The sequence below is a fragment of the Anoplopoma fimbria genome, chromosome 19, assembly GCF_027596085.1.
Source record: "Anoplopoma fimbria isolate UVic2021 breed Golden Eagle Sablefish chromosome 19, Afim_UVic_2022, whole genome shotgun sequence".
Taxonomy (NCBI): Eukaryota; Metazoa; Chordata; class Actinopteri; order Perciformes; family Anoplopomatidae; genus Anoplopoma; species Anoplopoma fimbria.
Window position 1 is genome coordinate 23763699 of NC_072467.1, and position 452098 is coordinate 24215796.

General features: G+C 40.1%; 16 protein-coding genes, 1 long non-coding RNA gene and 2 other non-coding genes across 28 annotated transcripts; 10 read left to right on the top strand and 9 right to left on the bottom strand.

Moving 5' to 3' along the window:
- Window positions 1–46413: 46413 nt before the first annotated feature.
- On the bottom strand, window positions 46414–54126 carry api5 (apoptosis inhibitor 5). Its single transcript, XM_054619932.1, has 14 exons — window positions 53821–54126; window positions 52379–52540; window positions 52028–52121; window positions 51787–51852; window positions 51345–51496; window positions 50806–51012; window positions 50268–50372; window positions 49254–49343; window positions 48487–48668; window positions 48240–48333; window positions 48081–48137; window positions 47650–47729; window positions 47323–47465; window positions 46414–46670 (listed from the first exon to the last, which is right to left on the bottom strand). Exons 1-14 carry the CDS (start codon window positions 53890–53892, stop codon window positions 46591–46593), a joined length of 1584 nt encoding a protein of 527 aa, XP_054475907.1. The 5' UTR covers window positions 53893–54126; the 3' UTR covers window positions 46414–46590.
- A 1193-nt stretch (window positions 54127–55319) lies between these two features.
- On the bottom strand, window positions 55320–63061 carry samm50 (SAMM50 sorting and assembly machinery component). 2 transcript variants are annotated; one of them, XM_054620127.1, is made up of 15 exons: window positions 62915–63061; window positions 61196–61306; window positions 60807–60908; window positions 60628–60715; window positions 60336–60442; window positions 59943–60073; window positions 59598–59685; window positions 59042–59170; window positions 58353–58424; window positions 58162–58248; window positions 57449–57519; window positions 56891–56958; window positions 56652–56798; window positions 56234–56375; window positions 55320–55543 (listed from the first exon to the last, which is right to left on the bottom strand). In XM_054620127.1, the coding sequence occupies exons 1-15, from the start codon at window positions 62933–62935 to the stop codon at window positions 55498–55500; spliced, it is 1410 nt and encodes a 469-aa protein (XP_054476102.1). In that variant the 5' UTR covers window positions 62936–63061; the 3' UTR covers window positions 55320–55497. The 2 variants fall into 2 exon arrangements, with proteins under 2 accessions (XP_054476102.1, XP_054476100.1); XM_054620125.1 differs by having other exon boundaries at window positions 56652–56807.
- Window positions 63062–64343: 1282 nt separating this feature from the next.
- On the bottom strand, window positions 64344–66312 carry si:dkey-42p14.3 (EF-hand calcium-binding domain-containing protein 10). Its single transcript, XM_054620791.1, is given in 5 exon segments — window positions 64344–64389; window positions 64498–64588; window positions 64821–64985; window positions 66161–66278; window positions 66280–66312. Coding segments are annotated over 5 exon segments (453 nt in total).
- Window positions 66313–67357: 1045 nt separating this feature from the next.
- On the bottom strand, window positions 67358–70780 carry LOC129108031 (ubiquinol-cytochrome-c reductase complex assembly factor 6). Of its 3 annotated transcripts, none has more exons than XM_054619661.1 (3): window positions 70694–70780; window positions 68618–68744; window positions 67358–67916 (listed from the first exon to the last, which is right to left on the bottom strand). In XM_054619661.1, exons 2-3 carry the CDS (start codon window positions 68723–68725, stop codon window positions 67806–67808), a joined length of 219 nt encoding a protein of 72 aa, XP_054475636.1. In that variant the 5' UTR covers window positions 68726–68744; window positions 70694–70780; the 3' UTR covers window positions 67358–67805. The 3 variants fall into 3 exon arrangements, with proteins under 3 accessions (XP_054475636.1, XP_054475634.1, XP_054475635.1); XM_054619659.1 differs by lacking the exon at window positions 70694–70780 and adding an exon at window positions 69697–69804; XM_054619660.1 differs by lacking the exon at window positions 70694–70780 and adding an exon at window positions 69692–69804.
- On the top strand, window positions 70589–76773 carry tdg.2 (thymine DNA glycosylase, tandem duplicate 2). Of its 3 annotated transcripts, XM_054619657.1 has the most exons (11): window positions 70631–70671; window positions 70950–71010; window positions 72346–72701; window positions 73390–73589; window positions 73785–73854; window positions 74419–74554; window positions 74762–74844; window positions 74941–75035; window positions 75127–75298; window positions 75456–75635; window positions 76349–76745. In XM_054619657.1, exons 1-10 carry the CDS (start codon window positions 70665–70667, stop codon window positions 75569–75571), a joined length of 1296 nt encoding a protein of 431 aa, XP_054475632.1. In that variant the 5' UTR covers window positions 70631–70664; the 3' UTR covers window positions 75572–75635; window positions 76349–76745. The 3 variants fall into 3 exon arrangements, with proteins under 3 accessions (XP_054475633.1, XP_054475632.1, XP_054475631.1); XM_054619658.1 differs by lacking the exon at window positions 70950–71010 and having other exon boundaries at window positions 70589–70671; window positions 76349–76746; XM_054619656.1 differs by lacking the exon at window positions 70631–70671 and having other exon boundaries at window positions 70922–71010; window positions 76349–76773.
- Window positions 76774–78791: 2018 nt separating this feature from the next.
- On the top strand, window positions 78792–85297 carry tdg.1 (thymine DNA glycosylase, tandem duplicate 1). 3 transcript variants are annotated; one of them, XM_054619662.1, is made up of 12 exons: window positions 78792–78913; window positions 79489–79561; window positions 80722–80888; window positions 81324–81652; window positions 81759–81828; window positions 82151–82286; window positions 82407–82489; window positions 82607–82701; window positions 83046–83217; window positions 83451–83603; window positions 83892–83942; window positions 84490–85297. In XM_054619662.1, exons 2-12 carry the CDS (start codon window positions 79506–79508, stop codon window positions 84615–84617), a joined length of 1440 nt encoding a protein of 479 aa, XP_054475637.1. In that variant the 5' UTR covers window positions 78792–78913; window positions 79489–79505; the 3' UTR covers window positions 84618–85297. The 3 variants fall into 3 exon arrangements, with proteins under 3 accessions (XP_054475637.1, XP_054475638.1, XP_054475639.1); XM_054619663.1 differs by lacking the exon at window positions 83892–83942; XM_054619664.1 differs by lacking the exon at window positions 79489–79561.
- A 72-nt stretch (window positions 85298–85369) lies between these two features.
- On the bottom strand, window positions 85370–91568 carry LOC129108034 (patatin-like phospholipase domain-containing protein 2). Of its 2 annotated transcripts, XM_054619665.1 has the most exons (10): window positions 91528–91568; window positions 90944–91292; window positions 89297–89529; window positions 89130–89195; window positions 88315–88524; window positions 88164–88224; window positions 87869–88072; window positions 86972–87113; window positions 86776–86832; window positions 85370–86583 (listed from the first exon to the last, which is right to left on the bottom strand). In XM_054619665.1, the coding sequence occupies exons 2-10, from the start codon at window positions 91146–91148 to the stop codon at window positions 86400–86402; spliced, it is 1362 nt and encodes a 453-aa protein (XP_054475640.1). In that variant the 5' UTR covers window positions 91149–91292; window positions 91528–91568; the 3' UTR covers window positions 85370–86399. The 2 variants fall into 2 exon arrangements, with proteins under 2 accessions (XP_054475640.1, XP_054475642.1); XM_054619667.1 differs by lacking the exon at window positions 91528–91568 and having other exon boundaries at window positions 85370–86580; window positions 90944–91513.
- Window positions 91569–94357: 2789 nt separating this feature from the next.
- Window positions 94358–98370, top strand: si:dkey-10o6.2 (uncharacterized protein LOC100124608 homolog). Its single transcript, XM_054620261.1, has 7 exons — window positions 94358–94639; window positions 95448–95572; window positions 95665–95731; window positions 96226–96379; window positions 97004–97146; window positions 97315–97425; window positions 98025–98370. Exons 1-7 carry the CDS (start codon window positions 94487–94489, stop codon window positions 98202–98204), a joined length of 933 nt encoding a protein of 310 aa, XP_054476236.1. The 5' UTR covers window positions 94358–94486; the 3' UTR covers window positions 98205–98370.
- Window positions 98371–98374: 4 nt separating this feature from the next.
- Window positions 98375–106154, bottom strand: nucb2b (nucleobindin 2b). The gene is made up of 13 exons (XM_054620259.1): window positions 106062–106154; window positions 105504–105641; window positions 105025–105132; window positions 104805–104937; window positions 104060–104163; window positions 102559–102744; window positions 102118–102208; window positions 101760–101818; window positions 101560–101652; window positions 101007–101096; window positions 100710–100880; window positions 100245–100284; window positions 98375–99767 (listed from the first exon to the last, which is right to left on the bottom strand). Exons 2-13 carry the CDS (start codon window positions 105639–105641, stop codon window positions 99655–99657), a joined length of 1326 nt encoding a protein of 441 aa, XP_054476234.1. The 5' UTR covers window positions 106062–106154; the 3' UTR covers window positions 98375–99654.
- A 3153-nt stretch (window positions 106155–109307) lies between these two features.
- Window positions 109308–155461, top strand: pik3c2a (phosphatidylinositol-4-phosphate 3-kinase, catalytic subunit type 2 alpha). 2 transcript variants are annotated; one of them, XM_054620257.1, is made up of 33 exons: window positions 109308–109403; window positions 113142–114384; window positions 125412–125509; window positions 126588–126748; window positions 131182–131302; window positions 132482–132593; window positions 132862–132941; window positions 133362–133425; window positions 134305–134451; window positions 134534–134564; window positions 134813–135053; window positions 137551–137673; window positions 138224–138391; window positions 138912–139029; window positions 139846–139988; window positions 141816–142007; window positions 142639–142732; window positions 142920–143014; window positions 144234–144420; window positions 144644–144748; window positions 145537–145629; window positions 145912–146041; window positions 146680–146816; window positions 147471–147640; window positions 148567–148723; window positions 149782–149891; window positions 150484–150691; window positions 150800–150924; window positions 152310–152427; window positions 152530–152611; window positions 152779–152885; window positions 152987–153112; window positions 153307–155461. In XM_054620257.1, exons 2-33 carry the CDS (start codon window positions 113224–113226, stop codon window positions 153487–153489), a joined length of 5187 nt encoding a protein of 1728 aa, XP_054476232.1. In that variant the 5' UTR covers window positions 109308–109403; window positions 113142–113223; the 3' UTR covers window positions 153490–155461. The 2 variants fall into 2 exon arrangements, with proteins under 2 accessions (XP_054476232.1, XP_054476233.1); XM_054620258.1 differs by having other exon boundaries at window positions 144234–144414.
- Window positions 146704–152237, bottom strand: LOC129108448 (uncharacterized). Its single transcript, XR_008531922.1, has 3 exons — window positions 152146–152237; window positions 148520–148720; window positions 146704–146793 (listed from the first exon to the last, which is right to left on the bottom strand). It is a non-coding gene; the product is annotated as an uncharacterized LOC129108448 (long non-coding RNA).
- A 1261-nt stretch (window positions 155462–156722) lies between the features above and the next one.
- Window positions 156723–160367, top strand: rps13 (ribosomal protein S13). The gene is made up of 6 exons (XM_054619419.1): window positions 156723–156784; window positions 157258–157306; window positions 157391–157469; window positions 159045–159214; window positions 159672–159772; window positions 160294–160367. The coding sequence occupies exons 1-6, from the start codon at window positions 156762–156764 to the stop codon at window positions 160325–160327; spliced, it is 456 nt and encodes a 151-aa protein (XP_054475394.1). The 5' UTR covers window positions 156723–156761; the 3' UTR covers window positions 160328–160367.
- On the top strand, window positions 159890–160018 carry LOC129108948 (small nucleolar RNA SNORA19). The gene has a single exon (XR_008531962.1). It is a non-coding gene; the product is annotated as a small nucleolar RNA SNORA19 (small nucleolar RNA).
- Window positions 160368–160658: 291 nt separating the features above from the next.
- Window positions 160659–160787, top strand: LOC129108950 (small nucleolar RNA SNORA19). Its single transcript, XR_008531963.1, has one exon. It is a non-coding gene; the product is annotated as a small nucleolar RNA SNORA19 (small nucleolar RNA).
- An 810-nt stretch (window positions 160788–161597) lies between these two features.
- On the top strand, window positions 161598–166041 carry ppp1r15b (protein phosphatase 1, regulatory subunit 15B). Its single transcript, XM_054620238.1, has 3 exons — window positions 161598–162004; window positions 162912–164212; window positions 165103–166041. Exons 1-3 carry the CDS (start codon window positions 161848–161850, stop codon window positions 165310–165312), a joined length of 1668 nt encoding a protein of 555 aa, XP_054476213.1. The 5' UTR covers window positions 161598–161847; the 3' UTR covers window positions 165313–166041.
- A 17079-nt stretch (window positions 166042–183120) lies between these two features.
- Window positions 183121–319744, top strand: LOC129108008 (pleckstrin homology domain-containing family A member 7-like). The gene is given in 28 exon segments (XM_054619631.1): window positions 183121–183242; window positions 183411–183487; window positions 184070–184127; window positions 253460–253543; window positions 271196–271307; window positions 278462–278566; window positions 280761–280833; window positions 284245–284345; window positions 294591–294772; window positions 297846–298397; window positions 299090–299388; window positions 299391–299635; window positions 301004–301087; window positions 303103–303156; window positions 304550–304615; window positions 306018–306098; window positions 306785–306934; window positions 307450–307551; window positions 308185–308296; window positions 308763–308893; window positions 308992–309186; window positions 309291–309387; window positions 310012–310103; window positions 310916–311182; window positions 315490–315663; window positions 316301–316434; window positions 316537–316670; window positions 318317–319744. Coding segments are annotated over 28 exon segments (3867 nt in total). The 5' UTR covers window positions 183121–183159; the 3' UTR covers window positions 318340–319744.
- Window positions 319745–319836: 92 nt separating this feature from the next.
- On the bottom strand, window positions 319837–324229 carry LOC129107896 (NLR family CARD domain-containing protein 3-like). Its single transcript, XM_054619502.1, has 6 exons — window positions 324137–324229; window positions 322167–323967; window positions 321715–321882; window positions 321419–321586; window positions 321276–321322; window positions 319837–320568 (listed from the first exon to the last, which is right to left on the bottom strand). Exons 1-6 carry the CDS (start codon window positions 324171–324173, stop codon window positions 320024–320026), a joined length of 2766 nt encoding a protein of 921 aa, XP_054475477.1. The 5' UTR covers window positions 324174–324229; the 3' UTR covers window positions 319837–320023.
- A 4229-nt stretch (window positions 324230–328458) lies between these two features.
- On the bottom strand, window positions 328459–331979 carry c19h11orf58 (chromosome 19 C11orf58 homolog). Its single transcript, XM_054620612.1, has 5 exons — window positions 331822–331979; window positions 330502–330585; window positions 330317–330377; window positions 329994–330103; window positions 328459–329046 (listed from the first exon to the last, which is right to left on the bottom strand). The coding sequence occupies exons 1-5, from the start codon at window positions 331873–331875 to the stop codon at window positions 328822–328824; spliced, it is 534 nt and encodes a 177-aa protein (XP_054476587.1). The 5' UTR covers window positions 331876–331979; the 3' UTR covers window positions 328459–328821.
- A 3196-nt stretch (window positions 331980–335175) lies between these two features.
- Window positions 335176–445596, top strand: LOC129108192 (transcription factor SOX-6-like). The gene is made up of 16 exons (XM_054619895.1): window positions 335176–335502; window positions 351928–351997; window positions 375249–375468; window positions 378943–379153; window positions 395887–395976; window positions 403980–404152; window positions 405996–406064; window positions 414502–414622; window positions 415841–415920; window positions 423404–423553; window positions 425509–425686; window positions 427815–428038; window positions 435550–435658; window positions 436738–436908; window positions 440151–440364; window positions 442546–445596. Exons 3-16 carry the CDS (start codon window positions 375250–375252, stop codon window positions 442889–442891), a joined length of 2355 nt encoding a protein of 784 aa, XP_054475870.1. The 5' UTR covers window positions 335176–335502; window positions 351928–351997; window position 375249; the 3' UTR covers window positions 442892–445596.
- The last annotated feature ends 6502 nt before the right edge of the window (window positions 445597–452098 follow it).

Genomic DNA, 452098 nt, shown 5'->3' on the forward strand with positions numbered 1-452098 from the left:
TACTCTCAATACAACACCAAAAGTGCAGTAAATTAAATGGTACTCAATTAAAAACAACAGTGATCACTACATTTTGTATTTATCTGGACTCATCTGACAACTTTAACGTTTTATTTTTGTGAAATTGTTGAGTAGTTTAACTTCTTTTGGTGTCTTCTTCAGCTTTCTAATCATATTTCTTTATCTTGCTGATCTTGTCCCTTTCACAAACACAAATTCTATGTACAAACGTACTCTTTGAATAAAGTCTGATTCTGATATTTTTAGCATCAACTTGTGACATTTTCTTATAAAATTTTCATTTAATGTTTCTTTCATTAGTCCCACTTTTTTTTCTCAGTGTTGGTGTTTTTTTTTTTTACTTGTATGTATTCTTTTTTCTTTCTGCATTTTCTTGTATTTCTTACTCTCCTGTTCATGGTCCTTGCTGCTATATGAATTTTACTTTAAAGTTTATGTGTAATTAAATGTGCTAAACATAATTACATTGCCTCAATAAAAGAAATACCAGCATAGATTACATTTTACAGAAACAAAGTAGGATAATTCCCTAAGTCTAATTCTCCTCTTTTAAAGCAAGAATTGTCTTAAAAACATTCCTTTTTCCTTTTAAAAAAGAGTTTGGCATCAGCCCCCTTCAGCACCAGCTCTCTGAGTGCTGCTCTGCCTCTCTGGAGCTCTGTGTCTTCAGCCATTTTCTGCCTGACATGAGGAGGCTTCACTGAGGCTGCTCTGCTCGTGAAATAAAAACCTTTTGTAACCAATTTAGCCTTAAAGAACACAACATGGAGAAAAAACACACGTAGACGCCGTAAACGTCTGCGTTATTGACACTGTGCTTCAGTTATTCCTCATCAGAAGAACTCACATGCATGTCTGCAGACCCAATGAGTGGTCCACAACAAAATGGCCGACCTGCATCTTGTAGAATAACTTATACATGTCTAAATAAACACCAGGGAGATCAAGTTAAAATACAGAGAATCTGATTTCACCTGCATTTGTAGCTTATATCCGACTTAACCTGTGGTTTTTAAGTTTTTTTTAATAGGATTATGGTGAAGAACAATCTATTTTGGTGCATTACAAAAGTAGGAAAATAAAATAAACATGGTCAGCGTTCATTTAAAACTGCAGTTGTGAAATACGATTTAAAAAATTGTATTATAAGATGAGTTTTCCTTTTCCTTTCTTTGTTTTCATGTTTGCTGAAGAAAGATTTGACTCTGTTAAAGTTGTAACATTTTAGAAAATCTATCTTTGTCCACTCTTAAAATTGTTAAATTCCCCACAATCAGGAAAGTTTGCATTTATTGTACAGTGCTTTTGTTCAGCATGTAAAGACTCAGTCAGACAAAGTCTTCTCTGTTAGTTATGATGAAGGTTCTGACATGATCTTTCTCAACAAACCTTCCAGCCCTTCTAAAACTCTTTTCAGTGAGATTTTGTGACTTATGACGGTAAAACTGCTGTTGTTTGCATCAAAACAATTTCATTTAAATGTATTCAATCTAAGAAATCAGCAGCTTCAATCCACAAATACTAACATTAGTACCAGCCTTTAAAAAAATCTCCATGAGAGTTCAAAGAGTTTAACGTCATCTATCTTTGTTTTCATCCGTGGTCAAACATGCTTCATGATGGAGCAAAGATTTGTCTCTAGCTGAGAGATTCAATTTAAAGTTTGAACCCTTTAATGTGAAACAGTCACAATAGTCAGCACTCACACTGAAAATGTATCAAGTAAAATACAATTTTCTCTCAAAATAAAGAATATCAAATGCATCAACTTGAAGAAAACTACATGAAGTAGTGAAACAACTAAAAAAGAGAAGAGAAATTATCGTGTGAGAGTATTTTATCTGTAAACTGTTTGACTTCCCATGAACCAGGAGAGCTCGACGATGTAAGGAGTGTCCAAAAATAACCCTGTTGATGTAACAGACGGACAAACATTCTTTGTAAAAGCAAGAAAAACATCTGGCCACATCTGCAGAGAACCAGCATCGACACACACACACACACACACACACACATCGAGAGGTTCATAAGTGCATGAACCCTCACACACACACACACACACACACACACAGAACGTTATTAAGGCTCTCTCTTTATCTGTATCATTCAGTCCATTAAAATTGTTTACCGTATCAATTTAGCCGCAGCCACTCGAAATGAGAGTTGGAGAAAGAGCGCTGACCTCAGAGCTGCAGGTCAGGAGGAAGGGAGGACATGCAGACGCAGTTTGAGACGAAGTAAGACTGTTGTTGAGCAAAAGTCTGATCAAAATATTTTTTTGTTTGTTTTTATTGTCTGTTAGTGAACTAAATAATATGTGAAATAAAATACATACATTGAAAGAAGGGAATTAATTGAAATTATTTGTATATTTGCACAATCTTTTCCTTATTTGCTTTAAATTTGTACTCATTTATAGTACAAAGTACAGTATTCAGTCAAGTCAGGTCAGTTATATTCATAAAGCCCAGTATTACAAATCAAATATTTGTTTAAAGGAGCTTTATATCTGCATAACTCCGTCCTCAGTCACTCAGTGTGTGACTCTTTCCTTGTTCCTGTCTCAGGGGTTTTTACCATCTTTATGACCCGTGAGGTGAACTTTTATCTAGATGACAGCTAAATAAATACATTTGCTGTGAACATTTGTTTTGAGAAAACAGCTGATTGAGTGTTCCTACTTGTATGCAGAGACATAGATTTCAAATTGTTGTATGTTTAGTTGCAGCATTTCTTTTTGTCTGCATGCATCTGATTCTTATCCAAGCTAAAATCATTTTAAAATGCATCACCGACATTATAGCAGCTGTAAGTTTGGACTTATCGCAACTCTTTTACTAGAAAGATGACAGATGAGTGACCGTTTGATGGTATATTTTATATTTATATTTTGCTTAATACATTTCTAATCAAAATAATATATTTTTCTTTCTATATCATCTCAAACAGCGTCCTCCCTGATCTTTGCTCTTTTGTTTTACACCTCTATAATATGGAGGATAAGCAGGACCTAAAATGTTATAACAGGAAAAAAACGATTGATAAACCCTGATATAAACCATGCAGCAAACTTTATTTTCAAATGTAACTACTTCTCGAGTAAAAATGTACACATGACTTTGAAAATGTGTCTTTAAAAACCTTTTTTTAAGAAATCTATGTACTTTTATTTTGCATTTATGTGTATCTCAACAATCACAAACTGCTGTGACACTGTGTTGGTCTCAATTAGTTGAAACACACACATTTACAGTCACAGTTTAACCCCCAGTGTCTGTTTGTGAAGTTTGGTTATACAGTTGTGTGTGTGTGTGTGTAAATACATCTGACTGATATCATTATTGCAGATTAAAGCAGATTAATCTTACATTTCAATATTACACATGTTTTGACTGTTAAAGATAATGCAGAACTGATCATGACTCTGTTTTTTTTCAAGGATGATAAAAGGAAAAGAAAGTTTATTTTATCACTCACTTCAGATAATATGTATCAAATTAAATTACACATTTTAACATTTTAAGAAACACTGTGAATTATACTGCTTCTAATTTGTTTTTCCAATGATCTTGACTGAGAGTTTGTTCAATTTAGTCCACACACACACACACACACACACACACACACACACTGAGCTATAATTGCCAAAAATCCAAAATGTACAGAATTTCTTTTGCAGTTTTTAAATAGAACAAAAATGTGCTATCATATATTAAAATGTATTTGAAGTTGAAAATATGTTGTTACATGTTGAAAAGGAAGAAACTCTGCAGACATTGTTTTTATGCATTATTCAATTAACTGTATAATAAAAACTAACAAAGCTCCAATGTTCCACTGATATTAAACATATGATTTAATCAACAGTCTGGTGTAAATTATTTAATGTTTTCTATATTTCACTCCCTAACATGTGACATATTTGTGTGCGTGTGGCTTTGGGATGTCACACACTCTTTTTAACAGTAGTTTATGCACAAACTCCTCTTTAGGTTGAGAGACTTCTTTCTTATGAAATTGATTCCGAAATGACTGTGAAAACCCAAAAAGCATAAGTTATTGAGCAGGAAAAACAACACTCTGTAGAATTTCCTACAATATCCAAATGCTGTTTGTATGTTTTCTCTTTTCCTTCCTCATTCAAACTGATGTGTTGATTTCTACAGATGTTCAAGTGAAAATAATACAAAAGATTAAGAAAATAAGTAAGAAAACAGAAAATATGTGCAGATAAATGTGTCTGTGTGTCCCAGTAGGCTTTGGTCATGATACACACACATCTAGATTCTTAAAAAAAGTAATTTGAATTTTGTTTTGCTTTTATCTTGATTTCTCACAGATTTTGTTTATAATCTTTTTTTTACATTAACCAAGTCAGATTGAAGGTTATATTTAGCAGTAAAAACATTTAGACTTAGAATACAAACACATGTCGTTTTCAAAATACTTATCACAACTCACAACTCAGAGGAAAGAGGCTAAAAAGATTTGAGCAACCTGTATTTTCATATTCAAGTGCTTCTGAAGTTTGTAAAAATGTACATGTGACTTTATGTTTCTTTAAAAAAGCAAAATTCTTACGTTTCTTTTCTCTTTTTAGGTATGTCTCAATTAGCTGAAATAACACACACACACAAAAATAACATGAATTACTTATTATTTAGGTTTTAAGGAACAACTTTTAAAGACAGTCAAATGGAAAATGTATGCTTTTATTCCGTGTCCTTCATTTATCTCGTTTGAGTGTATTAATATCAAAATCACTCTTTTTTATATTATGGGGTGGTTACATAAATGTATCTAATCAAATGTGACATGGGGCGAACACTGCATGTGGCCCTTAGCTAATGTTGGTAGTAATATTCATAGTGAGAGTTGTGGGTTTGTTTGTCAGCTTTGTCTACATTTCCAAAGACTGTGGTTGTTGTCTTATCCATTCATGTAACCTGATCTATCAATGCAGCTGAGAGAGGTGTGTGTCTGGAGGTAAACAGTCCGTCACAATACTGAATATAAATATGCTCTGACTCCAATTTCACTGTGACTTTCTCTGAATTTTTCTGTTTAATAGCTGACAATTAATGGGTAACCAACAATGGGTATTTTCTTTTTTAAAAACCTCTCTTTTAGTCTCCTTTATAGATACTATTGTGATAGAAACTGTTATATTTGCATCTCCAAAAAAAGAGTCCTGACTAGACAGTCAGAGACACAAAGAGGACAAAGAAGTAAGATAATTTACCTGAAACAATCAAAGTGAGGAGGACGATGTTTTCCCCATAGCCCAAATAATTAGTTTTTAAATCATGAACTACAGTGAAATAAAAGAGGAACCCATAGGTATGAACAATTTGGCAGAGATAATTTTCAAGGAGGAGAAATGTTCTCCTGTGGTGTCTGAAACACAAGAAAAACGGTTTTGTACACAAATACATTTAGCAGTTAAACTTTAAATTGTGTTTTCTAAAAGTAGAATGCATTTTCACTTTATTTTCTCTCCAACAGAAGAACATCCATATCTGTGTTGCATACTACTGTACATACTATTATCTTTTGTATTGTATTATGTTCACACTAAAAAATTAAGGACTTTCTAGAAAGACACACTTATTTGGAGTTTTCATAATATGATTTTTTTTAATTGTATTTAGCATCATAAAAGAAAATTCCACTCTTTATATTTTGGGTGTTGGCACCAGTCTCAGAGGCAGCTGTCCTATAAATAACCCATAAAACCAAATGCATGCGGTCCTGGCTAAAAAAAGGATTAAATACTATTTAATAATAATTTGAAATGAGCTTTACATGAACTTATTCAAATGTTAAATAGCACAATCCAACTGCTCTATGGCAAATTTAAATCTTATCCAAAAAAGGGTTAATTATGTTTTTTGGAGAAGATTTTTTATTAAAACATGGAAGTGTAACTTCTGTTTGTTATTTTGACTTTGATAAAATATAAATGTTTAAATTTAATGTTCATTTCTGTGTGTTTGCGGTCATAAATATTATTTATCTAAGAATAAAAGTTGGTTGGGAGAAGGCAAATAAATGATGAAAACATGTTGGGGAAAGTTTGAACACGATTAGGGTTATTAATAACTTTACAGTGGGCATGTGTGTGTGTGTGTGTGTGTGTGTGTGTGTGTGTGTGTGTGTGTGTGTGTGTGTGTGTGTGTGTGTGTGTGTGTGTGTGTGTGTGTGTGTGTGTGTGTGTGTGTGTGTCTCAGTGCAGTGAGATCAAGGAAAAGAAAAAGTGTGAGTGAGTCAGAAAGTGTTAGCAAGAGTGCGTCAGCATACGAGTGAGAATTGAGTTGCGAAATTGTGCATTCCTGATCGTGTGTGAGATTGTGTGTGTGTGTGTGTGTGTGTGTGTGTGTGTGTGTGCGTACGTCACTGTATGTTTAAAACAATTATTATGTGTGTGTGTGTGTTTGCCAAAGTCCATTTACAGTAAAGACAAAGTAAGGAACAGAGTTTGAAGTGACTTTCAATTAAACCTGTTCATAAAAATGCTCTTGTTCTTGAATATTACAAAAAAAAAATTATATGAATTTATAAAGTTTAATCTATAAACAGTTTTAGTTTTCTTTATAGTTTGAATTGACCAAATTAAAAGTCAACTGAAACAACTCAATAAGAAGTTGTTTGTCCCAAAGAGAGTTCAGAAACACTTGAACTTGAAGTAATAGAAACTATTCTTATTACTAAACATACCTGTGTGTGTTGATGCTTTGACCAACAGCGTACGACAAATATATCCCAGAAAAAACATTCAACCATCTGACGTGTGTTTGTGTGCGTAAATATGATGACCATGAAATAGACTATTGTCTATTTATATTTCAAAGTGTGTGTCTGTATTAAATGTGCTGCTGTGATGCTTCACTCACCTACGTCTGCGGAGCCACAGAGGCAGCTCTCACACCACTGATGACGTCCGGACACACACTGCTGTGTGTGTGTGTGTGTGTGTGTGTGTGTGTGTGTGTGTGTGTGTGTGTGTGTGTGTGTGTGTGTGTGTGTGTGTGTGTGTGCTTTTCCTGCATCAGGGGTCACAGAGTTACTTACCTCTTACCAAACCTTCCCTTCCCTCCTTCCCACTTTCCTGAATCATTTTCCATCACCACCTATGAGGCGAGCCAGCTGTTCTTCTAATACACTAATACACCTAAAACGTGTGTGGTGTGTGTGTGTGTGTGTGTGTGTGTGTGTGTGTGTGTGTGTGTGTGTGTGTGTGTGTGTGTGTGTGTGTGTGTGTGTGTGTGTGTGTGTGTGTGTGTGTGTGTGTGTCAGTACCAGGTACATGGGTCAGATTCAAAGTCAATATATCCTGTACGTCTCTGGTAAAAGTATGGAGAGATGCTGTCGTGACCAGGAGGGTGGAGTCTGCGTCAGGACGTCCTGGCAGAGAACAGGAACCTCTGATCCAAACTGGCATGGCATTTTGCCCCTCCGGTACCGCACACACACACACACACACACATACACACACACTGCACTAAACTTCCGTCCGGATATGTGCCCCACCCCATGTCGCTTTGATGCAGACTTCAGCAAAATAACAGGAATGCCTTTCCATGCTTCGCTGTAAAATATCGACTTTTCTGTGAAGAAATAATGTGAAAAATAAGAATCAGCTCTTCATTCTGATCATATATTAAAACTGGTAACTGTCAAATGAGTTGTTATATCCTTCTGTAATTCACCACAAAGATATAAGACAGGTTAGATAACTGTATCCAGTGTTGATGATAGTCAAAGTTAACATCATACAAAGGTAACAAATATTAAAGCCTCAATCAGGAATCCAGACGGAGTTTAGAGATCAGTGTCTGTGGGCTTCATTTGCTCTTTTCAACTTATACATTAAAAACACAAACAAGAGAGAAATTCAGCTAGACTCTACTTCAGTGATATCTAATTGAAGAAAGAGTCTAAGTTAGAGGCTGAAGTGGGAAAAAAAAGTGCCAGTACTCCCCTTATTCACATGTTGTTGTGTGTAATATCAGCAATCTCTTGCTTCTTATTCCTATTTCTTTATTATTTCTTTAAGCGTGTTATGCTGTGTCAGTCATAATTAGCTGTGATTTTATTGTCATATTATCATACTTAGGCATCAACTAGAACATTTAAATAAAATAATTGAATTGCAACTTTTTAAGGTTAGGGTGTGTTTGTATATTAACCCGTAGTGTAAATACTTTAAGTTGTATTATTTTGAAGCCTACAGTATCACTTTGTGATATATTATAGGATGCCTTTAGCCTGGACAGACAGACAGACAGAGGTGTGAGCTGTATGAGCTGTTTTAGGAGCAGCGTCCCAGTCAGGATGCTTGTACATTTTATGCAGCAGGATAAAGAGTCACGTTCTGAATTTCTAAAGTAAATAAAAGCAACAAGACATATTCGGTTTTTTGGGGTCCTCCCTCAAGAAAATGGTACGGTAATAGAAATGTTTTTTGACTTAAAACTATGCAATTGTACATCACTTTGGATCATAATTATTTGATAACACCCTTAAAGCTTAAGGACAAAACTTACTATTAAAATTATATTCTGTAAATCAAAGGAGAAAATTTAGAAAACTTTGAAATAATGTTTCATTCTAATCATAAGTTATGACCAACAGTTCACTGATAATTTCACAATAAGGACGTGAACATTGTATCAATAAATTACAGTACCATCATTCTCAGCCAGGCTAGCTGTTTCCCCCCGTTTCCAGTCGTTGTGCTAAGCTAAGCTAACTGACTGCCGGCTGTAGCCCTGTTTTTAACGGACAAATATGAGAGCAGGAGATGGGTTTTGAGAATGGTGTTGATCTTCTCATCTGACTCCGCAAGAAAGCTTACTTTGCAAAATGTTGAATTATTCCTTTAGGGTTTAGTTTGATACAAACGATTTAAAGATTGTGGGTATTGTTAAAAGAAGAACTACACTAGGTTTTTGTAGGAAATGACGAATGTTGTCTTTTCTTTAAGCTGATAAACCAACAGGTCATGGTGATCATAAAAACAACCACCTCTGTCAACTAAGTCTCTCTTTTTCATCTATACTTCGGTGTGTTCAAATATAGATTTGTACATCAAGTGTCCAGTGTCCACAAAGTCAAAACATGGTTAATTTTTTTGCATACACAATATTTGGTTACTTGACAGTTAGTTAGTTAGTAGAAACAAGGAGCAACTCCATTGAAAACACCGGATTCATTGATAAAAAGTCAAAGGTACCAGACAGGAGATGAGATCTATAGATGAGTTCTACTACATGTCCCAAGGAGCACTGCAGCAAAAAACACTGATACTAATAAATACTGTACATTCATCGGTTTGAATCTATTCATTTTCAAAATTCTCAATCAATTTTGTATCAATGCTAGAAAATGTTTGAATATGTTACAACTCTCATTCATGCCTTTGTCTGGCATTGTCGCCACAGCAACGGATAATGAGGCTCATGGGTCCTGTAGTATTTGTTTTGAATACTGGGACGCTAGTCAGAAAAGCTGACAGAAAACAAAGTGTTCATAAGGAATACTGTCATTTTATCATCTGAGGAAGATCATCATCCTTCTGTGATGAGTAACATTGTGGTTATTCTTAAGGGTAAACTTTTAAAACTGAAATGTATGGTGAGAACGTTTTCTACAACCAGTCTGCAATGTTTTATTATAAATAAAATCTCCAACATGTCTGTAATTCTTTTTTCACCCATATAGGCAAAGTGAATAGTAACATAAAAAAACAAACAAAACATCCCAATATCTTTACCAACTTTCCACTAAACTTGTTCATCGGCAAAAAACTTAACAAATTCTGCAAAGAAGGCAATAAGCCAATCAGATGCAGAGTAGGGCGGGTCTTTGTTTAATGCGGGTGGAAGAAAAAACAGTCAAACTACTGTAAATAACCGGCTGTGAAACTGACAACGGCTGTTAAAAAGGTCATATTCCATGTGAATGAGAGGCCAAAAAACCCTCTCTTCCACACTTATTGCTATAGTGCCATTGGTTAAGCTACTGCATGGAAAACATTCTCCTATTATCTGTCGTATATACACCTTCTATGTTATCATACCTGCAGTCGTGGTAAGAATACACAGACGACTGTGTGTTGTCGTTTCTTCAGTGCTGTTGAACTGCAAACGCTGGGTCCTATGGAAAAAAGAAAAGAAACCAAAAACATGACAAATCTATGAAAATGTTTAAATTATTTTTTGCAATTTTTGTGAAATTGAAATAACTAATTTATCATACATTTTATCAATGTTGTACTTTTTACTTGACTACATCTCAAAAGGTATATATTGTAGTTTTTTCTCCTCTACATCTCAGAGGAAAATATTGTACTTTTTACTCAACATCATTTCAGAGGTTAATATTTTACTTTTTACTCCAAAACATCTCAGAGGTATAAATATATACATATACAAGTATAATGTAAGTATATGCACATGGATCTCATTTTTGCTTTGGGGTTTAATCCAGTTCGGTCTGTTCTTTGAAAATATCCTGCTTCAATTAATTATATTTTATATTTTTCAAATATAAAGAATACAAACGTTTGGCTCTGAAGTCCCATTACAAACAGGACAATAACTGTTCTAAACTTATTTTGAAAATTAAGGAAAAGGGGAGAAATAAAAAAAACATTTTTTAAATATTGCTCATTTAAACAGCCAAATGAAAAAATACTACATCCTGGAATTTTTAAGGGGATCACATAGTTCAAATGTTAAGACTTTTTAAAATAAAGATTTTGTGACCGAAACCTGTTCCACACACACATCCTTATGTCTTAATCTCTGCAATGTTTTTTATTTCCAGTATAAAAAAAAAGAAAAGGAAAAAAAAAAAAGATGTTTTAAAAGGAAAACAACATGGACCGGTCTCAACACCTAAAACATTTTTTGTAATAAACAAATAGGATTATAGGGCTTTCAAAGCTTTTTGATGCTTTATAATTGTTTTAATTTTTTTAAAGGTGGAGACTGAAATGTGTGGGTCACATTTAGTCAGATACGTCACATGCATGTATCTAAGAGAGAGACCTTCATCGGGGGAAGTGTGGATGTACCTTAATCCCACAACATGATGGGGGAAGGTTGAGGGGGAGAAGCAGATGCACAGGTCGGAGAGGAGGAGGAGAAAGCAGTGACAAAGAAGAGGGAGAAGACAAGAGAAAAGTCCTGGAGGTGGAGGGAAGGAGGAGGAAGTGGAGAACTCATCAGCCGGGTTTCAGTCAGTCAGGATTTCCCCTCAGTCAATCCTCACCTCAGGCCCTGAGAGAGTCGGAGTGAATGAGAGAGGAGGATAGAGACGGAGTGAGGGGGAGAGACAGATGAGAGAGGAGGGGAGAGAGGAGAATCACAAGTGAGGCAGAAACTTAGAGACAGGAGAAGAGACAAGGAATGAGTAGAAGAAGAACATTTGGGGGGAAAAGGCAAAAGGAGAGCAAGAAATTATTTTTAAAATATATCAAAGCAGGGAAGTTGATGATGAAGATGAAAGGATCAGATGAGAGGAATTCTCACACCAAAGTGTTGAAGAATGTAGATTGGTCTGCAGCAATAAGCGTCAAACTACGAGGCTCTTCGTACCCCTAAAGCCTCAGTTTTGAACTTCTCAGTGACCCTGTGTCAATATTTGTTCTTATATGCATAAAGTCTTTCAAAATAAACTTCTGTCTTCAGGGGAAGTTAGCTGTAAGCAACAAAACATCCTAGTTAGGTATATGAAAAACCAAGGCAGCAACCTCTGGTTCTACTGAGTGTTGCATTCGTATTAGTTGTTGCACTTACTGTATTCGTATCAGTTCGCTGCACTTATTGAATTCGTATTCGTTTACTGCACTTATCCTATTCGTAGTAGTTTGTTGCACTTATTGTATTCGTATTAGTCTGTTGCAATTATTGTTTTCGTAGTAATTTGCTTCTGCACTATACTTTTGCTCTGGTTTATGCTTTAAGATGCTTGTTTAAGAAAGGAGATGCACTTATGACTTCTGGTGACTAGTAGTTCTCTTGAATACCTATGTTGAATACACTTCCTGTAAGTCGCTTTGGATAAAAGCGTCTGCTAAATGACTGTAATGTAATGTAATGTAATGTAATGAAGCCAATGAAGAAGTGTCTTAAAACTTGCATTCTCTCTGATGGCCAGCAGGGGGCGACTCCTCGGGTTCCAAAAGAAGTCAGACTGTAAAGAAGTCAATAAGAAAATGACTCTACTTCTCACTTGATTTATTCCTCCAGTAAACATTGTAAACATTAGTTTATGGTTTCAATCTCTAGTCTCAAGTCTTTTTCAATACAACATGATGATCATTTTGTAAATTATGGTCCATTTAGAGTTAAATAGACCATAAAGCTTTAGGGCGGGCTTACTGTGATTGACAAAAAACAACATGGCGAAGGCCTTATTCCAAAATGGCAACGGCGAAATTGCTGAACTCAAGGCTTCATAACAAAAGCCCATAAATCCATCGGCGACATCACGATGACTATGTCCACTTCTTATATGCATTCTATGGAAAACCTAACTAACTTCTGCTGCCCGCAGGATGTTCTCATACAGCGTTCATAGCTATGCCTAGGAAATGAATGCGCTCTAATTCGTAGATATCTCACGAAATCAATTTGTATGTAATCCTGAACCACAGAAGTATAGGAAAACCGCAAAATACCACACAAAGCGGGCGACAGAGGAAGTGGATGGGTCTAACAAAAATCATTACTTTTATTGTTATAAAGTAACAGCACTTGCATAGTTATCTTTAAGCAAACCACAATGTTTTGTTAAATATAAGTGAGTCGTTTTGTTGCCTAAACTAAATTAAGTTGCTTCACATGAAGACGGAAGTTTATTTTGAAAGGACTGTATGCAGGTAAAGTTGGAAATTGTCTGATGTTGCTGAACTAAAAATTAGGAGTTACTTTCCGTGGATATCATATGAACTGTTGTGTGATGATACGTTGTTGCCCGTGATGCTGCGAGGGAATGCGTTGCATCCTGAAGCTAAATGACTGTTGGTGTCTGACACCGAAGCTGTGTTAGTCAACTCCTGGAGGAGAGCCAATGCGTTGGTTGCAGTTCGTTCTGGTGCATGTCACAAGATGAGGTGTTGCATCTTCTTCTACGTCATCGCTTCAGCTCTTTGTATGTTGCATGTTCCTGCAATAGCCAGTAAATGTATGTAATGTGCATTCTGTAAATATTTAAAGTCGTTTTTATTGTTAGTGGAGTAGTCCGCCATTCCCGCATTGGATTCTGATTGCCCATTTTGACCCCTCCCTTCCACTAGGGGTCTGTGTCCTGTTTGATGGCTCTACTTTGTCTTTCAGGATGTCGATCGTCAGCTGATGAGCCACATCCACACATGTTGACATCACTGATTACTGACTCTCCATATTTGTTTTGTTAAGTTAAAGCATTCTTTACATAAATGTGCTTATTTATTACTTTTAATTCGTCTGGTCTCCCTTTTACGTTGCAGCCTTTGAGCCTTTGAGTGAGAAATTTGCGAGAAATGAACGGACGTGCGTGATGGTTGATATGAAAGAATTATGGAAAAGTGCATCAAACTTTTATCTGACTGATATCAGTGTTAATGTTTACTCTTTAAAGCCTGTCAGAGCTGAATGCACTGGCAATATGTCTACTGCAGCTGCTTCACAGTAAAAGCATTTGTTAGCATATTGACGGCTCATTATAACATGTGTCTGTAAAACAAGACAATGGTCATTTGAGGCATTTTTTTGCCAGCTTATCGTTTGAATATTTGCAAGGAAGCATTGTAAGAGGGTGCAGCCACAGTGAGCGGATAGATGAAGAGCTACAGGCTGCACAACTCCGATTCCTCAGTGAGCAACCAAACTTCACTGAGCTGCTGTTGTGTAGGAAACTCATCGTGTTGCCGTTGCTTTTATTTTCAACAGACGTCTGAATTAAAACTACATGAAGGGGTTTGGATGCACTGTAAACTGACACACCAGTTGCTCTTATTTCTGAAAAAGTAGCTTACAGAGTGATGTAATATTAAACCGGGCTTGTTGTTACCATGGTAACTATGGGTGTCGCTAAATCAACCAGGTCGGAAATCTTTTCTTTCTTTTTTCACAATTATCAATGGTTTTCTGAATCTTAACAAAAGTTTCTATACAACCTCATAAATCTTATTCTAAACTCTCAGTAGGCCTGATATGACCGTCTCTTAACTGCTTTTACATTTGGTGATGTAAGCACTTGCTGAATTTAATATGTGTTTTATGTATAAGGAAATGTTTGCATGACTTTTATTTATTTTTTAAAACATTTCAAATGACCATCTGGATAAACCCACAGATTTGAGTCCCAATTCGGAGGTCTGGCTCCAGCAGGAATTGATAATGTTTGCAAACATTTTTTGGACCATCAGACATCATGACAATAATATGTACCATATGTAGGGTTCATATATTTAGCCATGGAGGAGGATAACACTTTAAAGTGTCAGTTCACACAAATTAAAATCTCTAGCTATGCCGATAGATAGGTTTTGATTTATTTGTTCAGACCTTGAGATATCTGTGTTTGTCATTCCTGCCTGCATGCTTGCCAATTTACTATTTAGGTGGATGGGATTTTGTTTCTTGTGGTCACAGCACTGAAATAATAAAACTAAAAAAATCAACAGCAAAAAGGGCTTTCCAGTGGACAATGATCTTTTTTGTAGCAATTGTCCAAAGAATCATTGTGAACAATCTTACAGTAGATAGATTTCTATTTCTATTTTATATAGATTTTAAACACAATTCCATTTACCTCCATTTTATAACGCGGTGGAGAACTGCAAACCTGGAAAAACCCAAACTCTCTGCATGACTAGACACCACAAGAGGTAAGTGAGATTGAGGGGAGTTGGAACTGAAACTAAACCCAGAAGTGATCAGAAGGATAAAAACCATAACAAAAAATCCCAAGAAGTGAAATGCAAAGTTTTCAACCACAAGCAGGTTTTCTGATCCAAAGTAAACTGAAACTCAGTAACGTACGCTAGTTCACAGAAGCCCAACATTTAACAAGTGATGTTGACCAGAATGCTGTCACGAAGAAACAGCTGAAAAATATTAATTATCAGCATTTTACGTTGAAGGTACATGTTTTGCTGTTGTGAAATAAATCTGTGTGGTTTCAAGTCTCATTACAACAAAGATTTGACGTCAACGACTTTTTTGATGATTTTCAAATTAAAGAGAGTCTGAACTGAGAGCGCATTTTATCTTGTATTTCATGAGGCTTGTTGCATGTTGGACCAACACAACTTAAAAGTACCTTTTAAGCAATACTGCAGAAATACAATGTATTCATGAGCAGATATTATCCAAATTAACCAAACTCCAGAGTCTGATCACATTCTGAAACGGTCATTTCATCAAACAGCAAAGCTGTGTAAGAAACGTCTACTGTATCTGTTCCAACATCATCAGGCTCAGATATCTGCAGACAATGCAAAGACAATGGAGGGACGGGCTGCAGACAGACACACACAATCACACACACACACACACAAAAACACTGTGCCATCTTTGAAATGTAAACTTTGGTGTGTATAACAAAAGAATTAATGAATTTGACCACTATGACTGACGGACAAAAACAATGTGTAGATCAGTGCAAGTATTTTCTTCATCACGTTATGCAGTGAGTGTGTGTGTGTGTGTGTGTGTGTGTGTGTGTGTGTGTGTGTGTGTGTGTGTGTGTGTGTGTGTGTGTGTGTGTGTGTGTGTGTGTGATCATGTGTGCAGGGCCTACAGTTTGGTCACATAAAATGTTGCTCAGCTAAAAATAAATAAAGGGTTCGGGAGAGGAGTGAAAAGCATTGTGCGCTGTGAGTCACGACCAGGAGTGGTGATGACGATACACCCCCTCCCACCAAACACACACACACACACACACACACACACACACACACACACACACACACACACACACACACACACACACACACACACACACACACACACACACACACACACACACACACACACACACACACACACACTCCTCTCTTCCCATTCAAATGCTGACAGGGAGAGTACTGGTTCTCAACACCAAGAGATCAAGACCTCCAGAAACTCCAAAAGAGTTACCTCAACACACAGATACACACACACACACACACACACACACACACACACACACACACACACACACACACACACACACACACACACACACACACACACACACACACACACACACACACACACAGACAACATAAAGCCAAGAAGGAGGCAGACTATAATATCGAGACACGATACAGAAAATGAACCAAAATATATAAAAAGTCTTGAGATTTTCAACATCTGAATTTACAGCAAAAGCATTCCTTCCTGTGTTTTCCCCATTAACATAAATCTTACACCACTTTTATGCCACTTAACATGATTTTGCCACTTAGCAAAATGAATTCATAAACTGTATTAACTTATTTTGTGTTAAAATAAACTGGAGTAGAGTGTTCCCTCTACAACACCGCTGTATTCTCCCTGTGAACAGACACAGACTTGACTTATGGCCAAAATTAATAGAAAATACAAAGTATATTGTTCCTACAAAAAGGATGACTCATATTCAATGCATCTGTTTACTGGAAGACAATATATTCTTTCAAACTTAAAGTGCAATTATTTGGCTATATAGCAATTTACTCTGTTGTCATTAAAGAGATAGTCCACCATGCTTTCTTTTTTTAGAAACTACTCTAAACTACTCTAACTCTTGTTTTTTCAACTTGTCTCCATTGACAGTTAATATGACACAGCATTGCTTATATCCAGTTCATGAATACTTTTACAATAACAGACAAGTTTCACAACACGATCCTGACTCCTAAAGATTATGATCCCATACAACGAGGCTGCATTGCCAATTCCGTTTCAAAGGGACAGGAGTTTTGTTTTGGATTAAGTTTCCTTATAAGTATCAAGAAACAAATACATTTCAAATGAGAACTGTACTAATGACAAGAGATTTTGTTGCCTTGACATTACCAGGTACTTGCTTTTTGGTTGTTGCTTTTCTCTATTTCGTAGTCATTTTAAGACAAACCATGACTATTTTTTTTACTTAACCTAACTAAGTAGTCTTTAACATATGTTTAGTGTTTGTTTGGTTCGTTTCAATTGACAACATTAACCACAGGACAAAAACTAAGTTTCCTTTAAAACGTTGTTGAGAGTGCAGTTTCGTGTTGCACATTACATGAAAAAACGACAAATCGCTGAAACACAGATTATGTTCTGTGGATATGTGTGAAGAAGTTCATTGAACACATCACTTCTTTACAAGATCATCATGAGACAATCTTAGTTTGATAGTTTAGGTTTTGTCAAGTAAAACTGTTAAAGGTCAAGCAACTAATATTAAGCAGGTTGATGCTGTTTAAGTTACCTCGACTGACTAAAATCTCAATTCGACCCAGGGTTGGTTAATGTCAGACTCATGAAAAAATGTCAAGCTCTGTGACTAAAACCCTCCACTCCAGAGCTCGTCCTCCTCCAGTTTTTTAAAGTACTCATTTTCTGATTTAATAGGGAAATACCACTTTCACAAAGAACTCATTTATTACTAAGTTATTCCTGTGCTCTTGGACAGATCAATCTATATTTGTCAGCATGCACTTTTCAAAATAGAAACTAGAATCAGTGCTTTTTTTTTTTCATTCTTCTTTTAAAAACATGTTCCATCTCTTAATGTCCTTTCTGCCCATTTCTGCATGTGTGTAAACATTTCTTTCCCTTTTTATGTCTGTTTTGTTAAACCAGTTAAGACAATTCTCCAATTTATGTCTTGTTTTCGCCAAAATAAAACTTTAAACACGAACTTAAGAAAGATGCCTCCGCCACCTACAGAAATAAATATATACTCAGATGAATCCCTGACTTCACACAGTCACACTTGTATCACTTTGTAAAATTGTACTGACTAAGATTGAATACATAGCAAATAAAGTGAATTTTACATCTACAGCGTCCTTTGCCGAAATCTTTTACTTGATGTTTTTTATACAATACAAAAATATTCCCTTTCTCTTCTTGCTAAAAAAAAAAAATGTCAAACTAAATTCAGTTAGTTAAACTGAATGAATTTCAAGACAAATGCTGACTGGCTAACATCAGCACATCATCCAATTCAAAGGACGTGAACCTGCTGAGTTCTGGATTTTCAGTCCAAGTGAGGGAGCCAATCAGGAGTTAGTCCAGATGTGACGTCTTCACTGTTCCAGCCCCAACACATAAGCCCAACCTCAAAGAAACTCATGCCAACAAATCCAAACAAACAAATCAAGGTACCTCATGTATTTTTGTCAGAATTTGACATTGAACTCAGTGCAAAGACGACGACCAACTGACCAGCATTTATTCCTTAGTCTCTGTTGATAAAGCGCTAACGATGGAGGAAAGACAAACTAACCATTGTGAACCTGTTTTAACCGAAAACAGGAAAAGAAAAGGTGGAGGAAGGAAAAACCACAGTTAATGGGTGACATCACTCATTTGTTAAGCTATTCAGCCAATCAGAGAGCTCTGTCTTGCTGTCTGCCTCCAACGTCAAGTCAACATACCAAATCGGTGGACAGGTTGTAACTACTCCCAATGGTACCAGATTAAAAAAAGTGACAAATTGACTTGCTACAATATGGACTGTTTTAAGGCTTTAGGACGAATCTTTGGAGTCTTATATCAAATGTACGGAGGAGAAGGCAAATAAACCAAAAACATTTCAGTTCGAAGAAACATACAGAAATGATGCCAATTCAATAACATATACGAAACCAAAAAAATACAACAGAAACGTGCTGCAAGTTAAGAAACGTGTTGCAGAGAGCCATCCACTTAGTGTGAACAATGTTTACTGAGGTAATAAATCTAGTGAGAAGTAGGGCCATTTTCTCATAGACTTCTATACAATCAGACTTCTTTTTGTAACCAGAAGAGTCGCCCCCTGCTGGCCATTAGAAAGTTCAAGGCACTTCTTTGTTGGCTTTTCTTTTCAGAACCGGAGGTCGCCACCTGGTTACACCCTGATGGTAAACAGAGGTCTTGTGAAAAGTAGTCCACGTTTCAGCAAAGAAATTTGCACTCCAAACTCGTCAAATACCAACGCTTGGTCAGTGGACCTTACTGACTCTGTGAGTAACGACACTAACAACTCACATGACCAATGACTCCTGGAAGAAAGTCCTGTGTTTGATTGACCCATCCACCTCCTCTCCTGCCTACCTTTTGTGGAAGATCTTGCCCTTTAAACTACGTCAGATGCTGTGAGCGTCTGATTATTCTGCAATTTTGGTTAAAGTTAGAGTTAGGTGAAAGCGCAGCGCGTCGGTATCAGACGCCGAGGGGCATGACCAACCGTTGGTTTGGGAATTGGGAGATTAAATACACGAGTTTTGAGAGGCATGCAACAAATCATCTAAACACTCCCAATATGAGGTCAGCCTCAGTTCATTCTCAGCAGATGTTTTTCAGACTAAAACCTTACGCAAGATGTCAAAGCTTTATGTGGCTCCAGTAAAGTAAAGCTTCTCAGTTTGTATATGTTATACAGTCAGACTTTACAGCACCTACATCTGTAACAATAGACCTGATCTTATTGGAAATTCATATTTATTTGTACAAAGAGAAATGCTTTTTTTTTCTGCAACAAAATGTCCAAAATATTGTAGGCTATGTGACTCAGTAAAACCATGATAGCTTTACGTGATGCAAAATGGGTTATTACACATCTGGTTCACCTGCGTATTTTCAGCAGCAGGTCCGTGAATGTGGGATTAACTCAAAATAAACTACAGTTACCATGTTCATCAAACATTCAACAATGTCTGACGATGTTGTGTTTTTAATGTTTTTGGACATCAATTGAGCTGTATGGTACAGAGGAATATGATATATGAAGCTTTGGCTATACAGCTATACTAAGTGGGATCAAATCATTGTTGAGTTTGATCCTTTTATTGTATATGTTAACAGTAAGAAAAATGTAGAATTTTACCAGCCTCAACTTTTAAAATCACATATTGAAATATACATGTTTTTTTGGAGAAGCCCAGTAGTATCTTACACGGAAGTTGGACTAAATGGAAGGTGGACTGTAATTGAGGGTATCGTTATGACCCAACTACACACACCAACGATGCCTATATATATATATATATATATATATATATATATATATATAAATATATATATATATATATAATATAAATATATATATATATATATATAAATATATATAAATATATATATATATATATATATATAAATATATATATATAACATATATTTTATATATATATATATATATATATATATATATATATATATATATATATATATATATATATATATATATATATATATATATAAATATAGCACATTTGCAAATCAAACAAACAACCTCACCCAGCAAACACACAAAAACGATTCATTTTTAAGGGTGACATAAAACTTGAAGGTTTGAGGTGAACTAAGCAAACTTGCTGTCATTCATTGTGCTTGTGAATAAAACAGATTAGTTAAACATCAAGTGGATAAGTGATTTTTTTTTTTGACCATGCTCATGGAGCAAATCTCTTACTTAAAAAAAAAATCAATGGAAAAAAAAAAATCATTCCACTCATTGCTCAGAATAGAAATGAGGTAAAATGTTCTCTGATTAAAATTTGCGTTTATACTTTAAAATTGTCTGTTGGTGACTTTTCCCGCAAAATATACATTTATGGAATAAGTCAACCACATGTATTCTGGTTGCATCAACATTTGGTCTTCAAGTAGATGTAAATATAAATGTAAAACCAGACTATGACGTTTCTCAGCTAAAAACAAATGGATGCAAGTCATCATGGGATAATCTGCAAAGATACATGCATAAAGAAATACGGTGTATTTTTGATGACAACTATACTATGTGTTGTGTCGATGGAACACAGATTTGCCTTTTTGTAGCTATACGTCTTCAAAAGCCCCTTGGTCTCAGTTTTAACCACGATGTCATCTCCCCAAATATAGCTTTGCACACTCGTATTAAACAAGACAACGAGATGGTCAGTGGATATTTACGAACATGGCGTGATTTATCTTTCACAGGTTGGGTGACGTCAGCACAGAGATACTGTCTTTACACTTAAAGGTAAAAATATACATCATGATAGTTATGAAGGCTATTAAAAAGTCCTATAAAAGCTGTAATTCCTCCAGCATAGTGTTACTTTATTTTGACCTGGAGTCAGTCTATTTGCAATGTTTAAAATATGCAAGTAAGAACAGCCAAACTAACCTTTTTTTCATGTAATGATTTGAATACTGTTAAATGATACCACTGTGTAACTATAACATCAACAGCTTGAACAGAAGAATTCTAAATACACATCAAACTATTTCCACTATTTCATGGGTGACCATTTTGCATCCCCATTTTAATCATTTTGATTTAGTGTCATTTTAGTGTCATCATAATTCTGATGACAAAACCGCACAAGCGTCACGATAAAAGACGTGCAAGTGATATCAGTCAGGGGAAGTAAACAATCAGCACAGCAGCACTCAACACCAAACTAGAAGCAAGGAATTTCAATAAAACACCAAATAGCTCATTGACAAATTAGTAATAGTGTTTTAAGAAACACAAAACACACACAAGCTGGTTTTCCAAAGAAAAATATATTTCATACTAAAGACGAATCTCCCTTATTCACGTGACTGATGCAAAAAAGAGAGCTGTGAAGACTCCGTTTGGCCAGATGTTCTATGGACAGTTAAAGGGTTAGTTCACTCAAATTCCAATTCCATTTTCTCTCGTATCTATCCATCCAGATATAAAGGGTTTTATTTGTTCATGTTATGAGAACCTTCACTGAGATTTCTGCCACAAACCCAGCCCTGCTTACATTTACAAATTTAACAGCAACATATATTTCAAGAGTCAGTGTTCATGTCACTCTGGATAATAAACAGACGTTCCTGTCAACAGTTTTCATTGGGACTACTTTCTTTCTGAAGATCTGGTCCCAGAGACAACTGTTGACAGTCTTTTGTGGATTATCCTGATACATGAGGACACATTTCAATAAGCCTCCATTGTTTTAGATTTGAGGCAAACATATCAGAGATTTATAACTCAAAACCTGGACAAATAAAAATATCTGCGTTGCTTCATCCATACCATTAGAGGTATGCGAGTAAGGAGATTGTAGTAATTTTGGGGGAAATAATTTACCCTAACTTTAGCCACGGCCATTTACTGAACACTAGAGAATATCTTCAAACCTGCTGTCATGCCACTTTATACATAAAGCAGGATTTGCATTCAAAATGCTAATTTGTAGTTTGGTACTAAAAGCAATGTTCAAAAACACTATGACAGCAAAGCTCATGTCTTTTGTAGGATATCACCTGGTGCTTTGATTCACACATGCTCAAACATCTACAGCATCCATTTTGTTGCTTTCATTGCAAGAGCACACAACTGTCAATCCTGCTGTGATAGCCACTTCCTCTCTTACAAACACGGGGTCATAGGAGGAGTACCTGAACGCACCATCAATTGCAATGGGGACGCAAAATAGCTGCCATGAAATGTCTCCAACAGTCTCCAAAGATAGAAGGTTGACCTTCCCAGCCATGATCATATTTTGGCACAAATGTATCCTCTACCTCACTCTATGATGCACAATATGAATCGATAATTTCTGCAATAATAACACCTATACTGTACAGAAGCAGAGAGGGGCTGTTTGTTCTGGATTGCAGACATTTTGGGGATGAATTGCTGCACCAGGTCACACAGCGCGTTTCTCCTCCGCTCCTACTGGTAACTACAGCGTTATTACCAGGGTAGAGTTAATGTAAGGTGACGTCGAGGTGTTGCCTGAACTGTCGACGATATGATGACTCACGCTGAGAGGTGACATAGCAGGTATTTCACCAGGAGACTTTACAGCTCCTGGTGCCAGAGACAAAGAGTCGAAAGCAGGCACAGTGGATGTTACAGTGCATGCACCCTCACACCTGCTCAAATACCATCAATAATAATAATAATAATAATAATAATAATAATAATAATAATAATAATAATAATATCCTTAATTATCACCAGATAACTTTCACATAGTTTTACATCCAACACTGACATTACCAGTGAGAACGGTGCAAAAAAAAAGTATCTACCAGGTCGGATGACTGACTTTAGACCTCACTATCATGTGTTTCTGCCATATTATCAGAAAATACAGTGACGTATGTTATAGTATATTATAGTATGATCTGTGAAATGGTATACGTTGAAGATGCATGACTGCAGCAAAGAATTCCGGATGACAAAATAGGCAAAATGTCGCCGGGGTCATCTCATATACAGCAGCAATCCATATTAGGAATATTATACTGATATGACAGGACATGTGAAATACAGGGGACAGACCTTTAAATCACTACTACACACTCCGGGACCATCCTGAACATATCATAGGAATATTACTTTATAATTCAGGTATGCAATCCACATGCTGTTTGACAATACTGGTCTCAAACCATCACAAGAAGAAAAACCATCAACCTCTGAGAGAGTAATTCAACTTATAGGCGGCAGGACACTTGTTGGCATGTATGTATTAAAAGGCCTAGTTGAAATATGAAGAAACAGGAGAGGAGGAAACCAAGCACCAGAGTCCTCGGTGCAGACACAACCCCATGCTCTGGAGAAGCGAGATGGACGCAAAAAGGCAATTTAGAGCGTGATTTGGGTTTGACGTCATCCTCTAACACATCGCAGGCCGTGCAATTACCTTTCTCGGGATGAGGGAGAGTGGGAGGACAAGGTGGAGGTCGGTCGGTTGGACGGTCGGTCGTGCTCTCTCTCTCTCTCTCTCTCTCTCTCTGTGTGCGCTTCTCGGTGAAAACATCCAAAACGTCGGTGGTTTCTTTTCCATTTCTCCGGCGCACAGCTGGAGGCTCCCCACAGCAGAGACATCTTTGCTCCTGTTTCTGTTCTCATTGGTCTCTCCTGCAAGACAAAAAGACAAAGACAAAGACTGTAAAGTTAATCTGCAGGCCTAAACACACGGACAGGACAGAGATGGGATTTGGAGAGATGCTTGGAGACAGTATAACCTGCATCTCTGGTTTTTACGCACCAGATTGGAGATAAGGCGACAGTCACGTCACCCTTAAACGACGCACAAGTCTGTTCTTCAGTCACATCCTCACCCAACAATCACAACTCTGGCTTTAGTCATTAAATGTACTAATAAGAGAGGTGAAGGCAAGGCCGCTCCACAGGTCAAAGGTCACACTGCTTCCCTTTATAGAAGAGGACGTCATCTGTCCGTTTCCAGATGTTTTTTTGTTGTCTTCTTTATCAAGTCAAAGCTCATTACCTCATTATTTTTTTTTCGGATGAATGCAAATGTATCTTCGAATTATTTGCTCATGGGTTGGGTCACATGTCTCGCTCCAATATTACAGAGACAAGTGCTAGGATTTATTTTTTATTATTATTATTATTAAGGTGCGTTCATTTTGCTCAATGCACGTCTTCTTAAGTTTTCTTCTTCTGCTACGTCGTCGCAAAAAGACACACAGACCATGCTTACTAAGGGGGGGGTTCAATTTTGATTTCAATTACGTCACTTTCTGCTCTGTAACGTGAACTTTTTCCACTCTGACAATATATTTTTCAGGCCTGTAACCTGCAGGTCTTGCAGCGTGAAGGGGGGCCTAATATTTCACTTCTTCTATGCCTACACTTCCTCTATCTTAGCACTACATTCAGTAGCTATGTGGCCCTTTACTGCAAACATACTTTATCATGATTCGTGATTATTCACGTTGATTCACCCTTCAACTGTGATGGAACAGCAGAGACCAAACTGAGAGGAAAGTTCCATGTGCTTTTTTTTTCTCGAGGCTAAATTGAACTGCACCTCCTTCTTTTATTTTTACTCTGTCTGCCCAGAAAGAAAACTCTAGTCTCTCTTTTTTATTTTCATCGGTGAGGTCACTTTGTGTGCACACATCACTCATAGTGCACATGAAGACAGACAGGGGGGCCCAGAGTTTTGATGTGGTGCAGAACTTGTTAGTTTGTTGATTGAATCGTTAATCTGCAGAAATTAAGGTCTTTTTTTCTTGTTTTCTTGTTCTTGTTTTGAATTTGGTGGGTCAGGCTGAAAAGACGCCTGGTTGTGTCTGGTGTTCTGTGTGCTATTTGTGGGGAACGTTGACAGGGAACAGTGGTGGGCCATGTTTGAGGTGGATTAACTACTATTCATAAAAACTGGGAGAGAGACACGTGTTCGTTTCCACAGTTAGTGTGTGTGTGTGTGTGTGTGTGTGTGTGTGTGTGTGTGTGTGTGTGTGTGTGTGTGTGTGTGTGTGTGTGTGTGTGTGTCACCACACGGTCAGTGTCTGAGGCAGCAGATTACAGATGTTCCTTATTCCTCTCCATCTGCCAATCAGGGATTGTACCTATTTTAACATGGTCTGGTTGGGGAATCCCTTGCATATGCTCTTTGCTTACAGGTGTGTGTGTGTGTGTGTGTGTGTGTGTGTGTGTGTGTGTGTGTGTGTGTGTGTGTGTGTGTGTGTGTGTGTGTGTGTGTGTGTTGTGTTTTCCCACATTATATTCTTGAAGGAATTTGGGGGTTCAACTGCGTCCAAGAAAATTGGAACTCCAATCTCTAAAGGACAGGGACAGAAACAGAAAGACACACACACACACACACACACACACACACACACACACACACACACACACACACACACACACACACACACACACACACACACACACACACACACACACACTTCACTTTTTTGCCCACGTGTAACTTGTGCATTGCAAGGGTCTCCCCGTGTTTACACTCTGCCCTGCTGGGGGCCACTGTCACTGGTTCACTGTGGGACGGGCGGTGGGGGTGTGTGTGTGTGTGTGTGTGTGTGTGTGTGTGTGTGTGTGTGTGTGTGTGTGTGTGTGTGTGTGTGTGTGTGTGTGTGTGTTGTTTGTTTGTTTGAATTGACTTTATCTTGCATGGCTCAAAGTTTTTTGGTCCGACGAGATGTTTGTTGACATCAGAATTATTATAATTGTTTCTGGGACTCTGATGCCCGAAAGAGTTTGAGGGAGGAAAAAAAATAACTCGGGTGCGACGTGGCTGCAGAGCTTCTCCACAATTTCTAACAAAGAAGAAAACTGTTGACTCGAAGAAGAAGAAGAAAAAAAAAAAAAAAAATGACACACTGTAAGGGCTGAAAAGCAACCGTGACAAAAAAAAAAAAACGCCACCGCTATGGCAATGCCGAAAATAACAAGAGCAAATAAGGACAACAAAGAAGCAAAAAGGAAAATTCGAGCAAGAATAAAAAAAAAAAAAAAGAAAAACAAGCCCTTAAAAAATTAAAGATTGTAAAATTCCACGAGTGGAGCCGTGTTCAGATGTCTCGGTGAATGCGCCCTCCGCAAATGCTTTTTGGGGTAAGGGCTTCCCAGATTAATAGTTAAGAACAGCAAGCCCAGACCGCAAAAAGATTCGTGAAGGACATTTTCTGCTGCTGCTGATGTCCGACGGAGACTCCGTGACTCCCGGGGAGTCTGCTCGCTTCTCGCCTCCGTGGATGCATCTCCCATCCCGGCTCGGTTGATTGTATCTCCGAGGCGAGTGTGTCCCTCCAACAACACACACACACACACACACACACACAGTCAAACACACACACACAGTCAAACACACACGGATAGGATAGGATGGATGGAGAGAAAGAGAGGAAAAAGAGGAGGGGGGGTCTCCGGATGCCAAGGCTGCTGCTGATGCTGCTGCTGCAACTGAGAGGAGCTGTCCAAGGTCCTTTCTCCACTCCTTCTCCAGTTTGAATTCTCCTCTATCTCTCCTCCCTCATCCATTCTCCTCTCCCTCTCTCTCTCTCTCTGTCTCTCATATTCTCTTTTTTTTTCCATTATCCAAACGCTCGGATGTGCAAAGCCCGTGTGATCACTGGGAGCTGTGCATCGATGCGTTTTGTTGTCAGTGTGCTCTCTCTCTCTCTCTCTCTCTCTCTCTCTCTCTCTCGTTTTGTTGTCAGTGTGCTCTCTCTCTCTCTCTCTCTCTCTCTCTCTCTCTCTCTCTCTCTCTCTCTCTCTCTCCTCTCCCTCCCTCTCTCTCTCTGTGTGTTATATTCCCTGGTCCGTGGTGTGTCTTCGGATATAGTGAAGCTCTCTGCAGCCGCTCCAGAGCTCTGGGTGAGGAGAGAGCAAGGCTGCAAACTGCTGGCAATAAATAGAGAGCAGGGAGGGATCTCATTGGAGAAACCAAACCTCGTCATCAACCAATCGGTGTCTCGCTCATATAGGGACCCCCCTTTTTGAAAAAAAAAACAGAAAAAAATAAATAAAATAGACAGGGCTAACCAAAATTGTGATCCATACCAGGATAAAGTGTAACATATGCATTGATATAGGGGTATATGAGCATTTTGATGTGGCTATTTGTTAATATGCATTTTCTTTTTGTTCCTCTTTACATGGGTTATATCGTTATGAATAACACTGTATTATGGCGACAATAATAAAAACAACACATGTGATGGCATGGATTTTGCCAATTCCACACAATCACAAATAACGCCTCCACCCCCCACATCCCTTTTTCTTGCAAGCCAGCCACATCAAATTATGGGAAATGCAAAGATACCGAGCGAACATGTCCTATAATGAGAATAACACTGAGGCTTAGCACAGCACATCCACATCAACACATCAGCAAGAAAGCATCTGAGGCGACTCATGGTCACCTATAGAGTTCACCGGAGGGAACCACCGCCAGAAACCACACGGGGGTCTCCGAACTGCACCTCCAGTCATTCAAAGCGATATTTAAGGTTGAAAGCAAAACAGAATGACATGAGTTACATGACGGCCACGACAGTTTACAGCTTATACAGCAGCAAGGTACAACTTAACAACACAGCAGCACGTCGCTGAGCCCACCACAGAGTTAATCACGACACACACACACACACACACACACACACACACACACACACACACACACACACACACACACACACACACACACACACACACACACACACACACACACACACACACTTTAATATGTTTTTCTTTTTAATTTGGTCAAATTTAGCAAAGTAAGAATCAAATAGAATAACTTACCTGTGGGGTTTTTTTTTTCCTGCAACAGTTCCATTAGTTTTTTTTTGGTCAGAAGCCAGAGTAACATCTCTCCCCACTGAACCACCACCAACTTCCCCTCCATGCAAGTTACTGTACCGAGGTGGAGGCCGGGTCACGATCTGGATCTGGATCCGGATCTGGACCCCCTCCACCCGTCCCCCCCCCCTCTTGTTTGTACCAGGTTTTGATCCCAAACCGAACATATACCCCCTCCTCTCTTCCTCTTCTCCCTCCCTCCTCCTCCTCTTCCTCTCTCTCTCCCATCATCCACACCGCCCCACTATCACTGATGAAACTCGTCTGCATTCAAGTTGGCTGCCAGCATGCAGGGCTCACACTAAAAACTGGCTTTGGGGGAGAAAGGAGATATTTGGGATTGATGTTAGGGAAATGGTTAGTGCATATACCCTGAGAGTCTGAATCCCACCCTAGACCCCCCACCAGTACCCCTCCTCCTCCTGGTGTGGGTATTATTTTTCATTTTCTTTTTTTTATTGGGTGGTCTTTTCATTTGCAGCCCAGTCAGTCACGATTCTCCCCCACCGTCTGCTCTGCACAGTGACTGCCTCTCCTGACGCAGCCAACGCGCACATTACTCACTTTAGCAGTCACGACTCGGGAATCCGTGTTGTTTCCACCGACATTACACGCTCGGTGTTGAATTACTGAGCAACATCTGGGTATTTGCGCGTTTTGACCGACGAAGAATGACAGAGTTTTTATTTTTTGTCGTTTTTTTTTTGGGGGGGAGAGAGAGGTGGAGGAATGTTTCGCAGGTGAAGTACAATCGGATTTTTGCATGACAAAGACAGGTGGTCGATGTGTTGGCATGGTGGCCTGGTCGGGTTAATTAAAAAATACTGGGAACATTTGGGCCAAATGAGGTTTTAGTCCCAGTCGGACTGTAGAACTGCGCAGACGCCTGCAGCCTTTTCACCATCTTCATCTTCTGGGTCGCTAATTCAACACTGATACCATAATTAAAAAAAAAAAAAAAAGAGGTGATTCCTTTCAAACTCTCTCATGGAGCAGAGGCGATAACCGAGACGCTCCCATCGCCCTCCCCGTCTCTAGGACGCAAAGTTACTGTGATGAGAGCCTCTTAACACCACCCATGAAGTTAGGAAAACGTCTTGGACTCAAAACACAGAATATCTCAACTCTCTCTCTGCTGCTTTCCTCAAACATTTCAAATAACTCGAGCCTGGCCACGCATCTTTCTGCTCATTTCAAGGCTGTACGACTTCAAATAAAGGCTGGATGGGAACAGAAATCAGACTGATGAGATGGTGGGACTGATGTGAGCAGAAGAAGAGCTGATCCAAGTCGGTCCGGCTGCTGTTTCTCCCTCTTTCTCCCTCTCTCTGTCTACCTATGGCGTCCAGTGAGGCCGTTCAAACTATACAGGCGGGAAAAGCTCTGCTATAATATCTCTTTGAGCCAAATGTCTTTCCTCATTTAGCGCAGGTGAGTCAAGAGGAGGCGGAGGGAGAGCTTCAGTGTTTCTCCTCCAGCGTCGCTTCAGGAATAGATGCTGTTTGGTTTCCAAACAGGAGTAAATAAAGCTTTTGGCGGCCAGAAACAACACAGACACACACACATACACACATACACACATATACACATATACACACACACATACACACTCCACCACCAGCAGCAGCCCACTACCGCCACTTGGTGTGGTTTCAGCACCATTGCTGCTGGACAGCTCCCGGGTTTCCCCATGCGGTGCGCCTGGTCTCTGCTGCAGCAACAGCTCCTTCACTCCTCTCCTCCTCTCCTCCTCTCCTCCTCCTCTCCTCCTCTTCTTCTTCTTCATCCTCCACCGCCAGCTTCTCTGTCAGAACGAGTCTTCTTTTTAAAAAAATACTAAAAATACTAAAAAAAAAGGCGTCCTTAAGCGCTCATCAGAAGGGTTCCCCTCGCTTTCTCGGTTAAGCAGGGAGATGGGAGGGAGAACAAAATAAATATGTGATAGAGACTCAACAGCGCCAACAGACAAAGGGAGTTTTTGCACTTGCTTATTTACCAAAAGGGGTGATTCCTACTCTGCGGGAAGGGTTGCTATCTGCTCCGGCTCTACAGTCAAACATGCCATTAAAAATCTATTGCCTATACCGAGAGTCCGGGTTTCTTTAGGGGGGTTTGCGTGCATGAGACAGAGGAGGAGGCAACAAAAATGTGAGAAAAGAAACGCTTACATGAGCATGCACTGCCAAAATGCACAAAAGTACACGGAATTAAACATTGCATGTGTCTCACTCACCGTAGTGCGGGAAGGTCCTTCTAACCTGGAGAGAGAGAGAGAGAGAGAGAGAGAGAGAGAGAGACACAGAGAAAGATTGAGATTTTAGTGAAGAGCCGCAACAGGAGTCTGGAAGAAAAAATGCAACAGATTAAATCCACCATTTGTTATTATGTAGGCTTACAGTGGCACGTCCAAGTTTGCTCAGGATCGCCTCCCTTTTTTTTTTTTAATACAAGTGATACCCGTCTGTCTATTTATGGCGCACGATCAAAACTATGATGCTATTTTTAGGTCACAGTACGAGGTAGGGGGGGAAAAAAAACACTCACGAAAGGCATCGCTTAGGAAACGTTACGTGAAGTGCATGTAATGTAGATTAATTTAATAACTCTGCACAAGAACCCCGATTCCCCTCCGTTGCATCATTGCAGTGATTTTTTTTTTTTTTTTTTTTTTTTTTAAGAAACCCAATGTGCCTTGAACAGCACCTCCAGCTCCTTCATCATTAAACACTTTAAACCCTCTATGGCTCACATCTGGAACCCGTCGTCGCTGTTAATGTCATCGACAACATGTGAAGTCTTGTCGCCTTCTTCAGCAGCTTCTCGTCCCAGTGTCACTTCAGCAGCTGGACCTCATGAAGGCTAAATAGGTCCAAATACTGATGAACGCGGATCACCCGACGCTCCCTGCGGGATTTTCCTTTCTGGGGTTTTTTTTTTCTTTTAGTCGACGAGGCTGTAAAAAGAAATTGAGTAATTAAGCTTTGCTGACGAGAAGAGGGGAAAAAAATAATAAATAAAAAGGCTTTTTTTTTTTTTTTTTTTTTTTTTTGTTGAAGGGCTGCGTCAGTACTAGGCATTGACGTCACGTTTAGATTCTCTCACTTTACAGCCCGGAGAGCCTGATTAAAGACACTGGCCGCTCTGTGATCACATCTTCGCAAATGTGCCATGGAAAGGAAAAAAAAAAAAAAAAAAAGAAAGAGTGACAAAATAGGAAAATAGGAAAATATTACAGGTGGATAATGTGGTGTGGACTCGTGGAAACTGCGGCTTTGGAGAAGGTTATCTCCTGATAAATAACCCTCCTCTAATGCTGGAGCATCTGGGTTTCCATCCAACCTCCCTCCCTCCTCTCTCCTCCATCCTCTCTCCTCCATCCTCTCTCCCTCCCTCCTCCCTCTCTAGTCTCGATATATCCCCCCACCAAGCGTTGGTGCTGTTTTGGTCTTGGAGAATTTTTATCCCAGCATCCAGCGCACTTGGCGGGTAAAACACGGTGTCCCTAAGCTGAAGGAGAGGAAAACACACCGCTGCATCCTCCATCTCACACTCACACTCACACACACACACACACACACACACACACACACACACACACACACACACACACACACACACACACACACACACACACACACACACACACACACACACACACACAGTATGCTCCGTCTCTCACCCCATCTCCCCTTTAATTTCCTAACACCTTCACTGTTAGACCCTCTCCACACTCCCCACGCAGTCCAGATTCACGACACTTGGGATGGGATGAGGGGTGAGCTGAGGCTGGATATGATATTTTGGGTTTTTTTTGGAGTCTCCACTGAGTGGCAGCTACCTAGAAAAGTCGTCTCTGAGAAGGGAAAAGGGCTGCGCCCGTCGCATCGGTTTGTGCTATTTTTATCCCTGCCTGTAGGCCAACTGTATGTCCGTGACTGCTGCTGAGTGCACAGGGACAGACGCACACAGGATCCAGCGTGTCCCCCTGCACCGAGAAAACACACATCACTGAATAATAAAGAAGACGTAGACACGGATAGTTGTTTATGCTCTGGATCATTTGGCATCTGTTACTGTCTGGGTCTCTTTTTCTTTTTTTTTTTTACCCACAAAATCAAAGCAAAGTAGGAAAAGATGAATCAGTAGTTTTTAATCTACCACACTCACACACAACACACCACCACCCTGACACACACACACACACACACATGTACACTAATAATTCCCTGAAGTCCAAAACCATTCAATCAAACAGGGAGCAGCATCAATGGGAGCTTCAGCCGAGGTTTCCTCAGTGCAGTGTGCCGACATCACCGCATGGTGTCGACAAACTCAGCCAGGGAGCATCCTTAATATACCCCCCCCCCCCCCCCCCCCTTCAAAAGTATGCACTCCTGCAAGTTGCAAGCCGCAGCAGACTTTTCTCCCCCCCCTCCTTATGAAGCCTTTGTCCGACTTCCTCTTACACCGACAGGACAAACACGACGCAGCTCTCAAAGTACAGGTGGTGTGATTTCATCTCTTTAAAACAACAATGAGAGAAAGCCATACATTGACAATAAACACCTAAAGTCCCACTGCTTTAGGCTGATATCTTGAGGACATCCACCTCCAGTATGTAGATAGGCAATCATGGTGTCAAACTAGTGCAACTAGTGCAACAAACACCTGTTTACCACTCTTGAAAAAGTATTGATTTAAGGGATTTTTTTAACGTAATTCACCACCCAAAGCACTTTGTGCTGCTGTAAATCAACGTTACCTCCCGGTGCTGTCCGTGGTGCTGAAACAGCCCAGTCTGTCTGTCGTGTCCTTAACCTCCGCAGTCAGTTGAATGTGATGTATCAATGCATGCAAGTACAAAGTTAGAGAACATGCAGGGTTTTTACAGATGCTGTAACACCACTGCCAGAGAAGACAAACGTGCTGAAAACACGTTTGGACTGTCGCAAAGTCTGCTGCGCAAAGTTGGTGGAGAACTAAAAGGCGCCTAAAATCTGAGCTGAGCTTTCAATGTAACACATACACACCAATGAGGCTTTAGTGACACGACGTGGACGAAACCAGTGTTGCTAAATAGTCAAAATGTATCACAAATATAGGAAAGAAAAAAAGAATTTCCCCCAAAAGTTCCCCTCCCTCCCTCCCTCTCTCCTAGTTGTTACTAGGCATTTCAGCAGAGCAGGCAGCCTAAAGCAGAGGATCCCCAACACGTGAATCCTCCTACGCATTACTGCAGCCCTCTCTCTCTCCTCTGAGTGTCTGCACAACCAGCATGCACACAAACACACGAAAACAAAACAAAGAAAGAGGAAAAAGCCTTTCTGAAAACACTTCCATCTGCTGTCCCGGAGATGGCAACGCTTGCAAAACACCGGCATGTGCCCTGCGATGAACCCAAGCTGCCTTGGATGTCTCATGTGCAGCAGACATTAAAAACGCTTTATTAAAAGCCACAATTGTAAGCAAAAAAAGCTCACAAAACAGTCATCCTCACATCCTTCAGATCATTTAGTCAGGTAGATAGTTTAACCTGCACTTTGGATGCCATACTACCCTCGTTGTCCCAAAATATCTGCGCATGGTCTGACTGCAAACTTCCCTCACTAGTAGCCTACAGCTCGTTCTGGGTCGGAATTTGCGCCCCCTACAAAGAAAAAGAAGCACTTACCTTTTTGATTTAGTTTTCTTTCTCTCTCTCTCTCTGTGTCTCTCTGTCTTTAAAGTTTGTTTATTAAGAAGGACTTTGCGCAGGCTGAGGCAGCATGAGGAGGCATGGAGAGGCTGGAGACAGTCTCTCCTCCCTGCGTCAGGATGGAGATGAGCAGGTCGGTCAGATGTGCGTCGCCTCCCAGATCTGGAGCTCACTGAAATATTTGGTGTTGCCATTCGGGATTCATGGAGCCATCTCCAAAGAAGAAAGTGGGAGAGGGTGGGAGAGGGTGATGATGGGAGGGGTGAGGGGTTTGGGGATTGGAAAGGTGGTGGTGGTGGTGGTGGTGGTGTACAAATGTGAGCCAGCTGACAGAAAGAGCCCGCCAAATCAGGGTTGGGGGGGGACGCAATTTGGGGACACCACACGATTCACCTCACTGCAAAGACTCTCTTCTCTCACACTGTCTGTGTGTGTGTGTGTGTGTGTGTGTGTGTGTGTGTGTGTGTGTGTGTGTGTGTGTGTGTGTGTGTGTGTGTGTGTGTGTGTGTGTGTGTGTGTGTGTGTGTGTGAGTGTCTCTCTTACTGTGTGTGTGTGTGTGCAGGTGTGAATGACTTCCAGACAGAGACGGAAAGCATGAATGGGACAGGAGAAGTGCGACTGAGACTATACCGGCACAAACCCGCCGGTGAGGAAGACGTCGGGCACATTTCTTTTTTTTTTTTTTTTTTGAAGAGGGCAAAAGCAGCTCGAGGGAGGGGATTGGGAATATATATTTAAAAAAAAGAATAAAGAAGCCCGGGAGGAGAGGACCATTCATGTCACAACACAGGGAAGGGTTTTGGAAAGGTGTCTGCAACCACCTCTCTCTCTCTCTCTCTCCATCTCCATCCCGTGCCTTTGTCTCTCTGTCTCTCTCTCTCTCTGTCTCCTCTCTCCATCCCGTGCCTTTGTCTCTCTGTCTCTCTCTCTCTCCCTCTGTCTCCCTCACTGGTCCTCTTCTCCAGCAGTGTGCTATTGACCTGCATTGACGTCATTGCGTCATTAGGTTTCCCTTAGAAACACTGACTTTCAAAAATAGTATCAAATTAATTCAGCAGGCAAGGAGAGAGAGGGGTGGGGCTTGTGAGTGTTTTGGGGTTGGGGTTTTTGAGGTGAAGGGGGATGTGTGTGGGTGAGGAGTGTGGGTGTGTGTGTGGGGGGGACATCGTGTTTTACCACCACCACCACCACCACCCCTTCTTCCCCGCACCACCACCATTTCCATGCCGACTGAGGTGGAGAGAGCTGCTCCAGACACATCGATATCTGAAGCCGAGAGACGCGGTGCTCAATGAGGTTCCTAATGGGAACAAGACAGTTCTCACATATGCATATAAGTCATTGTTGCCAAAGCAATGTATGAACGCTCAGAGTAAACCTAATTGAATCAAACATTAATGAAAATAATGATTGAATGAACAAAGTCATAGCTCAGGTCAAATGCTTTGTCTCTCTCTCTCTCTCTCTCTCTCTGGCTTATCCAATCTAAAAATATCCTCCAGCTGACATGTTGAAAACCTTTTCCCCATCTAACATTCAACTAGAGCCAAGGGAGCAGACAGACGGGAGGCAGAGGGACAAATAATAATGTCATTCTACAGGTTCTTGGGCCCGGTAAACAAGTAGATATTGGTTAAATGATCTACATGATAAGCCTCACAAAACTGGACTCACCAGAATTATTCTGTTCAAGTTTCACTCGGTGGAGGATTAATTCACAGGGAAGTTGTTTTAGTTTCAATTTGTACAATATATGGAGAGTTGTGTTAGGATTTAGAGGAAGAGTTCACTGTTGGGTATAAAGGTGTTCCTCTGGGAGCTGTCCTCGGTGCTGAAATGTCACTACTAGCTGAAAACCTTCACGATTTTAATATTAAAGTCTGCATTTTTTTCCGTCCACGTTTAAACTAATTTATCCAATGTTGTTGCAAAGCAGCTTTTTGAAAACTCTGAGGAGCGGCCTCCATAAATTAGTGTTACTGCTATTATTTTGACAGGGACTCTGACTCATCTGCATCCCGGGAACATATCGTGACTGATAATTGATAATGGGCTGAAGTAGCAAAGTGGCAATACACTCACCAGAATCACTACAGACCTGCAATTAATACGTCTTATTCACAAGCTATGGGAGATAATGTAGAAATGATACACAGTGAAGACCATGCATCTCTAAATTAGGTTCATTTTTGAAGAGAAAAGAACTGAAGGTACTCCTTATTTCCCTTCTTCTTAAGCTAACCGAGCAGTTTAATAACCCTTTAGGTTATCAGACAATGTTGTTGTTGCAAATGTCAATTTACGATCGTGATCTTTGGGGTAAACAGAACAAAATTATGGATAAAAGGGGGAAAAAAGCTGTGTGGTTTTCCATCCAATCAAACTTCTACTTCTAGCATTCAATTTATTGGTGATTGAAGTAGAATAGAAACCGTGCAAGTGGTTGAAAGACTCCAACAGTGTTTCAGTATCAGGACGCAAAACTGATGTGGATCATAAACAGGAATAAAGTGAAAGTGACAGTGTAAAGTTATGTTTTTCAGAAATGATGACTATTTATTTTTGATTCTTTAAAAAAAATATATTTTTAAAACTATTCATCCCTGTATTTGTAGTGATCCCTGGTCACACCCGTCTAATACACATTATTACACTCACCCATGTTTTCAGTGTGATTTCAATGAGGAATCTGGAGCTCTAGAGAAATAAATTAAAAAATATATATTTTAACACCTGCTATTCTTCTGTTTCCCTTAAATAAAGATAAACCGTTTGCAGTGTTATAGCCTCTTATCTTTACACACTCAATGTACGAGCAACATCACAGCTTTCTCTTTTTAATCTAATACCGCTAAGAGACATGTCGATTTGAAAAATAACTACCTGCCCCTTTCTCCGAGACACACATCATCACTGACGCATGCATGCTGGCCTACGAAACATACAAACGTCATTCACAGATGTTGGCTACTGATTTGGAACTTTTCCACCTGTTTGTACATTTTTAGACTTGCTCCTTTGAAAAGTCGCCCAACCCACTTTTGGTCACTTGGTTGCCATTTGTGGGTTTTTTTCCCCATGCGTGTAGAAAAAAACTGTCTCTATGTGTGATGTATGGAGGAAAGAAGTAGAAGACAAGAGTGAAGACGAGAGAAGGAGACACACACAGAGAGGGAGGGAGAGTGGTGAGCAGAGAGGCCGTGACAAAAATACTTCTCCATTAGGACTGAATTAGGCCTTATGATTCATCCTCTTCAATTGAGACACACATTTCAAATGTCGTAGGATGTTCCATCTCACGTCTGGTAGCCATTTAGCACTACGCCTTTCAGGTTTTTGCTGTGACCAGTGTGTTTGCGTACCAAACACACTGACATAAAAAAAAGGGTGTGAGTGCTGTTTGGGAGGAGGAAGTGGGGTATGCGATCACCGACAGAGAGGAAAGATGCTAGAATAACGCCCAAACACATGAATGTAGCGCTTACCTGCTCAGGTTGCTCCGGTGGGTGTCTATCCTTGGTTCTAGCGGATGTCTGGCCTGACGCCGACCTTTGACCTCCCTGTGAATCAAGGAAAAAGACGAGTTTCCTCACAGGAATCAATAAGCGAATCACAAGGAATGAGAAAAACAATAACAAGTGCTGTTGCAGGTACAAGCTTAGCGGCACTCAATAGAAGTGTGATGGCGGTAGCCAGGCGGGGGACCCACATGGGGATAAATGTATCATAGAAGACGTCATCAGCAGCCATGGAAGTCACGCAGCATTCAGGGGTCAGTGCCAAAGCTGACGACAGAGTGAGAGAGAGAGAGAGAGAGAGAGAGAGAGAGAGAGAGAGATCCAGGGTGTGACTAAGACACTCCGACCATGGAAAAACAGCGTGTTGTCCTCCGTTCCTCCTCCATAATAACATAAACACACCAGTCGGTCAGCCTGTTTGAGCGGAAATGTTGGTCTTGATAACGAAATGAAAATGTCGCTCCCTCTATACGGCCTATTGAGCTTCAACCGTCCACCTTGTCCTTTTTTTTTTTTTTTTTTTTTTTCAAGCATGTCAATACAATAATAATACCTTCAAAACATTTGCCTTGGGTGTATGATTCCCTCCCTCCCCCCTTACCCTATTTTCCACTCGGATCTCTGCCTGTGTGAATGTGTGTGTGTTGTATACACACAGGTCCTTTTAATTTGTTTGATGTCCCCCCCTCCCATCTGCCTTGTGGCTTTCCATTCCGACTCGTAGGCTTCGTCTTTCTAGGAAACAGTGGGTGTTTTGGTCTGATGTTTACTATCGGGCCCCGGTGGATGAGGGCAAGCGTACACACGGAAAAGAAGGGATTCAAGGGATCCTTTGCCGGGGTAATGCTTTATGTATTCAACCATTATGACCCCCCAGAGAAAGGTATACAGTATCAGGATTGTAATGTTGTCTCTTTGTGGATATAACTTGGTTTAATCTGGATAAAATGTTCAATTAAAAGAAGAAACTCAAAAATATAAAAAAGAAAAGGTTACAAAAAATAAATTAGATTAAAAAAAAATACATAAAAAAAATCTAAAATATATTTTCCAAGTTAAATTACAAAAGGGAAGTGTCTTGAGAACTATAAACGTAGTTTATTTAGATCATTTCTAGCATTATTGAGGTCTGTGTGGGATAATCTAAGACTTATCTTTGTTTTCAGGTTCAGCTGCAGTGCATAAGATAAGACCAAAGATAACTCAAAGTCAATCAAAATCAAAGAGAAGCTTGAAAACATAGGTTTTAAAGTCTTGAACCATTGCCAGGTTCACTACTATGTGGGACCGTTATTGTTGAGTGTGTGCACAGAGGGATGGATGGCCAGGTTTTGTTTGAATTTCAAGCCCAGATTAAGGAACCCTGTGCCCTCTCCTCCCTCCCCCTATTTATTTTTCCATCTCTCCTGCCTAAATGATGTCAATGGAAGCAGAGCTATAGTGCTATTTATAGAACATTCCCCCTCCCCCCCACACACACACACACACACACACAAAATACACACCATCACCACCACCACTACTTACAAACCCCTCCTACACCCGACACCAGCCGTCCTCAGCATCACATGCTCGGTTGGGAGCTCTGCTGCACACAATAAACCACCTCAAGAGAAGAATCCGCATGAATCGAGCTGCTGAATATTTATGAACGGCTTTGTCACGTGTGTGTGTGTGTGTGTGTGTGTGTGTGTGTGTGTGTGTGTGTGTGTGTGTGTGTGTGTGTGTGTGTGTGTGTGTGTGTGTGTGTGTGTGTGTGTGTGTGTGTGTGTGTGTGTGTGTGTGTGTGTGTGTGTGTGTGTGTGTGTGTGTGTACTGTATGTGTTTGCTCTCCATGCCTGGTTATTGTCCGTGCAGCCGTACTTCCCTCTGCAGGAGAAAACAAAAAAACAAAAGGAGAAGAAAACCCATTGAGAGGGACAGGGGGCTGCTGCTCTTCATTCACTCATTTCATTCATTCATTCATTCATTCATTCATTCATTCATTCACTTTCCCACTCACTCATGTCGTGCATTCATTCATTCATTCATTCATTTCCTTTCCCACTCACTCATGTCGTGCAGTCATTCATTCATTCATTCATTCATTCATTCATTCACTTTCCCACTCACTCATTCATACAAATTGGTCCAACAAAGTCTGTGAATGGGATGAATGCGGGAAGCCACCTGTTCCGTCTGTGCGCTGTATCTGCTGCCCTTATTCCTGGTTGTTTTTCTGGGTTTTTCCTTTTTTTTATTTATTTTTTTCATACAGTCGGAATCACTAACTTGAACTTGTGCGCGTGTGCGTGCTCGTGCGTGGAGGGAGGGAGGGGGGGGGGGGCACAAGAGTACACTGTGTTCCCTGGGTATGAGTTTTGGGAGCTCTATGCATAGACCAAATAACACCCCCTCCCCTCCTCTTCTCCTCTCCACGACTCGTTCTGTCTCTTGACATTCACATGTGAGATTACATAACATAGTTTAAATGGGGGGTGGTGGTGGTGGTGGGAGGGAGGGGGAGGGAGGAGGGGGTGTTTAAAGTCTCCCTCCATCACAAATAAATGCACGGTTTGCTGCACAAGCGTGTTCGATTGAGAAGAACTCATGAGGTCTGTTTTTTTTTTTTTTTTTTTTTTTTTTTTTTTAGACTGCCTTCTATTTCTGAAAGGCGGTCGTGATAAAAATAAACTCCCCCTCCCCTCCCCCTCTCTCCTTTTCCCCTCTCAAAATCCATCACCCAAACCCATCCACTCTTAGATTCAGCTGAAAAAAATAAAAATAAATAAAAAAAGCTGAATTTCAAAACCCCATCCTTAATCAACTGAATCGTGCAAATATATATATATATATATATATATATATATATATATATATATATATATATATATATATATATATATATATATATATATATATATATATATATATATATATATATATATATATATATATATATATATATATGTATATATATATATATATATATAGGGAGATGCTGCGGCTTTATCCGCGGAGGTAAATGATGATTTAGGGGATCTAACGGAACAAAAACACATCCACAAATCATTTCCATCACCGTTTGTGACTTCCTGTATATCTCAATTTAAAGCCGATATAAAAAATAAAAAAAAGATAATTCGGATCATTTCTGTCTTTTGAAAGGCGGAGAGTGTTCAAATATTTGACATTTATCTTGATTAAAGTGCAACCATATGTCTCCATTGGCATCGTTTTTATGTGTGTGGGGACATTGTGTGTTTTTATGTCGTGCGACAGGAGGAGCTGATGTTTATTTATTTTAATAAATAAAACTTGGTCTATGCATATAATAAACATCAGCAGGAGGAAGGAGCTGCTTGGTATTTATAGCCATGCTGTGTACATCCACAGCGGTCACATGTGCAGCAGCCGATTCCCTGCACTCCTGCTGAAGTTGACATGTTAACACTCACTGGCTGCTATATTTAGCCCAGCCTCACAGTGCTGTTACTATTCCCAGCATTGTACATGAGGGGGCGGACGATGCGTTTTTATATACATATATATATACACACATTTATAGATATATATATATATATATATATAACGACAACAGAAATGTAGACTGCACATATGTTTCAGAGCTGTGTTCTGAACATCAGTGTGTGGATGAGTCCTGGTGGGAACTGTCCGTGGTGCTGAAATCTCACTAGACTTGAACCAACACAGGGTTTTCCCAGAATGCATCCAAGCAGAACTTTGCTTGACAAAAACCTTGTGCCAAACAGGATTGAAAAGCAGCATTTTGATTGAACAGCATGATTGTCATTTGTTTCTCACTGGACCAAACTGCAAAAGTTGTGAGTTAAAAATATATATATGCATGAAAAAAATAAAGCTGGTGTGAAAAGGGAACTTTCTCTTTATATATGTGCCACCCATGTCCTTAAATGGCCATAAATATTGCCAAAATGAAGGGTGATGGGTTTGGATTGGTGATAAATTAACGCCTGAACGGAAACAGCCGATAATGTTGGGTGCAGAAATCAGGTGGTGTTGAACTGACCTTGACCTCTGACCTCTTTGTGGAGCAACAGGCCAGAAAAAAATATGCTTTCTTCACCGATAGTAGGAATCTTATCACATATTATAACTTTTTATCAAGACGTGGAAGTCTGGCAACGTAACATTATTAAACTCACACCTTATGCAGCCGAGTCTAGTGAGAGACAAATGACGAACATGCTGCTCTTTATCATGTGGAATGAATTTGTCAAAAAGTTTTTGTCAAGAAAAGTTCTCCTTGGATACATTCTGGAAAAACCCTGTGTTGGTTAAACTGCCTGATTCAAGTCTAGTGTGATTTAAGCACCACAGGCAGTTCCCATCAGGACTCATCCACACACTGAGGTTAACAACATGGACAGCTCTGAAAACATATAGAGCAGTCTACATGTATGTGGTGCATAAGCTGTTGTCCTTTTGCCTCTCCTACGATCGCGTCTTGGTCATTGTTGGAAAACGTCACAAGGTCAAGGACGGATGTAGAGCAGAATTCACAAGAAGCTGCGAAAAGACAACTGTGGAGCTGAGAAAAACATGAAGCTGTTCTTTCACCGGGCAAAACTTAAATGTGGTGTTTCGATTGTTGCAAAAAATTGTGAACAATCCAATAAAAAATGGCAATGAAACAATGAAAGTGATGTAGCATAAGGGTTCTAGACTAGAGGAACACAGGAATGCAAGCAAGTAGAAGTACATTTTTGTTGCATATGGGAAGTCTGAGCACTTCTATCTCTAAAATACTTTTCAACATGAGACGTAGCTTGTTATTCTTCTTACTTTTTGGTGTTCAGTAAGGAGAGCTAAGTTCAAAGCGTGACTGCTAAAGGCCTCCAGGAGATAAATTCTCCCACTCTGCCAATAAATTAAGACAAGGCTAATACCATGGATCATTTAAGATCTAAAAATGACTGATGCTAAGACTTCCAATTTTGAGAATTCTCTCCAATAATCTTGATCACATGCAGCGTAGGAGCAACCATCACAATTTAACACCATTGAAGGTGAAAAATTAGCAATCTACTCTAGAGGTTGTGGTGTAAAACTGAGTTGGCATTTTGTATCAGAAAAGCAGGAACTCCATGTTGAACTTGTAAATACAGCAATAAAGTATTGCAGGCGGTAGTTTGGCATAAAACTACAATACATATTTACTTGAACTGTAACGAATAAATTATCCAAAGATGTACCATCTTATTCAAGACAACACATTTGTGATTTTCTGATGTTGGGACTGTTCCCCCCCCCCCACCCCAACAAAACAGCAGCACTGAACACATCGTACAACAACAACAACAACAACAACTAGACATGACTAACATGTAAAAGCTGGAATCCACAAACACAGCATCGTGGCCTGACAACATTAAGATCAGTTCTGAGGCCTCGATCACTGCAACACAGCCAACACAAGAGCATGGGAATCCAAACACACACACACACCCATGAATGCTCAGTGTAGATCTTTGCCTCATGTCTGTTGGGGTGCAGGTTTTATCATCACCCCCCCCTCCCTCCCTCCCAAAGGATGGTAATAAAGTGAGGAGACCCATAGAGTTCCACCAAGTGCTTCAGGACTATTGATTTACCTTCACTTCTACTCTCACATGGACTCGTACAGTCGTTCCTTCCTTCTCTCTGAGGGTCGTCTTCTCTTCCTCTCCCGCCCACTCCTCCTCCTCCACCACTTGATTATTTTCAGCTCCGCCGTGAGTGTGTATGTGTGTGAGCATGCAAACGCATGTGCCAAGCATCTTTGGTTGGCTGGCTGACTGACTGGCTGGCTGGCGGGCTGGTTTGGGAAATACCTGGTCACGATCAATGAGGAGAGGGTTTATCCTGGTCACATAGCGCCCCCTACTGTCCTGAAATGAGAACTTGATCTTTAACGACCAGCCTGCAAATCAGTCGGGATGAAAGATCAAATTAGGGAACAAATATTGCATCAAAAGCAGCCAATTTATGGTACATTTTTTAATGCTTTCTCTCTGTTTCCTTATTTCATCCAAGCACTGGCTGAGCACAATACTTGTCCAGTTATAGACAAGGCTCTTGTTCACTAAATATTCTCGTCCTGGGTCAAAGAAAAAAAGGAGGTTATGTGGTTAAGGATATTTTCTATCTCTTCTCTGCATTGCTGGCCAGGATCACGGTGTTCCCTCCATGCTCCATAACCAGAGCAGAAATACAAAGAGACAAAAAGACATCATGAAAGCTTTAAGTGACTCGTTGGGTTGGGGATAAAAATAGATCTGGTTGCTCTGCGAGGAAAACCCTGGACTGGATCGCCCTCTAGAGGGGAGACTCTGCAAAGACAAGAGACGGACGAGCTCCTTGTGTTTATATCTGCTGCAGTAAAAATGTGCTGTGTTGTTTAACAGTGTTGTAAAGCAACAGTCACCTTTATTTCAAATTAAATCATATAATGATTCATTTTATTACCACATTTATATATCCTGAGACATGTTTACCTTATAAATTGTAATTTGTTTGCATTTTAGGGAAGACACTACGGGTGAAAAGGGCAAAAATGACAAAAATGTGACCAATAGATATCTCCATGACATCTCCTTAGTTGATTACCTACATTTAGACAATTATTTTCAATACTACAAGTTTTCTAAAATGTTGTGAATTTCAAAAAAAATATTATAATTATGAAATATGGCATTATCTAATGCTCATTTTGGGGCAATTTAGGAGACATCTGCAGATGCAAATAGGCAAAGTCTAGTGAAATAAACACCTTAATGTATATTCTGGGTGTTCTCTTTACAATAGTCTGAAAGAAGACATGTTACTGAAGCAGAATAGCCCAAAAACTCACCAGTGCATGAAATACAGTACTTTCTTAAGAACAACAATGTCTGTCCAACAATGGTGCATGTTAAACTTCCTTCTGAATGTAAAGGAGGACGACGCACGTCACTTAAGTCCATAGCTACATACAGAGCTGTAGCCTATTCAGCAGCTTTTTGTATTTCCCATGCTGAAACTGCTGTATTGCATTAAGATTTTAGCTTTCATATAAATGGTTTGTATGTTTTGTTTTTCAAAGTTTAAACTTTTCACAGTATCCTCTCTTTAAAACACTTCCACAGTTGATTCAGAAAATTGAGTCCTCCTCCTCTAAAACATCCACCTACACACACGTGTCTTCACATGCAGACCTGTAGCAGCAGCAGCAGCAGCCACTGAGAGCTGTGAGTGTTTGTGCATGGGTCTTCCATCTTAATGAGAACACGTTTTGGACCATTTAGAGAGCATGTGGACATGTCCCTCGTTTTTCATTTCTAGGTACATTTTAGGAATATGATTTGGCTTTAGAGCAGAATATTATAAATAGATTAGGTTGCGCTTATACAAATATAGGTTCAATTAGTGTATTTGTGTAGGTATATAGGTAGGTTTAGTTTAGCTCAAACTTGGATTCTGGGGTAAAACTAAGTTAAGATTGGGTGAGTAAGGAATACAACACGTTTGACATCTCTGACATCAAGAATAATGCATACAAACTAAACTAAACTTTTGCTTTTTTGTCTTCCGTTTGTGCTTTTACGTGAATTTTCCCAGAATTGACTTTAAATCTCAGTGGGAATATCATAATAAAGTAAAGGGTAAATAAAAAATAAAAGTTCAGTTGTATTAGAAATTACAGTACATTTTAAACTTAATGAAATGTCAAAAAAAAGGATGTTTAAAGGATTATTTTTAAGGTGGATCTTGATAGAGCTGCATGATCGTTTGTCTCGTCAGTATTACATAAAGTTGTTTAGGAAAAGTAGTCAAGATTATGACTGTCGTAAGGCTCAAGTTCACTTTACGTTAATGAATGTACAATTGAAGGAATATTAGCATACCGTCGTTTGTTTGTAGGAAAATGGGCACATAAGTGGAGCTTCCACTAGAGTGTGTAAAACAAAGTGTGTGTTCTAAACATGGCAGCAACTATTTATAGCCCGTTCAATTATTGAAAGCACGATTCTACTTTAAAAGCTACACACCCACCCCCACTACCTCAACACGCAGTCACACACACACACACACACACTACTGGGCTGAGGGGAGGGAGGCACTGTGTTGATGCAGACAGCAGGGAAGGCACGTTTGTGCGGGAGTGAGTGTGTGCGTGTATTCTAAATGTAGATGCCAGATCGTGGGCTAAAATTACCTTCTGCTCACCCTGCTTTGGTACAGATATAAGTGAGTACAAATAGGAGGAAGAGGGAAAGGAAAGACAGGAGGGTGGAAAGGATGAATAGGATAAAAGAGTGTGAATGGATCGTCACAAGGACAGAATGGGAGGAGAGGGAAAAGGTTTTGAACATGCAAGACTTGAAATTGTGAAACTTAAAGCAACAGAATTGTGCCGAGTGGCTTTTTTTGTCTTGATACCAGACTTGTCAGCTTAACTTCTGCAAACTTCTACATAAAACAAGTGAAAAAAGGACAAAAGTTCATACTTCCATACAAGTTTATGATAAAAATCCAATGAAACATCATTGATTCATACAAAGTCGCATAGTCAGCCAATTTCAACTTAATTTCTAATAAAAAAAGAAAACAAGATTAAATAAAAAGGTAGAAATAAATGCATTCATCAACATGTTCCGAAACAAAAGGATCTTTATCTCTTCCTACAACAATCCGACAAAAATATTTATCAGTTACAACTTGGCAGTCTTTTGTTCCACAAAAATACACAGAGTAATATTTAAAAAATGAAGGGGGGAAAAACATCTAGATTTACCTAAACTATCGCCTTGGCCAAGAGGATTATGGGGGAGTAAATGCTGAAATGACTGAGCACGTTGTCTGATATTCTGAAGACAGGAAACCGGACCCCCCACCCCCAACCCCCCAACCCCCTCCAAAAAACAACACAAAAACCTGGATGTGAGAGTTGGAAAGTGAAAAAGACGTGGAGACCGGTTAAAAAAAAAAAAAAAAAAAAAAAAGAAGAGTAGGTGACAAATAGTCCGTCTTGGTGCGGAAAAAGATCCTGATGTGATGCAGTTCAATGAGCAATATGTACTGTATGTGTGGGTCGTGCGTGTTTCTCAGTAGATTCTGCCTCGGCTCCTGTTGCCTCGGCCTCCGAAGCCTCGTCCTCGGCCGCCCCTGAAGCCGCCGCGCTGTTCTGGAGTAAAAATAACACGAAAACACAAACAGATCAGTATGGAAATATGATTATAACCTGACCAATATTGAATTTCAGAGGCAGATACCTTTGTGAGAATTAAAAAAAGAAATGCATATTAAGATAAATATTCAACATCATGTAAAATTGATTACTAAATGATAAGTGCAGACTATGAATGTTGGCACGTGGGAAATAAATACACAATGTTCTTATCCCACAATCAAGTTGTCATAACTCTGAAGCTCAGCTTGTAGCAGCATATTCAACTCTTTATTGGCAGTGTGATGATTCCAACATTCATATAGATCAACAATGAATTACTCGGCAGGTGTATTTTGAAAAGTTTTATGCTTTTTTTGGTCTTAACTTCCGTCTCTACTGTAATATATTCAACTGTTGTGAATCCAAGCTGACTAAAGCTGCCGTCCTCCACTAAAGAGCAAGCCACAGAATTTTTAGGTCCACTGTTAAACCTACTGAGGGTAAGTTTTAGAAACATAAAACAATTTTCAGGGGAGTATTCCTTTCCTGAGAAATTAGCTCATCAAGAATGAATCAACTAAACAAATGTGCAGTATTAAAAAAAATGATTAAAAGGCCGCACAACAGTTAAAAAAAAAAAAAAAACAATTGCCACAGTTGTCCTCACCATAAGTGAAGTTTCCAATGGTTGCGCTGAACTTGCCACTGGGGGGATTGTAGATCTGCCTCGCGTCCCTCCGGGGCAGAGGAGAGACCTGTTTTTTTGTTGTGCCGCCAGAACCCATCTCGTCAGCGGACGGACGTTTGGGCCTACACAAACACAAAAGAAAAGTAGGTCATGACCTTACAGGGCAAGAAGGACACACGGATGCTGTGTGTGTGTGTGTGTGTGTGTGTGTGTGTGTGTGTGTGTGTGTGTGTGTGTGTGTGTGTGTGTGTGTGTGTGTGTGTGTGTGTGTGTGATGATTTCTTAAATCAGTGGGAGCAGACTTACGCTACTGCCTCCGACTTCTGGATGGGTTTCCAGGACAGACTGACTGTGCTCTTGAATGATGGAGGGTTGTGGAAGAGATCCTGGAAAGAAATAAAAAAAAAAAAAAAATAGAACTATTAGTTGCAATGCAGAGTTTATATTGTGATCATCTGATGCACTTAAGTACCCAGAAAAAAATTAAACTATGCACACTGTAAAGCAATCCTATGCAACAGTCCTTTTAATAAATACCTCCCCTGGAAAAGCTGCATTATTCCAAATTATTGCTGACTGTGTTGTGTTTACATTTATGTTGTTGCAGTGGATCTGATAATTATCGTGAGCCGTTTCTGCTTCTCCAGATACATCAATGGTGTGAATAAATCATGTTTTAACACTTTGCAGTCTAGCGTAGCAATGACACAAAGTGTTAGGCCTTAAAAACACCTTACCTTGATGAGGACGTTGATGTTGTTTGTGATCTTGAGGGCCACCACTTTGATCTTATTCTGATAACACAGAGAAGACGGGTTAGTCTGAGATATATTACACAGCAGAACTGACACGGTTCAGTCTTTATTTCCGTTGACCGTATACACAGCTGTCGTTACCTCATCCGTCTTCAGAGCGTCTCCTGACTTTCCTTGCAGTGCTACTCGCAGCTGTCTGATGTAAACCTGCAGACCTCTGGCAAAATACTGTAACCTGTTGAAACACAAAGAACATTCAAACATTCACGTCCATATGTAAAGTGTCCGTTTCGTGATAAAATGACCAAGGTGAGCTCAGCCATCAAACCTGCTCATGTATTTAACGAATGTCACCCAGCGAGATGTTTTTTGTGTGCAACTCCCTCACCTGATCTTGAAGTCTTTGAGCTGCTCGGCATCCACTTTCTCGATGAGGAAGTCCGGCAGCTTCTTCCCCAGCTGGTGGAAGCCGAAGAGGAGACACTCCACGTAGCTGAACTGCAGTTTGGGTTCCTCGCTCGCTGAGTTTTCTCCGTTCTCTGCTTCATCTGGCGGCAGAGGCATGAACTCCTACATGAACAGGAAAAAACATGAGCAGAGTATTTTTGTTAGCTTTGCTTTATTGTCCAACAGCTTGGACCATTATAGGGTTTTACTGGAACAAAGGGATGGTTTATAATTCTACTAATATATATTTGAACATTAGTATTTATTACTGGTGTGGAGCCTGCACTAAAACTACCTCTACAATAAATCCTTATGATCAGGGCAATTGTTTTAAGCCCCTCAAATTGATTACAACAACCTTTGTTTTTCATCGATAATATGAAACAACTCTGAGCTGTTAAACTGTAGGCTTTTGAAAGGGGAGGATGTTGGTTTAAATACCAAGAGACCAGATGGGACAATCTTAACCAAGTCAAGTAAGTAAGTCATGTTCTTGAATGTCCCATGAATTGCTATTGAAGTATCCCTAAACAGAGAATGAATCCACAGTGGAAAGCTAACAGAGGATTCACAGCAATATGATTGTAAAAGAAAAGAAAAGCTCTAAATGGATCGGTGGAGAAAAACTGCCAACGTGTACTTTGATTTTTAAGTGCGGTTTCACTTGTATTCCTCCATCTTCAAAAAAAAACAACAATCAGTTCTCACCAGCAGCTTGGTAAACAGCATGTTGAGGTTGGGCTCCAGCTTATCCATGTCTCCACAGAACGGACTCATCTCAGCCAGCAGCTTCAGCACCTACACACACACACAAACATACACCGCTTAGCAGATCCCCTCACACAGTGTAATGTGCATTGCTAATGAGAAAACAGTGTTGCGTGCTGCAGACTAATGACCCATTAACAACATGCAGTTGGCTGACACCTCTGACAGGTGGCTGCCACGCTGACTTTGTTTACTACTGCAACCGCTCACCAAATGTCAGACGTTAGGAGTATCGACCTCACACCGGTGGCCATATTCGTCATGCCGCTCAGGATGGAAGTGCTGATTCAGGCTGAATAAATCCAGGTTGGGAAACTGGTGTTTTGGTCTAATGGCCACACTGGCTTTTAAACTAAAAACAGTGACCAGAGACATTTTTCTACTGGGTTATTATTAGAGCTGTGAGATTCTTAATAACCATTTTTTATTCTAATAATATCCTTAATATTTTTTTTTTAAACTACGGTAGTATAACAACCATATAGGTTCATGTTTTGGCCACCAGTTTTATTTTTTTTATTTTGTTTCTGAGAACTCATGTTCTGTCATTTTGGCACATCAAACAGGTCTAACAAAACACTACACTACCCATGAGCCTTGGCAAGTATTGGCATGGAGAATGGGCCAGTCAAGACTGCGATTATCAGATCGGTAGCAAATTTAAACGCTTTGTCATTATAGTTGAATATGAAACACTGCGCCATGGTTGCTGAATTCACCCACAATTTAAGCAAAATTTTAAAATGAACTGACTTAAGCTGCAATTATGAAAAACACTCAGTTGCATCCTACCCTTTTTGATGCTCAATCCAAAATTAAAAAATGTCAGTGCCTCAAGGTGACTGATTATCATTTGTACAGACATGACATTTTAAAATAACTTAAGGACCAAGGGAATTTAAAAATATACATTTAAATGTGACATAGGATGTGGTAAGGGCGTAAAGAACTCACCTCCAACTGAATGTCCAGCTCAGCCACAGGACTTGTCAGGGCACTGAGGTTGGGCAGGACGTGTTCACAGAAGTAGGTTACAAAACGTGTGGAATGGACATTTTTCTACAAGACAAGAGAAAACCAGGATTCATTTACACTTTAATAACAGTAAACCATGAGTACTTGTCATAAATGTTTACCTATTAGATGATTAAATGTAAAAACAGACAATATGTACTGTTTGCAGCAATGACTTAATTTGATATACAAGCAACAGAAAATGAATCATTAATTATTTTGACTATTTGTTTTATCCCTTTTTAATGCAAATACACCCAACATTCTGTGGATTTATTTTGTAATATTAAACTGAATATCTTTGCAAACACAATTTGTGGACATAACTTTGGGCATTAGGGATTTGCAAACTTTGTGATAATAAAAACAGTGACTTTTACACTGTTTTGTAAACCAAGACAATCAGAAAAAAATTATAATACGATACTTAATGTTTGTCATGTAATCTAATCTGTGAAAGTGCATGGGTTGTACTCACAGAGAAGAGGGGCAGGGCTTGGCGTGTGCACTGCAGCAGGCGGTCAACAGTGTCGGGGTCGGCCGGGTTGAGGGCCTGCTCTAGGAAAGCCTGCTCCACCACCAGCTCCACCAGCTGCTGCCGCCCACTCACCGACTGCAGCACCCGCAGGCCCGACACCACACGCATCAACAGCACAAACTCCTCTCCCGTCACATCCTCCAGAACCTGAAGAGGAAGCACAGAAACAAGAAGCCCATTATTAACATATGTTCTAATCGATTTCTGTACAGGCTTACAAATACTACATGGTTTGAAGTCGGTTTCAATAATTGACTAAATAAATGCAGGTCTTACAACAGAAAAGAATGTGACGCCCAAAAATCTTGTTAGAAAGTAAAGATAATGAACAACTAATGTAAAATAACATGACACCGTGGGTATGTTTTCCTCCTCATCATATAAAGTAATGTAAATTATCATTGCTACATTCAGACGTAAAAAAATAAATATAAAATAGTATTACATTTTTATTAAAGATCATTGAACTCTATGCCTACCTTCTTTGTCTCTGCAAAGACGTAATCCTCCACCTCTTTTGTCATGACTTCCTCTGTAAGGGTCTTCAGTTTGGTTGACAGAAACTTGATGGCCCTTTCCCGCACTATGTCCTCTCCCTGCAGGATCTGAGAGAAGAGGCCTCCGAGAGTTCCTGTGCGATAGAATACTTATTTGTTACATGTTTGAGAGGATGAACCATAAACAGTTACTTAAAAAACAGGCCTAATATATGACATGCGTTGTTTCACAGGGCAAATGAGACAGTCCGTAACACAACAAACCATCTCAACAAGCAGAAAGAAATCTCTAAATATGTAGAGGAATATTTAAAAAGACTATTTTTTCACAGTGTTCTCTGTCAGCACAGCTGTGAACTGGGTTGAATAATTCACAAGTATACAAGAGCATCATTTTGGCTCAGTGAAGGATAGTAACACTTACCCTTAGCGTCTATCTTGAAAATAGAAATAAGCGATCCAGTCACTTGGTTGAACTCTGCAGTATCATCTGAAAGCACACAAAATATATTCATGTTATTATACCGACTGAAAAACTGATTGTATTCACAATGGATCAAAATAGCAGTTCAAATAAATGACTTGTCTATATGGCCACCGAGGTTGTTTGTAAAAACAAATCAAACATCAAGTCTCTTAAGTGTTTAGCTTGAGGCATCAAATACCTGTCTGAAGGAGCTGGGTGAGAATATCTGCAACTCTGAGGATGTTCTCTCCAGTTGCAAATCGCGGAAGCTCCTTGATGGCCTGCCGTCGGATCTGAAGAAAAACATTTTTTTTATAGATTTAAAAAAATACGTTGTCAATCTCTAAAGCTTATTATTGCCTTTTAGCTAAGGCAAGAGCTTTGACACGAGTTCACTTGGTGTCAGAAACTGCATTAACAAACATGAAATACAAAAACCATACAAGGCCTGTTTAGAAAGTTTATGTTCATCATAATCATAAATCAACCCTGCACTATAAACTGCAAGTTTATCAGGTAACCACACACAGCTGTGTCCTTCAGTACTCACCGACACATCCTCGTCTTCACACAGATCAAGCTGGGCATTAATGGCTGAGTCGGCCAGTTCCGGAAAGCTGCTGAAGAACTTGGGGATAAACTGTGCAGCCAGGCGCTTCTCCTTCGGGCCACCTTTCACGCCATCCAAGATTACTTGGTAGGCATCTTTGTGCTGCAGAATAAAGAAAATCACATCAATACAAAACAATTCAGACTAAACATCCCGTTATAATTTAATTTACTAGAAAATATATAAAGAGGAAAATGGAGGAGGTGCCTTTAAGTTTCTGTTTTGCATGTGGACTGGCTTGTTTCAGATCTGTGTCAGTCCCAAAACAAACAGGGAGTAACCCATACTTGCAAAACTGGCAAACAACTTGATTGGTCACTCAACTGCCATCTATGTGCTATTAACTGAAACTCAAGCAAAGAGTTGCTATCAACATCAAGAGAGACATCATCTTGAATGAGTATATATCGTACCAGTCAAAAGTTTGGACACACCTTCTCATTCAACTACTTTGAAGAATCTAAAATATAAAACATATTCTGGTCTGTTGAGCATTTGTTTGTTTACCACATAATTCCACATGTGTTCCTTCATAGTTTGGATGTCTTTAATATTAATCTACAATGTAGGAAAAAATAATAATAAAGAACCATTGAATGAGAAGGTGTGTCCAAACTTTTGACTAGTACTATATATATATAATATATAAATATATATATATATACACACAAATGTTTATAAATCTATATATATATATATATATACACATACAGATGTTTATACACACACACATAAAAAAAACACACACATCTATATATAAAAAACACACACACACACATATATAATATATATATATATACATATAATATCTATATATACACATATATATATATATATACACACATACATCTATATATATATATATATATATATACAACACACACATCATCTATAATATCTATATATAAACATCTAAAAATCTCTATATATATATACACAGATGTTTATACACATATGTATATATATATAAAAAATATATAGATAGAGCTATATATATATATATATATTTATATATATATACATACATATATATATACACACACATCTATCTATCTATCTATATATATATATATATATATATATATATACACATACACACACACACACACAGATGTTTATATAAATATCAATATATATAAATAAATTAATTTCAGTGTAGTATCTGCTCTAAAGCCCCTCACAGTCAGTCAGTCTGGAGGCCTTAAAGCATCGTTGTTGGGGTCTGGAGGCCATTAGCATTAGCATGCTACAGCTAGCCTAGCAGACACGCTGCACTAATGCACCGAAACAACAACAACAACACACGCAGCTCCTCTGTGGACGTAAACTGAGGCACCACAGCTTCACACGTGTTTCACAATGAGCAGGTGAGTCCGGTCTACCTGGCTGAGGTTGTCCTTCGCGTCAGCAAGGACCCCGTAGCTCCGGTAGAGATCCTCGATAGTGACCGCCATCAGCGTGCGTCCCCTCACAGACGATAAAACCCGGACACGAAGGCTCCTCTGGACGTTTCTGCTCGTTTAAGAATAAACCACGCCGTGCTATCTGGGTGTGTGTGTTCCTCTGGAAGGGGACGATGATAAATATCGAGCAGCCTTTGAATGAACTCCCCTCCTACGGTCCGTGTTCCCGCAATCTCCGGTGTGCGAGCTAAGAGGCTAACGATGCTACGGAAGAATGAGTTGAGCGCATGCGCAGTTGTAGCCAATCAGGGGGCGAGTCGCAGCACACGTGACATGGAGTGTGCGCAGAAGTGATGCGCAGTAATACAGCTCATGGAAGGTTACCGACCTTTGCGAAATGTACAGACCAGATGGCTGTGGTTCAAATTACATGCAAACAGATGTTTATTTATTTTTAATTATTTATTATATTTAAATTATTTTTATTTATTTTTATTTCTATTTAAATTATTTTTATTTATATTTAAATTATTTTATTTTATGTTAATAAATATAATTTAACATTTTTGGATGACACATGTTTATACCTTTCTAAATTGTATGTAATGTCATAATTGTTTGTATAAGAATATTTAATCAAGTTTGAAACGTACAGTACCAGTCAAAAAGTTTGGACACACCTTCTCATTCAACTACTCTGAAGAAAATTAATCATTAATTATTTTGACTATTTGTTTTATCCCTTTTTAATGCAAATACACCCAACATTCTGTGGATTTATTTTGTAATATTAAACTGAATATCTTTGCAAACACAATTTGCATGTTTATACCTTTCTAAATTGTATGTAATGTCATAATTGTTTGTATAAGAATCTGTAATCAAGTTTGAAACGTACAGTACCAGTCAAAAGTTTGGACACACCTTCTCATTCAACTACTTTGAAGAATCTAAAATATAAAACATATTCTGGTTTGTTGAGCATTTGTTTGTTTACCACATAATTCCATATGTGTTCCTTCATAGTTTGTATGTCTTCAATATTAATCTACAATGTAGAAAAAAAAAAATAAAGGAAAATCATTGAATGAGAAGGTGTGTCCAAACTTTTGACTGGTACTGTATTTCTTACATTTTTATTCATATTTGTAACTGTAAATGTTTCTATTTATATTAAGTCTCTTGACTTTTGCACGGTATTTGTCTTTATGCACAAAAACACCAAGACACATTAATTGCCAATAAAACTGTTAGAATAAAACTGTTTCTGATTCAGAAAAAAACAATCAACAAAGTTGGTGTCTCAAAACTTCAGTGAGACCAATCCCTAAATCCAGAGCTTTGCTCATCAAGCAATATTGTTCACTGAATGAATAAGACTGACAACTATATGTCCATCAACTTGTGGCAGACTCATGTTCGTTCACTTGACATATTATATGTGATACTCATAAATGTTACCTGAGTTTAATCTGACCAATAGCACTTTATTTGACTTCTGACAACAAATTATAAAAAAAAAAGATACATCAAAACGAAAAAGTCAGTGCAACCTTTTTACTGAACTAATTAGTCGCAACAATTCTGTACAAGCAATTTCCTCTTCCAATACATTTTTTTTCTGGCATAAAATTAATGTTGAAACACAAGGAAGTTTCACAGGAACCGGATTCCTGCTCCAAACTGGAACCCGTCACATATCCTGCAAGGAACAGAGAAAATTTGTTTAAATCAATATCACGGCAAACCAGGAATCTTATTATTTCCAGTGCATGTTAACGACACTACGCATGGGTCCTTTAATGTGTATGCAAGGTTATCATGTTAATCTAAATGATTGTACAGGAAAAGCCCCATATTGCTCAATATTTATTCAATTTTGTTTGATAAGCCCTAAAGGGAACTGTATTTTTCAAATGTAATCCTGTTTTACCATGTTTTTGTGTAAAAGTTTCCAATGGTGACAAAGAAATTATGAAATTGGTCCAATGTATAAAACACTGTTTGTTTTTATTACTGTCTGAAAACCTTATGGTAAAGACTCCACAAAAAAGGAGGAGAGGAAAAGTCTTCTGAAATATAGTGAAAGGCGACTTGTTACCGGGAGAGAACAGTGGAAACATGAGTGAGAGGAGTTCCAGGAAGAGTTTGTTGTGTTGAAGACCAGAAAGCACCCATGTAGACAAATGTTGACGTGTGTTACACCACATGAGATGATGAGACCCACATGTTCAAGCAGTTTCAGTATGATTGTTTGGTTTACTCTGGTCTTTCTAACTTATTCATTCATTGTCTATTAGCTGGAAAGCTAATGGAGTTTACCTAATGAGCCTAAAGTGTCCTTAAAGTAAATCATCTTAACCTAAAACTAGCTTAACCCAACCAGCCCTACCTGTCTCCACTCTGGACTCCCATGGGAATGCAGTAATTCAGCTCCAGTCTGGCAATGTTCCCCAAACGCAGCACAATTCCGAGTCCATATGACCAACGGATGCATTCTGCAAGTTTCTTCAGATGTGCTTGTGGCCCCTCACCTGAAAAACAAACAAACAAACAAACAAACAAACAAACATAACCCCAATCAGACACAAAAGCATGAATTTGCTAAATCCTGCATCAATATTTTGAGCTCTGCTTCACCCGATCAATAGGCAAGATTGTCCAAACCTACATAAGAGTAAGATAACAATTCAACCCAATGACCCAAGCCTTCCTAACATAATTCATTCATAATTGTCAAGGTCAAGTCCATGAAACATGAACCTTCAACAGTCATTACAGAGGTGATTGTTCCGTTTCCAACTACTCACCATAGTTGAGGTTACAAAGGTTTCCGGCATTGAGGAAGAAGTGGGTCCTGAAGAGGTCTCCAAAGCCCCCCTTGCCTGGTCTGAAGGGTAGAGGGGTGTAGAGGTGGAGGCCTCCAGCCCAGTAGCCCTCTCCTCCCAGGTAGTCGCCTGCCATATCAGTAATCCCAGCAGACAACTTTTCAATTAACCATCAAACTTCACTCTGGTTACCAAGCAACTCAGCCAAGTTAATGTCTCACCTTCACTCTGTGGGCCCATACTGTACATACTGAATCCTCTGATGCTGGTGGGGCCACCTAGATAGAACCTGGGAGGTGAAGAAAGACACAGAAAATAAACAATATGCAATATGAGCTTTCTGTGAAAACATAAAGAACCCTACAGTTAATTAAGTTTTTTAGTTGAATTTAGTTTGCATAAAAGTTGTACTTCCTCTCAGAGTCATTACTCTGATTCACATATTTTTAAAATAAAATTTTCAAGGGCATATATAATATATCTGCAATGTCCTTTGCAAATACATATAAATAATCTACTTAGAAATCGTAGAAAAAATGAGTGCAGAACTCGCCTGAGAATAATCTAATTTTTACGTCTTTCTTCATGATCACAGTAATCCAGAGATAGTTGTCTACACATGCATGGGTACATTGCAAACAGGAACTGTCCATGGCTAATTCAGAATACTTTTAATGGTGCCATTTTGCTAAAATATGGGTTTAAATAAACGTCTCAAGTTATCTGAAGTGTTAAGACTTCAAAATCCCTTGACCTTGTGGTGCTTTGTATTTCTTTACCTGTCTGCTATGTTTGTTGGCTTGTCACCAATGGGTAGGAGCAAACCGCCCCACAATGAGGCAGAAAGGACCTGGAGGAGAAAGACAAAGGGTTTTGTTAGATATATATATATATAGAGATATATATATATATATATATATATACATATGTCCAAGGTTTTTGGAAATTAGTCTCTTGAACATTTAGTTATTTTTTCTGCTGAAAAAACTTTCTCACAAAAGCTTTAGTATATTACTTAAGAACAAGAACCTTGTACTTAAAAGTTAAACTGCATTGAAGGTAGGTTGGTAATCTTCTTCAAAAAATGTTTGTCCCGACAGAAATCAATGAATCAAATGCCCTGATAAAAAATGTAAAAAATCTGGTATCTGTGGTTGTCACATGACTATTATAGGAATAAGTAATTAGTAATTCAACTTGGGGTCTATATAAAATAGAAAAAACTGTAAATCAACAACAAATAAATACAATACAAGAACACAAAGACACAGGTATAGTCATTGCAGTACAAAAGTCACAAAAACTTCTGTTCCAATGTTTCCACAAACAAGAGGAATACCTTGTGTCACTTTGTTTTGACACAGTCAATGCATTTATGATTACATTTTTTGAATACCATTGCTAGTCTCTCCAGTTTACCAACCCTAGCTTTAAGTGTCTTTAGATGAGAAAATTTGCTAAAAAGGCTGAAAGGTAAAATGTAGAATCTCACCGAGTCCCAGAAGAGAGTTTTGTTGAGCTGGAGCTCAAAGTCCTCCTTCAGGAAACTGGCGTCTCCCCCAGTGTAACCAGCAAGCTCCTACACAACCACAACACAAAACGTCAACCCGGTGCACAAGATCAGTCAAATTGTTTTTATATAGCTTTTGATAAAAAGCTCTGGCTGATGGTTAAACAACAAACCTGATGGATCTTCAACAGGCCGCCTTTCCTGGGAAGAATGGAGGAGTTTCTGGTGTCGATGACCATAGAGTGCTGGAAAACATAATGGCACCATTCAGAAAAAAACTTGCTAAAAACTAGTTTATTACTACATTATCTTTTTGGATATTCAAGTTTAGATTTTGGCCTTTAACTTTTGAATCTTAAGTTTCAAAAATATTTTTTTCCCTCGATTTTGTGGGCTGCGCTCATTTGCATCTTTATCATGTCCAAATCAGTTTTTTCGCTACCCCTCCTACAAATTTTGAGCAATCAATCTAGACCTAGGTTAGTTTTCCTATTTTGGATGTTCAATACTTTTTTTCATCTTCTAAACGTGCTATTAAAACCATGTTTTGTGGACATGAGTAGAAATGATGTCTGAGTGACCATGACCATGGTGCCATTTGGCCCATAGGTGGCATGTAGCAGCAGAATCTAACTACAGAGCAAAGATACCTCAAGAACCGTTAATTCAATCTACTCTCAATGTTAATGAACTTTTAATAAACAAGTGTTAAAGGGGTTTTTTTGGACCCATTTTTGAAAACCTTGACTAAAGCACTGAATAACAGCTTTGCCATTAATTATCTGACAGCGAACTTAATGAAACCCACAGCCGTTTCAAAGCCCACTGTAAAATCTTCAATGTAAAAATAAGAGACAAATACCGAGAGTGAGGACTTGAGGGAATGGCCGCTCTCCTCCCGGACGGCAAACGAGGCGGTGCGAGCCAGACAGCCCAGCTCTCTCCACACTCCCTCCCACTTCAGGGTTTGGTTGGTCTTCCACAGGGGGAACTGTGGGTGGTATATTGGTAATAAGACACCAGTTCATTAGTTTTGATGTACAGATCTCATGAACTTGTGTCTCCTTAAAACATAGGGAAAACAATGGTAGTGTGAAAGGCTTCAGTAGGCCTCTGTCATTATCCATCCATACACAATACGTTTATGCAAGTGCAATACAATTAGTCTAAAACAAAGTCCAAACTTTTTGCTTCTAGGGAACAAAACTCCAACCCAGAACTGGACTTTATGGTCCCTAACAGAACATTTTGATACCTTCTATTATGACAATCTTTAGCTCACTGTGTTAAAATACAATCTGAATGTGTTAATTCACTTCGTCTATGTGCACAGAGGCAAGATTATTAGTTTTACAAACAAAATTATTAACTGCACAAAATGATAAAAAATAGGCAGATAAATAAAAACAAGTGTTTACGCTCAGTTCTCCAGAGATTCCTCGATCCGTCTCCCTCAGAGAACTCCATGGAAACTGACCCGTTACTTTGTACATGTTGAGGGAGATACTGGAAGTTAAAGAGAACAAAAGAGAAAATGTCAGTACCCTGCTAGGATTCCCCTGTGATCAAGAAATATACGCGTCTATAGTTACTGCATAGATTGCTCAGGATTTTAGCATCTCACTGATGGACACAACTCTAAAGTTGAAGTACCAGCAGAATCACCTTATCTGCAACCACCTCCCTTAACTGAACTGCATACCCAGTATTAAGGTGATTAGATCTAAAAACGAGTGTGTTTTATGCAGATGTTGATATCTTACTTGCGTTCAAAGTTCCCTGGTTGGGGTTTGAAGAAAGAGAGGCCGTAGGATGTTTCTTTGGTGCCGTAGGAGAACTGGAAGGTCATTTTCTCCGCTCGACCTAATACATTGGGTAACTTCAGGCCCAGTACCTGAAAATTAAAGCAGGAGAGATGATCAGGGTTCCGATTATGTATTTAGAGGCAATTAAACTGAACATTTCACTCAATCTGTCTGAAGAAACAACTACATATTACCAGTACTACAAACAAAAGCTGAAGTCAACATTGGAAATGATCTTTTCAGAAGGAAATTGGTAAGCCAGTGTATGGAAGCCATAGCAGAATTGCTTTCATACATGTCACTATCTACTTTCAGAAAGTAAATTGCGACAAGATCCATCATAGCGCTCACCATGCTTCCTTCGTTGTTTCCAACCATGGTGTTGTAGCTGCCCGTCATCCGTCTCAGCTCGGTGACCTCAAACGTCACGTCGAGGCCGTTAGGAAGAGCTTGCTCTCCTGAAGACAAGTGGAAACAAGCAGAATATCAACATTATTTTAGGTTTGGTTTAAAACACGGAGTCTGATGATATTTGTACAACCCAGTTTCACGGTTTAACACAGAAAATGAATCATTCTAATTTGTACATTTTGTTAAAAAGTGCATCTGCGTAATCATAAGACTGTGCAGTGACTGACGGTACCTCTTGAGGTGTCGATAACGACTTCAACTTTTCTGAAGATACCGAGACGCAGCAGCTTCTGTCGGGCTTCATGGGACTTTCGCATCACCTGCACAACAAATTGATTAGATTTTTTGATGCACTCAAAAGCATAAATTGAACAACTATTGATTAGTACAGCTGTATTAACATGCACCTACCTCAATCAAGTTCTTTGCCCGGAAAACTTCTGAGATTTCATAAGTCAGCAGGTCCTCCTTGGTTCTTCCGAGCCCATCTATGTGCACTTGTTGAACTACGACCTGAAAAACAGAAGAGACACAAACAGCATTAGGAACATTTAGAACACCTAAAATAAACAAACACTCGTTAGCCAAATTAAAATGCCGTTTCTCCCTTCTATAAAATGTCCACTAAAGCTGTAGTAGCTGCCATTTCTGGTGTGTTTTAGATTTATTGTTTCAATTATTTCATTTACAGCTTGTGGAATGGATATAAAGCAAGGAATCCCAATACTCCTTTGCTGGCAAAGCACAAACAAAGCATGGAGACTGGTCTCCCATCGTGAGAGTGGCCGGTGTTATCTTACATTCTTGTTCTCAAGAACTTCTTGCTTTGGCTCGTGCTCAATCTCCGGAGCATCGATGTCGTCAGGTTGGACTCCTAGCTCTGGCCCATGCATGGGCAGAGGGTCCAGGCTCTGCAACACAAAATATGACGGGTGAAAAATACATAATCTCAATCGAGTCGATACTGTGTTTTACCAATACATAGTAGAGTTTATATTCTAGAATAACACACATATTACACATGTTGGGTAGAGTTCCCAGCAGCACAGTAGGGCTGCAACGATTATTTTGCACTTTTTAAATGTCCATCAAAATTCCCACAGTCCAAGATCTCTTTTTCAAATGTCTTCTTGAAAAGCAGCAGATCAGCACATTACTGAAAGCTGGAGCAGGAGAATGATTGACATTTTCACTTACAAAAGGTAATGATGAGGTGAAAATGATTAATTGATTAACAAAATAGTTGCTGACTAGTTTGTTAATTAAATGATTAAGCGATTCATTATTGCAAAGCTACACCACACCGTAATGGAGGGATATACAGTTTACATAAAATATAATTGAAGTGACTAAAATAACACATATTGATTTTTTTTGTCATTTGGTAAAAAAAAATGTTCATAGTTTGGTTAGTGACCCATCCATTTTATTATAATGCATTAGAAAAATAGAAAATGTTGCATGGGAAAAGAGAGAAATGTGTGCCAAGACAAAAGATAAATACAGGAAAATGAACAAAAAAATAATAAATGTATGAGCATGACAGATTAATAGAAGAGTGAAATCAATTCAAAAATAATTTTGAATTTATTTTTAACCAAGTAACTGGAGATGTAAGGACATGTGCAAAGCTTTATATTTCCTTTTAAACTCCATTTAAATCATATAAATAACAATAATACTTATTGACAGCTGTACTGTTGGTGTCTTGTAAACCCATGAGGGTTGGGCACGTTTTTGTGCATGACACGAAAATAAAAAAATATCTATTATCTATCTATCTATCTATCTATCTATTGATGCATTAGGATTAGGATTAACTTCTTTATATATATATATTTGAATACTCTGGTCCTGGCTACAGTCCTGTGCATATGGATAAGAATAACAGTTAAACATAGTAAGTTGAAAACTCTGGTCCTGGGAAAACAGTTCTGTTTTTTTAAGACAAAAACTGATAAAAAAAAATGTTAATTTGTTGACCCATCCATTTTATTATAATGCATTAGAAAAATAGAAAATGTTGCATGGGAAAAGAGAGAAATGTGTGCCAAGACAAAAGACAAATACAGGAAAATGAACAAAAAAAATAATAAATGTATGAGCATGACAGATTAATAGAAGAGTGAAATCAATTCAAAAATAAATTTGAATTTATTTTTAACCAAGTAACTGGAGATGTAAGGACATGTACAACTTTATGTTTCCTTTTAAATCATATAAATAACAATAATACTTATTGATGCATTAGGATTAGGATTAACTTCTTTATATATATATTTTTGAATACTCTGGTCCTGGCTACAGTCCTGTGCACCATGCATGGATAAGAATAACAGTGTAAACAACAGTAAGTGTGCAGAAAGCAGTGTGTGGACTGCAGCCTGACAGCAGACAGTGCAGCCCTGTAGGACCCTGCATGCTGGCTGCAGGGCCTGTTTTTGCAGCAGTCAGATAAACAGCTGAGCACACAGAGAGGTCAAAGTCCTCTCTAACACCTCCAGAGGACCGCTACTTACCCTGGCGTGGACGGTGCCCATGCCGAGCTCCGCAGGGCGCTGTCCCGGGGACTAAAGGCGAAGCTTTACGGGGGAATAGAACCAATAATTTAACCTACAAGGAACCGGAGAGAGGCGACGAGGCTCCTTATAAGGAGGCGGCCATGACAGTTCTGACCACGCCCCTCTGCTGCTGCGCATTCAACACAGCGACGCTGCAAAATGTAAATAATAGATGGAAAATGATAATTACATTTTATAATAAGAATAAATGTGTACTACCATGTTATTTCTTCTGCTGTTTTGTTTGTTATGTTGTATATATATATATATATAATTTTTTATTATTTAATTTCTCACCAAGACTTAATCATAATCATAACAATAATATTAATAATAATAACACTCATGATTATATTATAATATAACAATAATTATAACAAATAAAAAATAGTGATATTAATTATAATAATTATAAGTATAATTATAAAAATAATCATCATAAAAACAATAATTAAAAAATAAGCATAATAAAACAATATAAAAACAACAGCATTTAATTAAATAAAATTAAAAGCTTCTTTAATTGTTTTCAGGTCATGCTTTCCAGAGATGTTGTCATGTTTTTTTAAAGTTCTGCCTGATTAAGTTAACGTATTTAATTAAAAAGAATTTGAGTTAAAAATCTGTGTTTTTATAAAAGGCAAAAATATAGCATGTGTGCTTTTTATTTGGCTTTCATATAATGGAGGATACATACACAAACCACTCCAACTCTCTGTTGACATCAATGAAGGTTGGATGGCAAGATGGATTTATTACTACATAAAGTATTTTTTTAAGTTAGTTATTTTACATGAGTAATCATTAATATTATTGTACAATATATTCATTATCCGGTTTTAGGCAAGATTATGCTGAGGAGCAAACCAAAGTATCATCCTGTTTGGTGAAAACATACATTATAAAATATATCTTCAACATATGACACTTTGTTAAACTGACCAATGTTGTGAATTTAAACCACTTGGAATTATTATTTTTTTGTTTAATATCAGAGTAGAGAGGGAAATAATCATTCAGAACTAGGATGCAGAGCATGTAAACTTAGGATGCGTATTACTGTTGTACTCTGTTTCTGTACTTCTCTGAGAGCTCTGAATAAACATTTGTATCTCATCGCACCTTGACATGGCGTTATTTCTTCAGGCATAGCAACCTCCGTTTTTTAGTGGAAAGTACCAAAAATATATAACAATTGTAAAAGGGCTGGTGAATACTTGAATGAAAAATTACCAAAATCAGAACAAATTAGCAGTTTAATAAAAAATGTGTTCAATCTACAAGACACAGCTCCACATAGAGCCCAGTCCCAATGACAACATCCAAACGCACATCAACTTCATATGAATAAATAGAACAAAAGCTGATTGGAACATAAAACAGAAGTTCACAGCTGTGCATATGTCGCTGAGCATCTCTGCAGGCCTTGAATCCTGTATCAACAAAATGAGACAAAAATGATCTTCATCATACGGTGAATTTAAAATGCTGGTGAGAATTGTCTTTGTAAAGCTGTTCTTAGTTAACATGGTGCCTCTTACGCTTCTGCTTTGAAGGTTGCATGGGATATTCTGTCTTCATTTACACCTTCGGGGCATTCATTAATGTCCTTTATGCCCAGTGTGATCAGAGCTGTGTGGAGAAATGGTTCTGTGAGTAGTTGTTTTCATTTGTAGATATACTCTATGAATCAATAATTGGGTGAATTAAAAGTATCTAAAGGTAATGCATGAATAAATACGCTACCAATATTGGTTCGAATACAGAAAGAGTGAATTAATACCTGACGAATAAATGCATGAACATGTTTATTGTTTTCTCAAGTGAGTTTATAATATAAATAGTGTGCATGTCATGTGCTCACCCTGCTTGTATTGAGCAAAAGTGATGTATTTCTGATTAGCGGGGTCCAGTATCCCAAAGACGGCATCCAGGTCTGCGTTGTTGAACAGGTTGGGCCCTTTTCTACCACTCTGCTGAGAAACCTTCAGCTGCTCCAGCTGCTCAATAAGAAACTCTCTGGGATTCCCTGAATGAAAGAATAAATCACAATTTATCACAATTAATGGCAATTCAAGTTTAAACATTGAACACTAAGGAAAAGTTTAAAGCAACAAAAAGAAAAACATATAGAGTCAAAGAAACAATTCAAAATGGATAAAATAGGTAAAATATAACAATGCAAAACCAAACCAAACTCAGGTGTGGACTAGCTGTAGTATATTTACAGCTCAACAACATATTTATTTTAATCATATTATACATTTTCACAGTTGCTTCAAATACTCTCAGATCAGATAATCCTCATAATGATCATTAGTAGGACAACACAACAGGAATAAGTTAAGTTCCCTCAAAGCTGTCCGTGATGGCCCGATCTCCAGTCTGCCAGACTCCAGTCAAACATTTATCACTTTACAGTTTACTTTCATGAGGTGAAGCCACAGAGAGGTCATTATGAAGAGTGTACATAATGACCAATTGCATCTTTTATTTAAGTACAAATTGAATACTCTGGTCCTGGCTACAGTCCTGTGCAACATGCATGGATAAGAATAACAGTGTAAACAACAGTAAGTGTGCAGAAAATGTTGCATGGGAAAAGAGAGAAATGTGTGCCAAGACAAAAGACAAATACAGGAAAATGAACAAAAAAATAATATATGTATGAGCATGACAGATTAATAGAAGAGTGAAATCAATTCAAAAATAAATTTGCATTTATTTTTAACAGATTGTTAACCAAGTAACTGGAGATGTAAGGACATGTACAACTTTATATTTCCTTTTAAACTCCATTTAAATCATATAAATAACAATAATACTTATTGATGCATTAGGATTAGGATTAACTTCTTTATATATATATATTTTTGAATTTTTGAATATATTTGTGTTGTGTCTGTAAGCAAAAGGCAATGTTTATGTGTAATTGTGTGTGTCTGTAAGCAAAAGGCAATGTTTATGTGTAAAAAACCTTGCATTTTTTATAAGCAATACTAACCTTTTTTCAAATCACATACAGGTTACTATAAGCAATACTAACCTATCACATCATTTAGTTCATTATTTATATCTATTACAGTGTATTAGTTAACCATATTTCCATTATTATTATTATTATTATTATTATTATATAAAAACCTTGCATTTTTCAGAGGAGGATGTTAAGTTGTTGAGTTTATATAATAAATCATCTCTGACCGGGTCTGTGGAAGAGGAGCATGCTGCTCAGGTTGTCCATGAGCTCTGCTATTCTGTGTTTCTGGAGATATTCAGCTGCTTCCTGCTCTCTCTGCGTCGCCATCTTTTCCACTTCACTTGTGTTTACACTTGTTGCTATGAGACGACAGCATCCGAATGTTGGGTCGCTGGAACGCTCACACACACACACACACACACACACACACACACACACACACACACACACACACACACACACACACACACACACACACACATATTCATGCTTGTTTATACATGTGAGGTCCATCAATGCCATGAGACTTCCAGAAAGTGTTTCCAAAAATACAGTACCAGTCAAAAGTGTGGACACACCTTCTCATTCAACTACTTATAATAATCTAAAATATAAAACATATTCTGGTTTGTTGAGCATTTGTTTGTTTACCACATAATTCCATATGTGTTCCTTCATAGTTTGGATGTCTTTAATATTAATCTACAATGTAGAAAAAAATAAAAAAATAAAATAAAGAAAAAACCATTGAATGAGTAGGTGTGTCCACACTTTTGACTGGTACTGGATATACCTTTAAATAAAAGTATTTATACCACAGTACAAATGTAATCACAAGTAGCATAACAGTCCTGCATTAAGTATATCAATGCTATAAAAGCTATAGTTTATTACTAATGAAATACTTCTAGAAATACAGTACCAGTCAAAAGTTTGGACACACCTTCTCATTCAACTACTTTGAAGAATCTAAAATATAAAACATATTGGTTTGTTGAGCTGGTTTGTTGAGCATTTGTTTGTTTACCACATAATTCCATATGTGTTCCTTCATAGTTTGGATGTCTTCAATATTAATCTACAATGTAGAAAAAAATAAAAATAAAAATAAAACCATTGAATGAGAAGGTGTGTCTAAACTTGTGACTGGTACTGTATAATAACACACAAACAACGTGACAGATTTCAAATCATCTTTTAATCAAACAAATAATTATGAATTTTTAATTTATGAAGTTCATAGGTTGCTTCTTTTGTTTGACCAACAGTCCAAAACCGCAAGAATATTAAATTTACTACAATATAATACAGAGAAAAACATTGCATCATTGCATTTAAGAAGCTGCAAATCAATTCTCAAAATTGTTGATTTATTTTGCAAGTTTGTCGGCATTTCAATCACGACAACGTAATGCCAAAAGTTTGGTGTGATATCTTTATTTCAAATAAAAGCGTCTCCTCGAGGAAAAAAGCAATCAAAAGACATATTTTTGGAATAGCATAGAATTATTCAATGACTTTTGCAGTTACAGTGTGTTTATAAAAATGTTCTCTAACTTCATCACTCTGTCTGAAAATGCAAATACATTCAAATAGGATGAAGAGATGTATTAAAGACAGACGGATACAAATGGTTAAATAAACCATATGATCTAGTTTCAGAAAGGATCCTCATCCCGAGTGTGAAGCATTTTTATTCCACTCATGTTTGCTCCATTGAAAGAAAACAACAAACACAGAAAATATCCATTTGCAGATGTCCCAATAAAGACTTTACTCCCAGGCACGTTGCAGCCTCCAGCTGTTGGCAAAATCTGGATATAGTGCTTGATTCAGTTTGTCCATCACACAGAGGGCGTATATTCATTATCAGTCCACCTTTTGTTCTGCTTTAAGCTGCTGTAACGCTTCTTCTCTGACTTTGTAGCCCAGCAGTTCTGTCTTCAGCTCCCCAGGCTTTGGTGGGACCTCTGGTATAGTCTGAAAGATAGAACAACAGGAAGAAGTGTTAAACACATACAGCAATAACGTGCCTGTTTGTATGGGTGGAGTTTGAGAACACTGTTACATCTGCCATGTCGCGGTGGTCAAATTGCATTCTAGGAAATGTAGGAATATGCTTACATATCATATAGTGTGTGTTGTTGTATCGCATATAACGGCACACATTATCTTATGTGTAAAAACAGTAGCACTACACAACGACAGCAATGTACATAGGAGGGAAGAGATTTGTTTTTTGTATTGTCCAAACTTTTCAAAAACCTGAAAATAATCATTATTATGCGGCTGTGGCGTAGTGGAGAGCAAGGTAGTTCTCCATTCAGAGGACCGGTGGTTCGATACCCGGAGTCGATGTGTCCTTGGGCAAGACACTTAACCCCAAGTTGTTCCCGAAGGCTTGCCATCGGTGTGGACTGGATGTGAATGAATGTTAGTTAGAGTCTGATGGTGTGCATGGTAGCCTGTCATCAGTGTGTGAATGGGTGAATGATATGTAATATACTACTGACTGTAAGTCCATCCATCTTCCGTAACCGATAAAAGCGTCTGCTAAATGACTGTAATGTAATGTAATGTAATTATAATAACTTTAAAGCATCGCAACACTTTTGTTTCTTGATTTAATCCAGGAAACACAGACAGGCAACTGTTGAAAGAAGGTTAATTTTGTCCCTCACCAGGTCAGGTAGGTAGTACTGGTGGACGACCTGTGCTCCTGCAAACATGGCCAGCATACTGGCACCTAACATTCTCAGGTAACGAGGCCAAGACACACCGGCTGGCATCTTCACAGAGCTCCTCTACCTGGAGAAAAAAAAAGAGTGGAAGAGATTTGTAAACACACCAAAGCTATCTGACAGAAAGAAGCATCTAATCTTTTTTTCTGCTCCCATTTTATTCAAATCAAAGTCAAAATATGGTGTCAAATATTTTTCTTTCTCTACTAAAATGTTAAATAATGCCTCATAATCAGGGCTATGCATCATATTATTATTATTATTATTATTATTATTATTATTATTATTCCTTTATTGATCCCCATGGGGGAAATTCAAACTACACAGTGACAATAAATGCAGCAGCTCAACTACACAGACACAGACAATAATACACTACACAGACAATAAATACACATACTATACAACTACACAGACAATAAATACACATACTATACAACTACACAGACAATAAATACACATACTATACAACTACACAGACAATAAATACACATACTATACAACTACACAGACAATAAATACACATACTATACAACTACACAGACAATAAATACACATACTATACAACTACACAGACAATAAATACACATACTATACAACTACACAGACAATAAATACACATAAATACACATACTATACAACTACACAGACACAGACAATAAATACACATACTATACAACTACACAGACAATAAATACACATACTATACAACTACACAGACAATAAATACACATACTATACAATATAATATAATCAGACAGTTTCATAAGCACTGAGATCCTGTTTAGCATTATGAGTATGCATTACCATTATGGGGTTTTCATGCCATGTAAAGCATACTGTTTAAGCATCATATGCATGCACACATCACAGACATATTCTGTATATGATTGTTAACCACCTGCACAGTAAATCCAGTGACATGGAGGCTAATGTTGCTGTGTTTGTTAGCCTTGTTAGGGCTAAAAGTTTTAAAAACAATACATGAAAATACAGAAATAGACACAAACTGACCTTACCTTGTTTATTTCACTGTCTTTTAAATAACAGACCGTAATCTGAATGTTATATTCACCATAATAAAACACACATGTCTGTCATTGAGACACACATGCAGGTCATGCTGTTGAGGTAACACAGAGATAGAATAAAAGAAGAGCGAGCTCTCACTCTGCCTCTTTTTACTGACACCACGAAGGTTGGGATTCCGTTTCCCGTCGCATGTTTGAGCATTTTTGGGGAATTTATTGATTGAAGAGGATTGTTATTGCTTTTTAAAGCTTTATTGATCTTTCTGTTGCACTATTTTGAGGCTGCTTGGTGATGTGGGCCTGTTATATTAACGTTTCATCTCTCATCTCTCATCAGCTTTTATCTTCAAAGCTAATCCTTTTAAGCCACATACTGTGTGTTTATAACATCTTTTTGACTTACATTGTTGTGCCAATAAAAGACATGTACATTGAATAAATAGACAAAATGAGTAAATCAAATCCTGGATGATTCAGATATGGACTTTTCACCATTTGTGTGTATTTTTGACTGGTCCTGTTTTTCCATGCGGAGTGATGCTCTTTAAGTCAACACAATATCTTTGGCTGTTACGTTCGTCTACAGTGGAAATTCGAGCTGGCGCTTTCATACATTCTTCATCTGCTGCCACCTAGCGGTAGTGTATAGGAACTGCAACAGGCACTGAAATACCGTGTTTTTAAATTATTTCTAAATTTAAAAAAAATTCTAGTATTCTATTTTGTTAATATTAACCATTAAGTGTAATAATTTAGTTGTTAAATATATCAAAACACCCTAAAAAAGCTTGTTTTAGTCAACCCCATGCAGTACCCCTCCCGACCAGCAGATGGCGGTAATCACTCACTCAACCGTGGCAAAAGGGGAAAATATTGAGCGTTTAAATGGTCTTTGTTTTGGGAGGATTCCCAAACCCCCCCCAGTCTTCCTATTTGAAAACTAAAGAACAAAATGCATGACAGGTACGGTCGTTTCCTCAAATACCTTCATGTGTCGTTAACCTAGAGGTCACCTGCGGTCTCAGGGCATTAGTAGGACGACGTGTTCGCTCACTGTTCGCTCACTTGTTCGCTGACTTGTTCGCTCACTGACGCTCTGTTCGCTCAGCCTGCAGCAGCTTCCTGCAGCAGCGTCCATAAGTCCTCTTTGTGCACCGTATGTGCTCCAAACTCCACATCTGCTGCGTGCAATTGATGCTTTTTTTCAGAATGAATGTTAATGTATTCAAATAAGTCAACAGTTAAGATGGAAGAAAACCAGTATACATCATTGACGGTACCCACGGATTATTTCCAGCAGTGGTGAGTTGGTGGTGGAGGTGGAGGTGGTGGAGGTGGCAGGTCATGGAAAACTTCTCATGTTGTCTTCATATTCATGCATGAGATGAAAAAAACAAAAACAAACAAGCATCTGACACCAGACATCATGCATACCTGTATTCTTTGTATTTAGGCTTGCAGAAATTGGGATTATAACCATTTTAATTAAATTGTCCTTCAAATCAAATCAATTAAGGCAATTAACTATTTGCCTGTTACAATGTGATGATATTGCATTATTTGTATTCTGCAGCTGGTTTGAAATTTACAAGGATATTATAAAAAAACTGGACTTGTTATTATATTATAAAGCAGATATTACACCATCTCTTAGTTTAGTTTAGTTTAGTTTATTTGTACAATTGAAAAATATAAAAAACATAACATTGATAAATGATATTATATAACTTTGATAAATGATATTACAGTGCAGGAAGAGATTTGAAGCCTCCACCTATATAATATTTTTTTTAAAATCACAATACCGAATAATATTGGGATTTATAACACACTTGTTATTATATTATAAAGCAGATATTACACCATCTCTTAGTTTAGTTTAGTTTAGTTTATTTGCACAATACAATACCGAATAATATACTTGTTATTATATTATAAAGCAGATATTACACCATCTCTTAGTTTAGTTTAGTTTAGTTTATTTGCACAATTGAAAAATATAAAAAACATAACATTGATAAATTATATTACAGTGCAGGAAGAGATTTGAAGCCTCCACCTATATAATATTTTAAAAAGAAATCACAATACAATACCGAATAATATACTTGTTATTACACCATCTCTTGCTACAGGCTACATAAATACACCTGCAGGGGCTCTTACGCAGCCTTTTTTGCCAACTGTAAAAAGAACAGGAAACTCTTTTCATGTTTGACCTGTAGATTACTTCATATTAATCACAGTCAGAGTTGTCATCCCACTGTTTTGAAAGTTGGAGTGTCGTAGGATAGATGATCAAAAACAAACCAATCCAGAGCCGCAATTAAAGCGAAGAAAAATACCTTTAGAGCTGAACTCACACGCTCTACACTGAATGAAATGCAGAGAATACAAACAGGTGTTTGTTATCGCATGTGTGTTTGTAAGTATTGTGTCTTGTAAGTTTGCCTCGTCCACTTCTCAACGCACCCCATTGAGCACCAGACATGATTTGTTCTTTTCTTGCTTTTTCCGGGTCCCGTTTTGTTTTTCTTCTTTTGCTCACTTTTTTTTCTCCATTCTCTTTTTTTAACTTTTACCTTTCCTCCTCCTCCTCTCCTCTTCTCTTCTCTCATACTCCCCTCTGTTTTCTAGGTACCAGTCCAGCCAGCAGCACCCCGAGGCGCAGCATGTTATGTCGTATCACAACATGGGCCACTACGCAGAGGGGCCCAGTGATGACCTCGTCATGGCCGAGCTGTCCGTCCACCGGGATCCACCTGTCTACCAGGAACCTTTTTACCAGAACTATAACCCCCCGCCCCAAAATCAATACCATGAGCTGACCTACCAGCCTCACCTCAGGGAGCAGCAGCAGCAGCAGCAGCAGCAGCAGCAGCAGCAGCAGGCGCAGCATCCTGCACACCTGCACCACCCTCAGCACCAACATACAATACAGCAGCTGGAGCCGAGTGTTCAGCACCAACCTCAGCCTGCCGCTCCCTCTCAAGGTATGGAAGAAGTTATTGATCTAAATAATTCACTCCCACACCCACAACATTTTTTTTTTCCATGCTCCAAATTCCTAGCCCACTTAGTCTGCAAGGTGTCCGAGTTCTGACTCGTGTTCCCAATAATTAAAACCTTTTTGTGAAGACCCAATGTACTCACAGAAGCCAGGGAAAACTTGAGAGGGTTTATTAGAGATCCATTATAACGTGAAAGCAGGTGATTTCAATCCAAGTTACATCCTTTCCCGTTCCCTCCTGTACATATATTGTTTATCACTCTATAATTGTATGTTACAACATGTTTAACTTGTTTCAATCCAAACCTAAGCAGACTTAATTTCCCAAAGAGTATCACTTTCCAACCCTACTTTGTCATTTGCATAGAAAAGCGGCATTACAGCCCTATTACCTGTCGTAATTAACAAATATCTGGTGGCACTTTATGGCAAGAAAATGGAAAAAACAACATACATGCATATTTTCATACTAAAACAAACACCGTGAAACTTTAAATATCCAAACCTTTGTAATATGCCATGCCAACACAAACGATTTTACCCAATATAAATACATTACATTACATTACAGTCATTTTACCTTACAATCATAAATACATATCATTCACCCATTCACACACTGGTGACAGTTAATTTGGGTCCTAACAACACGTTCTTCCTCTCCGTCATAGTTGTGACGCCGGTGAAGAAGAAGAGAGGCCGGCCGCCGAAGCAGCAGACGGAGAACGGCAAGACGCCGGAGGAGGAGAGCGAGATCGAGGCCGCCAAAAAAGCCAAGAGGGCTCTCAACCGCTTCAACGGCATGTCGGTGGACGAGGTTATGGCCAAAACGCTGCCTGACGTCATTACCTACAATCTGGACATTCTGATAGTGAGTTATTTAGCGGAGGAGAATCTTTATACATGTTTATTTTACTTTGTACATGTTTATTTTACAAAAAATCTTTAACTGAATTGGTTTCAGTTAAAGATTTACACAGAGTACCATTGTTGAAAGGTTTCAGTCACAAACACAATGTACTTTTCCCGTCTGTTGCCATGGTAACACCTTCATGTTTCCCCTCAGATTGGAATTAACCCAGGACTGTTGTCAGCCTTCAAAGGACGCCATTATCCAAACCCAGGGAACCATTTCTGTGAGTGGAAAATTCTATTTCTTATATTGACAGCAGGGAATCCACAGCATCTTCCATTTCTAACTGCTCCTTCCTCCTTCAACCCACCGTGGGTCCGTTGTTGCAAACACGCAGTCATGGAGCTCAGATTTGTTTAAATTTATAATTTCAAATGCATGTGGAGATTTGAAAAGGTCCAGATACTTAAATGCATCATGCTGGATTACAAAGACATTTGATTAAATGATTTGTTTTGTGTGCATTCAAAAAAAATCGGTTTCAGGTTTGAATATTCCACTGCATATAAGCTTCAGCGGTTCACTGCCACAAGCAGACAATGCACAGAATTCACAGCTTTTCTCCAACATTTTGACTTTTTAACGTGTTCATTGAAAGGGAATATCAATATTTAAGGAGTCGATAGAAAATGTATAAATGACATTTACAAATTTATCATCAACGAAGGTTTTTTGACGGACAGGTTTTCAAAAGGAGAGGCAGCAGAAATCAGTGTTTCTAAACTTACTTTATATGTCTCGATGGCCGCTTGGCTGATTAAATGTTCAACTCTTCTTTCCTATCCAGGGAAATGTCTGTTTCTTTCTGGTCTAACTGACGAGCAGCTCAACTACATGCATGACCAGAGCCTGCCGGAGCAATACAGCATCGGCTTCACCAACATGGTAGAGAGGACCACGCCCGGCAGCAAGGACCTCTCCAGGTGAATAAAAAACACTTTGATCTGTTGCGTAAATGGAAATCCAGTTTTCCTTTAGTCATTTAAGTTGATGCTTGAGGTGGTTCAACATTTGCCTGAATTCTAAGATCCACCAACAGTGAGGAACTTCTGGGTAAAAATCAGCCGATGTAATCCAGTGTGTCGCTTGAAACAGACATAGATCTTTCTGGTTTTCTGTTTTTGTCCTAGTAAGGAGATTCGAGAAGGAGGTCGACAGTTACTTGACAAGCTGCAGAAATACAGACCATTAATAGCAGCGTTTAATGGAAAAGGTACAATTATTAAAACACAGAAACGTCTGAACTTTTAAGTGTTTAGACTGCTGATTCATAAAGCCACAGTGTGATAACATTTTCTGATTTGTTCAGGTATTTATGAAATCTTCTGCAAAGAAACCTTTGGTGTGAAGGCAAAGAATCTCGACTTTGGTCTGCAGCCGTACAAAATCCCAGAAACTGAAACGGTACGTTGAAACAACGCCTTTATTACTCTTTAAATGTCCTCACCAAAACCAAAAGAACATGCATGTTCATGGCTTCTTTCCCTTCTCCTAGGTCTGCTACCTGATGCCATCATCAAGCCCCCGCTGCGCCCAGTTTCCCCGTGCACAGGATAAAGTACATTTCTACATAAAGCTGAAGGAACTGCGGGACGAGATGAAAGGCCTGGTACCCAAGATCGAGGTGGAAGAGACTGAGTACTCGTTCGATCTACAGCTAGCAAAAGGTAAACAGAACAATTCCCTTTTGGCTGAACAAACATCACGCGTACGATCACAATTTATCCCGTGGCTCGTTTGGATACAAAGATATACCTGCTTATTGGGACATATTCACGTCTTAGATGAACTATCTAACTCCTTTATGTTGCCTTTGTTCTGCAGAGGATGCGAAGAGGATGGCAATCAAAGAGGAGCAGGTGGATCCAGAGTATGAAAGCTGTAGTGGGCTGCATGGTGAAGCGCGGCAAAGCAGCAACTCCACCAACTCCACCAACTAAAAGAGACCGAGGAGAGGAGGAAAAAAACAGGCCTTAATACAGGCCTGTCTGCCGTAGCACACAGGTAGTGTAGTCACCATGTGGTTCTTATTATATTTAGTCTGAACTAGAGGGAAAAGGAGTAAATAATGACTACAAATCACTGTGATAGATAACTTATCCAAAGCTATTTAGAATTCTAAACAGGAAGGCAGTCCAGGCACTCCAAAATCCCAAACCGACGAAGAAAGAAATATTTAATAAACCTTTAAAATGTCTTAGGGCATTTAGGACTTGTGTTTTTTAATATTTCTTCATCATTGCTAGATTTTTGAGTGCCTGGATTGCTGGATTGCTTCTTTTTCCTCTTTTTCCAAGAGCATCCGGCACGTTTCCATCTACGGTTGAGTGAACAGAGCAACCAGTTATCACTCTCTCCAATTTAGAAGTCCGTTGATTTTCATACAACAATCATATGTGTAAAACAATGACCTCAACCATCCTGGTAGTAAAAAAATGGACCTGTTCGTTAACGATAACATTTTAAGGCACGCACTACATTCTAGGAAACACTGAATGCAAAGAAAACGTTTGTTTGTTTACAATAAAGCTCCACTGGGCACCTTTTTTAAGTTTTCATAATTTGCAGTAAACAACAGTAAATACATAAGAAATGGTCCTTTTTTAAAAATATCTTTTTAAGATATCTAGAAATAGAATAAATTGCCGAACTGTTTATGACTTCTTCTGCAAAGCAGCACAATCCATCTTCTCGGTTTGCATTGTGGTATGTTGCAGAAATGGACATTGTAGGCCAGTCAGCGGACAACATGACGCGGGACCACTGCAGCTGGAGAGGTTCGCTGATTCAGACACCAGATAGCAGCTGTACTAGTAGCATGATGCATCACTGAGGGTGAAAAAAACCTTCTGATGACACCACGAGAAAAAGAGAAGTCATACCGTTTCCTGAGGCCTCGCAGTGTGACGCACAAGAGAGAAAGTGCCCCTCAACAGTTACATTTTCTATCTCTCAAACAGACTGCATGTTTTATGTGTTATTTTTTATCACTATTTATTGCATTTTGTATGGTACACGTGTCCAGTGACTTATTTTTGTATTTTTAAAAGAACGACATTGTATGATTTATCAGCTGTATAAATAGGTAATTGTACTCGAAGTTTCTAATCTGTAATTACAGAGTTATTAAATCTCTTCTAAAGCTGGTACGTTTATTGTCTCATCGTTAAAAAGCATTAATGTGAAGTTGTCATAATCAACCTAAGGAAACAAAAAAGCTGTCAGAAAGCATAATTAATGCTTCTTCTTGAGTGGAAAGTCATATGTTTAAATCTCCTTGAGAGCAGGAAGATTTGAATATTTTGATAATTTGCTCACTTTTTGACTTGCTTTCCTTCCCAGCTATTAAATACACAGATACACTAATTACAATGTATTAAATACTAACACTAATAATAGTAGTAATTACAATACTATTCATAATATATTAGTAAAATGTCTAGTCATTTTTGTGTGCCTACATTTTCGGCCTGATCACTATGCAGGAAGTGGATAAAATCAGATTTCCCTCTGACCACTGTCGCCATTTTCCATAACCACATTGCAGGTTTGAGGCCGTTCATGCTTTTCCTGCTCAGCGCCATCAATCTCACATAGCCTGAAGCAGGTATATATATTAATAAAGGGCACTGCCTGGTGTGAAGTCATCAGGATAGATACCTAATATACAGAGCTTTGCCTCAAGAGGGATCTCTATATACTAGCTAAATGTGAGACCAGGTTGACTGTGAAGTCCTCCTAGAACAATTGTAGTTTTTGATATTAACATTTGCATTTGGTACAGTTGTCATTGTCAGGAATGTTTGGATTTTACTGATGAAGGTTTACAGGTGTTGAATAGGCTCTGACCAAAACATTTATATAGTGTTGACACTCTATTTGTGCCTTTAAAAATATATTTGCCCATTCATTCTCTCTAATTAATATCTACAGTACCAGTCAAAAGTTTGGACACACCTTCTCATTCAACTACTTTGAAGAATCTAAAATATAAAACATATTCTGGTTTGTTGAGCATTTGTTTGTTTACCACATAATTCCATATGTGTTCCTTCATAGTTTGGATGTCTTCAATATTAATCTACAATGTAGAAAAAAATAAAAAATAAAGAAAAACCATTGAATGAGAAGGTTTTAACTGGTACTGTACTTTAAGATTATTTCTTTGAGCATTGAGTCCGGCAGCATAACGTGAATTACTGACAAATTGCCTTGAATATCCTTAAAACTTAAGAGTGATCCTATAGAAGCTCATTAACTTTAGGTATTTAAATAAGTAAGTATTAAAAGCTTATGTTTGCCACATAGCAATAACCCAAAATCCAATGGAAAAATACCATTTGCTTTTTGCAGAGTGAACTACTGCAATGCTAATTTATTAGGTTGACCCAAGAATGAAATAAAATACATTATTATATACTTCTTGGGCAGACCTCTTCTTACATAAAGCACCAAGCTGCAAACAGCCCCTTTAAACAGCACACACCATCAGCCAATAGGAATCCGAGTTTGCAGACTTTAAAAGAAAAACCATTGAATGAGAAGGTTTTAACTGGTACTGTACTTTAAGAATATTTCTTTGAGCATTGAGTCTTGAGTGTGAAAAGTCCGGCAGCATAACGTGAATTACTGACAGATTGCCTTGAATATCCTTAAAACTCCTATAGAAGCTCATTAACTTTAGGTATTTAAATAAGTAAGTATTAAAAGCTTATGTTTGCCACATAGCAATAACCCAAAATCCAATGAAAAATACTTTTTGTAGAGTGAACTACTGCAATGCTAATTTATTAGGTTGACCCAAGAATTAAATAAAATACATTATTATATACTTCTTACATAAAGCACCAAGCTGCAAACAGCCCCTTTAAACAGCACACACCATCAGCCAATAGGAATCCGAGTTTGCAGACTTTAAAACTCGACCGGATCAAACCATTATAACAGGGGTGTTCCGTTTTATATATATAAGCTTTTTCTCGTGTAATTCACAGTAAAAACACCATATTCAAACAAATTCATAAAAAAGATGTTAATAAATACAAACAGTGTTAAAAAAAAACCTTTGAGGCAATTTTCGGATTTATAGTCCATTTTTCTTTCCCCCGCACCCCTACGTTTTGGACTTGGGCTCGTCCGGTGTCAAAGTTGACCGGCAGGGCTGTCATGTCTTTGTTGCCTCTCCAGCACCGCATATGTTGTGAGCAGAACAGCGGGATAGATGGAAAAATAACACTTTTTCACGTACAGAAGATACGCATTTAACATTCACACACAACAAGGTACGTGTACGTGTTCAAACACTTCTATATAATGTGCTATTTCTCTGCAAGGGAGTCCCAGTTTAGCCGAAACCATTCATCCATGCTAGGCTAGCTCCAGAGCTAGCTAGCTGTGGTGCTAATGCTAGCTGCACTTGTGGCACTGCTTTAACGACACTATTCACCTTATAACCCTGGATTATGAAGCATGTGTGTTTTTAAAATGACATGCCCAACACACTTGCATGTATATGTAGATATTATAACACTATTTGGAGGTTTAGCTAGTTAGCATAGCTTAGCATAGCCTGGTTAGATGTTTGTTTTGATGAATATCCACTTGTGTTGTGCTCATGAAATGGGGCCCTGTGATTGGCTGCTTTAACTTGTGTGTTTGCCCTCGTCCTCCCTGTGTTGTTGTTGTTCACCTCATGGTTTGTGTTGTGTTGCCACATCCACAGTCAGTCTGATCTGCCCTGCCACATGCATTCAGATTCACACACACTGCCACACTCTCTTTGATGTGCTAAACCACGTGTGCAATCCTCTTAGCTATGTTGTCCTCAAATTTGCATATTGATTGTATTTATATAAAGTCAAACCCACCCAAAAGATGGAAGACAAGCTGAATGGATTCCCTGTTGTCTCCCCGGAGTATCTCCAGCAGTGGTGAGTCCTCCTCCACGCCACAATGTTGGATATCAAATTCATATCTGCAAAACCTCTGAATGGCAAAAGTGTGATGAAAATAAAATGAAAGCATGTGTGCCCCCCTCCCCTTTTTTTTATTTTGTTTTACCATTGTTATTTGGGTTGTCCTATGTGACTGAATACTTACAGGGCTGTGTTTCTCCTTTTGTTTACTTTGTTTTAATACAGGGAAAGATCTGTGTGTTTAATAAGGTGTAACGCTTTATTACAGTGTCCTCAAATCACTAACCATTGTTTACTGGGAACTTCCAGTGTTGGATTTCCATCTGGTGTGAAAACTAGAAGCACATAACTCTGCAGAGTGATCTGTCTATTGTCCTTTTTTGAAATCATAGACGTGCACACATTCCACATTTTCAGAACTGATACACAATCCAGCTCATTAATCCTGCAACACTAGAACTAATGCAAACTTATACAACAGAAATGCAATCAATTATATCTTCATTAAGGTTTAAATGTTCATCTGTTTTCTTAAACTGTTTTAAACAGGCATTGATGAAACTTTATGGTTATTTTGAAGGGATGACGACGTATGTAGTTCACTTTCATTCAAACAAAGCTCCACAAATAAACCTCTAAATTGCCTCCAACTGAGTAAATGAACCTAATACAAGCTTCATCTAATAATCTGGTGAACAATTTGGACTTAATACTTGAGTAAACATAAAGAAACGTATCCTTCATGAGTCTTAACTGACTTGATAATTGTAGGACCAGGAGGGTGCATCAAAATTAGAAGGGATTTTGCTTTGGTGCAAACATAGCTAGAGTAAGGTCAAAATGCATTAATATAGAGTAGAATACATTACAATACAAATGTGAAAAAATATATAATCAAAATGAGCTGAACAGTTTAAGATGTAGTTTTGTGCAGAGAACGGCTAAATATTGTCCAGCAAAGGTTCACAGTATGTATAAATTTATCAAACTGAATTATGCATCATCACTGTGTAACACTCTTTCAAATACAGGAAAAAAGCACATAGTGCTTACATTGTATGGTAACATAACACACTGGTCTAACTCAGCTTTAGCCCTGCAGCACACCCTGCTGCGTTTTCACTTGTTGTATTAATACATCCCCTTGTTTGTTTTAAAATATTTCTTCCTCACAGGGTTCAGTCTGCACAGCAGTTTCAAGCTCTCCAGTCCCAATATTCAGGCTTCAACAACAACCATCAGTCCCACTACCCAGAGGGCCCGGCAGGAGACACAGCCATGGCACACATGGCTTATCCTGAACCCATGATGGATCAGCAGGAACCTGCCGACGTGGCAAAACGTACTATAATCCTCTTTGAACACCTTCACTGTATATACATGTATATCAGCTGGTTCTGGGTCAGAGCCAAGATTCTTTTTAAATTCATCATAAAGTGTTGACTTAGTGTGGCAACAATAGGCCTGCACAATTATACCCACATGACAAAATGTGATGACAGTTTTGTAATACTGCATGACGTTAGCATGCGTGTTCCTAGTTAGCATGCTTATGGAGTAAAGCTTTTTGTAAGTTAGTGATAGTTTTGTCAAATATATTTTGGCTTTCTGAAATTATTTTGACTGGTATTGTGGTTTGCATGGAGGTTGATATGCTTCTGGACACTCCAAAGGTAACAGTAAGGTATAGATGGAGAATGTCAACAAAGTGCAGGAGCATGGCGAAGATTCAGACGGGACTTCCTTTTGACGTCACCTCTCTGATCTTCTCTTGTAGCCCCGGCGAAAAAAAGAGGCAGAGCAGCTCAACCCAAGGAGCCCAAGGCACCAAAACCACCAAAGGTCCCCAAGGCGCCAAAACCACCAAAACCACCAAAAGTCCCCAAGGCACCAAAGCCACCTAAGGACCCAAAGGCACCTAAAGCCAAACCTGGTCCGAAGCCCAAGAAGGGCGCTGAGGCTCAGGCAGATGGCAAGCAGGAGAAGATAGATGAGAGCTTCAAGAAGGTCAAGAGGAAAATTGACCGCTTCAAGGGAATGTCGGAGGAGGAAGTCATGACAAAAACTCTACCAGACCTGCTGGAATACAACCTGGACTATGTCATCGTAAGAGTCCCGTTCAGCTGTCCCAGTGGAGACAAACATTGTTCAATCAGGAATGATTTTGGTGTTTTTGTAAGCTTTAAAAAATATGCACTGCTTTTTTTTCCAGATTGGTATCAATCCAGGACTGATGGCCGCTTTCATTGGACGGTGGTTTCCAGGTCCTGGAAATCATTTCTGTAAGTTATCGGATAAGAATGGGTTTGAGTTGTGTTATTGTAAGAATGGTTCCTGTAAAAATGAACAGAGAAATTTCATATAAATGTTTAACTCTGTGGTACTGTCTTTGCAAGACCCTATTTGACTTCTGGACCTTTTTAAAGGGAAGACTTATTTAGTGAAGTGTGGTTATACAGTGTCAAATTAAAAACATGTATTGGCCCCCATGTGTTAAATAAAGATTAAGCAGGATGCTGTGACTGTGACACCATTAACTTCAGAAAAATACATCTGCGTTTGTTGGCCTGAGAGATGAATGACTTGTTATATCTTCATTTTCAGGGAAGTGCCTCTTTCTGTCCGGGTTTACTGAGGAGCTACTCAACCACATGAGTGACACCTCCCTGCCTGGGAAGTACAAAATGGGCTTCACCAACATGGTGGCCAGGGCGACGCCAGGGAGCAAAGACCTCTCAACGTACGTCTAAAGACTGTCGGGGGGAGGAGGAGGAGGAGGAGGATTTCTACCAGCTTTAAGATTATAATTTTGTTGTAACACTGTATTGTAACCATTTTTCTTTTGTTTTCATCTCAACAGTAAAGAGTTACGCGAAGGAGGCAAGATTCTTGTAGAGAAGCTGAAGAAATTCAAGCCTCTTATTGCTGTTTTTAATGGAAAATGTAAGAACTCTTCTACTACAGAGCAACAGCTCCAATGGAATTATTCTTTAGGTTAACCCTAAGTAATATTTTCTGTTGTTTTTCTCCCCCCTCACCCACCCACCCACCACACCAAAGGCATCTATGAAATGTTCTGCAGAGAGATGTTTGGTAAGAAACCAAAGAAGCTTGATTTTGGTTTGCAGCCACACAAGATCCCCGACTGTGACGTGGTGAGTCCCCCGACTGCTTCTTTATCTGCAAATATTGATGAAAGTTAGCCTCTCAAAATGGATTTTCTATATTCTTGGTTGATCCTAGATTTTATCCATCTAGTAAAATCTGATCATTACTTCATAAAAGTAAATTGGTATCTGCGATTTAAAAAGTGTCAATTCTCAAAAACTGTTAATTGCAGGACATCTTAAGTATTTTTTTTTCTTCTTGAGAGTTGAGACAGTCTCCTAAATGAAGTCAGTTTACAAAAAATGAAATCTTTCAGCCCCACCACAGCCTTTCTTTCACATGTATATACCGTTTAAAGTATTGATCCGACAGTCATCTTCCCACTCCCCAGGCTCTGTATCTGATGCCTTCATCCAGCGCTCGCTGTGCTCAGTTCCCTCGAGCTCAGGACAAAGTCCACTTCTACATCAAACTGAGGGAGCTCAGAGATCAGCTGAAGGGGATCCGGAAACAGACTGAGATCGAGGAGGTCGATTACTCATTTAACCTGTCGTTGGCTAAGGGTAAGCACAGACATGGAGGAATGGACGTGTGGTTTGCTTAAAGTTATCCAACCTGTGTTTAACCACTGAGTGGCATCGTAGAAGCATTGTGGCATACTGGATACAAAATACCTATAATCATCATTTAGAAACAAGTAGTGGCATCATTGGTTTGATATCTTGTGCGCTATCCAGTTCAGATCACGTTTGACATTTACTCTTCCCCTTTTTTTTTTTTTTTTTTACGTCCACAGAGGATGCCAAGAGGATGGCGATAAAGGAGGAGCAGTACGATCCTGGTTATGAAGATGCCTTCGGTGGAGTGTATGCGGAGAGAGGAGCCGAAGGGGAGGAGGCCAAAAGCCAGACCAACGGTCACTGTACATTCTCAACCGCAGAAAACACGGGTAACAAAGTCAAGTTTACTCCACTCTACACGTTTTATTAAATCCAATCAAGGTCGTAGAAATGAAACGCAGGTCGCCGTTGAGGTTTGCAGCATGATGTTTCACGTCCAGATACATATCTTAACCGTCTTTTGAGGTGAATCTGAAGTGTTTGTGTTTTGTGTTTGTGTTCTGCTGTGATTCAAACACTCGGCTTGTTTGAATGAACGTAAAGGAATACTTCGCCAACAAAATTACCATTTGTATATTTATTCCTCTGTTTTTGTTTTCATTCATCTTTCACTGTAGACTCATGCGAGAAAGACAAAGTTATCTTTAAGGAGTTAAAGGTTACACAGGGTGAGTAATTTATATACAAATGGTCGAGTATTTATTTTGGTAAACCGGATTACAGCCGGTAAGCTGTTTTCCCTAAACATCATGTATGTTTTAGATCATTTTAATCAGGGTAGAGAAACCTGATTTCTTCAGCTAGATTTCTCCTGGGAAAATGTATTTTCTTTGCCATGTAAGAGAGTTTCTAACCAGACAAGCCTGTCCTTGAACAAGTAATTCCTTTCACAATAAAGGTCAGGGGAGAAATCAAATTATGGAGCTACTGCATGTATCCAAAAGGCGATTGACAGTCACTGTAAGCATACACATTGACAAAAGACCACAACTTTTGATTGGTTTATTAAAGGGACCAACAACTGGTAAATGTGTGTGCAACATAAACAATTTTCATGTTGGCAACGATTTGTTTACTCAAGGTGATTCCGTACTTTGAAGATAATACTGTATCAATGCTCAGGAGTTGCTATTATAAACTGCAGAATTTTACTGAATCAGCTGTGTCACATGGTCCTGAGCACAGAGCTTCAGTCTGAGTGTTGTCTGTCTTCAGAAGGAGCACAGGAGGCGACCACGTCACAAATCCCAGAAGGCCAGCTCCCAGACGGACAGTGGATGACCCAGTCCTTTGCGGATCAGATCCCGGACATCAGCGGGGCACCAAAGGAAGGCGGCTCATAAGGAAAAGACTTCTTTTTGTCCGTTTTTAGATCGTTTTCCTTTTCTTTCTTTTTTTTTTTAGTGTCCGAGTGGAATATAAACACATTAGATGGACTTTTTTTGTAGAGGTTTTGCAGATTATTCTCTCTGCATTTTCTTTTATTATTTTGTTTGTGCTCTTGTACTAATGTATGATCATCTTCAAGGCAGTCTTTTTTTTAAATATGTGAAATCAGGGACTTGACAATGATGCTTTGAAGAAGGTCATGTATTTAAAACGTTTGTTTTGCCTTTGTACTGTACCGTACTGCACTATGATGCAGTAGGTGTAAACATTCACGTCTACTGTTCTGACCGTAGATGAAAACTCAAGATGGTTATTTTACAAGTTGAGCCTTTTATGATCCTCTATGTGAAATAGGGGGTTTAGCTAGCATTAATGTTTTACATTCATGGTGCTATGAACTGACCACGATGCAAAGTGATCACTGGATGAAATCATCATGCATGTTACCAGATTCCACACAGGGAATTCCCAACAAGCCTTTCAACATAATGTTACAGGTTATATTTGAAATCTTTTATCATCCAACTTTTCTTTTTTTGGGGCTTTAGGAATTTTAGAATTACGTTTTGTATGTTTATGAAAATGTCATTCACAAGGACTTTTATGAAACGTGTCCATTAAAATGTCTTGATGATGCCTTTTCTATATTATTGGACTACCTTTCAGTTATTTAATTGTGAACAAAGATTACTGAGGTCTTTTATTTTGTAGAGAATAAATAAGAAAAGAAAACAACATAAATGACAAGAGCTGACGTGCAACAAAGGTTGTGCACTAGATTCTGAAACGGGTAACATGGTTTGCAAAGTTAGCACCCTGTCAGGATTCTGTTTGCAGAAATGTAATATATTTAATAAGCATGTTTTCTCCAAAGTATGATCACCAGAAATAAGAGTAGTGTTTTTGTCACCTTTTGAAGGACGTGTTTATATCGGAGCGGGTCCTCGGCATGTTTCTACAGTAGACCAGAATGGACGAACCCAACTTGAAAGGCTTTATGCTAGATGCCACTAAATCCTACAAACTGGACCTTTAATTTCAGCCCCAACCTTTCAGGTTAAGTCATTTATGTCATACTTGCTCTGCTGTCATGGGGTTAGCGTGCTTTTAAACAAACTGAAGAGGAATCGGAGTCAAAAGTCAAAATCGGCTGCTAGTGAAGATTTCAGTGCCTCAAGAACTTTCTAGCATTACATAGGAGCTCGTCACTGCTCTGCTTTACTACAAAACAAAAGGTACCTGCACCTGCAAGTCACTTAATAGATGGATAATGTAAAAAAAAAAAAAACATTCAAATCTTCTGAAAAGAAAAGAAAAATCTTTTCATGCTAGGGTTTGTATGATACCTTCTCAACTCACAACATCCTATAAAAATGTTTCTGTAACAATGAAATTGTGAAATAGAACAACAGCGGGGTCATATCACTTCAAATATTTTGTTGAATGTAGAAAAAAGGCTTTATATTTACTTTCATGCAATCTAGATGAAAACCAAATATCAGTAATGAAATAGCTGAACACAGCAGATAACCCTGGATACCAACTGTGCTTTGCTTTTCTTACCGATTCAAATTAAGTCCCTGGAATGATTCAACAACAAGATATGCTCGTAAACTTTGATTTCACAAATCTAAACAAGCATTTCTTCTTCTACACAAAAAGGTAACAAAAAATCATAAATATATATATCAGTAGAGCTACTCTACTTCTGATTGATCTGACATAAGTGCTGCATATTATATTCCATTCATAAAAGGGTTTACATTTGTGGTTCTAAACAGTCTTTTTCTGAGGTCCAGGTTAATGTTGTTGTCCCAATGAAGAGTTTTGTTGGACGTTGGGGCGATTGTTGAGGTCAAAGGTTTGATGTTTTTGTCTCCTCCGGTCTGAGCTCTGAGCTCTGAGTTAGAGGAGCTGCTGCTGATATAATATAAAGACAAAAAAACACAATTAGCATCTTCAAATGTAGGGCTTTTGCAGTTAATCTGTTTACAAAGTGTTGTTAGTTTGACAAATATGTTGTGTTAGGAATTAGCTAACCAATAACTGAGATTAAATGGATTCATTTGATACACTTAATGTTATGTAAAAAAACGTTCTAACTGCACACACCTGTTGGGGTCCTTTCCTTCGCTGAGGTCGGAGGTCGACGTTAACAGTGATAATATACTGTCAAAATAAAAGAACAATATAGCATAAGTGTAAAAACTCATAGTGATGCTACTATTTACTGTTAGTGTTAGAAACTATTTTAGGTGAAAGTTATTCTCTTGATTTCCTTCTGGGTGCTTGATCAAAACCACTTTACCTTTTAGTGAGTAAGAGGGTCATCTCAACGGGCAGCATGAGGAGGGTCAGAAGACACATCATCAGTCTCACTGGAAGGAAGTGAGTGACCCAAGACCTCCGAGTGTCTCCATGGTGACGGTCCCTACACGCCTCACACAGCACTAACACACACAGACACACACGCAAACACAACATGTATACATTACACCAACTTTACTTTACTTTACTCATCTGTGGTAGACTTAGTGTCTGGTCTCAGTCCACATTTAGAACATCCATCACAGGGAGTTCAATTAGTTCTTCATTATTTATTGATAAAATGCCTCATCTTCAACCAAATTGTTTCTAATAATCCTGAACTGATAAAAAATAAATCACCTCAAAATTACTTTTCAATTTGTAATTCTGAAGTGAATCGATTTTTTTCAGCATCTTTTCTCTGGGTCTCATCTATTTATTATTAATTGTTTCTTGATATCTATTTTTTTTCCCAGGTGATAGATTTAATTTTAATTCATTTTATGTCTTTTTTCATTTTAAATCTGCTACAAGGAACTTTAATTTTGTGTCGATTTTGGAGCAGGCGTCTGACAATCTGCCCCGCTCAGTCCTGATTCTGGTTCTCCCGTGCCTCCCTTCCCACCAAAAAGTTCCTCACAGTAACTTTTACCTTGATTTTACCATTTAAATACACATCTACAGTAGTGATCTCCACAGAGGAGCTTCACAGGAGCATATGATGGTTCAGTACGTATAAATATATACCTCTGAGCATTTAAGCTAATACCCTTGCAGGAACAAGTTTACTTCCAATAACCGAAAACCTTACATTAATACCGCTTACCCTTTCTTGATGCCAACTAAACCCGTTCTTTTATTCACAAACCTGTGACCTGCTGACTCCTGTCCTCCTCACCTTTCTTTATGCCTGCTGGTAGACCCTCTGTGACAGTAAGGCCCAGCCACCAATGATCTTCCCGATGAGGGTTTTGTCCATTCAACAGTGTCCTCTTGGACTCTTCCGCTTGAGCCACTTCCTTCACCCGCTCACAACAAGCAGGTTTCACTGCGTCCGTCTCCGCCTTCAAACTGGGCAGAAGACTCTGCGTTCCAAGCAGATCTAGAACAGACAGTTACCTAATAGCATGTTGTCACTACATGGTGTGTTTACTGGACTGAGTTGTGAGGAGGGTGAAGGTGGAAGAGCTCACCTCTTTCTCTCAGGAAATGAAGAGCATCCATGTAGCCGTTATGACAGATCTCAGCCAGCTTCTGTCAAATACAAAAATGGAAATCATGAAGGTTTGTTTGCTTTTCTTTTACATCACAAAGAACTGCTTAGATATCTCAATAACCACCCACCTCAGGTCTGGGAGGGAGGAAGGACGTACAGACCCGATGCACATTGCCGGTGTTGACCTGGATGCCCACGTTGCCGTAGTGAACGTCATAGAAGTTGAAGGTTCCCTCTCTGGGGCAGATGTCGCTCTCTCCGGAGAACGGGGCCATAGTGATGGTGTTTCTCTGCTCGAACAGAGGCATGTTGTTGCTCAGGGCTCCGTCCATGTAGTGCTGAAGAGAGACAAAGATAAATGACTGAATGTATAAACTGTATCTTTTGATATAAGAGGCATGTATAGTGTTACTGTGGAAATGGATAACCATTCAGGCTTAATAAAGACATTTGTTTGGTGCATTCAAGGAATTATTTTGTCTTTATTTTTCTTTTTTGGTGTCCTTTCATCTCTACCTGTGACTTCTGCAAGTCTTGGTGCTTAATTTGATATTCAGAGCATTAAGATTTATCAGCGGACATTTATCTGAACACAGAATAAAGTTGCTCTCTGTCTTTTGATGTAGCTTGTTTGTAGCTAAAAAAAAAATGCGTGCGCCTTGCACTGCGATAAGAATAAGTATGTAGAAAAAAACAATCTTTACTGCGATGGTTTCGTTTACTTATGAGTGTCATATAGAGTTATCAGAATACAATTTGGACTGTTTCATAACTAGTTAAAAGTTCATCACAGTCACTTTAAATCCCCTATGTATAGGATTTAAGAAAAATACATATTATAGTGGCTTTGAAGTAAAGACCACAATAAAAATCATATTGTATAACCATTTCATTCTAATCCTCTCACAAAAACTTCACTTAATAATACTGTATATCTACTCACCACTCCATGGTATGAAGGTGGGATGAAACCACAGTAAACAGGGAAAAAGCAGCTGCACATCAGAGCCTGTGAAGGAAGTTGATGCAGAACAAAACTTCAGAACAGATGATGTGGGAAATAAAGTCCAATTTCAGTCCCTCTCCCTCTCCCTCTCTCCTCCATTCTACCTGAATGAGCTCCTCTCTGCTGTCAAACTCTGACACCAAAACGTTCTTCCCATCAGCCAGTCTGGTGAGGGACACGCAGAGCTTTCCGGAGGCCCGAAGGTGGGCGTCTGCTGGGAGCTTCTCCAGCAGGGAGTCCCTCACCGTCCTCAGCAGACTGAAGGTCGGGTGGAAAACTCCCAGAGTGTGTTTTCTGGCCTCTTTGGCCAGGGTCAGAACATCAGCACAGAACTGCTCTGAGGAGGAAGATGAAGAAAAAAACAGTCTCTGGAAATAGTGATGAGTTACAGTTGCATTTATTATGAATGAGTCAGAATTTAAAACATTTAACCTTTATTAAAATTAACTTTTGATAATGTTTTTAATTTCTTTGGCTATTTTTGGATTGTTTTGGCTCCCTAATATATTTGAATAAGTAAAAGTTATCCATCTGACTCACTAAGCTCCTTCTCTCTGAGCTGCAAAATGCATTCTGGGTAATGTAGGAAATGATTACTCTTTAGGGCATTGCTTGTTTCTTATCTCATTGCTCTTTGCTTGTTAATGCTTTATTTATTTAATTTTTTTATCATGTCTACCTATAATTTACAGTGATCACATCATCAAAATAGCTGGGGGGAAAAAATATATATATATTATGTTTTTTATATATTATTGTTATGTTATTGTATTTTGTACAAATGTGTTTGTTTGGGAGAAAACTTCCAGCTGGGCCAGATGTCTTCATGTCCGCTACCACACTGGTTAAAATACTTTTCAATAAATACACAGATTCAATGGAGTTCAATATGATATAGGCTGTTTCTCATCTTTGCTGTTTCTCCACCATTCACTGTCATTAATTATGTTCATATTCATACAATAAGCAAAAAGAATGGTGCTCACATTCATCACCCATTCTCTTAAATAAGACTCCATTATTTTTGACAGTTCAACCAAGATTTCAAAAAATCCTTTAATGACATGAAACTATGCCCTCATGCTGTCTTTATGTGCTCTAACACGCTTAAGTATATTAATATTTCCCCACATAAGTGCATGAGAGGACAGGGAGTGGTGGGGGCTTTCCCTCGCTGGGCCTCCCTCCGCTCTAAACTCCATGTGACCTCTGGAATTTGCTCTCACTACTGCATGGACTCTGTGTGTGTCAGTGAACCTGCCGAGTGAAATCATTACTGTGATAAACAACAACACTTGCTCTGAGATAAGGTGTCCCTGACCTGCGTGAATGGCCGGGTACGTCAACAAATACAGTACAGTAAACATGTTAGAAGTACAGTAAGCGGTGTATAAGAAAACATACGTAATATCATTTTACTTTGATAACGTTTGGTTTTAAAACACACAGTTTTTACTTGTTCTTTAATATGATCATTATCCCGATCCATTCTGCCTACAACAATAATGAAGGGCTAAGGAATAAATGAAACCCACTCAGAAATAACTGTTTATGTACCTGCAACCTTAGTTGACTTAAGACGTATTTAACAGGAGGAAAACATTGATTTAATTACATAATATAGTATAAACTGTAACCACAAAGCATTAGTTGATCATCACAAGACAAACTTTTAAAAAAAGACACCCAATAAAAGTGAATAAAAGTCCTTAACCGTGACTATTGGAGTCTGCATTGTGAAGTAAACTCACCGATGGGAATCCCAACCGTCAGAGCTGCAGCCACCAGACAACCAGATGAGGCTCCACAGATCTTAGAGGCTCCGTGAACCAGCTGTGGGACGCGCTCCAGGATACAGCTCAAAGCTCCCAGGTAGTAAACACTCCTGAAGCCACAGCCTGCAAAAGAGATGTTCCACTCCTCGTCCCAGTCAAACATCCTCTCTGATGTTTCCATCAACTCATCCCTCACAGTTCAGCAAGTGCATTTGGATTCCGTTCCACACTCGCTGACATGTTCACATTTCCTTATCTCCGCTTCATCCACAGGTGAAATGGGCAGTGCTTCAGCTGGCTTTGCTCTGCTATTGCACAACTTACTCTGCTCAGATGTCACATGTTTCAAAATAGAAAAACACGCTGGAGTTAAGTCACTAATGAAATGTAATTAGGCCAGTTGCAGGACATGTGATACTGTTTCCATTAGATTACAGGAGGGGACCAAGAGGGGTATTAACATCAACAATCTCATTCAGAATTATTTCTCCTCTTGTTGTCACAGTTCTTCCTCCATACTGTCAGTAGCTCCATACTCCCTGTCACTCTGTCTCACTCACCTAATTGGCTCACTCTGTTCACCTGCCTGTCACTCTCTCTCAGTTCACTCCGGCCACTCCCAGCTCCCACCTGTCTGCCACACCCACCTCATCAGCACCATCCCTCTCACCTGCTCACTCTGCTGCAGCTACACCCTGCAGTGTTTAAACCCCAGTCAGTCACACACTTGCTGCCAGATCGTTCGTTGCACAGACCTTCCAGCAATTTCCCGTGGGCTGATTTCCCGTTGCCGACCCTGCCTGTCTGGACTTCCCTGCCTTGCCTTTGCCTCGGTTAGCCACCTTAGCCTTCTGTCCCCGACCATGAGTTTAGCCTCTGCTTCCTCTGTTTTCCGTCTGCCTGATCCCCTGCCTGTTTCCCACTGTGAGTCTGACCCTGCCTGCCTGTCTGCTGTGTGTTCAGCTTTAAATAAAGCTCCAGAACTTTATCTGTCTCCTGGTCGTACTGCTTTTGGGTCCACACCACATCCGTGACATTACATTACAGTCATTTAGCAGACGCTTTTATCCAAAGCGACTTACAGGAAGTGTATTCAACATAGGTATTCAAGAGAACTACTAGTCACCAGAAGTCATAAGTGCATCTCCTTTCTTAAACAAGCATCTTAAAGCATAAACCAGAGCAAAAGTATAGTGCAGAGGCAAATTACTACGAAAACAATAATTGCAACAGACTAATACGAATGCAATAAGTGCTACGAGGAAGGCTCAGGGTAGTACTTGTACCTTCAAGCTTTAGACTTGTTGCACATCATCACACAGAGAGAAACATATGTACAGGTTTAAATTCTGAATATGAAACTACTAACTGTATTCAATGAATTATTTTAGAGTTTCTTAAAGCTATTAAAACATCAGTGGATTATTGTTATTTATAGATCCTGCTGCATTTTTTTTAAATTTGTTTGTAGGATGATTATAGAGGACTACATGTGATGACAGATAAACTGAGAATAGTGCATCATAATATAAGTACACATGTAGATGTTTACATCATTAAAAAACACCGTACGTAGGTGGAATCTGTTGTGGAAACTAATACTATCCATCTATCGATGTCCCGAGATGAGTCCAAAGTGAGCGTTGAAATAACAATCAGATGACAAAGAGTGTCTTTGTGATATTGTATTTCTTATAAGAAAGAGGCAGAGGTTTACAGGATCATACAGAGCCTACAGAGTATACACTGAAGAGAAAGGCTGCACACTCTGATATATATATATATATATATATATATATATATATATATATATATATATACATATATATGCTTTAACAAGGATGTCTTGTTAAAGCAGACATGACACAAATGTCTTGTTATGTCTAATATGTTACATTTTAGAGAAGCCTGAGAAGTGAGTAATAAGGCAAGGCTGAGAAGTAGATGACCATGCAGGCGTGAAGGTAAATGTGTTCACATGAAACCTTCATACTCTGAATGTAAAGGACAAACCAGGACAGGGTGATCAAGGCTACATTTCAGTGTCTGCAGACTCTGTTCTGATCTAGTATATCTGTTGGCCTGTGGACATAAATCCGTTACACAGTATATCTTCAAACATACACAAATATAAATCACACAGTATAACTAAAACCTAAATTTGCCATTACAAATCACACCGCAGTAGAAAAGCACGAAGCAGCTGCATACCAGGACCTGGAAAAGATAGACATTACTGCAGATTATTTACAGAAACTTAAACTCCTTGTGCAGATGCAATAGAGTAATGTTTATTATAAAAAAAATATGAAAAGGGTAAGAAGCCTTATTTTTAAAGAGGAAGGGCTGGTTAAAAAATACAACATTAAAATCAGTTACATCAGATATGATGGTGAACTCAGGACAATCACTCCTCCAGTTCTGGTCAAGGCATGAACACTTCCCACATATTCCTCCTACACTTCCTCAATTTACAATAAACATCTGTCTGGTCAGCCTTTCACCATCTAGAACTTAACTCAGAAACAGTGATGACTGTATCACCAAAGATCCTATATACTCTTTTTCTTGTAGCTGTTGTTAATCAAGACATTCTCTCCTGACCTGAGAAGACAAAGGGGTCAGCTTAACTGCCAAATTGTCAAATATACCTGAATGCCCTCCTCTCTGCTGTCAAACACCAACACGAGTACGTTCTTTCCGTCAGACGCTCTGGTTGTAAGCCCAGTGCAGGGGCTTTGGCCAATAACATCACATCAGTACAGCATTTCTCTGCACAAAGTGATTACAGTTCATGCATGTTTAGTAGCTCACACAGCTGAAAGAGCTCTTTCGCAAAACAGTGGAGATGCACTTTCAAAATAGAAATTCTGATTACTCAGGACTTTAAAAACAGAAGCCACTATGTCAACTAAGGACATAAGTAAGATTACCTCATTTGATTTAAAAAAAAAAAAAAAAAAAAAATCATGCTTTCTTTGCATCTTGTGTTATCAACACTTGCAAAAGTAGACTTGCATGACACTTGCATCAAATATTTGCTAGAAACTGTTAAAAGGACTTCTATCTATTGATGTCAGACCTGGCTAAAACTCTGTGCCAAGGTGAGGTGAGGGCCATGTTAAATAAATAATACTTTTTTAACAGTGCAGAGGTCTGTTGCTTTTTTTTTTTGGGAAGTGGACACAATGAATCTATCATGGAAGACATGGTGTGGTGTTGACAGTGGCATTGAAATTATGGATTCATCAAAAAAAACAATGCTGTATGGTGCATACGATATGATATTGTTTCATTTATATGATATGATATTGTTTCACACGTTTTGCCAACTCCCACATCACCTGCAAACATCCTCCAAAGGTGACACGATAACCAACCTCAACAATGAGGATCTCCATTTCCCTCATTGGCTGAACCCAGTCACATGACAGCAGAACGCGTTCGCAGCCAGGACGAGTTGTTCCATCCAGATAGTCCTCATACATATCGTGTCAGACCCACATACAGGGCTTTTAGATGAGCATCCCGGTGGTAGACTTCGGCGCGTCCAGCCTGAATGAGGAAAATGTTGCTGACGAGCAGATTCACAATTTATCCAAAGAGCTGGAATCAGCTTTGACTGGAGTTGGGTTCGTGTTTCTGCAGAACTCTGGGATCACCCAGGAGGAGGTGAGATGAAGCACATGAAGTGATTAGTTTAGTTTAAGATGTACTCAGATCACTTAATAGTAGTAATGCAACACTGCAAAGTACTCCACTGCAGGCAAAAGTCATGCATTAAAAACCTTACTTATGTAAAAGTGTTTAGCATCAAAAGTTGTAATATTACTATGTTTCCGGATTAATAGGACTGCTGCATTAATGTGTATGTTGCATTTAACTGCTGTGTATGTTTAAGGTTGTGCTAATTTTAGCTCCTTTATATACTGTTGGGTAGTTTAATCTACAGCAGTGAATCATATTCTATAAGATCATCATATGTTTTGTTGAACATATAGTACCAGTCAAAAGTTTGGACACACCTTCTATCAATGTTTTTTCTTTATTATTATTTTTTTTCTACATTGTAGATTAATATTGAAGACATCCAAACTATGAAGGAACACATATGGAATTATGTGGTAAACAAACAAATGCTCAACAAACCAGAATATGTTTTATATTTTAGATTCTTCAAAGTAGTTGAATGAGAAGGTGTGTCCAAACTTTTGGCTGGTACTGTATCTCTAAAAAGTCAACTTTTATTGAGAAACATAGCCCTGTTTTCAGCTTTTTGGTGATAGATTTTCCAGCTGAAACAAGACGATTATTTAATAGTTTAATTAGAAGTATGAAAGTTTTCTCAACCCATAAAGGAACATTTCATTCTTCAGTTTATCAAAAAAGAAAAACATTTTCACTGGACAGGAAGCATGCAAATTACATGAAATGTGTATTTAAGAAGTCAAATGTCTTTTCTGCCGGCGTGCTTTGATAGGTGGATCGTGTTATGGCCATATCCAAGACATTCCTCCTGCAGCCGGATGAAGAGAAGCAACCCTTCAGCAGGAAAAGCATCGCCAACAATCCCAACCACGGCTGGGTGCGTCTGGAGATCGAGAGGTTCGGAATCAGAGAACGAACACAAACACACTTCTCATCTGCACAGTTTAGTCGGTTTGAAATTGAAATAAATGTTTGTTTGTTTTTTTCAGGTTGAATCCTAATCGCCCTGAAGACCTTAAGGAGTCATTCAACGTTACTTCTCTTAATCCTGACATCGTAATGGCACACTATCAAAGTTTGACTGTTTATTGTTTTACAGAACAGAGATTGAACTCGTTTTATTATATTAGTCTGGAGGTCAAAGTACAAGTTACTCTATAACCAGTGTAAGTTCTGTCCTACTTGCAGCCTGATTGAGGTTATACTGCCAATATTATCAGCAGATATTGATTTATCACATATATAAATCAGTCATGGTACTGTTAAGCCATGTGCTGTGTGAAATATGTAAATTTAGAAACAGTGAAACATGTTCACCAGAGAGCAGAGTCAAGTCAGTTTTCTTTAAATCACCAATTTGACCCAAAGGGATTTACGATCTGAAGCCCTCTGTCCTTGTACTTTATTCAGATAAAGAAAAGCTCCCCCGATAAAGTGTCCTGCTGACCCATATATATGTGTCCTATCAAAGCAGATAAATATACTTTTTTTAAAACAGTCACAAATCAATATGTCCGCCTCAGAAATCAGTCAGTTCTCTTCTGTTGCAGAAATGGCCATCGGGTGCTGCAAAAGGGTTCCGGGAGATCCAGACGTCTTTCTTCCGGCGCTGCACTGAGCTGGGTCTGCGGGTGCTGAGGGTGATGGCCCTCAGTCTGGGTCTGGACCCCGAGGTGTTCCTGAGCGCGCACACTTTAATAGGAAGTATGTTCACTCGACAGACAAGGAGTCTACAGCAGCACACTTTATCTTTTTGTACCTTTAGTAATTGGGAAATACTGCTTCCTCCTAACCAGACACCTTGACCTTTGACCCTCTTGCTCATATATCTGCTGCCCAAAGGATTGTGGGTCAGAATAGCCAGTAAAACATACTGGGTTGCAAACTGCAAAATGTTTTGTAGAACATCCTGGTATTTCTGGCACACTGCATTTGACATACTATGTTTTGGGACTTATTGAATATTTTTCTGTTATACTCAATAGTATGAGAATTGGAAAGCACAGCTGCTGATATGTTAGGTCTGTGATTCTCTGTTTATCTGCATGGAGTCAATAAAGAAAGTGTGAACAGCTCACATTCACAATATTTCATTCTGCTGTGCAGGTGAAAATAAAGAGATCTGCTTACAGAAACAGTGCTGAAGATATGGCCAGATGTTTCTAGTGAAAAAGCTGCAATGATGTGACATTTGCTAAGTTAACGTTTCCAACCCTCTTGTTCTTAAACCAGAGCTTAGAATACCATAACTCCCAGTCTGGTATGGATCTGAGGCCCGATGTAAATGTTTACGATACTAACATAGCTGTGTTGTTGTGTCTCCTCTAGATGAAGGGAATTGCACAACACTGCGCTCTCTGTACTACCCGTCAGTAAACCACGAGAAAGTGAAGGAGGGTCAGCTGCGATGTGGGGAACATTCAGACTACGGCAGCATCACCCTGTTGTTCAGCAGCTCCGGGGGTCTGCAGGTAAAACCACAGACGTCTACCTCTCTGGATTTGCAAGACTAATGACTTTTTCAACTTCCTCTTTGTCTCTAAAGTCGAAGATTACCAAACAGAACATCTGTTTTTATATATTTTTGACTGTAAAATAAATCTCCATACATCCACCTGAATCTCTTGTTTAACCTTCAGGTGCAGAGCCGTTCAGGTGAGTTCGTCTGTGTTCCCCACGTCCCCGGGGCGGTCCTCCTCAACGTCGCCGACCTGATGCAGCGTTGGACCAGCGATCGCTTTGTCTCTGTGGTGAGTTGGGAAGACATTTGTTTTTGTGCAGATTTTGTTTATCACATATGAATGAAAAAGCTCTGGTTGATGTAACTGTTTGTTTAGAGACATATGAGAATTATAATTGAGAAAAAAAGAAGAGTGTGTGCAGGACATATTGAAGATCTAACTGGTCTACAAGAGGTCAGATGTCAGACAAGGTGCTGGACAGTGTTATAAAGGCCTGTTAATACATTTTGGGATTATACAAATCCCAGCATACCTAGAACTATTAAAGGAGAATAATGCCATAGGTAAGATCTGCTTAAAATCAGCATAAATTCATATTTCATGAATGAAAGATTGATATCATTTTAATAATACAAGTGATAATATTGTGTAAATAATCCAGCTCCTCTTAAATCACATTTTTTTTACAGTTATGGTTACAGACACTCTGTCCAAATCCCAACACTCGTATTTTGAGAGTTAATTTGCCAAGAAAATAGACAAAATGCACAATAAACAAAGCTTATTTGAGTGATAGCATCAAATCTGATATTGCGTCAGACCTAAGTGATATAATAATAATAAAAAAAAAAGGATTTGAGTAATCGTGGCTGTCTGCTCTGCTTCAGGTCCACAGAGTTTTGCTGCCCCCTGTTGGAGACTCCAGCACACGTCAGTCTCTGGCCTTCTTCATCCAGCCTGATGACGAGGCTCTGATCACCTGCTGCGACGGCTCCAGCAAATACCCCCCAGTTACAGGAGGCGGATACCTCAATGAACGCTTCAAAGCCTCGTACGGACAAAACTGAATCTCACACAACAGTTGATTGTGTACCTGGAATATCCTTCACCATAGTTACCTTTGTCCACAATGATCAACTTTAGATCCCACACTGTTTTTACACTTTGAATTTGACTGTTTATTAATAATCAGTGAGCCAATGTGTGTGACTAAAAGAAGAGACACAAACCTCAGACCTGCAAGCTCATTCATTTTATTGTCCACATTCAAACCTTGTACAACAGTTTCATGAATTCCTCACACAGGACGTCGGGTGTTTGAGAGATTTAACCGCTCTTTGAAAGGGACATAATATCGACCGGTCAATTGTACATCAATATCAGAAAAGATAAACTATCTTTGAGTCATTTACTCTATATCTGATCGGTTTTATTAATGTATATCAAGTTTAAGTTGGCTTTTAAGTTTCCCATCTCGACCTGCTACGATTTACTTGACAGTCGAATCTCTACAATTTTCACTCTAACACCAGCACAAGTATAATACATTAAAAAAGATTTAAATATATTATTATGTAATTTTATCTGTAAACTAAATGTTATTCAATCATTTGGTCCTAAAGATATATGCGTTTTAAGAAAGTATAAACTTTGTAAAAAAACAACTAAAAAAACAAGATAGCTCAAAGGAAACTTTTCTCTAAGACAAAAAAAAGGATTGTTTGAGAGAATTGTGGGTAACAGTTTCAGTGTGGACTTCTCAGCGCTTATACAAAACAGTTGAGATTTATTCGAGAACAAAATCAACTATGATTTTGAATATTGATTGATAGCACATGTTTAAACCAACATGCATATACAGTACATGATCACTTGTGAAATTAACATGATGAAATGCAAGTATTTAAAGAAAGAACAACATTTTATGGATCCAGAATGTTTGGTCCTTTTAGTTTATATTTGAAATATATTCTTCATATATTACTTCATGACAATTATAAATAGGACCATTTCCTTCTTTAACCAGCAGCACTACGTAAAGTTAAGTGTCTGACATTCATGTTTATGAAATAATCAGCTCAGTTTAATGTAATAAATACATATTTTTCAAAGTATTTCCTCTAAGAGACAATATCAGTGACAATGAACTACAGTGTGCACTAAACAAAACATTCACTTTTCAGGCCAAAAGCCCCCCCCAAAAAAAAAAAAAAACACTTCCCATGGAGAACAAGAGTCCTTGCTGTGATGAAAGGACCCAAATGACAAAAACAAAAGGGTTGATTGTTGACGCAGAACACTGGACCGGCTCCACATTTCTCATTTATGCAGCCCACATTGAGCTTAATGGGCACTGAAGCCTGAAATCAAATTTTCTTATGTGCTCTTAATATTTAGGCATATTTTTTTGTCAAGTGGTGTTTTGAAAATCCTAAACAAAAATTGAAAAAATTGGAATAATTACAAGGCACACACACACACAGGCTCACTGTCATTCACACAGAGGACTCAGGTCTGCTAAGAGTGTCCCGGCACTGGTACGTCCTGCTGCTGGTGACCAGCGGGCAGTGGTTGACTGTTTCCTGGTACGACTGGTGCATGTTCACCTGCAGCTACAGCAGCGCCCGGCTCTGCAACAGAGAGTCATTGTTTAGGAGTTGCATTAGCATAACCGTGAAGGACAATTTTTCCTTGTTCATTTGCAATATTGGTAGCTGAGTTTTTGAGTCATATTTGGCTGCTACTACTTTGTGGAGAAGTAGAAGCAAAAGAAACTTTGAAAATGTTTCATTTCTGCACCTTGTGTTATAGTGTTATAGTATCTTCTGTGGCTCTGTAGGGAGGTTTACAAAGTTTTGGTTATTGTAGGGCCAAGCATTTTTGCAGTTTAACGCAAACTATGAACTAAAAATCAGGATTTTGTGGCCTCTGCTGCTTTGAATTTGACCATTATTTTTGAAAAATATACTTTGGGTCCCTTAACTTTTTAGCAGTGCAATAATTATATGGCAGCAGAACCCCTTTAACTGAGTTACTGTAATAGTTCTGTGTCAACTCCCTCTGGTTAAATAGGGTTTACACAACAATCATTGCAATGTAACACGTACCTTTGACCTCAGATTTTATCCTTTCGATTTCTTCTACCGCCTGAGAAGAGAAAACAAGATGGAAAACGTAAAAAGCATCACAAAATATGTGGGAACATGAATATTTCGTGAGAACACAAATGTGCCATAACTGCAGATTAAGCTACAATTTGAAATGCCTTTTTTTTCTCCACTGAACCAAGAAAAACATGGCCGCAGTAAGTGATGCTGTACTTGCACCGAATCCACAGAATACAATAAAGTTTGGGTGTGGCCTAACAGGTCTGCTGGGAGGAAGTTAGTCTTTTTCATCCCAACAATTCATGCTTGTCATCAATTAGAAAATTATTTCAAATCAAATTAACTCTGGGTTACTATGTGAATATTACTCCATCTACTCTACTTGTCAAGAGACTGCAGACTATCTATGGAAGTAATCCTGACTGAATTTAACCTGCAAATCATTTTTTGAGTTCTTTATTTTACCTGCTGGAGCCCGATCTTCTGAGCATTAAGTTCTTCCTGTTTCCTCTCCAGCTCCTCCCTCTGTCTCTGCAGCTCCGCCGACTTCTTGTTGATGTCGTTCCCCTCGTTGACCAGATGGCTTTCATACTCTCTCAGCTCCTCCTCAGTGTAAAGGGGTTTCTGATCCAGAGTCTGTGATGGGCAGGGAATCATAGGATATAATGAATTCAATAAATAATAGATTGCATTTTACCTCAGCTCAGTGAACATCATCCTCTCAGCATTCATCAGACTTTTCTATATAAATGTAGCTCTTACCTCCCACTCGTCTTTTTCCAAGAACTCCTCCTTCTGAGTGGCAGCCATGAACTCGCTCAGTGACACGAGTCTGTCTTTATTAGTGTCCACCTGAACATCAAACGAAGCTTTAATCATTGCATGGCTCAATAAATGTTCTTCAAGATTAATGGTTTTGTGTATAAGTTTGTGTATAATTTGTCACGTTAGTGTCCATTTCTACATCAAAGACTATTCAAGTGATATCTGACACACTACTGATCTGATTTTGGCATTTCTTGGATGGATAATGTATTTTTTGCATTTTAAAAATGGCCAGATTGATGAAATAGGGGTGCTGTAATTGAAATATTGAAAAAACAATACTGCACTTTAACAAAATATGGATGGGGAATGCACTTGGAACCGTGTTCTGGTGCAAAAATAGTCAAACTTCCAATATAAAAAAAGGTAAATCTTTTTACTGACGGCCTTCGAAGGATGGTGCATCATTTGTGTGGCCTGATGAGAGCTGATCATTACTGCACCAATAACACAGAACACAGGCTCCAGATCTGTGACTGTGGCGGCTCACCTCGCTCATAACGTGCTCTCTCATTCGCAGCCTCTCTTCCTCCATCTCAACCATGTCGTCTTCTTCATTTTCTGGGTTGTACACCTTCTCCAGCTTAAAAGACACATACAGATGCAAAGTTGACTTTCCAATTTATATTTCACATTATCCCAAAAACGTGCAGTTAGACCAGTTAGACCTAAATACTGTAACATAAATACCTCTTTAGTGAAGAGAGCTTCAAGCTCGCTCTCATCAAGGAAGCCGTCTCCGTTGCTGTCTGCAACACAAAACAAATGACTGGCATGAACACGTTAATTTAATCCAGGGATAGTTTTGATACAGATTAATATTACGTCAACAGTGTGTATCAAACACATTCTGCCATAAAGATCCCTTTCTTTAATGATGAAAGATTTTGGTCACTAGATTGTAGAATCACGATTCAATGCGTGTCTTATATCTGACGTTATATTAACGTTCAGAATGTTAAATTCAGCTCCTTTAAGAGCAGAAAACCTCTGATAGCCGTTAGTCGTTCTCAGCTTTTTAAGACATTGTTAGTGTGTTTCTGGTTACCGTGTATTTTGAAGAAGGTTTTAGGATTAAAGTTATCCGGGTCCAAACCGTCTGACTCCTGCCACACCTCCTTCAGCTGGTCTTCACTGCCCTGCACACAAACACACCATAGTAGGTGTCAGTTTGTCTTCAAGCACTTATCACCTCACAGTTTCCATCAGGGTTTCTACTTCTCCTTTAAACTGTATTTTGTGGTTTGTACTTTTAACAAGCCTCGCATTACCATTTAAATAAAAACTGCTCAACCTATTGCTATTTTTATTTGCATGTTTCCCAAATATTAAAAGTAGTCCCTGAAATTTAAATAGTCAACAAGTAACTAGAGAGAGTAACACAAATGTCGTCTTACTCCTACTTTAAAAAACGAGTTGTAATCTCTTTTCTGCATTAATGTATATGAATGGAATTCATTAATGAACTTCATTTCAGCAGCAGACTTACAGGGTGGTTAACTTTTGGATGTTGGGCGTGTTTCTTTCTCATCTCCTCGTAGTGCTGCTCCTCCCTCTTGCGCTCCTCCTCATTCATGGTCTTCAGACGTTCCATCCTCTCGTGGTCCTTCGTCATCTCGTACCTCTTGAACTCGTCGTGGCGGTCTTTGTCGTAGTTCTCCAGGTCTTTGGTCGCCTACAGATGAGAACAAAGGGGCGAGGAGGGGAAAGTCACACCCGTTTTGAACAGGTTATACTGGTATGCTCAATTTTCTAGAATGGGTTCCAACACAAGCTGTGCAATCAGAGTTGTCCTCCGTCAATAAAGCAAACTGCCTGGTTGAATAAATGACAGGTTCATAGCTCACCCAGGGCAAATGCCATTTATAATAAGCGATGAACCGAGCAGGAAAACTTGCAAGAGAACATGTCATTTTTTATTCTACATCCCTGCTGCTACTCGCCTACCAAACAGTATGTGGAAATGTCATGGCCATTGATAGCTGAGTATTAAGCAAAAGTCTCACAAGCAAACACTAATTTATCAGTATTGTTTGCATTTCGCCAAGCAGCCCCGAGGCATGAATAGTAAATAAAGACCACTACGCGCAACTAAACAAAGGATTGTCTGGACTGACATAGATTTGATTGTAAATAGCTGAAAACACACAATCCCAGTGAGCTCACTTCCCTTTTGTTTTTATAATTCACAGGAAACATGTTGCTCTCTCTGACTCCAAAAAACACCATATAGCAGTGTTTCATGTAAACGGTCCTTAAGCGAGCACGGCTCACTGTTTGACACGTCAAACCTAATTATAGTAATACCGCGAGGCAATGTGCCGTCTACTGTGATTATAGGTATGACTGTGATGCAGTTACATGCAAAAGCAGCAGCACTACAGTACCCAGAAAACTGTGGAGAGGAAAGAAGCATGTTCAGGATAAGCTTTTAAAAAAAAATCATATCCATCCAAAGGTCTGTGACAAAAAACAGGAAAAAACACAAATTCCAAAATGTGGAAATCTGTATTCATGATGTGTATTTGGGGCTGCCATGTGTTCATGCAGGAATTTTTGTTACAACTTCCAGTTATTTTTGCTACTTGAGCAGTCGATATGTCTGAGGCAATAGCAGTTATTCCTGTATTTGATAATGCCTGACGAAGATCTCTGCTAGATTGAAAATGTTGCGTAATAAAAACTGATGGGAGCTTTTAATATAGTGTGATGATCTCTTTTTTTCTTGATTTTTTGATCCAGCACCTGTTGGAAATGTTAAATATGTGTGCGCACCCCACATTCTGTTTATGTTTGATGCTTACATTGCAAATTAAACACATTTATTCAAAACTCATTTAAGTATGCCATTTCATGTTATTAATGGAGTTACTCTTGGTTTTAAAAAGGCAACAATGCCACTTGATGAATTTCTGTGAATGAAGAACCACAACTACAGCAGCTCAGTCAAAATACTTTGTCTATTTGAGGAACTCATCAGTGCCGTTTACCGATTGGATGAGTCGGTCCAGGTCCTCCACCTCGAAGGTGTTGGGATTCAGGTGGTTGAGATGGTCAAACTGTTTCAGCAGGGACTGGTGGTCCACTGTCCGGCCTGCAAGGAAAGGAATAATGACAAGTTTTATTTCACTGTAAAACAGTTAGATCAAGTGTTTTCCATCTGTAGGAACCTAAAATATAAAAACAGATCTTATAATTATTTTGCATTCACAAAAAAAAAAAAAAAGAGCGGAGATTCAACTCGGGGGTTGGTGACTCTTTCCCATGTGCCTACCGAAGACATTACGTGCTTCAGTAGTTTTTCAGCAATATAGCTGACACTCAGTTAGGCAAACACCAGCTTTGTTTACTTATGTTTCAGCTCAAATTTACACTGGAAAAGAGATAAGTAAGAGTAAATACATGTAAATGTATTTCTAAGCACAATGGAAATGGCTTTTTGAGTTTAGATTTAATTTCCAGCACCTAAACTGTTGCTACATATTCTGTACAACAGTTTTTAAACTTAATGTGAACTGTACTTCTTTAACTACACTTAAAGTAGACTTATTTTACAGAACTTTTCATCCAGCAGCTCACACTGGCGCGTTTAAGTCACTGTTAGCTGAAGTAGCTGCATCATGTTCCTGTCTTTAAGAGCCACATCCTGATGTGTATTACAAAACTTCTTGTGCAACTTCAAGAAGCACAAGTTTCTTAATGACACATCAGAGCAAAGACATGCCGCATGCCTACCATTGCCCCCCTGGATGTCATGTTTGGCCCTGATGAGCATCCGTAGCCTGCCCATCTCCTCCCTCTTCAGCTCGTCCAGCTTTGACCGAAAATTGTGGTGGACAAAGTCCAGCTCTTTGGAAAGTTTGCCTTGCTGCAAGCAGAACAATCAACAACGCCACCGTTCAGTACAAAGCGTTCCTGTCAACAGAACAAGCTGTTTTGTGACGAGCAGACGTACCTTGATGTCATCCATGTTGGCATTTTTGAGCTTTTCTTTGAAGTGGGGGTCTTTCTCCAGGTACTCAATGACTTCCCTGAGGTAGCGGTCGTAGTGCAGCCCAGTCTCCTGAAAAATAAGCCAAAGCAGACATCTGTGTTTGTTGATAGAGGACTAAAATCTTAATTTAACTTGTTAATATTTAACTTTACTAATAGCCATTATGGAAAACCTTTGTCTCGCGTAACATTTGCTAATGACAGATGGCACCTAATTTAACTGGATAAAGCTCTTGTTTGTTTTGAACAAAGCCTCTAAAATATTCTGAATGCATTTCACAGTCAACCTTTCACCCATAAGCTAGTGTAGGCTACTTTCCAAGTGAAACACCCCTTGCTGAGACACTTTAAGCCCAAATGATTCCCTCCTTGGCATGACCAAGTGGTGTAATTAGCTGTAAGACTTCAAATGCAATATCTCTGTGTATAACTCTGACTCACAGCGCTCTGTGGAGGCTCCAGCTGCTCCTCTTGAGGCTTTTCTTTGGTCTTGTCCACACTGATCGGCACTGACTGGATACACAGCCATAAACTCAGCAGAACCAGTCCACCATGGGCTGTGGCTTTACTCCTCACCATCTGGTTAGGAACATAAATGAGTTAATTGAGTTAATCATCTTCTTTTTTTTTTTTTTTTTTGATGCCAAAATGTTATAAGGCCCATGTGTCCAGTGTGTGGGCAGGTGCTTTTATATCTTTACAAAAAGACAACACCCTCAGTTTCTCAAGCATTGCACAAAAAGGCACAAATCCACAGCTTCACCTGCAGACAATATGGGAGATTATGCAAGTTAGTCTTAATCCCCAAAGCAACTCTGTGCCACAGGCAACAAGGAGCGTGCAGCACACGTGTCCAGGGGATAAAGACACCATTCCTAGTTAATGCATTATCCCTGAGCTGTGGAAAAGCTGCAAAACAAAGCCACATTATTTGGTAAATTGCAAGAATGAAATGCATTTTCTTGCTAAAATAATATACAAATGCAAACTGTCACTTACTTTGAGCTCCTCTTCTTTTAATCCTTATTGCCTGAGCTTCTGTGGAGCTTGTTTACAGCTGTCATCCACCAGCAATGCCAGCCTCCTAAGGCCACAACCTACTGAGGAATAAAAAAAGAAAAAAGGTTGTGATCACAATAGATACGCCCCGCCCCCCGACGCTCCCGATTGGTCAGAAAAAAGTCTACTTTCTTTGTAAAACAGTCGCGTTGAGCGCTGATTGGACGCTCGGCCTGTCAATCAAAGAGTATAAATTTGTGGCTTAAGGTGCGTTGAGACAAACTGTACGTGGCGTTCATGAGCGTCAACCCCGCACGAAGGCGGAGTTAGAGTTTTATTGTAAGAAACGTTATTATTTATATTCTAAGAATGAATTACTCGCACTTGTTTATATATTTGCACACGGCAGTAAAGGTCCAGTGCAAAAATAAATGAAATAAAATGGAAAATATTTAGTTTTTAAATGGAATTGATGTCATTCATTTGCGTTTTGGGTCAAAATGTGTGTGTGTGCACCTGATTTATTCTGTAAAACACAAACTGTTTTTCTTTATGTATTCAAATAAAAGTAAAAGTACCTCTAAATTGTACAAAAGAACAGTACTTGAGTCATTGTCGTAAATGTAAATGTTGCATCTGATAAAATAAGATAATCCTTTATTAGTCCCGCAGCGGGGAAATGTGCAGGTTTACAGCAGCAGAGAGTAAAGTGCACACAAGAGACATAGTAGAAGAAGACAAGATAAAAAATAAAAAATGAAAAAACAAAAACAAAACAAGTATTATAAATAAGCAATAAAAAAAAAAACAGTAGAAAAACAACAATAACTGAAATATTATATTTACAGACAGAAAAAAACTATTTTAACTATTTTAACTAAAGGTAGAGTATATTAATGACAGTTATAATACAACATAAAATATTAGTTGATTTACATTTTGTAATCAAGATCTGAATCTGTAAAGTGACTAATGCTTTTGAGTAAATGTAGAGCACAATATTGACTTTGAAATGGAGTAGAGGTATAAAGTAGCATTAAATGTAAATGTTCAAAGTAAAGTAAAAGTACTTTTAAATTGTACAAAAGTACAGTACTTGAGTCATTGTATTTTAGTTACATATCATCATTAAACACCACATTAAAATGCAATTTATTGTATCAGTGATAACAACCCCCAAACAGATACTGTATATTAAGATATTTATTTTACATTTGGAACATTTATTTCACTGCTGGTAAAATGTGCTGAGAGCGAGGTGTTGTTTGCAAACTGATAGTCAGGTTTAATTTATCAACAACTAATTTATCAGACAAAATGATTATTTTTGTCCGAAAGCCCAAATTAAATACCTATTTAAAACTGACATCGTGTTTGTACGTGTGTATTTGGTTTTTATTATTGCATCATTGGTAACTTTCATTTAAATCTTCAACAACGTTTGCTAAAGTCTAGCTACTGTGCACATGGTTGGAGTATATGCATGAACAACAAAACATCCATAAGGTACTAACAGTGGTGGGATAAGTAATCAGATCTTTTATTTAAGTAAAAGTGCTGTAGCATTAGCATCATTTAGAGATAATCTGTTAACAGTAAAGGTTGAGTGTTTATATGTTATTTTATGCTCAATATAATTATTACGGATGCAATACTGTTTGATAGTAAAAAGTACAATATTTTCTTCTGAAATGTAGTAGAATGAAGTACAACTCCCAAACGGTATAGTGCTTCAGTAAATATAGTGTTATGTGAAATTGGTATGAAAGTTGTCATTATGTTACTCAAAATAATCAAAGCATAAGGTAATGTGTTTATATCTATAGCATGGGACATCATTATTTTGTATTAATTATGTTCATATATTTACTTCTTATAACAATTCTGATGAAAGGTTACATCAAAAACAGTCCTGATGTAAAGATCATGTCAACAGGTGGGTAGAGAGTCAACAGGTGGGTGAAGTGTTATCTCTAGTAAAGTGTTTCATAAGAAAAAAAAATAAAGTTGATTATCGGACTAATGATTTAAACGGTAGAGGCCAAAAAGTATAATTTTGTCTGATAAATTAGTTGTTGATTAATTAAACCTGACTATCAGTTTGCAAACAACACCTCACTCTCAGCACATTTTACCAGCAGTAACATTAATGTTCCAAATGTAAAAAATATCTTGTTACAGTTAATATACAGTATCTGTTTGGGGGTTGTTATCACTGATAAAATAAACTGCATTTTAATGTGGTGTTTAATGATGATATGTAACTAAAATACAATGACTCAAGTACTGTACTTTTGTACAATTTAGAGGTACTTTTACTTTACTTTGAACATTTACATTCAATGCTACTTTATACCTCTACTCCATTTCAAAGTCAATATTGTGCACTACATTTATTCAAAAGCATTAGTCACTTTACAGATTCAGATCATAACTACAAAATATAAATCAATTAATATTTTATGTTGTATTATTATAGGTGAAGCTACCCAGCAGTAAATAAAATAGCTGAAATTAACTCCACCTTTATCAGGTGCAACATTTAGTACAATACAGTAAATATACATTTACATCACTCCATTATAATAAGTGATGCATTAATGTGATGCAAATGTTCTTTTTACTCATTTTACTGAAGAAAAATATCTGAGTCATTTGTCCATCACTGGTGATGTTGTAATGCTGCATAAAACATGCTGAACTCACTCTGAACTCTTCTGCACTTCCCTTCAGGATGAACATTTACACCATCTTTATTTCTATTTTTACATTTACTAGCACCAGATGCAGTAGAAAGACTTGCTCCAGGAGTCTCTGTCATTTTTTTTTATTTTTAAACATAACATTTCTTAAAAATGACACTTGAAATGATGAAGGCACTTGCAAATGACAAGGCAGTACAAAATGTAAACCATACTTTGGTGTTTCATTTTTTTACCTCTTTACTTAAGATTTCATTAAACTTCTTTTTTTTACAAAAAGTACCAAAACACTGGCAACAAGGAGGATCTTGGGTATATATAATAATGAGAATAAATATGAAACAAAACTGAAACCATAAAAAGAAATCTGGTTTGAATTGACATAAAACACTTTTACAAAGCTTGTTGACAAGATGTTTATCTATAGAGGGAGCCATAAAGTGCATCTCTGGATGGATGGGAAACACTGGCTGCTTGTGTCCCCACGGTGGCGCTCTTCCCCCATTCTAACCCGCAGTAAAGAGATCCTATGGTGTCCAAACAAAAACGCAACAGGAACTGACGTCTCTTCAGTGCAAGTGGATGGAAAAAAAAAATGCAGCTGCAGGAAAAATGGCTCCAAACACCGCACTGCTAAAAGGTAATAAATAAACAGCCCTTGTTTTTTTTTTTACACTAAATGTCTGAGTGTTAAAGTTGTAGTTTGTTGTTGCCTGGAATAAGTGGATGCGACTGCGTAATATCCATCCGCTCCAAGTACCACAAACTAGAGCCGCATTTCTTCCTTGTTGTGTGGCAGCAGCAGAGGTTTCTCTGGCTGCTTTTCATGATCAAATCTGTGCCCCAGCAAAGTACGGGACAGTCATGTGCGGTGTGGTCGTGCTGCCTTATTCGGTTAAGGTTGGATGAACGTGAATGTGAAAGTTTGATTCTTTTTACGCATCGTTTTGTTGCGTAAAAACGGTTGTTGCGCTACTTTGTAGCATCAAACAAAGTCAAGAGTTAAAAAGTTTCCTTTGAAAGTCTTCCAAAATGTGATTATACAATACTGACCATACACACTAGGGATCAGAGGAAAGGGTTTTCCACAAATGTATTAGATTGATAGCTAATTAAAATGGGCATTGTATAGTCTGAATATATAAAGTGCTCTTTTTAAATGGCCACTAACAAGCTGCTCTGCACACAGCAGGGATTCAACCTGAATGTTGTGAGTGTAGATTACTCTGCTCATGATAATCATCAAATGTGCAAAACAGGTCTTACAATAATAAAAAAGGAGTGTTATCTTGGAGGTGCATTCATTTTGTAAATACAATAGTTGTCAGACTAAAGCGCAGCCGGCCAAGTGAACATGATTTAGGGATTTCACTCCCCCACTGGTCCTGTCAGTTTTTGATTATTTATATAGACTCAGTGTTCTGCACAGGCGAGCCTCAGCAATAGATAAGCCAGTGCTGGAAAAAAAAAAAAAAAAAGATTGAGTGTACTGTTAATATTCCACATTCCAGCAACCACAGGAAATCTGAATCTTTATATCGTACAAATCTATAAACTTCAGCTGGTTACTTATTTCCTTTTTTTTAAAGATGTTGCCTTGTACTTTGATCGGCTCCTTCAGTGTCATGGTAACATCTGCACTTTTGCACAGCTATTGGGAGGAAAAACCCCACTAGGTCACAATTCTTTGTCTTTCTAAAAACAATAGCAAGGTGCCCATTTAAACACTGAAACAGGTTTTACTTGCTGTCGCCGTATCAAAATCCAGTTTGATCTGTGCAAACATGTATTTCACAGCTTATCTGAAGCAGTCTGAGTGAGCCTAACAAGTTGATATCTTCTAAAGTTACAGTCTTTTTAGTACAAAACCCCCATTTGTGTTTCCTTGGGTAGTCTTTCCTTGAAAATAACACAAAGAAGAAGTTGTACAAGTTGTATTATTATAATTATTGCACAGTATTATGGACTTCTCTTCAGGGTTTGCATGAACAGGAGGACTGAAGGCATTAAGCAAAACCTGTTGCAATCCTCATATGGGCACCAAACTGTTGTTTTAAAAGACTTTGAGAAAATTTGGGAACCTCCTCTTTGATATATAATTCTAGTAGTAATCCAAAACCCTCAGAAGATACTAAATATGTATGCATTTTGGTAAAATATTTGTAAAATTGTGCTAAAATATGCACATTTATATATGATGGGATGCTGCTGCCATCAAAAACATGGAATCTATGGTTTGAATATATTAAAACATAATTAATCTTCATTGAAAATCTGAAACAAGCTGATATAGAATATATATGTGAGGCTGGCACAATAAGATTATTTTACAATATTAAAGCTACCTAAAGGGCAAATGAAACTGCATGTTAAGGGGTTAACAAAGACACATGATGGTGGCTTTGTCAAACCATCAAGCAAATTATGTAGGAAATCTCCAGTGTTCCCAGTACAAATTGTTATTGTGAAAAAAAAAAAAGCCTTTTCACTGGTGGCTTATGGCTCCGCTAGCTGTTGTCTTCTGAATACTTTAACAGCAGTAATGTAACATTTACTGATGCTCTTACAGGACCTGAGCTCTGCCATCCTCTGCCATGGTGCAGTGCAGACGATTTGTCTTGGCTGCCGTTGGCTTTTCTCCATAAGTGGGGGCTTTCCTTTCTTTGTATGTCTCCCTAATGCCATATATGGACTTTAAACATATGGCTATCTTGATTCAGGATCTTCTGTGTTTTGCCGTGGTTTTGGTTAGTTTAGCGTAGCTTGATTCCCTTTGAATCTCCTTTGTTAAAACAGAATTGTGCTTTTTCTCAGTCTCCCTTCAATTGGAGCATTGGATTATCTGCCCAATCTGCAATTATCTACAGTGTAAAAAAACAAGACTAATGTTAATGACCTTTAATCAAATTATGTGTTTTCTTAGATGACCCGGTGTTTACATACAGGATCAGGAAGTAATTACTGTTTAGGGTCTGGCTCAGTGTGTTAACTTGACACTTGGCAGTTCGGGGGCTCTGACCTTTTGGTTATAGAACAGTGACTTTAACTACTTCGCTTCAAGCTGCCAAAGCGTGCAGTGTGCAAAATCAGTATAACACGGATGAACTGCTTAGGTCAGATCATGAGACATTTCTGCACAGAACTAATGCATCACTGACAGCAGGCGCCAAAAGACGATGACCTGTTGATGCTTTTAGTGTCCCAAAAGCTGTGTTCCTGGCAAAGTTTGGCACCAAGCTCCCCTCATCTAATTCTTAATGAATGCAGCCACATTGTCACCTCCCGCTGGTGTTAGCACAGCTGATAAGACAGTCTTGGGCCATGGTGCTAACATAATGCTAACAGAGTGAGAGAAAGCCACGGGAAGAGGGGGAGAAAGAGAGAGAGACCCATTGGGCTGATTAGCATGCCAAATTCCTCAGCTGCACAATAGTGCTAGGCTAGCCCCGAGACCCAGCACAGCCAGCCGTCTCCACCACAATGGGAGGGGAAGCTCAGGAGAGGGGCCGGTGTCGCCTGGGGAGGGAAGGAACTCACTCAACCCTGGGGCTGTGATCGGTCGATGAATGGTCGCTTTGAGAAGGCGCTGTGTCATTTTAGGACCACAAGACACTCTGTGCAGCGGTGTTGTTCTCATCTCGTAGACGTGGGAGACGCTTGGCTCCTGCCCGTTGTAGGCCCGAACCATAAATAGTTTTTATTATCAAGAACCGTTTGATGACATCACTTTGAAATTGGAGAGAGAATAATTAGCTGATAAATCCATAAGGAACTGTTGGTTGCGGTCCCAAACAGAAGCACACACATTTGTACGTTAACAAGTGGTGTGAGTCATGTGTCCCCCTCCTTGCTATAAATCACGTTGCACTATTGTTTGATTAAGTCTTTAATTTTTTTTCGGTATGTGGTCAGCCCGGCTGCTTGGTTAAACAATTGCACAATGCACCATGCAATGTCAAGGTGAACAACAAAGAGGCACACTAATAAGGGGAGCTTGTTGTGAGTGAGATGATCAATTTACATGTCATGAGTCATGTCATTAGTGTGACCTAACTTGACTCCAAAACAAGCGCAAGTAATTATTGACTGTGCATACGTGACAAATGACAATCAATTATCAGTGAAAGCCGGGTTACAGGAAAACGCCGAAGAGAAACCTTAGATAAAGTACTGCCTTTTGAAGCTACCATGCATATCACACCATAAACAATATTTGATACAGATTATGTCTACGACCAGCTGCTAAAAACTGCCAATGTTATAATTGTTTTGTTCTGATTTGCCGGTATAATCTCAAAATGTTTCTAAATGATGTACAGAATCTGTTTGACCTCTTTGTCATTAATCCAAATGTTTTTTTCCCCCCTTTTTTTTTTAGGTGTTTAAAGATTTATGACACAGACCTTTGAGCGACACTGACTTATAAGCCGTTACACCCATGGCACCTTCCAGTTGACACAATGGCCCAGATATCAAGTGGTAATGGGTTCAAGGTGGCTGTCCCCCAGCCAAAGGGGGTTGTGGGTAAAGAGGAGGCCCTCCGCATGGAGGAAGAGGCTCTAGCAAAGTTGCAAAGGGATAAGAGACCCACTCTTTTAGCTCCGACATCCTCGTCTTCCTCCGCATTGTCCTTATCCTCCTCAAAACCATCTAAACCTACCACTACTGCTCCTCAGCCTTTACCCTCTACCAACAGACCTGAAAAGGACCTCATTGTCTTCCCAGAGACCAAGAAGCAGGCAGGGCAGGACAAGTTCAGGGATATTGATGTGGACAAGCTGACCAATGAGGAACTTGAAAAGCTCCTACTGGATGAAAACTTTGGGGTTAACAGCAAAGTGACCCGCCCCTCGTCCCTTATGGGGTTTAACCTCAGTGCCTCCTACCCTGGAGGCCACCTCGGTAGCTCCTCTCCTTTCCACAGCGGCCAGTGGACACCTGTTCTGTCCACCCCATCTAACTCCAGTGTGTCCACTCCCACCCATCAGCCTTCCCCGCTTTTCCCCTCTGCTCCGTTCCCCAAACCAGGCACATTTCAGAATGGCTTCACTCCAACCATGTCGCCCTTCATGGCCATGACGGGGCAGCAGCCATCGTTCATGGCCTTCACTCCCATCCAGCCTGCTGCTGCCATGGTCTTCCCGCCGCCGGCTGTGGACCCCGAGATGGCCAAACTGTTCGACAAGATTGCCAGCACCTCAGAATACTTGAAGAATGGCAAATTGGCCAGCACTGAACTAGATGCCGCACAAGCGAGCACAGCTTCTCTGGCGCCCAACCCACCACCCCAGCAGCCAGCGGTGGTGGAAACCTCTAGCATCAGCCGCTTTGACTGGCTGGATCTGGACCCGCTTACAAAGCACAAGACTGAGAATGAGGAGGCATCCCCGGCATCAGGAGGCGCTGAGCCGACAGTACCGGGAGTTGCAGGGGATCCTTGGGACGCAGTGCTTGAGACCGAAGGGATCAGTAGTAGTAGCAGCACCACCCCTCCTCAGGAGGCGAAAGCATCACCGACAGTTCGCTCGCCGCACAGGAAATTATCTACAGGAGCCTCTGTCACCAGGAGTCACTCGCTCAACATCCCAGGGACCTCCTCACAGCACAAACCAAACAATCAGGTAGGATTGCAGAAAAATGTAAATGTCTGGACGAAAACATTTTAGATTTCAGTGAATGTCTGCAGAGATGACCTTTACACATATTGTCATGTCATAGCAGAACAATCATTATCATAAAAAGCCCAGAAAGTGTATTTCCTCAATCTGCTTTTTACCCCATGTTGATTTAAAATCAGAAATGTAAAAGTGGGAAGGGCTCAGTTGGATATTGGCCATGTCATATACTTTTGTACACCACATCAATATTTGACAACATTTGAAATAGAAATGTAATGTCAGTCAATCTAATCTGATCAAATCACACAGTTCTGATGAAGATAATTAGGTGAGTTTTAGAGTGTTAAACTCCTAATACTTTGTTTTTCTGAACTGTTGTTAATTTAGTTTATGCATATTTAATATAGAGAAAAGATTTGAGTTGAGACTTTTTGTCATGGGTTACCAGCTAGTCCGTTGCCACCCTGAAAAGTCCACTAACTTGGTACAATCTGTCTTTGCACACTATTGACAGCCTTGTGCATTGCAGAATAGATCGCAACATAAAACCACACGACACTTGCAACATGAGCGAGTGGGGAGTAAAGCTTAGTCAGAACAAATGATGGTGGATCTTCTCGTTCTCCCAAAACACTCATCAAAGTCTTTCGAGTATACTCCTCACCCATTTTCTAGCAGAAGAAAAAAACATCCTCTTTACTTCTGCTCCCTGTAATTGTAGTTTTTTCGCTGCAGTTAGCTCCCCACTGCTCGCCCCAACAATGTCCTCCAAAACCGCATTTTGTGATTAATTTTGCCATTTTGCGAGTGATCTAATTTCTTGCGATGAATATTTAGAGCATTCATTTGGGACAGCGCTGTGGCCAAGTGGCATGGGATGTTGTTGCCTCTAATGCTCCCCCCCCTTAAACTAAACAACCATCTGTCATTTGGGCTGGCAGTTCTTTGTGGAGGCAAGATGAGCATCTTAGTCAGCACTAAAACCACAGTGAGGCCTCCCAGCCCAACATGGATTTGTCACCATGCGTCTTCCTCTTTATTCAGTATTTGAGAGTCGGATTCACCAGAAGTTGTAAATCTTCTGTCTGGGAATGAATGAGTAAAGATATGATGTGTTCTTCAGACTGAGGTTACGCCACCCTGCAGTTGGCCCTCCCTAAGTCCCGCCCCCTTTAGGCAATGGTGCTAGTTCCGACAAGCTTGACAAAAAAGAAACATGGTGACTCTGGCTGCGTTAGGCAATATAGCTTTAATAAGCTGACAACACGGACTTAGACTGGTCCTGTTGGGACGTTGAGGATATGCAAATTAATAACACCAAAAGTTACTGTGGGGCTGCATATCACGAGATGATATAAAACAAAGGAACGTTGGCCTTCTCATCTTACCACAGAAATAAAGAGGAAGCAAACATGGCTGACGTTGGTGACCTGACATCAGGCTAACTCCTCTTTATGTAGCATAAGCTATACATTAGCTGCTAGGGAATGGTAATGGAATAAACGCAACACCTGCCACACCCTCTGGCTAGCGAGCGCCGCTTTTAAAGGTCCCTAGGCCACATTTTTTAACCATGTTGAAAATGTGGTTTTCTTTTCAACATAGACGATCATACCACATAAAGTTTTAACAGGAAAGGGGAAAATTGCCTGCTCAATTGTTATTGGAGCACAGAGTAAAAAAGAGGCGGGACTCAGGATGGGTCAACTGGTAGAAATGTCTATAGTCACACCTGGACTTGAGGCATGCATGTCTCTCCCTATACCCCGTGCTGCTGGCAAGAAGTACAAGAAACAAACTATACTGGGGCATTAAGATATTTTACATTTACCAGCAGTGGTTAAGAACTCAACAGGATACTTTTAGGTCTTGGCAGGCTTTTCTGTTGGACATTGTGTCCGTTTCTTTGCAGTTTTCAGGACGCCAGCTTCCTGCTCATTGTGTTTCTATGTGTCATCGTGACCAAACAATTGGTCTGTGGCATGTTTCTCACACCAGGGTGATGACTAACATTACAGCACTGTACAAGGCCATTATTTCCACATGCTTGAGGAAAACTTAAGACATTTCAACATGACCAGCACAGGGCAGTTTCAATGTACTGTTCCAGTAGAAGTCCATGTGTGGGACTTTGCAAACATATAATTTGCCCCTCATCAAAGGCAACCTGTCCAGTCTATACACCCAGCTGTGTCTACCAGGGTTGAGGAATGTCTCCTATCCCCGAAGGATGGAGCAGCGTCTGTTTACACTTGCCTATATGTTATGTCTAGGTTCAAGCCTGTGTTTGCTGGTCAGACAACCATGTTGGGTAACTTGAGCCTTTTTAGCTCGGCATTCTTCACATATGTCCTTAAATACTTTTCTTTCAATCTGCATCCATTATGTCTGCAGTCTTTGTGTATGTGAGGTTGAGATGTTGGCATGCGCCCCTTGTTCCATCTGCACGCTTGACAGTCGGCGCCCATGTTGTTATAAACATGAACAAGCCCTTACAGCTACCTCATGCCTCAAGAAATCGCCCTGATAAGTTGCTTTAGGGACAAAGATGTCTTGTTTTTTTATAAACGTTGGGATACCTGTGGCATGCTGTACTTGGTGATAAGATCCTGGGATGACGGCAAATAGGACGACAATATCTGCTTCACGATAAAAGATTTCCAGTAGTTTGCGTGTAGAAAGCTTTTAATATGAATCGGCTTAAAATGATCAGTTTGCAGTAGCTAAATACAGCAACTATAGCTCCATCAGCATGTCCAAAGAGAACAATCGGTAGACATTGAGGCTGATTAGAGGGGCGTGAGAACAAGAACACAGAAGTCAAACTAGATTTCCAACCACATGTTAAACAAGGAGCTACTACACAAAAGTCTTTAAAAAATAAAAGGCTTTCTCTTATTTGCCTGCATGGACCCAAACGTATTGAGCCAGCCAGTTTACAGTGATGACAAAGCTTGGTTGAGGGCAGAGCTTTGTCGAGCTTTGGCCTTTGCTTTCCAAGAAAAGACTACGATATTGCAGTCCCCTCCCTGAAAACAGTTTTCGTCTCGCTTCACCTAAAAGACCAAACCAATGCCTTGCATGGTTTCTGTTCGAATATGCATTTACATTGCCGCAAAAAACATTTTTCAAAGCATGCATTTATGTTTGCTTGTTGTGTGGTTTTCCTACCATTTCGGAGCTTCTCAGGTTTCCATTCATTTCACTATGAGTGAAATAGAAGCTGGCTGGAGCTAGTTGAACCTTGTGTGTTCAGTGTTATATTTAGCATTGCGTGGAACCATTGGTAGAGATGTAAAGTGGTGGTGCGTTAATACACGATTCTGTTAGAGACTCCAGAAATATAAGATCCATTAGGAGAGTGAGTTACCGAAGAGCGTTGCGTTCATGAGCTGTGTTTAGAAAGTCAAACCCAGAGGACATACAAAAAGCAATCACGGATATCAGAATAATGTGAATCTGACAGGTTGACACAGCCAAGTGTTGTTATACTTTATTGCACTGTTTTTATTGAACTTCCCATCAATTACTATCAATGATGGCCATAAACAACAGATACAAATAACTCTGCTGTTTTGACAAATGTGCTGGGGTGTCCACTGGATACGGTGGAGGTGGTGGGAGACAGGAGGATGATGGCCAAGCTATCATCCCTGATGAACAACACCTCTCACCCCATGCAGGACACCCTGGCAGCTCTGTGCAGCTCCTTCAGCCACCGGCTGCTTCACCCCCGGTGTGTGAAGGAGAGGTACCGCAGGTCCTTCCTTCCTGCTGCTGTCAGGTTGCACAACCAGCTCTGCTCCCAGTAGACCACATGACACTAAAAAACCTGTGCAATACAAATACACCGTGCAATTATAGTTATAATAGTTATTCTGTCTGTACATATAATATTTAAATTATTGTGGATTTTACTGTTTTTTTTTATTGCTATTTATAATAGTTAATTTTTTATTGCATTTTATTTTTTATCTTGTCTTTCTTTACTATGTCTCTTGTGTGCACTTTACCCTATGCTGCTGTAATCCTGCAAATTTCCCCGCTGCGGGACTAATAAAGGATTATCTTATCTTAAAATGCAGTCACATTATAGGCAAATCAGTTATGCCTTGTTTACACTACACGACTTAAGCCCTGATTTTACAATGTCTCATAGTTTTTGGGTCTCCCTGAAAAAAGTCCAAGATCAGAGGCAAATCGGCATCGACTCAGCAGTCACAAATCAGCAATCAAACACTCAGTGTGAACTGTTCTAAGACGCCAGCAGACAGGCTCGCTGATCCATCGCAGACACATCCCAGATATCTAGCAGGCTAAATATCTGGACCTGTTGGGGAGTCTGAGCTTTCATTGGCTTGTTGTTGCACTTATAGGAAACAGGCTATAAACATCAAAGACATATGGGAATGCACTATTATAGTATATAATGTTATGCAAAAATATCCTGTCCAGCCCATGGTATTACATCATTTCATGTGTCACTTCTTGTGTGTGTATTTCCTGACAAAACGTAGTTTGAAGACCAGACATACTCATCTGGGTATGATCCCCCCCCCCCCCCACAGGTCAGTCATGTAGTTTCAAAACCACAAAGACTTCAAGAATCCTGATTAGTAGTGTGAGCAGTGCAAAGATCTGACGACTCTGAAAGTTGTGTGGCGTGACCGTGGCTTTAGACACACTTGTGTTGATTTACAGCACAGATCCAGACATCAGGCGCCTCTCAACCCTCTACAAGCCTGATTTAATACTTCACGCAATACTCCACGGTCATAATATTTGGGTTGCGAGTGTTAACTGATAAACTTGTACTTCATTACATCTCCATAAGCATAACTGGAAAGAAACCAAAACAGTTTTCCAGCTGGGGAAACAAACCCTGCTTTGTTGTCGGCAATAACCTTGACAAATGTGGAGAAATTGATTTTGGATACTGTGTTGTAACGAGTTGCATAATGTCACATGTTAATGGGGTCAGACTTATCATCCATAACCAAACATGGCTTAGCATGCGGCCTAACAGAAGCCTTTGAGGAATCGCAGTAATTAAAAGGGAAAGAAATCAGAATTCACCTGGCATTGATTTGTCATTTTTTTTTGTTTCACTAGCAATAATGTGTCCAAAGATGTGTTTCTTTGTCCAAAGATGTGTTTCTTTCTTCCAATACCATTAGTTAAATGAGTGTTAGGATGGCAGTAAGTTGGCCTGAAGTTGTCAAGCCTTGTATTAGCTGGCAGACTGTCGTGTATGATGTGGTAATGTGGGCAGAGGGGTGCAAAATGGAACAAATGAGGTTGAACTTTGAGACTTAGTCATCTACTGAACAGTCACACCAATTAAACCGCGTGTCTCAATCTCTTCCTTTTAGTCTTTGATGTCTGTTTGTCTCTTACTCCCTCCATCTCATATTTTTCTTTCAGTTTCACTCCTTTCTTTCTGTTATTTCTATCTCTTCCTTCCTCTCAATAAGTGTCATCACCTCTCCCCTCCATGTCACCCTCCATCCATTCACTGTGGTGCCTGGCTACTAATTCCTTTACTTAGGCCTTGAGAAGCTGTAGGTCAGTGATAATCAGCAGTCAAACAAATAACTCTATCTGAAGTCACGCCTGTTCAGACCTGGCTCGTACTGTTTGCAAAGCAGGACTGGAAATTAATGCGTCATTTACCACATGTTGCCATGTCTGGGTTCATAATACTTATCTTCACAATTGTTTCAAGAAGTGTAGTTCTGCTTGATTCAGTCGTTGGCTTATTTTGGGGGGTTTCCTGCAGTAGGTCTTCGAATCCAGTGAAGAAATGGTAAGGATCTTAGTTAGATGTGACTGTGCTCTGAGTCCGACCGCAAATATATAGAAATGCAAAGAGATTGGACGTGTAGGAAAATGTGATGTGCATTAATTTGTTTGACTTGCTGGCTATTAATTTATTTGAATTAAGAGGAGCAGTTTTTCAGTAACTTCATACTGATGAATCGCATCATGAAGACATATGTAATGAGCCAGATAAAACAGTCGGCTGTTAAAACACACCCTGAAGTATTTTGCTTTGCGCTTGTCATTGCGGATCGAGTGAGCATGTCTCTGCCTGTTTGTTCTTGCACTGTTCCTTCCCAATGACCCGCAAGCAGTTTTTTTTTTTTTTTTTTTTTTTGTCTGAACTAGCAAAATTTTATCTGAAAACAAGCTGTTATTCAAGATCGCAGTGTGTATGTGTGACACTGAACCATGTAGTACACCAGCATGCACTGTACTTATTTTGCCAACTAGAACCAGATCTCCCCCCCCCCCCCCGCAGATTTAAAGACTTCCACCAGCTCTTTAACATCTCATGCACATCCATACCATCCCACTCTAGACACTGGGCCATTTTCTTTTTTATTATCATTTAATTACACCTCAAGCACAAGTATGAGAGCGTTGTTCCACGAGGCAGATTGCAGCTTGAGGAGATGTCGTAGTTCAGAGTCGTGGCATGGATCCCGGTTAACTGTGTGACTCACTGGGCAAACGGCTCCTTGCCTCCTAACCTTTGACCTTATTTACTGGCAGAAAATAGGAGACGCATTGTGGAAGATGGATTGAGGAAGCAGGTAGAAGCCAGATACTAACGCACATAATAAAAAAAAAACCTGCTAACACGTGTTTAAGGAATAAGTGGAATTCTATAGAGATTTCGGAAATTTCCTCCAAATCGCAAAATAGTGATTTTTTTTTTTTTAATCAAGTGTTATTTGACAGTCAGCCTGCGATTTCAGTTCACACAGGATGTGTGGGTGAAGTAGCCATCAGTCATTTCCTGATCGAAAGAAGAAGTTGATTTGTCTTTTCTGAGCAGCTTGTTCCTCTGATGTAAACTACAGAACTTCTCACAGGCACCAAGTTCGATGAAGCTGCGTACAAGCAGAAGTGCCAAACACGTTTTAGCGGACAGTTATGGGTTGCTGAGTATTCACAACCCATTAAAATCGATCTCCATCTCTTCAGTGAGTGCTGGATCAGCACAGCGACATCACTCAGCATTTCCCACTCAAAGTTATATCATGAAATTAAGCCTGGGGCAACCGCAGTACATTTTGCTGGTTCTGAGTTCAGACCTCTGGGTCGTTTACAGATCGAGATTCAGGATAAATGTCTGAATTTAGATGATGAAAGAATAATACAAGCTACTGATTTAAGCTACTGTAAAAACATTTTTTGTCAGAGAATGGAAGTTTGATAACTGTGGAACACTGGCGAGCTTCTCGATTTTAAAAACTCGTAGGTTGTTTCCAATGTTGACAGTGGCTGGTGAATATTTGAGTGCAGGTTTCCTCTGGACAGTCTGGGGTGATTTCCATTTGGCTGGCACAGAGAGGTGAGGAGGGTGTCTAATGTCTAGACGTGTAGTGTAACTCAATACTGCTGTTGGGCTTGGAATTACCACCAGCCATCAGACGCGGCTGTGGTTGGTAAGGCCTTTCAGTTCTGCTACTGTAGTCGGACTTCCTGCGTGTCTGAGTCCCACGGGAGACACCACAAAGTTCCCCAAGCTCACCATGTTCTGACTCGTGACTGTTAAACTTGGAGATTTCTTGTAAACTAAACAAAGTTTCTGTTAACATTCAGTGTTACCAAGAAAGATGTTTTGTTTGTATCCTTCAGGTCTAACAAAAAAATGATGGTTTTCATGATTGATGTGCATGAAAACACTCTGCAGGCTTCCTCATGGTTTTAGAGATGCTCAGTAAAGTCCTTCCCCTCTGGGGTTGTGATGATAATTATGTGCGTGCATGTGCATCCTTGTTTGCATGCACCAGAGCAAGCAAAACAGGAACCCACTCATAACATTGCTCCACAGTGCTACTAGTAGATACAAAGCCACTATGTCTGAAGGTTGAAGTGTTTATACCTGTTCCTGCTGCTCTGGCAAGTACTGGAGCACACTGACACTCTAAATCTCTGTCTCCAAAGCAAGCTACCACTTAAGAGCAGATTTCTCAAATGTTCCAGATTTCTAAAATGAGAATATCCATTAAAAAAAAAAAACCGTTTTGTATGAAAAACGTTGTGCAACAGTTCTCCTCCGTCAACCATGAGGTTAAGTTACCCAAGAAAAACCGATTGAATAGTATTACGTCTGTGACATTTTGTAGAAGCAGGAGTCACATGTTTCATTATTGATTATGTCTCATTCAGGAGCAGAAGGTGTCCAACTAAATGATGTGGGACGAAAACACCTCTTTTCCAGACTTGAATCTCGCCAATATAGACAACCTGTCAGGACGGATATATATCAGAGCTCCCAGCTGGTTTGGAAAGTTCCATGTCTCGTCTGTATAATAGTGAGCAGAAATCCATCAAGATAATGTTGGGAGATTTGCGAAAACCAGCTCAATCTACTGGTCACATACCACAGCTCACTCTGCATGACCGGCCACCATCACGGTCATAATCTTCCTTTTATGTTTTACAGCGTGTTCTCTGTGTTAGTCATTGTCCTGACGCATCACGGTTAAGGCAGGAAAAAAAGGATGAAGACATTAGTCGACGTGTGAATCACATGAAGCCATTTCCCGTGACTTCAAACACCAGGGGCTCTCTGTCCCCGTCCAACACAAATCGATAGAGTGAAACAAAGACGGGCCTGTCCCGACAGCACAGCCCTGCTGAGTGTGTGTGTGCGTTGTAGTGTGACCATCAGCTAACACGGCCTGGTTGGATTATCTGCCCGTGTTTGTTTTTTTTCGCTGAAGCAGTCCTCCCTCCAAAAACAAACACAGCGAATGTCTCTTTTCTCGTTGGCTTTTCTAATATTTTCCCTCAGCCTCTCTATCATCCTCACTTTCTCTCTCTCTCTCTCTCTCTCTCCCTCTGTGACACTCTGTTTTTGAATCTCTCACCCTCTGTTTTGTTTTTCTGTCTTTCCCCGTCCCTCCCCGTCTCTGTGTCGCCTCGCTGTGTTTATTGATTTCCCTGTTTTGCTTCTTCGTTTTCATTGCTAATCAAATGTAGAGCGATGTGGTTATTGAACCAAAAATATCGAATGTTTGAGACAGAAATTGGGCAGGCAGGATCCCGGTCTCCTCTCTCCATTTCTGGGAGATGCAGGTGGTTCGCTGACGGGCTCGGCCTCCTTTCCAAGCTCCACACGCTGCCTTTGAGATTTCTATCTCCTGGTGTTATGTCAGGTCAGCACTTTGAACAAAGCTCTTGGGGCTGCACAGTTATGGTCTTAATGATATCTCGGATTAATCTGCTGGATGTTGTGATCTTGGTAATTAGGGTTGGCGCTTTTTTTTTCCTTTCATTTTAAGATATTTTTAGGGCTTATTTGGCCTTCATTAGACGAGAAACATGCAGGAGAAAGGACGGGTTTGTAAGCAGTAGTATTATTGACAGTATTTTGTGTAGATCCGAAATGACCGCTCTATTAGTCATTCAGCAAAATATTAATTGGCAACTATTTTAGGAAAGCGATTAATTGTTTTCATCATTTTATAATCAGAAATGTCAAACTTTCTTTGGTTCTAGCTTCTCCAAAGTAAATAGCGGCTGCTCTTCCTTCTTTTATATATTTGTCAATTGAATATTTTTAAGTTTTGGATTGTTGGTTAGACAAATTGATAGTCACCCTGGACTCTTGGGCGTTTAATACACCAAATAATGAATCAATTTGTCAAAATAATTGACGCTGTATATATTATTGTTTGCTGCAGCCCTACTTTTGTGTCTCTAACATAAATCCATATGATCTTTGTTACAGTTTTAAAGCTCCACTATCTAATTGAAATGCTTCACTTTTAAGGAAAAGGACTGGTGAGAGTTTCATAACATTAAATCATTTCAAGCATGTCTTGACTAGCTTGAAATTATGGTAAAAGATTGACATGTGCATGTGAAGATCACTAGTGAGACTGTATGAAAGCCTCAACATGTTTTGCAAGAGCAGCTGATTATCTGAAGCATTGTGCTTGGTTTCCCCTTTCATTGTCACTGCTCATGAAAAATAAGCTGAACCTTCCCCTGAGCTTATAAAAGCTCAGGGGAAGAGGTCTTTAAGAGGAGGAATAAACTATCATCATGACATTCCAAACATTTCCCTTCACCCTGGCTCCCTCTCCTTCCCTAAGTGATGTCAGAGGCAAAGATTTCCAAGCCGTGACAAAGCACTTTTGCAGACGGCCCACAGCCTGGTGCAGGAAGGGGCGGGGCCCTTTCACTTCTCATTTCCTGTGCCACAGGAAGCGCATTCCTCAGACGCTGACAGTAGGACGGCAGTAAAAAAAAAAACAGAAAAAAAAAAACAGCGGAGTGTAACTGCGAGTTCCCGGCAACAGACCAGTCTCCAGGAACCTCTCAGTCATTCCTAAGGGAGCTGTCTCTGGAAGTGTGTGTGTGTGTGTGTGTGTGTGTGTGTGTGTGTGTGTGTGTGTGTGTGTGTGTGTGTGTGTGTGTGTGTGTGTGTGTGTGTGTGTGTGTGTGTGTGTGTGTGTGTGTGTGTGTGTGTGTGTGTGTGTGTGTGTGTGTGTGTGTGTGTGTGTGTGTGTGTGTGTGTGATGGAGAACTCTTTGATCTCAATTCTTAAAATATTCATGAGTAAATAATAGATTTGATGCAAGTGTTTTCTCCATGTATTGCAAAACTATTTCTGGAGTCTATAATTGTCATTGTTTGTGCCAGAGAGACTGCCTTAATCAGAATGTACCTTTTTAAAAATAACTGAACCTTAATTAAATGTTTAACTAAAACTTTTTCACTATTTAAGAGACAAAAGCATAAAAGGGCAGGAGACCTCTTTGTGTCCAGCCTTTGTCCTTACTGACATGCGCATTCACTCCGTAGGATTCATAGCTGTGAGACGTTTTTAATAAAAGCTTCCCCCCTTGTTGTCCACTCGGCCCCGTTAAACTGATATAATGAGTTCATATGTGTTGGACACTCTATAAATGACACACATCCTTTCACCTGTCTCCATCTGGCCTGCTTCTGGTGACGTATGTTAGAAAAGCGTGTTACTCACCCTTTACTGTGTGTTTCTCCTGAAGGACAAGGGAAAAGGAAAAGGTTTGGTGAAAAATGCCGCCCTGGAAGAACCGGACGCTCAAAGCCTGGAGGTTGTCGCCTTCTGTGAAGACGTAGCAACGTAAGACCCTTCCTGTTGGCGTCATATTTAAACCCTCTTTATACAATTCTTGATCTTCCCTGCTTGTTTGAGTGCTTTATAACATTTCTAAGATTTAATAATGACATATTAAAGATGCACAAACTAACATATATATATATATATATATATATATATATATATATATATATATATATATATATAGCAGGCTTCAGTTCTACACCTGAATATCTGTACAAAGTATCATGCAAATCCATTTAATAGTATTTGAGATATTTCATTCTGTGTAATGGTGGTGGGTGAAGTGGTGGGCTGAAAGACAAACATTGACATCTTCTTGTTTGTATGAGAGTGTAAATGCATGCTTACACATATTCCTGCATATATACACACATAATTGCATGTTTTCCAACTGGGTTCGTTTCCTGGGCCTGCACAGAGTCTCTCTCTCTCTCTCTCTCTCTCTCTCTCTCTCTCTCTCTCTCTCTCTCTCTCTCTCTCTCTCTCTCTCTCTCTCTCTCTCTCTCTCTCTCTCTCTCTCTCTCTCTCTCTCTCTCTCTCTCTCTCTCTCTCTCTCTCTCTCTCTCTCTCTCTCTCTCTCTCTCTCTCTCTCTCTCTCTCTCTCTCTCTCTCAAGCAGTTAGTTTGGGTGGAGTGATGATGAAGCTGCGCTCAGGGAATCCACTTCTATCACGATAACAGAGTCAACGCCCGCTTGTTGGTCACTCCACATAGTCGATGACAAGTAACCTAACCTCTCATGAGAGTGTAAATGATGAGAATGTCAAACCATTCCATAGTGTTTTCAATTTCCCAAGCCAACAGCATTCAAGGCAGATTGCTGACTTATTGTGCAGGCAGCTATTTCGACATTTCAGTAGACTTTTACATATGAATACCATTTTGATTCAGAACTGCATTTCTTCCCATCTTTACCCCCCCATCCGTCCTCTTCAACTACTCACGATGCATCCAATCTCATCAAGCAATCTGATAAGGCCGGCTGGCTCGGCTGTTTTCACATGGCCAAGTAGTCTGAAATACTGTGATGTTGACTCTTCTCTGTTTTCATTTCTTTTTTTCTTTTTTCCCTCTACCAGTCTGCGCTCCAAATTCCCTCATGGGGACATTTACACCAACCCCGGCTTCGTCCTGAGCCCCGTCATTGCCCAGAGAGACAGCGGAGGAGACAACAGCTGCTCTGTCAAGGTTTCTATTGAAATCTCAGAATCTCAGCAGCCGGTGACCTTCACCTGTGACGGTAAGCATCCAGTGACAGAAAGTATCTCTCATATGAACCTTCTTTTAAACCAGTTTAACAGAATAAAATGAGAGCATATGGCAGATTTCATCCTCTGTATTCTAGAGTTATTGAACAGGTTTTTCTTTCTAGAATAGACATAAAGTTAATGGCCAGAGTGTAAAGAAACGTAGAAAATGAGTATAGGGATGATACACCATCACATTGAAGTCAGCCAAGAAGGAAACCCTTGTGCCCACTTTGCCTTTTAAGAGTGAGCGTCTCAGATTGCAGATATGAGAGCTCAAAAGGAGGAAACGACATTCGCAGCTGCCAAAACTCTCTACACCCCCTCACCCCAGCTCCTTTTTTCTTTCCTTTTTTTTTTTTTTCCTGTCGTGGGAAGTACACTACGTTCCTTTTCCACACAAATAAAGGTTTGTCCCCTCACCATGAGGTTACCATTTTGGGCATGTTGGATGTTTTTTTTTAAAGCGCCCACTCAGACCTTTGGTTTCCTTTCCTGGGTATTTGGGGAGCTGTTATTGTCTGACCCCCTCGTTATACTGGGATTGACATGTCTATTGGTGTCCGAAGCCAAGCACACTGGAGGCTGTCGGCCAGTCCAATGGGCTTTTTTGTTAGGCATATTATCCCAACTGTGTGACGAAGTTCACCAGTGGCTCCCTGAGGATCAGCATTAGGCCACTGAGTGTGTGCCTAATTGTATTGTTTGTATATCTATATATATGTAAAAGTATATACATACAGTACCACCTTCTCATTCAATGTGTCAATATTTTTATTTTTATTTTTTTCTACATTGTAGATTAATATTGAAGACATCCAAACTATGAAGGAACACATATGGAATTATGTGGTAAACAAACAAATGCTCAACAAACCAGAATATGTTTTATATTTTAGATTCTTCAAAGTAGTTGAATGAGAAGGTGTGTCCAAACTTTTGACTGGTACTGTATGATAACAACCCCACTGACAATATGGTGTTTTGTATGACAACCGGCCTATATTTAAACACGGGCCAGCCCTAAGCACTGTGTAGTGTGTGTGTATGTAACGGACTGTCCCACTGACCCAGTCACCGCTCTGCATAGCCCAGTTCAACAGCAACAACCTATAGGAAGTACATTTACTACTTTCCTCGTCCTAATTGTACTTTCCTAGCTTCCTGCGATGGCTCCTTGTTTACCTCTCCTTCCTGCTCCTGCTGAGCTCCCTCTCCTGTAAGCCTTCTGCCTCAGGGTCACTTCCTAGATGCATTTCCTTCTTTCCCAGTATGATGTCTCAATTGTTGTTTCCTATTGGACTTCCTATGTTGTCAGCAGCGTGTTGACCCACATTGTTTGGGTTTGGATTCCTCCGGTCGGACATTTCTAGAATTTGCTGTCCGGAACAAAAGGCCTCAGTTCTACTCAAAGCTCGGATAGAGAGATAGGGAGAGATAGAGGACGTGTTTTCTGTCACTCTTCCCCATTTCTGTTACATCTTTCCATTTGACTTTTGATGTCCCACAATTCCTATCTCCTGTTTCTCAAATGTTCCTCCCCTCCCTTCTGTTGCATTACAATATTCTCCTCCACCCTTGTTTCCGAGCAGCATCTCCTCTCTTTCTCTCGAACTTGCTCTCTGAATTCTCTTGAATGTGTCATCGCCTCAGAGACTAAACAGAATAACATGAGACACAAGACATGTGTCACTCTCCTCTCTCTTTTCTTTCTTGCATTTCCTCCATCACACTTTCTATTCTTCCTCTATCTTCACTTATTTTATCCTTCCTTACTCAGCATTTCCTTCTCTTTTTCTGTCTGTCTTTTATCTGCCGTGGAAATGGTTAAATTGCGCAACTAGATAAGATAAGATAATCCTTTATTAGTCCCGCAGCGGGGAAATTTTGCTATTACTCAATATTGAAGGGTTATTACGTTAACTTGTGGCTGCTTGTCTTGTGTTATTATGTAAATAAGTACAAACAAATCTGTTGAGTAGAGAGTGATGAAAGTTTTCATGATTGGCTTAATGAGTAGTAAATTGTTCAAAAAAGGAGATTAGGATGAAACATCATTTTCATTTTACTGGCAACCTACAGTGCAGAGTAGCCAAGTGCCAGCAACTGCAATTCTAAAGATGGCCGTTTGGGGCTGCTTCAAAAAGGGAGTCAATCCCCAGAGACACTCGTGTTATGAAGCCCACCTTTAGAGCAGAAAGAAAAAAATGTGTTCACAGCCTGGTCTCTATTTTTAATAACTTTTACAGGGGGTGAATTTTTATACAACTCACCTGTTTGGCTTACATTGAGGCTTTAAGTTAAGCATAATTAAGGGCATGTCCGCTTTTAGTGACTGGTGGGTGCCGTCTCAGGTCGCTTGCCAACCAGGCCCACCTCGACTCCACCAACAGTCGACCTCTTTGCCCTTTTTTTCCGAGTGCCAAGATGGTGGAGCCACCCACTTTGAGCACTTTGTGCCATCCCGGGGCCTACGTCCATATTTCACCCTTTTTTTCTAGAGAGCAGGCAGAAGGAAAGACAATCGATTCTTCCAGGGCTTGGCCGTGAACTGCCTGGATTCTGGGGATTCCTAACATACTGTGGATGAAGAGGGGAGATGGAAGGAGTGAGAGAGGAGAAAAATATAGAAATTCAAAAGAGAGAGAAAACGCAGAGGGAAAAGAGAGTCTGGGCAGAGAGAAATGCTGAGGGAGGAATTCAGGGGAATGGGAATGTTGTAAATGTGCAGAGAAAGTTTTCAAATGAGACGGATTAAGAAAATGTGATAACGGGGAAGAAATGCTGGGAGTCGGGCTCCAGTTACTGTCTGCGGCTTAGAGGGTGTAGAAGAAGAGGGAATACCATCATGTTCCTCATTTCAGACGTGAAGACGAGAACTTCCTTCACTGCGTTAGTTTTAGTTTGGTGTAGCTACCAAACCGGCCACTGAGTGTGAATAATCTACCCTGATAGAACCTGCGTTACAGCTCGTCTCAAGATGTTCCCGTGTTATTTTGTCAAGGACATCATGCTGGTGTGTTTGCGTTCATGCAGCGTGTCATGCAGGAGATTTCAGCTGTGGGTGAGAGTTCAGTAATAAGATAGGAGGACATGAGATAAGCTCTTAGCGTCACGGAGGCACTGAAGCTATAACAGTACGCCTTAATCAGGACTTTTCATGCATTTCAGTTTTAACCTCTTACATTTTCTGCCACACTGATAGTTCTCAGAGCTCTGCTTGCTCTTTCTCGTCTAGGAATAAGATTATTCCTCGTTAACATCTTAAATATGTTCGTCCTGTCGATTTAACAAGTGCTGAGACTTCTGGCTTTATTCTGTCATCTCGCCAGCGCCTACGGTTGTGGATCCGACCTACACGGCACTGGAAACATACTCCATTAGTTACATATTATGGTGGTTATTAAGGAAATATTGTGGTAGATTTAGTTAACATCCCACTTTACTCCTTAGTCCTTGGACGTGTGTGTGTTTGTGTCAAATTGAGCATCAATATATTTGGGTGTGCCCACATGTGACCCCGGCCAACACCATGGTGAACGTTATGCAAAAGAAGGAATTCTCTCCTCTTTTTGAGTGGTGCCTTTTAAAAAAAAAATGCGCCGCTGGCAATCCCCTCACCCACCTCAGAGTGCTCACAAAATGAGGCGTAGCCCCTTTTTAATTGCTTTGTTACAAAACACTGCAACACATGCATAACCCTGGCGAGCACCACCGCGGCCACACACTACCGTGGACGCTAAAGCTACTGGTCTGAGCGGTAAAAAAAAAAAAGAGACGCACCATTCCTCCGAAGGGTGGAGATCTGTTTTAGCCAGGGGTGGTGTCCCTCCCTGTGTGTCTATATGAACGTCTGTCAAATAACCTGAGTGTGTGTGTGCTCAGTCTGAAACTGGGATGTGTGTGCAGTATCTGTATCCGTCTGCCGGTGTTTGTGTATCGGCAAGTTAAGAATGTGCTAAGACCTCTTTGAAAGTAGCCAAACGGCGGAATAATCTTCTGTGTATCAGGTTACGCTCTCCACCCAGTCTTCCCTCGGCCAGACACATCAGATATATCCGAGCATACACAAACAACGAGAGCTGACCCCAAACCCCCCCCCATTTCATATCGCTCCACCAAACACAACAGTTATTCCTTTGATTCGAGAACAGGTTTGATACGTGAGCCGTTCAAAACACACGGCAGGAAGGTTTGTTAGAGAGAAATTCCGATAAATGTGAGGTCTGGAGTTCAGTTCCCACAGAAGCAAATGTTGAATATTTCCAGGAAAGATTGTTCATCTTTTCTCACTCTTTTCACCAACCACTGACCCCTCCCCCCTTCTCTCTGGCTTTTCTGTTTTCACTTCCCCATCTCCCTCACACCGGTTTTTAATGTGGTTCCTTCACCATCCATTCTCTCTGTCCATCTCCGCCGTCCTCAGTGAGCTCTCCAGTGGAGCTGTTGATCAGTCAGACTCTGTGCTGGGTCCACGATGACCTGGACCAGGTGGACTTCTCCAGCTACCTGCTCAAAGTCTGTGGCCAGGAGGAGGTGCTGCAGAAGTGAGTATACATAAGAAAACGTGCATCCCCAAAGCATTAACATTTTAGGGTTTGGGAGAAACAACTGACTTGGCAGTTTTGTTAATTATGCACAGGGTTTTGAAATATATTAAGCCCTCAGCTCTTTTATTTTTTTCTTGGTTACACTTGTCTTGGCCTCCAATCAAAGTCTTGTACAAAGGAGACTAGTGGATGTTTCTAAATCTTGCCCCATTCTGCCCTCCGTCACCATGGAAATTCTCTCCTCCCTCTAAATTGGGATACAAGGGAATGGTTTCTCCCATACCAGGACTTAAAGGCCCAGTTCACCCAAAAGTTACATGGTTACCACATTTATTCATTAATGTATTTATTTTTTTAACCCTGGAGACAGTTGAAGATTATTTCTTATTATTTCTCTGCTACTTTGAAGAAAACTTTCAAACCTTACACTGAGAGCCTTTGTATAAAGTGTAAATTACACGATTATTATGAATACTTTGATACGTTCAACAATTACATCATTGCGTCACCTGTAATCAAAGTGAAGACAGCCCTCTCAGGATGTATCAACTGCCAAATCCCAAATGTAGGTCATGTAGTGAGTCCCAAGCCACACCAGTGATGAAAACAGTAATGCCTTGTATACAGGCTTCTGTCTGCTCGCTTCTCTCCGACTCTGATCAGAGGTTTCTGATGGGCTGCATTCAAAGCCAACATTGCTTAGGCTTGACTACACAAAATATCTTAACATTAGCCGTCTTGAACATACAGTTTATCTCCAAAGATTTACATTTTCACATTATTTGTAACGTTTTATGGCTGTTTAGAAATATTCTTGGCAGGAAGGGATTTTTTTTTTTTTTATCAGGTCATAAGGAAATCTTTCTATTCTGATTGGGTGTTGGGTGTGCATTATTATTATTATTATTATTTAAAATAGCCAAGTGGCTCTTTACAAGTAGCGTCTTGATAATGTTAATTATGGTTTCCCCAAAATGTAGACTAAACAAATATTATTTCACATTGTAAAAGAGGGATAAACTACTCTGACTTCAATTATAGAAAATATCACAGTCCACTCTCCTGAGGGAGTTCTTGGTCGGTGTTTTACCTTTTTTTCCCAGTAATTTCTCATTATTTTCCTCGACTTACTGTACTACTTTCTTAACCTTATGTCTCTGTTACGCTGTGCCACAGTAAACACAGCTTAGGCAGCCATGAGTACGTCCAGAACTGCAGGAAGTGGGAGAATGAGATCACGTTACAGCTCCTCTCTCACTCCACCATGAGAAGAGACTTGGCACGCAGCGTAAGTTACTCCGTCCACCTCACATAATGAGCGCTTGTAAACTTTATAGAAGGATTTTACTGAACTGTGACATAATACATTTCATGTTGTGCCAGTAAGACTCGTTTGCAACTTTTATCCCACTGCTGGAGACCTACAACACGTGATACTCTTTTAGTGAAATGATGATCTCAATGGTTTATAACAATAATTTATCAATGAGACTTCAGCACCTGCTCACATGTCTTCTCCTATGCTTTGTTTTTAAATCTTGGTTTCTTTTGTTTAGGCCGAAGATGACAACTCTCTGATAGATTTGGAGAAGCACCTGGGCCAAGTGGAGAGGCCATTCAAGGAGAACGTCACCAGGTGAGAGGGTCCTACGCTGGTTGGGAAAATATCATTTAATTATCAATTTTGTTTTCTAGTTAGGAAATTATGTTATGAAGAAAAATGATGTTTTCTTTTAGTTGCATCTCTTGTCTGGTCTTCTAAATGTTTACCTGGTTTGGTTTAGATGTGTAGCTTTAGTTTGGTTCGCTGGATTGATGTGGAAAGATTTAATGAATTTGATTTGTAGTTAAAGTATAATCTGTTACTTATTCTCTCTGTGTGCTGCCTTTTTAAATTGCATACACATTTTTTTTGTTATTTCTAGTATACTCAAACTTTTAACTTTTAAGCTATTTTTTGGTAACTTAAGTAAACTTCCTATATTCTGTCCTGTCTAAGTCTAACTTCTGTCATTTCTCATCCCTCTCTTCTCTTTCTCTGTTTATCGTCTTGCAGACAAGGCCTGGCTGATTATTTAGAGGGCTATCACAACCAAGTCAACATCTGCCTTCAAAACGAGGTACGTGTCGTCACTGTGTAGATCGTCAAAGTAAAGTATTTCTAGGTCTTAAATTTGGAAAACATAAAATAATTAATTGTATTTCTGCTGCCATTGTGCTGTCAACTCTTTGCCTGTCCCTCAGTGAGTGTTTTTATACAGTTAAGCTAATGACAACATTAACTTACATATGTAGACCAGTTAGCTACGTATCCACAGTATCTGCACCGGACTGAGGAGGAAGGGATTGATTTAGAAAATTGAATTTTTCTGTATATTTAGACTTATTTAGCATCTGTCTTTCACTGAATAGTATAACTTAAGACTTCCAATTTTGATTTCAACCCTTCAGGTTTTTTGTGTCCATTCAAATACTTCACACATAACTGTACGTATACCAGGACATTCCTGGAGCGCAGGCTTTCTAGAAACTACACATCTGGTTTTCAGCCAGTGTGGGTTTTTGTGGAGTAATTGAATTCAGACTGAACCGTAGCTAATCTAACGCTCCGCCCTCAACCCAACATAAACCCGATGATGGCATCAAGATTCATTTGAGCGTGTCTTGACGAAACCAAAGCATGTGCAGTAATTGATGCACTTGTAGCTTGCAAGTGTGTTGTTTTCAGCCTTGTTAGTACGAGGGTGCACGCACAGTAGGCTGGTTTGAGTTTCATCAGATAGTGTTTAGATGAAAGTCTGTGTGATGAATTGTTGGCGGTTGTCCTCACAGAAACCTCCTGATGTGTTGTTCTTGTTCTAAACAATGAGGTTTCACAGTTTTGAAGACATGCTGAAAACATCAGGAGGAAATCCCTTTAACAACAGGCTGGTTCGACTCTGTGAAGAGTGATGCAGTTGTAACTCTGTACCAACCTGCTCTCTCATCTCTGTGTTCAGAGTACCCAGTACAAGACCGTGGACCGGGTGGTGCAGACTTTGAAGAACTTCTGCTGCGCTCTGGATGAGGTGGAGACCCAAGCCATTACAGAGGCCGTCAAAAGGCTGCGACACTCCGTCAATTTACCCAGGACACGCTCACCCAAGGTGGGCATGCCTCGCACGTTCACACGTAGCATTGTTTGAATGTAAGGATGTCGCTCTAAGACCAACATGTTATGTTTTGTAGATGGGGTCTTCATCTGGTCAATCATCAAATGGTAAGTTCTGTACACAGTCAATTCAGCTTTCTCTCATTCAGCTTCTTTTTTTGTTGTTTTTTGACTTATAAGGACGGTACTTTGATATATCAGACACGCCTTCAATAAAGACTTAAGTTATTAAAGTCTTATTAAACCTATATGGTTTATTCTGGTGCTATAATGCATCTTCTAATTTATGTTTAATGTTTGCAGTCCCCATAATATCTCTATGACCTCACACTGGTCCCCCTCCTGACTCTCGACAGGTCACAGCAGTCCTCTGGAGGAGGGCATGGCGCTACTGACGCAGGCTGTGTACGACCTGGCCAAGCTCTACCTGCGCTCCTTCTGCCCCCCGTCCGCCTCCTTCAGCTCCGCTCCGTTGCCCCAGGCAGCGGACGGGGAAGGCTCAGAGGGGAAGAGCAGCAAAGAGGCTTCTGGCACCACAGACCACCTCCAGTTCACTCTGTTCGCATTACACGGCATCCCGCCCAACTGGGTCAGCAGGTAAACAGTCTGAGGATCAACCTGCTCTGGTCTCTATTTTTAGTATAAATTTGTTAGAGGCGCTAATGAACCCTGAAGTGACAGAGATAAATACCTCTAGCTGAGTCTGTGGCTGAGGATGCTACTTGCACAACGATATATCATTGTATAATGACATTTAAGTACGTGAATTATGCAGTTGGACGTTTTTTTTGCAGCAGAACGGATTCATTTTCCAACAGGTCCTTTCAAGGCCTTATGTGAAATTGTATGTGTTAATAGTTGAAGTACTCTTTCCTGTGCTGTAAGATAATTACAGCCTCTATTCGTGCATTTGATCTCGCAAGATCACCCACTTCTTCTGTATTATTAGTGCCACCCACATTTCATTTAATTGTTCTTCTCCAAGATAGGGTTGAAGATGAAGACGGAGGGCAGAGGAAGGCAGTGCAGAATTCTAATTACCTTGTTTGCTAAGTGCATACCATTAGTGCAACAGCAGCTTTAATTTACAAGCAACCGACAACACGAGGGTAAAAAAAAACGTGGTTTTGTCTCTAGATTAAGTTTGAATGATAACGGAGAATGTTGGTTTTTTTGACCACATTACAGCCCAGTCTCGGAGGCTAGGCTCTAGTAGCACACGGTCTTGTTTTCTCCTACTAAACCAACGTCTCCGGTGTTGCTCCCCTCGTCTTCTTTTTTTTTTTTTTTTTTCCATGCCAGTGTCTAGTTTCACCTCCGACTTTACCTCCTGCAAAGTGTCTGGCCCACAGAGCTGAGACGAATTTTCCGTTCCCCGGCCAGTTCTGTCACGCGTCAGTGAGCAGGATCAGTACATTTCTGACAAGCCCTTCCACAGTGGCACAGGTTTGTTAGGTCTAGAGACGTGTGAGAAATGACTTTGTTACTCCTACTGTATGGGGGGATTAAAATGGAGAGACAGACTTTGAAATTGCACAGGAAGTCTGTGTGAATAGAAAGAGAAGTTTCAGTGCCATTATCATTTCACCTATTGTCATCACAGAGAATAACCTTCAGCTATAGATGTAACCAAGTCTGGTCAAGAAATGAAGGTCTGATGAAAGATTTACCAGTTGAAAATATAAAAGAACTGTAACCCAGACTGTAAAATGGAGGCAGTTTAAAAAAACAGCTACATTCTCTTCCATCCATGGTAATTTTCTGGTCTGCCAGCGAGGCCTTCATAAAGAGAGGAACTGCCTAATAACAGGCCTATTTACTCCAGCACAGCCTCTTCCAGCTGCTATTTTAAGCCAGCACCAAACATTGCTGTAGTGACATGTCATTCCAAGGACACATCCAAAAATATTCATCTCTTCACAACCCCAAGGCCAGAGGGGCACGGCGAGTACAGTCATTTCCAGCCCAGACAAGTATCTGGGTTTATCTGTTGTGTTGTGGCGTTACTATAATGCTCCCTTCTCGAGGTCTGAGCGTTTGGCGTTGTTGTGGCTCGTGTGTCATCCATCTGGAGCCTCGCTGCACGCCACGGCATTGCCGGCATATTGAGACGCCGTGACTAGCGGTGAGGCTGCCAGCACAGATGGCACCGAGCAGAGGATGGAGCCTGTAGTAGTGAAAGTGAGTGTTTGGTGTTTTCACTCTCCACTCATATATGTATCTCTAATAAGAAAACGCTGAGGTTATTTTTGGAGTTGTGCAACTAAACCAAATGCTGCTGGATGTGGCTGATTTGTTTTATGCAGCACATATGGAAATATAAAAACCCTCTTGTCTGTGCAGCATAATGTGCATGCGACATTCTCTTTAACTGTAATTATTTGGTGTTTTTTTTCCTTTCAAATCATGAATGCATAAATAGTTAAACGAATAAAAAGCTGTTTTACTGTACAGTATTAACGCTTCTACACTGCCATGGCCCAGCAACAAAGGATTTTCTCTAATTGCAATAAGTGCAATTAATAACATTAATAATGCTCTTTTAAATGTATATTGTCTATAATGTCTCATTGACACAACTTTCTCGGACTCTTCGGTAGAGGTGGGGCATCGTTAATGTAATTAGTTTCACTCTGTGTCCAAATGTTTGTTATTAAAAAGGTTTATGAGCACATGGACGTTGGTGGCCTCTTGAATGAAATGCTGCCTGCTTCCTTACTTATCTCTGGGGTGCCCTTGAGCAAGGCACTCAACCCCTAGTATATTTAAACGTTAAATCTGTGACACAGGACTTTGCTGAAAATGGGCAAGCACCATAGTGTCTTGGATTGAAAACAACCTAAATTAGAAGTTTAAATATCTAACTACACACACATGCACCATAATGGCACATTTTTAATGCCTGTATCCCGGCAACCAATGAGCATTTACATTACATGCATCGTCAACGTTCTGCTGTAAAAATGAGTCCTAATGTGTTTTGTCTAATCTGCCGGCTGTGTGTATATCTGACAGAGCCTCTGATCATTCACACAGTGCTTACTTAAAGACACGTGGGCTCAGTAGAAATACTTATTGTGTTGTTTTGTTGCAGTTATGAGAAGTACTTCCTGATGTGTTCCCTCACCCACAACGGCAAGAACCTGTTTAAACCGGTCCAGTCCAAGAGAGTTGGCACATACAAAAGCTTCTTCTACCACATCAAATGGGATGAGCTGTGAGTGATTGCCTCCTTTCCTCCCCCTCATTTCCTTTCCTTATTTCCTTTTTGGTTTCCTCTCCTCTCATCACCTTTCCTCTAGCGCTGTACTTTACTTTTCTCCTTCTCTCCTTTTGTTTCCTTTATATTCCTTTCTTTTTATCCCCTCTCGTTTCCTTTCCTTTCCTTTTCAGTCCTTTTCCGTCTTCTTTTCATTTCCTTTATTTTCCTTGCCTCTCTTTTACTGTCCTCTCCTCTCTTATTTTCCTCTTTTCACCTCTCCTCTTTGACATATCTCTAATAACAACACCATGCTGTTTGGAATGTGCTTTCCTCATTTCCTTTCCTTTATATTCATTTCCTTTTCCACCTTCTCTCGTCCCGTCTCCTCTCCTTTCTTGTCATCATTTTCCTCTTTTGCCTCTCCTCTTTGACATTTCCCAAACATCAACAACAACATGCTGCTGCACTGTCCTTTCCTCTTCTATCCTTTCCTTTATATTTTTGGTTCCTTTATTCTCCTCTCCTCTCCTCTCCTTGTTGCTAACACTGTCCCCATCTCTCCCAGGATCAACTTCCCCATAGCAGTAGCTGTTCTCCCATTGGAGTCCATACTGAGCCTGACTCTGTTCGGGGTGCTGAACCAGAATGCCAGCGGCTCCCCGGACTCCAACAAACAGAGGAAAGCTCCAGAGCTGCTGGGCAAAGTCTCTATGCCGCTCTTTGACTTCAGACGGTGAGGAAAGAGGAACAGCCTTTGTGGCTGATCATGTTTTTGAATCTAATTTCAATGGCTGTCCCACTTGTTTTGGAATATGAAATATCACTTTGTTGTGAGAGATGTATTTGAAACAAGCAGTGTCTGTTCATTAGAGTACTTGTTTTATACATTCATGTCATTAGACGGATGTCCAGCGATACAAATGATTGAAAGAACCTCAAAGTTCACATCCTGCCACAGTATGATGAACCCTGTTTATTAAGATAAGATAAGATAATCCTTTATTAGTCCCGCAGCGGGGAAATTTACAGGATTACAGCAGCAGAGAGGATAGTGCAAACAAGAGACAGAGTAAATACAAAAAACAAGATCAAAATAAGTATTATAAATAAGCAAATGAGCAATAAAAAACAGTAAAGAACAGTAAAGAAACCACAGTAACTGAAATATTATATGTACAGATAGAAACTATTATAACTATTGTATTACATTGTTTCCCTGATTATTGTTGTTTGTTGCTGACTGTGCTTTACAGGGTGCTTGCCAAAGGCAGCAGGTTGTTGTGTCTGTGGACCTCCGCCCAGGGGGCTGCTGCCGCCGCCGGCGCTGCTGGCAGCCGCAAGAGGTTGCCCACAGAGAGAATAGTACTGCAGGTAGGTGGTGGTGGTGGTGTAGCATCTGTCGTAGTCGCAGCATTAGTATTTGTGGTGGTTATAGTACTCTGAGTAGCAATGATTCATTAAGAGTAGCTATTGTACTAGAAATCATTGTAAGAGTAGAATTGCTAGACCTCCTAGTAGAACGTATAGTGCTCTTATATTAGTAGTAGTAGAATATAGATAGTCGAGGTGGTACAGTAGTAGTAGTAGTACATTACATTACATTTAGCACATTTTATCCACAGTAGTAGTAGTATTAGTAGTACATTTTATCCAAAGCGACTTAGTAGTAGTAGTAGTAGTAGAATAGTAGATAGTAGTAGTAGTAGTAGTAGTAGTAGTAGTAGTAGTAGTAGTAGTAGTAGTAGTAGTAGTAGTAGTAGTAGTAGTAATGGGGAAGTCTTTTGCCTTTCTATCTTTTTCTGCCTTTTATTGAGACTACTCAATACTACCTAATTTCCGTGATCACTAGAAATGATGCTCTATGACTATGGTACTACAACTATTGCTACATTTGTCAGCAGAACTACTACACCAAACATGTGTTGTCTAATACGTATCATACTAGTGGTAGTAGAGGTTGCACTACTGTTATGTTGTTGTAATGGAAACAGTACTATGGTATTTATTGAAACCAGTTATTGTGTAATATCTACAGCCTTGCAGTTTATTTTGGAGCTAGTTTTTGCTCTCAGTCATTTTATTACAAATAAGAAGAACATAGGGTAATTGTTAAATGTGCCTTCTTGATTTAAAGTTCCTTATGAGGAATGGACTGATCCCACCTTTGGGTGTTTGTTTTCCCGTCAGGTGGACTTCCCCAACTCGCCGTTGGATGTTTTATACGTGGGACCAAAGGAAGAGCCCAGCCCGGACCTCAGCACACTGGAAGAGCTGGACCCTGATCTGCGACGCAAACTGGAGAAAATCTGCAGCCGAGCTTCCAATTTTGGGTAAGAGAATCTCCCCCGTGGGGAAATTTCAATCTGAGAGTGGATATCATTAACATTTCTAACAATTATTATTATGTTTCAGCCTTTTCTGCTGTTTTCCATCACGTCAGTTCTAAGAGTTTGTGAGGGGAAATTTGGTTTGCAGGAGTGATTTAAAATAGCTCCGACATCATTTAATTCCACTAGAGAGGTGGTCTTAATGTTGCTCAGCTTGATGTGCAAAACAGACCTGCTTCTTGTACAAACACAGGAGGCTTGAAGCAGCTGCAGAATGGTTTAATTACTTCTCAATTTTTTATTAAAATGTCCATCTGCACGAGTCAAAAACAACAAAATATGATATTCAAATTTTCTTTGCAACTTACCACCATGTGAACGGACTTGCATGCAAGACTGCATCACAAAGTTTGAATGCTGTTTAATAAAAGCGGCATCTTTTTATTTTATATATAGAACACGTTTCACTTCTTCAAATGTGACCTCAGGGGAACCAAAACCTCACTTTGAAAAGGTGTGTAATTTATTTACTGTAAGTAGTTTATTCTGAATTAGATTTGTAGTCCATTGATTGCTGGTTTGGCGATTTGGGGACTTAAAGTTCTCAGTGTTATGAGAGTTTCAAAAACATGCACAGAAACAGTATTTCTGGTTAGATTTATCCCCTTCCTCAGACAGCTCCTTGGCCGTCTCTCAGACCACCCGAAATCCGTTGGACTTAGTCAATTTAAGAGGAGATTTTTAAAAGATGCCACTGACTTTGCCAGCCGCAGCTCCCCATAAACGCCTGTATGTTTGCTGCTGCAGTGTGTCTGTTCTCTTCCAGCTGCTCCAGGCCCAGCTAAACGCTCTCTTATGCCTGCCTGCCAGCCAAATCTCCTCCACCCTGCCAACATCCATGAGACTCAACCGGCACTCTAGCACAGAGCGCTCTCTCACTGGGCTCTCACCGCCTGCTGTCTGTCCTGCCCATTCATCCCTGCAGCTTTTGGGACTGCAGCTTCACTGCTCTGTTGTGTGTCCTTTCAGTGTGTGGGTTATTCAATCAATCGCTGAAGGACAAATGTTTGTTTTTCTTACTACAGGGAGGTCAGGGGTCCAGGTACAGACCTGCAACTCTGGTGACATCACAGAGGCAAAATGCTAGCTGACAGATATATTTAACCTCGTTCTTTTTTTTTTTCTTGCTTGAAGCTCTCCTTTAAAAAGTGACTTAGTGGTTTCCGTCGAAGTTTCACATCACACTCTAACAGCACTGAAGGACAGAACACAAGCCAAGAAATGTCAGATGTGTTAAATGTTGTTAAAATAGATTGTTTCCTTGCATGGTGTTAGTCATGTGACTCTCAAGTCTAATTATGTTATTGTCTTCTTGTACCTTTTTATTGGCCCGGGAAAGGTTATTTGCACATGTCAGCTCATTTATTTTAATGAGTTTCACTTTTACACACATTTTCAAGGTCTTGTAAACTAGACTGAGGGTGTGAAGATGGGGGTTATATTTCTTGCTTGAATGTATGATGAGTTGTAGTTTTTTTATCTATCGCTCTCTAACCCTCCGCTGGGTTTCTCAGATGTTTTGAGTTCTTGTGTTATTCTGTTTAACTGATCTTTCCTTGTTGTCTGTTTAAAACATTATTATTGACTCTGCCAAGTAAACTCCTCATTTGGAGTCATTTGATGTTTTCTGTTTATTTTAATGTTGAAACCAAGAAGTAGTTTCTAAACACTGAAAGGCAACATATGACAAATGTGAATTGGTGAAATAAGACTGATGAATCTCAGGAAAAGATGAATAACTCTCTGTCTGTTTTTTCGCCCCGTCTCCAGGCTGAAGAGGGCCGATCACCAGCTCCTATGGGACCATCGGCTTCACTGTCAGAAGGACCACCCCAGCAGCCTCCCTAAGGTGCTGGCCAGCGCGCCCAGCTGGGACTGGGCCAGCATGGCTCACATCCACTCCCTGCTGCACCACTGGCCCCCTCTGCCCCCCGTCACTGCGCTGGAGCTGCTCGACTCAAAGTATGCACTGTGTTCAAGACTCTAAGTTACTACAAGAAACTAGCTATGAAACAGTGTAAATGTAATACTGACGCCTCTATAGGACCTTCATAAATATACGAGACTATCAACAAGAATGTTGTTTACTTCTATATAGTCATTCTTAATGTCTGTCATAATGACCAGGACTGAGCGGGGCACACTGTCAGTTCCTGCTGCAGTAAAATGAGAGGTTTGCTAAAAGGACTCTGGTGCTCAGAAGCATTACCGCTTCTGTCCACAGGGACCGCCAAAATCCACCCAAAATGAAAGTGACTCGTAGTAGCTTTAAACACAAATTAGGTCTATGGCATTGCAGGTCCTTAAGAAATTTAAATTGATGTAAAAAAAAAATAAAAAATTTTACCATGCAAAGAAATAATTATTATATAAAAAACGTTTTTTTAAGATTGAATTGCATGCTCTCTCTTATCATAAAATGTTAACTTTGTTAAACTTAGTCTGGTGTGTGTGTGTGATGAACATGTATATGTGACCAAGCAAAATGTACTTAAAGTATTTTGCTTGGTGGTACTTTCCTTCTCTTTTTAACTCTTAATGATCCTTGTTTGTTGTATGTCCTGTGTCTCATTGTCTTTGTGTGTGTTTGTAGATTTGCAGATACAGAAGTAAGAAATGTGGCTGTTAGCTGGATTGAGAATAGCAGTGACGATGAGCTGACTGACTACCTGCCTCAGCTTGTTCAGGTACAGCTAAAAATACACACACAAATACTACACACACTTTACTACACAAATACTGTGAAACTCAGTCTCACATGTCACTCATTCATTTACTTAATATTAAACGTTTCTTTCTCATGTATTCACTGCGTCTCACTCACAATTCTTCCATCCATCATTGTAAATCACTTTTCTCATCGTCTATGAACAGGCATTAAAGTTTGACTGTCACCTGAAGAACGCCCTCGTCATGTTCATGCTGTCCAGAGCACAAGGCAACATCAACATTGCCCACTACCTCTACTGGTGAGTTCACAGCAGCACTGAAGCAGCAACTAGTTGTCATTTTGTCAGCTGTTTTCAAACAAACTTTGGGAAATGTTGCACAAAGAAAATGAGTCTTATAGGAGCGGAAGTGAACAAATAGGTATCCAAAACAGCTGAAAAAAAAAAACATCCATCAGAAAAAGGTGGTAAATCAAGACGCGATAAGCACTTGGCATTGTAAATGGTCACACTGTGTTATTTAGCTTCATTTTGCCATTGAAAGGGTCCTTTAAGTTACTTATTAAAACTAAAAGATACCTGAGACATTATGATCTCAGTACTAAGGCTCTTTGTAGGGAATGCAGTAATAGTCTGTTGAGTCCAACTACCCGCACCACAGACTTGCTGCTGAGTAGGAAATCAGAACTTCTGCCAGGTAAAAAACAATCAATTTAACATGATTTTCATCTGGCAAAACTTAACTTTTCAACCCCCCACTTAGACAACCCGATCGCTTTCAGTTTTCCTCAGGGCCTAGGAACTAACAACAACAACTCAACAAATTTAAATACAAACTTTATTTATTTGTACAGCCCAAAATCAAAATTTAGCCTGAGAGGGTTTACAATCTGGTGAGCATTCCACATCATCTGTCTTTTGACCCTCGCATCAGAAAAATAAAAACTCTCCAAAACAAAAACCTTCAATGGGGGAAAAAGAGGAAGAAACCTTGAGGAGAGCAACAGAAGAGGGATCCCTCTCCCAGGATGGACAGAAGTAAAATAGATGTCATGTGTACAGACTGAACAACATAATAGAATTACAACACATTCAACCCATATGGCATAAATGACACAACGCCAACTGGATGTCTGTTTGGAACCGTCTCAAGTCCCAGAGCTGTCTTCATCTAGTGCTTCTACCAGGGGAAAACAAAAGAGCTATCCTCATGCGTAGTGGTTGACACACGTCCTTTGTGCATTAAAAACAGCCTTTATTTTCCTGTGAGATCATACCTGCTGGCCGACAGAACTGCATAGTGAAAGCGAGGATTATAGGGAATGAATCTAAACGCCAACGGTGGCCTTAATATACAGCCTTTACATCTTGCATTGCAGAACATTTGCTTCATAATGGTAAATTAAAGCAAATTATGTGTCTACTGCCACTTTAAGCACTATGGCCACATGACAAACAGGCTAGGGGAAAGCTACTGTCCGTTAACTTTTGGCTGTGGATGTGTGTATGACGGCTGCAGGCTGCTGAAGGACGCTGTGCAGGACCCTGCCTGGGGCCGACGCTACGAGCGGGTGCTGGGTGCCCTGCTGTGTCTGTGTGGAGTCAAGCTGAGGGCCGAGCTGGAGAAGCAGACTCACCTGGTCACTCTGCTGGGAGCCGTGGCCGAGAGGGTCCGACAGGCCGGGGGGTCTACACGACAGGTTAATGTGTGTGTTCGTGTGTGTGTGTGTGTGTGTGTGTGTGTGATCTCACTGTATTATCGTACCTCAATCTTTCAGTTAAAATCAATACAACCCTGTTTTTTATCCACAAAGGCAATTCAATTTTGGGCAAGTATAAACAAATTAAAGAAAGGAAAAGTTAAACACAGAGAGAAAACGGGTCACTATATCTTGTATGTGTGTGTTTTGTATTTTTGTGTGTGTTCAGGTGGCGCTGCAGGAGGGCCTTGAAAACGTTCAAAACTTTTTCCAGAGGAACAGCTGCCGGCTTCCCCTCAGCCCCAGTCTGGTGGCTAAAGAGCTAAACGTTAAGGTAACACACACACACACACACACACACACACACACACACACACACACACACACACACACACACACACACACACACACACACACACACACACACACACACACACACACACACACACAGGCTAAGAATAATAAGAAGTTGTCAAATTAGCTTAAAATAAATCAGGGTTTCCACAATATTCAGCTATTCTTTATAACTGTATTCAGTTAAATACGCCTTTCTCACCACACTAGATTAACCTGATCCCTAATGAATTTGCAGTAGTGAATTCATAACTGTAACATTAAATAGAAATGGAACAGAACATATAATCAGGAAACATAAAAATAGTTACATACTATTTATAGAACTGCTGTGGTTCAGACCAGGAAATGAGGTCATGAAGCTACAGTTTCACCAAAATATAAAACACGTCTGTACATATATTCTGTCTGGATATCATTCTGTATACCTCTGGCTTTGTAGAGGCATTTATAGTTTAAATGGTAATTAAATGTAGACCCTAGTAAGACATGACTTTAATGTATCTATAATGTGGATATGATTCAATTGCAATTAGTCATTGGATGGTGACGTTTTTGGAGACGCACAATGATGACATACACTATGTGGCCTCTGGTTAGGTTAAACAAAAAAAACTCTGTTTGGACAAAATAAATCAAAAACACAAAGAAAACCATAAAGAACGACATGATTTAGATGCTGTTGTAAAGCTGCATCTTCTAAACAACAGAACAACATAATGTAATGCAGCAGAATAAAATCATATTGTGTTGTTTGTGTGTGTGTAGGCCTGCTCCTTCTTCAACTCCAACGCAGTTCCCCTCAAACTGGCCCTGGTCAACGCCGACCCACTGGGAGAAGAGATCAATGTTATGTTCAAGGTACTGTACCCACACACAGTATTTGGAACATTATGAAAATGAAACGTATGAGTAGCCATCGTGATATGGTGTATATATATATATATATATATATACACCTGAGAACTGGTTCTTGTGTAACTTTCACACATGCTGCAGTGGTTTCATCAAAACTGTTGTTTACATGCTTCTCATCTCAACACTTCGCCCCCTGGTGGCTGAAGAAGTGAAATCCAAACAGTGATGATAAACTTGCAGAGTGTCGGTGTAATTCGTCTCTGCGTCTGTCTGTTTGTGTGTCAGGTCGGAGAGGACCTGAGGCAGGACATGTTGGCTCTTCAGATGATCCGCATCATGGACCGCATCTGGCTGCAAGAGGGGCTGGACCTCCGCATTGTCAACTTCAAATGCATCTCCACCGGGAAGGACAAAGGTATACAGACCAGAGGACCCCCCCATTATACACAAGAAACTTTCATTTACACGAAGCCACACACATTCAGTTGCCAGTAAATTAGGTACACCTTGACAAAATAAAAGAAACGCCCCTCAGTCTAACAAACTCATGATCCATACAGTTAATTCAACCCCTCTAAACAGTTAAAACTAAAAAAGCAGGGTCGGTCCACCTCCAGTCCACAGGGAGGTGGAAATGCATCTGTTGGTAGCTGCTAAAAAATCCTAGAAGAAGAATAACTTGGAGGTTTAGTTTATTCACTGTTCAGAAAGGAAAATACCTTTCTTTCTGAAATAAAAAGCACCATGGCAACTGGAGGAACAGGTAAGCTCTTCACTCAGGTGTTTGGAAGAAGGAAGTAGTCGACTGCAGTCAGATGGCACAGAAACAACAGAAATTATGAATATGTAATCAACTTGTCAATCATTGGAAACATAACCACATAATGATTCACGAGCAAACCTCAGTCATGGCATCGTTATTACAGCCTAAGGCTATAACTCATTTCGATTGTCCATGGCAGTACAACGAATAAAAAAACAAAAAATGAAGACAGAGCTGACTGACGTGTGCTTGTATTGTGTTTTAATAAAAGCTGTGATGTTTTTCTCAAGGCATGGTGGAGCTGGTGCCGTCCTCCGACACACTGAGAAAGATCCAGGTGGAGTACGGCGTCACCGGATCCTTCAAGGACAAACCGCTGGCTGAGTGGCTCCGCAAGTACAACCCTGCCGAGGACGAGTATGAGAAGGTAGCAACGCATAAAGCATTAACATTTAAAGCCAAAAAGGACGTGAAGCTGTTATTTATTAATAAGTGTTGGTTTCTCATATATTCTGAATCTCAGTTACACCACTGAGCTGCTTTTTAACGCCTTATGGTGTAGACTAGTGGGAGTGAAAATGGCTGAAATATTAAAACCATAATATTCCTTTGACACAGTTATTTGCCTCTGTAGGAGTTAAATAACACACAGTTTATGTGCTTTTGAAGTTTATAGCAGTCGTACAACTTTGTGAACTTTGACGCCTTTTAAATGTGAAACCTTACTCCAAGTTCATAACCTCTGACCCCGACAATCCACGGCACAGAGTTTCAGCCTGAACTTCAGCAGGACGCAGGATTAAAGTTGCCATTAATACATGCTTATATGGAGCTCAGATCTTTTTGAGGCTGTTGAAACTCATCAAAAATGTCATAATTGTTGTAATCACTTGAAAAATCTGGAAAATTAGGGGAAACATTTAATCTATCTGGTCCAAAACTTCACTTCCCATCATGGGGGTACTTGCTATGTAGCCAGCTAAACAACAACATAAGCCTCTGCCTCACACTGATTGTTCATATTTGTTCTTCCCTTCTCTCTTTGTGTCACTCTCCCTCCCCCCCTTCCTCCCCCTGTTAGGCATCAGAGAACTTCATCTACTCATGTGCGGGATGCTGCGTGGCGACCTACGTGCTGGGCATCTGCGATCGCCATAACGACAACATCATGCTGCGCTCCACCGGCCACATGTTCCACATCGACTTCGGGAAGTTCCTAGGCCACGCTCAGATGTTTGGCAGCTTCAAAAGGTGAAAATCAGATATGCCTCATAGCGTGTGTATGCATGTGTGCAAGTAAGTGCTTGTCAGATAAGATGCTTTGGTTTGCTATCAGGGTTGAAAGGTCTTTTCATAAGGGTGAATCAGGATGTTTTCTGTTCCAGGTAGTTATCAGGTTAAAGGTGATGGATCATGTACCAGTTGTTTTCAGTAGGGAATGCTAACACTAAATCATAAAGGACAAACTCAAAGGGCTCTATCTAACACCCGGCTCAAAGAGCAGCGTAACTGTCACTGCTTGTTTCAGACTGACACATTTGTCACTTTGCCAATGGGCATGTTGCTCTTAAAATGAGGTGTGGTCAGGCACAGTGTTGGCATATTGCTATCTTGAGGCAGCAGAGAGCAACTGCGTTAATGGCTTAGTATGTGCAAGCACCCCTAGTCTGATACGCCCTAAATGCACTAGCCCCATGCACTTTAAACCATGCACTATATATCTTTTGAATAGGGCCTTAAAGCTTTGTGCCCAAGTCGTGGTGCTACACTAGACCACCAGAGGAAATCATTTTATCCTATGTATTGTTTTGATGTCATATTTTGTTGTCCTCATTAGGTTGGATTCTAAGAAATTTGAGTTGTTGGATTTACTCTATTTCTTCTCAATGAATGTGTACCTTCAAGCATGACCTGCTTCAAAGCTCACACACTGCACTCATTCCCAGCTGGTGTGCTGCCCTACAACCACGCTATTTTTAGCCTCTGAGCATCTCCACTGAAATATTTAGAGGCTTTGTAGTGTCTTGCTTAAGGGTGTCCCTGTGGTAGCTTTACTGTGGTGCATTCACTCTCCTGATCCAGATTTTCCCAAATGAGAAACTAAAAACCATCGATCACTTCTTAACTTACCCTCTTCAGAGGCTGATGGTAAATTTTCTCTCCTTTTCTTCCATCAGGGACCGCGCTCCGTTCGTTCTGACCTCTGACATGGCGTACGTCATTAATGGAGGCGAGCGTCCCACCAGCCGCTTCCAGCTGTTTGTAGACTTGTGTTGCCAGGCCTACAACCTCATCCGCAAGCACTCCGGGCTTTTCCTCAACCTGTTGTCACTGGTGAGACAGAACACACACACACACACACACACGCACACAAACATAAACCATATGCACACATATCTTTGCACGCATAGAGCATAGGCAGAAAGAGATGCAGCATTAAGTTGAAACTTTCTTATGGTTGTTACTTTGGCTGCAATTAATGATTATTTTCATGAGAGACTCATTTACAGATTCTTTTCTCAATTAAAAGATGAATAGTTTGGTCTATAAATTGTCAGAAAACTGTGGCAAAATTTCCTAGAGTAGAGTTTGTCCAGCCTACAGTCCAAATTCCAAAAATATTCAGTTTATTATTTTATAAAACATGGAAAAGCTGCACATTTTTACATTACAGAAGCTAGAATTAGGAACTATGAGGCATTTGTTTTTTAGAAAAAATAATATAATACAATTAATCGATTGACAAAATAGCTGCAGATTAAATTTCTGTTTATCAACTCTTTGATTAATGAGCCAAGCACTGCAGCTCTAGTTGTTGCGTGGTTGTTCCAGATTATTGTTCTTACATTTTGCAGCTTGGAGCTGAATTGTTTTCTTCCAGCATTTTTCTACCGTCAGCTTCTTTTTCTATTTCAGCCTTTTTAGTAGTTTTGGCCTCTTTGTTAAAGTGTCCTCATTGTTTAGCAGAACCCTTTACTTTTGCACCTGCAGGAGCCACAAGAAATTTTTCCTTCATATAATTCAGTGCTTCACTGTTGTCCAGTTATAGAATATGCTCTACTAAGGAATGATAATGCATTAAAACAACATTTAGAAGTCAAAAAAGGGGGAAAAAATCTAAATATGACTGGAGGTAATTGTCACATTGTATTCTGTTACTGTCTTTATTCTGAAAATGATTGACAGCCCAAAAAACTAAATAATAATTTATAGTGCTTTTACTTTGTCTTGCTGTTATTTAGTGGTATTAACTTAATTCAATAAAAAATCTTAAATATGGATGTACACTATTTTACATTAGTGTATATACCATATATATAGATGTTATGAAATGATGTTACTGTACAAAAGGATGGGTAATAAATGGGTAAATCTCTGTCTGTGTGTTGTAGATGACGTCATCAGGCCTCCCAGAGCTGACCGGCTCTCAGGATCTGAAGTACGTGTTTGATGCCCTGCAGCCCCACAACACGGATGCTGAGGCGACTATCTTCTTCACCAGGTAAGTTATGGCTGAGTGACATGTCCACAAAATGCACTGACTTCTGTCCTCCCAGCGCTGATCCACTCTCAAAAGAAACATATACTGACAGGATGGAAAAGTTTTAAATGTCATTTCCCAAACTCTTGGACAACCTCAAAGTTGGAAACATCTCAAGAAAGGGAGAAACAAATTACTCTTCTTTGCTTTTTTCTCTTTCAAGTTTGCACAGCTGCTATTTTGGCCAGAGCTGTAATTTTGAAAAGAGTTGAGTTGAGGACAATTCTGTTTTGGTTTTTCTTCTGTTGCTACAAACTGTTAATCCAGCAGGTGGCAGTATAAGCACAGGAAGTAAAACAATGGCTGCTGTCTCACTTTACAGCAACAAAAAACTCCTGACACAGGAGAAACAGTATCATGTGGACCTTGTTGTTTTTAAACCAGTTTGGTTAGATTATAACTAAGTTTGTTGACAGAAAAGTGTGCCTTGTGAAAACTTTGTGACAGCTTCAGATCATAGAGAAAACGGCATATTAATAAATATTCCACCTCCACATATCTCTCTCTCTCTGAATCCTCCATATTTCTTTTTTTCCACCCCCCTCCTCTCCAGGCTGATAGAGTCCAGTCTGGGCAGCGTGGCCACCAAGTTCAACTTCTTCATCCACAACCTCGCCCAGCTACGGTTCTCTGGTTTGCCAGCCAACGACGAGCCCATCCTGTCTTTCTCCCCAAAGACCTACACCATGAAGCAGGAGGGCCGCATCCTCCACGCCTCCATCTTCTCCTTCCAGAAGAGATACAACCCCGACAAGCACTACGTGAGTTTCACTGCATCGTGTCCATGTTCCCTTACATGTATTTAAACTGTAAAAAAAACACTGACACCTGATCACATGGCTGTCTCCCTGCCTGTCCTCTCTGTGCAGACGTATGTGTTGAGGCTCCTGAGGGAAGGTCAGAATGAGCCACAGTTTGTCTTCCGCACTTTTGATGAGTTTCAGGAGCTCCACAACAAACTCACCATCCTCTTCCCGCTCTGGAAGCTGCCAGGGTAAGACGTCACCTGAGCCATGACCCTCAGCCTCAGTCTCAATTACTGATCTGATGTCTTCTGACATCAAATTTGAAGTATAGGCAGTCATTTTTTTTTTTTTTCATTTAAAATCTAATAAACCAAATGGACCGTTTCTTTCACATGAATCATGTTGTAATCAATATTCTGAAGACATGGAAGGATACAAATCAATTGTTGAGAAACATGCATCAATAAGTACACGTGTTAAGATCAGTAACAAGCTGATTGTACCGAATTTCAGAAAGGTATTCTAGCAGCTTCAAACAAGGTTGAACACAACCAAGTCACTGCTTATGATAATGATTATGTGACTTATTCCCATATGACATGAATGCAGACTTAGAAACCCTCAGCCTCAGTCTCAATTACTGATCTGATGTCCTTAAGAAATTGTTCAGATGTGGGGTTGTATGAGGTTCTGATCCTGAGTAAGTGTATTACCTACAGTAGATGAAACAGACAGGAGTACCAGCAAAGGAGCGTAGCCATGTTCTGCTGTGGACAGGGGCAGCAGCAAAACATATTTTAGCCACATAAAAAGAAATCTCTCTAAGTGTACGGTATCTTTAGAATATTTTCACCACTTTGCCTTGCCATCAGACAGCCCTTTCTGACGGGGCACTAAAGCTGTTTTATCCATTTGTTCTCTATTCAAAGCCAACAAGACTCCTTGACAAAAATAGTTCATTTTCGTTGCTGGTCTATCGCTGCCGGATTCACCAAAGGCAAGCAATAACAGTAACTGACTAACCGATCAAGGCAGCGGTAGAGCAGCAACTTCCAGTGTTCTGCAAGGTAAAATTAGTGGTTTTGTCAGTGGAGTGCTCTGGCTTTGAAGCGGGCATTGATGGATAAAACAGCTTTAGTTCCCCATCGGAAATGGCTGTCTGACAGGAGGAAAAGTGGTGGAAATATTCTAAATATAGTGCAAACTTTAAAAGATTATTTTATTATTTGGTTAGCCTTTTTTTTATGTGGCTTAAATACATTTTACTGCTGCCTCTGTCCACAGCAGAATATGGCTTTGCTCCTGTTCTGTCTGTTTTTCTGTTAAACTGGTATGAGTACCTCATACAGCTGCAATTAAAAAATTAAAAAACAATCCCTTTAATATAATATACTTTCTTATTGACACATCAGCATTTAAAACATAGTAACTAGCAACTTTCTTGGCATGTTTTGTAGAGAGAATCTCACCTTCTGGATTAATATCCCTTTAACACCAGCCCACTATAACACACTGAACTTTCTCTCTTTATCCCTGTGAGGTTTCTATGCCGACGCCACCGAAGAACTGTAGCTTTGAGGAACATCTGATTCTGTGGAATAGTAAATACTCCCTCCTCATTTCTTATCTCTAGTTTCCCCAACAAGATGGTGCTCGGTCGCACCCACATCAAAGAAGTGGCAGCCAAGAGAAAGCTGGAGCTCAACAACTACGTCCACAACCTGATGAGGAGCTCCACTGAGGTCACCCAGGTACACATACGCACCCGAACACACAGTAATCAGTGAACTCAGCGGGACAATGTTAGTATTCTGAACCAGTCAATGAAGTAATCTCATGTTCTCTGTTTCTAGTGTGACCTGGTCTACACCTTCTTTCACCCGATTGCACGAGATGACAAGACAGAAGGTTTAGATGCCACGGCCAAAGCACCAGGTAAAAGAAAACCTGATTATAACGGATTTTGCGACCAGGTTGCTGATCATTTTAGTTTGCTAACAGACTGTTTCTACCCAAGAGAAAAGTCTATGTTATTTCCTTCATTCCTTCACTCTCGTGGTAACAACTTCCTGAATGTGATAAGTGGTATCTGACTGTTGCAGAGCCTCCACTGAGTCCAACTTCTGGTCGGGTGGAAGGAGAGGTGAAGCTCTCGATCTCCTACAGGAACAGCAATCTCTTCATCATGGTCATGCACATCAGAGATCTGGTAAACGGCGATGATTGAATACATAACTTGAGAAGCTGCTTTGACAGACTGTTTATCTTTTCCGTTTTCATATTATTAATCCATCCCCCCCCCTTCTCCAGGTTTCTGAAGATGGAACAGATCCCAACCCATATGTGAAAACCTACCTGCTTCCAGATCCACACAAGACTTCCAAACGCAAGACAAAGATCTCGAGGAAAACCAGGAACCCTACTTTCAATGAGATGGTTAGGAAATACTAAAAAAGATATTGTATTAATTTATATATCTGATGTATTTATTCCTTGGTTTTAAGAATGTAAACATAAACAATGGAGGCTTTTCTTTTGAAAATAAGATTCTGTTAAGTTGTTCATTAATGGCCACCAATATATGAACTTCATAGCCCCTTTGTTCCCTTTTCCCTCCTCTTCCTCCACAGTTGGTGTACAGCGGCTACAGCAAGGAGACCCTCGGCCTGCGGGAGCTTCAACTGAGCGTGCTCAGTGCCGAGTCGCTGCGTGAGAACTACTTTCTGGGCGGCATCACGCTCAGACTCAAAGACTTTGACCTCAGCAAGGAGACGGTCAAGTGGTACAAACTCACGGCCGTCCCCTACTTCTAACCCCGACCTGCCTCTCTCACGACGCCGGGATCGACTCCGCGTCTCCAGACAAAAGCTGCATTCTGATCATATGGGAAAGAGGGAAGATGAGGCCTTACTTGAAAACACCGGTCACTGCATTATTTTCAGTTCATATAAATACTATATCAGAACTTCATTTTCACTTATTGGTTTATTTAAAAACTCAAATTTGAAGTATAGACAGTCATATCTTTTTTTCATTTCAATTCTAATAAACCAAATGGACCGTTTCTTTCACATGAATCATGTTGTAATCAATATTCTGAAGACATGGAAGGATACAAATCAATTGTTGAGAAACATGCATCAATAAGTACACTTTTTGAGACGAGTCACAACCTGATTGTACAGAATTTCAGAACGGTTTTCTTACGGCTTCAAACCAGGTTGAACACCACTTAGTCACTGCTTATGATAACGATCATGTGGCTTCGGTGGTTATTCCCATATGACATGAATGCAGACTCCTTCAGACGCACCCTGGAAGGGCGAACAAACGGGCCGAGTCACAAGCCCTCAAAGCGGAGCCTGCTCTCCATTCGTCACTATTTTTCTCTCTCCCTCTTCAACTAATCAAGATTGTTTCTGTGACAAACAATCTTCACTTATTTTGTCTCTCTTTTTTTTTTTTTCTTCCTAAACTATAACGAAAGAGCTGTAATGTTTTGTACATTTTGATATTAGAGGACCAAAACGGCTTACTATGATGAGAGTATATATAGATTGACACGTTTATTTTTTAAGGAATAGAAAAAAGGGGGGCTTGTTTTTACATTTTTCCTTGTTTATTTTCTATATAGACAAATGGGAGGCATCAGGGTTTCCTGCTTGGCAGCAGACACTTCTGGGTAGAGTAGTCCAACACACCAAATTCCAGGAGATCAACAGTGACCTTATGATTCCCCTAGAATGTGCCAACAGTAATGAGAAGGACGGCAGATCAAACCACTCTCCCACATCGAGAGCTGAAAAAGGGTGCCTTTGTTTGTGCTCACAATCCCCTTTTAATGCTCAACTTGGCCTTATTGCTATATATATATTTTATTAACAATGTGATATGTCCTTATTATAGAAAACTCTATATTCTTTAAAGTTAAATCAGTAGTTCTGACAGAGCAGGTTTTGTGGGCTGCGACTAAATGCACACTACCAGGTCTTTCTCTCGTGTTATTACTTGACTATTTTCACACAGCACACGTTGAAAGGGGAATTTGTATCATAAGCTTTGGAACACGCTCTTATCTGTGCTCTGGATGAAGAGATTGTAGTTGCCCAATAACGCTGATCATAAGTCTGTTTCCTTCAGGTGGTTCAAAACCATAATTCAGACCTTTCAGAATGCAGTTGAGGGACTTTTTGAGTTCAAACTGGAGTCTGGACGTGAGGCTGTCTGAGGCAGCAATACCACACTCGCTCCCAGTGCGTAAGAGTGGTGTAATGACGCCGTGATAACTGGGTAAAATGTTAGCAATAAACTGCCGATGAAGTCCAGCTCCAGCCAGGTTTTATGATATTTAAGTGAGAAAAGACTGAATTTCTTTGAGGAAATGTCAGGCAAACTGAACTCAGATCAGTGCTTGAAAAGGCAACTTTAACTTAAATCATCTTCACAAAAAAGGGAACAAGATTCTGAGCATCAGCTGCTCTCCTCTCCCCTCGCTAACTATAAATCTAAAGTTGTTATTAATGTTTAATAAAGAATTTGAATTTATTTGAAAATGTTTTTTTTAAAAGAGAAGATTCTGCAAGACAATTATGATCTGAGAGCATCACTCACACTATGAATACTAGTGACTTGATCCACTCTTTTAGTGACTGTACAGAGAAAACAAGCAGAGTTTGTATTAACATGGCCAGTTATTTATTCTTAATTGGTGACCTGTAACCCAAATGGATCAGTGTGTACTGTAATCCCTCTTTCCTAAGGCAAATTAAATGTTTTTGGAACAAATATGATGCGTCTCTTTGTTTCTGTTGTATAAAATGTGACGGGTGAAGATAAATTGTATGATGCATTACAGACCCCCAGCAAGGACCTTCTTACACTGTGACTCTATGGGTACATTTTATATATATATTAGTACCAGTCAAAAGTTTGGACACACCTTCTCATTCAGTGGTTTTTCTTTCTTTATTATTATTGTTTTCTACATTGTAGATTAATATTGAAGACATCCAAACTATGAAGGAACACATATGGAATTATGTGGTAAACAAACAAATGCTCAACAAACCAGAATATGTTTTATATTTTAGATTCTTCAAAGTAGTTGAATGAGAAGGTGTGTCCAAACTTTTGACTGTACTGTACATACATATATATATATATATATATATATATATATATATATAATATATATATATATATATATATATATATACTGGTATAATTGATTGGGGCTTTAAGAAAAGACTTTGATAAAAGGCCCCTCAACAATACAGACCATGTTGGTGATGACTTTGAGACCAAACTCAAAGTCATCTAAAAAAACATACAGTTTTAATTAATATGGTGCCTACACAATATTATAAAATGTTGCATACCCAAATTAAAATCTATTATACACAGTAACTTTGCAGCCTGCTCTGCTGAGTCAATATTATAGCCTATATATAAATCATATAATAATAAAAATATAATAAATAAAAATACATTAAAATGTTTTAATTATTGTGGTACAGACGAGAAGAAGTTTAAACGAGATTCAAAACAACCTGAAAATGTACAAAGACAAAGACTGGGGATAAATATTCAGTGAATATTGGTGAGTAGTTAAATCTAAAAACAATCTCAATGTCCTGTCCCTGAAAGATTTACATTACGTTACATAACTATAATTATTCTGTCTGTATTTATAAGATTTTTTTTTTAATTATTGTGGATTTTTTATTTTTCTTAATTTAAAATACTTGTTTTTTTCTACTATGTACCTTGTTTGCACTATATATATGCTGCTGTAATCCTGTACATTTCCCTTATCTTATCTTACATTACGTAAAATTGCGTAACAAAACAATAAAATATATTTGCATGACTTTCTAATACTTCCATACTTGACAAAATGCAATTATCAGTATGATCAATAATATTATTTTCTAAGTTTCTCTCAGAATCAGAACGTTCATGACGCTCTCGAATGCGTAAGGCGACGTCAGTGACGCGTTCCCCTTGCGTCATTACGTCACGTCCGACGCAGCCGCAAAATACCGACGTCTGACGCGTGCACGGCCTCTCTTCCTCCACCGCCATCATGGGTCGCATGCACGCTCCCGGGTGAGCTCTCTTTTCGTGATTTAAAGTTGTAATATCGCGGATAAATATTTATTTTTATGGCACAGGCTCGCTTGTGAACATATTATGGAAGTCTGAGGAGCGATTCTGAGACATTTAACCCGGAATAGAAGGCGAGAAATCGGTTATAAATGCGGACACGCTCTCTGCCGCTAGCTTTAGCATTAGCTTTAGCTTTAGCATTAGCACCACGTTTTTCCACTGCTTGACTTTGCCTTCTAATTTAAACAGTCACATGCAACACATTCACATCCAAAATGCTTTTTATTTACTTGCTCTTGACAAACATAACTAAACATTTGTTAATAAATCATTTTTATCAGCAGCTAGCTTTAGCTTTAGCATCCATTCACTGCACAGGTTTGCAGGTGGTTAGCTTGGGTTACTAGCCACTTTAAACTTGAAACATGTCTTTTTCTAATGTGTCCTAACTAAACCAATGTCTCTCCTCACAGAAAGGGCCTGTCCCAGTCAGCTCTGCCTTACAGGCGCAGTGTCCCCACTGTAAGTAATGCCACAAACACATGTTTAAATATCTATATTTCATACGTGTGTGTGTAATAATAATCATTTAAATGTGACTTGCAGTGGCTGAAGCTCACATCTGATGATGTCAAAGAGCAGATCTTCAAACTGGCCAAAAAGGGCCTGACCCCCTCTCAGATTGGTAAGTGTTTCTATGGGATAGAGTAGTGGTTCTCAAATGGGGGTAAAATAAAATATATTTAAAATTAGCATCCTTTTAAAAATAGTTATTTAATAAAATATAAGTGTAAGTTTATCAACTGAATTCAATGCAATCTTCAGTGTTTGATAAATCAGACACTGATGGCACAGCGTTGTGTATTACATCTTTTTTTCAACCTAAAATGCTTTACGCTGGTTAGGGGGTACTTGGCTGAAAAAATATTTCACAGGGGGTACATCACTGAAAAAAGGTTGAGAACCACTGGTCTAGAGATATTTTCATATCTCTAAAAAAATGACCTCAAAGAGTATTCAGTGACTGAGTGTGAACATACTACTTGGTATGTAGGACACTTTAACAGTCTCTATAGCTGATGTGAAACTGATTTAAATGAGAGTAGTCTTAGTTGAGCATGTGGGGGGATTGCAGAATTAGTATATTTGTATCTTTCTTTCATACAATGCTGCTTTACACAGTTGTTAGATTTGCAACAAAGTTGTATCATAGTGGTGGTTTTCTTTTATTAAATTGTTAAGCAAACTTGTCTTAAAGAAAACTGGTTTGTGAAAAGGCCTATTGCTATTGGCTAATATAAGCAGGGACGTTGACTAATTCAACACGTGTTGTAGATCACATGCAGCCACTGCCAATATTCATTTGTCTCAAGTCCCTAACTTTACCAAATCAACCATGTCACTGTTATAGACATATTCTATATCACATGAGGGCAATTTTTAAGAGCTTTATCAAATCAAGTAGATTAAATTAGTTTGGACGAAGTCGTTGTAAATGATAGCATTTACTTTAAATATTGAGTATCTAGCTTGCATGCCATTTTATTTATCTACTTTAGGGCACTGGTACTTTGTAGAGGACTATATGTCATATTAGCTGTTTTATGAACTTGCTCCACTTGAATGTTAACTGTACGACTACAGTAAAGGTCGGCGAAGGGCAGTTTATCAGGTTAAGTTGTCCACACTTATTGACAGTAAGAGAATGTGTAGATTGTTTGACAGTATTGACTACTTAATTACAGTATTGCATTTTAGGTGTGACATTTTCCCTATAAAAAAAACATTAAGTGGACTCCTGAAGGTGTACTGTTCAACTTTATGTTATGATCTTATACAATTGCAACCAATCAAGGATGTATAGATTAATGGGGAATTTTTGTAACATGGTCTCGACAAGCTGGCCTTTATTTCAATCAAGATTTAGGTGTTTCTATAAATATACAGAAATATATTAATGGATTGTTGTAAAGAACTTCTCTTCAACTTTGTGTCTGATCTGACACGAAGCGGCAGGCTTTTATCTATATGATGTTGGCACCAGCTCGGTATCGCTGACATAAGCTTTTATGTTTATCTGGTTTGTTAACAGCATCATCAACAATCATTGAAGAAATCCCTTTTGCTTTTGAAATATTCTAACGCTTTGCCTTTTTCTGTCACAAGAGAGCTGACCTGACAGATGAATAAAGCAGATAGAACCCGTTTGTTGTGCTCAACGTAGTGTCCACGTTTTAAGCCTGGTTGTCACCTTGTCCAGGTGTGATCCTGAGGGACTCCCATGGTGTGGCACAAGTACGTTTTGTCACTGGCAACAAGATCCTGAGAATCCTTAAGTCCAAGGGTCTGGCCCCAGACCTGCCTGAGGATCTCTACCACCTCATCAAGAAGGCTGTGGCTGTCAGGAAGCATCTGGAGAGAAACAGAAAGGTAAAACAAGACAAAGCCCCAAAACCTACCGAGGTTTAAGAGTGGCACCTGGTTACCTGAAGGCTCGGAAAGTCTGTCTTCTTATATCTATAATATGCTGTCTGAGATGTTCGTAGCTAATTTTCTAACCATATTATGCTGAGTGAGTGGGTTACAAAAAAGTGACCTTTTAATATGGAAATGCCACCAAATGTTATGCCCACATAACTTGGATAAGCTAGGCTTTTTGGGGGTTATTAGGATCGAGTAGAGATTTGTTTAATGAAATTAGGCATTTTTTCTAAAATTGAGTTCTTATCAAAATGCTCAGAGTAAGATATAAAAGAGAAACAAAAAGACAGTAAATGTGCTGTATGTAAAGGCATTTATTCAGGATTTCATGGGTGGGTTCACATGTTCAGTAATACATCATATGTTGCACTGTATATCCATAACATTTTTTTTACTTTACTTGCAGGACAAGGACGCCAAGTTCCGCCTGATTCTCATTGAAAGCAGGATCCACAGGCTGGCCCGTTACTACAAGACCAAGAGAGTACTGGCCCCCAACTGGAAGTAGTACGTATTGGTTCTGCTTTGGGAAGCGTTCCTTGATGCCTTTTATTTCTCAATTAAATTTGTTTTATATAATTAAAATGGCCACGTTAAACATAATGATGTTATAACGATTGAAAGATGCACAAATCATTGTCCTGCTCTTCCCTTTATTGAGAGTATTGATATTTCTGTTGTGCTAGAAAAAGCTGGAGGTAAATTAGCAGAGTGGCTACTTGTGCCACATCTGCCAGTCCCCTTCATACATTTACATTAAACATTTGGTTAGGCCTTTATTTCCCACAAATTTACATTTTATGAATTGGGCTATGTGCCTTCCTGGATAGTAATTAATTGGGGGTAATTATAACCGAATTAATTGTTTTGTATAGAAAACTTGACACTTGATTTTGACTTTTTCCTCACAATGTAAAGTAGTCCTAACATTGTTTATAGATGGATGAATCCCAAGCATGTGTATATATATAATGGTGGTAGTTTTGAGGAGTGCTCCCTCTAATTGTACGTTTTCTCTTTGTCTACAGCGAGTCTTCTACAGCTTCTGCTCTGGTGGCATAAACGCTACACTTTTGGATAAATAAAAAGATTGAAATTGGAATTTTTTTCTCTGGTCTTTCTTTAAATTGCCAAGTGTTTAACAGATCTTGTTAATGAAATATTAAAATGTATGTTTAGAAATAAAAAAAAAAAGATATTAGATGACGAGACAGTGTTGTGATAAAGCAGACATGTTCTATAAACTAAGCAATAATTATGAGACAGTGAAATTGAAACTGCACCCTTTGAAGTACAGTTTGCTTTTGAGACTTTAATAAACTCCAAACCATTTGACTTTCAAACAAATAAATGATTCTATAGCCTGATCAACATGGGCTATAACGACTGAAAGATGCACAAATCATTGTCCTGCTCTTCCCTTTATTGAGAGTATTGATATTTCTGTTGTGCTAGAAAAACCTGGAGGTAAATTAGCAGAGTGGCTACTTGTGCCACATCTGCCAGTCCCCTTCATACATTTACATTAAACATTGTTATGCCTTTATTTCCCACAAATGTACATTTTATGAATTTGGGCTATCTGCCTTCCTGGAGTGTAGTTAATTGGGGTAATTATAACCAAATTTAAAATTGTATTGTAAGGGCAGAAACAAAAGTTTGTCACTTGATTTTTTTCTCCTCAGTGTAAACTAGTCCTAACATTGTTTATATATAGATAGCTATAGATAGATGAATCCCAAGCATGTATATATATGGTGGTAGTTTTGAGGAGTGCTCCCTCTAGTTGTATGGGTTTTCTTTGTCTACAGCTTGTGCTCTGGTGGATTAATAAAAAGATGAAAATTGGAAAATTTTCTGTGGTTCTTTGAATTGCCAAATCTTTAACAGATCTTGTTAATGAAATATTTAAATATGTAAAAATGTTTAGAAATATATTAGATAACTAGACAGGGTTGGGAAAAGCAGACATGTTCTGTAAACTAAGCAATAATTATGAGACAGTGAAAATGAAACCGCACCCTTTGAAGTACAGTTTACATTTGTGACTTTAAAAACTCCCAGCCTTTTATCTTTCAGAGAGTATGTGTTCTTCCAGTGAGGTGGAGGCCAATAAAGGGATTTCCTCTCGGTGGGGAATTACTGGCAGTTTCCACGCGTCACACGTCCCTCACGTTACGTGAAACAGAAGGCGTGTTTTCATTACGTGAGGGGGCGGGGCTTACGGTGAGCGACAGCCACGGCGTCCAATCACAGCCTCGCACTACGTCACGTTTGTTATTATAAAAGGAGCGCTGTTGCAATAAGGAGACATTACTCTCTACTACTACAAAGAAGACACTACACAACTCAGAGACATGGAGACATTACAGGAGAGCATCTGACCGGAGGACAGCAGGAAAGAAACAATGGAACAAAGTTGCAGAAAAATGAAGCGACAGCAAATCGACGCATATCCAAATCTGTTGGTCTTTGACGAGGAATATCAGAATACGTGAAGAAATTTTTTTTTTTCTGTCAACATAGGGAAAAAAAACATCTGTTTGTGCAAGAAGTAAAAAAAAAACAAAAAAATTGTTATTATGGCTAAAATTGTTGGTAAGGGTTGTGAACGCACCGCGATGGAGAGGTTCGGCTGCGGAGGAAAGGCGCTCCTGCCCTGGACCAAACACATGCTCACCGTGCTGTGGGAGCAGCTCAGACTGCTGGTCCAGGTCATATACTACACCTTCATCTCAGGTAAGACACCTTCTGTTTTGTTCAGCCCAGTTCTATAGTTTTCAGATGCATAATATAGTTTTTTTTTAGATTTAGGATATGTGCAACTGTACTGTCAGTAATATTTTCTGAAACTATTCATATTGCCAAATCATAGTCTGGTACCAGGTGTGTTATTCTGGTGGGAAATAACTTTTATTAAAGTGTATATATTTAGTTTTTCTTTGCTTAAAATCTATTCAATTTAGTTTAACACATATTAGATTTAGGATATGTGCAACTGCAGATGCATAATATAGTTTTTTTTGTGTTTACTTCACTACCATATTATTGCAGTAATACCTGTTTAGTCCATGTGGTACTACATACACTGCAATAATAGTTATTCTGTCTGTATATGTCATATTTCAGTTATTGTGGATTCTATACAGTTTTATTTGCTCATTTGCTTATTTATAATACTTATAATATATAAACAATGTAATACAATAGTTATAATAGTTTCTATCTGTACATATAATATTTTAGTTACTGTGGTTTCTTGCTTATTTATAATACTTATTTTTTATCTTGTTTTTGTTTACTCTGTCTCTTGTTTGCACAATCCTCTATGCTGCTGTAATCCTGTACATTCCCCCGCTGCGGGACTAATAAAAGATTATATTATTTTATCTTATCTTATAGGAGTTTTATATTGTCACCTTCGAAAATGTCATTTGATTGAGCAGTTCTATTTTTCCCAGACAGCACAGACTTCTGATATTTGTATTATTATTATTATCTTTGTTTAAGCAGAACAAAAAGAACCAAAAGCATTTTCGTTTAGTTGTGTTATTTTCATGGGAGATAGGAGATCATAATTCAACAAAATGTAACATGAAATCATTCTATTTTTCCATCATTAACATTTCTCCCCTTCTTTTCCCAGTTTTCCAGATGTTCCGGTTTGAGGTTCACGTGAGAATCACAGACGAGACGGGTCAGCACATCCAGCACATGACCACGGCAGCAAACCCCACCGAATCCTTCCTGTTCTCCTCGCTGTTCGACGGCGACAACGGAGTCATGGTCGGCGGTTCGAATCCCCTCTCTAACTTCTGTGCCGACGTGGGCGACTCCTTCGCTGGGAAATCCACCGCCGAGGCCCTGCTGTCCACTTTACGCGCCGACGACCTGTGCTGCGGATTAGTGGACGATTTTGTGTCCGGCAAAGAGGACGGCATCTTTCTGGGACACCAGTCCAGCTGGAAAATGGGCTTCCCCGGCGACTGGAACATCTTTGTATCGAGCAGCGACAGCTCAAACGACGGCTGCCATAAAAGCACTGAGAAACTCTTCAAGCAGGAAACTTCAGAAGAGGAGAGAAGTTTCCACTGGAGTAGCGAAGAAGACCAGAACGTAGTCGAATTTGACAGCGAGGAAAGCAAGGCGCTCTGGGAGTCCCTGTCGAAATCCAGTGATCCGTACAACCCCTTCTTCTTCTCTGCCTGCATTTCAACTAACACAAATATGGGGAGAAGTAAAGGCAAAGCGACGGACAGCGACGCTGACCTCATGTCAGTGAGCAAGGCCAGCGAGGAGATGTCGGGGCCTCGAGGCCTGAACATCTGGGTCAGCCGCTCTGACAGCGAGAGCAGCTGGAGCAGCTGGGCCAGTTCAGAGGGTTCGAGCCCCGAAATGGACGAGGAGAGCGAGAGGCTCCTGGAGTTCTTCAGCAGTCCCGACGACCCCTACAACCCCATGTGCTTCACCGCTCGCACGTTCAGCAGCACATCACCTCAAACCACCACCTCCACCACAGTCTCCAAACAACAGGCCTCGCTTCCTGCACCTCCATCCAAGTCGGACACGGAGGAGAAGGAGAGCAGCTTTCCTCCTTCATCTGAGGACGATGAAGAAGAGCAGCTGTGGAAAGCTCTCTGCCAGAAGGACGACCCGTACCACCCTCTCAACTTTCAGGCCTGCTTACAGAGCTCCTCGGCAACAACGCCGCCGTCTGCAGACGATCCGGATGTCCACCACACACAAAAGCTACCCACCAAGGGAAATAAATGTGAAAAAGAGCCCAAAAAAACAAAGAAATCCACCAAGCCCTCGCTGCCAGAGAGGAAGTTAAAGCATCACTCTCATCCAGACACAACACTAGTACCCTGGAAGAAAAATGGACAAAAACAGCAGTCACTGCCAGAGGAGGAGAGGGAGAACAAGACCAGCAGCACCCAGAAAAAGGTCATTATCTAATAATAACGTATATTTAAACTGCCAGACAGGATTAGATGGAGCTTTGAATGAAACCCCGGTGGGATTTGAAGTAAAAAATAGCCTCCTCTGTAAACATCCCAGAGAACTGAAATGGGCTTTGATACATCAAGACAAAAGGTTAATATCACGGTTAATAAAACAGCTTTTGGAAGTAATAAAGTAATATAGATGCCAATGTTTCCAAAACTAAGAAATACAGCTTTGCCTTTAGGTAGATGACATTCAGTTTCATTGGGCCGAGTTGATACTGAAGAGCACGTGATCCCTTATTTTAATTTAGTACATTCATATCAGAGGAGTGTCTTTGCTGACTGCTGCAACCTCTTGTGCTTAGATAAGGTCTGATCCCTGCCTCAGCTGACACATACTGCTCAGCACACTGTGTTAGGCTGAGCTGTTGTTTGTTGTCGGTTAGCAACGCCTCGGGTAGTCATGACTAAGCCATGTCATGTGACTGGGGCGAGTCAGCAGAGAGTTTGGCTTCCGCATTGGGCTAAATGTAAAGTTGCAGCAGTACTGCAAACAGTTTTAAGTCATTCCCTGTTTCATCAGACTCCGAAAATAGAGCCTGAGGCAGAAAAACAAGTCACAGTTTATTCTGATTAGACACCTGTTTAAAAACAGTCAGTCAGTCAGTGCTGGGGAAGTTTTTTAGGGTATTTACACGTACAGTTTGAGCCACATAAAACCTAGCTCTGAGTGGTAATGACCACCTATCTGATGAGTTTTATCTGAAGTTTAGATACCTTTTTACTTACATAAGTTGCCAGTTATAAACCCGCAAAATACACAACAGACATCAGTAGCGTTTTAACATAATGTACTAAACATTAGTCTCAATTTCTTGCTGATTTCAGGTGCGGTTTTCTCCTCTGGTCCAAGTCCACGTCATGCGGACCTGGCCGTTCGCTCGCCAGGCGTCTCGTAAAGGACACTGGGAAGAAATGGCTCGAGACCGGGACCGCTTCCGGAGGCGGGTCCAGGAAACGGAGCCGGCCATCGGCCACTGCTTCACCGAGCCCCACAGGGAGAGGATGAGGGCGTATGTGGACGGTGCCTTGAAATGAACAAAAAGTCCCGAAAACACTGAATGTTTTATTTCCTTTTTTTGGATGAGAACTCTCGATTGGTTGCAATGCAACAGTGATTTTGATTTAGGCCAATTAGGAATTTGATGTTAGGCCAACTTTAATGTTCGGTGTCAAGTTGAACAACCTTGTACCTCAGAAGGTTTTTTACATTTTGTGACTGTTGCACTGACTGACACTTTCTCATATTAACCTCAGCATTAACGTGTGGAATGTTGTTTTTGTATGCCTTATACACTGACCTAGTAATGTAACTTATTTATGCCCTATGGAGCTTGTTGTTTATTTTTTACCGTTGGTTTTAACCGTTTGTGTTTTTATATTTGTGTGAACAAACCTGCAGTGGTGAATCTAGAAGTTAAAAGTAGATGATGAAGATATCGTAAGAAAGCAGAGCTTTACAGTACAAAGTGTTTTGTTTAAGCATGACGTGTTGATATGAAGTTCTGGTTCCATTCTTGTCCTATTGTTCAAATAATTTAGTTTTTGATATATTATGTTTTGTCTTGTGTTTTCTTATTTGATGGACATGGATATATTTATTATTATTATTATATTGATTGGAAAGATTCAAACACTTTGTCCGATGTGACTCAATCAGCTTCTCATGGTAACATCGTGCAGCCAGAAAAATATGTCAGAAAAATCGTTGGTAGAAGATTTGTTATTAGGTGCTTTCGCCAAATCAATAAACTTTGTTACACTGTATCATTGTTCTCTGTTTCTCAGATCACAAAGTTTGGCGGTGAAGGGAGTCGTGACTTTTATTGATTCTACTTCACATAAGACAGAATGTTAACTAACCAAAATCACTTCCTGTTTCTGCGTCATGCTTGGTATGTTCTTAGAATTACTGATCCATGTGATACTTCCTGGCATGAGCGTAATAGAGAAGTGGAGGCGGAACAAAATGTCCCAGAACTATGTAAATAACACACACTGGGTCAGATCTCTGTGGGTTGTTTTTTAAAGTAGAGAATGTGTGCAGTAGTGCACGTTTCAGCTGTGAGAGCCTTTTGTAAGGACACACTCCTGGGAATTGTCATAACTAAAGGCTGAGCGGTTTAGATAAAAATGAATTCATGATCATATCTTCAGATGTTGCATAAAAACATCATGAGTGTATCACTGATACTTGTAAAATCCTACACAAAAGTCACGCCGACCACAAACAGTCTGCCAAAGCAGCAGAAACATGCAGAAAACATTTGATAACATGAGTTATAACATTTCACTGCAGCACCTTTAGCCTAAATACAAACCAGTTTGACCTCTCACCCAGTTTGGACACACCCAGTGTGTTCAGTGGATTCCAGTGAAGTTGTACAGGTGCACCTATGTATGACACTCACATATGGTGAGACAAAGGTTACTGGATAACCTGGCTTCCTTTAGTAGTGATTTAAACACATTGTGCTGTACCTTCAACGTCAGCGACGAGTTGGTGATTTTCAAATTTAAAGACGTTATATTAAAACATGGATGGCCAAATATATATATTATTCTTTACATAAGGAGTCACGGGCCAAACAATAGTAAATGCGTAGTTTTCAGCCGACTACATTGCAAAAAATGTCAGTGTTTCTAGACCATAGAAAATGCATTTTCTATCAATATAACTGATACTTTTAAATTCTAATTACTATGTGCCCATTTAAAGTAAAAAAAAAAGGCAGAAATTGCCAATCATTTATTTTGAATTTTTATTTTTCTTGGCCTAAATATCCAGTTAAAAGATCACGATGTAAATAGTAGATGTAAACATGTACGTTTAATATTAAGATGTAAAAGAACAGAACAGAGAGAAATGTTCAGATATTGGTTTCAGTACGAAGAGAAAATGTCACTAAATGAAGTTGACATCTAGTGTTTAAACTCTGTTCTGCAATGTACATACTGTGCAATTTATTAGAAACATCCTCAAGCCATAATCTTATTATTTCAAAAGTCTGGCCACCCGACAACATTGAACCTGCCTATTTAAGGATTAAAGGCTCACCGCTTGTAGTTAATATACCTGCTCATTAATGTAAAAAAAACTGGTATAAAGGTATAAAGTCTAGACATCTTTAATCTGCCACAAAACAAACAAATGTGTCCTTAGTTTTACATTTATTCATACAGCCTCGTTAGTTTTCCTCCCTGTTATGTTTCTCAAATATTTAAAATCCAGATAAATGTTTTCTGTATGTGCAAATTGTTAAAATACACATACACGCCTCATTGTATGGCTCCTTCAACGCTTCCTCCTCATGTACCTTGTGTCTCTCTCTCTCTCTCTCTCTCTCTCTCTCTCTCCCCTCCAGACACACACACACACATATGCACGCACACACTCAGGAGCTCATAATTTCCCAGAGGGCCGTGTGTCTCCGTGCAGAATAACTGCTGTAAGGCTGTCGTAAGACAAGGGTTAAAAACACCGAGTATGATGAAATGACTTTCCAGAGGGATGAAATCAATTAGCAGCTCCACGACACTCTCTGCACCCGACCCACACACACACACACACACACACACACACACACACACACACACACACACACACACACACACACACACACACACACACACACACACACACACAGAGCATGGTGCAAAGGTGAGCAATTGCTGACACTGTTGCTGTGTCAACTCAGCGGTGGGTCTTTTCTGATGTCCTCCCCCCCCCCCTCCCTCCCTCCCACATGTTGTGTAGGTAATTGATCTCCTGCTGCTCTTGCACACAGAAAATATGAAGGTTCTTTGGTCAAGATATTTGTTCGAAGTTGAACAAATACATTTTTTTTTCAATATGGGAAGAGAGTTTTGTTTGCTCCTGTTTTAATATTAAATACCTGAAACATTTGAGATATATCACAGCACCATTGAGGGTCTATGTGGAACCACTCCAGCATGTAGCTTCAGAAAACCTTTCAGTGGTCTTTCAGTTGTTCACAGCGCCAGAATGATCTGAAACAAGAAAACCATTTTCAAGGAACTGTTATTAAACTAAAAGTCTGAATCCTATTTAATTATACTGAGATTTACTGCAACATCCAAAGACATCTAACCCGACATTCAACCAACCAATCAGCCCAAAGTCCAGTCCACAATATGAAGCTCAAATCAAAGAAATATAACGTATACAAAACAAACTGTGTTATATTTATTGTTAATAAGATTGATTTGTGTTTTTGGACATCATTTTACTAGCTTTTTTCAAGTCTTTAAGCTTGTAAATGAATTGTTTTTGGTATCAAACCCTCTTATTTGTTAAGAATCTGAATGTTCTTCCACTACTGATGTTTTTTGGACCCCTTTCTTTTGCATCTTTAGTTATTTCCAGACATCGTAACGTGCTTCCCATGATGCAACACCTAGGAATCATAGAGTATTATTTTTTTAGATGCTTTGTCTTTGTTCCTGGGGCTTTTTAAGCCGACCTGATGACATTAGCTGTGAGCTGAAACAATAAAAACAAACTCTAATATCTAGTTTTTCTTTTGTGTGTGAAGACAAAGTGATGGCTGTTGTTTTTTATTTTGTTGGATGAGGATTCAGCGTCCTGCTCAAGGGCACTACAACAAGATACAAATCTCCATTTCTCCTCCGTTATCGCTCCCGCTTTCCTTTCCCTTTCTCCTTTTTTCTTTTCGAAACCCCACTCCTCTCTTTGTATCTTTGTCTCCATCTTTCTCCTCCTCATCCTCTCCCAGCATCATTAGCTCTGTGGCCTAGGCGACCCCGTCTCCAGGCAACCGGCAGGAGTGGCGAGGCGTTGAAAGTATTGCAGGTGATTGCAGCAGAATCAGCAGCAGCAGCAGCAGAGGCAGAGGCAGTGGGTTTCCAGACACACACACACACACACACACACACACACACACACACACACACACACACACACACACACACACACACACACACACACACACACACACACACACACACACACACACACACACACACACACACACACACACACACGTGGTTGCCCCTCTCGATCGCCTGCCAGAGAGGGGTATCTCCTGGGTCACAATTAGCTGATGATGCAATCTACCAGCAGCTATTGTGTCTGACACCGGCTCACACAGACAGATGGTGAAATGCAAAAGGCAACAAAGCCAAAAATTCCTGTTTATACATCAAACTTAACGTGCAAAACACCCAAAACCAACACCCATATGCCTTTTAATGGTGTCTCTCTGTTCATTTATGTCTTCTCCTTGTGACTTATTCAACATTTAGGATCCACAGGGATTGATGCTTTCACTTAGATTCACCTGGTCTGGCTCAGTAATTAACAAGTGGACTTAAAGGTCCCCTGTGAAGCCTTCAGGGGCCTCCAGAAGGCCAAATAGGGAGTCATTCACTTGAAGAGAGTGAATGAAAACAACTATTTAAAGAATAATCCCTGTCATTCTGAACACCCATACCAGTAATTATGAAACAGACACTATGTATAGTGAGTGACTCACACATATGAACACTTATCTATTCCAGTATGTGCTCATGAGGATTAGGATCTCTGACCAACGACCACACAGGCTAAACACGACGTATTTACATGTAGCTCTGTGTGTTTGTGTCAGTGGGAGAATTTGAATAAGTGTAATGTTTCATTTAAACCACAGAGGGATCCACCTCTCCTCCTCTCCTCCTCTCCACCTCTCCTCCCCTCTCCTCTCCCTCTCTCTCCTCCCCTCTCCTCTCCGGTACGTGACACTACACACACACAATAGTGACTCAGGGTTGAGGGTGATAAAAAGGCCACGTAAAGTGCAATAATCAAACTGCAGATCTATTAGATTCAAGAGAAGTATTACATTACATTACATTACATTACAGTCATTTAGCAGACGCTTTTATCCAAAGCGACTTACAGGAAGTGTATTCAACATAGGTATTCAAGAGAACTACTAGTCACCAGAAGTCATAAGTGCATCTCCTTTCTTAAACAAGCATCTTAAAGCATAAACCAGAGCAAAAGTATAGTGCAGAAGCAAATTACTACGAAAACAATAATTGCAACAGACTAATACGAATACAATAAGTGCAATGAACTAATACGAATAGGATAAGAGCAATAAACTAATACGAATACAATAAGTGCTACGAGGAAGGCTCAGGGTAGAACTTCTTGAAGAGGTGAGTTTTTGTATTGTATCATAATAAATATTGAATTGCAATATGTCACTTTCTAAAATCTAAACAGTTAATAAGTCAAAAAAGACTTGCCATAGCATGTCCTTAAAAACCTTGCAAATTAAATTAAAAGCAGTAGAAGAAGAAGTAGTATGATCTTGTACATAAGTAGCATTATTACAGTGTGGAAATACTCTATAACAAGTAAAAGTTCTGCATTCAAAATCCTACTTGAGTAAAAGTTTGAGCATACAAATATACTTCAAGTGCCAAAAGTGAAAATATTTATATATTTATACAAATTATATTTTTAGATCATCATTATTTATGCATTAATGTGTCAGTTGGTAACGTTTCTGCACATTTTAATTACTTTATATACCGCCGGGTAGCTTGTGAATGTACTCCCGCAGATCAATAAAGTCTTCATCAATCATATCCTATAATAATCTATCATGATTAATATTATGATTATATTTGTATTATTTATCTGAACATACAAAGTCATAACTAAAGTGATCACAAAATGTAGATTTTTTAACATCCTGAATTGTGGTCAAGTAGAAGTATATGGTTCCAGTAAATGGGAATACTCAAGTAAATAGTACCTCAAAAATGAACTTAAGTACTCTTCTTGAGTACATGTACTTTGTTACTTTCCACCACTAATTATAAGTGGTATTAAAACCAGAAATTTGTTTCATGCTTTATTGAAAGTGTTGTTTTAGTCTTTTGCATGGCGGTTGTCATGGCAGCAAAATATTCCAATTTAATGCACCAGTGTGTGTGAACTATTTGGAGCTTCCTTCCACACCCAGATGACCATATTTGGACATCATGTTTCCCAGACAAGTAAAATAAAAAAAATAAAAACACAGTCTAGACCGAGAAATGTGTATCTCTGCTGCCCCCATGTGGTTAGAATTGATAACTTCAAGTTTTCAGTCATTTCCTGTTCATTTGTGCCTTTTATGGTATAAAAAACAGCAGAAGCAGCTCCAGTGAAAGCTCTTCATCTTCCTGATTATTTACTCTTGTCTTCCTGTATCTGTCAGAAACAATAGAGTAGAAGTAGTAGTAGTATTTGTGCAACAAGAGGAAACAAGGAAGTCCTTACAAAATAATAATGTAAAAAAGATAATTCATATTTTATCCTCAAAACATTTAAATCTAAATTATTTTTACAACTTGCAAAATGGCCTTGGTTGGATATGAAATGAAAATAATCAAACCTCAATCAAACCTCCCTCTTTATGCCATGATTAAGAAACAACATATTTAAATACGGTCCTGCAAAATAATGTATACAGGAAAATCATCTTATTTCAGGGGATTGATACAGAACAACAATTACACTGTAATCCAATCCACTAAGCTGCTTTTGTTGGGATTCCTCCCTCTGATCCGGCTGATGGACCGTCTTCTGACTGACCAGCAGCAGCATCCGTCTGATTGAGGAACTGAGCTTCTGTTTGAGAAGATTTATGTTTAAGTCCCTGAACTTCCTGAGATGATCCGGGAAATCTGGACGACAACAAATTAGACCTGCTGTTGTTTGTTGTTTTTCAGAATCTAATAGAGTCATGCATTCAACAGTTGATCTAGTGGGGTTGTTAAAGTGTTTCATCAGACAAATGTTCACGAGGAGGCTTCTCAGCACAGAGAGGAATGTTTAGTCATCATCTTAGATTAGCTTTCCATGTGACATCACCGCAATGTTCAGATCGGTCTGTCTGTCAGTGTGAATAAACAAAGTTCCTCCAGGATGGCGTACAACCCTCAGATTCTCACTGTTACTGTTACTAAGTACTTTTACTCAAGTACTCAAGGTACTATTTAGGTAGATTTTATGCTACTTTAAACTTCTACTACACTACATCTGATAGGGAAATGTGGTACTTTTAACTTCTCTACATTTATTTGACAGCTGTAGTATCTCGTGACTTTTCAAATTAAGATTTCACATAAAAAGACATTTGAATTTGATACAATTTGGTAAACATTAAACCAGTGCCTGCTCTAGTTCCTCTATTGATTACAAATGATACATTTTTAAGTTGATTTAATTTAAATAACAATCCCTAAGAGATCAGATAACTCAACATTTCTCTAAAAGATTAGAGATTTGTCGTAAATACTGCTAGAAATTTGTGCAGCAGAGTTGTTTTCTTCTTTCCTCTATCATGAATCACATCAGATTTATCTAGTAGTTGTGGCCCACTGGACTAAACTATCCAACTTCCCTGTGTAAGGTTATTTAGAGAGCTCTACTGAGTGCTACTTGTGCATTGTTAATCAGAATTAACAAGCTGACAATCTAAAAAAAAACATTCACCGAGCAAGTACAATTTTTACATTTGATACTTTGATACATTTTCTATTATAATACTTCTGTGCTTTTACCTAGGTAAGATTTTAAATGAATAACTTTTACATGTATTTAGGTACTTAAAAATCCTGGTATTGGTAGTTTTACTTCAGTATTAAGACCTGAGTACTTCCTCCACCACTGTCTATGCTGATGTGAGCTGCACTACCAAACAGCTTCATGTCCATCAGACTGGGAGGGGAAGGAACCGATAAGATAAGATAAGATAAGATAAGATAAGATAAGATAATCCTTTATTAGTCCCGCAGCGGGGAAATTTGCAGGCTTACAGCAGCATAGAGTAAAGTGCACACAAGAGACATAGTAAAGAAAGACAAGATAAAAATAAAAAATGAAAAATAAAAAAATAAGCAATAAAAACAGTAGAAAAGTGGTTCGAGCTCAAAGTCCAGCAGACACCGGATCAGTCCTCAGTCTTCAGTCGGTGGTCTGATTACACTTCATTATGTTTACCTCCATTAAGACTCATAGTATAGAGTTAATGTGAAAGGGAAATTCACGAGTGACCTTTAACCCACATCTTAGTCATTTTAACATGGAGACACCATTGTTGCTGCATCTTATCAAAAGCTCTTCATAAAATATTTCATCTTTCTAAATCTTTGCAGTCAGTTTGAATGGAAAATTCCTCCACATGCTCACTCAGAGTCCAATCTGGTGCAATGAGTTTAGTTGTGCTTTGTCAAGGCTGTGTGACTCAGCACAGAGGAACTCAGTGACATTTGATTCATAGTGCTCAATAACACAGATCATCTGGATAGGTAATTCATTTATCTGGTCTTGGACAGTTTGTATTTTCTGTCCAGACACTGATGTACTTTGTTGGGAGTAGTTCTCTGATAAACTGATTACAATGTGACTCATGAATTATCATCAAGAACTGATTGATTTTGAGTAGGTTACAGCTAACATCTCAAAACTTCTGCTAATCACATGTGTACTTTGCAGTAAAACCTTTTTCTGCTTCTCTTCCAAGATTCAGTTGGTACTCAGCGCTTTCATGACGAGAAATATCTTATTTATTTATTGTTTGTTGACGCTGTTGTCAAGAGGTGAACAGCTGGACCGAAATCTGACTCAACAAAAGTGTATTTTCTATAATCAGTCCCATCAGCAAAATTCCTCTATGTTTTTCCATTTTTCATAGGATTTAATAAGATAATCAGATGAAATAAAATCAGTGTACCATCTGTCCTGTATACTTTTGTTTCATAGCCAGCTGGAGGATGAAATGGCGTCTGTTGTCCACCGGAGGGAGACAGAGTGATATAGAAAATGTCTCAGATGTTTTGTAGTCTTTTTCTGGAGTCTTCTAAAGAGGCTCATCTTAACGATCACTCACTTTAGAAACAGACTATAGACAAAAGTAAGAAGTCTAAAATGGCAAATTTAAAAACACTTTTTTGGTTCACTTAGGCAGCTGGGTACAGAAAACTCTCTGTGTATTATTTTCACAGTGAAACTTGATATTTGTGACAGAACATCCTAAACTCATGTCTCACTTAGAAAGCTTTTTTCTGGAGCTTTTGACCAAATCCCTCTGCCTTCTTCATTGATTCATCACCTGTTTTAAATGCTAAATCTGGTCGCTTGATAACAAAATCGCAGAAAAAGTCCAGAAAAAGGTGACGTCACCTTAATATTCAGGCCTTGTGTTTATCATGTGTTTTACGAATAGTTCAAGCAACATTTAACACATTTCATGGTGCTCAAAGTGATTTGATCAATATTCAAAACCACCTAGAATTAAAGTCTTTACTAGTGCAGGAATGTTTCTGTCTCTCTGACTGATGTTTGGACTCTGAAACCAAATAGTCTCTTTCAGGTGATCAATTTGAGGTTTTTTTTAAATTTAGGAGCATGAAGGGTGAAGCTCAGTCAGGCCTGAAGGCTGCTTACAAAAGTCACAAGCCCTCTTATGGAGCCCAGTCATGCATTATTCACCCCACATTTACATAGGACACAATGGGGCAAACAGTGCCAGACGTGTGCACGACCGAGCTGTGTGCAAATATTTTTGTGTCTCTGAATTTCTTCGCCATCTGAAGTTTTTTTTCTGCCCTGCCAGCGGATGTTAAACCAATCCGGACAAGTGCAACGACCCTCAGACTCTCCACCGAATCCCTCAAAGCTTTGGTCAACAACAGAGAGAGAGAGAGAGAGAGAGAGAGAGAGAGACTGCAGATTAAGAACGATATTGTTTCCGTGCACATTTGTCTTCTTACCTATCTCTCTTTCTCTCTCTCTCTATCTGAAGGCTGTTTGCTGAGGGCTTTCTGTGGTATTGTTAAATAAACAGTGGTTGGATTAGCCATGAATTACTTCACATTTCCTTCACCGTGATGTAATAGTTCTGCGTGACACGGAGCTCCAACAAATAACGATTAAGAGATTTACATTGCTTCTCTTTGTGGGAAGAATCTGTGAGATTTTTGGATAAAAGTGTTGAACTCATGAACTCGTTTTCAGAAGAGCAACATTGCTGAGTGAACAGCAGACCGACAATATGGTTCATACAAATAATAATTATGTCAAAAAATAATTATTGGTTTGAGCTGCTTTATTTATTCATCTCACAACTCTGTTTAAGCCTGAGCTTGGTGAGATTACTGACACACACAAACAAACAAACAAACACAAAAATGCTGCACAAATAGAAGAGAACAAATAAAATAAATATATATATATATATATCATGGTAACAAAGGCTAGCAGAGAAATGAAGCCATGAAATCAACACTGACCATCCTGCTGTTTGAACTAAAGCAGTGCAGGATATTTATGCAAAACACATTAAAATCACAAAGGCAAATTGTAGGAAAACATTCCCTCCCCGCTGACTGAAACCTTCCAGATTAACCTCGTTTACACAAATGATATTCTGGCATGGAGGTTCGCATGCTTCCCTGCCAACAGTATTTAGAATTTAAAAAGGAAATCTGAACTGTGTCCAGTGTGAAAGGGTTCTTTCCAGAGGACACGGCAAACGTTTCCTCTTTAATGAACTCACTCATTCACTTTCAGTTCTACATCTGCAAAAACACGTGTGACCGTTAAGAAACGTAACATTTTCAGAACGTTTAGAGCTGCAGACGTCGCCTCCTGCAGGCAAAGGAAAGTGTTTCCGCTGCTACAGTTTCAACATTTGTGCCTCCTGAAAGCTTTAAGTTTATATAGCTGGGATCTTAGAAAGTTAAAAGTGTTACATGGGACACTGTTAGATAGAATTAACTGTTGGCTAAAATAAAATAATTATGTGAATAAATGTATTGTCTATTTCTTATAACTAAAATCTATGAACAGGACAAAACATTAAAGTTTTTAGCCACTTCATCAACAGACAACTGTTCACAAATAGTCTACTCATTCAGTCCATGTGTCAGGACCTTCGTAACCCAGATTGCCTTTAAGTGGCACAATTTCCAAATTGAATTGTCGCAAATAGCAAAATATCTTTTCTTCGCTGTAGATGGCTCATGTTGGACTGGAAGTCCGGGTCCGGAACTGAAGGTCGAAAGCTTTTGCTGCTGCATAAGTGACCTCAGGTGTGAATGTGTAACCTCGCTGGTATGAAGCACAAAGGACAGGCTGGGCTGCTTTAGCCTCCTTATCTTCATATTTTTTTTCATTGACGGCACATAATGTCTGGGTTTAACATTGAAAATCACACTTTCATTTTCCTCTACAGTCTCCTCTCAGATCTCAGTTCCTCTTATCAAATAATTCTTTTTTTTTTCATAGTCACTGACATGCTACATTCACCTTCCTGTGTCTTTTCTGATTTTATTTTATCAAAATGAGCCCCTGCAGGTTAAAGAAATCGAAAAAGACAACATCTAAAACAATATATGTATCAAAAGAATACAATATATGTAAACAAAATGGGTTTTGTCACTTTTTCTTACAGAACTAAGGGACATCTATATTTCTGTCCCTTAGTTCTGTATAAAATGAGGCCACACAGTTTAGTAAATCCTTCATCCTCCTTGTCTCTGTGTTTGTGTGTTTGATTTCTCTTTGTTTTCTCTTGTGTCTTTCTCCAGCATCACACACACACACACACACACACACACACACACACACACACACACACACACACACACACACACACACACACACACACACACACACACACACACACACACACACACACACACACACACACACACACACACCTGAAGATACTGTTTGTCCTGTTGGTTGTTGTTTTCTTGGTGAAACCGGGAGGAAATCAAGCTTCTGTACCCGGCTCAGAGTAAAGTAACAAGAAATGACACTGACTAAACACAAGGACAAACACAGCCGACATGTTTACAGTACAACAATAATGTCAACATGATGGAAGACAGCACAATAAAATGCATGAACTGACAAATGAAATTCAGCATGAGAGAGACAGCCCTTAATCCAGGAAATGAAGTCATAATGGATGTGAGTGTGTCAATCAGAGTGTCTCTTATGTTGAAGATGGAAAGAAAGAGAAAGAGAGACAGAATCCAGGACTTCTTACTGTTTGGTTCATCAAACAGAAACTCATATAAATTGATACTGTTGAGATATGTGCATATTATTCATACATCAACAGTGTGCATGATCATGCATATATATATATATATATATATATATATATATATATGTATATATATATATATATATATATCCACATACACTTTAAAGCTTCACTAATTAATATTTCATATTAATAATAGATCAAAGGAATATGTGTAATGGGAAAGAACACACAGATAACTATCACCCAGTTCTCCTCCGGCCTGCTGAGCATTTGAGCATCTTTCAGCTAATTGTTTTGTGTTTTTTTTTTTTTTTCAATTGAAAATACATTATAAATAAAGAACTGCTTACAGTTATCACTTACCTAATATTTGTCTGCATTTAAGTCCTGTCTATCAACTCAGAGTCATACATGTTCCAGTGCTGTGTTCAAAATGTTCTTTAAAGGTCCAGTGTGTAAGATACAGTGACATCTAGTGGTGAGGTTGCAGATTGCAACCAACTGAACACCCCTCTGCTCACTCCTCCCTTTCCAAGCTTGTCGGAGAACTAATGTGGCTTTCAGATAAAGTTCAAATGTGAAAAGCCCCCTCTAGAACCAGTGTTAGATTTGACCTTTCTGGGCTACTGTAGAAACATGGCAGTGCAACACGTCAGCACATTTTACATAGTAATTTGGTACAACAACTTGCAATTAAAAAATTAGTTTGGCAGGTGTAGTGTAGTAGAAATAAAATAGTTCCTCCATGAAACTGATCACAACAAGCTCTGTGGGTTTTCTTGAGTGGCCTGGTCATGATTTCTGGAGAGAGACGCTGCTGTTGAGTTTTTCAAATGCAATTTAAGGCGCTTTGAGAAACACAAGCTGAGCACCATTGAGTCCAATTATATTGGAGAGAAGACAGACATCTCTACGGCCGACATCTCCGACACTCTGAAACTCCCAACAAAACAATCCTAATCGATAAACAACACCACAGGGAAGGGTAAAAATATGTATTTTTGATTTTCAGGTGAACTGTCCCTAGTTCACACTTATCTTATTATGTAAGTTCAGCGTCAGACAGCATGGCAAGTTCAGTGTCAGGACAGCAGGCACCTGAACACACACACACACACACACACACACACACACACACACACACACACACACACACACACACACACACACACACACACACACACACACACACACACACACACACACACACACACACACACACACACACACACACACATCCATTGCAAGCTTTGATTTACTGATCTGTTAGCCAGTGTTTTTCCTAACTTGGCTGGAAAAGTCTCCATTGTTCTTTCCACGATGTGAGCACTTTATCTTTTCGCACAAATTCACTCCGAATGGTAGTAAAATCCCCCGGGGGCTTCCAGCGGCGAGGCAGTGTGTGAGCTGACCTCCACCCGCTCCTTCAGCTCTGTCTGCCTCGTCAGGAGTTTCTGTTGTTGAGGTGCCTCCAAAAACCAAGTGCTGCCAAACTAAACTACCAAACTAAAAAACCAAACAAGGCGAGGAGAAGAAATCAAGCTCATGCACACAAAAGATGTGAAAAATATGCTCGCCACCGGTAAAGTCATTACATTACATTACATTACATTACAGGCATTTAGCAGACGCTAAGTCACAGTGTTTAGGATAAACGGTCAAATTGAGCTTGATGAAAGGGTTGTCAGGGAGATCCTGCTGGAAACTAGTTGAGAAATGATTACAAAACAAGAAAATGACAATAATAAAATAAGCCATGGGAAGTTCAACATGCTTTATTGTTAGAAAATGAAAACCTCATGCTCTAGGGAGTGATAGATGAAGATCAGTGTGATAAACATCAACTCAGTCTTCCTGTTCTTCCCACCGCGCTCCACCCTTTTGGAAATTACTGTTTTTGGCGAGGAAATTCCTGCCGACTGGGAACTTTAACAACAGCTCAGGTCAACACAGAGTGGATTTCAAAATAGTAGGTCTGGATGGAAAAACATGTCAGGATGTTGTCATGAGCACGCCACCACACGTCTCTTGGATGTGGAGGTGCTTTCTGGAGACGGAATTCCAATGAGCTCAGACTTCCTGGCGAGTGACTCAGAACAAACGGTGTCTGACAGCTGACGGAGGCTCTTATTGAGTCTTAAAGAGCCGCCGAGGAAAGAACCAACAATCCGTTTGCTGCGTGTCAACATCAGAGCCCCACTGACACACCAGCGTGCTGATATAACTGTTTGATATCGGCTTATCACAGAAGTATTAGTATCGGTGTATATGTTGACCGATAGAAACTGCAGGATCAGAATGTGAAGTGATGCTTTGTTTTGTCATTTCATTTTTTATTTCATCTGTTTTGAATGTTATCAGCCCTTTAGATGGCTGCTTTCAGTTGATATCACGTCCATAATTATGTTTCAGAAGGGCCAAACTGCCCTTTTAAGTTTACCAGAAAGAATTATGTGATTTGGTACTAATTATAGGAAAAATTACTGTTGAGATATTGTTCAATTGCTAGACCCTCAATCAATTAATTCCAATGAAAAAAAAAAAAAATGTTCAGCAGAACATTCAATATGCAATATTTGACTGCAGGCAATTTATACAATTAATCCCATATGGGAAATAAAGTTACTAAGCATGAGATAATCATGAATGAATATTCATCTGGAAAACAAAAACTGCTGATATAGAGATAAAAAGTGAATAAATTCAAACTCAAAGAAATGTGTCTGCATTTCTCCACAGTTAATATCAAGTTATATTGTTCTTTCATTAAACTTCTTAGAAAACGGGTAAAAAAAGGGTAACATTTTTTTTTACCCTTTTTTAAAATTAGAGTTTGTTTTTATGAATATTATGTTAATGTATTTATTATTAGCTAATGTGATGATGGAATTTGAAGTAAGGTTTACCTTTTTAAAGTATTTTTGAGGCCATTTTACCCTTTTTGTTCACTTGTTTTTGATAGCAGACGGTACAGCGAACCACAGTACCATCAACTGCCATCATCTTGATAGTAAAATTAATTGTTCATCTGTCAAATATCTTAACACATGTTTCAATATACAACATTTTGTTCCCAGTCTGCATGTTACCAGTGCTGAAAGAAACAAACAAACTGCAGGCTGATAGGAAGAGAATTAGCCTGTAAGTGGAGTAATTAAAATCAAAGCTTTTCTTAATGACATTCCTAATTGATTAAAGGGAGTCTTTAATCTCATAATCAGCCTCCTCCCGGTTAAATCACTTTAATACTAAAGTTGCAAATAAATTAAAGAGCCCAGAACCAGCTCATTTTTCATTCACTCTCCCAAACGAATGCCAGAGAAACACTGGTAGAACGACTCCTCTCCTCTCAGGCTGTTGTGATGCCTTTATGTACTGACAAAAATATCGTAACTATGAATAACTCACATTAATAACCCCTCAAATATGACACTTAACAGATAGGAGTTGTCTTAACTAATATCCCTGTTGGAGAGATGTGATTGTGAGTGAAATTCGATAAACATGTGTTTCACTGATAGATATGGAATCCCTCAATTTGTGAACTGTGTGTTTATGCAATGAAAACTAACTGCATTCAAACTATAATGTGAAAGTATTATGTTAATCATAAAACTTTGTGTCTGAACCAGGTAAAGCAGGTATGACAAGGTGTGAAAACTGCCACATAACTGAGTCTAACTTCGCTTTTGTATTTTGAATGAAGTGGCAACAGAGCAAAGCAATTTTGGCAGTTGAGCCCTCGACCTTATGATTCATGAATAACTTGTTCTTCCTTTGTGCAGCTTTGGTGGCAAACATGGGGAAAATCAACAAATTAAATACTGTTGTTTTTGGGCGCTCCTGTTATTGTACTGACAAAAAGTTTTTTGGTCAGCTTTTCATTTTAAGTATTTTTGGGCAATTTTGTCTTCATTAGATAATGAAAAAAGGAAGAAACAAGGGGATGAGGCAAGAGAGAGACTCGGGATGACATGCAACAAAGATCCTTGTCTGGACTTAATATGGCTGCAACTACACGGTCAGCATGTTGAACCCTTATGTCACCAGTACACCCTTATTGTCACATTTGTTTGGTTCACATTATTCACCTTTTCCTCACATTACTAGGGCTGTAGCCAGGATTTAAGAAATATTGAGGTTTAAAAGTACAAATTCCCCTGGCAGAAACTGTTGACAAGCCTCAAACCAAACTTAATGCAAATTTTAAGTAATTTAAACAGAAAAAGTGAACTTTACTGCTTAGTTACATTTTCTGTAAATGCTTTTATTGCTAAATTACAGTCTGGTCCGAAGAGTTTTATTCTGGTGGGAAATTACTTTTAATCTAATTTTGTATATTTTTTTTTGTGTGTGCCTAAAGTCAATTATATTTTGTATAACACATATTCACACTTTCCCCACATAACTAGGGGCTGAAGCCAGGATTTTAGACTTACTCAGGTTTAAAAGTACAAATTCCCCTGGCAGAAACTGTCGACGAGCCTCAAACCAAACTAAGTATTTTAAGCAAAAATAATCAATTTAACTGCTCAGTAATATTTTCTGAAACTATTCATATTGCCAAATCATAGTCTGGTACCAGGTGTGTTATTCTGGTGGGAAATAACTTTTATTAAAGTGTATATATTTAGTTTTTCTTTGCTTAAAATCTATTCAATTTAGTTTAACACATATTAGATTTAGGATATGTGCAACTGTAAAAAAAAAAAAAGAAGAAAAATCCTCTTATGTCACTATAATTAACTAAAATTAAAGAATGTAAGTGAGGACCAGTGCAGTCTGCAATAAAAACCAAAAGACTACAATCTCCTTCAGCTCTAATCATGACACTAATACACTATGCAATACAATAGTTATAATAGTTTCCGTCTGTATATATAATATTTCAGTTATTGTGGATTCTTTAACTGGTAAGAAACCTTCTGTTTTGTTGAGCCCAGTTCTATATTTTTCAGATGCATAATATAGTTTTTTTTGTGTGTTTACTTCACTACCATGTTATTGCAGTAATACCTGTTTAGTCCATGTGGTACTACATACACTGTGCAATAATAGTTATTCTGTCTGTATATGTCATATTTCAGTTATTGTGGATTCTATACAGTTTTTTATTGCTCATTTGCTTATTTATAATACTTATAATATATAAACAATGTAATACAATAGTTATAATAGTTTCTATCTGTACATATAATATTTCAGTTACTGTGGTTTCTTTACTGTTCTTTACTGTTTTTTTTCAGTTTTTTACTGTTTTTTTATTGCTCATTTGCTTATTTATGATACTTATAATATATAAACAATGTAATACAATAGTTATAATAGTTTCTATCTGTACATATAATATTTCAGTTACTGTGGTTTCTTTATTTTTTTTATTGCTCATTTGCTTATTTATAATACTTATAATATATAAACAATGTAATACAATAGTTATAATAGTTTCTATCTGTACAGTTCAGTTACTGTGGTTTCTTTACTGTTCTTTACTGTTTTTTTATTGCTCATTTGCTTATTTATAATACTTATCTTTGATTTTTTTTTTTTTTTTTTTACTACGTCTCTTGTTTGCACCATCCTCTCTGCTGCTGCAGGGACTAATAAAGGATAACAAAGGATTATCTTATTTTATCCTATCTTATTCTAGCTCAGCCTCATGTGTGTTTTCCAGCAGTGCTCAGATTTCCGTGGCTCCAGAGGAGTGCCTGAAGGCGGCGCTGGCCCTAGCGGTGATCACTGAGCTCTCGGGAGACTCCATGGAGAGGCAATGAGATGAAATAGGACTTCAGACCGGATCATGGCGGCGCCTCTCGGGCGGGACGCCTTACCTGAACACTGGTCCTACGGGGTCTGCAGGGACGGCAGGGTCTTCTTCATCAGGTGAGCGCATTTGGAGCAGCACCGTGCGCTTTACTGCGCCGTCTCTCCCGGGTTTACGCATGTTGGAGCGGTCTCACTGGTGTTTCTTTCCCTGGTGGTGTAACAGGTGTTTTTCTCTCTCTCTCTCTCTCTCCATATCTCTCTCTCTCTATATGTGCGTGTTTGCAGCGATGAGGTGCACACCACCACCTGGCTGCATCCGCGCTCAGGTGAGCCGGTGAACTCCGGACACATGATCCGCTCAGGTAGGTGACTTAAGGTTAACTTCATCCAGGCTGTGCGTCGCTCACCTGTGGTTAACTCCAGGTGTCACTCACCAAGTCTGCCATGTATATATTTATATATTTATACTGTTTTTTACTGTTTTTTTTTATTGCTCATTTATAATACTTATCATATATAAACAATGTAATACCGCTCAGGTAGGTGACTTAGGTTCATCCAGGCTGTCACCTGTGGTTAACTCCAACGGGCTGTGGCGTAGTGGAGAGCAAGGTAGTTCTCCAATCAGAGGGTCGGTGGTTCGATACCCGGCTACATCAGTCGATGTGTCCTTGGGCAAGACACTTAACCCCAAGTTGCTCCTGAAGGCCATCGGTGTGGACTGGATGTTGCATGAATGTTAGTTAGAGTCTGATGGTGGCACCTTGCATGGTAGCCTGTCATCAGTGTGTGAATGGGTGAATGATATGTAATATACTACTGACTGTAAGTCGCTTTGGATAAAAGCGTCTGCTAAATGACTGTAATGTAATGTAACTCCAGGTGTCACTCACCAAGTCTGCCATATATATTTATATATTTATTTATTTATTTTTTTATTTCAGACCTACCTCCAGGATGGGAGGAAGGTTTCACGGACGACGGGGCCAGTTACTTCATAAAGTAAGTTACCTGTATCTGCGCATGGCTCAGAGTTGCGCACGGCTTAATAAAGCTCATGGGACTTACCTGTCTGACCGCCTAATGACCCCCCCACCCGCTGCTTTAAGAAAAAAACAAAACTTGCAACATAGTGTCTTCATCTGCTGCTGTGCAGTATCTGTTGGGGATCATTTGGAAACATATCCACCTTTACAAAATATGTCCACAAGGATTTATTTGTTTGTTGTGTGTTTATGCAATAAATGTATATCAGCAAATTTATTGTTATCTGATATTTGTAATTCTGTTATCAACTTCCTGAGGAGTGTAAATACATGGGGTATGCATATGGATACAAACCATGTGGAGGGTCAAAAGTTATTAAAAGTAGTCCCCCATAGTGTCTTCATCTGCTGCTGTGCAGAAGATGAAGACACTATGTTCAATTAGTGATACTGAGATGTAGTAGTACTCAGATCTTCTAGGGAAGTAAAAAGTAGCAATACATTTACATTACATTACATTACAGTCATTTAGCAGACGCTTTTATCCAAAGCGACTTACAATAAGTGTATTCAACATAGGTATTCAAGAGAACTACTAGTCACCAGAAGTCATAAGTGCATCTCTTTTCTTAAACAAGCGTCTAAAAGCATAAACCAGAGCAAAAGTATAGTGTAGAAGCCAATTACTACGAAAACAATAATTGGAACAGACTAATACGAATACAATAAGTGCTACAAACTACTACGAATAGGATAAGAGCAATAAACTAATACGAATAGGATAAGAGCAATAAACTAATACGAATGCAATAAGTGCTACAAACTACTACGAATAGGATAAGTGCAGTATACGAATACAATAAGTGCAGCGAACTGATACGAATGCAATAAGTGCTAAGCGGAGGGCTCAGGGTAGTACTTCTTGAAGAGGTGAGTTTTCAGCCTGCGCCGAAAGATGGGCAGCCACCAGTGTAGAAACGAATACAAAGTACACAAATGCTTAGTGCTTAAGGAAAATAACATAAATAAAAGCATGCAAATAAACTTTCTGCAGAATGACCCATTTCATATTAATATACAGTACCAGTCAAAAGTTTGGACACACCTTCTCATTCAACTACTCTGAAGAATGTAAAATATAAAACATATTCTGGTTTGTTGAGCATTTGTTTGTTTACCACATAATTCCATATGTGTTCCTTCATAGTTTGGATGTCTTCAATATTAATCGACATTGTAGAAAAAAATTTAAATAAAGAAAAACCATTGAATGAGAAGGTGTGTCCAAACTTTTGACTGGTACTGTATAAATAAAATAAAATAAAATAAATAAAATAAATAAAATAAATAAAATAAATAAAATAAATAAATATAAAATAAATAAATATAAAATAAATAAATAAAATATACAGTACCAGTCAAAAGTTTGGACACACCTTCTCATTCAACTACTTTGAAGAATCTAAAATATAAAACATATTCTGGTTTGTTGAGCATTTGTTTGTTTACCACATAATTCCATATGTGTTCCTTCATAGTTTGGATGTCTTCAAAAAATATATAAAGAAAGAAAGAAAAACCATTGAATGAGAAGGTGTGTCCAAACTTTTGACTGGTACTGTATATTATATTATTGTATTCTTATTATCGATGCATTTAGTTGCACATTACTTTAATGTGGCGGCTGTAAGAAGGTGGGACTACTTTTAATAACTTTTGACCCTCCACATGGTTTGTATCCATATGCATACCCCATGTATTTATACTCCTCATGAAGTTGATAACAGAATTACAAATATCAGATAACAATAAATTTGCTGATATACATTTATTGCATAAACACACAACAAACAAATAAATCCTTGTGGACATATTTTGTAAAGGTGGATATGTTTCCAAATGATCCCCAACAGATACTGTATTTATGGCAATTTGTTGTTTCTTAGCAACCGACGTGCCAACGCCAGTTAATTTTGACCCCAGACCTTAAAAATGATGTAAAAATCTTTTATTCATTTGGTTACTTTCCACATTTGACAATTCTTCCATATTAAAACAGTTGCCAGAGGTACATGATGGCCTAAAAGTTTTTTCTAAGATTGTTCTCTTCTCTGCCAGGGTTTAATTGTGCTAATTGCTGTATTTAATAATGCATTTATTCATATATCTTGGCCTAGAATGGTCAAAGTTAAGGTCAGTATGTCTTAAAAGTTATAGCATAAGTGAACTAAGTGCATATTATGATGGAATTGGGGTGAAAAACTCTTTCCAAATCGGATTTGTCGTTTCTGTCCAGCCAACAGAACAAGCTAAATCATATATTTACATTAATTGTTGAGAGTTTTGACTTCAACAACAAGGTGAAGCAAATTTACGAAACCCAACATCGGACTCCTGATCTTTGCTGTTTGAACGTTGAACATCCTGTGGCTGCAATGCATTCTGGTCTATTGAATCTGTCGTCTGTCTCCTTTGTGATGAAGTTTCTATACGTAAGCAAAAATGCTCGGTATACAAAAAAAAGCCCTTTTTCTTTGATGTTTTATACACCGGTGAAGAAAATGATCATTCACCTCCATTGTAGCTGCGTTGGGAAAACAGTGTCAAGGCAGCGGTGTCATGGTTTTGTCTACAACTACACACTCTCGCTGTAGGAAAGGCTGATATTCAGTCATTTAAACTGATGAAACAGATTTTGTAATATACTGATAGCTTAATGTCCAGCACACAGAAAGTAGAGAACAGGCTCATGCTGTGCTGTGATTGTTAAACTACAATCTGTGGTTATGGAAAAAAAGTGAAAATGATAGCCGCTGTATGGAAAGGCGACGAGGTTGGTCTGATTAGAAGACGTCAACATTCTTTATTTCATGACGTAGATTCGTCCCAAAATGCATCTCAGAACTGGCCTTCAAGATTAGGACTGTTTTTTAAACACCGGATGATGTTTGGAGACATACATTTGCTAAGAAATGTAACTAAGGTAACACCAGTCATATAATTTAGTTTATAGTTTAAAAAAAACACCTTGAAGGGTGGAAGAGTTTAATATTTATCAGGATTCATTTTGCCTCCACATACCTTCTTGCTGTTCATGTTTTTTTTCTGTGTGTGGGTTTATTTGTGGATAATTGATTTCTCCAGTCGTTGAATATTCATATATATATACACACAGACAGCACTTCTACTAATGCGTCTGTAAGATGGACAGTTAGCACTCTGAATGTTAGATTTGTCGACTCAGTTGTTCAGTAATCCGATGTTTTGACGTCTGGTAATCTCCTTTTTAAAAAATGCCCTCAGTGGGATTTAGTGTTTTATGACTGCTGCTGACTGGGATTTGAGTGTCGTTGCAGATAACAGAGGGCAAAGGTCGTTCATGTTGCCGTCGCTGCTGCTAATTGCTTCAGCACAAACAGTGTTTTATTTTTTTTAAGTGAAAGCTGTTTTAGATTTTTGAGTAACTAGGAATTGAAGTTTACTGCAGAATATCTTGTAGTGTTAGACGCTGATTTAAATTCACCAGTCAGTCCTGATGTGCTGTCGTGGTTCTCAGTAATGTGTGACTCAGACTCTGAGTCTGTTGTCTCTTATTTCTGTCACTCTCATAAAAAAATATCCTGATTGGAGTCATTGAAAAAAATAAATGAAACTGGCAATTACTGTGTTTTATTTTTTCAGAATTTCTAGTTTTAAATAAAACCTTTAATTTATGCCAGACTTTATTTTGTAGAGCCTTAAAATGTAACGGTATTTTAATTGGCTATCAAGCTGAGAGCAGGCAGATGTTGTGTTTGGCTGACTGGAAAGCATATTCACCAAAAATGTTTTAATTTTCAGACTTGATGCTTTAAATATAGACCAACCTCAGGTGATAGGCTTGTGATAAAAACTTTTTATGAACCGTAATACAATAATTCAAGGCATTTATTAGGGAGAAACGACAAACACTTTTTTGAGCTTCTCAAATGTGACAATTTCCTGCTTTTTTAGTGTCTTTTTGGTTTGATCCACAAATAATGATAATTTCATTATCGATTAGTTGATTAATTGTTTTGATTCTGAAATGTCAGACAGTAGTGAAACCTCCAAATGACTTGCTTTATCCAAAACCTAAATATATTCAGTTTACTATCATGCATGACAAAGATACCATCACACTCTTACACTCGAGGAGAAGCTTGAACAAACAAATGTATCGTATTTTTACTTGAAAATGACTAAAACGATTATGATGCGATTATCAAAATAGTTGCAGATAATTTTCTACCTTTCGACAAATCCATTATGAATCCTTGCAGCTTTAAACAGTAGAAAGAAGATACAAGCTAAAGATTTACCTACGGCTTAAAAATGTTACTTACAGATTCATCAAAAAGGAAATAATTGTTAGTTACAACCTTGATCTTCTGTGCTAGTTACAATAATATACTCTAGTACATGAAATAATAAAGATGGAGGACTTAAGAGAAAAGTATAATCTGACTTTAAGTGGATTTATTCTGCAACACAAACGGGTTAAAACTTCAACCAAACGCTCTCTTCCTTTGCAAAGAGTGGGACATTTGTTTATTTCTCTCTTTCTCCAAACTTTCAATTGGCTTATGAATGGTATTTCTTCAACAGTTATAATATATTGAAGTAATAACAACCTTAAAATCCAATATCCTTTTCACATCTGATGGGGACTGTTCATCTAGAGGCCGTGTTTATGTAACTGCCCCCCCCCACCGCTGTCTGTTCTGGAGCCTCTTCTATCCCAAAAAATGTTTTTCATGTTTTTATTACTGGCAAGAAGAAGAACACGGCTCTCCCTCTGTGTCTCTGCATGTTTTTCATTGTCTCCGGACGCTCACGGAGCTCTTGGCTTCAGATTATTCTCAGAAGGGAAGTTTGATTCCTGCCTCTGAAACGGGTCTGTTTTTATGATGTTGTATTTCCGAGAGGTTTGCTTTTATCATTTTTAATGCTGTTAACAGTGAGATCCCCCGTGGCTAAGAACCAAAACAAACCCAACAAATACAAGGCAGGGGCCTCTAGAAATATGTATTCATCTCTCATGTAAGAGGAATATTTTTATGTGAAAAGTGACCACATGCTGACCACCGGACGAGCACATCTTCTTTCTCAGGAACGCAACGAATTATTGCTCTAATAATTGAGTAATCTAGTGTCAAAGTTGCTTATTTTTTGAGATTTATGAGGTATTTATATACATAAAAAGTCCGCAAATTGGATAGATGCCTGTTGCAGCTTCTCAGAGCGGGGTGTCCCCAAAGGAAATTGGTTAGATACCCCTTTGATTTACTCTCCGTTTGTTTCCCCTGAAGCTTAAAAATGTATCATATTTATTCATAATGTCTGTGCAGAGCTTAAGGTGACGTTTTCAAATTGCTCGTTTTGTATGACACTCAAACACCTAAAAGATATTCAGTGCACTTCCATACAACTGTTTTTTTTTTTATGAATTTTAGATAAAAAAATGAGCTGGAAATGCTGGAAATTCAAGTAGTTTTAATACTTGCCTGAGGTGGAAATGTTGGTGTTTCCATAAAAACAAAGTTGTTGGGGAACCAACTTAGTGAATAAGTAATGACGTACAGTAAGCACGACTTATCTGTCACTCGAGCGTCACTCAAGAGATAAAAAATACTGGCAAAGGTAATGTCAGCTCTATGTGGAGCGATGATGAGACGTTCCTCAAATGAATGCATCCAAACAAAAACAAATGTCATATTTCCCACATGGTTTTCCACTGCATCCTCCTCTTCTGTGATGGTTTAGTGGCACCGGACCGAATAACAACAGCTGTACGGAAATGCACATACATTCACATTTTCTTTTTGTAAATTTAGCAACATTTTCTTGCGCTGTACATTTGGAGCTTAACTTCACTACAGAAATAAAACCGAGGGAAGCAGCATATTGTCATATTTAATTAGCCCTCATAAGTGAATGTCTGATATTATCACCCGCTGTAGGTTAGCTGCTAACTGCTGCTAACGTTAACTTAAACTCTCCCGATGCTCAAATAACAAAAAAGGGGCTGGAATTTGGATCTTGAGCTATCGGTTAACGTTTCTACCTTTTTTTTAATTGCTCGTATAGAAAATTGTCTCTAAAGCAGAAGCCTGTACTAACGCGAGTAAATCCAATGTCGCATGTGCTGCGTTGTCTTGATCCAGTTCTGGCTGTAACAGGAATATTTATAAATCACTTATGGAACAAATATTAAAGAAAATATTTGTTTAGGGGTGTTAGTTTTACTGTTTTCCATTCCTATATATTTGCATGTTATAAAGTCCTGAGAACGTTCTGCTGAAACAATTTATCTGCGATCACAGACATCATTTCTGCACTACTTCTGTACACTCAGAGAGAGTTAAAAGCCTCCCAGGCATTCTGAATCATTGAACCGTCAACACGTCCTGAGGGTTCAATGTGTTTCCAGCTCTAATGATCGCCATCCACTATCTGAATATGCCATGTGAATATCACTGAGTGACTCCCAGAGCTGCTGATGAGCTCATTGTAGACGTAGCAGCAGTCACGTCGTTATTGACACATTCCTCCTCTGGCTCTTTTTTTTTTCTTATATCTTCGCTCTTGTCCGTCCCAAAACGTTCACTCGTAATAATCCCCCCCCCCGAGGACAAGTGGGACGTAAGTATGACTTTGACGACTTCCTCCCTCCTCTGGGCTAAACCCACTCTCGCATACCTCTCCTCTGAGGTATGACTCAGAGACGTTTGTTTGTCTAACAATGTTCAGACTCTCTCACAATTTGTACCTCTGTTCTTCTGTTTGCTCACACTCGTACCTACGCAAACAGACCTGATGTGTGAGTCGCTCTTAAAAACCTTGAGGGGCCTTACGGATGGGTCATCTTCCTCCTCCTCCTCAGCAGGGGGCTCCTGGTGCAGGGAGGAGGAGGAGGAGGAGGAGGAGGAGGAGGAGGAGGAGGAGCAGAGCCGATCAGATCCGAGGAGGTAAAAGCTCCTGCAGGAACGTCTGCACGACTGGCTTCACCGAGGGGGATTTAAGGGAGGCAGCTGGGGAGAGGGAGAAAGAGTGACTCACACACACACACACACACACACACACACACACACACACACACACACACACACACACACACACACACACACACACACACACACACACACACAGTCTTACACACAGTCTGAAAGATGTCAGAGATGTCTGTTGGTAGGAGAAGACAGCTGGTTCAGCTCTGTTGCCGTCAGCCCTGTCTTTAGTCATTATCCTGTAATCCAGAAAGGTGTGAGAAAACCGGGTCACTATCCTGCTGAATGAACCATTGACTCTGTTTGGAAGTACTTTCTGTAACCGTAGTAACCAGAAATTGTCAACTATATATATATATATATATATATGACCAAGAAGTAGTTATAGACATTTATCCTGCAAAAATACCAAACATTCTTTGGTTTCCGGCTTCTCAGATGTGAGGATTTGCTGCTTTTCTCTGTTTTGTATCATATGCAAGTGAAAATATTGTTTGGAAAAAAAAGACTAAATGATTAAATGATTTTGTAGAAAAAAATAGTCAACAGAATAATTAATAATTAATAATTAAAAATAAGCATGAGTTGTACACTGAGGTTGCTCTGAAGCGATGTGTCTCAGGTTGATGCAAAAAGAGAAGTATGTTTCACATTGACGTCCCAGTACAGTGAAATATTATTAAACAAACGGCTCCAGTGCATTTAGTGTCAGTCACACACAGGTACTTTAGCTTTAAACTCCCACATCAAACAGACTGCTATACTTACCTATGGGACTCTGCTGCAGAGTAAAAGTCTTTTAGTGTATGCAGTTGAGTTTGAGTGACAGTAAAAAAATAAACAAAAGCAAAAAAACTTAATATCATCTTATTAGAATTTTCTTTTGGACCACCTTTCATTTGATTCGACATCTTTGTTTGAACAGAGACAGAAGTTATGACATACAACCACCTTGTTATCACATGCCCAAAGTTCCATACTAAGGTCATCTGAGCAATCTCCATGGCAACTGAGTGAACTCCATACTGATCCCCAGCATCAGCTTGCAAGTGAATCTTTATTCACCTGTTTCAATGGTGTCAAACTTTTGTTTCCAAGGTCTATCCCATAATGTGATGACACAATGTTTTAGAGAGAGAACGGGGAATAAAGAATCTTTTGTGAGCTCACTCTTCTTAGAGAATAGATTTACTGCAGATGTAATCTATATGTGTGTGCCAAGATAAGATAGCAGCCCACTGATTCTTCTGCAAAGGATGAGTTTGATGCAGAGGTTAATATTTTGTGTATGTACCTGTATGTGGATGACTATTGATATAAAATGTATAATGGTCTGTTACTGCAGGGCTCACCAATAAGGATTGCCTTTATGCTAGTAAAAAGTTATATAATTAGATTTAATAGGAGTGTACTGGCCAAGAACATAAAACATGCATGTTTCAAAACAATTTTTAATATATTTTATAAATTATATAAAATGTGAAGACAATAAATCAAAGATTATTCTAGATGTTATATACAAAAAAAAGATAATCTAAGATTGGTAAAATAACAGCAGGGAAATATAAAATCAGTTCATTCAAATTCTTTAAAAGTGAATCCATCACATGATCAGATCAGCTTTCCTCTAATTCTCCAATAAAAACATATTTTTTTTGTAAAGAGTATTTTTCACTCTATCATCCGCTCCCAGTGAATGAGCATGACGCTGAATGACTCAGAGCTTTGCAGTTCTGCAGAGGAGAAGCTCTTGGCAGAAGAGCAGTTATTGGTTGTGCAGTGATTCGATGATTGGCAGCGTAAGCACAATGATAGTATCACCAAGCCGTGACAAAGAGGCTTATCTCAAAGGAGCTCACGATAATGTCAGGAGTGCGGCCCTGCAAGACTTAAACCCTCCGAGGCTCCGCGTTGTACTGACTCCAGATACCATCAAGAACACTGCCGTCGTTTTTTTTTTGCCCTGTAATGTTTTTATAAATGTCTTTGTTAGACCTTTTGAAAGATGGGATCTTTGTTGGAAAAGTGCGGAGTTCATCGGTTTTAACAGATTGTCTTTTTTTTTTATTAATCTTTGAAGAAATACAGAACTCTCTCTCAGTGCGATAACCTTGACTAGCTGTTAAAAAACCACTGATGAGTCATAGATCATGTTTCCTGGTAAGATACTGATGGATGTGAACAGCTTTGACGTATTAAAGAGCTGTTTTTCCCCATTTCTCAAAATTGTGATGTTTGAGGTGTCGGTCTGTTGAGCACTGAATGGACCTAAATATAGATGTTGTTTGCAGAGAAGGCCACGCTGCGTTGGAGAGAATCCACCTGAATGGCTGCTTTGTAGCTGTTTGCTCACACGGGAAATAAAGGAACACACTTCAAAAGCAAAAAAAGGTTCCCTCTAAGAATAACAGCTGTTTGTCCAAATCCTGATGGATAATATTGGTGAAGCTGCTAATAAATGGATCATGTTAAAGGCGTGAGAACATAGGCTCGGTTTGTGCTCGCCGTCTAAAGCTCTTTGTCCCCGGATTGAAAAAAGAGGCTTTTGTTTTTGCCGTGGCTAAACCCCCCCCCAAAAACCCAAAGAACCAACAGTTGGACAAATACAGGCTGGAAGAGAAAGCTTTGTCAACAACAGCTTTTCATCGGTCCAAGGTGCTAACCAGTTTTCTGTGTTTGCTCTCGGAGCAGCAGGGAAGTTAAAGATTGTTTTCTTGTAAATGTCAGCCCAAGGACAACGTTTCTTTACCCATGTTGTCTTCACCGGCTGGTTTCCATGCTTAATGATGTTCCCTCCAGATATTTGCTTCCAACACCTGCTTTCCCTACCGAAAGCTCACTTCAGCAACATATGCCGGGGATATATTAAGTGTTTACTTTAACATGCTTTTGCCTCGTTGAATTGTCTTTCAGCAGAATTTAAATTATGAGAATAAATCAGTAACTAGTAAGGTTTATATGTTTTTGGAAGAAAGACCGATCGAATGTTTTAGAGCTCGTAGGTTGCCATAGCTGGAAGGTCAGGTACATAATGGAGCACTCTTCTGATGTTTTGGCAAATAGAGAAATCCCAGCTGTGTACTGATTCTATTATAGCTCGGTTGTGGTTTCTTTAGCTTCATTATAATAGTTTCTGCACACTTTGGTCTGCATGAAAAGCCCAAAAAGAACAAACACCCTCTGCAGGAATGTTGGCTCTTGAGTGGAGCGAATGTTTGATGTTTGTTTTTATCTCTGAAGGTGAGAGAAAGTAGAAGTTTTTTTTAAGAGGATGAGGACTTTTTCTTTTTTTTCTTTTTTGCAGTGAATGACTTTGGAAATGAGATGGGTACATTTTTCATTAAATCCAGGAAGCCTCCCATGAGATAGCATCTGCTGACTCAGCTTCTTTCTCTCACTCTCTCTGTCTCAGTGTTTATTAGCCGATTTTGATCAGCCGAGTTCATCACCTCTTCTTCACACGTCTCTCGCTGTACCTTCACTCTCCATTTTTCATGTGTTTTTCTGTTTCTTTCCGCGAGGTCAAGAGTGTGTGAGTCTTTCTTTTAATTATTTAGTACGCCATGTTTAATTCAACAAATGTTTTTGGCTAACTTGGAGCCCAAATGAAGGCTGGAGTTTGCCGTAAACGTCAATGAGGAGAGGTTTGTGCCATTTAGAAGTCATTCATCTTGGAGCTCTGGGAACTTTTGATGTGAATTTTTCACATTTGTTTTGACATTGTATAGCCTAAACGATTATAGAAAGAAATGTCAATTGATTATCTGACATTAAAGCCCAAATAAAGCACAATTTCCTTAACTCCATGTTGATTAGATATCAGGAAACACTCTCTGATCTTAACTCAACAATGATCTTTTGTTTATTTTTGCCATTGATTCATAAAGGAACAAAACCGCCTTGTCCGACACAAAATTAGCATCGATTCTGAGCTTCAGTCGCTCTCTCTCTGTATATATTATTGTTCTAGACGTGAGTGAAGTTTTTGAAAAAGTTTCTGATCTAAAACGCCTGAAAAAAAGAGCTGTGAGCTGCAGCTGCAGGTATCTATGAGGGACGTACGGTGTGAGAAGAGAGCTCAGAGCAGTGAGTCAGTGTTTATGCCTGACTCACTCTATTCACACTGAAACCCCACAGGTCTCAGTCTGCATCACCACTGGCTAATGATTTATCAACAGCTCAGTGTGTGTGTTTGTGTGCATGTGTGTGTGTGTGTGCTTTAACACATATTTCAAAGGTTCATGACACCGGACAAACTCGGATAAAAGAGGAAATGCGCGGCTTGAAAGGATTCTTTTATTCTCTCTCCACAAAATCACAGAAATCCATTTGATGCATCTCTTTACCAGCTTCATCTGAAGGCAACACTGAGGAGCATAATATCTCTTTTATTATTCCACACTTGATGCAACAAATCATCTTGAAATTCAGGCCAGACTGTGATATGTATTTCAGCCAGACTATGAAAATAGGGCTGCAGTTTTTTCATTGCAAATTTCATGCTTAAATGTAACTACACAGTTAGTATTTTTCAAGTAGATTTATTAACAAATGTCTATGTGACAAGTTCACGTGACATGCTATGGTGATGATGGTACGTTCTTCTGTACAGGATGTTTGAGGGTGTTAATGTTCTGAGAGGTTGTACATTGTACTCTCTGTGGCCTTGATTTTCACTGCAATATGTAAGTCATGCACCTCTATGGAAACAACACAACCATGGCTAGAAGTAGAGAGAACCCAAACATGTATTTTTTGCAGTATAACATGCCATAAATCATAAAAAAGGCGAGTTGAATTTCTTTGAAAAATGTATTTAAATTTTTTTGGGGAAAACAACGGAATCTAGATATTTAACATTTTTCCAAGTGTCCACAAGTGTTGCCAATGTTTGCGGGAAAAAAATGGAACGACCGCATGATGCATATTGAACAACTTACACTTTTATAACTTCGCCTGTCCTCTCCTCAATTCACTGTGTTCATCAGCCTGCAGTTCAAAGTTTCACGATTTTTCTGTCACGTGACTGTTGGTCTCAGACTAATCAATCATGGCTTCCTATTTGCGTTGAGGATTGCAGAATTTAATGTTATTTACAGTATCTGATTAGAGCAAATGCTTTATTTGTGGCGAGATTTTAAATGAGACATGTAGAATATAATATAAAATATCACAATTTGAAGCTTTGTTCTGGCGGCTTTTTCCGACTGAAGAGGTCGTCTCACATGAAGTGTTCAAGGACCGTCGGAATGACGAAAACCCGACAATAATTATGTTTTTTACACCTTATGGCAATGATAAAAGGTGTAGTTCTCGCTATTGTTTAAAGAAAATATGCTTTCAATCCCCCACAGGGGGTTTTGGGGTTCAGAGGGGTGAGAGGGTATTAATGCAGTTTGATTTGTTCTTTTCATTATCGTGCGAAAAAAATCTCCTCTGTCCCCTTTTCTAAATTAATTCTGACACAATCTCTCCGGAGAAGGCGAGCTGATTATTGAGCTGTTTGTTCATTTTGGTCTCATGGATGGAGGATCGTGTCAGTGACTTTTCCTCTCAACCACAATTCATTTCTTTACTGATAAGCTGCTAGTTTTTAGCTCAGTTCTGTAACTGTTGTGGTACTTAAAGACTTGTTTGGTTAGTTAGTCTCTTATCTCGTTTGTGGGTGTTGTTGGTTGGAAATAGTTCTATTTAATGTTTAACATTGTTTTGCAGTTGTGGAAACGTGCCCATATAAAAAGCCCTTTTTGTCCTGACTTTCAGATGATCCTCTGCGTACACTGACATTCACATCAAGGAATGTTTGTCCTCACCAAGCTCCTCCTGATAATTCATCACTTATTTCTAATCCTCTTCAAACCGAGGTTGTATTTTTGGAGGCATCTCTCTCTCTCTCTCGTCTTCCTCTCCCCACGCTGTTACAGATGCAAAGATTATACTCTTTTTGGGGTCATTTTTAAACCTGTTATACTCTTTTTGGGGTCATTTTTAGCACCTGTGTGTGTGTGTGTGTGTGTGTGTGTGTGTGTGTGTGTGTGTGTGTGTGTGTGTGTGTGTGTGTTGTGTGTGTGTGTTCAATACCATCTTTTTGAAGTAAGTCTGAAAATGGATGTCGTGAATATTTAACCTGGCCTCGGGGCTGCAGTATTAATCCTCAGACTATCACACAGCATCTGAGTACAACACAGATCTGTCAGGCTGACGTGTGTTTCATCACGAAAGACGAAGCAAAGCGGCAGACTGCTTGCTCTTTTTTATTATTTTTATTGTGAAGAAATAGATAAACAGAGGAAATTGTTCGGTACCAGATAAACAGCCACTCGAGTCCAAAAAGATAATCAGAAAATAACTGAGAGCCCTCCAGCCTCATCCGAGGAATGCGTTATTTAAAGAGAAACAGCAGCGAAATGATTCTGTGTGTTCAGGAGAGCAGTTTAAAAAATGACAACTCGATAGTTATTAGTCGTCTTTTAAACTTTTGTTTCACAAAGTGATTTTGGTAATCATGTTATGATCATCATCACAAAGTCTTATTTTTCTTTCTCCCTCTTTTCTTTGTCACAATCGATGTGTAATAGTTCAAAAGCTGATCGGCCTCTCCCTCTTAATTAAAACACCCCCGCCTCTCCCCCCAAAAATAGGCCACTTAAATTTTTCAAGAGTCATTTTTGTGACAAATTGTACTTCTGATAAATGCCAGTCTTGCACGTCCAAACACAGCGAGAGTTTCTCTCTCACATACCGTCTATTAAAATGTCAAACGCATCATCAAATGCAGATTTCTGTGCATGAGGACGTTTTTTCTTGACGGAGTGGGAAAATCTGCACTTTAAAGAAAAAAGCAGAGTTATGAATGTTATAATGGTATGTCCCCTCACTGTACTTTATCATCTCAGAGAACATTAACCCCTTCACTGCTGCTCACTCACTACGCACTTTATAAAAAAAATTGGAAAAGGTCTGTGGTAGAGCAGTGTTCACAATGCTAAAAGCATGAAGGGCAGGTTTACCCCCCCCCCCCCCCCCCCATCTATACACCTGCCCTACTGCATGTTTGGTTGCTATGGTTACACCTGCCTCAACAGCATACACTCTGTTTTTTCCCTCCGCTTTAAATCCTGACTGCCTTCAACAGAAATGTCAGACATGTTTGGTCGATTTAGGATGTAATTTAGTAAATCATCTTTTTTTTTTCTGCCTCTGCTGATGGTAGCAATGGCTGATGGGACATGAAGTTCAATGGGAGTCTAAAAGATGCTGATTAGAAATCAACACATTGGTTTTAAAACATCGCTCTGGGACATTGCAACGTCACTAGTCTCCAAAGATGGTTTACAAAGAAGTCATTTCATACACTTTTGGATTAAGTTGAATCTTTTCTCTAACCACTGAACATAAGCAGAGCTTCTTTAATATCCCAATGATTCAGGGAAATCTTTTGCATTTAGGAAACATTATGAACTTATTGTGACAACAGATGGAAACCTCACTAGCAACGTAAAGTGTAGAGATCGTGACGCTATTCTGACATGCGATTTAAAAAAAAAACCTGTGACATGATATGTCGGGAACGCCGGGAGGGAATTTCTTCAAATTTGGCCAAAAAAATCCACCTGGACTCAAGAATAGACTGACTAGAATTTGGTGATCAAATGTCAAAGTTCAAGGTAACTGTGACCTCGCGTCCGTCCCATTCTTGGGGAACACAATATCTCAGGAACGCCTTGAGGGAATTTCTTCAAATTTGGCACTAAAGTCAACTTGGACTCAAAGATGAACTGATAAGAATTTGGTGCTCAAAGGTCACTGTGACTTCACAAAATGCATTTTTTTGCCCGTAACTCAAGAATTTGAATGCTAATTATGACAATTTCCCACACATGTCTTATAGGATAAAATGATGAAGGGATTACATTTTGGACAGACATCTACTGCAATTTGACTGGTTGGCGTGGCCCTACAACCTTGACGCAGTTAATTCTAGTTTTCTAACTTTTTGAACTTTTGTCAAGTTTAGCTGAGTAAGACGTTTTTGCCGATATTGTGAAAGGCAAAAATGATCAACTAACCAGGGGAAGATAATGTATTGTTTGAAGATGCTATCGTGTTATTTGCTGGTAGTTTATGACTGTCTGTATTGCCATATAACCTATTGGCTCATTCATAGACGTTATGTATGTATGTGTTGGTCTATTGCTGTTGCCAGAGTAAGTTTTTTCGATTTGTATGAAAGCCTTTTTAAAGTAAGCATATAACTTTGTCTTCGAGGAGGAAATAACAACTATATAGCTTCAGTCTCAGGTCGGTTGATTAGGTGATGTTCTTGAGGGTATTCATCAGTCTCACCATATGCCATTTCCTCTCACATGGAGCCTATGAAATGAATCCTCTGATGAGCTTTCTGTATTTCATGATGTGCTGGTTCTTTTTCCGCCTCCAGCCAAGTGTCCTTTGTCTATTCGGCCTTACTTTTGAACAGAATGAAGTCACTTCTTCTGTGCACAACATTGACTGCACCCTTGTATCCCCAGATTTTCCTCAGTTCTTTTGATTTTTACCAGGCTCTCAAAACAGCACTTGTAAATACAGGCTGCATTATGAGTGATGAGCATAAGCAAGGCTCACAGTTCATGAAGGAAGCGTGGCAGTAAACAAATCACCATGATTTGTGCAATGAAAGAAAAAGAAATCCACATGAAGAAACAGCATAGCGTCCTCATTTCTTTTACCACAAAATTGGCAGTCAAGGACCATAAGGGAAAGAAATGGCGAATTAATTAAACAGCACAGGATCAAAAACTTTGCAAAATCCGTCTTGCAAAGTAGCTTTTTTTCATTTTAGATTTGCGCACCAGATCATCTCCATCGACGGTCGTGTGACGGCACATGACGTGCTTTTAAAAACAACAAACTTTAGACGTGTAAAAATGTGTAAAATGCAAAGCCTACAAATGGAAACATGGACCAAAGGCCTAATTTCTCCACATGTCAAGCCCACACATGTCCACCGCGTAGGACCGACCCGTCTCGCTCTTCTCTGCACTACTGTTGTCTGTGGACCAGAGGAAAAGCTCGGGGTTGTAGAATGTGAGGGGGGAACGGAGACGTCCATCTGTGTTCAACACTGAGCAAAGGAGGAAAGACACAAAGGAGGGATTGAAGGACACAGACGCTAAACAGAGAGAGAGAGAGAGAGAAACAACAAGATGGTCCATACAATGTTGTGGGAGACAGTAACACTTCTGTCAGTGTGAGGAGGAGGGCCCGGCGACCAAAACATTAGCAATGCAACCCAGAAAGAGAGAGAGAGAGGGATCATGTGAGAAGCACTGTGGAGGTCGGAGAAGAAGGGGTGATGCTGGTTGGGACAGTTGAAAGCTTTGGACTGATTAGAGCATGAAGATAAATTGTTAAACATCTGAAATAGAGAAAGAGTGCGTCAACATCTCTGCAGCGATCTACTTTGCTCTTGTCCTTCTCTGAGACTTTTTTTTATCAAGATTCTTCTAAAAGTTCAACTTGAGAGGGAAGACAAAGCGGCGGTGAGAGAGACGGCAGTGGAAAGTTGTAGGACGCTCTGGCAGAATGACACTCACAAGAGATGAGAATCTGGGGAAAAAGGATCTGAATCAAGTGAGGTCTGAGAGATAAAGTCTCTAATCAAACACGAAAGAGGTCCTTTGTCGTTGAAGGGATGGGTGTCTGCTGCAGCCGCGACCCCAAACGGGAGGCCGGCCACGAGATGGTCGCCATCAACCACCACTCAACCCGGCCCGGGGCGGCCAAGGCGGTCGCTAACGTTGAAGATCACGAATTCTCCACGTGGGATCTGACGTGTGACGCAAGGTAAGCCCGTCACCGTGGTGCTGCCGAGCAATCGCGGAGGCGTAGTGTCGGTTTAATCCCACGCAGAGGGTTCTTTATGGCGTCGGGAGGTTTTCTGAGGTGTGAAGTGGATCACAGCTCGTTAGCTTCTTTGTTTCTCACAGAAACACGGCTCCCTTCGGTACAGTACATCGCCGTGCCCGGGCCACGTCATAAAACAAGTTGTGTGTGGCGTAGTTTGTCAGCTTTATGGGATTCTAACGGGGCATAAGAGACATAAAAGCAGATGCACACACAGTTCAAGCCTCAGGTGTGTCTGTTGGTTAGCTCAGAATGTACACAACTGAACACACACACTTTCAAAACACACCCACTGCACACCAGTTGTGGCTGAGTCTGGCACGATTGGGTTTTACTGTAAGCACACACATCCTGAGCTGAATGCAAACACGAGATTAATTCAGCTTGACAAGAGCCGTATGACAAGCTTTATTGGCACGCTCAGCACTTTCCTCAGCCTCACTCAGCTGGTCAGACCATTAAAAAAAGGGGATTTTCTTCCTGCTGGGAGAAACGGGGCAAGGCTGAGGGACCAGGGGTGATGGAGGAGAACGGATAAATCTAGAAACCATAGACTGTCACTACATTTTGAAGACACAGTTGTGACTTTATTCCTGATTCCAGACAGGATCTGTCATCAGAGCGGCACAAACCCAAAGTATCTGCTGCTGTTTTCAGTTCTTGGATGTCCAAACAAAAGCTTTTCTTAAAAACAAATGTGCTGGCTCAACAATTCAAGAAAAACATGTGGCCGCATGGGATGTTCAAAACTGAATATCCACATGTGCTCCCAGAAACAATTTGTATATCCAAACACCTGTGTGAGGATTTGCATCAAACCCAATTTTACATCTAAGGAGCTGAACATGGTGAATATGCCAGATAGCTCAATGAGGTTTATTTATTCTTAATCAAACACAATGGCTGGAAATCAAAGTGTGTAGTTATGAAATTATCTCTAAGAAAAACATGATGTAGAGTGGATTTACTATTCAAAGGCAGCTTCCAAATGACAAATTAGAATATATGTAAAAAAAGTATGAGCTTGTCAGACCTTGAAATTACATCAATTGCTCATTTCTGAATCCGAAACACTTGTACGTGGTTTGATATGCTTTTGTTAATTAAACTACTATTATCGAATTTGATGACAAACAACTAGGTTAGGTTTAGGGAAATACAGTGGTAAAGGATCAAATGTATTGTTTGGATTCAACTTTATTTGGAAACAATCGTGGTCATGCATAAAGAATGTTGAAATGGGAAACGACCTTAAATCTGATGTTTTGTTGACCTACCCAACCCGACAATCTCCTCAAATAATCCTCCTTTGCTCCCTTCATTTTTACTACAAACACAAGAGGGCTTTGTCACTTAAATGTAAACATATGTTGTTTTGTAGTCTCCAAGCCCAAGGCGAGATCATTGGTGTATCCTTTAGACTTGACAAAACTCCCTTCAGAGCTTATAAGGACATTATACAACAGTTAGGCTACTCTCGGAGGCTAGCAAACTCTTTGTGGATGTGCAACATTGGTGAAATGTTAAATGCTGTTTATGCAAACGTATTCAACACCACAAACTACTTCCATGGACCTCATCACGCAGCTTACTCACGCCATAAATACTGAACATCATAAACTTTATCAAGTTACGGCGCTGTGTATTGGTTTGTAAAGTGTTCCTGTTGTTTTACCAGCCTCTGTGTATTTTTGAAGTATCATTCAAACTGTAGTACCCTGAAATACAGAAAGAAACAGAAGAGAGGGATTGTTTAGGTGCTGAAAGAATACTCTGATATCATACTGTATAAACACACACAAACCCAATTAACATTGTAGGCGTTCATGATAAACCTATCCGCGCAAACTCGTTCAGCACTTGATAGTACACAAGTATCAACATGTAAAACATCCGCCTGTCACTGCTCTTTTGTGTTTCTAATTTCACCGTGATAATGCATGAAAGCCGGAATATTTGGGTAAATCAGCAGCTCAAGGCGTGTTATAAGACAGCCGCTGCAGGCACCACAGAACAAGATGGTTTCATGTTTAACACTGGAAGCACTTTGTTCTCTGAGCGTCTCCCTCTGCACAGGTGGTGGGAGTGGCTCTCTGGAGGCGTCTAATTCTGTCAGCTTTAATGTCTGTCATGGGCGGAGGGGCTGCCTCTTTTGTGTCTGGAGATGTAGTCAATTATTCAGGAGGAGGATTTAGCTACTTAATGCTCTCTTGATGTGACACCGTTGATTACCGCGAAGTCAAAACGGGAAGGATCTGCCTTTCCATTATTCCCACATTCCGCCAACCCTCAGTGCTCTTTTGTAAATCTGACTGACTCAGCCGAGCTAATAATGTTGACTTTATCATGACCGGAATGGGAAACGGTTGTCACTGATGGGTTTAACCTGGCCAGATGTCAGATTTGTTCATGCAGTCACTCCACTGTCTGAACAAAGTCCCTGCTGTAGTCTCATAAATGGTGAACTCCTAAAGATGATCGAGACTCTTATTTCTCAAAAGGCAAATTTAGTTTTTATAAGACATTTTCCACACAAAGGCAATTCAGTGATGATCATACCGCATAGGTGGTTTTTAATACAAGGTAAGAATTTCAAAGCATACATTTAAACAGAAAAGGAAAACAAAAAGATGACTCCACAGAGAAATTAAAGTGCAGAGTGGGAAATAATAGAAGTGCTTCAGACTGAGTGAAAAGTAATGAAGAACAGGTGTATCATTTGTAATCTGCTTTAAAAGGTGACCAAGTCTTTTATTCTCTTGATGTTTGTTCAAGCATAAGTAGATATATTCATATGCAGAAGACAATCAGAGATACATCCTCAGGAGTATTTCTGAAACAATGGAGGCCAATGTGGAGTCCTGATAATCGCTCTGTTGTGTTCGGACTGACTCGGCACCGGAGGTAGCCGTGGATGGAGGCATTGTGTCCAATTTTTGTCCAATGCTGCCATTAGGGAGGCACCAAACTGACTTTTTCTTTTCCAGCACTGATTCTGTTCAGGGTATCTGCCTACAATAACTACCTATGTTTTCTCCCAAAATTTAAAATCTCTATTTACTGTGTAGACATAATTTATGTAAGGTAACATAATACACTACAATAATAATCTTAATTTTACAGCACTTTTCAAAACAAAGTGTTTTACATGGTTGGACCATTTCTTGGACTGCATTGAGACAAATACAATCACAGCGATTAAACATGATACAAAAATAAAACGGAGTACCCAGTAATAACAAAGAATTTGAAAGGCAAAAGTCATTAGTTTTTAATTGGCAAAAACACTTTTTAATATGAATTTCTCGAGTCATAGCCAATACCAGATCCACTCTATGTGGTCAGTATCAGTGCCAATACCAATCTGGTGTATCAAACATTAACCAAAGTCCCAGTTAATAAAGTGGCACATTTGCAGAGCGTCCAGTTCAATGAGAGGAATCACACCTGTCCTTGATTCATCATTGAAGGCAGTCTTTGTTATTTTTTGATGTGTCTATTAGATATTAAGTCTGATTCTCCACCAAGACTCTTGCAGTGTTGTTAGACATTTGAACGATTTGTAAGTTATTTATTATAGCGGAACAGATATTATTAAGATGGCAAATGTAGTCTGAATGACAGCTTTTAGAAGTTTCTAAGAATTTACTGGAAGATTAACTGATAAGTGTTTCATTTTCATCACAGTAATCTGCAGAAGAGGTTCCAATATTATTGCACTCTTGACAAAGAGTGCTGGAATTTTGTTGGTGTTGTCTGCATTCAATCCTTGTCTGCAGTCAAAATAATCTGCCAACTGCCGAGCCGCTGGGACACGCTCAGTCACTCGCTTCTGTCAGTGTTTCTGGCCTGACAGGCTGTCTACTCATTGGCCAGCCTGTTTGGTATTCAGGTAGTGAAATTGGCTGTTTGGTTGCTGCCAAGCAGCACTGTGTGTTTGACTGAATCAGGTTAGCAGTAGAAAGCAGTCCATTAGTAAAAGGACTGCTTTTGTCCAATCCCCTTCGGTATTGTGATGATAAACCGCACACTGTGGCAGGATTCAGTGGGACAGAAAACTATCCTTTTACTTTTTTTCCTTCCCAACTCTGTTATTTGGATCATTTTTACACCTCAGAAATCATAAGACCGATAACAGGAAGAGTTTTTCATGTTGATTGTATAGCTCAGAACATCCCTGAACATATCAAAGCACTACAAGCTGTTACAACATAAACTCTACCTTACATATTCGATATGACTGGCATGTATTTGCTGACGTTCAACCCCTTAAGTTAGCATTACACTCCTTCCATCGCAGAAAATAAGTTACCCTGAATAACAGCAAGATTTTTTTGCGATGTCACAAGAACACGTGAGGATAGCAAGATCACATATCCCCTGAAATTCCATCTTGTCGTGCTTCAAGTAATGCATTTGTGTCAAGCAAGCCAGTGCACGGACCAATCGGCGTCCTTTGAGGAGCTACTGGCAGCTAGGGGCGTGGCTTAAGTGTGTACCAACAACACAGAGAAGTGACTGTTAGTTCAAAACAACAATGGCGGCTCCTGAAGAGATTAGTATAGGTGATGCAGTAATATCAGTTATTTCAGAACTAGAGATTAATTCGTCATTGAAAGAAGGGCAAAGAATGTTTTTCTAGATGGAAAATGTTTTTTTGCTCTTCTCCTTACTGGTTTCGGTAGGAGTTTGATTGGCAGATGATTCATCCTACCAAGTTTGTTTCCAAAGCGCCTTTTTCCAAACAGTTTCCAATGACGGCTTCTCAGATGGTTCTCTGTGGTAACGTTGGAGATCTATTGACTTCACATCACCACTAGTAGCAGTAGACTCATTTAGACACTTCTGAGCGACCAACATGTGAAAAGCTTCAAAAATCTCGAGTTGGGTATCAACTGATGTATTTGATGTAGTAGAGCAAGCCTGTGTGAACTACAGAACTTATTTCAGCCATCTAAACAAAAACCCTATTCAAAAAAACCCCCATTGATTATGAGTAGAGAGAACAGGACTGCTGACTCGTTTACGAGTTTTAGGACTCATTCCTACAGCGCTCCATTGGCTCTAACTAATGACTATTTTTATTACCGCTTAAACTAATGATTAATTGATCAATTGTTCCCGCTATCAAATGTCAAAGAAATTAAGCGTTCAAGGTGACAAATTGATTTATCTGACAAACGGTCCAAAACCCAAAGACGTTCACTTTCCAATGACGTACAACAGAGGAAAGCAGCAAGTCCTCACATAGCAGCAAATGGTTTCAACTGTAGTACAATGCTATTGCTGCTCCTTTAATCCAACACACAAAGAAACAAAATCCAGTTCACCCTGTTAATCATTTAACGTTCTTTATGAGATACACACACCCCACCTGGAGATTTTGAGCAGCTGGACACTACAGACACAATAAACCATTGGTGTACTGAACAAAGCAGGGTTGGGTTCTCAGGAAGTTGTTACCAGATTGTTTTACTATTCTTCTGAGTCATCACTTTTCCCATTGAGGTTATGTAAGGTATCTTTCCTTTCTAATTTGAAAGACTGCAGTCGTGCCACCTTCACACAGCTATTCTGGTATGGAGTCTAGACATAATGTGTCTGCCAAACCGGCTGTTCAACATGCAAATCATGATTGCAGATGCAAATTGTTTATGCAGCTGTTGATTTGTGACCAAATGCTTATTAACATTTCGTTGCACACAAGGGGGCATTTAAAATGTATTCAAATGTAAATCTAAATCACGGAAGAAAAAAAAAGAAGATTTTCTTATGACTAGAGAAAGTTTTTCTTTAGGTTGTAGATGGGGGAAGTTGGCTCTTCGTATTCATTTGTTGATTTCACACAGAAATGATATATGAAGCTAAAACTGAGACAAACGTGTCATTTCTATGAGTGATTAGAGGAGCCTGATATTTGCTCCATTGGTTTAATTTAACTTTATTGTCTGTTATGGCCAATTTTTACCCCAAAGGATAACTGGAGAAATAATATACATTTAAAAAAAAACCTCTTCAACAGCAGTGAGCAAGTAATTTATGCAAAGAAACCTGGATTCTGCAACATTGGCGTCTCAGCACTTTTTGCTGCTTTCATATATTTTAGTTTTAAATTATCATATGCTCTCCAGTATAACAAAAATGTAAATGCTATACAAAACTAAGGTTCCTTTATAGATTGGCTATTTCTGTGTAACATTGTTTTTGATTAGCTTTGAGTACAGTAAAACACAATACATTTTCTTGATGTATTGCATATAGAAAATATGCATTTGTCCCAATCCATTTCATTTTCACATTAAGCACAGCTGTCTTTTTTGGCTGTTGGTGTTTTGGTGACTGTTGGAGACATTTTCAAGCAATGAACCAAGACTTCTGCACTCAGCACTTCTTACTCTTTCAGTTTACCTTCGATTAAAAGTCAACTATTGACCTTCACTGCATGACTGTGACATTTCCAAACAATGGGGAGGCGATGACAGAAAGATGAGCATGTGGAGAATTTCCCTTTTTTATTTTTTCCTCAAAGGAAAGCTGAGCCCCAATGCCCTCAAATACACTCCTACCCTTTGTTCAGCCGTAACTCTCCCTGCCTTCTCTTACAGTAGTGCAATTTTGAACGCCTCATTACCACAGCCATCACCCAAACAAGAGGATAATTATGACACTCACACTCAGTGGTATTAAGAGTCCACTTAATTGAAACTAAAGGCTCAGACACATGTAAAGTATTCGATAACTAAAAGTTATTTGTCATACCTCCGTTTAGTTCATTTCGTGCATTTGTTTTTTGGCGAGATTGGCGTTTTAATCTCAATGGTCCCGTTTTATAATTGACTGACGACATCCTGGTATATCCGTCAGTCTCCGACCTTTCCAGTGACATGTTTCCACACGGTAAAATGTAACCTTGAGTTTACCTCCGTGTCGCCGCCCATCAATGACGGACCGACAGTGAGCTCTTCCTCTGTTCCCAACAGTAACTGTCGGCACATTCACTGTCAATAACCTTTTGAAGTCTAACTGAAAGGGGTCACCTTTGGGTGGGGAGGTTGAGTTCCCAGTCACAGAGAAGCAGCTAGGGACTGATCATTACCATTTCAATCAGAAGCCAAGTAAATCCAGTTCAGGAAACCAGAATAGAAGATATATAAATATATATCCAATGTAATACCTCGTTTTATTAGCTCAGAGGCAAAGCTAATGCATTGCAATTTATATCAATTTGAGATGCTCTTATCTACAGCAGATTAAATACACTGCCGGGCATTATTTTCAGATTCCACTGCAGAGTCAATAAGCATTAAAAGAGCTAATGAATCTTCATATTTTGTTGACTTCCCTCTCTGGACCTACAGAGACAATATTCAGTGTGCAGTCATTGGTATTAGTGAGAGAAGCAGCAGAGATGTTAATCATTTGGAAAGCCTGATTTGAATGGCTGCTTCCTTTTTTATGGAAGGATCTTTCATATTCCAGTTATTAGCTGACGCTCATAGGACCATAGAACAAGATTAGCTTCAGTTTAATTTAGGTAATATCACTAAAATTGGCAGGACAGTGGAAGCAAGTAGAGCCGAATAGCCCTGGCAGTATGATTATAATTACTTTGCAAGCCAAGTGTTGGTAAAATCATTTTTAGAAATAGGTACATATGACACAATAAGTGCTTTTTCTTCAGGATAAGATCAAATTTGTAGTAATAGAGGACTGAAATGAGGGGAATGAGAAATGATTCAGGAGGCAGAGGGGTGATATGAGGTGCTTGAAGAGATTTCAGTCAGTGATGGAGGATAGAAAGTGATTCTGCTGCTCCGTCTTCAGCAGAACTACAGGGTTACAGATATACGTACGAGTCCAAACCAACAGATAGTGTCTGATGGGGATGTCTGGACCTGCTGGTGGTTATCTAGTACGTTCAGCTCTGCATTAATGATCATCCCCCTGTTGTCACCCGAGGCCTATGAACTCTGCAGATCTCTATTTTCATCACTTTCGCTGTCATACTGTCAGGAGCAAAGCCTCAAATCGAACCGCTCGTTGCAATTTTTACGACGGAAGAGTGGCGAGGACAGCACGTTTTAGGCATTTTTAATCATTAATTGATTCGTCATTAAAACAGTACAAAATGCATGTTTCTTTTTTTGCCAAACAACCCAAGTAAACCGGTTATTTGTAGCCATTATGTGTAGGATTGTAGTATCATAAAGTACACATTGGCAGTTGGGATCGATAGAATATCAAAACTGCATTTTATTAAAGTGTATATGTAATCTGTTTAATGAATTTAAATTCTGTCAAATCCCATAATGAATCCATTTGGGATTGGCATCTAAAACAAACTCCAAAATTCAATTGACACCTCTACATGTTTTAGCTGAGAAGGCCAGAGTTCCTTTAGTTCTTAACGGAAAATAATTCTAAATCTAAAGGGAAATAAACCTTCATTGATTAGTTGTTACCATCCAAAAAAAAAGATGACAGAAATGCTGCTAGCTTCATGAAGTGTCTGTCCTTCTCCATCAGGATTAGTTTGCTGTGTCGACCTTCTATTTGCCACTCCACAGCTTTCGTACAAGGATCAATCTGGTGTGAGCTTAATATTTTAACATTGTTATGCCTCTGTACCGCCTTACAGCTGTGGCTGGTGGCATTATGTGTTTTTTTTAATGCAATATCCCAGTAACAACTTGAGGGAATTTCTTCAAATTTGGCACAGACGTTCACTTTGGACTTAAGGATAAACTCATTAGATTTTGGTGGTAAAATGTCAAAGGTCAAGGTCACTGTGACCTCACGTTTATCCCATTCTCGTGAAGTTGATATCCCAGGAGCACCTGGAGTAAATTTCTTCAAATTTGGCACCAATGTCAAGGTTGAACTGATTAGAATTTGATGGTCAAAGGTAACTGTGACCTCACGAAACATGTTTTTGGCCCTAACTCAAGAGTCCATATGCTAATTAGCCAATTTCACACAAATATCTAATAGGATAAAATGTAGATTTTTGGACAGACATGGATGAAAACTGGTGGAGGCGTACAAATCCGAGGCGGAAATTCTAGTTTGTTATAATTTAATTAAGTTCTTTGTTTTAAAACATAATTTGACACCAGGTTTAGTGTTGTAGCTGCAGAAACAGACAGATCTGCTGGGGTTTGGCCTTCAGAGAGATGAACCCCCCCCCCCGCATTACTCAAGTTTCTCTGTGTAATGAAACATTCTTTAAAGTTTTTTTTGTTTGGGGAAAAAAAGAAGTGAAATCCTCTTGTCTGTCTGTGAGGCTGTAAAAAACTGCTCGGCTTTGAACCTGAGCCTCTTGGTGGAGGGAGAATGAGCTTATGTGCTTTGATTTACAAAAGAGGAGAGTAATACTGCTTCTTTCCTTTTGTGTATTAGATTCTCAGTGCATAAAGAGATTTTCTTTTTTTACTATCCAGAGAAGAAGTATTGTGTTTTGTTATGGACCGGTTAAATATAATGCGCATTAGCCTTCTATTGTGCCAGCAGCTGATCTCATTACGATAGTCCGTGCCAAATAAAGCACCCCTTTTCAAACGTTCACACATGCATGTCTACATTTGCAATGTCAGTGATACAATTATCGTCTGTGGCCGCTTACAGGTTGATATGCTGCCGTTTATAATCCATTTCCCTCGTTGTATGTCATTACTATTTACTGCTGCAACAGGATCATTACAGTTTAATTCTGTCCTTGTGGATTATGAATGCCTTGCATACCAATAGGGCTTTTCTCTCTGTGTGTGTGTGTGTGTGTGTGTGTGTGTGTGTGTGTGTGTGTGTGTGTGTGTGTGTGTGTGTGTGTGTGTGTGTGTGTGTGTGTGTGTGTGTGTGTGTGTGTGTGTGAGAGAGTTAAGAGCCTGCAGTCATAAAACAGACATTGAAACTTTAATAAGATAAATTAATAAATTACATATCCTTTTAATCTACGGCTACAAAATAAATCTTGTTCAAATTGCAAAAAAACTTTAATCAATCATGATTTGACCAAACAACAAAATACAACTCTGGTCAGTTTGCATGCTGGTGTCGAAACTTCAAAATCAGCCGAAGATGACTTCCTTAAGACTCTCTCTCTTAACTTTGTGTCATTTTGATATTTCAAATGAAAGAGGGTCTTTTTACTGATAAAGAATCTTTATTCAGATAAAGAATCAAGCTGACCCAACCGCGTTTAGCACAGTTCACTATATAGCGGCTAGCATGCTCAGTAATGGTGACTTAATGATGTAGAGTCGCCAGATAGTGAGCAGGAGGGCTGTCAAAGTTGGTCAAACTGACCCTCGAACATTTTTTTTTTAAAACACATAGGTTTGAAATATTCAAATATCTTTTTTTGTGTATGATGTCCATGACAACTGTCTGGAAGCAACACATAACTTTGCAACACGTCACCTTGAGCTGAACTTTTGTTAGACGCCCTGTTTCTATTTATTCCAGTCGCTCGCCTTGACCGCGCTGCAATGGATGAGGAACATTGATTTATATAAAACAATACTTCCTCATTTCACTACAAAAACTTGATGAAGGTGGCAGCAGACTGGAGGGAGATTACCTGAGAGTGTCTTGCTTCCCGTTGGCTATATTGCACATCATTTCCAGTAAGTATAATTATATGAAACGTGGGTTTTCTGTTTACAAAGTACAAACTTTGGAAAACAGCATTTACTTCTCACCCATCCTTCAAAAGTCTGCAGTGTGATCCCGAGCACACAGCTGATAAGTGCCTGGTTTGTCAAGCTGCTAAAGTATAGAGCTGTCAACTGTCATCAGTGAGATATCAAAGATTTTTCATAATCACATATGACTTCACAGCAGGTTGCTATTATCACAGTAAGTGGAGGACTATGTAGCTGCTTAGATTATAGAAAATGATAAGAATTAGAATTAGAAAACACAAAATAAATAGTTATTTCCTTCCACTTTCCTCCACCATGACGTGGCATTCGGGACAGTAGCTAAAATATAGTTGTCTAATTTCTTCTTAATATTTTTTCACTGTTGGATTTGATTATGCAAAGACTTGCTCCAGGCTGTGTCAGTCTGAGCCGAACTCCTGTTGCTCAGCACCCAAACGTGGCTCTGAGAAAGTGTCTTTGCTTTCCTCTGGTGTCTGGGTCTGATCCAGGACATAAAAGAAAGTCTTCTAATTGTGATGTCATATTTTCTAGCTGGTGAGACAGGAAGATGCGAGGCCTCGAGGCATGATGAAAGGAAAGAGCTCAGCGGAGGAGGTGCATTAATAGAAGAACTGAGTCTTGTGTGTGTGTGTGACTGAAGATTGAAGAATCTGGATCAAAAGATCCCTGGAGATATTGACACACACACACACACACACACACACACACACACACACACACACACACACACACACACACACACACACACACACACACACACACACACACACACACACACACACACAGGGATACACACAGACGTGATTGCATCATTCAAGCAAGTAAAGCTTCTTACAAGACAGACGAGCACGTTCTTGAGTTATGAGCCAGATGACAGTACATCCACCGGAGGAGTTTTTCCAACGTTCTCAGTGACAACACAAGTTAACACCCCCGATCTGATTTATTTGGTCTATTTCTCATCCAGAGACTAGCATAGCATAAAATAAACAATGCAAAGTCTTTAGGGCGACCCTTCATTGGTGGGTTGTGACATGCAGAAGACAAAAGATCTGAGGTAACCGTGTAACCGGTAACAGAATGTGACTCAGCAGTTTTATTCCTCAAGAATCTGCGGCTCCCAACGTCGACCAATAACAGCTCTTCATCCCCTGAACGTTCCCACCATCGGTTGTATAATAGAAGTGGGCGTAGTCGTCGTGACGTCAGCCATTGGTTTGACGACTTCCGTCTTGAAGCCTTGAGTTCGCCATTTTGACCGTCGCCATCTTCGATTTTTGCAACCAGTGAACAGAAGTGACCATATTTGGATTGTTGAGGAGTGACGCCCTGTATTAATAACCCTGTCAATCACAAGGTTGCCAAGCATTAATTCATACGCTGCTTTATGGTCTATTTGACTCTAAATGGAGCATCATTTACTAAATGAACATCATGCTGTGTTGAAGAAGACTTGAAACTCGAGATTTGGACCATAAACTCATGTTTACAATGTTTACTGAGGGAGTAAATCAAGTGAGAGGTAGGGTCCTTTTCTCATAGACTTCTATACAACCCGACTTCTTTTTCCACCCAGAGGAGTCGCCCCCTGCTGGTCAGTAGAGATAATGCAGGTTTAAGACGCTTCCACGTTGGCTTAATTTTCCCGAACCCTGAGATTGTGGCCTGTGGTTCTGTTGATAAATGACTTTGATCTGCCTGCCCGAATCAAGGACATGTAAGTGGCAAAGGTTTGTAAGCGGCCTTTATTCTTTCCTCCATCCTACCAACAACTTTAGAACATTTAGAAATCCCCAGTCATTCGCTAGGCGTAGATCTCCGTATAGTGTGTGGGGTATACCCAGACTAGATTGATCAAGTCCTCCTGAGACAACTACTATGGAGTCCTTCCAGGCAGTGACTAAACACAGGAGAGGTGGAGGAAATGAGGGAGCTAGAGATTGTGAGAATGCGTCTATTTTTAGAACCAGAGAAAGTGTGTGTGCGTGGGACAAAGTGCCAAAAACGGCCAAAATTAAACTAGACCACAAGTTTTTAAGACGCTGGTGAGAGTTATAGTCAACATTTTGCAGACCTAAGCAAAATGTCATATATTCAGCTTCTGGGAGTGGTAGTAAACCAGCAGCTATACTAACATGGTATATCTCAATGGAGTTTTATATTTTTATATGTCGTTTTCTGTGATTTCCAGGTGAAAAACAGGTGAACGCAGAGCGCCATCCTTGAGCAGCAAATATTAGGTCCTGGATGTTTTTACGCATTAAACTGAGAATGGGCTTCAGCATTAGATTTTAAAGCCATAAATTTCAAGTTATGAGGAAATCAGTGGTATTGATCAACAACTAGGTTTATGATGTTTGTGCTGTTTGGCAGTTTGCAGTGCTGAAATAAAGGAAAGGGTGCAGGTGCGTGTTGTTTGTTAAGGATTTTTTGAAATATGGGCTCAGATATGACCTTGACAGCAGGCGAAAAGAGGCGGAGGTGTGTTAGGAGGATGTGTGTGTGTGTGTGTGTGTGTGTGTGTGTGTGTGTGTGTGTGTGTGTGTGTGTGTGTGTGTGTGTGTGTGTGTGTGTGTGTGTGTGTGCATTTAAAAGCGAGCGGCTATGAAAGGGCTTAGGCTGTAAAAGCCTGATAAGCCGAACCGCAGGCCAAATCACACTCCTGCCATCTCACCCACTGACACAATGATTCAACAGAGCTGTCAGCTGTCTGCACGACGACAACCGCTGTGTGTGTGTGTGTGTGTGCGTGTGCTGTATTTCCATATGTATTTGTGTGTGTGTGTGTGTGTGTGTGTGTGTGTGTGTGTCGTCTGCACATGCATGAATGTGCATGTAAAAATCTTTTCATGTGTACTTCTACATCTGTGTGTCAGTGAGGCTGTGCAGAAGGTTGTCCATCTCTCTTTTGTGTGTGTGTGTGTGTGTGTGTGTGTGTGTGTGTGTGTGTGTGTGTGTGTGTGTGTGTGTGTGTGTGTGTGTGTGTGTGTGTGTGTGTGTCTTTTCATCCTGTGTCGGGGGTGGATAGGCGAGCAAAGGTGGAGTCGGTCCACCTGCGTCTTCAAACAAGGCGAGTGAAGACAGAGACAGAGGATGGAGGAAAGGAAGGAGCAGGGTCCCCTGTGTTTCCCAGCCCTGATTAGATTGTGCTGGAATTAAATTTCACAACAAAAACAAACAGCGGGAGACGGGCAGACGCACTCCCTTCCCTCCCACCTCCTTTGTGCTTTTTATCCCAATCCCTCCCCCCCCCCCTCCTCCTCCTCCTCCTCTTTTCCTACCTTTTGTTTTTTGGTCTCTTTCTGCTCTCTCACCAAAGCAAAGACGCCTGATGTAACCAGCCAATTAAACCCCAGATGATGATGTTCCTTCTGGTCCTGTGAATAAATTTAAGTCTGTATGATATAAGAATATGCCAGAAAGGGATGTGTGACTCCTCATTAGGAATGTCCCGATTGATCTGCAGCCAAGCACTAATAATCAGTGAAAATATGCGATGAGGAGATGGGCCTTAGGACTCTCTAGTCCCTGACTTGGTTGTGGACCACCGAGTACTCCGCCTGTCACTGGGTTAAACCCTCTTGTGCATGCGGTATATCATTAATATTACACATCCACGGTGTTTAGTGCTGCATCCCAACTCGTTCTCTGGCCAGGAGGCTTCACATGTGGCTGCTTAGTTGTGGGACACCCCACTAAGACGAAACAAAACATGTCGGCGGTGTGAGATATTACAAAGTGTGCGAGAGCTAGTTGACGCTAGCTGTTAGCAGCCGGTGGGCAGCACAGTCTCTATGACCGATATGACTCATCAATGATTGTCAGTCGTATCGGCGGCAAAAATGTGATCGGGTCATCTCTACTCCTCATCCCACACGCCATTTAGTAACCCTACCGGATGCACAAATCAAACTTACGTTAAAAATATATTATGTGTGTATGTATTATAAATGTATGTATAAAAAAAAGCAAGATGTTAGCAGAAATGAATACCTTGTGTTCTTTGTATAACAAGCCACCAGGTCTGCAAATCATTATTTAGTTAATGATCAATTAATGATAATCATACAAAATGACTGTCATATGTGACATAGAAAAGCAGCAAATCCTCACAGAAACAAGATCCAGAGAACAGATGTTTGCTTGAAAAATAAGTGAAACAATTAGTTGATTATCAAAGTAGTGACTGAATAACTTTGTCGATCAACTAATCAAACATCTTTTCAGCTCGAGAAGCATCTCTTGTTGCTCACACGTCAATGAGTTGTGAACAGTTCCACCAAAAGAGTGAGTTCTCAAGAAAAAGCTATTGTTAAAGAAAGTAAAAAACTTTCAAAACCTTTTATTCTTTCATCATCATCTCATGACCCCTATAGGTCAGAAGCCTCTTTGTTAGGGGGCTCTGGCCATTAAATCTGTTTTCATTATATTAAATGAGTTGACTTCTGAACTGCATGCTGCTTATCAGAACGCTTTTTGATGAGGAGAAAGGTTTGTTTAGTGGGTGTCGACCGCCATGAACCAAACGTTCCCTTTTCTGTTGGTGTTTCTCGGTGTACTGATCAGAACCGTGTCTCTGATGATGTGAACGCCGCAGGCTTCGGAAATCAGCTTCTTCATTCATTAAAGCTGAGGGACTTCCACTTCACAACCGGGACAAGTGATGCAAGAAGATAGAAAGAGTGTCATAACAGGGTGAAAGATGTCGTTAAATAATGAGTAAATACATGCTGTGAAGGGAAAAGCCCCGTCGGTAAACATTCTCCTCCTCTCGTTTTATCTGATTACGCTTTGTGTCACGCTTCTGCAACCAATTAACATCTTTCATCATCAAATTATCAGTGAATTATAAGTGAAAATTGCCTTTGTAAACACAGAAAGAAAACCAATACTCATGAGCTAATCCAGTGGCTGCTTTCTTTAGGCTCTACCTCCCTGTGGGAACTCTCTTTTTTTTTTTATATCAGACTACACGTCTGGACTTTGACCCGGCCGTGAGTGAAGCTGTCATTTGTCCAGCCGGTGTTTTGTGTCTGCAGCCGTTCCCCAGGTGCAGCAGCGTTGTCGGCGGCGTCCTTGCAGCGGGGGTCACGGCTGTGCTCTGTTTAGTAGGGCGCCGGAGTAGTCCGCCTCTCCGGAGAGACGGAGCATCTCTGTTTAGCGGCACGGAGGTGACCTCTCACCTGCAGGCTTCATGGTCCGATGGGGAGCTTTGAGTCACACTGTGTGCTGCTGAGAATAACCCGCTGTTCACTCACACACAGGCCGTCTGCTGTTAGCTCACCTTTCTATTCTTCATCAGTGCTTTCTCTTCCTCTCTCTCACTTGTATTAAACTTAAAATCTTCCAACCATTTCCAGGCGGCCTGTGTTCTCAATAATCTCACTCAATGATGTTGCTGTTGACAAATAATCAACCACGAAAAATGAAAAATACTCTCCTGTGAATATTTTGCATCAGAACTATTCATGCCTTCAGCGATGCAAATTTGCAACAGTTGCAAAACTTTTTCATTAAAAGGTTTGAAGAGAGTCTCAGAGACAGAGCAGCAGTCAGTCAGACTGTCAGGTAATTTATTGTATAGTATATTGTATACATATTTTATTGAGTTGCCTTTTATGGAAATGCTCTGAGTGGGTTTGAGTTCCCTCTGGTTAGCAGTAACGCATTATACTGTGTACGTCTTGGGCTTTTATTGTGAAAGGATAGAATTTAAGGAGTGGATCTGCTGCAGTTATCAAGGTTGAACGGAGTAATAATGTTTGTCTGGGTTGAGACTCCAGAGCCTCCCTGCTGTTGTACACTATAGTGTACTTTTGATTCCACACAACGTGATTGGTTAATGTTTAAAAGCTTAAACAAAGATCGACCTTGTTCTTTTTTGCTGCCTGATAGTTTGAAAGTATTCATGACAAAAAGAAGTTTGAAAAAATATCTTAACGTGCGATTTAATTAAAACAAAAACCGCCCCCAATGTGTAAAAGGCCTTAAGTGTTAATCTGAGCCATTTGCTTTTAGAGCTGGACAATAACTATTATGATGTTAGTGCAAGCATTTTTTTTTATTTTATGTCAGGATATGGCAAAAGTTTGCAAAACCACTTCAAAGAATGATGTTCTATGTATATATCCAAGCGGAAATGATTTTATAAAAGCAAAATGCCAAGAATTATTATCACAAAATGGTTAATTGATTAAATGATAAAATGATTGGCAAAATTCTGTTATATGGACCAAAATACTGCGTACACTTTCTAGTACTGAGAGCTGGCATGTGATGTGCGGTTAGATTAATAATTTATTAACTTGGTATTTGATTTGATATTTCTTTTATAAAAGTTCTTGGACGGCTGCTGGTTTTTAAGATTTAACATCTGAGAACTTTTCAGTGAAATGTAAAAATCTTTTCTAGGGAAATATGTTCAAAGTAAGGCATTGAAAAAAAACTTGAAATAAATAAATAATATTGGCACTAGTATCAAAAAACAAAACCCAACTATCATGACATGGTTACTAAGAAAGATTCAACATGCTCCGAGTCAGCCCTGCACCTTTTATTAATGGTTCATAAAGTACCTTAAAAAATACAATTATAGCATATACATATTCTTTCTTGCCTCCATTTACAAAACCAGAGTACATATTTCACTGTGAATACACAACCACAGTTGTCTATAATCATAATTAACCTGGTGAGGTGAGGTAAAGGTGTTTACATGAGCTCAACCAGCTTCTCATTCAGGTTTTAAATTACACCGTAGTCACATTTTTTGTGTGCATGTAAACACGCCACGGTCTCTTTCCTCACATTGTCTCTCTCTCTCTCTCTCTCACACACACCCATTGCGACTCTCTCTCTCTCTCTCTCTCTCTCTCTCTCTCTCGTCCTCTCAGCGGTGTGTATCCTGCCAGATGAGCACGAGGCGGGAAAAGGAATGCAGCTCTGCTCTGTTTACCTCTTCCTCGTTTTCTTGCCTTCTCACTACTGATCCATTCACTTCTCTCTCTCTCTCTCTCTCTCTCTGCCACCTCCCCCCCTCTCTTCTTTCTCTTTCTCTCTCTCTCTCTCTCTCTCTCTCTCTCTCTTTCCGTGAGTATGCTCAGTCATTCAGCGCCGTGCACCGCTGTGGGAAGCCTGTGATTGGGGAAAATAAGCGCTTGTGCCGGAGCCGGCTGCCTCAGAGACAAACTAGATACAGCGGAGGGATGCGGGTGGGGGGTGGGGGGAGGCTGTGGATTTTTAACCTGCTCATGACAAGAAGAGATGGATTTGTAGTGCTGTGAACTTTGGAGGGAATGTGCTGCAGGTGTAAAAGACATAAACAGATCCTGTGTGGCATCAGGGTTTACTGGAGGAACGGCGCTCTCTGAAATCTTACATCTTTCTTGGATACTGTCCGATCTGAATCATCGGCGTCTGAGAGGTCGGAAAAAAAAAAACCTGGAAGTGAGCATTGAGATGTGAGGTGGAGACGCATATTACGCATGATTTAACAGCTCAGCAAGGTTAACCCCAAAGACATCTGTTATACCTGATCACACCTGAAATGACTGGCTCGGGGCAGGACTGAAGGAGTAGCCTGTGATGTCAGACTCCACCTGGGGCAGTCGTCTGAGACTCTGCTGAGCAGTTGTGGCATTTTGTCGAAGGCGGACTTCATTCCCAGGTGTGTGTAAACCACATCAGACTTGACTCACCTGACATCATCCCCCTCTCTGTTTGAGCACAGCCCCCTTCGGCTCAGCTTTCTCACCTCATCTCCTCAGTAATCCCCGCTCTCAAACGCACCCGCAACCTCTCGCTTCCTCCCCATGGAGCCACTCGAGAGGCGAGAGGAGAGACGCTGATTAATGTGACTCTCCCAGCAACCCCGCGTCTGATTCCACAGCACTAGAAATAGAAATAGAAACGGCGGAAAGAAACTGCGGCGGCGGCGGCGGCACTTGTGAAACTGACATCACGTGGGAACGAGAGAAGCAAGATGTGGAATCAATCTGGATACTGCAATCACATCCCTCACCATGGATATCCCTTCTACCATGCGCCCTGCAGGTACGCTATCACAAACCCCAGCGTGGACCCAAACTCTGGCTCCTGCTTTCCGTGCAGTTGCATTGATGTGTTTCTGCTTACTTCTTGCTTTGAGGTTTTTGAGTTTTTGAAGTTTTCCTTGTTTTTGCGCTTGGACAAAATGATGTATATTTACCAGTTTCCATTCTAATCTCTTTAATCTGTGGTGTCCCTCAGGGCTCAATCCTTGGCCTGCTGTTTTTTTCCGTTTCGTTTTTCAGAAAACTGTTATTGCCATTTGAGACTGCTGTTGATCCAGTGAGTCTTATTTAATGCATCCTTGTTCATTGTAAAGTAAGCCAAGGTGTTAGGTGCTTTAGACTTTCCCAAAGCGGAGGACGTTACCAAACTGGTTTGTCAGGAATCTTTCTTTGAAGCTTACTTTAACAGAACCAGGAAACTGGTTTTGCCTGTGCGGAATAATAGAAGTTATTGAATAGGCAGTACAACTGGTCAGTGTGACAATAGCGACAGACAGTTCGTGTTACCTAAAAAAACCACTCCTACAGTGAGGGTGTTGAGCCTATTAGCCATACTGTATTTAAACAAAGTGACCGACCTGTTTTCTCTCTTTCTTAAAAACTGTTGGATTGAAACAGATTGCATAACATTTTGCTGGTTCTCTTCCGTTATGTCTCTGGTCCCCCAACACGCAGCAGTAATGACATCATTTCATTTATCACGAGGTTTCAGATGTGACCCACTCGTAAATGAGCACCATCAATCCTCCATCCCCTGAGGGGAGAACAGACCCCCTGCCTACGCCTCTTTTTCTGTCAGATGCTGTAATAGTCTCTCACCTCTAAAGGCTGCTGGAGCTCAACCACCAGAATACTGATTCACCATTACCAGTTATTTATGTGAGGTTGACCATATCGAGGACATGTTTAAAAAATGAAAAGCATGATAAATGCTATACATATAACATGCTAATTGTACTTTTGTGTGCATGTGGGCAAGTGCACATGCATTGTAAAAGCTTAGTTGTAGGTTGTCTTAATCTATCCAAGGCGGCAACCTCTGCCTATGTGGAAGTGCCTTAAACTTGCATTCTTTCTAATGACCATCAGGGGGCGACTCCTCTGGGTTGTAGAAGTCTATGAGAAAACGACTCTACTTCTCTCTTGATTTATTCCCTCAGTAAACATTGTAAACATGAGTTTATGGTCTCAATCTCTAGTTTCAAGTCTTCTTCAATACAGCATGATGTTCATTTAGTAAATGATGCTCCATTTAGAGTCAAATAGACCATAAAGCAGGGTATGCTTTAGGGAGGCCTGACTGTGATTGACAGGTCGCTACCACTGCGTTGTCCGGTTTGGGAAATTTCAGTTTTTTCACCTCGGCTTAAATCCCTTCACAGTGTGTTTTCAGTTCTTGAAAGTTAATTGTGACATTTCTGTCGCATTACAATGTAAGATAAGATAAGATAAGATAAGATAATCATTAGTCCCGCAGCGGGGAAATTTGAAAGGAAAAAGCTCACAGGTGAGCAGGAGCTGCTGTAAGAGGCAGCCACTCGTCAATAGTATAATGTGGTGTTTAGTGTTCAGTTGAGCTTAGCTTCACCGTCTCGTGTCACTTCCGTTTCCAAATAACCAAGAAGGCAAACATGAGTCTTTAAAACTGTAGTCCATAAACCAAAGTTATAGCATCCACCTCTTATATACAGTCTGTTCTCTATCAATGTTGTGCACTTAACATGAATTTGCATGTGTTGGTGGGCATGCAGTAGGAAGCAGGAGCGGTAGGGGTGGTCTGCACCGGGGGGGGGGGGCAGAGGGATTTAGCTGATGAGTGAGTCATACCTCAGACCAGTGGGCAGGTCAATGACCTGTCAGATCAGCCAGCTCATGGCAAAGAGAGAGAGAGAGAGTCAGAGAGAGAGAGCGAGGAAGGGAGGGAATAGGAATCCAGGAAATAGCCCTGAGCTCCAAAACAAACTAACCGTCGCTCTTCACTCCCACTCTAGTCTCTTATGGTGGAGCACTCTGACTCACACTATGAATATTTCACCTGTTGCCCAATCACCTCAAGTACTCCAGATCAAATTGGGCATTGTGCTGCATAAATGCGATGTTCGACATGATTTAAGATGCAGGAGAAACAAACTGGATAGCTTTAGGAGATCGACTCACAGTTTTTATTTATCCTTCCTTGTCAGTGCTTATTTTTGTTAACAGATCAGCCTCCTCGTTGCTTCAATGTCACTTGTGCCCCGTTTCTCATCTTCTCATCGCCATCTTTAATCCTCTTTTTTGGGATTTACGGTCCTCCTGAGAGGTTTTTTTCTGTTGCTCATGCCTCCCTGTCGGAAGATTGACTGCTAAGTAAGATATTAAAGTTAACGCCGACATCTCACTGGCAAAACAGGGGAAAATATATTTTTGGTTCACAGTTAAGGTGTTAAGGGAACACTTTGCAGGCAACGAGGAAGCGGACAGCTGAAACTAGATCTTTGTTTTTCCTTGGAGGAGGAAGTGATAAGGCTTCAATATTGCATTTGTCACTCCAATGAAATAATAAAGTGTTCTAACCGTTTTATTTATGAGCCTCATACTGAGCTGTCAAAATATATTTTTATTATTATGGCTTAAACAGAAAAATAACACATCACATGAGAGAGAAAGAAGCATAGGAATGATAATGAAGCCCTGTTCTATGAACTCAGTGAAAGTTCAGCGATCCTCTGTCGAGGCCGCTTCAGTTAATGATTCCCTCACCTGTCAACAGGCATGCCATTGATCCCGCCAGACTCCGCCCCCATTCCTCCACTCAATCCAACGTGTTTGCATTCAAATGACAAAGTGCTCGTCCGCTGTTTGAGGAAGCCCTTAAGACAGACTCCGTTGTTTGGTCCGCTAATCCAGCGTGAGCCAGCAGCGTGAGTCGACCACGGAGGCTTGAGGTGAGCGTGAAAGCCTGATGAGGGCCTGCGTGTGATTGCCTCAGAGTATTGATTGTGTGTGTGTGTGTGTTGGTGTGTGTGTTTGTGTGTTTGTGTGGAGGACTGGTAATAGTATCGTCAGGTTATCTGAATGGGCGTGTCTACAGTTTGACCTCATGATAAAAGATGTTGTGTAAGGAAATGATTCAATTTGAGATAGATAAGTTAGATGCTGTATATTTATTTATGTAGCCTCATATTTCATATCATATTACAGAGAATATTCATTGGGTTGAACAAGAAGAAAGTCAGTGAAGCGACAAAGGTCGTGACACGGACTCACACTTTGCAGCGCCGCATGTGCAGAGTTCTGCAAACAACTCAGAGGTGTGTACCTGTGTGCAATCAAGCTGCAAGTGAGAATGTTTTACTTTCTACATACTGTACTTGTGTGTGTGTGTGTGTGTGTGTGTGTGTGTGTGTGTGTGTGTGTGTGTGTGTGTGTTGTGTGTGCATTGTGCTGTCAGCCTGCATTGCACAATGGCTCAGGGATGTAAATAGATTTGGGCAGGTGGCCCAGCAGGGGGTGAACAGAGCAGATTGTCTGGAAGCCTTTGCCTCATCCCTACACACACACACACACACACACACACACACACAGTGCTGCACATACACTTATACGTACTGTACATAGACACAGCCATTTCATGATGCAACTTCCAAAAACTCATAATAGAGTGCTGCAGGGATGATGTATTATTGTAGGTTAACCCCAGAGTTGAGCATCCCAAAGATTCCCTTAATTTGGGTTTTTTCCATTGGAATTTTTTTTTTTTTTCAGCAAGATAATCTTCACAAATGAAAACCACTTTTATGATTTATTTTTTTTAAGTGTGAATGCAAGCACCAGTATTAAAAGCTAACACCAAGAAGCTAACCAGACCACAATCACACGACTTCACGTCACCACAACTAAGCCTAAGTCAGGTGAAAAGCTTCAAAATTCACAAGCGGGGTATATACTGATGTATTTTATATCGTAGAGTAAAACCTTTAAATCTCATAAACTTGAGTTAACCAAAGACCTCATTTCGAGCATCTAACAAAAAATCCATCCACAAAACCCACTGACTTAAAGATGAAACCAAAAGTATAAAGATAATTAAGACCCATTCGTGCAGCACTCTATTGACCCCGTATTAGCTACCCTTAACCTTTCTCAAATATTTACATGGCTAAATGTGTATGTGACTCTGAGCGCCCGTTAATCTCTGAACGTGGACTGAATAATGTGTCTGACAAATGAAACCCAGCAGGAAAGCTATTACAGCGGCGCCCTTGTCATCTTTATTTATGGTAATTAAATACATTTGCGTAAAAGGCTCCTTTGCCGGTGAAATAATAAAGATGAGCTTTTTGTGTTTAACTTAATCTGAAGAAAATAACCGTGATGAGAGTGTGATAGGTAATAACTGTAAAAGGAAGGACACTGTAATAGTTTGAGAGTTAATGTGAGTGTAGAGCAAAGAGACTTCTGTATATGTTCAGAAGCATTAAAACTTAATTGACACTTAGGACGCAAATTCCCCTCTCCCCAGTAGACAGTTCATAAAAAATCTTGTGATATTAAATGAGTGAACAAGAAAATATAACATAAGAATGCAAGTGCTCTTTATTACAGTACAGGAGGAAATTCGGAGGGGAGTTTTTGGTCGATATTCTTGTGTTCTGGGCAAGAAAAATGTCATTGTTTTCTAATAAGGAAACAACTGAATACATAGCCTGGAGCTGTATAAATGTTGGCACCACTCAGCCTGGCATTAAACAGAGTGCCAACAACTTCACATTACCAGCCAGAGTAAACTGAAAATAAGACAATTGAGGGTTGGAGCATAGCTTATTTTGGGACAAAAGGTGGAAATGACACTATACACAGCTTCCAGTGCTGGAGAAGAAGATACAACTAATCTGAGATGCTAAAATGAACCACAAATCTGTTCAAATGGGTCTTATAGTTGATTTACCAGCCTGGTATACTGCACAGTTGTAAGCGTCTTGTATTTTCTTTAACATTAAAACATAGAATTGGACAGAAAATGTGCAGAAAGAATGTCCAAATACAGCAGAAAGCTCCTGACCCAGCATCTTCTCCTGGGACTCCGCAGTAGAATCTGTCATTCAGCTTTTCCTCTTCTCCCACTGAGTGTTGACAGTCGTCCGCTGCTGGACGTTTGATGCGTCTGACACTTTGACAAAAATGAATTCCCTACAAGTCACTCTGAGGGAGGGTGCCCTTATGTCACACAGAGCCAGGCTGTCAGTGCTGCAGACTGGAGGATGAGGATTGAACCAACACTAGAGAGAGATGACACTGCGGTTTGTTTGTGCTGGTGGTGGTGGTGGTGGTGATGTGGTTATAAGATGGTGGCTTAACTGTGGATGTCAGTTAGTTTTCAGTGCAAAGTCAGAAACCACAGGCAAGCAGTAATCCTGGTTTGTTACATGAAGAGAAAAACAAAAGTTGAGCGGAGCACATTACGTAATCTATTTTATTATGAAGGGTCAGCTTTTTAAAAACAACATTACTTAGATCAAAATTTAGTTTTGAAACAAAACTCCTCATGTCTTATTTAACATGATTTTGACATCAGGTGATTTGCTACCACGACACTTCATAATGATGCTTGTTCAAACAATTAGAGAAAGTGTTCAGCTTTTTGTAGTACATCTTATCTTTTGGGGGGTATCCTCCTTCTTTCTCGCCTGTTAAATATGCACAAACTTTCAAATAACATAACCTTGAGGCTCAAACTTTGCCGGCCTAAAAAAATAATAGAATACATTTTAGAAAGTTAAAATGAAATGCATGTGACAGAAGACAGCAATTAGTTATTGTTTGTCTTTTTTAGACACTTTTACAGCTTGTTAACAATGTCGACATGCGTAAGTTTGCGCATGCAGTTTGGCAGCGGAAGTTCCGCTTATTGGAATTGGTGTTGTAGTTTCACCACGTTATGTTGTTGCTGTTGGAAGAAAAACTCGCAATCGCCATATTGTCATTTCAGCGAAAACTTTGTTTGCACATTTCAAAGAGCCGTAGATCTGTCTCCGCCTGTAGGGGAACAATGCCAACTCAGAATAACATTTTTTTAAGAATAATAGACATTGCTGACATTTTCATAATGTCACATTCTTAGATGGGACAATGTCCTAACGCCACCCTTCTTACAATCCAAGACGTGTCCTCGTCTCAACTTTTCTAGTTCATGAGAAGTGGGAGGAAATAAAACCAAGCTAAGTTATTTTGGTGTCTAAATCCAGCCCAGAAAGCTATCGGTGCCGAGTGTAATCTGTGTTTTTTTTTTTTTTTAACGTTGCTTTCATCAAATCAAGTGTGTGTGTGTGTCAAATGTGTGTGTGTGTGTGTGTGTGTGTGTGTGTGTGTGTGTGTGTGTGTGTGTGTGTGTGTGTGTGTGTGTGTGTGTGTGTGTGTGTGTGTGTGTGTGTGTGTGTGTGTGTGTGTGTATCCGGGCTGAGGGGATAGAAGGCAGCTGTGAACATGAGCAGTGTGAATTACAGCGAGATGAGAAGATCTCTCCACCATCCTCTTAGAAAATGCACTGAAGAATCTCACTTGATACGAGGTCTTGAGAGTCAGACGGGACAGTAGCCTAGAGCGCCTTACGAAGAGCGCCGACTTCAAAGGCCTCACCTCTGTTGATTCTGGCTGAATGGGAGACAAGACGAGATGCTGAGCACTTGTTGGGGGAGTGTGTGTTTCTGTACGGGCCTCAGCCTCGGAAGGTAGGAGAGAATCAGAGCCACTTATGTTGTCAAGAGCAATATCTGTCCATCAGGATGCTGTCCTTGTCTCCGGTTATGTTGTGTGAAACGCATACAGTACAAGTAGTCTAGATTGTTTAACAACAGCATTTAAAAGACAACCTACACTGACAGAAATGAGTAAATCTCCTTTATGGCACCAAAGTGTATAAAAGAAAAGCCAATTGTAGCAAGAAATGGTGAGTACAGTAGAAGCCTTATATGAGGAGATTTGGCCTAAAGGTAGATTTTGTATAATTGTATCCATTCAAACCTCTGTAACTGTGCATTCTGTAGGAGATGAAACTTTGCAACCTTTTTTTTGCAGAATATTATATTTTGATGGAAAGTGTTATTTCCACTGGGAATGGAGGATGCACGTCCGCCTCACTCAAAATCCCATCTTTGTCCCCTCACTTTTGCAGTTTCAGTTAGATTTACTCATTTCAATTTCATAAGATAAAATCCTCTTACTGTCCAGCTGTCAAAATCCAGAGATGATAAAAATTTAAATATTATTATGTGTGCTTTGACCTGAGAATACCGCAAACTCCTCTGCATGTTTTTCAGGAAAAACAAAACAAAAAAACAAACATTTTTTATTAGTCAATATAGTCAATGATATTCTCAATAATTTTAGTATTGAACATTCATCAAATATTAAATATTGCGTAAGACAGTAAAGGACAATGCTCTTTTTAGTGAAAATGCACATTATATGTTTATCATAAAGTACGAGGTCTCTATTAATAAATAAGCAATGATTGTATTAAAGGTTGGTAATTAATGATACAGCAATTTAAACAGCATACTTTTTGTTTGTTACTTAAATTTTCATTAGACTATTATTAATATGCATTGTTAATTTTTTTCTTTTATTCTCAAATGTTACTTTTGGTATCATCATCAACCATCGAGTATCAGTCTGCTCAGATTTTAATGTTTATGAAATTTTAAAAAGTAATCTTTGTCTAAGAAACTTTTAATAACGTCATAAATGGCACCAATACTGATCCATTATATTTAATTGGTGCATTACAATTTTTTTTTGTCTGTGTATTTATCTGGATGTACATTTTTTCTGTTCATAGGCCATTAGTTTGGAGGACGGGAGCTTTTTCTTTCTATTTATATATATCATTAGGATATGAAGGACTAATTATTCATATCAGGATGATAATGTCTTGCTGCACTCAGGGGAAATTAAACTGAATTATGTTGTTTTTTTCTTGTGATCATCTTATTAAAGAGTGAGTTGCGCCTACCGGACACTGATAACGTAGATGGAGTCTACAGCCTCTGCAGGTTTGAAGTAGCGGTTTTATCAGGAGTGGAGGATGGGGAAGAAAACCGCTCTTACTTCCAATCCAGAGCTGGATTTGTAGGATTTCTTTGCTCCCCATTCTCCATCTGTCTGCCACTGAAACCCTCTGAGCTTGCCAGTCTCGCAGGTCTCACATTACGCCCCAGCTGGCTCAGTCCGTGTGGGCAGAGCAGCTCTAATCCCTGCAGCCTAATCTGAGACAGCTTTGTGTGTAATCAAAGCATCCACTGTACATGTATGGAGAGGCGGGGCTGTCCATGATACAGGTTACACACCATATGGTTCCCATCAAAACCCAAAGACAGATTGGTGATGTCTTGTAGGATAAGCCTGTAGAACTGGTGTAGAGCATCGTTTCTGCTGGACTGGTGGATCGTTTGCCTCAGTGGGCTCACAGAGACAAACCCACCCACTGCATGACTTTATCACATTTCTTTACTTAACTCAGGAAATTTGAAAGTTGGTGCTTCCCACTCCTTAGTATTGAAGAGAAATGAATGTATTTAAATAGTCAAAATAAAACTAAATAGTCAAATTAAACCATTTCAACATCTTAAATGACAATTTTATGGTTGTGTAAGTGGAGTTACATGTTGGTACTAGTTCTTGGCAGCATTAGCACTCTATTGGAGTCATTATTCTGGCCACTTGAAGAATTAAAGTATAGTATTTACTTTACTTCTAGCTTTAAAATGGACTTCCACCAACTCCTGAGAAAAATATCTGGGTCTTTAGCTCAATTCGTCACCACTTCTTGGTGACTATGTGTGTCTGTTTTTGGTGCTGGGCTCGTAGCACCAGTGAGCTTTATTGCTGGAAACGGTTGTTTGCTCGGGTCAATAAAGGCAGTTTACGCTCAACCATTCTGTAAATGTGTAAAACTCCATTGTAGAGCTCAAGATTTGTGTTTTTATGCCTCTGGGATTTTTGGCACCACATAAAAGTTCAATGTTGATCTCAAAAATATTGATCAATGTAGTTTCAAGGATGAATTGACCCACATTTCTTAGGTTTTGTGTATTTTGGAAGATGCATATGTCTTACAAAACCATTACTCACTCAGTAATAGCACTTTCATGTGTGACTTTATGAAACCAAGTAAAGTATGTTTGGCACGGCAGCGAGGCGTTAGGTGTTGTCTGCTGTGGAGGAAAACGGTTAAGTAGGATGAATGGGACAACCCAAACACATTTCCAGCTCATGTATTCCACTTCCCACACTGGCAACTCCAAACAAGAGGAAACTCTGTCTCGCGTCTGTCTCAGTGGACTCAGTGGACTCAGCGTGGGCCGGGGCAGAACTACACCGATTCTCTTCAGTGTCAGTGGGCAGACTGGATTCCACCTCCTAATGAGGCATAAAGTGCCGTTGTATACCTGAGTTTAGCCACAGAGGTCCACACTTTTAATATTTCAGCAGCCGTTGCTCCTTAAAAAACACGCAGGCGTTTGTATCCGGCTGATTAAAATAGAAGAACATGTGCAACTTGAGATTCAAAGCAGGGATGGGTATTATTTTTAGTGCCTGCATTTCTCTGCCTGCTGCGTTCGGGTAACTTTTTAGTTTATGGGCACATTTGGATCTTGGGTAATAAATGCTGCTGCAGATCTGTGCATCTCCCTCATGGGGGACGGAGTGTTGGCGTCTTTGAAGCCAAGTTTCAGTGGAGTGATAAATGTTGCCGTAGTGACTGGCCCCAGAAATGCAAATCTAACACTGATGAAAGTGCGGATTCCTGAGTAACTTTTCTTTTGGAGATTTTGTTTGATCATTGCTTTGACTTTAGACTTTAACTTCATCTTGGGGTTTTATTTTTAGACCATAATTCACCACGGCTGTGTTTTCTGAGACCAGGCCAGCTGAGTGAGGCCCAACATCTTGATAGTAGAACTTGACTTGGGGCTAATTTTACTTCAGGTTCCAGCACAGCTGATTACAGGCTATTGATTCTAATACCTCAAATGTTACCAAAACGGGGATCCACAGCAATGGTAGTCAGGTTGGCATTGGCAACCATTTCAAGAAATCCGCCACCCATTCTTGGCTTTTGGTCGCTATCATTGGCCTCTTTTAAACATAATAAATTCATAAAAAATAGGGACAGCAAAGCGCAAAACGTAGCAAATGTGGACCAAAAAATGCATACTTTTTTCATATTTGTTGCATTAGTGATATTTACATATCACTGTTAAAGTCAGAACCGGAACCAGACAATGCTGTATCTGCATTTACTCGCATGTACAAAGGCATCTGTGGTGACGAAAAATGGTGTCCATATTTTAAATTCTGGCAAATAAAAGCTGGATCTGGTTGCCCTGCTGGCAAAGACTTTTAAATTAGTGTCGAGCCCTGCAAAGTGATTTTTATTGTTAAATTCATGGATAAGACGTGTACATCATGGATGACACACAAAGCTGACAATCATTGCTCTCGTACTCCACCATCTAAAGTGATGTTTTATAAGATTTATTTCCAATTCTGTTTCTTCCTCCTTCTCCCTCTCCTCACACTGTGACTCACAAGATCATTTGTAGAGTGATGTCGGCCTTACTCTACACTCTGCACAGAACAGACACAGCAGCGACAGCTGTGAGTCCTTCCTCAGTGTCTTGAGTGCTGAAACGTCGTGTCAGAGCTTGCAGCCCCAAAAATTCAAAGAACAGCTTGAAGTGTAAATAGATGCTTTGGTTTGTAGTTGCGGATGGAAAGCTTGGGTGAGTCATGAGTTAAGCATGAGTAGTGGCAGGCGTATTTGTCCATCTGACTGACATCAATCTCAGGAACGCCTGGAAGGAATTTCTTCAAATTTGGCGCAAACATCCGGCTGGACTCAAGGGTCAACTGATTAGAGTCGAATGGTCAAAGGTCACTGTGACCTCATGTTTGTCCTATTCTCTTAATGTCTCCAAAATGCTTTGAGGGAATTCCTTCAAATCTGGCACAAACATCTACTTGGACTCAGGGATCAGCTTTTCTGCACAACCAGAACCTGCAACTTTCATGTTGTTAAACCGGTCACGAAATGGATACTCCTTTCTGGCTCAAACTGCTGCTGCATCACTAGCATCACTGCTGCCCACATGTAACATTAAATCCATCCAATCATCCACCTTGAGATACAAGTTTTTTCCTGGTGGGATGGTGTTACATTAACTGTAACTCAGTATTCACACAACTTTTCCCCAGTCAGTTGGAGCTAAACACCTTATTATGTTGAAGGGCCAAGGTGTATATTTGATTCGTTCATGCTCAGAGACGTGTTGTTACCACTTTCAATCAACCAGATTAACGCAGTTTATCACCTTAATTAAACGCCGGAGCCAGTGGGTTGATTTGGTCATATTAAATATCACAGGGTCCTGTGGTGTCGGATCAGGGTGCAACTTGGTGTCGCTGCGTGGCATTTAGAGGAATTTGCTCAGATGGATCAATGCGATGCTCGTCAGTGTGTTTGTGTGGGCGTTGTCGTGTCTGTCTCCCAGTGACTGTGCTGTTTTTATCTCCGTCTCACTCACTGTCTCTCTCGATGGCTCTGTCAGCACATCTTAATATCTGTATGATCTTTGAATTTCTCCCTGTCGCTGTCCTTATTTATAACAAATCTGGTAAAAACATGAATCAAACACTGCCTCTGAAGATATGACAAGAAATGCAAATGAGCCTGTTCGATAGAGCTGCCGGTCTCATTCCAAATTAGTCGGACTAACCGTAGTAAGCCTGGCTTATTGTTAATCTCGCTTTATGGAACCGGTCCCTGGTGAAGGTTCCATGTTTGTGTAATACGGGTTGACAACATCACAATAATGATGAAACATTTTTCTGATTCATGGCGACATTCGTCATGGTTCCATTGAAACACAATTAAATATATAAAGTGATTGCCACAGACCAAGCTCATAATTCGAATGCTGAAAATATCAAAAGCTCAATTTGAAACAAATCTGTGTATTTCTGTCAACATACTTGAATATTTCTGCATTTATTTGAGACAATAGAAAGGAGATCAAAGGGAAGAGAAAGAGAGAGAGTTTGGATGACAGGCAACAAACATCCTAGTCGACCTGAACTCGGGTCATCACGTTTAGTCAGCATCTTAAAGCTCCAGGCCACCAGAATGCACAGAAATGAAATGTATTTTATATAACTCTAAACATTATAAACTGTGTGTTTTCAGTTTAGGTGTTTAACCTTTTTATACCTGCACATGTACAGATTTTAAAACAACTCTTTTCCTCTGTTAGAGCAGGTACATCAACACATTTACACTCCTTTGGTTTGTTCAGTAATTGAACTCTTTGCTATCTTGCTTTGTTCTTTCTTTCTTGCCAGCTTTGATTCGACTCCCATCAATACTACACACACACACACACACACACACACACACACACACACACACACACTTGCAAACATTCCTACACACACACACACACACACACACACACACACACACACACAAATCCCTTCCCCTCTCTGAGACGGGGCCGTCAGGACGTTGTGAAGTGTTTTGAATGTGAATGCGGTTTAGCCTTGTCTTCCATTAGCATGCCAGGCTGTCAGTCTCAATGCAGAGTCCCTCTCTGTCCGGCTGAAAGCTGCTCCCCTGTCGTCCACACACACACACACACACACACAAAAACACACACACACACAAAAACACACACACACACACACTTTCAGAAGAGGTGTTGCTTGCAGCAAACACTCTAATCTCCTTCTTTTGCAAAAAGCTCGCACATAAAATCCCAACGCTATTTGGCAATATTTATCGCAACGGACAAGAGTCGGGGGCTTATTTAAAGCCATCTCGTAGTTGCCATAGCAACAAAATGTCCCGAGACAGTCTCTTGAGGGCTGGGGGGCTGGTGGTGGTTTGTCTCTGCCTGGTGGCATCACCAGTAGCAACAGAGGTGGACGCCACTCCGTCTGCTGTCTCTGATTGGCTGTGATGGACGTCTCTATTACGACCACATTCCCTCCCAAAATAAAAGCACAATCAAGATAGAGCGGCTCATCAGGGCTGAAGAATCCCAATCCTGCTCCTTGATGGAGCTGCAATTATCTGTCAGGGCTGCTTTACAACCTGTGTGTCTGTCTGGGGGGGCGTCGTGGTGGGAGGTCGGGACGTGAGCTGGGACAGCGTCGGAAAAAGAAAGATGACAATGATGAAATCAATTTCAGCAATTTGACCAAAATAGATTCTTGAATTGAGACAAACTGTGTTTTGTAAAAGCAGGTTGTGAGGGGGAATAAATAAATGCTCAGTCCAGGGTGATGAGAAAGAGAAAAACAGACTTTAAAGTAGAGAGTGGGATAAGAAATAGAGAAAAAAACACAAAGAGAAAGGAGTTTGAGAGGACATAATGGGTAAACATCAGTGTCTGATAGAGAGGAGACGGGAGGTGGAGGAGAGAACAGGAAAGGTCACGGAGGTGGAGTCACGGCTGGGAGGTTGTGAGGAGCTGAGCCTGCCAAGCCGAGCCGGACGCTCTATAAATAGTCCCATACATGTAGTTTTGAGGGGCACAAAGGTTGATATTCCTGGAATCAATGAAAATGTGATCACCTCAAAAGGAAGGGCAACAACAGTGACTCATGTGATCAAGAGATTTCATTAATGTGGTTTTAGAGGGAACTCAGGTTGCTACTTCAAGCAGGGAACCAAAGAGCCTCAGGAATCATTTAAACTCAAAAAACTAAAGTTTTTTTTTATTGGCAGTCAGAAGATTCACAGGAGACAATTTCAAATACTTACCTAATGCCTGCTTTCATAATTATACAATACAAAAAAAGTAGGTGCTTTTTAGGAAAAAAAAACAATCAAGAAGCAAAGGACATACAACAGAGACATATCCATTAGATTAATTATAAAGACAGCAATCCAAGAGAGGCTTTTCCTTTACAATCAGATCACTAATAAAAAGCAATAAAAATGAATACTTTCAGTACTGATATGTTAACTTTTATATCCTTATTTCATTTCTCTTTGTTTATCCTATTATGACCATTTTAATCTCCATATTATATTATTTATACATTTACTATCTATCTTACCTTGTCAACGTTAAAGGCACTGACTCTTGTCAACATGCACGTCTCACTGGGATGATCTTTTTCAGAGATACATTCCTCTTATCGGATCCATCTTCTCGGCCGTTTCAGTTGTGTAACCTGCCGTTACATTTTTTGTTGCTCTCAGCATGTTTGCATTCAGCTCTGTTTACTCAGAGCCCTCGTGTTTGTGTGAACAGAGGAGTTGTTTCATGTCCACACGCTGTCAGGACAGACAGGATAAGAGATGGAGGAAGTAGATTGTGTACAGCAGAGCAACGGCTACCTGTCGCTCTGTCAGGGGGATTGACGGCTCCGGTTCAGTCCCTAACAAGCTGTTGGTTTCAGTTCAGCTCTCCAGAGTGATCAAAGTAAAGAGAAACTGCTCTTCAGTTTTAATGATGGTAGTGATTTGAATATATTACTATACTATATCACTTATTATGTTTTAGATTTCTCATCTCTTGCTTGTCCTTACATAATAAACTGTGCCAGAAATCACCCACCCATCACCAACATGTTTACAGATCCATTACAAGAAACACATACAGACAGCATTACCGAGATATTCAGCTACCATTTATGAATATGTTTATAAATCAACTTTGCTGTTAAAAAGCTGCACATTTCTTGTGACAAGTCATTATTTATTTTATAATTGTTTTGCTAAAGATAGCGACATGGCTCGATGGATGCCAAGGTCAATAAGTCTGTTCACTATAACTCAACAACTGTTAGATTGATTGGTATGAAATTTCGAGCAGCTGTCCATGATTCACAGACGATGCATCATACATACTTTGGTGATCCTCTGGCTTTTACTTTACTGCCACCCCAAGGTCAAAATGTCCACTTATCCAGTGAAAAAGCTCCACATCCACATCCACAGAAATTTTGGTTCAGACATTCATGATTCACATTTTGTTCTAATTATAGTAGCAGATTATTTGCATTCTAACATGCTAAACTCTGATGGTGATCATGGTGAAATTTAGACAAATAAAAATCATTATTACTATTAAACATTAGCGTTTTAGCGTGGTCATTGTGAGCATATTCGCATGCTGACATTAACGTTTGGTTCAAAGCCCCATTTTGCTTAAATACAGCCTCACAGAGCTAATTATATATTCATAGACCAAGCGGAAAGCTCTGCTGCTGATAAATGAAACCAATGCGGAAGTGCCAAAAACTGCAGTTCATCAAACGGCCACTTGAGGTTGGCTCTAAAAGCGAGTCAATCACCATAGACCTAAATGTTAAAATTCTTAACTTTATAGCAGAAATAAACATGTACAGTCTGTCTCTATAGCTTACGTATTTTCCCATTCATGTTACCTGTACACAGGTGCATTTTTGTGTTAGTCTCCAGTTTGAATTAAATTAAAGCTAAGCTGCTTTGAGTGACAGGTGGATGCCGTTACTAGCGACTAGCTGTCTGCTCTGCTGTGTCACCAGGGCCCGAATCAGCTCCACCGACGTTCCACTTATTTGCCCATTCAAGCTGTGTCCTCACTACCAAGATGGCAACAGCCGCAGCCACCAACTTTTAGCTTCACAATTGGCCTCAGAAACCTTGGTGACATTACACAGACTACGTCCATTTCGGATTCAGATAAAAGAAACTGAATGTGGTGAAATGTTTGACGCAATCACACTTTGAAAGACGCTGGCCATTCATGTAACTGGGGATCCAGATCTGTACAAACATGCCCTGAGGTAGTACAAACCCGTTAATCATCTTGGGCCATTGAAACGACCCTCCAACACCACCTCACAAACCCTGCACTCATCGCCACAATGCCTGATTTGCTGTGGATTCAGCTTTAGATAGATGGGGAAAAGAGTATCTTATATTCTGCGTGAGCGTTGGACTTTTTAGTCTCAAGCATTCAAGTTTAAGGTTAATTAAATTTTATTGCAATCATTACCCCGTATAATTGCCCTTCAACAAATCCCTGGATCCCAGCCCGCTGCAGCAGAGCTCTTCTGCAGGTGTCCAAACTAAGAGAGAATTTGCCAACAGGGATCAATAAAGTATCCCATTATGTTATTAACCCTGCACTCCGTAGGCAGTACATCTGCAGCTTTGAGGCTCTAAACAGCTGCTTGAGTTACACCACTGACACATTTTTCCTCCACTTTACCTCTTGATGTTGACCCTCGCCCACGTAGATCTACCACCTACCACCGCTGAAGAGCAGCCAGTAGAGAGGACGCCTTGTTTCTATGCCGATGATGTAAACATGCGCTCATGTCCTGCATTCTCCTCCTCTATTACTTTACAAACTGCATTCTCTTCCAGAAACCGATGGCCTTATTGTCTACAAAATGTTTGACTCAAAGAGAAGCAGTTAATTCGTAATTATAAAATCCATAGAAATTGCCTCCTAAATATCTATATATATATATTTTTTAGTCTTCTGTTATGAGCCGGAGCATTACTCACCCCTCTACATGCTCCTCTGAATCACGGGGCTCCGTTCCTCTGCCATCCCTGTTTATGCTAATGCAAATATTTTCATTATCTCCGCAATAAGACATTTAACAGGCACTCTGCTTCTCAGCCCCCCTCGAAGAGCGGCTATAATTAGAGTCAGCCAGGCTCTGAGGCTGGGGGGGGGCAGACCCAAAACGTCACCCCTGATTTGAATGCAGACAAGTGTCGAACAAGCAGGGATCTGATTTCTGTGGAGCTATCAGGAAATGTGCCTGCATGTGGTCTGGATAATTGGAATGGGCTCATTTTCCAAGTACAGTGATTGTTGGAGAAGGAGACATCGTGACTGTGATGCAATCATACTGACTACAGAGTGACACAAATGAATCCTCATGCCACCCTGCTGGAATGTATCCAGCTTTAGCATTTGAGCCACATGTTAAATCTGTGTGGTTTTTTTTAATGCACAACTTTGAGACATGAGAGACCGATCAGTCCTAAACCTGGATTCAGACTTAGGTTTTGGTCTTGCACACTGGCTGAAGAAAAAGAAACGTGCCCCTTAGGGATGGAGTGGGACATGCTATGCTATAACTATAGTAACAACCACCGCTAACTACTCTACGTAGTACGGTACAGTAGGGCTTTGAGCTAAATGCTAACGTGCCTGCATTGACTGCGTTAAAAAGATGATATTTAGCAAATCTAATGTTTACCAATGTTCCCCATTTTAATGCATTAGCATGCTTGACATTTGCTAATTAGCACTAAACACAAACAGCTGAGGCGGAGCTGAATGGGAACGCCATTAGTTGTGCAGGTGGTGCATAAACAAATAAACATCACCAAATGTCAACCTAATGATGTCGCTCGATGAATCACAAAAGTTATTTCAATTTGTCCCGAGGGGAATGTGAATCATTGGCAATCTATCCAACAGTTGTCCAGACATTTAATTCATCCACTCTAACAAAGTTGTTGTTCACTGCAGCCATCTTTATGCAAAGATAGTTCTTCATTCAGTGCAGCGATCATTGGGAACCTCATCTGTTCTCCTTGAAACACAATATGATTAAATACAGAGTTTGTAGAGGGAGATTCAGTTGGAGAAAAATCTGGTCAAAACAAAACTGAATACATAAATGTAAATGTCTTGCAGATATGTGAAAATGCATTTCTTCAACTTTGTAGCTTGATCAAGACACATGAGAGACAGTGACGCTGTAAAGCTGAGAGCTGCATCTAAATATTCAGAAAGAAAACCACTGCAGCCTTGATGCACTGTGATATTTAGTATTTCAGAGATATTTTTTATTCACCAGCCTTCTGCAACCATGGGGTGAAAATTAAACTGGCTTGTTAACATTTCTCATTTAAACTAATGAGCTCTGCTTCCTCCAAGCCTGTTGCAGGTTGAGAGGTTTTTAATAATGAATGCTGATAATCTTACAAATCCATTTAGGGGGGATGATTGAAGGCAAATGGAAGCCAATTTTTGGGTATGCCTCCAGGGCGGGGATAGCATTAAGTTTACGGGGTCGTCCGTCTGTCAATCCGTCCATCTGTATGTCCAAATTATCCTGAACCAGGCGGCAACCTCCGGTACTGAAAAGTGAAGCCAATGCTTAAGTGTCTTAAACTTGCATTATTTCTAATGGCCAGCAGGGGGCGACTCCTCTGGTTACAAAAATGAAGTCAGATTGTATAGAAGTCTATGAGAAAATGATCCTACTTCTCTCTTGATTTATTACCTCAGTAAACATTGTAAACATGAGTTTATGGTCTCAATCATTAGTTTCAAGTCTAATATAATACAGCATGATGTTCATTTAGTAAATTATGGTCCCATTTAAGCTAAAAAACGCTAAGGAAGTGTATGATTAAGCCACAGCGTTGTCAGGTCTCGACGTGTTTTCCATTCATGAAAGTTAATTGTGAAATTGTGGTCGCTTAAAAACGTCAGCTTGCTTAGAGTTTGGTTGTATTTAGCTCCAAACTCTAATGTTACTTCTCAACACAAAAAAACAAGATGGTGACGGCAAAATAAACAATATGGCCGACTTAAAAAATGCCGAACTGAAGGCTTTAAAACAATAGTAAACAATGGGGACGTCACAGTGGCACCCACTTCTTCTGTACTTTCAATGTTGTGAATTCTTTTTTTTTTGGTACAAATGTCTTGGGCTAAAGGATGAGCTGATTAGAATAAGAAAAATTCATATACAGGATGATGGACTGTTTATTGTGCAGTACATCACCCAAACTAATAACCGTATTGTTTCAGCACATAACTAATCTGAGCATAGCAGCAAAATATGATCCGGCAGCTCCCTTCCTTTAGCGCCAGGGCTCCTTCTGTCACCATATGATGCGTTGGAGGTGTGTTTGTGGTGTTGCTGAAAGGCATGCTGGGCTTCTCTTGCAGCAGAACTGGGTAATATTTACTTTTATTGTGTTGGCTGTCAACACAGAAAATGATGTACAGTATTGGTGAAGTGTTTATGTTGTGATTTAACTACAACACCGAGGTGAGAGCTGTTCACTGGAGCGTCTTTCCATAACTTTGACTTCGGCCGATGCCAAGATTAGAGATTGAGGGGAGGGATCATATCCGAGTTATCCGAGGATTATTTCAAATAATATCTTCTAAGTAAGTAACGAAACACAAACAAGATAACTTATTTGATAAATATACCTGTGTATATATAATTGTATTTGCCAAATGTACATAATGCAGTCCATATGATTTGTAGCTGAAGCGTTTCATTATTAAACTTCATAAACTTGGTTTTCACTTTTACCGTCAGTCATGAAGAAGTCATAAACTCCCAAAACGTTTAAGTTGTGCCACCTAATAAATGTTTGTGTGTAATCTCATTTAGACTTTATTAAAAATGAGAACAGGATTTAATATTAGTTTGCTTGATAACATATATTGATGTTATCAATTATTTTACTACCCAGAGAGCATATTGCATGGTGTTGCAGTAGCATTTGAATTATTGCCTAATATTGAATGACTGCCCTAAGAATGTAACTCATTTTTAAGATTAATGCCTCTGCCATGATGTGCTTGTAGAGCCATTCTGCTTTCCAGCGGTACCTTGAGACCTTTAGACTGTTTATCTTGAAATTTCCCTTTTTGAACCCTCTGAAACAAGTTTCTGGGCTTTTTTATTTTTTTGCCTCCACATTTTAATCACTGTTGCCTTGTTTTTCCACTGCTTTTTTTCACTGCAATATATCCTAATTTCCTTGCACCTCTATGAAAACAGTGTTATAATGGCTAGAATTCAATAAAACACATTTATAATACCATAAATCAAAAAAAGAAAACAAACTTAAGTTATATTTCTTTTTTTCTTTTTTCTTTACACAAATTGGACCACAATGGAATCCTGATTAACTTTTTACTTTTTTACAACCTCTACTTAATATCCCTCCTATAGTCTCCTCTCTGCTCTGTGTGAACAGCTTGTAGTTGAGTCAAAGTTTCACTGAGTTTTTGTCATGTGACTGTTTGTTTCAGCCGAGTCTTTCATGGCCTCCCAGTTTTGTTGAAAAGCGCAGAATTTACTGTTTTTTACAGGATCTTCTTCGTGTAAATAGTTTCATTTTTGGGGAATTTTAAATGAGACTTATATTGATTTTAAGGAAATACTACAATTTTAAGGTTTGATTTGGTTGCTTTTCACGATGGAAGCGTTCAACACACATGATGTGTTTAAGGACAGTCAGAAAGTCAAACATCTGACAATAATGTCTGTTTTTTTTAGCTTGTTGCTACGGTGTAATTTTGGCGATATTTAAAAAGAAATGCAGCATACATTTGAAACCTGTCTGTGGGTTTTTCATTGCTTCTTAGCTGCAGATGCTAGGACCGATATATTCCCAGCACCGGTAGTGTTTACACAGCTAGTGTAGCCACAGTCCTGCCCCTCTCAGCTGCAGTGGAATTAATTCACTTACTTGTGGTGTGTCTGTAAACAGAAATAATGTGGTCATACATCCTATTTAAATACTCTGTTATGTAGTAGTACATTGTTGTATTGTGGATGGCACTGGTGGGCACATGGTCTCCATGCCAGCGATGTCAGTGATGCTCGCGTCCTCAGTTATTCCTGGCACCCAGTCGTTCTCGCTCTGCCAGCAGCGCTGAGCGCCTGGCCGCCTCGTCCTCGCTGAGCTGCTGGAGAAGTTTATTTTTTATTTATTTTACTGGGTCATCCTGAAACCAGAGATGGGTGGAAGGGGGGTGAGCGCTGTGATGTAATGAGCAGAATGATGCTTCGTGCATCAGCATCTGAGGCGTCGAGGTCATCCGCCGGGTCGGAGCTGTGCCTCTTTACCTTTACTTCCTGTCTGAGCAGATAACAATGGGTGTGACTAACGGAGCCTTGAGATGAGGCAGGGGTTGAGTCAGCGATGAGCTAGAGAGCGAGCTGCATTATGCAATCTGTAGATGCACCTTCCTTGCTGTGGGCAAATACTAGATCCTGTTGTGTATATCTATACTTTGGGGAAAAATCCAATTTGCTGCAGTGTATCTTTATCTAGTGACCACTTTGACACGACCCTCCAGCGTAACTCTTAAGAGCCTTGCACAGTTTGTGATAAATCAACTTGAAAGCTTAACCGTCACCACTGAATGGGGAAATGTGGCACAAAAAGACCGGCATTATGGGTCTAGCTTATCAGCCCGATGGGCCGAGGTGTGACACAAGCGATTTGTAAGAATAGCCGTCATTACGGTCATTTTCGTGGCGAAGTGTGAGCTGAAAACAGGTTTCAGCTCACACTTTGTCTTCCGGTGGATATGTCTGTTTTTTTACCACTTAACATGACCAAACCTATGTGTTCTTTTACACACCTTCTTTTAATCAAACAAGCCTGAGTGAGATTGACAAGCGGATTGACGGGGAGAGTGTGAGAGAGAGATAGACAGACTGTGAGAAAATGAAATGAAAGAAGCTGTTTGTCTGTGATGATTTAATCTGGATGTGTGGGTGGGGTAAAAAGTGGATGATTTTGAAAACCTGAACAAGAGACGGTGGCATGAAGCAATGTGGACTAGAACCAAATGTGTCACCGCCTCATGCTCACTGGGCCAAGGAAGGAATTTACTGGCAGCAGCGGCCTGCTAGGAATTCAGCAGGGCAAAGTGTGTGTGTGTGTGTGTGTGTTGGCAGTGGTCAGATTGTGTTCCATCTCTTTACCCCCCGGCCGGTTATAGGGTCGAGCTTGCACGCCTCCTCCTACAGACAGGAAAGAGCGTGTAGTTCATGCAGCACTCGCCCACGTTCACACGCTCGGAGGAGAACAAAAGTAATGACGGCGCCGCGGTGACCGAGTGGACACAGGTAAACACAAATACATACAGGAAACGGTCCAGGCTTTACAGCCTTTCATTACGCTGAGGGGGAAACTTCCGGCTTCTTTTCATAGTTTTTTTTCTTTTTTTTGCGGTGGCAGAACAAGGTGGACCTGAGCTCTAATGTTACAGCAGCACTGAGCCGCTCTCTGTCTCCACTGACGGAGCGACACAAAGGGTCTCACAGACGGACGGATGTTCATCTCCATAGCTCCTCAAATATAACTTTATATGATATTGTATGTCTGTGGATGGGTGGAGCAGAGCTTTGCCGTGGTCAGGATACACCTTCACTCATCCATAGTGCCGTTTAGAATTCTGCAGAATGCACAGACTAGTCAGAGTGGGATGATAAGTGGTTTTGAAGTTATTTTAATGCTCTGCCAAATAACCTTTTAAAAATATTGTGATTTGTTGACGGCTGGCACTGCAGTGACTAAATGATGACCTTCTCACAAAATCATATATTTCTTGCTGCTTTTTATTAGGGAACAGATGTTACTTTTGGCTTTCCTCCTAAATTAAACATAAATGTATTCAATTTGTTTTACCAATTTTGGGCAGTGTGTCTGATCAGTCTTTGCAGTTTTTGCATGTACTAAATTCATTAAATGTATAGGTTGCGTTTACGTCATGCAAATCCCTATTATTATTATTATTATTATTATTATTATTATTATTATTATTATTACACAATACATGTTTTACTGTTTATAGTGAAATGTATTGTAGTATCAGTGATCAAACTACATAATTAAAAAATAATGAAAGATTCCCGAGTTCAGTTTATGAAAGAAAATACACACATTTATTCAATTTACAACTATAATCAGATTTTTTTTTATCACTCTAACCAAATGTTTTTGGCTTTCATTTAATTTTTGTTGCAGTCGAGAGGATTTTTTAAAACCCTTTTAGATCAAATCCCAGGTCATCAAGGGCTACATTCACAGCCTGCACACTTTGTAGCGCTCCGATCAAATACAAAAGATTTGATTTAACCCACTCAAACATTCCATTTCACGGTGAGGAATCACAGTAATCAATGCATCAAGTGGTTGTTTGGCACTAGTACAATACGATTGTGCTTTGGGAATGTTAACAAAAACACTTCTATCTTAAAGTGAATGCAGTTTTTGGAGAGCTGAAGGCTGAAAGCATCATCTCGCTCCTCTGCCTGTCAGTGGCCGTTAAATAATCAGAGCGGCGGTGCCGGCGGGACGCTCAGCAGGCTGCCAAAAATCAACGGCGATAATATTTTAACCTACTTTGGTCCTGTGACCAAATCAGAACCCCGCATGCAGCTGTGGCATTGTGCAACTCAATTAGGGGATTTTTATTTAAACATTAGGCCATGCACCAAAGTGCCATTTAGTTCCTGGCAGAGGTGTTCGTGTGTGTGTGTTTATGTGTGTGTGAGTGTGTGTGTGTGTGTGTGTGTGTGTCCGGGGTCTGTTATCAAATTAGTTAGAGGAAATGACTGGTCCTGGTCTGTGCTCTCTCCAATAGATTTGAAATTACAGTCTTTACAAAGAGCACATTTTCTGGGCTTTCCATTTGAACGGTATCAGAGACCAGTCCGTGTTAAACTGGTGCAGATTTTGTGTCATTTTGCCAAGAAGAGAAATCATTTGGCTTTTTATTATATATATATATATATTTTTTCCCCCCCCCAATTAAGATTCTCACTTGGTCTTCTGCTTGTTACATTTGAAAAGGTCACAGTGTTCAAAATAACTTCTAGCATTTTAAATGAGATACTTTTATTATTTTTTTGTAACCAAAGATTTTTTAACTCTGGTGATGTTTGCTCACCTACAGCCTGAAACTGTACACACACACACACACACACACACACACACACACACACACACACACACACACACACACACACACACACACACACACACACACACACACACACACACACACACACTTTGTTAAACATGTACAATGTGCTCTGAATGGCAATGACCTTGCTGTGTTTTCCCATAGTGCACCAGCAGCGCCCCCCCCCCTCCCTCCCTCTCTCCCTGCACTTCAAACACATTTCATGTGGAAAAACCCTTTAAATAGCCGTGACCTTTGACTGAGAGAACACCTACTCGCCAAATCATCTAGAAACACACTGTCGGCTACACATCTGTTAGAAAGGCAGGCAGGTTGGCAAACGAAGACAAATACCCGCCCTCTATTTTAGATGTGGGCGAAACCAAACCATCAGACCGTCAGTCACAGTCAGATGGAGGCGTGGCTTATCTGTGATGGTGACTTATTGATCAGCCCGGCCTCAATAAAAAGACGTGTCGGGGTGCCATGTGTAGTATTATAACCGCAGTAAATCATTAGCACATTAACTTTGGCCCTGACAGAGTCGCTGGTTATTAACTGAACACAAAGAGAGAGGGCTCAGAAGAGAAGCCTGGCTGATTCAATCAGCCTCTCTTATGCAGCCTCTTACATAACGCCATTACACTCTTTAGGAAGTTGAGTGTGTTGGATTTCATCTCACATGCTCTTTAAAATAGATCCTGGGCGGCTGTGGCGTAGTGGAGAGCAAGGTAGTTCTCCAATCAGAGGGTCGGTGGTTCGATACCCGGCTTCGGCAGTCGATGTGTCCTTGGGCAAGACACTTAACCCCAAGTTGCTCCCGAAGGTGTGGACTGGATGTGAATGAATGTTAGTTAGAGTCTGATGGTGGCACCTTGCATGGTAGCCTGTCATCAGTGTGTGAATGGGTGAATGGTATGTAATATACTACTGACTGTAAGTCGCTTTGGATGAAAGCGTCTGCTAAATGACTGTAATGTAATGTATATTTTTGCATCATCCTGATTGAGTCAAAAAGCAACAGATTTAAAAAAACAGATTTTTGAGACCTGTTGGAGGAGTGAGTTTGTTTTGTTTTAACCAATAGAGTAGTCAGAAAAATATGAGATACCTATTATACCTTTTGGTGTGAGATTACAAATATTTACGTGCTTAGTTTTGTTTATCAATTTTCTGAAATTAAAATAATAACAATTATATATCTTCGTTCATTTCAGTATGGAGCACCTTTAAACCTAGGGTTGGTAATGTATTTTAGTAGGGTATATTGGTTAAAATTGTCCAAACATCCATGAATCAAATGCTTTGGCAAAAAAACCAAAACACTACGGTATCTGTGTCACACACACATGCACTATAATGCACTATAAGGCACAGAGAAACTCTTATATAAAAAGCACAGAGAGGGAGAGTGACTTCATTTTCTACTCAGGTAGACATTACTTCACTATATATTTACATAGCAAAAAGTTGTTTTCTCTTACATTTATGCACTGAATATAGACAACCTTTAAAGACAAATATACAGTGGGTACGGAAAGTATTCAGACCCCTTTAAATTTTTCACTCTTTGTTTCATTGCAGCCATTTGCTAAAATCGAAAAAGTTCATTTTTTTCCGCATTAATGTACACTCAGCAACCCATCTTGACAGAAAAAAACAGAAATGTAGAAATTTTTGCAAATTTATTAAAAAAGAAAAACTGAAATATCACATGGTCATAAGTATTCAGACCCTAAAGGGGTACTGTAAAAACACCACTTTAAAGCACATTACGCAGGTGGACTATTTGTTCTTTCCTCCCTCAAAAACCATTAGAATGGTAATTTAGGTATTCTGGTTATCAATAGGCAATTACAAAAATCCCTGACAGCCACTCATGACTCTGTGTGAATAGTCTGTCTGAACATAAAGGTAATTGGACACCTTGATACAGGCTCTGCAGAAACCTTGATGATCAAGATATGCCAACTCTTTTTTTTTGGCAAGAAGACAAATAGGAAGAAAGACCTTCAGACTGTAATTTGCTTTTAGAGATGCAACTAATGATTATTTAAATGATTCATAAATCATTTGATATTTCCTTCCGAGTAGCTGGCAATTGTTTTTGTGTCTTCAATGTCAGAAAATAGTGAAAATGTCCGTCATAATTCCCCAGAAACCGAGGTGATGTTGTGAGAATATTCACTTTATAATGATATGAATACTCTAATGAAATGTGTTGGTGATGTATTTCCAGTCAGTCGATTGATGATTTCGGCAGCACTGATCTGCTTTCCCCTGTAACTTGGCTACGAGGACAAACAAGAGTAAATAAAAGCGAGCGGAGTTCCTCGAGAGACTCGGTGACACCCGAGTCTCATGACACAGCAGGTGCAGCGTGCATGATCAGGCCTGTTTACATGAGAGGGTGGGACGCGTCCAGAGAGAGGACCATCATGGGACGGCGCCGTTGTTTACGTAACCCCCGTTCTTCATAAATGTCATATGGATATCGACCGGGGCAGAAAAGTCAAACGCTGAGGCGCGGAGCTCAGCAGCTGACAGCGGTTCAGTGGTCAAGATTGTCTTGTAAGAGGAAGTTTTAATTCCCAGATGTGATGCCTGCCTTAAAACAAAAAAGTCTGCCTCAGCTGGAGGGGAGCTGGTCTGATAAATGGAGACAATAGAAGACCAACAAATCACAAAATGACTATAGTGGCTTGAAAGAGAGAGAAAGTGATATTTGGATCTTCGCTTTTTTCCCCAGATGACAAAGTAATGAGCCGTTTTGTCTGAACAGCTTGTTGGGTTTGTGTTTAGAATTACACGGCATGAAATAACTACTTTTATATCTTCAAGTCTGATGTCACACAACCCCAAAATTAATGTCTGAGACTTGATGCTGGTGTGAAAGGGAGAGAAGTCATAAGTGTTTTTCCTCTGACGGCAAAGTGATGAGACTCTTTATCTGAACTGTTTGTCTAGATTCTGTGTCAGCGTAGTTTTCTTTGTAAAGGAAGCTGTTGTATCAATAAGAAAAGTTCTATATCTCCAAAGTCACTGTGATCAATGTGATGGTTTTGATGGAGGCATATGCTCCCAGCTGGGATCAGCGCTGAAACAGGTGCCAGCATCTTCCACCAAAAAAATAAAAATCAATGCACTATCTTCAGTGTGTCTGAGCTCAGCTGATTGGTGCAATCAGTGTTGTGTCGGGTGCGTCTGAGAAACACTGCTGAAGCAGATTGATCTGAATTTTGCAAATATGGCTTCATATTTGAGAATTCAAACTGACACTAATGGGTTTGTTCATTTGTTGGATTGATTTGTTGCAGACAGTCTGAGGAAATGATTGACGTTAACACGTTGCAGTGTGTCAAGCTTTGCATACTTTTTTATGAATCTATTCACATGCTGACAGATCTGCTACTTCCCTCTATGGTCTGTTTTAGAATCCCTCTGGCGGAAATTTTATTCTGCCTAAACTGCTAGCATGTTAATAAAGAAGGAACGATATTTCATGCATATGACGAGGTGCTGACATTTGGGACAGATGTGGATGTAAACTCTAACTTGACTGCTTGGCGCAGTCATAAAAGCACAAGGCAGTAATTCTAGTCGACCAATGAAGCGCTAACCTCAGCGTCAAACACACGGTACTTCCTGTCACTGCTTCACAATAATACCCACCCTGTGTTTTGTCAGTTGAATGCTTTTAATGTGAAGGAGATTTAATCTGAAATGTTGGGTTTGCTTAAACAAAAACTTCATTTATCTCTGATATGACTGTAGAGAGATATCAGAGTAAACAGTGTGGCTGATAACACTGAGATCAAATTACAGAATGGGAATGGGGGACCGCACCACTAACCATAACAACTAAACTACTATATAGACAGGTAAACATGAACAGTATCAAAAACCAGGTTTTAATTCATTAGAAATCATTATTATAGCTTTACTATTAGATAACTTTGTCTTCTTTTGTTAAATGAATAGAAGGGTTTTTAGAAAATGCTAACTTTTTTCAAAGTAAAGTGTCAAAAAAAGTATGTGATTCACATATTGGCACAAAACTCAAATGTTGTATAAATTCTGCTATCAAAAACGCTGCCACCCTGCATGTAAAACTGTTACATCTGTTATGTAAAGCTGCATGCATAGTGTCACCATCATTGAGACTATTAGAATCAGTTGGAGTTATTTTAATGATATGGTTATGTAACTGCTGGAGAGAAGTAGAGTCGTTTCTCAGTCGTCCTTGGATATTTTAGTTTATGTGACAACAGAATTGTTTGGATGAGTGGAATACATTTTTTACAGCTCCACTTGTGTGCTTTTAGCTGATGCTGTCTTTCAGGTGCTCTTAACTCTTAGCTACAGTGAAATAACCGTAGATATAAAACATAATGAACACGGCTGAACAAAAGGATTCAAAGCCTCCGAGCTCTTACATGGTCACCTGACCCACGTGGGCCTTTTGTAAGTTCTGGTTCCTGTTCAGTGAGTTCACACAAACGTCATCTGTACCTCTTATATCAAAGCTTTCATCCTGAGATAGTGAACCAGATTCACACTCCAGCTACGCAGACCCACAGAACCAAACAAGAGGACGCATAAAAACAAACCATTACAGTTTTCTGATAACATTACTTTAATATGAGTCAGCATTTATATATAATGGGAGAAATCAATCAATTAGTCAGCAGATAGTCATGGACATTTGTCTTTATGTGTTTGATGAAACCTGATATTAAGACTGGACAGGATTATTAATAGCTCAGCCTGGTAAAACATAACTCCTACTATCAGCTGTTTTCTTCTGCAGCAACGCAAGCAGCAAGAATTCTCGTAAACTGGACGTATATTACATGATATTAAGTTGAAGAACAGCAAAGAAATGTATTTTTTATGTGGCAACTTGTTGATAAGCAGTCATGCAACATGGATAATATATTTGATCCCTTAGGTAACTTCTCTGCATTCCATGTTTTTTTATGTAATAACAATCAGTTGCTATCTTTTCTTTTTGGGCCACTGAGAAGCAGAATCAACAGCAAGCTAAAATCACATATGTTTGATTTGTTATGGCCATGTCAAATTTATATAGTTATTGTATAAAAAAAAGGAGTTTACACATCTTATTTTTGCCACTACAGTTGCTGTTCTGAACCAGATCAATACATTTCTGGACCATAAAACCAAAACAATGAGCTGGAAGACGCTAAAACGGAAAGAAACTGCCCTCTTCACATTTCAGATATAAATCTGACCCAAGCATAAAGATAAGTTCAGCTCAAACGTTTTGGGTTGCCCCCCTTTCCCTTTCCGTGCCTCATCTAATTCTACACACACATATACTGTAGTTAGCAAAAGCATTAGCGTTAGCATGATGAAGGCCACTTTTGTCTGGATTGCTTTCTGATCGTTTCTCTTGGTTTTGGTTCTTTGACACATTTCTTGTTGTTTGACTGTTAAACACTCGAACAAAATGGTCACTCCCGTTAAAAGCTCTCGCTCTTTCAATCCGAGCAAATTACTCCGAAAAAGAGATATTTACCATTTATGTTTTAGACACTGATCTATTCCAGCTCTACTGAAGCTGCACTTTTTCTCGCTGTGAGATTCAGACACACAAGGACTCAGAGATGTGTGGTGCATTGTGTGAACGTGTCTTTTTATTACCTTTTATTAAAGGGCATTGTTAAGAGGGTGCTTTATAAAGCTTTTAGCGCTGCATTACAGCTCAGGTCAGCTCGGCTGAAGTGACACCATCATGGCGTCATTACATCTCGTACTATTTTGAACCTCGCTGCAGAGCGAAGTCACAGCTGCTGATAAACAACCTCTCAGGACACTGTTCTTATTCTGTGAAGCAATCAGACATGGATATGTATCCGATCCCCAGGAGGAGAGCTTCACATATCAGCTGAGGCATAAACAAGTGCTGGATTTGATCTTCAAATCTAATGCTCGGCTCTCTGAGAGGATTTGCGGTGTCCTCAGCGGTCATAAATACCTATTTTAGCATTTAATAGTCTGAAGAGATCAGAGTTAATAGGCTTAACATTTAATTTCATAAGCTCTGTATGAATTCTGCATGCGTCTATTAGTTCTTACACATACGTGTGAATGAGAGACGGTCTTACAGCTGTCATCGTGGCATAATTAACATTATTTCTTAACTCGCGGTTATTACGTGTTTGATTTATTGTGTTGACGTTTATTATTTATTAAGACCAAGGTGTTAGAGGATGCTTTGCGTCACACTTTCACACTTTGAAGTCGTAGATTGTCGCTGTCCTCTGGAGCGTCGTACTGTAAAAGAAGTGCCTCTCTGAATAACACTGTTCTTAGAGGAATGGTCGGTGTCACATTAACACAATCAACCAATAATCTAATAATATGTTAATGGTCTATTAGTCCTGTTAGCATCATTTCCTACTGATGTAATTTCATTTTTACATTTATGTAAGCTTTTCCTGACGATATTTTTTAATGTAATCCATTTACACAACCCAACAAAGAGCCTTGTAACACATATTTAGACTTTTACAAATGTATCACCATATCAGGATACTTTTGATAGATAGATATATATATTTACAATTTCTGTTCTTATTATTATTATTTAAAATGAATTAATATCACCCAAAAAGTACTTTTTTATTAAGAAAGAAAAAACAACGATACCAAAAATGATTCATCAAACAGTTTGTAACGACTTCCTCAAGATCTGTAATCATAATGCAGCGTACATGACATCACCTGCATCGACCCATGTAGCTGTTTAGCGGTAGACTGAAAGCGGCTGCCGTTTATCATCGGCTGTGGAATTTGTCTCAGCTCTGCAAGGAGAACGTCTCGGCCATAACTCATGGCTCTGAGGTCTGTCATGACTCTCTGTTTTCCTTTACATGCTACAACTGATCGATTTTATAATTCCATCCTATTCAGACGATTATTATTTCTCAGAGCGTATCCCCCTGAGGGAGGCTGCTATCTGGAGCACTGAAGAACACCGTCTGCAGAACTGTGCTGCTCTTCTGTCCTTGTGGATTGGAAGCAAAGGTTCTCCGTGTTCTTGAACACAATGTTCTCCATTTCAATCTGTAGAGATTTTTAATTTTACATTTTTTTGGGCCAGCTGTCAAACATTAAATGTGAGTGCAGTCCCCTGTGGGCCACTGCAGGTGATTCGTGGAGCTTGTGAAAACGATATATTCCTCGCATTATGTTTATTTTTCTTGAAACCTGGCAATTGAACCAACAGCCAGCAGCATTCGAGGATTGGTGACGTTACATTACATTATGCAGAAAACAGTAGGAGAAAAAGCCAGACTCCTCCAAACCACAACAGAAACTAGTTTAATCCAACCAGTAAACTGTGTCTACTTCATTTTAACCCTGTTTTCTAACACAGCATTTCTGCTGTTATCTTTCTGGTGTTCTGTATGCATTTTCAATTAAAGCCATTCAGCAAACTATCATGACTGAATTTGGAATGCAGATTGAAAGTGTTGATCTGCAGGTTCTTCTAGAAAACATGATTAAAACACCAACAAATAACCAAGTTATTGCACATGACGGTTTCAGTTTTTAATTTTCATATTGTCGTTTGTATTCTTTGTAATGCATTTTGGTTACAAATGGTTTGAAGTCAATGAGGCCCATAGGGGGTTATGCTAGGGTATTCGATTGACTAGTACTTCAGTCGATTACACCCACTTCAGCCTCCTCAAGGCTTGGTTTGTATGATATCTTATGAAAATTCCAGCAGCACGTTTTTCAATTTCAGCTTCTTACATTGATATGATCTTTTAAAAATTCACTTCCGTTTTCACAGCAAACAGTAGTTAGGTGTAGGCAACAAAACTACTTGGTTAGGTTTAGGAAAATATCCTGAAATACTTAGTTAGAATAAGGTAACAAAACTACTTGGTTTGATTTAGGAAAAGACAGTTGTTAAAATAGTTCAGGTAAAATAACTAGTGCCTAACTAATGAACAACAAGTTATGCAACACATAACATGGGGAAGAACAGCCGTCTCCTGGCTTAAAGGCCGCTATTTGTTGGACCCATCCACCTCAACCCCGCCCGCGTTGTGTGTACATTACTGCTCTTTCAAATTCAACATTCATGATTATGCTCATAACATACGTATCGCTACGAATGCCTGCAGCCTGAAACCCAAAATCCAAATTTAGAAAAAAAAGATGATGGCAAGCAGTGAAGTCGAGGCAAAATGCCCCTTTAGTAAGTGACAAACATGATGTCCATGTGTTTCTATGGCCTCTACATGTGTAACTGTTACTAGTAGTAGTCAAACTAGTGGAAGAGGCTCAACCAATGACAGCAGAGAACTCTGACAGACATCAGTACGAGCTGAAGAGAAAGCGTCTGGAGGCAGCGCGTTTATATGAGACCGGTTTAATGTGACAAGTCGTGTTTAGGTCTCATGCTGTGAGCTAATAACGGCGTTGTAAGTTCCCGTTATGGAGGCCGCCGCTGTCACGTCAACGTGCCTTCTGGGAAACCTTGTAGCCCTGAAGGGTTTGATCTTCTGCTACATGAAGCAGGGACCTGTACAGCATGAGTAATGTGAGCTGAAGCAGAATGGAAAACGGTGTTACTCCACATCGATCGTTGTTTGATACGGGGAAGAGGTTTCTGAACCTTTACACACACATGGGGTTTGTTTGATGAGTGTTCATGGTGTTTCTCGTGTATGTCTGGCTTCTGGAAGAGGCTGCTCAGCAGGTCTTATTCTGGGGAAAGAACTTTTTGTCAGAGTTTTGAGAAGCTAGTAATTCTGTAGCAAACTGCATGCAGCACTGACACTATTGTTATGTTTTTGAGGCTGTGACTGTGTGAATACATTAGTCTGTACACTGATATCTAAAGGGTTTATATTCACTGTTGGAATTGGAAAGAGAAATGCTATTCATTTACCTGCCATATATCTAAACCAATTTTTTTTTTAAATATGATCCAATATTTTAGCACCAAACTACAGGTTATTTTTTAATACATTTGGGTCATTTATTTTTCAGATGAATCCATGACTCGTTAGTGAGCTACTTGTCTGGATGTCAGAAAATAATGAAAATGTCCGTCACAGTTTCTAAGAGGCGACAGCCCAAAGATTGAAGTTAAAGCTTGTTTCAGAACTATTATATTCCTGCAATCATGTTGTCAGACAGAAACAAGGCAGCATACCTTTTATCTTTAAAAAATAAATAAAATTGGTGTTTTTTTATGATGTGCTTTCACATTTTGTAGCAGCAGGTGTCCCTCTCTATTAGAGATGACCTCTTTGTTCATTGACTTCAGAGCTGTTAAAACTTCACTATAAACATCAATATGCCACTGCAGTCATTGTCAAATTCTCTGCTGTGAGGCATTCAAGCTCCACACAAACACACACACACACACACACACACACACACACACACACACACACACACACACACACACACACACACACACACACACACACACACACACACACACACACACACACACAAAGTGACCCTCAATGCCACCCTGTGTTGTTTACCCTGTCAAATGGTTCTACACTCTGGTTTGCGGCTTAGAATGACTGACTGAGTCCATAACTGATGGAGGCCCAGGCCTGCACTGTCCAGCATTTTGTGCTGAGCCCGACACTTTGTTGCACACAGGCTGGACGGGACGGTTTGGGTGGGGGGGGTTTGGTGGGCGTCCCAGCAGCCACCCCTCACATTCTACACCGGGCTGATAAAGTCAGGGACGAAAGGCTCCATCAGGGTGGAGAGGTGGGACAGAGCCCCTAAGCCCGCTACTCCTCTGGGGAATGATCGGCTCGTGTCCGCTGTACTTGTTAAATCTGGGGGGGGGGGGGGTAAATCCAGGGTGATACCCTCGCAGTGTTTATGCAGCGCAGCCGTGGTTTCTAAATTTGTCCCTCCTCTCTCTCTCCTCCCTCTGTCCCTTCAGTCATAACCAGAGGACCACGGCGTTTCGCCATCCTGTCAGCGGGCAGATCTCTGCAGAGAACATGGATTTTATCCTGCAAGAACAGTGAGTCGTCAAGTTTTTTTTTTTTTTTTACTTCTCTACAGCTCCATACATACAAACAATAACAAAATGTTGGATGCCAAAACTGGCTCAAATGTTTTTGCATTTTCATCTGAATGCTACGCTGTGAGCTGGTTACTTTATCACTTTTTTTAAAGCGAGGATAAATCCAGAAGGATTTAAAGAAACTTTTCTGCTCTTGTAGTTGTGACTGTTTGATGGTTTGCTACAGTGTTACCTGAACTTCTGTTTGACAGTGACTTTGGAAACGTCTTTCCCTAGCCTTAAAGTCATCTTTTACCTTCCTTTTCTAAAGTTTAGCTTCAAGTTATAATTCTTTATTGAGGAGGTATTCGGCAGGTTTTAAGAGATTGTTCGGGGTTGTTTTATGTGAAGATGTGGGCCTTTTTTAATTCACTGCTTTTTGAAAGGTGAAAACTATTCTTTAGAGGTGCTGCTGCTCAGAGTTGTTTACCTTTGGACAGAGCCAGGCTAGCTCTGTTTCCAGTCCTTATGCTAAGCTAAGCTGTAGGGATGTTTTTAGGATACCAGAAATTTAGTAGTCGAAACCAATGCCAGTGAAATTCCACGATTCTCGACAACCAATTTTATACAACGGTAAAAAATACAAAAAATCAATTGACACTTTTTAGGATGTTAACAGGATATAATTCCCTGTAATATCTATTTTATATTTCGGTTAAAACTATTCCTTCAAACAACTTTTTATTCAGGATTCTCGTCAAAAACTAAATTGTACAAGATTACATGTGACCACATCATGATAATGTTCTAATTAACCTTTACCTAATACTCATTAATACTTGAACGCATCATAATAAAAAGCAATGCAAACTCCATTAACGTTAGCTGCCCGCCGGCTGCTAATAGCTAACATCAACCTGCTTAGAAAAACAAGTGCTGTCAGGTTTTCAGCGTTTTGGGATCAACTTGGTACCGAAGTATCGGTTCTCGTGAAATCCCTACTAAGCTCATAGGCTTCTGGCTGTAGCTTCATGATCAATAAAGCAGAGTAGGCATTTACCGCACAACTTGCAAAGTGCATCAAAAAGGGGAAAAGTCTGAAGTGACTCAACAAGAAAGCAAATTGGTCTATTTCCCAAAATGCCGATCTATTCCTCTCATCCTAAACTACAGGGTGTTTTTGTGTCAACAGTGCGAGGTGCATGGGTTATATCTACAGTATGTCCATTAAGGTAGTAGATATAAGACCATTTGTATTTTAACCAGATTGTCTCATTGCGATAGAAACCAAAAAGAGCACAAATTAGTTTCATTCTGCTATTTTGAGATTGTGATGATGCTGTACCATTTTAACAGACCTGGTAAGTGCAGGTCTCTGTGAAACAAACGGGTCAGAGTGCTTACTCATGCTTGTTTAGGAGACACTCTAAAGGCTTTGTGTGGGCAAAGCTTTTCCCCACCGGTGACTAAACCCAACACCAGACTTTCACCACAATAGAGACGATCTCTAAGGTCTCAGTTACAATAGATGGGACGCTATTGCTGCCCCAAATTGTGATGTAGGTCAAAGAGACTGCTGAATTCTGAACAAATACTCAAGCTTGAATAATTGAATAATAAACTCCTCTGCTACAAACTAAAAATAAACAAGAAAAACCACTTTTTAGGAACGTTAGCCCAGGGGGTTTGATTTATTAGCGGGTTTGTGCCTTTAGAAAAATAACTCCACATCTTGCTCCCGGCACTGTGAACCAGTTTTGTTTTTTTGCAGCGATATATGTGTGACATTGTTCCCATGTATTCAGAACGGCAGGCCACCGTCTAGGAACAGAATGCAGCTCTGTATATTCCAGACCCTTCCTCCCATTTCTTTCAGCTGTTTAAAAGTCTACCTGCATAAACCCCTCGGGAGGTGAAGTCGAATTTGAATGTCAGCTGGCAGAATACATTTGGCGAGAGCTTGCGACTTCCAAAATACACAATTGGATTCATTCCTTTACAGCAGCCATGGTGCTATTGAACATTTGGCGTAGGAATGGAAGACTCGAGATGCTGTGACTAAATGCTGTATTTTCCTGTGACCCAATATTTTGGGTCTTAAAGCTGCGTATCGTTGTCAAAGTATGTTAAATGACTTCTTTTAAGGTCATAGTTGATACAAGGCATCTTTGAGTTTCCTTCTGTGGATCTAAGGGGTTTTGATGATCCACTAATCTCAGTATTTTGTTTGATAAGTTGCTTATAATAATTTTAACTTGTATGTCTTTGGTAGAGAATCTTGCCTCTTTGTCCTATGCATAAATAGGATTTATTTTCCTGCTCCAACATTTCTATGTAGACGACACCATCTTTTATGCCAATGGTTTGGTTTTATTTGGGCTTTTTGATTTGCCCCCTGAGGGTATTCCCCTGGTGTTTTTTCCTGAAGTGTACTGAGACTGAGTAGCGCTTTGGTGCAACTATCTCGTGGTAGATGTATTGCTGAGATCCCAATAAAGCGCAGCGTTGAGTGTGAAGTTGTCGGTTTGAGCGGTTCTTGAGAAAGCTGCATTCAGTCGGTTCTGAGGAGGCATGTTTTTGAACAATCGCTGCAATAGGATTTCTGATTCGACTCAATCAAACTTCCTCAACAAAACCTGTCATTGAGTAGAACGAACATGCTCTTTAGAATTAATAAATTAGTCTTGATGCTTCACAGTCATAAAGTTAAGGCTTACTGTTTTCACTACTATTTAGATAGAAGTGAACTGTTTATGTTGATGATTTTTCGGGACAGCATTATTTCACTTCACATGTTCAGTCATCTGAAATAAAAGACATAACATGAAAAAAATCAACCTTTCTCTTACCTACTACATCTTCATTCATGAACTTTTGATGGGTCACAATTTTTTGTTAATTAGTTCTGGGTCAGACTCATGCATGTTTGTTTACTTGTATAGGTACATTTAGTTTTGTCTTGTTGCTTTTATTGCCTTTAATTAAAAGGTATTGTTTGGTAGTTTGAATGAAAGTATAAAAAAAGGATGTCTGCACTGTTGACTACACAACACAAATACAACAATCTTTTTTTTGTCACAAGGCTCAATTCTTGAGCATCTCTTGAAGAGACCCTTAAGAAAGAGTTTCAATCTTACCTACTTTAATTCCCCACTCAGACCTCAATAGAATTTATTTTTATCTCTTGATGAACAGTTTAATCATATATATTTAGCTGCATTATGTTCCCTTCTTGAGAGTTCTGACACTGGTTTTCTCTTCTCATCCTATGTGCCAAATATTTTTCTCCTTTTATTCAGTATCACTAGACCACATATATTTTACTAATTCAGTGAAGAGCAATTAATATAGCTTTTGTACTGTAGCTTCTAATGTAATGAAGAAACCCATTAAAATGTAATGAAGTTTCACTGCGCAGCCTATTTTCAATTCACCTCTTTCCGTTTCTGTCTCATTCTTTCCATTTCCTGTTCTCTCTGTTTCCATTTGTTCCACCCGTCCCAACTTTATTCTGTCTTTCTCGTTCTTCATGTTATCTGTCATACAGTAGCTCTTTTCTCCGAACTCTGCTTATTTCATCTCCTTTCTTTTCCCTTCACCCTATTTCACTCTTTTATCTCTCTTCTTTTTTACACCTGTGTCTTTGTGTCTTTCTCCTTTTTTTACTATTTTGAATTTGTCAGACAATGTGAGATTGTCATTTCAGAGAATCTATCAAATGCAACTAGTGTTAGAAACAAACATAACATATGACATGTGGATGCAGTTTTTACTTGAGACTTGAAATTGGTTACAAAAAATGTGAATAATGCAAACAAAATGCAAGAAACGTGTATAATGGGTGCTCAGATATAATTATTACTACATTTGTGGCAGGCTCCAATGTAGCGGTCTGCAAGAGAAGCAATATTAGCGTACGTTTTTTTAATCTTTAGCATGAAAGGCATGCCCCCCCCTCCCCCTCTGCTTTACTGTCTTTTTCTCTGCTGCCTCTCGTCCATCTCTCCATTCTAAACAAGGAGGAACCAGGTTACATTTGTCTCTGCTCTGCTCTGATGGATCTGTCTTATTAGCAGCTGTGTGGGCGTGAAGCAGGCCTGTCCAAGCTGCTCTGATAACGTGTCAGTGCAACATGCACACACACACACACACACACACACACACACACTTTAGACATTTGTGCGTGTACATGTGTGGTTATGAAAATAGATGTAATTCTGCTCCAAGTTGGATGACAGGTGGTGGTTAATACAGCATGTGCACTCAGAAGCACTATTTTCTGCCTCAGTGTGATATTGTACACTCGAGTAAATTCATTGCTGTGATTATTCAACACACAGCTGAGAACCATCAGCAGCATCGAACTTCCTACTAACAGTAAAGAACGTCCAAGAGGGTGAAACATTATGGCTTTGGAAGACCAGTTGACTAAACTGAAGAAACTTTATAGAAAAAGTGCCTGAATTTAAAAAAAAGATTGTTAACTAATCCCCAGGTCACTTGCAAAGCAACTTATGAATCAGAATTTAACAGTAATAGCTGTTCTATATTTAATTGGATCCTATTATTTTTTTGTTTGTATAGTAATACATTCAAAGATGTACAATGAAGATGTTGAACAAACCGTCTTGGGGTACAAAATGTTTTCTTCTTTTAATTTATTTTGAAAGTCTCTTAGTTCTATTTTTCGACAGACTCTTAGGATCATTTCCCATGGTGTTGTTGTCTCTGGTTCATACAAGATACTAACTAGGAGTTATGTAAGCTTGTTTTTAAGGAGCCTTTTTCTCCAAAGTCTGTGACGTATAATGTAAACTAAAACTGTAACAATTGAGCTCCATTAGCATCATGGAGGAAGAACACACTCGATGATTTCTCAAAACTGTTAACTTGAAGTGCTCTTGCAGAGTGGATGGTACTTGGTAATTCTTTGACTGTCAAAATTGGTGTATAATTCTAAGATTTTTTTTTCTGCAGCTGAAAACAGCTTAAAAGTTTCTCATTATTATGATCATGGGTGATAATAGCCAGGCTAAATCTGCTGAAGCTCGCTCATTAACGAGCTCTTATTTCGTTTTGTTCGGAAACAAACAGATGTGTTAAAGCAACAATTTTGGGGTTTTACGGGAAGTTGGATTAATGGATGGTCCAATCAACTGCAATCAAATGGTCCAATTAAATTCCACATCTCGGTGTGGAAAGACCGTGAGCCAGGCTAGCTGTCTCCCTCTGTTTCCACTCTTTGTGCTAAGCTAATAGCCTCCTGAGTCTAGTTCCATGTGCGTGGTATCTATATTCTCATCTAACTCTCTGCAAGAAAGCGAATAAGCAAATTCCCCAAAAATGTCCAACTTTTTCCCATAACATTAAATTTGAATGGAGTACTATTTAGTTATAATCATAATAATCATGATAATATTAATAATGCATGTAATAGAAAATAAAGCACCTTATTACAAAAAATGCAGCACTAAATGCTTCACAAAGAATGAGATAAACATAGAATGAACTAAAAAAAGGTAAAAGAAAACAACAAAAAAACCCTCAGTGGAGGTAATTTGAGGCTTAATAACCTAATTTCAAAAAGTTTGACCTCTTGTGCACAATTACTTTTCAGTACCTTAGTTGAGGCAGAAGTAAACACAGACCCTCCCAGTTTCCCACCAGACACAAATTCACTACAGGGCTCAATTACACCGAAAAAAAAGTATTTTTTTTCCCAGCTATCTCGGAACATCTTCCCTGGGGTTTAACCTCACTGCAGGTCTTATCTGTGTTGGGTACAGACAGAAAACTTCCCCGGGAAAAACGAGGACTGCTGGTCTAGATTGGCACCTCACATTTGTCTTTAAAGACAGATCTTTAGCTGGGATCTTAAAACATCTCAGGGTCCAGTATATTTGGGCTAGTTCTTTTAATCACAGCACGTCACTGCCAATAACCATTAAATCCAATGACTTTGTGTTTGTTATTGCTTTTAGGCTTTAATTTTGATACTTTTAATTGCTTTTCACCATAAAAAAGTCATTTTTTTCCCTTTCACATTATCCTTGCTTGTGTCATTCCATTCATAATGTTGCCATGGTAATGTTAGTATTACGGGCTACATGTTTGGTTGTAAATTCTCTCATCTAATTATAATGTACCGTTTTAAAACAAAGATGATGTAATTACCATTAATGTATGTAGTAGGCTGGGATTGTATTCCCACCTTCTGTTATCCGTGAACCCTAATTATCCAATTACCATCGCTCCACTGCCAGTAACACAGGAGAAACCATTTCAGCTGCAGCCCAAGGCGCTCTCCAAAACCTCCACTGTGCTGCTATTTAAGGCTCCTCTGAGCCCGCATGAAGCTCTCGAGGGTTTCCACTGAGGCCAAAGCTGTTTTGTAAACCTTTATACTCGTCCAAGGATTTTTTTCACTCAACTGAGCTGAACTTTTTCAGCCTCTTATTCATATACTTTCACGCACATCTGTACTTTTTTTACTGTCGGCCACTGAGCCTTTCAGCTGGAGCCAAGCTAACCTTTAGATGTCCACCACCCTGGCGACTACACATGCTGGCACACAAGGTGTGGAGTTCACTGGAGCTCATACTTTGGTATAAATATCTGTCAGCTCCAGCACCGGCTTCCAGCTGTACCAGTCAGGACTTTTCTTTTTTTTATATTCAATGTCAACATCAACTTTGATGGAGGCATCAGCTCACGGGGTCATGAAAGCAGAGTCGAAACTCCATCTGAGCAACAGGGTGCGCCGTGTATTTGTGTGTGTGGCGGTTGGCGTCGGCGGGACTGCTCAACGGGGGTTATCACGGATTAAAGTGGCTAAAGTGTCAGGACTTTACAGCTCCAACGAGTACTTCTATCAGCTCTTATTTTGGCAGCAGGAGAGATGGAATAACTTCCTTGGCTGCTGCCGTCTGGTTCTCAATATCTGTCTGCATTCGAAGTGTGTCGAAGTCTATTTACACCCCGTCTGTCTGTCTGTCTTCTTGTCGTCAGCTCTGGGGGTCATAGGAAACATGGAAATACATGTCACAGACACTGGTGGAATTAATAGGTTGTCTTAAGACATTAAGACATTTATTTTTCTTAATGTCTTCCCATCATGAACTGTATATCAAAATTAGCGGTAGTCACCTTGACGTCACCCGTTGGTTTGTGTTCTACAGTTTTGAGGCCTTATGTTTGGCATTTTGGCTGCCACCATCTTGTTTTTTTGGAACCAGAAGCAACCATGTTTGGACTAGTAGGCGGAGCTGGAGGGGGGCTGGGCCAGGTAAAGAAGCTTACTTTAAGTTAGCAGGTAAAGCTAGCGCTGACTAGCTTGGTCATAAATTGGGATGCTAATTTTGGCGACAACAGAACGCTGAACAACGCTGTGGTAGCCACCTGTCATACTCTTGCGTTATCTTCTATTTGACTCTATATGGACTATAATTTACTAAATGAACATCATGCATGATGAAGAAGACTTACAATGTTTACTGAGGTAATAAATCAAGTGAGAAGTAGAGTCATTTTCTCATAGACTTTTTTTTTTTTTTTAATAACCAGAGGAGTCGCCCCCTGATGGCCAGAAGAGAGAATGCAAGTGTCAGGCACTTTTAGGCCACATTGGCTCCATGTTTCAGCCCATGGTTCCCATACATGTTATCCCAGGCTTTAAAATAATCCTAATAGAGGAAATAACTTATAATTTAACATATAATTTACTGCTTCATTTTGTTGCACAACATAATATAAATCTCTAAGCTTGTGTTAGTCATGCTCAAGGCTAGTTCAAGACCAATTTTAGAGCAAAGCCCTATTTGTCATTCAATTTCATATAGTACATGTTATTTTTAGCTATTTCAAATTCTGGTTGAACGTATCTGGGGAATAAAACAGTTCTTTGTTGGCTATGCATGTCATGCTCAGGTCAAATACAAGCTTAGTTTTGATGAAAACAGAGCATGCATGCTTGGTGAAACCTTTCCCTTTCATAAATGGAGGTAAACAGAATTCCTGGCTGTCACTCGGCATGCCTTTCCCTTTGTCGCCTTTGTTTCTCTCAACTCTTCCTCCGTGTTATTCCCCTCTTCATGTTCTCAAGAAGCTTTTTTCTGTTCTCTCTCTCTCTCTCTCGTTGTCCTTGTATTTTTTTTATTCTTCTCTCTGACCCTTCCCCTGCTCATTGATATGGGACCTGGTGATTTAAGAGAAGTTACGCCAGCAATGTGATGAGTGAACACATGGTGCTTTCGCCAGGGGGGCAGCTTGGCAATGCTTTGGTTGACTGTTGCCATGGCAGCAGCGGTGTGGAATTGAAACAGGGGGATTGTATTGTAGGAGGAATGTGTGTTCTCAATCTCTCTCATTTAGAGTATCCAACAATATTCAATAGATTTAAACTTCATTAATTAAGCGTCTTGCTTTTGTTATCATCTTATAGCTGTTCCAACAGTTGATACATAAACTTAGAGATAAGAAGACGGATATTAATCTCATGTTAGTGTGCAGTGGGTTAGTTTAGTTTAGCATGAATACTGCAAGCAGGGGAGAACTGGTATTCATGTTCTGTTCAAATGCAAATAAATAAATACAACGCCTCAAACACGTCTTAAGCTGGCTTGTTGCTGCTTTCCGTAATGCAAGACTTTTATTTTCTTTACATTGTCATAGTGGTCAGTGATGGTGTTTTTACTGAGTTACGTTATATTCAGTGTTGTTATCAATCTGTTCCCCCCCTCATGTAGGTAAAGGTGAAGGACAAAAAAACACATCTCAGTATAATGTAGTGAAGTACAACACCACCTTTACTATGACCTTAATGATTAATATATAATTTAGCAAAAACTGAACATAATAAACTTCATAAAAGTAGAATTTGTGGCAGAGCTGCTGTATTCAAAATGGGAGAAAAATGTTGCTCTTCTCCTTTAATACACAAAACTTCAACACCCATATCAACAACTGAACTTTAACACCATGATTTAAGAATATAAAAATGTCAAAAACAATTGACAACAAAACAAATATAAGAACTAAGGTCAATTGGCCTCCTCTTCATTTTATCCCCCCTCCTTTCAGTGCCCTTTCTCAGACAACAACGAATGTCAAATCCAACCTTCAATTTGATCTCAAATACGCACCTGTAAACATTCAATACTGAATCTTGCACAGTTTTGACACTATCAGGGAAAGAAAATCTGTCCACAGAGAGTCAGATAGAAATATAAACACCCGGCACAGCGCTGAAAACCTCCTCTGTGGTAGTTCCCGCGTCTCAAACGCCACATTTTGCCGTGATGACTCACAAACAGACTCACAATGTGAAAACAATACCAGCGTCGCTGTTGTTGCTGGTAAAGATATTCAGTGAAAAACAATTCAGCTCCATTAGCATCATGGAGGAAGAACACACTTGATGATTTCTCAAGACAGAAGTGTCAGGGAAACAAAGTTTAAAGCAGAGAATGGAGATGCAGTAGGTGGATTTTGGGGATTTAAGTAATATGCCTTTGAGATGGAGACACTGACTGTCCTTACCAACAGACAGTCTGCAAAGAAAGTTTTGTCTTGACTCAAGATTTTGGGGAAATTGGGTTCAACAGTGTGTTAAAGCTGAAATAATGATCTCAACTCTTCTGTTTTCTCTCAGATAATTTAAAACCTCTGAATATTTTGCTCTGCAGAATCTAAGCGCTGTATTAAAATGTCAGCTGTGCCTGTGTGGGAAGTCATTGTGTTGATTCCTGACATATTTTGTAGCTGTGCTGGTGGGAGTTAGTCAAGTTTTTAAGTGTTTCAAGTTCATTTTTTCCTGTTTCCTGTTTTGTGAGAGGTATCATTAAAATGCAGGAAAACTCTAGTGGTAAAATGTCAAAATTCTTTCCGACAATTACTTTTCCTCTGCGATTAAGTCTTTTCCGTGGCCTCTTTGTTCTCAACATGGCCGCCTTTTCCTCCCACAGACAAAACAAGAGGAGGCGAACTGCTTTCCTACTGATGAGCAGCCAATAAATGCCCTCCAGCCCGTTCTGTGGTTCCACTTTTGACCCATGGCCAATATTGCTGAGTGAGATTAATATGCAGCACTCTTTAGATCTGGGTTTCCACCGTCTCGTACTCTCACGGGCCGGCTAAGTGCCCGTCTTAAGTGTTGGTCCTTCAGTATCATTTGCCATTTTTTATTTATTTTTTTCTTCTCCAGTGAGTCATTTGTTTATATATTTCCAGCGAGGCTAGAATAAATATGGCATGTTTGCATTCATTGAAAGATTTCACAGAAGCTGAACGTTGTGCGTTTGTGTTCGAGCCGTCATTAGTGATATTTGTCTCCATGTATTTCTTTTAATGATGAGTAGTTAGTATGAAGCTTTTAACAGTTTCTGTTTGAACCTCTAGCTTTTGAAGTCGCTTCAAAGGATTGTCTTTGGTTTGTGGTTGAAACTACAGCCCAGTGCATTTAAGGTAGAGGTGTTGATTTCTCTGAAGCCATTACCTGATTGGGTTTCATCTCTAAATCCCTTTCTTCCATTTGTTAAAATTCATCATTCAGTGTTGATTTTGGTTCCATTACATGTCCTCTTTCAGACTGGTGGTAGGAAAACACCTAAAGTACACATTTACATGTTTATTTTACTACACTTTGTCTATTTACGTCGGTAGATTTCTCCTAAATTCACCAAAGTGAGCATGAGATAATGCCTAATTTGCATATTTAAACATAACATTTCATAACACTTCAAAAAACTCAAAATAATTGTCTTTATGTAAGGAGTGAAGTGGGGAAGTTTCATGGTGATGTGTTTTTTTTATGGCTCATGACTGTTTAGTGATAAAAAGATACATCCCACATTTCCTCTGTTAAAACCTTTAGACTCTAATATGTAAACAAAATGAAGGAAGTATTTTGTGCCTGGCTTTATCCAATGTTCTGGAAATGTATGCAAATTAGCAGACATTTGATAAGCTAGCAACTCATTTGCATATTTAAACATACATTTTCAGAGAACTTGATGCCCTTGATTGTGATTGTCCAGCTGTGGATTGTGAAGTGTTTTATTTTGGAATAACAGATGCTGTTGCAGATATGAATCTTCAAAATATTGTTGATTATAATGTTACAATGTGATTGACATGTAGACATAGAAGGAAACAGTGCAAATGAGCTTAAATTGAGTTTAACTTGTTATATATTATAACACCCTTAAGGTCAGAGTTGTTGGATTGGAACCGGATGTCTGATAGTTTGAAGAATAAGACCAGCTGGGAAAATCTTGGCCCGAAAATTAAGCGAATAAATCCTTTGGCCCTCAGCTACAACAATCATTCAGCCCTTGAGCAGAGCACTTACTTATCAAGGCTGCTCCATGTAGTTTAAAAGCTTACTGTATATTGTTATATTGAATGATGTCTGATTGTGTAACAGCAGGATGAGGAGTTATTGTTAGATGTGTACATTAAGACGATTAACATAACTATCATTGTAGTTTCCTGTGTTGGAGCTTTTGTTATTACATAGATTTCATAGATGTGGACTGATCTGATAAGAAATTCAATTATCTGTACAATAGTGTAGCAATTTTTGTGTAACAAAAATGTCAACTTAGGTTATGATGCTTAAAATATATGTTAAAATGTGTTTTTATAAAATTCTAACACAGCAAATGAACGGTTTAAAATCCACTCCGAAACAAAAAGAGAAAATAAGAGAAAACATGCCAGTAGACAGGAAGAGACACTTATTTTGAAAGGTCTTAATGGCCATAAACTACACTCCATAGCATGTCTGATATTGATGTTAGTAACATGCTTATTTAGTCCAAATAATGCTGCCAAAACTTTAAGAAATTGATGACCACTCCAGTGCATGTTTTGTGCAAGTGACAAAAATAAATAAATAAAAATATCTTTCATAATAAAAGCCCTCTCCGGAGACTGTGGCCACCACACTGATAGAGCTGCAGAGACAACATGTTTAGTGGAGTGTGACGGTCTCCTTTCATCTGCTCTCCTTTGAATCACTCCTCATCTTTCATCTGCTTTCCCTTTTTTTCTTCTTCACTTTTTCCTCTCAGCTAGATTGGTTCAGTTTGGTTCAAAGGGGCCTGTTGGGTCGGTGAGAATCCCCTAAAGTACAGACCTCCTCCAGGTGTGTCTGCAAAGACCACTGCTGCAATGTTTAATTGAATGTTTCGTTAGCCGTTAGCTCTGTTAGCCAAACACCGGCTTGAAGATTGTTGTGATATGAATTTAATGCATCAGTCTTATAGATTTATCTATTTTTCAGTCATTTTCTCTCACTTTTTGCTCTTTTCCCCTCTCTGTTTGCTGCAGAGAAGGAAACTAATAACCACAGATGACCTCTTCCTCTTTTGGCATTAGAAGTAAATAAGCGTCTTGTGTTCCTGTTGGACCTCCAGGAGCTTTTGTTACATATAGATTACTGCACAGAAAAGAGAGGTCATACCTTTCTACCGCCCTCCTGAGCAAGAACTAGGCTGTTTCATGAAAGCCGGATTGTTCCCTTAAAGACTCAGGACCCCCTTTCTGATCTGTTTTTTATAGAAAATCTGATAACAGACTCCCAGTCGAATCTGTGTCCTTTATGGGAGACATGTGAACCTCTCCGGAGAGAACGTAATAGTCTAGTCTAATTTTTTTTTTTTATCTTTCTGAGAAGAAATCAAAGTCTCCCTTTTTCTACTTTATCTCATTTCTATTTCAGTCTCAATTACCTCTCTCGGCTGTTTTCCTCCTTCTTTCAGGAAGAATGTTAAAAGCACTCTTCTCGTTCTCTTGCTCTTCACTCACTTTTACCTTTTTAAAGAAAGGTGTTTTGGTTGTCGGCGGAGTGGTTCTGTTTCATTGCACAAAAAGCAAAGTGCCTGTCCATATTTTTTAATTAAAATCAAGCTCTCGATTCTCCCTTATGTATGTTGTTTTTTTTCAATCGGTTCCATTTAAACTCTTTCCAGTGAATACTTTTGACTTTGATGAAAATGCAACTAATGTACATTTTATAGTTCCTGACCTTTTGAAATGTTTGCATGAAATTCTCTTGACGGCGGAATGAGAACAAAGCTAATGTCTCTCTCTCTCTCTCTCTCTCTCCCTCTGTCTCTCTCTCTCTTTCAAACCACCCACACCACACATTTGAAAGATTTACATTATGCATCTGTAGATAGAAGTTGTTACAGTGCAGCCTGTAATATGGAGGACAGAAATGAGAAAAAGAGAGAAATACAGGGAGGATGGCTGCAACTGTAAAACAAAAATCTTCTCCAGAAAATAAAAGTGAGACAAAGATTAAGTAATAACACATTAAGTGACACCAAATATTTTTGATTTATTCCAGAAATAACTGTTATCCGAACAAGTTAGAGCATCAATTGTTCACTACAACAGCCGTTCTCCAACTGACACAAATGTATGTTCACAGAAATCAAAAATGCATGGATTTATTTGAAAAAGATAGAAGCGTGTGAGTGTCAGAGAGAAATATAGTCGGAGGTAATTAGGTCGGATTTCTGGATGGAAGAATGCATCACAGTGCCAGTGTTTCTCCTTCTGAAACTAATCAGACAGATTTATACACTCACTCCGCCTGGTGTCAGCCCGTTGACATAAAACATCCAGCGTGGAACGTCTCATCCGCCTCATCCGCCTCATCCGCCTCATCCGTCTCACAGCGGCAATAACAGGGCTGTCACCACGCAAAGACATACACAAGTCACTTTGTGTGTGTGTGAAGTATTATTTTACTTCACACAAACTAATATTAAGATCTCATTGACAGTAAACTGGTATCAGTGCAGCTTATTCTTCATCATTCTTCGGACTTTATTTAGATCATCAGTCACTTCCATTAAGTTGTTGCTGGTCTTTCAGGGTTAAACGCAAAGTAGGAAAAATCTACAGAAATTCAAATTGTACACAGTATTAATCATACAAGCAAAAGGCAGTATATACCAAAGGCAAGCTTTTATTGATTAAAGTTCATTATTATTAACTGATTTAGCAAATTTAAAGGACAAAGAATAAAAAATGACTGATTAACATTTTTTGAAAGTTTTTGTAAAAACGAAATATTAATATTAAGAGAAAGTATCGGACAACAATGCAGTAACCAAAGTCATCCATCTCTGATTCAGTAACCTTTTGAGAGAAAGTTCCTCTAATTAACTGTGTTTATGTTAAGATAGCGTGAAGAATGTCTAGAGAGAACTATTTTTATCACATAACTTGTATATGTACACAACCAGGGGACTTGTGCTGACGTGACATGTTTTATACTTCATATTAAGAAATAAAGAAATGTGTACAGTTCTAGATCTTTGAAGACTTGTCCAGTGTTGGAGAGGCCTTTAAACACTCCTTTTGATAGGCAGTCCACCACTGGAGACACGATTTTGGGATGGTTTGTACATCCGTGGATTGAATAATTAAAATAATTCATTTATTCTATTTGTCGAACTGCCAACTGTGAAAACTATGAATTCTATCAGCAAGATCCAAAATATGTCAGCCTGTCAGAACAGTTTTGTCAAAACTATTGAATCTGGTGTTGATGATCAACAGACAAAATCAGGTCTTTGTCCAGTGGCTCATCATCTCAATCTGAGGCTCATTGGCAGGTGAATGCACATTCAGGTATGAGAACAAATCTAAAACCCTCCCTCACCTTCTGGGGGAACACTGTACATTTCCTATTGTTAGCAAGACAGAGTGAAGATACCCAACTAAATGGTCATTTACTCCAATTAACAGAAATGAGTTAACACACAACTTCCTTTCAGAGGGTTGATCATTCATCTTCTAACAAGAAATGGTACTCCTGAAAGTGCTTTTATACAATTTACAAGAAAGAATGTGATTGATTTAGATAAATTGCCCCGCTGCACCCCAGTGATTATTTGCAGAACAAATATGAGTGATACTGTTGGGTAGCTGAAGCTGTGGAGCTGTGTTTGGTAATGAACTAAAAGCCTCTTGCTGTGCTGTACCTCTGTCCTTGGCAACCGTTAAAGCCCTCCAAAAAAGAAAAATGCTGCTGGATAAGAACATGATTTTGAGCGAGTGCTGCTTTTATTCTATTTTTGTAATTGTGGTGAAACAAAAAGCTTTAAAAAGGTTGCACCAAAGACTGCAGACAGGAAGGAACACTTTGGCACCTTTTTGTAAGTGGTGGTCCAATCAGTGCTGATAAATACAGCTGATTTCACCTACATGCGAGCTCTGGGTTGGCCAATTACACAAGTTCTCTTTTCATCTGATAAATAGACAAAATAAAGTAAAATATAAAGGGATATATTTACTCCCAAACAGATACATACAATCAAACACCCTTTGAATTCAAGTTCCTCCCTTACGCCAAACTAAGACAGGTATAAAAGCCTTATTAACTCTTCGTAAAACACGCTCTGTTCAAACCAGACAGACACACAATGACATTGACCAAATTGATCATTGTTCGTCTTTCCACTGTTCCAAGAATCAGCAACTGTAGTTTGGTCTTAATAAATTCATAAATCACTGAGTTGGATGTGAAAATAGTCTGGTTCTTCTTCATGCTGTTTTTCCCCCTCTGTCTCTCTCTTATTTGCCGGCTGCCCACGGAGAAACTGCCCCCTATAGAGAACCGTTGGTGGTTTCCACTGCTTCTTTGGAGGCGGACCATTAAATTAAGAACAGTACAATGACAAAAATCACCCTAAAATCACCCTGCTGGTCTTTGTTGTCTTTTTCTTCTTCATCTTCGGGCTCCTGAAGAAGGTCTCCAGCTCGACTCTGTCCCAGTGAGGAGGAACACTTTCATGCATAGTAACACACACACACATGTAGGTTGCTCTCGCTGGGTTGTCATCGGCAACAGCATCCAACAGAAACTGCCCACGCTGACATTCATTACAGCAGAATGATTCCGATTCAGTCTGAGCAAAGGTTCACCCAGTGGGTGTTTGCTCTCTGCAGCTCAGGTTGTGGAGGCTCCTCGTCGGTCATATCCTCCAACTTTGCAGCTGCAGCATCGTTCGGCCTGCATACGGCTCTATATCCGAGTCAGCCAAAACACTGTAGGATGTACGCTGTAAAGATCTTGGTCTATAACATCCTCTGTATATTTTACTACCTATTTTTTGGGATGCCTTTTATCACATCTACTAAAGCTGAAGTAGCCCTCTGCAGTTCTTCCTTTCTTGCCACATCACTGTAATATCGCTGGATTCAGGAATAACAGATTTTGTAGCTTAGACATACAGAATATTTGTGTTTTTTACACTATAACCTTCACTCAGAAAGATAGAAATACGGTTGCGAATCAGCGAGTTTACCCTTTTTTATATTAATAAATCTATTTAGATGTGAATTTTGTTGGATATCACCTTGAGCTATACAAATAGATTAATGCATTTATGAGAAGAATAACAGAGCATCACAGAATGAAATCAAAACAGAAAGCCTTAATTCAGACATGGGCTTCCGTGGTTCTTCATAATAGAGTATGATTCATTACACCATTGAACTATTTTAGAATAGTTTGTGTGTCCTTGTGAAAATCACTTAATAATCACGTTATTGATCCCTGAATACTGTTTTGTGGAGTCGTTCATTCATTTACAGTCTTTATATCATTGATGACAGAGGTCTGTAGTGCTGTTTGTTCAGCCTGGACTGTTTCATTGCTGCCAGGTTCAGTACTTTATGACATACATATCTTGTTGACCCATCATTTGACCACAGATTTATCATTTGTCACCCCTTACACCAATTCCCCTCACTTATGTTTCCTACACATCAAGTATAAAAGGCAGAAAGTATTAAAATGCTTCCACTTCCCTTCATAAAAGTAATAAAGATTACACCCAATCCAAATATTTAGAAAGCCAAATCCTTTTCAAAGCATCACAAATAGATCCAAAAACTTGTGACTGTATTATGTGGTTTACGTTGGGATTATGGACTGGTGCTCGTTTATCTTCTTGAAGAACACACTTACATAACGCGCTCTGCTGCTGTGTGCACTTTTGTTTTTCTGCTGGGGATCTGCTTTGTTAGTCTATTTATCAGCTTCCTGTTGGGAAATGGTCATGTGAGGTAAACCTGAGGGTGCAAAAGGAAAATATTTTTTTATCCAGACTTTTTCTCATTACACTTCAGCTAACCTGATCCAGCCTTCCCTCCTTAACGTCTCATTCATTTTACATTATCAGTTTTTTCACTTGGGTCTTTTACAAAGTTCATGATGATGTTCATAAGCAGTAATTCACAAATTGTAATAACCAAAATGACAAGAAACCATTTGTACCGAGTCAAAAAGATAAAATGTTTGATGACCGCAAGGAATCTCTCTCTCTCTCTCTCTCTCTCTCTCTCTCTCATCTCTCTCTCAAAATCTTATTAAATAATAGACTGTCTACTAAAGTGGAATAAAAGCAGAAATCAGAGTCACCACACCTATTCTATCTACCCAGTCCTTACAGTAAAAAATACAAGACGCTATAATAAACAGTCAAAACTCTTCAAAAACAGCGCAGATGACGTATATCAGATTTGAAAAACCTGTGTTTACCCTTTCTGTGTGTGTGTGTGTGTGTGTGTGTGTGTGTGTGTGTGTGTGTGTGTGTGTGTGTGTGTGTGTGTGTGTGTGTGTGTGTGTGTGTGTGTGTTCTTGTCCAGGCCGCAGGGAGCTTCGTTGATGTCCAAACCCGTGTGTGAGCAGCTCTCCAGCACCACCGTCAGCGAGGCCTCCACTGCCCTCACCTCCTCCACTGTGGACACCACCTCCAAGGTCGGTCTGTGTGTTATTGTGTTGTTCAGTATTGTTTGGCTGTGGTTGTATTTAATCTTGTCAAAGCATGATGAGGACAACCTTGTTAATTATGGATGACCCTTTCTCTGGGAAAGATACATCTCAACCCCTTGGGTGTTTGTCTGTGTCATAGACTGTGTATGTAGATGTACACCGCCTCTTTACTTCCTTAAGCTGTAAGAAAATGAAGCCAAAGTATCCCGGATAAAGACACCGCCATTATTTGCTTTTGATGTCTTTTAAACACAGCATCCTTACTCCTGAGCTCTTCACTGCACTGTGAAAGAACGGCATTCATTTGAACATTTATTTATATATTTTTCTTATTTAACCACAATATGCTTAAAGTGTTCTCTCCTTCACTTATGTAACTTTATGAGGTCATAATGTTACGGAAGTGACGTAAAACTTCCGGCTAGTTTGGCCCTCAAACAACAAAAGAGAGAGAGACGGAGCTGAAGCTCTGGAGGAAGAGTTCTTTGAAATGAGAAATGTTGACCAATCACAACAGAGCGGGCTAGCTGACCAATCAGAGCAGACTTTGAGGGAGGGAGGAGCAAGCGCTACAACGGAGCGTTTCAGAGAGGGGTGAGAAGAGGTGCTGCAGGACAGCCAGGATGAGAAAAACAAGGAGGATTATGAGCATTAACGCATGTAAACATGTTGGAACTGTAACTTGAGATAAAAAATATGCACCCGAAAAATAGCATAATAGGGCCTGTTTGAATAATTATGTCCAACCATCTTTTCCTACTATTCCTTGTTGTGCCCCTCATTCAGATGAGATCTACAAAATACGAATAAAGTATCAGTGGTAGTAGTAGTAGTAGTAGTAGTAGTAGTAGTAGTAGTAGTAGTAGTAGTAGTAGTAGTAGTAGTTGTAGAACAAGAGCCATTGCTCGTATTTGTGTCCACTCACTGACCTGGCTAGCAGAAGGTTTTAGCTGACTCATACCAGTTTTGGATGGTGGATGATGATGAATGGGGGTTCAGAGGTTTTCTGCAGTTGACAGGTCTGCAGGAATGAAAAACATGGGGGACTAATTGGAGGGAGAGGTGGGGGTGGAGCAGGTTGATTAAAGCAGGATTCAGATGCAGGCAGGTAAATATGAGGTAATTAAAACTGACTCATAGCTGTCTGTCTTACAGGAAGAGCTACAGAGGGGCACTTTGACCATAAAAGACCGAATTGTTTTCGACGGTGCAATTTAGTAATCTCTCAGTCTCAGCAGGTCCATCTTTTTTTGGTCCGGACTAAAATATGTCAACAAGGATTTAAAGTAACCTCCAGCGTTTCCAAGTGGTTTTATTGTTTGCGCCACTGTCGCAAAGACAACTGGAATGGATATAAAATAATATAGTAAAATTGAAAATATAGGGAATTTTGATGCATACATTCATGTCCCGCTGTGAATGAATTGTAATCGCTTTGCTAATCTTTTAACCTAACACCATCATCTGGTGAATTTCTAGTTTGTCCATTTCTTTGTTGTTTGGTTTAGGACCACATACTTGCAAAGCATCAGCTGTGTTTCTTCAGTGCCAATTAGCAAATGTTAGCAGCTGTTAGCATGCTAACATGCAAATGGAGCTGAATGTGGAAAACATTATGCCAGCTAACTGTCATCATGGTGGCATTGTCATCGCGAGCATGTTACCGACTGACGTTAGTGTTTAGTTTAAAGCATTTAATGCCTCAGTACATCCTCATAGAGCTGCGAGCCAGGCTGTAGATTCTTGTCGTTTACTGGCTTCATTCACGTTGCAGGTCTTTGGGCTGAATTCAAAAATGCTGTTCATGTCAGATGTGCTTTATATCCCTGCTCACATCTACTCCAGAATACAACCCACACACACACACACACACACACACACACACACACACACACACATGCCGATATCCACTGACAGGGATGCCGGAAAGAGGCGTGAAGAGTAACAATAGAACAAGACACAGTTACAGTCATGTCTGGATGTCCTTCAAGCTGTCATCGCTTCAGGCAATGTTCTGTTGGCGCCAAAATTATGAAATTTCTTCGATGCAATTCAGCATAAGCAATGCTGAAGAATTCACAATTTCTCATGGTTACAGTCTTTAAGATCTGGTTTTGGTGCAACATAAAGGTGTCCAGGTAGGAATTGGGAAGCCTCTCTCTGTCTTAGTTATTAATTTACTTCAGTTTTAATTTTTTTTGCTCACTCTTTCACCCTGCCACTTTTTTTTTTTTTTTTTTTTTAGTCTATATTTCACACACTCCTTCGCTCACTCGCACGCATGCACATGCACATGTGCAGCAGAGCTCCACAGTGGCGTGAAATCTCATCCCGACCCATAAACAGGTGCCGCGGGACTAAGATTGAACATGTGTCATCGGGCGCGGTGCAGAGATGACAGGACATCTATCACTTCGGCCTGTCGCCGTTTCCACGCCCCGTGTTTTTCCCCGGCCTGCAGCCTGCAGCCCTCCCAGGTGCTCTGGCTCATCACCCCCGCCACAAAACAGCAGGGGAATAGTACCGAAGCCTCATTTCTGACAAGAAAAACTCTTTAACAGAGGAGAAGATGAGTCATTCATGCCCCCCCCCCTCCTTTCAGAGCACGCCGCCGTCAAGAAATGAATCCACAGTTTGAATAAGTCACATCCATTCTGACAAAACATCAGAGGGAGCGCCGAGACAGAAATCATCCCAGATTCTCCCGCCAGTTTTGTGTCACAATTCTCCTTTGAGCACTTGTGTTCTCTGTCGCTTGATGAATATTTAGTGATGTTGTGTTCATAACTTCTTTGGGATTTGTCAATGTCATTTAGCAGTCCCTGATGTTTCTCAGTTTTAGGTTATGAATTCATGCAGCTTTATGTACCTCATCAGTTCTATGCCTCAGTATTTAATAGTTAAAGGTTAAAGGATTGGTTTCTCCATGATTTGAGTCCCTCTGGTAACTGGAATGAATTAAATTGGAAAAAGAGTGACTGACACTCCCCCTTAACTACTACTATTAAGGTACCAGTCCTACCTCCTAATGCATTAATGGATTTGGGGGTTTGAGCTATTCTGGTTTCACTTTAATTTTCAGTTTAATGAGCATGCAAGCTTTCCCTACTAACATCCAGCTTTATATTCACACAGTGAAGTGGAAAGCTGTCGGAGATCAATAATAGGAGACTATTTGTTCTCAGCAGCTCACATTTTAAAATCCACACCTCAAGGCATGTTACTCTCTGTTCCCGACCTCGACCTTTGAGTTCTTGAATCTAGTTGTTTAAAGCCAAACTAGTGGTCCGGGCCTCGGGGTGTCTCTGGAAATGTTGGCCTTTTTGGCTGGTCCATCACTTTAGTCCAGAGTGAAATATCTCAACAACTATTGGATGGATTGCCATGAGATTCTGAGGGAACATGATCAAGAGAGGATGAAAGCTAAAACTTTGTTGAATCCCTGACTTTTCCTTTTTTGAGGTTGACATTTTAGTTTTTTCGTGAAACATCTCAACGACTACAGGATCAATTGCCGTGGATTTTGGTACAGTCATTCATGATGCCCAGAGGATGAATCTCAATTCTCTGACTTTTTTTTTATCTACCATCACCAGCATGTCAAACATTTAATTTACATTATCCAGTGAAATATCTCAACATCTACCAGATGTAATTTATCAAGGGAAAAATACCAGTCTACCAGTACCACTCTTCTTAACTGATTTAATATGTCCACATCCATGCCTCCATGCCATGCACGCATAATGTTTTCAGTTGTCGCATTGGAAGGAATTTCTTCAAATTTTGCACAAACCTCCACCTGGACTCAGGATTAACTGTCCATAATCAAGTGGTCAATGTTCAAGGTCATTGCGACCTTCTGTCCGACCCATTCTTGTGCGAGGATGTCTCAGGAATGCGTTAAGAAAATGGCTTCAAATATTTTCAATTTTCACGAATTTTCAAGAATGAACTGATTAGAATTTGGTGCCCAAATGTCAAGGTCACTGGGACCTCACTAAACATGACGAAATACCACACATGTCTAATATAATGATAAAATTATGACATTTTTGAATGTAGACTTCAACTTGACTGGTTGGCAAAGGCATACAACGTGAGGCGGTTATTGTAGTTTATAGTTAAACATTTAGTTTTTAAAATATAAGAAAATAGTAGAAATGTCCAACACAATTGTCTAATCGTTTCAGCACTAAACGTAACCCAGATTGCCTCCTGAGAGCTGCCGTGTTCAACTACACTCACATGCTCTTAACGACTAATTAGATCGACTTGAACAGATTGGGATTAGGTGTCTGGTGTAAATTTACCTCAAACACATTTCTAAAGGGAGGGTAAAGTGCCGCTCTTGTCTAATTACCTCAGCCCTCCCAGATAATTCTCGTCTGGCTAGGAGATTTGAACCGACATCCTACAGGTTTCAGACCGGTCTCTCTGGGCGTTTAGGTTGTCTGATCGCGTTCCATTAATGAAACAAATAGCTGAGCCGCTCACCTGCAAGACAGAGTGCTACTTTACAACAGGGACCACAGAATTACCCCTCAGGCTTAAAATAGACCACCGCATCACACACACACACACACACACACACACACACACACACACACACACACACACACACACACACACACACACACACACACACACACACACACACACACACACACTATCGCATATTTGCAGACACACCCATACAGGCAGAGACAATCGCATCATACATGCATGGACACACACACATACTGTATGTTCACAGATAAGGGACTTGGATGTGACAGTGTTGGAGCCGCTCTGCATCTTTGCATCATGCTTGGCCGACCAGCCTCTCCCTCTAATTACAGAGTGGGTTTGCTGTTTACCAGCTGTGGATGCCTCCACGGTGCTGCTGCCAGTACATACACACACTAATGCCGCCGTCACACCAAATCTTAAATTATAATAACAGAGGGACGGAGGCGGCAGGATATATTTGTGTGTGTGTGTGTGTGTGTGTGTGTGTGTGTGTGTGTGTGTGCCACGGGGAGTTGTTTTTCTTGTTTTTCTTCTGAGGTTTCAGAAAAGAGGATGGCGTAACGAGATTTCATGAATATGTGCATGGTGTATAAGTATGTTCGCGGGCTTATACAACAGTCACGCACACACAAACACAACAATAACGCAAGAATGTCATGGTTTGAGAGAGAGAGAGAGAGAGAGAGAGAGACAACGGCATCCATTCATATCTTAAATGTGTGTAACGAGAGATAAATTGACGTCAGTGCCTCAGATGTTGTACATTTATACAGTTGGCAGAATTCTATCTTAAAGAGCTGAAACATAAAAAAATACCAAAGAGTGAAACATTTCTAATAGACCTCATAATTTGTTACAATGACATTTCACCAGTTTTAGTATTCTCTGATCGTTTCAAGGCCTTTTTTAAAAATAAAATCGCATTACTTGATCAATTCATAAAGAAAATCTGAAGATTATTTGATAACAGAAATAATAGTTTTTTTATGGAAGGAATGTGATTGTCACTAGTCCGTGGGGAAATCGTAGTGAAGACGGTGGTTCAACAGATCAATATATTTTTTTTTATTAAGAATTAGATATTGTCTTTCCTGGTCCATTTTTCTTTTTACCATCTAAAAATCTTTACCCGTTAGATTCAGGAGTTTCCACCAGAGATGAAGTTTGAGTTTGTCTGTGTATTTGTCCAAGCTCAGAACTTTTCAATAGATTTTTTTATGATTAAATTAAGTGGCAAGTAAATTCAAATCCACCGGCCTGTCTCCTTTCTCTGTGAAGCTTGCATGTTTTTTTGTCTGCACAGGTTTTCCCTGATTTAGTTTCAGATGTCTTTGTTTAGTCATAGTTATCAAATCAGCGGCATGCACGACAAAGGATGCTAGTAAAACGAAATCCTATTCTGCATCTTGATACGTAAGAACATCCTGACTGGGACGCTGCTCCTAAAACCTGAATGAACAGCTCTCTGTCTGTCTGTCTGTCTGTCTGTCTGTCTGTCTGTCTGTCTGTAATATATCTATAGGCTACAAATAACAGACACACTTTAAGTATTAACACTATGTGTAAAAACACACCACCTTAACCAAAAACAAAGTCAAATTCCTTGTATGCGTACTCATACATGGCCCATAAAGCTGATTCTTATTCTGAGAACCTTTAAGGCAACAACTCCATTGTTACATAACCTGTTGTAAAGGGGTCTTTATTTAAAAATAGTGCTCTTCTACAAATCCTCATTATTCCAGTTTATATAACATGCTGCATTCACTGTATCGCACACACTTGAATACATTCACATGTGGGTGCCGCTCAATTCATCCACAGTCTGTCACTGAAACTGTCACCGCCTCGCTCCCTTTGATGGGAGCCGCTCAGGTTCACTGGACAGACTTCCCAGCAGGTGCGTGTCTGGCGAACCAGTGACCTGCAGGTCACTAGCCCACTTTTCTAACCTCCCACCTGTTACGTCTACAGAGGCTCTGACAATTTCTGGCTATAGTCATGGCAACCACGGCTGGCGCTCTCGTGGAGGTCCAGTGGAAAATTGTCTGTACTCAAATAATGGCTGTAATTACGTAACAACTGGGGCAGAAAACGGTACCAGGAGATGATAAAAAAAGAAAAGAAAAGATAAAGTGTGTGAAGGTCCATTCAGTAATGTGGTTAGTCAGACTGAATGGTCTGATGAGGCACAGACGGCCAGTTTCCAAATATAAGTCACTGTGACTCACAGATCCGTCCCACTTTTGATCCCACTATTTTACTACTAACAGTTTTGCTGCCGAAATAAATATCCTTGTGAGATTGCTGTTAATTAACTAAGCTAATATAGCTCTGCAAATGCTAAAGTTGACATGCAACAACTTCAACTTTGCTGCTGAGCAAATTAGATGTGTAAAAAAGGAACTGAACAAATGTTGGGTCAGCTAATTAACCACAAAGCTGTTAACTAAACACAATATATGATTGCTAAGTAACACAATGATCATCCCTCGCTCACCTGCAGCTATGCATTCCATATTATTTACGTGCAATGGAATTGTTGAGGTCATGTGTAACTCTATCAGTCATCGTTGAGGACCTTAAACCTCATGAGAACCCTCCGTCTTTGTCTGTGTGTGTTTCAGGGCTCCCGGTCCAGTGGAAGGGTGCACAGCTTTGGGAAGAGAGAGCAGGCCATTAAAAGGAATCCCAATGTTCCTGTGGTGGTGAGAGGATGGCTGTACAAACAGGTCAGGACACACACACACACACACACACACACACACACACACACACACACACACACACACACACACACACACACACACACACACACACACACACACACACACACACACACACACACACACACACTGTCTGAAACATACTCATTCTAACACTTGACTGGGCTTGCCTCGTTACATTCAGTATATTTACTGGACTCATATTCTGAAACTAAGACTCTGAATTGCTTTCCATGCGAGCAGCATTTATTCTGATTTCTTAAATAAGCTCATAGTTCTCATGTTGGGATACCGCCCACATGTCAAGGTGTAGAGGTCTGGCGTGTTGCCAGTCAGACAGCCAGTCAGACAGCTTAAGGCCTGGTTGAACTGACTCTTGCCTACGAAAACTTGCTCTTGGGAAGAAGACTGTCACCTTTAGTGTGGAGGAAGCACCACCGCCATAACTAAAGTCTTTGTTGTTGTTGTTTTGCTTGGTTTAGACATAGCACAGACAGCAGTATCAACATGACAGATTCAGGTTTTAGGTTGAAAGCAGGAGGGAAACTCAAAGTATTAGAATTCCAATATATTTTTCTTCATATCCTTTCACAAGGATAATCCACTTAGAATCATTACTGCTTTCCAGGGAGTCTAGAGTACATAAATTATAAACAAACCAAAAAATATTGTACCTTTTACAATATAAAGATAAAGGACTTCAACTAATTATTATATATAACATATAAAAAATGACCTATATTGTGTCAATGCATCCTAAAAATGTTCTATAGGATATCAGAAAATTGTGAGAAACCCACTTCACAACTTCCAAAATGTCTTGGTTGGTCTCACCAACAGTCCAAAACCAAAAAAAAAAAATTTACTTAAAGGGGACATATCACAGAAAACTTGCTTTTTCAGCGTTTGTGCACATACATGTGGGTATCTTCAAACCAACCTACTTTTCTGGAGGGGCGGGATCTTAAAGAGACAGGCGCCAAAACGGAGCGTTGCAGACAAAGGTTGAATATATGTATATTCAGACAGACAGTATGAAGAAAATAATGTGTTTCTTGAACATTAAAGCATGTAAACATGTTCTAGTAGAAACCCAGAATACAAGTATGAACCTGAAAATGAGCATGATATGTCCCCTTTAAATGGTTATCCGAATAGTTGCGAAGTATTTTTCTTTCAAATGAGTTTTAACTCTAAATTGAGCTGTACTTTATAGCATTAAAATGAATGGGAAAGTTATTTAAACAATCTGTATGAACAGCCTCATTGAAATACTGTCCTAAATACAATATCCTCCGTCTGTTGACTAATTCAGACTTGACATGTCCGTGTCTCTTTAATACACCACCGGGATGAGTTCCAGCTTCAGCCTGCCACACATTTCCTCCAGTGGCCTACTTCTATTTTTTCTTGATTTATGTCTTTTGCTTTGGCAATATAGAGCACCTGCTGTAGATCACAGACAGGCTATTACTGGAGGGACTCTGAGTATTCGAAGTTGTACTTAGAATATCTGTAGTTGGCATCGTCCCATCGGGATACGCTTGGCGGCGGTACAAGACAAACAGTGAGTGATGTTACTGCGAAGTAGTTATACTTTAATGACCACACATGGAGACACGTACACACACACACACACACACACACACACACACACAACTAAATGAACAGCCATACGCTCGTTTGCACATACGGTCTGTTTGTGTAGTTATCTTTTAATTAGTAAAACACTGGCAGGGGCACACACATGCACATGAATACACACATATACTTGCATGTACACACATATGTATGTACACACAGGCTATACACACACACATATACACACTATCGAGATCATATTTACAGGAAGATTACAAAGAAGACTCTGGATCTCCTCTCTGCTTCGAATGGCACCATTTTCAGCCAGCGAACATAAAAGACAGAGCGGGCGGTAAAGCAGCCGTGGCAAGCCCAGCGAGCCAGTGAACGAGGATAAATGATCCCTCCCTTCCTCCCTCTCTTTCTTGTTCTCTCTCTCCTTATCTCTGCGCCTATCCACCTCACTTTTTCTTTCGCTTTCCGCTTCCCCTCGCTACTCTTTTCCATCTTGAAAAACTCCCATCATCTTTCTCGTTATCGCCTCAGATCTTGTGCTACTTTGTGTCTCATCATTTATTCATTAATTACTTACACTCTTTATATCTCATTCTCTCTGCAGGACAGCTCTGGGATGCGTCTTTGGAAGAGGAAGTGGTTCGTCTTGGCTGATTTCTGTCTGTTCTACTACAAAGGTGAGTCTTTGTTGGAGGAGAAGGTTCTGGGTAATGTCGACCGGACCTAACACGTGGAGAAAATGGTCGAAATTCACACTTACTACCAGTTCCCCCCACATTCGTACATTCAGGGAAGGAAAAAATAACAACAACACCTTTACAATTCAATACATCAACACCTTCGATGCTTTTAAAATCACCTCAACAAAACCTGAATGTCATAAGCTTCACGTGTGTCGGATCTATTGAACGGCTTTTGTGTTGGACTGGATTTTATTCTGCAGGTGTCTCACTGGTGTTGTTTGAAATAAAAAAAAATGATTATGCTACCATTAAAGTGGAATTCACTGTTGAGTAATTTTTACATTTAGAACATATCTATCTTGAATATGGAAGCATTTTGCTGACACTCCAGAAAAAAAAAAGACAAATCCGTATCATGTCTCTTTCTTGTCTTTAAAACTGAGGGAAATACAGACAACCAGGGGACATATTTGTCACTGGAGATGAATAATATTTATGTCTGCACTGGAAATATGACTGCTTTCAATAAAAAACAAAAGGTTTGGACAAAATTCAAACGTTTGAATTGGATTGTGATGGTGCTGGATTTGAAGTGAACCGCAGCTGACAAAGGAGCCGGTGATTGAATTTGGGCGGGCGTTAATCTGATCGTTCTCAGTGAGTTATAGCTCAAACACATGGACAGATATGGATGCACACTGAGCTGCATCACACACTCCATCACCATCCCTCCTTCACCGTCGGCCTTCCATGCCCCGGCAGTCTTTATCTGCCTCTCCACGCTTTTCCCTTTTTCATCTCCATATTCTAAACCGAACCTTTTTTGGGACACGCTCCTCTACCTCTTCACCTCCACGGATGAAATCAATTATCTGTCGTTTCTTTCCCTCTCTCTTATCCGTCTTTCTCCCTCAGTTCAAAGGTTTCTCCTCTCGACATGAAAACACTTGATCTGTCTCCGGAACCTCTTGTCCCCTCCATTCATCTCTTGATTCAACACAAACAATTAAACCTCCTTTTCCTGTCTTTGTTTTTTGATTAACCTTTATTAGTTTGATGGTTCCCATCAGGGCTGTAGAGGTCATGTCTATTTTTTCAAAAATGTTGGTACTTGTAGCAGCCTGGTGTTTACATTTTAAGATTTAAAACCCTTCACATGAACGGAGACAATGATATCGGTCGAGTGTGTTTGTGAGTGTGTGCCTGTCTGTGTGTGCATCTCTGCGTCTGTCCACGGCTCATCTCACATGATGCTGCACCAAACCGCATAATGTTTTAGGAGCTTGTTTATGGCTGCATACTCAAGGACCTCTCATGGTTGCAGTGATTCACATTTCCTCAAAATAGCTTTTATTGATAGACACTGATTAGGAACTCTTTCATTTTATTGTTTCGGTCATCTTTCAAGTTAAATAGCCCCAAATTCTCTGCTTTTTGCTACTAAAATGTGAGGATCCTCTTTTCTCTTGTCATACACGATAGTAACCCGAGTTTCATTTGGGTTTTGGACTGATCTGGCCGTAGAAAATTATAATGGCCGTTCTTCATTATCTTATAGACAAAACGCTTAATCAATAATGAAAAGTATTGTTTGCAGGCCTAAATGAAATGTGAAAAATCCTTATAATACTTTTTTTATTTTCTTTGAAGTCCCTAATAGGGGGGCTGTCCGTTAGACACATGATCTCAGTATTTCTAAATGCCTTATTCATCTTAAGATAAGATAAGATAAGATAATCCTTTATTAGTCCCGCAGCGGGGAAATTTGCAGGCTTACAGCAGCATAGAGTAAAGTGCACACAAGAGACATAGTAAAAGAAAGACAAGATAAAAATAAAAATGAAAATGAAATTTAAAAAAAGTATTATAAATAAGCAATAAAAAACAGTAGAAAATCAACAATAACTGAAATATTATATTTACAGACAGAAAAAAAATCTTTCAAAACCTGTCTACTTATTCATGCACTGACCTTTTCATTTTCAAACCCTTTTATTAATCATGTTTTACTGTCCAATATGAGACTCAGATCTCTATGCAGGAATTGCACTGTGGGAAAGCCTTTGAGGGCTCAGGGCAAATATCAGGTAACTTTAGTGGTTAGATCACCTAAAAAAATATGATTAGGAGGAGATCGAGGAGGCCATTGTTGAGGAAATCAAAGAGGAGGTGCAGGAGCTTGCATAGGAAGTTGAGGAGAAAGTAATGAAGGAGGTTCAGGAGCACTATCAAGTTAAAACTCCCCTTCTTATTTCATTTACATTCCTTTAGAGCATCCACGCCCTTTATCCTTAAACCCACAAGTCATAGAAGAAAAAAACTTTAACCGGGGACAAAATAGAGCTCTTTGGCTGCTATCTAACTTCACTCGTCACAGTCCGGTCTGCTCAATGTGTGTGTGTGTGTGTGTGTGTGTGTGTGTGTGTGTGTGTGTGTGTGTGTGTGTGTGTGAGCAACAGATAAAAAAGACCTCAACGTCTTGCCTACCATTTAGGGAATGTCTCCTCCAAAGGTCCTTGAATTATTTTTAAACAATTACCCCTTTAATCCACAGTGACACCTTATCACCCCTCAGGCCAACACCACCCCAAACACACACACACACACACACACACACACACACACACACAACACACCGTGCACCCATATTCTCATTCCAGTACTACATTTTTACAGTGTGGTACTCGCTCTGTGCACACACATACACACACATTCTAGCGTGCTGTCACAATGTTCCGTTGAAAACAAATACTCAAGATATTTATTCATAGCTGTGCGAACTAATTATCGTAGGACGTATTCTGGTTGCACACTCGTGTTTGTACTTTATATCTATGTGAGGACCAATTTCTTTCATTCGAGTGTCAGGATGTTTTTGTGTGTGGACATTTTTAACAATCCTCGCTTCTTCAAAGGGCCGACTAAGGGGTTAGGAGTTTAGGTTAAGGTGAAAGGTAAAAGGTTAAGGACTCTATTATGTCAGTGAGGGTCCTTATAAATATAGAAGGACGAATGTTTGTGTGTGTGTGTTTGTGTGTGTGTGTGTGTTCACTATGATCTCAGCGTGTTAACGGGATGGGGCAGCCACATAGGAATGGCGGCTGGCTGCCAGTTGGACCCGGCCGGCGTTCACTCTGTGACACTGGGACACCAGAATGGTCATTTACTGTTTGGCACGACACCGTGGCATGAGTGACGGCATGCGGGTGTGTTGATGTGAGTGTTGTGATACTGGAGACTGGCAGTGATGAAACCAGCGGGTGATGAGTGATATTTAATCTCCGGCTCCTTCCTCTCCTCCATATCTCCCTCGCTCCTTTTCTCACCTACCTCACCCTGTTTATCGACTCCCTTTCTCCCACCCCCTCTCTCTCTCTCTCTCTCTCTCTCTCTCTCTCTCTCCAGACAGCAGAGAGGAATTGGTCCTCGGCAGTATTCCTCTGCCCAGCTATGTCATTTCAGCCGTGGGACCCGAGGACCACATCAGCCGCAAGTATGCCTTCAAGGTACGCCTCCCGTTGTTCTACAGATTACTTTGTGCTGACGCATATCTTTGAGTCACTTTCTCTGATGTGATTGTTTTTCTTATTTTTTTTAAAAAAAACAAGAAATGCAGCAAAGTCATGACATCAAATTCAGCCGAAAACAACCTTGCAAACTTAAAATTCGGAGCTAGAATAGGAAGAAAAACAATTCAAATCAGAATTGTGTGTTGGACCTAACAGCATGAAAGTTTCTTTTCAAGCTAATTTGACTGATAACATTTGTATCCAATGTGATGACACGATTGAGGATTCTTCTACGAGTGGAATCGATGTTCTCCTGCACACTTCAAAGTTTTTTTAACGCTGTTGACACTGTTGTTCCAAAATCAGAAGACTAAAAAGAAAGTATTTTAAACACTGATGCTTCATTCCCACTACAGGCCCATATGCTTAAACTATATAACCCTTGTTCTATTTAAACCCCCTGATGAGAGTTTCCACCAAGTTATATTGTTAGTGACAGATAAGTTCATTAGAAGTAATACACATACCTTTAAAACTTCAAACCTGCTGCCTCTTTAGAACATTATACTACCATAACACCTGTTGCACTCTATGTCGACCGACAGGTTTGGTGGCACGCAACTTTCCTCCCTATCCTGTCGAGTATTATTTATGAGTTATTTAACTTCACATTGTGTATTCTATTCTTTTTGAACAAATGTTTTTGTCTGCCGTTGAACACAACTGCTTCTAAGAGCCTGTTATAACTCACAGCATTGGCAACGTGTCTTTAGGTTGTTTGCAGAAAATGCATCTTTAAGTCAGTTAATTTACATTCAATTAAATTATTATTTCTCATTAAAAATTTGTAATAGTTTTTAAACCATTGCTGCATTTCAGCAGTCACCTAATTGAAATGGCGGTAAAGACAAAAATACGTAAATAACACTAATGCTTTTGAAATGGTAGTAAATAAAAAAGATCTTCCTACAAACATAAACCTAAATACCAAACCGCCCCTCCGCTTTGTGCAGCACTCACCACCTGTTGTCGCCATGTCTATTACCACTGAATGTCTGTCAGTGTCTTTATTGAGACAGACAAGCTCCTCTGGAATGGAATGAAGCTTCTCCGTTCCCCGAGGCAGTCGAGTCCTTTTGAGTCGAGGCCGACACGTGTGAAGTTAAGAGGCAGGCATAATGTACAAAACCCACAACTGAGCTGTTCCCCTTGTGTGCAAATAGGCTTCAACTCTCCGTTGCCTTTTGCTTTTTGTCTTTAGTGAGTCATCGTTTGATTTAACTTATATGGATTCATAACATGAAGTGTCATGTTTGCCTAGTTGTTAAAGAAAAGCCTTGAGACCAAAAGGTCATAGTTTGAGAGCTGCAGCAGCCATGTCCACTGATCTATCCTTGGGCAAGACACAGATCCACTACCTTTCTCACCGCCTAGAGGTCTCTGGATAAAAGTGTTGACTTAATGGCTGAGGATTCAAAGCTGCAAACGTTCACCAATTAGCAATTTAGTCCCTGCAAACTGGACAAGTTGGTTATCATCCAATGGGCCAAGAGACAAAGCTCACCAAGCACTTATAGAGAAGGTCTGACTTCAACCCAAGCTTTTCCCCTGTGGGTCTTGACATAAGATCTGATCAGCTACAGTGGAAGCAAACGTTCAGAGACTCCAAAGATCCATGTGCGCAAAGCTGGAGTTGCAACAAAATCAGGCAGGAAATGGATATGAATTAACCAGGCAACAAACTCGAAACACCAAAATCAGCCATATTGCAAATGGCAGTCCTAGGAGATAAAGGTTGGAGTTTGAGGGAAGCTGCATTTTCCAGACGTGGCCCATTCCTTTCTATATCCAGACAGTACGTTGTGGACCCCAGAAGACAAGATAATCCTGGTGGAGCTTACAGTGCAATGGGAGGAGGGTCTTAAAGTGGAATATAAGACGATTGCCCCACATCTGAGGGTTGAAATACCCAATGAAAGTTGTGTACCGTCTGAGGACCTCTGCTCTTGACTAAAAGCTTCAGTTACCTCCTTAATAGGTAGCTGGAGAGAGCACCAACCACCAACTGGTGTACAAACAAGTGGGCATTAGAAAGTTGCTGAACAATCTAAGAACCTGGATTGTAGACTATGTAGCTTCCTGGCTATGATATAAGTCAAATATTGTTGCCAGTTTCTCCTCAAGGGGGAAACGTCTTTTACACAAGAAACCATAAATAAAAGTGTACTTTTGAGGAATCTCAAGCCTGGTAAAGACAGGGAAAGAAGAGGAACAATTAATGCCATCACCAATTACCAATCACAGAGCTCGTTAGTTAATATAAACTAATACAGATGAACAATATTGTACTTACATCATGGTCAGGAAGCTGTAAAGGAGAATGATGGCTGTTGCTTTATGAAGTTTGTAAGTCTATCTTCTGTTTTTCATTTAGTTTCAGCTTTTAAAGAGTAGCTTAACAGCAGCTTAAAGTCTTGTTTTCCACTGGTTTTTACTTCTCACATTGCTGCAGTGATGCAAAAATGTACTAGAGGGTGTGGCCAGTACAAAGTGACATCACGCTTCCGACAACACCCAACTGCAAGTGTTTCTGGGTGCTGTCTGAGGTAAAAGCAGACAAAAAGCAACCAAAGAGGGCAATGAAACCCTGGTTTTCAGTCAGGTGGTAAGTTACTCCTTAAAGGTATAATATGCAGCATTTCGACTGTTGGTGTTCGTAAAACAAAGCATTCAAAGTCGGCCCCTCCACCCTGGCGGTATTTGACGACCTGGACACACTGCGCGCTGTTATTGGTTTGGGGTTACATCCCCCATATGGGCTTATCTTTGCTGATAGCCAGAATTTCCCTCAACCCAGTAAAGTAAGAAGAAAATACAGACAGAGATCAGAGTTTCTGTAGATATAGACACAGCCACTAACTTCTAGTGGATCATAAGTGAGGATTGAGAGGGATTCATTTTGTATTTTTGTCTATACATTGTTTATATTTTAGGAAAATGCTGCATATTATACCTTCAATGTTTGAAACGAACTGAAACCCCAGCAACTGGTTCAGAGCAGGCTCAAACAAACTCTAATTTAACATTTTAAATGCTGCTAAACACAGGTCTGTAGCATCAGCGGAACCAGTCAGCCACCCAATGGTCCTGATGGGTTGGGTATTACATGATGGTGGTTTGCTGTGTGAATGCTGCACCCATTGTGTACCAAGTTGACCTACACACATCATGACTCCCCGAATGAAACCTTCAAGCTTCGACGACCTCCCCCCCCCCCCCCCACCCCTTCCACATCCCCCTCCTTTCCCCTATTCACTGAATCCTCTTCCCTCTCTTGTTCCCATTGGTTGGCCGCCCCGACTGGGACTTCCCTCTGTCCCCGTGAGTGTGTCGCGTCGCCCAGTGACAGTCCTCCCATAAATAGGTACTCTACCTTATCTCCTGCTCTCACTTTGCCAGATGTGAACGTTATATACATATATATATATATATCCTTGTTGTCCGCCGTCGGTGTGGCTTTGTTGGGTCCAAACACGATGGAATATACATCAGCCTTGTATATTCCTCTGTTGGTTTTTTGATGCATGTTTTGAGAATAACATGTCCTTTTGGCTGGCGTGGTTGTGTCGTGTTTTTCTTTCATTGTTCTCCGTCTGATTTTATTCTCCCCTCTGTCTTTTCCCCTACCCCTCTCTCTCTCTCTCTCTCTCACCCCATCCTTATTATCTGGATATGAATCTTTGTATTTGGCTTATCTGGTGTGGGGCTTAACATTCATCTTTGTGCTGCGCTTGCTGCCTCCTCCATCTGTCACATCTGCTGTACCGGCATGCAGTCTGCTGATGGCTTGGAGAAATACTTCAACCTCACACTACTTTTCCAGAAATGACTGTAGGAGAGATTTTTTTTACTGTAGATGCGAGCTACGCTACCCCATAGTCACTAAAATGTAGATTTTCCCAAAGCAGCTGCTGCTTAAAGAAACTTTGAAGTAGAGAATCCTGTTATACTCTAGCTTCCTAACGGGATTATTTAACAAACAGACTAGTAACAGACTGTTTTTCTAAAAGCAGGCATGACTTTAAACCGAGACACCCACAAGCAATTGTTGTCTCCATTTTTTTTTCCAGTGGAAATTCAATTTCTACAGCTGCAAGTTTAGGAGAACGTACCTTATCAGGAGCTTTGTGGTGCTCTGGCTGCTGAGGCTTATCTTTATGAGCACAATGACTCCTTAAATAGTGCCCTGACAAAGAGTGGTATGTGTGTGTGTGTGTGTGTGTGTGTGTGTGTGTGTGTGTGTGTGTGTGTGTGTGTGTGTGTGTGTGTGTGTGTGTGTGTGTGTGTGTGTGTGTGTGTGTGTGTGTGTGTGTGTGTGTGTGTGTATGTCTGGGGCTGTCCACCGCAAAAAAAAAAACACACTATTGTAAGCCCTTCAAAGTGCAAGTAGTGAGTGATATTCTTCAGTCTGTAGAAAAAGAGCGCCTGTAGGAGAGAGAACACAGAACAGGAAGGAAGTGATTAGGACCGGAGAGTTTAGGGCGAATAAAGAGAGGAAGCGATAGGTGGAGAGGAAGGAAGTCATGACTAGTCGCGGTGAAATAGAGGGCAGAAAAGATTCGGCGAGAGGGAGTTTTGATAATTTTTTCCATAAAGGGTCGTTAAACAATACAGTGAAGAAAACAAATAATCAGGAACACCCTTAAAACTCCCACGCAGTCACAATGCACAAAGAGGAAAAGAGGCGTAGCGTTGTATGAATTCAGTGTGTAGGTGGATCGGTCACGCACTCAGAGCTGAATGACCCACTCAGCATTCCTGCTAAAAGGAGGCAGAGACTCTCAATGTTATTTTGGACCGCTGGTGGTGTGCGTTGGATTTTGTCGCTTATTGTGTGTGAATGTGTGTGTGTGTGTGTGTGTGTCTGATGTAACTAGAATAGGGATAAAACATGGCTGGTGTTATGAGATCAAAATCGTTAAGGCTTTTAAATGTGTGTATGGTCTGGTAGAGGTCGCATAAGCGTTGAGAAGAGGTCGACTGTCGTTATCGGTGGAACTAAGCTCCGGTAGTGGCCGACCGGAAGTACATCACCGTTTAACATAGAGGCTCCATACACATAACGAGGGCCACTTTAGCTGCAGATATCAATGTGCATGTGATTAACTTCTGATAGTAAATTAAACAAGTCTTAAAAACCCAATGAAATGCCACATCTTTGGATATTGGGCCTTTCCCATTTCTCGATGTTGAGCCTCCTCGTCTCCTCGTCTCCTCCGGCCTTTGACCGTGGAAATCGCAATTCCTAAAGTGCATCTCGAGGAGCGAGGAGGCCTGATGGGGGAGCTATAAGCGAGGATAGATCGGTGTAACATTTGCTGTATTCTTTTCAGCACCTGTGACATATAAAAGAGGCGTGACACATAAATGATCTCAAAGTGTGACTGTTCCTTTAAGATGATCAAATATGCAGTCAAACTTAAATGTATGGCGCCGTTCTAACTACATTCCTATAGTCACATTTCACTTTGATATTACTTCTGTTTTTGTCGCGTACATCCACTTCCAATGCCAAATTATTACAACAATAATAAACATTCTCTTGCATTCAGCACTCATTTTGCTCAATTCTACGTTTTCATATAGATGGAGAGGACAATAAAATGTCTTATTTATTAAATGCCCGATACCTCGACTCCTCTCTCCCTGCGTCTCTTCCTCGCCTCCTCTGCTCTCATCTCCTGTGGGCGGGACTAAGCTGCGAGGAGAGGAGGCGAGGAAAGGAGTGGTGGAGAACGAGAAAGAAATGAGAAAGTGTTGGGGTTTTTTGGGTCCAAAAGCACCATGTGAATAGGATTTAGAATTAGGGTGAAGATTAGAGATAATCTTTGGTTAAAGTTTCTGTGATTCAAATGAGGGTTTGAATTCATATTGCAGTACAAGTGTGTGTCTGTGTTTCTGCACTGTGTGTGTGTGTGTGTGTGTGTGTGTGTGTGTGTGTGTGTGTGTGTGTGTGTGTGTGTGTGCGTGTGCTCACTGCACATGCGTGCCAGTATCTCTGCACGTGCCTAAACATCTGACTAGCGGCGCAGTCCTCTGTCTCTCATCAAGAAGCCTGTCCCATTGTAGCCATAAGAGGCCGTCTGTCAGAACGCTGATGGTGAGCGAACAGCCGTGTTTGGACAGCTGCTTCCTGAGGATGCTGTTATTCCTCTCGTCAAGATTTCTAGGCTGTTTCTTTGGACGTATCCACCATATTTCTTTTTCTTCAGTGAGTGTTTGCTAACTAGTTTCCCCCGCCTGTATCCTGTCCTCTTAACACATCTTTATGCCTGACAGTGACAGGCTGGCTGAGTCCTACGTATGGTCCACATCTGTTGTTTTCCACTGGGTAGCGTTGTGGTTTAAAGAGTCTGCAGACTTTGTTTTTAACCAAACATTGCTCCAGCTTATATAACTGATCAGACAGCAGTCAATGATTAAGTAATCAGTCTAATCAGCTAGTGTTTGCAAACCTGCATAGCCCTGGATCTTGATTGGAAACAACATACCAAGTTCAGTAGGATCTGTTTTTCTGCTCAGTCAGTAAATCTTATGTGGAACTAGTTGGTGGAAAAGAAACAACTGTAGCACTGAAAAACAGGAACCAATTTGTTAATTAACAGGAACTGCATTCATTTAAAGGCACCGCCTTTAACATTCTATCATCATCCACCACATTAGAATGACCTTAAACAACCCCTCCCAACTACCGGAGAGCTGGTGCACCAGGTTATTAGGACTTGGAAGAATCAAGTGAGCTGTGCAATCAACTCCCAAATGTGCCAGGATCAGCATCAAGTAGATACTCAAGCACAGTGAGTCAGGGGTTTGAAGTTTAAAGGGGACACATCATGAAAGACTCACCTTTTCAGTGCCTCAGTGCAAATACCTTTGGGTATCTGAAGTGCTTGCCAACCCACAAACATTGAAATAAGATAACCCAGTCTGTTTTAAGAGCAGACTGGGCTTATTTTCCAGGTGGGGGTCTTAAAGAGACAGGCGCTAAAATGGAGCGTTTCAGACAGAGACTGAACACAGATATATTCAGACAGACAGTATGAGAAAAACAATGTGTTTTTTGAACATAATAGCAGGTAAACATGTTCTAGTAGAAACCCAGAACACAAATATGAACATGAAAATGAACATGATATGTCCCCTTTAAGTCATTTTTTTAGTGCACAGCAGCAGCAGCCAGGGAAATGAGCTTGTTTCAGCAGCCAGACAGTAGTGCTACCAGAGGACAGGCCACCTATTAAGCTGTCTGGGAACCTTGATGGGATGTAGGAACGGGAGCATTTATATTTGTTTGTGCTCATGGTTGCATCTGTGAGCTGGTATCTATTCAGACTTTATAGTAACAAAGATAGAACAGCAGGGGTGACAGTCTTTGTATGCATTATTCACAAACTTGTTCAGCGTGTACAATACATTGAACGGAACATAGTGAGTGTTTTGTTTTTACCTGACTGTCATCGCGCCGCAGACAAGGAGTCGAAAACTGCTGAGGAATCATCTCATTTCATCACAATATAGAAACCAAATGAAGAAGTCCCAGGGAAATGATTGCAGCCGCTGTAGATCCGACCACAACAGTCCTCGCACACTTATTATCCCGCATTCATTATTCAGAGAATGAATTAGGGTAGGGAAGATTTAGCGTCTAATTAATTTTCATTTGCATGCATCTGTTGTCGAGTGGGCTCTCTCATTTGTCTTCCAATCCCAACCGCCCAAAACACTGAAGGAAGGAAGGAAGGAAGGAAGGAAGGAAGGAAGGAAGGAAGGAAGGAAGGAAGGAAGGAAGGAAGGAAGGAAGGAAGGAAGGAAGGAAGGAAGGAAGGAAGGAAGGAAGGAAGGAAGGAAGGAAGGAAGGAAAGGGAAAAGTAGGACATTTAAAGATCTGTGCCGTGCTCAGTGGAGTGCAGCTCACTTTTAAAAGGGCCTCTAATAACCCCACTTTCACAGCAAGGACATCTTCATCAAGGATACAAAGCACTTTTAATCAAACAGCTGTTAGTGATGTACCGTTTCTTTGAATTTCTTGGCCCACTTCTGTTGTTTGATGCTGTGCTTTCTTATCCCTGTCGATAGCTGGCCAATTAGAATATCAGTGACATCACGTTGAGATATTTTTAGCACAGCTCTGAAACGAGTTCAGCAGCACCGAGATGTTCTGCCTATATGAATTATCAAACAGCGAGCGTCTTGGTGTCAGACTCTCAAGGTCTTCTCTCTGGACTTGCATAATCTTAAAGGCAGAAATCCATCGTAGGAGAAGCAGAGATACCACTGAGACTGATGCTAGTCTCAGTGGACCAAAATGCAGTGCAGCTAGAAACAAGTTGATTTTCTTCAGAAAGAAAAAGCAGCTCTCATTTTATGTTGACTGGAAAGAAACTCTCCTGCAGTTACTGTGCTATGGCTAGTATTACTGCTCTCTCCACCTACACGAACAGAATAACCTTTTGAATATAACTACTTCTAAGGCTCTCTGCTAGATCAGGGAAATGCTGTTGAGAGAAAGTAGGGATGTAAAAATGATCAGATAAAGCTGAAATCTTTGATATATTTCTGGTCAATTCTTGGCAGCGGAACAAGGGCTAAACACAACATTGAAATATTATTATCTTATGAAGTGGTATAGTGAGTGTGTTAGCAAACAGTGTCTTATTTACACATCTTCTAACCAAGGAGCAACATTAAAGCTAGGGTTGGTAATCTTAAGACACCAGCAGAGTGTGCTTGGTTTTAAAGGGCCAGTGTTCAGCTTTTAAGTGGATCCATTAGCAGAAATGGAACATATTATTCATAACTATGTTTTCATTAGTGTTTAAACACCTGAAACTAATAATGGTTGTGTTTTTGTTAGCTTAGTTGACGCCCTTTATATCTACATAGGGAGCAGGTCCTGGTCACAGAGTCGGCTGTCGTGAACTGCCATGTTTCTACAGCAGCCCAGAACAGACAAACCAAACACTTGCTCTAGAGAGAGAGATGCTTTTTGTGTCACCTAAAGGCCACCGTAGTTCTCAGACACACTTGACACGGTAACTTTAACCGTTGAGTGTGAAACCGTGGTACCATCTGACTTCCATCTCTCTTAAAGTAGTTATATTACAGTAAAGAATGACCTCTGAGTTAGACAAATAGCGATACCACCATTTTGCAATTGGCGGCTCATGTTACCGCAGTCTATGATAGGGTGAAGTGAGCAAAGGGGTATTCAGTTGGATGCAATCTGCAACCCCACCGCTAGATGCTGCAAAAATGTACACACTGTACCTTAAAAAATGATTGCACAGACTGTATTCTTTATTATCAGACCTGCATTAGAGAAAGTATCGTAGTGCTGCAACATCTCATATTACATGTTTTGTTCAGCATAGCACAAAAAGATCCTTCTAGTATTCTCTACACGCTGAGCCTTTGTATCTCTCCCCATGATGAAATGCTGCAGATGTGCTCCCGACTCTCACACACCAATAACCGTCTATTAGATAAATGACTAACTAATAGCCTTTTTTTTTTTTACCGCACATACAAAGACATATCAATCTAAAGTTCAGCTGGGCCTGTCATGAGCTCAGCACTTAAATCACAGAGTACAATTGCCTTGTCATGGTGTCTAATCAGGCTTGCATTTCACACTGCGTCTCTGCAGAGCCACTTTTCCATGCCAGACCACTGCAATGACTTCCTTTTTTTTTTTTTGTGAGAGATATGGTGTTGAGAAATATAGCAAGCATAAATGAAAAGCTATTATAACATTACTGTTTGTTTGTAAACTGTTATCTGACCTTTTTATGCGTTCTTAGTAGGTTTATAAGCCGTAATAACAGGAAAGAACAGGTTTGTGAGGAGACCTTGGGGGTTCATTTTGTTCAGACACTCACATTTCCTCTTCTCCATTGTACCCGAGAATCTTTCCTCCCATCGGTCAAAACTTGTGGCTTTGTTGGTCGTTACTGGCTGGCCTTTGTGTCTCTGTATTTATCTGTGTGGTCTCCCTCATTGCCTCTCTCTCTCTCTCTCTCTCTCTCTCTCTCTATCGGTCGATGCTCATGTGGCTCTTGATGTTGTTTCTCTCGTTGGACAGCATGACGTCTCCCCGTCTCTTTGACCGAAAGCCGAAGCTCTCTTCTGATCTCTCCGACCGCTGACCTTTGACCTGGCCTCTCTTCTCTCTCCCCACTATAGGCCAGCCACACTGGTATGCGCTCGTACATTTACAAGCAGAGCTCTGTGATTGGCTCGCAGGCGGAGCACACTGGGATGCGGACGTATTACTTCAGCGTCGACACCCAGGAGGACATGAACACCTGGCTGAGGGCCATGAACCAGGCCACAATGATGCAGAACCACACCAACACACTCATCGGGTAGGGACACACACACACAAACACAAACACACTATGTCACTTTAACTTGAAATGAAACCACAACTTACAAACATTCATAGCCCTTAAACCAGGCTGCTGTAGAACGGAAGCGACACACTCAACACACTCCTTTAGTACATTCAAAAAAACCTTAATAAATTTAAGATCTTTTTCATTTTCGGTTTCCAGTCAATACTCTGATTTCTCCAGCTAACGCCATGAGCTCCCTCTTGTGTCTGTTGCCAGTATTTTAAATTCCTACGTTGCTTAAAACTAAAACTTAAGTCATGTTTTGTATTTTTATAAGGTTTTTTTATGTACAATTCCTAATTGGGGTCACACAAGAAATCACCGTGTATGTCTGACTGAAAGCACACACACATACACTAACGTACACATGCTCTGTTATTCAGTCATTACAGACACCTAACACACACACACACACACACACACACACACACACACACACACACACACACACACACACACACACACACACACACACACACTCTTACTCCCTTCAAATGTTCATCTTCCATTAGTCAATCTTTGGTGCCGAGCCTGTTTGTAAAGTGCTGTTGCAATTTTGGACTACACTTCCCAGAGATCACCTGTTCATCAAGCAGGAGCCTCTTTACTGGTACATCTTTGTCCTGTGTGTAAAAGAATTGTGTGCAACATTAAGGAGGATGTATAGGCAGAAATGGAATATATCCTCCACTTGTACTTAAGGATGAATTGAATAGAATTTGGAGGTCAAAGGTCACTGTGAGCTCATTAAAACATGTTGTTGGCTCAAGAATTCATATGCTAATTATGACAATTTCACACAAATGACTTATAGCGATGACATTTTGGACAGACATGGATGTAAACTACAACTTGACTGGTTTGCGGATGCATACAGCACATTAATAATAGTTTATACATATCTTGCAGTTCTTGGGACAATGTATTCATTTATTTGTTGGCTTGCTTCATTAATATTTACTTATAAGTCTCCAATTAAACAAATTGTTTTCACTCTTAATCCTCTTTAAACCTCCCAACATTCCATCAGTCTTATTTACTTACAGCAGAACTTCTAAATATTCTACAATGCTTTGTTTATAAATACTTTCTAGCACAATCCATGAAATGTTTATCATCATCATGCGCAAAGCGATTGTGAGACAAGATTTGTTAATGCACTGTATGCAATAAGTACAGTTGTGTTAAAGCCCACAAATACATTCTTCCTAGAAAGTGCTACCATTGTTTATTTCTCTTTTGTCACTAACGTCCCCACTCCACTGTTTACAGCTTAAACAAATCTGTCTGGTCCCGAAGCTATAGAATATGAACGCAGTGTATTTATTTAATTTAATACATGTTTGCTTGCTTTCAAAGAGTAGATCCTGATGTTGTGAAACGCTGTTTTTGAACAAACAGACGCTTCCCCAAATGCATTATTCATGTGTTGACGTCGGGAGGTGGCACAGATCAAATGCACCCCATCGTTCACTGGCAGCCTCAGCTTGTACAGCTCCGTTTTCATATTTTTTTCTCTTTGGAAGGGGAAATCCCAAAAGACTTCAGCAGTTGTTAATGACTGACGGGAAGATGACTGAAGACAGCTTCAACTTGGGATGTTTTTAAAACCACTTTTTCAGCCCCCGTTTCTGTATTTTTCTATTGAACAAAATATAAAAGTAGGATTGCTATTTTGCTGGCATGTTGCACTTCTTTTGCAATAGTTTGGCTACTTTTACAATATGTAAAAACGTTTTTTTTATACAGTGATGGAATGCATTGCTTGTAACACACTGTTCTTAAACATTCCCTATTATGTTATTTTCCGGGTGCATATTTTTATCTCAACTTACATGTTTACATGCGTTAATGCTCATAATCCTCCTTGTTTTTCTCATCCTGGCTGTCCTGCAGCACCTCTTCTCACCCTCTCTCTGAAATGCTCCGTTGTAGCGCTTGCTCCTCCCTCCAGAAAGCAAAGTCTGCTCTGATTGGTCAGCTAGCCCGCTCTGTTGTAATTGGTCAACGTTTCACATTTCAAAAAACTCTCCCTCCGGAGCTTCAGCTCCGTCTCTCTCTTATGTGGTTTGAGGGTCAAACTAGCCGGAAGGAGTTTTACGTCACTTCTGTAACATTGTGACCTCATAAAGTTACAGAAGTGAAGGAGAGAATTCAATGGAGCCGTTTCAGGCAGATCAGGAGCTTCTGAGGGGGAGAGTAACTCATTTTAGGTGTGGCCTTCAGGTTTTACACTCTACGGACCTTTTACATATACAAAAATATATATATCACACTAAAGGAGAGGGAAAAAGTGGAAAAGCATAATAGGGCCACTTTCAGCTAAAAGATGATGTCTCCTAAGCCCCATTCAACACAATCTAAAAGGAACAAACTAGTCATCATAGTGCTAGTTTATATTTAATATCTTCAGATACCACCTGTTTAATTCATTTCCCAACTTTGGAGTTTGGTCCATTGAATATCAGAGAACTGACTGTTCCTCTGGATTCTTATCACCGGGGATTTCATTAATGACTTTAAAATCTAGCTAGACTTTGCTCATCACCTGCCCTGCTTTAAAGTACTCTGTGTGGTGAATTCAGCAATGGGCTTTAAGTTTGGGACGAGTTAAAAGTTTCTCTTTTATGTGACAAGACATCGAGTTCAAATTCAGTGCAGCACACCAGAACAAAGAGTAAGACGACTGAAATGGAGGAACACAAAGTCCTTTGAGAGATTTGAGTAAAATAAATCAAATGCCAGCTGTTGTTAATAATCATCTGGTTCTCTTTTGAAGCGTAGGTTTATCCAAATATTTAAAGTTGGCGCCAGACAGGAGAATAATCATAATCCTACCCATGTTAGGTTACTTTTGTTCTCCTCCCTGCTGCTTTTGTTAGTTTGTTCCCCTTCCCACAGCTCACAGGTGTCTCAGATGTATTCTCCATCTTTTCCTTTCCAATGAAACTCTCACAATGTTGAAAGAAAGTTACAGAAAGTATTAAGAGTGTAAAAGGCTTACTTTCATCCCGGCTTTTCATGTAATCTCATCTCTCCACAGACCATCCGACAAGTTCGAGACATTTAACCTGTTGCAGCAGCAGGCCGTCCCGCAGACCAACCACGTGAACCACCACAAGTCCCCGGACTCCGGAACCATGAGACCCCTCGTCCACGAGGTTCTCCTGGAGCCCGTCCACCGCGACGCCGACGAGCGCTGCAGCTTCCACAAGGGCTCCCCGGCCACCGCCGCCTCGGAGCACCCCACAGGAAGCACAGCCCTGGAGATGGACACGCACATGTCCCTCCCCTCCAACCTGGCACCCTCTGCCCTCCCGCAGTTCGACCATGTGTCGGCCTCGGCGCCCGTGTCCAGGGTCCCGTCGCGGGCGCCGTCGCGGGCCGCCTCCACGCTGCCCTCAGGCGTCTGCACGAGGAACGGCCTGGTGTCCACGCCCAGCCCCATCCTGGAGCCCAACGGCATCGCAGCGGGGACGTACCAGAGGGCGCCCGTGGTGACGCCCCCCGCCGACGCGCACAAGCAGGTGCACAGGAGAAACACTCTGGAGCAGGTGGAGCAGTGGGTCAAAGTTCAGAAGGCGGAGCACAAAGGGTGGGTCACTGTCATATGTTATTATGTTTACTGACATGTAGCATACAGAGAGTGTAGAGTTCCATCTAGTGACCTTTGATTGCAAATGTAAGATCAATACTGCCCTGTCAGGTGCATATAAGGTCTGCACAGCATAACGCTTTATTTCTGAACTCAGACTCAAAACATTGAGCTTTATTTTTAGTAAGAAATAGTACAACGGTTTAATCAATTTCCTTGTGAACTTAAAGCCCATTTATAGCTGAAATAATTTCATTTCTTATGTCTAGTTTCTTATTTCATTGTTAAATATACATTTAAAGGGGCCCTATTATGCTTTTCCACTTTTCCCCTCTTCTTTAGTGTGTTATATATATTTTTGTACATGTAAAAGGTCTGCAGAGTGTAAAACCTGAAGTCCACACCTAAAAGGAGTTACTCTCCCCCTCAGAAGCTCCTGATCTGCCTGAAACGGCTCCATTGAATTCTCTCCTTCACTTCTGTAACTTTATGAGGTCACAATGTTACGGAAGTGACGTAAAACTCCTTCCGGCTAGTTTTGCCCTCAAACAACAAAAGAGAGAGACGGAAAATATTAAATTTGCACCTGGAAAATAGCATAAAAGGGCCTGTTTATGGTAAGTTAAGATTAATTTATATGTATTTTGTTCATTGAGTGTTAAAAATATCTCCCGTTTCCTGCTACTCAACAGCCCCCCATCCAGAGAGAACACCCTCCCTCGTCGCACCCCTCCAACCCAGCACAAGTTCACCACCCTGGATTCATATCAGACTCTGCCAAAGACCCCTCGCCAGAGCCCCACACCGGCCCGCATCGGCGAGTACAAGTACGCCCAGGACCGCCTCAGCCACTTCCGCCTCGCCCCTGACCCGGGGCCCAACACCGTGTGGCAGCTGTACGAGTGGCAGCAGCGCCACCAGTTCCGTCATGGCAGCCCAACGGCGCCGCTCTACACCCCGGCCCCGGACTACCCGTTCGGCCCCCGGCCCCCTCCACCGTGCCTCCCACCTCCTCGGCGCCCAGGTCCGAGGGGTCGCCCCGCTGTGTGTCGGTGCCGCCGTCGGCTGCAGACATCCCTCCACCAGGGCCTCCACCCGGCAGCAGCAGGACCCTGTCCCCCACACGGAGGCCGCACACGCCAGCCGAGCGGATGACTGTCAGGCCCGTGGGTGACAGGTCTGTGGTGGACATCCCCTTCACTGTGTCCCCCCGCAGGGCCAAATCTCAGATGCTCAAGGTAAAATAAAGTCTGAGAAAAGAAGAATATTGCATCTTTGTTGCAAACAACACAAGATGTGTAATTAACTCAAATAAACTCACATTTTTATTTTAATTGGTTGAATAATGCAGTATTTAGTATCACTAAACAACGCATGTTCAGTTTTACTCTGTGATGCATCTTATGAAAGGGACAAGAAATTAGAATAAAAATAATATTAAAAATAGAGCCCAACTTTCTCTGGATGCAGTGATTTTGTATCGTATCTTACTTACTGTGCACGGAAAAGTGTCTAAACACATTTCTGCAATTTCATTCGGACAGTCCTAAATCAAAGATTAAATGATTGATGACATTTAACTGTCATAATAACTGGCATTGTAATAACATTTAAGCATTAACCTCACACTTCTATCCAAGGCAACCTGAAAATGACAGCAAACTTAGCTCCACAGTCATCAATCAACAGATAATTATTCAAGTGTGCCAAGAATATAAAAGAAAAGAAGATAAATTATACAAGAACAGAGAAAAAAAAAGAAGGAATGCAAAAGAAAGTGCTGTAATGTATGAAGGATAAACACTGTAATGCTAGCATGTATAGGCATTGTTGATTATTTGACATTATCAGCTGCATTCTGCTGAATGGATCGTATAAAATTGATCCCGTCTTGCCTGTTGTATGTTCTCTTCTAGAGATTGGACCAATTATTTTCTTTTCTTTCCACTGTCAAGTGCAAAAGTATGAAAAAGAATAGTTCCTCATCCAGAACAGTGTCAGTCATTCTGGCAGCGTGGGGCGGATGTTGGACCTGTGCTTCACTGAACACAATAATTGTTTCAGTTCTTTTGGGTCTCGATGGCAGACTTTTCCTTAAAGTCTGTTTAATTACCTCGACTGAATCAGCAATCAGTCAAACAGCTAACTGTGAAGTATACTGAAGATGTTTATACAAACTGTTTAATACACAGTATTGAATAATAAAGCTATACAGTATACTGTATATCAATATATTTGTCACATGCATGCACACAGAGGAAACAATAGCAACTCACAGTTCTGAAATTGAGTGAAAAAAACACAAATATGCAGATTTACTCCCACTCTTCCACAACCACCAGCAGCTCAATTTTGCCCAGAGATAATAAAAATACAGTGTTTTGTTATCGAGGTCATGCAAAACACTGCACCCTCTAAAAAGAAGAATTGTAGCCTTTGGGGGATTCTTCACTATTCACATTATTTTGTGTGGTAGGACCGTGTTTTTTCTGTAATTGCTATAACACACATTGTCCGTAATTAGATTAAACATTATATATTCTAAACTCCAGTGTGTGTATGGTTGTACTGTATGTGTGTAACATGTGTTGTTTATGTGTTGTCAGGCTGCTACTATCGACAGACGGTCGATGCCTCCGTCTGGCTACATCACACACACAGTCAGTGCACCCAGCCTTCATGGCAAAACGGTACGTCTTACTAATAAACACATTACTGTATTGCAAATATTCATATTTTAAAAAAACATTACACGAGGCATGGATTTAATATTTTCACAATTTGGAACTTGGAGCAGAAACCTTGACGCTTGAAGGCTTAAGAGGCCTGTGTTGGAGTATCCTGTGATGTGCTTTTTACAATGTGTTCAGGCTTCCAGACAGTCAAGAACTCAGTCACCAGAAGAGCGTTCATTTTTCTCTACTACAAAATCTTAACAGACATTGTCTGAATCTCGATTAGCCTGTTTGTTGGCACGGGCCAGTTGGCTGTTGCTAAGCATTTTGGGAGACTTTGCCTGTCATCTTCAGTGTGTTGCTGTGAGTTCTGCCTTTTGTTTCGACACCGTTAATCTTCCTGAATTCTGCTTGTTCAGCCAGTCGCACGACAAAGTGTCTACAGGTGCTGTGAATGTGAAGGTTTTAAACAATAGCAGTTCTTACTGAAGTTTGCCGTGGTCAGTTTCTGATGCCGGATGTGTTGTCCTGTGGTGCCCGACAGCCCGAGGAGCTCACGCTGCTCCTCATTCAGCTCCGCCGGCATCAGGCCAAGATGGCCTCCGCACGTAAGCTCGCGTTCAGCCAGCTGCAGCGGCTCAACGGTCCCACAGAGGCCTACCACCACAACCACTTCCTCACCTCCACCACCACCACCACCACTAGCACCAGCCCCCTCCTCAGCTCCGGCCCCTCTCCTGTGTCCCACCTCGGACACATGAGCCTCTCTGCTCCCCTGGGCTCTTTCAACTCCCAGGTGTGCGCCCCCTCCCTCCTCAACAGCATGCCCGGCCCTCATTTTGGCTGGTAGAGGTTGCCACTAAACATATTGCAGGGGGTGTATAACAATACATCTACCACAGTTATTATCTTTCTTTTAATTGCATATGTAGATATCAGATCTTATTGAGAAACGTCAATATTTCTGTCCATTATTCATGGCTCTTTGTTATTCTGTTTGTTTATCCGTTTAACACTTTGGCCCAGGGTGAAATATCTCAACAACTATTTTGATGGGCATTCCACGAAAATGTTATAACGACATGCCTTGTTCCCAGGTGATGAATTCTAATCATTTTGAGGAAACCACTAGCAATTTAAATTTGTTTTTGTGAAAAGTAATATCCGGGTTTACATTCAAGATGCTGTTGGTAATCCAAGTCCTCAGAAAATGAAACCTTAAGACCTTTAATTAACTGACATTTCCTCCAGTGCCCCTGTCAGGTGAGGTCATCAAGTACAGAAGATATTTCCACTTTGGTAGTTCCTAACTGTAACAACATGAAATACTGTGTGTAATATAGTGCTGAAAACCAACCCATCCCCAGATCCCAAGTCTCAGTACATCAGTGGCAACCTCTACCCAGAAGCCCCAGTGCTTTAGTGGCGTGACATCGGGCATGGTTGATCTGTGAGAGCTGGTCCTGCTGCCGTCATAGAAACCATCCGCCTCTTTCCATGTGCTGTTCTTGGCTGGTCCGTTTCCATATCGTGCTTCTAGCGAAACTGTCCATAAGCATGTTGTGCTGCTAACTCCTCGACGTCCACGAAACACATCTCGTGCTTTTGGCTAACCGACCGGCTGACTGTGGATGTGGATGTGTCGGTCAGCTCGGTCCTCTGATTCGTGAATCTTCTTCTTCTTCTTGTTGTTGTTGTTGTTGTTGAGTGATGTGAGCTGAATTGGAGGCTGAATTCAACCATGTTTCAATATCTGCTGCTTCCAACGGGTCTGGTTTGTGCTGGTGTCTTTGTTTGTTGCAGTAGGAGCATCTACAAAAACATGAATTAATACATTTCCACTCTATGTGTTGTGATGCATGTTGGCACGGACACATAACAGCAGTTCATACCCGACACACAAACATCACTACGTCCTTCTACGTCAGTGAAGCTTCTCTAGATTCAGACGCCTCGCATGGTGAATTATTTAATTCCTATCGGCACAAATCAATCAATCAATCAATCAATCAATGTTTGTCTCCCTCTAGAGCGATGACACCTATATGCAGCTGAAGAAGGACTTGGAGTATCTGGACCTGAAGGTGAGAAACCAGATATCAGTGTTTAATCCCATGATCCCTGTTAGTAGTTCTATTTTTGCTGTGAGTTTTTTTTTTTCTAATTTGAAATGTCAAAAATAGCTCAAACTAACGCTCTTGGTGTTTCTTACTGACGACCACTTGTAACAATCCCGGCCACGAATAGAGATGCTCCGGCTTCTGGGAGAAACAAAAACATCCCCAGTAGACTTCTAACTCCTCTTATTGACCGCGGCTCTGTGTCTTTTGTGATTCTGACCCCAGATCAGAGCTCTAGAGCCCCTGATCCTCGCAGTTCACAGTTTACTACTGCACTGCACTGCTGGGCCTCTCAGGCCTCTGATGAACGTAAGCTGTATGTGTCTGTGTGTGTGTGTGTGTGTGTGTGTGTGTGTGTGTGTGTGTGTGTGTGTGTCCGTACAGACAGATAGTAACGTTGTGTGTAGTGCGTCTGTGACTGTGTGTGTGTGTGTGTGTGCAGGCGCATATATAGTTGTGCATGTCTCTCCAGTTGTTTTTAAAACATGGACGCATGTGTCCAGTCTGTGTGTGAGCGTATGTGTTCTAGAGGGTCTTTTTGTTCTAGAAAAAGACCATCCCATTGCTTCCAGCACCGCATTCACGGCTTGAATGGCATCAGATGTCTTATCTCTATGTGATCTTTGACCTGTCCCCTCCTCCCCCCTCTCCTCTCTCCCACGTGGTGATGTTGAAAAAGTGGGCATGGGATGGCTCGGCAGTGCATGTGTTGTGGCTGTGGCCCCGGTGGTTGAAAAGCCAGCTGCTTCTACCATCGTCTCTGAAACGCTGCACCTCCTTGACAAGAACACAGGGCTCTGCTGTGTCAGGGCTCGACTTTGGTCCAAAAAAGATAAAAAAAAAGGAGCACATGTGGTCCTAAACCAATCATTTAAAACGCACAAGAGAGAGCTGCTATCGGTGAAACTTCTCATTGTGAAATTTGCACTTGTGCTCTATTTCAGTGAGCACAAGTGTTTTCAGGAGGTTATTTCAGACCCAGTTAAACTCAATGTGAGCACCTGAACTGGGTGTGTTCCTAAAACAAATACTTTCCTGTTCACAAAAATAGAAATACTGCAACTTTTGGACATATTGTACTGTACAGAGTTTTTTTTTTTTTATAGATAAGTCAACTTGTGCAGGGCTTCAAAGTGTCCATAGCCAATGTGTTCTTCATGGCAAGAGCTGAAAAACAATATTCACCCACTCATATTGTCATATTCCTGGAGGCGTAGAGAATGTGTCACAGATAGTGTGTCTCAGCCTCGTGATACTTTAGTCTGTAGCTGGTCTCTGTGTTCTCTGTGCCTCCTTTATTTCAGACACTCTGCTCTGCCGTTAAGTAATGTGGAAATGCTTATTCTGCCGTTTGTAGGTAACTGGAAGTCAGACGCTGAAGGAGTCAGGGAAACCTGTCAAGGTTGCAGAAAGTGACGTGGATGTAAGTACAGGCTTAACGGCCTCTTAAAATGTTGGCTGCATTTAAAACAGCTGGATTAAAATGTCCATTTCGGATGCTATCAAGGGGATATGTTTTCCTTCCTGTTTGTCTTATAGTATATTATAGTATATCTAAAGAATGTTAACAAATTTCTATTAATTTTTAAATTTGGTGGAAATTGAAGCTGTTGGCCAATAAAATGTTGGACATTGATGTTTTTTTTTCATACTTTCTTGAATGAAAAGGTCTGGCAAATGCAATCCACGATTTTCTTTGACTGTACGTTGTTTGATGCAAAAAAACGTATTCACATGCAGTTCAAGATTCTGCTCTCATTAAAATAACACTTATTCATTTGTTCACATTACATTTTAGTTTCTCTTCTAATTAAGGAAAAAGCGAGGCAAGGTTCACAGTATGGAATTAGATTTTTGTCATTTTCAGGCCTTGATAAGTATGGGGAAAATATGGAAAATATTTGGACTTAAAGACTGTTGTTCTGTTTTTTTAAATATGAAATTCAGAATTTATAAAAAATGAATTGATCATAAAAGCAGAGTGTTTTTCCATGGCGTTCAGAGGAGGCAGCCAGCGCAGTCACTAATGTTGAGGGTAATTAAAGCGAAACAAAACATGGATGTTTTGGAAAAGGTGTGGGAGGACACGACAAAGTGTTCCTCTTGTCCTCACGGGGCAAACAGCATTAGAGTGCGTTAAAAGGTAAATGCCATAACTCCCTCAGTTTGATAATCCAAACAGTCTCGTGTCTCCTGTGAAAGTATTTCTCAGCATAAGCTCCATACGCAGCTGTTTAAACAATTTATGAGAGCGTTGTCTGCGATGAATATTTGATTAGATCCAATAACAACATCGCCGTGGAGACAACAACAAGGATTAATAATTGATTTGATGGAATGCAAAAAAACTGGCGTCGGGTGAAACGGAATGTGTTGGGATGAGCTCTGTGTTCACATCCAGCTGCTCAGTCACGACCTGATTACACGAAATGTTGTTGTTTAACCGCGGGATGATAAAGGGATCCGACCTCTGCCTCTGAGTTTAATAGAGGATTAACAAACAAGGCTCACGGCCCCCCTGACACTGTAATTCAAAGAGTCCCGGGGTCACGCCCACTTTGTGTAATCGCACCCGAACCAGACCGAGCTACTGCAATGCACATTATGAGTGTTGCAAACCTGCAAACATTTAAACAGAGATCTGTATGCACGCACATGAACACATCTCTGCTCATAAACACACACCTTCTGTACACATACTAATGTATCTACAGCTGCAAAGGCAAGGGGACGTTGTAGTTAACAAACTGAGAAGTGAGTGTACGGTTCCTCCCTTTCTCTCTCTCAGCTCTGTGTCTCCCCCTCTTCTCCCCCCTCTCCTGCAGGTGAAGTTAAGTCGGTTGTGTGAGCAGGACAAGATCCTCAAGGATCTGGAGGCGAGGATCAGCTCCCTGAAGGATGACAAGGTACACGCTCTGTTAGTTATATATATATACATATACACTTTCAATCGGTCACACCATCAAATTCCAGCATGAATCAACAGACAAGACATGGTTGAAATATAGAATAAATATTACACGATGGTGTCACGTTCAAGGACAGAGTCAATAACAGAGGATGATTCAGCTATTAAAGAGTAGAGAGCGTCACACGTCTGGTTTACCCGTCTATCTAGAATCAAAGTGGTTTTCCTGCTTTATTCAATACAAACAGTAATTAGAGGAAATTCTACTGACGGAGGGTCGATGATATTGATTTTTCAGACTGTGTCTCTCTGTTTCTTGATTTGAAGAGGCATTGAAGACCTGTCCAGAAACAAACAAACCCCAACGGAAGTCAATAAGTTCTTGAAAGGATACTGAAATCACAAAAAAAGTAGATAACAATACAATATATGCTGTGAAGACTGGAATGAAAGTTTGATGAGATACAGCTCAGAATGTGAGTTAAATGAGATCCTCACTGTAGAAACATGCTGCCATCTGGAGGCATTTTTAATAAAGTGCCATCTGCTGAATATTTCCAGAGCAGACCACAGGGGAGCAGGTCTTATAGTTGATACTTTGGTTGACTTCATGCTGAACAACTCCTCACCCCCCCCCTTACCCTTAACCCTTAACCCTTAACCCTTAACCCCACCTCCCCTCAGGACAAGCTGGAGAGTGTGCTGGATGTGTCCCACCAGCAGATGGAGCAGTACCAGGAGCAGCCGGCCCACGCACACAAGATCGCCTACCAGCAGAGGCTGCTGCAGGAGGATCTGGTGTCCATCCGGGCCCAGATATCACGCCTCTCCACGGTATGAACACAACTATGTGTGTGTGTGTGTGTGTGTGTGTGTGTGTCTGTCTTTATTTTAAATCTTGCACAATACACTACATATTGTCTGGAGGAATGGGGTTGAAATCTATCATAATATTTAGGATATTCTTCTTAAATTAACAGAAACATCCAATGTAAACGTCACACAATGGTGAATATATAATATGATGATTTTCTTTAGTATTTACAAGTGTGCTTAAATAAGTCTCTACATGTTTATGGGCATGCATGTGGTACAATATGTGTGTGTGTGTGTGTGTGTGTGTGTGTGTGTGTGTGTGTGTGTGTGTGTGTGTGTGTCTGCAGAGGTGTCTGTATTTAAGTTTGTGTGTACCTACTGAGATCTCTATGAGGAAGCATCTGTACTAGAGTTTATGTAACCTGTGTGTGTGTGTGTGTGTGTGTGTGTGTGTGTGTGTGTGTGTGTGTGTGTGTGTGTGTGTGTGTGTGTGTGTGTGTGTGTGTGTGTGTGTGTGTGTGTGTGTGATGCAGGAGATGGCACTGGCCTGGGAGGAGTACAGCAGGCTGGAGAGATCAATGGAGCAGTTGAGGATTGCGCTGCAGGCACACATGAACCACAGCGCCACCCCACAGGTGAGACCTGGTACTGCAGCTCACAGCAGGTTTAACCACCAAGCTGTCAGCCCTGCTCTTTCAGTTTAAAGATCTAGTTTTTCCTCGTAGGCTGGGTTTTATTTAGATTATCTGTGGCGTACTATATTTAGTTAGTCGTCAAAGCTTATAAAATAACTTTTTGTCACATTTTCTCAAACTGTCACTATGTCCTGACAGTAAGTAGTGCAGGAAACAGATAATCTCTGCAAACAAATCTAGTTCTTCTGCCTCCCTTATGTCAGGATATAGTGACAGTTTAAGCAAATAAGACCAATAGTTATTTCATTTATATTAACAACTGTAGCTTTAAGTCTTTCAGATCATTTTAAATCATCCATTTATTTTCTAATAATGTCATAATAATAATCTGATTCTTATTTCACAAGTTCTTTGATGACATTTCCTTCAAACTATTTACAGGCCAAATTGTATAGTTCATTAATTCTGTGACATTAAAAACTAAGTTGAACCAAACCAGAAGTGAAAGACGAATGGAGTAAAATGTGTGTGTGTGTGTGTGTGTGGTGTGTGTGTGTGTGTGTGTGTGTGTGTGTGTGTGTGTGTGTGTGTGTGTGTGTGTGTGTGTGTGTGTGTGTGTGTCCCAAACTGCAGCAAGAGAAGGGTGAGATGAAGCGTGAGCTGTGGAGGATCGAGGACGTGATGGGGGGACTGAGCGCCAGCAAAGCCAACTACAAGATCACCATTGACTCGGTCCAGAACCCAGGTCGGTAACTACGGCAACCCAGCAGTTGTTATCAGCAAAATATTTTATACAGTTGATTTCAAAATGAAAAAAGGTGGAAAGAGAGTTTTCATGATAAAATAAACGGTTGTCACCAGTTAATAATTACCACACTGACACGTTCACTGAATTTACAGTCTGCTACAGATTCTTAAGATATTTAGCACAGTCAACACATTATGAAATTATCAGTTGTTGTAGGTAATGCATTCCCTGTACACTTGTAATTCTTATTACAGTTATTCCGCTTCTAAAGATCAGATTTTCAGTGAAAAAGGCAACTTGTGGCTACATTCATTGAAATCTGTGTCTACATGTCTGTTTTTCTACTCTACTCACTAACTGTGGTCATAAATTGACCCTCTTTTTTCTTTAAATCCATTTTAAAACTGCATACATTTAAAAGCCGAACCCTGATTTCTCCGTGTGTTCAATCCCCCCTCACCAGAGAGGAAACTAGTGCCTTCGGTGTCGGACCCGGCAGTGCCTTCTTTCAGCACAGAGGTCCATCCGCCGCCTCGCAGCTCCATCCCCAGCATCCTCTCCCACACTCTGCCTCACAGCACCGTGCCAAAGTGGGTGAGTGTCACCCTTCTGCTGATCCCTTCATATGAATGAACTATTGCTGGATTGAGTGATTGAGTGTAAGGGTTTTCATTTCTGCCTTTGCTCTCCAGGCGGAGGACAGCGCCCCCCCCAGGCCACCGCTGCCTCGCCTCTACGACTACGAGGAGGCGCCGCCTGTGGTGCCGCCTCTCCCCAGAGAGGCCTCGGTCATCCGCCACACATCGGTGCGAGGGCTGAAACGCCAATCGGACGAGAGGAAGCGGGACAGGGAGAGCGGGCAGTATGTTGCCAATGGAGACTGTAAGGTATTCTCACCTTTGTGGGAGTGAGGCCTTGTAAAAGAGGGATTTTCATGTTAGATTTCAAATTGAGAGGGTTTTTTTCTCTGTCTAACCTTTTGTGGTTCCAGGCGGACTTGAGGTCATACGTGAGTGAACCAGAGCTGCCAGGCCTGAGCCACCAGAACACCGCGTCTGAGGTGGACTACCAGTATTACCAGGGCAAAGGTATCCGAACAGTGACATTTAAAATACACACATTTAACAGACAATACACACCCTTATTATTATTTTATCATGGTTATTTATTTCCCAACATAGAATGCAATCCTCCTATCTTAGTACATTTTTGTATTTCTTTAAGGATGTGCAGTAGATCGACATGGTTACTTCTAATTGTAATATTTCTTACTGGAAACAAACTGGGTTTTGTTGTAAAGTATGAGAAAAATGTACTTGGCGAGCTTTAATTAAATTGATTTAAACTTGTATAGACAAATGTTTTTGTGTTTTTTTGTTTCATTAGAAATTCAATCTCTTCAGAATAGAATATCCATCACTTAAACATGGAATATGTGGTGCTTATCTTACTAATGGAATTTATTGTCATGCAGAAGAGGAGCATAGTGTTTCAAAGAGACGGACCATCATCTGGAATGTTATTAAAATTCTTCCAAATCCTGAGACAAAATTTTCAATAAAATCAAATAAAATGTCATTTTGTAAATATTTTTACTGTTTAGCAATTAAGTTGAGGAATTTATTTTACCAGTGTCCATACATAAAATGTTTTTTGTTTCACCTTAAGTTTATTTTTTGATTATTTTTTTTATCCTTGTCTCCTGGATCCAGGTCTGCCAGGCTGCTCTTTCCGACTGAACCAGTCCAACTCCATCGCGTCCTACGTCACCCTAAGGAGAGGCCCAGGTAGCTCCGCAGCCAAGGTGAGTCTAGATAACAACATCTGCAGACACCTGATGATCAGCTGGAGAAATCCAGGCTCTCTCTGTGTTTTTTATACGCCTGCTTATGTTGCAAATTCTGTGTTAATCATATGTTTAATGGCAAGTTTAGGGTTTAAAATGTAAGGCTGAAAGATCCTGAATAACATACAGCCATAAGGAGAACTTCCTCACGTGTACAAGTGTTGTAAACAATACCCTAATCATATCATTACTTTGCTGTATAGCATGTGATTATTAGATACTGTGTGTGAATGAGACATCTATTCATTTTTACATAAGTAGTACAGATATTAGGTACAGGCAGCATTTGATATGCATGTTGTAGACTTTCTGTGAAATCGCACACTAACATACTGCAATAGGTGGATCCCTAGTTCTTATATATAAATATGCAGTTCTCATAAGATTAAAGACTGGAGAGGATTACTTTTTTTAACTCTATAATGGGATTGGAATGGCAGTTTTTTCAGGGACAGGAGTGAAAATCCACGCCAGTATTACCCTCTAGTGAGTGGCAAATAGTATTTATATTTGAATCCTTATTTTGAGACTTGTATTGGGTTTAAATCTGCTACTTGTTATTGCTGTTTCTCCTCTATCATTTTGTTTACTCTTGTCTTCCACTACAATATGTTACAGTCTTTGTTCCACCATCTTTTCTTACTTTCTGTCCACTTTTCATCTTGTTCTGTTCTAAACTGTCTGTCGCCTCACTAACCATCCACCCCCTCTCTCACCTCCACCCCGTCTTCATTCCGATTCTCCCTGCTACTTTCCTCCCGTCTCCCCAGGAGAGACCCAAGAGTGCCTTGGAGCGTCTGTCGTCGCCCACAGAAGCCCTGCTGCTCCCGAGCGGCCCGCCGCGTGGCCGAATGACCGCGGAGGAGCAGCTGGAGCGGATGAAGCGCCACCAGAGGGCGCTGGTTCGCGAGCGCAAGAGGAACCTCAGCCAGGGCGAGCGCTCCGGCACTGACCGCCTCTCCGCCTCCTCCGTCGGCACCCAGCGCTCCTCCTCCTCCTCCAGACTGCCCTCCAGCACCTCCGACCCTCCGGCCTCCGTACGTTACCCTCCGCCCCCCCGCGGCAGCAGCAGCAGCAGGCACAGGGAGCACCACCTGCACCACCACTGCTGCTATGCCACCCTCCAGCCCCCGGCCACATAATAACCAAGCGGGAATGCTAACACGCTAGCACTCTCTGCCTCGCGTAACCAGTGGTTGTTGACGTTAGCACTAACACGCTAAAAGGGCAGGACTGAGCTAGCTAGCTGGGTTAACGCTTTAAGAACAAATGGGCAGAGGGAGGTGAGGGGAATACTTGGCTAGTTGTGGACCGGGACAGTCGCTCCCTGTTTATTTTATTTTTTTAGAGGTTTCGACCTTCAACCTCGTTTCCACTGCCCCCTGGTGGGACCTCACTGACACACTTCTGAATGTAAATCCACAAAGAAAAAAGGAGGAGACGGAAGGCATCGCCCTGCGTTCCTTCCTCTGATTTTATCACCACAAAGTAGAGAGAAGAGCCCATTTATGTGCATGTACACGCCGTGTACTTGTACACTTTTATTTATTTACTGAGGGATATTTTCAGTATACAGTTGTACAGTTATATTTTGTAGAGATTTGGTATATAGAGAATATAGAGGAGTGTTGGGGGGGGGAGAAAGTGTAAAAAGAAGTATTCAGGTTGATGGAATATGAAGAAAAGGGGCAAAGCTAGTGGCACAAATCATGATCACATCTCCCTGCTTTCTTTTCCTTCAAATGAAATCCAAGTGCCTTGTTTTTGCTGACGATCTTTTTTGCCTCCTTAAATCAACATTTGATTTTTAATCGTGGTGTGTTTGAGGCATGCGTCTCCACTTCAGAGACATAGAAACGATGCAAGAGCTCAGCTTTACGGTGGCTTTTCTGTTTAGTGGGAGTGACACTGCTGGTTTTAACCCCTAAAGGAACACTTTGACATTGAGACTTAATCCAGTTTATTTGGTTTCAGTATGGAATGCTAACAATGCTAACATGGGTGAAAAAGGTGATTCAGAAAGTAATTCAAAATGTCAAAGTCTTCCATTAAGATAACATGATGCATTATAACAACATGATTGGTGTTATGATTGCAGACTAACACACACACACACACACACTCATAACCAGACTGCTGTGAGATCTGCCTGTAATCTGATTACATTTACCTTAAATCCTCGAATTCTAAATGTCCCTGTAACAGTGAGCAATACATAGTCTGTAATCCTCACCTCCATAACCATAAACGCCAGAGCATATTTTATTTTCTCTACTCCACCAGCATAAAACATGTTTACACCATTTTATATTTTTGAATTAGCGAACCTCATTAACACAGCCTTTTCTCGTGCAGATTGAAATGTTATTTTCTATCGTTTGACAGTGGTTGATAATCACTTTGCCACATCTAGAGTTGGGAAAATATAATCTGTACTCGTATCCGAGTACTTTTAAGTGGCCTATGCTGTGCTGTTTTATGCATCATAAATATACAGGACAGGTTTATGCGACAGGGCTGAAATGCAATAATAAGATGAGGATAGATATGAACAAGGAGCGGACAACTTTGTCGTAGGAAATATTTGTGGAATAAAGGCACTGTACGGTGGCCATATCTGACAATTTGTGTTAAACAGATTCAGGGTCATTTTTAAATTGATAAAAAAGTAATAAAATAAAGCAATTTCCCAAATTATAAGGCAAATTCTTCTAATTCAATGGTTCCCAACCTGAGGGTCTTTTGCCTTTTCGATTTTAAGAGGTTTAAGACAACTTGAAAAATATATTTAAATATACAGTTTGTCTATATCTCGGGATTAAACTAAATTAAATAGTTAATTTTAAAGTCAGAATTATTATTTAAGATATAAACAGGATAAGGGCACCGGGAAACCTGATCACACGATAAATTCACTGAGCCTTTGTTTTCTGCTAAACGGACTTGTGCTGCGTCAGAAAAGTATGCAGTTAAAACAGGCAAAGAGTTAAAAAAAACAATAACGTCAGGGAGAAGAAAATGCTGAATTTGTCAGAAAAAAAAAAAGCCTATTAAGTATGTATGATTGTTAGGAATAAAGAAATACATATGGTTATAGGCGGAATTGTGTTAAAAGTTACTAAAAGTAACAGGAATATTGAGCTCTGATGCAATAATCAATATAAATTCACCAAAGTCTCTCTTTTAACACAAACTTCCTGCAGTTATTGCGTTCTTTTTTTGGGTCCCTTTAGGGTAAAAGGTTGGGAACCGCAGAACCCAGAGGTTCTCCATGGCGACGCTGTCCGCTCCTTGTTTTTCTGACGAGTATTAATCCGGAAAGCTTTTCCGCCACATCGCTTTTTATCCTTCCACAGCTACGTACACAATATATGAGATCAAAGAGAAACTAGTTCCAGGAGGTTGAAGAGTAGAAATATAGTAGAGACCTTTAGAGAAGTGAACCGCTAACCGCCACCTAAATCTGTGTCATTATGAAGCAACGCACAACTCTTCCCTCTTCTTTTCTATCATGTAGAGATTTGCACTCAAACAATAAAGAGTTCCTTGCTTCTGAACCTCCTCTTGGCTGTGTTCTTCCTAATCTGTCCTGGGGTTTTTGATGAATCTGTGTCCGCATGGTGTTTTTCTTTCTCTCCTATCCGTTTTTCCTCTCTGTGTGTGTGAGTGATTCTCCTTGAGAGCAACGAGGCGTGGGATTCTCAGAGCATGTTGAACACGCCGACAGATCAGACCTTGCTGCGGGCTACTGGAGAGGGAGAAGGATGCATGCATGGCTTTTGACGCTCCTTGGATGATTACTTACAAGTACCCCCTCACCACACACACACACACACACACACACACACACACACACACACACACACACACACACACACAATCAGATAATAAAAGTCAAGAGTATTTCTGGAGATGCTGAAGCACTGGTGTACACAGGAGAGAAGCATGTGTATAATTACAGCTTCCAGAAACACACTAATCATCCTCCTGATTCTCCTCTGCGGTAACGATACTAAACGTGGTCCTTCTAAACTCCTGGAGGAGCTTCTTGCTATAATTATTCCTGGTTGAGCAGAAATGTTCCATTCATATATATTTGTCTCCCTTTCAGTTTAGCGTTGTGTCTCCTTCTACCTGAGGCACGACTCCCTGCAGAAACAACTTGACATTAATATACACCAATGCACTGTATATTGTAGATATTACCCAGGGAGACTATAGTGAGCTATTGCTAATGCTAGTTTTAACATTTCCCCATAAACTCCACTACTTTCATTCACAAATAGATTGTCAATGTCCTCCTCGTCTCTTCCTGCCACCACTCTATGTGGGTTGGTCTTTTCTTTCACTTTATTGAACATGATGAGAGTCATTTTTTTATGAACCTTCACTGATCTATAAAAGTACTACGGCTGCAACTACGGGGATTATTTTCATTGCCGGTTTGTCTGCTGGTTTTTTCCTCAATTCATCTTTTGCTCTGAAAATGATCTGCCCAAGATGAGTTTGCTTGTTTTTTAGTCCAACTAGCAAATATATTGAGTTCCCTATCATAGATGATAAATGATAACCAGCAGCAAATATTTGAAAAGTAATCATCAAAAAGGTTGCAAATTAATTTAATACGAGTTGAATAACTGATTAATCAACTAATAGTTTACGCTGTAAAAAACATCCGTTGTGCGGAACGCCAAAGGCTTTAGCTCCTTATATGGAGATCATATGTTGACACTTGGTGCTATAATGTTACCGTGTAGATGTACAGGGAAATCTGTGTGGAGAATATGTAAAATATTATAGACACTGGTATTGTGTATAAAAAATCTGGTTAATTTGTGGCAACAATATCAATGGCTCAAAATCAATTGTCCAAATGAATTATTGTTAATAACATCCAGGACCTTTTAAACACATGTTCAGACAAACAGAGGTTTTGTTATGGATTTATACTTAAAGGACCAGTGTCTAGCATTTAGGGGCGTCTATTGGCAGAAATTTAAAATTATATTGATAAGTATGTTTTCTTCAGAGTATAATAACCTGAAATTAAGAATCCTTGTGTTTTCTTTACCTGGGAATGAGCTGTTTATATCCACATACAGAGTCGGCCATGTTGCAATGCCATGATTCTACAGTGGAGTCATTAACACTGGCTATAGATAAGGCCTTTAGCATTTCTAAACGCTTGGCGCACCAGATAAGTTTTTGTTGCTTGCAATCTACAACCTCACCGCTAGATGCCGCCAAATCCTTCACACTTGCCCTTTAAAGACTTAACAAAAACAGAAAATGTATTTATTAGTCACCAGGCCAGATGTGTAATCCTGATTCCTGCCGTTTCTAGGTGTTTGATTGGCAGGAGGAGCGACTCGCTGCCGAAGGTCAGAGCGATGAAGGGTGGAATCAAATGAAAGAGAGAGGAAGGATCCATTCGGATGAGTGGGTGACGGCGACGGCCACGCGCATACGAGAAGTGGATGTGGAGCCTCTGGACTACGACCTGGACATCAGCCGGGAGGTAAACACACAAACAATCATGAAACATACAAGTGGTAATACAACAAAAGATACTAATCCTCTAACAGCTCCACTGTTCTGACTCCTTTGATTAAATCAGCACTTTAAAGTTGTCATCTGTTAATCTGGTTCACCTTCCAGGATATTTTATAACAGACAGGTGTAAGCGTGAGTTATTCTCTGTACTTCCATCCCTATTTGTCAGATATTGTGACTATACAAAGAATTTTTGCCACTCTTTATATGAATTTGGCTAACCAGTTTATTTACATGTCATGAGTTAAATCGTGGTCAGACTGAAGGGGGGACGTTTCAACCATCTGACATTCTGACTGTTTGACAAGGCCTGCAAATGAATGAGAAACAGGACTTTTCTGTCAAGTTTTTAAATTGGCTTCCATTGACTTTGTTAATCAGCAACCCTTTTTCAAATCCAATTCATGGTATACCCAAAACTCTGTGCTTTTTTTTCCGACTAAAACATCCACATTTCACTGCATGGAAGTTTATAAAATTTAAATCAAATCTAAATGAAACTCATTAAAAAGTGTAATTTAAAGAAAAATAATGACAGGTTAGATTAATTGTGAAGGGCTTAGCTTGACATCTAAAAGACTGACTTTTTATCCATTATACAGCTTTCCAAACCGCAAAAAGTTCCCATCCCGGAGCGCTACGTAGAGTCCGACCCCGACGAGCCTCTGAGTCCAGAGGAGCTGGAGGAACGCTTCCGTCGGGCCGAGCGCATCAAGAACCTGCTGGCCAAATCCAGGTACGCAGCACTCAAACAATGCCTCAGGAGTTGGGTTTATACAGATTGTTTGTGTATGCAAAGGGTTTGGAGCTAATTATTCAGTTTGTGTCCTGTCAACAGTTTCCAGAACATACAGCCGTCTGCACCCCTGGACTTCAGCGAGCTGGACTCCGCTCTGCAGCAGCAGGAGAGGATCATGACCGTGTCCCACGCGCTGGCCTCCGAGGCCTCACGCAAAAGCAAACTGGTCGCAGGTTAGTGTACTCGCACCTTGACTGACATAACGCATCACCGAACACTTGAAGCATCATCCAGCACAGCTACAGCTTCCTGTAAAACCTGATACTTACATTTTAGTCATTTTAGACCAACCAGAATATCCTCGCTTTGTAGAACCTCAAATCAGTTATCTCAGAGGAACCGTCTTAGATTGTTATCTCAGACAGGAAACATGTGATTTGTTCCTGGTGTGCAGGGACTGAGTGGCTGGAGAGTCGATGAGCTTGTCTGGTCCAGGTACTTTTCCATTTTGGGTGGTTGTGTTATTTGTATCAGTATTTGCGGTTTGGTTTAAGTCAAGATTGTGCACAGATTGGTGACAAACGGGACTCAAACCCATAAAAAAACAATCACTCTTTTTTTCTTCTTTTTAAATCTTCTGTTGAAGTACATAATATATTGTAATTTTTTTTGTCCAGAGTAAACCTACATTTGTTTCATTTATTCAACGGGGATAATGCAGATTAATCAATATTTCAATTACCACCTAAATGTAAATGTGCCAGAGTTAGTTCATGAGCTAATTATATATTCTAATATAGATATTTTCTGTCACATTTGTACATAATCTCAGTTTGGAACAGGAATACGTAATTTCATTTTTATGAATAATAAAAAAAAAAGGCTAATGACATTCTCTACTTAAAAAAATAACATATTTTAACTTTGATTGAACATTTTGTGGTTTGGTTTTGGAATTTTCTGTCCATTTGTTTCAAGTCCCTGAAATCTGTGTGCAGTCCTGGTTTCTTTGTTTGGGTGTTTTTGGTCAGAGTGGCTCAGGTGTCCTAAAGAGCTGCTTCGGTGAAATGTGGTGCCCTCATTTGTGCAAGTGGTGTTTGTGTGTGTGTGTGTTTGTGTGTGTGTGTGGGTGTGGGTGTGTGTTTTCTGTGTAAAAACAAAACAGAAACATGGATTGAACATATACAGGACTAAAGACATTCATACTTTTCATGCACAGTAGTTTGTGCCGTTCTTTTATTCCTGAAGGAAAATAGTATTTTACTGCCACAAAACACTTTAGATTACATGGGTCAACACTAGTTATTATTTTACTGTTACTTTAAAATACACATATTTTCACATAATATTAGAGCCAGGACACCTCTCTTCAATTCAAAAATCATAAATTTGCCTTAGAGGGCTTTACAGCATACGACATCCTGAACCTGGACCCTTTTAACAGGAAAAAAGAAACAAACCTCCGGGACTACGGAGGGATCCCTCTCCCAGGAGGTGCATAAAGTGCAGTTGCTGCCATATGTGCAGAATTAACCACATAGTAAAATTACAACATAGTCAATCCAGATGACAGAAATGCTACATATGAGAGCAGCAGTAGCACTAATAATAGCAGTTATCAGATTTGCCACAACACACAAATCTACAAGAGACATTTTCTCCTTGGAGCAGTTTGTCCTTGTTGTCTTTTCAAACTCATTAAAATCAAAAATACAAATTAATTCAATTAATTTTATTTTAATTTTATTGAACAATGTGAACAAAACAGACATTCAACAAAAAACTTACTGTGATTGAATGTGTTTCATTTAAATATGTTTGCAACTACAATGTCATGAGAAAAATACTAATGTCTTCACTGTTTTTTTTTTCTCCTCAGCCAAAGCTGCTGCAGAGCACTGACCCACGAGAACAACCGACACAACCAACACAAGAGTCTTTGAGGAGAAAAAAGGATCTAATCATTTTTCAGCAGTTGCCAACTAACTGATTCACAAATCTTTTTATGAGTGAGCACAAGACACATTTTTTAGCGCTTTGATTCAGAATCAATCTTTGCTACTGCACAATTAAGCAATAATAATTTATAACACGAGTGAACTGCTTCTTTTTTAAACCTGCAATTAACCATGTTGTAGTTTTTACGAGTGAATAAGAGTGAAAAGAAAGCCAATGCTAACATGCTCCAACTACAGTGGGAATGTTTTCACATGAATCCTTTATTTATTACCTTGTTTGGGCTTAACATGCTTGTTCAATTTATACTGTACATTTTCTAAATAACATTGATCCTGGTCCTGTCAATCAACTAAACTACACTAGAAAATAATATGAATAAAAAAGAGTTAATCATTTGGTGTCATTTTCCTGAAGGTTCATTTTGTTTCAAAAATATAATACATGTTTCTCTGTTGCACTCAAAACATTTGTCATAAGCTTAATAGATTAGAGCATAAATTAACACATTTTTTAAAGCTATTCATTTTAAAGGCATATATATGCATTTTATTGTTAATATAAATATTGTTAGCTAGGAGATGCAGAGGAGAGGCAGTCTTTCAAAGTAAAGGAACATAAAGACCAAGTGAATTTATCACTTTTTAAGTGTTTTCCACAAAATATACAGTTGTGACGCATTCACAACAGCCTTGTTCTTCCTGTTAAATCAAACCCTGGAGCGATTATTCCTTTGGTGCGATTAGTTTGGATTGTTGTGATTCCAGACCAGAAAGCCGCCTCGAAGGGTTATTAGTCTCAGACCGCTGGACCACAAGTGAACCATTTATATGTTATATTATTGTTTAAAAAAACATTTGCTTTCCTGCTTTGGTGTCAGGTGAACTAGTAGCTTATTCACACATTTACTAGGACAGAATTTGAGGAATTTAATGTTCATCAGTCCAAATATTTGGCAGAGATTAGCCAGCTAGCTAGCGCAACATGTAGGCTATCATTGTGGCATTGGTTAGATTCACAAAATGGACTTTTGGTTGTGAACTAAGCCACAGAAGGGCCGGGCTTTGAAGCAAATTTTACACAGTAGATAAAACGCTTGAATTACCATATCCGGGTCTGTCACGTGACCCAACGGGCACAAAAAGGCTGTTTCCCATTAACTTACATTAGGAAAGAGACTACAGTAACTCAGCGGATATTTATTTAAATTTTTTTCAAATCTAGAGTAATTTTCCGTCCTTTAACGTCCACTCTATTGGCCAATAGATGCGGAAGATCTGGGTATTTTCATCTAAATTCTATACTGGGAAGAACTTTCATAGGATTGAACGGGGAACAGCCACCATCTCTATCTCTAGTTCTCTTTATACATCCATGGTATGAAGATAAGAGATAAGATAATCTTTATAGTCATCCATGGTATGAACTGGCCATAACTGTCACCCAGTGAGAGTTCTGCTAGAAAACTAACTTGATACAAACACTCACACATTAATAGCGTGTTAGAAACAAAGCCCATCTGAAATCCCTTTATTTTCACCATGATGTTTGCATTGATAGCCTTGTTTGCAGCCTTGATTTATTCTATGCACATGTTTTATGAACATATACATTGAATATTTAGGGGTATTTAAGGGTCTTCTTGCTGGCACAGAATTAATGTGGAACCAGGAAACCCCAGCCTTAAGCCTGGATACAGTGGCTCAGAGAATTTAGTGTGGAACGTATGCAGGTGCGTCATGGAGTTTGGTGTTACGGCGTAGAAGGTCAGAGTGCCAGCGGACCAATCTAAGAACACCCCAACCCTTTTGGAGTCAAAGTAGGGGACATGTATGTATGTATCATTCTTATTGTACCAGACTGTGTATTTGCCGTTACAGTAGCGCAGACTCCAGGACTTATCATTGTAGCCAAAGACACAATCGTTACCTGTTGCTTTCCTGCTGATTCCTTTATAAGCCACCCCTATAGCGATCCATTCCCCAGTCCACTCTACCTCCCAGTAGCACTGAGCAGACAGACCCTCTCTACAAAGAACTTGTCCCCAGTCTGTAAATCTCTCTGGGCTGTCAGGGTACGGCTGAGCCGTTTCCATTCGCGTTGTTTTTTTGTTGTCTTCAGAAAAGGACAAGTGTGAATGGGCAGTATTCGGATCCATGGTAAGCTCACATGCATCTGACGAAACAAAAACAGGAAATATAAAAGATGTGTTTAAAAAAAATTTGCCCAGTCCAAAAATCATTACCATAAACATTTCCAAGACATTTTCAGTTTTGCCCATACAGAGACGGAGCGCATTTAGGTCCCAGGAACAGTGGATGTGACAACAATTCAACAGAAAATGTTCTTAAAGCTACTGTGTGTTGGGATGCACGACCAACAGTGCAAAGAACCCAGAAATACGTTTTTATAAGCTGCCTAAGCAAAACTGAGTATAGGCATCAGCAGGAAGAATGGTAAAAACTGTGAATCCTGAAAAGTAATTTGTCCAAATGTCATCAAATTAGATTTCTTTAAGTTAAGCTAAAGCATTTTAAAGTATGTAACTTGTGTTATAGTGGAATGTCGATAAATCATAAAGCTCAGCAGTATTTTGATTGCACATGCCTTTAGCTAACTACAGGTGATTGCTAGCACATAGCTAACATTAGCTCCCTAAGAGCTAACCTGTTCCACCTCTGGTATACATTGAGCTAAAGTAATCCTTTGACATGCAGAAATCCAATGAAAAGTCTACAGTCATTTGGTTAGCATTACATCCCCTTTAAGAGTATGACGTTGCGCTTAGTCTCTGTATTTATATTTTAAAAGGATGAATAGTTTGACTGCCTTTGTTAAAATAGCCATTGATTTGTTTGTTAAAGGAAAAGAAAAAAACTTACATTTCTTCAGAGCTGATTTAAGGTAGCACTCTGCATTGCCGTTGATGCTAGAAAAATCAAAGAGATGACATTTGATACGTAAAAAGTTCTAAATGACTTTTCTGAACAAACATAAAACTTGTACATTTAACTCAAAGTCATACCTGATAGTGAGGTGTTCAATGTCCTTCTGTAAACAGGACAGCAGCTCCATCCCTCGTTGTCCCGGATGATTGTAACTCAGATCCAGTTCCTTCAGGTGGGTGGGGTTGGTCCGCAGGGCTTTATCCAAAAAGCCACACCCAACCTCTGTGATTCCACAGAATGACAGCCTGAAATTACGGAGTAAAAACAATTTATTGCAATGAACAGAATGCAATACAAAACCTTATTCACCAAAAATGTAAAATATTTTTTTGTTACTGCCATAGATCGCCTACTTCAGCACTTCTTCACAAACCTCAGTTTTTCCAGCTTACATGTCTGACTTGCCAGTCCAGCAGACAGCAGCTCTATTCCCGAGTCTTGCAGGTCATTGTCACTCAGGTCCAACTCTTTCAGACATGGATTGCTGAGAATGGCCCCAAGTGCTTCGCAGCATTTCTCTGTTAGGTTACATTCTTTAAGCCTTCAAAATGAAAAACAATTCAATAGTTAAGCATCATTTGCTAAATTGTGAAACAACAAGAAATTAAACAATCAAAACTATCCACCAAATATGTTTTTACTACACAAACAAACAATAACCTGTCATCAGCATACGAAATGACCACAGATCTGGATCAATTAAAAGATGAAGCTACCTGTGAGCTTAAACACTTTTTTTAAGGTACATCACTGTAAAAATAATTATAGTGCATTATATATGATGCACAGATACGATAGGTGTAGAGGATATCGGTCTTTACTCACAAGGCTACTCTCGATTCTTTGATCACTGGTAACAGCCTCAGAAGACCCTCCTCTGATCTAGAGTATTTCCTCAAGTCAAACTCATCCGACTCTTCCTTTGAGGTCAGCAACACAAAGACCAGAGCAGACCACTGCGAAGGTGACAGTTGCGTCCCTGACAAACCACCAGAGCTCAGGTAGTTCTGGATTTCCTCCAAAAGCGACTGATCATTCAGCTCACCGAGGCAGTGGAAGAGATTGATGCATCTCTCTGGGGAGGGATCTTGCCTGATCTTCTCCTTGATGTACTCGACAATTTCCTCATTCCTCGGTGAAATGCTCCCCATTGTGGTCAGGACCCTCTTCAGCAACGCCTGATTGGATGTCTGTGAGAGGCCGAGAAGGAAGCGCAGGAAAAGATCCAGGTGTCCGTTCTCACTCTGCAAGGCCTTGTCCACTGCACTCTTGAGAAGGTTGGTTGCTTCACTGGGAGCCTCCTGGACAGTGGCGGTTTCTTGTGGGTCCAGCAAGTTCTGATTGAAGCAGATGAAGGAGTGGAAAATATACATTGCGGCCAAAAACTCCTGAATGCTGAGGTGCACAAAGCAATAGGCCTTCTCCACACAGACGCCGAAATCATTCAGCCAGATCTGTGTGAACACTCCTGAATATGTTGCGGCGTCGGTGACGTTGATGTTGTACTCATTCAGCTCGTTCTCATAGAAGATCATGTTGCCCTTCATCAGGTGCTCATAGGCCAGTTTTCCAAGCTTCAAGATCATCTCTTCATCCATTTCCACCTGGGACGGTGTTTCCTCTTTTCCTTCTGAATACTTTCGAGTTCTGATCACGGAGTTGTATACCAGAAAATTTGTGTACATTTGCGTCAGAGTTTTTGGCATTTCTCCTTTGATCCCTTCCTCCGTTAGTTTCAAAATCCTCTGCAGAACGGTGGCAGTTATCCAGCTGAAGACTGGTATGTGACACATGATGTGGAGGCTCCTGGTTGACTTGACGTGTGAGATGACTCTACCGGCCATGTTTTGATCGGAGATCTTCTTCCTGAAGTACTCTTCCTTCTGGGGGTTGTTGAACCCTCGGATCTCCGTCACACGGTCAACGAGACCAATTGGAATGCGACTTGCAGCTGCCGGCCTGGAGGTAATCCAGATGTGTGCAGAGGGCAGCAGGTACCCCTGGATGAGATTTGTCAGTAGTTCATCCACTGAAGCTGGCTCAGAGGCGCTGGGGCAGCGCTTGTTGTGATCGAAGTCCAGGGGAAGCCGGCACTCATCCAACCCATCGAATATCAGCACAAGCTTGTATTCGCCGAAATTCGAAATTCCTGATTCTTTTGCCTCTGCAAGAAAATGATGAAGAAGCTGCGTCAGTGTGAAGCGTCCCTCCAACAGATTCAGCTCCCGGAACGGAAGATTAATTAGGAGCTGGATATCCTGGTTAACTCTTCCCTCTGCCCATTCCAGATTGAACTTCTGAACCGAGATTGTTTTTCCGATGCCAGAGATTCCTTTCGTCAGCACGGTTCTGATGAATCGGTCCTGTCCAAGCAGGGGCTTAAAGATGTCTTCACATTTGATTGGCTTGTCTTCGGTCGCTCGTCTCCTGGTGGCAGCCTCGATCTGCCTGACTTCGTGTTCATTGTTGACGGTCCCAGCATCTCCCTCTGTGACGTAGAGCTCAGTGTAGACCTTGTTGAGAAGCGTCTGGGTCCCGTGTTTTGCCGTCCCCTCATAAATGTATTCAAACTTTTTCAGTTTGTGTCGGAGTTTGCGCTGGCAGACGTCAAGCTCGCCATAAATGTCTGGTCGTACAAAGAAAACAAAAACAATGTTGTTGCATTCATTTTATTTGGTATAACAGATTCTCTCTATTTTAGGGAAAACACCAAAAACTTTACTAGTTTTCGTTTGTCATGAAATTTGTATCAGATATTGACAGATACTGCACTTTTTCCTACTCTTGGTACTTACGTTTCTCTAGTTTGTTAGCAAGCTCTCTTTGGTCCATTTTCTTAAGGACATGTAGTGTGATCTTCAGAGCGCCTTCACAGGCACTGTGCTCCTGATTTTTATCTTCAGTAGTCCAACTTTCTTCATCCTGCCTTTCAGTCTCAGAAGATTGTGACAGATGTGGAAAGAGCATCCTTTTATACCTTTTCAGCTCACTCAGCAAAATGTTCTTGCTGTGTTCTTCCACCAACTGCAAAGGCCAAAGTAGAATGAGTGAAGCTTTTTAAAATATGTTCACTTTTACCAAGTTATTGTCAAAAACGTATGAATCCAACTTAACCTATTTCAGAAAATATTCACTATTGTTACTTTATGTACGTGAAGATGTTCAGACAGAGACGTACCTTGAATAGGGCATTTTCATCCATCTCTGTCGATCCTGAACAGTCACGTTGGCCCCTTGAGATAAATATTGAGCAATATGTCAACAACAGCCACAACGCTCCGTTTGTTTTCACCTTGTGAGTCGTCATAGCAAAAGGTCGTCCACAGTAGCGCTTGAAAGCACTCCGCCAGGTGTTTACATTTCCGTCCGTGTCAGGATTTGTCACAGCAATAGCGCTGTAACCGTGTACGATAAAGACGAACAAGTTTCAGGTGTGTAGTTCAGATCAAAATAATGGCCAAGTTCAAAGATGGGTGTGGTTCGAGCAAGAGCGCCAGAAGTATGGGGCTCTGCATTATGATTTTAAAATGCATCTTGATGTTACTTTAATTTAAATTACCTTTTAAATTATTTTGTTGTTGCAACCTAAAGTTTGAATATAACAAAGTAAGAATTGTGCTGCTAAGTTCACAGAAGACAATACTAACAAGTGGTCTCTGCTGAGGTTAGGATACCTGCCATCTAGTAGTCATGTTTCATTTAGACACAGTTACAAGAAACGTGAACTGAACAGGCCTTATCCTGAGCTTTGAATTGTTATTAGCTCTTGACAGGTTGGTTCTGTGTTGTTTTAGAAAAAATACATTTTTAGTCTACTTCAGTGTTTTAAAACATTTGCACAGTATTTCATCATGCAGAGAAAAACATGGACGTAAACAAATCCAGTCCAGGAATCCAGTCATTATCTTTAGTGGCGCTTGATCAAAAGTAAAGGAATCGCCTGAATCTTAGGATATTTAGGAGCAACGTTTTTGGCCAGCAGCTAGATGGTTCAGTCTCCAGAACCACATCATCACTACCATGACTCAAAACACAGAACAGACTTCACGTATGTACCTCTCAGAATCTTTGTTGGAGGAGTCATGACAAACAAAATCAAAATGACAAAACTGAACTGTAAAGAAGAAGGAAACAACACGACACAATGGAATTACAGAGCTGGCAGTGGTTAGGATTCCTTCTCTTGGAATAATTGTATCTGTATCAAGCTTTTTTTAACCGACATTTCAATCTAGAGCTACTTTTCTACCATTGAGTCAGTTATAGAAAACATTATATAAATATCACGTGTAAACCAAAAGTGATACATTTTAAACTACATTGCAAACATTTAATTACAAATAAATGTCAAAATAACAACAATAATGACAAAAAAATAAACGTGTACCTCTCAGCATCTTCCTTGGTGAAGTCGTAAGAGGCGTCACTTTTCATGGACAAACAGGACGAGGCAGGCAAGTCTGATTTCTCTAAACTAACCGGGCTGATAAGAAAGACGAGGTTTTATTCAACAACAGGTGTCTGTGTCTATTTTCATAAAGTCGGATGTCAGTGATTGTCAAGATATTTCACTCAGCATAGATAAACCTACCGATCAGCTGCTTCTTTAGAGAACACGTGACGAATCTCCATGGAGGCCTCACTTTTCAATGACACGCAGGTCAACGCAGGCGACTGTGACCCCCAGCATCCTTTCTGGTCTCCTCAGCAGCGTCCATTTTGAAGGTTATAACACCTATATGTTTTCTTATTGAGACAAGTTATTTTTCATACAGCTGCTAAACTGTGTTCTGTTTACATTTTGATTTCGCTCAATATGTACATAGTATATAAACCCATTAACAATAACAATCATTAGGGCGGTATAACTTAGACGTCTAAAGTGTTCCCAGATAACTGCAATGACAAATAATCAAAATTCAACTCACCCGTCCACAAAACTGGTTCTACATCTGATAACGGCTGATGGATGACTACAGAATGAGGACGTCTTTGATGATTCAAATCATTACTAGGACAGAAAGAAAACAACTACACTAAGCGGGTCAGTTTGTAATATTTGGAAAATGATGTTCAAAAGAGTAATTATACTAAATAAAACAGATTAGATTAAGATTGAACGCTTGTCCTGCCACTTAGACAGAGAAGGTGGATTATAGGATTTGACAGCAGTGCTCTGTCAGCTGCAGTCAGAGGGCTGGTGATTTATACACACACACATACACACACATCCTGAGGAAGTGAAACCAACTATAATATCACGTTATAAACGCACATTTAACATCTTCTATCACATTGTTAACGTGGAGTTAATGATCGCAGGCTTAAGAGGCTTAATTAATAGTAAATGCACTTCACTGTACATTTTAAATACATTGTAGATTACTTTTCAGGATAAGTTACATCCAAACTGCGCAGTGAATACAAAGTTCAAAATTTCTCTGTTCCCAGAACAGCTGTCTAAAGTTCCTCCAGTTAGGATCTGTAAGTTAGTAGTTCAAGATGAATTAAGCCATTAATGTTATTATTATTGATATAATACATTTCTTCAGGTAAAAGCAAAGAGACAAAGACTTACTTGCGACTTCAAGGCGCTGCTGGGGGCGTTGAAAGAAAACTGCGCTCAAGTTTCTTCCGCCTTCAAACTGACACGTTTCCACCTGTCCGACGTTTGTAGGCTGGAGGTCCATCAGTGACGGTGGCTCTCTCCTTTTAAAAAAACTGGTGTTCTGATGCTTCACATGGTTAATCTAGGACTTCACACAATCCAGTTATCTGACTGAAAACATGGTGTTCAACATGAATTGGCTTATCAATAAATATCTTTATTTACAGATACTAAATAAATAACCTTATTTATTATGTTTGCAAATATTATTTTGATTTTTGAGATATTAAATTATTATCAGCAAAATTGAAACATGAGTCCACTAGCCAACAATCTAGCATCAAATCTTACATTTACAAAGAAAATAATTTGATAATGTGGCAAATGTAGAATATTTGCCACATTTCTCTGAATTGTAAGTGTACAGCGCAATTCACCGGTCTCAATATTCAATGTGTTTTTATTAAATGCAATATTTACAGTGCATTCTTCACTTTTTTCATATTTTTGTAAAGGCTCTTGCTTAAGTCTTTTAAATTCATTTTTTTCTTTATCAATCTAGAAAAAATCCTGTTTTGGTTTTGTCATTTTGGAGTACTGAGTGTACTCCAAAATGACAAAACCAAAACAGGATTTTACATTTATTTTGTTTATTTATTTAAGAGTCTTCCACTGCTTTGCAAACCTGGATTTGGGATTTCTGACATCTTTCTCTACAAATCCTCTGAAGCTCCTTCAGGTTGGATCATGTCTGTTAACATCGTTTTCAGGTTCTCAGCACTCTGGACCAGGTTTTCTTTATTACGGATATCTCTGTACTTTACTCCATTCAGCTTTCAGTCCTCCAGTCCTTGTGCTGGAAAACATCCCCACTGTGAGGCCTTCTACAGAGAAGTGTGTGTGCTTTAACAAATCATGTCCAATCAGCTGAATTAACCACAAGTGGACTCAAATCAACGCGTAGAAACATCTCAACGATGTTAAAGAGAAGTGGGAGCGACAGTGTCATAGCAACAGTTCTGAATACTTATGTAAATGTGACGTATCATTTTGTTTCTTTAAATCATGTTATCGTCTTATTATTGTGAGATATTGAGTTTTTGAAGAAATGAATGCGCCATCTTACGACTAAAATGCATGTGAAAACCCAAATGAACAACTGCACTGGAGAACATATCCAAATAGGGCTTCAACACATTCGCAAGATCAGTTTTTTACTCACCACATTTCCTTTAAAATAATTTAACAGAAAGTTTACATTCCCCCCGGTAGACAAAATGAACTGTTCCCTCAATATAGAATTACTCAAGTCTTAGTGAGGGCCGTGATTGGTTGAATAAGTTGTCTTGCACTTATTATCATTGTCAATGCTGACTTCAGACACTATAAAGGTAAAGGTGTCCACTTTATGAATCCACAAGGATTTATAATGCATAAACAGTATGGGAGAAACACTTCCTGTCTGAGGGCACCTGTAGTTAAATGTTAACAGCAGACTTCATACAGACACTTCCTTTTATTGGTTGTCAAACAAGAATTCACAAAATGTACAATGTGTATACCAATCATGCTGAATGGCAATCAATCCCGTTTAATCCAACATAATTCTTGGCGAATGCAGTGACTGTTAAAATGTTCAAACAAAACACAAACGGGACTGTTTGCCATCTTAATTTGATAGACCACCACTCAACCCACAGCTGACCTTTTTTAGCCTGTAGGCTTAATTCTCTGACCACATGCACTCCAGGATGTCGCCCAGTGACGAGTGCTTGTGGATGACGGGTGATCGCCTACAGTAAAACAAATAACGTCAAAATGTACAAATTGGAGATTACAAAAACTAGTTCCTCCGGGCCCGACCCCTCGACCCTACGCCGACTTCACAAAGCCCATCTTGTCGGCGTGTTTCCGTTCTTCCTCCTTACTGTCTGAGCTGGACTTGGCCTGGTCTGAGGTCTGTTTCTTTGGGTCGGGGTCGCTGACTTTGTCCTTGGCATCTGTGGGTTTCTCTTCACAGGTGGACTTTACTGGCTCTGTTTCCTTTAGCTGACCGTCCACCGGTGGGGAAGGCAACGACTCTCGCTCTGGGGAAGGCTGTGAGGAAGAGCACAAAAAGATATATATATTCTTTTTTTTTTCCCATTTCTATTTGTCTGACAACGGGTAAACAAATGTCCCTGGGTTATGGTGAATACTTCTGCCTCGGGGCTACAGAACATCCTGATGGATTTCACTTTGAATTCAAAAGAGAATATTGTCATGACACCTCGAAAATTGCTCGATGTTGGAGGAAGTGCTACTTCTTTGTTTGAATATTTTTTGCACAAGACACAATGACAGTGTATGTTTGCTTTCTGCCAGCCACAACCTGCTCTACTTTGTGTAGTACTTCTGCTACATCTATTATTCATGCTACTGTCTTGCATCATACGAACACTCGACCTCTCAGCTCGTCTGGAAATGTTCTGCTGGGATGATGCAAGACCTGCCTTAACTCTGACTCAAACCCTTTAACGATCATTATCCACGGTGTGGTTGCATCCTGAACTATCTTCTATTTTTATCTTTTAAAATTGTTCTGCTGTGTTTGTATGTGAAGTATGCTGCACAAATGAATTATCCTTGCATCATAGCATTTATTGGAATTCTAATTAAGGATTTTTTAAAAAGCGATATAGCAGCAGCTAAAAACAGTTTATTTTGAAAAGTAAGGAACATGTAGAGTTAGTTTAATTACTTTGAAAAGCAAAAAAAGCAAAATATCTCTGATAGTGTAAAAGAAAAGGAGACTGCTGTAGAGCAAGAGGTGCTTGTAACTACAAAATGAATGTATAGTAAGTAAAAAAAACTACAAGTCAATACAGTCAAACACTTTCCTGACGTTGTGTGGATGGACATTGTTTGACTAGAAAACAACAGCAAAAGCAAGTCTGTTAAGTCATCAAGATTCAGCAGTACGAGTCCTTCATTGGTAAATCCATTAAAACATTTTTTTTTTTTTTTATGTCTAGCTAGATAAATTAAAGATGTGACCCCCTCACCTCACTGAAACCCAGGCCACAGTGTCTCCGGTTCCGGCCCGACAGCTTCCCGTCCATGCTCTGCTGGTACTGCATCTCTAGCTGCTCGTTCATCCTCTTATCCTCGTGCCCTGCAGAGGAGACACCAGTCACAGCAGGCACACCCAGCCATTACAGGCCTATCCATGCATGGATAGATCTGTGCGGCGGATGTGTAGTGGGGAAGCCGGGTTAATCGCATTGTGCATAAGGACGAGGCAGCAAAGGGACAGTAGTTTGGACATTGTCTTACATTAGCAGAACAAATATAGCCTTTTTACAAAAAGCCAGATAAAGAAGCCTACCACTGCGGACGTGGGATGTCGACTTGTGGTCGCCAATGACGAGGCGTCCTGTGTGTTCTTTCTGGAAAACAGAAACAATCCCATTTTAAATCAGATATAAAATTATTTTTATCTTTTTATGCACAGACTACAGGTCCACAATAAACCAAACTGAAAGTACAGTGATCTAAAACACACAAACAAACCTTTCCAGCGCCCATCAAACGTAAAAACTTCTGCTTCCTTTCATTGCTTCCCAGATCCGCTGCTGCCCACTGGGTAGACCCATCCTGCCAAGACAAAACATTGTTATCACGTTGATTCATACGCTCAACAAGAGCGGACCTCCATCAAACACATAATGATCAGATCATTTACAAAGTGATTGTTTTTACAAAAGCACTACAGGTTGTTTCCCTTTGCCCTCTGAAGACTCACACAACCCTGTTAAAGGAGAGGCGCCTTTAAGAGCAGAGGGATCAATGAATCCTGCAGTCTATTGGAGGTATCTTTGATGTTGTTTATTTCAGAATTCTATTTAAGGATTATGTTGCCTTTTGTATAATAAAGTATAGCAGAGTCAGATATGCAGGGTGGTAATATTGACATGGGGTAGAAGACCCTTTACATCATAATACTTAAACCACGAGATGATCCCACTCACATGTGGAAGACGCAAATATATTTGGGGTTAAGTGAAAATTTATGACCACATTATGCGATATTACATTACATTACATTACAGTCATTTAGCAGACGCTTTTATCCAAAGCGACTTACAATAAGTGTATTCAACATAGGTATTCAAGAGAACTACTAGTCACCAGAAGTCATAAGTGCATCTCCTTTCTTAAACAAGCATCTAAAAGCATAAACCAGTACAGAAACAAACTAATACGAATACAATAAGTGCAACAGACTAATATGAATACAATAAGTGCTAAGTGGAAGGCTCAGAGATAAAGTATGCAGCTTTTGATAAAGAATAAATGTGCACAAAGTCTGACATACTGGCATAATGCAGTCACACACTGAGAAGTGTAACCAAACCACAACACTAACTAAAGAAATACAACAAACATGTGTTTTAAACTTAGAGGTTGCAGAATGCAAATATAGAATGAGATAATCCCAACACACTAAGAACTGTGAGTTAGGTTTAAAAAAGAAAAGAGAAAGGTTTCCTATTCTGGAGGTTAAGGACCCATTAAACCAAACACAGCAGGAAGCTTGTCTTAATTGGTTAATTGATTAATTGGTTAATTGGTTGTTCATATTTAAAATGATAATTAAACAAAAAAAAACATGTTTTTAGTTTTTACACATTTGCTTTATTGTCATTCCCCTTCAGAGTGAGATGATTGATATGAATACAGTTTCAAAGTTCACTTCTGAAAACGTGTCCAGATTTCCCCATGAAGCCCTGATGAGCAGCGTTAGCACACATGCTAACACATGCTAGCTCTATCTAGGTGTCTACCTGCTTTCACTTCCGGGTTTCATTCGGTGTTTACTACTTTACTCACGTCATCTGGAGACGCTGGTCGCTTTGTCCCATGCCTATCCTCTGAGTAACTCATTATGAAGGAAGATTTAGGGGGAGAAATGTCAATGAAATGGCATGCCACCTAGCAGAGGCTAGCTGGGTTTGTCAACAACTCTCTGTGTCGCCACTTCCGGTTTCTTCTTCTTCTACGTTTATGGTGCGGTCGGTTATGCCGGCTCTCTGCTGCCACCCACAGGTGGGTTGTGTTACATCACCCTTAAAACAAACAACTGTTCATCAAATGCAATGAAAGACAACATTTAGAAAAACGGTCAGTAACACTATATATATATATATAAATATATATATATGTGTAAACTTTTGACTGGTACTATATATATATATATAGTCATATTCTCATTTAATGTATATATATATATATATATATATATATATAGTACCAGTCATTTGGATACATTTAATATATATATTAATATATACATATATATACAGTACCAGTCAAAAGTTTGGACACACCTTCTCATTTAATTTTTAATCTTTTAATTTTTTTTTATATTATATATATTTTTTGATGGTACTTATATATATATATATATATATATATATATATATATATATATATACAGTACCATTCAAAAGTTTGGACACACCTTCTCATTCAACTACTTTGAAGAATCTAAAATATAAAACATATTCTGGTTTGTTGAGCATTTGTTTGTTTACCACATAATTCCATATGTGTTCCTTCATAGTTTGGATGTCTTCAATATTAATCTACAATGTAGAAAAAATAAAAAAATAAAGAAAAAACATTAAATGAGAATGTGTGTCCAAACTTTTGACTGATACTGTATATATATATATATATATATATATATATATATATATATATATATATATATATATATATTTTATAGAGATATAGAGAGAGAGAGAGAGACAGATGGTCAGAAGTAGCCTATCAACTGAAGCTTACTTCTAACAAGATGAATTTTTTTTTATTAATAGGCTACGCGTAATTACATAGAGATATCCTTGTGTCATTCAGCAAGAAGTCTGTATTTAATGAAATAGTTAATTGGCCCAATTGCTCTCTTTATTTGGCTAATGTTTGAATGTCCTTGTCAACGTCAAGAGGCATTTCTTAAAAAGGGACTAAATGGAATTGAATCACTTGTGTGTGTTTTTAAAAAAACTAAAAATGTGTTTTGTCAATAGCTAGATTCAGCCTGGTCTTAGAGAAATGCAAATTCTTGCAAAAAAATAGCTCGGATTCATTAATTGAGGATTAGGATATTTAGAAACAAATATATCGGCTATTTGATAATAAAAGAGAGTTTTAGAAGAGCAAGGCAAGGTTATTTATGGATGACGTCTGTAAAAAAGAAGCAGTTATAAGATTAAAATTAGAATGATAATTAAAGGGACATAGATCAAATGGCAGAATAAAAGTGCAATTTCAATGCAAATCAAACACTTTCAGGCAAAATGACACAAAAGTCTTTATCCTGTTTTTAAAAGTAGCTACAGTTGTTAGTTATTTCATTTTTTTCAACATGCTGTTCTCATTCAATTACATGGAGCCAGCTGAATCCCAAAGCTGTCCTTTTTCTGTGGACAGTTTGAAATAAACTCTCTATTGGACGTTCTGCATTAAAACAACCAATAGGTGGCGTAAGAGTAAACGTCATGAAGAAGCGCTGCTGACAGGACGACACAAAATCATCCAGATATTAAACGAGAAGTTTCGGGGTTTTTAGTCCCGTTTATTAAAATAAACACCAATTGTAGAATGAGTCAAGTTGAGTTCAGATACCTTCCTTTATCATATTCAATAAACTGTTTTTATACTTCAGCAAAAATGAAGAATAATCTAACTTTTTTTTTTGCAAGACTTGTCTGAGAAAAGACAGGAGAGGACGTCTTTAAAAAACATTTTTGATCACAAACTTTATCTCAAATGTTATTCCCAATCAGAACAATGTGTGTGTGTGTGTGTGTGTGTGTGTGTGTGTGTGTGTGTGTGTGTGGTGTGTGTGTGTGTGTGTGTGTGTGTGTGTGTGTGTTTTAAATGAGAAACGACCAAAAGTGAGACATTCCCCACTTACATCATGCTAAATATTACCACAGAAAAAAAAAAAAATAGTTTTCTATATTTACATAAGCAACATAACGTCTTATAGAGAGTATAACTTATAGAGAGTGTAACTTATAGAGAGTGTAACTTATAGAGAGTATAACTTATAGAGAGTGTAACTTATAGAGAGTATAACTTATAGAGAGTATAACTTATAGAGAGTGTAACTTATAGAGAGTATAACTTATAGAGAGTATAACTTATAGAGTGTAACTTATAGAGAGTATAACTTATAGAGAGTATAACTTATAGAGAGTATAACTTATAGAGAGTGTAACTTATAGAGAGTATAACTTATAGAGAGTGTAACTTATAGAGAGTGTAACTTATAAGAGTATAACTTATAGAGAACTTATAGAGAGTATAACTTATAGAGAGTATAACTTATAGAGAGAGAGTATAACTTATAGAGTGTATAACTTATAGAGAGTATAACTTATAGAGTATAACTTATAGAGAGTGTAACTTATAGAGAGTATAACTTATAGAGAGTATAACTTATAGAGAGTGTAACTTATAGAGAGTGTAACTTATAGAGAGTGTAACTTATAGAGAGTATAACTTATAGAGAGTGTAACTTATAGAGAGTATAACTTATAGAGAGTATAACTTATAGAGAGTGTAACTTATAGAGAGTGTGGGTCAATGTGGGGAGATTTCTGACACATATAACGTGTTTGTTAATAATAATAATAATAAATTTAATAATGCAGAAGAATCTCAAAGTGCTAACTTATAGAGAAAAAAAGAGTGTGGGTCAATGTGGGGAATTTCTGACACATATAACGTGTTTGTTAAAAGAGAGAGAGAAGAAAAAATTCCACTGTTAAATAAAAGCAATTAAAGCAATAGGCCCTAATTTAATGAAATTGTATTAAAAGTGGTCTCCAGGAGCAGGTGAACATAGGTAGAAAAAAAGTTATAACAGGAAAAGTTAGAATGAGTAATAGAGGAGAAAAGGAGAATATAAACTGTTTATACCATAATGAACAACACGTATTTAGAAAGTTAGAAAGTGAGAGAGAGAGAGAGAGAGAGAGAGAGAGAGAGAGAGAGAGAGAGAGAGAGAGAGAGAGAGAGGGAGGGAGAGAGAGGGGAGAGAGAGAGAGAGAGGGAGAGACAGAGAGAGAGAGAGAGAGAGAGAGAGAGAGGGAGAGACACCCTGCATCTGCGTCTTTACCCGACGCTGCCCCGCACTCTCACTTAACCTCCACACAGTGCCGGACGGGAAATAACTTCAAATACTTTTTTTTTTTGTTTGTTTGTTATTTAACTAGATCCTCGTCGTGCCAGCTCCTCGGGCTCACTCTCACCTCTGAAGACGCCTCACAAGCTTTTTTTATTCCACTTTTCCTCTGATCCCCTTAAACAGAGGAGTTACCAAAGTCCCAGAGATGGTGACTTTACGCACGGGATCCCAGCGCAGCTCCATCTGACTGCTCTTGTTGTGTTTTTTTGTGTTTTTTTTGACGCTGAAACTCTTCAACCATCACCCCAAAACATCGATCTCACAAGTTTCTGGCTGGAAACACGCAGCAGCGAATGCAGAGAAAGTGAATCCAGGTAAGAGACGTCCTGTCCGGCAGCCTGCAGCGGTCCTCCCCGGGCTGCCGGTGCTCACTCCGGTTATCTCTGCTGCACAACACGCAGAGGTGTCTCCAGGTCTTTAAACCTGCATGCTGGACCGTGATTAGACCTCCTGCGAATCTCTAACTCACAGAAGACTTGTCTCTTCTTTATTTATTATTTTTGTTTTTTTTAAGGAAAGTTTTAAAAGTGTTGTTGAATTTTTTTTAAAATTTATATTCTGTATAGTTATTTAAAACTGACTCAATTCTAATAAAACAATAACCATCACGAGTTAATTAAAGTTATTATTAATTAGCAGACGTGCAATTTATTAGAAACACCAGTGACATCCGTATAATATCCAGTATTAAGCATCATAATAAACACAGCAAAACCTCGTGGTTGTGCTTTTGCACCACTTTCATCCACTGAGACTCACCTTCTAGATGGTGATGAGGTGCTAAAATAAATAAACATAATTATAACATGAAATCTGTGCTCCTGCAAACCACAACAGAAATGGGACTTCTTGACACGTTTTTCCAGACTCCAAGTTTAAGCTGAATGAAATATTATCAGTTAATTTCAGCCTTAAAAGATGCAACTATATTTGTGCAAGAAAAGCATAAACTTCAGTTTAAGCTGAACCCTCCACTCCATCCCTGTCACGCACTATTAACAGAAATGGTTCAGGAAATTAAGAGACATTTAGAAGAGTATCTGAAGCACCACGAACAGATGAAAGACCTTTAACGAGCTGCAGAACTTTTCATTTTCAAGCATTTTTTTAGAAATTAGTTTCAAGAAATCCTAAAGTCATCCCATCCAGACTCCAGTGGAGTCTTTGGGAGGAGACTTCCAGTAGTTTCCTCTTCGGCCACACAGCGGTATCCTTCTGTCCAGAACCTCTAAGTGCGCACATTTCATCCAGTCTGTTGTTGTTTCATGCACTGGAATTATAACAGAGATAAATAGATTGTGGAGAGAGAGAGAGAGAGAAAAGAAAGTGGGTCGTCTTCAGGGCCAAAGTTAACTCTCCCTCAGAGGTCACGGTTTCTGACCCCAGACCAATGCGTGGAGTCATAAATTAAAATAGACCCTAAAACGGAGCCATTAGGAGACAATACAGGACAGAGTCCCAGCACGGAGAGAGGGGCTGACAAATACATGTGTAAGTTTCCTTTTTTTTATTTTTTAATGTTCTCTCCTTCATCATGATGCCTTTCTTTGCGTCAGGTCGTTAAACGTTTACAAGTATCCGTTTCTCCTCTGAGTCCTGCGGCCTGATGGAGGTGCATGGATGGATTGTGGGAAAGTAGTTTTTTTTTTTGTGTGTGTGTGAAGCTCGGACAGTCACCTCACCCCCTCACCCTCCTCCTCCTCCTCTGAGGTAGAAGTTGCCGGTGAGGATGAGGCAGGGGGTACGGGAGGACATGGCGCACACAGCGGGCCTGGAGGCGACAGATAGAGACACGTCAGGGTGTTCCCCCTATGTAGAGCTCACTACACCTCTCTGATAAGCCGCTGCTCGCCTGCAGATAAGCAGCTTTTAGAGGAACGGAGCCAGAGAGAGAGAGAGAGAGAAAAAGAGAAAGAGAGAGAAAGAGAGAGAGAGAGATCACAAAATAAGTCTGAAAGAGGAAACGCACTATTGTCCCTCTGATTTGTAACTTAAAGCACTTTAATCTGCATTTTGGAGTTTGGCACAATTTCCCAGCATCAGCTTCTTAATTGATTTTACGCATTTTTATTTTTTTTAAATTTTTTTTATTGTTTGCACATCAAATCACTCCGCTCCTCAGGAGGTATACTTGTCCTTCATGACAGATCCTCCAGTTGCCAGACCAGCGCAGTAAATCAAAGATTTCCAACAAGTTGTTTAATTGTTTTTTGACTTTGGCAGAGCAGTTTATAGGACCCCCCACCACCACCACCACCACCTACCCCTTCCTCCTCCTCCTCCTCCTCCTCCTCCTCCTGTAAGTGAGAGTGTCTGTCTGAAAAACAATCCGAGCATGGGGTGGGGTGTTGGGCTGGTGGGGGTCGCAGAAGTTGATCTCCTGTGGCATTTTGTTTTGAGCAGGTGCTGCGGGTTGAAGTTCCCTCATAAGGTAAAGTGGCATTAGAGTGTCCAAATGGCAGACTTATATATAGGCTGTCCATTCAGCACATTGTCCCGGCTGCATCGACGCGCTCTCCCTGCTGTCTGAGGGAGACCTCTTCTTCTTCTTCTTCTTCTTCTTCTTCTTCTTCTTCTTCTTCTTCTTCTTCTTCTTCTTCTGTGTGGTCCATTAGGGTCCCGTCAGCAACATTCAATCATATATTTTGAGCCGTGCGTACAATGACCCTCATTATTGTGGGGAATTTCAATGAATCTTTCTTTACCTGTGATTTAAGATGAATTAAAAAAAAAAAAAATCTGTAAATAGGAAATGATTTTCTCTTTTCTTATTTTCTCTCTTTTTTATTTCTATTTATTTATTATACTTTTTTTTTTAAAATAGCACAGGTTCATTTGCTCAGTTAAAAAAAATAAAATGCATCTTCATTTTTGGGGCCTGAAGCCTCACAAAAAATGATTTTATTTAATTTTCAGATTTAATTTTTTAAAATTCAGATTTGATCTCTCACACACTCCCACCTTCATTTCGTAGCTGTGCAGCATCAACACAAGTTTAACTGCTATAAGTAAAAAAATCCCTACAAAACATTAACTAAAAATCTCCAAAATATATATTTTTTTCTCTGCCTCCAATGTTAAATTCCAAGAATGTGTGCGGTGCTGTTAATGCAATGCAAGGCCAACCTCAGGATCTAATTGTCATACTTAGAAATCCATCCATTGCTCACACGTTATTCTAATATGTCACATATTTCGTGGATTCTGAGAGGCCTCCCCCCCCATCAGTGATGTCTATAGGGACTCTTAAGTGTCAGAGAGAGGGGACGAGCATTTGGAGCGACTGAAGATGAAGAGATCTGACGGCCGAGAGAAGGAGGGAGAGAGATGAAGGGAGAGCCTGAACAGAGGAGGTGGAGGAATGCTCTTGAATTTTGAGATTGGCGACTGCGAGTTTGCCATCGATCAGACGACGTCGCCCTGACAGCAGGAGAAATAATCAGTTATAAACGAAGCGAAATCATTGACCTCTTTAGCAACGTTGTGATTTTTATTCACCCTGTTTTTTATCGCCTCTCTTCTATCTGACCGACGTGTTTCCACATTCAAGTGTTACCACGTGTTTTTTTATGATTTTTTTTTTTTTTGAAGATGTCATTCACCTTCATCAAAAAAAAAACGTCGCTCCACCATTTTAAGCCTGTGGACGATCCAGAGAGTCCTAATTATTTATTGTCGGGCCCTTTTGAAAAACACACACCGGCCCCCAAATTGGACATGTGTTGTACAAACACAAATTAAACATTTAGCCCTTAAGTATTTCTCCCTGCGTCCTAAGTGCATATTAGTCAGCCTATACTTATCTGTGGCCCAACGGCACACCCAAATTGCAGTGTTGCTGCTGAAAAAGAAAGGTTGAGGCCCCGGAGAATGAGCACTTGAAGAACGCTGGCAGATGTCCATAAGTTCTCTAAAACCACAACGCAAGCTTAGGTGTGTGTGTGTGTGTGTGTGTGTGTGTTGTATTAACGTGTGCATGTGTGTGGATTTCTATATCTTTTTGTGATTGTCAACGTAAACAAGTCCTTCAATTGTTCCTCTGTGTGTGCTTGTGTGTTTTTTGCATGTAGGTGTGTTATAGGTGTGTGTATATATATATGTGTGTGTGTGTGTGTGCAGACTCCACATGTATGTATGTTTGTATGTCCTTGTGCACTCTGAGGTGTGTCTCATACAAAAAGCATTTCTGTGTCTCGTGATGTGTCCTTGTCATGTGTGTCTTTACTGGGCAGCCTTTAAAGCCTACACGTATGTATGTTCACGTATGTTCTTGAGTCTCTCTGTGTGTGTGTGTGTTCACGTGTGTGTGTGTGAGTGTGTGTGTGTGTGTGTGTGTGTGTGTGTGTGTGTGTGTGTGTGTGTGTGCCCTGCTGGGTGGGCGTACTTCTCCGCGGATCCCTCTGTTCTCCACCACCGTATAACCTTGGAAACGGTTTCCTCATTTCCCCCCTGAGAGCGGAGCGTAACATTCTCCTCTCTCCCTCTCCCTCTCAATGGTCGGGCTAACCTTTCCTTTCTGCCGCCGATCCTCCAGCACCTGCTCCCCACCAGCCAATTTCAAAACTCAGAATAAGAGCTTAACTGACACACACCAGCTCCTGGTGACAACATTATTCCCTCTACACACACACACTCCTCCTTCCTCTTCATTTCCCATCTTAATGCAAAGTATAAGGGCGACATCTTTGTTCGGATGTCATCGTCGCGGTCGCAGCACCTCGTACGTCCTACAGAGCAGCTCGAGTTCATGAAGTTCATCCTCTTCCTCGGCCCTTTTCTCTCCCCGACCCTCGTTGCTTCAGGCTTCAGGGTGTGTGTCACAACAACAATGGCTATTATGTACCTGCAGAGGGGTTGAGTTAGATTTATAAATGTGTGGTTTACACAAGAGCCTTTTACAAATGACTGCTGCAGTGTTAACACAGTAGTCACAAACCTGGCGTCCTGCCTAGAGAGAGAATAACAAGGGGGTGGCTTAAATCCACACTTTACTGAAGACTCTTTTTTCTTAGATTGTGATCGTCACCGATAAACGTTGTCTGCACCGTAGTTGTTTTTCTTCTTTTTCTCTGCTTGTTTTGTGATTTGTGAACAACTTGGCGTGGCAAACCGCAGCGTCGCTCTCTCGCTGCTCTCTCGCTGCTCTCTCACTTTTTTCTCAAGTGGAAAAAACTCACCATGAGACTCTCCAGCAGCACATCACACACAGAGCTGCCGTAACTTTGAGTTGTTGAAAGTACATTTAAAAAAATCTAGGAACTCAGTAATTGAATTAACACAAAATAATTCCTTGAATGCACCAAACACGTCCGACTCCTCATATATGTAAACATAGGAGGTGCTGCAGGGGAAAGTCATTTTGGGAAACCAGGTCAGAGTTTGTTCTTGCATCCTGAGAGGGAAGTTATTTTGATTGAGAATAACTAACTGACGTTTGCTTTATTTTGCATATGGTCACATTGACGTCTTCTTCAGAGTCTTTCAGTATTTGAAGCGTTGATGAAACATTTTCACGTCGATCCGACCCCGCTGACTACGCTGACCTGTCCCAAACATCTGTTCCCTTTTTAGAGTAGGACACATAAAGGGAGGTAAACATATGGCTTTCCATTAGTTTTCCCAAATTATATTACAATAAAGTTTTTCTTTCTATCGGCTTGTAGTGAAATAAAGAGTTAAGGTGCTTTTTGAAATTGAAACCCAGCAACAAATAGATCAGAAAGAAGTTCAGGTCAAACAAAGAGCCACTTTTATGAAATTTTCCAAACTGTCAACAGTTGTGGAGTATTTTATTTCCAAAGTTAAACATCTAAACATGAAAAATACAAAACCCAGTTTAACTGATACATAGAATAGTCAAATAGTGGTTTTGTAATTAGAATAAAAATTAAATGAACACAGGAAAGTTGGTTCTCCCGATATGAATACTGAATGTTGACCCTTCAAAGCAAACAGAAACAACATTTTCTCTCATGTGGCTTGCAAAATAGATTAGCCATCAGCAGTTATTATTCATTGCTGCTTGGTCATGGAAACCCCATCATTGTGACTTTATTGTTTCACTTTAAGGAGGCCGAATCATCGTAAAAAGACATAATTCAGACTGTTTTTCCTCGGTTGCAATTGACGGCCGACTAAGCTTGGCCAGGAGCAGCAGCCAAAAACGAGTCCTGGAAAAAATTCTGACACAGTTGATTCTGTGTTAATTCATGGGCATAAAATACCAGATTAAAGTGTTCTCTTTGTTTCAGACTGCAGACTTTTAGTGTATTTCAAACTAGACTATAGGGTGACCAGGAACACTGGTGCTCAAGTGTCTCTTTATCTGTCAGTCAGTCGTTGTGGCCTTGGAGTTCTGCAGCGGCAGATGCTTTGGCAATTACACTGCTCCTGATGATTTTACAGAAAGGGGAAATCACGTGCGAGCGTGTCTGCATGTCCAGGAGGTTCAGCCTTTCCTCCTCCTTCCACTTCCGTCTCTCTCCCTGTTTTCTCTTTCAGTCTGTCTTCAAATGGAGATGTGTTTTTTTCTCAACTCTACTAAACAATTCTCTCCTCAGTATTATTAGTCTGTTATTGCTCTAAGATGACTCCCAACTTCAGTAGAACCTTCAGTGTGCTTAACACAATACAGGGAGTCAATATGGGACAATGGGTGTCATTAGCAAATATCTCCTGGTCTGTTTGGTTTTAAGAACCAGATGGGCGGGGCTCGATCTAAAAGAAGATACAAGGGTGTGTTTGTACAATCAAGTCTTTGAAGATTAATTTACTCATGTTTTGCAAACAAAAGAAATTATTACAAGTCTCTCGCTATTGTTATTGCATGAATCACTCTCACGTACTATTCTTGCGAATTTGATCCTCACTTTCTCCCTTTATCTGCTGTTTTTGAAGTGAAAGATTTTGCAATATAAGTTGTTTCCAGAGCCACTCTAGTGCAACACGCACATTCAAGTTTCTTCTTTTGAAACCACCATACGTTTATCTGTTCAAGGATGGGAAAGAAAAAAGAAATGTGCCGAAATGTTGGTGGCATAGAAAAGGCCACCTGTGCTGTTACCATGCACACTAAACAAACACGCATTTCATGACACATAGTCACACGTATCTTGCTTTCTTAGCTCCAAATATACAAAAGGGGAATTCACTCTGCTCTCTATTGTACATGACTCATTTCATTCAATATAAAACCTGATATTGCTACGTTGTGTAAACAAAGTTAGATAGTTATTTCAAGTAGTTGGAAGACATAAAAGCCTGGATGGGAAAAAGAGGATGTGTAACCTTCACAATGACAATTGTCTGGGAGACAAATATTATGTTTTGTTCAAACGTAAGACTGCAAGCATAGTGGGGAGAAAAACATGCCAAAGTACCATTTAAAGGGGCACTCTAGCAATTTAGTGTTGCATTTCCAGAAAGTAGGTGGTCTTGTGAGGAACAGATTTAAAAACAAATTTTCCAAATCACAGCAGCTTATGATCAGATATCCTAACTCGACCTTGCAAAAAAGAAATCTGCAATATATATTGTGATAGAATAAAATCAAAGAAAATTTTCACCTTAAATTTAATACATTTGAAAGTTAAATGCAGCAATCGGGTTCACATAAGAGCAGAATTAAGAGGCCAGAAAAAGAATTTTGTGCTCTAGTAAACAATTTAATCAATAGCACACTGGCTGTATAGATATGAATGGTGATGACAGCCCAAAAACAGCCCTTTACCACAAAGCTTGGTAAACGAGACGGGGACCGTGTTTCAAGATGGGTCGGCTGGTTTGGAGACATCGCAGCAGAACCCTCGACAGACCGCCCCTGTTGACAGTCACGCATCCCCGCCAGCAGTGAGTACTAAGTTCATGGCCCTTGGAAGCGATGAGGTCCGGTCGGAGGTTCTGCAAAGATCTGCAAAAAAATGGCTTAGCTCCTTTCTAGACACTAATAGGCTGTAAGGCTTCATAAAGAGATTCTTAATTCACACTCGAAAACAAGAGGGGATGAGTGCAGTCAAGCTCCTCACAGTTGTTGTAGAAGACATTTTATACAAACTTGCCAAAGAGTAGTGAGTGAGGAGTCTGCAGGCAGTCAATAGCAGTATGAAAACAATCATGAAAAAGTGTTTTGAGAGGTCTCATCCACGAGGGGTTCTTCCGTATGCAGCCATAACTCGGAAACCAAAATATTTTGTAGTTTGCCACAGCAGAATGCATGATAGGCCGTGGACAGACACAGAGATGCACTTTCACACACACAACTGATCGCATGATCCTCTTGATGGGAGATAATGAGGTGTCCTCTAGAAGAATGTTTTCCCCTTTGTTCAAGCATTTCATGATGAACTTATTCAATTTGAAAATGAGCGACAATCAAGCTTTTACTTTTGAGGAATTGTTGGTTATTTGGTGACGTCCATGCCCGTGTTCTCACCTCGCCAAACAAAGTCAAATGGATCAACATTTGCGCCAGAGTTGAAACAACTGCCAACAAGCCTGGCATGATTGTACTCTGAGCTCATGTTTACATTGTTTTTACAGGTTCTTTCTGCTCCTCCCATCCACAGCAGCGTCACCCTCCTCTAAAAGCAGGCCGGCTAACCTTCACTTAACCACTCGTAGTGGTTTGGAGTAATGGGGCGTGGCAGCAGGGTTTTCGGGGTGCGAGGCCTCTGAAATGACCCTGCGGTAAAGTAGTACGGGCCAAGATAGCGTGGTCCCAACACCCCAAAAAAATCCCAAATCCAGTTGGTCGTTGTCCAGCTTGTCCACGCAGGGCGTCGCCACGGTTTCTAGGCCGTAAAGAAGTCTTTAATCGAGGCCGTTGTCATCATGAGATGGTGGTGAGTGTTTTGGCACACGGTGGAGAGATAGAGGCAAGAGTGAAAAATAAATAAAAAGAGAGAGAGAGAGAGAGAGAGAGAGAGCTGAGGATCTACCGTGTTGCTCAGAATAGAAATGTACCGCTTGACGGACAGCTCTGAGAGCGGCGAAGTCTTTGCGAGACACACACATGAGGTTCACTCCTTGTGTCATGAAGTTCCCAGGGCTATATGGTGCCTGGGAACGTGTTCATAAAAGAGAGACTCCTGACACACGCTCCTGGCTCAAGTCTATTTTTTCATTCGGCATGCTATGTTCTGCACACGCTGTTGGATTAGCACAAGTGTGGAGTGTGGTGTTCAGTGATGACGGGGTGCGCAGAGGAGTGGCGCTGGCTCCGGTATCGAGCTGACTGGGCTCAGACCTCAGGTTTCCGCCACGTAATCCAACACACTTTACATGGTAGGGCGTATGGCGGTGCCGCGGCCCGCTGACATTTGTGCCAGAGGGGATTCACGCACAAGAATAGGCGAGATGCACTTAATTGGCGACGATGCGTGGAACCCACCTGTTGGGCTTTTTTTATCATGTGTCTAATATTTAACTTTATGTTTTTGTTTTATCGTTCAGCCTGAGACAATCATACAACCGTATTGTTAAAAGGTAGTTAATTTGGCTTGGCCCGCAGCCGGCGTGTAACCGGATAGAATGGCCTTTTGCCACAGTACCTCAATTCGATGGTTCCCTGTACGAGGGCCTGCTGTTTTCAGGGGGAAAAAATCGCTGCCTCAGCAAGCTGTTTAGTCTCATTCTCAAGGAGCTTACACTGTGTTTCCCTGTTTAATATGGGAAACATACGTAGGCTGGCCTGTGATGTCAATTGTTATTACTGGAGGCCTGCTATAGGAAAAAAAATCTCATTTGCCTTTGTAAAGCACTGTAGTGAAAAGGAGCTTATGTCATAAAGACGCTATTGTAGCTTGCCGTGTGTGTGTGTGTGTGTGTGTGTGTGTGTGTGTGTGTGTGTCTTTAAGTGTCACCTACTTTGACTTACACATTGTGGATTTCACGTGTGTTTTCCTCACATTTATGCAAGTTTCAATGGACAATGGTTTCTGTAGCAGTTTGTTCTAAGGGAGTTAAGCTGCGACCCTTTTGTACGAGACGTTTATGAATGAGAGCTTCTATTGTAGCTGCCATAAATGATTACATATTTCTCCTGCCTGCCCCTTTTTTTTTTTATTTCACGTGCTCTTTGTCGACGTGCAGCTCCATGACTTTTGCTGGTGGAGGTTAAGGTAAATCATAATGTTGATGGTGATGATGATGATGGAGGGAATCATGTTGTGTTGTGTTCCTGTAAGTCGCTTTGGATAAAAGCGTCTGCTAAATGACTGTAATGTAATGTAATGTGTGTCAGCTCAAACAGAACCAGAAATCCAACCAATTTGACATAACTCAAACATTACATTTAATGTTATGTCATTTAAAAGAAACGAAGTGTTAGGAGTCTTGCTTGATTTGCACAAATTTAGTCAGTGCTCACCCAATTAATAGTTATGAAACAGGTCAATCTGCCCAGTTTCTTCTGTAGTTTCTGTTACTCGCAGGGGTCGAACTGCCACATTTCAAGCTGCAAATAAGTGTAAACGTGTCAGTGTTGCTTAAAATATCATACATACATACTCGATCGACTCTCCTCCGGATTATTAAAGCTTTTTTAACAGCTCCAAATTGAGAGTGTGAGTAGCATCGTAAAATGAAAAAAGACTGAAAAAGGCAGCGGAGTGGATATCAGATCAATAACTGTTAGCCATGTAATCACTCAGACTGAATCTCACTGACCTCTAGCAGGCAAGAAGCAGCAACAATGCATTTTATACATAAAAAAGTATTCATCCTCAGTAAACGTGCTTTAAAATAAAATATGTGAATTAATTCTTCAGAAAAAACATTCCATCTCAGTGATACAAGAAAGAGTGGAGTCGGGCGGAGGAGTTTGAGTCTGGAGCGTCCGATAAACTCGATGTTTGATTTCTCTTACGAATACAAATTGGAGACACATGTGGGAGGAGAAGATTGAACTAAAACATTTGATATTTATTGCTACCACTGTTTTTTTCTTTTACTACTCCTCCTGACGACCACCTCCTCCATCTCAGCGAGGCCTCCCCCTCACATTCAGCTTCTCCATGTTTTACGGAGCAGCAGATTTGTGCGCTGTCCTCTAAATCATTTACCTCTCTCGTAGATTACTCCCTGCTGGAATATTGGCCTGACGGACGTTTTTTTTCTTCCCTCCCTCTGCTTCCCCAGTGGACTCATTTACATTTATGCACGCAGCAATTAATTACAGGGCTGGCGCTGGCCTTGTAAATTAGAGGGAGCCGAGGTCGGCCTCATTATTGCCCCTGACAGTTAAAGCCTTGTTTGGGTCGTGACAAGCTTGACTTCGAGCTGGGACAGTGGAAGCCTAGCAGTGGTTGGCTGCTCTTCATACATCTGATATCACTTTGCAGTAAATGAAGAAAATTTATTTTCTTGATGAAGAAAATATTTTGTTCGTTTTCTTTTTTTTTTTTCTTACTGGAAACAAAACTCCTTTTGCAACCTTCATTTTCTATATTCAAGAAATCTTTTTTCTCTTAGCAGCCATAGGTCACCATTCACGGCCTTGTGTTTTGCCTTCTGTGTGTTTCGGGGGTCTTTCATCCAAATACTTGTTGAGGTTTCTTTTTCTTCTATAGACCCAGGAGTCAGGCAGGCGACTTCTCACGGTATTGGCCTTTTCATGCGAAGACGCTCCAACTTTTTTCCGGCTCCTTTCCCCACAAGGCCCTCCTTTCTTCTCTGTCACGCAGCGATGTGTTTGTGCATACCTTACCAGCCTGACAAAAGAAGGGAGAGATCCTATTCACTTCTGCCTTTGACATTCGCCTCTTGTTTTTACAATCTTTCCAAGGCGTGCTGTTTGCACAGTGGAACAGGCTTTGTCTTGAAGAAAACAGGACAATGGCGAGCGCCATAATGTAATCTCCTAAGGGTAGTGAGCAGAGGGGCGAGGTTTAGATGTATGTGCTGGCGCTTGCCCCTACCAGCCCTCTCCCTCCCTCCTGCCCTTTACTTTTGCAATATTTCATGTTAACAGCGATTTAGGAGAGAATACATGTTGTCACTTAAGCCTCTCTAATGTTCACCTAGGTCTTTTGTGAGAGGAACACAAAGGCTTTTCACTCATGCAAACATCCCCTTCCCTCATTCCACCTATTAAAGGTGTTCTGAGTAGCAGTTTGCCCACCCACATGCATATCTGCTGCCCCGTGCTTTTTCTATAGCAACATAACCACAAAACATTCATATATTATCTTTCCCGCACCTGAAGGAAGTGTTTTATCAACTTGAACCCAACCACACATGGGATCAAAGTTCTGTGCTATTTACACCAAACCAATCAAGCACCCTTAGAAATCTGTCCAGTAGAAGAAGGTCAGTGTGCCTCCACCGCAGTAAGATCGTTGGATTAAGCAACGTCCAAAAACCCAACGTTGCATTTTCGAATGCATCTGATAATGTTAAACTATCTGCTATCTGTCACGCCCACTTCACATCTATTTAGACAAAGTGTTTGGAGGTGAGGAAGTCGACAGAGTTTGAACTCGCTCAAGCTCTCTTTTTTTTAATTCTTCACACAACTACTTCTGTTTCTGGAGTGCAACACCGTGAATGACTTGAGTTTGAGTGATACTTGCGTCTTTGCCCATCGCTGTGATGTAATGCTTTTTAACTCACATTTGAGCGATGCGGTTCGTTTTTGTTATCTATCATCATACGATATATGGACATGACCTTGATTGTATTAACGTTATCCACCTATCCTACAATAGATGCACATGACCTCAATCATTTTGTTTACATGTTTGTTTGTTTACATAAAAATGTCCTCAACAACTTATCCAACATGATGCGAGAATAAACAGCAGGGTTTTCTCTATTATTACAAGACTTTGGTACTACGCAGACATTGCACTTTTTTTTTAACAGAGCCAAAGAGTCTATGCAATTTTTAAAAATTAATTTAGAATATTTTAATATATTGTTCTTTGAAAGGGTGCACCTGCATTATGACGCTTATATATTACCATTATATCAGTTGTAGAAAATTGTCATAAATGCCAATAATATTGTTAAACGCAATTAATTCTGGGATAATTTGTCGTCCAACAAAAGCAGTAATCGTGACAGACCTAAACATACCCTGGCCTCAAAGCAAATGAGTACTGTATGAACCTGTTTTGGCAGTAATAGAAGTAATATCTGCCAGATCTGATTAAAGATCAAGCTTTTGGCAACATTATTATATACTACTGACGATCTGTCAGCCAAGAGAAAAAGCTGAAAAATAACAACAGAAACATGACGAGGTCCGTACAACGCGGCCAGCGTCCCTCTGAGAGTCAACGTATGCTATAAGCTCATCGTTTATGGGTCAAGCGAACCTTCATTCTGGTTTAATTGCCCATATGATTAGTTGGAACCATATTTCGTTTCCTATGGTGCAGACATGGAAGTGGCAGCACAGAGCCTCATGTGGTGCTAAGCTCATTGAGAGAGCTTCTGTCTCATAGAGATCCATTGTTCTTACTCCAGTGTGTCCGCGGCCGCACAAGTGGCATTGACAGCTGCAACAAGACAACATTTGGGAGCGTGCATATTTTGTTTCGTGAATGCGTGCATTCATTGTGCAGGTGCAGGCAATCGCTCCGAATGCAACACAGTATATCTCCTTGTCGTGCAACATATCTCTTACCTCTCTTGTTACTCTCTGTAATGATATGATGCCACAGCTTGGCGTTTGCAAAAAGCGAGGCCTTTTTCTTTTGCTGCTCTAGGTTGCTTTTGCAAACTGCTGGCTCATCGGTATGGTAACATGTGTCATGATACAGCAGTTGGACAGTGAGCTAAAAAGGTAGCTGTATGTATCTCATAATATTTGCTTAATCCCATCACTTAGAATGGACAGGCTGTAGGACAGAGGTATTCGGCTCATAAACTTTCACAGCTGTGTGTTCCATGTTTTGCATCGTAAAAAAAATTGTAAATCAATAGCTCCAAATTTATATATTCTGACTTGTTTCTCGGCTCCAGCACCCCTGCGACCCTTAACTGGATAAGCAGGTTACGGAAAATGGATGACTTGTTTCTACTTAAAGCCAAAAGATGACAACACTAAATTATGACCTGACCATACTTGCTTGTCTCGGCTTGGATGATTCTGAATCCTCAGAATCTTTTTTAAATCTTCTGTCTTGATGTTGCAGTTTACAAAGGGTTGATATTCTTGAAAAGCCTTGTTAAAATCTATATTCATGAACTCTTGTGCCACACCCTCAATGAGCGCAGTATAGTAAAACTTGTGCACGCCGTTAGTTACACTCATCTTCCCTGCACCACACCTCAATTCTACATGTAAACAAAGTGGAAGTGCACTTTTTAATACATGTATCTAAAGAGTATTCACATATAACTATATGTCAATGAATGCAGAAACGCACAAGCCGTTTTGTGCAGAAACCATGTGTGTTAGTGTGACTGCCAGTGTGTGCCTGCCTACAAGGCTTTTGCCGAAAGTGTGTGTGTGTGTGTGTGTGTGTGTGTGTGTGTGAGAGAGAGAGAGCACGTGCGTTTTGCGGCAACTCTCCTCTACTGGGCAGCCAGCTGTCTCTCTGATTACCCAGCATCCTCCAGGTGTCAGATCTGCCATCTGCAGATGAGTGGCAGGGCGTGTGGAGAGCGGAGGAATGGAGGGAAGAGAGAGAGGGGGTGGGGGTGGGGGGTTGAAAAAAAAAAAAACGAAAAAAAAAAAAAAAAAAGGTAGAGGAAACAGAATAACTGGTTCTGAAGTTCTCTGGGACGTGTTCAGACGGGTCAGCGAGAGCCGCAGAGTGTGAGCGGCGCTCGATTGTAAAGGTGGCTTAAAGAGTCCTTGGCTTTTCAATGGTTATTGGGTAATACTGCTTCTTCTCCAAAAGAAGAAAGAAGTTGCAGCTAAGAGAAATGTTTGCAGGGGCGTTTCAAACAAGTGTGTTTTTTGCCGACTATTTGTTACCATTATTATTACCACAAGAAACTCTTAGCGTAAGAGCCTTTGAGTTGTTTTACTCAGAATTGCCTGTAATTGTGCCCTGAGAGGAAAAACAGAGATCCAAGAGAGAATCATTTGGTTGATTAATATAAAGGCATGAATAAAAGATCATACATGGCCAGTGTTTGCCTTTTTCTTCATTGTTCTCAATTAGCCTCAAATTGTGGAATCAAAGGCCTATTTGTATTGCGCTCTTTGTGCAACTTAGAAGTTGTGTTAAGGCGCCGTCGTGGTGCATCGCGGCGGAGAAATGCTGCTGTGCTGTGTTTTTGTTGCCCGTCTGTGTGAACCGAGGCTCTCCCCAACCACTTCTGGTGTTTTTTTTTCTTTAATTAGCCGCCTCCCACTCTCAATTAAGACTAGCTCGCATCCTCTCTCAATTTGGGGCCCTACTCGGGGCCATCCCATTCTGAACACGGTACCGTCGGCAGTTTGACCTCTTTGATGTTGTTATTTGTTTTCTGTGACCCCTGGTTTAGAGAATGGCTGATTGTAGTGTGTGCTTGTTTGCATGTGAGGCTATAATAAAGCTGACCCCGGGTTAGCTTTTGGGGTCGGAGTGGTCTATTAAACCCCCCCCCAACTCTTATTGGAATCAATTTTTGGGAAAGAAAGTTTCAGGCATCACTGACAGTATTAAGACAGATTTTCGTCTTCAAAGCTCTTCGTACAAGAGCTGCGCTGTTTGTCGTTTGTGAGACTTTGCGTGTGTGCCGTTGTTTGTGCAGCGTAAGTGCTGTGCCAGAGATACACTGAATCTTTGTTGGCTCTGCTGTGGACTTCACACAGGACCTCTGTTCTGTGCTGAACATCCACTACAGAGGGACCTCAGGTGGGTCCGGAGTGCTTTTACTGGGCTCTAAAAGCATGGTTCAATCCAATTTTCATACTTTGTCAAACCAAAATTTGTTAGCGGGATGTGAAGAATTTGGTCAGTGTTCATTAAAATGCACCCTGATGCGTCTGGCAACACACTCCTTTAAAGGGTTGGTTCACCCTGAAATAACATAAACCTCTTTTGGTTTTACTTGGCTTTAAAGGGGACGTAACGCTTTCATTTTCAGGCTCATACTTGAATTTTTGGTTTCTACTAGAACATGTTTACATGCTTTAATGTTAAAAAAACAAAAAACATTCTCACACTGTCAGTCTGAATATACCTGTATTCACCCTCTGACTGAAACGCTCCGTTTTAGCGCCTGTCTCTTTAAGTCCTCCTCTGCTATGATTGGCTTGAGAGAAAAATATGGTGCGCCTTTGCAAAGGTTGTTCTCAAGTTGTTGGCAGCATATTCTCATATTCTGAGCCCTATTTCGACACAGGAAGGAGATACAAATCTGAATGGCTTGTTTAATCACATGATTTCTGATCATGCAGCCCACAAAAAAAACTGACTGGGTTGTTTTATTTCCCATTTTGTTGGTTGGTGGTCACTCTAGATGCCCAAACATATGTGCACAAGCTCTAAAAAAATGAGTTTTTCATGATACGTCCTTAAAAATATTTATGATAATATGATATATGAGTTTTCTGCCTCCACTGCAATACAATTTTGTAAAAAAAAAAGCAGCAACTCTCATCCCAGAAACAGTGTCTCTGCTATTTCTTTGGTAGAATGTAGGCCTAGCTATATTGAAAACCATAAGTGTAAACACTATCCATAGACGAAAACATAATTTTTGGGGGGTGAAATGTTCCTTTTATTGTTGTTGCTGATACTAAACATGCTACAAGAAACATGATGATAATGATTTTCCTCTATTTTGCTCTTTTCCAGGTGACGTTCATGAATTTTAAAGTCATCAGCAAGTGAGAAGAGGGTGTTGGAGTTGAAGTCTCTTATTTCTGTAAGTTTTCCCTAATTTACTGATACAAACGACATTTCCACTGTAATGCTGCCAGCTTCTGTATAGCTTTTTTTTTTGTGCCACATACTGTTTGGCACTCTAGATGATTGCTCCCCACCAAATGGCAGATAATAAGCTTTTATAGAGAACACATGATTGTTTTCTCTGTGCGGTAACGGAGCAACACTTGCCTGTGTTTGCACCGGTTTCGCAGCGGCAGAGCAGCACGCCAAGTGAGTGTGTGTGTGTGTGTGTTTTAGTCCATGTTAGCAAAACTGTAGCTGACTCTGTGCATGTCCACTGCCTCGGCACATACTGAACGCTTTTGATTTGTTTCACGGCAAAAGCAGACCTCCACTCCGGTTAGTATTCTGCCCTGTCGGCCCTCAATAGCTGCTTTCACTCGGGTGGATAAAGGGGTCTTTTAAAGACTCGCACAGGCGTCACTCCAGGAAGCTTTCAGCGCCGGGACCTACAGTATGCCTTTTAATGGACTTTCTCTCTGTGAGCAATAAAGATTATATCTGGAGTCAAATAGTGCTGTAGGTAACACTAGCCCAAATTAAGCTGGCGAAGCCGCAGTGGCCGATCTTGATGGATTCAGCAGAGTCGGGAGACATATGAAATGTACAGATGGGAGAGGTTGGAGAAAAGAGTGATCTGACCATCTGGCTAATCCCCCTGTTTAAGAATACTTATTAAGGCCCTCTCTTGTGGCCTTTGAGCTGTGTCACTGCTGGGTCAACAAGTGGCCTCACTGGCAACTCGCTCGCACAGTGGACAGACAAGCCTCAGTGTTCTGTTGTGGGTGATAATCTGCGTCCCGCTGGTTGGTGGAGGAGTTCGGTTTCAAAGGCTTGATTTATGGCTCGTGTAAATCGTGTTGTATCACAATCTGGAGTTATGGTTCCCACCCAGGGGGGTCGAGACCCTATTAAGGGGTTATGCTGACCTGTGACAAGATCTTACAAATAGACAAAGTTTCATTTTGAGGGCTCATAAGTAAAAAAAACACTGATGGAGAGCAACTAACACGGCTTAACGTCTGCTGAGAGATACTTTTCTATTCTTTGGAAGATGATTTTACGACTGAACAGCAATAAAATAATCCAAACATCACGGTAAACAATACAGGTCTGATCCATTCATTTCCTCTGGCTAATTGCCCAGCGTTTGAAGAAGGGAATTGTGTCATTATCTGGGTAAAACCAGAACAATTAGAGCACTTTTAATTCGATCTAAATTCCCTTAACTTCATCAGTTCATCTGGAAACTTGAAATCACATTATTGTGTCTTTTAAAATGCAGTTGCTCTTCAGATCTAATTACATGGCGGTGAGATGACAAGTGGACCCTCCTAACAACATTACAGTCTTTATAGGGTGCCGATCATGTCGTGACAGGAACAATTCATGGTATCTTTGTTTTACAAGACTTTTGGAAGAAAGTGGGTGCCGTGTGTTGGATGATTTGCTAAGCCAAGGCCGTACTGTACACGCTGCATCTAATGGCTTTCATCAGAGGAGCTGGGGGCGTGTCTTTGACTAATGCTTCAGATGATCTGACATCACTGGACATCTGTCCATAGCCAAATCTGTCTTGAAACAGGTTCGTATTGGTCACACCGTGTTAATCATCAGAGCGTGAAAAACTACATCCAGATTTTTTATTTGTGCATTCAAAATCAGTTTAGTGCCTGATAAGGGAAATAAGCTCACGGATCATTTAGCGCCCCCAGTGTGTGCTACTCCACGCGGCACAGCGTTTATAGATGTAGGAATGCTGAACATCAAGTTATAGTCTATAAGTAGCGGTGAGAAAGAGTCTGAGAAAAGATTTCAGCCGCTCCATGTGCATCATGACAGGCCTATATGCGGACCTTTGTTGTTACGCATGGTCGCTGTAATGGCAGTCATTTGCGAAGAGTTAGAAAAGTTACCAGACAGCGAGCAGCCCGTTGGGCTTATTTGTGGTAAGCTAACGAGCTAATGAGCTAATGAAGTCACTGAGGTTACCTGTTTGGCTTCCCCCAAAAACAATGTCCGTCTCTGCGTCTTTACTTCAGCTTTGTATGTGAACTTCAGTGCGTTGCAGCGTAAGACGAATCACCGCTGCTAATGGGCGCCGCCTAACAGAATTTAGTGCAGTTTCTCAGCACTTAACCTTATGTTAACAGAGAGCTATTATGTCCTCTTGAGCTCGGACATTTGCTTAATTGATCTGATTTGTCCACACATATGAAATGTCCACTTAGGTCTGGAGTGGACAGAATGTCTTGCGAGTTTAAGGTGAGGAACGGTGGGAAAAAGAGAGCTGAACTCCAGCGATCTATCCGCCGCGCTTCAGCTCTGCACGTCCTTTCATGTGCGCCCGCTCGCCAGCACATGTGCGACATGTACATATGTTTTTGTGTGTTATGCATTTAGTTGTTTTCCAGGCGTTGTCTGTACCAATTTATTTGTGTTTGCGCTCGCATGCGTGTTTGTGTTTTGCACACTCATGCCTCATCAACATCCCGTCTGAGGTCCCCATCTGGTTCGCTTTTAAAAAGAGGCTCGTGGAGCTGCGGCGGGCCGGGGCTTTGAGGCAGGGCCGGGCCAGCAGCGGTTCCTCCCCACTTACACATAAATCCACGGTGCGAGGCGCTCTGCCAGAAACAGTATAGACCAACCCTCGTGGCTACTTCCCAAACCACCCAAGCTCATACCCCACTTTCTCTCTTCTATTGCCCTTGAAATGGGGCCTGCTCTAAATATTATCTCCCCCTTTGCTTTATCCCTCCGTTTATCCCTAAGTCGGCAGGGAGAAGAAAGGAGCCGTGGGGTTGAGTCACTTTTTCCCCTCTCTTCTCCTCTCTCCAAAACCACAGGCAGCGGCAGCGGCTTCCTGGAGATGAGCGCTTTTGTCTGTTGTGCGACCGCTGCGGCTTTAGGCAGATCCTCCTCTGATGAGGTAATGCACAGGCTAGATGAGGAGGCAGAGTGAGAGAGGAGGGAGGAGGTGAAGGAGGAGAGCGGCCTCCGGATCTATATTTGAACCTTTTTCATTTATCCGGGGGGGAAAAGGTACTTTATGGGGACGCATGCTCCTCTTCAGCAGACACCCTGCTCCACATGGAGGCCGCTGCACAGATCCGCACCTACTCGGAGGTGACTGGTTATCAACTGGTGCCTGCTGGTCTTCTCCACTGACGCATCTGCAGGCGCTTTGATGAGTCAACAGCTGAGGGTGGAGAAATCATCATTCCTTTATGTTAAGATTTCCCCAAGGTGACGTTGTTTTCCAACTGTCAACCATTTTAATTAGAAGTGATTATATCCTTTTAGGGAATTATGTTAATTCGAGTGGGAAATGTGCGCTGTGGTGGAGGGGGAAACCACTGTTCGAGTCGCTCTCGGTGATTAGTCAATTGCCGGGATTTGATAGTCAAACTTCCAAAAACATTACAGTTGCCCTCAAACGTGCTGTTAAAGTAAAGTTGCTCACAAACATCTACTTGACTTGATGTGAGTGTGATAGAGCGGACAAATGTGAGGTGAAGCGAGAGCAAATGTGCTTCTTGAATAGTTACTTACGGTGAAACTTGACTCTGATAGTGATCAGTTCTGTTTCAATTCTTTTCCAGTAAAGAAAGTGTTAATTTGACTATAAACAAGACCACAAGACCATCTTTTGCAAAGCTGTAATTTTTGACGCACTTTTATTAGCGTCTAAGTCTTTCTGAATGCCAGACATCACATTGATTTCAATAATTTTGACAACCATACTGATACATGTACGAATCATTTTTCTACGTTAAATGATGGCGAGTCAGTCTGAGTGTTTTTTTTTACCTTTCTCCACGCCCAAAACGCTTTTTGATCTTTAGATCTTGTCACAAACTGTTGTGAGATGAAGATACTCTACATTTTCTAAAAGGAGTTATATGATTCTAAGACCAGTTTCCGCTCAGCTTTCACATTTGGCAATTAATTTATCTGCATGTGTTCACAGAAACGGACAGTCTCTCTCTCTCCACTTGTGTGCACTCACGTCTTTTCTTCTCATCTCTCCGCTGACAACTGTCTCGGACTTCTGGCCTCCTGTTTAGGAATGCCACCAGACTCGCTGACATTCGGGATAATTGCTTCCTGTTTTAACTGTCATGGGTTGTGGAGGTCAGAGGTCAGGGTCAATCTCAGCTGTTGTTCTCAGGGCACCAGGGGACACCACCTGGTCCTTAGATCATGGTGATGCAGCACATGGTTCTCACCTAACACCCTTTTTTACATTCTTCAACAAGCCATAGCTAGAAAGAAAATGGTAATTTTCAGCTGTCTGGCTTCTTTCAACACTTCATTAAAAAAACTGAGGGTTTTTTAAATAGCTCGTGTAGGTAGAAAGAAGGAAGGTCGCAACACAAAGCACCACCTCTCTGCAACATTGTTACTGCTGCACCGCTAACACCTGTTCCTGAAAGACTCGTGGCAGCTTCCCCTTCTGTGAGCGCTAACTTCCCGACCCTGAACTCAGCTCTACACCAAACAACAACATCGCATCCTCATAATTACAGCATTCTCATTACAGTAAAAATCCTGCATCTCATTTTAAAGCTGCCATCAGCCAAAATGAACTGGCCTTAATGGCTGCTGATTGCATTCCTAAACTGGCTAACCCCCGCCTCCTTTTTTTTAGCGATCTGATCGTTTAAGTACACGCGAGCATAATTGAGGTCTCTGCCTTGATTAGATTTGCACCAGCTTTTAACAAAGCCTGCTCGAACTTAATCCAATGAGGCCCATTGTGGGGAGAGCGGAGGGATGACATCGCTCCTGGTTAGCTTCAGAATCAACCGAGCCGTCGGGCAATTAGAGGGCTGCGCTGATAAAGAGGCCGGACAACTGAAACTAATGACACAACGTTTCTCAAAGCTCACAAGATAACAAGTGGACAATTGAGCAGTAATTCATAGCATGAATTCCCTTTTTGCTTTGTTAAGACACTGATCTTCTATTAGGGAAGGCTTAGAAATGTGAATTCTTTCCATGAATTTAAGTTCAATGGCAATTTTCTCTTAATAAACAAGAAGGCATGAAGCAACAACTGCACTGAAACCCCTCCACAGTGCTCCATCACTTCTCCTTTTGCCTGCACAACCAGGCGGTTTCACCAAATGGTGTATGAATGACAAGACAAGTCATTACAATGACATTCTTGCTTTTCTTGCCAAGTAATCCTGCGATGTAAATGCATATGTCGAATATGCATACATCAGAGCAAATGAGATTGAATAAAAATGTGAAAAAGGGAGCTAATGGTGGGTAGACATGTCAAACAGAGTGCATGTCCCAAAAGTACTGATGTTTGTGACTTGATTTCAATACTAATGTTAAAATACTTCTATTTATTTCAACCCCTACCGTGATGTTTCTCCTAAACTTAACTAAACGCGTCCGTTTAACAGTAACAACGTGGCGTAAAATAACACGACAAAAAGCCTAAAATATAACATCATGACACGCAGGAAGTCATTAAAAAGTGAATTTGATTTCCCATGAGATCAGGTTGGCTCAGAAAATGCACCTGAATTAGTCTTTGGATGACGCCGGCGGCGAGGCATTTCAGCGTGCTAACGGGCAGCCCAGCGGGTTCAGAGGTATCGGCTTGGGCTGCGGCCTCCAGTGACACCTGCCCGTCCATAATCACAGTTAGACTAAACCGCCTTCTGACCTGTGGCTGTTTGTCACACACTCAATCCCCTAATCTTCTCCTTTGTTCTCTGTCACTGTCAATTAGTCATGTACCAGCCAGAGGAAAGTGTGCGTGTGTGTGTGTGTGTGTGTGTGTGTGTGTGTGTGTGTGTGTGTGTGTGTGTGTGTGTGTGTGTGTGTGTGTGTGTGTGTGTGTGTGTGTGTGTGAGAGAGAGAGAGACATGCCTGTGCTTGAAGACTTTAATTACACTTACTGTTAACTGCTTTATGCGTTTTTGTGCCTGAGACTTTGGTTGCATTGTATTGAGTTTGCATAGGAATTAGAGCTGAAATCATTAGTTGATCGACCTCAAATTTAAAGGCAACTATTTTGAAAGTGGAATATTGTTGAAGGCGTGAAAAAAAAGTGCTCAAAAATAAATGTCCAGATTTTCAAATGTGAATGTGGACAAAACAAGCCATTTAAAGACGTCAGCTTGGGCTTTTGGAAGATGGGGCAGACCTTTTTTCACAAATTATAAACCAAATGATTATCCCAATATTTGAGAATATACGTAAACACTGTAACTTAAAAAATACTGGTGATTTTATTTTTTATTATTTTTGATTCACAGGGTTCACCCGTCTCTGTAAATTAAGAACGTCCTATGACCAAAAGGCTAATAAATCGTTTATGAAATCATAGTATTAACTCGAAAAGAAGGCAACATTTTTTATTTCTTTAAAAGCTGTTTGACATAATATGCTTATCTTTATGTCACTCTACAAGCACGTATATGTCACTAGACTTGGTCTAATTGACCTCTTCTCTGACCAGATCAGTGTCTAGATTAAGAACAGGAAGGATTTTGACTGAGACAAGACTCTCTCTCTCTCTCTCTCTCTCTCTCTCTCTCTCTCTCTCTCTCTCTCTCTCTCTCCTTCTCGTTCTTAACAATGAGATTTCACACTCACTATAAATAAGTAGGGCCTGAACAAGTTGGAGCTCACCTGTTCAAGCTGTAACTAATCCAAAACTATTTCTATAGTTCGCCTCAAGGTTCAATGATCCAGCTCCTTGAGGTGCCAGAGGATGAGCAGGCATGCTGGTATGTTGGAGACAAAGAAACAAATGGTTTTGGATGCAGGCCCAGTTTGTAAAAGGCCCGTTTTTTTTCAGAAAACAAAAGCTGTTGATTGCGGTTTCTCGATGTTTTTGCTTTGCGTTTCTGGTGTTAGTGTACTTTGTTGAACTCAATCATTTCAGCTTAGGCAGAACAGGAATGGCAGGTCAGGAAAATGGCGTATTGGCACACAATATTTCATAGCGCACTCGCACGAAAGAGCGTGTACGCCACCTTATCTGGGTCCTGTGTTTACAGGCGACTGTTGACAATAGCTGATATGCAGCGCGATAAATGCGCTTTGATTTACAGGGGGAAACAATGCTGTATTATGTGAGCCAGGGACACTTAAGACTGGAGTTACTGTGATGTGAACGCAAGCCAGATTTATGTGTGTGTGTGTGTGTGTGTGTGTGTGTGTGTGTGTGTGTGTGTGTGTGTGTGTGTATGTGTGTGTGTTCAAGAGGGCAAGCAGCTCCGGAGTATGTTTGTTAAAGCCTTTGGATGAGGCTCCAAAATGCTTGGCTCCCTTTCAAATCCTGGATCACTTGCTGATAATAGAGACAGATTTTTGATGCGGCTGCCAATTTGTCGTTCTTAAAAGATGCTCGTTTGCATAAGCAGTCAAAAGTGCTGCGTACAGGCATCGCTGAGGCGGAAATATACAAATGCAAATGATTTATCATCTGGATGCTATCAATTTAACCTACGGAGTCTTGCTCAATAATTAATGTCTATTGGCATATGACCCTATCAGCCATACAGTAAACAGCATGTCTCATAACTATGTATGAGATCTTGTAGTCAGCTAATATATGGCTGTAGAGCCCAGAGACAAGCCCTGGGTCTTAATAAATCAACCATATCTAATGAACCCCCTAATTGTGATTTACAGCCCAGTGCTGCGATGGAGAGACAAATGGCTGAAAAGAGAGAGAGAGAGAGGTAGAGAGAGAGAGAGAGAGAGCAGTCAGGAGACGAGAGTTGATCGTCCAGCGGAGCACATAGAAAAAAAAAAGAGGCTTTTTTAAAAAACGCTGCTCCCTTCAAGCAACTGTGAAATTCTTGCGTGAGTCTCACGAGAGGTTTGTTAAGATATGATACCTACTGCGATAAAAATCAGAACAGCTGGTCGAGGAATCGTTACAGTCACAGTTCAATCAAGAACAGAGACAGAGAGAGAGAGGGAGAGAGGATATTTTTACATTTACTTAAAGCCACAGATGGTACATTTTTTGAAAATAACTTTTTGTCTTATTTGATCAAACTGTCACTATGTCCTGACTGTAGTGCTTGAGACAAACTGTCCGTCTGTTAGAAAACAATCAGCTTCCTCTTTGTGCTCCTCATTGAAAAATTGAGATTCCACCACGGCAAAAGAAAAACAACCAATCAGAGCCGAGGCAGCTCTGATCAAATATCAATCAGGATCATGTTTCTGCTTTGCCTTTTTTTCATCTCAAATGTTAATGTATATTTTGGTTACTGTTTGGCTGTAAAGAAGGAAGGTTTGTGACCCGGCAGCCATGTTGAAGTTGATGTAGGTATACATCATTTTTGGCACGGATTATCTGTCTCATGTACTACTGTCAGGATATTGTGACAGTTTCAGCGAATAACAAAATATATATAGTTCCCCACTGTAATTTTGAAGTAGTAATCTACCCTCCCAGGTTCTTTTTTTTCAAATTTGTCATTTATACTTTGTGGTGATTTTGGTCGAAGCAGTGGTCTGACGTACGTGACTTTGGTTGTCGTTGATGTTTCAGTTTCTCTTAACAATTCTCCTCCTATTTATTCCAGACTAACTGAAAACATGCGGCATATTGCTTCTGAGCCAGATAATTACTTTCATAAAAGACCTCAGTCCCTCAGAACAACAAATGTAAAAGCTTAAATGAACCATCTGTACAATAGAATCACTACTGTTCTTAATGCCACTGTGTTATTGTAATTGATGAAACTAAGCAGCAACATATTATTGATTCCTGATGCATAAAAGAAATAGCAGACTCTGCACGCTTGACGTCACACATGTTGCTGAACAATCCCACCTGAGTCTTATATATCTGCCCGGCTTAAGTCCATGTGAATAACGGCCCGCTGGTGATTGGCTAGGTTAATACCCTGCATGGTTTGAAGTGAGGCCTTGTGCACCGTGAACAATGTATATATTCGCTGTGGGTTGGTAAAGGACAATGGATACCTTGTGTAGTAGCTCTGACCTCGCGGCACACACTCACACCTTCTCTACTCTCAAGAATGTGACTGTGTGCATGTGTTTTTACATCTTGCTTGTGTTCATATTCCAGAGCGTGACTTATTGGTTTTCCTCGCCGGTTTTTTTCTCAGCTAACATGAACAGACCATGGAACTGCCTCTTCAACATTTCTACCCTACATGTGTCTATGTATGTCGGCCACTGGTCCATGGTATCAGATGTATCTATCACCCATGACTGTTTCAAATCATGTAGCCTGTTTCCCATAGTACACATAGACCCTGTTCCCACCAGAATTAGGGCTTATATGCAGCTTTTTTTCCCTTTTCTTTCATCGGAAATCCGCTAAAAATAGTCAAAAGAGTCCTTTCCAATTGTGAATATGCCGTGGCACTGGCCTTTCTGGGGTTTTTTTACCCTCGTGAGCCACTTTCAATGGAACCAGGGTCAGTAAACAGTTAAAATGTAGGGATGGTTACTTTTGTTTTTCTTTTTTTTAATCTGCTACTTATTCAGTTTCCTTGTCAGACACTCAAATCGGAGTTGCTGATTGTTGGAATAGTGGAAAGACTAATAAAGATGGTTTTAATGAGTTGAATTAGGTGCGTTTAAATTATTAGCAAGGTCAAATTACTGTTATCTGACTGGAGTCTGGTGGGATTCATGTGAGGTTTAAAAGTCTTGTACGTTAATGAATTATGATAATTGTCCAAGTCCCTTTTGATTTTATTTATTATATATTCACTTGTACACACGTCACATAGCTCATAGTCCACCTGTGCGTCCATGTTTCCATCACTGCCGATCAGCGCTGGAGCCGATAAATACCTGTGAAAACTTCAGAGTCATTTGTCCCGGGAATGAATGCCAAATGCTACCTTTCCCACTTAAGACAAAAGCCAGATGTTAGTGGGTGTTTTTTTATTTTCATTTTTTGGGAAAGGGGCTGTGTACAGCTAAACACACACTCTGTAACAAGTGGCTGCAGCCACACCAGGGGACACGGGATTGGAAAGGAAAGGATTAGTCTGGATTGTGACAGCTCGAAATGCCGGGGGACATTGACATGCCTCCAACCGCCAAACCAGACAACTGCTCCTGGAGAGGAGAAGAAGTTTTCATGGTGCTCCACTGCTGGTTCAGCATTACTTCCCTCACTTCTCCTCTACCTTCTTTACACTGCGATCTCATCTTGTTATGTAGATTAAAAAGATATATTGTGCAACTCAATTTCCTGTTTTACAATCTTGGGGATTTATTAGACTTTGTCGTCAAGAGTTGATGAGAGGAAATTCAGTAAGAAATGAAACTTAAAGCTGCAAAATTAGAATTTCAGGGCATTTATCTATGATTTAGGGATTGCCTCCACATGGTTCTCAGCATGGCGAAGGCTGAGCTTGTGGCTAGCAGCTAACAGTGTTTACAGCATGAACATTGCGAACAACAGGACGGCGTTTTTAGCGGTAACCCGCTGTACGATCGCAGTGCAGAGCAGCGGCGATCAGCTAGCCAGTTAGGCTCACAAACTGGACTCACGTGCACTAACATGCATTGGAGGCCGGACTTACATGTAAACAAAGCACAGAGAAGCTCTGATTACAACACACACAACGAGGGAAGGTGACTTTATCTGCTGCTCGGGTTGCCATTACTTTATAAAGTATATCCTTACAGAAGCAAATAGTTGTTTACTGGTATATTAATGCTCTGATTTTGGATTTAGCAGCTTCAAATTACGTAAAGTATACAGTACTTCATCATTACCAGAATCAGGTCTTCTTGAGTTTTTTATTCTTTGATGTTTTGGAGACTGTGGATTGCAATTTTTCGAGTTCTGATTTATTATGTTTTTTATTGCGTTTTCCTTGTTGCAGTCACCAGTTATGTTTGTTTTATTGTCAGGTCTTGCCTCAGTTGTTTAATCACAAAATTACACTGAAATGGGAAAATATTTTGAAAAAATGCCTAAAAACAGCACTAGTCATTTATCAAAGCTAGTTGGAAGAGAAAGTCAGGCATAAAACAACTGCCTGTGTTACCAAATATTTATTTTAATAATTCATTTACCAGGGACAGTGCACATTAATCATCATTTTAGGACGCCAGAATAATCTAATCAGCTAATTTTCATCTGTAGTCTTTACGTTATTTTATATAATTGTTTAAATTTAAGAATGTCAGTTTATGGTGTTGCAATCACCCTCAGAACTTGTGGATACGAGTGTCACAACGTCTGATGTGTTAAAAAAATGTAATTGCATTCCTACACAGCTCTACTCTTTCCCTTGACATGTCTGTATATGTGACATAGTTATACACTGCCAGAAAGAGTATCAATTAAATCCTGTGTTATGAGCAAAGATGACTTGTTAGAACCATCTGTACACATTACGCATTCAGGCCGGTCAATAATTGAATATAAATATGTTGTTTTGCGACCGACTGGAAGTAGCATGCCTCTGAATAATGCAGCTAACAAAGCTGAGGAAATCCTCAAAGCTCTTTCTGAGATAGGGAACAAAGCTCATTGTCAGAGGATAGAGAGGCAACTGGGATTACAATGGGGGCATCCAGTGAAACGACTTGTCAGTCCTAATCTGGGATTAGCAGGCTTTCGCGCCTCCTGGGCGCTCTAAAAGCCACCTGTTTGGACACCCCTGCAGATGATGTTACTCTCAGGAGCTCCTTGTTTGATTGTACTTCTTTTGTTTACATCAAAGTTTTAAACGGGCTTGTTTTTCAATTATGAGGATACAGTTATATATTCACCAATGTAGTTCCATTCATGTGAATTTGCTAAATTATAAGGTATGTATTCGTAAATTCAGTCCACCATATCCGTGTAGCTACTGTCATTATTATTTTGTTCTTTGAGATCGCAGTGATTTTTATTCTAAGTAAGAATATGTGCATGTTCTGTGATGCCATTGCTTTTTATTGTCAAATCAACAACTGAAACTAATTAACAATCAACATAATTGATATCCACTTTTGTGATTCTAGAGAGACTTTGTCCCTCAGTCCCATCATGTCCTCTTAGCTCAACAAACTGAATTATAAATGAACCGCGGATGGACAACTGAAGTAAATTAACAACATTAAAAAAACAGTACAGTACACTTGGATGTCTGATGATTGTTCTTAGCTGCGGTGAGACCTTTGAGTCTTGTAATGACTTATTGAAGCTCACTTTTTTTTTCTGCTGCTAGCCTCAGGGCTAATGCAATTACTCTAGAAAATGTGTGAGGGCAGCTGTCGTATTGCCACGGGCTTCTATCATGACTTTCTACTGTTGATGTCACCCTGAAATAGACTTAACTGTCAATGATACTTCTGAAACTTAACCCTTTGGAAAATGGACCCGCTTTGATTGCTTAATCTGCTTAATTTCTTTGATTTAAAGCACTGTAAATATATTTGCGTTCCTTTCGGTGCTTTAGAAAAAAATATCTTGTTGCATCTTCTTTTTGAAAAAATATTGGGCAAGATGTTTTTGTATACAGATGGACGATTTCAAACACAGTTAATGTCATTCATCCTTGGACAAAGGGCATTTCTATTCTTAAGATAATTGGATTTTCCCTTGTTTACAGCTTCTGTCATCTGTATGGGAAGGTTGAAGCAAGGCTTAAAACTTGTGTAACAAGCTTATTTGCGCATCACAGTCGCATTATGTTCGAGGTCAAAGGTAACCGGTGTAATAATTAGGATAGTGGCTTGAAGTGAGAGGACATGCGGTGGTTTGGTGCTGCCGATAAACAGAGTATTAGCTCCGGTAAGTCAGGTGTTTGTCCAATTGTAGGCTGTTTGTGCTTTAAGCTGATAAAGATCAGAGGTAAAAAGAGGTGAAGTGAAAGAGAGATGATAGAAGGAGTGATAACAGAGTGGGTGTTGTTATGGAGACTTAAAAGAAGAATGTAAATGCACACAAATTTATGTTGACTGGGCGTCAGGATCATCATTGGTGGAATTAATGAAATATTTTACTACATAATACAGTTGTTACTCTATAATGGTTCCTTATCCTCAAACATTTCCAAGTTTTTAATTCACTTGTGTTTCTGGCCAAGGTTTAGCAGTAATCTATACGTAGTGTCGAAATTGCACCATTAAGTGAACACAGATCTCTTGTACTGTCGAGCCATCACTTTCTGATGGCTTTAATACCCTTTCTCATATCATAGCTATATAGTATTTTGAAACAGCTTCTGATTGGTTCAGGTACTGTTGTGTCCACCTCTAGCAGATCAACATAAATGTGGCGTTCCTCAGGGTTCTATTCTTGGTCCTCTTCTATTTTTACTAGTTCTCATTCCTACATGAAAGCTCTGGGTGAAGTTATTCCACTTTTTTTATTTCTGTTAATTGTTATACAGAGGATATAAAAATATATCTGTTCATAAATCCATGACAACTTGGGCCTCAAGCGAATAGAGTGCATATTAAGAAGGATATATTCTGATTTAGTATATTTTGCAAACAGCAGGCTAAAAGTTGTCAGGTGGTTTTTGACCGTGATTTGAATTTTTCTTAGAAGTTTAGCAAAATTACAAAATGTCTAACAGAGTCTGAAATGTCCAGACCACCGTTCAGTAGAATTCTCTAAATAACTTCAAAATGCTTTCAAAAGGCAAAAGCAACTTCATCTTTCTTTAACTATCTAGAATTGTTTTTGTTTAATATATACAGTACATTTCTAAGTACTGAACGAAGTCTGCTGTTTTATGGGCATATTTTATCTGTTTATATAATGGCAAAGCTACCTGGACAATATGCTCTACTTTAAGGATCAACAGACAAAATGTTCACACTGGCCAGGTCTTCTAACTACCTTGGGCGTGAGTTAGTAGACAAACAGTCCTTTTGAGCCACCGAGTGTTGACTTTGGTCTTCAATGATTTCTTCAATGGTTTACTCTGTATGGTTGCCATGAAGTAGATAAATGCATATGTGTACTGTATTTGTGTTAGCTAGGGGTGTGTTCGCGTGCCAGGAAAAATAACAAGCACAAGGCAGGGTGTTGGTCAATAAGGGCCCTTCTGGATTTCTTGGGGTCTGCGGTTTTGGTCCGGGTCCCTGAACACAGAGACCCGGCATAGTGATGTGTGTTTACGCCCACTGTACAAACGACGCATTCATCATTTCTTTGAGTGTTCCATCATTGGTTTTGATTGAGATTTTCCATCAGCAGGACTAATGGAGACGTTAAAACCCCATGTTTACTCCAGGTGTCCATATGTTGAGAGACAAAATCCTTTAATTGCACTGTTTGTGAGTATTGAAATACTCTGCAGACATTGGATACAGTGAATGTCTCCCCACATTTCCCTCCATGGAAAAGATAGGAAATATGTTTTTGGCAAATTTATATTTTAAGAGATTCATTTGAAAAACAAATAATTTCAAGGACTTTTTGGAACTATTTGTACCCAAGTATTGTTTGATACCAAGTTTGACGGCAACATCACCAAACTGATTACCATGGAAATCAATGAGCCATTAACAAATCAGCTAATAAACACCATCTTTGGTGCCATCTTTCTATGGGATCTAGTGCAATGTGGCTGTACCACTGACTCGAACCACCCCATACACCCTCTCACTACACACTTCCACTCCGTTTGTGCATTCTCGTAGAAATTTCGCCATTTGATGCCATCCCAAACCATTTAACGGGGAGTAAAAGTGGGCTACATACCCCTCCAACAGAGAGTCTACATCAATGCCGACTTACTGGCCGTGTGCAACAGAGTTTTTTTGTTCGTCATGGATTGCGCTCTGTACAAATATAAGTTCAGTAAAACTACCTGTACAAACTGCTAAAACTCAGATAGACTTCTAGTCTAGAGAACGATAGACATCTTCATTTGATTGTAAAATGTTGTATATTTCGAGTTAAGAATCGAGAAAATGTTTACAAAAAAGATTTTTTTAGTTTCTCTCAATATTGCATATTCTTTCTATTCTAAAGCCTTTAAAATATTTTTGTTGTTTCTATTTATTCTATTTCTTGTTTTTGCACCAAAACACCAAAGCTAATTCCATGTATATGAAAACCTACTTGGCAATAAACCTAGGCTTATTTTATGTGGAGTGATTGGAATGAGTCTTCCACCTCCCTGCCCACACTGTTAATTATGTAGCTTATTATTAGTGCTGCGTATAATAGTTGGCGCTTGATATGAAACCATGGTTACGAAACATTACGACAGTTCCTGTTTCCACCAGAGAGAAGGAAGTTCGTCCCAAAGCAGGCAGCTGTATTTATACCTTTCACAGTCAGAGTGAGAGTGGAGGAGGGTCCGGATCGAGAAAGGTCCCTACTGTGAGGAGTGTCTGCACTGCAACTGCAACTGCCAGGCATCATGTGTCAATCAAACTGTGTGGGCGGTACAGTGATATCTTTTTCTTCTGATCTAGAGTCTTGTTCTATGTCTGGTCACTGATGGTGATTGATAGGGGTGAACCAAACAGATTAAAATTGTTATCAACCACTTTATTACATTATGTTTAGATTTTTTTATAAAAAAAACCAAATGTGAATGTCCACGGCTAATTCAGTGACAGGTCTAAACAGAATAATATGTTTTTTTCACTTTACAACTGCTATATATTCTTACTGTTGTAGAATGAAATCCCTCAGCTCAAGCCCGGCCCGACTGCTGCCTCTGTCCGTCACCTCTGAGTACCTTGTGGTTCTAAAAAGTTCCTAACGAGGTCAATACGTAGAACTCTTAAGTGTAACATAATGACTTCTGTTTACCTGAGAATTCAGTTGTGATGGATGATTGACGTAGATGCTATTTTAACCCGATCGCAGCATACGCCTTCTGCTTACCTCCCTTCATTGTTTCACTTAAGTCATGAAAAGGTCAGCGAGGAACTGCAGTCAAAAGCGGTAAGAACAAAGTAGTCAAGACCAAACCGAGACCAAGTCATGACAAAGACCAGGTGTATTGAGACTGAGAAGGACTTTGAGGGGTTGAGACTAAGTTAAGACCAGGACCAGGCCAGTGCAAGTCCCACATTGCATCAAACACTTGCAAACATGCAAACCATAGACAATGTTCAAATTGATCTGAAAGAATCCTGATTCCATAAAAACACCCACCGAAAACACATATATACATGTGTGTAGGTATATATGCGTGTGTGTTTGCATAAATGAACCATGACTGATGTTTTGATAAAATAATGAAAAGGCATTTCAGAGAATTTCCCTCTGTTTTCTAAGAGCAATCACAGGAACAATGTTTAAAAAACGATTCAGACAATGCACAGGCAGTTTTAGTGATATCCTCGTAGTTGACCTGGTCTTGAAATAAAATCCAGAGTCTACTGGAAGTTCTTTGTCAAGACCGTGTTAAGATGCGGTCAACTCCCGTACAAGACCGAGACCAGGTCCACGATGTTGAGCACTACAGCACAGCGCAGCTACTTGTTGGCTCTGCTGGATACAGAGCTGCCTCTTTCAGTGAAATCCATGTTTAACCGGTTGGAATTGCTTTTCTGGGCTGGGGTTTGGGGGGGTAACTGGTGTTGCCATTGAACATTTCTATTTCGGGCGAAAGAGCCGGGACGAGGGAATCTCTGGGAGAAAACAGGGCAGCGTGTGTGTGTGTTCACATTCCACATGTCTGACCTATGACAGTGTCCTCTGTGTGCAGCACTCCGCGATGATCTAATGAGAGTCCAGACAGACCCAAGATTTAGGAGCTGTTAACACACAAGACCAATTCTCTTTTTTTTCATTTATTTATCCAGGAAAAGTAACTTAAGCACACGTGTTCTTTTAAAGCAATGTCCTGCTCCTCAGTCACACCTGGGACCTGCCTGGTACAAACACAGACTTTTACTGATGGCCATCATTCTTCAGTTTTGAAAGGCGTGAGCATTTAGGAGGCAGGGGGTCTAATGATAGACGCTAACAAGTTGCATTGTGGGTAGGTGTAGGATTCCACCTTTCTTGTAGCTCGACCTTTTCAAGAGACTAAAAGTCAGGATTTATCGGCACCTTGTGCTCAGAATTTATTTTTAAATCGGCCTCTTGTGAGTTCCTCAACGTTATGAGAGTGCAAAACAAAATCGCTGGAGTATCACTTTTAAAAGTTAATTTATGTTTATTACAGCTTGGATCATATTTTCTATAGGTGTGACCATCATTTTAGTATGTTGATAGCTTTGTCCTCAGAAAGTAATTGAAAGGAACTTGGCAACAAAAAAGATATTGGTGATTCAGCTTGTGTTGACTGTTCTTTTTTTTTTACAACCTTCAGTTTCTTTTTGCTTTTCTGCCACCTTATTTTCATGTTGGGATTGTCCAACTAACAAACAACTTCAAGGAAAATCCTCAGTTTTCCTTCTCCCCTTGTTTTTTCTTTTCTCCTCTCCTTTTTTTTTGTCCCTCGTTCTCTTTGGTATTTCCCACTTCCTCCGTTCTATCCAGCTGGGACGGCTGGAGATTTTACACCCAATTGGTCGAGTTGAAGGCCTTTGTCGGAGCCCTTCTCTCGCTCTATAAGTGGCAGAAGGGACCTGGGCTGTGAATGGCGCTTTGTGTACTGTTTTTCTAAGAGGGGGCCCTCTCTCTCCCGCTCTCATCTGTCACAGGTCCCTCTCCGTCCACGCTCCACAATGCCTGATTGTTTCTGCCAAGTCGCCAGGTTCCAGGCCAGATCTGAACGACGCTTTCCTGCCAAATTCCGACCCCGGTTTTCGTTTTTCCTTCCACTCACAAAGGGATTCTAAGTTACTGTCCACGTTTTAGAAGGAGACTTAGCTAGCTGTCCACCAGCAACAGTTTGTTTGCTGAATGTGTCTCTGAGCTAAAGGCTGTGAGAATGTCCAAAGGCAACAAAGGAGGAAAGGGAACTTTTAACCAAAATGCTCAAAGAGAACAGTAAGTAACATTGCTGAGCAGACCTTCGTTGTGATTATTGATTACATTAGGTGTCTTATCAACTGAGATGTTAACCCTACTCATGGAAAGATCTTCCCAAACTGTCTTCACACTCAAACAATGCATGAGGACAAAAAAATGAAAGCTCTTTGCTCAACAGTGGGTGCTCTGTTTAGTTTTCAAACAGGCAATCTCACCAGTATCACTTTCCAAGACATATTTCCGATCGGAGAACTGCTTTCAGGGGAATAAGTTGATGTTTTTCTAGATGGCTGACAATATAAAAAGGGCTTTTCGGAGAGCCTCGAGGCGATGCGTGTGTGAAAAATGAATTTCCTTTTTCAGCTATCAGTGAAACATTATCGTCATATTACTGTTTCCTGAGAGTGTTTCCGTTTAGCCAAACTCATTCTCTTTTTGGTCTCGTTGGGAAAAGGTTGCTTCTTCAGCTGTAATCACTCAATTTCTTCCTACGTCTCAGTAGGGAGGGACCTGATGATGGCATGCATAAGAGCTGTGGTCAGAGGGAAAACCACACCTCCGAAACATTTTGACATTTGAGACAAATAAAAGCTTATTTTCTCATAATGTGCATGCAACTTTTTATTTTTAGTGCAGTGTTATCCTATAAAAGGCTGTTGGAACGAACAATCTGAATTGGAAACACAAAAAGTATTGATGGCCGACATCCCAAAAAATACAGCACAGCTCTCTGTTTTTCTCTAAGACATGACAGGAGCAGCTTCAGGCTGTTCGCAACATACAAATGGGCCTGATAGGAGTTCCTCTTCTTATTATTGTGTTGATATACTGTTTGATGTCGCACAGCACGCAGCAATCCATAATGATTATACCTGATGTTTGGTTCTTTATTGTTGTTTAAGTAATTTTTCCAGTCTTTTCTCTACTTACGAAAATAAATATGCTGTAATTTGCAGATATCACACAAAATCATTTGGTATGTTAGGATTACATTTTTCGTAAAATACCATAAAAAACACTTTGGCATCCGTTCTGTTGAGCAAAAAGTTTTTTTTTATATTAGGTATGTTCCAAAATGATTAGCATGAAGAAGTCTTTTTGTGTTTATTTGCATTACCATTACAAATGTGTGTTAACTTTATGCCCATAAATTTACAACTTCAGTTATCAACAAATATACGAACAGTGAAGAGAAATGATAAAACTAGCTGTGTTTTAGTTAAACCATACATGCTGTATTAAAAACAAATCCTCACCATTCACCCTAAATCTAACAAATGATGTGACCAAAAAGAACAAACTACAGCGCCTCCTAAAATCATTCCACAGCAATGAATGGGCAGAGCTTAACCTTTGCCGTGTTAGTTAAACAACAGAGTCATCTAAACACTAGTAATGTGATTCTTTGCCGGATGACGGGTGCATGATGTATACTGTTTTCCCGCCCCGACCAATGACAAGTAGACCTTGCACCATGCTTACCAACAAACCCCCGTACTGTTGCATGATGATACCATATCCGTGGCAGCGAGTTATGGGGCTGGGCATTCCTGGCCATATGAGACACCAGTTCCAAGAAACTTAGTCTTAAGTGCCGCCATAAACACAGCACCAGCAATATTGTCAGCTAAATATAGGCCCTCCTCCGCCTTTTCCCCCTCGGCTCCCCATCAGCTCCCTCATCGCTCCAGTGTGGACTGCAGGAGTTGATCGTGGATTATTCATTTGTTGTTTGCTGGTTGTCTGGGGGTCTTATGATCTCATGCACTCATACCGCCGTGTAAAACAACGGAGGCCTGGAGAAATGTAAACCTCAGGCTGACAGCTGACGCTATACCAATTTGTCAAATCAGGCATTAGGTGGAGCTTGGCACCAGTGGAAAATAAGACTTTGAGAAACTGAAAATGACTATTTACCATTTGTTATCATTCCCAAGACTGGGTTTACTAGCTGATGCAGTGTTGGTAGTAGATTCTGAAACTCTGACAGTAATATGTCCTTTGTAATGATGCACTCTCTTCTCCAGCTAGTCGTTAACTTCATCGCTAACTGCAGGTAGCACACAGTGGGGTTTTAGAGCTTCTTAGCTGAAAAACAGCTGCCTGCTGCGTCTGAAAATGCAACTTGAAGGTGTATAAATAGCACAACATTTTAAGGACATTTTCCCGTGTCATGACAATGCACTTTGGTGCGAACAGATGAATCACAAGTAGTTTAAAAGTGCTGTGAGTGGTCGGAAGAATAGAAAAGCGCTTTACAAGTACAAGTCCATTTACCATTTGAGGCTTTTTGCGTGTCCTTTTATGCCAAGCCGTTACCAGGATACGGCTGCAGATGGGTCTAGGAAATATAATAGGATAAACATCATGGTTGGGCTTAAAATAGGTAGGTTAACTAAGTCAAATGTAAACACGGTAATGTACAGAAAACGCATCAAAAACATCACTAAAGTAACATTAAAATAACTAAACAACACTTTGGGACACACTAACAGAGGTCTCCCTGTTGAAAGTCCTATGAATGTTTGACCCACTCTTAAGTCCTTCTCACTTTTTATACTTTCACTATATAATTAAATGTTCTTTTCAGTTCCCACCAAGTTACCTAAACTGCATTTGGGTAAATTAGTATTAATAATAATCCACCGTATGCATTTACGTTGCAGTCCATAGAGACTACATGACACATATGAAGAAAGAATGGCTTTGTCATTGCACGTTCAATGATTTACAAATTGTCATTTATAAACCATTTGGTGAGACTGGGCTGGACGGTGATAAGAGTGAATCAATAGTGAAATTTGATTCAAGATGCTTAAACATTCCTTGATGAGTGATGATTATCCGTGGGTTTGTCCTCACCAGCTTACGTTTTCGATTAGTCATTTGATCCATTGTTCGTGTAAAAATATTGATTATCAGCAGCTTGAATATTTAGCCTGTGTTCTCATCTGGACTGACTTACAGTGAGGTAATGGTGGAATAATCTTCAATTCCCTTATTGTCATCTTTGGAAACAGTGTAGCGTGCAAAGGTCAGAATTGTAGTGATCCAGAGAGCCTGCAAAGATGATGTGAGAAAAGAGAAAGAAAAATGTGAAGAATGAATGAGAGAAAATACTCTTTAGGGTAAATTAGGCAGCCGGTTTCCAAACGGCAGTAGAAAGTGATTGAGTAAGTTACGATGGTGTCAGAGTTGAGCGAGTCTCAGTTTCCGTGCGGCGACACTATCCAGCAGCCCTCCTCTGATTTAACCTGCATAACAGAGCCACTGGAAGCTGACACAAGTAGTAAAAGATGTCATGGACTGAACGTCATGACCCTGGGAGTCCCGTTACGATAGTCAGACCCACATGGAAATGAGCTCTTTCACATAACACACTTAAGAACCAGATGCATATGTTCGGATCTACGCTTGCATGCGCTTTATTCATATTTTTGTCTCACATTTTCTCCATCTATCCATCCTCTTCCTCTCGTTCTATCTCGCATTGTCGTGTGGTTTCAGTCTTTTATCTCACTCTTATCAACTCCCTGTGTAAACGATTTTGCTGCCGCCTCGCACAGACACACACACACACACACACACACACACACACACACACACACACACACACGCACTGCGGTCGATCACTCTTTTTCTACAGACATATGACTCAGGGTCAGATTTACGTTTAAGGGCACCCAGGAGGCTGCATATTTCAGAGATGGACAGCCCGCTGTGATTTACCGACCGCTAACACACAAGTGGCAATCTGTTTCACTTAGCAGAAGCTGTGTGTGTGTGTGTGTGTGCGAGTGACTGGTGTTTTCAGGGGTAAAAACAATTTTGTGACAGTCTGACGCCCCTTTCTGCTGGAATTTACATTGTCAGTTATCACGTAGTAATTTGGTGTGGGTGTATGTGTTGGCCTCTGTGGAATTGTTTCAGTGTTTGTGTGTGTTCAGTAACTTAAATGCACCATTTAGCCACTGAAGGACAAAAAAAAGATGCGGAAAACCCTTTAAAGTGAGCTTGTGTTTAGATTTAGAATAAGAATTTAGGGCTACAGGAGAGGAGGGTTGAGGTAATAAATGCGGTCAATAAAAGTACTCATAAGTATAGGGCAACAAAGGGAAGTCATTACAGTAAATGATGTATTAGTCTAATGACTCTCCCAGCCCGAGGCTTTCATTTATAAAAAAGAGAGATCTTTCCACTGAATTGCAGCAGCACAGCGTCTGCTTTTTTTTTTTTTTTTACAGCTCTGAGGTGATGAGTGGCCTTGATGCTGCTTAAAAGATTAATAGATTATCCCCATGGCAGTGAGTGCTTAATGTGATGTGCATGTGTGTGTGTGTGTGTGTGTGTGTGTGTGTGTGTGTGTGTGTGTGTGTGCGTGGATGAATGTTTCGCAGTCATTGTAAATTTCTCAGATTGCGATAAAAGCCCAAAAATATGATATGTACTTTAATTTGCTTGTTTGTGAGTAAGCTGTAGTTACATCTTTAGCATCCACTTGTCTGCATTTTGAATAAAGATGTGGTTCTGAATCAGTTATTCAAATGCATGGTTCAGAAATCTCAAACAATCTTTCTTTTTGTGGCTTAGATGTGCTGCCTGTGGTGGATACATTCTTTATTACACACATTATTTGAAAAGCTCGAAATAGAGCAAACAGCACATTTTGGTAGAGACATATTTGAAGTGTTTATGTTGACATTTTATTTTTCATTTTTCCACATTAAAAGTTCCACAACAACCTCACCAATGTTTCCAAGAAGCTTTTGTTCACAGTCTTGCTCGTGATACATTTCTCTCTCAATCGATATGAGATCAGCGGCACGAGTTTAGACCTTCAGCCGCTCACTTGCACTTTCCTCTCCTCTCCTTTCCTCTCCTCCTCTCTTTTTATCTCCTCTTGTCTCCTCTCCTCTTCACTAATTGACTTTACCATCCTCTCCTCTCTTTTCCTTTCCTCTCCTTTCTTCCTCTCTTTTTATCTCCTCTCCAAACCAAAACTTCCGCTCTCCTCTCCTTTCCTCCCCTCCCCTTTACTCTTCTCTTCTTTCTTTCTCCCTTTTCTTTATTTCCTTTTCCTCTCTTCCTCTCCTATCCTCTCCCCCGCTCTCATTTTCCTCTCCTCTTCTCTTCTCTCCTCCCCTTTACTCTTTTCTCCATCTCTTTCCTTCTCCTCTCCTATCCTCCCCTTCCCTCCACCTCTCCTCTCCTTTTTCTCTCCTTTCTTCCTCTCTCTCCTCTCCTCTCCCCCTCTCTCCTCTCCTCTCCACCTAAACTAACCTAAAACAACGTACGGTAATGCACAAGTCTAAACTTTGCCATCAAAATTTAAACCACCTCCTCTCCTCCTCCACAGAATGATGTCTTCCATGCGAGCAACGCCTCCCTTCCACCCACCGTCTGAGGAGGAGGAAGCGATGGGTCAGGACACCGCGGCCTGGGCCGGCGACGAGCGAGAGGGCCCGAAGGAGACGCCGTCTCCCTCTTCCCATGACAGACCCCACCCGGACGAGCTGCAGCCAATCAGGGAGAAGCGGACGGAGGCCGAGTGGGAGAACTTGGTGCCTGCTGCGATGGTGAGATGTGAATTACGCACAGAGCTGAGAAATTGACCATATCTTATCTTGAGATATATGTTGCCGTAACTCAAATCAATAAAACGAATGAGGTGAGTGTGTGTACATAGTGTACACACTCAAGGAGAGCGGCTCATAAAACACTGATGAAATACATGCAGAGGTTCACAGGGTGTGCAAATTCTCATGCATAATGATGATTGTGCACAATCGAATGCACACACACGTTGAACGCATGTATACTCATACACACACACACACACACACACACACACACACACACACACACACACACACACACACACACACACACACACACACACACACACACCAGTGGTCCTCGCTGGTCTGTGTGCTGCAGGCAGTGCTGTAGGCAGCCCAGTGAGGCTTCTCCTCTAGAGAATTATAGCCCTTGGTTCTTCTCATCTCCACCTCCTGTTTTCGTGTGTGTGTGTGTGTGTGTGTGTGTGTGTGTGTGTGTGTGTGTGTGTGTGTGTGTGTGTGTGTGTGTGTGTGTTGGAGAGTGTGTATGTATGTGTTGAAGTGTTAGTTACTTGGCTTCAGGTTCTGTTGGTCCCTGATGGAAGAGGCGTGTTTGACTTCAGCCTCTGAGGAAAGTGGAAAGTTCTGAGAATAAAGTTTCCTTCGGTATCAATGTTGTGGCAGAATACATTTATAATTCCCCAAAGCAGAAGTCCTGTTCATACTTCTGATTCAACTTAAACATCATTTTATTTTCTGTTGTTATCTTGAGAATATAATTCGTTATATTTAACTTTTCTCAGTGCATAGTAAGAACTTTAAAGGCAATTAGATATTATTAAACTTGACTTTCAGTTCAAAGTGGCCTTGAGGGCAAAATGAGGGCAAAATGTTCTTAATACTTTAAGCTTGTCAAATTTTCACACACTTCTGAATCTCCTCATGTGTAACCACAGGACTCTGATAAGATGATTAGAAGTGTTTCTAGTTTGTTCTGAGTTAGATAAAAATAAAGAAAAGGAGAAAAAAAGTCACCGGCACATGAAGGCTTCTGCAAAGGACTCATGCGGTCAGGGCTTTTTAATATATTTCTAAGAAATAAACTTAATTATAATGCTATACACAATTATTTTCTGTTTGTCAACTAACCCTTGAACTATAAATGAAATAAAGGAAACAAGGAAAACTGTGTGCAAAAGAATGTCTAGCTTTCTTAACAAAAAGGGCAAAAAGTTAGAGGGGGAGTTGGTGCTTCCTCACATTGGCGAGAAAGAGTAAAAGACTGTTCAAAAAAGTTTTCAAGAGAGTTAAGCACACAAAATATCATTGAATGAATAACAATAACATGGAAGATGGACAAGCCGAGGACAGAAAACACCGCCCTGCTTTAGTATTTAGCTAATATCTTGCCAGTGTATAGTTCATTGGGCAATAAGTGAAGGCCAGTTTATTTCTTTTTTATCTCATTTTTACAGATTTCTCTGAAATGTGTCCTGCTTTACAAAAGTCCCAAATGTGAAGAAATCTTTCTTCGTGTGAAACACACTTTTGAAAAGCTCTCGGGAGCAGATGGTTCACGAGCTGACCCACGCTTTTGATATGCCTCGTCAAAAATTTCATTTTCACATTTGAGAATGAATGCCTTTGTATCTAGAGGCGAGTGCCTTGCTCAAGGACAAACTTACGTCACATGGGTAGTCATGGATATGCATTGTCTGCTGCAGAGGCTTAATGTGTGACCTTTTGGTTTTTACTATGATCTGATTACCAGGCCTTCCTGCCTTCACCACACTGCTTGGCAGTATTATGTGCAGACCTGAAAAAACACACCTGAACAATCCGCGAGTGACACACAACTCCTAATCCTCATTACAGAGGCATCTTCTGCTTAAAGACAAAGTGCACAGGAGGGCCTGCAGGAGCCATTTCAAGGGCGCCTTAAGATCCCGCTGTTAGTTAAAGCCCCTTGTCTTTGAAACATAAGCCTGCTAAAGTTCTTGGAGATCCCCCCACTCTGTAAGGGGAGGAGAAAGCATCCAGAAATAGCCTCGGTGCTAGAACACCTGTGCCAAAGTGTCTGTTGTGTGGGACAATGTGGTCGTCTTGAAAGGCTTATCGTCTTGGTATATATAGACTCCTTGTGCCTCTCACTGAACTCATAACCCAGCAGAGCAAACAGCAGTGGGACAGTAACACTCACAAATAGAAAGGCAATAGTTGGTAGGTTAGTAAGCTGGTGTTAACTGTGCCAACATGTACGTTTTTCTGTCGGAGTTTGTGCTCTTCAAAAACTTTGGGACACTGTGAGTTAGATCATTAAAAAAAACTAAATTTACAGTACCTTTAAGTTAATCTATAAATCATGGTTTTAATTTGAACTCATCTAAGATTGCTTGTGTTGTTATCAGTTGGCAGTTTATGGTTCTGAAAAGTGAATTAAAAACTAAAGTTCCTTAAACTTGCATTCTCTCTAATGGCCATCAGGGGGCGACTCCTCTGTTTGCTAATATAAGTCAGATTGTATACAAGTCTATGAGCCTCATTCTCACTTGATTCATTACCTCACTAAACATTGAGTTTATGGTCTCAATCGCTAGTTTCATGTTTTACTTCAATACAGCATGATGTTCAATCATGGTTCTATTTTGAGTAAAATAGACAATAAAGCAGGGCATGTTTTAGGGCGTGGCTACCTTATGATTGACAGGTTGTTACCGCGGCGCTGTCCAGTTGGGGTTTTGGTCTTTTTGCTCACATGCTGGTTTTGGTGTTTTCAGTTCATGAAAGTTAATTGTAAAATTTTGGTAGCCTAAAAATGTCTTGTTCATTATTGTAATGAAGTTTACACCCTCTAGTGGTTTTGGTACCAAAAATACAAGATGGCGACGGCCAGAAAGACGACCTCAAGGCTTCAAAAAAACGGCATTCCATCAGCCAATGAGTGCTGTCAGGGGGAAAGTGTCCACTCTCTATACATTCTATTGTTGATCGCTGAGATTCACAATATTTATTTTTTTGCTGTCATGTCACTTGCGCCCTTGCGATGTGCCTTTTATATCTTTATTAGAGAGACAGCAGAGAGATGACAGAACACCACGGGAGAGGTGGGTAATGACTTGCAACAAGAGTCCAGCAACCATCAATTGCAATCTACACTGACATGTATGTAAAATAGTATAATAGAGTAAACCCATCTAATTCAAAGGAATGCAATGAAGTGACACAGCAGGGCTCCCAAAGACGAATACATTAAGTACCCAGGATGCTCTCTGACCTGTTTCCGTGTCATGTTAGCGAGCCCATGCCAAGGGAATGTAAGCATGTGCAGTATATCCTGGGTAAAGGAGCTGTTGGATGTATTTTCATCTGCTCTAAATCAAATTAGAAATAAGTCAATGGAAGGGGACAAGTTCTCCAAATGCATCAAACCTGCATCAATGCTGATATATTCCAGAAGTTCTGACCTTGGTGCTCTTATTTCTCTCCTCCCAGGACAATGAGAGCAGTAAAGGCTGCTCAGTCTACTCCTACCGGACTAACTCTACCTCTCCACCCAAGCCAGAGGAGTGCTCCAGGGATCGCGGGGAGCCAATGATCGGCCTCGTCTTCGGGACGCCGGAGCGCCGCAAAGGAAGCCTGGCAGACGTGGTGGACACACTGAAACAGAAGAAACTGGTGGAGCTGACCAAGACGGAACAAGACGGTAGGCCAAAGTCTTCATCTTAATGCATTTGTATGTTTTAACTGTAATGACTCCAAGGAAAGAGAAGCACGCACACTCGATTTCAAAGACTGCCTGATTTAACATTCACACGGTTTCAACAATTCAGACCTGGAGGCTGCAAAGTATGGCCCCTCTTCCACTTAGGAACGTCACTGAAGTATTGGTTGTCATGGGAAAATCTTAATAGACACTTACAAACAGACTTGTTTTGGTTGAATGGTATAAACCCATTTAACCATTAAACCCATTTGGAAGCAGGGACATGATCAAAACAGGATAAGGTTCTCACTCGATTGCAATAGCTTGAGGCTAAATGTGTTGTACAAGGTTGTCATGATGCTGAATAAAAGGGTAATGATAATCATTCATGTTACTTATTTGGATTGCAATAGTAGAATAACAGAGCAACAAGGAGTCATGTACATTTAAGAATCACTGAGTGGATAGATTTTTGTATTTGTATTCTACAGCTAAAATAACTAGTGCAGTAGTTTGAAACAGTCTGAAATATTACAGCTGAAATCAATTATTGAACTGATGTTGGAACTACAACAAAGATGGCGGAGCTGCGGGGAAATTTGTGGTGATATCATCTCATATTGTTAGGCGTTTACAGAAATCTAGATTGATCAATAGATATATGCTCAACCCTCTAACATCTTTGATTGAAGTACATTACACTCTAAAGTTATTTTGTAATGACAGCTCTGATTTGAACAGACTTTATTTGCATCGTCAGCCAGCACATTAACTGGAAGATGAAGTGTTTCTGTAAAAAATAAAACCAACAGGGATTTGGAGCATTATTCAAATTTATTGATGCACAAAGCATACAATTAATATGCTCATCTCAAAACACAGTCAGTAACAGAAATTGTTTTGCTCTCCTCGCTGATCATTGTATAAAACACTTCATTCAACTCGATGAGAAACAAAATAAAAGTCATCGAAAACCGTCTTTGTTAGTCTATTCACTGTTCAAACAATCACCAGAGTTTGAAAGAGATACTAAGAGAGTAACAGATCAAAACAAAGGTTACCAAGAAAACATTTTCACTGTTTACTGACACGAGAATAAAAACTGTCGCCTGGAGGGTTTTCCTTGTTTAAAAGTCTGCAGATATACGTGCACATTTTGGAGAAAGAAAAGGTTATAAGATGCAAATTTCAGCTTTAGAATAACTCTTAAGTGTGAAACATTGTTGATTTTTCTATGAATATAAAGCGACTGAAGTTTATTCCCTCACATTCGATAAACAGGATGCTGTTGTCCCTCATTTATTCTTCATTCTCACATAAAGCATGAGCGGCCTTACCTGTACTTTGTTTTCCCTTTCTGAACACATCCTCCCAAGAGGATCTTTGAAAGTCTAAAATTACAACTGACAGATCCTTTTGCGCGTTAGATCACAATATCAATCAGTGAAAACACAGGTTTCCCTTTCCCTTGCTCCTCTGATCTGCACCACCAACACGGGAAAGTCTCCCAGCATGCCTCAGCTCGCCCCTTCTCACCCCACAGCAAGCCAGATCTAAAAGCATCTAACACCCCTCTTTACTGTTATGTGCACATAGTAATCATGATGATATCAGAGGAGCGCTTTATCTCTCTCATTTAAAGGTTTTACTTTGTTATTGATACAGTAAAGTGGGCCAGAATTGGACAGCCAGAGGCGGAGTACAGTGTCTTTAGTTGAAAGACAGGTAGCATTGCCTCTTATCTACAGAACGGAAACTGGTTTGGAAGATAAAACGTGTGTGCGTGTGTGTGTGTGTGTGTGTGTGTGTGTGTGTGTGTGTGTGTGTGTGTGTGTGTGTGTGTGTGTGTGTGTGAGAGAGCGTGTTCAAAAGTGTTGTGACATCCTCCTGTCAAATCAAAGGGGACATGAGTGGAAGGAAATGCTCGGGGACAACTTGAAGTGTGTGTCTTCTTTTCATTTTATTTTCCATCACGTGTAACGGTTTCCCATTTTTTTCATCCAACCTGATAAACTTCTTTATCTGCTTCTTTTCTATCTTATGGACAGTTTCTGTAAACAGTCAGTTCTTCCTGTTTGTTGCATTTAATTCTCAAATAATCCATCACAGCAAACATGATAAAAACTATATTTTATTTTCCATTGGATTTCTCTTATTTTTATTATTTAATTGCAAATGTTTTCAGGTCTCTTATTGGACCAGGGACTATTTCATGCTTTTAAACTAGATAAGCAATTTTAATACTGATTGTACTTGTCATATTCTAAACAAAGGGGGTCAACAACATGTGTCCTAATCTCGATATCCTTAGTGATTATGGCTTCTTTTATAATATGTGTTATGTGTTTATTATTAACTAAACAGAGATTTCATTTAAAAAAACTCAAAGTTGGAAATGATTTTGATCATAAATAGGCCACACAAAAAGATTATGTATTCAATATTTACTGTATGGCAAAAATGAAGGATGAATGATGCATTTAGATTCAGAAAACAGGAGCATGATGTTGAATTTCAGGTTCCCTAATGATTAGGGGTAAAAAATAACATGTGAGGCAGATAATCAAACTAGGTAACACTTTCTATGACGCCAATGTCTGTAACATACTTATAATGCATTACAATCGGCTTATAGCACTGTATAATTATAGTTATAAGAAATGTAATATCCATAATGCTTCATAACCATAACACATAATAAAGCATTTTATAATGACTTATAAATTAATTATAATACTTCATAATTACAGGTCACTCAATTACATCTTTTTTTCAAGGGTCATAGTGTATTATAATTCCCATTGTTGTGGCAGATTAGAATCTTTTTTTCAATCATGCATTATAATCACTGTTTTTATGCATTATAATGTGTTGCTCTAAGTGATCATTGTTTGATTTATAGTAAAGATTCATTATTACAACATTTTATGGGTTGTTCTTGCATAGAATAATATATATTTATTCCACTTTTCTTAGTGCAAACAATGTCAGTATTTTAATATTTGACGTTATAAGTCATTATTAAATGCTTAACAATGTGTTATGACAATTGTTATAAAGCATTACGAATATTTAGACAAGCACTAGCAGTGCATAAAGACAAACAGGTCAGTGGATTTTACATCAGCAGCGCCAGTAAATACAGCCTGAAATGTTTCATCCATCGATGCCCAAGAATGACTCAGATTTCCTGCACAGTTTTTCTCTTCTCTGGGAAAAAAAACGGGGAAAAGAGAAACACAGCTTACTATTGAGTTCTGCTCTTCCTTTGCTAATTAGCGGAGCTGCTACCCCCGAGGACTGGTGGCATTGATCACGCTGCAAACACTTAACAAAGACAAAAAAGAATTAACATGTGCAATATTTAACCAGGCACATACAGTGTTAGCATTAATAATATCCCTGGGCCTCGTAAACGTTCATGTGAATGGCTGTTGTGTATGAAGATGCATTGTAAAAATGTCTTTCATGTACTGCGGTAGTAATGCATTTCATTTTGAGCCTATTGTGAGCCAACATATGCAGATTGACAGCTTCTTGTTTTTTCTCTAATGAGTTTAGTTGGACTGAGGAGAGGTGATCAATAGATGGCTGAATGCTTCATTAAGTGAGTTCTCCTTCAGTGGCAAACGGCTACGTTCAAAGCTGTTCAGCGCTTCAGCTCCGAACCTCTTTTTGTCTATTACTCATTTGTTCATTTTGTTGAAATAATGCTTCTTCGTCGCATCACATCTTCCTCTCCTTCTCTATGTGATGATGGGATTGCTGTTTCTCTTTCTATCTTTTTAACTTTAGGAACCCCTTGAAAGCACATTTTTGGAATCTCTCCTCAACGGGGCAACCTTGCTCACATGCTGGTTTAAAGCTTTGTTGTGTGAATGTAAAGCATTCCAAATTCTGCCAAAGCTGTCAGAGTTATTTTGGTTTCTTTAAAATCTTTCTTAAATGTAACAAAGAAAGGAGTGCAAGGCCGACCTGGTAAAGGTCTGTTCAGAATCCTCTTACAGTACGACCGGATTTTGGTGAGCACATTAAAGCCTGAACAATGCCGTCCTCCACCTCCTGCTGAAAAAAAAAAGAGTTCAGTCAGCTGTGCTCTCCCAGGTTAGATAGGCTGTATGATCAAATGGAACAGAGCCTATTAGCCACCGAGCGCTCACTTAGCCTAACATGGCTGACCCCTCTGTGCACTGCAGCCCATGAGCTAAAGTGTGGATGATGTCGTTGTTAGCCTTCGCGCTGCGCTCACCCCCTGTCGGCACGCTGTTAGCTCTCCGCTACTCAGAGGTGCCCTAAGTGCCTGTGACAGTTCTAATGAATAGACATGGCCTCGCTTTGCAATGTGGGAGATTTCTTTTTTTTTCCTTTTTTTGTCTTCACTCAACTGCCGCCTCAGCTTTTTAAAAGCTTTATCAAGACGTCTTTAGGATTGTGTCAGCCAGCTGAGTATTGCAACACAGCTGGTTTGCTGCAAATGCGTCCTTTTCTGCCTGGACTTAGACAACATGCAAGCCAGGGAGGGTGAAGGTCCGACACTTTCTTCACAATTTTTTGCATTTATGTTGAGTTGCGCCTGCATTGTGTGAAGGTTTAGATACAAAGACTTGCAGCACACAAAAGGCTTACTCTATACTGTTAAAGCACTTAGTACTTATTAAGCTGGTAGGCTGGTAACTGAATTAAATGTACAAGGCCAGCATGAGGGAACATCAGAAGAGAAAATGTGGGCACGAGATTTGCTGCGGAATGGAAACGCTCCTCCATCCTCTGTCATTTTGTAGCTAAAATAAGAGACAGAGAGGATGGGAAATAAAAGCCTGTAATAAAGAGAGAAATAACCCGAACAATAACCCGTTTCTTAGATTTTATAGGAGCCTCGTTAGCAATAATTAAACCGAATTCACCTTGTCTCCTTTGAGCCCTCGATACAGAAAAGGAAAAAGCAGTCAGGAGTGGACGCATTTATCTCAATGCCAAACCAAAGCCATTCTGGGATGCTAAACCCAGTGAAGTGTGCAATCAAGCTCCCTCCGTTTTGATGACTGAATTATCATTATCTGTATTGTTGTGCCTCCCGGGGGCAGAGCCACTGTTAACGGGGGCCTGGCATGGGCACGGTGCCCTCGTGCCAACTTAGTCAGCCATCTAATGTGGCCAGAGCAGCTCTGGCGCCTGGCAAACACTCAACATCACTCTAATCCCCGCTTACGCCCAAAGCCCTTCTGAATTACAGTACAATTCACGTGTTTCATTTGCAAATGAGATCAGGCTCAATTACCGCCGCGCTGTGCTGCTGCAGACTGGTTATAAAATGGACACCTGTGTGACTAATTTATGAATCCAACTCGAGAACTTAACAGGTTAAAGGAGACATACCATGCTGATTTTCAGGATCATATTTGTATTTTGGTCTTCTACTAGAGCATGTTTACATGCTTAAATGTTATAAAAAAAACACTTTGCTTTTCTCATACTGTCTTTCTGAATTTACCTGTATTCACCTCCATCTGAAACGCTCCGTTTTGGCGCCTGTCTCTTTAGGACCCCCTCCTGAAAAAGCCAAGTTTCCTCTGATTAGTCAGTGTTCTCCAGTCTTTCATTGTCATTGCAGCGTCACTGCAGCCGCTGACTCACTGTGTGTGTCAACTACACTTGAATAAGCGTTACTTCTAGACTTTAGAGTGACGTCGCAACCTTGTGGAAGTCATGTTTATAAGCACGGTCTCTTTCACAGAGAAACGCACACAAGGCCTGTGTGCGTTTCTCTGTGAAATGAGCATTTTGATACTTTTGAATTATTCATTTAGCATCTAGACCTACTTTATGATTTAAAAAAAGACAATATGATACCTTTAAGTCTCAGGAGATAACTTTTTAGGAACAACAGATCTGCTGATGTCTGACAGGAAAGCATATAAACTGACTGAGTCTTCAAGTGTACAACTCATAGATCTGATGGGACGTTGCTGTCTCATGTTTTTTTCATGATCACTCTACAGTATCGGAGTTGACAGACAGTCAGACTATTTGACAGTTACCCATCAGTCTGGAGAGACATTCGTCCAAGATATTCTTACACAATATCATAAAAAAAAAGATTGAATGCATTGCAATAAAACCACAGCTCCATATATTTTTTTTAATCCAAAAAACACACTTGTTAAAAGAAAACAGCAGATTAAGTTACTACCTTGATACTTACACTAGGTGTAAAAACCCTGAACAATGATAATGTTTCAGATTCGTGAACAACATCAAATGTGCAACTTCGAATTTTGCATTAGTGTCAATATGATGTGACGTTGCACTTCTGTGATTCAACAAACACAGTTTTCTTTTCACAAGTCATCATGACATTGAATTGATTCTCTTTTGCAGAAACTTGTAATTAAAAAGCCAATTTCCATTTTAGCCTACCCAATGTCAGCAGTGCATGATTAAAGAGCCCGAAAACATGTTGTCTCAATCAGCCTCTTATAATGAAAGCTCAAGTAAAAACCTTTTTTTTTTTTTTAACAAAAAACAGGTTGATTTTACAAAGATCAGAATTTAGCAATATATAAATTAAAATGTGATGACACTTTAGGGTCTGTTAACTTGTTTTTTCAGGCCATTTTCAAGGAAATCTGATCAAACCACATCCACACAGTCCTGATGTAGCAGATGAAGTGTTTTTAAAGGTGCCCGATACAGACACATTTAGAGCATTTGTGTTGCCTTAACTCAGCTCTCAACATGGCTACGGCTGAGCTTTTGGCTCATAGCTAACGGGGCTAACAGTGCTAACAACGAAAACAGTGCTGACAGAGCTAGAAGTGGTAACCGCCGTATGAGGGGGGTGCAGAGTGCACATGCACATAAACACATGCACGGCCAGCCCGGCTATGTCAACTAAGCACAGAGAATATCAGATTACAACACACACAGAGGGAGATCGACTTAATTCTCTGCTCAGGTAGACATTACTCCACTACAGCTTAAACAAAAGTCCTTGTTAGTTATTTAGTCATACATATTTAATGTTAACAAGATAAACAGGTTTTAGAACCACATTTTTAAGGGGCTTTATAACCTTGTAGTTTACTTTTCATGAAGACGGCATGGGGCCAAGGCTGTCATCTCCACTAATAAATTGCACTGTGGACTACATGTTGGGTGAAATCAATAAACATTTAGGGGAAACAGTTTGCATTTGACTGACTGTGTCTTCAACACCAACACTGTCTTGTGACCTCTTGCAGCTTCTTGTGCAGCAGCTGTTTTATGAGCCTTGTCCTTGTCCATGTCTTTGAGCCTCTGTTGTCCAGTCTGAGCTGTGTCTTAAGTTGAGGCCAGGCCAGAGCAAGGCACCCAATCACCCTTATAATGGCTTCCCCAGCTGGACGAGGAGGTCAGAGCGAGGCCAGGCCGTCCTTTCACCCGGCTTCACTGTGACAATAGAGACATTCTGCCAGGCTGCGTGCGCTTTGTTCTCTCCAGCTGCTGAAAGCCTGTTTCAACATCTCTGCTGTTACCGCCACTCAAACCGTGGAAAGTATGTCCTCTTCTCGAGGGGGTCCAGCTCGCTGGCAGGGTTGGGAGTGATGTTTAATCGTGTGCAACCTTCGACTAGTGCACCTCTGTGTATTCAGCATCAACACCTGCGCTGCAAATGTTTCATGGCGCTTTACTGAAAGCGCCATGAAACCCCCAAAAAAAACCATTAGCCGTGAGATTCCTTTTGTTACGGGGCAGCAAATGGATCTTTCTTCCTATTAGCAGCTTAGCTACTAGCCAAGGCCCATCAGAAAAACACTGACTGAAGGACAAAGCATCCGTAGGCTTGTTCAACTAAGCTGCAGACGAAGCTGTAGGCCAGGACCGAACTTTGAACTTAAACGTGCCGTGTGAGCCCGACCTGTGTGTGTGTGTGTGTGTGTGTGTGTGTGTGTGTGTGTGTGTGTGTGTGTGTGTGTGTGACGGCTTACCGATTCATAGTCTCAGGTGGAAGTAGTTGTGATGACAGCTTAACGGGCGAGTGGGGTCGGCCCCCGAGAGTTAAGCCTATTGGCTAATTAACAAGCTCTTGGCTCTGGCACTGTTTGGCACTTCCTCTGTGGGATTGGCTGTGATTGTGTGCAGGTATGGGCTTTGTCTTTCTGTCTGTGTGGATCAGCATGTGGGACACTGGTGCGTTAAGGCAGGACAGAGCTGTGCATTATTTGCTTTAATCTACTTTTCTTATATATCCCTGTTTGGTGGTCAGTGCCGCTCTCCTCGGCTCTGCCAACAGGCCGACTCCCCCTGGACTCCTTGTGGTTGGTTTCAATCTCTTCCTCTGTAATTGATAGGGATCTCTTTACTAATGATCAGCCACAGCCTGTGGGTCTTGACTACAAATACAGTCAGCGGGATATGCTTGGTAGTTTGGCTGCGGGCCAGCCAGCATATGGTACGATGCGGTTTGCCGGAACAGTTTTGAATGTCGTCCAAAAGAATCAGATTAAATTGTGATTTCATCAAGTCCTCCTTTTTTTTTTTTACTAGGATTTCAGTTAAATGCCAAATTGTTCACCTGATAATTTAGCGTCTGGCGAAGGCCAACGTGATATGACTGTAATGAAAAAACAAGACAGTGCCTGTGACGAAGCCAAGACGGATCATATCTGAAGCCAATGGAGCGTGTTTGACACGGCTTCTTCATAGAGGTGGACTGTGATGAGAACTGTTTGTCTCTAGTGAACCGTTAAACACACATGGCTTTGATATACACTACGCTGCATCTCTAATTAAGGCGTCCAAAAAAGAGTGGTGTTTTTTTCCAGAACCAATAGGATAACCATCTGTCAAAATCGGTTGAAAATATTAACTTGTTTACAACATAATTTGATTTTTGGGGATTTCTTTTTCTTTTTCTTAAAAAGTTAACTTTTGTCTTAACCACAAGGGGAAATTCTTAGAAAACGTCATACATTTTATTTTAGAACTCCGACACTAGGAGCAACTCTTTTTATTTGAAAGCTTTATGAATACGGCCCTTGGTCATTTTAAGTCTGAAAAAAGGTTAAATGCAAAAAGGAAAAGTTGAACTGTCTGTTCCAGCTGAACACTGGCTATGAGACGTTTTCTGTCGTGGTTCCGACTTTTCATTTCCGACTGGTGTCAGTGTCTGATAGTGTATTGTGTTTGACGATAGCTCTTATCACAGGTGATATAAGGAGCAGCTGTGGCACTGGATCCTTTTCTCTACTTTCCTCAAATGGAGGTGCCGACGAGACCGTGATTCGGGCGGTTGGTGGTTCAGGCGGCCATGTTGGATCCACTTTTCCTTCTCTCCTCTTTGGTCAGCTGAGTGGTTGTTGACTCGGGCCCAGACTCACCACCAGACCCCCCCCCCGATCTCTCCCCTTTGCTGATATTTGGCTCCCTGACCCCCCCCCCCCCCCGATCTCTCATCTGTGACCTAAACCACAGGGTCCGCCCACATCAGCTCCCCCCAAGGGTCCGACCCAAAACAACGCTTCTATTGTGTCTGAACCACACATCGTGCTGTGTGTATGTCTGTGTCGGTGTGTGTGTGGATGTGTGTGTGTGTGTGTGTGTGTGTGTGTGTGTGTGTGTGTGTGCTAAGTAGAGTAGGGTTTCATATATCATGCCTAAAGTGGAACCAGAAGCTCAGGTCCTGAACTGGTGTTTTGGAAGCGTGCGTTTCACAAAGAAGCAATTTTGTGCACCGTGGATGGGAGTCTCTTCGAGTCCCAGTAGTTTGATTATATCTAAAAGTAGAGAACTTCAATTTTTTCATCTTATAAAACACATATCTGGAGCAGATAAATTGATTGTATTCCAACAAAGTTTTGTTCCATTCATTAAAAAAAAAAAAAACTTTGTTCTTAGAGAAAAGTCATCTCTATTCATAAACAGGCCATTTATGTTTTTTGATCTTTTTTTTCAAACAAAAATGAGAAAAGATATGAACCCTGAAAATGTGAGAGGATAAATTAAACATGAAAGCGCTGTCATTAACCAGTGAATAGATGTTTTACTGTACATTTTAAATTAAATAAAGCCAAAGTGACCTTGTGCTGTTACAGATTTTAAAGCTCATCAGTCAATCTTACCTTATTGTTTTCCGCCTCTCACACTAAGACTTGACAGAATCAGGAAAACTTTGGAAAATAGGGTTCATGTTGAAAAAAAAAAATTAAGTTATAGTGTCATAACACAGTTATTTTCCTTGGTGGACAAACGTGGCTTCCTATCATTCAGACTGTTAGACTGCAGTAGTTGTCGACATCAGTGCTGTAATGCGGGACGGACCGGACCTCTTTGGCTGCACAGCTGGGATCAGCAGCCGGGCTTTTCTAGTATTAATCTCACACCTTCAGTAGAAACTCGATCTAATTCAGAGCGGCAGGGTATCAAGCGGGCGCCTTATATCACGTAAAGTTCCCTACACTGCTGCGAGGGACGGCTTTGTGAGTATTTTTAGCATTAGCGGCCCCAGTGGGAATCAAAGGCAGATCCAGGCAAAGTCGGGGTCTGACTTAATTCTCTTAACTGCAGGTGAAGTAAAATATCAGTTCTTGTTTGTGTGTGTTAAAAGTCAAAGGTCAGAGCAAGAGTTTAGGTTGTGAAGCATCTAAATGTTTACCCATAACTGCTATTACGTGATATTCAGGCTGCTTCTGAATTGCGTATCATTTTTGTTTTGTCAGAGCAGGAGAACAAAATGCAGAAGTATTGTCTAAGAGTCAATGCTTTATTACAAATTATTGCGTTAACGTAATATTTTATTGCTTCTGTGATGTAAGGATATGTGTATGTTGTCATTTCCGAAATGAAGAATTAACATTTATTCTGTAGAATGCATTATAAATTAAAATGCTTAGGTCATTTCTGTTCCCAGCTTGAATATGTTGGAGTTTCGGACTGGCAAAACAAGCAATTTAAATATGAAGTGTTTGGCTTTGCTAAATTGTGTTGACATTAATCAACAAACAGACCAACCAATAAAACCAGGAAAATAATCTGGTTTATAAGTAATAATAAATGAAAAAAAAAAGTTAACAAAAAAAGCAGCTCTCACTTTCATCACTTTATGTACAAAGTCTTAATCCACAGGAATGAGTGGTTACTCTATTCTGATAAAGAAAACAAAAAACAGTTAGTAAGTCTATTCTTGGTGAACTCATCATAAATCAACCTGGATTAGAGCATTACTTTAGCATCAAAATTGTGGTTGCAGTGCACGCAAAGCTTAAAATTGTAGATTTTACAGTAGCCTGGGTATATCACTGGGCAGTAAAAGCAAAAGAATGTGTGTGCGTCTAAGTGTGTGTGTGTGTGTGTGTGTGTGTGAGATAGGGGTTGATGTTTGAAACGAGGGTTACACAGGGCTACTATCCCTCAGGAACCAACCTCCCCCCTCCCCCTCCCTCCCTCCCCCTTCCCCATCCAGCATCGAGGTCCGGCTGCTTTCTCGGGCCATGTTCTGCGACAAGAGAGTCTGGGTGTCATCTGACAGATGAAAATAGTGTGTGTGAAACGGACACCGCGCTAACATGCAGCCGGGCTAACCACTCTGCAGTTTAATGGTTTTACAACACCGAGCGAGCAGTGATAGCCCGTTGAAAGTGTGTGTGTGCGCATGTGTGTGTGCGTGCGTGTGTGTGTAGAGTGTGTTGTAATTTGTTCAATTAAATGTCTCAGCAGCGTACCGGCCTTCTTTAATCAGTGTGTGTGGCGTGCATGTATGTTCAAGTGCTTCAGAGTGTTCTCATATCAGTGTGTGTGTGTGTGTGTGTGTGTGTGTGTGTGTGTGTGTGTGTGTGTGTGTATCTCTTTCCTCCTCTTGGCTGGCCTGTCTCCTCATGTTTGGACATATGTTGAGTTTTATTTCACTGAGACATCAATCCTGCCGGCCAGCTGTTAGGACAGCTGCTCTCTCTGTGGCTCTCTCGCTGTATTCACTCCGTCAGTCTCTCGGTATCTTTCTTCCTATCTGTCTGTCTCGTCTTTAATATCGCTTTCGTCTTTCTTCCTGTCTTTGTTTCTGTATTATTCATCTTTCTTTCTTTTCACTCCCTGTTCTGTCTTTCTTGCTTACTTTTAGTCTTTCTTCCCTTCCTCTCTGATGCTGTGGGGTCCGCAGCTGAAGTCACACCACTGACATAAATTTGGAAGTGCAAAGTGTAGCTGTCAGCTTCCATTTACACACGCTCGGTAGCGAAAGTTAAGACACAAAATGCTTTTTTTCCCAGCCGTGGGTGTGTTACGCAAACATCGGGCACCCACTAACACATCGGTCTTTGTTATTGTTAACATTAACTAATTTTTCAGATTAATGTTTTCTTTTTTTCTCTCTTTACGTTGGCGTTTCGACTGCAGACTTAAGGGTTCCTGAGCTTTTGGCAACTGTACATTGTGTGAGAGAGAGAAAGTGAAACAGACGCTATGTTTCCATTCAAATGTCAAGTGAATTAAAAGGGAACTTTTGAAATGTCATCAAATATAAAATGTGAATGAAATATACTTCTATAAAGCAAACAAACTGGCTTCTCGAATGTAGACCCACTGCATGTCCGAAAACAAATGGAAAGTCTCTCTCAAGAATTGTTTCTGTTCTGTTGTGTATTTGAATTATGATCAAGTTTCACACTTTCACCTGGAATCAAAACGCAAGAAAAATAAATCAAAAAGAAACAACATGTATGAGCTTTCACAGACGGTGTGATGACATTCTGTTGACGTTTCTTCTATGAGACGACGTCAGATGACAGATGGTCGGATGGATTTTTAACTTTTCCTGCTGAGTCGTTAGGACCAAAATTTGATAAAAAGTCAAAGACAAAAAAGTGCTGTTGCTACCCCTATTTCCATAGCAACTGCCCCTACCACCTCCAAGACGCTTCAGTCATTTGTTTATCATTTTTAATGCCTTAAGACAGATCTTATTGAGTCTGTTTGTAAGAGTCAAAATCTGTGTGCACATGAATTTATGATGGAAATCTCTGGCAATTCAGGGGGATAAAAAAAGTTCACAGAGATCCTAAAACTAAACAAAACTGTCATCACAAACAAAGCATTATTTATTTACATTTGTTTATAAAAGCATTAACAATAATCAATCAAAATCAGCAGGGTGAGGCGCGTAGAAACCGCTGTTTACACCGGTCACCTAGCTTAAAATCTGTTTCGCTAACAGGCTAAGGCTAAAACTACGCCTGTGCAGTAGTCCAGAAAACATTCAAATTCAGAGATTCTGGGTCAACTGTGGATGAATTTGTCAATTATGGTGACGAATGATACGTTTTGAATTTGCTATAAAGCTGATTTGCTCATGTTTATTGTTGTATTTAGACCTTTCAAAGCGCTGGCTATAGCGTAAATCTCATTAGCTACCCACATTATCCACTACACTCCTCTGTTTTGTTTTTTTCCATCGCTAAACATTGAGGATAACATTGAAAGAAGACTCAGAAATGAGAACATACTCCCACTGTTGCTCAACTCGGGACATTTAATAGAACAGTTCATTCCATGGGAAACGTTTAAACACATGGAAACAGAGGGAGAAAAGGGGAAAAGAGAGAGACTCAGTCTGAGTGGAAGCCTGTGGCACACTGTGTTGTTCTTGGCAGTGGCTGTTTTGGGAGTGTTGATGCTTGCCTCACACACACACAGTAACACACACACACACACACACACACACACACACACACACACACACACACACACACACACACACACACACACACACACACACACAGTGTAACACACACAGTGAGTTGCCTGTGGCTCGTGTAAAACACCCAAAACACTGTCTCTTGGCAGGTTGGCGTGGGGACAGGTGATAAAAGTGTGTTTACCCTAAACACTCGCCTTCTCACTGGCTGATTTACTACAACTCTCTCTCTCTCTCTCTCTCTCTCTCTCTCTCTCTCTCTTTAATCCACTTCTTATCTCCTTCACCCTCCTTCTGACTCTCCTTCACTTTGTTTTATTGCTCACTCAGCCCTTCTCTCTGTCTCCTTGTCTTCTTTCCCCCACTGGTATTGAAACCATGTTGTTTTACAACCAATTAAAAACTCTGATCTCAAGGCCAAGGGTTAGAAAAAGTATCACGTACCAATACAAGAGTTTAAGATAATAGAAATAAAACACTTTTTATCATCAGTATACATCTACATATTAGTATTTCTATAGGGGTTTGCAAGGGCTTTGTCATCTTGCTAGCTCTCCTCTTACCTTTCCTAATCTCCCACCCTTCCATTCACCCTTCCTCATACACCGCTCTGTACTTGAAAATGAAAATGAAACAAGCATCTTCATCATCTTCCTTTTCTGTCTTCCACTTTTCTCCTCTCTCATGTCTCCCCCTCTCTTTTTAATTTCATCTACCATTCCTTCTCTCCTCACCTCATTCATCCTCCCTTCTCCCTCCTCTTCTTCATAATCATCCTTCTTCTGCATTTCTCCCCCACTTGATAAAGTCGGTGTTCGGACAGCGAGGAATTTTTATCCACCCTCCAATCTAAACAGCACTTGATCCCCGACTCGGTAGCGGGGACAGATAGAGAGCCATCTAGGGTAAAGCATCTCCCTCTCATCCCTCTCTTCTTCCTCTTTTCCTCCCCACTTACACCTCCTCACCCCTCCTCCTATCCCCCACCGTCTCTGTGTGTGATCTGTTTACCAGGACGGGGGGTATAAATTGTGCATCTGAGTACACACACGGCTGACTTATGCAGATGTATCTTGGAGTCACAGGTTGTATTTTCCTCCCTAAGTGCTCCCATAAATTGCACTTCCCTAATTTTGTTTTGTAAGAGGCCTCGCTGAACGAGTGCACATCGGCGTCTTTTGGTCTTGTGATGAGAAAAAAATAAAAACATCACATCCTGACCCCCTCCTCCAGCTTTCCCCCTCCACCGGCAGTAAATATCACCCCATTGAACCAAATATATACACAAATAGATATCCTGGGATCATAAATCTATGAAAGATTGGGTGGATTCCATTCTCTTGAGGGTGAGGAAATTGTATTAATCACCTTATTTTGCTGCAATGTGGACCATCTGTCTGGAAATACCTGTTGTTCTTTCTCCCCAAATAAGGCAAATCACCATTATTACTGTAGTTTTTAAGTTGTTTCTTTGTCTTGTAACCCCCCCCCCTGTTTACATTGATCCCATGTGATCTGGACGGCTGCATTAGCTTATTTACAACAATCATAATCCGACTGTAAACACGCAGGGCTTTAATGGACTCAACGAGGAAGTCGTGCCTGGACGGCATCTCTTGACCACACAATGGTCCCATACGCACAAACTAAATATTAAGCCATTCACAATAGGCCATGTGCCCTTATGAATGCCTATAGCGCCTTTTGTCAGGATAAAGGCTCCACAAATGAGCTATTGTCCGACTTAACCATTCTAAATCAGGAAAGCCCTCAGGCGCATGTTTTCCACACAGCGCCCAAGAATGTCTCCTTTTTGTGTGTGTGTGTGTGTGTGTGTGTGTGTGTGTTTTTGACGTCCTTGGTGACTGAGGCTTCAGCGGCATGGGGCCCTGCGTGACCGTGACACCATCTGTGGCGCGTTCGCTGGCACGAAAACCAAAATATATACAGACACAGAAACTCGGCCTGTTGCAGGAGTGTGAGGCGGACATTTACAGTTTGTACAAGAGAGCAGTTTCACATGCAGACACACTCACACAGGTATTGTACACCTGGAGGTGGCGAGAGGAGTATTAACTGTAGAAAACGTACACAGTATTCGGAGCAAAAGTACTCATTATACAGCGGAATGGCTCCCGTCATTGTTATCTGTTGATATTTCTGTTATTACTGTAATACAGTAAAGACTTAAGCAGAATTTTAATGTTGAAGTTTGTTGAGATGGAGCTGGTTTAAACCACTTTATGACAACAAATGGGAAGTTAAATGATAATCTAATTTTTGTTCATGTAAAATCCTTATTTGCAAGGTAACTTGTCAAATAAATGTAGTAGAGTTAAAGCTATAATATATCCATGAATGTAAACAAAATATGGAAAAAATGAATGAGGTACCAGTTGCTCAAAACTGTTCTTCAGTAAATGTACTTTGTTACATCTCCCCACTGACACCTGAGGGCATGCACTACTTTCCTTTGTGCCTTTCTTTTCACACACCCAAACACTCATGCTTGCACATGTGCAGATATCTGTCTCTCTGTTTCTCCCTCTCTCGTTCTCTCTCTCTCTCTGCTATCCGCCTGATGGAGAATTGAAAAGTTCTCATTGTCTCAGTAAAGTTCACAGCAGGACTCCAATTGAACAAATGAGACCTTATGAATCTAGTACCACGTGTCTCTGATGTCCATTATCCTGAGGCTATGAGACACATTGTGAGAAGAAGACAGCCCCAAATCAGAACAATGCAGACATTCTCAACCGCTCAGCTGAATTCTTTTATTTTTTATTATTTGAAATGGTTCCTTGTCCTGTTTCTTTTTTTTCATTATTATTTAACAATTCAGAGAAATGGGTTATTTTCTCTCTCGTCCTTTCCCCTCTGTCTCTTCTTTTTGCTTCTTTCTTTTCCTGGTATGCCACATTTTTTGGTTGTGGGAAGACACTGAATATTTTTTTAAGGGCATCTTTGGCAAACTTATCAAACGGCTTTCTCTCATCAAGTGCATGCTCGTAAAAACAAACAAAAAAAACATCAAAAGTGAAGGTGATTATTTTGTGTGTTTTTGTAGAACCAACTTGCATGGAGAGGCTCCTCTCAAAGGATTGGAAGGAGCGCGTTGACCGCCTCAACGCAGACGAACTGTTGGGGGAGGTCAAAGGTAAGAGCATCAAGGTCAAGGCCAGAATCCAAACGTGCAGCTACAACTAAATCTACTTTTACTTTCACACCGGCAAACAATGAGATTTCGAGGTCTGTGCTGCACTGTGGCCTTCTGGCAACAGGTTGCACATTAATAAATGCTGTATGTCGGCTGTTAGAGGGAAGAGGAGGTGTGTAACAAAAGGAAAGAAAGAAGGAAAACTTTCTGAAACCTGCAGATCCTAATGCATCTCAGGAACCTTGTTGTAAACACAGGCAAACTGTCAACTAAGGGTTCCAAAAAGGGTTCTTCCTGAAGGGCTGAGGTTCTACAACCATTCGCTTTGGAAGAACATTTTTTGAAGAATGGGTTTTTGAAGGGGCTCTTTCTGAGACTAAAGGTTCCATGAAGAACACTTTTCCTTCTTCAAGGATTGTTGAAAGCATTGGTTGCAACTTTGATTAAAGGGTGTGTCTGAAGGGAGAGGCTGCACATTCATGAAGCCATAAATCACACAACGACCAACGTGTTTTAGACCTGCTCTGAAGAAAGTCAGAATAACAGCATTACATAGTGGGGGGGATCTAATGATGAAATCGTATTTAGTGGCTGCAACGGGAGGTACATTTTTGAACAATTTGACTCCAAAATTTTGCTTTTACTCTTCATTTCTGATTAAATATTTTAATTAAGAATTAGATTAAGTGGTCCTGTGATGCTCACTTGCTAGTAGGTGATACAAATGAGGAAACGATATCTGCTCGATATGTAACCGTAATGCTTGGACGGAGGTGTCAGGTTGATGAGTGACCAGATTAATAACTTTTTTGGAAGTGTGAACCCACTGTTTTTAATAAAAGAAAATATAATAGATACTGACAGAAATTTGCAGAATGTTGGGAGAATTTATACATTTTCATCGAGAAATGCTCTGTGTCTCCTGCGCTACAGCGAATTCGGTTTGTGTGCCGTAACATTAGTCGCTAATGGCTCGGCAGTCGAGCTCCTCTTAGTGAGAGAAACCGCTTGTGATCGTCTCCTGTTAAACTGGCAAGCATTTCCTCTGTGGAAAGTGGAAAAAAATTGAGACGACAGAGAACTTTCTGCAGCAGAACAGCACCGACATTGACTTTCACTCCAGGACAGAGATCTGACTCTCTCTCTCTCTCTCTCTCTCTCACAGAAACTACACTTTCAGTATATTCTCAAACACATTTTGCGAAACATCACTCGTCATCTGTTAATTTCCAAAAAACCTCTACCCGGTCACTCATAAAAAGACCAGTACCCTATTGATTTGTTAAGTTGCAATGCCACATCTTATGACTTCTTTTCATTTCAAAGTCAGACCTATAATTTCCACTTGTAGAACGTTTCCTTTTTGTGGATGATCCAGGTCAAGTGCTGCATCACTCTTCTCTCAGACCTTTTCAACTTTCTTTTTCTGTTATATTTCTATGTAGTCATAGACTCTTACATAAAAAAACCCACAAAAAACTCTCTTGTTGGGTTATAATGAGAAAATGGGAAACAGATCAAATAACCTGTTCAAGGCCATTCAGGTATTTGACTTACATTTTGTTGGCAGTGAGTCTGTTTATATCCCTTTTGCTGTAGGTTTTCATTTCCTCGTTGATAGAGCTAAACTTCTGTCACTGAGCTTTTGGATGGTTTTGCTTTGACGAAGGTCTCCAGTGTTGAACATCTGATACTTTCATACGTTGTTTATAAATGCAACATTAGGTCATAGCTGCTGTTAAATATATCTCACTTCTCAAAGCTTACATTTTCAATCTTTCATTTTGCTTCCTGACAGAGGTCCTGTTATTTCTTCCCTCTCTGAAAATGGTCTCCATTAAAGTTCAGGCAGTCGGACGTTGAATGTCTAAATTTTTGCATTCACTCAGAGCAAGTGATGTAGTATATCGAGCGATCGTTATTGAAAGTTACACGGCACAATAACGAGTATAACGAGCAAGACAGTCCACTATGGGTGGACAGAGGCAGACAGGTCAAACAAACACAGGACTTTCACCTGTGATACCACTGTTTGTGTCCTGTGTGAAACAAAAAGTAAATGTTGAGTTTATGCTTATCGATTAGCATTGTTACGCTTGTTACATAACGTTTCACGAAAGAAAGAAAGTCTGCTAAGAGCTTCTGTTCGTTATTAATGTTAGTTACGTCGTTACGTTATAATTTAACACCGTCCATCATGTTTTTTTCGAACCATACCCAAGTTTTCTTGCCTAAACCTAACCATTCGTGTGAACCACTTGTCTTTGTTTGATTCTGCAGGCGTGATACGAGGCTGATATATAAAACAAATGTTTGAAACATATTTTTGTTTCAGAAAGAAATCATTAATGTACACCATAGTTTGCAGAAATGTACAATAATATTTAGCTAATGTGCAGGCAACATAATGCTGACTGGATTACAGTTTAGTGACAACATTTTGTTAATCGAAAAAAACGGTTGATACTGAATAATTTTGTGAAGCGTTCATTGACAGAGTATTTATATTTGTTTTCTGCCAAAACATCCAATCGTGCAATTCACATATACCTGTAGTGTTTACAACATCTTTAAACTTTTGTAAGTTTATGTTTAGGCCCTGGAAGCACTTACTTGTCTGCGTGCTTGAACGTGCAAACAAGATCCCGTGCACGTGCACAACATAAACACAGGGATTCACTAAACAGGGGACCGACAATATTAATAGCTGACTTTAAAGGCCCGTTTGTACGATATAAGATCTTTTCTTTTCTTTATTATGGTAATTCGTAGCCTCAAGGATCTTTTATTAAATGCATGTAATTCAGTATTTCTGACACATAAAAGTAAGTATGACTACTTTTTCTTTTACTTGCGTGACAGAGGACCCTGTTACGATCTCAGGGTTCCAGTGGAGGGCAACTAGAACCAAGACAAATAGCATACTTGTCCTCTTCATAAAGCTGGAATGTGCAGTATATCAATTTTCTTGTGTGTTAGTTGAAGACACTAATAACATGCATAAATATAGCATGTACCAGTACAGGCATGCACATAAAGGATCACACACACACACACACACACAGATGTCTCTGTTCGTCCAGCTGCATCCTGACCGAAGCAACCCTCTGATTGAATTCAAGCGGAGTCTTTTATTTCTCGATGGCTGACATAAGGTCCAGTCTGGCTGACCTAAATTCACAAACACAACTGTAGCTGTGTGTCTCCTCACACAACAACCTGAACCTATTTGTTCAGTCTTCAGAGTTATTTTCATGGTGAAGAAGAACGCTGACCTCCTTTTTGCTTCTTTCTTTTTCACTCAAAACACTTTCATTGGCGCTCATGAACACAGGAACAATGAAACAAGATGAATCCACTGACTTATCTAAATATATAGTTATAGATGTATAGGTGTTTGGATATGTTTCCGTAGAGATAAGTCTGCGGAGGCTTTGATCAATACTTCAGCAGCTATTATTGTCATGCCCCTTGATGAGACTTTTCCACCACAGCAGAGCGTGCACAATTATACCACATTTTTAATATTGCTTTTACTTTTTTTTTGTTGCATATGAAGTCAAAAAGTTCATAAGAACAGATGGGTAGAAAGTGTCTGATTATACTGTCAGGTGCCGGAGCTGGCACATCTGGCCCCACTAAGCAAACAGAAATTTAAGACTTGCTTAAATCAGGCATCTTTTGCAACTTTTTTATTTGCATATTTTCTACTCATGGTCTGGAGAAGTGAGCTGTTTGCAGTAAAAGTGAATGTTTGCCGATCAAATGCAAATCTTTATACCTGATTTGACTAAAAAAGTAGTGGTCGTGTTTGTCTCGGGGCCTGTGGGCTGATGGGAAGTCAAGTGTTGGAGTGTTTGTTGCGGTGTTACACTGAGGCGAAGGTTTAGTCATCCAGAGGAATGCTGGGAGTTCGACGCACGGATGAAACGTGATGGTTTGGCAGAAGCCCAAAGAGTCTGGGGCCACCATGATGTGTGATAATGTGAGTGTGTGATGGTTTTTTTCTGTGTGTTTGAATGTTTGTGGCATGGCATGTGTGTGTCATAAGTTGTGTTTGTGTAGGTGGAAGTGGCTGGGACAAGATTTCTCATTTCTGTCTGAATCCACATAGTTAACATGATTGATTCAAAATTAAAAAAAAATAGTTTTTATTTATGTTATTTTTTTTCTTCTGTAAAATGACACATGCATTCGCATACTGTAGGCATGTAAATACACACTGAGACACAGAATATATATATTTATAAAAAAAAAGGTAAATGCAATATACAATATCTTTGCTCTCGAAGAAAACTATAAATGTATTTCCAGTTTTTGGTCAACTTTGGTTAAAAAGAGTGATTTTTCATGGATTGGTCAAACTCTGCTTTGTATAAAGCCAAATAAACCATATAAAAACTTTTTTTTGGTCACAAACCTTTTTCTTAAGCTCATGAAAAGGTCACTTGTTGGAAATACATGGTTTTCATAGGACGTTAACTGTTTCTTTGGCCTTGCTGAAGAAAAATAATTTGGAAAATTCACAGTAGTGCAAGTAAAACTGTAGAGAGAAAAAAAAAAAAAGTAAATTAAAATCAATAAAAATGAATGCGAAAAAATACACATAACATACAATTATAAGACATTAACATGCATGGGTCGATGGGAGGTTAAGGAAAAATGTTCTTAGTACACATTCTATTGCAGCAATGTTCTTTTATTACTTTGTGATATTAATATGTTGCAATAAAACTAAAAGCTGGATTTGATTCCCATAAATACAAACACTGTGTAACCAGTAACAACTAACAAACAGCACAAGCAGAAATAGGTCTCGGTTCAGAGACGACTCATCCAAACGGAGAGAGAGAAAGCGGTTAACGGCTTTCTGTTTTGGCTGCTGCCCTCAGCAGGTGTCGGGAATAATCCTGATGGATGGAAAACGGAAAACGGCGGATGATTATTGGTGCCAGAAGCGTTGAAGGAACACAAGACACTGCGTTCGGAATGCACGAGCCGTAATCCACCGGGATGAATCATGGAGCTGTAATAGCAGTTGTTACGATTACACAATAGGCTTCACTTCACTGCAAGAAATGTAGAGGAACAGGAGGAAGTGTGTGTGTGTGTGTGTGTATTTTAAGACATGACAGTGTTATAAAGTATCCATCTGTGTTGCAAGACTGAATCGGTCTGAGACTTAGGGAGTGGTGAAGAAGGGAGGATTAGAGTGTTGATAAGAGCAGAGGGGACAAGAGAGGAGGTGATGAAGAGAGGGAAGGGGGAAACAAATGGGCAAGTAAAGAGAGAGTATTATAGTAAGGGTGGAGGAGATGAGGAGAGGAGGAGGAGGGTTAAGAGGAGAGGAGAAGAGAGAAGTAGTAAGGAGGTGAGGAGGAGAGCAAAAGAAAGGAAGGAAGATGAGAAAGGGAATTTAGGAGAGCAGAGAAGAGGAGATGAAAAGGAGATGAGAAAATGAATAAAGAGAGGAGAGAAAAAGCAAAGAAGGAGAGGAGAGGGAAGAACGGGAGGAAAGTATGAGGAGATGACAGCAAAGAAGAGAAGGGAGGAAAGGGAGGGAAGAGGAGAGTGTAGAGATGAAGAGAAAAGAGAAGGGAAGACGGGAGAGGAGTTAAGTAGAGGAGAGGAAAGTAGAGGAGAGGAGAGAAGAGGAGACGAGAGTAAAGGAAAGTAGAGGAGAGGAGAGAAGAGGAGATGAGAGTAAAGGAAAGTAGAGGAGATGAGAGTAAAGGAAAGTAAACGAGAGGAGAGAAGAGCAGATGAAAGTAAAGGAAAGGAGAGGAGAGCAGAGGAGATGAGAGTAAAGGAAAGGAGAGGAGAGGAGAGGAGACAGGGAGAATGTGGACTTGGAAGTAGAGTAACTGATGGGGAGGTCGTTTGAGGAAAAAACCCTAAAAAGGAAGAATGAAAGAGAGACAAGAAGAGGAGAATGTTGCCTTTGATACAGGGGTGCTGAGGGGTAATTTCTCTGTGTGTGTGTGTGTGTGTGTGTGTGTGTGTGTGTGTGTGTGTGTGTGTGTGTGTGTGTGTGTGTGTGTGTGTGTGTGTGTGTGTGGCAGTCTGGGGTACAATAGGGGGCTGACAGGACTACAATGGAGACTCTGTTAGTATGCAGGTAGTGTTGGGGCCACCCTGCAATCTCCCTACATGGCCCCAGGGCGAGACCTTACACACACACACACACACACACACACACACACACACACACACACACACACACACACACACACACACACACACACACACACACACACACAGAGCAAGAAAACTTCTAAACAAGATAAACTTCAGTGGCGATGTGTTCAAATACACAAGCACATATACACACCCTCCCACAAACAAGATGGACGTGTGTGTGTGTGTGTTTTGTACCCATTCACACAATAAAGAAAACACACACTGACACAGAAAATCCCGAACATGTCTTCATGTTGGACATGAGTGATCTGCATTCACTAAAGAGGAAGAATATAATACATATAAAGACAGCAGGTCTGGGGTCAGGCAGGTTTGATGTGAGTTCCCCAGAGGGTTTAAGGGAAGTAGATGGATAAATTAAAGTTACGTTGCAGTCAACATGGGTTCAAGGTGAAAGGAGTTTTCCGATGTGCAGACATTGTGAATAAAGTGAACCCCTCCCCCGCCGGAGCTGCAAAAGGCTGTGTTGTTTCTATGGTTCAAACTAACAAAAAGAATACATGGTTTTATAAAACATCATGGTACATTGTATTTTGCTGCAGCTCCCTCCATCAACCCAACATCCACCTTCTACGCTTTATTTTTGGTAAAGGGTGGTGCAGCAGTCCTTAAACCTGGAAATCATTATTGCCATCCCGGTGCCCTCGTCTCAAAGTCAATGGGTCTTTTGAATGGGTTATTGTTTAGATCCCTGAAATAAGGTCTGTGGTTAACAAAAGTTCAATTGATTTTTGCTTTTTGTTCAGTGATATAAAATTCTTCAGTAATTCATTCGTGTGATTTTTTTAGACTTTTAAGTGTCTCAATAAAGAGAGGTTTCTAACAAGTGGCTAAATGATACTTAAATAAGTTTTTTGTTTCCTCTACTTCTGCAGATTGCATATCAATTTAAAGTTTTGTTGTTACAAAACATGTAACTTTCATAACTTGTGTTTACCACAGACAGAATAATCCTAAATAACATTGTCTTTCTGTAAAGCGAACCAGTTGAATACGTCATCCCTGGGTGCTACTTAATCAAAGTTAAAAAATGAAAAAAATTCTAAACAAACTGGTAGAAAGCAGGGGGAGAATGTTTTTAGTAAGTAAAGACAGGTAATAAGGCGGGACTTCGATGTGAGGTGATGCTGATGAAAACAGTAACAGTTGTATATTGTCACTGTCTGTTCATAAATCTTTCTAGTTTGGGCCCTCCTACCTGACTTAAACCTCCAAAGAATGTCTACATCGTAAACCTGACAAAAAGCCTGTGACAGCTACTTGTTTCCAAAGGTTCACCCCGACTGATTTTTATTGTTCTCGTGTGCAGACACTAAGTGATAAACACTCGATGGCATGCAGAGACAAGAAGAGCAGATAATAAGTAGTGCGATGAAACTACAAGCTCGAAGATTTATGAGAATTTTGGGGATGGGACTTTCTAAACTTTGTCTTGTTCGAGTTAGCCAAACCCGTTGGATTTGTTTTGGTTCGTTTCTGGTTTTTCTTGGAGGCTTTTGTTGAAGTTGCTTTAGTTTGGTAATTTCAAGCCAAAAAAGAAAATCTGTTTCAGTTATGAACCATCACTGAATTTCTTAATGTTTGATTTTATAATGATAATACCATAATCACTGTGATTTTGAGATGATGTGGCACACATGGACTCAGTGGGTATGGAGAGCCAGTCCATGCAGTGTTAATGCCACTAGACCATAGACCATCATATTCCACCACTATATAAATACTGCATTGTGTATCTTTTAAACAAACGGCTCATGTCAGCAGACCTTATAAAACCCACCTTCCCCCGTCTACCTGTCCAGGTACGCCGGAGTCCCTGGAGGAGAAGGAGCACCAGCTTTCCACCATGATCGGTCAGCTGATCAGTCTGAGGGAGCAGCTCCTCTCCGCCCACGACGAGCAGAAAAAGATGGCCGCCTCACAGCTGGAGAAGCAGAGACAACAGATGGAGCTGGCCAGGCAACAGCAGGAGCAGGTGGGGAAGGTCTCAGTGTGTTGTTGGTGTTCATATTTCCTTTTCCTTCATTCCTTTCAGGTAAAAGTTTTTAATCACTAAATTGATCGCTGAGATTTGGGGATGAAAATCCAACAGGTTTAAGAAACATAAGAACTTACATTTGCAGACAGATGATCAGACTGGTTGTATAAACTTCTAGCTAATTTATTTAACCAAAAACGTTGTGAAGAGAGAAAAGTGATGTTCCCTTTTCTCGTTGGATGTGTATAAGGTCTAAATAGGCACATATTTACAGCGTTTTGCCTGATAAATAAACAAAATATAGCTATAGAATAAGATTTTTTCTACATTTTGGTTTAGATGTTATGCTTAAACTTTGAGTTTAACTTGTCCTTTGTCTTTGTTGAACTTCATTCTAGTGAAGCTAAGATGTTTAATGTCATCACAACACAAAGTAATGACAGCCAAAACTTACACAACAACAAAGACGTGAAGTAAACACCAGAAGAAAAGTGTTTATGCGTGGCTTTCTGTATGTGTGTGCGTGGCGTCAAGCGTGGATGCCGATGCGCTGGTGTCAGACGCAGAAACATTAGCGTGTCACAGAGAGAGAAGCAGCCTCAGCAGTGAGGTGTTTAGGTGATCCGCTCTATGTTTTTTTGCTGTTTGCCGACATGTTACTGTAGGTCGACATACGACAGGCCCTGTTTGGACGTGTCCACACCTCCCATCACAACACATTCCACCTTTCACAACTTCACAAAGGAACAGGGGGAGATGGAGAGAGTGAAAAGAAAGACAGATTCCAATATCAGCCAGTCATTTGGCTGTTGAGACTTGATAGGATAATGCCCTACAGACAAACCCTGAGAAATCTGCCTTTAATGAAATATGACATGTGTGCAAATGGGGAGCCGCCTCCCATTCAGCAGCCTGTAATTATATTTCAGAATAAATGCACTAAATGACTTCTCAAGAAGAAAGAGAGGCAGCTGCTTGACTTTTCTGGAGCGGAGTGGTTGACGTGATGCCCCTTTAAAGGGTTTTAACCTCACGCGACTGGCCGGTCCCCGCTGCCCATCACCGGCTGAGGCTCAGTCCTGTAACATTTGACTTCAGATGTTTTTTAGTAGACAATCCTACATCAAAATAACAGAGGGACAAACATAAATGATCGCCCCCTCCTGTTGTTGTTGGTTCGCCTGGTAAACATGTCAATCTCACGCATTCAGTGTCAGATAAGAGATTTGTTCCGAAACTCTCCACGCATCTAAAAATGTGTTGATCCTGAATGCAGCACGACCATTAACCTGCCGCGCCACACGTCAGGCTCATTTTCCAAGTGTTGTTGAACATTTTTGCCTTTATTATTAATAAAGGCATGCATTCTCTTCTGGTATTTCTCGTGTTTTTTGCCAATTTTCACACACAAAAAATCCCAGCAATTTGATTGGCATTGATTTTTACCCAGACTTTAATTCCCATGCATCCAAAAGTTTTTTTTATCGCATGAGCCACAGATCAGACTAAGGTTGATCAAAACACTTAAACGGCGACAACTGGTTAAAGTGTTTAAGCTTCAGATATTAGTATCTGAATTTCATCCTGCAAAAATCGATAGCTGTTTGAGATTTAATGCCAAAACATGACATCTGTCTGGGGTTATTAGTTCTGTGTGCAAACATTTTGATTATGCATATACTTCAGAAGTTTTTCTCCCATTAAAAAAAAAAGTAAAAAGAATTCGCCAGATTTAAAAAAAAAAAACCCACTTATTTTCAATCCTTTTAGAATTATGTTAGAAATGACTGATAATTGACATTTTCCCTCTTTGTCTGTGTGTGTGTCTGTGTGTGTGCAGATCGCCAGACAACAGCAGCAGCTCCTTCAGCAGCAGCACAAGATAAACATTCTCCAGCAACAGATCCAGGTTAGTGTGCAGAAACACACCCCCAACTACCAACTCGCGCTCACCCCGACACTCACACACTGACGCACTCTCACACACTTCTTCTGTTCATACCTCACATTTTTGAGTCGACTCCTGCCCTCTGCAGACTCCCCTCGTTTCCTCCCCGTTGTCTCTTCTCTGATGTGTCCATCTACTGCTTCGTCTTTTGTCTGAAGTGTCCTTTTTCCTCCTGTTCCAAAGTGTGATTGAAAAAACAACAAAAACGCGAGAGGTCGTGACCTTTTCTTTTAAAGTTTTGCCTGCTACTGAAAGCTACAACAGTTTACGCAACACCGGCCTTGAATTTCTCCATGAAGATACACACACACACACACACACACACACACACACACACACACACACACACACAAACACACACACAATAGCACACAGCAGTGACACAGTAATTGCCCTGGTTATGGCCGGATCATTTACTCTCTCATTGATCAGTCAGCAAATCGATATCCCAGCATCCTCTATAGGCTTCCTCCTACTCTTCCTCTCTCTCTCTCTCTACTTGTCTATTTATCAACATGTGTTTCCCCTCTTCAGCCCGACATGCACTTTATGTGTCTCTCAGCTCGTGTTGCCTTTACTGTTTCTCCTTCCTTGTTTCTTTTTTTGCAGCTTTCATAAATCCAGCCCATAACAATGGATAGCAACAAAAATCTCGACGAGAAAACGGAGAACATAAACAATATATATTTCATCTCGACGGACACATGCTGATAAAAAAACAGCATATTACTTTTTCCATTCACACTTCTTATTTATCCCTGCTTCTATTTGATTCCTTTTTCTTCGTCCCTCTCTCTTTCCTCCATCGTTTCATCCACCTGATGCTCATGATCCGTGTGCACTGTACATGCTCACCGAGAAATGACCACCAGCTGCGAGCCAAATGCTGCTAAATTTGCGCGCTGTGGCTGATTGCCATGTGGGAAGTTAACCAGCTTGTATTTCATACGTTTATGTTTTTTAAGTGGTCGGATTGCCGCAGAATTCAATCGGCTTGTGAGACAATCTGAATGCGCTCGCCTCTGAGACCGGTTCAGTCTCGAGCCGTACCCCGTTTACCCCCCATCGCTCTCCAGCCTTTGGATCTCACTGTGCTCCGGAGGTGTGATGTAGTTAACGAGAGCTTGTTTCCACCCCTCCTCTTCTTCTTCTGCTCTTTTTTATTACGAGGCCCCACCCTTGGATGTTAATGAAGCTCAGATCGGACTTCATTAGGGCCTCCGAGCCCCAGGGGAGAGCGAGACCATAAAAAAAACCCCAGCTCCTACACGGATCCTCTTCCACGCTGTGAAGCATGGATACTGTGTCATGTTTGCTTTTTGAGGATGAAGGGACACGCAGAAAAAAAAAAAAGCTCTTAAGAGCAGCATGTTATCATGTAGAGAGCTTCAGAAGCATCTGCTGTAAATTCAGGTGAAACGTATTCCACCACATCTTTTGTTTCACGCTTGTTTTCTATGTTGAATTCAATCCAAAAAAGGCCAGAATTACTTCAATCTGCTGTTTAGTAAAGGTACAGAAAGAGACCCAAAACAAAGAGTTTATTTACATTGTATAGCTGCTCAATATTATATGCATCACAGCTGGGTGCACGTCTTGTTATTTTTAAAACAAAGACATTTTCTTGGTGAACAAACCCAGCTTAGTATAAGGAGCATATGGTCTATCTACTGTACAGAGGTTTAGAATTATTGTGGCTAAGCTCCAGGGCTTAGTCACTGGAGTACGGGCTGTTTACGCTGTGTTGGCTTTAAACACACAGGCAGCGCTGCACCGGTCTGTTTCCACTTATCAAATCCAGACCTGAGCTCCTCTCAGGCCAATACTCGGAGGAGCTGACCAAATGCTACTGTTTCAGCTGAAAAGAAGAGGCCTGCAGTGTGGTAAAAGCCACTTTATATTTTAGAAGTGCCGGTTGTTGTTCATATCTTAATTTGAAACACGAAAATGTTGTCCAGATGGAAAAAATAAGAAACCAAAAAAGTTTTTTTTTTGCTAGAAAAGGGGAACAGTTGCAACTCCCTGATGTGTTCAGCGCACACACGCCAGCTGTTGCATCATCACGGCAAATAAAGTTAACCGACTTTCGGTGATTAATTAGCATTGCTTTTATGAGTTATTATCATACATTTTGAAAGTTTTATAGATTGGCACCCAACTTAGTCTTATCAGAATGTGATTTATGAATAGAGACAGTAAAGTCCCAATGGGTAGCTCTTTTCACCCCGTTCTTTCCATTTCTTCCTCTCAACGTTCCTTCGTTCTCTTGGATCCGTGGATGGTGTCAGTGTGTTTGTCTGCGATTGTCGTGCGGTGTTGTTAGGAGGGGGAGCACACTGTAGTTCAAAGTGACCCAGGTTTCCTGTCATGTGGTTTTAAATGGTGTGGAGAGCCAGCGGGGGATGTCCACGGGTTAAAGCAACGCTTCCGAAGGCCCCATTCTGATAGATATAGTTACACACACACACACACACACACACACACACACACATATATATATATATATATATATATATATATATATATATATATATAAACTTACACATAAACAGGCATCTGATATTGACTTAAAGTATAGACAGCTGATTTTACTGCATAAACGCACACATGTGCACAGTTTATATATATATTCCCCTGACATACACACAAAAAAACACACATGCACACACATGACAGACGTGCAAAAACATACATATGGGCTCACACACACACACACACACACACACACACACACACACACACACACACACACACACACACACACAGTGGTGGTGGGCCCTTTGTGTGCCGTATAGGCAGAGCGGCCCAGCCCAGCCTGGTGGCTGACAGGCATGTGTCTTTGTTAAGTCAGTTCCTATAATGGCTCTCATATGTGGCCCATTTCCTTCGGGCCCACAAAGGCACAGGCCCTAACCGCACCGCCCGGGCCCTAGCTAACGGGCTAATTAATGACTGCAAAGCCGCACTCCTCCTCCTCCTCCCTCTCTCTGTTCTTCGTTTATAACTCCTCCGTCTCCTCCTCCTCCGCCTCCCCTCTATTTCTCTTCTTGTTGTTTTCTTGATTGTTTTTATACTTTTCAATTTCATCTTGTATAATTTTCCCTCCGTGGTTGATGTATTCAACCGCCTGTTTCATAATTACAGTATGCTGCCCCCTGTTGAAACACCATAACCTCCTTGTTTTTGGTGACTAATTAAGGTAAAGATATGGTTTTGACCAACAGTCACGATCTGAACTTCTGAAAACCGAACTGACGAGTTTCAAATGCGGCGTTTATAGTCAAGATAAATCTCTCATTTATCCACGAGTCATGACAAACCTCGCTGTAAAGTCCTTGTTTCATAACTGCTACTCTGAATCAAAAGCTTCCTTGTCAGCAATGCGCCGACGTTGTGGTGAGGTTGTGAATAGTCTGGGTTGCTGAACCTGTGTCAAGACAAGCGGACACAAACACAATAATCCACACACACACAAGCAGTACACACACACATGTATAAGAACTAATGGAGCGGGAAAATGGCTGTTAGAAAGACAGCAGCACCTACGTCAGCAGATACAGCTTCAGGCACAATGACTCGGAAAGCCATGGAAGGCCCATAACGTCGATTGGACTCACCAGCTATGGAGAATGGCTAACTTTTGACTTTACAATGGACCTCGCTCCAGCGTATTAACCCTTGTGTTAGCCTATAGAAAAATGCTATAAGCGTACAGTTATTCTGTGTGCTTCAATTAGAATCACCTCTGGCACTTTCATTGTGCTCACATGGGTGTAGCGAGATGGTGAAAGAACAAACTGAGCAATGTAATTATTTGTAAGGATATCGTGTTCTTAAAGCTGCATTCAGGAGAGTCATACCTCATAGGGACACGACAACAAACTAAGAGAACTCATCCCGGGTTTATCACGAGTTTATCAAGTTGCTATGGCCAACATATTGTGTTTAACCCCCTGAGAAAAAATGTCTGTCTTTAGCTAGCTAGCGGCTTTCTTCGGTAGCTTCTTGTTTAACGTTACTTCATCTTACTTTGCTATACTCCGCTACAAGTCTATATGAAGGCTGGAGAACCACAACAATGAGCCAAAAATGACAAAGAAGCAGAAAGAAAGGTGATAAATCCTGCTGCAACTATACTAAATCAGCGCTAATATTAAATATCATCTTATTGTTTAAAGGAGGATTAGTTTATAATACATACTGTAGGAGACAATAGCAGTTGATTAAGGATGTATTCTTGATGCTAGCTGGAACTTGATATTTGTATTCATTTAATTAACGCTGGTTTATTAACCAAAAAAACACAATGAACATTTAGCAGTAGAGACTAATTGTGCAACTAACAGCTTGCTCGCAGAAGGTATTTGCTTACAACTTTTGGATCAATCTTCAGGATTGTCATGTGAACACAAACAAATCATGCGGCAACTATAATTGCACCAAATTCTTCCCTGAAACAGAACAAAGCAAACAAAACACGGAAAGAAATGTGCTGCGAGAAAATGAATCAGAAAGAACCAGTGAGATTTTGTCGGCATCCATAGTGCAAAATTGTCCCTCCAGAGGTAACTTGTCAATTAAAAAGTGTTGCTGGCATCAGAATGGTTTTGTCCGTTTTGTAACCTCGTAGAATTTAAATATTTATATAATATTATTCCGTTTTCAGTTTTTTTCCATTTCATTCTGGACTGATGAAGGCTCTTTGCCACAGAGGGTAATAATGCATAATTCACCTGTATGAATAGTCAGATTTATACCTCAAGTGTCATATAAGCATACCTGCCAACTGCACAACCAGACGACTACATTTCTTTCTTTCTCCTCTCCCCTTTCTCAAACACATCAACGTACAAACACACCGCATACGTACTCACTGCCCCCCTAACCCCGCTGGCCGTCCACAAGAGGACCATTAATTCGGGGGAGTGTGCATGCGCGTGTACACATGTTCCTTGTGCCTAGGTGTGTATGTCGATGTGCCTGGTGGGCAGTTAGAGGAAGGGGGCCTTGTGTTTTCTTAGGGGCCGAGCAGAGCGGGGCCCCGCAGCACCACCTTCCCCAGTCCATTCATCCAACCCCTCCACCTCCTCCACCCCCCCCTCCCCTCGGTAAATGAAGATCTTTGTGTGTTTGCGCTAGTGAAGCAGCCCCAGTCAGTCCCAGTGTTCCCAAAGGAATACAATGAATGGGAGCTTTTTGTCCCACTCTATAACTCCCCCCCCCCTCCCTGCACTTCTCTCTTCTTCTTCTTCTTCTTCTTCTTTTTTTTTTTTGCCATTCAGACAGACAGACTCGTTTTTATTCTCTCTTCATTCCCGTTTCTCCGTGTCACAAGACGTCAGACAGCTTGTGTGTGTGTGTGTGTGTGTGTGTGTGTGTGTGTGTGTGTGTAAAAGTACCCTGAACTTCCAGTGTGTGTGTGTGTGTGTGTGTGTGTGTGTGTGTGTGTGTGTGTGTGTGTGTGTGTGTGTGTGTGTGTGTGTGTGTGTGTGTGTGTGTGATGAGGGTCTCCCAAGCTATCAGGCTTTTTTGGAGTGTGACCTAAACAACCTTGACTGAAGAACTGGTCAGGTGATGAACACATGTAACTGCACGCTTAGCGAACAATGCTGACTGTGGGTGATAAAGACATGTGTTGCCCTGCAGTGGCAGGCATATGCACACAACCTAATTCTGACCTTTTTTAAAACAAAGTCTAAAGCCTCAAACAGCATTTTCATTAAGTGATGAGTAAAACAAAATGTCCAAAAATGTCCTGTCCTTGCAAGGTATAAAGCTCTTAATGGTCCTCATAAAGATACAAAACGAAGACGTCACATACACACACAGAACACTCTCTTTTCTTTTCAGAGCTCTCAGGTGACTGCGTAACATTTTTAGCCACAACCTGATTTATGTTCGATAAGACTGGAACATATGTAATGCATCACTTTATGTGGTGCTTGAGAATTGGAGCGTGGATGCAGGGGCAGTACGTAAAACATGGGGATTGAAAAATCCTATACATGTATTGTCTTTTGTTTTTAAATATAATAACCATGATGATAATGTTTCCCTTCCATGTAGTTTTAATTAATCATGCTGTAATTTCCAAGAGAGGAAATCAAAGAAATAAAACAAATAAAAAAGGAAATGTTGAAACAGGACATTTGAACATATTGTCACTGAGCATAATCGTTTCATACTGAAGTTCTGTTTTGCGAGTGGGTTGCGCACCAGTTATTTTAATGATATTGATTATGTTTTTTGATTAGCTGATTATTGTTTCATCTATCAATTACAATAGTTTGCAAAAAGCCGACAAAAAGTCCCAAGAGCCCAAAAGTGAAATCTTCAAGACCGAAAGTCCAAAACACTTTATATTCAATTTACAATCATTCAAAACAGTGAAAAACACTAAATCCTCACATGTGAGAAGCTGCAAATGCTTTATTCTTGCTAAATGCTTTACAAGACTAATCAATCATCTTATTGATAACGATTACTTTTCTGTTGATCTTGTCATTGATCGACTAATCTTTCCAGCCCTTCAGCAAATGTGTGCAAGTCAAGGATGGTCCTGTTCATCTCTCTCTCTCAGTTTAGTCATGCTCTTTGAACCTCCGAACCACAAACCCTCCCTCGCACACTCCATAAACATCCCAGAGGACGGCCATCTAATTCAACCACGTAACCCTGCAGTACATCTGCAAGGAAGTAACCACGCAACATGCTGATTGTGTAAATTTAGGCTCTAATGATGAACTGTCCCCGGAGGACAGAGGGAGGGGTCAGTGTGGATAATGAATTGGTAGTAAAGGAGATGAATGGAGGTGGATGGCATTGAATGGAGGTAAAGAGGGAAACGGGGGGAGAAAGAAAGGTGTCAACGTGTAAAGAAAAAAAAGAAAAGAGAGTGAGAGATGGGAGCAATACAAGGTTGAATAGAAAACGTGTAATGAGAAGAAATGGATAAGAGAGAATAGGAGAGATGTAGAAACAAACTATTGGATCATTTAAAAAAAAAAGAAGATGCCGAGAGCCACAATAAAAGTGTGATTTACTAAAAATTGACAAAATACAGAGGAGGAAATGAAAGGATTATTCTTAACTAAAAAAAAATAAAATGGGAATGATAAAGGGACAAAAATGTGATGAAGAGAGTGAAAAAGAAGAAAGGGGAGACTGTCAAGAATAGAAACAAAACAATAAACATTCAGAAGTGATGAAAGAAAAGAGAGAGGACCAGAAATGATTTTCAGAAGAGGAAAGAGAGGAAAAAGATATATAAAAAGATATAAAATCTCCATAAATATGGCAGAATTGATTAAATGTTTCTCTATCCACAAAGAAATGGAAGCACTGCAAAGAAATGGAAGCACTGCAAATTGCAACATCATTGCAAAAATTACCCCTCCCATAATTCTAATTCCTTCTGCTCTTTTCGGCAAGCATAAATTATAACTGAAGCTAAGATCAACAAAAAGTAATCCAAATATATAGAATATAGAAAGATACATAAATCTATCTCCTTTTTTCAAATAGTTTAAAAATGTGCCTAATTTGCATTTAATTTTTAAGACCTTTAACATGTTTGAAAAATCTGCGCAAAACATTCAGACAGGAACTTAACGAGCGTGAAGAAAGAGAAAAGGAAAGCAAAGAAAGACAAGAAAAGGAGACATGAAGGGGGGGAAAGAGACAAACAATTTTACGAGACAGAAAAGAATTAAAGCTGAGATAAAGGGAGAGATGGAAGGGAAGAGAGTGAGACGGTCCAGTGGTTAAGTACAGCCTGCCCTAATAGATTCCCGCAGGCTCATCTTTGATAGTCGGAGCCCTCAGCGCCTTAACTCAGTCGAACCCACAGTTTTTAAGAGTCTTTCAAGTCGACATGAAAGGCAGCTGTTAGCCTCTCTGTTGTTTTAAAGGCATTTTGTTTCACATTTTTACACTTGTCTCTCAAGAGCGTGCGTCTTTATTTGTTGTTCTTTAACTCTGTCAATTCAAACCTGCTCATCATTTAATTCTTGTCTTTTTGCCGTGTTTGAGCTATTTTGTTTTTGTCAGTAATCGTAACTCTTTTGTTACCTTTATTAATTTATTTTCCCTTCTTGTTTTTTTTACTCACTCTTTCTTTCCTTTGAGCTCTTTCCCTTCACTTTCTTTTTTCTCTTTTTGACTTTAAGTCTTTTATGTTCTTTCCTCCTCCATCTTCTCCTTTTATCTCATAACAGTCCTTACTTTCTTCCTTACCATTTCAACATTTTTCTTCACTATTTCTTTCTGGTTTTATCTTTTTTTTTTGTGTGCATCATATGTAGATATAAGAGTTGTTGTTTGTTCATCAAGGTGATTTTAGTCTCTAACTCTCTCTCTCTCCTTGTCTTTGTCAATGTCTCTCTCCCTTGTCCCTCAGGTCCAGGGTCACATGCCTCCTCTGATGATCCCAGTGTTTCCTCACGACCAGCGGTCTCTGGCTGCCGCCGCTGCTGCACAGCAGGGCTTCCTCTTCCCACCAAGCTTGTCCTACAAGCCAGGTACACAAACTCACTGAACAGTTGACCCACACTGTCGAATGTTAAGGAAATATATGACTTCTGGATAAACATTCACTCCTCTCACACTAAAGCTCCACGACAGGTCTCGTTAACTAAAAAGGAAACAGCGAGTAACAGTATTTCTCTCCATCTCTCCCTACACACACACACACACACACACACACACACAGAAACACAAACACTGGAATCCCAGTCTATGCTAATGAGGTGTGTCAGGTGAGGAATGTTCTGGAAATGAGCAGAGAGATTTACAAGCTCTACTTGTTCGTGTCGGGAACAATACATTGGACACAGCGAGGACTGGAATGTCTCTTTTATGGCGTGCTGAAAGCATGTCAGTTGCACAACACATCTGCAACATGGAATTTCACACTTTCTCACACTCACACTCACACACACACACACACACACTCTCTCAAGCATGTTCTCCTTGTACGCATCGACCCAACAACCTACATGTGAGGATGATGCAGACAGACAAAACACGTCGATCCCCAAAACACGTGTTTCATGTTGCACGTTTTCAACGATCCACAAGGGTTTTTGCACAAACAGGTGGAACAGAACACTTGAAGAAACACACGCAGAAACACACTTCGAGTTCAGCCTTCTTATTGTAGGATTCACAGCACCACCTGCTTTCTTCCTCTTTCCTCGTCCTTCACACATTCCTCCCTTCCATGCATTCCTCCAGGTGCTCACCTCACGCCACGCACCACCGACCCTCCATGCTTCGTACGGAATAATACATGTTTATTCCTACTGCGCGAGCATACACTCCCACAAGGCCGCAAAGAGAGGCAGGACTGAAGAAAGGGATCGAAAAGCCATTATTCTACGGTCTCCTTTGACTTCCGTCCGTTTTCAACAAAGGCTCGGACATGGAAAGCCTTTTAGGAACAACCAGTGGGGGTTTGAAACGGTACTCGTGTATGCATTTATGAGTGCATCCCAATGAGGCAGCACTGGACTAGAACTCGGATTAACTGAGTCTCAAGCACCAGCGTGTACCGACAATGAACGTTATTAACCTTTGAATAAAACACTCGTGACCCTTCGTGTTTAACTTGCCATGAATAAAAACACGAGTGCAACAAAAGGAATAGGGCCGAAGGTAAAGAGCAGGTTGGTTCTTGTGCGTTAATCTGCCTCCCCTACTTCTCTCTACAATATGATTTTGTTTTGGTTTTTCAACAGGTGAGAATTACCCCATGCAGTTCATTCCATCTACAATGGCAGCTGCAGCAGCATCTGGACTCAGCCCATTACAACTACAGGTAAGATTGATACGTCTGGTCTCCTGAAATTCAATTAAATCCAAAAACTTAACAAACAGGAAATGAAATGTTCCTTTTTGTTTTTGGCACATTTCGCCATGACTCGAACCTCACATTGCCTTTGTTTTCATACCTAAACCAATCATTTTTTTGACTTACTTTAACCAAAGCTAAAGGAAATGTCTTGAACTAATTGTTACCTCTTCGTAGTGTTTCAAAAAAAGAGGTTACATAACGTTGGAGTTGGCGACGGTGTCAGAGTAAAGCCAAGCAAAGCAAACTTAAGAAGTGCCTCTTTAATATATATGATGATAAGTCAAGTGAGTGTTTCACAACCAGATAAACAACTGTAGCAGAAGGTTTTCCGAGCAGCAGCAGGAACAAAGACCTAGCTATAAGGGTGAGGGTTTGTATACTTATAAAGTACTCAAGTATCTCATCCTGAGGGTGTAACCAGCCGACCAGAACTCAAGACAATTGTGCATAAGTGAGTAGATAAATAGAACAGACAGTAAAGATAAGGAACACTGGCATATGAAATGAAACTCCCACTTGTTCTAACCTCGTCCTGAGTTGAAGTGTATAAGAAAAGCCAGCAACATTTTCCTAGAATTAAAACACTTTAAACCACAAAAACTTTAATGCTCCATATCCATGCGACTCAACTACACAATAGTGATTTAATCTCTACCTGATGCAGGAAACCTTTTATAATTTGTATATGAGATCTAGAGGCCAAGGCTATTATAAAACCTGCTGAGTGTTAAATAAACATCAGCAACACACACTCAAAAAAGATCTCTGCTAGGTGTTTCTGCAAAGACCACAACTGTAATGTTTGACTGAATAAATACAAACCACAATTGCCCCCATTCTAGACCACAAGTGTATCAGATGTGTTTTTTGTTCTTGCACATCTCGCACAAGATAAGTCATTTTAATCTATGCAATCTACCGGCTCTGTAACGTGCTACATTGACTGCTTAAGGGTATCTCTGAACAGAAACTGTCACTCCTTATGTGTGTATAGTTTCGTTAGTGGTTAGCCCTGTTTTGTCAAATTAAACCCTTAATTCACAAGGCTAGATGTTTCCCCCAGCTGTCTCTCTCTCTCTCTCTCTTTGCCCGCTGAGCAGCAGCTGAGTGGCTCTTGTTCTTCGGTGGGCGGACCAATAAATTGGCAAAATAAAATGATAGAAAATGCCCAAAATAAGGAGTAGCAAGTCAACAATGGCATAAAACAGTCAATAAAATGTGTTTTCAAAAAGTGTGAATCACTGCACTTGAGCACACATTCATAAATGAGCACAAAACATGGATGATTTGTCTAGCAGTATAGGAGATAAGCCATGGACAGACACCAAATGCATGATCTCATGCCGGACATAACTAGATATTTTGCATGAGAAATGATAGATTTCATGACTGCAAAAATAGAAAATCACAGGAAGGAATGACACCCTGTTTGATTTGTGAAGGTGCAGATGAGTGATCACCAAAAATATCTTAAAAATTAAACATAAAGTTCGTAAAATGATAATTTGCCTGCTATCATTAATATTTGTACAACCAACCGATAGTCCCAGCTGCTCCATGTTGCAGTATGTGTTCATAACTACCCCCCCCAAAAAAAACAATCTATAGGCCAAATGATTCAAATGGAAGCTGGAGGATACCCAGCATGCATTAATAGCCGCAGATCACAGGCTTAGTCCTTAATGAATTTTAATGGAGTTAACTTTTGTTCAAAAAAAACAACATGACGCTTTAAAGACGAAGCTCTACAGGGCCACGCTAACATGCTAGCCCACTTATCTGCTGCCTGTCAGCTGTGACAGACAAAAGCTGCTATGATGAATCACAGAGGAATTCCGCCCCACCAGCACAACACCTGGCCCAAGCAATTCATCAAATATTTTATTGCTGCTTGACACCTGTGGTTTGAGAATAGCACTTATCCATAATGGTTATCATAGAACATATTTGCAAAGAAAAGAAAAGAGAAATGGAAGAGCTACTCCCTGAAGGCGGTTTGGATTTACACAAGGCGACCCCGTCACCCCTCCTGCTGTATCTGCTATCAGTGAAAAGAACAAAAGCCCTCAAAAGCTTTTTCACTGGCAAACAATATTGCTTCATCACGTCAGTCATTACCATAGCCTGGCTTTTTGGATGTCACCAGAATCCTTATCTCAATTTATTCAATTTGTATTGTGGTTTTTCGCTTATCGAGGCCCTCATTAGCCGCTATTGACTTAGCGAAGCGGCGTGCTGTGCCAATGGGAATCGGAGTGGCGGCGCAGCCTATCTGCACTCCTGGCTTTGAAAAGATCAAAAGAGTCTCTTACCTCTCACACGAGTGAGAGGTAAGACGGGTGAATGATGTCGGAGATGCGAACTCATTCACATTTAAACACTGCCTCAGACGTGGAGAATGAGAGGCGGAGGGGGAACCTGAATGAAAGAGGAAGCCTCTCATCACGGCGGTGGCTGAAATCAAGTCAGGGACCGGGAGAAAGAGGAAGACAGGGAGCGCGGGGAAGTGTTTGTGATAGGAAAAGAAAAAAAGGGTGATTATCTGAGGCGCTGGCTTCCAGCACATGTTTGGACATTGTTTTGACAACAATGACTAAGCCAAAAGCAATCATGACGAGATTTATGAGTTATACTTGTTCAGTTATGTATCTTCATCTCATCGCATAACACTCTTTGTACGATGATACAGTAGGCGCTTAGATTTGGATGGATACAATAAAAACACCTGCATGTTGGGCTGCTATCCAATCCGACAGCCTGGCAATTAATGCTTACTTTGTGAAGTTGATACGGTTCAGCTGCTTGAGGTGAATCAACACCTAAACATCTCTAAACCTGTATAGACTTGTATCATCGTATCATATAGGTTGCATCTTTTTGGAGTGTCTTCGCTTCATGTGAGCGGGTTGTTTGTACGTTGGAGAACTCGACAGCTACAGGGTTTCCCCCAGGAAAATGTGTTAGTAATTGAGCCATTTTCTTTTACTTTTCCTAGCTGAAAGAAAAAAACTTTTCAGTGTTTCCCAACATTGTAGAATATTGGTTTAATTAATTACTATAACCTGAATATATGGCGAACCAGTGGTGATTATAGCGGAGGTCTTTACTTCTGGTCAGGTGGTCGCCCTCGCCTACAAAATCTTGCAGGAAACCCTGAACTAACAGGATTCTAATACGAGATTTACACTAAAACTGCTGAGTAGAACAGAAACTTCCAGCACTGCCTTTAGCCCTTTGGCCTTCATGTAGCCATCGTGGTTACGCTGTAGTGCCACAGCATCTCTCTCTCTCTTTCGTAGCTCCGGCTCTGCTTTCTTTATGGGCTCTGCCTTTTTCGGAGGTGAGGGACAACGACAGCATGGAAAAAAAATCTCACTATCATTGTGAGTGGATGTTTTTTTTAACCCAGAGCCTCACTTACTTTTGTTAACTTCTCGTGTTTGTACTTATGAACTATTCATCACGCATGGGAACTGCCTCTGGCCTTGACCCTTTGGCTCTGTGCTGTTTGTAGCTTGTCATGTTGGTGATGTGTGAACTGAGGCCTGGTGTCATTTTTGTAGTTGCATGGTTTAACCGATCATTAATCATCATTTGTAATCCATAGAATGTGTTTTTCCCTCCCTTCGCTGCTTGTTTAGCAAACTACTGTGCCTTTTGTTGAGTCATGCATTTTGGACTTAAAGAAGGCTCTGGTGCAAAGGTCGCCGGCGATGTTTTGACATGGCTGTCCAGTGTGCACACTGAGATCTTGTCTGTTTTGAAGTGTTTTTTAGTTGTTAGTCTCAGTAACGCTACACTTCTCAAAACTCCAGTGTGTGAAACTGTGCATTAGCCTGTAAAAAAAAAAGGCACTGTAAAAACACAATTACACCATGTTAGTTCTACGTTAGCAATCTCCTCTGCTACATACTGCTGTCAAGTACACACCAGCTGGCATCCAAACCCTTTCAGTGCCAGATATGCGCTCGGCACAGGATGGACAGATGTTGCAGTCAGACTCATCCAGATGTTCTGCAGTTCTGCCCTGTAGCAAGCCTTCGGACAGCTTGCTGGCACTGATGGTCAAGCAGGCATAGACTTGCATACAGAAAGAGTGAAAAAAAAGCTTGCACAAGCTGCATGAGGTTTAGTGCGTCTTCAAACCCTTGGAGAAGACAGGAACAGTTCAGAAAGTAACATCACTAATCATTTCATTTGTTTTATGCCTCAGGGAAAATATTTGACAAAAGCTGCCCTGTTGTGCTTGACTCATCATGACCTGATCTAAAGGTTTTGATAGCGCAATGTCGTGCTATCAGCGTGGGAACTTGATGGGGCCAATTGTTTCCAGAGCCTCGGAGTAGAAACCCTTCACTAACAGTGGATTCCTGCCGAAGAAAGGCCCCCTTTGTCGCTGCTAATGCGAGTGAAATACAGTTGCTTAGCAGACATTCTTGTTGAAATCATAAGACATCTCTCGCTGTCTGTCTCTATGTTCTGCCTATTTCTGTGTCTGAATCATGGAGACGATGGTGAGGAGCAAACTCTTGCTCGTGCCCTGGAGTCATGATTACTGCCCGGTTGCCAACGCACACTGATTATGCCAGAATGGCTTCCTTTGTCTTAAAACGAGGACAATGACTGGAAGGATTTGGTTTGGATATGGTTTGTCTGGACTTTAAAAAACCCAAGCATCTGTTCCGTTGAGGAGAACTGGAAGTGAGATAATGGTTGTCTTTATGCGGCCTGCCTCTGTGTGTATCTCTTTCACTGCTAACCCTCCAAGTGCAATATTTAGCCTCTGTCCAGCTCAGTGGCAGTCGATACATTTCACCCTTCCTCCCCCACCTCCTCTTTCTTCTCCCCCTGCAAACCTGCTGAAAAAGACAAAAACCTCATTTGTTTTGTGCACTCCTGAGATCGATGGCAGCTCGAACGCTAAAAAGAGGCCAGTGAAAGGGATTCTCCACTCAGTCTTAATGGGACAGGCTGGTTCGGAGCACAGAGGAGTCTGTTGGCAGGCTACAAAACAACAATCCGGACAGTGCTGTCCACACCCAGACCTCAACAGCATCACCTTCTCCCTGCTTTTCTTAAGGATTATGCCAAAGCTGGCTAAAAACCTGCTGATTATCGGGAGGGCCAAAAATGACAGATTAATCATTTGGATTTTAGTCAAATTAGCACTAACGTCCAAAGGCCAGTCAGATAGTCCGTAGAGCTGTGGTTCGAGGACCTCTTTGTCAATTTGTAATTTAGGAAATTGCGGCATTGTCTTCCCTTGGGGGTTGACTGAATGGCGAGAGCTCTGGTTGGGGTTGTTTACGCAGCACATTGGCCTCCCCGGTCACCAATCAATCACAGAGTGTCTTTAAGAAACAGAGAAGAAGAAAAAAAGAAACACAAGATACAAGCTCTTATTCTCAGTCTTTTGTTTGTTCAACGATTCCCTCATCGTATTCGGAATCGCTGACGGAGTCGCTGCCTAACAGCACAACACCAGTACTCTCTGTGTGCTTCACCTCAAAGACTTGTGTGTCTGCTCCCCTTAGAGCTGTAAGAATATCAGGCATCACCAGAAGTAACTCTGCGGCCGGGTCTTGATTGACGCGAGAGGCCTCACCACCAGCCATTCGAGGCACATTCTTACGGGGATCTCATATCGCCAGGGGTTGGCCCGAGCACTCCCGGTGCCTTCCAAGGAAAATAAGCGGCGTGACATCAGGGCTTTGTTTCAACGGCGAGGCCCCTTCTGTTTGTGTTTAATATCGCTCCGAGAGAAGTGGAAAGAGGGCCAGCCAATTTTTTTTCCGGGGCCCCAAACCGCTGAGCCCGGCGCTTCGGCGGTGAAGCGACGGTGGTCTCGTGTGTCTGCAGCGCAACACTCTCTCTCTCTCTCTCTCTCTCTCTCCCTCTCTCTCCCTCTCTCATTCTCTATTGAGAGCTCTTTGCTTTTGGATCTCTGGTCCCAGGAGGCCTTGCAGTTTTGACTACAGGGAAATCAGATCTCACAACACCGGGGGCGGTTTAGGCTGAGGGGGCCGCGAGTAAAAACAGAGAGACAGAAAACAGAGATGGAGATGGTGGAGAGGATATGAAGAGCGATTTTTGGAACCAAACTGAGGGACAGAGGAAAAAAGGGGGAGAGAGTCAAGGGAGGGAGATCAAACGAGGGGAGACAAAAGAAAGACAGACACTTAGAGCGAGGGGGAGAGTATAGATGAGGTGAGAGTAACGAAATGAGAGGAAAGCAGGAAAGAGAGAGTCTAAGTGAAGGCCAGCCACGTCTGGGTGGTTTTCCTGAGGACAGGCTCTTTGATACTCCAGCACTCACACTCCAATGCATTTAGACAGGGGTTGACAGTGGTTTAAAGCAGCGGTTTGTCTGGCTAGCTAGCTTTGATTTAGAGAGACCCTGGACTCTGGGCCGACTATTTGACTCTTTGATTTTGTTGGATGGAAAATCGGTAGAGATTTTTTGGTGCAACATGTAATGGTTTCATCCAACCCCGAAGGCAGATGGCTCATACCTTCCAAATGGTTTTTTTTTCTATTATTTTTACATTATTTTTCAATTGACTGATGACCAAGATAATTGCAATATGACTACATCTCCTTAAAGAATGATTATCCACTATTTTTTTTATTTTGGGTTAAAGTTTGTGAAGAAACTTGATTGTCTCAACTGTTAATGCAATAAATAACCAACTGTGACAAGATAAGTCTGAAATGCTTTAGAGACTCATAAAGTATTGTTACTATGTGTTTTTGCTATTACCATGTACAATGTCAAAGCAGGTTAAATAGAGAGTCATAAAAACAAAAACAGCCACATGGCTTTTTTCAATTGTGGTTCACATTGTTTTTTTTTAAGAATGGAAACCAGTTTTTTATTGTTAGCAAAACTGTGCCAGACATTGTCTAAAAAGTAATTTCTCCGTTCCATTTCCAGCATTCACAACCAAGAAAATAATATCCAATTTTATCGATAGCCAATATCAGACTTAAAAGGGGGATTTTGTTAAACATTCAGAACTTTCTTCAGTTATTGTTTGGATTTATTTCTAGATGCAAATCGATTTACAAGCTGCTCTCAGCATCTGTTGAAAGAATAAGTGTCAGAAATGGATCAATGATCATTTATTTAAAATAAAATAAAAAAAGTTTTGCTGGAATGTCTCCCTGATAAATACTCGCCAGCTCAAACAAATCTACCATTTGTGCGTGACAGTCCTGTCAACTTCAAATCTAGGTGTGTGTGAGCGCCATGTGTGTTTGGCTCACCGGTCAAAGATCAGGAGATGCGAGCAGCACAAAAGGGAGGATGTAGCAAAAAAACAAAAACACAACAGGATCAAGGATGGTGGGGGGGGAGTTCACAGGAGAGATAAGAGGAAAGCCTCTGACCGGCTGCTGGCGAGCGATGCTAACAGTTGTTTTTTGCTGGTTTCTTCCCGTTTTGCAGCAGCTGTATGCCGCCCAGCTGGCAAGCATGCAGATCTCACCGGGAGCCAAGATGGCTCCCCTCCCACAGGCTCCAAACTCGTCTGGTCCCCTCTCCCCATCCGCCCTGAAGAGCGAGAAGAGAGCATCCAGTCCTTTGGCTAACATTAAGGTAAGTCCATCGTTGTACATGTTGTAAAATAATTTACGAGGAATGGCAGAGTTCAACAGGATTTACAATAGCCAGGTGGACACATTTGTGATTGATGATATTGCAATTCAGGATTTGGACCAGGAAGCAGTAGGCTAGACAACAAAACCATGTTGACTATATTCAAGAGACATGAAACTGGGAAATGAGGACCGTATAAGGACAACGTATGGTAAAAGAAGCAGTGTCTCTATGGTGTAAAACAAGCAACATAACAAGCGAAAGGAAAGAGTGACTTCAGATCAAACACCCGATAATAAAACAGTTCAAGTAAAAGTGAGAGGCTGGAAATTTGGAAGTTGTTGAAACGAGGAGCTGCGCATGGCCCTGTGCTTTTCACCGACAATTAGAAACAGCTTATCTGAAAGTCACACACACCGATACACGCACACAAACAGACGCACACTCACACAAAATGACACTGGCGCTGGCTGCTGTTTGGCAGGAGCCCAGACCCCTCCGCTGGCGAGAGCGTATGCCTCATCTTTACTCGACGGCGAGGCAGTAATGGGAGCCATATGTGTGTGTGTGTGTGTGTGTGTGTGTGTGTGTGTGTGTGTGTGTGTGTGTGGGCACAGCTGCAGCCGGCGTCACAATAGACCGGCGTCAGAGCTCACTCAAACAGTAGTGCCGTGCCCTCCGAACCCCCCACCCTGATCTTACCCCCGAAGTCGCTTAGCCCCCCCCCCCCCCTTCAACTCCAGCATGCCACCCGCAGCCTAGTCTTCCCCCCCACCCCTCCCTACCCCGTCCTAAACTCCTCTCCTTCTCCACACCACCCTCAGCGGAAGCTCTGCCCCAAATTAGATCCACGTTCGTTAAGCGTTTTGCTGCCAACACAAGAGCCGCAGTTAGGCCGCGTTGACGTGCGTTACACCACATTTCCTCTTCCAGGGGATTCCTCATGTGGATGAGTGTGGTCGTGAACCTTTGTTTAGAAATACAAGAATTTGCACAAAGGTGCGCTTGTTTAGATCAGATGATACACTGCTAGTTTTTTTCTCCCGGTCAGGTTCACAGAGGTTAGCGGTGGAATTCATTTATTGAATGGCAAAATTGCTGATCAGGGATGACTGATCAGTGAGTGGGAGCATCACTTAAGCACTTTAAGGGAGATTTTGGACAAAATTGAAAATCAGCAGCTGTGGTCTTCTTAAATTGAGTCAATTACGCTACCAATGGGGACACATTTCCACAGCAGAAACATGTGGTTTCACCAAAATATTGTATCTGTGCTGCACTAAAGTTATATTCATCCGATACTTCCAGTATATTCTGAAAAAGCAATATTGGTAAACTAACGATTCCTTGGAACATACTGTGCCTATAGATCTTTTATCTGCATGAAGAATTTCTTGGTGAATAGATAACCGAATGTTGATCAGTGGAATAGCCTGAAACTGTTGGCGTCCTTGCACGTAAGCTAGATCCTAAAAAATTTAAGAGCACTCTTAAAATGAGTTAGTGCTGCTACTGGTCAGAAACTCTACTGGGTATAAGTACTCTTTAGTGACATGCTGAATTATTAGCAAGACAACATTCTAATACCACATGCACTTACAACATTTCACCTACACACACAAACAAACTCACAAAAGTGTAAAAGTTTTATTGTCACTCATCATGTTAATAAAACATATATGATAATATTGTGTAAATAATCCTGCTCCAACCCTCATCTCTTGTATTTTGAGTGTAAGTCATTTACCAAAAAGGAAACAAAAGAGACAAAAAGTTAAAAAAAAGTTATAGATGAATTTGTCTGATTTGCATTAACAGATGTATTGCGATAATATTGTTTTTGTGTATTCTTTTGACCACTGTAATCCTGCACTGAAAACCTGATCTTGTGACAGCCCTAATTCTGATCCAGCTCCTGGTATATTAAACACTGTTTCGTCCGTTGATTCCAACAGGAGGAAGGATCCACACAGCCGTTGAACCTCTCAGCCAGACCCAAGACAGCCGAGCCTCTTCGCTCCTCGACGTCCCCGACGCACGGCCTGTTCACCGGGAGCAAGTCCAGCCCTACAGGCCTGGGCAAGGGCCGCATCCCGAGCCCGCTCGCCAACATGGGCAGGAACACCTCTCTGGGTGGGTAACAAACACACACACCTTCACCACCGGGTACACAGGATGGGCCACCTGGCGTAGCGGCACTGCTGCTCTGCCTAGAATAAATACATAAGTATTGGCTTTACTGACATGTTCAATAAGAATCACATGGTTTAAAAGCTGCTTCATGATGCCAAGAAAATAACTCTGAGTGGAAACACAGAACCATGTCTCACACACTCACACACCGCCGTATTGTTCACATCTGTACCGTACGTCCATCCAGAGCAAACATGTCCCCAATCAGAGAGTTAAACTTTGTCTTTTTCCCCTCGACCGGAAAAACAAAAACATCACCCACCCAAACACCTCCCTCCTCCCCGCCACACACAGACAAACCGAGCAGCGCCGCATGCGTCTGATAGACTGCAGACACCTCGACCCTACGAGGAGACCTGTGTGTGTGTGTGTGTGCACTTGTGTGTGTGTTTGTGTTTTACAGGAGTCCAAAGCCCTGTATTTAGCCCCAATGAAAACCCCAGCAGCGGAAGCAGTGAAACCCAGCACACGTTATTTGGTTTTTAAGAGCTTCCTCACATCATTGTCTGCCCGCGCTAGACCTTTTATGCCCCTACCTCTGCTATCTGTTATTAAGGCCAATCTAAACCCTCTCATTATATCCCCCCCCTAGAAAACAATCTCGTCCGCTCCTCTGGAGTGGCTTTGAGGACGCGACGCTTGTGTTCCCTTGCAAAGTTATTTTTTGCCCTTTTTAACGGCCACCCAAGCATACAGTGCTTCCTACTTGTCTGCTAATTAAACGAGGAGGGCGACGGAAACTTTGCATCCTTTTATTTTTTTTATTTTTTTCCCCCCATTCTTCAAATGTGCATCGCCTTCAAAAGTGTGAAGCGCGGAACATAAACAAGGGGGAGGAGGTTCTGTCGTGTTTCGACACAAGTGGACCGGAAAACAACTTTGGTGACATTTGGCCCCAATAAGAGTGTGGAAAAATCCCAATTTTATACTAATGTTTAAACAATATTTGTTAGGAATTTGTATTCAGCCATTATGAATTTTTGGTTCTCAGCTCTTACGTCTTATTTTGAAAACTTCAAAGTGATCATGGAGCACAATGAAATCACAAAAAATTATCAAAAATTGTTTTTTTAAGGGTTAGAGTTCCACATCATCTGACTCAAAACCCTCTGGTTTGTTAAAGGGGACACGTTATGTTTATTTACAGGTTCATAATTGTATTCTGGGTTTCTACTAGAATCTGTTTGCATGCTTCATTATTAAAAAAACACATTATTTTACGCACACTGTCTATTCTAATTTACCTGTATTCCCCCTCTGTTTGAAACGCTCCGTTTAAGCGCCTGTCTCTTTAAGCCCAGCCTGCTCTGATTGGTTCGCAATAAAAATACGCTGTACCTTTACAAAGGTAGTTCTCAAGCCAGTGCTGATACTCAGATAGGCTGTGGCATATTCTAACATAGGATGGGAGTCAAATCTGAATGACTTGTTGAGTCACAAAAAACTGTCTGAGTTTTGAGTTTTTTATTGTCTGCTTTAAACCGACAAGTAAAGAATACCTCCAAGACGTTTACAAGATCGCCCCATTGTCATTAAACACTAACTGTGACAATATCAATATCTTGTTGTTGATCAGATAGGATACTGAAATGTACTTTAAAAAATGAAAACAATACCATAATTTGTCTTTATTTTCATCGCCCTCCACCTCACCTTCTGAGCTTTAGTATGAGAGTTAGGATACTGATAACCAATTTCCTGCCAAAGTTGGAATCAATTCTGTCAATTTATATGAGATTTATTTTTATTTGTGGGCTTCTGTTTCCTCCTCTCTATAATTTAAAGTGGTTTTGTTTTGAAAAAAGTGATGTCACATATAATTATGAGCCAGCCAGAACTTTTGAATCAGAATCTGATGACTGTTGCTGGGGCATTTTCCATCCAATCTGATCAAACTTCTTATTAGGAAGATTTGTTTTTCTAATGTAATCTTAAATTGTTTTTTATATTGGACGTTGATGAAAAAACGATTACTGTCATTGTTGAAGGACGACAGAAATAAACTCTTGTTTTGAAGCCACACATTCTAAGTTGTCCCTCTCTCCCATCCCGTCCTCCCCTCTACCAGACATCCTGTCCAGCCTCAACTCCACAGCGCTCTTCGGGGACCAGGACGCCGTGATGAAGGCCATCCAGGAGGCCAGGAGCATGAGGGAGCAGATCCAGAGGGAGCAGCTCCACCACCACCAGCAGCAGCAGCAGCAGCAGCAGCAGCAGCAGCAGTCGGGACACCACAGTCTGGAGGCCAAACTGTCCGCCCTCAGCGGCATGACCCTCAACAACGGCAACAAGGTTAGCGGGACAGACAGATCACATGTTCACAGACACACTTCACTGACAAGGTCTATAGGAATCACATGCTGTAAATGCTGTTATCAACGGCATTTTCTTTCATTTGAAGAAAGAATTCTTATCGTAATTGACACACACACACATATAATACACACATGCATAGTTCGGTACAGTTCATGTGACACACCAACAGGCAGCAGGGGAAAATGACAAGTACTGTACTGTTTTGATGTACAGTTTGGAGAGACACAAGTATTCTTTGTCTTTTTCCTCCACTATTTGTCATCTATTGTTACTTTTTACTTAACAGATTTAAACTTTATATACAAAATATATGATCAGCTTATAGAGACAACCAAGGTTTTTTTTATGCACTAGTCAATTTTGAGATTTTGGGCTATAGCAATGTCAAGATTTCTGTTCTAGAAACGCATGCAATTTAGCACATATCTGATAAGATAATGCATAATTTGCATATGTAAACATACATTATTAGAAAAATTGTGATAGTAAAAATACATTTCTTAGTGTAAGTATTCAACTGGGGAAGTTTCATGGCGTATCTATCAGTTACACCTCATTCATCTGGGCTGTCTCAGATGTAAAATAGGATGCATAGTTTTAATTAAAGCTGCTACCATGTGAAACAGTTTTGTATAATAAGTATATTTATTTGATGCTTACAGAAGGTACATAATAATAATAATAATAATAATAATAATAATAATAATAATAATAACTTTATTATATAGCACCTTTTAAAAACAAGGTTTACAAAGTGCTTTGACAGACCAGCCAGCAAGACAGTGCATAAGAAACAAAATGAAATAACAAGTGACAATCAAATAAACAAATAAACAAAAAAATAAATAAATAAAATAAATAAAATAAATAAAATAAATAAAATAAATAAAATAAATAAAATAAATAAAATAAATAAAATAAATAAAATAAATAAAATAATGTTGCTTATGACAGTGGACAAACAACTCATCAACACATACTGCCTTTCTCCAAGAGTCTGCACTTTATTTAAGCAACATATTTAATTTACCAGCCTGTAAAGGAAGCTGTACCTCCACCAGAAAGAAAGTAAGTCATTACGTCATATTATGATAAGTCAGTCAGTCACAAATATGACAATAAAAACCTGCAAAATAAGTACAAAAACTATACAGCTCTGTCTTATTACTTAACCATTAAAATTCCAAATTAATTAAAAAAATTCAATTGTATGTTTCCTAAAGATTATCAAATATTATCGCCCCCTCTTGGACCCCTATACTTGAGCTGCTTATACATATATTTTTTAATATTTTTACAATGAGGTATCACTACTTATCCTTCAGTAAAGGATGAGAACACATCTTCTAAACTGGAAACAGCTACAGGAGCATGCAGAGTAATGTTGGAGGGACCCTCTGTACAGCGTTCAGAACTACCCTTCGCTCCTATATCATATTTTCTCCAGTATTTCATTGGCGGAGTCATCGAGATTTCTGCTCAGCATCTCTTTAATGTTCATGGATGATATTTGGTGTTGTTTGGCTCGGGCGGCTGCTCTTGAGGACTTCTCTTTTCTCCTCTCATCTCCACGGCCACCCAGAAGCCAACAGCTTTGAAGACGCAGCAGCTGGGCCAATGACAAGTGATGGTTTTGGCGTACGAGCGTATGTGTGTGTGTGTGTGTGTGTGTGTGTGTGTGTGTGTGTGTGTGTGTGTGTGTGTGTGTGTGTGTGTGTGTGAGTGTGTGTTTGTGTGCCGGCCCTGACTGAGACCGAGTGGGTGTTTTTTTGGGGGGGAGAAGAGATGGTGTTAACATTAGAGTGTGGGTGTGTGTGTGTGTATAATGGAGTCCAGCTCTCCACTTGCCCTGGAGGGGGATCCCAGCCTCGGGGTTTTAGCCCAATTAAAGGGCCTTTCTCTGGGAAGGGACCTCCCCCTGCATGCTCACCTCTCCCCCCGCTCATCTCTCCCCCTGGGCTGAAAGAGAGACAGGGTCTTTGTACCAGGATCTCATATCCAGCGGGACATCCATATTGCAAAAACATCTTCAATCAGTCTGATCAGCCAGTGAAGGATTCCAGGGATCAGACATTCAGTGAAATAGGGAACATGATTAGAACGGCTCTCCTGCGCAATTGATCCCATGTTGCTCGCGAGGATGAGGAGAAGGAGGAGGAGAGGAACTCATGAATATTTTAGGGGTGGAGACTTTGAACCCCGCCAACCCCAAGTAGGTCATGATTGGTGCACTCCAAGGATGGGCTGTTTTGAATTTTATTTGGGCTTGTTTGCCTCGCATCTTCAGGAGGAAAACATCCCAAAAAACTGGCAAAATATATCTCCGCTGTACTTATCTTCAGTCCCAAGTTGATTTTTTTTTTCTAAGTCATTATGCTAGTAAACACTGAGAAACTCATAAATATAAATTATACAACAGCCTTTACTAATAAATTGTTTATTAAGACTTAATTTGAGTTGTTTGCTGCAGGTCTTGCAAAATAAATCCCACACATGTTCCCAAATAAGTTTGAGCTTAAAAAGAGCTTCTTTTGCATAAAGTTAACTTTAAAATGATCACAGATTAAGGTGAGTGCGCTGCAGTGTGTTTCTCAAGCGCTATATTTTCCAACTTTATAAGAACAAAACCAAAGCAATGCAGTAATTTGGTTTATAGCTCCATGCCTCCTAATAAAAAGCTCATTTGGAAAGTCTCAAAGTAATTGTTTCCGGTTCGAGGACGACAGCGGGCCTTGGTGTTTGTTGTCAGTTTGTTATTCGTTACCTAACAACAGCAGCTCAAAGACTCTTTCTCTTAGCTTTAAATACATAATTTTTTCTTTGGGACGGAGAAGGTTTTTTGTGTGTGTGTGTGTGTGTGTGTGTGTGTTTTTTTTTCTAAAGCACTCAAAGGCTTTGCTCTGTCTTAAACAATTCATGGATGGAACTTGCTGGATACTGAGAGTGTGACTCACCCGCTCCACCTCGGGAGGCAACGAGACCGGCTCTTTTTTCTTTACCTTGGATTTCTGTGTTGTTTTCTGTTCGTCAAATAAATTTGTTACACAAGCCCTCCGAGACTTTCAAGCTCCAGCCAAGCCTTTTTTTATTTTATGACATTGTACTAACACAGCATATTAGACGTCTTTGGAGGGAATGAGACAACTGCTGTTAATGGTACCTCAGTGTTATATCAAATGTTGAGCTATTTATTGAGTGGTCGCGGTGACGTCTGAGTGTGTGTGTGTGTGTGTGTGTGTGTGTGTGTGTGTGTTTGTGTTTATTTCGCTCTCTGTTTGGGTATTCTTGTCCCTCAGCATTCATTTCAAGCACAGACGACATAGACATTTCCCGAAGAGCTGAAAGTGATCCTGGGCTCCTTTGTGTGTGTGTGTGTGTGTGTGTGTGTGTGTGTGTGTGTGTGTGTGTGTGTGTGTGTGTGTGTGTGTGTGTGTGTGTGTGTGTGTGTGTGTGTGTGTGTGTTCTGGCTCTGAGTTGGCCTTAGCCATGTTAATGTCATTATAGCTGGTGTACAGACGAGAGGCCTGGCCAGTTAGTGGCATTGTTGAGTATCACCTTACGCTTACGTTGCTTCCAGCTGGCCTGCGGCTGCCAAAGCTCACTGAAATAGCCGCCCTGTAGGACTGTGTGGGTGTGTGCATCTGTGTTTGTGTGTGCGAGAAAAAAAACTTGTGCATTTTTTTTCTTTTTTATCTAAACAGCCACAAAACACTCCCTAAAGCCACTTAAAAGACATTTTTGAGAGATTGTCACATAACTCAGCTGACATGTTTTGGATGAAAACCAAAATCAACCACGTGTCTCTGAAAGATTGTTCACTCAGGCTCTGACTAATATAAATATGAAGTCATTACATGCAGAATTCTAAACCTTGAAACTGTGACAGCTTTGCACAGGAGCTTTGTAAAGTTTACGTGAAAAAGTAATTCACTGCTTTGAACCACGAGGGACTACTTTTCCTGTTTCCATAGGAGCTGAACATGGTGGGTGATGTCAGACTGAGTGCAGGTGAATCTACAGGCCACATAAGCAGGAACACAAACAGATTTTTTTATCGCTCCAAGATCTGCTTTCTCACTTTGGATAATGTCTGTTGAACGAACGATCTATCGGAGGCCGGTTCCAAACTGCAAAACGTTGAATGATGAGGACACGCGGATGTTTTCAGCGCCTCTGCTCACGAAACTAAACGGTTCATCTGACCGAAGGGCTGAATCACACAAGTATTCACCCAAACCAGCAGATCCCCTGCCAGCCTTCACGAGAAAAAAAAGAAAGCAATTCTTGTAAATGAAAGGGAACAATACAACACAAAATGTCACTGACTAAAAAGAGTGAAGGTTGAAACTGTACGGCTACCCCTCAACACAAAAATTTGTCAGAGTGAACAGAAGTAATATTGTCCTTAACAAACTATTCATGAATCGTACATTCTCATACTTTCAACGGAAACTGTTTAAAAAGTAAAACTTTTAAAGTTTAGCCCTCATCTGTTATTTCTCTGACTTCTTCTTAACTTTTGCACCAGATCTCTGAATGTAACCGTATTTAATATAATGATGCCCATTGTAGCGAGATATATTGTGTCTGTTGAATAGTTGAAAAGTGCAGGTTGTGTTGGTAGAGCAGAGTAAGTCTGGAGGAAGGCGAGGAGGGAGGAAATGGTCGTATAGAAGTTTATATTGGCTCTGCTGGTAAGTTTGGTCTCTGTAGGAAGCGAGCCTGTTAAACCGACAGCTCAGACGGCTCCAAGTCTTGATTAAAGGTCACCGTTATGTTGCTGTATTTGAAGCCGGAATGATATACATTATGATAATGTATACTACAAAGCTGAGTTCTGGCACCTGCAAATAGACTGTTGAGTGTCTACTTCTTTGGGGGTTGGAGCCTCAAGGGGTGGAGGGCTGGTGGTGGTGTTAAGGGCTATGAATAGGAGGAATGGTGAAAAGGAGAAGGAGAGGGTGGAGGGGGGGACATAACAGGACTGACGGACAGCTCTATCGGCACACATCAGCAAAGTCTGAAGAAGGAAAGAGAGAGAGAGAGAGAGAGAGAGAGAAAGATGAGGAAAATAGGAGGAGAGAGGGAGCGCTGGGAGGGGGGCTGAGGAGGTTTGCCAAACTTGATTGGCCCCGGGTGGAGACAGTAAACGGTTGCGGGTCAGCTGGAGGCAGGCCGTGCTGGCGGTGGGCGAGTTGTAACTGTGGTAATGAGCTCAGTACGGTGTGGATTTTTAAAAAAAAAACGGTGATGTTTAGAGCGTTAGCAACGATGGAGAGACACAAACGACAAGAAGAGGAGAGACCAGTCGAAAAAAAAAAGATTTGGGTGTCTCTTAAATTAAGAAATTTAGAGCTGTAGATCCAATTAAAGCTTAAAAATAGTGTTTTTAAACTACATATATGGGATTTTTATTTCATTGAAGCTTGTTTTTGAAGCAAATGTGACGCACCTCTTCCCTTCTGTTTTTGTCATTTATCTTGATGAATTTAATTAGATGTTAGGTTTAATTTACCTTTGCCCCTGCACTTCTGTGTGTTTAATTAATTTAGTCCTTGATGCGTCAACTCGTCTGCTTTGAATTGCTGCTTTGTTTGCTCCGATTCAGGCCTGGGTTGAACAGTAATGTAATATCAAGTACAGTTTGTGATGTGTTTGGTTTTACTGTCTGAAAGCCATTCAAGATCAACAAAACAGTCCATCCTGAAAAAAAGTGTGCTTCCTCTTCACTGCAACCGCCTGAACAACAAGACTCAAAAGCCTTGACTGTTTTTTAAACCAGAAATCCCTCTGCGAAGAAGACAAACGCCTTTAGAGGAGCACAATCCAATGGTGTACACAATACAAAGGAGTCTCATGAAAAAGAAATTAAAAAAAAAAGTCTATAATGCCGCTCCAGAAGGCAGCAGTCCAGTATCAAACCAGCGGGGAGCTCAGGCCAAACCTATTTCAATCTTGACTAAACAAAGCAAAGACAGCTCCTTATTGCATTTGCCACAAGAACTTTCAAGTAGACCAAAAGTAGACCAACCGCACGGAATATTTGCAGATTCTGATCCAGGTCTGCTGTTAATCTGTATTTTGGATCAGTCTTCCTCTATTGGTGCTGTCCTAGTCCATTTTCCACTGTTCTACTGTGCATTGGTTTTCCACCGTCTCCTCCCATTTGGAGGTCTCTGACTACTTAACTTGTGCTCTGCGGTGCATCTGATAGCGCTACAGAGCAAAGCGGTCATGTTTAGCATCTTTTCAAAAACGTACAATTCAATCTTCTCTCATTTTTTTTTAGTTTGGACCACCAAAGTAAAACTTCCAGACTTCTGATCATGAGCAGTGGCCGCGTTCCCTTTGCAGGCTATTGTTTAGCACTACAAGCTTTAAAAAAAACAAAAAACAGCGGGACTCAAGCCCATATTCTTCTTTCTGGTCTAGTTTCCACTCCTATTTTCTTTTTTTCTTTTGCTCCCTCTATCTCCCTCCGTCTCTCCCTCTGTCTCTCTTTTTCTTTAGTCCTTTGTTAGGCGGTTGCTTCCTGCGGTGAGCATGGCACTGCCCAGGCACATGTTCTGTGGTGGGCCTGATTACAGCCCTGCCGTAGTGCTGACATTGGCCCGCGTCGACTCCTCATCTATAAACACACACACACACACACACACACACACACACACACACACACACACACACACACACACACGTACACACACACACATATATGTATACACATACACGCCGGCCCCTAAGTTCCACCAACTCTGCCAGCGGCTACCGCGGCATGACTTCACTCGGCAACCATTCCTTGCGTCAAACAAAATGCCTCTGTCACCAGAAAAAGGAGGAGAGCGGAGAGGGAGGGAGGGAGGGAGGGCAGGGGATAAGAGAGGAGCGGAGAGGAGGAGTGTAGATGTGCGGTAGCTGTGCGGAGGGTTCGATGTTTTCCACCACAGTTTGGGAGCGTGGTGGGGTAATTTTAGCTGGAAGGCCCCAAGGCAGGCTGCTTGTAGAAGTTATTTGTCTCAGAGGTGGAGTGGCGGGCGGAGGACAGAATCAGAGAGAGCGCATGGCGACGGGAGGTTGGGGAAGACACCGTTGATTAGCGCGGCGGCCCTTGAGGGGGCTACGACTTAGCTTATGGCACGATCATGACTCATTTCCCTCAGATACCGTAAAATAAAAGTAATGAAGCTGCATCAAAATATAACTGCCCACTTTTGGGTGCTGTGCTGGATTTTCCTCCGTGCCAACTCAACCCGGCAATTTGTTTTATTGTCATTACCATCACAGTCATCCCCAGTGACCCAATTTAAAACATGCCAAGCACAAACTGGGACTCGATCCAGACATTAAATAATAAGAACTGCATTGGAATTGAAACTGGAATTTTTTTTGGAGCAGCTCGTGTCTCGTTTCTCTTGATGCGGCAGCTGCATCATCTTTATTTGCGTCTTGCTTCGATCAACCGTTCATATGTTCTTTTGTTTGTGTTGCAGGAGCGTCTGCACTATGAGACGCTGAGTCAGCACCTGGGGAAGCTCGGGGAGGACGCTGGGAAGATGGTCCACCGAGTCATCGACCTGACGAGACCAGAAGATCTGGATGGTAAGAACCTCCACTCTGGTGCCATGCTTCTTCCCTTTTGCTCTTTTTCTAGCACTCTTCTTTTGTTTTGTATCGCCTGCTTTTCCGATTCTTACTTTTGGGAAGCTTATAATCTTGGTTATTCAGAAAAGAGCCACGGAGCCACAAAAAGACATGGTAGATAATGGAAGGCTAGAGGGATATTAAAAGGAAGGAGTTGCTGGAGATTTGAGAAGCAGAGTCTCAGTTTGAAGCAGTCACATCCTGTTCAGACTAAATTGATACCAGTGACCTTTAACTCCGTGGGCCCCACGTAGAAGAGGCCCTACTTCTAGTGTTCTGCCATCTCGGAAATCCGCAATAAAGAAGAAAGCATCTTCCAGACAGCCAGAACATGCAGGTATTCAGGGAACACAAATATTTATTGTGCTCCTCAGGATGCTACGGTGAAGGACACCCTCAACAGCTAAACAGAGCGTTCAATGTCAACATTGTACGCTCTTGAACAATTTATTATTTTCCTGCAAGTACATGACAAGAGGCTGAATTCTCCTTAGATTTTTTTCCGCAACGAGTGTTTGTGACACAAGATCCCACCCAGTACAAGTATGCAAACAAGAGCAGGCGAAGGACTGCAGTTACCAGTTACTGTTGCATGAAATACCATCTCTGAATGTAGTCTAAAGACACTGACTTGCTGTTGAAGTCGTTTTTTTTTCTCCCAACCCACCTGTTCCTCATAAAACACCACTGTTTACAGGCGATGAGGAGTGCTCATTGTGGTTTAGTTTAGAATGGGAGGACTAAACACAGCAGCGTAGGCCCTGAGATACTATCAGGCGGAAGCAAACTAACTATGGTGTGTATAGCTGGTGTGTGTTTGTGTGAGCATGTTGAGGGCATCCCAGCAAGACCCCCATCATACTTTTGTTATACTTATGTTATACATCCTCTCCGAAGGATCAAGGGCTGAAGAAACAAACAGGAAGGGCTCGTCCATGTCAGTGCAATATCGCGCATTTTCAAGCGTGAAAGTATGACAGATGAATGTGTCAACGAATGGGCATGCAGAGAATGTAATTCCTTTTGTGTCTCTACAGGGAGTACCATCACGGAGGCCAGAGTGTTCAGAGAGGCGAGGGGCAGGAACAACGCCGAGCCCCACATCAAGAGGCCCATGAACGCCTTCATGGTGTGGGCCAAAGACGAGAGGAGGAAGATCCTGCAGACCTTCCCCGACATGCACAACTCCAACATCAGCAAGATCCTCGGTGAGACATTACAGAACTCCTGCAAATACCTTCCGTGATATATTCTGCTTTTGAAGGATTGTACAAATGTTTAAGTCCTTGTGAGGATAATTGTTTCATATGGAAATGGGGTGAACGATTTTGGGTTTTCATTCACCCCCCAAAAAGTGTATATCTGTTTGTGTTGAATATTTGAAAATGGGAGGAATAGTATAAAAAAAATGTAATGATTTCTATGTTGTAACTTTAACAGACATGAGCAGATAATCATCCGTTTATTTAAATGTAGCCCAAGGAGCTCAGCTCCAAACATAGGAGGTTCATTCTCCCCCAAAAAGTACCACTTTTTCAAGCCAATTGAGAAAATAATATACCTTAATAGCTGTACATCATTTAGGAAAAACAAGATATTGATTATTTTAGTAGTAGTTCAGTATTATTCTGAGTATTCAATTGATCAAACACATAATCAAAAAAATATACTTTTGCTTTATTAAGAAGCAAATGTAAATATACAAAATAGAAAATAAGACCCTTCAACTAATGGTTTACTTAAATTGCATACAATAACTTTCTCAAGGTATCGCTTCAACCCTAGACTGAACGAAACAGGACACCCCCCATGACAATGTTATGGCGGACTTACATATATAGCAATTCAATTTTTTCTGCATTGATTTGCCAGTACAGTCAGAGAGACTGAGGTTAAATGACACAGTTGAAGATATTTTGAAAACGTTAAAGATTTGGGGCTTTTGAAAAAAATATTCATTATTTCTGTTACTGTAAGCATTTCTCCTGAGAAGAGAAACTCATTGTACAAACGACAACAATCGGTTTCTTTATCTAGTGATCTTGACATCTTTTGGATCCATTGGGACAGTCATTCAAACAAATCTATGAAGGAATATGTTTAATTTTTTGGTAAAAATGTGTGTAAATGGTGTGCTTCAGCACCTTAAAGACACACACAAGACATCAACAAAAGATTTTTGTGGCTACAATAGTGTTTTTCCTCCTTCCAAGAAGCTGTGTATTTGACACTTGATGGTCCTCAACCTGGACATTTCTTTTCACGCCAGCCTCTCCGCTCATTAGGTTGCTGTGCCTCTATTCTACAGTTCACAGGGTCTTTTACCAGCAGGCCGCAGACTATAAGAAGGACTAGTGTGCTTTTAAACCGTGAACACTTCACACACAGAGCTCCACTGTGTTAGCCTGACTAGTGTGATGGATGCATTCAGTTATAACGTAGCCGTGTTGATACTAACCAACTCGACACAGATAGCCATTCACACGGCGCTGAGCTCAGCGGTTGTTTCGTGAAACATTCTGAAGACCACCACTGTCAGAAGCAGGGCTCTAGTCAGCTCAGGTTGCTGAATGCTCCTCCTGAGCAACATCAACAAATTGCTTTTTCTTAAGTGGGTCTGTGCTCCTCGTTTAGCACTTTGAATGGGCTCTGAGAAAAGGGAGTTTTGTGTCTGACAAAATGCTTCCTGCTTTTATTTGATGTATCATTTGTGCAGAAGTTTCACTGACAGAATCTTAATTTAAGTCAGATATTTATATCCTTATTATGAGGGAAAAGTCATGTTAAAATGATTAGATGGAAAGTGATTTTTGCAGGCAAATATTAACAGTAAGATTCTGTTTGCTGGAAGCATTTAGAAAATGATTTACCAGTAATTTATCGTTGCTCAGTGGCAATATAGGAGCAAAAAGCTGAATTTAAAGTGCACAATTGTGTACGTGACTGCATGTGTACAATGCATGTATCTCCATCGTAATAACACAGCTGGACTTCAGGGAGTGGGTGGCTTAAAAAAAACAAAAAACACTGTTTCCTGTGTCACAAAAGTACAAGACTAGTTTGTGATGAACCTTGATAAACAGAAAAGCGAGGCGGGGTGTGTATAATCAGAGTGCTTTGCAGATGTGCATGCGTTCCTGCGGTAATGGCCCTGTCCACTTGTTCAAAAGGTCCTCTTACCAGGGGAAATAACAAGTACACAATGTATCATTCTTCTTGATCCAAGAGGGAGCATAGTGTCATCCACTCCTGATTTTAAACAGCCTCTTTGGTTAACGACTTGATAATGTCTGTTCTTATGACAGCATCAAACCTTTAAAAAAACAAGTTTTTATGGGTAAACCAAGGCTCTGTCACTCTTTTGTTTGATTAATTCGATGTGCAGCTGAAGTGACGGTATGTTAGCGTTATCTATTTTACCAAAAGCTCTGTGCTCAACCAGTATCGTTGAAACAGTGTAGAAAAGCATTTCAAAACCTTCTTTTTGTCACTTCCTAAAGTCCTTAAATGTAAGGATGTTTGAATTTTGTATCTCCCCTAAATTCCACATTTTTGATACTCTGTAATGTTGATTTCCTAAAAAACATACATGTTTATGTCAAAGCTAAGTAAAACTAATTCAAAACGAGAAAGGTGCAGTAGATAGTGTAGACAGACATTATGATATGCATGAGGGTGCCATATCATTATGGGCTTTAAAGACGAATAAAAGAACTTTAAAAACGATCCTATAGGAATAGGTTAAGCAGGCCAGTGATCAGTGTATAACAGTAATCCAGCCGTGAGATGATAAAGACGTGGGTCAATTTCGTTGCATCCTGAATTGACAGACGGGGTCTAGGTCTTGACATATTTCTAAGATGGAATGTTTTATATTATCAATGTGTTTTTAAAAAAAATAAGGTCTGGGTCAAGAGTAACCCAGAGACTTTGAAATGCTGGCTTGACTTGTGAGGCAAGGTTACCTAGATGAAGGTTTTTTTTTCCTTTTCACTTTGGATCCTATCAAAAGGATGTCAGTTTTATCATTTAACTTGAGTTGCTGTGAGGTTCAACAGTGTGTTTACCGGTAGCTCCCTTAGCTGTTAGCGCAAAAATGTTTCACCCTTCTGTGTTTCTGGCCGCAGAGTAGCAGCTGGGGTCATACTAGACTTAGCTCTGTTATCACGGTTAATAGCAGTCAGTGAGGAGTCAGCAAGCAGTCAACGGCAGTATGAAAACAGGTAATATAAGCTGTTTTGGGAAAGTGTGAGTCATCGCATCCACGAGAGATCCTTGAGCATGTTAACATACTGGTCATCCAAAACATTATGCAGTTTGCTGCACCAGATTGCGAGATTAGCTGTGGACAGACGCGGAGATGCACACTCACTCACAGACACACACGGGCGATTGCACGATTCTTCTGACGGAGACAACTAAAAAACCAAAAAAATATTTTTTCCACCAGGCTCTCGCTGGAAATCCATGACCAACCAGGAGAAGCAGCCGTACTATGAGGAGCAGGCCCGCCTGAGCAAGATCCATCTGGAGAAATATCCCAACTACAAATACAAGCCACGGCCCAAGAGGACCTGCATCATCGACGGCAAGAAGCTGCGCATCGGAGAGTACAAGCAGATGATGCGGTCACGACGTCAGGAGATGAGGCAGTTCTTTGTGGGGTGAGTACCAGAGTCAGCAGAGAGGTTTTTTTCCCCCGGACATCACAGTTAGCTTTCTATATAAGTGCTCTCCATGGTTTGAAAGAAAGCTGCAGTGAAAGAAGATGTTCAAACTCAACCTGACAGTTTCATGTGTAGAACCTCAAAGACTGCACAGTGTGTCATGCACAGCTTGTGATGGAATTCTGAATGTCACAGCAACATTCTTTAATTACAAGGTAATTTAATTCTTAAGAAATAGCTTGTCCAACAGATTTTTCTCCATCATTGTAATTACATACAATATTAATAGGAATTCCGCTTATTTCTTAAGAGGGGTCATTGGGAGTGAGATGCCTTTGGTCACACACGGGCTTTGTGTCTCGCTCACGAACACTTTGACTAATTGACTGTTGCACCTGTGACCTTTCAGCTCAGTTGGCTCTTAAATAAACATGCCATCCTGCACGCCACCTTGGCCTGAATACGGTGTTTTAGCAAATCTAATTAGCTAGATAAAAGAAAAAGCATCCAAATGTAATTCATGAATTCAATTCAATTCTTTGTTTCTTAGGTGAGGTATTTCTTCTTCATGTTTCACATTATGAATAAAGAGAAATTATTCTTAATTGGATCCATTTGCTAGAGGTTTGCGGGTCCGACCATCAGGGTTTATGGACTATTCATGAAAGGTTTTCTTTTTGGAACCTCCTGGTTGTTTCTGCAAAACTCTTTTTAGCATTTGCTGAAAAGCATTATATTTTTTAGAGCGTAGTCATTGCAGAGAGGGGAAAAACAGTGGCATTGTCTTAATAGGAACCAGCCATGGATGTGTTTAAAGCCATCACAGTGGCCTGTGCTTGAGATGGATTTACCAGAGGCCACAGCTTTGAATAGGAGCGTTTTTTAATAGCTTGTCATTTATTAAATTAGGACAATGCTGGGCGCTTGCGGGTAGTGAAATTGGACACAGACAGACATAGTGGAATATGAAATGTAAGCAGATGTTTGAGAGGGAAACGAGAGCATGGCAGACGTCACAGGCTTAATGCCACATCTACTGTGTGTGGTCAAGTAAATGCAAAAGAAAAAAAGAAAAAAAAAGATTCTACAGGCCTGGTCTTTCAATCAAAGCTAAATCAAATAGCTACTGAGAGCCAGTATGCATCCAGTTTCTGGCACATTCCATATAACTGAACCGGTGTTGTTTTAAAGCATTTAATGTGAAAATATGTCAGTCAGAGCGTACAGTGGTAATTGTTTCAGGAGACAGAGGAGGGAAAACTGTTAGGTGAGAAAAGTGACAGCAATTTTCCTGCTTTATGTGGCTCATTTGAGGAGCCAGAGGGCCTGTTTGAGTGATGTGCGTTTACCCTCATTCCATCTATAGCTTAACAGGTTATTTAGCCGACGCTGGTGTGAGCGTGCAGGGAGAGCTGCGTGTCGGGACATGACCGGCCAGATGAGAAGCGTTGCTGTTTTACTTAAGTGGTCTCAGAGCAAATGTTTGGTTCAAAGCAGTTTGTTTAAAGGAGGTTATAATGAATCAGTATCTGCTCGAATGTCGATCCGTCCATCTAGTACCGTAACTAGTTGATATGCTAACTGTTGCTATAACTAAGTCTTTTATTGTTAAAACAAATATGAGCCTGTCTTTGTCCGACAGACATGGACCTGTTTCTGAACTATCTCGACAATTATCAGATGGATTGCTATTACATTTTTTTAATAGGTATTCATGATCCCCAGTGGATGAATCCTACTAACCTAAAGTGATACCCTAACATTTCATCAGCGCCACCATGAGGTTGACGCCAGTGGGTTTTTGTGTGAAAAGTCTGAACAACTTCCAGATGGATCGCCATTTAATTAGTACAGACATTCATGGTCCCAGAAGATAAATCCTACTGACTTTAAATGATAACATAACCTTTCCTCTAGAGTCACCAAAAGGTTGACATTTGTGAGTTTTTGTGTGAAAATTTCAACAATTACAAAATGGATTGCTATGAATTTTGATTCAGACAAATTTCATGGCCTCACAGTCTTGTTTTGTTTTATTCGTACCGATTCTGCACTTTTCTTTGATATTTTATACATTTTAATTCCATGTCGTGTTATGTCAAGGTTGTTTAATGTGTATAAATGAACCTCTGCTAACTGTTTTCCCTTCCTTCTTTCTCTCCTTTCCTTCGTTCTCAGGCCTCAGCCACCGATGCCTCTCGCCAACAGCCCTGGCGGAGTAGGAGTTTACCCAGGCGCCATAACCATGGCAACAACAGCCACACCATCCCCACACCTGACCTCAGACTGCTCCAGCAACTCAGCCAGCCCTGAACCTGCCATCCCTGTCATTCAGAGCACGTACGGGATGAAGTCCGAGCCTGGCATCGGGGGCAACAACGGCGGTGGGGTCGTAGCCTTGGATCTGCCAAGCCACCCCACCAACGGAGACGACGACATGGACATGTACGAAGACTTTGAGGACGAGCCCAAGTCAGACTATAGCAGCGACCACGAGACACGGGAGGCCGTCAGTGCCAACTGAGTGATCTCGGGGTGTCAGTTGTACAAAAGAGAAAGAAAAGAAAACTCCTGTTATTCTCAGAGACACTTTTTAAAAACACAGTTTATTATAGAGACCTTGAGGCAATCTATCAGGACGTGTTGCGTCATGCACTGAGCATGCCCAGACAGGATCCAAACTCAGCGGACATGCTCAGAAAGTTCTTGGACGGTATCTCGACGGACGTCCATTTGAAGAATAGAGCTGATGGAAACAAATGTGACCCAAGAAAACAACCTGAACAGACATTCAGACATCCAACTGACAATGACCTTCAGTTTCCTACACTTTGACAATCTTAACAGGAGCGAATAAGAGTTAGAGGAAAGAAAGAGAAAGAGAGAGAATGGGACAAAGGACAAATGAGCGACGAACACATTACTGTGTGGTATGTAAAGAGCATGCATGGAAAGTGAAACATCAGGAATTGGTCTTCAACAGCTATTTGGTCTTAATGTTTAAAGAGTGATTTAGTTTTTATCATTATGTATTTACTTCTTTTGTGTTTTTGTTTCCTCATTGTTTTTTTGTTCTATAGACTTTTTTTCTGACAGGTCACTGCCTGTACAAACTCTGGACTGTCAGAACTTGAAATTTGAAAAGTTTTAATATAAATCCTAGCTATTGTAATCTTATAGTCTTACTTTTGTTTCTTACGAATACAGTGCATCTACATCTTGTTTTTCTGACAAACTGCTTACATTACATTACTGTTAGTTTTTCTTTTTTTTTTATATCCCAGCTCAGGTATGATGTGCCAGCTTGTGAATGTGGTTTTTTTTTGTTTGTTTGTTTTCATACAGAAAGAGTGGTAGGACTTTTCAGACTGTCAATGAAATAAAGGGAGCAAAATCCCTTATATAACATTATTATTATTATTATTATTATTATTATTATTATTATTATTATTATTATTATTATTATTATTATTATTAGTATGTAAGTAAGAAAGTACCCAGGCATTGTACAGATTTAATTCAAATGTGCCAAACCTACATTCACATTCACTCGGGATGTTGTAGTCTTAACTTCCAATGCTGCAAAAAAGTCTTATACAATCAGCCTTTTTCTATCTGATGAGATGAGTTCCTACTTAACTAACTGCTGGCTCCCCTCCTGGCCCAATCACAGGCAGAGCTCAGGGAGGATGTGTTTTCATCACGCGCGCTCAGTCACAATCACACACACACACACACACACACACACACACACACACACACACACACACACACACACACACACACACACACTTCGATCTCTGGCAGACCCTCAAGATGTAGTTAGAAGAGTCTGTTCTTCAATTCCACTGCATTGGTGCTTTCATGAACCACGTCGTCCATAGTTCCACGAGGCCAAACACTTAGCACATTGTGCTGTAGTTGCAGCATGGTGGAATTTAGTATTGGAGTCTGTCCCTTTCAAACTGGCCAAAGGTAGAGACACTTTAAGAGTTCATGAATCTTAAAAGTGTCCCAATAGCTCATTCTGCGTCACAAAAAAAGGGGATGAGCAGCCCCAGAATTAACCTACTGTAGAAAAAGAGTTTATAATATTCTTGATCCCTTAACTGTATTTTGAATTGTGTTTTGAATTGGTACTATAGTGTACAAAATGTTACTATTTTTATTAGCCTGTTCAAATTTGTAAATGCCTTCTCAGCATCACGTGGGGAAGATAAACCAAACTTGTGTTTTTAAAAAAGAATTTATATAGTTTCAACAAATGGGTTTAAGAGGTCTGTTATTTCAATAAGGGTACCTTTTTCTACATCGCATGTATATTTTGAAGATGAGTAAATTATTAAGAGAACAATGGAGAAAAAAAAACAATAGGTGCATAATTCTCAATCAGCTTCTCAGTCAAACACCCCAGTCAGAGCAAAGTGTTACTGCAGTCTGAAACAAGATGTTCCTCTTTCGTCTTGTTGTGGCCCAGCGGTCAGCACCTCGCTGGGTGTGCACGCTTTTTCCTCTATTTTACTCAAATGTCACATTCTTTCTCTGAAGACAATATTTTTCTTTGGAACATTTTGAACACCTGTGACCTTGGATTCTGAGTGCTCTTTTTTTAGCTGTTAGCTGTTTCACACGTCTTCATGGCTCCATGTTTCTCACCATATCTGGCAGGTTTTATTTGGGAAAGCTTCACAAGCTGGGACAGAACATTGTTTTTTGCTTGCATCACAGTAAAAAAAAAAAGCCTCATGCTTAGACATTTCTGTTTGTGTCATACGCATCCTAAGCACTGGATATAAATTCTATGTATTTGTTTTTTTTTTTAGTATTGACTAATGTGAAGTTGTTGTTTGATTTTCAACATGATAAATTAGAACAGTCAAAAGTCACATGTTTGGACTCTATAGGAAGCCTCGTACATGCTTGGGACAAGTAAATTGCCATTTCTTTAGAAGCATTTCATAAATTGAAGCAAGTTTTGTTTCTGCAGCTCTAGTGCCACACCGGGTCACATCGCCTCTGATCTCTTTAAAACCTCATGCTCTTGTCAGTTGTGACCTGCAGAAGCAGAACACAAGTTTTCCTGGTCACATACATTTTGTGATGAGTATTGTATTTGAAATTCAATTGTGCGTTTTAACATTACATTGTATTTATTAGCCAGCTTTGGCTCTAAAAAGTGTCAGTACAACTTGGTGAGAAAGACAATCAAAAAAAATAAATAAATAAAAAGTAAAGACTTGAGAATTTCCTTATAAATCTGTCACTTCATCATTGCTTTTGTGTTTCTTTGACTTTTGTGGAAAGATACGAGTTGCATAATTTGTTCATATGAGAAAAGCAATCATACCTATTGTGTTGTGCATGTTGAAAGCACTGTGCACAAGCTACAGGTAGTGCTGCATGAATTCTTATTTCCATTACTCCAAAGAGTGCTCTTACTTTCCAGACATCTAATAATTTCCAACACAAGGCTTTCTGTTTCCAAAGTCGAGCTATTCCACTTGGTCTTTATATTTTGGTGGCCCATTACAGTAAAATGTGGCCTATTGTTCCATTGTGCATGCGTGTGTGTATGTGTAACGCCACACATTCTGACTGTGCTGTGGTGTATACGCCACGGCGCCGGTGCTCACTGCAGCCAATCCCAGCATTTCAGAGAGAGAGAGAAACAGAGGGCTCAGCCATATGCAGCCACATCATAAATCTAATTGTAATTCCCAAATCAACTGTAGCGTCACCCTGCAAGGGGCGCCGGCAAGTTTGTCACACACTCCTTTGTGTGCATTTTTGCGTGTGTATGTGTGTGTGTGTAAGTGAGCCATACTTTTAGTTGGGAGGGGTGTTTGAAATCATACTTGTGCTGTTGCCATGCTAATCTTGTTAAATAAGTCATCATAATTTACATTTCCTTTTCCCTTTCTGCAGGATGAACATCTAGCTATTTGCAACTTGACAGATTGTTCCTCTGTGTGAACGGCTGTGTGAGTGCATGCAAAGCTTTCAGCGCCTTTTCAAAGGAGAGCGTAGTTCATAACAGTGCTGTCATAGTTTCATAACTCAATTTATACATTCATATACAGACTTCATTCAAGGACAAAACAGGTGTAATCCGCAAATTTCCGTTCAGTTTGCATGATATCCCAGTTGTTAAAACTACTGGTAGCTAAATGTAAAAAAATAGGCACTCAGAAATACATAAACATTTAACCTGAGTCAAATTGTAAAACATGTAAGAACTGGGTGGGGCTTGCATCTGGAAAAGTGTCACAAAAAACAAATTGAAGGACTTTGGTCATTCAACTGATTCACTCATGAATTGTCCCAATGAGACCAATGAGGTAAGATTCCCTGCAGACATGTTTTCTTTTACCCCATATATAAATACCTTGCCTGAATGCTTGAATAATATTGTGTTTACTATGGTGTTTCCCACAAAAGAAATCTAAAAATTGTATTAACTCTTTTTTTCTTTTACTAAATACCTTACAATGTCTTTTTTTTTTACTGTAATATATTACGTTTTAGGCATACTAAAAAATAATTAAAAAACAAAAATTCCAAAATAATGTACTTTGAGTATTTTTCAAATATTTTACAAAATACTGATCTATAAATTTTTATTGCATACTATACTTTGACTTTTTATGACATACTATACTTTTACCCTTTAAAGAATACTTTGAACTATACCATACTATACTATGACATTTTTCGACATGCTATTCAACTCCTTTTTTCTTGACCTTTTCAACATACTATACTATTTACCATTTTTTTTATGATTTATTTCCACATACTATGACTTTTGACTTACTATTTTTATAACATTTTCGACAAAGTATTCCATGACATTTTTAAACATACTATACAATACTTTTCAAATGACATTTTTCAACAAACTATAGCATGACTTCTTTTATTCCATTTTTTTACATACTATTATATGATTTTTTCATATCGTTTTTCAACATACAATGCTATGACTTTTTTTTAATTACATTTTTTCCATGTTACGCTATGAATTATTTTCAACATACTAAGCTATGACCTACTTCAAAAGACTATAGTATGACTTTTATGACATTTTTTGACATGCTTTACTCTGGACTTTTTTCCAATATACTATACTATGACATTTTTTGATAACCTTTTATGACAGAATATTATATGATTTTTTCATGACATTTTTTGACAAACTATACTTTGACATTTTTATGACTTTTTAAGACATGCTATACTATGACATTTTGCGACTTACTATACTATGTTTTTTTTCAAAAATTTTTGACATACTATACTCTGGACTTGTTTAACTATGACTTTTTTCATTACTTTTTTTTACATGCTATACTATGACTTTTTAGCACATTTTGCGACATACAATACCTTTACATTTTTTGAAATGATATACTCTGACATTCTTCGACATACTTTACAATGACTTTTTCATGACATTGTTCAATATTCTATTCAGTGACTTTTATAACATAATATAAAATGTACTTTTTCTTGACTTTTTCGACAAAACTATACTATACAGTTACATACACTATACATATTATTCTATGACTTTTTAATGAACAACTTTTGTTCTTGCAGGAACCGCGTCTGCGGCCCGGTGCTGTTCCTGATATAAATGCTCACCACCTGCCCAAATAAGTCTCACTCTCTTCACCTGCTGGTGTTAAGTTGTGTTTGCTGCATATATTCTTACATGTACAAATGACTGATTACTGTATTCCACATTAATGTTATGAATGACTTCCACTTGTCTGGTCTCCCATTTCTGTCTAGAAAGTCGTATAAATATCATAATGAAAAATAGTCATGCTATACTATGACTTTTTTCATGACATTTTTTGATATATAATACTATAACCTTTTTATGACATGTTTCGACTTACCATACCCATATAAATTTCCATTCCATTTTCAGTAACCTGCTTATCCAGTTAAGGGTCGCAGGGGTGCTGGAGCCGATCTCAGCTGTCAATGGGCGAAGGCAGGGTTCACCCTGGACAGGTCGCCAGTCTGTCGCAGGGCTGACATATATAGACAGACAACCATTCACGCAATTTAGAGTCTTCAATGAACCTTAGCTGCATGTCTTTGGACTGTGGGAGGAAGCCGGAGAACCCGGAGAGAGCCCACGCTGACACGGGGAGAACATGCAAACTCCACACAGAAGGTTGTCTGGCCCGGGAAAATGAACCCGGGCCCCTCTTGCTGTGAGGCGACAGTGCTAACCACTACACCACCGTGCAGCCCAAACCATATAAATGTCATGATAAATTTCATTGTCACTGTCACTATGACATTTTCCCCATACTGTACAATGTCTTTTTATGGCATTTTTGTTATTTTATTACTATGACTTTTTTCCAAATGCTATACTATTACTTTTTCAACAGACAATACTATGATTTTTTACGACTTTTTTTCCAAATGCTATACTATGACATTTTGCAACATACTATACTATGACTTTTTCATTACATTTATCAACATACTATTCAATAACATTTTTCGAAAATACTATATTTTGACCTTTTTCTGACATTTTTCAAACTTGCAATAGTACATTTTTTGGGCAATCTACAGTACGACAATTTTCTAAAATACTATACTATGTCTTTTTTTGACATGCTATTCTATGACATTTTTATATTCTGACTTTCTTCAATAGGCAAAACTTTACTATGACTTTTTTCAACATACTTTACTATGACAATTTTCCACGTTAGACCATGACTTTTTTCTTGACCTTTTCAACATACTATACTATGACTTCTTTTTGATTACGTTTTTCGACAAAGCATAACATCATTTTTTTATGACCTAATTCCACATTCTATACTATTACAATTTTCTTGACATTTTTTGACATACTATTCTGTAACATTTTAGACATAGTCATTTTTTTTGGCAATCTATAGTACGACAATTTCCCCCCAAAATTTGACATCTTTTTCTATGACATTTTTTAACCATGACCTTCAAAATTCTATACTATGACTAATACTGACATTTTTAGAGATATTTTTTTATGGCATTTTTCAACATGCTATACAATTACATTTTTCGACATGCTATACAATGACAATTTTTGACATACTACACAATGACATTTTTCAAAATACTATACTATGACCTTAGTCTTATTTATGCAGACTGAATGTACCTTTCTTTTCTTGTGGGTATGGTTGTGTGTGGTGATGATGAGGCATAATGAAATGCGTTAATCAAGAAACGTGGGTCTCTGTTAAGCCCCCTCTGCAAATTTACTTTTTTATTTCTAAAGAACATTGAAAAGTAGTGAGAACAAAATCCTTTCATTTCTCCCTCCCCACCAATCAAGCCTCAACCAAGATCAAGAGAAGTATAAATTTTTGTCACAAAAGAGGAGCCCCCTTCAGACGTGTTGGATAGGCTCTTTCAATGAGGCATCAAAGCCACCCTGTATATGATCATAAAGGCTCCACTGTTCATTAAAACACATAGAATGGTCCTGGTGCTGCAGCACACTACCATCCTCTTTGAGCTTGGAGCTAATGATGCCTAATCATTTGAATGCTTTTGATTCAAAGGGTAATAATTGGCTCTTGCTCTTCTATTGAGTTGACCATGTTTTACAATAAGTTTGTGCCATTTCACAGGTAAAACATCACTTAGAAGACTGCATTAAATTGAACAGTGATGATTTTCTTTTTTTTACTTTGAGCCAAAATGCATGGCCAGCCATCAAATAGTTGTTGAAACATGCAACTTACAAAAACATGAATGTCAGGCTCATGGAGGATTAATCCTCTGGGGACCATAAAGGTCTAAAAAGGCTGGCAGATGGATCAACTTTGCCATCTCTGACTACAATGACATACTCTGAATCAATGAAGTGATACATTCAACTGCATCAATGATAGAATGAAGACAGAAAAAAACAATAAGAACATATTTTTATTTACTAAAAAGGGGGTATGACTTTAATACAAGAATAGAGAACATGTGTTCTAAATAGGGTTTTTTAATATTATAAGGAATTTAATTTTTGAAAAATCTACTGAACTTCAAAATATTGTAAACTAATATAATATACTGTATCAGCTATTGTCATGTAAAACCTTCCCTTGAATACAATATTGGACCGTTTTCATCAAATTCAAATTAATAACAATTGTAAATTGGGAGGGGGTCTTATTAGAATTCCAAGGGTCAGCAGCCTTGGGAGGCCTTCAACAATAACTAAAAATCTAAATGCAATATCTGAATAAAAGGAAATCCTAAACACAAAAAAGCTTTCAAATGAGTTGCTTTGGCTGTATTTGTGTTTCAATGTCTTTGAAACATTGCATAAAGGCCTATACTTTTTTTTTTTAATGCAATTAGAAGTGAAAGAAAAATCTACAGCACTTTTTGGATGGGCAATGGACAAAAGGCCAATTTTTCCTTTTTGAAGCAGAGTCCTTGGGTCTTTTTAAGTGCATTAGTCCGCTAATTAAATATTATATGTACCTTGAAAGCAGTGGGATTGTTTGACTCAAAGACACGGCTGCAGCCTTGATGAGTGGAACTGTGTGTGACCATGAGGAGGTAAAGAACGTCATTGTTGCCAATCCTCCCCCAATTTCACCCACCATAATCCTCTCTGCTGATTTTACAATCACATTCCCTTTTGTGCTTCCTTCACAGATAAAGACACTAGAAACATTTATGCAGAGCTGGGACTCATTGACATAGCCGAGCATCTGAGCCTCCATTATTTCACAGTCTGATATGTTTGTTTCATTGACTGCACACCAACTCATTGTTCACTATCCAAAATGGTATGAAGCACTGCAGGCTACCAGTTTGTTTACAAGACAGATTGAAGAGCCTTGGATTAAAACAACAGAAAGTGTTCAATGTTAGATAAAACAGTGATCGCTGGCAACGTTTTACACCTGAACTTATCTCAGTCCATGAAGGTTAATGCCAAACATTTCAACACATATACTGTATTTCATGTTTTAATCTCTGTAGCGCTAAAATCATTTGGTTAATTCCCCATTTACACTGGCCAGCCAGAAAGTTTCAACCTCCCAACCTTTATTGCTATCACTAATAGCAATAGTTTTTCTGACTTAACCATCTTTGGCATGTTTCTCTTATAAACTCTTTACCTTCTGTGGAGTATGTTCAATACCAATTTGCTCTGGAGGAAATACGATGAGGCTTTGATTATGTATGATTATGCCACAAAAATTACACTCTCCGTTGTTTTGACAACTGCTGTTGCTAAAATCAAAAATAAATCAATCAATCAAAATGTTTAAGCCCCTAAAGTGTTGAGACAAATGGAAATTCCAGCATCTAATTAAATTGCAAACAAGCAATGTTATAATGAAGGTAATGTGATGTGAGCAGCTTCTTAACCTTGGACCCTTTGTTGAGATTGTTCAAAACTTTACTCTCAAAGTTTTTCCCTTGTTTTCCTAACAGTATTAGCTCCTGGCAACTAAAGCATAATTAAGGCCTTTATTGATTATGTTTTGGCAACTCAAAGCACTTTGTGAAGGTTCTGGAAATGTTGTTGTAATGGCAAATTCATCACAGGGTTGGGCAACCAAAGCACTTAGTTACATTTTGAGAAGGGTTATGGTCTTGGTTATATATTGTAAAAGTTGATGCACATTTGAAAGATAAGAGTGTTGAACTAATGACCACTGTACTCTCTGACATCCAACGCTTGATGCAG

Bases quoted from the DNA above. Each gene is read 5' to 3' on its own strand.
- LOC129108192 (XM_054619895.1), top strand. From the start codon at position 375,250: ATGATGTCTTCCATGCGAGCAACGCCTCCCTTCCACCCACCGTCTGAG. The intron at 423,554-425,508 runs GTAAGTCCATCG...TGATTCCAACAG, and splicing joins GTCCTTTGGCTAACATTAAG to GAGGAAGGATCCACACAGCC. The intron at 425,687-427,814 runs GTGGGTAACAAA...CCCCTCTACCAG, and splicing joins GGGCAGGAACACCTCTCTGG to ACATCCTGTCCAGCCTCAAC.
- api5 (XM_054619932.1), bottom strand. From the start codon at position 53,892: ATGGCGGTCACTATCGAGGATCTCTACCGGAGCTACGGGGTCCTTGCT. The intron at 52,122-52,378 runs GTGAGTACTGAA...GTTTTTCTTCAG, and splicing joins GTGAAGACGAGGATGTGTCG to ATCCGACGGCAGGCCATCAA. The intron at 49,344-50,267 runs GTGAGTTCTTTA...GTGTGTGTGTAG, and splicing joins AGCTGGACATTCAGTTGGAG to GTGCTGAAGCTGCTGGCTGA.
- LOC129108034 (XM_054619665.1), bottom strand. From the start codon at position 91,148: ATGGAAACATCAGAGAGGATGTTTGACTGGGACGAGGAGTGGAACATC. The intron at 89,530-90,943 runs GTGAGTTTACTT...CTTCCTCCTCAG, and splicing joins GACGGTTGGGATTCCCATCG to AGCAGTTCTGTGCTGATGTT. The intron at 86,584-86,775 runs GTGTGTGCAGTT...ATATTATATCAG, and splicing joins GAAGGAAAGGACCCCAACAG to CAGCAGCTCCTCTAACTCAG.
- samm50 (XM_054620125.1), bottom strand. From the start codon at position 62,935: ATGGGCACCGTCCACGCCAGG. The intron at 60,074-60,335 runs GTGAGCGCTATG...TTTAATTTTCAG, and splicing joins GAAACAACGAAGGAAGCATG to GTACTGGGCCTGAAGTTACC. The intron at 57,520-58,161 runs GTGAGATTCTAC...TTTCTCCTCCAG, and splicing joins AAACTCTCTTCTGGGACTCG to GTCCTTTCTGCCTCATTGTG.
- LOC129108031 (XM_054619661.1), bottom strand. From the start codon at position 68,725: ATGCCAGCCGGTGTGTCTTGGCCTCGTTACCTGAGAATGTTAGGTGCC. The intron at 67,917-68,617 runs GTGAGGGACAAA...TCTATCTTTCAG, and splicing joins AGTACTACCTACCTGACCTG to ACTATACCAGAGGTCCCACC.
- tdg.2 (XM_054619656.1), top strand. From the start codon at position 70,922: ATGTTAATGTATTCAAATAAGTCAACAGTTAAGATGGAAGAAAACCAG. The intron at 71,011-72,345 runs GTGAGTTGGTGG...TCTGTTTTCTAG, and splicing joins ACGGATTATTTCCAGCAGTG to GTACCAGTCCAGCCAGCAGC. The intron at 75,299-75,455 runs GTAAACAGAACA...TTTGTTCTGCAG, and splicing joins CGATCTACAGCTAGCAAAAG to AGGATGCGAAGAGGATGGCA.
- LOC129107896 (XM_054619502.1), bottom strand. From the start codon at position 324,173: ATGGACCAAAGAGAGCTTGCTAACAAACTAGAGAAAC. The intron at 321,587-321,714 runs GTTTGTGAAGAA...CCGTAATTTCAG, and splicing joins TGTAAGCTGGAAAAACTGAG to GCTGTCATTCTGTGGAATCA. The intron at 320,569-321,275 runs GTAAGTTTTTTT...TTGTTTCGTCAG, and splicing joins TAAATCAGCTCTGAAGAAAT to ATGCATGTGAGCTTACCATG.
- c19h11orf58 (XM_054620612.1), bottom strand. From the start codon at position 331,875: ATGAGTTACTCAGAGGATAGGCATGGGACAAAGCGACCAGCGTCTCCA. The intron at 330,104-330,316 runs GTAGGCTTCTTT...TCTCCTCTGCAG, and splicing joins GACATCCCACGTCCGCAGTG to GGCACGAGGATAAGAGGATG. The intron at 329,047-329,993 runs GTGAGGGGGTCA...TCTTCCTCACAG, and splicing joins GTGGCCTGGGTTTCAGTGAG to CCTTCCCCAGAGCGAGAGTC.
- tdg.1 (XM_054619662.1), top strand. From the start codon at position 79,506: ATGGAAGACAAGCTGAATGGATTCCCTGTTGTCTCCCCGGAGTATCTC. The intron at 81,653-81,758 runs GTAAGAGTCCCG...TTTTTTTTCCAG, and splicing joins ACAACCTGGACTATGTCATC to ATTGGTATCAATCCAGGACT. The intron at 82,702-83,045 runs GTGAGTCCCCCG...CCCACTCCCCAG, and splicing joins AGATCCCCGACTGTGACGTG to GCTCTGTATCTGATGCCTTC.
- rps13 (XM_054619419.1), top strand. From the start codon at position 156,762: ATGGGTCGCATGCACGCTCCCGG. The intron at 156,785-157,257 runs GTGAGCTCTCTT...CTCTCCTCACAG, and splicing joins GGTCGCATGCACGCTCCCGG to AAAGGGCCTGTCCCAGTCAG. The intron at 157,307-157,390 runs GTAAGTAATGCC...TGTGACTTGCAG, and splicing joins ACAGGCGCAGTGTCCCCACT to TGGCTGAAGCTCACATCTGA.
- nucb2b (XM_054620259.1), bottom strand. From the start codon at position 105,641: ATGGTGAGGAGTAAAGCCACAGCCCATGGTGGACTGGTTCTGCTGAGT. The intron at 101,819-102,117 runs GTAACCAGAAAC...TTTGTGTTGCAG, and splicing joins AACCTTCTTCAAAATACACG to ACAGCAACGGAGACGGCTTC. The intron at 100,285-100,709 runs GTAAAATAAAGA...TTCTCTTCTCAG, and splicing joins AGAAGATCGGGCTCCAGCAG to GCGGTAGAAGAAATCGAAAG.
- pik3c2a (XM_054620257.1), top strand. From the start codon at position 113,224: ATGGCCCAGATATCAAGTGGTAATGGGTTCAAGGTGGCTGTCCCCCAG. The intron at 144,421-144,643 runs GTGTGTGTTCGT...GTGTGTGTTCAG, and splicing joins GGTCTACACGACAGGTTAAT to GTGGCGCTGCAGGAGGGCCT. The intron at 153,113-153,306 runs GTTAGGAAATAC...CTTCCTCCACAG, and splicing joins ACCCTACTTTCAATGAGATG to TTGGTGTACAGCGGCTACAG.
- ppp1r15b (XM_054620238.1), top strand. From the start codon at position 161,848: ATGGCTAAAATTGTTGGTAAGGGTTGTGAACGCACCGCGATGGAGAGG. The intron at 162,005-162,911 runs GTAAGACACCTT...TTCTTTTCCCAG, and splicing joins ATACTACACCTTCATCTCAG to TTTTCCAGATGTTCCGGTTT. The intron at 164,213-165,102 runs GTCATTATCTAA...TGCTGATTTCAG, and splicing joins CCAGCAGCACCCAGAAAAAG to GTGCGGTTTTCTCCTCTGGT.
- si:dkey-10o6.2 (XM_054620261.1), top strand. From the start codon at position 94,487: ATGAGCATCCCGGTGGTAGACTTCGGCGCGTCCAGCCTGAATGAGGAA. The intron at 97,147-97,314 runs GTAAAACCACAG...TTTAACCTTCAG, and splicing joins GCAGCTCCGGGGGTCTGCAG to GTGCAGAGCCGTTCAGGTGA. The intron at 97,426-98,024 runs GTGAGTTGGGAA...GCTCTGCTTCAG, and splicing joins GCGATCGCTTTGTCTCTGTG to GTCCACAGAGTTTTGCTGCC.